Genomic DNA, 559,458 nt, shown 5'->3' on the forward strand with positions numbered 1-559,458 from the left:
ACTGCAGGCTGGTGGGGGAGCCAAAGGACAGCAGGCCGCACCTTTGCAACACCCCTCCTAGGATGCCAACTTTGCCTCTGCTCTCCCACCTTGAGCCGCAATTTCGTGTACAGACACTGATCCCATGATAATGCTTATCACATCTGCCACTGATTACTGCACATTGACCTGCTGTTCAAGCAGGAGGAGATAGCAATGCTGATCTCTGGGTTTTCACTACACACACACACACACACACACACACACACACACGCTTCCTTGGCAGTCCAAAATGTAGGCTGCACCAAGCAAACTCTTGCAATATTTTGAAAAAAATGCAAGAGAGGCTGTATAGTGGTATAGTGGTTAGAGCTGGGCTCGGCAATTTTTTTTGGCCACGGGCCGGTCCACTGTCCCTTAGACCTTGTGGCAGGCCAGAGAAGTGGCATTGGAGGGGTGGGGAGCTGGAAGAAGAGGCGAGGGGGGCAAGAAGTCCCCACCCCCATTCACTGTGCTTAACTGCCAGGGGCTGCAGCCACCACCGCCACCTGACCCACAGGAGCACCAGGGTAGCGGCGGAGGGATAATGAGCAGCGCGAAAGGGCTGGCTCCGGGGAGGGGCTGCTTAAAATTGCGGTCCGCCAGCTCAGCCTTGCCCCCTTCCTCCTCTAGGCAGGGCGGGGAAAAGCCAGGAGGAGGGAGGGAGGAGGCGCCGCCACGGGGGGGTGTATGTGGGCAAATAGAAAGGGGTGGGGGGGTAATTGTTAAGTTGTGGGTGAACATATCAGACGACACAGCGATTCACAGGCCAGAACAGAACTGTACTGAAGGGTTCAGCCAGCCTGCTTATATAGAGCTCCACTACAACACAACAGTAACAACTTTCTGTAACTATCCAATCACTGAACGTCACTTTCAATTCCTTATTTGCATATGTGGACCTGAGTGAAGACTATCTACAGTATCCCCCTGCTGGCCCACGGTGAGAACTTCAGTACATAACAGAAATGGCGCAGCCCAAATGAACAGAATCCCCATGCCGATCCATGGACAGTCCGTGGGCCGGATCCTGAAGGCAATTGTGCCTGATCCGGCCTACAGACCTTAGTTTGCCAGCCCCTGGGTTAGAGTGTCAGACTAGGATCTGGATGGCCAGAGTTCAAATCCCCACTCAGCCATGTGAAACTCACTGGATGGTAACCTTTGGAAGACTTCTGCAACCTACGCCCACCTCACAGTGTTGTTTTGAGGATGGAATGAGGAGGGAGAGAACCATGTACAGCACCTGGAGCTCCTGGGAGGGGAAAAAGGCAGAATATGAGTGCAATCAAAATAAATATAATAAGCTATCGAGATGTATTTCAAGCAGGAATTAGATTTCTTATCTGGAGTCCCAGGGTGGGTTACAACAATATAAAAATACAACATTAAAATCAGTTAAAACACATTTATTTACCTCTATACCTCCAACTGCACATTTGGGGCTTTTCAATTTGGAACAAAAGGCAAGGAAGGGGTGACAGACAGAAGTTCACAAAATATGGCATGGAGAGCATGGATAAAGGAATGTTTATCTCCCTCTATCATAACCCTAGAACTCGTGGGCATCACATGAAGCTGAAAGTTGGCAGATTCCACGCAGATCCCAGAAAGGACTTATTCATGCAGCACTGTTAACCTACGGAACTCACTGCCTCAGGACGCAGCGAAGGCTGCCAAATTGCATAACTTCAAAAGAGCAACGGACAAATTCACGGACGATCAATGGTTACTAGCCACAATGACTATGCTCTGTCCCCACAGTTGGAGGCAGCATCGCTTCTGAATACCAGTTGATGGAAACCCTCCTTAAGGGCTTTCGCATTGGGCCATCTGGTTGTCCGCTGTGATGCTGGACCGGATGAGCTGTTGTTGGCCTGATCCAACAGCCTCTCCTGATGCTCTTGTCAACCTCCCAAGAACAAGGCTAGGCTCCTTCTCTGTCCAGTCAGTTGGCAACCCTGACAGCTCTTCTCCCTTCCTGTGTGTGCCTGCCCTTAGAGCACCCCATAACTTCACAGAGCGCGAAAGGTCAGGCCTCAGTTGCAGCCCCCTACTCAGGACCGGATTTAGGTTTGATGAGGCCATAAGCTACTGAAGGTAGCTGTCCTTTGTCAACAACAAATTGTCGCTGTTTTTTGTGTTGAATATATGCTATATGGTAATTCATGGACTTAATAGGTATCTAAAGCCATTTGCACCTACAGAATGTTGGCACCCTATATATACAGTGGTACCTTGGGTTAAGTACTTAATTCGTTCCGGAGGTCCGTTCTTAACCTGAAACTGTTTTTAGCCTGAAGCACCACTTTAGCTAATGGGGCCTCCTGCTGCTGCCGCACCGCCAGAGCACAATTTCTGTTCTCATCCTGAAGCAAAGTTCTTAACCTGAGGTACTATTTCTGAGTTAACGGAGTCTGTAACCTGAAGCATATGCAACCCAAGGTACCACTGTATAGAAATCAGCAAGCCAGTGATATTTTAGGGAGCAGGCTAGCAGGCGGGGCCCATTACTTACATCATAGGAGCCTACACAAAACAAAACAAAACAAAACAAAACAAAACAAAACAAAACAAAACAAAACAAAACAAAACAAAACACTGTTGCTGTATGTAGGGTTTTTTTTTAATCTTATATTTTGGAAATGCACATCCAGTTTTTTCCCCCTTTTAAATTTTTGGGGGCCCCCAAGAGAGTGGGGCTGTAAGCTATAGCTTGTTTAGCTTATGTTGTTGTTGTTATTGTTGCTGTTGTTGTTGTTTAGTCGTTTAGTCGTGTCCGACTCTTCGTGACCCCATGGACCAGAGCACGCCAGGCACTTCTGTCTTCCACTGCCTCCCACAGTTTAGTCAAACTCATGCTGGTAGCTTTGAGAACACTATCCAACCATCTCGTCCTCTGTCGTCCCCTTCTCCTTGTGCCCTCCATCTTTCCCAACATCAGGGTCTTTTCTAGGGAGTCTTCTCTTCTCATGAGGCGGCCAAAGTACTGGAGCCTCAGCTTCAGGATCTGTCCTTCCAGTGAGCACTCAGGGCTGATTTCCTTAAGAACGGATAGGTTTGATCTTCTTGCAGTCCATGGGACTCTCAAGAGTCTCCTCCAGCACCAGAATTCAAAAGCATCAATTCTTTGGCGATCCGCCTTCTTTATGGTCCAGCTCTCACTTCCATACATCACTACTGGGAAAACCATAGCTTTAACTATACGGACCTTTGTTGGCAAGGTGATGTTTAGCTTATACAATACGTAAATCCGGCACTGGCCGAGTGCGCAGAAAGAGACCCGCGCCCGCGCAGCTCGCCAAGAGGCACGTCCCCTTTAAGGGCCGGGCCGGGCGGGGCTTGAGAGCCTGGCAGAGCCCGGCTGGCCATGAAAGCCTTCGGACCGGAGCACCGGCTCGGCATTCGCCGGTTGGATCAGCTGCAAGAGCGCGGGCCACCATGAGCGGGTACGTTGGCGACCTCAGCGCCAAGCAGGAGGAGGCGCTGGCCAAGGTAAGGAGAAGAGATGATCAAGAGGGCTAGGAGCATGAACCTCATCCAGCCATCCATTCTTTCTCTGCGTTGCGTTTACTTCGCTCAGTTCTTAGGGGGCTGGCTCAGATCCCCCAATTCTGAGCCCAGCGTAGCCCCACTTCTTAAGCACACGTAAGCAGTAGCTAGGGGGACCGATTCTTCCCCCCCCCCCGCGCGCCGTGATTGACTTATCCGGTTTCAAGCATCCCGCCCCCGTCCTTGGTGCTGCAAAAGACGCCCTGCGATCTCCAGGGATAAAACTGCCCACTTCCCTTAAGCCGCAGCCTGACTCTGTGGATATGTTTACTCAGAAGTCGCCGCCGCCCTCCTTTGATTTCTAAGGGAGGGGTTTCATGGGCGTAGCCAGGGGGGTAGGGAGGGTAGCTGCCTCCCCCTAAATCAAGTAATAAATAAATAAATTACTTAACTAAAAGTAGAAACTGTAGGAAGATTTTGACAGGTTTTTCTGAGCACTTGGGGTCAAAAGAAAGTTATTTTCAACAACTGTTGTTGAAACGTTTCCGTCCGAATTTGCTAGACAGAGGGTGACAGGTGCCCCACATTAGTCCTGGCCACCTGCTCCCCTAACATAAATCCTGGCAATGCCCATTTGGGGGGGGGGGCTATGCACGTGCAGGGTTGGAGTGCTTTTTGGGGGGGAGGAGGAACCCTCTGCAATCATCCTGACCGGTCTACCTTGCAAGGTTGTCGTGCGGTTCTTCTTTATCTCCTTCCCTTTTCTCTCTCGCCTCCTCTGACCCATATTTACCTAAGAGGTAAACAGTGGGTCATGATAGCAAGCGAGATCTCTCTCTGGCACATACCTCAAAGCTCTTCAGTAAGGCTTGTGCAGGTGAGAGAGAGAGACTTTCCCCGGGGGTTAAGTAAAGGGCAGGACGTTTCTTAACCAGTGTCCAAGTGGGTAACTTACATAAGGTTGGCCAGGCTAGGCCAAAGGTCCCTCTAACTAATCCCATGTTTTGCGTCCCAGTAGGTGCCAGGCAGCAAATTTCTGGGGAAGTTTGTCAGCAGGGGAAGAAATCACAGCATCTCCTGTCCCCCTCGCTTCCCACTAGTGGTTCAAACCCCCAGCATCTGAGACTTAGAGGTGCAAGCAAGCCTAGCCACAAATGGTGCTCCTCTTCAGGCCTCCATCAACCGTTAAAAGGAGACTTGTGGAACAGTTTTGGGTCCCCTTGCCTGCTATGTTCAACTGCAGGCTAGCTCATTTTGCCCAGCATCTAGTTCCTCTACACCAGTAGTTTTCAAAGTGGGTGAAATGGCCCCCATTGCATTTCTACTATTAAAGCTTCAGGTCCCTGGAGGGGCCCCAGAAGTGACTTTCAGCCACATAGTTTTTTTAAAAAAAATTGCTTTGAAAAGTGCATCCTCCATGTAAATAACATTTCCCTAGTTTTCACACCTCCCCCCGTCACCATAACTCAAAAACTATAAGGCATAGGGCTTTTTTTATTCACACCAGTGTCTCCGACATGTGAGATAATCCAGTATAGCGATTTTAATCAAAATCTGACATGTAGTAGTTAATTAAAAAAAATAATTAAATTGTGTTGATCTGTCATGAAACAACCCTGCCGGAGAAGATGATGGTAGTCACTCAGAGCTCACTGCTGGTGGCAAAGGGGCCTCCGTAACAGTTCAGGGCGCCCAAAATGTAGGTCCACCACTGCTGCCACCTGGGGTGGTGGGGTCAACTTGTGCAAGAAGCTGGCAGGGAGCACAGGAGGTGTGAATTTTTATCAGACTTGCTGGATTCCCTGGCCCAAGTTCATCAAGTTTCTTGAATTAATTAAACTAAATAATTTTCATTGGATTTTGATTATTGTAATACTGTTTTTCTTAGTGGGTGAGCTAGGGGACACTGGGGATGAGTTTATAGAATCTGGGGGGGGGGGGCAGCCTGAAAAAAGTAGCCTGCTCTAGAACCCCCTTACCTCACTCCGCATTTTTCTGCTTGTTTAAGCTTAGAGGACCTTTGCTGGACCATTTAGGGATTCTAAAAACATGTTAATTTGCAGACTTGTATACATTTGTGTCCTGGTTTGGATGAGAGAAGAGTCCCCTTCGTATGTACTGTAGAAGTTTCCACCTTATTTTGGAACGGTCCTGTTTTTTTTGCTTCCGATGTGATCGGCACTCAGCCGCCTGAGTTTGCTCTTAGAGCGACAAAATGGACAGTGCAACGAAATGTTGCAATCTATTCTTACCTTTTCTTAGAACTGCTCCTACTCAGGGTGCAAACCAGCCAGTTCTCCTCCAGCAGGCTTAAAGCTTTGCGCAACAGCTCGCCAGGTCCTCCTCACTTGAGTGTCTCTTAATTGCTTCTCCACTTTTGCAAAATCTCGGAACTGCCAGTGCATTCAGGTTGTTCCCTCTTTTGTTTCTCAATGACCTCGTTTTTCTCAACATCTCCAGCTGGCACTCACCACCTGAATTTGCTATTGGAGTGAATTAAGGGGATTTTGCCTGTGTGAACACAGAGTTTTGGCTCTGCTGTTGTGCTCCTGGCTCATTGACCTCTTGGCCCTGCAAATCTGCATCCTTCAGTTGTTTAAAAGTTGTTTTAAACCTAGTGCCTGCTGCCATATCTTCTGGCTGCAAATTCTGTAAACTGTATCTACTGTTTTGTTTTTAGTTATTGTTTCCTCCCCCCCCCCCCTTAGCAAATCCCCTTCCTAGGAACATAAGAAGATGCCTTGTGCCAAGCCAGACCATTCATCCACCCAGCTCAGTATTGTCTGCACTGACTGACAGCAGCTCTCCAAGGTTTCGGGCAAGGGATACTCCCTGTTCTTCCTGGTAATGCCAGGGATTGAACGCTGGGACCTTCTGCGTGGAAAGCAGATGTTCTGCCTCTTGTTGTGATCCTTCCCTTAATTCACAGGAACCCAGGAAGCTGTGTTCTATTGAGTCAGATTGTTGGTTCATCCAGCTCAGTATTGCTACACTGACTGGCAGTGACTAGGGTGTCAGGCAGAGGACTTAACTGGAGATGCTGAGCATTGAACCTGGGACCTTCTGCATGCAAAGCAGATGTTCTCCCACTGAGCTATGGCCGTTGCCCAAATAATTCTGGTCTTGAAGTTGGGTCTTTTCCACTGATGCTGCACCTTTGATCAGTTGTAAAAAGTTGTAAAAATAGAAATGCGAGTGCATAAGGAGAGCAGGCTGAATGATGACCTCTAGTCTGGCACCTGTTTCCCACAAAAAGCATGGTGTATCCTCACAGATGCCCTCTTGAGAAACTCACTTGGAAGAACATGAAGGCAATAGCTTTCGTTGGCACCTGGTGCCCATCAGACCTGCAGAAACATTTCCTACAGCAAAGATCTATGGTTTACTGGTAGAGCAAGTGCTTTGCATTCAGAAAGTCGGACGTTCAGTCCTTGGCAGAGCCACTGCCAGACAGAGTAGACAGCGCTGATTCAGATGGACCAATGGTGTGACTCAGTCCAAGGATGCTAAACCAAATGGGCCATTGGGCTGATCCAGCAGGCTCTTCTTATTTTCTGAAGAGGATGGCTTTTAAACACTGCTCAAGTAGGCTGTGTTTAAAGTCGCATTCACACTGCACACTGGTTCCCCCATAGAATGCTGGGAGCTGTAGTTGACTGCTTGCAGAGCTAGCATTCCTAGCGCCCTTAAACTACAGTTCCCAGGATTCTATGGGGACATCATTTGGTTTAACTATATGCTGTATATATGTGACCATGGTTTGGGTGTGGGTCTTTTTATTTATTGTATTTAGTTATAAAAAAATATTTATCTACCGCCGCATCATAAAAAGTATATCACAGCGGTTTACAACAATATAAAAACATGAAACCAAGCAATAACATCATAAAAATTTACAAAGAAGTTAAAAGCAAGTAATAAATTAAAAGAAAATATCAACAGGCCAACATAGGGAGAAGTCCTGCATAGGCCTGATGGCAGAGGATTGCATTTTTTAGTATATGTGCTGCCGAAGCGAGGATTGCACAGGACTGAGCCAATGGTACTCGATTGACCCATCCTGTGGCATTTTTTTTTTTTAAATAAATAGGGGTTTGGGGCTTAGAATTTCTTTTTACACTAGGTGGTCTTTCATACCTAGCTTGCTCAGCTACTAAGTAGGAAAGCATCTCAAAGATACTGTATAAAAGAATAATCATGTATGTTCAGTGAACACGGGCAAATAGATACAGCCAGCTCATGGGAAGCTTGAAGGCAACAGAATTTTAAGGCTGAAAACTTTCCCTTGTCTAGGGCAACTTTCACCACCCAGGTGACCTCTAGATCTTTTGGATTACTACACTCCCCAGCCCGTGGTGGTCCAAAACATTTGGAGGGCGCCAGGTTGGGGGAAGCCGCCCTAAGGAAAAAGCCCTACTGAAAACAATGAATTTTACTTCCAAGTAAAGGGATGCGGGTGGCGCTGTGGGTTAAACTAGCAGTTTGAAAGCACATCAAGTGCAAGTAGATAAATAGGTACCGCTCCAGCGGGAAGGGAAACGGCGTTTCCGTGCGCTGCTCTGGTTCGCCAGAAGCGGCTTAGTCATGCTGCCCACATGACCCAGAAGCTGTATGCCGGCTCCCTCGGCCAATAAAGCAAGATGAGTGCTGCAAGCCCAGAGTCGGCCACGACTGGACCTAATGGTCAGGGGTCCCTTTACCTTTACCTTAAAGAATAGGCTTGCACCATTGTTCTCTCTAGTTCTCTCCATTTTTCTTGTTGTAAGAGCTTCTGTAAAGGGAAACAACAGAGGACCTGGAAAAGGCCACTTTTCTCCCTTAAAGACCTGAAGAGGAAGAAAGTCACTGGGGAAAGGCCAAGACTCTGGGGTATCTACTGCCATCATCTGCAGAGAGGCATAAAGCCTTGCAGCCTTTGCCCTGGTAAACACAGGCAGCTGCCCTGGACCAAATCAGGTCATTGGTCCATCTAGCAAGCCCTAGGCTCAGGGGTTTAGACCACAGTGCCACCCATGTCCTCAACAAAAGATGAAAATGGTTGATGATTTATTGTGTTTTTAAACAAAAGATTAAAAACACAATAAATCTTCAACCATTAAAACCTTCCCTGAACAGGGCTGCCTCCAGATGTCTTCTAAACTTCCAGGCACAAAGCTTATTGGATGGCTTCAAAGAGCAGAGGAAGAACAATTGCAGTAGTAATTAAAACCGGATTACCGTAATTGCTTTTTTTTTTAGGCCTCGTACAAGTTCTGGAAGCCTTGCGTAGCATTCTCTTGCTTTCTTTTGCATAACTGGCAATGCTCAGCCTGCATTCTGAAATAACAGAGTCTTGCGGAAGCAGGTTTGATTTATTAATGTAACTCCCCACTTTTTTTAAAAAAAATGATACCATGCAACGCTTAAACAGACGAGGGCAGGTTCCCTTCGTCACCAGGCTGCAAGCAATGCGTCGCTCTGTGGGGTGTCCCACAGGGTAGAGGAGCTGGCACTTTTGCCAGGGGAATGTGGTTGCTTGGAGACTGGTGGAAGGGGAGGCATACAGAGTGCTGCATTCACGGGTTTGGGGCGCTGGGGAACTGCACAGGCTCTTTCCACGGTGCTTGGTATTTTGTGACCGAAGTGAATTCAGAACTTAGAACAGGCACTCCTTGCTTCGCTTACACTCACCTTTGCCAAGCCCCTTTTCTACCTGGGAGGTTCAGACTGGTAGTGGCAAGAATGTAAGCCAGGAACTGCCCGATTCAAACCTTGTTCCGGCTAGCCATTATCCTCCCAACCTTAGTTTTCCTATCTGCAGTATGGGGATAACGATATGGCATTTTATTTTGTTTGCCAAAACTGTTTGCACATTCCAGCTCCGAGGGTCTTCTGGTGCTTCCCTCTGTGCGGGAAGTGAGGTTGCAGGGAACCAGGCAGAGGGCCTTCTTGGTGGTGGCCTGTGGAACGCCCATCAGATGTCAAAGAGATAAACAACTACCTGACATTCAGAAGACATCTGAAGGCAGCCCTGTTCAGGGAAGTTTTTAATGTGTGACATCTTAGTGTATTTTTGGTCTTTGTGGAAGCCGCCCAGAGTGGCTGGGAAATCCCAGCCAGATGGGCAGGGTACAAATAAATAATTATTATTATTATTATTATTATTATTATTATTATTATTATTATTATTCCATGTATCTGGAATCCGAAATGTGACAATGTGGTGGGGGCTGCTTTTTTTTTTGACTGTTTCTTTATGGGGATAGGTGATTTGCCTGTTTAGAGGGCGTTCTAACATTATCAGTTTTTCTTCTGTGAAATGGGTATTTTCTGGTATCCACAATAATTTCCTTGGGTTTCCAAATGTGCCACAAGCTCCAGCCCCCAAACTGGGGGCCTTCAGCCCAATATAAATCCTCCCCCCGTAATAGTTGAGGCTACTGTTATATGAAATATATCCCAGTAGTTATAGTTCTCCCTCTGCATACCTCTGCGTTTTGAATACTGTAATCTGTCTTTTTATGAGAAATTGTATCGTTGCATTTGTGTTGCCATTGGGGTTTCCAGCAGCTTCTGGAATCAGCTGCTGTAAATTGTCCATAGGTAGCTCTAAGCTGCCATATCACTAAATCAGTTCCACATGTTGTGCAATAATGTCACACTTGTCACAAGGGCTACTGAACTGGCTGTATAGGGGCGCATCAAATGATTTGAACTACAACTCCCATTAGCCCCAGCCATTGTGGCTGTATGATGCTGAGGGTGATAGGGGTTGTAGTCCAAAATATTCAGAGGGCCTTCCTTTTGGGTATTGTCGGCCAAGGGGTGTTAAAGAAAGACCGAACTTTTTTCATGTATGCAACAACAGCAGCAAGGATACTTATTGCTAAACACTGGAAAACCCAAGATCTATCCACACTGGAAGAATGGCAGATGCAACTGATGAACTACATGGAACTGGCTGAGATGACCGGCAGAATCCGAGACCTGGGAGAAGAAATCGTTGAAGAGGACTGGAAAAAATTTAAGCTTTATCTGCAAAAATATTGTAAACTGTATGAATGTTAAGCAGGATGCTTGATTTTAGACAAATTGGCACCATCAAAATAGATGAAGTAAATCATGAAGATAATTTAAATATAAGATGAAAAACCTATTCTTTTTTTAGATAATTATTAGGCTAAATTAAATTTTCTTTTGTAAGGATTGGAATAAACGTATCTAAAATTTGAAATATATTCGAAATTTGACAGTAAGGAGGGAGATAAGGGAATAAATTGTTGTTTTAAGTGTATTAAACTAGAACGTAGAAGCGGGAGATGTGAGGAAATCCAGAAGTGATAAGAAAATATGTGATATGCAATGTTATGTCCATTTTTTTTACTGTAAATGAAAAACTCTTAATAAATATTTATTTAAAAATATATATATATTCAGAGGGCCTTAGGTCAGTGGCCCCCACTGTAGGGGCACTGAGCAACTCTGCACCTAAGTGTAACCTCTCCCAAATATTCACGGCAGGATCCAATTCTCAGAGCCAGCCAGCTGTGCTGCAGTTGCCTAGCAACCAGAATACATCTTCGTTATTCAAGAAATATTTCTTTTTCAAAAAAAATATGTGGAGAACCGGTTACATGCCTAGAGCTTTCACTGAGTGGCAGGTCACCATCTTTTAGCTTGACCTCCTGCACAAGGTCGTTGTGAAGATCCTTCAGTGTGGCAGCAACTACAGTGGTACCTTGGTTCTCAAACTTAATCCATTCCGGAAGTCCGTTCCAAAACCAAAGCGTTCCAAAACCAAGGCGCACTTTCCCATAGAAAGTAATGCAAAACGGATTAATCCATTCCAGACTTTTAAAAACAATCCTTAAAACAGCAATTTAACATGAATTTTACTAACCAGCGATACCACTGATCCATAAAATGAAAGCAATAACCAATGTCCTGTACTAAAAAATAAGTAAGCATCATTTTTGGTATTTGTCAACATCCTTTTTTTTTGTCCAGGCAAGCCTCCCCAGGTATGTAGAGCTGACATGCATTTTCATATGTCTTTTTAAAAATAATGCATGTTCCAAACTGTCAGATTTATTTATATTTTGGTGGTGTTGTTTTTTTAAGTCTGCCTATTTTTAACTTCAGACTCTTTATTTATTGCTTTAGTGTATATTTTATGTAAACAGCTTAGAGGGCCCCTCCCACACCTTGCCCACCCAATTAAGTGGTATACAAATTCTGTTATATAAAAATACATAAAATAATATTTCCAAGCTGCTTTTCAACAACTTTCCCAAGCTGGAAACAAATACGTAAATCCCATTTGAAAGTAAACATTAAAATATAGCAATTCAAATCACAAGCCAATTAAAAAATGCCCTGTACCAGAAAAATTAATTAAGAGCACTCCCAGCTGCATGTACAATAAAATCTTTGATTGAACGCCATAGAAAAAAAATATTCATCCCTAGCAACCAATGTGCCCAGGCACTTTTATTTTTTCCTCTGCAAAGATGGGAACTAGAAACGTAAAAGGCAGGGAGAAAAGTATATCTAGGAGTTACGTTAATCTGCATTGGATACCATTTGTAATTTCTTTGCGATCCTGTTAGGTGGATTAGAAATTTTGGCAAACTAAACTTCTGCAGGGAAACATGCTGTGCCCAATATGAACCATGCGCTTCTACTCTCTCCTTCCACCCCATGGCATAGAACATTTTAAGAACTATATAGGCGTTGCCCGTGAGAACATGCTGAGAAGCTGCAGACCAAAGTGATTGCCAAGCTTCTTTAATTTCTGACACCTGTAACCCAGTTTCTTTTTTTTTCTTTTTTTTACTACCACTAAATATAATTAAGAAATAAAAATTACATACATTGATATTTAGTTTATTTGTTATTTAGCGTCTTATTTCCTCCCAAACATTGCATACAACAGGACACATATGTGCAGACACCCCCACCCCCACACAAAATGATAATAATGAAAGTAAATATTTTTTTCCCTTTTATCTTCCAAAATCTTTTCTTCAACTTTGACTTCTTGTCAAGTCCCTTTGCATATATTTTATCTTACATTTGAATTTACACAAAACAATAAACCTTTCTCTATAATTTTTCTAATACATTCTGAAAACATAATAAATCCTTAATTGTTACCCACCTCCTTTTAGTTCCTTTATCAGTCTAATGCTAGCACAGAGTCAAAACTATTAGTGTATTTTTGAACATATCTTCTATAACCATTCCATTTTTCCGCAAATTTTTGCTTTGAGTTTCCTCTGAGTTTACTAGTCAATTGAGCCGTCTCCACCAATTCCTGTAATTTGATTTGCCAATCTGTTATTTTTGGAGCCTCGTGATCTTTCCATCCCTTGGCCACAAGTATACGGGCCGCTGCGGTTGCATTCAAGAATAACTCTCTTAGATTTTTTGGGATCTCTTTATCTATAATACTTAATAGAAATGCCTCCGGTTTTTTAGTAAAAATTATCCCCATCATCTTTTTTAATTCATCGTATATTTTCCCCCAAAAAGTATTAAACTTTTCACACGTCCACCACATGTGGATCATGTCTTTTCTAACTTTTTTCTTATGAGCACTTCCAAGTTTTATTTCCAGGTTTGGGGGTTCCAAATCATTGCTTTCGGAAGCGGCGCTGATGCATTAGCAAATGCTGATGCATTTCTCAAAGTGCGGTACATGTCCCCCTGCCCCCAGGGTTCTTAAATTGCATCAGCCTCTTTCATACGTTTTTAAACTTCCTCTGGGTTATTCTATACTTCCAGTAGTTCATCACCTTGAATTCTGCCTCCAGGTTTTGTTGACTGCAAAGAATATATGTCAGGTCGCTGACCTTTCCACACTGCTGGGTGGATTAGCTTCTAAGTCGTGTAAGTCCTGTAGATCTTGAGCCTCGTCTCAACTTCGATAAGGCCTGTAGCTGGAGGGATGACTTTTGTAGCTGGAGGGATGTGCTGGTAGCGTAAAGGGAAAGGGAAAGGGAAAGGGAAAGGGACCACTGACCATTAGGTCCAGTTGTGGACAACTCTGGGGTTGCGGCACTCATCTCGCTTTACTGGTTGAGGGAGCCGGCGTACAGCTTCCGGGTCATGTGGCCAGCATGACTAAGCCGCTTCTGGCAAACCAGAGCAGCACACTGTTTACCTTCCCACTGGAGCGATACCTATTTATCTACTTGCACTTTGACATGCTTGCGAACTGCTAGGTAGGCAGGAGCTGGGACCGAGCAACGGGAGCTCACCCCGTCGTGGGGATTTGAACCGCCGACCTTCTGATCGGCAAGTCCTGCTGGTGGCATGAATCTCTGCAAAATTCTCCCAACTTCATATCATAGCTGTCAACTTTCAGATTTGAAAATAAGGGATCAGCAGCCTCGGAAATAAGGGATCAGCAGCCTCACCTGTCCCAGGGACAGACTACGGGATATCTAACAATCCGGGATAGCAGCGGGAAACAGCGCTGGAATAAGAGAATTTTCTGCAAAAAAGGGGAAGGTTGACATCTATGCTTCATATCCCTTTTCCCTCTTTGCACAACCCTTCCATGCTGGCTTTTCCCAATGATACAGCTGGCAGTCGCTGGGCTACTTATGACCCAGTTCTAGCTGCAATAATCTAATTAGCTTCATTAAGAAGAGAAGATCTTCCAGCATAATTTTGTGTTTCTCGAGGTCTCTTTTTGTACCTCGGAGTTGTGCAGACCTCTGGAAGCTGGCTGGCATCTCTCCAAGTGCTGGATCGATTGTGTATGTTGCAACAGGTTCCTTTCCTGCTGGAGTGTGCAGGTTAATTATTTTCTTTGTTTACAATCTCTTTATTCTGCCCAATATAAATGAACGGCATTCATGCTAGAGCTAGAAGGGGACCAGGTGTGTGTGTGTCATGGTAGTATCAAGCATAATGCTGTGCTCAAAACGATGAACCCCAGAGGTTGCGATCATGTGCGATTCTTGCAAATGTTGAATTGTGTGGCAATAAGGCTGAATCAGAGAGATCTACCTGGCAGAAGAGGCATCTGATGCAGAAAAGCATTGTTTGCCTTGGAGAGGTGGGACTTTGCACAATGGGCATGACCAGGTATTGTAATTAAGAGCATTTGGCAAGTCAGTTTTGCTGGCTCCATCACGGCTTTCTCGGTGGCAGCTCCCAGACTTTGAAACTTGCTCCCTGGAGAAGCTAGAGTGGCTCCCTCCTTGCTGTGAAGACCTCCTTGTTCTACAGACTGCTCTTAATTAATGGGCTGATGTCGTTGTTAGTGTTGCACGCCATTTTTATCTCCGAGCGGTGAGAGATTCCAGGGGTTCCAGGTGCAATTTCCTAGGGTCCATGGTTTATTTACACATACTGTACTTTTCCGTCTATAGGACGCCCCCCGTGTATAAGACTCAAATTTAAGAAAATGGGGGGGGGGTGACACAGGGTTGTTGAGCTTTTTTGGTGAGGGATCACCCAGGGTTCTTGAGCTTTTTTTAGAGGGGATTGCCGAAAATCGCTCACCCGCACGTGTCACAAGATCCGCCTCCCCTATGTCCCGCCGCCGGCAGAAGCTGCCAATCACCCGCCCAACTGCCAGTCAACACCACCCACTGATGCAGCAACCAATAACACGCACAATAGCCACTGACAGCCACGGCAACAACCAATCAAATGTCCACCCTATGCACTGTCCATGTGTAAGATGACCCCCACTTTTATGAATGGAGGAAAAAAATATTAAACTAAAAGGTCTTCTCAGTTCCATAGGCACAGTCCTGGATCCAAACAGACATCAGACATCAGCTGATTCATGGTGTTGTCTTAATAAAGGGATAGTCAACCTTTTTATACCTACCGCCCACTAATGCATCTTTCTTGATGGTAAAATTTCCTGACCGCCCACCAGTGCTTGATGGAAGGAGGATTCAGCTTGTGTCGTAGAACCCCCTACCGCCCACCTAGAATCCTGAAATGCCCACTAGTGGGCTGTAGGGACCAGGTTGACTACCCCTGCCCTAATAGCACATCTCTAGGCTAGGCTATCGCCTAACACAGAAGGTCAGCCTGCCTTAATTCACACTTGACACTTAATTAATTAATTAATTAAGCATCTTCTTAATTAATTAAAGCATCTTCAGTGTCTAGCACACACTGGGTCTGTTTACCCAGTTCGAACAGTCCAAACATTGATTAAATTTTAACACCACTGGTTTCAAGAACTTAGGGTGTCTGGCACCCACAAACTTACAACATTATTGTAATTATTTGTGTGTCTTAAACTGATTTTATATATGTATATAGTTTTAATTCTAATAATGTTTAATAGTTGTTGTTTTCTATGTTTTTAGTGATTATTGGTTTTTTAGTGATTATTGTTTCTATCTGTTAGCCGCCTTGAGTCATGTTAGGGGGAAAGGCGGGGTATAAACAAACAAAGAAATAAAAATGCCTCCCTCATGGAACTACAATTCCCAGAATTTGCTGGGAAGAGGGATTGATTGTTAAGCCACTCTGGGAACTGCAGCTCTCAGCACCCTTAATTTTTAGGATTCGGGGAAAGCCAATGGTTGTTTAAAGTATAAAATGTATAGTGGAGATAGCTCTTTTATTTGGAAATAAGTCCCACAGTATTCAACAGGACTTAACTTCTGGGGATGTCTTGGTCGCATTATAGAAAGGTGTGAGAGCAAAACTCTGTAACGGAATCCTAAATCTTTACACACACACTCTCTGTGTTTTCCATTTTTCTCCTCAGTTCCGTGAGAACATCCAGGATATCCTTCCTCTGCTGCCTATCACAGAGGACTACTATCTTTTGAAATGGCTCCGAGGTAAGAAGGCCTGGGGGTTGTTTGCTTTGTGCCACGAAAAACTTGATGCAGTGGTTAGCCTAACAACATCTGCACCAACTGGCAGGGACTCTCTAGGATTCCAGGTGGCCCTTTGGCCTAAACCACTGAGCCTCTTGGACTTGCCAATCAGAAGGTCAGTGGTTCTAATCCCTGCGACGGGGTGAGCTCTTGTTCCTCTGTTCCAGCTCCTGCCAACCTAGCAGTTCGAAAGCACACCAGTGCAAGTAGATAAATAGGTACCACTGTGGCAGGAAGGTAAACGGCGTTTCCGTGTGCTTTGGTTTCCGTCACAGTGTTTTGTTGCGCCAGAAGCCGTTTAGTCATGCTGGCTGCATGACCCGGAAAGCTGCCTGTGGACAAACACTGGCTCTCTTGGCCTGAAAGCGAGATGAGCGCCGCAACCCCAGAGTCACCTTTTACTGGACTTAACCAACCAGGAGTCCTTTCTCTCCCAGCCCTACCTAGAGATGCTGGGGATTGAACCTGGGATCTTCAGGACCTTTTCTCTGGTTCTTTGGTGGTTTTCGTAGGCTTGCCTGCAAGTGCTCCCAAGTGTAAATATATCGGCTGCGGCCTGGAAGCTGGTATAGAGAACCAGACAGGCCACTGCAGGAACAAGAGGAGTGTGTGTGTGTGTGTGTGTGTGTGTGTGCGTGCTTATCTTCCCTAACTGGGATGAACAGAGAGAGTCGTGTGTTTTTTATCACCCAAGATTCCTTTGCTTGCACTTTCTCTGTTTGGTAAAGTCCAAAAACCAGAACGTACCAGGCACGTGCTTTGCATTAAACACAGCGGGTCCACAAAGAGGCAGCTCTTGTTCAGAATTCCAAGGCTGGGCCCAGGTGACTGAGTGCTCAATCCAGATAACATTTTTATTAATGCGATGCAGCTAGCCATGGTCACGCAAACTCAGTACAGATTTCCCTGTTCTTTTTTAAACGGAGACACCAACCTAATATGTTCTAGGTCTGACATGAGTGTTTCTCAACCTCTTCCAGCCCATACCCCCTTTTAGCTAACGTAAAAATCACACACTCCTCCTTTAAGCCTGGCTCCTCTAATTATTTTATTTAACTTTTCCAATGGATTGAAGTTTTGTGACTACTTTTATTTCTTTTTTACTTATATCTGCCTATATACATAAAAACGTAAGGCTGTTGCCACAATGCAGTTTGTGCGGCTGCCAAGTCCCACAGGAGGAATGGCAGGCCGGCAAGCGAGTGAATGGGGTGGAGCAGGGGCGCTTCACACAGCGGTTTAGCGAGGCACTTTGTGAAGTGGCTCCCCGGTCATTTAAAAGGGGAAAGGGCCTTGGATTGAGCTGGGGAGGGGAATAGGTGAGGGGGTGGGTGAGGTGTAAATTGAGTGGAGGGAGTCTAGCAAAGCAACAGGTGGGTTAGTGAACGGAGTGAACAGGGGCAGCAGTCCCTAGTGGTACAATCTTTTTTAAAAATACTCACCCCACCCTGAGATCTTCCTACACCCTCCTAGAGAAGAAGCACAATGCCAGATGCTTTAGACTACAACTCCCATCATCCCTGGCCATTTGTTCTTCTCACTGGGGCTGATGGGAGCAGATACTTTTGTGGGGTTTTTTGTTAACCTGCTTTGGGAAAGTTTCCACTTGCTTCAGGAAATTTCCTGTCGCTTTAGATCAAGGCTAGTCAATGCGGTGAACGCCAGACGTTGTTGGACTACAACTCCCAGCAGCCCCAGCCAGCCTGGCAAAGTGGGCAGAGGCAATGGGAGTCGTAGTCCAAAACATCTGGAGGGCACCAGGTTGGGGAATGCGGGACTTGGAACATATTTTTATTAGACGACTCATAATCAAAATAAACTGGATAATTTTTTAAATCTCTCTTTCCTTCCCCATGATGGCTCACCACATTGCTGTCTCTGTTTTATTACATTTCTATGCCAGCTTTGCTCCAAGTAGCTCGAAGTGGCACACACGGTTCCCCTCCTCCCCACTTTATCCTCACAACAAATCTGTGAGGTAGGTTAGGGCTGAGCTGCGTGGCAGTGAAGAGCTTTGCAGCAAGCGCAATTACACCCACAATTAGAGTTTCTCCTTCAAATCTGCCAGACTCTTATTTCAACCAGTTCTGCCACTTGAGACTCTGCCCTGGAGTTTCTGCCTGTTTGGAAGATAAGTCTCTCCAGTGAGAGATTAAAAATTATCAGACTGTTATCGCAGCCTTATCTTCCCTTCCCTGACCCCTGATATTCTCTGAAGTCCTGTTAGCCCTGTGCTGCAATGGAGAGATGTTGCAACACAAGGGGCCGGTCCTACCATTAGGCGTCGGTAGCCCTTCCCCATCTTTCTCAGCTGATGCCCTAGTGAACATACCACTGAGCTGCGTCCCTTCCTCAAATGGTGATGCTCATAACATATATATTAGAGTATTATTAGGAGTGTATGGAGCTGCCTTATGCCGAGTCAAACCAAAGGTCCACCTAGCTCAGTATTGTCTACACAGACTGGCACCAGCTCTCTGGGGTTTCAAGGCAGGGGTCTGTCTCAGCCCTAAGTGAAGATGCCAGGGATTGAACCTGGGACCAAGGCAGATGCACTACTGCCGAGCTATGATCCTTCCCACTAAATCACTTACAGGGGACCCAATTCACTCCCCGAGAGTGAAAATGTGTGTTTAAGGCCCTCAGGTGAGCCCTGCTGGATCAGGCCAAAAACCCACCTGGTCCAGCATCCTGTTCCTACAATGGCCAACCCACACTCATTGCTGAGCAACAGCCTGCAGGAGAAGAAGAAGAGTTTGGATTTGATATCCCGCCTTTCACTCCCTTTAAGGAGTCTCAAAGCGGCTAACATTCTCCTTTTCCTTCCTCCCCCACAACAAACACTCTGTGAGGTGAGTGGGGCTGAGAGACTTCAAAGAAGTGTGACTGGCCCAAGGTCACCCAGCAGCTGCATGTGGAGGAGCGGGGAATCAAACCCAGTTCCCCAGATTACAAGACTACCACTCTTAACCACTACACCACACTGGCTCTCGAGAGCTTAGTGGAGTGGGAGACCAGCCAACTGTAGAAGGTGTCTCTGAGGTGTCCTCATCCAAAGTCAGGTCCAGTCCTAGGGTCAGCCAAACAGCAATCCATGTGGTCAGGGAATCCGATGATCAGGTGGGGTCAAGGGTCAAGATGAGCAGAAAACAGCAAGGTAGGGTGGGATGCGGGTGGCGCTGTGGGTTAAACCACAGAGCCTAGGACTGGCCGATCAGAAGGTCGGCAGTTCGAATCCCCGTGACGGGGTGAGCTCCCGTTGCTCGGTCCCTGCTCCTGCCAACCTAGCAGTTCGAAAGCACGTCAAAGTGCAAGTAGATAAACAGGTACCGCTCTGGCAGGAAGGCAAACGGCGTTTCTGTGTGCTGCTCTGGTTTGCCAGAAGCGGCTTAGTCCTGCTGGCCACATGACCCGGAAGCTGTACGCCGTCTCCCTCGGCCAATAAAGCGAGATGAGCGCCGCAACCCCAGACTTGTCCACAACTGGACCTAATGGTCAGGGGTCCCTTTACCTTTACCTAGGGCCAGGAACTACAAGCATTGTTTACAGCCGCTGACTTCTGCTGGAAACTCTGCTTAAGGCGGCTGAAGCCAGCTGGTTCTCATCAGCACCTTCTCCTCTGTGTCCTTCAAAGCTGATCAGCTGTGGGTGGGGTCACTCTGCCTTCTCCCCCTTCAGGCTGCTGTTCAGCAGGCGAAGCAGACTCCTGGCCCATGTCATTCAGAGGCATTTCCTTCCTTCCGACAGTGGAGGCAGAACGTGGCCTCTGAGGTTGGTCCTCATCCATGAATTGGCCTAAATCCCCTTTAAAGCCATCCAAGTTGGCTGCCACTACCTCCTGGGGGAACAAATTCCAGAGCTCCTGGGTCAGTCTCGGCCCAGTATACCTGAAGGAGCGTCTCCACCCTCATCGTTCTGCCCGGACACTGAGGTCCAGCGCTGAGGGCCTTCTGGCGGTTCCCTCACTGCGAAAAGCCAAGTTACAGGGAACCAGGCAGAGGGCCTTCTCGGTGGTGGCACCCACCCTGTGGAACGCCCTCCCACCAGATGTCAAAGAGAAAAACAACCACCAAACTTTTAGAAGACATCTGAAGGCAGCCCTGTTTAGGGAAGCTTTTAATGTTTAATAGGTTATTGTATTTTAGTGTTTTGTTGGAAGCCGCCCAGAGTGGCTGGGCAAACCCAGCCAGATCGGCGGGGTAATAATAATAATAATAATAATAATAATAATAATAATAATAAAAATAAGAAGAAGAAGAAGAAGAAGAAGAAGAAGAAGAAGCTGCCTTTTTCTGAACCTGTTCCAGGCCTTGCCACCTGGCCTACTTGCCTGTTTGGTCTGGTTTTAATCAGGGAAAACCTTCCAAAGGATAAGAGTCCATAAATCAGATTCAGGTGCTCTGCCTGTCACCTGAAATCTGCCAGAAAGGGTTGCCTCTGGCAGGGAAGCCTCTGACCTGACTTGACCTGACCAGGACGTCTCCCTCCCCTACCCCCTTCTCTCTCTCCCTAAGATGGGTCCTGACCTTCGAAATAAACTTGGTTCTTGCAAGCTGCTTCCCTCTGGTTCATTAGCATTCCTTGGGTGTGATCCTACTTGCTGAAAGGGAGATGTTGTTGAGGTGTGATTAATCCTTGAAGGCGCTGGCTGTGAAGAGCCGCCCTCTTAATCCCTGATTATGTTCCACTGAGAATGAAAACTGGATCAGGCACGCCCCATCTGACGCCAATACCCTGGGGCTAACAGGTTGCACCAGCTCCTGCGGCAACATATAGTGACCAGATGCCTGCTTGTCCCACAAGCAATTGTATGACTGATATTTATAAGGAGGTCAGAGGTGAAACGGTGACCTCTGCTGCAGGATTTTGTAATGGTTTTGCAAACATCGATGATTATAGAACAGTAGAGCTGGTATTCAGCCCTGAGTGCTCACTGGAAGGACAGATCCTGAAGCTGAGGCTCCAATACTTTGGCCACCTCATGAGAAGAGAAGACTCCCTGGAAAAGACCCTGATGTTGGGAAAGATTGAGGGCCCAAGGAGAAGGAACGACAGAGGACGAGATGGTTGGACAGTGTTCTTGAAGCTACCAGCATGAGTTTGACCAAACTGCGGGAGGCAGTGGAAGACAGGAGTGCCTGGGGCGCTCTGGTCCATGGGGTCACAAAGAGTTGGACACGACTAAATGACTAAACAACAACAAGAGCTGGAATGAACCTCAAGGTTCATCTAGTTCAGGGGTTAGCAAACTTTTTCAGAAGAGGGCCGGTCCAATGTCCCTCAGACCTTGTGGGGGGCCGGACTATAAGCCACCACCCCCCTCACGACTCTCCCCTCCCTTCTTCACAGCACTGGATGAGCCCCAGTGGCTGCTTACCTGTGTCTTGCGAGTGGCAGGGGCTGGCGGCTGCGGCGGTGGGACGATGAACGGCGCACAATAGCATTCTGGAGAGGGGCTGCTTAAAATGGAGGCCGCTCGAGCGCTGCCGCTGTTGGCACCAACAAAGCCCAGCCCCCTTCCTCCTCTAGGCAGGACGGGGAGAAGCCAGGAGGGAGGGAGGGAGGGAGGGAGGGAGGGAGGGAGGAGGCGCCGCCATCGCCGTGGGAGGGAGAAGGAAAGAACGTGTGTGCTGCTGATTGATGCGGCGATTCCCGGACAGTCCACAGGCCAGATCCGGAAGGCAGTTGGGCCTGATCCAGCCCGCGGGCCTTAGTTTGCCGCCTTTCAACCCTCTGCAACGCAGGAATTGCAGCTGAAGAATTCCACTGCTAAACAGCTCTTAGCATCATTCCTAACGTTTAGCCAGAATCTCCTTTCTTGTCATTTGAATCTGTTAGTTCGGGTTCAACCCTCTTGAGCAGCAGAAAACAAACTTGCTCCATCTTCCACGTGGCAGCCCTTCAGATATCTGAAGATGAAAGGGTCACGTTTGCTGTGAGGAGGAGTGATAGGAAAGCAGAAATAAATAAAAGTGGAGACTCTGGGGCCAAATGACGCTCGCTCAGCATGTCGCTTTGAAGTTGGGCGAATCTTTGTTTACCGCAAATGGCAGCTGTGGGGAATCCGTTTTTGAAATGTAGCAACCTTGCTTGTTTATTGGAAGGATTTGCCCTTCAGATAGAAGCACATCTGGAAATGGGTGCAAATAGGGCGCAAGCCAAAACAGCTGCGTTCATATAGGTGCTGTTACCTTTTAGCACAGGTATTTTGCAGGTTGGTCTCTAACCATTCATGATCTTCTTTGCAGCTCGGTGTTTTGACTTGCAGAAGTCTGAAGCTATGCTCCGGAAGGTAAGAGGCTTCTTATTATAAATATCAAAACAGATGCATGCAAATCGTAAACTTCACACTGATAATTTGTATAATGCAGTAGTTCAAAAACAGTGGTCTAAGTGCCTCTTCATTCAAGTAGTCTGCAGTTTGACTGTGGATTTGAAGGCAGGAGAGAGCACGGCTGTTGTGTTACATATTCATAATGATTTTTAATTGCATTTTTAATGCTTGTGTTTCTTTACCTTGTATTTTATGACATTGTATAAAATACCGTAATATTATTTTATTTCTTTGCATTCTCTGGAATTGTAATACAGCAAAATGCACTATATATGAGAAAGCAATAAAAATACAATTAAAAATCATGCAGCCCCCTAGTATAACATTGCACCACATCCACAACAGGCAGAAAAATCATTAGGTGGTCCATCAAGCCCCTCAGGAATTTTTAATTTTTTATTTTGGATGGGGGGGGAGAAGGTCGAGGATCGTTGGTATAATGCATCCCAGCAGGCCCAACGTATCATAGAATACACTGGGTCCCAAAAGGCGTTGTAAAAGTGGCCTCGTTTGCATATAACAACTCAGGGGCTGCCACAGAGAAGGCCCTCTCCTGGGCTCCCACCCCCCCGAACTTTTGAGCGCTGTAGGGTGTGTCTGTAGGGAAGGAGATGGCCTTTCTGAAAATTGGGCCATAAGAATTTAGGACTTTATAAACACCTTGAATTGGGCCGGAAAACAAACCAGCAGCCAGTGCTGCTGTGTGAGGACAGCGGTTGTATGAGCTCTAAGGTTAACGCCAGCCCATAATCTGCCCGCTGCATTTCGGGCCAGTTGCCATTTCTGCATTGTCTTCAAGGGCAGCACCACGCAGTGTGTACATTGCATCCCAGTCGTCTGGAGGAGGCCTAAGATGACCTATGTCTGACCACCATTTGTCTTCTTCACTAATAGCTTTCTCTTTTTGGTCCGTCCCCCCGAAACAGCATATTGAAACCCGGAAGCACATGGATGCAGATCATATCATAGAGTGGAAGGCCCCAGAGGTGCGTTCCTAATTTATTGGCTTCGTCCATACATCTGGTCCTGCCCCAGATTCCCCAGATTTTCCTCTTACGCATAACCAGCTGCCTCTTTACCCTCGGCCTGCTCACCTGCTTGTATCTTGGCCCCCATAGGTCATTACAAAGTACATGGCCGGGGGAAGATGTGGTTTCGACCGGGAAGGCTGTCCCATCTGGTATGAGATCATTGGACCTCTCGACGCCAAAGGGATCCTCTTCTCAGCTTCGAAACAAGATTTGCTTAAAAAAAAGTTCCAGGACTGTGAGATTTTACGGCAGCTATGTGTGGAGCAGAGTGAGAAGGTAAGGCCTGGGTACCCAGCCTAGAATGCCTGATTTCATGTCTGCCACATTCATGTCATACAGGCAACAACCAATTTTACATGTGTCCGATTGATGCGCATCCAATATTTCTCCAATGAAAATAGGGACATCCAATTTAATTATTTTTAGTTTATTTTATTTTATAAATTTAATTTAATTTAATATAATTATTATTCATACATACATACCACCCTGCCCATCTGACTGGGTTGGCCCAGCCACTCTGGCCTGCTTCCAACATATATAAAAACATAATAAAATATTAAACATGTTTGCTATTACAGGGCTGCCTTCAGATGCCTTCTAAAGGTCGTATCCTTGTCTCCTTGGCTCAGGGGTTGCATGACTTTAAAACGGTCATGTTTTTTTCTTCCCCTCACAAAGCTACAATTCTCAGAAGCGTTTGGCAAGCTTTCCCTCTCCGCGGGGAACTCCAGGAATGGTAGCTCTGTGAGGAGGAAAATTGGGGTCTCTCCTAACAACTTTCAGCACCCGTAACAAACCACAGCTCTTTAAGCGCAATTAACAAGCCACAGTTCTGGCAGGCTTGTCTTAACATTCTTAAGAGCTCTCCTTTAAAATGTAGTCTTCTGCATGTAGTCGCCTGTTACATTTGCTATGAATTTTCTGTGCGGAATTCTTCAGCGCAGTCACCTACCAACATTCTGGCCATGGGATGGCGGGGTATCCGATCTCAACTGCTAAATTTAAAGAATAGTCACCGTCCTGCCACCCCACTCAGATGTTATTGGACTGTAATTTCACCCTGGCCAGGACAGTTTTAAGACATTGTCCAAAATGGATTCCCGATTACAAGGGGTTCGTTCCTTTCCGACTCTACAATTCTATGATTCTGAAATATACTTGGAGTCGAGAGTGGATTTCATGCTCTTTATTCAGCTCATAGTGGTGAGGAGGAATGGAAGTTCCCCCAGAATGTCATTTTTAAATATATTATTTACACAATGGGCCCCACGTGATTGGCTAATTCCGGGATTCACTTGTAGGCCAATCAGGTTGCGGATTCACTTACACGTGGAGCTGGATTGGGTGGCTCCTGGGGACCAATCAGACTGCTGCATTCTGAATCCTATTGTTCTAGGACCAATCAGACTGCTGCCTTTTGGATCCTATTCAACTCAGTACATAACAGATTCTATGATTACCGTATTTTTTGCCCTATAGGATGCACTTTTCCCCCTCCAAAAATGAAGGGGAAATCTGGGTGCGTCCTATGGGGCAAATGCAGGCTTTCGCTGAAGCTTGGAGAGCGAGAGGAGTCGGTGCGCACCGACCCCTCTCACTCTCCAGGCTTCAGGAAGACATCCGCAGCCTAGGCAGCCCTGCGGGAGTTCCCCTCAGGGCTCCCCACAGTGCAGATAGCAGCCTGCCGCCCGGCGCGAAGAGCGCCCTGAAGCAGAGCGCCCCTCGTGCCAGGCAGACATTTGCGGCGTGGGGAGCCCTGCTGGAGTTCACCGCACGGCTCCCAACGCTGCGGATAGCAACCTGTCGCCCGGTGCAAAGGGCGCCCTGAAGCAGAGCACCCCTTGCGCCGGGCAGACATCCGCAGCGTGGGGAGCCCTGCAGGAGTTCCCCGCAGGGCTCCCCACACTGTGGATAGCAGCCTGCCGCCCGGCGGGCAGGGCGCACTGTAGCAGAGTGCCCCGCGTGCCGGGCAGGCATCAGCCAGCCCCACAAGCTCGGGGGACAGCAGGGAGGCGCAGCGCCGCCACCCCATCCTCGACCTGGTTCGGTTTCCCCGACCTGGTTTTTGGGGGGAAATAAAGGAAATTTCCCCCCCTTTATTTTCCCCCCAAAAAACTAGGTGTGTCCTATGGGACGGAGCGTCCTATGGGACGAAAAATACGGTGCATCTGGGGGACACCAATGTGGCAAAAGATAGGGGGAGGAATGGTTTTAGATGTTTTTGTCTAAACCATTTTTGTCTTCTCTCTCTCTCTTTCTCTTTAAAGCTGGGGAGGAGAGTTGAAACAGTCATGATGATTTACGATTTTGAAGGGCTAGGCCTGAAGCATCTCTGGAAGCCAGCTGTGGATGCTTATTCTGAGGTGAGAATGGCAGGGAACCCACCCCATTGCGTCTCTGAATGATTGTATCTGCTGTCTGGGGTGCAGTTTTATTCCTGTACCTTGTCCCAATAATTCCCTCCCCACAGAATTGTTTGTGGCACCTTCAGTATGTCATATGCTAGAGACACATCTCCCCCCCCCCCTGAATACCGTATTTTTTGCTATATAAGACTCACTTTTTCCCTCTTAAAACGTAAGGGAAAATGTGTGTGCGTCTTATGGAGCGAATGCAGGCTGCGCAGCTATCCCAGAAGCCAGAACAGCAAGAGGGATTGCTGCTTTCACTGCGCAGCGATCCCTCTTGCTGTTCTGGCTTCTGAGATTCAGAATATATTTTTTTTCTTGTTTTCCTCCTCCAAAAACTAGGTGCGTCTTATGGTCTGGTGCGTCTTATAAAGCGAAAAATGCGGTATATTTATTTGATTTTCCATTTTAAAATTTACATTCATCACACATCGTATTGCAGTCATACCTCAGGATAAATACGCTTCAGGTTGAGCGCGTTTGGGTTGCGGTCCGCAGCGACCCGGAAGTAACGCAGATTACTCGGAAGTAAAGCAAGATGAGAGCCACAACCCCAGAGTCGTCTGCGACTGGACTTAACTGTCAGGGGTCCTTTACCTTTACCTTTAAGGTAAAGTTACAGATGGGTAGCCGTGTTGAATTTTTTTGCTTTAAGGTAAAGGTACCCCTGCCCGTACGGGCCAGTCTTGCCAGACTCTAGGGTTGTGCGCTCATCTCACTCTAGAGGCCGGGAGCCAGCGCTGTCTGCAGACACTTCCGGGTCATGTGGCCAGCGTGACAAAGCTGCATCTGGCGAGCCAGCGCAGCACACGGAAACGCCGTTTACCTTCCCGCTGGTAAGCGGTCCCTATTTATCTACTTGCACCCGGGGGTGCTTTCGAACTGCTAGGTTGGCAGGCGCTGGGACCGAACGATGGGAGCGCACCCGCCGCGGGGATTTGAACCGCCGACCATGCGATCGGCAAGTCCTAGGCGCTGAGGTTTTACCCACAGCACCACCTGCGCCCCTTTACCTTTAAATGTTACTGAATCTAGATACATTAATTGCTTGCATAATTTGGCATATAAAGCACCTCTGAAATGTTTTCCTGACTCATTCCCCCCCCCCTACCCTTTCAGCTTCTTGCCATGTTTGAAGAAAACTATCCTGAGTCCCTTAAACAAGTCTACGTTATAAAAGGTGAGCTTTGGAAGCAAAACTTGGGGTGGAAAAACCCTTTAAAGCCTGAGGACGTTGTGGGAAATATCTGGGGACCACATGCCACTCAGTCAATTTCTTTGTCCCTGTTACAGCTCCCAGGCTCTTCCCTGTGGCTTACAACCTGGTGAAGCACTTTCTGAGCGAAGATACTCGCAAGAAGATTGTGGTCCTAGGAGGTGAGTAGGATCTGCCTTTGCTGGCTCCAACATTTCTAGGAAACGGGAAACATAACAGAGGGAGAGCCAAGTACTTTCCCTCCCCCCAAAAGACCAAACTGCCCCCCTCCCACTATAAAATGTGGCAAGCAAAGCAAATACAAGTGTGTTAAGCTCCTGCTGTTTGGACTCTGCATTTAATACCTTGCTAGCTTTCTCCTTGGGCACATATCACCCATTTTTTCCTGGTAGTGTACACAGCACATGGAAATCATAGGAACATAGGAAACTGCCTTCTACAGGCTTGGATCATTCAGCTTAGTATTGTCTGCACTGACTGGCAGCAGCTCTCCAGGGTTTCAGACAGGAAGTCTCTCCCAGCCCGAGCTGGAGATGCTGCCTTTGGGGATTGAAGCTGGGACCTTCTGCATGCAAGACAGATGGTCTGCCACTGAGTCATGAGACCTTCTCCTACAACAGCTATAAAGGTGAAGGGACCCCTGACCGTTAGGTCCAGTCGCGGACGACTCTGGGGTTGCGGTGCTCATCTCGCTTTATTGGCCGAGGGAGCCGGCATACAGCTTCCGGGTCATGTGGCCAGCAGGACTAAGCCGCTTCTGGAGAACCAGAGCAGCGCACGGAAACGCCGTTTACCTTCCCGCCAGAGTGGTACCTAATTATCTACTTACACTTTGACGTGCTTTTGAACTGCTAGGTGGGCAGGAGCAGGGACCGAACAATGGGAGCTCACCCCGTGGCAGGATTTGAACCGCCGATCTTACGATCGACAAGCCCTAGGTTCAGTGGTTTAGACCACAGCACCACCTGCGTCCCACAACAGCTATATGAAGATGCTAAATTGGGATCTGCCAGTTGATCTTTAGATGGCTTGAAGGCCATTGACAAAGATTCTCAGACTGAAGGTGTTCCCAATTAAGGATTCCACCCACTTCCTCCCTAGTCACTTGCAACCTGGTCTCGCAACCACCTTGCTTTTTGTGTTGCCACCTTATCTGCTCTACGTGACCTTGGACTGATAGGCTGGACACCTTCCAGCGAGAGACAGTCTGTTAGCTCTCTCTCTTCTGGTTCTTCTTCACTTTGCCGTTCACCCCCCAGTTCTTCCCAACTTTTGTCTTCAAAACTATGCCCCTCTGCAAACCGCTGCTCCAAATCTATACTGCTCCACTGCTCCTGGGCAGGAGCTCACCCCGTGGCAGGATTTGAACCGCCGATCTTACGATCTGTTTCTTGATCTGTTTCAACAATATAATTCTCAGAGACCAAGCTAAGGTGTACTGCTCTGATGAGGAATGGTGGGAGCCTCCCCCTCCCACTGCTCCTGGGCAGGAGCAGTGGGAGGGGGAGGCTCCCACCATTCCTCATCAGAGCAGTACACCTTAGCTTGGTCTCTGAGAATTATATTGTTGAAACAGATCAAGTGGGAGACTAGAAATGGATTTGTGCGCACCCAGCTCTATTGCTCAAAAGTAAAACTCCTGTGCTTGGAGTCTTCTAAATCGGAGTGTTGTTTGCTCCTGGCTCCTATTCGCAGATCTGGGGAATTCTACTCTAGTAAAGCAAAGCAAAGTTGATCCCGAAAGCCTGATGTTTGCCCAGTGCTTACCCATGTGAGCCAAGCTTATTCTGTATTTGTTTGGGAATTTGGTTCCTCTGAATTTCAGCCAAGGCTCTGTGTCTATCTGGAGGCATACATGACGTCTCTTCTTAGAAACAGTTGCTTGCTCTGTAAATCACCACCCTGAAGTCCCAAGCTGGGAGGAAAAGGTTCCTCCTCCTTTCTCTGGGACCTATCCTTCCTCTGCATAGCTGAAGGGAAATTTAAAGCAGATTGCCTAGGGCTCCTCCTGCCGCTGCCTGGCTAGGTATGTCTTTTTCCAAGTCCCTTGTTTTTACCCTGCAGCAGACATCATGAGGCTTCCCTGTATTCTGGGTAGCAGAAATGAATGAATGAATGAATCCATTCAGAAAATCTGCCCTTAGCTGTTTAAAACTCCACTCCACAGTCATATATGGGAGCAGAGCTGTTAGCCACAGGAAGACAGAGCAATTATTCCACTCGCCCACCACCTGCCTCATATTTTTTTTGCTGAACATCCAGCTTTCTCTTTAAAAGTAAATTTGCCATATCCCTATCTTCTTTTAACTTCTGGCAATGTAAAACAGCAAATGCACACAAGCTGCGTCCCTGCCCCGGTTGCACAGCGATCTTCCACAGTTCTGGATGACACCAGCTTGGGGAAAGGCTTGGTGCACGCCCGCCTCTTTATTTATTTAGAGGCATTTGCGGCCTGCTCTTCAGCCAAAGGGGGGGGGGGGAGCTCTTGGAGTGGCTCACATCCAATCACTTAGAACAAGACAGTCTCCGCCCACGACACACAAGGGAAAAGGGATGGGGAGGGAAGAGGAAAAAAGCAAACTCAGGCCACCAATTCTTAAACAGTTGTTCGTATAGTGGCCAGCTGGTATTTTATGTTGTGAACCACTCTGTGATCTTTGGATGAAGGGCAAAATATAAATTTAATAAATAAAAATAAAAATAATAGAAACAGTTTCTGGGTAGGAGGTACCTGATGGAGCTGGTGTTTTGGCAGAGCTAGTTAAGAGAGAGGAGGGCTGATATACAGTGGTACCTCGGGTTAAGTACTTAATACGTTCCAGAGGTCCGTACTTAACCTGAAACTGTTCTTAACCTGAAGCACCACTTTAGCTAATGGGGCCCTCCTGCTGCTGCTGCGCCACCAGAGCACGATTTCTGTTCTCATCCTGAAGCAAAGTTCTTAACCTGAAGCACTATTTCTGGGTTAGCCGAGTCTGTAACCTGAAGCAAATGTAACCTGAAGCGTATGTAACCCGAGGTACCACTGTATTGTCAATACCGAATATAAAAACATGCACAGAGCATTATTGTTGTTTTGGAGGTGGGGATGGTTAGAAAGTATTTGGGGGAGGGAAATCTAGTATGTTACTATCCCCCTCAACCAACCAAGGCTGAAATCACACAGCAGTTCTCATCTTATATTTGGGCTTTCTCACCACATAAAAGCCATTTGCGAAAAAATCAATGGAGTACAGAGCATCTTTAGTGCTCGTTTCTGCATTATCTGATTCCAGGGGGAAATCTTATTAGCAGACCCCTTAAGCCGGAAAATCCTGGGAGGAAACTGATGACATTTGGGGCAGTTCTTTCCTGCCATTTTGGAGGCGCTCACAGGGGAACTGAAGCCCATTTGTGTGTGAAAAGGGTCGGGGTAGTGGTGGTGACATTCACCACTGTGTCACATGACTCCCGCAAATGTGATTGAACAACGTGCCGGTATATTATTTTAAAAGCCACAGTTACCAACAGCTACTACAGTGCAAAAGGAACATTAGAAAGCCATACCAAAGCAGCCATGTTATAATTAGGAAAGCTAAAAGTATCTAATGAGCAGAGTTCGAATGGCTGTTTTTTAAATATATGACTTGATTTTTTTTCCTTATAAAACTGTTGAATATTTTTGTTTTTATAAAGCTCTATAAAGGGAATCTTTGTATGCATTACTACTTAATATTTTGTGTACATTTGTTCTTTCAGACTATGATGCTTTGTAGTTTAATTTTTTTGCTTTTTTGTTATATTTGCTTTTTTTTGTTTTTTGGTCAATTATTAAAATAAAAAAACTAACTAACGCAGTATTCCCCAAATGCACCCCAAATCTTGCCAAGGCTTTGTGTTAAGATGCTGGCTAGGATACGACACAGACAGCTAGCGGCTTATACAAAATCTGGCAGATTGGAGGAGGGGGAAATATTGGGGGGGGGGTTGGACTGTGGACTCCAGGGACCTTTGCTTACCTGGTTAGTGAGACTAATGTTTGCCCTCGGAGGCCTACCTGGGCCAGCGACCGAGGAATGTTCCCTGAAAAGTGGCCGCAAGGTTACTGACCTGTTCAGCCACTGCGTTCTCAACAGCAGGGTGCAGGAAGGATGAGAGAGAAATGGGCTGGCTCAAGGAATCATAAAATTGGAGAGTTGAATGGGACACCAAGGTTCATCTAGTCCAACCCCCTGCAATGCAGGAATGACAGCTGACGAATCCCTGACAGACGGCCTTCCAGCCTCTATTTAAAAACCTCCAGTGAGGGAAAGCCCACCACTTTCTGAGGTAGTCCATTCCACTGTTGAAAGGCTCTTACCACCAGAAAGTTCCTACTGATGCTGTTGGAATCTCCTTTCTTGTACAGTGGTACCTCTGGATACGTACTTAATTCGTTCCGGAGGTCCATTCTTAACCTGAAACTGTTCTTAACCTGAAGCACCACTTTAGCTAATGGGCCTCCCGCTGCCACATGATTTCTGTTCTCATCCTGAAGCAAAGTTCTTAACCTGAGGTACTATTTCTGGGTTAGCGGAGTCTGTAACCTGAAGCGTATGTAACCTGAAGCGTATGTAACCCAAGGTACCACTGTAATTTAAATCCATCGCTTCTGGCCCTAACCTCTGGAGCAGCAGAAAACAAGCTTGCTCCATTTCCCACATGACAGCCCTTCAGATATTTGAAGAGTAAATGTCAGCTCTGGAGAATATTGACCTTTGCTGGTTAATCTCCAGCTTTTTCATAATCCCCTTAGACCAGGGGTCAGCAATCTAAGGCCCATGATGCTGGCCTGCTTCCTATTGGCCGCAGGAAGCTCCTGTGGCCAATGGGAAGCTGTGCACGCCTCCTCCGCGCTGGAAGGAGCACCAGAAATAGCGTTTGTGCATGTTTCTGCGGAACCGTGAACCGCCCCAAGCCACAAAAACTTTGCCAACCCCTGCCTTAGACAAATTGCTTGCATGTTGTATTGAGTCGGTTGGAAATCAATTTCTATCCAATAAATGAACCCTCTTGCTTTTCTCCCAGCTAACTGGAAGGAGGTTTTGCAAAAGCACATCGACCCCTCACAGATCCCCAAGGAATATGGGGGAACCCTCACAGACCCAGATGGAGACCCCAAATGCAAGACTATGGTATGGACACTCATCAGGTAGCACTCGGGGGTCCTTAGCCCTTGGGCGGGGTGGGGCAGGGGTCTATCCCCAGCAGCTAGGGAGGTTTGGTGGCCTAAATTTGGAGGAGGTAGAAAATTTGGGGGAGTCTGGGTAGGGAAATGAGACACAAGACTGCAAGGCAGGAAGCAGGTGGAAAGAGCTGGACCCAGGCAGCCATGCAGAGGGGATACTGACTCTGCCTCCTTCTGGTTTCCAGGACTTGTGGCCCACCTTTAAATTCTCAAAAGCACGTTACTGCTTTGCACACACTTGCTAGAGAACTTGGTGTGAGCTGATTACAACCCAGTCAACATCTAAATAATAAGCAAATGTTTTTTTGTTTATGGGAGTGCTTCTTTGACTGCTAGGTTAATTATCAGTTCCTCAAGATTTTCTAGGCCGTACCTCTTGTACTAAGACAGACCACTAGAAAGCTAACAATTCAGAGCCAATTACTTTGGCTCCGAGTAGAAATGGCTTTTACAGAATTAAGACTTGGGCCACATTCACACCCTATGTTGAAAGCATCATGGCACCACTTCCATGGCTTCCCCCAAGAATTCTGGGAGCTGTAGTTTGTTCAGGATACCGAGAGTATCCTGAGCATAGCTGTCAACTTTTCCCCTTTCTTGCGAGGAATCCTATTCGGAATAAGGGAATTTCCCTTAAAAAAGGGAAAACGTTGACAGCTATGATCCTGAGGAGACCCCTATTCCCCACCCAGAGCTACAATTCCCAGAGTGGCTTAACAATCAATCCCTCTTCCTGGGGGGGGGGGCAGCAATGGTGGTGGGTGCCCATTTGGGCCGATAGGGCGGAAGCCCAGGAGGTGAACAGTAGGTGGCGCCAGAGCCACTGGCAGGTGGAGCAAACTGACAGTAGATTTGTCCCCATCTTTCTCTTCCTTGTTGAGTTCTACCAGCGCAGCACTAAAGAAGAAGAAGCAGCCAATATTCAGGGCACCCGCTTAAGGCATGCAGGTGGAGACTGGCTGAGGTCAGGCTGAGGGGCAGTGCCCCATTTGCCCTAATGGAGCTGCCATCAAGGGATGTTGGGAGTTGTAGGGCACCTGCATGGGCTACTCCTGGAGCATAGGCCAGGTCTAGGGCTATGGCTGTCTAGACCCAAAAAGGCCTCAGACTTTCTTTCAGGCCGCTGAGGGGGAGGCTTCTAGATGCAAGATCAATGCCTGGCAGACATCATGACCTGCCCAGCAACCAGGCTCATACTGATATAGGGGGAAGCAGCTCTTTCAGTCTCTGAGCTCGATGCATCGGAATAGGGAGTGTAGAGGACAACAGCAGGGAAGGAGCGTTGAGCAGGTGTTGTCTCAGCAGCCTCAGTCTCCTCAACGATGTGGTCTTGTGCGCAGCTTAACTATGGTGGAGAAGTCCCCAAGAAATACTACGTACGGGACCAGCTGAAGCAGCAGTATGAGCATTCGATAATGGTGAATCGGGGCTCCTCGCAGCAGCTGGAATATGAGATCCTCTTCCCGGGCTGTGTCCTGAGGTAAGCCGAGGCAGGAGCAAACCGTGGGCCGAGGAAAGTGGAATTCTGGCAGCGCACCTATTTTAATATTTTCCTGGCCCACCTTCCAAGGAGCTCAGGGTGATGTGCGGTTCTCTCATCCCATTTCACCCACAGGACAATGTTGCCAGGTAGGTTAGGTCCAGAGTGAGTGACTGTGGCCTAAGGTCACCTGGTGGGTTTCTTGGCTCGGTGGGGATGTGATCTCTGGCCTTCCAGGGCCTAACTGAATGCTCTGGCCACTCCACCACCTGAACTATAACTCCCATCATCCCTGGCCGTTGGCCACGCCGGCTGGGGCGGATGGGAGTTGGAGTTCAGCAGTTTAGGGCAAGGGGGTGGGTGGGCACACACTCCAGTCCAGCAGTCTAACCCAGCCATCACCTCCCCAAACGAGAACTGGAATTAAACAGGCTATTTCATCGTTAAAACCATTATTGTTCAGCGGTAAGCTTTTAATAAAAGATGCAAGGGACCATTGCTGGACAATACAGTGGTACCTCGGGTTAAGTACTTAATTCGTTCCGGAGGTCCGTTCTTAACCTGAAACTGTTCTTAACCTGAAGCACCACTTTAGCTAATGGGGCCTCCCGCTGCCACTGCGCGATTTCTGTTCTCATCCTGAAGCAAAGTTCTTAACCTGAGGTACTATTTCTGGGTTAGCGGAGTCTGTAACCTGAAGCGTATGTAACCTGAAGCGTATGTAACCTGAGGTACCACTGTACACACTCTGCACAAACATCATAGGAGGACTTTAGACATGGGGATGGGGGCATCGCCAGGCAAAGTGGGGCACAGACTGTACCACTTCAGAATGCGGAGGAATGAATGCTTCTCACAATTCCTAACCGTCCTTCACTTCTCCCCACTCCACTCTGATATCCCTGCTTATAGGTGGCAGTTCATGTCAGACGGGGCCGATATAGGATTTGGTGTCTACCTGAAGACCAAAGTTGGGGCGCGCCAGCACGCCAGCGAAATGGAGGAAGTGCATCCCAACCAGCGCTACAACGCCCACATGGTGCCTGAAGACGGCTCGATCACCTGTGCGGATCCAGGGATCTGTAAGTGGTACCCAGATCTCTCACTTTCCAGTCCCCCCCCCTCCAGTCTTCCCTGAATGGACTTGAGTTCATCTGGAGGGATGAACATTATTTTGCATAGAATTTCATGGGGAATTCCGACCTGCCCCCCTGCATGTATCATTCGCTGTAATAACGCTCTTGTGCAATATAGCCCCCCAGTGTATCATTTCTGAACAGCATGTACTTACATAGAATTGTAGAGTTGGAAGGGACCTCGTGGGTCATCTAGTCCAACGCCCTGCAATGCAGGAATCAGATAATATTATACATAATATATTAAAGTGGTACCTTGGTTCTCAAGCTTAATCTGTTCCAGGAGTCCGTTCGACTCCTGAAACTGTTCAAAAACCAAGGGGGGGCTTCCGATTGGCTGCAGGAGCTTCCAGCAGCCAATCGGAAGCTGCAGAAGCCATATCGGACGTTTGGCTTCCAAAAAATGTTCGCAAACTGGAACACTCACTTCCAGGTTTGTGGCGTTTGAGAGCCGATTTGTTCGGGAGCCAAGCCATTTATAGATAGATAGATAGATAGATAGATAGATAGATAGATAGATAGATAGTACAGTCATACCTCGGGTTACAAACGCTTCAGATTACAGACTCCGCTAACCCAGAAATAATACCTCGGGTTAAGAACTTTGCTTCAGGATGAGAACAGAAATCATGCTCCAGCGGCTTGGCAGCAGTGGGAAGCCCCATTAGCTAAAGTGGTGTCTCAGGTTAAGAACAGTTTCAGATTAAGAATGGACCTCCGGAACGAATTAAGTACGTAACCAGAGGTACCATTCTGGAAGTCCGTTCGACTTCCAAAACATTCAGAAACCAAAGTGTGGCTTCCTGCAGCCATCAGACATTGCAGAGAACGTTTGCAAACTGGAACACTCACTTCCGAGTTTGCGGCGTTTGGAGCCAAAACATCCAGGTACCAAGGCACAACTGTACTTGCTTGGTGGCACTCTGGGCTCCCGAGAGTTTCGGAAAGGGGCAGTGGCAGCCCTGACATGACGCTTGCTGTCCTTTTCCTCTGCCCACGCAGACGTCCTGCGGTTTGATAACACGTACAGCTACATCCATGCCAAGAAAATCAGTTACTCGGTCGAAGTGCTACTTCCGGACAAGAAAGTGGAAGAAGACTTCCAGAAGGTGGAGGAGCAGATAAAAGAGCTGAAGATTAACCACGCCTGATGGAGCTTTCTCACCCCTCCACCCTGCAACCCCCCCCACACAAAGGCGGAAATTCTAAAAACGCTTCTTCCCCTTGGGAGGGGTGGGTTTATGGGGCAGAGGAGTGGAAGGAACATTCCCAAGGATGGTGGGGGAATTTAATTTGGGGCGGTTGGGGTGGATTATTTTTGCAGTTGGATATGGAGACCTACTGGTCTCTTCCAGTCCCTACTGTGGGATGTTACCCACCAGCAGTTTTTCTAGGGTAGTGGGGATTGATTAGGCAACGCTAATGGGCAGAGGAGAGCTGCCATCTGTCTCTCAAGCTCTGTAGTCCTGCCTCTGTGTTTACATGGCGCCTGAGACCCGGCGGGCCTTCCTTCCGGCGTGGGGCTGCATTTCCTCAAGGCTAATTGGTCACAGGCCACGGACCAGTGGTGGGCAGGGCTACGCCTGTTCTCTCCCCCCCCCACTGCTTCTTTCTCTTCCTCTCCCCCCCCCCCAACCCACCAGGCTGCTGGGACCACAATGGATTGCTCATGCCAGAGGTCTGAACTGGTTGTGTGCAGGTGGCTTCTGAAATTACGCTGAGGGCCGCCTGTGGCCCTCGGAGCAGAATTTCCCCAGCCCTGCGGTAGGCATAGGGTTGAAAAATCAGGGGGACTTTTCGGGACTCCTTGCCGGATTGGACTGAGTGCTCTCCAGATGCTTTGGACTACAACTCCCATCAGCCCTGACCCAACACGTCCACATTTCTCTACTACAGGATTTCCCAAACTTGGGTCTCCAGCTGGTTTTTTTGGACTACAACTCCCATCATCCCATGCCAGCTGGACCAGCAGTCAGGGATGATGGGAATTGTAGTCCACAAAAAGACCCTGCTCTGGTTTGTCCTTTACCAAAATAACAAATCCCTTTCTGGCTGTTATAGAGTGAACCTGGGGCCCTCCAGATGTTGCTGGACTACAAATCCTATCATTCCTGACCTTTGGCCGTGCTCCCAGATGGCACTGGTGGGCATTGGGAATCCAACGGCATCTGCAGGGCCGCAGGTTAGCCACACCTCCTCTGTGGATGCGTTTAAGCCTCCCTCCGCTTCCTCAAAAGCCACCTCCCCTTACTGCCCATCACTGCCCTCTGCAGTGAATTCCACAAGCGCAGAGAGCATGGTGCAAAGTCCATCCTTTCAAGACCAGGCCTGCGTAGCCCGGGACCCATCCGTCGGAAGCAGCTGCCATCAGCCGTGTACTGGAAGGCGCTGCTTTTCTTCTCTCCTCGTTCTGGCTATTCCCAAGAACAGCAGGCACCTCTCAAACTCTGGCAAGGTTTCAGCAAAAAATGTATTGGAGGGGGGCAAGATGGGTTGGCTCTCTCCACGCAGTGCTTGCTTCTATTAATGGATTGCCTTAAATCCACCTGCCTCGTTTACGCTCCATGCACCTGCAACAGGTGTGCAAGACCTGCCTGCATGGCACTGGTCCTGAATGTCTGAAAAGTCTGCACATTTTTTTAAAAAGCAGTTTACAGGGTAGGTTCTCACCTCAGTTAGTTTTTTGGGGTGGTTGTGGGATCTTTGCTCAGCAAGGGGGTTTCAAGTTGTACCTGCGACACGTTTTCAGAGAGGGAGGGAAAAGCTTAGGAAGAGGCCACTTCTTCCCCGCCTATCTCTTTGCTTCGGAACTTCTCTGTCGAAATTCTTGAGTGCGTGGAAAACCGGAGGCCCAAGGAAATAAAATTTTCCCGATGGACACGTTCTGGCCAGAGTGTCCAGAAACATAGCACTTTTATTTTTCTCCCTCTCGCACCTCAATTTTAGTTTTTCAGTTACCTTGAAGATGAGAAATGTTAATAAATATCTGAGTTGGTATGCATGGCTACGTCTGTTCACGGTAGGGTTTCTCGGGGCAGGGGGAGGGAATAAAAACAGGACCTTGCAGAAAAGATTAAGAACGAGACAATCCCTGTTCCGCAAGCTTACCATGCACAAGTTGCATCACAAAAGGAAAGGGGGATGAGGAGGGATGAGGAAAACAAGCAAACTCAAGCACAAGTTCAGCACTTGAGTCATTTGTTACAGTTGGGGTTGTGGGGTATAATAATAATAATAATAATAATAATAATAATAATAATAATAATATACTGTCCTATACTTGGAGGTCTCAGGGCAGTTCACAGAACAAAATCAAAATATAAAACCACAAAATATATCATCAATAGTATAGAACTTCCTGAGGAATCATTCCCTATGTAGCCTTATTTCTCTGGCCTAAGGAAGTTAATAGTTGCAAACCCTAAAAACAATGCAATCAGAATGATAAAATGAAACATGAAGCTAAAATATAAACTGCTGGAGAGGTATTGTGAATTTTCTGCTCTAGGCCTTCCCTCAACTGGTGCTCTTTCGTTGTTCCTGGACCACAACTCCCATGATCCCTAACTCTTAGCCCGGTGGCTGCTAGGGCTGATGGGAGATGGAGTCCAACATATGAAGGGCTACAAGGAAGGACTACAAAACTTCAGGCAATGGGGAAAGGTGTCTTTGTGGTTTTTAAGTGCTCTTACATTGGGGGGAGGGTGAGCATGACAGGGCTCCTCTGAATCAATTGCAATGTGCTCAATTACTATTTGTGGCATGTATTTTCTTGAAAAAGAAAACAGAGGGTAGAATATTCAAAAGTGTACTCCTCTAAATGTAGAATAAAGTGGTACAGTCCAGAAAACTGCTACCCGGTTTATTTAAATAATTTTTATCCCACTCGTCAGCTGGAAGGAGGAAAGTCTCCCATCATAGCTTACAAATCACTGAAAAAAGGCATTTCTTACTTTCTGTCTTGCAATCTTAAACAAAAACATACATATATGGCACAAAAGAAAAAAATAAGTGGGGAGGGAAGAAAAAAATATGCAAGCTCAGGTATGAGTTATTGGTTACAAGTTCTGATCACCAGCTGCATTCTGCGATCTCATTTCCATGTTCTTGTTTAGGAAGAGAGAGAGGTGTATACAATAAATCCAGTTGAGTTGGGTGGCCGAAGTTGGGGTTAAGGTAAAAGAAGAGTTTGGATTTGATATCCCACCTTTCACTCCCTTTAAGGAGTCTCAAAGCGGCTAACATTCTCCTTTCCCTTCCTCCCCTACAACAAACACTCTGTGAGGTGAGTGGGGCTGAGAGACTTCAGAGAAGTGTGACTGGCCCAAGGTCACCCAGCAGTTGCATGTGGAGGAGCGGAGACTCGAACCCACTTCCCCAGATTACGAGACTACCACTCTTAACCACTACACCACACTGGGACCCCTGACCATTAGGTCCAGTCGTGACCGACTCTGAGGTTGAGGTGCTCATCTCACTTTATTGGCCAAGGGAGCCGATGTACAGCTTCCAGGTCATGTGACCAGCATGACTAAGCCGCTTCTGGTGAACCAGAGCAGCACATGGAAACACCGTTTACCTTCCCGCCGGAGCGGTACCTATTTATCTACTTGCACTTTGACGTGCTTTTGAACTGCTAGGTTGGCAGGAGCAGAGACTGAGCAATGGGAGCTCACCCCGTCGCTGACCTTCTGATCGGCAAGTTCTAGGCTCTGTGGTTTAACCCTCAGCGCCACCTGCGTCCCAAGTATGGGGTTAAGGAGAGACTAAAGACCTCTGTTCTAAGCGAATGGGATGGCCTCAATGCAACTGCTTGGTCTCCCAGATGGGAAGCTGAGCAGACGCTACTAAAAATCTGTTGTTTAAATTGGCTGACACTAACACTGGACTCAGAAATACCAGCCAGATAGAAACATAGCAGACCCACAGGGTGCAGAAACCGGTTGAGCAGCTTCACAGTTTGCCAACCAGACAATGCATTTTCCACCTGCGTTTTCGCTAGCCAGCTACTTACCTGTCACTACCAATATATTTATAACTGGGAGTCAGATTTAGGGATCCCTGTATCCTTAGCACTTATATCTGCCCTCCCCCCCCGAAAATTCACTAAAACCATAACACATAAAACCAGGAAGCTCCTAACTCGTACAGTATGGGGAACAGTAGCCACATGTGTAGGGGAGGAGGGAGAAATGCAATTCAGTTCATGTTTTAAAGGTGTATCTACCAAATCTGCATTTTCCAGAATGGAAACACCGCCATTCTTTGAAATTTGCACTTCTCTGAATTTTGTAGTGTAAGTCTTCAGTGCAAAATAGATATATACGGGTACAGTGTGTGCAAAATGCATCTCTTAGTGAAAATGCCATACAAATATGAAGGGGAGAGGATTTACAAAATTGTATATATTAGGCAAAATTGCATACGAACAGGTGTGTGTGTGTGTGTGTGTGTGTGTGTGTGTGTATATATATATATATATATATATATATAGTGGTAAAAGGCTCTAAAAGGCTGAGGAATTCTCATGAGGGCTGAAAATAAAAATGCAAATGGATGTGGAAATACGGAGAACTCAGCTTAAGAAAATGAGGAAATAAGAGGAAGCAAAATAGATAATCGTCCCTAGTAATGAGCTTTCAGGAACTAGTGAGAGGCGTATTTGCAAATTACACAACAGGCAATTCAAAAACAAAACAAAAGCCCGTTGGGACTTATCATCCTCAGTATCTGCAGACACACACGCACACACACATGTGTGGGTGGGTGTATTGCACAAAGATCTGGTAACATTTCTCTTAACAGCTGCTAAAGATTCCTAGAGGTTAGAAACAACTTCTAGGTTCTCATTACAAGGCTAGTACATGAGATGTGGGAACAGTCTTGGCCAGCTTAAGGAAACATCAGCCACTCTCCCACCCAATGTTTTGTACTGGTTGTAGCTGATGGAAGCTGTAGTTCAAAACACCTGATTGGCTGTCAAAGGCTGGTTTGGAGAATTACTTGAGCTGAGAAGTCAACGCTCGGATGATGACACAGCATGGCAAATTTTATAGAAAATGTGTTTTTCCCCGAATATGTGCTCCTCTTTCTGAAAAGGCATAAGTACTACTCTGTATTGAAGATGGATTGTTTTTCCACTTTCTCCCTTATATACATAAAAATGTAAGTGGTCATCACGCTCAATGGCAGGCTGCCCCTGTGTGGTTTAACAGAGGGAGGGAGGCTCTCCATGCAGCAAGTGCCTCCCCCTCCTTTCAAAGGCTTGGGGAAAAAGTGTTTGGTGGCAGTCACAGCAAACTGGAGAAGCAGACCTTAGTTCTGTATTTGCTCTTTGACTTGGTCTACCCACCATTGAGAAAATGTGTGAAGTTTCTGACGTCCAAATATCTGTTTTGCTTTGTGCTTATTGTTCCTGAACAAAATATTTAAAAATAAAACCCATTTCTTAAAAATATAAATGCATGCATGTGCTCTTTACTATTAATTTTGTGCATCTAATTGGTTTCAGGGCTTGGAGGTAGTGATTCCTGTATCAAATTAAGCCGGAGAGAGCAATCATGCACCTTCACTTCTACAGCCAAGAAGACAATGAACTGGATTTCAAGCAAACCAAGCTCTGACAAACCACATGACGAAAACAAATTACTGTACCTTTCAATGGGAGAGATCATATTATCTCTACAGTTCAGTGACAGGCTGCATGCAATCCTGTTCCTTGCAATTCCAGTTTTAAAGGGATCTTGCATAGGAAGTGGTAGAAATACCTCTTAAAAAATACTGTAAATAAAAATCCATTTCTGTTTTCCTTCTTGAACCGTGCATGCGAACAGATTTTTGTATCTTCGTATCTGGTTGTCACTCAACATCATGTGCCCACCAGCCTGTGCTTTCATAGGCGGACCTAAATGGGACGGGAGGCATTTCCGGCTGGTGTGTTAGCCATCTTTGTTAAGGGCGGAAGAGTTGATTTAGGGATCATGCGCCAATTCCTGCCTTTGGGTACAATTAGCCTAAACCTGGAGTTCCGCTTTTTCATTAAGAAAAACGAGAGAGACACCTGTGATACCTTGAAGGCCATGCCTCTGTTGTGGCACATGCTTTTGGAGGAATCAGGGGCAACTGGTCAAGAAGGTTTTGCTCCTGGCATAACAAACAAGTCATGATCTCCTTAAGTACATTTAATACCTAAATATTACAAACATGTCCGATATCTTTTTATGAGCTAGGATCGCTTGAGGATAGCATTTTACTGACTGGACAGAGACATCCTTTTTCTAGAATGCTGTCCCAGCTATGGAAATCTGCTAAGTGGCAGCTGAGTTGTAATCTGTTTTAGTGCTAGAAGAAAACATTTTTATTTTCTGTTAGATTTTGATTCCTGATTTGGGGGTTTATGTGCTCAGCCTGTTGCATGGGTTGTTTTTTATTTTAAAAGAACAACTCATTAAAAATTAGTTTGCTCATTGTTTTAGAAACCATCCTGAGAGTTTTTAACTGAAATGAAAGGGAGGAGGGTGTCAAACGTGAACATGAATAAGCAGTTAGGAATCGGCCCTACTGTTAGGCAGCGACTTCTGGGGAGCAGAGAGAGCAGATAGAGACGCGTGCCTGCCTGCCCGGGAGCCCCTCAACTCGTTTCCTGCCCTAAAGTGAACTGGAGAACTTGGCAGCTCGGATTTCAAACACAGCTGCCTCAGCCTAAATCTAATCCCCATTTAATCCCCTGCTAGATAGTGTTAACGAGCGCGCCATCTCGTGGTCTGAACGGACTCGGCTCCATCACCCAGATTCAGATTTGAGCCATCAGCACCCTTTTCCGGGTTTCATTTCTGTTCAAGCTGCGAACACACTGTGTCCCGTAACCACATTACTGTATTTCTCCCCCAAAAGAATCTTGAGAACTGTAGTTGTTTTAAGGGTGTTGGGAATTATAGCTCTGCGGATAGTCAAAGCTGCAGCTGCCTGGTTTCTTTTTTTTTTTTTTTAATAAATTTTTATTGAAATTTTTCCATAAAAAACAATAAACCAATCCATTTATATATCACATATTTCGCCTTGTTTGGACCTCCCTCAACTTCTCTGACAATCTTTCGTAGTTCAAATCCTCTCCTCACATTCCTTCATTAAATATTGCCATTAAATGTTATATTTCTATCCTTGCTTGCCTTTTGGCAATACTCCTTCTATTTTCACAAAGCTTCTTTGAAACACGCTAGCGTTGTGCTATCCTCACATATGTTTTTCAAATACTCTGTAAATTTCCCCCAGTCCTCAATGAATTTCTGGTCTTTTTGGTATCTAATTTTCCCTGTTAATTTGTCTAACTCTGCGTAGTCTGTTAGTTTTAACCTCCATTCCTCCAAAGTCGGAACCTCTTCTTGTTTCCACCTCTGGGCCAACAATATCCTTGCTGCCACGATAGCATATTGAAACAGTTTACAGTCTCTCCTACTTATATCCGTTCTTGTTATTCCCAGCAGAAAGAGTTCTGGTTTCTTAACAAAGCTATATTTTAGCATTTTCTTTAGTTCATTGTGTATCATCTCCCAGAACCCCCTTACTTTTTTACAGTCCCACCACATGTGCATAAATGTACCTTCCTTCTCCTTACACCTCCAACATTTATTACAGGTTTTGTACATCTTTGCTAATTTTGCTGGTGTCATATACCACCTGTAAACCATCTTCATTACGTTTTCTTTTAATGTGACACATGCCGTAAATTTCAAGTTTTCATTCCATATTTTCTGCCAATCACCGAGGTCTATGTTGTATCCTAAATCTTTGGCCCATTGAATCATAACTACTTTCACCTCCTCATCTATTGTGTGCCATTCTAACAAAATTTTATACATTTTAGAAATTGTTTTGGAGTCGTTATTCACTATCTCTGTTTGGTATCTCGAATCTTTTTCTTTATACCCCTTTTCTTTCACATCCTTTTTAAACATTTCATTTATTTGATGGTAATGCAGCCAATCAAAGACATATTCTTTGACTTGTTCGTATGGTTTTAATCTCCACTTTCCTCCTTCTTTCTCCACCAAATCTCCATAGGTAATCCAATCGCTTCTCATATTTTCTTTTTTGACCCCCATGACCTCTAACGGGGATAGCCAATGTGGCACCCCCCCTTCCAATATATTTTTGTATCTGTCCCAAACTTCCCATAACGATTTCCGGAAGATGTGGTTTTCAAAAGTTTTATATCCCTTCTTCTTTTCTTTCCAAAGATACGCGTGCCACCCAAATCTGTTGTCGAATCCTTCCAGGTCTAGGAGTTTTGTATTTTTGAGTTTAATCCATTCTTTTAACCAGCAAAGACACGATGCTTCGTAGTATAACTTCAGATCTGGCAGGGCAAAGCCTCCCCTTTCCTTTGCATCTGTTAGTAATTTATACTTAATTCTCGGCTTTTTGCCCTGCCATATGTATCTGGAAATCGTCCTTTGCCATTCCTTAAAAATCACCACTCCTTTTAATATTGGTAACATCTGGAATAAAAACAACATCTTTGGTAGCACTAACATCTTAATCATTGAGATTCTACCCCAGAAGGATAGTTTTAATCTATTCCATACTTCCAGATCCTTCTTAATTCCATTCCACACCGGGATATAATTGTTTTGGAACAGATCAATATTTTTTGGAGTTAGCCATATTCCCAGATATTTGACCTTTTTGACAATTTCAATACCAATTTGTTGCTGCAGTGCCTCCATTGTTGCTTTTTCCATGTTTTTAACTATAATTTTAGTTTTTTTCCTGTTTATTATGAAACCTGCCACCTCTCCAAATGTTTCAATTTCCTTCAGTATCTCAGCTACCGTCTCCAGCGGATCTTCTATCATCAAGACTAGGTCGTCAGCAAAGGCTTTAACTTTATATTGATTTTGGCCTACTGACACCCCCTTTATACTTTCCTTTTTCCTTATTGAGTCCAATAGCACCTCCAGGACCAGAATGAATAGTAGTGGTGACAATGGGCATCCCTGTCTGGTACCCTTAGAAATCTTTATTTCTTCTGTTATCGCATTATTCACTATCAGCTTCGCTTTTTGCTCCGTATATATTGCTTTAATTCCATTGAAGAAGTGACTTCCCATTTCTCTCTGTTCAATATTTTTCAACATGAAATCCCATGCGACATTGTCAAATGCTTTTTCAGCGTCCACGAACATCAGCATTGCTTGTTTCTCATTTCTTGCAGACAGATATTCTAAAATATTTATTACATTTCTCAAAGCTGCAGCTGCCTGGTTTCATTTTTATTTATTGCATTTATATGTCCCAAAGAAGCCTGCTTCTTGGGAGAAAAGCAATGACAAACCTAGACAGCATCTTAAAAAGCAGAGACATCACCTTGCCAACAAAGGTCCATATAGTTAAAGCTATGGTTTTCCCAGTAGTGATGTATGGAAGTGAGAGCTGGACCATAAAGAAGGCTGATCGCCGAAGAATTGATGCTTTTGAATTATGGTGCTGGAGGAGACTCTTGAGAGTCCCATGGACTGCAAGAAGATCAAACCTATCCATTCTGAAGGAAATCAGCCCTGAGTGCTCACTGGAAGGACAGATCGTGAAGCTGAGGCTCCAATACTTTGGCCACCTCAAGAGAAGAGAAGACTCCCTGGAAAAGACCCTGATGTTGGGAAAGATGGAGGGCACAAGGAGAAGGGGACAACAGAGGAGGAGATGGTTGGATAGTGTTCTTGAAGCTACCAGCATGAGTTTGACCAAACTGCGGGAGGCAGTGGAAGACAGCCTGGCATGCTCTGGTCCAGGGGGTCACGAAGAGTCGGACACAACTAAACAACAACAACAACAATCTCATTCCTCAAGTCTTTATAGCGTGCAAGCCAGAAGGACATGCGCCACCGATTCCAAGGAGCTGACAAGTGCCCACAATGGTTGTCCCCTCCCCACTCAATCCTCACAACAGCCCTGCGGGGTAGGTTGAGGCGGAGAGGCAGTGCCTGGAAGAGCCACCTAGCCACCCTCGAGGTCCCCACGCGCAATCGCGCGCTCTCGTGGGCAGGGAAGGAGCTTCCCGCGGTGGCGGTGGCGGCGGCGGCAGCAGGCAGGCAGGCAGGCAGGCAGGCAGCCTTCCTCCTCCTCCTCCTCCTTTGGGGCCGCCCCTCTCCGCGGCCAGGCGGCCAGTGGGGAGGCGGCTCGGCCGGCGGGGCTCGGCTCGGCCCGGTTCCATTGGCCGCTGGCTCCGCGGCGCCGTGCGCTCTGCTGCGCGCTTTGGAGAGGAGGCGCGGCCTGCGCTGGCCCGCCAGCCCGGGACTCTTCCTCGATCCCCGTCCTTCCTGCTCTTGCCCTTGGCGCCCCGGGGCAGCCGGCCATGGGATCGCCGGCCGAGGAGCCTCCGCTGCCGGCGCCGGACCTTTACCGCGACACGTGGGTGCGCTACCTGGGTGAGTGGCTGCAGGGCGATCGCCGCGCCGCGCGCCTCCTCGCCAGTCCCAGCCTCCGTTAAGGGCGGGAAATTTACTCTCGAGGAAGCCCGCAGGCGGTTGAAGAGCGCTTTCCCCGCTGGGACTGCGTTCAATAAGAAGTTGGCGGACGGGACGGGGGGAGGGGGAAATCGGGCGGCGGAGACTGATCGGAGTAAAAGGCAAGGAACGCTGTTCTCAGGATTGGGCAGCGGAGGTTGCCAACTGCTTTTCTGCCTGGGCTCCTGTGCCTTCAAGCTCTTGCGCCTTCTTAGGCACAGGAGTTCCATCAAGGAAAAAGTTGGCAACTCTCGTCCCAATTTACCGCCACTAAGCGCCGTTAGTGCTATACCTTTCGGTGAAATAATGTTAATAATAGATGTTTAGCTTTCAGGGCACAATCATCTGAAAGGTAGAGTATATATGGGCAATGATGGTGTGTTTTTAGGTAAAGAACTGAGCACCTGGGAGATCTGGGTTCAAATTCCCCACTGAGCCATGAAGCCCACTGTCAAATACCTCTTAATCCAACCTACCTCACAGAGCTTTTGTGCAGAATAAATGAGGAGGGAGAGAAGTCTGTCACTTTGAGCTTCTTGGAGGAGAAAAAGTGGGATAGAAATGCAATAAAATGGCATACTGTCACCTCCCTGAAGGTACTTCCAGCAGGGCAGTTGTGTACTGCTCAGAAGTACAGTGGTACCTCAGGTTACATATGCTTCAGGTTACATACGCTTCAGGTTACAGACTCCACTAACCCAGAAATAGTGCTTCAGGTTAAGAACTTTGCTTCAGGATGAGAACAGAAATCGTGCTCCGGCGGCGCAGCAGTAGCAGGAGGCCCCATTAGCTAAAGTGGTGCTTCAGGTTAAGAACAGTTTCAGGTTAAGAATGGACCTCCGGAACGAATTAAGTACTTAACCTGAGGTACCACTGTAAGTCCTTTTTAATTCAGTGGGTCTTACTCCCAAGGAAGTGGCGTTAGGACTGTGGCTTTAGTTTGGAGCAACAACAACAAAACCAAAACCCAACAAGCAGTCTTGTGGCATCTTTTTTGAAGACGTTTATTATGGCGTTAGCTTAGGGTCCACACTCAAGTCTACAAGAGCTTCTGCAAGCCTTAAGCCTCACTGCTGATGAGAATACTGCTGATGAGAATACTGTACACCCTTCTCTTTCAACACATAAGATACACAGGGGACGATTGTTCTCATAGATACCAGGCACGAGATAGTGGGCATCTCCAAGTCTATGATTGGCAGGTGAGGAGGCCCTACGCATGGTAGGGTCTTTTGAGTGGCTGTTTTCTGTCTGATGAATGCCCTCCCTGGTTAGGCACATCTGCCCCTCTCATTATTGACTTCCGAGAGGAATTTGGAAACATCCTAGTTTAGATCCAGGCATTTGAGGGCAACCCTGAAATCACTGCTTGAGAAAATATTTTAAACTCTTTTTATATGTTGGTTTTTACTGATGCATTTTCACCAGGAGGATGTGATATGAATTGAATAAATAAATAAATGTGTTGTGAAGTCCAAGGATGCTCCATATATATATATATGGAACAGGGAAATAAATTCCCTACATAAGCGTTTGAATACAAATGTCATGATCTGAAGTCCAAATGATGCATTGCATGCAGCTGAGTATAACTTTCCAGATATACTCCTTATAGCTATATATATCTATTGTACATCTGCTATATATTTTGATGTTGTTTCTCATGGAAATGCAAACAAAATTCAGTTTCTCCTTCCTTCCTACTTGCTGTCTCCAGTGGGCAACTGGGCACTGCAAAGGGGAAGAGGCTTCTTAACTTTTTTGACAGCTTCCCTATTAAAATCTGTCACTCTCCTTTCAAGTTGTTTTTCCTCTTGTTGAGGACAGCCATTTTAAATAGAAAACAACAACAACAAACGACAACAACATAGGGAAAGAATTAAGGATCCCCTTGATTTTCTGTGTTGTTCTGTATCATTGCTACATAAATGACGTTATCTTCAAAGGAAAAGTATTTTTATTTATTTCGTGCATTTATATCCCCCCCCTTTTCCCCCCTCCAAGTAGTTTAAGGTGAGATATATGGTTCACTCTCTCCCCATTTTTATCCTCACAGCAGTCTTGCGAGGTAGGTTAGCTTGAGAGATTGTGACTGGTCCAAAATCACCTTCAAGGCCAAGTGGAGATTTGAACCCTGGTCTTCCAGGTCCTGGTCTGGCACTCTAACCACTACACATACTGACTCTTTAAGAAAGAAAGAAAGAAAGAAAGAAAGAAAGAAAGAAAGAAAGAAGATTTGCAGCAGCTCCTGCTGGTTTGCTGTTGGGGGAACAAGGCTTCTGTGATTATATTTTGGTGTCCTTGTCTTTAAAGATGACTGCGGGACAAAACTTTGCACAACCAAATGTCATGTGTGTAACTCTTGACCTTGTGGCCAGAGCAACTAGTTTTCATGCCAAAAGTCCTTGCTTAAATCTCCCCAAGTTCGGCTGGGGAAACTGCTACCAGTCAGTGTAGACATTACAGTGGTACCTTGATTCTCAAACTTGATCCGTTCTGGAAGTCTGTTCCAAAACCAAAGCGTTCCAAAACCAAGGCATGCTTTCCCACAGAAAGTAATGCAAAATGGATTAATCCGTTCCAGACTTTAAAAAAAAAAAACCCCTAAAACTGCAATTTAACATGAATTTTACTATCTAACGAGACCATTGATCCATAAAATGAAAGCAATAAACAATGTACTGCAGTCGCACAACCAATCAATCAATCAATCAATCAGTAGCTGAACTGGGTTCCACAGAACCACAAAAACAAAACAAAAAAAGAGCCGCAAAAACATAAACGCTAAATAAATAGCAAAGACAGACAGACCTCAGCGTAACACTCAAAACGGAAGTGTGGCACTCAAATCGGAAGCATAACACTCAAAACGGAGCACGTTCGTCTTCCGAAAAAGTTTGCAAACCATAACACTTACTTCTGGGTTTGCAGTGTTTGGGTTCCAAGTTGTTTGAGTATCAAGGTGTTTGAGAACCAAGGTACCACTGTGCTGAACTAAATGGACCTGTGTTCTGACTCTATGCAAGGCAGTTTCCTGTGTTGACAGTCTTGGACAGCTATTGAAGACACAGCTCAAAAATGGCAGGAACATGGGGTGAAAAACCGGGCAGGGTGGTGGTGATGTGGCAGCTTCAAGGATGAAATGTCAGCTTCTATTCAGTGATATTTGAGAAGCAGGATCCCTCGTGCAAAGTGTCGTTTGCCGGGAAGTTTCTGCTGCGTTGGGTGGCAGGCAGCTCCTAAGGTGACTTTCTCTGGACCTTGGAAAAGGACTTTTCTAGGGCATCAGGAGGAGGAGACGGTGGAGACTGCATCCTCTGAAGAGTGTCAAACAGCACAAAATGGCTGCATTGCTGCCCCTCTTTGCAGCGCAGCGAAATTTAATCCTGTAGGAACAGCTGCGGCAGTCAGGCACGCAGGAGCGAAACGGACGGTGGAGGTTATCGCCAGCAAAGAAAATTAAAGCAGTTGTTATGCTGTTGTCTTTCTGGTGGTGCTTGCAAGGTCAAACACCCCCCTTTATTTTACTTTCACAACAACCATGCGTGGTGGGTTAGACTGAAGGAAATATTGGATAAATAATAATGTTATTGTTGTTTAGTCGTGTCCGACTCTTCCTGACCCCCTGGACCAGAGCACGCCAGGCACTCCTGTCTTCCACGGCCTCCCGCAGTTTGGCCAAACTCATGCTGGTAGCTTCGAGAACACTATCCAACCATCTCGTCCTCTGCAGTCCCCTTCTCCTTGTGCCCTCCATCTTTCCCAACATCAGGGTCTTTTCCAGGGAGTCTTCTCTTCTCATGAGGTGGCCAAAGTATTGGAGCCTCAGCTTCAGGATCTGTCCTTCTAGTGAGCACTCAGGGCTGATTTCCTTAAGAATGGATGGGTTTGATCGTCTTGCAGTTAAATAACAACAATATAATAATAATTTATTATTTATACCCCGCCCATCTGGCTGAGTTTCCCCAGCCAATCAAGTTTTAAAAATAATACAGCATTAAATATTAAAAACTTCCCTAAACAGTGCTGCCTTCAGATGTCTTTTAAAGATAAGATAGCTGCTTATTTCCTTCACATCTGAAGCGAGGGTGTTCCACAGGGCGGGTGCCTCTGCCTGGATAAATTTGGAGGATAAAATTTTTGTGTGACCTTGTTGAGTTCCTTGGAACGAAGAAGTGTGGTGTAGTGGTTAGAGTGTTGGACTAGGACTTGCAATACAAGGGTTCAGATCCCCACGATGAAGCTCACAGGGTGACCTTCGGTCAGTCACCAACTCTCAGCCAAGCCTACCTCACAGGAGTGTTCTGTGGGTAAAATAGGGAGAAGGAGAAGTGTGTTGAGTTCCTTTGGAGAAAAGATGGGATATAAATCAATACTTAATGTAATATATGAACTGGATGGGTTGGCTTCATCCCATCCAACAGTTTTTAGGATACGTTCATCATATACTAGGCTTGGTGTTGGTTGGTCCCCCAAACCGTAACCCAGTTCACTGCAATCCACTGAAGCTTAAACTAAAAAGAAGTGCTTAAATTCTCCTCCTATACACTCTCCGTTAACAGTACGCAGTTAAGATGTTTGTGCGCATTCTGTAACCTCACATACCTCAGGCAATGATGGGGATGTTTTCCACATTGAGGCACAAGCCACTCCCCTCCCTTTCCATATTAATAAAAGATGTTGTGGCTTAGACTTAGTGGCGCTAAATGGATCTCATTCTTCATATTTCAGTTCTATTGACAGGTGAATTAAAAATAGGGCTTTGGCAGGATGTTAGGCGACTCCCTGCTTGAAATTGAAAGTATGGACTTTTACAGCTGCAATCAGATGAGTTGAGAACAAAAGAGAGAGATCTCTCCAGAGTAACACCGAGTCAACAGAGCCATAAGGCACAAAGGAGATCAGGAATAATCAATATGGACATAATATTCGATAAAGAAATAAAGGAACAATTGATGAAAATTAAAAATGAAAATGAAAATGAAAACCTAACACAGGAAGAAAAAAGGAGAACTTCACTTGCTAATTTACAAATTACTAAATGTGTTTTAATAATTATAATAGCGGGACGTGGGTGGCACTGTGGGTTAAACCACAGAGCCTAGGGCTTGCCGATCAGAAGGTCGGCGGTTCGGATCCCCACGAGGGGTGAGCTCCCGTTGCTCAGTCCCAGGTCCTGCCCACCTAGCAGTTCGAAAGCACGTCAAAGTGCAAGTAGATAAATAGGTACCGCTCTGGCGGGAAGGTAAACGGCGTTTCCGTGAGCTGCTCTGGTTTGCCAGAAGCGGCTTAGTCATGCTGGCCACATGACCCGGAAGCTGTACGCCGGCTCCCTCGGCCTATAGAGCGAGATGAGCGCCGCAACCCCAGAATCAGTCACGACTGGACCTAATGGTCAGGGGTCCCTTTACCTTTACCTTTAAATGTAAAAATCATTGTAGTCATGGTATAAGGGATTTCATAAAGAGTGAATTGTATTTGTTTTGAGCAATAGTCTGGAGGCAGAATTAGAGGAAATCAGACCTTGAAGTACAGCACGTGGGAGCAGGGCCGTAGCTAGGGGGTGGTGTGGTGTCCCCCCCCCATGGGTGCAGGTGGGGGGAGGGGTCTTGCAAAATTGGCTTAAAAAAATCTCCATAATTATGTCTATAAATAAGAATATTTATAAGAATAAATTTTTAAATAGAGGGTGAATTGAATGGGGCGAGGGGTTTTGGAGGGGAGGCAGAAAGAAGAGCTAATTTGTCAGTGGTTAGGGGGTGCAATCAGGACAGTTTTGCCTGGGGCGTGAGATCACCTAGCTACGGCTCTGCGTGGGAGGCCACATAAATTTTATAACTGGCTATGTAATTGATTTGTATCTGAATTGGTATTGCTATTTGGTATTGATATAATATGGTGTATATTGGACTTTTGTAATTAAAAATTAATAAAAATTATTCAACAACAAAAAATAGGGTTTTGGGGGGCTGCCATACGTCTGGGTTTTCCCAGACCTTTTAGCCACTTTTCCAAAATTCTGCCCGGAAGGCAATTTTCAGCGGTTGAATCCCAGCTATGTCCAGAAAATTCCTGATGTATGGCATCCCTAATTAAAATGACAAAGCGAGAGAAGCAGGGAGTTTCTCCCCCCGCCCCCCCCCCGTGGCTGTGGACACATTAACTCTTGAAAGTAATGACAGCTGTTGGACTCTTCCTGTCTGTCGGGCGGAGCTTGAGGCTGTGGGAGGGGCTTTGGCGCCCCTGCTGACCTTTGACCTTTGTTACAGGTTACGCCAATGAGGTCGGGGAGTCTTTCCGGGCCATTGTGCCCGTCTCGTTGGTCTGGGCCAGCTATGGAGTAGCAACTGCCTACGTGGCGGCTGACGCAATTGACAAGGGCAAGAAGGCGGCTGCTGTGAGTACAGAGTAGGGGACGAAACCATTTCTCAAGTCAAGGGCCACGTTCCCTTCTGGGAGCCGCATGCTGGTAGTGGAGCAAAGATTTTACCTTTGTATATGAAGCTATTTCATGCACACACATTCCTCTCTGTCCTCCATCAGGGAAGCAAGAGGTGTTGTCAGAATTCAAGGATTCATTCTAGCCAGGAAAAAAATGTTTAGATTGCAAAGCTAGGCTAATGTTGTCCAGGGAGGGTTTTGAGGGCCAGATAGGGTTGAATGCTGGAATATGTCCAGTTTGCAGACCTAACATATAAAATAAGAGAACATTCATTTAAAGAAGATTGGAAAATGTTTATTGAATATATGGAGCAGATTTGTGTTTATTTGAAAATGTGGGCAGCATTCAGATATATTCAACAGTGTAAATAAGTTTAGATGGCTGTAATATTAGAATACTGAATGGTTTAGTTTATATAAAATATGCAGGGATCTGTGTTATGCAAAATGAACCATGGAAGGAGAAGAAGGGAAGTCATTGACATTTTAAGGTTGTTTAAATGAATATTCCAAAATGTAAAACAGAAAATGTAATTAAAGTTACAGATTTCAGATAGGGTCGAATGTTTCCCCTGGGCCCGAGGTAAACACAGTTATGCTTTTAGTGTTTCAAATGTTTCGCTGATAATTTAGTTCTTTTACTCTTTTTGCAAACTGCTTTGAGGTTTTCTTTTTAAACAGTCGAGAGGTGTATGGACTTTATGAAACAATAAATAAACAAAAACAATGATTCATATAATTTATATACCTCCTTTCATTTCAAGAAGAAGCAGTTAACAAGCACATGGATAAATTAGGTTTCAGGTGTTTTGTTTTTAAATTACTTGTTTGGAAAAAGGGCAGGACGGGAAACCCGAAAGGAATGAAGGTCAGTTTCTTTTTCGGTTTTAAACGTTTTAAGTCTGCACCCCTTTCGTCCTTCCTCCGATTGACAGGCGAAGGCCGTGGGTGAAGGAAGGAGCAAGCATGCTGCACTGGCGGTCGTGGACACATTTATATGGCAGGCTCTGGCTTCTGTGGCCATTCCTGGCTTCACCATTAACCGCATCTGCGCAGGGTCACTCTACCTCATGGCCAGCATGACGCACTGGCCTCTCTCAGTCAGGAAGTGGGCCACCACCGCCGTGGGACTCTCGGCCATTCCTTTCATCATCAAACCCATCGACAGGTACGGGCAACTTCCACTCCTTGAGCACAGCCAAGGATGAGCTGTATCAACCTTGAAGAAGCCCTGCTAGGTGCTGTGTACTTCAACCCTCATCAACCCCAGCCACCAAGGCCATTTTGGACTACAAATCCCATCAGCCCCAGCCACCGGGGCCATTTTGGACTACAAATCCCATCAGTCCTAGCCACTGGGAACCATTTTGGTCCACAAATCCCATCAGCCCCAGCCACCGGGGCCATTTTGGACTACAAATCCCATCAGCCCCAGCCACTGGGGGCCATTTTGGACTACAAATCCCATCAGCTCCAGCCACCGGGGCCATTTTGGACTACAAATCCCATCAGCCCCAGCCACCGGGGGCCTTTTTGGACTACAAATCCCATCAGCCCCAGCCACTGGGGGCCATTTTGGACTACAAATCCCATCAGCTCCAGCCACCGGGGCCATTTTGGACTACAAATCCCATCAGCCCCAACCAGCAGATGCTAGGGTTGATGGGAGTACAGGCCTGCCAGCTGGGGTTGAATGGAGTTGTAGCCCTAAACACCTGACTGGGAAAGGTTACTATTTGAAGTGGTGACCTAGAAAGGGCAACTTGCCTCGCAACAGTAGTGATTAAGACGGCCTCACATTTTAAACCTCACATTCATACCATATATTTAAAGCACTACGATGCCTCGTTAAACAGTCATGGTTTACCCCATAGAATCCTGGGAAATGTAGTTTATGCTGAGAATTGTGAGGAGGCCCCAGTTTCCCTCACGTTCAATTTGTAAGTTTACTGTTCTAGCCAAAGGCCATGACAAACTTGTATTAACAAAATAATACAGAACACATGTCCATAATATAAAAAAGACTCACAGAGCTACAATTCCCAGTGTTTCCTGAGACGATGGATTGCCTGTTGAACCTCTCTGGGAATTGTAGCTCTGCGAGGGGAATATAGGGGTCGCCTGACAACTCTTGGCACTCCTAACATACTACAAGTCCCAGAATTCTTTTGAGGAAGCCGTGACTGTTTAAGTGGCTTCCTAGTGCCATAAATGTGTGGCGTGAACATGGCCAAAGTACTCTGACATAAGCATGGCTGAACTGCCGCCTTTTCAAACTAACATTCCTTAGGGGAACAGAGCAATTGTGTCAGAAATGGGTCTTTATTTAATCTCACACTGGGATACTTATTTTCAGAATAGGGTATCTCACCCCTGACCCCACTTTTCTCATTTAAATTGTGTCTCGGCGTTCTCTTGGGTAAAACGATGTGAATAAATTCAATCCCTGGGCAAGAATTCAGTCTGTCTAAAAATAAACATTACGCCCAGAGAGAGTCAGCGACATTGTGTTCTCTTTGATTGATCGATGCAGAATGTCATGCCCTAAGGTCCTATTCTCACTGGTTTTTTAAAGTAAGTGGCACCCCCTACTGTCAGACACAAGGAAACACATCTTCACTGAGAGACGGATTCTGTTGTTACTTCCCAAAGTAGCCACCCGACGCCTCTTTGCCGAATCTGTTTGCCTCCCTTAGATTTCTGTTTCATTCCTGCTCAGCTTCTAATCCTTATTCAGATGTGCATTCTCCTCACATGATAACAGTCACATTGGGAGAGTTAGGGAGGATGCTTTCAATTTGGGGTTTGGTGCAGATTTTTCTACAAGAGCATCAAAAAACAACACATATGCCCCCAAACCCCTGGAGGAATTTCTTGCCTCCATGGAAATGCCAGGCAAATACAAATAGAGTGGTACCTTGGTTTTCTAACGTACCCATATTTTTCTGTGTATAAGACTAGGTTTTTTCCCTTTAAAAATAATGTCAAAAATTAGGGGACGTCTTATACTCTGGGCCATCTCTCCCCCCCCCCATTTTCTTAATTCTGAGCCCCAAAGAGGCTCCCGGCCTCTTGAGTGAGATGAGCGCGCAACCCTAGAGTCGGACACGACTGGCCTGTACGGGCAGGGGTACCTTTACCTTTTATAGATGGAAAATATGGTAATCCGTTCCGGAAGACAAAACATTCAAAAACCGAAAACTCAAAACGGAAGCCTCAGTACGGAAAACTTAAAACAGAAAACTCAATACAGAAGCTGTGTTTCATGTTTGACTTCTGAGGCACGTTTGAAAACCAAGGCACTTACTTCCCAGTTTGCGGCGTTCAAAAACCGAAATGCTTGACAACGGAGATGTTAGAAAACTGAGGTACAGCTGTAGGTTTTTTGTGGATCGCACTATTGCTTTACCCTTCTCTCTCTCTCTCTCTCTCTTCTCCTCTGGTGCAGGTCAGTGGATTTCTTGATGGACTCCAGTCTCCGCAAACTCTACAAGACAGAAGAGTAAGAGGAAGTCCTCCTTCCCCTGGGTCTACCAGAGCCTCCGATAGCAAAACCAGGCTATCATCCACCCTCAAAGCCACTACCTCTTTCTCTCTGGTCTCCATGTTATGTAGACTTCTAAAATATTGAAATCCAGCTTAGTGGGGCCTGTGCTGAACCAGTGCAGCTTGGTACTGTGGATCCAACGAGGATGGATCTTCTGGGCAGCTCAGGACGTGTCCTAAAAGCCTGTGTAGAGACTGGTCCATTTCCCATGCCAACAGAACTTGCATGTGGCCTTCTAGAAATCCTTTCACATCCTTGTTCAGGTCAATGCCACCCCAGATAAGGGGGGGGGGCACCGCCGGGATGTACTTAAGGCACAACCTCTTACTTTTTTAGGGTTCTTGGCAGCTGTTTCCCAGCAGCAATGTGGACTAGCCTGCTGACAGTTTACTTTGCACTCCCAGCTATGGGAGTGGTTAACTGCACTAACTGTTAACAACTTAAGTAGAGCCAGTTCTAAATGGCTCCCGTTACTGCTGCTCAGCTGAAAAGAGTTATTTGTAGTTCCTTCGATCTGGCTTAATGATAGTGACACTGTACACACTATGCGTTTAAAGAATGACACCCCTCAAAAAATTCTGGGTTTATAGTTCTGGGGTAAACTGCAGGAGATGGAATGGATTCCAAGGTTCATCCTAGTCCAGCCATCTGCAATGCAGGAATCTCAAAGTATGCTTCCAATGCATGGTGTGTACCCAAGCCAGTGAGAATTTTGGCATATAAATAAATGAAACAACTTTCCGTATCCTTTCTGGGTGGCTGACGCAGTTGCACCACTTGTGAGCCCCTTCAGCATTTACATGGCAGTGCTAGAGCTCCAGTGCACTTCAGACTATCAGATGCCCTGCACTCCATTAACCTGCCTCACTAGTTGCATAAGAGAGAACTCAGCTGCACTCCATTAACCTGCCTTACACAAAAATTAAAGTTTGGGCTGATTCCTCTACCCACATGCTTCTGGCCCCCATCGCCACTAGCATGTGGCCCCTGCAATGTTGCCAAGAAGCGAATGTGGCCCTCCGGCTGGGGTGGGGTGGAAAAGTTCCTTCAACCAAGGGGAGAAAGTTTGACTATGGCAGTAAAGCTACACAGCGATAAAAGGAAAGCTTTCAACACACATTTTATTTTTGCTTTAAGGATTAGAGAGTTAGGCCTTCTCTGGCGTGTCACTCTTGATCTTGCAGTAGTCAATGTTAGATTCCTTCTCCACCTCTTCGTCGACGGTCAGGTCCCCAAGGACCAGCTGGAGCTCCGTCTGGAATTGCTGCTCCTTGCGGTTCTTCAGGGGTTTGTGGCCTTTGCTGGTGCGGGAGTAGCGGAGGACGGCCAGGCCTAGCGCTATCGTAGCCCCGCTGAAGAGGGCCGCCAGCACACAGCTGCCCCCAAAGGAAATGCTCACCAGCAGGAACGTCTTCATGGTGTGGCATCGTCCTGGAAGGGAAGAGACATTTAGGGAGCCATTTTGCCTAAGTAAGATGCCCTCACTCAGGTGTAGGGGAACCTTCAGGCCCTCTGGCTGTTGCTGAACTACAACTCTCATCAGCCCTAGCAAGTGTGGCCAATGGTCAGGGTGATGGGAGTTGTAGATCAGTAAATATCTGGAGGACCACAGGTTCCTCACACCTGACATAGATAGAGTATCCTCTCATTACGTTTATATCCCACCTTCCCTGCAGAGACCTCCAACTGGCATATGTGGCCCTCCCTGCTCATTTCCACACACCCCTCCCCAAATCCTGAGAGATAGATTAGGCCGAGGCTCGATATTTGGGCGAACAATCACCCAGTGAGTTTTCCTGACCAAGATGGGATTTGAGCTCCAGTCCCCCAGATCCTCAATCTGCTCCACTAAGGTATAGCGCTCCTGGATGGTTAAGTCCTGTTCAAAGGCAACTATGGGGTTGCGGCACTCATCTCGCTTCAGGCCAAGGGAGCCGACGTTTGTCCACAGACAGCTTTCCGGGTCATGCGGCCAGCATGACTAAACCGCTTCTGGCCCAATGGAAACGCCATTTACCTTCCCGCTGGAGTGGTACCTATTTATTTACTTGTACTGCTAGGTTGGCAGAAGCTGGGACGGAACAACGGGAGCTCACCCCGTTGCAGGGATTCGAATTGCCGACCTTCTGATTGGCAAACCCAAGAGGCTCAGTGGTTTACACCACAGCGCCACCCGCATTCACTACGCCACTCTGATGGGCCTCGGATGTTGTGGGCAACAAATCCTAATAATAGTAACTATGTTGGATTAGGCCAGGATTTCCAGCCCCAGAAGAGACTAAGGTATTCAGAAACGAGAAACACAAAAACCAACCTTCAAACCAAGGTACATCTTCCTTGTGCACTCTCAAGGGGCCAACCACTTTCCTGTGGAGCTTTCCTTCACCCCAAAATGCTGTTTGGAAGACGGGATAAATAGTTTTAGAACTAGGGAAGTTACGATTCCTACAGGAACCCAACAATTGCTTATATACCAGCCTCCAGTGTCCTTCAAATGTTGGGGCTCCCCCCCCCCCCAGTTCCAGCAGCCAGCATTACCCATGGTCAGTCCTAACACATCAGGGTGGCATGCAGTTGTGGAAGGATCATGTACACAGCAATGGTGCTACAGCAATGTAGCACAGGATTAAGTTCTATATTGCTACCTTATCCTAGATAGCTCAGTTGGCTAGAGCGTGGTGCCGATAACGCCAAGGTTGCAAGTTCTATCCCTGTATGGGGCAGCTGCATATTCCTGCATTGCAGGGGGTTGGACTAGATGATCCTCGGGGTCCCAACTCTACAATTCTATGCTCTATATGATCTATCCAAAAAGTGGGAAATGGTAGTAGTGGAAATGAGAACCCCATAAGACCCAGTCCAGCATCCTGCTCTCACAGCAGTCAACCATATATAACTTTGGGAAACACAAGGCAGAATTATGCTTCCCTTAATATATGCAATTATTATCATAATTTATTATTGGTCGAAGAACTTCACTGCCAAATTTGGAGAAGGGCAAATTTCAAAGGGCAGCTGCGTTTCAGTTCAATAATTTTTTTCTGGAAGGTGCTCACATTAAAATGCGATTTGAACTAGATTCCTAGTTGCCACAGATCAGTGTGAATGGTAAAAATTCACCACCCACCTCTTAGCTGGCTCCTTGCGTTTCAATTATTGTTTTGGTTTACTAGACACAAAGGCCAGCTTACAGGTACCTTTCTCGCTTCCAGGAGTGGGAGGCTCCAAAGGGCAGTAGCTGTTGCAGCACTTGCAGACATAATTCTTGGACGGTTCATCTATGTTCTTCCAGCTAGAAGGGAACAAAATCACTACAAGTAATACGCAGCAACTGTTAAGGGAAGCTGTTCGGTTGCATAAAACTTACCAAGGCAGTGTACAGCGGTACCTCTGGTTAAGAACTTAATTCGTTCCAGAGGTTCGTTCTTAACCTGAAACTGTTCTTAACCTGAAGCACCACTTTAGCTAATGAGGCCTCCTGCTGCTGCCGTGCCGCTGCTGCACAATTTCTGTTCTCATCATGAAGCAAAGTTCTTAACCCGAGGTACTATTTCTGGGTTGGCAGAGTCTGTAACCCGAAGCATCTGTAACCTGAAGCATCTGTAACCCAAGGTACCACTGTACAACCGTTTAAAACAATGCAACTTCATCGGAATTGTGCATCATGCAGTAAGTTAAGAAGATATAAGAAGTTCACCTTTGTATCCAGTTGTTAATCCTGCTCAGAGTAAATACATTGAAATTAATGGCCATGACTAATTTAGGTCCATTAATTTCAGTGGGTCTTAAAAACCTAATTGGATTTACAACCGATTATCTCTTGTGTCAAATTCACCACGGCAAAGAAACCAAACAGCGTGTCTTCAAAACATCTGGCCACACAAGTGCTTAAGGATGTGATCAACAGATTTTAACTAATATCGAATGTATTATTGCTTTTGTTTGCAAGGTATTTAAATAAATTTAGTCTGGGGGTGGGGGGAGGTCAAGCAAGGACTTGCAATAAGAGGGGCTTAGAGCTGACCTGGAGGAGATGCTGTCAAAGGAACAAGCTTTCTTGCCAAAGCTTGAGGAGGTCTCCCTGCTCCATGCTGACAGGAGGCAATGAATATAGATCTAGAAAAGGAGGGACGTTATTTTTTTGCAGCAGATTCAAAACTGTCACAAATATCTATTTGCTAATTACATCTACATCCCAGGAGCTCAAGGCGGTATTCATGGTTCTTCCCCCACCCCTTGTTGTGTTCACAACAACCTTGTGAGGTAGGTTAGGCTGAGATTTAGCAAATGGCCCAAGGTCACCCAGTGGGCCCTAGTCTGACACAAACCACTACAACCACGCTGGCCAATGAAAGTGCAGTGGTACCTCAGGTTAAGTGCTTAATTCGTTCTGGAGGTCCATACTTAACCTGAAACTGTACTTAACCTGAAGCACCACTTTAGCTAATGGGGCCTCCTGCTGCTGCCGCGCCACCAGAGCACAATTTCTGTTCTCATCCTGAAGCAAAGTTCTTAACCTGAAGCAATATTTCTGGGTTAGCGGAGTCTGTAACCTGAAGAGTATGTAACCCGAGGCACCGCTATGTTTGGGTGCTTTATTCAGCCTGCATTGGGGCATCTCTGCAGAGGCACCCACTCACACTTGCTCTATGAACAATTTTTAAGAATTAAGGGCTTCCCCCAAGAATCCTGGAAATGGAAGTCGGAGGAAAATTACGCGAGAAAACCAGGAATTCTCTTAACAGAACGTCAGCGGCATCCCAGAACACAGAGAATTACTCCAGAGAGATCCCTACCTCCTCCGAGTCGCCGGTTAGCAAGAAGGCAGGTATTGTGAACATCATTGCAGAGTCTTCCCTACGGAGCCACCTGACCTTAGGGCCGTCACCGTACAGGCACCTGGCAAGTTAACCGTGAAAGTAGGAAGAGTGTGATTTTGAGTGCCGGAATCATTTTTTAGGTATTGCGGGGCGGTGGGCATCTTTTTCCAGTTTTGACCCAATTTTCCACACTGAGCACAATCCAGTTTTGACGTTGCTGGATCCGATATCTGCCAAATGTGCTGTCAAAATATTGTTTTTTTGTTTGATGCTGAACTCATTTTAACACACTGCCCCATTTCTGCTTTAGTGGGGGTGGGTGGAAGGACAACCACACTGAAACACCTTTGTTGTTGGTATTATTATTATTATTATTATTATTATTATTATTATTAATGCATTACTGTATTTTAATATTTTGTTGGAAGCCACCCAGAGTTGTTGTTGTTGCTGTTGTTGTTGTTGTTGTTGTTGTTGTTGTTGTTATTCCCTGCCCATCTGACTGGGTTGCTCCAGCCACTCTGAGTGGCTTCTGACATATAAAACCATAATAAAACATTAAAAGACTTTCCTATACAGGGCTGCCTTCAGATGTCTTCTAAAGGTTGTATAGCCACTTATCTCCTTGACATCTGACGGGAGGGCGTTCCACAGGGTAGGTGCCACTACCGAGAAGGCCCTCTCCATCTCTTAACAGAACGGCACACCACTTACCCATGTTTATCTGCGAATATGTAGACCCTCCTGAAATGGCCGTGGTGTCGGGCATCTGTGCCGTAGCACTCATCAATGAAGAGCTTGGGGGACAGGCCTGGACTCGCCTGGACTCTGGCCTCAAAGTGGATCAAAGCACCTTCGATGTACTCCCCAGGTTCAGCCGCAACACTGAGGTTTTCTGGGAGAGAAGTCAGAAATTGTGTGCGGTGCGGACTAGCCCATGCAGATGTTACATCCTGCCACACAGATAGCATCTTACACCTGCCTTCCTCAACCTGCTGCTCTCTAGACCAGTGTTTCCCAAACTTGGGTCTCTAGCTGGTTTTGGACTACAACTCCCACCATCCCTAGCTAGCAAGACCAGTGGTCAGGGATTATGGGAATTGTAGTCTAGAAGCCCAACTTTGCGTAGGTAGGCAGGCAGCTGAGCCCATTCCCACTTTACTCTGGTGGAGATAGGGTCGCTTCAGCAACGTCAGTGGCAAGGGTGGGCTGGCGCTCCCCTGCCCGGCACATGTGCCTCCTCCTCCCAGCATACATGTGCACGCAACCCCCGGGCACCAGCAACCAACGCTATGCCACTGGCAGAGCCTATCAATGGCTACTAGCCGCAATGGTGTCAGCCACATGTGGATCCAGAATTGGCCTCCACAGTTACTTACGGACTCATTGTTAAAACCGTGTTTATGGAAGACAATCTTACTCAGCTACGAGTGATCGCCAGAATGAAGAAGAAGCCCTCCAGAGGCTGGCACTAGTCCTGATCGCTAGGCATTCCAGCCGAGACTGATGGGAACTGTAGTCCAGCAACCTCTGGAAGGCACCAGTTTGGGGAAAGACTGGCTTAGACCAATGTTTCCCGCCTTCCAAATGCCCTGCTTGCAGTTGAGCATTAAGTTGCTGGTACCAAGAAGGATGTTCGAATCCCCGCGATGGGGTGAGCTCCCGTTGCTCGGTCCCTGCTCCTGCCAACCTAGCAGTTTGAAAGCACGTCAAAGTGCTAGTAGATAAATAGGTACCGCTCCGGCGGGAAGGTAAACGGCGTTTCCGTGCACTGCTCTGGTTTGCCAGAAGCAGCTTAGTCATGCTGGCCACATGACCCAGAAGCTGTCTGCGGACAAACGCCAGCTCCCCTGGCCTATAGAGCGAGACGAGCGCGCAACCTCAGAGTCGGTCACGGCTGGACCTAATGGTCAGGGGTCCCTTTACCTTTTACCAAGAAGGATAATATTTTACTATGGCACAACTGAACCCCAAAATCAGGGTGCTAAGGGAAGCAACCATTGACTCTTGTGGGTGGGAGAGTCATCTTACCCATATCTGTCAACTGTCAGATTTGAAAATAAGGGATCAGCAGCCTCACCTGTCCCAGAGACAGTCTGCGGGATATCTAACAATCCGGGATAGCAGCAGGAAGCAGCAGGAAACAGCGCTGGAATAAGGGAATTTCCCGCAACAAAAGGGAAGGTTGACAGCTATGATCTTACCATTCAACACTCTCAGAGAGATATTAATCTTTGCGTCACTGGCCTGAGCAGCTTGCAGAAGCTGGACGCGAGGCTCTGCGCTGGCTGCCGTGGAGTAAGGAAGCGTTGGCAAAGTGGTTGCCATAGGCTCTGTGGTATCGGCATTGCTGCTCCACACTAGACCCTTTGCAGCTGGAGATAGGGAGGGAGAGAAAGAGACATTAGCTGAGCTAACTCCCCATGGGCGTCTCCCATCACAAATTTTAGCCTGAAACTAAAGCCAATATGCCTTTGTTACCAGGATTCCTGCACTGATCCTGATGCTCCCTCAAATATTTGCAACTAGGAATGGATGGAACTGTCCATTTAGGTTTCTCTCGAGTTCTTAGTTTTTCCAATTGCAAGTTCCATTCTCAACATTTCTACAGTTTGCATTAAAAAAACCCAAAGGGTTATCATGAGAATCTACCAGTATTTTAGTGAGAGTTTCTCCTAACCTGCCCATTTTTGTATGCTATTTTGTTTAATAATTTTAAGCAAGGTCCCCTAATGCGATGCATTTTTAAAACAATAGTCTCACTAATATATGCACATTTCCTAGCCTATGCAGTTTTACTCGCGTTACTTGGCTAGCAAACTGCATCGAAAAATTCAGTAAAGTCTGAATTTCAAAAGATGGCTGTGCTTTAGAAAGTTCAAATCAGATAAATTTGCCTTTAAATGTGAGCTGAATTTAATTTCTTCTCCATCTCTAGTAGAGATATTCAGTTTCCATATTCGGAAAACCCTCTTCTTCCCAGAGTGGTTTGGCAAGCAATCCCTCTTCACAGGGAACTCTGGGAATTGTAGTTCTGGGACGGGAATAGGACTCTCTTCTAATAACTTCCAGCATGCTTGACAAACTACAGTTCCCATGATTCTCTGGGGGAAGCCAGGACTGTTTAAAGTGGCAGGATCGTGCAAATGTTGGAGCCTATGTTTGGTCCCTTAATTTCAGTGGGTCTACCCAACATCCCCTTTCTGTACATTAAACAAGTCACCTCACCATGAAACACCCTATTGAAGAATCCCAGCTCTGCAGTTGTCACTTGAGGAGTGTTAGAACCCACTGTGGCTGGAGAAGCTAAGCCTTCTCCTTGGGCCAAAACTGGGATGGCTGAGGAATAAAGGAACAGAATAACTGATCAGGAACTTGACCCTCAACCCATTGCACACTCGTGGACTGCAAACACATTCGGGTCAAATCTATTTTGCACAGAAGTTTGTCAAAATACAGTATAGTGGGTTAAGAACTTAATTCGTTCTAGAGGTCTGTTCTTAACCTGAAACTGTTCTTAACCTGAAGCACCACTTTAGCTAATGAGGCCTCCCGCTGCCGCCGCTGCACGATTTCTGTTCTCATCCTGAAGCAAAGTTCTTAACCCAAGGTAATATTTCTGGGTTAGTGGAGTCTGTAACCTGAAGCGTATGTAACCTGAAGCGTATGTAACCCAAAGTATCACTGTATTTCATAAGAAATGGCAGGATGAGAACCTCAGGATTGGTACAGGATAACTCGATCTGGAAATGCATAGCCAAAGAACTGGACTGTAGCAGGCTATGTGCACCAAACAGCTGAATGCCATCTCTATTAATCTAACCTTGCTCAGATGGTATTTGGGCAGTAACGAAGTCTTGCTTTCATTCACAGCTGAGAACATAAAGAGTCCACCTGCTGGATGAGGCCAATGGCCCATTAAAGCACAGCACTCTGCTCTCGGAGTGGTCAAACCAGAGACACAAAGGGAAGCCCTCTAAAGAAGGATCCAAGGGCAATAGCACTCTCCCCATCTGTGGCTTCTAGCAGCTGATGTTCAGAAGCATTGCTGAGCATAAGGAAGATCCCCAACACGCCCTCTGGAACATACTCTCCAACTTTCTCCGATGAAAATGGGGACATCCCATTTCATAATGATAATTTTACTATTTAAACCCCACGCATCTGACTGGATTGCCCCAGCCATTCTGGGCAGCTTCCAACATATATAAAAACACGATAAAATAGAAAACATTTTAAAAAGTGGGACATTCCAGGATCAAATCAGAAACCAGGATGGCTTCTCTAAATCAGGGACATACCTGGAAAATAGGGATACTTGGAGGGTCTGCCAGAAACTTACCCAACACTTCAATAAGCACAGCCACCCACCAGAAGCCAGTCATCATTGTCCTGAAGGAAGACAAGGAAGGTAAGAAAGAAAAGGGGAACCACAATTTTTTTCTTAAATAGGCTGAGAGAGAAAATTTAACACACCTGGGCCTTCCTTAATTGTTCCAAGTCTCCTGTTGGCCAGCAACCCTAATTTGGTCCCTGAAGTCATGACCTACAATCCATAACAGGTGCCCTGTGGAGCTGCAGACCTCAGAGGGATTTACTTCTGAGTAAACTGGTTTGGGTATACTCACATAGCATGCCTAAATTTTCAGAGGGTTCCCGATTCCAAAGCACGGGCGGTATATATCCAATACAATACTTACAGCCTGCGCTGGTGTAGTAGTTAAAGTGTCAGACTAGGACCTGGGAGACCAGGGTTCAAATCCCCACTCAGCCATGAGGCTCCCTGAGTGGCCTAGCTCCAGTCGCTGCCTCTCAGCCTAGCCCAGGCACAGGCAAACTCCGGCCCTCCAGATGTTTGGGACTACAATTCCCATCATCCCTGACCACTGGTCCTGTTAGCTAGGGGTGATGGGAATTGTAGCCCCAAACATCTGGAGGGTCAGAGTTTGCCTATGCCTGGCCTAGCCTACCTCAGAGGGTTGTTGTGGGGGGATTAAATGGGGAGGGGCAGAACCATGTACACCACCTGGAAATTCTTGGAGAAAAGGGTTGAATATAAATGCAATCAACCAACCAATCAATCAATCAATCAATCAATCAGTAAACTAAGTTCTACCTAGTGGGATGAATGGATCCAAGCTTGCCATGTTCACTAATGTCAATGAGTCTGAGAGTATGACTAATGTTTAGGGAAGCTTTTAATGTTTAATAGGTTATTGTATTTTAATATTCTGTTGGAAGCCACAGAATAAATTACGTAGTAGTAGTAGTAGTAGTAGTAGTAGTACAGTGGTACCTTGGTTTACATACGCTTCAGGTTACATATGCTTCAGGTTACAGATTCCGCTAACCCAGAAATAGTACCTCAGGTTAAAAACATTGCTTCAGGATGAGAACAGAAATCATGCTCCGGCGGTGCGGCAGCAGCAGGAGGCTCCATTAGTTAAAGTGGTGCTTCAGGTTAAGAACAGTTTCAGGTTGAGAACAAACCTCCGGAACGAATTAAATACTTAACCTGAGGTACGACTGTAGTAGTAGTACAGCCCAACATTCTTCATTGGAGACAGTGCTGTGCATCATTTCTCGTCGTCCCATTGAGAACTCACTTGGGACTGACAGAAGGCATCCCTAAGTAACTTAGCTTGCTTCCACTGCCGCCCCAGCTGACCCAGTCACAGGGCACTTCCAGGTAACCCATTCATTAATCCTGACTCGTTTGCAGGGAGGCAAGATGACATTGGGTCAAAAGGAAGTGTTTCCTCCACACTTTTTCTTGGCACTTCCTTCATCACTAGGGATGGAGGAGAGATTTAATAATGAGAGCCAGTGTGGTGTAGTGGTTCAGAGCGGTAGTCTCGTAATCTAGGGAACCGGGTTCGCGTCTCCGCTTCTCCACATGCAGCTGCTGGGTGACCTTGGGCCAGTCACACTTCTTTGAAGTCTCTCAGCCCCACTCACCTCACAGAGTGTTTGTTGTGGGGGAGGAAGGGAAAGGAGATTGTTAGCCGCTTTGAGACTCCTGAAGGGGAGTGAAAGGTGGGATATCAAATCCAAACTCTTCTTCTCTTCTTCTTCTAATAGGCATTTCCAAGGCAAATCTACCCCATTTGAACTCTCTGAAACCATGCAACAATCCCTTGTCAACCACAGCAGCAGAACCAGAATCTGTTATGTGATTGAATCCCACCCGGAAATAAAGTCTGGAAGTGGCCACAGGCTGCACTTTCCTGGAATGTGTCCCTTCCTAGTAAATGGCTGTCCCCATTTTGTTCTGGGTGTTGGTGTCAGGACTTGCTGGCCTCATTTTCCAGGGTCTCCTAGGAAAACCACCCCTAAGTTGTGGAACCCCCACAGAAGCAGGTGTTGCACCATGCCTGTATAGCTTCCTTATACGCTGAAGGTAAAAGGGACACGGGTGGCGCTGTGGGTTAAACCACAGAGCCTAGGACTTGCCGATCAGAAGGTCGGCAGTTTGAATCCTACAACGGGGTGAGCTCCAGTTGCTCGGTCCCTCCTCCTGCCAACCTAGCAGTTCGAAAGCACGTCAAAGTGCAAGTAGATAAATAGGTACCGCTCCGGCGGGAAGGTAAACGGTGTTTCTGTGCACTGCTCTGGTTCGCCAGAAGCAGCTTAGTCATGCTGGCCACATGACCCGGAAGCTATATGCCGGCTCCCTCGGCCAATAAAGCGAGATGAGCACCCCAACCCCAGAGTTGTCTGTGACTGGACCTAATGGTCAGGGGTCCCTTTACCTTAATAACCCACTCTGGGACCTTATGGCGGAGCAAGGGTAAAAAAATCTAACATATTACCATGGTTTTGGGAAGGGGATCAGTCTGTTTTTTTTTTTTTTTTAAGTAATTTTTATTAATTTTACAACATAAACAAAAAACAGACAAACATAACACGACTTCCCCAAACCTCCCCTTCACTGCATCCTTATTTTAAAATTTTTTAGCAGTCCTTCATCCCTTTTTATATTTAATTCTCTTTAAAGTTTTTTAAATTTCAATTTTTACAGCTGTAATTCTTTATATCCAATCCCTTGACATCTTAACATTCCGAAATTTTACAACAATTTTTAAGATAGATTTTGAATTTTTTCCGGTCTTCTTCCACTGTCTCTCTCCTCTGGTCACGGATTCTGCCGGTCATCTCTGCCAGTCCCATAAATTCAGTCACCTTGGTCTGCCATTCTTCCAGAGTAGGTAATTCTTTAGTCTTCCAATACTTCGCCAAAAGAATTCTTGCTGCTGTTGTTGCGTACATAAAAAATGTTCTATCTTTCTTTAGAACCATTTGGCCTACCATGCCCAAGAGAAAAGCCTCCGGTTTCTTTACAAATGTCCACTTAAGGATTTTCTTAATTTCATTATAGATCATTTCCCAGTAGGCCTTAATCTTCGGGCAGGTCCACCAAAGATGATAAAAAGTTCCTTCGGGAAGGGGATCAGTCTGGATGAAGCTCCAAACCCCAATTTTTGGTGTCCAGTACCCAGTGAAGGCTAGAATCTAGCAGAGGAAATTCCTGAACTAGTCAGAGACATTTTTTTAAAAAAATTGTTTTTATTTGATTTTACAAATGTAAATTTATAACAATACCGAATATTTATCTGTATACATTTCTCTGAATCTCAAGACTCCCCCCCCCATCCCCTCCATGGGTCCTATTGTCAACATTTTCAACTGCAAATTACAGTCATACCTCGTGTTGAATGCGCTTCGGGTTGAGCGCGTTCGAGTTGCACTCCGCGGCAACCCGGAAGTAACAGAGCGTTACTTCTGGGTTTCGCCGCTTGCGCATGCGCAGACGCTCAAAATGACATCATGCACATGCACAGAAGCGGCGAAAAGCGACGTGTGCATGTGCAGACATGCCGCCGCTAGTTACGTTTGCTTCTAGATGCGAACGGGGCACCGGAACGGATCCCATTCGTATCTAGAGGTACCACTGTATTTCGTAATCTCTATTTTATATCTGTCCATGGTGTTTGTTACATTACAAGTGAAATTAAAATCCTGCCAATGTTTTCGTCTGCTTGCAGTGGTCTCCTAAATTATAATCCCCCCCCCATTCTTTCTTGAAGTTTTTGTCTTCTTGGTTCCTGAGCTTTCGGGTCAGTTTTGCCATTTCGGCGTAGTTTAACAGCTTAGTTTGCCATTCCTCTCTGGTAGGGACTCTTCCTTCCATCTCTGGGCTAGTAGCATCCGTGCTGCTGTTGTCACTTACAAAAAAAGTCTTTTCTGCTCCTTTGGGATGTCGGTACCTTAGTCAGACACATTTCTTTGTAAGGCAGTGACTTTATTGGTTGGCATCTGTCTGTTTCTGGAGACAAGGGTGTGCCAGTTAAGTACCCCCATCAACATCCCAAAATAATGAGCCAGGTTACAGAAGCTAAAACCAAGTGATGGGGCCCTCCAGGCAAATGGATGGGCCTTCACACCCCTAAGAGGACAAACGCCAGAGGATTGTATAGGAGATGAGCTGGAAGCAGGCTGGGAGTTGGAGGCCAAGACACACTTGCTCTGTGCTGGATACAAAGCTGAGACTAATGGAGAAGGAAGTTATTTCGGGGTGTTAATGCTGCAAGCCCCTCCGTCTTATGCTCAAGTTGCATATATGTGTAAACAAAACCGTACAGTCATACCTCGGGTTGAAGTTGCTTCAGGTTGAGCGTTTTCAGGTTGTGCTCCGTGGCGACCCGGAAGTTAACGGAATGTGTTACTTCCAGGTTTCGCCGCTCACACATATGGTCAAAATGACATCACTCGCATTCACAGAAGCGGCGAATCATGGCCCACGCATGTGCAGACGCGGGTTGCGTTCGCTTCAGGATGTGAATGAGGCTCCGGAACAGATCCTGTTCGTTTCCAGAGACAATTAGTCTCCGCTGACCTTCATTCAAAGGAAACCAAACCCTGGGAAAGTTCTAGTTCACTCCAGCGGAGATCCCTCCATGGGCCAGATTGTGCCCACACCAGTGATTTCCAGTGTCTGCGTCTGCACAGACGCGATTTCCAGCGCCGCAGAAGCATGCTGGGACTTGCCGAGTGGGCGGCTCGGTTTGTGGGCAGCTCGTGGGCCAGTTAAACGAGCCCGTGGGCCGCTTGTGGCCCATGGGCCTTAGGTTGCTGACCCCTGCCCTAGATTCTCCGACTGCTCAGAGATTGGGATGATAATAAAGAAATAAATACCTTGTCTCTAATGTACATGTGCAAATGTTTAGTGCCACATGCATGAGTCTCAGGCTTAGGGAGTCTTCAGGGGGCCCCGATAAAATATTTGAGAGGGCTGCACCCCTCCCCAAATCAATGAGCATTGCCATTCCAATGGTGTGTAAGATGTATTAGCAACATTAAGTAACACCTACCTGCGTTGTATATTTAATCAAATGCAAGTATTTGTTATTTAAACTTTAAAAGTCTCTTTTGTAGTTTTTATAGGAGGGGAAAGGAAATGAAAGGGTCCAACGACCAGTAAAATCTAATTCTCACATTTCTGCCCGCTAGTTTCACAGTCCCCACCCAACCCAATATTAACCTTTCACTCGCCATTGCTTCTGATTTTCCAGTCATACTGAACTCTGTTTAGCTGCTCAGGTGCTGATGAGAGCCTTGGAAAACTCAAGAACTGAAATCGAGGAAGAACATCTGAAGAGTCAGCTGGATCAGGCCCAAGATATGGCAACCCTAGTGTTGACCCAAAAGAGAAAGAACAAATGCTTCCCACTCTTAAATCATCTCTAGATCTTCTGGACTGGAGAAGGGCTCTAAAACCAGCATAGGCTCATTGCCTCCATACTGACAAGTTTTTCTTTTTTTTTAAAGCGCTGGGCACATTAAGACACCACCGTCCTGTGTAACTAAGCAAGGTTCATTTTTTTTAATCAAGCATATTCTACACTGGCATTAATGCTGCCACAGTTGTGCTCAGCATTCAACAGCGCCCGAGTCATCAGGTCCCCGACCTCCCTGCGGTGTAGGCAGAGTCTCTTCTGATAACCGTTGTAGAAGCAGAAGCCCAGAGACAGGACAGCCAGCACAGCCAGCTCCAGGAGAAGGGCACCCACAGCAGGCGGCATTATATTTTGTTTTCCACCTGCCGAGAGAGAGAGAGAGAAAGAACTTGGGAGTCTGCCTTATAGGGAGTCAGAGCATTGGTCCATCTAGCTCAGCACTTCCAGCGACCGGCAGCAATGCTCCAGGCTTTCAGAGAGGGCATTTTTTATTTCCGTAATACTACCTAGAGATGCTAGGATTGAACCATTTGCAAGAAAGGCAGATGCTCTGTTGCCAAGTTACAGCCCTTACCATCACCACCCCTCCTAGCATTTCTGGCATGCTTTCAGCTGTTCAAAAACACCCAATTTATTTAGTGGTAAATGGCCGCCAGATCACTTCTGGGCCCAATTCAATTAACCTTCATGTAAACTGGTCCCAAGCCACAGAGGGCTCTACACACTGTTGTAAGAATTTTAAGGTCTCAAATATAGAATAAATATTCAGAAATGCACACACATCTAAATATATGAACCATGTGTCTGAAATAGTACGGGAGAGCAATCCTGAAGCCATTTTGACTCTCCCAGTGACCTCAAATATTCCTCTGCAGTAAGGGAGGTAAATGGGGAAAGCCTTCCCATTGTCTTTTCCCTTACCAATCCTGTCTTAAGGGCATATTTGTGTATGAATAGGGTGAGCCTGTGGCCTGGATTCAGGAACTAAATTATTAACCATCACGAAAGAATGGCCAGGCTGCCCAGGTAATGCAATCAGTGACCATTATGAGGTATTCTGGCAGGCAGGATTTCTGCTGGAGACCGCCTCCTTCTGTGATGTATGTATGATGTTTTAGGCGGGTGGGTCTTGGGCTACAGAGTGGGCAATTTCAAAAGTATATACAGTGGTGTCCTCCTTTGAGCTGTACAGTGGTACCTCAGGTTACATACGCTTCAGGTTACATACGCTTCAGGTTACAGACTCTGCTACCCCAGAAATAGTACCTCGGGTTAAGAACTTTGCTTCAGGATGAGAACAGAAATTGTGCTCCGGCGGCAGCAGGAGGCCCCATTAGCTAAAGTGGTGCTTCAGGTTAAGAACGGACCTCCGGAACGAATTAAGTACTTAACCTGAGGTACCACTGTATAAGGGCTTGCACACCATTGTTCAGGGTTCCTCCTCCCTCCTGCGTGTGGTGAGTAGGGACCCTGTTGCAACAGTTAATAAAGATCAGGCTTACTAGCTGTTTTGCTTCTCAATATTCTCTGGTTGGCTTCTTACTTTCTCCTACCAATAGGGAACCCACTTAAGGACTCTATGTGGGCTCTGGAATACCCCATAAAGGAAAGGGAACAGTTTTTCTTATAACACAAACAGAGAAAGAGAGAGAGAGAGATAAGACCACCTTGGTTTTGGCCCAGTGCCTATCGTTGGATGACTTACCTTACCTTTGCGACTCCTCCTGACAGCAAGAGAGCCATTTGCATCCAGCTCTCCGTGGTCTCCGTTTTGAGCCAGTTTCTGAATTGTGAAATGTGTCACCACCACGTTCGATTGCCGTGGACGGGCTTCCACAGACAGACCTGAAGAGAAACGACGGATGCAGATTTTGGTACAGCCAGCTCAATCGCTGCTGAAATATACTCAGAGTCGAACAGCTGCCCTGTCCATTTCCAGGGATGTGTTAAACAAACAAAATTAAAAAGGTGTAGAGATACCTTCCAGATCTCTCTGGTGGCGAGACCCAGTCACTCCACACGTCGAGTCACAGCAGCTGCACACAGAACTGGATGGATCATCTAGGAGCTCCCATCTGTGGAGAGACGAAAAGCCGTCAACTTTTGAATTCAAGGGCTCATTGACACTTGCTTTTGCGCCGCCTTTATAGGCACAGCTGCGGGCTTTCCAGGTCTGTGACTAAGCAGGTTCTTTTTATTCCACCACTTTCATCCAGGAAAACCTGCATTTTACTGGTGAATTGACACAGGCAGTGGTTGGGTTTTCTGCTGCTTGCTGTTTGCTCCAATTCAGCAGGGAAAAAATGTGGGTTTTCCCAGAGAAAGCAATGGGACGAAAAATGAAGAAGAAAAAGAAAAGGACTTGGAAAGTCCAGAAAACACGGAGCAAAGGAAAGTGTGGATGAGGCTTGCAAAAGTCACAGACCTCTCAGTATCCACACGCATGCGGGATTTATTCTTTCGCCAGGCATTAGGATGAAAGGAAACTGATTTAGTCTTGCTTACAGGCTCTGACTGCAAGCCTCATGTCTCTGGGAAGTTCCTTCTGATGCAGCGTCTGCTTACATCAGAGGCTGGGGAACCCCAGGCCTCTGCCTGCCCCAGAGGGCATTCCTTTCACTGGCCCTGATCTACACCCTCTTAAAGGGGCTGTGGCAATGTGTCCCCGGAATGGCAATGTGTCCCTGGAACTGTGATCCTGCCTCTTGCTTGCCTGGGATACAGAGGGGTATCTGTGTGAAGAAACCTCTTTTGAATGGCTTGGAATGACAGCATCCATTCCAAAAAGGAGTTGCTCCACCCACTTTTGCCTCTGGCCCCACCTACCACTTGCCTCTCTCCCCACCCCTCACCCCTCAGAAGGCTGCATATGAAGGAATGAGGTCACTGGTCTGAATAAGGTCCCCCGGCCACTGGCTCATAGGGGATGACCTACCAGCGATGTACAAAATTGGGTTTCCACAGCAACTGCTGATTTTGCATTGAACCCTCCCTCCCTAGTACAGCAGGGCCTGACGAAGAGACCACTCTGCTCTAGAAAAAGGCTCTTTGCCGACTTGTTATTTTGGAGCAAGCTGTAGATGCCCATGGAATGTTTTTTAAATTTGAAGTTGAAATTGAGGGCCTGCCCATTGTGTGTGTGTGCGCACACGCATAGTCCAACATCCCTGGAACAACATACCCTCCAACATTTCTCCGATGAAAATAGGGACATCCCATTCCATAATGATAATTTTACTATTTATACCCCACACATCTTCCTGGGTTGCCCCAGCCAGTCTGGTAAACTTCCAACATATATAAAAGCATCATAAACATTAAGGAAACTTCCCTATACAGGATTGCCTTCAGACAGCTCAGGGGGCGGATAACTCCATAACCTCCAGCATTTCTCCAGTGAATATAGGGATATACTAAGGAAGAGCGGGACATCCCGAAATCAAATCAGAAACCGGAACAGCTCCTCTAAATCAGGGATGTCCCTGGAAAAAAGGGACACTTGGCGGGTCTGGAACGAGCCTCTCAGTATTGGTCTTACTCAACACCCACTAGCCAAAAGACTCACCATTCACAGATCCCTTCGGCAAAAACCTCTAACGAACTACCATTCCCCACATTCCTTACTTGTTCGTATCTCTGTGAAACGAGCAGGCCTTCCTCATGTGGTCGGCGGGTACAGCTGGGTCCCAGACTAAAACTTGGCAGTGAAGGTAAACCTGCAAGAGGAATAGATTGTGCTCCTGGGACAGTCATACATGACCATGCTTAACTATTATTTGTTGCTGCAGGAGGTGGGCAACCAAGATGCTCAAGAGAGGCTTCCTCAACCCCAGCCCTCCAATTGTTTTTGGCCAAGCTATCCACATCTCCAAATAAGAGCTGGGAATGCCGGATGCTCAAAACCCTGCAGAGCCACTGCCAGTCAGCTTAATGAGCCAACGGCGTGACTCAGAATAAGGTGGCTTCTTGGGCGCGATGCAAAAGTACAGAATGTAGTACTGGGAGAGGAGTTCCGCCTCCATTCAAACATATTCCTAGCCCTGAGGCTACACAAAGCATGTAATAATGAGTCAACAACTGCCTGCTGAACAGCAGATGAGAGGTATCACTGCAAAATTGGAGGTTACTTCAGGAAATACTGGCGCAAGGCCTATTAAGAGTTCAGTTACTTACATCACTATCTATCTCAACGAATTCAAAGGCTTGCAGAGAAAGATGAAGCACTTCTGGAGTCTGTCTAGGGAGGAACCGGGAATTTGCAATCCTGCTGTCAACAAGGCACCTGCCCAAACCCCAACAAGAAATATATGTTTTTAAAAGCACATCTCATTCAGAGGACAAAATGCATCCAAAGTTGTTTTTTTAGCAGATGCTACACAATTGTCTCTCGGTGCAAAAATCCAGGCGACACTGGCAGCTTTAAACAAAAAAAAATAACCTGGCACTTAAGTTTATTGTGGATTGATGGCATTAATATTCCATCTTTTCTCCAGAGGTGGCAGGCAGAGGCCCCCCTTGCATTTCATCCTCAAAACAACCCTGTGAGGTAGCTTATTTTATTTTTTTTTAAAATTTTTTTATTAGTTTTCCAAATTTATAACAAACAAATCCACAAACATAAAAAGAAAACGTCAAAAAACAAACAAACAAACAAATGAATGAATATTTATCCTGACTGTAATAATTCCCCTTTTGTTAACATTGTTGGGTGACTTCGATTCCCCCTGGCTGAGTTTCCATATAAATCATTGTAGCAGTTTTCCAAAACTATTTGGTAAGCTTGGTAAGGCTGTTCCCCTTCCATCCACAGAACTCAACCCCCCCCCCCAGTGCAGACTCACCCATGGTTTGCAATGACGACGTAACTCTGGGGCGATGTGCTCAGGTCTGGGGTTGTGGCAGCCACACACTCGTCCACAAAAACCTGCAACGGTTGGTGGAAGGAACGCTGTACAGCAAACTGAATGTGGATCTGAGAGCCCAGGGGGAAGACGCTGGAGGATGAGGGAGCGCTGAAGTCCGCTGCAAAGACAGAAGAGACAGCACTTTTAGGAGCAACGAGTGGAAACAGTTTCCTACATTCTCTTGGGGGAACCCTCTGAGGGTGGGCACATGCCAGGGGTGGGCAGAGCAAGGTGGAACAAAGGGCAAGATTCTTTCTACAGCTGCCTATATTTCCCCAGATGCAACTCAGAGGGTGGCATTCAACTGCTCATGAGCAGACCCACTGGAAATAATGGACATCATGAAGGCCCAATCGGCACGATACATTTATAGCACTCTTATTACACATCTTACGGGACTGCCTCTTCTGGTATGTCCCACGGAGGACCTTACGGTCTTCAAACAAAAACATCTTGGAGGTCCCGGGCCTCAAGGAGGTTAGGCTGGCCTCAACTAGAGCCAGGGCTTTTTCGGTTGTGGCTCCGATCTGGTGGAACACTCTGTCACAAGAGACTAGGGCCCTGCGGGACTTGACATCTTTCCGCAGGGCCTGCAAGACAGAGCTGTTCCACCAGGCCTTTGGCCAAGGCACAGCCTGACCCCCTCCTCTGGTAATCCTCACATAACTCTAGCCCAATGGTTGCCATTCATTTGATTTGAACTGATTTTATAATGAATTGATTTTACAATGCTGTATTATTTTACTGTTGTTAGCCGCACTGAGCCTGGCTTCGGCTGGGGAGGGCGGGATATAAATTTATTATTATTATTATTATTATTATTATTATTATTATTATTATTATTATTATTATTTTCTTACTCTGTAACCACAAGGCAGAAACTTGAAGGATCCCTCCACTATTATTATTATTATTTATTATTATTACATTGCATTTAGGCAGAGACTGGCCCAGGGTCACCCAGTGAGTCTCACGGCCAAGTAAGGATTCAAAGCCTGATCTCTCAGTTCCTGGTCAGCACTCTAACCAGATTCCAACATTGCACCACACCGACTCTTCACTCTAAAAGGCAATGGTTTCCTCCAGAGAATCTTGGGAGCTGTAGTTTGTTAAAGGTGTCAAGCATAATTTGAAGACTCCCGTTTCCCTCCCAAAGCTACAATTCTCAGGCTTGTTGAACAATCATCTTCTCTTCCCAAGGAACTCTTGGAAACTGTAGTTCGGGGAGGGAAATGAAGGTCCTTCTTAACTCTCAGCATGCTGAACTGCAGTTCCCTGAACGCTCTGGGAGAAGCCACAGCTGTTTAAAGTGGCACGATACTGCTCTAAATGTATACAAAGGGGATCTAAGATAGATCTGTCAATTTCAGTGTGCCTGCTCCAAGTAAAATTTAACCAGATGCCTCCCAGAGAATCTTATACTTCTCCATCCAGCAACCAGGCAGCACTATCACAGTTCGATCACACATGCCACTGGAATTAGGAGGCTGCGCCTATCATTGGCTCCACCTATCAGTGCATCTATCTCCGCCTACTGCGAGCCTCCCCACCCCCACCCCCACCCGGCTGGATCCTGTTGCCTACCATTCATTAAAGTGCCGGTGAACATTAGCCCACTGGAAGCAGAAAGATGGCCGATGACTGTTGTCACTTGTGGAGGAGGAGTCGTCAAGCGCCCTGCGCTGGAAGAGAAGAGAGTCAGTCTCTCCTTGCGAGTGTTACAGCGAGCCACCTCACTGTGGACTAGGGGAGTGAAGTGACGAGATGTGCGCTGTGCATTCACCACTTCGAAGTTCCAACTCACAGCGCAACTGGGCTAATTTTCATTACATTGGAGAGAGCGTGGGAACCTTACAATTCACTTGCATATTTTAATTAAACATTAGGAAGAACTTTCTGAGGTTAAGAACTGTTCAAACAGTGGACTGGAACTACAGTGGTACCTCGGGTTACAGACACTTCAGGTTATATACACTTCAGGTTACAAACTCCGCTAACCCAGAAATATTACCTCGGGTTAAGAACTTTGCTTCAAGATGAGAACAGAAATCGTGCAGCGGTGGCGCAGTGGCAGAGACCCCATTAGCTAAAGTGGTGCTTCAGGTTAAGAACACACCTGCAGAACGAATTAAGTTCTTAACCTGAGGTACCACTGTACCTCAGAAGCTGGTGGACTCTCTTGGAAGTTTTAAAACAGGCAGGATGGCCTTCTGTCAGGGATTCTTTAGCTGCGATTCCTGCATTGCAGGGGACCCTGACAACTCTACCATTCTGAGAAATCTTCCAAACATGCTGCAACTCACCCTTCCCCGTCCTGGCACCCTCCAATCCCAGCTAACTGTGTATAAGATGGCAGCCTCAAGTCACTGAGGTCCAGCTCTGAGGGCCTTCTGGCGGTTCCCTCCCTGCAAGAAGCGAGGTTACAGGGAACCAGGCAGAGGGCCTTCTTGGTGGTGGTGCCCGCCCTATGGAACGCCCTCCTGTCAGATGTCAAGGAAATAAACAACTATATGACATTTAGAAGACATCTGAAGGCAGCCCTGTATCGGGAAATTTTTAATGACTGATTTTTTAAATGTATTTTTAATCCTTGGTTGGAAGCCGCCCAGAGTGGCTTGGGAAACACAGCCAGATGGGCAGGGTAGAAATAAAGGTAAAGGTAAAGGGACCCCTGACCATTAGGTCCAGTCGTGACCGACTCTGGGGTTGCGGCGCTCATCTCGCTTTATTGGCTGGGTCATGTGGCCAGCATGACTAAGCCGCTTCTGGCGAACCAGAGCAGCGCCATTTACCTTCCTATTTATCTACTTGCACTTTGACGTGCTTTCGAACTGCTAGGTTGGCAGGAGCAGGGACCGAGCAACGGGAGCTCACTCCGTTGCGGGGATTCAAACCGCCGACCTTCTGACTGGCAAGTCCTAGGCTCTGTGGTTTAACCCACTGCGCCACCCATTATTATTAATTATTATTATTATTAATTTGCGCCCCTCCTGCTCCAAGGAAGTAACCTGCATGCTTTTATGAACTACTATATGAGAATTTTTTTTAAAATCAATTTGCTGCCTTAAGAATGCTGTGTTATACCAACAGGAAGCTTTCCTGGTGGCTTTTGCAGATATCAGACTGTACGTATATTCTTAGCAGATTTCTGCTGCAAAAGGAAAAAAAAACTTTACAGGAACATTCCTCCCGCAGCTGAACTCTTAACAGAGACGTGTTTGGATTCACAACTTCAGCTCCACTTCTGACATCCATCCTCTTCACCCCAAATTGCCTTTCCCATGTCCACACATGCAGTGCTTACTCATATTCGGTGCAGTTAATCCTCTCCATGAAAGGGCTCCTGCTGTAGAGATCGGACCGGGTGGATGGCGGCCTGTAGACCAGGCTACTAGAATACTCTACCATTGCGCCACAGATCTGCAAGAATAAAAAACGGAGACATTAGCATCTGAATTCTGGATGCTCAGCCAAAGCCCACATTCACACCATACGTTAAGCAGTCGTGGCTTCCCCTAAAAATTCTGGGAGCTGTAGTTCGTAAGGGTGCCAGGAGTTGCTAAGAGACCCCACTTCCCCCCAAATTCCCCTCTCAGAGCTACAATAGCTAGAATGGCTTAACCCTCAACCTCTCTTCCTAGGGAACTCTGGGAATTGTAGTTCTGCAAGGGGGAATAGGGGGTGTCTTCACAACTCCCAGCACCCTTAATAAACTACAGCTCCCAAAATTCTTTAGGGAAAGCCATGACTATTTAAAGTGGAAATGTGATGCTTAAATGTATCGCGTGAAGAAGTCAAAAATTCTGACTTGGCATCTAGATATATAAATTTATTTTAATGCAGCCCATTTTGTATTTTTAATTTTTATGTATGCAATTGTTTTAAATTGTTTAATATAGGTTATTGTAGTACAAATCAATGCCTCATGGAAAGTAATTCAAAGATGAAATAAATGATAATTCCCTGTTTAGGGACGTTTGTAATGTTTGATGTCTTATGGTGTTTTTAATATTCTACTGGGAACCGCCCAGAGTGGCTGGGGAAACCCAGCCAGATGGGTGGGGTACAAATAATAAGTTATTTATTGTTGTTGTTGTTCTTATACAACAATATGCATATGCAAAGATTATTACTCACATGTTCACCCTTCGAGGGCCCCCCCCCCCATTTCCTCTTTTTGGCAATGCATAGACGACAGACTTTTACTATGGAAGTAATATACAGTGGTACCTTGGGTTACATATGCTTCAGGTTACAGACTCTGCTAACCCAGAAATAGTACCTCAGGTTAAGAACTTTGCTTCAGGATGAGAACAGAAATTGTGCGGTGGCGGCGCGGCAGCAGCGGGAGGCCCCATTAGCTAAAATGGTGCTTCAGGTTAAGAACAGTTTCAGGTTAAGAACGGACCTCCGGAACGAATTAAGTACTTAACCCGAGGTACCACTGTACCTACCTTGAAATGGGAGCCTGCTTCAGTTCCTGAGACACAGAGAAGCTTCAGGGCATTTCTCTCCAAACCTCAATGAGGAACTCAATGGAGGCTGGTCCATTAGGACAAAGGGGGCATTGCCCCACCAACCTCAGTCTGTCCTCAGCCAGCTCCCACCAGCTTGCCTTCTTACTCACACAGCTAGTCCCTGAGGCTGACTTGGAGTTCCCCTTCCACCTCCTTATTCTCAGTGTTGCCTTTTTAGAAACAAGAAGTTGTTAACTCATTCTGACATTGGCTTTGGTGCCACCTACTATTGGGCTCCCTACCTTCCGCCCTACAAGCAACATTCTTCAGCCGCCTCCTGAGTGACCGGCAAGTCACCACAGCAGCCTGCAAAATCCTGGCCCCTCAGAAACTCACCAGCCGTGCAAAGCCACATTCCTTAAAGTGGTACTGGAAGTGGAAGAAGCCCTGCCGGTTGTCCTCAAAGGAAGGGGAGCAGCGGCCGAGGTGCAGATATTGGGGTTCCAGCCTGAGACCTGTGTCCCAAGGGTCCATCTTGACCACTAGATGGATGCTGGTCCTGTTGCATTTATAGGGCATGGAAGGTGCAGGTACTGCAGTGGGAGGGAGAAGAGTCAGAGCAGACAGATACATAAAAGGCTTGTAATCACAGGCTTGCTGTGTGAAGGAGCTGGCCTCTACCCCGCTACTCTTTTTTCCAATTTTTTTTATTGATTTCCCAAACAAACAAACAAACAAACAAAAATCTCAACTGTTTTTTTTAAAATGATATTTATTCAAAATTTCAAAAATACAAAAAAAATTACAAAAACCAAGAAAATATAACAACAAAATAGAAAAAAGAACAAAAAACATAGATAACAAAGAAAAATACAAATCCAAATTACATCCTTTCATTAACTTGTTTCTTGGACCTCCTCACACCTCCCTTTTTGTATTCTGACTTCATTCATTATTTCAGCAAATTCTTCCCATACTCAATGGGAGTATTAAACTGTATTAACATTGTTAAGTGACTTCCTCAAATCCCCCTAGTTGAATTTCAGTGTATATCATTTTAACAGTTTTCCAAAAACAATTTTCTCATAAAATTAACTTAATCACTTACCATCTTTCTTTCTTTCTCTTCTAACTTTAAACAGATTAATCTCTAACATTACATATTTAAATCCTAAGCCTATCTGGTATTTGCAAGCTTTTCCAAATAAATGATCTTAACATATATAGTCTTTGAATTTCACTCTACGCCACTACTCTTAACCACAGTTCCCTGTTGCATCAGTGCTAACCACAGTGAAGGCTGATGAGATTCCTCCTCCTAATTGCTGGAAACAGCCTCAGACCCTGGTTTCAAGCCTTGGTGAAGAGAAGAGGCAAGGAACCTTTTTCAGAACGAGGGCCACATTCCCTTGTAGATACCCTTCTGGGGGCCACATGCCAGTGGTGGGCAAAAGTGAGCAGGCCAATGGATGCGGATGTTACCTTTGTGCAATAATTTAATTTCTACACACACTTGCATACCCGCCTCTGGGCAAGCAAGGGGCATTATTGATGTTCAAGGACACATTCCAGCCGCGCAATAACCACTCAAGGAGGGTACAAAGCAGAGCCAGTGAAGGGGTGTGGCCTGGCGAGAGTTCCAAGGGCCAGAGAGAGAGGCTTGGAGAGCCAGATCTGGCCCCCGAGTCTAAGGTTCCTCTCATCTGGTTAAGGCTAGCAGGAGAAATTTGAGCCAGAGAATAAAGCACACAATCCCATAGGGCTCCTTATTTTGTAATGTGCACCCCGCCCGCAAAAATGTGGATGTTGCTTTTTAAATACAGTGGTACCTCAGGTTACATACGCTTCAGGTTACAGACTCTGCTAACCCAGAAATAGTGCTTCAGGTTAAGAACTTTGCTTCAGGATGAGAACAGAAATCGTGCAGCAGCGGCGGTGGGAGGCCCCATTAGCTAAAGTGGTGCTAAGAACGGGTTCAGGTTAAGTATGGACCTCTGGAATGAATTAAGTACTTAACCTGAGGTACCACTGTATTGGTTTATAGATTTTAGGTAAGCTGCCCTGTGTACTTTTGTAGATAGGGTATAAATGCAATAATAATGCCATAACGATATTTTGAAATGCAGGAACAAAACAGGTCTAGATGCAAGGGTAGGAGAGGGGCAGTTCTGGGTTCAAGTGCCTTCTCAGCCCACATTGGCCACTGGAGGGCCTCAGCCCTATTGTTTTCAACATAAACCTCCCTCAGAGGCTTGTAGAGTGCAGAGAGTAAGAAGAAATACCCCCTCAAGCCTCAAAACCCACAGCAAAGGAGATGCAAGCCCAGCAGCCCTTCCCAATGCAAGGAGAGAAATGCAATTTGCGGGAGAAAAGATGATGCAACTTACCACTCTGAGCAGCAGCAGAAGCAACCACCAAACTCCAGGCAAATACCACCAAGCTCCTCTTCTGCAACCGCATATTGACGCTCTCGGCTTCCAGTTCAGAAAGAAGGTAGACACCAGCCCTTCAGCTTACTCTGAAGCTCCTGTTTATACCTGCTCCCACCTTCTGGGGGCGGCTTGAGCTACTTTCCCAGGGCCCAGGTGCTGAGGATTCCTTTTGATCAGCCTCCTTCTCCATCAGGAAGGGAGCAACCTTCCCCAGAGGTAGACGCTGAAGACGCTGGTGATAAAAGGGCATCTGAGCTCTTCTGTCGACTGAGCATTTGTGTATGCAAAAGCTGGATGCCGCCCCCATCAAACGGTTAGTCTTAGTCTATGTGCACATTACAGGCTTAAAACGCAGCTAACTTTTTCCAATTCAGATTTAAGTGGGTTTGGGGAGGAATGCATCAAAATGTAGCACATTTCATTAAAAAAACCCAACAAAACACATCTAGGATTGATGTGGATTGTGGTTAATCGTGTGGACATACCATTTCCCAAACCGGTGGAGGGAGCACACCAGATGTAAAATGTTGTTTCCCCCTCCACAATCACTTTTCTTATTGCAAACAGCCCGTTTGGGGTCTGTTCTGCTAGAAAAGCACTGTTGAGTTTTATCACCATGTACCTGCTTTAATGGGGGTGGGCTGGGAACATGCATCTACCCAAAGGGGTGAGAGAGATGCAACCTGTTAAAGGGAAGGATGACCCAATGGTTACAGCAATGGCATTATCTGTTTTATTTATTATAAACTTCCTTGTCCACTCTTCAGCATAAGGTCCCAATGCAATATATACAGTTATTACAAAAACAGATAAAACTATTGCAATGATAAAAGCAAGTAAAACTGGGCAATATACTTTCAGCCTATACAGAGCTGTGCAGAATCACCAGCTTTTTCAACCAGCCACTGTAACTGTGTCTTTAACAATAGTCTGATAAGCAGATGTTAGCAGCTGATGACACTTATCTCTGTGTGGGTCACCTAACAATATTCACAGCACAACAGCAGCATTAAAGGCAAAGAGCATACTTCGTGCTCTCCCCCCCGCCTGGTCAGTTGGCAACTCTAGCAATGGTGAAAGGCTGGTTTGAATTTCTGGGTGGTGTACAAAACACCCCCGTAAGCTATCAGCTTGGAGAAGCTTCACTCCCAGATAGATTATTGTGTTCTCAAGGAAAATTGAGGGGTTGTGTAGGTGCCAGAGGCCCAGACCTGTGTAAAAGCCTTGCTCTTTAATTCTGCATGTGTGGTAAGTAGCAAGGAGCCTGCAGTTACTCTGTGAGGAGAGAAAGGCTCTCTACATGTGCTCAGAGGTGCTTTTAATTCTCATTTCATACTTAACCGCAAATGTATGCAAATACAGGCCTTTATACAGATGAGGAGTCGTGGCGAAGCCTTCCTTATCACAACACATTCGTTTTGATGGGTGGGGCGAAGAGACAGGTTGGTTGTGGAAGAGCACCAATTCAGCATCAGTTGTGCACCCTGAAATCACCAGAATGTGATTGAATCCCACCCCCAAATGGCAACTGCCAATGGAAGTGCTCTGATTCTCATGGGATACAGTTGTCCATTGGGAGGTTCTCCTGTGATGATATCACTAGATAGGCTCTGCTGAGCTCCAGAAACACTGCTCTGCAATTCCTTCACTAGCTGGTATCACGTAGGCTGCCTCATACCGAGTCGGTTCATTGGTCCATCCTGCTCAGTATTGTCTGCACTGACTGGCAGCAGCTCTCCAGGGTTTTGGACAGGGAGTTTCTCCCAGCCCAACCTGGAGATGCTGCCTTTGGGGATTGAACCTGGGACCTTCTGCATGCAAGACAGATGTTCTACCGCTGAGCCATGTTCCTTCGCCACACCCCACCCCACCCCACCCCAACACTACAAGTGGGGAAAAAAGAATCAAGAGTGAACAGCTCAAAGACCTTTGTATTATAAACAGCCTTACATTATAATTATTTTACAAAATTATAGCGATTTTTAAAATTTCTCATCTTTACAAGTGGAGAACATTAGGCATGTATACTGAGTTAATGGTGTGTGTTTGTAGGTATATATACACAGAGAAAGCGAGAGAGCACTGTGATGGAACAGACAGGAAGTGATGCTGTTCTGAACTATTGTTATCAGTCACAGTAGGACCAGCAGTAGCCAACAGGGTGCCCTTGAGTTATTGGTCTACAACTCCCATCATCCCTAACCATTGCTGGCTGCAGGGGCTGGTGGCAGCTGAAGTTCAACGGCTTCCGGAGGGCCCCACCTTGGCTGTCCCTGAAGTCATACATGGGGCAAAGGGGGGGGGAGCCCCAAAAGGATCTCCCTCGCCGTACCCTTCTGAGTACACTCCCCATATTTTGGTTGCCTTTTAGCACCACCCAGTTCCTAAGCAACTCCTTTGTGGTGGAAATACTCACTTGTGCACATTTAAAGCATGCGACTTCTCCCAAAGAATTCTGGGAACTGGACGTTGTTAAGGGTGCTGGGAACTGTGAAGGGTAATCTACAGCTCCCAGGATTCTTTGGGGGAAGCCATATGCTTTAAATGTATGGTGTGTAGGCAGACGCCTCTCCTGGGTTTTGTTTTATTCGTTTTTTGCAGTGAGAAGCAGCAACTGGGAAGCCTCCTCCCTCCCACCATTCCTCTCTCACATTCTGAGTGGAGCCCTCCCTGTAAGCACACTAGTCCTCATCAGATCCCGTTATTTGTCAAGGCTGATACCTCCTCTTCGAGGAGAGAAACTCCAGGACCCTCCAACCAGCGAGGACATTAGCTCTGGCAGGGACGGTGGAAGTTTGGAGGAAGACAACAAGCGACATTCTGCATCCTGTGGACCAACCCCACAGAGGTGTATGGAAAATGGCTCTGCTGGGTGATGAAGATGATGACAAAGGTCACATCCACACATCATACATTGAAATCACAGCGCTTTCTCAAAAGAATCCTGGAAACAGTAGTTTGTTCAGGGGGCTGGGAATACTGGCTCCGTTATAGGTAAACTATGGTCCCCAGGATTCTTTAGGGGAAGCTGTGTGCTTGCAATGTGTGGTGTGTACACAGCCGGAGTCCCAGGCCTCCATAATCACAGAAAGAGGTACATCGGCACAGATTGGGTTTGTCTAGGTAGTGTTCCAGGGTGGAGAATTCAACCTGAGTTGATGAGGAGCACTCAGTCTGAAATGACTCAGCTCTAAAGGACCTTTAACTGACACTGTAAACACACCATACATTTAAAGCACATGGCTCCCCCCCCCCTCAAGAATCATGGCAACTGTAGTTTGTTAAGGGCGCTGGGAATTGTAGCTCTATGGGGGAGAAACTATTTCTTTGCAGGAAGAAGCCATGTGCTTTAAATGTTGAACGTGCTTTGTATTTATGGTGTGCAGTCCTGAGGTCTTCCAGCTATACGTCAAGAGGGTCAATAGTTCCATGTTCCCAAAGAGCCTTTGCTCACGTGAGGCTGAGGGTTTATGGTGACATGGCACTTTTTGGTTGGCCACCTTCGCACCATACATTTAAAGCATTGTGATACTATTTTTGGGCATGGCTTTGCCCAAAGAATTCTAAGAGCTCTACTTCGTGCTGGGAGACCCCCTATTCCCAATTCCAGAGCCACAGTTCTCAGCATGGTTTAACAATAAATCGCTCTTCAAAGAGAGCTCTGGGAATGGCTAGGGGTCTCCTAACAGGACCGGCAACAAACTACAGCTGCCAGAATTATCCAGGGAAAGCCACGACTGTTTAAAGTAGTATCATAGCGCTATAAATGTGTGGTGGGAATGTGGTCTCTTTCTTTGTTGCTTATTGTGGTTTGAATGTCCTGGGTTGGCAATGGCAGCGGATGGAGAGCATTTCAACCCTCATGCCGTTTGCTGGCCCAACCACTGCTGAAGCTGCTTTAAAAGAAACAATACAACCCACACCCACACTTCTTGCTAACTGCTAAGCATTTTTTTTAAGTGTCACACACACAGAGAGAGAAAGAAAGAGAGAGAGAGAGAGAGAGAGAGAGAGAGAGAGCGAGCGAGCAGCCTTTGCTGGCAAACCCAAGTCCCAGTTTTACTAGGCATTTTATTGTATACCTCCAAAGCAGCTATTTGTAAGCACCAGAATGTGATTAAAAGAGGGATCTGCTAAGGACGTGGCGGATCTTTCCCCACCTATAGAGGATTGAGGAAGTCAACAGTGCCCTTGATGGTTCTCCTAGAACTAAAAGGAAAGGAAGTGTGTCAATCCTGGCATTCACGTACTCTGTACAGCAGCCTTTGCCTACCCTGGGCCCTCCTGATGTTCTTTCTGCACTGCAATTCCCATCAGCCCCGGATAGTGGTTGCTGTCTGGGGCTGATGGGAGCTGTGGTGCCAAACATCTGGATGCGTCCAGGTGGGCAAAGGCTGCTGTCCAGTCTATCGCTGCCAGGTGAGTCAGTGCAATCCACAGTTTCTTGTTGCCTCTCACGCATTGTGGCTTGCGCAATCCTGAAACAGAGGCAGATTTCAGTGCACAAAGGAACACACTCGATCATCCCCCCACGTAGCAAAAGACACTGGGCTGTTTCAGTCTTAGGAGTGCACTGCCAACAACACGCAGGGGCAAAAGGCCACCTTTGTGTTGGAGCTTAACTTGCGTGTGCAATTAACATACACAAACACACACACTCATTCACAGTTAATCTGTTCGCAGTAATGTTTCAGTCCCCCGCACGGACAATATCTACACTACACATGCATAGCAGTTGGCTATTGATTTAACTGCTAAGGGTGACCACCCTGGGAGCTCTCCTACAGCGAGGATGCTAACCAGGGTCTCTGCCTCCCTCTCACAGAATTACAGTGCCCCGGATTCTCAGGGGAATTACTATTTAATGTGGGGTTAGCCAACGTGGTGCCCTCCAGATGTTGTTGGGTTCCATCGTACCCCATCAGAATTTCCCTATCAGCCCAACTACATCTGGAGGCAAGGTGTTTGCTACCCCTGATTTAACTAGTTTTAAGTCTGTGGTATAGATATGCCCATAGACAGACGTCCACTATTTGCGTCTTCGCGCACATGTTCAGAAACGTGCTGCCCATCCAGCACATCCTTTGTCCATCCCTGCAGATGTGAGCAAATTACACGTGCGTTGACTTCCCTTCTTTAGAAAGGAGCATCTGTCAATACATGCAAACACATACATGTGCGAATAGCCACACAAGCACAAACAAGCAGCCACTTCCCCCAAGTTTCTCCCAACCAGGAGGACACAGGAAGCAGGGTGGTGGCAGCTCATCCATCACTGTTCACAGCAGTTTGAAACGAGAGTCAAGAGGAAGAAAATCAGAGCTCTAAAGAGTTAGCAAAATGCTGCAAATTGGCAGAGGTGTCCTGATGCCGTTGCCTGCGGCTGCTTGCTCTGCTCTCAGCTGAAACAGTGGGGCCGGCTCAAGTGTTTGGACTCTGCATGGCACCCAGGGGTGGTGGGGGCCCATCTACTTCAGCCCTTGCCTGTGCCGCAACATCCCCCTCCTGGCACAGCCTGGGCCCAAATGGATGATTTGATAGTGCCTTCCCTTGGCCTTGGCCATTCCTCTCCTTTTAACCGCTCAAGCTTGCTGTCCCTTTTCATTCTGAGGCTAGTTCAAGCATTGGCTGGTGGCAAGCAGGAGCCGTATCTGACCAGCTAAGGTAAAGTAGAAGTGTGGGTAGGGGGGCGGATGGTTGGGAGGACCAAAATGAAAGCACCTGGTTGTTCTCTTGGACGGGGCATGTTTGTCAGGAACAGGGATTGTGCGGCCCTCCTACCACTTGAGGAACTCGCGCACCCAGCTCCACAGCTTGGTGACCCAGATGTTGGCCCCCAGGTCCGTCAGGTACTGGATCTCAGGGGTTAGCATCTTGCGGCAGAGCTTCCGGTGCTTCTTGTTGATCCTCTTTTTCAGATTGTAGCCCAGGATGGTCTTTTTGCCAAACGGCTGCCACGGTTGCATGCCGGATTCCTGGATGGCACTGGCATCCACCGGGCGGCCCCCGTCAATGCAGATGTTCTTCATCTTCTCATTCTCTTCCTGAAGCCTGGCCACGTCCCTGGCCATCCTCTCACGCCCATAGGCTTCAACCTTGCGCCAGAAGGTGGCGTTGAAGTAGTGGTAGAGTTTGGCGTCTATGAGATTCCAGGCCGTGGCCTTCTGGTAGAGCTCATCCGTCAGCCTGGAGACGCTGGAATCATTCCGGGCGTTGAGCTTGAAGTAGATGATGTCTTCCAGCTCCCAGCAGAGTAAGTCCTTCAGAAGTACCAATGACTCGTCAAAGTACTCTACCAGCATGACCAGGTGGAAACGCTCGTCCACTTCACGGATGTACTGTTCAACTAGAGGGCTGTTGGCATTCATGCTACTGTCATAGCCCAAGTCGAAGAAGAGGAGATTCTGGAGGTAATGTGCACCAAATCCATTGGGATCATAGTAACACCAAGGGTCCTGCAGGAATTCGGCCAGCTTATCGTCGTCTGACAACTTCCAGGTCATGGGAATGAGGCGCCCAAAATAGTGGAAGGAGGACTCAAAGAGGTAGGCGGGGTCCCGCAGCACGGTGACAAAGATGGTGTCGGCTGGTAGCAGCTTGCGCACTTCCTCATAATGGAAGCGCATGTGGTTGCAGATGATGTTGAAGCACATGCCAGGCTGGTAGTCCTGCACTTGACTCCGCTCAAAGAAGGAGGGGTAGTAGAAGTCGTTGCGTCCGCTGGGAAAGGCGAACTTCAGGCGGTGCTTCTCCCCAAAGCGGAAGAGGATGTTGATTATGGTGCTGCTGGCTGTCTTGTGGGTCTTCAGGAACATGATGTCCAGCTTGGGATGACACTTCTGTGGATTGTGGCTACCATTGGCCAAAGCCGGCAGCCGAGCCTGGGAAGGGTAGGAAGAGCACGAGTAGGGGATTGGGACCCTAAGGGGAAAGCAAGGTAGACAATGAGGATCTCTCCAGGAATGCATAAGGAGCTCTCTCACTATTTTCCTTGACTGCGCTATGCTTGGCAAAGGTCCTAGACCTTCCTCTAGCTTCCAGTTTCCACTGGACATTCATTTTCAGGAGTTGAATATGGTTTGCTAGAGGAGGTAACTGATTGCCAATGTGTTCTGGGCCCAATTCAAGATGCTCTTAATAGTATTTAAATCCCTAAATGACCTAGGCCACAAATATCTGAAAGACCATCTCCATCACTACAAGATCTTTGTGTGTTAAGATCTGCAGAGATAGTTCTGCCACCCTCCAAAGTCCAGAGAATGGTGGTCCAGGAGAGGACTTTCTCTGTGGTAGTCCCTGAATTGTGAAACTCCCTCCCCACAGAGGTGCATCTGGTATCTTCATCAAACAGTTTTCACCATATGCTCAAGATACACCTCTTTACCATGACCTCTGACACCTGAAATATATTGTTTTAAGTTTGTGGGGGGCAAGACTCCCCTAAAATCTCTGGATTAAGCAAAGGGGTTAGAATTTAAGCAAACCCCTAATTCCTGGCTTTAGTAAATGTTGGAATTTAATCAGTGGATTTAACATTGAACCTTACTGAGACCTGAAGGTGTAGGGCAGTATATTTTTTTTAATAAATAACAACAACAACAATTCAACAGTGTAAAAATACAGGCTGGACTTGTTTTCCTGACCAGGGAAAGGCCTGGGGATGGGCGATTATGGAGCAAAGGCAGAGCCATTAACCCATAAAGAAAGCCATCAACAAGGCAGGAGACCTTGAGCTCTAGGTATTTAGCAAAAGTCAATCATAGAGTTGGAAGGGAGAAGTTTCCAGGGTTACAGTGAGTGAAGATATACCATATAATGAAGGAGGGGTTCCTCCTTCAGTTGTGTGTTGGTGGGCAGAGATGAAAGGGGTTTAGGATTTCCAAGTGGATGACTTAACCAAACACAGGAAAAAGTGCCATTTTGGCAAGCAGTTTGGCAAAGAGAGGAAGCGGGGTCTGAGCTCTATGTGAGCTGGCTGTGACAAAGAGACACAGAGAACATGGCTGATTTCTCTGCTTGCAAACCCAACTCTGCTATGCCTATGAGACACGTATAGGGGCCCTTTTGGGGTGCTATTGCTCTGAACCCCTCCATAGTAGGCTCAGGTTGTATATATGTGTAAATAAACCATATATCATAAAAACACTACAGACTCCACTGTGCCTCCTTATTCTAAAAGGAAACACAGATCCTAGTAAGTGTCCTAGATACATGCTCACCACATTTTCTTAACTGTAGTTTGCTAAGAAATGGGAGGTGCAGAGGACCTTGGTGGGCACCGAGGGGTGGCCGAGGGTGCTTTGAGGCTACAGGCGCCACATTGGAGATTCCAGAGGGACATATTCACCAGTGGCAGAGTTGACTGTACCAGTACAGTGCTTTCCAACACCCTCCCACACACAAAAACCCAATTCCTTGAAAACAGAAAGCTAGCATATCAAGGATAACATTTCTTGCCCAGCCCCCACATGCGTCAAGTTTTCTACTTGCAGGGAATTTTCCTGCATGCCTCCAAAAGAAAGAAAACAGACCCCCCCCCTCCTGCTGCCTGAAGTGGTACAGTCCATTCTACCACATCAGGGCTCAATCCCTTTACTCTCCTTCATGCATATATTCTGTTCTGAGAGCCTTTCTGTGGAAGCAGAACAGACTGTGGTTCCACTCATGGTCTCTTGGTCCACACGTCTTCTCCTATGTGCACCAGACTCACTCACTCTGTCATGCTGACTTGTAAGGGTGGGACGGCGTAGGAGTACAGCAGCAGCATGAAGCTGGTTAGGAGAGTCCCCAGGATGAGGCCCTTACACATGGACTTCCAGTTCTTCCCCTGATGCACCATCGCGATCACCTGAAAAGGAAAACAGAGAAAAAGGGCAGTGAATTCATGGGCAGATTCCTAGAAGCAAGAACACAAGAAGCTCTTTGCATACGGCCCTCAGAACTCACCCCAGACCACACCTGTCACTGGTACTGCTTTCAACCTTGAGTGTTTTATTTACCTGCCTGGAAGGTGTCTCTGAACTAAAGATCCCCTCACGCCTTATATACCCAACTGATTGCTGAGGGTTTCCTGTAGATACCATCTTAGCAGGAGGTCCATTCCACACAATGTAGGTGTGGCAGCAGCGGCTGCCCCCCTTTGGTATTCTCCCCCCCCCCCCCCGTCTCTGTTGCCTCTTCGGCACCTGCTGAACACCTTCCTCTTGAACTTGCAGGTACTGAAGTGGGAGGGAGAAGAGTCAGAGCCAACAGATACGAAAGAGGCTTGTAATCACGGGCAGATTGCTTAACTATAGTTCCCTAATCCCTGGTTTCAAGCCTTGGTTAATTAAGAGAAGAGGCAAGGAACCTTTTTCAGAACGAGGGCCACATTCCCTATTAGATATAATAATAATATAATAATCATTTATCATTTATACCCCGCCCATCTGGCTGAGTTTCCTCAGCCACTCTGGGCAGCTCCCAATCAAGTGTTAAAAACAAGACAGCATTAAATATTATAAACTTCCCTGCCTTCAGGGCTGCCTTCAGATGTCTTTTAAAGATAGGATAGCTGCTTATTTCCTTGACATCTGATGGGAGGGCATTCCACAGGGCAGGCGCCACTACCGAGAAGGCCCTCTGCCTGGTTCCCTGTAACCTCACTTCTTGCAATTAGGGAACTGCTAGAAGGCCCTCGGTGCTGGACCTCAGTGTCCGGGCTGAATGATGGGGGTGGAGACGCTCCTTCAGGTATACTGGGCCGAGGCTGTTTAGGGCTTTAAAGGTCAGCACCCTTCTGGGGGCCACATGTCAGTGGTGGGCAAGTGTGGAGGCAAAAGTGAGCGGGGCAATTGATGCGGATGTTACCTTTGTGCAGTAATTTAACTTCTACACACACTTGCATACCCGCCTCTGGGCAAGCAAGGGACATTACTGGTGTTCAAGGACAAATTCCAGCCGCGCAATAACCACTCAAGGAGGGTACAAAGCAGGGCCAGTGAAGGGGGTGTGGCCTGGTAAGAGTTCCAAGGGCCGGACAGAGAGGTTTGGAGAGCCAGATCTGGCCCCCGAGTCTAAGGTTCCTCTCATCTGGTTAAGGCTGGCAGGAAAAATTTGAGCCAGAGAATAAACAAAGCACACAATCCCATAGGGCTCCTTATTTTGTAATGCACTCCCCCCAAAAAAAATCCTACACACACACACAAACACAGACATACACCCCTCCTCCCTCTAGTCTATCCTAACAATTTGCTAAGCAACCTCCTTGCTAGCAGTGAGCAAAGATGAAACATGAAAAGGCTACAGCACCTGCCTGCTGTCCGCAGGAGGAGTCTGCTGAAATCAGACCTCAGAGTTGCTCCAGGAGCTTCAGTGGCTGGATGGAGCAAATGCCTGGTCCTTTCTGAGGCTGAGAGAATGCCTGAGCACCCAGTGTCTGAGTGTCTGCAATGCAGCAGCATTGTCCTCTGTGTCAGGCCAAGGAGACATACTTCCTGGGGCCTTGCAGTGGCAGAGCTGGCAATGGGCACGGCAGGCAGGCAGGCAGGCAAGAGTTTTGGGAGAGAGTGCAAATGGGTTGCTCCCTGGCTGGCAGCCAGGAAGGTCTGATTGAAGGAGCTCTGGGTATCCAACCAGCCTTCCTCAACCTGCTGCCCTCCCTGTGTTTATTTTTTTACCCCTGCCAGTTTAAAGGGCCTTAAGTTGTTAATTAGCCAAAGGCCTGGGGGAAGAGAATTATTATTATTTGCCTGGCAACTAAAGATACAGTTGGGTGCCTTCCCCTCTCTGCCAAGCAAGAGTGCATAGGATTCCTTTTTTTTTTTTTTTAATAATTTTTATTGGGTTTTTACATTTTATAACAACAGACACACACACAAAGACAAAAACAAACAAATACAATTTCATACCCTAATTTTCTTTACCCTCTTTCATTGACTTCCCCCACCCCCTCTTCTTACATCCCAATTCCAATAATTAATTCAGCAAGTTCTTACCTAGTCTCTTAAACATATTAATATTACTTTTAAAATTTAATTCTTTTTGTTTATCTATATTCAACTTATCCGATTCTGTTATAATCATTAATTTCTTTTTTTTTAAGGTCGATCTAACTTCCCTTCCACAAATTTTTCCCTTTATTATATTGATTATAGGTCACATTAACCAAATAAGCAAATCATAACATTTTATAATTCTATTCTCTCTCCCCTCCCTGCCCCGGTTTCTGTCCCTTCCCAAACAAATGTCCAAAAAACAAACAAAAAATAGTTCTTAGCCCGGATTCCTCACATCTGAGGCCTTTAATTCTCTGTTAGTCCCTCTCCGCCAATTATATTGGTAGTCCTTTTTGTTGATCCTAAGAGCCCGAAGGAGTTCAATCAGAGTCACATCAAATTTTCTTTCATCCAGAATGTTTAAAAGTGGTTGCTGCGAAAGATCATCTACTTTTCCATACTCAAGAGGAAAGTCCCAATCATGTTGCTTTATTCTTTTTAGTTTTAATGTTCCAAGTACTCCAGGGACTTCCCTCTTCTTCTTTCTCATCTTTCGCAGATTTGTAATCCAAAGGTCTTCTTGCTCGTACTCTAACAGTGTAGATTCCTGATTGATGTTTTCCACTTGTAGTGTCTGCACTCCTTCTTTCCTCTCTGTCAATTCCAAGAGCATCTCTTCCTGCTCAGCTGCAGGTTTTTTATCAGACATATCCTTTGTGCATTCAGCAGAGTTGTTTGTTTTAGAATTCAAGGTCGTAAATGCTTTGCTCATAGCCATACTCTGCTCTTGCAGGATTCCCACGAGAAAGAACATTTTTTCTATCTCCGCCAGTAATTTTCCCTCTGCAGCCATTGTAATGTCACTAATTCCCCCTAGGGGGCTTTCAGTTACTTGGTAGTCCTTTTCCAACAGTCTGTTACTTTGTTGTTATCACTACTTTGTTTCCAACCACCTCAGTTCAAATGTATCACCTTTAATTCAGAGAGTTATTAAATAACAAGATTCTTAACTTTGTCCACCCGTTTGACAGCTCCTTTGACAGCTGTCAAACTCCTTTCACTTTTTCCTCCGGCACACAAACAGGACACTCCCGGGTTTTGGGGGGGGGGATTACACACAAAGTTCCAAAGATCCTCCCTTTCTCTCCAGCACAAAAAACTTCTTCTATCAAATTTGTGAAAAGCTTTTAAATCATCAAAACAGTAATCATTCCGCCTTAATTCTCCGTTCCTTGCTTTGAATCGTCTGTAAATAGAGGGGGTGCGGACTTCCCTTTAGCACATCCCCCGATCGTGCCGAATTCAAAAGGTAAATTTTTTTAAAGTCCAATTTCCACTACTCACGGGTCCTTTGTTATCCAGTCCGAATTTTGGGAAGAAAGTCAGCGCTCTCCGGCCATGGCTCGCGGCTTCGCTCCACTGAAGTAGCGGTCTACTCTCAGCACCACGCCACTCTCCGTACCCTCTCCGTAGCCTTTAAAAAGGCTCTTCGTGGGTCGGGGAGGGCGCTTAAGGTGCCCACCGAGTCACCAAGTCCGCAGGCTTCCGCGCCTGCGGTTTCTGAGGGTCCCTGTGTCGCCGGCACGGCAAGACCCGTCTTCAGCGGAGCCGATTCCCTCCGGAGCTCGGAGGGAATCCGCCATTAGCCGTTCGCGCTAACCCGGAAGTCTGAGGAGTGCATAGGATTCCAGGCCCTCACCCAGGGTTTGTGCTTCTTTGGCAGAGACTGTTGTAGCTTTAAGAAATGTGATTTATTCACATATTTACACCTTCAGTTTGCATGGGGGTGTAATAAAAAAAATTAAGGTCTTATGTATATAATAAATGTTCAACAATGTACCAACCAAGCACATACATAGATATGTGGACCGCATGTCTGGAACAGCACAGGAAGACTGTCCTGAAACCATTTTGACTCCCAAACTAACCAAATGTTTTCTCTGCAAGGAGGGAGGGGGTGAGGGAACCTTCCCATTGTCTCAGGAATGGGGTAATCACAATATCAAAGGAATGGCCAGACTACCAGGAAAGGCAATCAGATAAGGCATTATCAGATAACCTGGCAGACAGGAAAAACAACATTCAAATTTCTGTTGTAGACCGCCTTTTCTGTGATGTAGGTATGATGTATCTGGGGGGTAGTCTTGGGCTACACCCCTTCTGTGATCTATGTATGAGGTTTCTGGGGGTGGTCTTGGACTCCAGGGCGGGCAATTTAAAATGTCTAAATAAGGGCAGGTGTGATAGGAATTTTGAGGTCTTAGATATGTGTTAAATGTTCATAAGTGTACCAACCAAGCACATACATAGATCAGCACAGGAAGACCGACCTGAAACCATTTTTGATTCCCAAATTGACCAAATGTTTTCTGCAAGGTCAAAGGAAAATGGAAGCGCCTCCCCATTGTATTTTCCTTCACAAATCCTGTCTAAAGGGCACATTTAAGATGTTAATAGGGTGTGAGCCTGTGACCTGGCTCAGGAACTAAGTATTTATCATTGCAAAAGACTGGCCAGGCTCCCCAGGCAATCCAATCAAATGATCATTAAACAAGTAACCTGTAAGACGAGATAAACAACATTCAAATTTCTGTTTTAGACTGCCTTTTCTGTGATGTATGTATGATGTTTGTGGGGTGGTGGTCTTGGGTTATACCCCTTCTGTGATCTATGTATGATGTATGGAGGGGTGGTCTTGAGCTCCAGGGCAGGGAATTTAAAATGTTTATATAAGGGCAGGCACACCTTGGTTCTGGGTTACTCCTCCCTCCCTGTTGCAACAGATTAATAAAGATCAGGCTTACTAGCTGCTTTGCTTCTCAATATTCTCTGGTTGGCCTCTGTTATTTTCTCCTGTCGATGGGGAACCTACAAAGGACTCCATAAGGGCTGGCTCTTGTGTCCCCCATAAGGGAATAAGGGCAGATTTTGTTTACAAGAGGGGAATCCACATCCATCAGCATGGTCATCTCAAGAGAGGCTTGTTCCTACAGCAGTGCAACACTCGGTCCAAGGCATATCTCCTAAATCTGCCGTTCCTAAAAAAGTAAGCCTCTGCAATTCAGTTGCATTCTAACTATCAGTTCTTTGGATGCTCTTAAGTACTGTGATAGGAATTTTGAGGTCTTAGATATATGGTAATGTTCATAAGTGTACCAACCAAGCATGTACATAGATCAGCGCAGGAAGACCGACCTGAAACCATTTTGATTCCCAAACTGACCAAATGTTTTCCCTGCAAGGAGGGAGGCATGGTCAGGGAGCCTTCCCATTGTCTCAGGAATTGAGTAATCAGCATTTTAATGGGTGACAGACTATCAGAAAAGGCAATCAGATAACCTGGCAAACAGGGAAAACAACATTCAAATTTCTGTTTTAGACCGCCTTTTCTGTGATGTAGGTATGATGTATCTGTGGGGTGGTCTTAGGTTACATCCCTTCTGTGATGCATGTATGATGTTTCTGGGGGTGGTCTTGATCTACAGGGTGGCAATTTCAAAAGTCTATATAAGGCCTTGTGCGCCATTGTTCTGGGTTCCCCCTCCCTCCTTTGTGTGGTGAGTGAGGACCCTGTTGCAACAGAGCAATAAAGATCAGGCTTACTAGCTGCTTTGCTTCTTAATATTCTCTGGTTGGCCTCTGTTATTTTCTCCTATCAACAGGGAACCTATGTAAGGACTTTATATGGGCTCTTGGATACCCCATAAGGGAAAAAGGGCAGATTTTTGTTTACAACAGTACTACTGGTTAATCCCCTCAGGTGTCACCTAACAAAGGAATTTCCCTGATTTTATGAACACGTTGATTGACTAAGATTAAAGACTGGTACACACTTAGAACATTTACCTAGGTTTACTCTTCACATGCTAATTGCTGATGCTCAGAAGTGGGTACGCACATTCCAGTACACATGGATCTTAATTACATTCTCAGACTTTGAGAATGTAATAATAATAATAATAATTGTTATAAGAATTTTAAGGTCATATATATAATGTTCATAAATTTACCAAGCAAGCACATACAAATATGTAAACCACGTCTGAAACCAACAGAAAAGTCCTGAAACCATTTTCTCCCTCCCAAAATGACCTCAAATATTTCTCTGAAAAGTCGAAGGAAATCAGAAATCTCCCCATTGTCTCTTTCACAAATCCTGTACAGTGGTGCCCCGCAAGACGAACGCCTCGCAAGACGGAAAACCTGCTAGACGAAAGGGTTTTCCATTTTGGAGGTGCTTCGCAAAACGAATTTCCCTATGGGCTTGCTTCGCAAGACGAAAACGTCTTGCGAGTTCCTGCGGGGTTTTTTCCCTCCCCCCCCCTTTTCCTAAGCCCTAAGCCGCTTATCAGCTGATCTGCTAAAAGCGGCTAAACCGCTAATAGCGCTAATCCACTAAGCTGTCAATGGGCTTGCTTCGCAAGACGAAAAAACCGCTATACGAAGAGCCTCAAGGAACGGATTAATTTCGTCTTGCGGGGCACCACTGTATTAAGGGCACATTTAAGATATGAATAGGGTGTGAGCCTGTGACCCGTGATCTGCATTTAGGAATTGAGTAGGTATCCTAACAAGAGTGACCAGGATGCCCAGGTAATCCAATCAGGTAACCTGGCTGACAGAAAGAAACAACACACCCAGATTTCCGCCCCCTCTCTGATGTATTAAGGGGGTGGGTCTTGGGCCACAGCCCTTCTGTGATGTATGTATGATGTTTCTAGGGGTGGTCTTGGACTCCAGGACGGGCAATTTAAAATGTCTATATAAGGGCTTGTGCACATGGCTCAGGGTCCCTCCCCCCCTTCCTGTGTGTGTGTGGGAGTACTCAATTGCAACAGCTTTAATAAAGATCAGACATACTAGCTGCTTTGCTTCTCAATATTCTCTGGTTGGTCTCTGTTATTTTCTTCGACCGATAGAGAACCTACAAAAGGACTCTATATGGGCTCTTGGTTACCCCATAAGGGGAAGGGAGCAGTTTTTTACTCATAACATCATCATCATCATCATCATCATCATCATCATCATTTATTTATACACCGCCCATCTGGGTGGGTTTCCCCAGCCAGATTAATATCTATGTGTAATTAAAATCCATGTCTAAGATCCACAGTCTTTACACATAATCACTATGTAAACAGCATTGCATAATACACAGTGAGACTATCTTAAAGTACATCTCAGTTACAACATACAGTGGTGCCTCGCAAGACGAAATTAATCCGTTCCGCGAGTCTCTTCGTCTTGCGGTTTTTTCGTCTTGCGAAGCACGGGGCTTAGCGGCTATTAACGGCTTAGCGGCTTTAAGAAAAAGGAAACAAACTCGCAAGAACTCACAAGACGTTTCGTCTTGCGAAGCAAGCCCATAGGGAAATTCGTCTTGCGAAGCACCTCAAAAAACGGAAAACTCTTTCGTCTAGCGAGTTTTTCGTCTTGCGAGGCATTTGTCTTGCGGGACACCACTGTACAAGTTTTAACTAAATCCTAATATTTACTTAACCTGAACATTCAGCACCACAGATATATTACAACACATAATGAAGGTGCCAGGCAAGGCTTCCTGGGAATGGCATTCCACAATTGGGGGGCCACTGCAGAAAAGGCTTGTTCTCATGTTGCAACCCTCCAGAACTCTTGCGGAAGAGGCACACAAAGAAGGGCCTCAGATGATGATCGCAGGGTCTGGGTTGGTTCATATGGAGAGAGGCAGTCCTTGAGGTATTGGGTCCTGAGCCCTTTAAGGCTTTATAGCTCAAAACCAACACTTTTAATTGGGCCAGGAAACTAATTGGCAGCCAGTGTAGTCAGGCTGAGATTGGCGTTATATGCTTCAACTGTCTTGCCCCAGTCAGCAGCCTGGCCACTGAATTCTGCACCACTGAAGTTTCCAAGGCAACCCCAAGTATAAGGTGTTGATGTAGTCCACCGAGGTTAAAGCAGCTAAAGCAGTTAACCAGTTATACTCTAGTCTAGAATATGCCTTCTAGCCGAGTCTAACTTTGGGGACTACAACTTCTGTCAGCCTCAGACTTTGCTCCCATCAGCCTTAGCTTCATACAGCCATGTTGGAGGGGGGGGGACTGATGGGAGCTGTAGTTCAACATATCTGGAGAGACCAGGTTGGCAAAGGCTGGTTTCCTTAATGTTGACTGAGTCATAGCAAGGCAAATGTTAGTTCTTGCATGTGGTGGGTGGGTGTCCGGCAGCCCATTTGCCATGAGCAGGTAGCCATCATAGGTCGAGGCTGTCATACACACACAATCTTCCCTCTCTGTTCTGGGGTTCTGGGCTGAGTGAAGTTCACTGTTCCTGTTTGATTCCCCACTGTTTCAGTGACTGCCTCTGCCCTTGCCCTCATTGACAAAGAGACTGCCAACTGGGTCTCCCTTGCCAAAGCAGTCTGAGTCCTTTCACCCTCCCCACATTTCTGTGCCCTTTAGCACCACCCAAAACATCTGGAGGGCATCAGGGTGGCAAAGGCTGGGGTAATGGAAGGAACTTCTGGATGGAACACTTTTTATATGCAGTTTCTATATGGAGTTTGTGGTCTATTTCACCAGCTCGGCTCTCAAAAATATCTCTTAGATGGAGGTCTAGTCTTGCTACCCCAAAACTCTTGAGGGTGATGACATGGGCACTTGGTTCAAATGCTAGAGACTCAGCCCCTTGCACAACCACCAAATGGCCAAAAGGAGGGTTGCAGCTCAGTGGTAGAACATCTGCTTTGCATGCAGAAGGTCCAAAAATCCAATCCCCAACAGTATCTCTAGGTAGGGCAGAAAGAGAATGAAACCCTGGGAAAAAAAGAAGAAGAATTAATCCATCAATTGAAAGAATGCGAAAAAAATATGATAAAAAACCCAAACGACGATGGCCATAAGCAACAATATAAAATGCTCCAAACAGAATATTCGATATTAATAAGCCAAGAAGTGGAATGGGGAATAAAGTTAATGAAACAAAGGTCCTTCGAATTGGCAAATAAAATTGGAAAGTTTCTGGCGTGGCAACTGAGAAAAAGAAGAAAACTTAGTACCATCAATAAAATAAAAGTTGAAGAACAAATCCTGGAAGACCCCAATGAAATAAAAAAGAACTTCCTTAAATTCTATGAGAACCTATACAAAAGAGAAGAAGAAGATTTAACGGGCATCGCAAAATACCTAGAAGAAAATAGTCCTAAAAATATATCAGAAGAGGAAAGAACCGCCTTAAATAAACCCATAAAAATAGAGGAGATCCGAGAGGCAATCAAAAGGATGAAACTGGGGAAAGCCCCAGGCCCAGATGGGTTATCTGCCAAGTATTACAAGGTCCTAGAGGAATACATAACACCAGTACTATGTGATGTAATCAACGAGATACTAAGCGGAGGAAAAATGCCAGCATCCTGGAAAGAAGCCTATATCACGTTGATTCCGAAACCAGATTCAGACAAACTTAACATCAAGAATTACAGACCGATTTCATTATTGAATAACGACTACAAGATCTTCGCAGATATAATGGCACACAGACTTAAAAAGTGTTTAACTAATCTCATTCATATTGACCAGGCCGGTTTCCTTCCCAACAGACAAATAAAAGATAACATTAGACATACAATAGACATTATTGAATATTTAGAATGTCATAATGAAATTCCCGCTGCTTTAATGTTCGTCGATGCCGAGAAGGCTTTCGACAATGTCTCTTGGGGTTTTCTGATAAAGTGCCTGGAAAGATCAGGGATAGATGGCACATTCCTGGAAGGAGTTAGAGCAATCTACACACAACAAAGAGCTAGATTAATTATTAACAATACCCTGACAGAACAGTTTGAAATAGCAAAAGGCACTCGACAGGGGTGCCCTTTGTCACCGCTGTTGTTTATCACAGTTTTAGAGATAATCACAAACAAGATAAGAAAAACCCCAGAGATCCGTGGCATAAAAATAGGAGCGAAAGAATATAAACTGAAAACATATGCAGACGATCTTATGCTGTCATTGGAAGAACCAAAAGAGAGCGTCGGCAAAGTGTTAAAGCTATTAGAGGAATTTGGAAAATTATCCGGATTTAAATTAAACAGAGCAAAAACCAAAATAATGACCAAAAATATGGAAGAAGAAACCAAAAACGATCTTGAAAGTCAAACTGGAATTAAAATAACTAAAAAAGTTAAATACCTTGGAATCTGGTTAACTATGAAAAATATAAATCTGATTGAAAATAACTACAAGAAAACATGGAAAGAAATAATGAAGGACTTGGATACATGGAATAGAATAAATCTCTCGTGGGTGGGGAGAATGGCGGCGATTAAAATGAGCTTACTACCTAAATTACTCTTCCTATTCCAGAATATACCGATAATTAGAGGAACCTCAATATTCAAAGAATGGCAGAGATTACTTTCTAAATTCATTTGGCAGGGAAAGAGACCAAGAATTAGATTTAAATTGCTGACAGGCCAAAGAGATAGGGGTGGTCTTGCGGTTCCAAATTTGAGGTTATATTACGAAGCAGCATGTCTTTGTTGGGTAAAAGACTGGATTGTCATCAAAAACAAAAATTTGTTAGATCTAGAGGGGTTTAATCTAAGATTCGGTTGGCATGCCTATTTATGGCGAGATAAAGGAAGGGTTCATAAAGGTTTTTCTAATCACATTCTCAGAGGGTCACTGCTGGAAGTGTGGGAAAGGAATAAAAAATTGTTGGAGCAGAAAACGCCCTGGTGGTTATCACCAATAGACATTTTAACAATTAAAAAATTAAACATCGAGGGGGAAAGATGGACATATGAAGATTTACTAACCAAAACAGAATCCGGGTGGAGGATTAGACCTTATGAAGAAATAAAAAGCAAGCTGACTGGCTGGATTCAATACCATCAAATTAATTCAATGTGGAGGGAAGATAATAAGATCGGAATAAATGACAAGAAATCTAGATTTCAGATTGAAATAATAGAAAGTAAAACAAAATTATTATCAAAAATGTACAACCAGTTGCTTGAGTGGGACACCAAGGACGAGGAAGTAAAGGAAGTGATGGTGAAGTGGGCGGTAGACCTAGGGTACAACATAGAGTTTGACAAATGGAAGGCATTGTGGTGTAAAGATATGAATTTCTCAGCATGCACGACACTAAAGGAAAACATGTATAAGATGATGTACAGGTGGTACATAACGCCAGTAAAACTACATAAAATGTATAGAACGGGCGATAAACTGTGTTGGAAATGTAAGAGCAAGGAGGGCGATTTCATCCATACGTGGTGGACGTGCGAGATTCTCAAAAAATTTTGGGAATCCATCTATAATGAATTAAAAAAAATTCTTAAATATACGTTTGTTAAAAAACCCGAAGCCTTCTTGCTGGGGATAATTGGTAAGGATATCAAAGAAGATAGAACCTTTTTTCAATATGCAACGGTGGCCGCCAGAACCCTCATAGCACAGTACTGGAAAACACCAAAAATCCCAACACTAAAGGAGTGGCAACTTAAACTATCCGATTATTTGGAGTTGGCTAAATTGACACAGAAAATAAGAAATCAAAGAAGTGCAAAATTTAACAATGAATGGAATAAATTTAGGATATATATGGAAATAGAGACAAGGGGAAAATCAAAATGTTGATCAGAAACACATATGTACTTACAGAAATCACAGAAGGCATGAGATAACGCTTACAACGTAAAAAGTTTTATTAAGGAATAGACACAGCAGATAGATAAACAAGGCAATATTTTCCGAAATCGAGATAAAGGGAAGTCGATCAATGTTATTTAAAGTTGTATGTATTTTGTGTTTTTCTCTTTTTTTCTCTTTTTTTCTTTTTTTTTTCTTCTCTTTTTCTGTTTTTTCTTTTTCATTTTGTCTTTTGTACATTTGTGAAATATATTTATGTCAAAATTTAATAAATAAAAAAAAAGAGAGAGAATGAAACCCTGGAGAACTGCTGCCTGTCAGGGTAGGCAATAGTGAGCTACCTGGTCTGATTCAGTAGAAGGCAACTTCCTATGTCCCTATTAAATCAGCTCTTTATTCAGAAGCATGAGGACTAGGATCTTACTTTATTTTTAGAGAAGGGCTGTAGATCAATCCCCAGCAGCTCCAGGTTGAGCTGGAAATGCCCCCTGCCTGAAACCATGGAAAGCCACTGCCAGTCAGCATAGAGAGGCACTGAGGCTGTGTGTATGCCATACATTTAAAGCATATATCCCCCCCCACAATAATATTGGTAATTGTAGTTTGTTAAAGGTGCCGGGAATTATAGATCTGTGAGGGATACATGCCAGTTCCCAGGACTCCTTGGGGGGTTTCAACATGCCAACATGGTATAAGGCACCTTCCTACATTCCATTTTTCATCCCTCACCTTTTCTTCAAAAATACATTTTAATTGCCCCACATCATTAAAGAACAGATAAGTATATAAGACAAATAAATGGTTACAACAAAATGATCAAAATCTATACATCAAAACAAAACCCGAGAAGGAAGACAATCTAAACCAGCATCATGCGTGTAAATAAAATCAATCCATCAGCTAATTATTACCGGCTTTTTGAGAGAGACAATCTAAGGAGGACAGAGCTTTTTGTTTGCCTTGGCGTCCTCGGAAAGTCCAGTGAGAGTGAGGGAGAAAAGATCTCTTTGTTACTTATTTCACCTTTTCCAGCTAGAGAGTAGGAGCCTGCGAGAGATGGCGACACAAAAGCGCCCACCAGCAAAGTTATCCAGCTGAGACAGAAAAGGTCAGATGAGAGATTTCTGACATTTCTGAAACTAGAGGGGGAAAGAGAGCACATTCATCCAGAGAGATAAGACTACGCACTTATCCACACTTACCTTCTGCCTTACACTGTCTAGGCACAAGTCTGTGCTTTAAAGCTCTGTGCTGGAGCGCTCTTTGTTCTGCCCCGGAGCTTTCCCCAGAAAAACACTCTCTTAAAAGCTGAAGTGCAATAATTAGCCATTTGGTTTCTCTTGGATTGCTGTTTGCTCTGATTCAGCAGTAAAGGAATGGTTTCCCGGGGTGAAGAAAAGAACACTTGGTTATGGAGCTGTACATGCTTGGAAATCGTGGAGGAAAGGCAAGTGTGGGTAAGACCTACGTTGGCTATTTCGTGGGCTTCCATTCTAATCTGTTTGAGGGGAGGTTAAGTGTCACCCCCCCCCCCGTTTCCCAGTCCATTTTCATGACACTTTCCTGGTTGCAAAAAGTCTGATCTTCCGCTACAAGTCCAGTTCAAGGGTAAAAGCATTTAGTGGCACTTTGCTAGAGGCTAGCAAATATATTGCGACCTCTGTTAGACGGTCGGGTGCTGCCAGCTGGAAAAAGGCTTTTATCATATGAGGTCCAGTTAACAACCAAATTGGAGTGGGGGCGGCAGCGTGTGCTTGTGGGATAGCAGCTGGCAACTGATTAGCTTTCAGTTTAGGCATTAACATGCACCTGGAGCTGCCCTGAAAGTGAAGGTATCCAGCTGAAGCCAACGTTTTTTTTCTCCATTATGCTGGCAAGAGCCCCAATTATTGGCCCAGTCATGTAAAAAGGAGTCAAAGGATTCTAGGGCATATGCAGAATGGCAGCTAAGAACAGAGAGAACTGTTCATTTCGGTAAACTGGGTTCTCATTTTTCCAGCCTGACATTCAGTTCTCCACCTTTCTACAGCAATCTCCATTAATTTATTTTTTTTTTAAATAAATCCTCATGACAATTTGTCAGCATTTTAGTGCAGATGCCTAAGAATTTAAGAACGCTGCTGGGTGGGGCCAAAGGAGGCCCATGTACAGTAGGAGACTCAGGCTTGTGGGTTTGAGCCCCATGCTAGGCAAAAAGATTCCTGCACTGCAGGGAGTTGGACTAGATTACCCTCGTGGTCCCATCCAACTCTACAATTCTATTATTCTAGTCCAGGGGTCTGCAACCTTTAAGACAAAAAGAGCCACTTGGACCCGTTTCCGAAGAGAAAAAAAAAACTGGGAGCCGCAAAACAAGCCAAATGTAAATAACCACACATTCTTCCCCTTCCCCCATTCTCTCTCTTTTCCCTGAGTCTATTTCAGATAGCAAAGAGGGGTATTGTACCTCTCATATCCAATTTTTGCAAAGCACCATGTGCATAGAGGGCATTATACAAATTAATACATAGAAAAGTGTCTGTCCCTCCCTGCAGTTCAACTCCCTCTCTTTTTACTAACAGCACATATCCATTCCTTCTGCTGGTGCAACTTTCTCATCATTTCTACATAGCAGCATTTATAAACCAGTGCCAGAGAAACTGGGTGAAAGGAAGGTGAGAGGGAAGAGATAGGAATATTTATGTGTGTTTATGTATACATACATACACCTACACAAATACAGGTTTGAAGCCAACTTAAAATAAAAAGAGCTGGTAAGCAAAGGAATCTGTGGTGCTTTCCATGGGATCCGGGGACATGTCAGCTAATACTCTTCCATTTCTTCTTCTTTTGCTTGTCTTTGCAGCAAATCTCGAGGGGGAAAGGAGAAGGGCAGGAATTGCATAGGCACGAGAGAACGGGGGATATCCCGCATGCAGGATTTTGGTGCCTAACAGCCCCCCCCCTCTGCAATTGCTCTCGTGCTCCCCCGCCTCTATCTGAGGCCGAGATGCTGCATCACGGCACCTGCTGGCTACCTCTGGACCCCCTCCTTGTCACTGACGTAATTCACCCCTTCCTCCCTGACAGGGAGGGCGGGCCCATTTTGTGGTTCACCTCAGGTGCTCTCCCTCAACTCAACAGCAACTCAGAAGCAAGGCACGGAAAAGGATCCCGAAGCACCACCGCCACCCCTCTCTCACACACAAACACACACACACAAAAAAACCCCTGCTCCGCCATTTCCCTCGAGCGCGCACGCTCTCTCTTCCTCGCCTCAGGTGCCTCGCGCGCGGGGCTGAGGAGAGCGTGGCCTGGGTGGGCGGCTCTCGACGTCACGCGGCACGGCGGGCGGGGCCTGAGGGCGGGCGGGCTGCGGACGGCGAAAGGGAGCACGCCTGCGTGTGGACGCACCTGTGTGTGGCCGGCGGTGGCAGTGGCAGCCGCGTCCACCTGAGGGGAGAACCGCCGCTGCGCCCTGGCGCGCCTTCCTGCCGCCGCCCTCCTCCTCTTCTTCCTCGCTCCCTGCACCATGAGAGAAGAGGCGCCCCAGAGCCGCGGCAAAGGTGTAAAAGAGCCACATGCGGCTCCGGAGCCGCGGGTTGCCGACCCCTGTTCTAGTCCAACATCTATTCTAGTTTTTGCAGTAGCCAATCAGCGGCAAGCCCACAAGCAGGACCCAAGCATTTAAAGCCCCTCCCCCAATTTTGGAAACTGTAGTTTACACCTCACGGAGTTACAATTCCCAATGCCTTTAAACTACAACTCCCAGGGTTTGGGGGGCGGAGGCAATGTACATAGCTGATGCCAATGACCAAATTAAGAACATAAAAAGAGCCTGCTATAGTCCCAATAGCTCAACAGCTTTCCTTTCGCACACACTTTGGCTAAGTGTAAACAGTGGGATTACACAAACTCAGAGACATTTACAGTAATCCAAAGACCCTTACAGCTCCAGAAATGATAATCTCTTGATTATCCTTATGCAGAAGGTCCCAAGTTCACTGAGGTCCAGCACCGAGGGCCTTCTGGTGGTTCCCTCCCTGCAAGAAGTGCAAATTCAGTAGGTTTTCCTTTTAATATGAACTGAATAAAATTTCTCCCACAATCAAACTAAACTTCTTGCCAAGGTTGCTACCCATTAATTGCCCTTCTTGGTGGTGGTGCCCTCCCATCAGATGTTAAGGAAATAAACAACTACCTGACTTTTAGAAGACATCTGAAGGCAAGGTTTAGGGATTTCTAGGGAGGGTTTTAATGTTTGATGTTTCATCATGTTTTTAATATTCTGTTGGGAGCCGCCCAGAGCGGCTGGGGAAACCCAGCCAGATGGGCAGGGTATAATTAATAATAATTACCGTATTTTTTGCTCTATAAGATGCACCAGACCACAAGATGCACCTAGATGCATGGTGCTAGCTGGCTGCATTATGTAGCTGAGATTCTCATCTCAATGAATAATGAATGGAAATTGTAAATAGATCCTGAACTGGGTAACAAGACTCCCTTATTCTTTCCTGACATTCAACACTGCATCCCAGTGTCTTTATGTTGACCTTTCCCTTGGAGGCTGATCCACAGAAAGAACTGGGAACCTGATACAAACTGGAGAGGAAAGAAAGGGAGAGAGGTCGCGGGGCAGAGGAGGGAGGTCCAGCCTGTGCCTGGTTTGGCACACAGGAGACCACCTAGAGCATGGGTAGGCAAACTAAGGCCCGGGGGCCAGATCAGGTCCAATTGCCTTCTAAATCTGGCCCACAGACGGTGCGGGAATCACTGTGTTTTTACATGAATAGAATGTGTCGTTTTATTTAAAATGTACCTCAGTGTTATTTGTGGGCCATAGGAATTCGTTCATTACCCCCCGCCCCCCAAAAAATATAGTCCGGCCCACCACAAGGTCTGAGGGACAGTGGACCGGCCCCCTGATGAAAAAGTTTGCTGACCCCTGACCTAGAGCTTTGTGGCACCTCCAGTTTGGCTGCCTTTCTTCATATATTATTTCATGCCACCCAGTGGCAGATCATAAGGTACCACTGCCTGGGGTGGGCGCATGGGGTGTGCCCCTGAGGGGGGCAGAGGGAGCCCACCGAGGCTCTCATCACAAAGCGGGACGTGGGTGCACTTGTACACCACAGCCCAGTGGAGGAGAGGGGTGGCAACGCTGCCACCATCTCTCCTCCACTCCACCCCTGGGTCAGACCTGACCCGGGAGTGGAGCTGCAGCTGGGTGTGAGGAAGCTTTCTCGGCAATGAAGGATCCTGTCATGGGGGCAACTGATCGCACCCCCTCCAAAAAATGCACCCAGGGCTGCGGCCCGCCCCCCACGCTACGCCACTGACACCCCCCCAGTCTTTGGGTGGTGCAAGATTCCAGGCACTTACCCAGGGTTCATGTTTCCTTTTGAAATGAGGCACAGTGGAGACTGTGGGGTCTCCCCCCTCCCCACATTTAATCAATCAAAGGCCCGTGTGGGTTGATTTCCTTTCTCTGTATTCCATGTCATACTTTGATCGCTTGTAATGAAATCCACATTGTTAAAAAATGCTCTTATCTCACTTTAAATTGTTCTTTAGTCACTGAATTCCTTCCCATTTAGTTTCTGTGCTCTGGTTTCCTTCTGCGGTGTATAATTGAGGGAAAAAGTTACATTTTGGTACGGATGGGGGACAAATGAGATTCAGTTAGCATTTAAAGATGAACCTATATAGCTTTCACTTTCCAAAACACCACACAAACCAAAAGGCAGCCACCCTTGAAAATTCACACAATTTTGCAATGCAGTTCTCTAGCCAGGAGATGTGTACAACAATGCAGGGTAAACTATGCATAGAAATGAATGTGTTAGTGAAAAAGCACACAAAAAATGCAAGATACATGGGGAAATTGCTTTGCCAAAATGTGTATATTATGCAAAAATGCATATAAAAATGTGTATAAGAAGAGAAATTTGCGCCAGAATTCTGATGAATGTTCAGGAGGACCTATTTCACAAAATTTTTAAACTGATGTGGAACCGTAGAGAACTGGAAAAACAAGAAACAGAGAATCCAAAACTGTCAGATTCAGCCACCCCTACATTCTGGTAACCCTAAAAGGTAGGAGTTTATCACACACTATCATAGATAATGACCAGAGGGTTGCCTCCATGCTAATGCCATTTTAGTGTTACTTTATTTTTTAAATAGATTTTATTTTGACAAAGCAATAATCATAAATAAATAAGAATAAAAATGTGTACCCCACCACCATCTTTATGATATATGGTTATATATACACACACACACACACACACACACACACACAACCTGAGCTAAGAAGGAGGGGTCCATAGCATTCGCACCCCAAGAGGGTCCTGTTTCTCCCATTGCTGTTGCCTCTAATTGAAACAATCAGCCCACATCATACTCTGACCACCCCCAGCTTGCTACCACTTGCAGACTGACACACTTCCCCCCTCAGTTACACCACATCTAACTGAAATGCTAAAACTTCCTCCTAACAAAAACTCAGGCACTGTCTTCACACTATTTCAAAACTCAGGGTGGAACTTCACTCATCTCAACCTAGCAGTTCGAAAGCATGTCAAAGTGCAAGATAAATTGTTACTGCTCCGGCGGGAAGGTAAACGGCATTTCTGTGCGCTGCTCTGGTTTCGCCAGAAGCGGCTTAGTCACGCTGGCCACATGACCCGGAAAAACTGTCTGCGGACAAACATCGGCTCCCTCGGCCAGTAAAGAGAGATGAGCGCCGCAGCCCCAGAGTCGTTCGCGATTGGACTTAACTGTCAGGGGTCCTTAACCTTTTTTAATCAATTAAACTAGACCCAGGAATTTACGAGAGTCAAGGCTCCCACAAATTCATAACAATATGAACATAAGACTTCTGGCGGGGCAAGATGGTGAGCGTCACGGCCAGGTAGAGCTCCAGAGGACCGCCAGCACCAACTGCACTGCCTGGCTATTCCTTGCACCTGCAACACCGCCGCCGCCACCACCACTGTTGTGATGGGGGAGAGGAACCAGGGGTGCCCAACGTGGCAATCAGGGAGGCCACACGGAGCCCCTAGCCCCCCCCCAGCAGCCTTGACCCCACCGGGACTGGGAGCACCCTACCAACAGCCCAGCTGAACAGAAAACAAAAAGCAAAAAGGAGCACCAGCTTGCCACTGCAGCTACTACCAAGGGAGAGAGGTAGGAGGGCACCAGGGGGGCCAGGAAGGCCACGAGGAATCGCACAGCTTAGTTCTGGCCCAATCCTGAGCCTACGTCCCTGGCTGCTACTGCAAAAAGAGCAGGCTGGGGCCTGAGGGTAACCGTGCACTGTAGACCACCCCGGGGAAAAACAAATGCAGCGTGGGACCTCCCTTGCTGGGGAAAAAAATAATATTATTATTTTCTTTTTCTTTGAATAACTGTAATGGTGTCCATGCAGGAGGCCTGAACCACCGAAGGCAGCTCCCTGGGACTGCCACCTTAGTCCTAATCCAGGGACCCAGCATCCAGCCCCGTAGTGAAATAAAAACTGCCCGTGAGTCAAAATTACCACCAATACATTATTTTAATTACATACACAACCCCCTTTTTCGTTAATACCATTAGTTTTCATTTTTTATTAATTTTCACACACTTTCTATTATTAACCACTTTATTATTATTATTATTATTATTATTATTATTATTATTATTATTAAAAAATTAACCCCCCTTTCAAAATTCTTTTTGATTTTCTCCTTTAAAAACCCCAGTATGAACATAAGAAGAGCCTGCTGGATCAGGCCAGTGGCCCGTCTAGTCCAGCATCCTGTTCTTGCAGTGTTCTTGCCAACTAGATGCTTGCAAGCAGGGCTTGAGCATGAGTTCTCTCCCCTCCCGTGGCTTCCAACTATTAGCATTCAGAAGCATTGTTGACTCCAAGTGTGGAAGGCATCATAGATGGCAGCCACTGATAGCTCTCTCCTCCAAATACAATGGTGCCTCGCAGGACGAAATTAATCCGTTCCGCGAGTCTCTTCGTCTTGCGGTTTTTTCATCTTGCGAAGCACGGCTATTAGCGGCTCAGTGGCTTTAAGAAAAGGGGAAAAAACTCGCAAGATGTTTTCGTCTTGCGAAGCAAGCCCATAGGGAAATTCGTCTTGCGAAGCACCTCAAAAAACGGAAAACTCTTTCGTCTAGCGAGTTTTGTCTTTTGTCTTGCGAGGCATTCGTCTTGCGGGGCACCACTGTATACCTGTTTGCACGAAGCGAAGCGTCTCTTCTCTTGACATACTCCAATATGGACTTTCAGGCCTGCCTCGAGGGTTAGATTTTACAGCTCTCGTGCATACTCTTACTGCCCATCCTCTGTATTGATTTTCCGTTCAGTGTTAGGGTTAATAATTAATATGCTTCAGAAGGAACTGAACCTGCAGTGACCCAGCCACTCAGGCAGTTCTGGGGGTCCCTTTTTATGCAAGGAACTTGCAGTTCTCTACTAGAAGTGAGAATCGGTCCCTGCCTCTTCCCCCAATGACAGTATGGTAGCTGTCCGCGAGGGTCAGAAAGAACTACTGCATGTACAATGGGGTCTGTTACAAAAGCCGGGTCCCTGCCCCTCTCTCTGCAAAGCGGTGGCAAGAGCCCATGTGCCCCTTTGGAGAACAGAAAACACGGCAGAGACTGTCGTGCTTTAAGAAATATGGTTTATCCACCTTATCCCTCCCTTCAGTCTGCATGGAGGGAGTGCTGATCTTATAGCATGGTCATTTCTAGAGGCAGCACCGCAAACAGCTTTCCCCAAAGATGGCTCTCCCCTCCTCTTCTCTCCCAGAAACCCCTTTCCCTCCCCCAAAGCAGTTACCCTGGCAACCTCCCAAATCCCCAGTCTCTCCTTACACCTGGGGGCAAGAGGGAAGTTCCCTTGTATTGTTAATGGCCTTTATTGTTGTCTTGATAGCTGTAGCTCGGCCAGGTTGGTTTGAATTAGGTGGCACAGCTCTCCAGTTTATGTTTTAATCCATATCCCAATTAAGAAAAAATCCTAGCATTTATTCATTCCTAGGGTTTAGGGGGAGGGACGCGGGTGGCGCTGTGGGTAAAACCTCAGTGCCTAGGACTTGACGATCGCATGGTCGGCGGTTCGAATCCTCGCAGCGGGGTGGGGTACCTTTACCTTTACCTAGGGTTTAGGGGGACCCCCCCCAACTATAACCTTCTGGCAGTTCCCTCACTGCTTGAAGCGAAGTTACAGGGAACCAGGCAGAGGGCTTTCTTGGTAGTGGCACCCGCCCTGTGGAACACCCTCCCACCAGATGTCAAAGGGGAAAAAACCTACTAGACTTTTAGGAGACATCTGAAGGCAGCCCTGGTTAAGGAAGCTTTTAATATCTTAAGGACTATTATATTTTAATATTTTTTGGGAAGCCGCCCAGAGTGGCTAGGGAAACCCAGCCAGATGGGCGGGGTATAAATAATAAATTTTATGATTATGATTATTATGTGCCACCCTTAAACATGCAAAACACAGCCACTCATGCAGCAATGTTCACTGCCCCAGAAACAACCACTCTTTTACATCACTTTCTCCTGGAAAGACAAGAATAAAGACGATCCCTTTTAGTTGCAGTGCACTGGAACTAAACAGAGTAAATGAAAGCTTGCACGATATAAATTTTATTGCACATTCACCACTGGGCTGATGAGAGATGGCAATATGCTTCAAAGGTAACCTGTCGTGTTTCATGGCTGATAAAGGATATAAACACATCCCACACCACCCAAACCCCAAACCAGTCTGACTCCATTTTCCCGATTCCTGTTTGGGCTTCTGGGTATTCGGTCTAAAACTTTTTCTTTTTAACCTAAGCGCACTATTGGGTTGATAATTGGCAGGAAAATACAAGTAGAGGAAGAAATAAAAAAATGCAAAACCTGTGCACAAAAGGTTCAATTTCAGCCAGGATTTTCTAGGGCTAAGTCCCACACTGTTAAGCATGGAACATGCCGAATAATAAGAGAGGAAAGAGTTTCTCAGAGCAGGTACACACATTGCAATTTCTTCACATCATGCAAATACATGGAAATACTCACAAATGCACATCAGTTTGCGGCACACAATCTCTAGCTATCACTAGACATCACCTTCAGCCCAATTCCCAACCAATCTCCCATCTCCTCAGCCCCTCCTCTTCTCGTTGCCTTACTCGCCCCTCTGTTGCCGGCAACACAGCATAACAAACAGCCTGGCTTTGTACTTCACCTTTCCCTCAGTTTAAGCACCTTCCAGCAAACCTTCCTTTGCCCTGCCACCACCAAAGCAGAGTTTGCCAGGGAAACTTTGGGATGCTTCTCCGACATGGGATGGCCTCTCCGCTAGCAGATCTGCTTACAGCATCCTAGAAACCGTCTGCCGGTGTTGGCAAGCCTTGGCCAAAGAGCGGGGTCTTTGCTGGAGCTGAGAGGACCCTCAGGAAGGCCCACCACCACTGCCGCCAGGGGCTCTCCACCTCATTGCAAGGATCAGCTTCCTCTTTTGGGAAGCTTGTAGGAGCCTTCCACTGTCTCCCAGGAGGACAAGAGTTCTGGAAATGAACTCTCGCTGCTGCTGCTCCTGCTGCAACCCAGGCTGACTCTCCTAGCTTTGCCTCTCTCTTCCCACGTCAGGGAACACAGAGAATTCTTTCACAACGGGCTCCCAAGCCAGCTCCAAGGACAACAGCATCATTTGTACGTCTCTGCAGTGCTGGTATCAACAAAGACATTGTCCCTGCCATCACTGCCTTCTTTTCCCTGGCTCTCCTGCTAAGAGCAGCAAAATCCAGCAAGTCTTCTCCACAGCTCAGCCTACCATAGCCAAATCAGCTGAAAGCATGGAAAATAAAATAAATATGTGGCTCAGAGGCCAGCACAAGACTCACATTAGGTGGCAAAGAAGGCAAGACTGCACCAGTTTTGTATGTTGGTTTATGGGCGAGGACTGGCAGTGGTTTCTATGTCAGCTGAGATTTCAGTAAATATGCCCCCGCTCTGCTCCCATTCAATAAGAAGGTGAGGCTTGCACAAACAGGAGCATACCATCACTCTGGAGGACCATTTTTTATGGAGGCCAGAGGTACCACCCTACATATGAAGTGGGATCTACAGGTTCGGGAAAACCTTAAGATTTGCAGAAGCGTAGAAAATATTGGGGGGGGGAGTTATGATGGTCTAGGGACCCCCAAAACAGCACAATGCAAGCTGGGACATGTTCAGTGGCCATAGATTTTTGACTGACTGTTGGGGGCTGTAGGGGCAGGTATGGTATACTAGTTGAGGCAGGAAATAGAGTGAAGCATCCCACTTGTGGACTTATTGATGGCCTCACCTGCTGACTGCTGGAACTTGTTCTTATATTATAGAGTAACAGCCTTCACCTTAGATGACTTTAAAGAAAGATCCAGCAATTTTTTATGAGGCCTTTGTTTGTTTTGGTAATAATAAACAGCACATATAAAAACAGTTACAGATAGGTAGCCGTGTTGGTCTGCCATGGTCAAAACAAAATAAAAAAATTCCTTCCAGTAGCACCTTAAAGACCAACTGAGTTAGTTCTAGGTATGAGCTTTCGTGTGCATGCACACTTCTTCAGATACACAGAATACACATATAAAAACAGTACTACTTAAACAAGGTATTAAAGAAGGAGAGGAGAACCGCCAGCCTGTGGGGCAAATCTGGTCCACAAGGCTGTTTCCCCTAAACCACAAAACATAAAAAGCCATGTAAAAGGATCAAATTGAGAACATATAGGTAAAGGTAAAGGGATCCCTGACCATTTGGTCCAGTCGTGACCGACTCTGGGGTTGTGGCGCTCATCTCGCTTTATTGGCCGAGGGAGCCAGCGTACAGCTTCCAGGTCATGTGGCCAGCATGACTAAGCAACTTCTGGCGAACCAGAGCAGCGCACAGAAACGCCGTTTACCTTCCCAATGGAGCGGTACCTATTTATCTACTTGCACTTTGACATGTTTTCGAACTGCTAGGTGGGCAGGAGCAGGGACCGAGCAACAGGAGCTCACCCCGTCGCGGGGATTCGAACCGCAGACCTTCTGATCGGCAAGTCCCAGGCTCTGTGGTTTAACCCACAGCGCCACCTGTGTGTGTGTGTGTGTGTGTGTGTGTGTGTGTGTATATATATATATATATATATATATATATATATATATATATATATTCTCTGCCCAGCTGCTGCTGCTGTTCTCAAAGTCATGATCTGGGAAAGGCTGCTAGGGTTGGAGGCTGAGGCAAGGCAGGTGGAAAGAGCCATTGCCTGATTAGCAGTTGAAAGTGTCTCTCCCTTCCCTGCATAATTAGGAAACTAGCCTTAGGGCTGGGCTTAATCACTTTGATTCTGCCGCAACATTTCTTTTTTCAAACTGCAGCCTGCCTTGCCTCTAACTTCAACATTTTATGAACGGGTCTGGATGTAGCCCTTTAGCAGGGCCAAGGAAGCTCTTTCCCAAGGGCTTCAGTCTATGAAGAGGCTGTGGTTTTGTTCATCGGAAACAAATGGTTCCTTTTGCTGTTAGACAAGCGGCGGGGATCACCGGAGAGGCAGCCCGCTGGCTCCTTTGTTCTCAATGAGCAAGATGATGGGGGCTGAAAAAGGAGGGTGCTCTTTCCGGCCACATGGCGGCAGTGGAGCCTTGCCCCCATCCACTGGGACTGCCAAAGACATCACCCCATCTTCTACTGTGCAGAATGAGATGCATTGTGCAGTTGGCACCAGCCTGGGCTTTAGCCTGTCAGACTGAAATCAAGAGCAACTATTTTAAAGGGATGGCACCAGTGGTGTAGCGATCCACAATTGCAGGGGTGGGGTCATGGGTCAAAGACACATTATTATTCCTCTTGCGGCAGAATGCCTGTCTCCTACAGCTGCCCAATCAGCATGACACAGGACCTTTTTTAGCCACTGTATGCTCCAAAGAGAAGCATTTAGGGAAACGGAAAACAACAGATGCTTCCGTTTCAAGAGAATGATGTGCAAGTTATTTTATGCGCAATGGAACTTCAAGGAAAACACAAGTTGCTCTGAAATAAGATATTGGAGCTCTCCACGTGCACAGGAAATAGTAGATTTGTCCGAAATGCAACACCTGGATTGTTCTGATGCAACTCTAATGATGACTATTGTGTAATTATGAGGTTATTGTATAATCTTAGGTAAAGGTAAAGGTACCGCTGCCCATACGGGCCAGTCATGTCTGACTCTAGGGTTGTGCGCCCATCTCACTTAAGAGGCCGGGGGCCGGCGCTGTCCGGAGACACTTCTGGGTCACGTGGCCAGCGTGACAAAGCTGCTCTGGTGAGCCAGCACCAGCGCAGCACACGGAAATGCCGTTCACCTTCCCGCTATAAAGCGGTACCTATTTATCTACTTGCACTTAGGGGTGCTTTCGAACTGCTAGGTGGGCAGGAGCTGGGACCGAAAGACGGGAGCTAACCCCGCCGCGGGGATTCGAACCGCCGACCATGCGATCGGCAAGCCCTAGGCGCTGAGGTTTTACCCACAGCGCCACCCGCGTCACTTTGTATAATCTTTGTATAATCTTTGAAGTTTGTATAATCTTAGATAGGGTCTGGGTTTGCCTACCATGAAGGGACCTCTGCCCTTCTGAATTTTGGGGAAGCCATGATTTTTCAGAGTGGCATCATAGTGCTTTAAATGCTGTTGGGGCCAAATCTTGCGGGTCTCTAGCTTTAAGCCCTTGCGATCCTCTTACTGTTGCCTTTCTAAGACTCTCATGTTATATTTATTTCATAATTAATTGATGGTAAAATGAAACAAAATGCAAAGGGCTTGAGAGAAAGAGGAAGTGCCAGAGAGACAGCCACTGTTTAAATGGCTCAAATCTGCACGCCTAGGAACAGCCCACCCACCACTGCTGACTAGCTAAGGAATGGGGGAAATTCTATGGACAGGCCGGGTGCCCACGTGTCATTTTGTTAAGAAGACACAGTGAGGAGGGCCCCATCTCAGTGCTCTGTACTTTTGATCAGATTGGATGGCCGCCAGCTCCTATCTGCTGCCAGTCAGGAGTTCTGCTGGACTGAAAGGAACAGTTTTGTGGACTGCAAAGAATCCAACTCAGGCTTGAAAAACGTGGGTGCCAACAAAACAAAGCACTGCAAACAGAGTCAATTGCTTTTGTGATTCTTCACAGAGCATATTTCTCTGCAGAACTCAGTACTGACTTTGTAGGTTTGTATTCATAAAGTTATCACTCTTCATTTTCTAGCCTTCGTGGTTAATGGGATTAGGGGAAGGGCTGTAGTTCAGTGGTAGAGCACCTGCTTTGCATACAGAAGGTTTCAATCCCTGGCATCTCCAGATAGGGTTGGGAATGTCTCCTGTCTGAAAACCCTGGGGAGCAGCTTCCAGACAAATGGTCAGTAGATGGACCAATGGTCTCACCCAATACAAGGCAACTTCCTATGTTCCATTATGTTTGGAAGTTGTGTCAGTGAAAGTGCTCAAAAGGAAAAGCTTCAGAAGGCTAATCCCATTCACACCCAATCGCAATTGTCAACCATGTTCCTATCACTCAGGTTGCAAAGCAGACCAAATTAACCCAAAGCATAACCCAAATTAACAGACCTAATAAGAAATCACTCAAAAGAAAGATTAAGGAGAGAATGGGATTTCTTTATAAATTACACGGAAAAAGAAGGCTTCCAGAGCATCACTTGGCTTAGCATAGGTTGAATTCCACTGACAATCAGACGGTTTCTCCAAGACTTACCATCTAAATACAGTTATCTGAGGGGCAAATTGATGTACTAAGTACGTTCATGGATAGTAGGAAGTCATGATTCGAATTAACGAGTCAAGCCAAAGCTGTGTAAAGAAGGCTTGTACTCCCTATGTAGAAGTTAATTTGAAAATATTTGTTTTTTGAAGTTAGTTATCCATTTTTTGTTTTTATTCTTTTTCTGTTTTCTTCCCCCCTCCCTTTTTTATTTTCTTTTTCTTTTCATTTTATTAATGTATAATGGATGTATCTACATGTTTGTAATAAAGGATTTTTTTAAAAAAAAGGTTAAAAAGAGGGGTGTGAACTGAGGAGATGGAGTGTGGCCTAAGGATAGCTCTGAGGGCCAGATTCGAAGGACTGGGGGGCCACATTTGTCTCCTGGGTCTGAGGTTCTCCATCCCTGCATTGGAGCATCTGGCTGTCCACTATCAGATCAGGATCCTGAACTAGATGAGCATTTGGTCAGATCCAACTACAGGGGCATTCCTTTGTAGGTATAACGTGTGTCAGGTTTTTTTGTTTAGAGGAGAGGTGGTCACTCCAGCACCCAGCCCTGTGATGGATTTGCCCTCGTGCTCAGTGACTTTCAGCGATCCTTGTTTCCCCTCTGCCAGCTTCCTTTTCAGGCTTCCCCACCCGCCACTTTCCCAATGGCTACATGCTTCCTGAGCAGTGGAGGTGGAGGACCTGTGGGCAGGAACAGCCTGGCGACTTGCATCTATGGTGCTGAGCCATAGGCAGTGCAAGTTCCACAGGTGTTGCTGTTGCTGCTTGCCTCTACCTCCTTTCTCTGTGTGCCCACCTTCTTTACTTGCTTTCTCCTCCCTTCTAACTGAAATAGTTTCTTGAGTATGTGTGAATGGTTTCTGCCTGTGCCTTCCTTCTCCTTATTTGTTCCCACACCTCCTCCCCTTTCCCCTCTTTCTCTCTCCCCACACAGCTGCTCCTGTCCCAATACTGTGTGTGGTGCCTTGCATGTCTGGGTCGATAGGGACTTCTGACAAGAGTTTCACAAGATCGTTTTTTGATAGCACGGCCTACTCCATGTATTCCAAGTTCTTATTCAGGTAGACCTTTCCAGAAGAATGTGTAGCCTCCTTTTTCTTCCTTCAGTTGACCCTTCTAGGGGGCAGTGGACATGTCTTTCACCACTGGATAGCTTCAAGAAAAATGCAGAGAGCAAAACCAACCACTGTATATGGTGTTTATTGGCCTTTGATACTGTAAATCATAATGCCCTGTGGACTGTCCTTCTGAAAGCTGCCCAAATAAATTAGTGAACATCCTTTGGCTCCTCCATGATAATATGACAGCAACAATCGCAGGTAACAATGGCTCTCAAAGTGAACCATTCATGGTGGGATCAAGTGTTAAACAGGGTTGTGTTATTGCCCCAACTCTATTTATTATTTTCATTGCCATGATCCTACACTTTGTTGAAGGGAAACTCCCCACTGGAGTAGAAATCATATATCAAACAGATGGAAAGCTCTTTAATCTGAGTAGGCTGAAAACAAAGATTAAGGTTACCATAACTTCCGTCATAGAGTTTAAGTATGCTGATAACAATGTAGTGTGTGCACACTCAGAGGATGACTTCCAAAACAACCTAAATATCTTTGCAGATGCTTATGAAAAGCTTGGCCTATTGCTCAACATCCAGAAAACCCAAGTGCTGCACCAACAAGCACAAAACAACCTCTCTGCAGTGCCACAAATCCAACTCAGTAGTGTAACGTTGGAAAGTGTTGATCACTTCTCCTACCTGGGCATTTATCTTTCCACAAGGGCTGACATTGAGGCCGAAATCCAGCATCACCTGAGCTCTGAGAGTGCAGTTTTCTCCTGATTGAAGTGCAGAGTGTTTGAAGACCAGAACATTCATAGGGAAACCAAAATGCTTGTTTACAAAGCTATTGTACTACCAACTTTACTGTATGCTTGTGAAACATGGACCACTAACAAAAGCCATCTCCAACTGCTTGAAAGATTCCAACAACGGTGTCTCCAAAAAATTGTACACATCACTTGGGAAGACAGGCAAACAATGCCAGTGTACTGGAAGGAAGGAAGATCACCAGTGTCGAAGCAATGATTCTTCAACATAAACTTCATTGAACTGGTGATGTTGTTCGGATGCATATTATTGTCTTCCAAAGCAACTACTCTATTCCAAACTTAAAAATGGAAAGCGTAATGCTGGTGGTCAACAAAAGAGGTTTAAAGACTCAAGGCAAATTAAAAAAAAAAGTAGTCTAAACACTGACAAGTGGGAAACACTGGTTGTGAGCACTCCATTTGGAGAACAGCCTTTACCAAAGGTGTCATGGACTTTGAAGTCGCTCAAACGCAGGATGAAAGAAAAAACAAGCTAAGAGAAAGGCACATTTGGCAAACCCTCACCGTGATCAACTCCTGCCCAGAAACCTATGTCCCCAGTGTGGAAGGACGTGTGGATCCAGAATTGGCCCCCACAGTCACTTACGGACTCACCGTTAAGACCATGTTTATGGAAGACAATCTTAGTCGGCTACAAGTTATCGCCAAAGAGGATGAGGAAGAAGAAGAAGATTTCTGGGCATGTTGCAAGACACTATCTCGTTCCCAAGCCCTGTTTCACCCCTGGGGATGAGGTGCTGGGCAGCATGGATGCAGCTTGAAACCTTCTGCATTTCATCAAACACTTGATTGGGCCTTATCTCTTCACCTCTCCCCAAGGTTTTATTCCAGTGACAAATCAGTGGATCTTTCCTCCAATTCTTTCCCCCAAGTTTTCTGTAAGTTCTGGCAACATGAAAGCTCTAGTAATAGGTAATGATGAAAGATGATGAAAATAGTTCACAATGAAAATGTATGCCATATTTATTTACTCAGAATAATAAATAATAATAATTTTTTAAATTTATATCCCGCCCTCCCCAGCCGAAGCCAGGCTCAGGGCGGCTAACAACAATAAAATAATACAACATTCTAAAAGTCTTGGGACAAAAACTCCTTTCTTAAAACCCCAAAGAGCTACTGCCAGCCAGTGCAGGCAGTACTGGGATCCAGGTGGACCAATGTTCATGCCCTTAGCATTTTCTTGGGACGAAACTTACATTTTTGGTGCCGGGAGTACAAAATGGTCTGAATAAGGGAGTCCACCTGAACAGGATGATGATAATATGTTTCATAATTCAACTCCTGATATTTCAATATTTCTGCTGTCTGGGACAACATATTCCAGGACCAACCAAGCTGTCATCTCTATTTCAGGGAGATAAATTATTGCCTTCACTACAATGGACCAAATGAAGCAATTACCTTGAAAGCAATCACTGAATCACCTGAATCACTCCTGTCCTCCTGAGAGCTACAAAAAAATGGAAAGGGATCAATCAGATATGATGTATTTTGGCTTTCATGACATCACAGGTGTTGTATCTCAGTTGCATAATTCATTTTATATTCGAAACTGCTTATAATCACAGTTTTTCCCCAGGTAGAAAGAACAAAAACAGCCCTGTCTATGAAATTTCACACAATCACTAGGTCTTAAAAATTATTCTCTTATAATATTACAGATTGAGGAAATTCACCAGGGTGACCAAGGCTATCCTCTAGCCCGAAACCACAACAGAACTGAGATGGAATGGATCCAAATAATTTAAACCGATGAGGCGTCAGCATGGATTAAGTTAGGGCTAGTTGGAAAGTAAAAACAGCCTGCCATGGGTCAATTTCTGGCGTAGCAACCATGACTCTCCCATTTTAGCACTGGTCACACCAAACTGAGCTTGCCTTTTTCAGCTCCACCCACCCACCCAACACCCCACTACCACTACTAGGCCTCACTCGCTCCTGCAGCTCAAGAAACAAACAAAACAGAAGATAATAAACAGCAGGAGCGCAACCCCAGTCCTCAATATAATTAATGATGGTGATGGTGATGAAGAAGAATACCCTAAACTGTGTCAAATCGTAGCTTTGAGACCAGAAAGGGAGGGGGAAAGCTAAATTTCCTCCCCCCTAAAATAATAATAATTACCCCAAACTGTGCCAGATTGTTGCTTTGAGGCTAGAAGGGGGGGCAGGGGAGCTAAACAAATAAATCCTCCCCTCAGTAGTAGTAATAACAATAATAAAAATAATAATAACCCCAAACTGTGTCATATTATAACTTTGAGAACAGAAAGCTGACGGTGGCAGGAAGCTAAATAAATAAATAAATAAATAAATAAATAATTACTCTGAACAGGGTCTAACTGTAGCTTTGAGACTAGAAAGTCGTGAAAAAGCAAGATGGATGGAGAGAGAGAGAGAGAAAGCAAGCCTCCCCAAAGTTGGTTTGCAAACAGGCCTTGCTCTTTTTCCTCCTCAGAAAGCCAGTCTGAGATGCAGAGGGGAAAATCATTATGTTAAGAGCCACAATGTGGGGGGAGGGAAATCAAAGGGGATTATATGTTTATGTTTTTATTTTGCTTGTATATGTAAAATAGAAAATGGAAAAAGAAAAAAGAGAGAGAAAAAAAAGAAAGCCACTCTGAGGCTCTAAGGAGACCATGGCTGCAAAATTCCATTTGGCCTCTGCTGTGCCTCAGACTCAGAGTCAGAGCTTTCACTTCTCTCGGCCTACTCCAATCTGCAGCCTGGTCACAACCACTTCTGCCCCATTTGCGCATTTGTATTTACATACCCTCCAACATTTATCAGATGAAAATAGGGACGTTCTATTCTACATAAGGAAGCTTCTTCTGCATTTGATCTCCCATACACATTGACGTCATATACACACCTACATGGGTCACTTTGAGCCAATACTGTGGGATTTACTTCTGAATAGGCAGTGTAGGGGTCAATTTACAATAAAGGAATCGGCATTCCAAGCGCTTAAAAATGGCTGGCTGCTGAAGCCTGGCAATTCAAGAATTTAAAGCCGATTGGTTACATTTTTCCTTCAGAATTATAGCAAGGGCCTCATATGCCAGCTTCATCATTTCCTTAGTTTGGTACAGGTATTTTATTGGTCAGTACAGTATAAGCAGGACTCTGTTTTTGCACCTACACACACAGACCGCTTTTAATTGTTCTCCGAGATGTGGAGAGAAAAGGAAAATCATGACATTCCAGGATAAAGTCGTAAACCATGATGGCTTCTGTAATTCCAGGACTGTCCCTGGAAAATCGGGACACTTTGGAGGGTATGCATTTGCGCTCCCATGTTTTACTCTGGATTGATGAATGCTGAAGCATTGATTAGCATTGCTGTGGAGTAGGATCTCTCATGACTCCACATACATGCACATGCTGTTTATTACATATTCTCCAAGATGCCACTATTGAAAACAGGGACATGATTATGACACAGAAATACTCCCAAAAGCTGCAAAAGCCACAGAGGTGCCACACCCTTCCAACAGCTTGTGGTCAGATTGGACCCTTGCCTATCTTGTGTGTAACTTTTCTCCACTTTAGTAAGGGAATGGGAAGCATGGAAGTATCGGGGGCCCCCTTTAACTGCAGGGGGAGTAGATTGGTGTAGGCTTTCACCTTGCTGCCATCTGGCCACACGCCACCTTGCAAGACATGCCTCACGTATCTGACTGCGTCTGCTAAAAACTAGATTCTTGTCATTGTTAAACTGGACTTGCCTCACTTGTGTTCTATTAATTATCTGTCGAAGCACCTTGTTTTGCTCCTCCTCTTTCCCCTCTTATCAAAGGTGCCAGGATCCTGATTCTGCAAAAAAAAGAATCAACGTGGCAGCAACACAAAGCAAGTAACAGGACTGTTTCTACCTTGAGGGCCATAGTTCAAGGACACAGGACCTGCTTTGCCTGAAGGTTCATGGTTTAATTATTGGCACCTCCAGGTAGGGTCTGTCTGAATTCCTGCCAGTCAAGTATTGACAATACAGAGCTAGATGGACCAATGGGATAAACGTGGTCATAGAATCTCAATGTTTGAAGGGACCCTGTGAGTCATCTAGTCCAACTCCCTGCAATGCAGGAATACGTAGCTGTCCCGTATGGGGATCGAACCTGCAACCTTGGTGTTATCAGTACCGTGCTCTAACCAGCTGAGCTATTCAGGGCAGCTTCCTCTGTTCCTATGGTACAAACACAGTAAAGCATCCGGTTTGCATGACTGAAGGTCTCACCTTTAATCCTTGGTCTCCCGCTGTACCTGAAACCCTGGAGACACACTGCTGGTTAGTGTAGACGACACTGAGCTAGACAGTCCAACCATCCGACTCAGTATAAGGCAGCTTCCCATGTCCCTTTTCTGCAATGCCCTATCATCTCTAATCCTAACCTACCTCGCAGGGTTGTTGCACGGATAAAATGGGAAGGAGTAGAACCATGTTTGTTTGCCACCTTAAGCTTCTTAGAGGAAAAAGGACGGGATATAAGCATAGTAGATTATTTACTCTGGTAATAAGCCATTTGCAGGGAGGCGGCACAAAAGTTGACCTTTGTGGGTGGTGGGCAGGCATGGGGAAGAGGCAGGCAAAAGGCAAGCTGTAAGACACATCTGCTCTGTGGTGCACTGTCTTTACCCTGGCCTCTTTACACAACCCGAGATGTGTGTTGTCAGAGCCCACCCTATTCACCAAACCATAGAATTGGAAGTGACCTTAAGGGTCATCTAGTACAACCCCCTGCAATACAGGAATCTTGTCTGAACCGGATTTGAACCCACAACCCTGGGATTAAGAGCCTCATGCTCTGCCAACTGGACTGTGATTGCAATTGGTTCTAACTGCTTTTAAGTTGGATTATTGCAACCCACCCTGGGACTTGCTGGTGAATGACAAGTAATAAATTCAATGATGTTTGTGAGAAGGAGGAGGAGGAAGAAGACTGCTGAAATTCGTTTCAAAGCTCAGTTTAATAAAAGAGAACGTAAATTATTCTGCGATTTGAAATTGTAATACAAAATGCGGAAGAGGCTCAGGGTCCAGATGCGTTATTTAGCTGTCCAGGCTATGAATGGGTGCTATGGGGAAGCATCAGAATCAAAGAAGACAAAAGCAAGGCGGCGGGGGGAGGATGATGGGTACACACCCCATCGCCCCTAAAATCCCCAAGCTGTTCCGTTTACCAAGACAGGACTGTTCAACATGAGCCCTTGCATCGACAGTGTAAATAGGTTTCTTTACAAAGCACAGCAACAGTTCAGAGGCAATTCTGCCCTCTGGAAAGACCACAAGCTCCTTCCCATATGCTCACCAACTGGAAGAAAGTGACGTTTAAAATTAAGGGGTGGACTCTGTGGTGGTCTTGCAGACCTCAGGCCTACTTATTCCCTGTGCCAAAATAGCCAGAGAGACTTTTTCTCACGAAAAGTCACTTACAGGAAGTGTGCGTGGGGAGCCTTATTCACACTCTCTCAGTTACCCCACACATTTACGAGTGGGGAGAGGTGGCCTCATGCGTTTTTTGTTTCTATCAAAGCCTAGAAAGCCTGTCCTGACTGGTGAATCTGATGCATGACAGCAACCATCATACAACAAGAAAACCCTGATGGGAACTGAGGAGAATTCAGATGTGTTTTTAAATAAAGCGGACCTTCTCCCCCTTGAAGCCCAAGGTACTACTAGGCCCAATCATCCCACAAGAGTCCACCTTGGTGAAAATGGATTCAGGGGAAGAAGCCAGAATTCTGAGGCATCCCACCAACAGCTGAAAGGCCCAAAGTGCCCATCTTGTAGGCCTGTGTGAGAAGGGACAGGCTGGGATGATAGGCCTCTGTTACTCTCATTGTGCTTTCTTCATTTTCTTTTTCTCCGATTTCACTACCGCGTCGTGAGCTTTTCGTTTCTCTGCTAGTTTGTTAGCCTGAGAGGGGAGGAAAAAACAAAATGCATTAGTTCATGTCTCAAAAATCCAACTTTTTTTTGACACATGTGGTATATACAGCAGGGGCTGCCAACTTTTTGGGGTCAGTGGGCCCATTTGCAATTTTGGGAAAGGGCTGTGGGTGCCAGTCACAAAAAGGCTGATGTGTGTGGGGGGGGTGTAGTGTAAGATAAAATGGCTGCCACATCTAGAAAGGCAAGAAAAGAGACAGGAAAACCAAATGCCATGAGCACGGCCACCCATTCCTCTATGTGAGGGGAAGTCACCTACATCGGCCACCCCTGCACTGGCTCAGAGAGAAGCTATTTGCAGCTCTCCACTGTTCAAAATGGAAAGGAGGGAGCGTGTCCAATTCTGACACCCAGTGAAATGTGGGCATGTTTAAAGAGGTGCATTCAGCACAGCAGATGCCAAGTCAGTACAAACAGAAACTGAGCAGGAACCGCAAATGGTCTTTTGTGAATTGTGGAATTCTGATATCTTTCCCAGCTAATATAGGAGGCACTGATGGGCAGCCTCTGTATATATCACGAGCAATTTCACTGAGCAAACATCCCTTTGCAGGCCATCGTCCTCTGTTAGTATGGGTGTTGTGCACTCAAATGCTTGGATTGAATCAATGAATCTGCTCTCGAAAAGCAGCCCTATATACTCTTGCTCAAGTCCCCCCTTTCTCCCCCCCCCCCAAGTGACATGTTAGGTCAATGCTTGAATTTTCAGCATCAGACAAAATAAAGCAACCTTGGCCAACCTAGTGCTTTCCAGATGTCTTGGACTACAGATCCCATCAGCCCCGGCCAGCAGTCGTGGTGGGAGTTGTAGTCCAAAACATCTGGAAGGCAACAGATTGGTCAAGTCTGGATTAAAGCGTGTTTCTTCTGAAGTTGTCCCACAATCAAACAAAACTCACTGCTACTTAATCAAATGCAAACAACCAAGCTCTGGGCTCCCCAACCTGCTGCACCGCCAAAAAAAACCAAATATATGAGTAGATAACGAAACTATCCATGTGATGCTGAAACAAAACTCCTTACACACACTATGCAACAGAAGGAAACAACACTACCCCCTTCTCTCCCCCGCCTGTCTCCCCACCCCCCAAAACTCACAATGCCTACGATAGCAATGACTCACACCAAATATAACTGACTGTGAAAAAGACTCTATGAACTAGAAACAAGATATGGAGCACTGTTAGCCATGAAAATCTTTCAATAAAGCCAATCTAAAGAAAGAAAAGTATGTGGCACACTCCACAAACTTAAGATCAGGAAAGTTTTGTGTAGTGAGCACCAACTTTCCATCACTTCACTGCCTGTGTGGGGAATATTTGGTCCTCCGGTTGCTGTTGGACTACAATTCCCATCATTCCTGATCATTGGTTGCGCTTGCTGAGGCTAACAGGAGTTGTAGTTCAATAACCTCTGGCAGGCCAAAGGTTTTCTATGCCTGCTCTATTGAATGCCAGACGTTGCAGAGGGAGAGCTAAGAATGCCTCAGCTAATACAGTGGTACCTCGGGTTAAGTACTTAATTTGAACCTGAAACTGTTCTTAACCTGAAGCACCACTTTAGCTAATGGGGCCTCCCGCTGCTGCCACGCCGCCGGAACACGATTTCTGTTCTCATCCTGAAGCAAAGTTCTTAACCTGAAGCACTATTTCTGGGTTAGCAGAGGCTGTAACCTGAAGCGTATGTAACCTGAAGTGTATGTAACCCGAGGTACCACTGTACCCACAAACGCACATTGGCAGAAGCAGAGGACAATGTGGCCCTGCACACATACAAGCCGCTTCTCTTCCTGCAATGGTGGTGCTGGATGTGTGACTCATAGGATATTGCTGCAGCAGAGTTCAATGTTTATTTTGTAATGTTTAAGGAAGGCGGGGTGTGTGTGAGTTGTGATAAGAAGATCCCAACAAAGAGGCTACTCTGGAATGGTAATCTTGGATTTGCCGATACTATTTATAACTTGAAATTAACAATAAACGCTAGTGACTACCTCTTTTGTAAGTTTAAAAATGATCTAGAAAAATAAAATAAACCCAGCCTGTCTTCCTCCTGTGCCTTGCAAGAGCTTTATGTGTGGAAACGAGGGTTAGCTTCTTACAGCCTAGAGTTGAGCATCGTTAATGCGGCTGTAGCCAATACAGTGCCTTTCTGGATGTTGCTTGACTACAACTCCCATCATCCCTGTCTATTGGCCATGGTGGGGCTGATAGGAGTTGCAGTCCAACAACATATGGAGGTCACGATCTTGGCTACTATTGTGCTAATGTAACAGGGTATCTGCTTTGCACACAAAAAGGTCCCAGGTTCAACCCCAGAAATCTCCAGGTAGGACTGTGGAAGATTCTGTCTGAACCCTTGAAGACATGCTGCCCACAAGTGCCAACAATGCTGAGCAACATGGGCCCATGTTCTGACTCAGTATACGGCAGCTTCCTATTTCCCTATTTAAATCAGTCTTTAATTTGTAACTTGAGGACCGGAACCTTACTTCATTTTAGGGAAGGGCTGTTGTGCGGTGGTAGAGTATGTTCTTTGCATTCAAAGATCTCAGGTTCATTCCACCAGCATCTCCAGGTAGGGCTTAGGAGACCCATTTGCTGCTGGTGTAGACAATACTGCCATGCGCTCTACGTGGGGCTACCTTTGAAAGTGACTTGGAAACTACAACTAATCCAGAATGCGACAGCTAGACTGGTGACCGGGAGTGGCCACCGAGACCCTATTATACCGGTCCTGAAAGACCTACATTGGCTCCCAGTACATTTCCGAGCACAATTCAAAGTGTTGGTGCTGACCTTTACAGCCCTAAATGGCCTTGGCCCTGTATAACTGAAGGAGCGTCTCCACCCCCATCGTTCGACCCGGACTCTGAGGTCCAGCGCTGAGGGCCTTCTGGCAATTCCCTTACTGTGAGAAATGTTACAGGGAACCAGGGAGAGGGCCTACTCGGTAGTGGTGCCCGCCCTGTGGAGCGCCCTTCCATCAAATGTCAAGGAAATAAGCAACTATCTGAAGGAAATAAGCAACTATCTGAAGGCTTCCCTGTTCATGGAAGTTTTTAACGCTTGATGTTTTATCTTCTTCTTCTTCTTCTTCTTCTTCTTCTTCTTCTTCTTATTATTATTCTGTTGTGAGCCACCCAGTGTGGCTTGGGGAACCCAGTCAGATGGGCAGGGTATAAATAAGGAGGAGGAGGAAGGACCAATGGCTACCTGAAAGAGCATCTCCACCCCCATCATTCTGCCCGGACGCTGAGGTCCAGCGCCGAGGGCCTTCTGGCGGTTCCCTCATTGCGAGAAGCAAAGCTACAGGGAACCAGGCAGAGGGCCTTCTCGGTAGTGGCGCCCGCCCTGTGGAACGCCCTTCCAGCAGATGTCAAAGTGATAAACAACTACCTGATATTCAGAAGACATCTTAAGGCAGCCCTGTTCAGGGAAGTTTTTAACGTGTGATATTCTACTGTATTTTTGCTTTCTATGGAAGCCGCCCAGAGTGGCTGGGGAGGCCCAGCCAGATGGGCGGGGTATCAATAAATTTATTATTATTATTATTATTATTATTATTATTATTATTATTATTATTATTATTATTATTATTATTATTCAGCAGCATCCTATGGTCCGAAGGATTGCACAACATGGACTTCCTCTGCCTTCCCTTGCCCTGTGTTACTCCCCTCGCAAAGCTGCTCCAGAGAGGTCGGGGGAACCCCCAGATTCGAGGGGCACGTGGTGGGGAGAGGAAGTCCCATGGTGCAGGTGGGAAACCTAAGAGGACAACTTCGTAGGACACACCCGCAACCTTTTCCTAGGCCCAGCACAGGAAGGAGCGGCCCATTGTGACAATACCTCTCGGATCTTGCGCCTCTTCCCAAACATGATCTTTTGGTACAGGTACTTCTCCCGCTTCTTCATCATCATGATGGCCAAGCGCTTCTCCTCGCTCTGCTCCTCTTGCGCCAGCCGCTGTTTGTCCTCTCTCAGGACTTTACCTGCCGTCACCTTCACCGGGAGGGCCTGTGGGAGGAGGAGGAGGAGGAAATCACAAACTCAAAAGGGCAACCCGGAGGCAGGCAAAACTTTCAGGAAACAATTGTGCCTCTCTCCCCACGTACCTGGCTCTGGGTCCTCTGCGCTTCCATCTTCTTCAGCTTCCCCTCGTCTTCTTTCTCAGAATCCTCGTCCTCGTCCTCGTCTTCTGAGTCTTCTGTGGCATCGTCACTCTCTTCCTGTTCTTCCGATCCGCTCTCTTCTCCTACAGGAAGGAACCACCTCGTGTTAACTTTCGTGAGCACCACACAGGTAAGGCAGGCTTGCGAGAGGAAAGCCCCTCAACATTCACTGAACGGAACACATCAGAACAGGAGTCCACAGACAATTCCAAGGATCTTGAACCTCGGCCTAGAGAGCAGCCTCCCAAAACCTGCACCCTCCAGATATTGGTGGACCTCAGCTCCCATCAGCCCAAGCCAGCATGGTCAATGGTTAGGGACCAGTTTCTTGAGGGGTTGCCTGACCCCATAGGTGCCCAATCAACCGGTTCAATCTGCAGAACCAACACTCGTTCTACAGTTGTAAGAAATCAGTATTTTAGTGTGGTAGCACCTGAGCTTTGGAACTCCCTGCCTAATTGACATCAGGCAGGAGTCTTCCCTGTACTCTTTGGTGCCTGCTTTAAAAAATATTTTTGTTTAGGAGAAGCCAGACATGTGAAATATTGACTAGTAACAACAACTTCTTTTATTATTTATATGCCACCCATCTGACTAGATTACCCCAGCCACTCTGGGTGGCTCTCAACAAAATACTAAACATCAACCATTAAACACTTCTCTTCTGTTCTATTTCTTTTTAGCTGCTGTTGATTCTAAATCTTTTGAGTATGCATAGATACCCAGTTATTAAAAAAATGATATTTTAAACATTCTTTTAAATGTTGTTTTGTAAAACTCCTATCAGAGGTTTCTTACACTGCAAAAAATTTTATTACTTAAAATAAAATGATGGGAGCTGTAGTCAGGAAGCATGTGGACGGCACTGTTTTTGTCCACACTATTTTTATTTATTTACTGAATTTATATCCCAACCTTCCTCTCAAAAGTGTCCAGGGAAGTCAACAGACCCACGATTCAAAAGCAAAGCAAAAACGTTCCAAAATGGATTTTAAAATTCTAAAAACTGATTGCAATTAAAAACACCTGAAAGCAGTTATACGCAAAAACATCCTCCTAGACAGTGATTTTGGGGTTGGCAGGAACAGTAAAAAAAGAAAAGAAAAGAAAAGAAAAGGAGAAAAGAAGAAGAAGAAAAGGACCCCTGGATGGTTAAGTCCGGTCAAAGGTGATTATGGGGTTGCAGCACTCATCTCGCTTTCAGGCTGAGGGAGACGGCATTTGTCCACAGCTTTCCAGGTCATATGGCCAGCATCACTAAACCACTTCTGGCACAACGGGACACTGTGATGAAAACCAGAGCGTATAGCTACGCCATTTACCTTCCCGCCGCAGTCAGTACCTACCACTGACTAAGCAACTGGAGATAATGGGAGTTGCAGCCTAACAATCGTTAGCCGCTGGTTCTTAGAATGTTGATTGGGAATCTGCCATTATGTAATAAGACCGAGCTGCAGCGTTATAAATAGTCATAGGGGGAAGTGAGCTCTTAATATGTCATTATAACTGTATTTCAAGTCCAATTTGGTAAATCTCCCCTAGAAAGTCTAATGTTTGATGCAACCGGTTTGGGAAAATTAATGAGCAAACGCCTAGATTTGATTTCATCGGAACTGAGAGAAGATGGCGTCTGCCAGCAGCGAAATGACTTTTGGATTGATTCGGCATAAACACCAGTGTGTGAGGAGATACTGCAACAACAGCGGAGAGTCATACACATAAAATTCACACAGAAACACATCATTGCTTATTTCAACTTGCTTGTGGAAACAACTCAGAGGCCATGAAAGAAGGAAGGTTAACAACAGGAAGATTTAAAGGAACTATTGGAAAGACTATTAAAGGCAGATCAGAGCCCCCCCCCCCCCGAAATTGAAGCATGGGAAGTCCCAACAAAAAAATTATAATTTAGGCAGAATATTTGGACTATCTGATATGTATTTGTATAATTTGGAACATTCAATGTGATTTGATTGGATTGTTAAAATGGGAAACGTAATAAAAATAATTTTAAAAAAAACAAAAACAAAACAATGGCAGGGGACCCAAGTCTGAAGAACCATGGACCACGGTTCACGGAGCATCGCGTTACCTGGCTCGTCGCCTCTCTGCAAGGCTAGCAGCTTCAGCTTCTCTGGTGGGATGTAGTCCCCTTCCTTCTCAGTCACGAACGGTGAGAGGTGAGGAGGCAGCAGTACGCCGAGGAAGTAATCTGCCACCGGAAGGCACAGCTTGGCGTTGACTGAATCAAAGACCCACTGTGGCTGGATGTAATACCTGGGGAGAAACACAAGCCAAGTCTCTCGAGAACCAGAATGGACAAGTGATCTAGAACCGGGTAGATGGGGGGAATCTGAGACCCGTGATCTCGCTTTGAACCTCCAAGCCTTTATCCCAGACCAACCTGAGGCTCTCCAGATGTTGTCAGACTACAGTTCCCATCATCCCTGGAAGGAGGACATGCTGCCTGGGGCTAATGGGAGTTGTAGTCCCGACCAAGAGACTGCTGCACTCACCTGCCTATCACTTGCTTTTCCAGACTAGGCCGGTCGACGATTTGATGGGTGATGGTTGGGTCTGTCACGTCATAGGTAGCGCCAATGCAAACAGACTTGTCCCAGGACACTTGGCCCCCAAAGCACCTGCCAGAAAGGGGACAATGACACACACCCTCTTGAACCAATCAAACAGAAAGACCAAACCCTACAGCACAAACCCAACCATGACTGCTCAGAAGTAAGTCCTACTGAATTAGTTGCCAGTCTGTTTCTGTACACAATTCAACTGAGGTGCAGTTCCGAGGGCCTTCTGGCGGGTCCCTCAGTGTGAGACGTGAAGCTACGGGGAACCAGGTGGAGGGCCTTCTCAGTAGTGGTGCCCTCCCATCAGATGTCAAGGAGATAAACAACTATTTGACTTTTAGAAGACATCTGAAGGCAGCCCTGTTCAGGGAAGATTTTAATGGCTGATGTTATATTGTGTTTATAATACTTTGTTGGGAGCAGCCCAGAGTGGCTCTGGCAACCCAGTCAGATGGGTGGCACATAAAATAATAAAATTCTTCTTCTTCTTCTTCTTCTTCTCCTTATTATTATTATTATTATTATTATTATTATTATTACTAAAAAAAGGTAAAGGACCCCTGACAGTTAAGTCCAGTCGCAGATGACTCTTGGGTTGCGGTTCTCATCTCGCTTTACAGGCCAAGGGAGCCAGTGTTTGCCACAGTTTTTCTGGGTCATGTGGCCAGCATGACTAAGCTGTTTCTGGCGCAACGGAACACTGAAACCAGAGAAGCGCACGGAAACGCCGTTTACCTTTCCGCCGGAGTGGTACCTATTTATCTACTTGCACTTTGACGTGCTTTCGAACTGCTAGGTTGGCAGGAGCAGGGACCGAGCAACGGGAGCTCACCCTGTCGTAGGGATTCGAACTGCCCACCTTCTGACCAGCAAGCCCAAGAGGCTCAGTGGTTTAGACCACAGCACCACCCATGTCCCGCGTCTTATTATTATTACTTCTTTAAAGCCCTAAATGCCTAAGGCCCCAAATATCAGAAAGGCTGCCTCCTTCCCTATAGGCTTCCTTGGGTGTTAAGATCAGCAGCGCAGGCCCTCTTGGCATTTCACCCACTCTCAGAAGCTGGGGTGAAGTTGGCATGGGAAAGGGCATTTTCTGTGGCAGTCCCCCAGTTACGGAACTCCCTCCTAACAAAGGTACAGCTGGCATCTTGAATGTACAGGCGTAGCCGCATGCGTAAGATCTATCTCTTTATCCTGGCCTTTGGCACTGGAGGTGTGTGCTTTCAGGAACCATGTTATTCCTGTGATCACGATTTGTTTTAAACTACTTTTAAAGATTGCATTTTAAATCGCTGCGACCTTCCCTGGGACTTTTGGTTGAAGGGCAAGCAATAAAACAAATAAATTATTGGAATAACTCAGTGGGGCTTACCTCCAGGTAAGTGGGGCTAGGGCTGCAGTCTTAGCCCTTAAGCCTGGAATGAGGCCAGGGTTTGGGGTCCTTTCATGTAGACTCCCCTCCTCTTCCCACCACAATAGGGCCACCAAAATCCAGCCAAACTACCAAGGCCTGGGATGAACCTGGCAAAATGCCCAGAGCCAAAAGCCCAAGGCAGAGGGACTGCGCTACATACCGGATGATGAAAGCCAGAGGCTCCCTGGGCACCTCCCTGTTGAGGAAGAAGCGAAGGCCTTCAAAGAGCCTCTTCTGCTTCTCCAGGGCCTCCTGCTCCTTTTTCCGGGCCTCCTCTTGTTCTGCACTCTCCTGGTGTGGGGGGGGGGGGGGGAGAGAAAGGCACAGTGAGATCCCTTCTAGGCCAAGCTTCCCAAACTCGGTGTCCTCCATACGTTTTTGGACTATGACTCCCATCAGCCTTGGGAGTTAGAGCATAAAGCATCCAGGGGCATCAGGTTAGGAAGATCTTGGGTGACTTCTTCGTTAACCTGAGGCGAGCTCAGGCGAGCTCTCCCATCTCAGATACCCACCACCACGGCTAAGGAAAGCTACAGTCCAAGAGAAGCCCCTCCGACTTCTGGCCTTGCCCTCCCAGCCCCTCTGCAATGGGCTGGAGCGGCGACTTATGCTGCGTGGCTTCATTGTTCCCACAAAGGGCCAGTGCCCCATTCCCAGCAGGCCACAGTTACAGGTGGTCAGTTTTTTGGGGGTGGAGGGGTGGATCTGTGGAGGCCCCCCCACTCTAGAGCTCCGGGCAAGAACTTACTTCCTCCACGGGGAACTCATCCACAACTGCCTCGTCCTCCGGGTCAGGTGCCACCACTCGGGCCAGGCTGGCGCTGAGAGCCGACAGTTTCTGAGGGGAAAAAGATGTCCAGCAATTAACAGATACTTAATTGTGTCACTGGGTGCAGATGAAACAGAAGCAGAGGTGGTCCGCCGTTTCCTTGGAACGATCATTTGGGGCAGGAAATAAAGCAGAACTGGAGAGTGGCCAACAGGGGCAGGAAATCACAGGTTTTGAGGAAGTAGTAGTAGTAGTAGTAGTAATCATCATCATCATTATTATTATTATCACCATCATCTGTTTATATGCTGTCCACCTGACTGGGTTGCCCCAGGTACTCTGCACAGCCTCCAACAAATAATAAAAACACAATAAGACATCAAACACTAAAAACTTCACTCAACACCTATCTGGAACTCTCTCCAGGCCTGACCCTGTTCCATATGCCCTGAACTGTGATAATGCCTCTTATGCATTTGCCTTGATGGGCCTCTGACTTTTGGAAGGCTGGGATGTAGCCCACCGTGCAAGGGTCAAAAAAGGCACCCACTGCCCCACCCACTTCTGCCTCTGCCCCCCCCCCCACTGACGTTTGGCCCCTGGAAGGTTACCCACAAGGGAGTGTCGCCCTCAGGATGGAAAAAAGGTTCCTACCCTTTGTGTGCACTTGTGACACTGCACAACACCAAGTGTTGGGAAACGTTTCCAGCCAGGGGAACTAAAGGCCTGCGGTGGGTGGGGCCAGAGGTAACCAGGGGCGGAGGGTGGGCAATGAATGAAAACACTGATCTTCAATTGGTGGGTCAGGACCCACTAATGGGTCGTGGCCTGATCCAAGGTGGGTTGCAACAGGAGCCCTGCCGTCATGCAAATATATTGCAAAGGGTTCCCTGTATTGGAAAGTTTTTCATTTTTTAAAATGTTTTAATATGCACTGGAAGCCGCCCAGAGTGGCTGAGGCAACCCAGCCAGATGGGCAGGTTGTAAATAATAAAAAGTTATTGTTGTTATTATTAAATGGTTAAGAAACAAGTCCCCAGATGAATGTCTGGGTTAAAAGGGGGTCCTGGGTCTGAAAAGGCTGAAGATAACCTGGCTCAGAGGGGACACGGGTGGCGCTGTGGGTAAAACCTCAGTGCCTAGGACTTGCAGGGTGAGCTCCCGTCTTTCGGTCCCAGCTCCTGCCCACCTAGCAGTTCGAAAGCACTCTTAAGTGCAAGTAGAGAAATAGGGACCGCTTTATAGCGGGAAGGTAAACGGAATTTCCGTGTGCTGCTCTGGTGCTGGCTCACCAGCTGCAGCTTCGTCACGCTGGCCACGTGACCCGGAAGTGTCTTCGGACAGTGCCGGCTCACGGCCTCTAGAGCGAGATGAGCACGCAACCCTAGAGTCGGACACGACTGGCCCATATGGGCAGGGGTACCTTTACCTTTACCTTAACCTGGCTCAGAAGGTTGGTTTCTACACACAAACACTCTGTATCCTCTTTGCAGGCAAGTGAGAGGCATGGGCGGAGTTCAAGGACGCATCCCAGGCAAACCAAACACACTCTAGGGGGGAATGAAGTGGGGCTGTTGTGTGTGGCCTGGAGAGCGTCTCAAGGGCCAAGGTGGAGCGTATCCCGGAGGCCCGCATTTGCCCTCCATCCAGACTACTGTTCTCCATCCAAGATCCAGACAGCTGATTCTTCAGTACTCCTGCCCACTCACCTCCAGGTAGCTCTCAGAGTCCAAGGCGTACACCTCCCCATCCTCTGGCGTCAGCTCTGACAGGGACTGGCCTTCGATCTGAAACACACAGATGCAGGAATGGCCTCCTTCCTCAGAATCAGTTTAACAAGAGAACATTCCTGCTGGCTGGCAGCCGCAAGTCCATCTTCAGGGCTTTTCTGCCTGTAACCCTCCTTGAGCCTGCCCAGCCATGGTGGTGATTGGAGGACAGCCATCTCTCTCTCTCTCTCTCTCTCTCACACACACACACACACACACACAACAAATTTTGGTCTGCTGGGATGTGGGACAGGGCCTTTCCCTGAGTGGCACCCAGCATGACCCTCAAAATTACCTGATCTTTCTCTCTCCCCATCCCTTCTGTGCTTTTGGGACCAGTTCCTTTTTCAAGTTTGTTGTCATTCCTTTTAAGTGACAGGTCTGCTGCTTTAAAATCAAGGTGGTCCAACGTGATGACGGCCGAATCAAAATTTGATGCCCCTGCACCGCCTTCCCAAAGCCAAGTAAGCAAGACTTGGGGACTTGGGGAAGGAGGCACGAGGGCTCTGACAGGGCCCTAGAGCCCTCACCTCCTTCCCAAACCCTAGGTAGCACTTTCCAAGCTTTGGGAGGAGGTGCGAGGGCTCTAGGACCCTGCCTGAGCCTTGTGCCTCCTTCCCAAAGCCCAGAGCCTCACTTAACCAGCTCTGGGAAGGCTGCTTCAAATTTTGGCCTAACTCCCCCACCCCCACCCCCTCCACTTGACAAAGCAGTGCGTGGCCCACAGGTTCCATGTCAAAGTACTCTTGCGGCCTACTTGATATAAATACTTTGGTTAATGAAAGAATAAAAACCTTACCACACTAAGCTGGCAATTGGGCACGAAGCTCAATGGGTCACCTTGGCCAAGTCACTGCCTCTCTCGGCCTAATCTACCTCACAGCGTTCTTGCAAGGATAAATTGGGAGAGGGAGAGCCACGTACACCAGCTTGAGTCTCAAGTCCCAGGGATTTCCCCTGCCCTCCAATTTTTTCTCTCAATTCTACACAGTGAATTCCTCACCTTTGGAGGGTAGTGTAAGTTGATGGACTGGTAGAGGCGGAAATTAATGAAGCCCACGAGAGTGGTGTAGAACTCCGTGAAGGTGGCCATGACTCTGTAGTCCACGTCTGTCGGGTGCTGGGAGGAAAGAGGGGTGCCAATTAAGCCGCTGTAACACACACACACATACCCCTTTCAAAAACCCAGTTCTACTTCCATGTAGAAGTTTTCTCTACAGACATATCTCATGTTCCGTTTAATTCATGTTCCGTTCTTTCAGGTTACGTCCCGTGGCGACCCGGAAGTACCGGAAAGGGTTACTTCCGGGTTTCGCCGCTTGCGCATGCACCAAAGCGCGAAATGATGTCACACGCATGCGCCAAAGCGCTGCGGGTTGCGCTCTGTTCATGTTGTGAACGGACCTCCGGAATGGATCCCGTTCACAACCAGTGGTACCACTGTAGTAACATCTTCACTTTCATAGCTCTATGCAGAGATACAGAACGTACTCCTGCAGGAGGCAGTGACGGGAAATAATCACACCATGGACAAAATTTCCTGATTGTGGCCAGATTATTCTATCGCTTGATATCATATAGGCACTGTCTAATTAAATTATTTGCTTTATCCCCCTTCTGCCTGCTTGCCAACAGCAGCACCTGTTATCCAAACGACCCCCTTTAACAAGGCGTGGTTCTATATGTTGCTATTATATCTGCAAGGTGCATTAAGGCCTGGCCTGATGGGAAAAGCAACAGATTTAAGTTATGCAAGCCAACGGACAGGGCCAAATGTGTCCAAATAACTGGCTGCCCACCAGCTGAGTGGTGTTCCGGGCGAGTTAATCGTTAATTAAGGTCACTTCTGCAGTGCCCATTTTATAAAGTTAATGATTCTTTGACCCAAGGGAAGCTCAGCTGGATAACCAATGACAAGAGGTCAACGTGCACCGTGGGCAAAAGGAGTCAGGGACCAGGTCAGTCTCCTAGTTCCCTTTGGGCGGCCAATGGAGACGAGGAGGTGGGCCAAGGCACAGCCAGGGCGCCATTGATTGGAGGGTTCTGGTGGCCTCACCTCAAAAAGGAGATTGCAGAAAAGGGCAAGCAAAATAATCAGCCACAGGGAGGAAGGTGGCAGCAGTGTTTGGGGATTTTTGGTTTAGAGAAAAGGAAAGCAAGAGGCAAACATGACAGGAGTTTATAAAATTATGCACAGCATGGAGAAATTGGGAGGGAGAACCAAAGAAGAATGGCAACTTAAGCTGACAGAATATGCTCAGCTTGCATGCTGGCTGGGGTTGATGGGATCTGTAGTACCTGGAGGGCACCAAAATGGGGAATGCTGTCTGAAACCTTGAACCATTGTTTAGGAACCCTGGCACTCCTTGCGCAAATCACAAGCTTGCTGCCTATCATTTGCGATCAGATCAGAAGAATCTTTATTTGCACCATCCGCTTAGTCAGAGCAATAAAATAAAATGTACCGAAGACAAAATAATGTACTGATCTGATCATTTGCGATGGGCGATGAGCTTTTCCTGGACTTGATTAATATTAAAGACTTTAAAGGTCACCTTGAAGTCAAAGTGTCCAAGGCAGCCTAACAAAGGGAAATGATGCCAGTGTTGTTGCTGATAAATTTTCGTGAGATTATTTTGTTATAAAATATTATCAATAATATTTTGTTAAAATAATTTCAATTATAGAAAATAAAGTGATGAAACAGAAAAAAATAAAGGGAGAGAGAAATAAGTGCAAAAAATATCTTAAGAAAGATACAGTATGGAACTTAAAAATGGGGGGAAAGCCACCAAAATTGAAAGATTTATCATAGGAAGCTGCCCTATTCTGAGTATGGTCCTTGGTCCATCTAGCTTAATACTGCCCATACTGACTGACAGCAGCTCTCTTGGCTTTCAAGAAGGCGGCATTTCCAGCCCTACTTGGAGATGCTTTTGGGGAATGAACCAGGGATCTTCTGGATGCAAAGCAGGTGCTCTGCCAGTGAGCTATGGCCCTCTCACCCCATGATACCGAAGGAGTTAGTGCCTTTGTTTTGCAGGGAATGAAAATGAGATTAACAAAATTATCCCAGGAAATCTTTCCCCAGTACTCACATTGTGGGAAAAGGCGTAGGGTGTTATCCAGGTGACAAGCTGCCCCATCACCTCCGCCTGGTAGTAGATGCCTTTGATGGACAGGAACACCTGGCAAGGGGAGGACAGAGGGTGGTTTCAGCTGGAGAATCAACACAGAACACAACGGAGAAGTCCAGTGCAGGTGAAAAAAGGCCGGCCACTTCTCTGATATTGCCTTCCTCAAATTAGTAGCCTCCAGATGTTCTGGACTACAACCCCCATCAGTCCGTCAGGGTTCAGCCCTGCCCGGACCTCAAACCTGCAGTCTCTGCAGGAGGAGGGGCAGAACCCTACAAGGCATTGCCTGCGACCCTGGGAAGCAACAAAAGCCAGATATCTTTGTTCCAGGAGCTGGAGGTCCCTACACCGGGTGCCTGGTTTCCTGGCTGTCTCTCAAACTGCTCCCTAACACTCCATCTCCAGCTAGCTGCACCTGGGTTTACTTGGGAGGAGGAAGCACACAGAAACTCCTGCCAGGATCAGCACTTGAGCAAGAAAAAAGTGGAGCCTACAGTTCCTATACAAAGTGCCCCCCAGGCTGAGTTACTGCATTGCTGAAGCACTGGTTACTTTTCCAAACTCTAGATTTCCTGGCCCAGAGAAATCAATGCTTCCTCTCTCCCCCTTGCCCCACCAGGGGAAGAATTGACATTAAAAGGGAATTATCAAGCTCTGCCAGCATGGCTGTGCTCCCAAGAAGCCTCAGCATCACACAGTCACGCTTGCTGATGCTGATGGGAGCTGTAGTCTAAAACTTCTGGTGGGCACCAGGTTGGTCAAGGCAGCGATGGAGCGCTTAAGCCAGCCAGATGTTGCAGGCAGTAATTCTCATCAGCACCAGCAAGCACAGCCCAAGGGGGCAAAAACTGTTAGTTTCTGTTTGCCACTGTGCAGTGCTTGGAGTCACAGGACTCTGTTTACATTCCTGGGATTCCAGACTGTTGGAAGTCTCATGGAAGACAGGAGACGGATGTGATGTTACTGGTTTCCCGTTCGTTTGTTTGTTCAGCTGCTCTCTGCTTTCACAGAGAGAGGATGTGTTTTCTCTCTGAGTAGTTAGTAATAAAGCATAGCAATGTAGCCATAAATCTCATCACTTCCGCATGCTGTTTTGATTCTCTGCGTAATGGGGAATGTGCCTGGAGCCTTATCAAAGGCTCAGGTCGTTAATCACGTCGGAGGCGATTCCGGAGGAGCACGGCCAATCACAGGTTCCGACAAAAACATCTGGAGGGCACCAGGATGCTGAAGACCCTTCTCTCTAAGGTTACCCAGCTTGATGTGCGTTGATCTATCTGAAATAAAGCCAACCCCTTCCTGGATCCATAACTTCCCATACCCTCTCACCCAGCTCACCTTGCGCAGAGAGCGCGAGCAGATGACGTAGTTGAGGAACTCCACGGTGAGGCGGCGGCACAGCTGGATCGTTTGAACGTGGCACTTGCCAGTACGCGGGAAGGTGGCGAAGAGGAAGCACATGGAAAGAGCGTCGTCAAGGTCCCGCAAGGCATCGATGAAGGTCGGGTACCTACAAGGGGGAGGTGAAGAACAAGACCATGTAACGCACACAGCCTTAATCATCCCAGAGTGCTTTATAAACAAATGGACTATAGTCAGCTTGCCCTGTCCCCATGGGATCGGATCCCCCTTCTGCTGGGGATGAAATTGAGGATGCTGGATCAGAAGGGAAATTGCATGTGGGGCCAGCCCCAGTGGCACATCCACAGGATGAGCTCCTGGTACCGGTGCCTCTTTGGCCAGAGGGAACTGCACTCCCATCCCCTGACCCTCCTGTGCCCAGTTACTTGGATCCCCATTGTGGTTTCTCTGCAAGGTTCTCCCTTGGACCTCCCATCTCTTACCTTTCCTTGACAATGTGGTCCAACCTATATCCAGGTTTGTTGTCCTTCAGCCGCTCCACAGTGTTCCATTGGCTCTTCCCGTATGCTTTGCGCAATTTGCGGACAAACACCTTGCAGAGAAGAAAGGTTTCAGACACAGGTGCCCTTGCCAGCTGCTGGCTGCCCAGTCTAGAACTCCCTGACTTAGTCTGCTGTCCACCAACATTACACTATCATCCTCATCGCTACAGATTTAATAATCACCTCCTTAACCAACATCTCAAGGCAATTTACAAGTAAGATAATTAAAAACACAGAAGCAACAAAAACATTTAAAACAAGACTAAAACCTTAACAAGTGGACACTTTATGCAGCTGGGAAAATCTGGTCAGAACAAAATGTCTTCAATTGTTTCCAGAAAGTGCAGACAGTGAGCGCCAGTTGTATCTTAAGTCCCCCCTCTCGCTTCTGCAGCTAGGAGACAGCAGCACCCAATCTCTTTGTGGGTGACACATGCTGACATTAGTTTTTCTGCCAGAAACACTAATGGCTGATAAACTTTACACCGGACAAATACAAGTTTCATTTCATTTGCGGGAGTTGATATTCTATCACGTAATGCATCTCATTAGCAACCAGGCTCAGGATCAAGTCATTAAAGAAAAGGCAGCGATGTGGGATGTTTCAGTGCTTTCTTTTTTCCATGGAAAATATTTAGTTGCAGAAGTTCATTTGAAACAAGAAATGATTGAATCCCAACTTCAAATAAAGTATCAGGCACATTTGGCAGTTTCAAAATTTTCAAACTTTGTTTACTTGCTACAAGCAAAATAAATAGGCAGAATTAAATCACTCAGGATATTTCCTGATACTTAAGTCCCCTAAGGAAGCTACTCTTTCAGAAACAGTAGTTTTAGTTTGCCTCGATGCCTTTTTCTTCTGCTGTTTAGTGATGTGGGTTAGCCAGGAAATTCTGAAACAGAATTTTTTCCTTTGCAGTTCAAAATTTTCTATAAAATCCAAATCGCTGAGCAGGGGGTACAAAATGGACTGCAGCTCTTAAAAGGAAATGGTAACTCCCTTCCTCTAATCCATCTCCAAAGTCAGCTCTCTAAAACTGTTGCAGGTGGTGATATTAAATCTAATGCTTGTGATTGGCTGCAGGATCCCCTGGGATCACAATACCTTATATTCCCGGAACTTGTTGACAATGGGCTCATGTAGGAGAAATTTTATGTCTTTCAGGAGGTAGAAAGTTCTGGCAGCAGTAGATCCTTTGTTCACCTTCTTCTTATGTTTGGGCTCATGAGGGTAAATCCCTTTTAGGATGCAGAGTCGCCTGGAAAGGGTAGGGGGGTGGGGAAGAGAACAGATGTCTTGTCAGTTTCCCGTTGGCCAAATTAAGGCAACATAACGCACAATGCTATTCACTGTGAAGCTATCACAGGTCGGAACTGTTAGCAGTCACCTAAATAATGCAGACGGAGACCAGAGAGAAGTGAAAGTGATAATACTTGATTGGGTAAACTGAACAAAAACTGTGTATAACTTGAGGAGACATAAACAGAGAGATTTTGTCTCATTTACAAGCCTTGTTCATAGCAGGTATTCAGCAACTAAAGATAAAGAGTAAAACTTCGACTGAAACTACACAGCCAGTCAGAACGTGAGCTCTCCTGGCAAGGATCATGCAAATCTGATTGGCTGCAGGGCAACACCACCACTCTCTAACTAACTGTAAACAGAATTAACCCTTAGGTTATTAACTGAATGGTTCTGCCCTTGTGCTTCCAACAGGATACTGCTGCCAACACCACCAAAACCCAAAGCCAAGCAGTCAGTGCGACAGGGTCTGCTATGACTCCACCACCAACCCACTGGCCCTAACTGATGTAAGACTCTAAGAAAGGCCTGCTGGATCAGGCCAATGGCCCATCCAGTCCAGCCTCCTGTTCTCTCTGTGGCCACCCAGATGCCCCCAAAGGAAGCTCACTAGCAGAACTCGAGCACCAGAGCACTCTCTCCTCAGACTGCGGAAGAAGAGCAGAGTTATTGTGGTGAGTAGCCATGAGAGAGACGCAAACAGAGATTGTGACATGTCTGTAGGCAGAGACCAACTACACCCTTGCCAGGCAGCACTTCAATACTCAAGACACACATGTATCAAGAGGCCACAGTAAGCTGGTAAGTGATGACTCCTTTCCTTACCTGAAGTCTGCGAGGCTCAGCTGCAACTTCTTCCGGGCTTTGTTCCTGGTAATATAGTTGGTGGCAGAACCCCTCTCGTACTTTGGGATGAAAAGAGAGACAACACTTAATATATGTCCTTCCATGAGTTAGGCTCACAGTGAGAAATTAAGAGTATTAATTCAAAAGCAGGTGATCCTACAGTGCTGCCTTCATGCCTAGATAGTAAACAGCTAAGACAGGAACATAGGAATCTACCTTAAGCAGAGTCAGACTGCTGGTTCATCTAGCTCAGTATTTTTGACACTGAAGGGCAGCAGCTCTCCAGGGTTTCAGGCAATGAGTCCATCCCAGCCCTGAAATGCCAAGGATTGACATATGCCTTCTGCATGCGAAGCAGAGGCTCTACCAATGAGTTATGGAAGCTGCCTTATACCATCTAATTCACTATTTGTCTGCACCAGCCTTTCTCAACCTTGGGCCCCAGATGTTGTTGTTGTTTAGTTGTGTCCAACTCTTCGTGACCCCATGGACCAGAGCACGCCAGGCACTCCTGTCTTCCACTGCCTCCCGCAGTTTGGTCAAACTCATGCTGGTAGCTTCGAGAACACTGTCCAACCATCTCATCCTCTGTCGTCCCCTTCTCCTTGTGATCTTTCCCAACATCAGGGTCTTTTCCAGGGAGTCTTCTCTTCTCATGAGGTGGTCAAAGTATTGGAGTCTCAGCTTCACGATCTGTCCTTCCAGTGAGCACTCAGGGCTGATTTTCTTCAGAATGGATAGGTTTGATCTTCTTGCAGTCCATGGGACTCTCAAGAGTCTCCTCCAGCACCATAATTCAAAAGCATCAATTCTTCGGCGATTAGCCTTCTTTATGGTCCAGCTAGCACTTCCATACATCACTACTGGGAAAACCATGGCTTTAACTATACGGACCTTTGTCAGCAAGGTGATGTCTCTGCTTTTTAAGATGCTCTCTAGGTTTGTCATTGCTTTTCTCCCAAGAAGCAGGCGTCTTTTAATTTCGTGGCTGCTGTCACCATCTGCAGTGATCATGGAGCCCAAGAAAGTAAAATCTCTCACTGCCTCCATTTCTTCCCCTTCTATTTGCCAGGAGGTGATGGGACCAGTGGCCATGATCTTCGTTTTTGAACTACAATTCCCATCATCCCCAGTGAGAAGGGCCAGCAGCCAGGGATGATGGGAGTTATAGTGTCCAATAACATATGGGGATCCAAGGATGAGAAAGGCTGGTCTACACTGACTGGCAGCTGCTCTTTAGGGTTTCAGGCAAGGGACATTCGCTGCCACACCTGGAGATGCTGGGGAATAAGCTGGCCCATAGAAATCAATGCTTCCTCTCTCCCCCTTGCCCCACCAGAGGAAGAATTGACATTAAAAGGGAATTATCAAGCTCTGCCAGCATGGCTGTGCTCCCAAGAAGCCTCAGCATCACACAGTCACGCTTGCTGATGCTGATGGGAGCTGTAGTCTAAAACTTCTGGTGAGCACCAGGTTGGTCAAGGCAGCGATGGAGCGCTTAAGCCAGCCAGATGTTGCAGGCAGTAATTCTCATCAGCACCAGCAGATACCCCATGGCACTTCCAACTAGAGTGGCCAACAGAGGAGGGTGACACGAGTTGTAAGTCCAGCATCTCGAGAGCATCCCTTCGGCTACTCCTGCCCCAGGACACGGGAACATAAGAAGCTAACACATCCCGAGTCTGGCCACTGGCCCACCTAGCCCAGAAGCGTCTATACGAACTGGCAGCAGCTCCTCAGAGTTTCTCCCAATCCTATCTGGAGACCATCAGGCTCTGAACCAGAACCTGGGACCTTCTGCATGCTACGGCCTTGTCTCACCACAAGGATAGTAAGAAACCCCCCGCAAGCCGAGGAAAGCAAGCGGCATCCCCTCACGAGAGCAACGCGGTGAGCAGGCTGGGCCTGCCTTAAGCCACGCGGTACCTTCTTTTTCTCCACGCCGCCCATCGCTGTCGCCGCTCCTGCTGCACCGCCGACACTCACGTGGCGACTCTCGCAGGCTCGCCGAAGGGGCTCCGCCCACTAAATGCGTCATCGCTCCTCCTTCTCAGGGTGTCCACGCGGCTGCCTGACCGGGAGCCAACGTCCTGGAGTTACTTACGCCCACCCGGCGGCGTGTCACCGGCCAAGCGAAGCTTCGTTTGAGTTGCCACGCCGGAAGCTCTCCGAGCAGCAAAGGTTTCGAGCAGGCATAGATTTGGGCACCTTTAGGGGGGCCTTAAGCAAGTCCCTAGGTCTAGGAAGCCGGCCTGGGGGACGCGGCGCATGCTGGGGGATTGGATGACTATGATAGAGGCCTAGAAATAGAAAGGCTTCCTGTGACATAAAGTCGGGTGCCTAGAGATAGGAAAAATGTAGACTGACACCCAGGGCTTAACTTTCGGTTCTTGTGTGCATGCAGGTTCAATCCCCAGCGGCGTCTCCAGAGAGGGCTGGGCATTTTCCCCGAGGAGCTGCTGCCAGCCAGTGCAGACAATACTGAGCTACAGAAACCAGTGGTCTGGTTCAGTAGAAGGCAGCTTCCTAGGTTCCTAAACTGTAGCAGCAAAGATCCCTGCTTTTTCCCCTAACTGGTTTTTAAACATGTCCAAATGGCAGTCGCCTTCATGCAAGTCCATTGAAGGTTTTTGTATCCAGCTGCTTGCATTTAAGGGAGTGGGCCTTTTCCTGCAACATGAGGTGGATGTTTGTCTGAAAACCCAAATCTACCTCAGCTCCACCACCAACTTGCACTTTTAACACTGGACTACATTGAAGGGCTGTTGTAAGCCTCTCTTTCTCAGCCACGGGCCCATCCAATCATAAATATGGGGACAATAGATAACAGAGAAAACATGCTGCCTTGGGTTTATGACGCAGCAAGCAGCCTTGCACAGTTTTGGATTAAAAAAATACTTGGAAGGTTCTTAAGCTGCTTACCCACTATACCTTTAAAGCACACCTGAAGCACAAACTCCCCTCAAAGTATTCTGGGTGCAGTAGTTTGTTAAAGGTTGCTGGGAATTGTAACTCTGTGAGGGCTCAACTACAGTGCCCACAATTCTTTGAGGGAAAGAATATTATGCTTTGAATGTGTTTTAAATGTACAGTGTGCCCAATTTTACAATCAGAGTACCGTACTTCAAATGAATATGCAGCCCATCAGTGATTAATCCAGGCTTTCCCTGATCCATAAATTCAGACTCTGATTTATGTGCCTGAATCACCCGGAATTCCTGTTTTATTTGTTATGTTATCATATTACTGTTTTATTGGTTTTGTGTTACATTTTTGTTTTAACAATAATGTTTGCTTTTATGTTGCACACAGGGCTTAATATTTTTCTCCCCCAAATATATTAAGCAGCTTATAAACACTTTTAAACAAGAAAGGGAGATTTCCAGCATTTTTATTTTTTTTTGAGAGAGAAATGAAATAGTTACATCTGATTAATGGTCAAATTAACTCAGATCCTGCAAAAAGAAGTTCATATACAGAGCTTGATCCCTCCTTTTTCACACTCCGGTATTCTATAGCCTAAACATATATCTTGATGCAAAATCACTATGGGCAAACTTCACTTTGAAAACTTGTGTGAGGTTTCTTTCAGTGAGGAGTTAGGACTTTTGTTTCTTTTTTTAAAAAAAGAAGAGGAGTTGTGTTCAGACAGGTGCCAGCTTAGGCTGTTACGATCTTTGTACCCGTTATCTGAAGACACGTTCCAACCAAGAGCATTGCATTATTTCAGATTATTATCTGAGGTAAATCATGGGAAGGTACTAATATATCATCAGCTAGGTCACAAGGTTATTTGGGGCTCCTTTGTTCCTGGCCGTCTCTGTTAATTATTCCAACGTGCTCTTGACCTGTCCTGATTCCACATATTCAGGACTCTGGAACTTGCGTATTTTTCCCTTTCAGAGCTGCAGCCCAGCCACTTAAATTGAAAGGAAACACTCTGCAAACAGCTGACTTCAGCAGCTGGAGGAGATGTCATGTGACCTGAAATAAACAAGAGTGAAAGAAGATTCCTCACTGCCTGCCTGTGGTGAGAAAGTGGAGGAAAAGTCTCGTTCTAAAAACTGATTTCAGTCCTCGTGCACCCCAATTCATAATTCACAGGAAGAGGTGAAGACTCCTAGGACATCAAGTGACCATATCAGGTAGGCTCTCCTCCTTAAGACAGCTCGTTTTCCCCTCACACCCCACATCTCCCCACATAATCCTTGATCCCTCGGGTATAATGTTATATTATTGATATAGCTCAATCCCATGCACGTTTATTTATGCAGAACTAAGTCCTGCTGTATTTAGTGGGGCTTCCTGCCAGGAATAGGTTCATGGGGTTGCAGCCTGAAGCACTCTTATCCAACAAGGGATGTAAGAGGCAGACACAATGGCTTGCCTGAGCAGGTTGAAGGGGGAAGAATGTACATAGTTCAGTAGTTCCCAAAGTGGACGGTATATCACACTATCCCCTCTTGTAATTCCCAGCCACTGACATTTAGAGGCATACTTCCTCCAATAGGAGAAGTGGAACGTAAACATCTAGCAGCCACTGACGGCAGATCCTATTTTCCGGGGGCAGCCCTCGATTTACAGAAGCCGTCCCGGTTTCTGATTTGATCCCAGAATGTCCCGTTTCCCTTAAGACGTCCCTGGTTTCATTTTAGAAATGTTGGAGGGTATGGTAGGACATCCCTGCTTTCATAAGAGAAATGTTGGAGGCAGTGCCGGATTTATGTATAAGCTAAACAATCTATAGCTTAGGGCCCCAGTCTCTTGCCCCCCCCCCAATTTCACTATTAATATGCTTCTTCTTAATTGTATTTCAGTTCAACAATTACAGTGGTACCTCGGGTTACATACGCTTCAGGTTACATACGCTTTAGGTTACAGACTCCACTAACCCAAAAATAGTGCTTCAGGTTAAGAACTTTGCTTCAGGATGAGAACAGAAATCGTGTTCCGGTGGCGCGGCAGCAGCAGGAGGACCCATTAGCTAAAGTGGTGCTTCAGGTTAAGAGCAGTTTCAGGTTAAGAACGGACCTCCGGAACGAATTAAGTACTTAACCCGAGGTACCACTGTACTTTGATAAAATACAAATTTTGTTATGTGCAAATGACTTTAGATACCTATTAGGTCCATAAATTACCATATATCATATATTCAGCGCACAAAAAAGCGACAAATTGTTGTTGACGAAGGACAGCTGGACATATAAAGGGCCCCATTACCTTCAGTAGCTTAGTGCCTCATCAAACCTAAACCTGGTCCTGGTTGGAGGGCAGGGGGAAGCATTATCCACGACAAGTTTATTCCTGCATTGAGGGCATGGGAGTCCCCTCTGTGAATGTGTGGTGGACCACTTCCTATGCTTGATCTCAAAGGCTGTGGTGTGGAGTCTCATCCTGCCTCTCCCTATAAAATATCTAGGTGAGATAAAGTGGTTTCTGTGGAACCAGATATGTGTGTAACATGCTATCTGTGAAGCATCAAGAGGAAGGATAGCCAGTGGACATTTCTGATCTGCCTCACCAGCCCTTGTTGTTTCTCATCCATCCAAAGTCCTTCCTGTTGCACAGACTCAGCACTTCTTCCTTGGGAAGATTGTGTCATCACTGATATTCCTCCCATTGAATCTTTCACAGGCTGTCTTTGCCTCCAAGCTCCTGGACTCCTTCCTGAAATTCTGGCCAGCATCTCTATCTGTTGACTTCCTTCTTGTGACAAGCATGGACCCCAGAGGTCTACGGTTCTTCGTCCTCTTCCCCATCGTGTTTGCCTCTGTCCAGCTGTGTGGTAATCTCTGCTTATGAGAAGTATCAGATAGATAGATAGATAGATAGATAGATAGATAGATAGATAGAAGGAGTGTGGTGGAGTCTCCTTCTTTGGAGGTCTTTAAGCAGAGGCTTGACAACCATATGTCAGGAGTGCTCTGATGGTGTTTCCTGCTTGGCAGGGGGTTGGACTCGATGGCCCTTGTGGTCTCTTCCAACTCTATGATTCTATAGATAGATAGATAGATAGATAGATAGATAGATAGATGATTGATAGATAGATGATCGATAGATGATAGATAGATAGATGATATATATAGATAGATATAGTTTGCAAATTGCTTTTCCCTCTCACTGAAATTTTTAAAAAACATGAACAAGATTCACATTATGATGTATAACTACTGAGGATGTATAAGACAAGGTTCTTACAGCCATAGCTGTCAACGTTTTTTAAAGGGAAATTCCCTTATTCTGAATAGGATCATAGCTGTCAACCTTCCCTTTTTTTGTGGGAAATTCCCTTATTCCAGCGCCGCTTCCTGCTGCTATCCTGGATTGTTAGATATCCCGTGGACTGTCCCTGGGACAGGTGAGGCTGCTGATCCCTTATTTTCAAATCTGAAAGTTGACAGCTATGAATAGGATTCCTCGCAAGAAAAGGGAAAAGTTGACAGCTATGCTTTACAGCAGAATGTAGAAGAGAATCAGAATGAAGGTGGAGAATCTGTCACGCTGATATGGGAAAAGTTTTTACCTTAATGAGGAAGGGTCAGGGCAAGATTCACCCCATGCATTTAAAGCACATTCAACACATCTTCAAAGTTCATGACCCCCACCCACCCGGGCAAGAATGCTGGGAACTGTAGTTTCCCCCTCTCAGAGACACAAGTTGGCTTCATTGCAGGGGGTTGGACTAGAACTCTATGATTCTATGAATTGCCAGAACCCTTAATATAAACTACAGTTCCCACAGTTCTTTGGGGGAAGTCATGTGTTTTAAAGCAGCCACATTTGCGATCCTGTTTTGTTCTTCTCTCGGGTCAGAAATTTCTGCAGGAAATTCTGATCGCATCAGGTCTTTGAACGCGGAGCTCCTGAAAGTGGCAGAGGATGCGTCTGAGGAGCCGAACCCCAGTGTTTACCTGGCCCTGCGGCTGTCTAACGACCACAACTTGCAGAAGGAGAGCCAGTACCTCCAGCGCCTGAAAGATGCTTTTCAGCCCAATGCCAGCGCGTATGTTTAGCACAGGGTTTTGGTGATGGGGAATTTTGCAGCATGAGGGCCAGAGGCAGAAGGGGGTGGGGCAATGAATGTACATTGCTGGAAACCACAGAAGAGGAAAGTCCTCTTGGGATCAGGTCCCGCTTGCAGGTTTCACATATGGGTACAGTCATACCTCATGTTACATCCGCTTCATGTTACATTCTTTCAGGTTATGTCCCGCGGCAACCCGGAAGTACCGGAAAGGGTTACTTTCGGGTTTCGCCGCTTGCGCATGCTCAGAAGCTCAAAATGACATCATGCACAGAAGCGGCGAATCACAACCCACGCATGCGCAGACGCACTTCTGTGGGTTGCATTCTTTTCATGTTGTGAACGGGCCTCCGGAACGGATCCCGTTTGCAACCAGAAGTACCACTGTATCTATGTATCCTGCTATGAGAACAGGATGCTGGGCTGGACGGGCCACTGGCCTGATGCAACCAGCAAGAAAATCTTAATCTCAGGGTTATGGGTTCGGGTCCCATGCTGGGCAAAAAGATTCCTGCATTGTAGGGGGTTGGACTGGATGAACCTCGTGGTCCCTTCCAACTCTACCATTCTATGATATATTAGTTCAGTATACTCTTGCATTCCAACAAAGCAACATCAAGCAAGCAAGCAGACAGACAGGCCCACCCCATTCCAAGCATCTTACAATCTGAGTTTTGACAGTGTGGGAGACAACAGAGGGGAAGAAGGGGAGAGGGTGAGGGTTACAATCAGGTCTTCATTTAAAATACAGTGGTACCTCTGGTTACATACTTAATTCGTTCCGGAGGTCCGTTCTTAACCTGAAATTGTTCTTAACCTGAAGCACCACTTTAGCTAATGGGGCCTCCCGCCACTGCCGCACCGCGGAAGCGCAATTTCTGTTCTCATCCTGAAGCAAAGTTCTTAACCCAAGGTACTATTTCTGGGTTAGCGGAGTCTGTAACTTGAAGCGTATGTAACCTGAAGTGTATGTAACCTGAGGTACCACTGTATAGCAATAACACCACCATTATTATGCCAGTGAATGTAAATTTTATTATGAATGAGCATCCTAATTCTAGACAAAACAGAGAGAGCTGGTGGTGGTGCCATGGTTCGTCTGCTCTACAGTGGTACCTCAGGTTAAGTACTTAATTCGTTCCGGAGGTCTGTACTTAACCTGAAACTGTTCTTAACCTGAAGACCACTTTAGTTAATGGGGCCTCCTGCCACGCCGCCGGAGCACTATTTCTGTTCTCATCCTGAAGCAAAGTGCTTAACCTGAAGCACTATTTCTGGGTTAGCGGAGTCTGTAACCTGGAGCGTGTGTAACCTGAAGCGTATGTAACCTGAAGCATATGTAACCTGAAGCGTATGTAACTCGAGGTACCACTGTACTAGGAAATGGGAGGCTGGGGTTCAAATCCCCGCTCAGCCACAAAGCTCACTGGGTGATGTTGGCCCAGTCAGGCACTCTCAGCCTAACCTACCTCGCAAGGTTGTTGTGTGGGGAGAGCCGTGTACACAACCTTCAGCCCCTTAGAGAAAAAGGTGGGCTCTGAACGCAATAAAACACGGTTTCCCAAACTTAGGTATCCAGCCGCTGTTGGACTACAACTCCCATCCTCGCTAGCTAGCAGGACCAGCAGTCAGGGTGTGATGGGATTTGTAGTCCAGAAACAGCTGGAGACACAAGCTTGGGAAGCCCCGTAATAAAATTGAACTGGATAAATGAAGTTAAACCTGGAGAAGGCCTAGCCTGGCTGCATGGGAGGGGCTAACGGCATGGCTATTCTGACTTCTTCCAATCCAGCTCTCTGACTCCAGTCCGCTACCATGAGCATCCTAGCACAGGTCAGCTGGCCCTGTACCTCCTTGCGCTGCGGGCCGCCTGCCACGACATGGAGGCACTTGAAGGGAGGCAGCTGGTGACACAGCTTAAGCTTCACTTGAACAAGGAAAAGGCGCAGATAGGTAAGGTTCAAGGCGATGGCAACAAAGTTTCTTTGCTGCGTTCACTGTTTTTCGGCAAGAGATGCTGACTAGGAACCGCTTTCTCCCCGACTGGGAAGATCACACTATCAGACTGAGCTGTACACACCTTTCAGAGGTGTCCCTGGGGCTCCTCTGGGTGGCATGTTTATTGTTTTCTTAGAGCGGGTGGTGCCGTGGGTTAAACCACAGAGCCTAGGACTTGCCGATCAGAAGGTTGGCGGTTCGAATCCCCGCGACGGGGTGAGTGCCCATTGCTTGATCCCAGCTCCTGCCAACCTAGTAGTTCAAAAGCATGTCAAAGTGCAAGTAGATAAATAGGTACTGCTCCGGCGGGAAGGTAAATAGCATTTCCGTGCGCTGCTCTGGTTCGCCAGAAGTGGCTTAGTCATGCTAGCCACATGACCTGGAAGCTGTATGCCAGCTCCCTCAGCCAATAAAGCGAGATGAGCGCAGCAACCCCAGAGTCTGCCACGACTGGACCTAATGGTCAGGGGTCCCTTTACTTTTTACCTTCAGCCAAATGCATAAATGAAGTACATTAAAAAACACGACACACAAGGGAAAAGGGATGGCGAGGGAAGGGGGGGGGGAGGAATAATCAAACTAAGGCACTAGTTCTTTTCTTTTTTTAAAACCAATTAATTTTTATTCACTTTCCAAATTTATAATGCATCAATGCCAAATTAAAACTAATATAATACCATTTTTTCAAAAACTGGCTCCCTTTCTCAGATATTTCTTCCCCTATTACACACTTATTTATCTCTAATTAACTTCCATTTTTAAAAACAAATACAGTCGTACCTTGGCTCCCGAGCATCTTGTGAGTCGAACCTTTTGGCTTTTTCCGGTTTGTGAACATTCTTTGGAAGCCGAACATACGACGCAGCTTCCGATTGGCTGCAGGAGCTTCCTGCAGCTTCCTGCAGCCAATCGGAAGTTGTGCCTTGGTTTTTGAACGTTTTGGAAGTTGAGCGGAGTTCCGGAACGGATTCCGTTCGACTTCCGAGGTACCACCAGATCCTTAACCCTCAGATATCCCTTTACCAACTCCTGCATATAGATTAGGGTGGGGGAAATTAACTCAAGCTCCTGTTCATAAGCAGTTGTTCTTATTATGCCCCCTGGGACAGGTCAGGGGTAGAAGGTGCCTGATGGAGCTGGTCTTTTAGGGCATCTAAGTTGAAAATAGCAAATAAACAAGAAATGGTGGGATTTAGTTCATATACTTATTTTGTAAAATTTATATGCTGGATTTTTGAAAGCAACAACAACCTAAAAGCAGTTTACAAAGAGAAAAAAACAGTAAAATTATCAGTTAAAACAAAAAGCTTAAAAACTTTCAAAATAAAAAATCTGCAATAATGTAAAACATACAACAACATTCTACGTGTCTGGGTAGGCTGATCCAAAAATGCTTTTAGCAGGTGCCAAAAAGAGCACAATGAAGGCGCCTGCGTGGTGTCAAGTGGCAAGGAGTTCCAGTGTGTAGGTGCTGCCACATTAAAAAACTGGTTGAATGAAAGCAAGTGTTGGAAGTCTGAATTAGGGGCAAGCACTTAAGGAGAGGTTTTGCCAGCATCTGGAAGCCCCAGAGCAGGGCTTCATAGGCTAAAGGTCAGCAGGGAGCTGGGTAATTAATTACGGCAGAAAAGGCAGACTTACCCATTGGTCTTTCTCCTCCTGCACCCAGGCCATAAGGACACAGGACACCCCATCACCAACTACTACCAGTACAGCTTGGGGGTCTTAGCCTTGTGTATTCACCGCAAGAAGATCGACGAGCATGTGATCCGCAAGCTCTTGCACGCAGAGGAGCAGGGACGATTTGTGCTCCACAACAAGCACTCTGTGGGTACGTGCTGCCCACTTTGCACACAAGTCCACTCAGGTTTCTAGATCTCAACTGTTTTCTGCCCTGTTTGGGGGGGGTTGATGCCTTGCAGCTTTAATCATCTGTGCGGCTTCTGGTTGGGGGCAGCAAGTAGGAGGGAATGACCCATTTTAATCCGGTTTACAAGAGTTGGTTTTTTTACTGCTGGTGAATGACTAATAATGATGATGATGAATATTTATTTAAATCCCATCCATCTGGCTAGGTTTCCCCAGCCACTCTGGGTGGTTCACAACAGAATATTAAAAACACGACAAAACATCAAACATAAAAAAACTTCCCTAAACAGGGGTGCCTTCAGATGTCTTCTAAAAGTCAGGTAGTTGTTTATTTCCTTGACATCTGATGGTAGGGCGTTCCACAGGGTGGGCGCCACCACCGAGAAGGCCCTCTGCCTGGTTCCCTGTAACCTCACTTCTCACAGTGAGGGAACCACCAGAAGGCACTTGGAGCTGGACCTCAGTGTCCAGGCTGAACAATGGGGGTGGAGACACTCCTTCAGATATATATTATTGTTAGTAATAGTAGTATACTATCCCATACCCGCAGGTCTCAGGGTGGCCTTCAAGTATATATTATTATTGGTAGCAGCAGCAGCAGCAGCAGCAGCAGCAGTAGTAGTAGTTTACTATCCTATACCTGCAAGTCTCAGGTAAGTTACAGCATAAGCCACAAAATAAAAACACAAACTACATTATAAAAACAAAAACATCCCAAGAACTTCCCCAACACATTTTAAAAGGCCATTGGATGTTAATCAGCCAAAGTCCTGGTTAAGGAGGAACATTTTTGCCTGGTGCCCAAAGTTGTATAATTAAGGCGCCAGTTGAACCTCCCTGGGGAGAGCATTCCACAAACAGAGCCACTGCAGAAAAGGCCCTTTCTCGTGTTGCCACCTTCCAGACCTTTTGTGGAGGAGGCACGCCAAGAAGGGCTGCTCCGGGGCTCTGTGCCCATTTCCCCTGTAGCAACCTGGCTGTCTTCCCTGGGACCAGCCCTACCGTTAGACAGAGTGGGGCATTGCCTGAGGTGGCAAGGGGCATGGAGTGGTGATTAGCTGTTGTGAGGACAGAGGTATGGAGAAGCAGGGGGCACCGTGGGTATGGAAAATGGGTGGCGGTGTTCAGTGGTAGAGCACCTGCTGTGCTTGCAGATGGTCCTGGGTTCAATTGCCCACATCTCCAGGTAGGGCTGGGAGAGACTCCCAGAGCTGCTGCTGGTCAGTGTAGACAGTATTGAGCTAGGTGGATCGATGGAGCAAGCCATGCGAAGGATGTAGGCATGTGTTTGGGACTGGCGGGTCAGCTCTCCTCTTCATGGCTGTTTTAACCTTGCTCACCCAGACACAGAGGCGATGGGAGGTCTGGCCTTTGCCTGCTTGGAACGAGCCACCTTCTACAGGCCAGAGCTGGTGGCAAACCTCAGCCAGGCTGTGCAGAGAGTCAAGCGGAAGATACTGCAGGCCAAGACTGCAGAAGGGGCTTTTGGCAATGTCGACAGCAGCCCCCTGGCCACACAGGTGAGGAGGACTCTGCAGGCAAAGTGGAGGGATGGCAATTCTCACATTTACTATTTTGTAGCTCTTGCTAAGCCATTTTCTTCTCTGTAACCACGAGGTGGAAACTTGAAGGATCTCTCTACTAGTGGGCATGGCCCATTAGAGCACTGCCCCACCAACCTCCCTCTGCCCTCGCCCAGCCCCCACCTGCCTGGCCTCTTATATACAGTGGTACCTCGGGTTAATTACTTAATTCGTTCTGGAGGTCTGTTCTTAACCTGAAACTGTTCTTAACCTGAAGCACCACTTTAGCTAATGGGGCCTTCTGCTGCTGCCACGCCACCAGAGCACGATTTCTGTTCTCATCCTGAAGCAAAGTTCTTAACCTGAAGCACTATTTCTGGGCTAGCGGAGTCTGTAACCTGAAGCGTATGTAACCTGAAGTGTATGTAACCCGAGGTGCCACTGTACAAGCAACCAGGAGGTAGCTGAGCCTCTCTGCTTCCTCCTCCTCTGTAGTCGCAGAACTCAACAAGTAGGAGGGAACAAAGCTAGGGTGAACTGGCTCCTCCTGTCATTGGCTCTGGTGCCACCTACTGCTGGTCTCCTTACCTTCTGCCCCATCAGCCCCAGTCACCTCTGGAGTTCCTTTCCTGTTGCGTCCCATTCCAGAATCTGATTCTCTCCACTTGGTTCTATGGTTTTTTCCAAACGCAACGCGCAGTGCTGAAGAGGCAAGTCTTTTTTCCCCAATCTGAGGTTGAAGACCTTGGCTAGGGAATGGCTTGCCTCTTCAGAACAGAATGGAAACCACTGCGGAACGTCCGGCTGATGGGCATTTCCCTTCTAGCTTGGCCAGGATTTCAATGCCAGCAGGCCACTGGTAGCCTCTTCTACCGTAGGTGGGAATGCAAGAACTAACATAAAGGCACTTTTCTTCAGTCTCTGATGCCTTTTCCATCTCTTTGCGATTCAGTTCCTCATTGCTACGGGGATGAACCCAGAGTGTCCCGAGGCTGTTGCAACCCTGATTCGAAGCCTGGAGCGAGGAGATTTCCAAAACGCCCTCATCAAGTCTCAGTTGCTGCCTGCCCTGCATGGCAAGAGTTACCTGGATGTCGCCAGGATGGTGTGCCAAGCTGAGAGAGGTAGCGGGGGGGGGGGAGAAAAGAGGATGTTGCAAAGGAGTAGTGGGGACGCAGTCAAGCCAGGGTAGACTGGCTCCAGTCAAGCCAGGGTAGAGCTGCGACCATAGAGGGGGACCAGATCCAGAACTGGCCTCTGCGGGCCATTTTGACAGGTGCGAAGGGCTGCCTACATGTAAGTTGCCTGACATCAAGTCACACAATCAGGCACAGGTTTGTCCCAGCAAAAGAAGGAAGGATGCAAAAACTTACAAAATATGCAGAAATGGCAAAACTTACTGGAAAAATAAGAAATCAAAGCAACCAATTTTTTTAATAAAAGAATAGAAATGGTTTATTGAATATTTACTAATAATCTGTAAACAGATAAGAACACTGGCAGGATTATTGTAATACGCTGCAGTTTTCTAAGAGGATATATTTAAAGTAGATGAATTAATGAGTAAATTAATTTGGAATATGCAGAAAAGATAAAAAAATTAATTTAAGGAACCGCAGAAAGAGGGGGGAGGAAGTCGAGTTTCAAAATGTTAAAATGATGGTTAAAATCATTGACATGTGTAAAACTGAAAATCATAAATAAAATAACTATTATTATTTTAAAAAAAGATCAGACACAGGCTTAGCTCCATTCTTAGCAATGTAGCTTCCACAGCGCTGAGACCGGCGAGAAGCTTCTGCCTGCTGCCATTAAAAGACCTATAAGCAAAGACTTCTCTGTGATCTTAGTGCTGTGGTGCTAAGCACGAAGGTCGGAAATAACAGCTCCCTGATGTCTCATCTTAGCTCTTAGTGCTTAGATTGGAGGCAGCAGATCTCTGTGCCTGGAGCTGCGGAATTCGCTCCTCCAAGAAGCAATGATGGCCACCAGCTCAGATGGCTTTAAAAGACAAATTTATAAAGGAAAAGGCTGTCGGCAGCTACTAGCCAGGAGGGCTGTGTACTACCTCTGCTGTCCGAAATATGGGAATCACATTCTGTGCTGTGCTCAGGTCCTGCTTGTCACCTTCCCAGCTTTCCCGGCCCAGCAGTTCACTTCTTATGTCTTTATGACAACCTGCATAATCACTTTGCTGCCAGCCAAAAAACAAGCCGAGGTTTCACCTGAGCATACACAGAGGGCCTCTTGCTCCCCCTCTGAGATTAAAGAGGCAGGGTTCTCAGGGTACCACTTGAAGGCCAGAGGGGGGAAGAGGGACACCTGTGGGGAGGTGGAACACACCTGGAAAGGGTCCAAAACAGCATCACCAATGATGCAGAAATGATAGGGTCCACCAGGAGCTTAGCCTATACAGTGGTACCTCGGGTTAAGTACTTAATTCGTTCCGGAGGTCCGTACTTAACCTGAAACTGTTCTTAACCTGAAGCACCACTTTAGCTAATGGGGCCTCCTGCTGCGCTGCCAGAGCACAATTTCTGTTCTCATCCTGAAGCAAAGTTCTTAACCTGAAGCACTATTTCTGGGTTAGCGGAGTCTGTAACCTGAAGCGTATGTAACCTGAAGCGTATGTAACCTGAGGTACCACTGTACTCGAGTAGGACCCTGGCAGAGACACATGCCCGACTGGCATGTTCCCTCCCTCCTGGTCGATCGTTCGGGAGCTTCAAAAGCTTTCTTCTGCCCGAACATCACAGCGACCGATGCCAACAGACATCGGTAGACTTAGGGATCCGCAGAGTCTTCGCAGCTTGCGTAACAGACCTCATCATCTCAGCATTTTGCTAATCTACTTTATTTACATATCAACACACAGTGAGCACTGCAACATGGCTCCCTCTCTCTCTAGCATCAGACAGCAAAGAGAAAAAGAACAGAGGACAATAGCCCCCCCTTCACGGAACACAGTAACACAAACATTGTGTCTCTGTTACTTCCCACTCTGTGGAGTCAAAACATACACTGTCATGTGATAGACAACAATCCCATGACTGCAATCATGGAGCAGGAATTCTAACAGAACACACCTGGGAAGGGTCCAAAATGGCATCACCAATGACGCAGAAATGGTAAGGTCCACCAGGAACCAGCCTGACTCCTGATGCACCCTCAAACTTTGTTTCCTTCCGTGCAGGTGGTTTGAATTTTGTCACCTCCTCTCCCAGGCTGGAGCCGCCCACCGGGAGTAGGCCAAGCATCCGTGTCGAGCTGCTTGTGAAGCAGCCACCTCTTCGCGTGCCGTTGTACAGACACGTCGTCAGAGTTCCTCTCGGCTCCTCTCTGCTGGACGTGCTGAAAGTTGCAGAGATGCTGAACACCCCTAAGCGCTTTACGTGAGGCTACTTCCATCTTCATTTGCTTTGGCAGGTGTTATAGAGGGGGTGGGGGCAGTGGAGGTACAGGAACTGAGGTAGCTGCCCTCCACTGAGGCAGACCACAGGTCCATCCAGCCCAATACTGCCAGCACTGTCTGGCAGTGACTCTCCAAGGTTTCAGACAGGGGTGATTCATAGTCCTACCTGGAGATGCTATGGTGTGGGGCGGGGTTTGAACCCGGGACCTTCCTCATGCATTGTTTTTAGTTTTTATTTACAGTCGTGCCTTGGTTCTTGAACAGAATGCGTTCTGGGATTCCGTTCGATTCCCGGGAATGCGTTCCGGGAACCATTCAAAAATCGATGCACGGCTTCCGATTGGTTGCAGGAGCATCCTGCAGCCAATCAGAAGCTGTACCGGATGTTCAGCTTCCAAAAATCATTCAAAAACCAGAACACACACTTCCGGGTTTCGATTGTTTGGGAGCCGATTTCTATGGAGCTAAGGTGTTTGAGATCCAACGTATGACTGTAGGTGTGTATGCTGTTTTTTGTGGGAGTTTCTTAATTGTTTATTTACTTAAGAAAGAACCTACACTTCAATAACATACAAGATGAAAGAAAGGCAGTATAACAAAATAGAAATTAAACATACAGTACACACAAATTTCTGTCGTTTCATTCAAAAGAATTATTGTTGGCATTGTTGTTGGGAATGGGGATAGCAAACCCCCCTCCCCAATTTTAATTATTTGATTTTGTTATCTATAATGATACGAAAATTAAATTTAATTTTATTGCTGTTTTCACTGTATATCACCTTGAGCCAATTGTGTAGAAGGTTACTGATTTTACTTATGGGTTTGTTTCAGAAAAATTATACACCCCTTGCTTGCAAGAAAACACACCCTCAAAACGATTTCTAATTAATACGTTGATAATGATATTAATAATATAATAAAGCAATCACAGCGCTGTGATTAATAATATAATAAAGCAATGCCTACTAGCTGGCTGTTCTGCCTTCCCTTATCTCTGCCTCTGAAGACAATTTGATAGCAATCACAAATGCAGAGAGGGATCTTTTATTACGATTATTTATTATTTATTAATTATTATTATACTGCCTTATACCCGGAGATCTCAGGGCGGTTCACAGAAAAGATCACAACAAATGTAATCAGAATAAAAAACACACCCAATAACACCCCTCCAGAAAAGAGCTACATTTTAAAAGGGCATAGGGTGTGAAGGAGGTAAACCAAAGGCCTGGTTAAAAAGGAACATTTTTGCCTGGCATCTAAAGGTATGTAATGGGGGCATAGCTGTCAAGTGTCCCTTATTTGAAGGGACAGTCCCTTATTCCAGCGCCATGTCCCGCTGCTGTCCCTTATTGATGGATGTCCCTTAAATGATGTCCCTTAAATTTCAAAGGAAGCAGCTCCTCTCCCTCCCTCCCTGTTGGCCAGGGAGGAGGGAGGCTCCAACTGTGTTGCTTGGCTGTGTTGCTCACCCAATAAGAAGTCTAAGAACGACTGGGGGGTGGAGCTTGTATGCCTTTTGTGTGGCTAGTTAATGCAAGCTGAGGGGTGTTTTGAATGCTGGACGCCATTTTGTTGCACGTTCTGCTGCAAACTTTGCAGTGCAAAGCCAGGTCAGGGAGCCATCTTAAGTTGAGGCTGCATAGGCCTTGTGGTGCATGTGATTCAGATTCTATTCAGTTGAACCTCTGGTTACAAAGTTGGTTGGACAGTGTTCTTGAAGCTACCCAGCATGAGTTTGACCAGACTGCAGGAGGACAGGAAGACTGGAGTGCCTGGAAAAGGTGAGGCTGCAGGTCCCTTATTTTGGCTGCTGGTCCCTTATTTTCAAGGCTGCTGGTCCCTTATTTTCAAATCTGTAAGTTGACAGCTATGAATGGAGGCGCCAGGTGAACTTCCTTGGGGAGAGCATGCCACAGACAGGGAGCCACTGCAGAGAAGGCCCCATTCTCGTGTTGCCGCCCTCCGCACCTCTCGAGGAGGAGGCACACGAAGAAGGGCCTCAGAAGATGATTTCAGGATCTGGGTAGGTTCAAATGCTTGGATTGCAAGTTTCCCACATGCAAACTGTTCAGCCACTGTGAGAACAGGGTGCTGAGAAGGGAGGTCTCTGGCCTGGTCCAGAACGGTTCTTCCATTGTTCCTACACCTGCTCATTCCTCAGCAATTCATGACACTTCTTCCTTCTTTTGCTAAACAGGTTTGAGACCCAGAAGACGCTGTCTGGCCCTCTGCTGACCTCAGTGATGGGGGTGAAGCCTCGGGAAGGGGAACGCAAGTACTGGAAGGTTCTCCGAGCTCCAAACACTGCCCTGGAGCAAGGTGAGTGATAGAAGCCCAGCAGCAAAGGAGACCTTTGTCCTATCTCTGGGGCGGGGAGGGAGGGATTGGCTTGGACCAGGCTTTGCCAACCCGGTGCTCTCTGGGTTGTAGCTTTGGGCTACAAATCCCATCAGCCTCAGCTAGCATCACCAATTCCGGCTCTAAACCATTCCCTAGGCTTTGTCCCCACAATTCCAAGCCTGGTTTACACCCTTAGGGACTAAATAATATGCCTGTGCTGAGGGTATTAATTTGAGGGCATAGATTCTCTTGGCAGAGCCTTAAAGGTAAAGGGACCCCTGACTATTAGGTCCAGTTGTGGCCGACTCTGGGGTTACGGCGCTCATCTCGCTTTATTGGCCGAGGGAGCGGGCATATAGCTTCCAGGTCATGTAGCCAGCATGACTAAGCCGCTTCTGGCGAACCAGAGCAGCGCATGGAAACGCCGTTTACCTTCCCGCCAGAGTGGTACCTATTTATCTACTTGCACTTTGACGTGCTTTCGAACTGCTAGGTTAGCAGAGCAGGGACCGAGCAAAGGGAGCTCACCCCAGCGCGGGGATTCGAACCGCCAACCTTCTGATCGGCAAGTCCTAGGCTCTGTGGTTTAACCCACAGCGCCACCCGTGTCCAGAGCCTTACCCTACATCAATTTCTCTGCTTGGGTGTTGCAATTATCGAAGGGCAGTTGAATATATATAGTTTTAATTCTATCCAGGTTTAATTGTTTTTTAATTATTGTATCTCCCCCCCCCCCCGGTGTTTTAGCTGTTATTATTTTAGCTGTAAGCCACCTTGAGTTAGGGGGAAAGGAAGGGTGTTATTATTAGTAGTACAGTGGTACCTCGGGTTAAGAACTGAATTCGTTCTGGAGGTCCATTCTTAACCTGAAACTGTTCTTAACCTGAGGTACTTTAGCTAATGGGGCCTCCCACTGCCGCCGCGCAATTTCTTTTCTCATCCTGAAGCAAAGTTCTTAACCCGAGGTTCTATTTCTAGGTTAGCGGAGTCTGTAACCTGAAGTGTCTGTAACCCGAGGTACCACTGTAGTAGTAGTAGTAGTAGTAGTAGTAGTATTACAGTAGTACCTTGGAAGGCGAACAGAATCCGTTCCAGAAGTCCATTCGACTTCCAAACATTCGTAAACCAAGGCATGGCTTCCGATTGGCTGCAGGAAGCTCCTGCAGTCAATCGGAAGCCGTGGAAGCCCCGTCAGATGTTCAACTTCCACAGAACGTTCATAAACAGGAACACTCACTTCCGGGTTTGCAGTGTTTGGGAGCCAAAACGGATGAGTACCAAGGCGTTCGGGTATGGTATGGTATGGTATGGTATGGTATGGTATGGTATGGTATGGTATTGTATTGTATTGTATTGTATTGTATTGTATTGTATTGTATTGTATTGTTAATGCACACAGCATTGGCCTTGCATAGCCAGCAGATTTAATTCAGTCTTGAGCTTTGTTGCATTTCCAGAAGGCGATGAAGGTGGCTTGGATGTTACAGGCACTGAGAGGTGGATGCATGAATGCATTCACTTCTGCTTGGAATGATTTATCTTCAAGCATATGTCTGCAAACCTAAGGTCTAGGAACTTAACGTTTTTATTTGAAAAACTGAGATTGTCAGGAGATGGAATTCTGCACTTTATTTCCCCACTCCCATATCATTGCAGCAAACCCAAAGTCCTGGGGAGGAGCATTTGGTCTTCGGAGTTCCTCTCTGTCCTTACAGCTTCATCTTTTGCCCTCCCGTTTTGCAGGTATTGCAGACTACATCCCACAAAACGAAGAAACCATCCTCTTCAAATTTAGCCCTTGGTAGAAACAGCCCACACTCTGATTGATTGGCTCTCTGCTATCTCTGCCTCAACTGGCTCGCAGGACACATAAAGACACCAGCACAGAGGGAGCAATGAAGAAATCATGAAACAACAATGGGACACAAGCTCTGCCCGAGGCATAATGGAGAACAGCAACAACTGATAGACATAATATATTACAAGGACAGGAAGAAACATTACAATCAGAATAATTGCCACACCCAGGAAGAACAAGAAGAGCGTTTGAATGCTTCACCTGTAGCTGTATAAATCATTTAATGTGCCAATACAAATGGAAGTCTTTAAAACTGCAGCTGGCGATATAAAGGATTGTTATTTTGACCAGAACGTAATTGGAATGCATAAGATTTTGGAACGCAGAAATGAAGTAAACCTTCAAATCATCAATTCTAGCACGCGGGAGATCACCTTAATTGTATAATTTGGCATCTCAGTGATTGGTATTATCAATTGTATTATAACTTGGCAATGTTAGAATGAGGCTAGTATTGGATTATTGTAATTGAAAACTAATAAAAATTATTTTCCATTCTTTTACAGTAATTCTTTTGGACTTCCACCCAACATTCCATGACAGTTCTTTGTACATTTCAATTAGCTGCACATGTAGTAATATCTTCGGCTTATTTTCAACCTTCTCATATCCTTTATATTATCAACTGCTAGTCAGAAGATATCCCCTACTTGTATTTAAGATTGAATTTTTGTAAATATTCCCCTAAATACTCCCACTCACTCCTTGTCTGATTCATCATCTACATTTCTTATTTTGGGTGTCATATTTGCAAACTTAGCATATTCAATGAGTTTGTTTAACCATTGTTCTTTCCCTGGGGTCTCTGTTTCCAGTATCTTGCGTATAATATCCTTGCAGCTGTTGTAGCATATAAGAATAAGTTACAGGCTTTTTTTGCTAACTCATTCCCATTTATACCAAGAAGGAATGCTTCTGGTTTTTTTAGGAAATGTAAATAATAATAAAAAATTTAGCTCGTTGTACACCAGAGCCTAGGGCTTGCCGATCAGAAGGTTGGCGGTTTGAATCCCCGTGACGGATGAGCTCCTGTTGCTCGGTCCCAGCTCCTGCCAACCTAGCAGTTCGAAAGCACGTCAAAGTGCAAGTAGATAAATAGGTACCGCTAAAGTGCAAGTAGATAAATAGATACCTGGGAAGGTAAACGGCGTTTCCATGCACTGTTCTGGTTTGCCAGAAGCGGCTTAGTCATGGTGGCCACATGACCTGGAAGCTGTACGCCGGCTCCCTCGGCCAATAAAGCGAGATGAGCGCCGCAACCCCAGAGTCGGCCACAACTGGACCTAATGGTCAGGGTCCCTTTACCTTTACACCATTTGCCCACTTGCATTTCTACCATAAGTGAAAAAAATATACCCTCAGCTTTGAGCTGCCGTGGGAAAAACACAAACAAACAAACACGCACGCACATTTATTTATTTAAATAAATAAATAAATAAATAAATAAATAAATAAATAAAGACAGACACACACATTTTAAAAACATGGATCCAGTCCGAAACTGCAATATCTTCCCAAGCCATCACGCTGCTGGCCTCTGCGCACAGGCGGCGGTGCGGGCGCAATTTTGCGCGCGGAGCCGCGGGAGGCAAGACAACGTTACCTCTCCTCCTCCTCCTCCTCCGGTGCGCTTAAACCAGGCTGTCGCCTCCCACCCGCGGCCAGGAGGCGGCGCCGGCGAGACGCCTTTGGCCGGCAGGCTCCCGTTTTAGCTTTGCTAGGCGGAGGGGGCGGGAAAGAAACCCTTGCAAAGCGATTTCGCTCCCTCCTTCTCCTTCTCCTTCTCCTTCTCTCCTCCATCGCTTTCCTTTCTCCCCTCGACCTGCCGCCTCCGGGGGGTTACTGCAAGGATACCGGAGCAGGAGCAGCAGCGCATCCTCGCCTGGGAAGGGAGCGTGGGAAAGGACGCCCAAGGGCAAGGAAGGACCCGATCTCGGATGCTGAGCCCGGGGGTCTGTGCGTGGTCCCAGCCACCGGCTCGCCCCGGCTCTGCCTCGCCTTCTCGGGAGAGCGATCCTTTGGCGCCCCAGCAGCCGGCGCCCCCCCTGACTGGCTGCGATGGACCTGCGCCTCACCCCGCCTTACCTGAAGGTAAGAGTCACCTTGAGGGCGCCGCACTCTTCCCCTCCACCCGCATCGCCCTCCTCTGGCCGGTAGGGTTGCTTCCCGGGCCTGCGGAGAGTTCAGACGTGACGCCGTTCCTAACCCAGGGAGACGCTTGGAGGCGTGTGCCGGTCTCCCTGGACGGGGCCGGTGGATGCCAGGACTCCAGGAGCCATCGAAAACGGGGAGAAGAGCGCAGGGATTAAATAATAATAATAATAATAATAATAATAATAATAATAATAATAATAATAATAATAAATTATTTATACCCTGCCCATCTGGCTGGGTTTCCCCAGCCACTCTGGGCAGCTTCTAATTATCATCATCATCATCATCATCATCATCATCATAATTTATTTATACCCTGCCCATCTGGGTTTCCCCAGCCACTCTGGGCGGCTTCCAACAAAACACTAAAATACAATAACCTATTAAACATTAAAAGCTTCCCTAAACAGGGCTGCCTTCAGATGTCTTCTAAAAATCTGGTAGTTGTTTTTCTCTTTGACATCTGGTGGGAGGGCGTTCCATAGGGCAGGTGCCACTACCAAGAAGGCCCTCTGCCTGGTTCCCTGTAACTTGGCTTCTCGCAGCGAGGAAACCGCCAGAAGGCCCTCGGCGCTGGACCTCAGTGTTCGGGCAGAACGATGGGGGTGGAGATGCTCCTTCAGGTATACTGGACCGAGGCCGTTTCGGGCTTTAAAGGTCAGCACTAACACTTCTGAGTAAACACAGGATGCTGCCTTGTTCTGAGTCAGGTCTATGGGTCCAGCCAGCTCAGTGCTGTCTGCACTGATTGGCAGCAGCAGCCGCTGTCCAGGGATCCAGGCAGGCAGCTTTTCCACCCCCAGCCTTAGCTGGAGATGCTGCCAAGGAATTTGAACCCGGGATCTCCTGCATGCAAGGCAGATGCTCTTCCATCCAGCTGTGTGGCCTTTCCCCCTTTTGCTACCAGAACTAGAGAATCTGTGATTCCTGACTCCTAATTAGTTTGGGTCTGTGCAAATTGGGCTCCAGGTATTAATCTGTGTGCAGTTCACCCAGGGGTTTTTGCCTTGTGATGTTGATATCGGTTGAGAAGCCAGGCAAAAGGTCAGCCTATGGAGGAAGGACAATATACAAAATTTAATTAATAATAATAATAATAATAATAATAAGTGTCAGTTGTTGCTTTTCTCACCCAGGTCCCCATCTGTTTAGGGTTTAAACCAGGGGAGGCAACCTAAGGCTCAGGGGGCCGGATGCGGCCCAATCGCCTTCTAAATCCAGCCCACGGACGGTCCGGGAATCAGTGTGTTTTTACATGAATAGAATGTGTCCTTTTATTTAAAATGCATCTCTGGGTTATTTGTGGGGCATAGGAATTTGTTCACCCCCCCCCCAACATATAGTTCGGCCCCCCGCCCATGGTCTGAGGGACGGTGGACCGGCCCCCTGCTGAAAAAGGTTGCTGGTTTAAGCCAACCTTCCTAAACCTATTTTATTTCCAGCTGTTTTATTTCCAGGTTTCTTGGGGTTTATGGGTGGTTTAAATGTGCCTTAAATGCATGGTGAGTACAGAGCCTTAGACTACAATTCCCATGAGGCCCCAGCAAACACCGCTGCTTTGAAGCAGCATGTATCACTTGCTTATGGCATTTCCACCCCATATATTAAAGTACTGAACATTCAACACACGCTTAAAGCCCGTGACTTCCCACCAAAGAATCCTGGGGAGCTGTAGTTTGTTCTGGGTGCTGGGAATTAAAGTTCGGGGGGGGGACTACCATTCCCAGGATGCCTTGGGTGAAAGCCATGTGCTTTAAATGTATATTGAATATAATTTTGGTAGTTTCACAGCCCTCAGAAGTTTGGTGGGGGTGGCAGGCCAGGACGGGGCCTTCTCAGTGGGAGCCCCTAAATTGTGGAACTCCCCACAGAGGTGCATCTGACAGCTTCATTACATGGCTCTCAGAGAATGCTGAAGACACACCTCTTTGACACCTGAAATATGTGTGTTTTCAAGGCCTACCCTATTCCCGTGACAGCAATCTGCATTTTTTTATTCTTAATTTTATTTTATTTTATTAACATTTAAAACACATACATTTACATTTACACAATACATATACACAACACACTACCTTATTTTCATAGTGTAAAACTCTATATAATACCTACGTATACTATACATATCAACATACCTACCCCACACGGACACCCACCAAGTGGCTTGACTTCCAGCCGTTCTTGTTACGCTACTTTATTTTAGCAATTAGCTTAAATGCATTTCGTTATTTCTTTAATCTCTTCTTCTATCTTAACTTTACTCTCCTTTTGCTCGAATCATTTTCTGGATTCACTCAATATCTGTCAAAAGTTCTACTTTTTCCACATAGATTTTGATGTATTCCTTAAAGACAGCCCACTCCTTAGTCACTTTTTGTACCATATCTCCTCTTTTTATATTCTTAATTTAAAATTGTCGTAACTCACCCTGGAGTTTCCTGCCAAACAGCAAGTAATAAATTTATGAATAGTACCAATCAAGAAATCAATGAATGCGTGCTTTAAACGGCTGCAGTTTCCATCATTTTGGAAGCACTTTTGGACACATATTGAAAGCACATAGTTTCCCCCTTCCAAGAATCATGGGAACTGTAGTTTGTTCTGGGTGCTGGGAATTGTAGTTTGGCGGGAACAAGCGTTGCCAGGATCCTTGAGTGGGATGGAAGCCATGTGTTTTAAAGGCACAGCATGGCACAGTCTCTCTCTCTGTCTCTCTTTTGGATTGCTGTGTCTCCATGGTGACTGGGTTTTTTGTTTAGGATGCTCTCCTGACTGCTCTTTCTTTCCGCTGCTGCAGCCGGTCTGTATGATCTTTTTCCTCCCACAGGGACAAACCGCAGATGAGTCGGCCTGGGCGGGCCCACAAACCGCTTGGGCTGCCTGGCTTTAAGGAGGCAGACACATGACCCATTGTTGTTGTTGCTGCCGCAGTCCCAGGATACGAGTGGGAGGAGCTTCGCTGCCAACCTCTCAGCCAGCCCATCGCACTTTCCACTGCCTTCCTCCTCTCCGCCCGGCATCCTTACACAAGGCTAGCTGGCAGCAGAAGTGGCTCAGCCTCTCCTGAAGTGGGACAGCATCTCTCTCCGTAGGCGGCAGGCCAGCCCAAAGACCTCTGGTTTAAGTGAGACTCCAGGGATCTCATCTGTTGTGTGTCGTCCTACAGAATGAGGCTTGCCGAGTGTCTAGAAGCCGCTGGATTCCTATCCCACCGGAGCTGACAAGGTGCCGGACGTCGCAGGGGCTGGAGGTCGCAACCGAAGGTGATTCTACAACGTCGAGGCACATCCAGGGCGTTTCTTCTCTGTCTGTTCCAGATTCCTCCTGAGAAAGCCAGAGGGATCCTCGCTCGCTCCCGGCCGGGACTGGAAATTGGATACTGGTGAGTCACTGGGAGTGACTTTTGGAGAGGAGACAGGAAGGGGGAAATAGCTGAGCGGGACATGGCAAACTTTGTGTGGGCACCAAAACCAGCCAGGAGACAGTGAGCTCAGGCAATACAGTGGCACCTCAGGTTACATACGCTTCAGGTTACAGACACTTCAGGTTACAGACTCCGCTAACCCAGAAATAGTGCTTCAGGTTATAAGAACTTTGATTCAGGATGAGAACAGGAATTGTGCGGTGGTGGCTCGGTGGCAGCGGGAGGCCCCGTTAGCTAAAGCGGTGCTTCAGGTTAAGAACAGTTTCAGGTTAAGAACGGACCTACGGAATGAATTAAGTATGTAACCAGAGGTACCACTGTATTATGGTATTTATTTATTTATTTATTTATTTATTTATCAGCCAGCTTTCCCCCAGACTGGGACTTCATGAAGGCAGCTTTCACAAATTAGAACAACACTGATAAAATGCAAAAAGGTCCTTGGGTTTGCAGATACCTAGATACCCCATAGTGGTGGAAAGTAGTGTTTTTTTCTCATTGATTTATAGCAAGTTATTTCTAAAGTTTCAGCCATAAATTACCATCTCTTTTTTGTAAAGCACTTTGAGGCTTTTTAGAACCAAGCGGTGTATACATTTTATGAAATAAATGAATAAACATGCTATTTTTTATGTTAAATAAATAAATAAAAATGCAAAAAGCTAAAAATGTGTAACAGGTAATTGTTAAAAAGGACTTGAACTCCATAACAGAATTAAAACAAATCTATTAAAATGCTGATAGTAAAAACAGCACATTAAAAGACGTCATTTCCCGAAGGCCTGTTGAAATAAAAGTCTTCACCTGCCATTGGAAGGATAGGAAGGAGGGAGCCAGTCTGGCCCCCCTGGGGAAGGAGCTCCAATGGGAGCAGCCACTAAGAAGGCTCTGTCCCATGTCCCCCACCAAGTGTTCCTTTGTGGGTGGCAGGACCGAGAGAAGGGCTTTGCTTGAAGATCTCAGAGCCTGGGCAAGTTCATATGGGAGAATACGGTCCTTGAGATAGCCTGGGCTTAAGCCGTATAAGACTGACACCTGGGTTAGTTGGATGATTGTTTCAGGATAACCTTTTGTCTCTAGGCTCACAGCTGTTTGCACAGGGACTCTGTCCCTTGTGCTGATGCCAGGCTGCCGCCCCCGATGTGCCCACCCTCTCCAGGGAGAAGAAATGAAGCAGAGATGAACGCTGGCAATGGGGCACGACCCCTCTCTCCCTGGAAGCTGGATCCGCTGCCGCGTGGGGGGCAAAGGCCCCCCGAACCGTCCCGGCACGCTCTGCCCCTGGTCTTCACGGTGTTCGTCTGGCTGGCCACGGGGACCACCATGTCCAGCCTCAACAAGTGGATCTTTGCCGTCCACAACTTCCGCTACCCGGTCTTGCTCTCCTCCCTGCACATGTTGACGGCCGTGGTGGTGGGCAACCCTTTGGCGAAGCTGCGGGCCGGCAGGGCCGGGCACCCCGCCCCGTGCCCTGGAGCCAAGGGCAGGGTTTTCCTGCTGAGCCTGACCTTCTGCGCCAGTGTGGCCTTTGGGAACCTGGGACTGAACTACGTCCAGCTGGACTTTGCCCAGATGGTTTACACCACGACACCGTTCTTCACCCTGACTCTCTCCAAGGTGCTGTTGGGGAAACGCCACCACCCCCTGCAGTACGTGGCGATGGGGCCCATCTGCCTGGGGGCTTCCTTGAGCATCGTCGGGGAGGTGCATTTTGACCAAGCCGGCTGCTGCTTCCTGTTTGCCGCCACTTTCCTCCGAGGGCTGAAGTCTATACAGCAAAGTAAGTGTCTTGCATGGCTGCGCGTGGGCCGCAGGGTGGCCTGTGTGGAACATTGGCCCTTCTTAAAGGTAAAGGGTAAAGGGGACCCCTGACCATTAGGTCCAGTCGTGGCCGACTTTGGGGTTGCGACGCTCATCTCGCTCTATAGGCCAAGGGAGCTGGCATACAGCTTCCAGGTCATGTGGCCAGCATGACTAAGCCGCTTCTGGCGAACCAGAGCAGCGCACGGAAACGCCATTTACCTTCCCGCTAGAGTGGTACCTATTTATCTACTTGCACTTTGACGTGCTTTCGAACTGCTAGGTTGGCAGGAGCAGGGACCGAGCAACGGGAGCTCACCCTGTCGCGGGGATTCGAACCACCGACCTTCTGATCGGCAAATCCTAGGCTCAGTGGTTTAACCTACAGACCACCCATGTCCCATGACCCTTCTTAAGGGTCCTTTTAAAAGTGAGCTTCTAGTCTGGGAGTCATTTTAGACTCACAGCTGTCCAGAGAGGCGCAGGTCAATTGTGTGTCCAGGGCAGCTGTTTACCAGCTCCATCTGGTACGCAGGCTGAGACCCTACCTCCCCTCAGACTGTCTCCCCAGAGTAGTGCATGCTCTGGTTATCTCCTGCTTGGACCACTCCAATGCACTCTATGTGGGGCTACCTTTGATGGTGACCCGGAAACTACAACTAATCCAGAATGCGGCAGCTAGATTGTTGCCCGGGATTGGCCATTGAGATCATATCACACCGGTCCTGAAAGACCTACATTGGCTCCCAGTGCGTTTCCGAGCACAATTCAAAGTGTTGGTGCTGACCTTTAAAGCCCTAAGCGGCCTTGGCCCAGTATATCTGAAGGAGCATCTCCATCCCCATCGTTCAGCCCGGACACTGAGGTCCAGCTCTGAGGGCCTTCTGGCAGTTCCCTTCCTGTGAGAAGTGAGGTTACAGGGAACCAGGCAGAGGGCCTTCTCGGTAGTGGTGCCCTCCCTGTGGAACTCCCTCCCATCAGATGTCAAGGAAATAAACAACTATCTTACTTTTAGAAGACATCTGAAGGCAGCCCTGTTTAGGGAAGTTTTTTAATGTTTGATGTTTTATCGTGTTTTTAATATTCTGTTCGGAGCCACCCAGAGTGGCTGGGGAAACCCAGCCAGATGGGTGGGGTATAAATAAATTATTATTATTATTATTATTATTATTATTATTATTATTATTATTATAGTCCTTATGGCTGCAGAGATGTGCTTGAAAGCATGTGGGTGAAGAATATGAGCGCTCTGTTTTAGTTCTCCCTGGGAATAAATAATGAAGGAATTATACCAATCGAGCACATCTGCAAAACGTCTCTTGTTTTGCATTAAGCAAAGTTCAGCCCTTCCCAGAATTCTAATTGCGTTGAAACCAGAGCCAGATTCGAACCTGGAATCGTTCGTTTCATTTGTGTGCTGAAACTTAAAACGCTGAGCAGGGCAGATGGCATGTTTTGTTTTTGGGATGCTAAATCTTTGCTGGGAGGTTTTCAGAAGGGAATACTTTATCCTTCGCTGTGCTGTTGTCTTGGAAATGGGATAGCTCATTCCAATTTGTGTGTAACTTAAACATGCAGCCTTCTGAACCTTCTAATGCCATCTATTCAAAGTACCACAAATCCCACTTTAAACCGTCAAGGCTTTCCCCCAGGAATTCTGGGAGTTGTAGTTTGTTAAGGACTCTGGGAGCTTGTTAGGAGATACCTATTCCCCTCCAGAGCTGGAGCTCCCACGGTTTCCTGGGAAGAGGGATTGATTGTTAAAGTGCTTCGGGGAAGAGGGGAGGGTTTCTCTTAACAACTCTCAACACCCTTAACAAACTACAGTTCCATGACTAAAGTGGGATCATAGTGCTTTAAATGGATGGTGTGAATGTGACCATACACCAATGAATCTCTGTGCCAGTGATGGCCAAACTTGGCCCTCCAGCTGTTTTGGGACTACAATTCCCATCATCCCTGACCACTGGTCCTGTTAGCTAGGGATGGTGGGAGTTGTAGTTCCCAAACAGCTGGAGGGGCAAGTTTGGCCATCACTGCTCTATGCATTTTTGCAGCTGCTGCCTGGCAGGCGTTTGGGACTACAATTCCCATTAGTCCCGGCCAGGGCTGATGGGAGCTGTCGGTCACAACAGGCATGCTGGCTAAGACTGATGGGCACTATAGTCCAAAACACTTGGAGGGCATCAACTTGGGAAAGGCTACTCCCTAAAACATCATATCTGGGCTGGACTCTTGTCTCCAATGCAGGGTTGTGCAAATTTAACATGTACTTCCTCATTCTTGCTTGGTCATCTAGATGCTCAGAGAAATGTAAGTGGCTGTTTACTTTTGGAGGAGAGGCCACTGGGGGCTTATGATGGATTTATTTTTATTTCAAAAACACATCTTTTTTTAAAAAAACAATAACATATACAGTTTGGAAAAGTTCAGGACTCAAGGGCCTAGTTCTCAGTGAGGTGGTAAACCAGTGTTAGGGCTGTACTGCTTCAAATTGTACAAAATGATTCAATGCACATAAGCAGTGAACCTTCTCCTTGACCTGCTGGTTTTCTATGTGTGGGGAGTTTCCTACCTGTGAGAGAGCATTTCAAGGCATGAAGCTTCCTCCCCCAAAATCTGAAATAATAATAATAATAATAATAATAATAATAATAATAATAATAATAATAATATTACTACTTATACCCCTCCCATCTGGTTGGGTTCCCCTAGCCACTCTGGGCAGCTTACAACATATCGAAAAACAGTTGTATGAAGCTGGGACTGATGGGTTGCTTGGGCGTCCTGGCTGGGGCTGATGGGAGTTGTAGTCCAAAACAACGGCAGGGTGCCACATTGGAGAAGCCCATGCCATGTCGAGGAGGGGCCATCCCTCGGGGAAGTTTCCTCCTGCCTCCTGTGTGCTTTTCTTTCCCTCCTCAGCCCCTCTCTGAATTTGCTGTTTGTGAATTTGGTGTTCAGCTCCAAGGGCCTTCTGGCGGTTCCCTCACTGCGAGAAGTGACGTTGCAGGGAATCAAGGAGAGGGCCTTCTCGGTGGTGGCACCCGCCCTGTGGAACGCCCTCCCATCAGATGTCAAAGAAATAAACAACTATATGACATTTAGAAGACATCTGTATCGGGAAGTTTTAAATGTTTGATATTTTTTATTATTTTTATTTTTATTTTTATTTTTATTTTTATTATTATTATTATTAGAGGTAAATGGACCCCTGACCATTAGGTCCAGTCACGGACAACTCTGGGGTTGCGGCGCTCATCTCACTTTATTGGCCAAGGGAGCTGGCATACAGCTTCCGGGGCATGCAGCCAGTATGACTAAGCCGCTTCTGGCAAACCAGAGCAGCGCACGGAAACGCCGTTTACCTTCCCGCCAGAGCGGTACCTATTTATCTACTTGCACTTTGACGTGCTTTCAAACTGCTAGGTTGGCAGGAGCAGGAACCGAGCAACGGGAGCTCACCCCGCTGTGGGGATTCGAACCGCCAACCTTTTGATCGACAAGCTCTAGGCTCTGTGGTTTAACCCACAGCGCCACCCACGTCCCTTATTATTATTATTATTATTTTATATATCTCACCCCAGGTACCTTCCTGCAGGAGGAGCGCCTGGACTCGCTGACCTTGCTCTGCCTCACCTCCCTGCCCAGCTTCTACATCCTCTTTGCGGCCGCCCTGGTCCTGGAGGTGGGGCCCGCCTGGGACGGCACCCTGGCCTACGGAGGGGGCCTCTGGGCCTGTGTCCTGCTCAGCTGCCTGGGCTCGGTGCTGTACAACTTGGCCAGCTTCTACGTCATCTCGCTGACGTCGGCCCTCACCATCCACGTCCTGGGGAACTTCAACGTGGTGGGCAACCTCCTGCTATCCCACTTCCTCTTTGGCAGCCGCCTGACGCTGCTCAGCTACGCGGGCATCGCCCTCACCCTCTCGGGGGTCTTCATGTACCATCACTGTGACTGCATCGCCTCCTGCTGGCGCTCCAGGGGTGGGCGGGGCAAAGAGGAGTAAGCGGAGAGAGGGAGGACGTGATTGGAGCTGTGACTGTCAAGCGCGGGAGCCAATGGGGTAGGGGCCTGCCCCGCCAACCTCAGCCTGCTCTTGTCCAGCCCCCATCTGGTCCAGGAGGGTTGGCACTGGCTGCCCGCTTCCTGCTCCCTGGTCTCAATGTCGCTCAGCTGGGAGGAGGATGGGGACAAAACTAGAATGAGTTGACTCAGCCTGCTCTCTGGCGCCACCTACTGTTGGGCTCCCTGCTTTCTGCCCTACCCGTGGGCACCGGCCACCACGGGGAGTTAGGGTGACTCTGAATACCCGTTGTTGGGAGTTGCAGGTGGGCAGAGTGTTGGTTTGCTCAGGTCCCGCTTGCGGGCTTCTTGTTAGGGCATCTGGTTGGCCGCTGTGAGAACATGATGCTGGACTAGATGGGCTTGATTCAGCAGAGTTGCTTTTATGTTCTTACACCACCACTGCAGGGGGTGGCACTGCCGGCCAGCTTCCTCCCCTCGGTGTTGCCCTTGCGGAACTGCAGAATGGAGGACGGGGACAAAAGCTGCAGTTAGTTGGCTCTGCCTGTCGTTGGCTGTGGCGCCACCTACTGTTGGGCCTCCCTGCTTTCTGTCCTGCCAATCCCAATGGATGCCAGCCACTACTGCCATTGTGGGAAGGTGTGCCTCTCCTCTCTGATGGATCATAGCACTCCTCTGGTATGTTGCAGGGGGACAGTGGGCACTCATGAGCAGCAGATGCAAGAATTATGGGAAGGCTTATCTTCCCCCAAATAACTCAGCCCCACCTGACCCCGAGCCATTTTATGCACTGGGCAAGAGCTACAGCAGATGGTTTTTAGAGGAAGCCAGGAGACGCCACCTCTGCCCACCGAAGGATTTGACGGCACGGGGTGCAGGGATTAGATGCCGCGTATCTGAATTCTCACCTACATTGAATCTTTTTTTTAAAAAAAAATATTTTAAAAATCCCTGTCCCTAGAAAGCCAGCACCTTCGGAGAGAGAGGGTTCTCTTCTCATTTTCTCCTTGATGTGCTAGATTTCTACATGCAGGTAGGCTCCCCAGCTCCTCCGAGGCAGATAATTCAAACATGCAGACTCTGGGGAAGAGAGAAAGGAAGAGCGGATCTGCCTCAGCAGAGCTCCCTGGCACCAGCCGCTACTTCTCATAGGGCTAAAAATTGGGGGGAAACCAAGTGTTTCCTTCTTTTTAAAAAATGTTGAGACTTGAATGTGTGCTGGAGTACACCTCTGATCTCCGCAAGTCGCTTTGCAGCCATGCCAATTCTCGTGCCAGTTCCTTCCCAACCCCTCCGAGGGCACTGTGGGATTGATGCCCGCAGAGGGAGGTGGCACAGAGTTCCTCCTTTCCTTGGGCAGGGCTCCCCACTTGGTACTAAAGTACTGAATGTGCTGGGAGGAGGAGCTCCCATATAGGAGGAACATGGAGATGAAAAGTGGTGTGTTCAGGGCATGCATGTCTGTGCATGTGTGTGTGTGTGTGTCTATTTCCGTTCTCTACTGCCACCTGGTGGGGTGGCGTATAGTGCAATTTTTATGGATGGATGTTTTCTTTCTGTGCTGCCTGCTAGTGGATTAAGGGTGTGTGTGTGTGTGAGAGAGAGAGAGAGAGAGAGAGAGAGCTCATGCACATTTGCTTATGAGTAGACACCCATTAGTATTTCCTTATCCTCAATGGGCTACATCAAGGATGAGGAGATCTGCAGCCCTCCAGGTTCCTTTGGACTACAGCTCCCATCAGCCCCAGCCATCCTTATCAATGGTTAGGGATGATGGGAATTGTAGTCCCAGCATCTAGAGGACTATAGAGGTCCCCCGTTCCTGGACTAGGTAACTCTTCTACCTTAGGGTGCTCATTTGCTTTCGGTGGATGAAGAAAATCTTTACTATTTGGCTTGTGTGGATATATTCGAAGGGCATTTTGCACCTGCCCACCAGATTCACTGGAAATCCTCTGATGAATGGGCACCCATTAAGCCCACTGGTAGTGGGTGAAAATGGTCAGTATTACTCTCCATGGGGTAAAATGCTTTTGGACGTGTTTGTATTTGTTTACTTGTTGTTGCAGGGTGGGGGTGCACCCCGTTTTTTGAAGGAGTCAAGGTCAATCTGTGCATGCAGATCTAATCACATGGCGCAGAATTCTCTTGGACCAATTTCTGCTTGAACATGGAAGTCTAGCAGGCGAGGGGGTGAGAGTTCTAACCCACCCAAACTCCCTGGGAGGCTAGCTTTCTACACACAGGGAAGTGTTCGCTCTGAATACTTTGGTGTTCGCTCCTGCGGTTCGATGTGGATCTCATGTGTCATATGGTTCACCAGCAAGTGTTGATTGGCTTTCAGCCACTCCTATAGAAGTGGATTGTCATTTCCCCCTTACGACACTGGTTGTCCTGCTTTGCATTTTTCGTTCTCTGCAAGTGGAGGTTAATGTACATATCCGTAATGTCTGCAAGATGCGCCAATGTCGGCTTGCTGTCATTTATAGCAAAGGGGGTTCGATAATCAGTGTGTGTGTGTGTGTGTTGGTCAGGCTTCTCTGACCTGGCACTTTCCAGATGTTTTGTTCTTCCATTTCTACCAGACCCTACCAGCACACTTGTTTTGAACTACAACTACAGCCATTCTGGCTGGGGGCTGCTGGGAGCTGTAGTCAAAATATCTAAGAGGATGTTTTGGAGGAAGGCTGGGTTCCGGATATCAAGGGCAGAGCCAACACATTTGTCCCTGGTGAAAAGGCTGTGGATACAGACGTTTCCCTACTCAAGTGTAAAGGGAAACATAAAGGCTGAACTGACCCCCATATAGCCTGCCAGAATCAATTTGGTGCGGCAGAAAGAACTGTTAGCAGATTAATAAGATTGCCACTAGAAATCTAGCCGTGAGCACTCAGCAGTGCTGGGTGTGTGTGTGTGTGGCCAAATGTTTTCCCCAGTGTGTAAATTATTCAACTTTTTAAAATTTACAATACGTGTGTGTCTTTTTTGGCAGGGGGGAAGGGTCGAATTAGGTTCAGCCCTAGCCACTTTTGTGCCTGAGATAAAAATTCGCAAGGCACCACTTTTGTCCACTGACATGAGGAAAAGTCAATATGACGATTCTTCTGGATACGTTCATATAGGGCTGAGTAAAAGTGTTTGAAAGTGCTGGTGAATCAGGTCTGTCTGTCCTACTAGTACCCAAAATATATCGGCTGGAACAGGCACTCCTAGTGTCTGTCCTCTGTCCACTGTCGGAGGCAGTATGAAGGGGAAGGTAGGAAAAACACCACCACTGTTGAGGAATTCAGTATTGAGAGTTCTTGGGCTTCTGGTCTCTTCTAGCCCCCTGTTTATGTATTGATAGAAGGGCAGAGGTCTCCTCACAATACCATTTGTTTCATAAAACCAGATTTCTATGGTGTGAGGTGGGCCCTGTGTCATTGTTATCTGCCGCCTGAGTTGTCCATAAAGCACAAGGTATTTTGTGACAACCGGAGTGGTGTAGTTGTGAAAAGTGTCTAATCAGGACCCAGGGAAATTTGAGTTCCTGTCCTCACTCAGCCATGAAGCCCACTGGGTGACTTCACGCCAGTCACACTCTGGACATAACTATCATGGCTTCATACCCCACGGTTTTTGGATTCTGGCTAGTAACAGAAAGCCACAGTTTTGTGTGTAGTGGTAAACTGTGGTTTGGTTCACCAGTATTAACACAGGAAGCTGCCTCACACAGTATCGGAGACCGCCGGTCCACCTAGCTCAGAATTGCCTACGCGGGCTATTGGCGACTCTCCAGAGTTTCTGATCTGAGACATCACCACCAGCCCTACCTGGAAATGCCAGGAATTGAACCCACAGCCTTCTGCTTGCAAGGCAGATGTTCTGCCACTGAGCTACGGCCCTTTCCTTGAAGCCACCAGGGGAGGGGAACGAGTATGGAGGCTCGGTTTCACAAACCATGGTTTTCAACGCCAGGATCGTCAGCTTAGCCTACCTCACAGGGTTTTGTGGTAAGCATCTAAAGGGTAGGCAGAGGACCTCATATGCCAAGCTGAGATCCTCAGTGGGAGAGTGTTAACAAAATCACCACCGTAGTGGAGGCATCGCCATTTTTGCACGCACAGCTCTGGGGAATTGTATCTGTCCGGTTTCCTGTCTGGTGATGCCGTCGCCGCTCTTGCCCCCGACCCTTCCTTCCAGCAGTGAGCGATCCTTGCCGTACCACACCCAGCCTGAACCGTCCCAGCTAGGGACACGTGTCAAGTTCTCCTTTCGTGAACCGCCCGGGTCATGCCATCCGATCAATGAGATAACGGGCGACTGAGGGAACCTCTGGCGTAACCAGAGCACAAAGAAGGCCAAGCCGGCCTCTCCGGTTTCATTTGCCCTTCAAATAAAGCTCTATTTTTGTCTTACTTGAGCGGTTGTGCTTGTGTCCTTGAACGACCCGAGGAAGGGAGGGAAACAGAGATGTGGGCGAGAGGGAGAGCCAGAGCCCACTCCTCCACCTCCAGCAGCTGTTTTGAGAAAAGAAATAGCTCTACATCAGGAAAGAAGATAATTCCCCAAGGTCTTTGCCCTTCCGTTGCCAGAGAAGGCGGGCGATGCAGGAAAATGCCTGTTCCTGCCCATCACGGACGGTTGCCATGGCAGCCGGTCTCATGAAAGGCCTGCTTTTGCCAGCAGCAAACTCAAGGGGAGGTTTTTCATCCTACACCAGGGGTCAAGCACCTTTTTCAGCCCGACGGCCATCTTCTCTTCCGGGCAACGGTGCCAGGGGTAGGCAGGACTGGAGGCAAAGATGGGTGGAGAAACAAATATGAGTTCTGATTTATATATACTAGGCAGGTTCCTACTCACATTCAAATACGCTCTATCTGCCGTTCAGGCAAGCAGGAGGCGTTATCGGAGTTCAAGGGCACATTCCAGCCTGGCAAAAACACTCAAGGCCGGGTAGGAAGCAAAGCTTGTGAAGGACAGGGCCTGGGGACAGGGAGTGTAGCTTGGAGAGCATTCCAAAAGACAGATAGGCCTGGAGGGCCACATTGACTCCCCGCCAGGCCTGAGGTTCCTCGCCCCCCAATGTATGGAATAAATGGAGGCGGCAGATCAAGCCACATCTTAGGCCAGGAGTCAGCAAACTTTTTCAGCAGGGGGCCAGTCCGCTGTCCCTCAGACCTTGTGGGGGGCCGGACTATGTTTTTTTTTTGGGGGGGGGAAATGAACGAATTCCTATGCCCCACAAATAACCCAGAGATGCATTTTAAATAAAAGCACACTTTCTACTGATGTAAAAAAACGCTGATTCCTGGACCGTCTGCGGGCCGGATTTAGAAGGCGATTGGGTCAAATCCGGCCCCCAGGCCTACCAATGTCTTAGGGCTTAGGCCATCTGTTCCTCCTCCTCAGATTTCCCTCAGCGGATCTGGCCAGTTTTCTTACTGAGCTCCTGAGGCAATAAGGAGCTGTCCACTGGCTATATATTTGAGCTTAGTTTCATCCCAGTTTAAAACAGATCTTTAATTGTCCCTGGTTTCCACCCTTCAGTAAGGGGCCCAGGAAGGCAACGAAAGGGGAAATAATATTGCTTGGTGCTTATTCTCCCTTGCCTATCGCCCTTCCCCCCTCTCCCAATTTGGATTAACAAGATTAACGTCTTGGCATGATCTCGCCCTCCCGGGAGCCGCACGGCATGGGGAACATTCTGTTCCTGGTTTGTCACCTTCTTTCTCCAGCAGGGCTCCTGTGCCTTTCAACGTATGCAGGATCCTTATGGCAGGTAATGTCACACATCCGACCTGCATGCGGCACTCGAGTGCATCAGAGCTCTAAAAGGAAATGGAAAGTGGGCAAGAGATTTAGGGCAAGGGATCCCCAAAGCTGCCGCACACAGAGCAATGGGAGGCTTTGTAAACACTGTACATTTAAAGCACCATGTTATAAAGTTTTGTTCAAACAAGTCAGGATGGAGGCTGAATAGAGGGGTCATTTAAAAGAGCTCCCAGTTTAGCACTCGGATCTCTGAATGAACGGAGGCTGCTTTCAGACTGTTGCTGTTTTCAGGTGAGATTCAGTCGCTTCCTGACAAAAAGATTAGACTTTTTGCAATAATGAAGGTCGTGGGGAAATGCACTGGAAACGGTGAGAAAACCCTTGTTTTGATGCAATGTCATCTAAGCTCCCCAACATACAAATTAAAATGAATCTCATTAAACAGCCAACGTCGTGCGATCTCACTGCAAATAAATAGCCAACATCGTCTAACCTCCCTAAAAACGAATCAGGTTCGATGCTCAAGAAACTGGTCACCTGGAGGCACCAACCATCCTGCAGGTTTTGTAGTTCTTATTTATTTTCCTATACCCTGTACAAATCGCCTTTAAGGACAAGGACTCTCAAAGTAGCACACAATTTTTAATAAATTAAATGATGTAATAAAAGCACGTTAAAAACTACTGGAAACAGCTGCAAAATAAAAGAGTTAAAAACCAGCAACAGATAAACGCATTCTTGGCTTTAGCTTTTCGGAACACGGTGGACATGGTGATATGAGGCTTTTCCTATTTTGGAAATATTTTTTTGCTGCTTATCTGTGTGTCTGAATTCTTACAGCTAGTCGGAAAAGACATCTGGCTTTCTGTAAACACAGTGGAGCTCTTTGGATTATATTCTTGTGCCCAAGTTGCCACCTTTCCATCCTGGCTGTGCTCCTCCTCCTCTAACAGCAGACAGAGCAACACAAATAATTTAGGCAGGGGAGTTTTTTCCTGGCAGGGAGAGAATGTGTTACCTGCTTAATTACATCATGGTTGCCATTGCTTAAGACAGAATGCTTTGCTGGCAACTCTATATTTATATAAACCTAATATAATAAACATATTGAAGCAGTTTATATAAAAAGCAGTAACATAAGCATGCCTAGATTATAGTTCTTCAAAGAGAAACATTAACAGCGCAATCCTAACCTAATGTCTACTCAAAAGTAAGTCCTAAGAGCTTACTTCCAGTCAAGCAGGGTTAAGAATGCAGCCTTAAACACTACATTGTTTTTTAAAGTGTTCCAGTTATTCAACAGATATTTAAAGCACATGATTTTCCCTGACAGAATCCTGTGAACTTTAGTTTCCTCACAGAGCTAGAGTTTCCAACACTTTGAACAAACAACAGTTCCCAGAATTGTTTGAGAGAAGTCTTATGCTTTAAATTTATGGTGTGGATCTGTCCTTAATTTCCTGAGAGGAATGAATTTATTGAGTTGTGGCAAACTCTCACTCTGCACTGCGCCTGAGAGCCGCAGGAGATTACATTGAGCTCAGGTGGGAAAACTTGCCCGCTCAGAATCCAGAGTTTGTCAGCTGACTCTGGAGTAGCACAAAGCAAACTTCCTGTAGACGTTAAAGAATCAGCCAGGTTCCTGTTCAGTACTTTTCCTTTGGAAAAAGGAATAAAGTCGTTTGCTTGCCCACATATCTCATCCAGAAAACACCTTTGAATTCCAGCTGCAGAGGACTTACCTTTCTCTCCAGGTAGGTGAAGGGCTTCCCTCCTACTTTACAGGAGTTTAAAGAAGCTGTGGATTTTGTTTTGAGGTGGACTGACAGGTGTGTGTGTGTGTTGCTGGAGAGAGAAATTCAGAGCAATAAGGATGTGTGGTGTGCTCAAAACCCATGAAGCCGTGCTTAATAGTTTGTTTGTTTTGTTTTTAAAAAAGCAGTAAGTGCTGCATTCTGGCATCCAAGAAATCTATCCCCTTTGGGTGTGGAGGAATTACATCAGCCTTCCCCAACCTGGTGCTCTCCAGATGTTTTGTACTGCAGTGCCCACCAGCCCTCGGGCAGGGATGATGGGAACAACAGGCTAAAACATCTGGAAACTGCCAGGTTGAGCACAGACTGCATTAAACACTCAGATGTGAAGTTAGCAGCCAGGCTGTTTAGAAGCGAGAGGAAAGCACACCTTTCAGCTGGCTGTCTGCTGCAAACAGCGGGAATTAGTGGCTGTTTTTATCTTCACGCTCCTGTGTTTCCTTGAACACTTAACAAACCTTCTGGGTAAGAAAAAAACGTTCATGGACCACTGCCTGTTTTGTCAAGATGAAGTCTTAAAGGTACCAGTGGACTCTTTCGGGTTTTCTTTTCACTGCAGGAAAACCAGATCATCTTATCATTCTGTTCTTCTGGGTACATGGCCTTTCATTAAAGTACTGGTCCATTTAGCTTAGTATTGCCTACACTGACTGGCAGCAGCAACAACTCTCCAGGGTTTCAGACAGGGGACATTCCCAGTCCTACTGGGAGATGCCCTTGGGGTTTGAACCTAGGACCTTCTGCGTCCAAAGCAGATGCTCTACCATTCAGCTACCGTCCTTCCCCTAAAAATGAATTAAGATTCTAGCCCTTATGGTTTTAAAAGTGGCAGAGCATACAGGGCAGATGCTCTATCACTGAGCTACAACTCATACTCCTCCAGTGTCTTCAACAGATGCACTGGCAAAGCTTTCCCTGACATGGAGATAAAGTAAAGGGGAAAGATTCAGCTGCTACACTTACCGTATTTTTTGCTCTATAAGACGCACCAGACCACAAGACGCACCTAGTTTTTGGAGGAGGAAAACAAGAAAAAAAATATTCTGAATCTCAGAAGCCAGAACAGCAAGAGGGATGCTGCGCAGTGAAAGCAGCAATCCCTCTTGCTGTTCTGGCTTCTGGGATAGCTGCACAGCCTGCATTCGCTCCATAAGACGCACACACATTTCCCCTTACTTTTTAGGAGGGAAAAAGTGAGTCTTATAGAGCAAAAAATACGGTACTTTATGTTAATCTGCCCATGGCCAGAGGCAGGAGGAAGAGGGGCAATGGTCGGTGAAACCCCGCCACCACTTACAGTTTACATTACTCTTAACTTCTTCCTCATTCCTGTCAAGGCTGATGAACTCTGAGGCTGCCCATCTGATGAGATGCTTGCAGCAGATCCATGAGGTAAGGCTATTGGTGGCTATTAGCCACAATGTTCTCATATCTATAATTAAGGGACCCTACACTTCTGAATTTGCTAGTAGGCTACCGGCCCAGCTATGGTGATTGATCTGCCACTACAAGCAGAGGCATATCTTCTTCCCCACCCTGTGGAAATAAGTTGGTGCCCTCCAACTGCTTCGGGCAACTATTTATTCAACTGATTAACTGCTTGCTGTGTAAAGAGCCACTTTTAGAACACAAAGCATAAAGTCAGATGAAAATACCAATACATTACAATAAAATCCATAGAATAACCCTCAGAAGAGACCCAGTTAAACAACAGCAAAAGCCTATAATCAATAAACATCTGTGCAGACTGGGGCTGATGGAAGCTGTAGTCCAAAACAGCTGGGGGGACACAGCTGGAGGTATGGGACGCTGGCAGCGCTGTGGTCTAAACCACTCAGCCACTTGAGCTTGCCGATCGGAAGGTCGGTGGTTCAAATCCCTGTGACAGGGCGAGCTCCTGTTGCTCGGTCCCAGCTCCTGCCAACCTAGCAGTTCAAAAGCACACCAGTGCAAGTAGATAAATAGGTACCGCCGTGGCGGGAAGGTAAACGGCGTTTCCGTGCGCTGCTCTGGTTTCCGTCACGGTATCCTATTGCGCCAGAAGCAGTTTAGTCCTGCTGCCCACATGACCCAGAAAGCTGTCTGTGGACAAACGCCGGCTCCCTCAGCCTGAAGGCGAGATGAGTGCCACAACCCCATAGTCACCTTTGACTGGACTTAACCATCCAGGGGTCCTTTACCTTTTTACCTTCTAGCCCGATGTGGCTTATATGGGCAGTTTTGAGCCTTTCTTCTCTCAAATTCTTACAAGTTAAACCTATGCCTTGTTTTGTGTTCCTCGTTCCTGTCCTTTGTCCCTTTCTCCACTCCATCAGTCTTCTGGGACCAAAAAACCTTTCAAATACTGATTGCAGGATTATTAATATTTACTGCCTGGCTGCGTGTTTGGCATCTTCCCCCCTCTGCTGGTTGAACTTAGTCATTGCACCGGCATATGTGGGTCAGCCCTTTGATTCTTTTCAATTCTCTTGGGGACTCAGCGCCCTTCAAAGAAGTGTTCTTTATGCGTTGCATAACTTTGGTTTTTGCTCACAGGTTCTGGTTTGAAAAGTGTATTGTTTTTCCTTCTCTGCGGCAAGTGTCAAGTCTGGAGGGAGAGAAGGCACTCATCATCTTATATGGGAACCAATGGATTGGAGAAATAGGAATTTTTGGTGTGCTTGAAGCCCTAAGAGAGGATTTTTTAAAAGCCTTCCTCAAATCTCTGTTTAATTCCTGCACATTCAACAGATGCAGCCAGGATAAAACTGCTTTTCCAACTCTTCTTTGGCAAAATATTTGCTCTTCCCAAAACCAGTTTCTGAATGATGGGCTGGACCAGGGGCTGAATGTGGCCCTTAAGTCCTGTTGTGTTTTTAAAATTTTTTAAAATCTTTTTGTTGTTGTTGTTAACTTTGTTTGTGTTAAATATGTATTCTGTAGTTGACCACCTTTGTAATGTTTTATTTTGAAATCTTTAGGATAATATTTTAAAAAGGTAAAGGGAGCCCTGACCATTAGGTCCAGTCGTGGCCGACTCTGGGGTTGTGGCGCTCATCTCGCTTTATTGGCTGAGGGAGCCGGTGTACAGCTTCCGGGTCATGTGGCCAGCATGACTAAGCCGCTTCTGGCAAACCAGAGCAGCGCACGGAAACGCCGTTTACCTTCCCGCCAGAGCGGTACCTATTTATCTACTTGCACTTTGATGTGCTTTTGAACTGCTAGGTTGGCAGGAGCAGGAACCGAGCAATGGGAGCTCACCCTGTCGTGGGGATTCGAACCACCAACCTTCTCATCAGCAAGTCCTAGGCTCTGTGGTTTAACCCACAGCTGTTGTTTTGACTGTATACTCTTTATTTGACTTTCTTCAGAAATGTTTGATTCTGGATTGTTTTACAGTATTTATGTTTTAATATGCTGTAAACCACTTTGATATATATATATATATATATATATATATATATATATATATATGACATTAATAATAATAATAATATGGCCCTTGAGACTCTCCCCAGGACACACCCTGCCCCATGAACCATCTGTCTAATGTTGAACCTGACCATTGGTCCACCTAGCTGGCTGGGATGGGCATTTGAATTCTGATAATGCTTCTTGCTTGACTGAATAGAGGATGGAGGACGGTGCCCGAGAGTGCCGAAACTAGCTTGCTTTACAAAGTGGGGGGAAACCTTCATTGCTTTCCCCACTTTTGGCAAAGCTTCTAGCCCTCAAGGCAGTTGCCTTAAAGGAAGGAGGCAAATTTAACTTTTCTTAGAGAAAAGTGCCCCAAAATTGCTTCCAGGCAATCCTCTCTACTGAGCGTTCATTCTGACTTTTTGGTGGGGTGGTTATAAGATGTTGCACCAAGCAATTCTTGCCCCATGCTTTTTCCATGCATTTCCCTGTCACTTTCCTTACTGCAAAAAGTGTGATTTTTATTTTGAGGGAGAAAAGAGTTTGGTGCACCAGAGCCCACTTCAGTAGCACAAGCTGAATCTGCTGATATGCATGTTTGATCCACTGCTAAAGCAGCAGCTGTCTGGAAGCACCCGAAATCAAGGAAGAGGAGGCAGGGTATTAGCATGTGTGGCTAAGGGCTAAAACTGCCACTTTCATTTTGGGGAGAAAAAAAGAAAAAAGAAAGAAACCTTTATTTTTAAAGATTCCAAAACGTCATGCAGTAGCTAGCAAGCTTCTGAGTCCAGCAGAACTCTTCATCGGTTTGGATATTAAGCAATGCAGGAATGAGGGAGAAAGCTGACTTTCTATTGAAACTACAATGTCTGCAGCAGCAAGAATATTATTGGCCCAAAAATGGAAGCAAGAAGAGTTACCGATGATTGAAGAATGGAGGATGAAGTTAATGGACTCTTCTAATTAGATAATGCAGAATTAGATAAACTAACAGGAAGGATTGAAACTGGCGAGACCAGAAATTCACGGAAGACTGGAGTAAATTTACGGACTATCTGAAAAGTAATTGTGAAGAACAGACAACGTTTGTAGGGTTGCAATAAGTTTTGTGAGGAGTATTATTAGAAGTATTGTAAAAATGGACAAGGGGGAGGATGATTTGTTAAGAGATGTAAAGGCAATATTAAGTTATGAAATGCATATGAAGTGGTTAAAACGGTGGCTCATCAGAGGTGCTGATGGAAGTCTAAAAAGATTGTATAAGTGATAAGTTTTGTGGTACATTTTATAATTTATATGTTAAAATTAATAAAAAATATTATAAAAATAGAAACTACAATGTCTGCATGGTTCAAAAGCTCACTTTTGTCGCATTGTCTTAGGAGTGTTGCTGTTTGGATTGCTGTGACGACTGCCTGCACTTCAGAGTTTGCTGTTGCTAGTGAACCAGCTCTGGTGTGCAGAGATGAACATACCAAGGACTTTGGTTGCAGTATCTCTCTCCCTCTTTCCCCTGCAGGTATTCAGCAATGCTAATGAAATCCTCGCAGGCATCAGTCAGCCATCTGTGTGCAGCGAGGTGCTTCTGTCTGCACCAGGGACTGCATATATCCTGGGTATGGTATGGATTTGTGCCTATAAAAAAAGGCCCAGTGTCACAACCTCTACTGCCTATTGGTCTCCCTTTTCCGGAACTTGGGGGGCCGTTCAGTGAAGCTGACTATTGGAAGATTTGAGACAGACAAAAGGCAGTAGTTCTTCACACAATTATGGAACTCGCTGCCACGGGAGGCAGTGGGGGCTGAGAAACTTGGATAGCTTTAAAAAACATACAAATTCATGGAAAAGGCTAACAAATGGTTATGCTCTGCCTTCATGGTTGGAGACAATAAATAACAGCTGCTGGAAAGCTCAGGAGCAGTGACGTAGCATGGGTTGCCAAGGCCTGGGGCCATGTGGAAGGAAGGAAGGAAGGAAGGAAGGAAGGAAGGAAGGAAGGAAGGGAAATGGATGGGAAAAGATGGAATATGCATGCAAATTCAGCTGAATTCACTGGAGATTGCAGCTGTAGAGATAAGAAGAGTCATTTCCATTGACTAGAGAGGTCACTTCCTGGTTCGCATGGAGAAGCCATTTTCATTAGACCCCAGCTAGGGAAGAAGAAAAAAGGGATGTGGGTAGCGTTGTGGTCTAAGCCACTGAGACTCTTGAGCTTGCTGATCAGAAGACTGGCGATTTGAATCCCTGCGACGGAGTGAGCTCCCATTGCTCTGTCCCAGCTCCTGTCAACCTAGCAGGTTGAAAGCACACCAGTGCAAGTAGATAAATAGGTACCACTGCGGCAGGAAGGTAAACAGCATTTCCATGCGCTCTGGTTTATGTCACGGTATTCATTGTGCCAGAAGAGGTTTAGTCAGGCTGGCCACATGACCTGGAAAGCTGTCTGCATCAAACACTGTCTCTCTAGGCCTGAAAGCAAGCTGAGTGCCGCAACCCCATAGTTGCCTTTGACTGGACTTAACCGTCCAGGGGTCCTTTACCTTTCTGCACAGCTGTATTGAGACAGCACCAGGTGGTGAAATTTTGCTCCCCTAACAAATTTGCAACTGCCCCTGTAGCCCCTCCCCAATGCTACACCGCTGCATAGGAGGGGAGAGGGTTCTTGTGCTTGGGTCCTGCTTGTGGACATCCCATAATGGGCATCTGGTTGCCCACTGTGAGAGCAGGATGCTAACCTAGATGAACCAATGGCAGGTTAAATTTGCCGATATGCAAGCTGGATCTCACCCACAAAACAGTGGCCTTTGGGAAGTGGCTGTTGCAGCAAGGCTTGCAATATGTGACTTGAACCCTCAGAGGTGATTTCCTCCCTCTCTAATTCTTTTCTAAGTAACCCCACTCCACTGGTTTATGCTTGTGCACGTGCAAATCTATATCCCAACAGTTGCAGAGGATGACTTTCCTTGCTGTTTCTTGTTTTGCATCCAGGGTTGTCGGAAGTGTACCGGGTCTCCAAGCGCTTGGAAGAAGGGATGAAGGCTCAGAGAGCGGAGAGCGAAGCCCTGCTGCACTGCCTGCGCAAGGTGGATCTGGCCTGGAACAACCTCCTGTCCTTTCTCGCCTTTGGCCATTCTGTATTCCAGATGCTGGTAAGGACCTCTTGGGACGTGGGTGGCGCTGTGGGTTAAACCACAGAGCTTAGGACTTGTCGATCAGAAGGTCGGCGGTTCAAATCCCTGCGACGGGGTGAGCTCCCGTTGCTCGATCCCAGCTCCTGCCAACCTAGCAGTTCAAAAGCATGTCAAAGTGCAAGTAGATAAATAGGTACCACTCCGGTGGGAAGGTAAACGGTGTTTCCGAGCGCTGCTCTGGTTCGCCAGAAGCGGCTTAGTCATGCTGGCCACATGACCCAGAAGCTGTATGCCGGCTCCCTCGGCCAATAAAGCGAGATGAGCGCTGCAACCCCAGAGTCGGCCACGACTGGACCTAATGGTCAGGGGTCCCTTTACCTTTAAGGACGTCTTAGTGGATAGATGAAGAACACCGGAGACAAGGGCTAGTGCTGACCCCACCTCTCCCTCTGCTTAGCTTATTTGGTGGGTTTCTCTCTGATGACAGCTTGTTTACATACCCTCCAACAATTCTCCAATGAAAACAGGGACATCCTAAGGAACAGCAGGACACTCTGGGATCCAATCAGAAACTGGGATGGCTTCTGTAAACCTGGGTCAAAACTGGGACACTTGGAGGGCTTGCTGAGGCTTGGTCAATAGCACTCTGGGAAATGGTGTCATCATTCCGGCAGTGAAATAAGCAGCAGCTTATTTATTTGTCCCTTAGGAAGATAGAAAGCTGTCAAACAGAACTGGGTCATCTAGCTCAGGAATGTCCACACCATCGGATCATTCTGTTCTTCTGGGTACATGGCCTTTCATTAAAGTACTGGTCCATCTAGCTCAGTATTGCCCACACTGACTGGCAGCAGCTCTCCAGGGTTTCAGGCAAGGGGACATTCCCAACCCAACCTGGAAATTCTGAGATTGAACCCAGGACCTTCTGCATGCAAAGCAGGTCTTCTGCCAATGAGCTACAGCCATTCACTGTGCTGAATCAGACTCTTGGTCCATTGAGCTCAGTGCTGTCTACACTGACTGGCAGCAGCTCTCTGGGGTTTCAGGCAGGGTGTCTTTCCCAGCCCTACCTGGAGATGGTGGGGTTTGAACCTGGGACCTTCTGCATGCAAAGCAAGTGCTCAATCAATGAGCTACAACCTTCTTCACCATCTTCTCTCAGCATTGCTTACTCTGACTGGCAGCATGCCTCTTCAGAGTTCTGATCCTTGACCAAGTGCCTGGGGTTGCAGATTTGGGCTGTGGGGCAGAGAAAGCCAGGTTCTGACACTTTGGGTCCGCCCCCCCCCCCCCCGTGTTGACTTTGCTTACAGAATGTTAACCTGCTGGAGCCGTCTGGTGAAAGTGACTCTCGCTTGTCAGCTTCTGACCTAGCACCCGAACCAGTCTGTGGGGTTTGCCTAACTGAGGTGAAGCGGGAGCCCCAGGTGAGCTTATTTATTTTTTAATTTGTTTCACACATGGAATGGGGCATCTGTGGTTCTCTAGATGCTGGTGTTAAAAGTGCCAGACTAGGGACCCAGGAGAGCAGGGTTTGAATCCCCACTCAGCCATGAAGCTTGGGCTCGTTGCTGCCTTTCAGCCAAATTACCTCACAGGGTTGTTGTGGGGATTAAGTGAGGAGAACCATGTACTGTACACTGCCTTCAGCTCCTTGGGAAAAAAGGTTGGAATATGATTATAATAATCATGTCTATTCTTATCACCATCACGACTACTACTATTTGGTAGTAGTATTTTAGTTGCCTGTTATCCAAATGTAAGGGACACGGGTGGCGCTGTGGTTTAAACCACTCTTGGGCTCACCGATCAGAAGGTTGGCGGTTTGAATCCCCGCAACGGGATGAGCTCCCGTTGCTCTGTCCCAGCTCCTGCCAACCTAGCAGCTCGAAAGCACACTAGTGCAAGTAGATAAATAGGTACCACTGTGGCGGGAAGGTAAACAGTGTTTCCATGCACTCTGGTTTCCGTCACGGTGTCCCGTTGCACCAGAAGTGGTTTAGTCATGCTGGCCACAAGACCAGCATGTGGACAAACACTAGCTCCCTCGGCCTGAAAGCGAGATGAGTACCACAATCCCATAGTCGCCTTTGACTGGACTTACCGGTAACCGTCCAGGGGTCCTTTACCTTTACCTTTAGCCACATTAAAAAATGACCATAATAGTTGTCGTTGTTAAATTTATTGCCTTCCCTTCACTGGCAGGTCCCAGGGTGGGTTACATCAGCTTAAAATGCAGAATTAAAAACTGTTGAAACATTACAGTCAGAGGAATACGGTGAGTCCTGGAAACTCACACCTCAGGTGTTCAAGGCTTGTTTAAAGAGGAGAATTTTAGCGTTTACTGAAAGCTGAAGAACAGAAGAACACCCTTAACAGCCACAATAAGCTTTAGCAGCACTACTAACAAAACGTCATTTTAGTCTATGAGATGCCATGGGGAAAACACAATTCTCTAACTGGTGTTGAAAAGATCTTAATGAAGGTTTCAGGCAGATTACTCTGGGAAGGGTATCCTGTAGACAGGGAGCCATGACCAAAAAGGCCTTATTTGTTTTTCTTTGCCTTCTCAGGTGAGTTCTGGAAACTCAGATCCTATTATGTATGAAGGTAGCTGTTATCATGCCAGCTGTGCCAATTTCTGGCTGAACTGTGTGGAGGCCACTTTGCCAGGAGGGACGTGATTCTCCCCCCCCCCCCCGCCCACAACTTTCTGAATGTACTCCAGTCATCAGTTTCTTTGAAGGTTAAGAAGATCTGGAGACACAAACAGAGACTTTTGGAAGGCTACAGAATCATCTCCCAAGGCTTCATTGCTGGTGGGAAGTATCTTTGGAGAGACAAAACAAGATTGCGTGAAACCAGACTTGTACGTTTCTGTTCATCAAAACAATCTTGTTTTTGTAGGATGCCTTAAAATGTGCCCAGGAACAACCTGTTTTTCTAATTTATTTCAAGCACTTCTCTATCTGTATTCTGTGGGTTTGCATCCAGACTAAATCAGTGGTGGTTCATTTCTGTGAGCATCAATGGGACCATGCAGAATCTTTTTGCACAATTGATGTTGTTGGTGAAGCTTCTACCTCAAGTGACAGCTTTTTGGATCTGCTATGACCTTTTCTGCCCACCCAACCAAATGTCTGCTAGATGTTTTGGACTACAATATATAATTCGGTATTTGAAAGATTGGTATTAGCAATTGTATTATAATTTGGTATTGTTACAATGAGGCTGTTATTGGATGGTAATTGAAAATTAATAAAAATTATTATCAGCCTAGTGACCACCAGAAGTTTTATACTACAACTCCCATCAGCTCCAGAACCATACGGCCATGCTGGCTGAGAGTGATGGGAGTTGTACTGTAGTTTAAAACTTCTGGTGGTCACCAGGCTGGGCTAGGGCTTAGCAGTGTGAGACCTGACCCGGGCAGCCACGATTTACATCCCTGGTATCTTTGCTCCATTGCCAATTTTATGCCATCTTACTTTGGTCCGACTAATTGAATTAGCCTTGCCCTTGGGTAAGTACGGGGACGCGGGTGGCACTGTGGGTTAAACCACAGAGCCTAGGACTTGTCGATCAGAAGGTTGGCGGTTTGAATCCCCGTGACGGGTTGAGCGCCCGTTGTTCGGTCCCAGCTACTGCCAACCTAGCAGTTCGAAAGCACGTCAAAGTGCAAGTAAATAAATAGGTACCGCTCCGGCGGGAAGGTAAATGGCGTTTCCGTGCGCTGCTCTGGTTTGCCAGAAGCGGCTTAGTCATGCTGGCCATATGACCTGGAAGCTGTACGCCAGCTCCCTCGGCCAACAAAGTTAGATGAGCGCCGCAACCCCTAACGGTCAGGGGTCCCTTTACCTTTACCTTGGGTAAGTACAAAGCATGACATTTGCAACCAGTATCGCGAAATAAAGACTTAATGCAGGTCCATAGCCTGAAATAAGGTGAGGGTAAAGAGGCCTAAGGAAATACTGTAAAATGCAAGCAGTCTTTCATTTTACTAATTAAACGTATTGTTCAATTTTATTACTATAGGTGCTCTGTGTGCAAGTCAATTGATGAACCTAATACTAGTTCTGCTGGCTGGCCGGCCTGCCTGCCTGTGTGCTCCTTCTGGGCAGCTCCCTGCCAAGCCACACAGATCAAGCAAGGAAGGAAGGAAGTGGGTAAAGGAGGGATGGACAGCCAGGCAGGGGACAGACATGTTGCACATTCACATGTGCCCCCTTGCTCCTCTGGGAGGCAAGTCACAAACAGAGGATGGCGCCCGGCTGGGGGGAGGCAGCAGACTGAGGGAGGGAGTGAAGCAGGAAGGGGGGCAGGAGAATATTGAGGGTGCTGTGCCCCCAGAAGAAAATGAAAGGTAAAAAAGATCTTTTCAATGCCAGTTAGAGAATTGTGTTTTCCCCTAGGCATCTCATAGACTAAGATGTGCTCCCCAAGCTTATTGTGGCTGTTAAGGGTATTCTTCTGTTTTCATGCTGCAGTGCATTTGTGCCCCACAGAAGTGTGCCTGGCACATTCATTCTTCAGCTTTCAGTAAACACTGAAAAAGGGACACAGGTGGCGCTGTGGGTTAAACCACAGAGACTAGGACTTGCCAATCAGAAAGTCAGCAGTTTGAATCCCCGCGATGGGGTGAGCTCCTGTTGCTCAGTCCCTGCTCCTGCCAACCTAGCAGTTCAAAAGCACGTCAAAGTGCAAGTAGATAAATAGGTACCGCTCAGGCGGGAAGGTAAATGGCGTTTCCATGCACTGCTCTGGTTCGCCAGAAGCGGCTTAGTCATGCTGGCCACATGACCCGGAAGCTGTCTGTGGACAAACGCCGGCTCCCTCGGCCAGTAAAGCGAGATGAGTGCTGCAACCCCAGAGTTGTCCGCAACTGGACTTAATGGTCAGAGGTCCCTTTACCTTTACCTTTAACCCACCCTGGGACCTGCCAGTGAAGGGAAGGCAATAAATTTAACAACAACAACTATTATGGTCATTTTTTAATGTGGATAAAGATAAAGGTGAAGGACCCCTGGACGGTTAAGTGCAGTCAAAGGCAGCTATGGGGTTGCAGCGCTCATCTCACTTTCAGGCCGAGGGAGTCGGCGTTTGTCCACAGACAGCTTTCTGGGTCATGTGGGCTGCAGGACTAAACCGCCTCTGGCACAACAGGACACCGTGACGGAAACCAGAGCACACGGAAACACTGTTTACCTTCCCGCCACAGCGGTACCTATTTATCTACTTGCACTGGTGTGCTTTCGAACTGCTAGGTTGGGAGGAGCTGGGACAGAGCAACAGGAGCTCACTCGTTGCGGGGATTCAAACCACCGACCTTCTGATCGGGAAGCCCAAGAGGCTCAGTGGTTTAGACCACAGAGCCACCTGCATCCTTCAGAAAAAAAATTACTGGGTGGGGGGCAAGGGACCCCGGCTCCCTAGAGTTGGCACCTATGTGGTCTGGTAACCGTAGGCACTACAGTCCTGCTTTGCTGCAACATTGGGTGTTTCCCAAAGGAAAAGCTCTCCCTCTTCACTGAAGGCTTTGTTATTTTGGAATGAGACACAAAGGAATCACAAACTGAGCTTGCCTACGGTTTGCTTGTTTTTTCAATTTTTTGTCGCTTTTATGTATAGAAAAGAAAAAGGCACATGCATACACACAGAGCATCCCCTTATCGACAATCCCACCCCCTTCTTCTTCATCAGGCAATAGGGCTCTGCACTGGTCAGAGTTGGGCAAAATTTCACACTTAGTAAAGATAGCGTCGGGGTTCGTTAAGCTCCACTGAGCCCCCTTCTCCCGGTGGGCGCGAGTTCTGTAATTGTCACAAGGCTATCATGACCCTGACTTCGTTTTCGTAGAGGTCAGGAATCACCCCCAGCGGGGACTGGACCATCTTGACGCTGGTTTTCCCAAAGAGTTTCTGCTCGTACTGGATGAGCTGCTGCCAAAAGCCGTTGTTGGGCCGGACGATGGGCCGGCAGCACTTGACCCAGGCGTGGGCGTTTGCCAGAGACATTGAGTGGTACTTCATCAGGTAGGCGATGCACAGAGCGGCAGAGCGGCTGACGCCCGCAGCGCAGTGCACTAGCGTCCGGCCTTGGTTTGATTCCACAGCGCGGATCTTATCGGCTACGGGGTCAAAGAAATCCAAAAGGCGGGATGAGGGGCAGTCTGTTATGGGGACGTGGATGTAGTAAATGTCTGGGAAGTAAGTGTTGACCACCTCCACCGAAACGTTGATAACTGTGGTGATCTGGTTGGCGTAGAGGAAGAGTTTGTTGTTGGCGGCCTCGCCATTACTGAGGAACAGGCTGTTTGTGATCCGGGAAAGGCCGTAGACAGACGGGTGCCTGAGTATGATAGGGATGGTTCCAAACACTGCATTCATCAAGGCGAACTTTAGACATCAGCTATGACAGGAAGCATCATTCTTGCTCGCTATGCTTTAGGGAGGCAAATGAGGCTTCTGGTTAGACAACGAGGAAAAAGGAACCAGAAGCTTTGCTCTTGGGAATTATAGGGACAGAACTATCTAAATTGTATAGAAACTTATTCATGTATGCGACTACAGCGGCAAGAATGTTACTTGCCCAAAAATGGAAAGAAGAAGAAGTCCCAGCAAAGGAAGAATGGATGCAAAAACTTATGGAATAAGCAGCAATGGCAAAACTGACCTAGAGTAAGAAATCAAGATAACAAGCTTTTTATAAAAGAATGGAAATGGTTTATTGAATATTTACAGATACATTGTAAACAGATAAAAACACTGGCAGGATTATCATACTAACCTGCAGTTTCATAAGAGTATACAGTGGTACCTTGGTACTCAAATGATTTGGCTCCCGAACAAATCAGCTCTCAAATGCCGCAAACCCGGAAGTGAGTGTTCCGGTTTGTGAACATTTTTTGGAAGCCGAATGTCCGAACACGGCTTCCGTGACTTCCGAATGAGTGCAGGATGGGAGGAAGCCAATTGGAAGCCAATTGGAAGCTGCACCTTGGTTTTTAAACAGTTTTGGGAGTTGAGCGGACTCCCGGAATGGATTAAGTTTGAGAATCAAGGTACCACTGTATATTTAAAGAAGATGAATAAATGAGCAAATTAAGTTAAGTTAAAAATAAATTTAAGGAACTGCAGAAAGAGGGGGAAGGAAGTCAAGTTTTGAAATGTCAAAAGGATTGTAAAATCAGTGAAATGTATAAATCTGAAAAGTATAAACATATTTTAGAAAAAATAGACAATGAGGGAAAAAGCAAACTGAATGTGCAATATCCAGCAGTGGCTATCACCAGGGTTTTTGGGGTTTTTTACCTCCCAGGTAGGCGCCATCACCATTCTAAGAGAACAAGGGAGAAATTATTAGTAAGTTCCTAGCACCTCATTTTCTAGAAAAATAGTACTGGCTATTGCTCAATGTTGGGAATTATTCATAAAGCGTTAGGATTAAAGATGTGAAGGCACTGAAGAATAAAAAAAATACCTGCCAATTTTTCTGGTTTCCCTTGCAGAGAACAGGGCTGGAGGAACCTGCAGCTCTTCAAATGTTGTTGGACTACAACTCCCATCAACCCTGGCAATTAGCCCTGCTGGCTGATGGAGGTCGGAGTCCAACAATGTCTAGAGGGATATATGCCGTTATATAAAAATCTTGCAAATCTTGCCAAAGTTACCAGGGAAAACAGCAGCACTTTGTGAGTCCTCTTTGCCTGTACCTGTATATATTCCTGGTCAAACACCACCGGCATCTATCGTGGCCCCCAGACACACTGATTCAGGAAGTCGTTTGCTTCTTGAACATCATAGTCTTTCAATAGTGACTAAAAGGAGAAAAAGACATTGAAAACTTGGAGCTATTTCAAATGAAGTTCTTGGTAGCCAAGGCCTAGCTCTCTGCACCCTTAACAAACCACAGTTCCCAGGATTCTTGGGTGGTTGGAGCCATGATGACTATTTAAAGTGGAACAATACTGCTTTAAATGTATAGTGCATAAGATGAATAAGAATTTATTATTTATACCCCGCCCATCTAGCTGAGATTCCCCAGCCACTCTGGGTGGCTCCCAATCAAATGTTAAAAACATTACAGCATTAAATATTAAAAACTTCCCTGAAAAGGGCTGCCTTCAGATGTCTTTTAAAGATAGGATAGCTGCTTATTTATTGCATAATACAAGTAAAAGTGGGAGGGAAGGATAATGACTTTGAACATTTGTCGTATGAAAAGTTACCAGCAGGAACTTACAGGATGTGCACCCTTTGGAAAATGAAACAGTAAGACCACCCCAAAGCTTCTGAAGATGCAAAAGCAGGATTGTTTAGGACCACCTCGCTAGCACCGCAAGTGCAAATCCTCGTAAATTGCATCCTAGTTGGATGCAACCCTTTAAAAGCATGGTGGTTATTTTGATTACCCTCGCCATCTTTGAATTTGCTCAGACCTGTACATTTGTGCACCTATGTGTTTAAATCAGCACATGCAAATTTGCATCAGGAGCCTTGCACCTTCTTAACTACCTAGAAATCAGCATGCTGCGATTCTCTGTTTCTGTGAATTAAGTGTCAGAATTTAAGGACTCATTTTGAGTTCAAGGTTCCAGGCTAAATGGCCCTTCTGCTCCCCTTCTCCAGGGTTTCTGGCAAGGATCTTTGCAATCCCACCGGGAGATGCGAGGGGCTGAACTGGTGGTGTGCTACTGAGCTACAACCCTTCTCCAAATCCCAAATCCTGTCAAGGCTCAGAAACTGATATGCCAGAGAAATGAGATGGCCAAATTTGCTGAACTGCGCAGCAGGGTTGTTAAAGAGACAGAGAGAGACAGAGAGAGGGGGGGGGGAGGGAGGGAGAGAGAGATTGCAGAGGGACCCTCTCCAAACTGAGTGAATGGGCACATATATTATCATTGGGTCTGAACAATGGTGGACTTGGTTTTTTTCCAGATTTTAGCAGTGCCCTGTGCAATGCCAAAATTTGGTGCCCTCCTGCCTCTCGTCTTCCATTCCAAGTCACTGTTGCAGGGGCTCCTACAGCACCCTCTTGGCTAGGCACCCAGTGCGGGTGAACTGGTCCCTCTCCTCTAAATCCTCCTCTGGTTTGAATCAGCCTAGGAGCAACACTTTGGAGTTACAGCAGATAGCTGGATGAAGATGTCAACCCAATACAGTATATGGCAGCTTTGAAAAAGGCAGATCCCATGCTAGGGATCATTGGTCAGTGGCGTAGCGTGGGGGGTGCAGGGGGGGCCGGCCGCACCGGGCGCAACATCTGGGGGTTAGGGTTGGGGGCGCAAATCCATGGGTTAGGGGGCGCAAATTACTTGCCTTGCCCCGGGTGCTGACAACCCACGCTACGCCACTGTCATTGGGAAAGGAATTGAAAACAAAACTGCCCATGTCATAATGCCAATATACAAATCTAGGATGCGACCATATTTAGGATAGGTAAAGGTAAAGGGACCCCTGACCATTAGGTCCAGTCGTGGCCGACTCTGGGGGTGCGGCACTCATCTCGCTTTATTGGCCGAGGGAGCCGGCGTACAGCTTCCGGGTCATGTGGCCAGCAGGACTAAGCCGCTTCTGGCGAACCAGAGCAGCGCACGGAAACGCCGTTTACCTTCCCGCCGTAGCAGTACCTGTTTATCTACTTGCACTTTGACATGCTTTCGAACTGCTAGGTTGGCAGGAGCAGGGACCGAGCAACAGGAGCAAACCCCGTCGCAGGGATTCGAACCGCCAACCTTCTGATCAACAAGCCCTAGGCTCTGTGGTTTAATCCACAGCGCCACCCGCATCCCATCTTTAGGATACCATGTACAATTCTGGTCGTCTCCCATCAAAAAGGGCATTGTAGAGTTGGAAAAGGTTCAGAAAGGACATTATATATATATATATATCTTTATATATGTGTGTGTGTGTGTGTGTGTGTGTGTGTGTGTTTTGACATATCATTTTCAACAGTAATTAAACATACTTTTACACCTTATACAATTTTTTGACTTCCATCAATCCTGCCTGAAAATTTTCCAATCTAATCTCTTCGTATACATTTCTTACTTTCCCTATTACATTCAAATCTCATAACTGATATCTCTATTCTTTTTCTACACAGAAAGGACTTCTTCACACAGCACAAACTATGGAACTCCCTGCTGCAGGAGGCAGGGACGGGCACCGACTTGGATGGCTTTTGAAGAGGATCAAACAAATTCATGGGGGAGAGGGCTGTTGATGGCTACTAGCCACAATAGCTCTGCTGTGCCTCCACAGCCAGAGTCAGAAATGCTTCTGGAAAACCCGTGGGAGAGTACAGTGGTACCTCGGGTTAAGAACTTAATTCGTTCTGGAGGTCTGTTCTTAACCTGAAACTGTTCTTAACCTGAAGCACCACTTTAGCTAATGCGGCCTCCTGCTGCCGCCGCGCCACTGCCACACGATTTCTGTTTTCATCCTGAAGCAAAGTTTTTAACCCGAGGTACTATTTCTGGGTTAGTGGAGTCTGTAACCTGAAGCGTATGTAACCCGAGGTACCACTGTACTCTTGGGCTCAGATCCTGCTTCCCACTCAGGCCTCAGGTTGGCCACTGTGAGAAGAGGATGCTGTCTAGATGGCAGGATCCAGCAGGCTCTCCTTACGTTGTTATGGCCATTCAGAGATACAGTGGTACCTCGGGTTACAGATGCTTCAGGTTACATATGCTTCAGGTTACAGGCTCTTTTAACCCAGAAATAGTACCTCGGGTTAAGAACTTTGCTTCAGGATGAGAACAGAAATCCTGCTCCGGTGGCGCAGCAGCAGCAGGAGGCCCCATTAGCTAAAGTGGTGCTTCATGTTAAGAACAGTTTCAGGTTAAGAACGGAAATCCGGAACGAAGTACTTAACCCGAGGTACCACTATAGACTGCCTTTGGACATGGAGGTTCTTCCCCCCCCATCCTTCCCTGACTTTGGGGCTGGATTCTTGCGCAGCGCTTCCTCCGCGCCCCACTCGCCCCACCAAAACCCCTTCTCGACCTGGCGATGGGGAGCTCTCCTTACCCACCGCCCGCCCCAGACGCTTCCTGCGGTGCCCCCTCGTCCTCCTCCTCCTCCTGCTTCAGAAGCAGCGGCGGCAACGAGAAGGCATTGAGCCCTTCCAAGCCCCGGGGCCGGTTTCCAGGGCAACTCTGAACGCCCGATCCCATTGTGACCTCCGCTCCCTCCAGCGGGGAGGCATTGCCCAGCCATGGCTCAGCGCAGTCCGGTCCAGTCCCCGGGCAGGGGAGGCGCCATGGAGGCGGGGAAGCCCGAGGACGCCCCGCCGGCCGTGGTCACTTTCTTCCAGCCCCACGTCGGCGGCCAAGTGCTGGTGCTTTTCAGGTAAAGGGGGTAGATGGATGGATGGGGGGAGCGGGGCAAGCCCCCCCCCCTCCTCAGGGCACAGGGAGGTACGGGAGGGGCTTCACTCGTGACTCCCTCCCCTTTCAATCAGGAGTTTGCCCCGTTTTGCCTCTGAACATGTGCAGAGTTCTTTTCCTCCCCGAAAGGGGAAAATACTTTTTTGGGGCACAGGGAGGTAGGGGAGGGGCTTCACTCGTGACACCCTCCCCTCTCAATCAGGAGTTTGCCCCGTTTTGCCTCTGAACATGTGCAGAGTTCTTTTCCTCCCCCAAAGGGGAAAATACTTTTATTGGGCACAGGGAGGTACGGGAGGGGCTTCACTCGTGACACCCTCCCCTCTCAATCAGGAGTTTGCCCCGTTTTGCCTCTGAACATGTGCAGAGTTCTTTTCCTCCCCCAAAGGGAGGGGGGATCCCTCTTTCGCAAATGTAAATATTGCACAGTCCCGATGAAGGTCCCTTGAACATGTGCAGAGTTCTTTCGTTCCCTGACAGAAGAGGGAAGAGGCTTTGTTGCGTTTTCCCCCTTTGTGTCTGCATGAATTGCATGCCATGTTCAGGGGTAGCAAGAACATGTGACATGCCTCTGAGCATTTGCAGAGTTATTTTGCTTCAGGAGGAAAGAAGGGTTTGTCTGTTGTTCCTCACATAAAAAGCTTGTTTATGTGTCTCCTTTAGGGGTTGCAAGGCATACCCGTGGCTCAGCTTCTCTGAGAGTTTTTTCGTTGAAAGAAGAGGAAAGAGGGTTGGGGGGTTTTTTTGTCTTTCCACAAACATAAAGTTTTATATTATGTGTGTGTAAAAAATAATATTCTCTGTCGTGCGTATAACAGATGCTATTGGTTAAAACAAAAAACTAGTGACCCAGAAACAGATCTCCCAACACCCTTATATAATGGGCATTTTCAAAGCACTTTGCATATGCTCTTGAAATTCTTACAATAACCATGCAATGTATATCAGTATAAATATCGTTCAGATATTGCAGAGGGCCTGAGACTGAAAGAAAGAAGGCCTGACTTTTCTTTAGGACACGAGGTTAGAAAGGCAAGGTTCGAACCAGGGACTGCCTTGTTTATTTAAATCTTAAAATGTTTATTTGCTCCCCCCCCCCAAAGAGGCTTACAAAAATAAGAAGGCAGCTGTATCAGTGTTGCAGGAAAAAGATAAAAACACATTCAAATCTTCCATAACATAATATTTCAGCCTTCATCCAGCGAGCAGGAGGAACTGGCTCATGGAAAATTAACTTGCATGTGGTTCAGCCTCCTCCTAGCTCCTAGAATACACCAGTGTGAAGAGCCAGTGTGGTGTAATGGTTATTGTGCCAGACTATGACCTGGGAGACCAGGGTTTGAATCCTTACTCAGCCACAATGAAGCTCACTGGGTGACCGCAGGCCAGTTGTTGTCTCTCAGCCTAACCTACCTCACAGGGTTGTTGTGATGGTAAAATCGGGATTAAGAAGAACCATGTGTACTACCTTGAGCTCCCTGAGGTATATAAATGTATGAAATAAAAAAGTGCTAGGCGGATATTCCTAAATTGGTGGTATTTACACAACAGGCTTTCTTAATTTTAGAGGGAGGCAGTAGCAAATGCAGTTCTAACCAGGCACCTTTCTCCCATGCAGTTTACTCAGTGGCAGTGAAGCAGTTTTAAAGAGGTTTTTACCCAAGAGTCATCTTTCTAAGGTGATCATTCGTGACAACATCAGTGTCCAGAGAGTGCACGATATCAAGGTACCGTAAATCTCGCTATTGAACCTCCTTACCTGAGCCCTCCTGCTTGTGTTACATTTCAAATGCAAGAGAATGTTTCTTTAGGCTGGTGAGCCAAATAGCTATTGTGTATCTGGGAACTTGTTTGTACACCTCTATCTCTTTTATGTTCAAGAAGCTCCCTTTGTGTCAATGGAGGAAGAAGACATTCTTTGTGTCAATGGAGGAAGAAGGCGTTCTGTGCACACAATGTCCTTGCAAATCAACTCCATCCACAGGAATGAGCAGAGTTGTGGAGGGGGAAAGAGCTCCACGTGGCTCCCGAACCAGGAATACTTTGGCTGCATTCGCACAGCAGTTTATCCCATTTCCCCAGCACTTCCCTGTTAATTTCAGCATTATATTTGAGCTTTCATACAACGCAAAAGCCACTTCTGGAAAACTAATGGAATACAGTGCATATTGGGCATTTTGTTTCCATGTTTTTGAGCCCCCCAAAATGTGTTTGCAGCCCCCAGTTTACCTGGAAAATTGTGGGATTAAAGCAATGAAATTTGGGGTAATATACTGCATATGTTTTTTTCCTGCTCTTTTCATGGGGGAAAAGAAGCACACACATGTGGAAAGGGTGGCGGCAGCGGGGTGTGTGTGTTAATGACATTATCCAGTGACATGCATGGTTGTGCCATGCCATGCCCATTGGTGTGGATGAAATTTAGCATGATTTGCCGGTGTATCGGTCAAAAAGCCACAGTTCCATAACACAGCAGCTACTGTAACATCAAAGGAGCATTAGAAAACGGAAAAGGAGTGTTAGCATTATAAGCAGGAAAACTAATGTAATATTTCTCATGACTGAATGCACCCCTAGGTTACACAACTGGATTTTGTGTTCAAGCACAACAAACCCGCTTCTGACCAGGTAGAGTGGCATGAATTACACACACAAGCTCTGATTGGCTGAGTAGTTTGTAGGGCTTTTCCTTCTGTATGTTTGGTTATATGTCTCTCTTCCATGAATGGAGAAAGACAGAACCTCTCTGTTCCTTAATCCTCAGATTATGCACCGGTTTGGTTCAGCTTGCTTAGAGTGTTATTAAGGCTTTTCTCTCTGGAGTTTTGTCTGTGTTTATTTAAGTGACTTTGCTAACAGTTGCTTCCGATTTCTTAAAGCTCAAGCACATTGAAGAAAGCAAAAGGAAGATGGGCAATCTCTTTGACCAGATGATGAAGAAGTTTGTGCATGACCAGCAGAAGAAAATGAACCGCTGGAAGAAGGAATATGGCCACTACCAGAGAATGCTGGAGAAGATTGACCAGAGGGCCTGGCTCAAAGCCCACGCCTCAACCTTTGCACTGCCGGAGCTAACAAAGGCCAAGGATGCCACAGGATGGAAAAATGTGAACCTGCCACAGCAAAACAGGCTTAGGTAACGTGAGTGACCATGAGCGAGAGGAATGGCTTCATGGTTCCACTTGGCACAGAAAATCATCAGGAAAAAGACCCATGCGCCCCGCCCCCCACTGCCCCATAGGCTTTCCTGCTGGCTTGTCTCATTGAGTTAATAGAATTAAAGTTAATACAAGGCCTTCACAGCATTCATGTGGCACAAATGTTTCTGTTGTAGGTCTTTAATTGGATTTTTTTTTTTTAATGTTCAGAGGGCTTTACAGTCTTTTTGCAGGTCCAGCCTTACCATTAGGCAAAAAGCAGCAGCAGATTTTGAGTGTTATGGAAAAGTAGCAAATTGTTAGCTATTGACCCATTTATTATTATTGTATTCTTACTGACAGTAAGGGGGAAAGGTGCTTGTGGGTTGGTTTGGATTTTTTTGCCTCAGGTGTTAAAATACCTCAGCTTGGCCTTGGATGCTTTGCAACTTGACTTGGGGTGGGAGGGGGCACCAGGCTGCTCTGCCACAAGCGGCATGATGTCTTGGACTGTCCTGGTCTTTTGGTTCTCTGCAACCTGTTATTCCCTGTTTACAGATAGTTGATTGACTAAGGCTGAGAGAGAAATCGTGACTTGCCTAAGGTGAGCCTGTGACCATGGGGGGGGGGCGTATTTGCAAAAGAAGATGCATTTGGAAAGTGCATTGAAATGGAACATGCTGGGTATGTGGGGTCCTTTTCTGCAGGTTGGTGTTCTGGTGTGCAGCTGGTCGGCAAAATTTGCATGGCACTACACAACACCCCCATTCCCAAACACCAGTTCTATCTGCATTGCAGCCAAGGTTGTGCATAGCACACGTTGAAGGAGACAGAAGTACCTGGGTTTATTTAGTGTCTGTACCCTGCTCTTTAGTCACAAAGACTCCCATGGCAGTTTACAAACAATCAGATATAACTGTCACTGTCTGCAGGCCTACAACGTAAAATACATGGCACACAAGGAAAGAAGTATAGGGATGGAAGAGGAAGAGAGCAAACCCAAGAGCACTTCTTAAAGTAAAAAAGTAGTTCTTATAATGACTAACTGACTAACAGTTCAGGGGCCAGAGATGCCTGATGAAGCTGGTCTTAGGAACACAGGAAGCTGCCTTATACAGAGTCAGGCCATTGGTCCATCTTGCTCAGTAATGTCTACAATGACTGGCACACACCATGAATAAATGTATACATCTGTATCATCTCTGCTTACCATCCTTTCTTCCTTAAAATAAAACCCCTTGATGATGTAGTCTTTTCTCAATCTGCCAGACACACAAACAATTTAGCACCCTCCTCTTCATGTCATGCAAGCAGCAATAGCTCTCTAGTGGTGAGCCACTAGGAATCCCTGAACTTGAATCCTCTTATACCACTCACATAGAGAAATTACTAATAAGTACTTCTTTTATTTATTTCTCTATGTGGCCAAAAGATGCTGCCAGCTATCAGCAGAGATGTCTGATGAGCTGAATAGGCAATGAATGGTGTCCTTTATGTTTACTCCAGAGACAAACTGGCTTCCATCTGAAAAGCATCCAAAAGATGTAGACACCTGACTTGCAAAAGCAATAAAGATCTAATTCATTTCTGTGACATACATTTGCAAGGGATTAAGACAGGAAGATATTGCCTACATTGATCATCTGTGCTAAAGGCGCAGTCTCATATGGTAAAATTGGTCTGTACACAACTGAGTTGAGATTGGCAAGTTGAATTTTCTCATCTGACATCACAACAGGCTGCTAGCAGAGTACACATTTTTGTCTGTGCATGTCACACACCTGCACAGAAAACTGGATAGCTGACTGCCTTCCAATAATGGTTCTGTTCTCTCAGGGGCCTCCCACCAGCTTATGGATATCCTGGCTCAAGTTCACACTAAAAGATAGCACCAGGACTGACTGCAAATTGCCTCTTAGTGCCTGACAATTCATTCTGCTCATGCCTGTACTAGACACAAACCCTGCCTGCAGTGTTCTTGCTAAAGACTTGTCTGTTTTCGGCATTCTGGGTGAAGTCTCTTCCTGTCCCTTGATCATCCAGAAAGAAAGGAAAGTGCAGGACCTAGGTGACTGGAGATATGGTGGCCACCACTCCTATGAGGCACCAACTCACTTGCAGGTTTGAAGCCCTATCCCTAGAACTATAATGGTTGTTGCTCCTGACTTGTCCTAGCTCCCAGGTCAGACCTAAATGAGCCTTGCAGGTGGGCCAAAGCAGTGTGCAGGTCAGCATGTGCCAAATAAAATAATAAGCAAAGTTCACTGAATAAGCCCAATGAGCCATCTAGTATAGCGCCTGTTCTCACAGTCAAGCAGGACCCAATCACAGGAGCCCTGTCCTCTCCTGTGGCTTCCAGCAGCGGATACTCAGAAGCATTACTGTGTCTGACCATGGAGGCAGACTATAGTCATTGTGGCTAGTAGCTGTTAATAGGCTTATCCTCTATGAATCTGTCTAATCCTCTATTAAAGACACCCGGGCTGGATGGGCTTTGCTGGCACATTTGCACTGTGCCAATCTCCTTTCCACCTTGTCCCCTTACTGTAAGCAACAGTGACCCCTCCTGCAGTTGTTTCTTCCGACTGGCCTTCAGTTCCTGCATCAATCCTGTAGCTGGGACTTGGGGCTCCCAAGGGGTGAGGCAGGCTGAGTTGGACAGATTCAGGTGGAAGGAAGCCCAGACATAACAAGTCAGGGCAGGGCAAGCCTGCTGACTCGGCCGCGGCATTCTCTGGGGATCAGCAGTCAGGACCATGGATAGCTCCAGGTACATTGTGCTACCTTGACCCTTAGGATGCAGCCTTAGCAAAGGATTCTCTGATGAGATCCCCCAACAACATCTGTAGTGGCAGATGTCCACATACACGTTTTACCACACCTCTGTTTTGCAGAATTGTAAAACGGTGTGAGAAAATGCAGTCAGGTGTCGTCTGGATGGAGTGACAGTTCAGCACAGTTTAGATGTGTGTTTCATGTACAGTGGAACCTTGGTTGTTGAATGCTGCTTTGGAAGCCGAACATTTTAGCTTTCAAATGCCGAAAACCAAGAAGTGAATGCTTCCATTTTTGAACGTGCCTCGGAAGTTGAACGGCTTCTGAGACGCATCTCTCCACTTTTTTTCTACGGATTTTGCCAACTGGCAATTGTGCCTCAGTTGTCGAACATTTCAAGTCGAACGGTCTTCCAGAACAGATTACAGTACAGTGGTACCTTAGTTCTCAAACTTAATCTGTTCCGGAAGTCTGTTCCAAAACCAAAGCGTTCCAAAACCAAGGTGCGCTTTCCCATAGAAAGTAGTGCAAAATGGATTAATCCGTTCCAGACTGCATTCCTTTTCCCTTTTCTAGATTGTAACCTTGAGGGCAGCGACTGTCTTGTTTAAAACTGACTGGATTTAGGGCTCTTTATAGATAAATGAGTAATAAATAACATATAACGATTTTTTTTTTTTTTTTGTATAAGCTTTCCCTTGCGTCGTCCTGGCCACGTCGCCAGACGAAGCTTTTGCCGCCCTGTCATCTGAGGTAACAGCGTGCCAAAATGGCCGCCGGCGCCTCCACCTGGACAGCGAACCGTTGAGCCTCGAGCAGCTTCCCGCCTTTTTTTTATTCTAATCAAGCGGCGTCCCCATCCCTATTCCTTGATTGGCGCCTTGCCGGCCCCGCCCCCTTCCCATTCCCCGCCCCCCGCCTTCCACACAACTCCCGCGAGATCTCCGACCCTCCGGCAGCCCGACGAGCCTCGCAGACAAGGCGCACGTGATCCGGGAGCCGTTCGGCGCCCTCGCCGTAGGAGAGGGGAAAGAACAGAACGCGGGGCGCCGCTGTCGTAGCGGCCGCGTCACGCCGCTCCCTCGGGTGGGGTGGCGCGTCACATGGCCAGGAGCGGAGGGGCGCGGCTTGCCGCCGTCACGTGTCCCGCGGCCCCGCCCCCTCGCTAGCCCTGGCGGCGGCGCTGAGGCGAAGCAGCCAGGAGGCGGGGCGGCCGGGCGCAGCCTCAGCGGCGGCGGCGGCGTCGCCTATGGGGAAGGCAGCCGCGCCGCTGTGCAGCGCCGGCACCCGCGGGCTGGTCTCCCTGCTCAGCGCCGTTCCTTGCCTGGCCTGCAAGCAGCCCCCTCGCCGCCCTCCTCCGCCCCCCGCCCTCCTGGTCGCCATGAGCCTGGCCGGCGCCACCACCCTCGAGGGGCCCTTGCCCTCCACCCCCGCGACCACCCCGACCTCGGCCGGCCCCGGGCCCGACACGTACAAAGGCTGGCTCTTCAAGTGGACCAACTACCTGAAGGGCTACCAGCGCCGCTGGTTCGTGCTTAGCAACGGGCTGCTCAGCTACTACAGGTACCGTGGTACACTTTTTTTTTGCCCGGGCATTCCTTTGCTAACGTTTGTGAGTGCGCGAACTTTAGGGGCAGTGTGGTAGTTGATGAAGGGAGGGGGGCAGGCGCTTGTGGGGGGCGCGAGTACTGCGCTGCCGCAGACTAGGGGGTAGGAGAAGTCGACGCGGCCCGTTACTAGTAGTATTACGGTAACGCTGACTGTCTAATGTATAGCACTCGAGAGAGGGGGTCTTGGTCGTGTGACATGGGTGCTGTGCAGCTGCTACAGTAACTCAGTTGATTTCCGAATACTGCTGATGCTCCCACACCCAAAAACTCACGAGCAACAACCTGCCACCCAGAGTGTATCTGTGATCCTTAGTTCGATGGCAGAGCATCTGAATTGCATGCAAAAAGTCCCAGGTTCAATCCCTGGCCTGTGTAGGTAGGACTAGGAGAGACTCCTGTCTAAAATCCCAGAGAATCACTGCCGGTCAGTGCAAACAGTACTGACCTAGATGGACCAATGTGTCTGACTCATAGAATCCTAGAATTGTAGAGTTGGAAGGGACCCCGAGGGTCATCTATTTCAACCCCCTACAATGTAGGATTCAGTATAGTGAAAGGCCATAGCTCAATGGTAGAGCACCTGCTTTACATGCAGAATGTCCCAGCTTCAATCCCTGCCATCACCAGGTAGGGCTAGGAGAAGCTCCCTTTCTGAAATCTTGGGAGAGCTGCTACCACTCAGTGTAGGCAGTGCAAAGCTGTGTGGGCCAATGACCTGACTCCATATAAAGCTGCCTTCTTTGATAGGGGAAGAGATGTAGGCAGCTCACTGTTAGAGCGTGTGCTTTGCAGGCAAAAGGTCCAAGGCTCAGTCCCCAGCAGCAACTCCAGGTAGGTCTGAGAACGACCCCTGACTGAAACGAGAGTTGCTGTCAGTCAGTGTTGACAGGACTGAGCTAGGTGATCTGATGTGTAGTATAAGGCAGGCTCCTATACCTTTTTGGGAAATTGTGTTAACGCTGTGTGTGTTTGCCTGCATGCTCAGCTACTGTCTGAATTGTGACAAATGAAAGATGGAGTAGTGCAGTTTCTACAAGCAGCATGTGGTAGTGTGTCCCACCACACTGTAAAACATGCCTTCAATGTAGGTCTCTTGTCTGTTGAATTAGTAGCTGCAGTCAGAGTACCAGTTGTGTTAGTGGAGGGATCATCCTGAAAATTCCTGGTGTTTTTAGCGCTTCAGGTGAAGGCACTTTGCAATAACAGTAACAAGAAGAAACTAGTTCCTGCCTGCAGGAGTTTATGGTCTAAGCTTCAGCAGCTGGGAAAACGGAAGGGAGGGGAGTGGCAGGGTAACAAAACAAATACAAGAAAAAAGGGGGGAGGATACAATGAGAACGGGGAAGACGGGAGCAAATAGTTAGCAATATCTTTGTGCTTAATTTCTAGAGAAAGGGTATTTTTTGTTTTTGCAAAAACAGGCTTACAAGAGATCTGTGGCATAAAGCTTTTTGGGTGAAAGCTCACTTGGTCAGATGCACACAGAGGAAAAATGGGTTATAAACAATGGAGACAAAGACCATGAAATTCAGATGGTAGTGATAGTTCTCTCTCTGATAAGAATAGAAGATTCTGCAGGTAATGCTTTTGCCATGCTAATTTCTTGCCTAAGAAGAGAACTGCTTTCAATTATTGATTAGGCTTAGTTTAACCTAATTTGCTAATGAGTACCTTGGTTTTCAAACAGCTTCGTTCTTGAATGTTTTGGCTCCTGAACTCTGCAAACCTGGAAATGAGTGTTCCAGTTTGCGAACTATTTTTGGAGGCCGAATGTCCGCCACGACTTCTGGAGCTTCCTGCAGCCAATCAGAAGCCACACTTTGGTTTCCGAATGTTTTGGAAGTGGAATGGATTCCGTTCGACTTCCAGTGTAAAACTGTACTACTTAATCAATTTAATGCTTTATGAATTTCTGAATTCTTGTAATATGAAAGGTTAGGTTGGAAGCTGTGGGTCCAGCTTTTGGAAACTTGGTGCCTTCTTTATGTTTTGGAGTTGTGGTCATTTCCACACTATGGTCTTCTAGGCCTTTAGTAGAAAGTTGCAATGGCTGGAAAGAGCTCTGGTATTGTTCTGTCTTCTTGCTTAGTGTGAGAAGAATAGGCACTCTTTTGTCAGATATAAGTATTTAAATACAAGTTTGTTTCCTGTTGCACCAGTGACGGCTGCTGGGAACGCAAGGCTTCTTATACAACAGGAAAATTGTCTTCCCAGATGCATGTTGGCAGTGGTTCTCCAAAAACTTCTTGAATGAAGAATGCTTCTAGTTTACTTTTGTGAAATAGCCAAATGAGTATTGTATAGGCAAAGTCTGAAAGGAAATAAATAACAAATTATTGCTTAAATATTTATATCCTGCCTTTCAGTTCATGTAGTGCTCTTGTGGCATCCGCAACAAATGTTAAAACTGAACAGAATCAATAAAATTGTCTGCGGTCTTTGGGTTGTCTGGATAACAGGCACAGGTAAGGTTGGCTAACGTTGTCAGGTGACTTTACTCCATCTTCAAGTTGCTGCTCAAGTCAACTTACTCATTTACTCATTGCTTTGCTTCATGTGTTAGCACTTTTGGATCAGTGGGTGGAAAAATATGTTGCACTTTACTTGGAAACAATCACAGACTCTTAGATTCTGGATTCGCACCAAACCATCCACTTTATATTGTGAAATGACAGGTTTATAACATAGACCAGACATTTCAAGCTGCTTTTATTCAGGCTTTGCTTGGTGTGGAGCAGTGGCTTATTCTGTTGATACTTATATTTTTAGTACTGTGTTGTAAGCTTCCCTAAGCCTGTTGAATGGAATAAGCAGCATTTGTAAGATGACTGCATTGAACAGTTTTATAACTTCCTGCCTTCAGGTGGCTGATTGCTTTTTCCATATACCACTAATGGCTTTTGTTTGTGATAGAGAGAAGTCAAGGGGAATTTGCATCCCTGCACCTCTATTTTGGGGTAGAAATGGTTCTTAACAGCTACACTCTTGTGTGGCTATGGGTTGTATCTGATATTAGTCCTACTTAGAGCAGTGTTTCCCAACCTTTTTTGGGCAAAGGCACACTTGTTTCATGAAAAAAATCTCGAGGCACACCACCATTAGAAAATGTTTAAAAAATTAACTCTGTGCCTATATTGACTATATATAAAGTAACTCTCTTTAATAGGAATCAAATAAACACAAAGAAAGTATTTTATAATTACTTTATTATGAAATAGTAAGTAAACAGAAATATGAAAAATTATAAAATACTTTATTCAGCGCGCCTTTTGTCCCTCTCCTCGAAATGCTCCAACTCAATGTTCCTCCGCGGGCTGGCCATTGGAGAGCCGTGTCGCCCACACCGCAGCCCAATACAATATGAACCCTCCCCTCGCAAGCGGCAACCCCTCCACACTCCCCACCTTAAGCCTCCACACGCGCCCTGCCCAAAGAGATGCCCGCCCGCGCGCGAGGGGATCCTTTACCTCAGCATCCCGCCAAAAAAAAAAAAAAAAAAAAAAAGAGGGCGGGAGACTGCGGTCCCTCAGAGGCTGGGCGTTAGGAAGAAGCAGCCACCTTCATCCAAGCAGGAGCAGCAGCAGCTGTAGCTGTAGTAGCGCCAAGCTGTGCCGGGGACTCCGTGCCCATGAGGGGAAGGAGGGGAGAGAGAGGAGAGGCAGCAGGTCGCCCTCTTAAGTCACGCGCGCGCAGGCACCACCACACATCCCTCGCGCCCTCTCGCAGAGCCCCTGCTCAGCACCTCCCGCCTCGGGGACGCCCATCATGAGCCGCTGAGAGGCCGCCAAGCCTCCAGGCTGCTCCCATTCAGCCTTAGGCGCGCGCCCGCCTCGGGAAAAGCGGTGCTGGGAGGCGGAGAGAGAGAGAGAGGAAGCCGCTGGCTGCGTCCCACCCTCAGTCAGTCGGCTCGGAGCTACTGAGGAGAGGGAGGTGGGGACGACGGCGCGTCTGTTCCGCTCGGGGCCAGCGCGCCCCCGCCCCCCTCTCCAGAATCCCCAACTAAATACGATGCGCTAAGGGAGGGGGGAGAACCCACCCACAAAGAAGACGCCTTTCTGCAGGGCGCCTAAGGCCTCTCGCCGCCCGACTCGCCCGCCTCCCTCCCACGGCACACCAGGCAACGTCTCGCGGCACACTAGTGTGCCGCGGAACACCGGTTGGGAAACACTGACTTAGAGTATAGAACCATTAGAATCGATGAACTTTAGGACCAAAACAAATGTGACAGGTGAAGAAGCATATCTTTTGTCAGGATTTTAGAGGTGGAGAGATGTGATGCATAAAGTCAGTTTTTAAGCCTGATTCTGCTACTATATTATTTAGGTATCTCACATGAATGTGGTTTTACTGATTGTATTCCTTTTATTGCTTTTGCACCTAGTGTAATTTGTGAGAGCATAAAATTTTGTGGAATGTTTTCTGTCTGACAGCTTTAGGGGCATCCCTGCGTCAATAACACAAGAAGAGCCCTGCTGGATCAGGCCAAAGGTCTATCTAGCCCTGTATCTTGCTTTTACAGTGGCCAACCAGTTTCTCCTCTGGAAGCCCTGCTAGCAGGACCAAATTGCAATAGCTTTCTTCCAGTTTGGGTTTCCCATGAATTAATTTCCCCATGAATTATTTGTTTCAGTGAGTTCATGATCTTGTTTCTTTCATAGCTGAAGTACCGTATTTTTCGCCCTATAGGACGAGCTTCGGGAAGATATCCGCAGCTTAGGGAGCCCTGTGGGAGTTCCTAGGCTGCGGATAGCAGCCTGCTGCCCGGAGCGCGGGGTGCGCTGAAGCAGAGCGCCCCGCGCTTCGGGCAGATATCCTTTTCTCCTCTAAAAACTATGGTAGGTGCGTTTTTAAAAGCTCGAGCTTCCCCCATGGCTGGGGGGGGCGGGGAATAATTTTTTTTTTCTTTATTCCCCCCCCCCCCAAAATAGGTGCGTCCTATGGGCCGGTGTATCCTATAGGGCGAAAAATACGGTATTTAGGTCCAGGAACATGATAGATAAAAGCAATAAAAAGTTTTTATCAGAAAGAAATATATCAACTTACTTATCAACTAGCCTTTAATAACTTCTATTGATACTTCAGGTGAAAATCCTTGCTCTCCAGGCAGGATTCCTAGAACACAGCGCAAGCTTTCATACATATTGTGTCCTGCAGGGCTTTAATATGTTTTATAGAGAAAGTGTTCCTGGTCAACACTTCAGATGCATTGGAAATCAAAAACCACCTGTACAGAACGGAGCCCCAAGCTATTTTCCCATTTAACACACACACTAGGTGAGAGAACACTGCTTTGCTGCTAATCAAATTGCCAGCATTAACTATTGAGACTGCATACTGGTTTGAGAATGACCTTTCCCTGAGCTGAGTAGCAAATGTAAACAGGTTTGTTTTCATAGAATGTCATAATAACATAAGAAGAGCTGTGTTGAATCAAGCCAGTGGCCCATCTAGTCCAACATCCTGTTCTCGCAGTGGCTAGCCTGAAACCCACAAGCAGGACCTGGGAGCAGCAGCCACACTCTCCCCACACCCTTAGTTTTTCCAGCAGCTGGCATTCAGAAACAAACTGCCTCTGACTGTGGAGGCAGAGTATGCCGATTGTGGCTAGTAGCCATAGTTGGCCGTATCCTCCAAGTATTCTGTATTCCTCTTTTTTAAAAATAAAAATAAAAATATTTATTACTTTTAAAACTTACAAAAAAGAAAGAGAAGAAAAAAGACAAAAAGAAAAAAAAATAAGAAAGGGGAAAAACAATACAATACAATATATAAACAATATAAAACACAACATTGACACATTGACCTAAACAAAACAAAACAAAAACAATTTAAAAACATACATCATACCATTTCAGTACTCTGTCTTTCATACCCTTGTTTCATCGACCTCCTCTCACCTCCCTTTTTGTATTCCTGTGTTCCTCTTTTAAAGCTGCCCAAACTGGTGGCTGTCACTATTTATTGTGGGAGCTGATTCCATGGTTAAACTAAGTGCTGCAGGAAGAAGGACTTTCTTTTGCCTGTCCTGAATCTTCCAATGTTCAACGTCTTTGGATATCCACCAGTTCTAGTGCTATGAGGCAAAGAGCAATACCTTTCTCTACCCACTTTCTCCGTGGATAATTGTATACACTTCTGTTTTGCAGCTTCTTGTTCGTTCTTTCTATAAATAAAAATGCCGCAATCTTTCCTCATATAGGAGTTTTTCCAGCTCCTTGATCATGTTGGTTTCCCTTTTCTGAATAGGCAGAACTTTGTAGCTAGGAAAGTAAGAAAAATGCAGGAAGCCCAGAGCAATTTGTTCTTATACTCATCTTTACATTTACACCTTGCCTCCAAACAGCTCAAAATGGATATGTGCTTCTCACTCTCCATTCTATTTTCACAACAACCTTGTGAGGTAGATTAGGCTGAGATACAATGAGTGGCCCAGGATCACCCAGGTGGCTTTATGCCTCTGTGAGGAGTTCAATCCTGGTCTCCCAGTTGCTAGTGCGACATTCTAATCACTACGCCACACTTGGTAATATCGAGAGCTGCCATTTCTAAGCATCAGTCAACACTGCTGAATTGCAGCTGTATGTTCCTCTTTCCTGTGTGGCTTTCTATAGTGCTTGCTGAAAACCTTAATTCAATAATGCATTGGGACAAGCACCCTTCTTTGGGCAGTAGGGATGGCAAACCTGTGGCTCCCAGGTGGCGTTGGACTTCAGCTCCCATCAGGCCCAGCAAACATGGCCAAGGGCCAGGGGTGTTGTAGTTCAGCAAGAGATTAGCCACCATGATTTACAGCAAATTTGGTGTGTGGGAGGTAAAACGCCTTGTTAACAAGGAAATGCAAAAGAGTGCAGACACAGTTTATTTAACCCAATAGACCAGCTGAAATATTTCCCAGTGAAGTCAATATCTCTGCAACTGATGGAGATTTTCAGAAGTCTTTCCCACTGGCCAAATGCAGGTGGGACTCTTGTATTCTTGACTCCTGTCGCGTCGTCAGTGTATCAGGTGAACAGAAAAAAGAGAGTCTAACTAGCCTTTTTATTCTCACTCAAGGAGAGTGCCGCTACTCCTCTAGCTCACCCATAACTTATTAACCAATCATATTCCACGGAAAGTTTCATAATGCTTTCTGTTTGGGTGGGTCTTCGATTAGTAGTGTTGCTTACAGAACAGCATCTCACACAAGCACAATGTCAGTGAACTTAGCAGCATGATTTAGAGCTCAGATAGCCATCTGAAATGAGAACCCCAATAAGCAGCACGTTGACTTTGTCTGGAACTATTTTGTATAATTCATCTTAAGAAACGTCCTTCGTGCGAACTGCAGTCCTTGAAGGAATCCTCCAGCTGTGCCTGGCCCCGCGTAGCTAATGTCCTCAAGTGCAGCTATATTTGCCTTTGCAAAAATTCAAGAATGTGCTGCGATAGTATTTATAGCGGACAACTTGCCAAATGTTGACAAGCAAGTACATGCACCCTGGCAGCATTGCAATATGTGCTTGATACGCTACAGAAAATTGAAACAAGACCTTGGTAGAAGTGTGCATTATTAATCAGGCAAAATCTGTGACATGGCAGCAAGAGAGCAGGCAAATCCAAGTTGGTACAACCACAAATGAGAAACATAAGCCTGGGGTAGGCTGTGAGCATGAGTGTTTCATTATTATTATTATTATTATTTAAATTTATTGGTCATTTTTTAACCAAGGTAACTCAAAATGACCTACAATATATAAACAAAGCAACACACACATTAGAACTGGCATAAAAGAAAAAGAAAAGAAAAATCTAAAAGACAACCTTCTTTTTAAAGGCAGGAGTAAAACTTGCCACCTGCTCAAGGAGGCCACAGCTAATTAAGAACTGAAGGCTTGCCAAAAAAGAAATGCTTTTTGCCTGGCACCTAAAGCTATGTAATTGTAGTGCCATCAGGCAAACATCCCTTGGGGAGAGCATTCCACCAACCGAGAGCCACCACTGAAAAGCCCCATACTCCTGTTGCCAAACCTAGGAGTGGAGCGGGCACATAGAGAAGGGCCTCATATGATGAAGGCCCTCAACCCAGGACATTTTCCTTAGGGATGTCCACTTAGTAAGGCCCTAAGAAGAACCTTCTCCCATGAGCTACATTAGGAGTAGCCACTGTTGTGCCCTCCATATGTTCTGGGACTGTAACTCCCATCAACCCCAACAAGCATGGCCCATTATCAGGGATGAAGGGAATTGTAGTCCAACGTTTGACAGGCACCATGTTGGCTATACTTGACCTAAATGGAGAGGCTGATGCACTCTGTCATGTACATTGGGACCCCAAGGTATTAGAATTTTATAAGCCAATGACAGAAACTTGGATGGGGCTCAGAGCAGAACTTAGAGCCTGGGTTCAGATAACATGATAAGCTGTGGTTTTATGGTTTGTTGCTCCTGGTGCATGACGACCTCACCTGGCCTAGGGGAGGTGCAAAGTGGGGGACTTTCGAGCATGCTGCTCATTTGTGTTTATACCATAGGTAAACTTTATCAATTGTTTAACATGACACGTGAACCAGGTCAGCGTTTAGCAGTAGCCGCTGACTACAAAGACAGCCACTCTGCCTGAAATGTAGTCCTGGAAACCTCCCCATTTTGGTTTCATGTGACCAGCACTTGCCTGCCAGCTGGATTGAGAAACTACAAAGGGGCTTTGTTTGTAGACTAACAATCACAGAGATATTTTAACTTCAGTGCCTTGTAGTGTAATTTCTAATGCTGTGCCCTTGCAAAGCAATCTTTCATTTGAAACTTACAGTTTTGCTAAGCTCCTGTCTAGCCTTTATTTCTTTAAATTAGGAATAGTCACTGTGGTGCATTCTAGATGTTAGGCTACAACTCCTATAATCTGTGACCATTGGTCATGCTGGCAGGGACTGATGAGAGTGGGAGTCCCACCCTAGATCAGATGTGGTTGCAGCAGCCACGTATGGGGATGTTGTGACAGGGTGTGTCCTCCTTCTTTACGTTGCAAGGCCTGTCACTGATGTTCTAAAAGGCAGTGTGAGCAATTGTTTACTGGGGAGCCTCGCATCAGGAAGTGGCCTTCTTCCAAGAGCTGCAGTTCACGATCTCCTACTGTACACCAGAATATTTATTACACGCATGAGTTCTGTCCCCTTTTGACCAGAATGAATGGTGGTTATGGTTCAGTTAGCATGGTGTTTTTAGAGACTGAGCTTCAAAGGGAAACTGGAAACTCGTGCATTACAAAACACCAAGGGTTACATTGCATTGTGAATTGAATGGAGACAGTTATGTGTATTAATTGGCTAACCAATGCTAGGGTGTCTGTATCAGAAAACTGTTCTTTGAGTTACCAGTGTTATGTAATTAAACAATAACCATCTGTACTTTTCTGCATTTCATTTTCCCCTGACCTTGCTTTTTACCATGTCATCACCCAGGTATACATTTATTTACCTGCATCTCAAGGGAGCTCTTCATGCAACTTATGAAAAAAGTGGACTGTTGTTGATGAAAGCTTATGCTTGGTGTAGCAAATGTGATGCCCTCTAGGCATTTTTGGACTGCTAACTGGTATAACCCCCAGCCAACATGGCCAACTGCTGAATACCTTCCATCAGTGATTATGGAAGACACCCAATAGCATTTGAGAGGGCTTCAGGTTGACTACTGCTGGGTTCCACCATTATAAATTGGTTAGTCTTCAAGGTGCCCACAAGACTGTGGACAATTTTAGGTGCCTCTTATTCCCTTTCTGTCTCTTAAGGCAAGGATTGTATTGCTGTGGTTCTTACCAGTTCCGTACTAAAATTCATATAAAAACATGTTGCCATAGCAACCGTAATTATACACTGGGAAACTTTGCAAGATGTTTCTATGTTACATAACTTCAATGGGGGTAAATGGTGAACTCATTCATGGGAGTACCTATCTTAGAAACACATTTGACCTTCTTCCGTCCCATTCTTCCATATGTTCAGAGTTTTTTGGTCCCTCAGTGTTCATTATTATTAATCTTCCCAACATAATACACCTCAGCTCAGGGGCGTAACATGTGAATCAGGGTGTAGAATGTTGAGCATGTTTTAAAGAAGGTTTTGCCTGTAAATGTGAGTAAAGTAAATGCATTAAAAATGAGTAGTTCTTGCAGTCCAGCAACATCTCTGGACGGATCATAGGTTCTCACGCCTGACTTAGGAATGCAGGAAGCTGTTTTTTGTTGAGTCAGATCATTGGTCCATCTTACTCAATATTTTCTGCACTGACGGGCAGCAGATCTTTGTTTCAGATACAAGTTTCTTCCAGCCCTACCTGGAAATTGAACCTGAGACCTTATGCATGCAAAACAGATGATCCACCACTGAACTGTGTTTCTTTTTAAACAAGACTTCATGTTGCTTTGCTTTTGTAATCATAGAATCATAGAGTTGGAAGGGACTCTCAGGATCATCTAGTCCAACCCCCAGCAATGCAGGAATATGCAGCTGTTCCTTACGGGGATTGAACCTGTGACCTTGGCATTATCAGCACCACGCTCTAACCAACTGAGCTATCCAACTATTTCCTTTTTTAAAAAATTGTAACTGTAGGCTGACTGATCCTGGTATTCTAGGATAGAAGCCAAAGAACAACAGCTGAGTGAATCATTCATATTTATAGAAATCCTGACCAAGAACACTACAACAATTCATTGTAATTTAAAGAAAAATAAATTTCATTTTAACAGTAATAGCTAACTTAACAATTGCTTATAAGAGTATGTATGTTAGGGCTTTGGCAATATTTGACCAAATATCTTTTTCGACCTAGTTTAGTGCTTGAGGGAAAATCGAGGTAGTGCTGCATTGGTACCCAGTACCAACAATTTCATTTCTTTCTTTTTCTCAGTCTAAGAGGAAATTTTGTTTTGTTTTGTTACTTTTGCTTTTGTATTCTTTTTGAAGAAGTGAAACAAAAGTAAACAGAGGTTGGATGGCCATCTGTTGGGGATTCTTTAGCTGTGATTCCTGCATTGTTGCATCCCTTGGTGTCCCTTCCAACCTGACAATTTTATGATCCATGATTTGGACAAAGAATTACTCAAGGAACTAGACTCGGAAGTTTCATGAAGCTGCCATGCATATATATTCATGTCAGAGCTACCACCCTAGTCCATTAACTTCATAGTCATTGAAATTAGTCCTTTTGAGCAGTGTATTGAGTAGGTGGAATTAAGTTGTCAGTTCTGGAAAACAACCTGGTTAAGTGTTACCAAAACAGTAGACTCTCTTGTTAGCTTAAGCATAGAAATTAAACACAAGCGGACTGAATTTCAAGAATGTGTGTCTGTGTTCTGTTTTGGGTGAAGAGCAGCTTTTTCAGCCGGAGGTCCACATTCCCTCATGGGGAACATTCCAGGGGCCACATGCAAATAATGGACAGAGTCGGGAGTTGAAGTGGGTTTGTACCTTTGTACAGTAGACTTTTTTCCAGCCACACACTCCTTAAGCATACACACTCGTATGCATATATCCCTCCTTTCACCATCCAGGCAAGAAGGAGGTGTTATCAAAGGCTATCCTCAAGGTGTGACCTAGTCACATATGGGATTTTAGTTGTAGTTCTGTAGAATGTACAATGGCTGGAAGCAGTAATGGTTCTGAATATCAGTTGCTGAAAACCGAAACAGGGTGGGATGGGGTGGGGAAATGCTCTTGTGCTCTGAGGGTTTCTCATAGACATTTGGTTATGTCGCTGTGAGAACAGGATGCTGGCCTGGATGGGCCACAGACCTGATCCAGTGGGCTCTTCTTACGTTCTTAGAAACAATGTTAAATATTTTTATACTTTCTAAATGGCTTTACTATTTCAGAGTTTATAGAAGTTTTTTTTTTTAAAAAAAAGCTTCTACATTTTGCATTTTGTTTTTACTTTGTACAGTGGTACCTTAGTCAAAACAAAACAAATTCCTTCCAGTAGCACCTTAAAGACCAACTAAGTCAGTTCTTGGTATGAGCTTTCGTGTGCATGCACACGAAAGCTCATACCAAGAACTGACTTAGTTGGTCTTTAAGGTGCTACTGGAAGGAATTTGTTTTGTTTTGACTATGGCAGACCAACACGGCTACCTATCTGTAAGTGGTACCTTAGGTTACATACGCTTCAGGTTACATACGCTTCAGGTTACAGACTCCGCTAACCCAGAAATAGTGCTTCAGGTTAAGAACTTTGCTTCAGGATGAGAACAGAAATTGTGCTCTGGCGGCGTGGCAGCAGCAGGAGGCCCCATTAGCTAAAGTGGTACTTCAGGTTAAGAACAGTTTCAGGTTAAGTACGGACCTCCGGAACGAATTAAGTACTTAACCCGAGGTACCACTGTACTGCTAAAAATGTTTTATAAATTTGTGAAGTGTCCTGTGAAGTGGGGGCACAGACAAAGAATGGCTAGGGCCAGATGTAGAGAGCTTGAGGTTTCCCACCTTTGTATTCCATACAGCATTACGGTTGGCTGCTCAGTGGTGTTTGCTTACTTGAGTCCTTATTTCTGCATTGCCAGAAACCAAGAGCAATAATCTGATTGATTTTGGCAGCTCTGCTGTTGTTTGGCAGCAAACTGCGCCTACACCGTGTCATGTTCTATGTTCAGATGAGAGTTGTGGTCCAAAACATCTGGAGAGAGAGTGTGTGTGTGTGTGTGTGTGTGTGTGTGTGTTGATGGAGGAGACTGTTCTGTACTCTCGTTCTGTGGAAGCTTCATTCTGAAATGAGTAGAGATGAGTGTGCAAGGGGATGCTGTGCAATGAAAACAGTGTGTCAGTGAATTAAGTTCACTTTGTTCCCTCCATATAGGTTCTGTGCTGTGTGAGGATGGCAACAAGAGAACGGGCTCTTTCTCCCTGATTGTGGAATGCTCTCCCCAAAGAGGATCGCCTGGCACCATCATTTTATGCCTTTAGGAACTAGGGAAAAACATTCCTCTTTACCCAATCCTATAGCTATTAAATAATCTATGGCCTGTAAAAGTGTGAAAGAGAGGACTATTATTATGATGACTATTTTATTTTTAGGCTGTCTGTCAGTATTCTTTTTATTATGTTTTGTTGTCACTGATGTTCTGTAATGTGTTGGATAAAGGGTGGTGTATAAATTGAATAAATGCAGGCAATCCCAGCTTCAGTCCCTGGCTTCTCCAGGTAAGGCGGGGAGAGAATCTTCTCTGAATCCCTGGAGAGCCATTGCCAGCCTGTTAGACAGGTGGACCCTGTGGTCTGATTTCTTAAGCCTCTCACCCTGCATCACTGCTTTGTGGCTTTGTGGCTGCTTCTGAGGAGGGATTTGAAGGAAAAGAGAGGCGATATCTGGAAGCGGAGGCTAAGGAAGCAACCAGGGCTGCAGCAACTGAACTTGTGCATGGTCAAATTTAGGATGAGGCTGCTGAGGCATTGCTGTGGGAAAGATGATTTGGGCAATGGAATGCTTACATCTGTGGGCATGGAGTCACTCATGAGAAATGCGGCAACTGGTTCCTCTTACCAGAACCCTCTTCTGATGCTGCTGTCAGGGAAGCATTATAAGGCATAGGTGGAGCTGGATGTTTCTGTACTATCTCCAGGATCACAGAGTACATTTTTATGGGCTGCTGGCAGCACACCAACCCTTAAAATCATCCATGCATGCTAAGCGATGAGTGTTCATTGCCACATTTTGCTTAAAAAGAAAAAAAAAGTCATAGAGCAACATGCCCTTTTCTTAGTTGTTCCTTATTTATGCAAGTTTTGAAGTTGCCCTGGTGCTCAGGGTTTCTGCTTGGAAATGCTTTCTCAACATTTATTCTTGTTGAAGTCCCAGAGTATAGTTTGAATGACACATAGGAGACCACCTTGCTGAATCTAAGTAGTCCAGGTCTAGGCAGTGCTTGGATAGATGATTGCCTGAAAACCACATGTAGGCCTCCGTGGATTCCATGATGGGAGAAAGACGGATTATAAATGTAAGCGAGTAAATAAATACTTTTTAGGTGAATGGTGTAATATAAATACTTTTTTATGAACAAACTGGAAAGTAAATGGATGAAATTCATTCTACTTACATTCTTCAAATTGGCCGGCAGCCAGATGTAATTGTAGTGAGGGCTCTTTGTAGCCTCAAACAGCAGCAGGGCACCTGGTTGGTCAAGGCTAACGTTGTCCCTAATTTCCACTGCTTTTTGGAGACATTGGAAGGGGCAACATTTATGGCAGCTTCCCACAATTGGGTTCTCCTTCTGAGCTCTGTTGTACAGTACAGCAGTCCTTTGTATAGGAAACTTAATTTCATATTTGACAGTCATGATCTGTCAGTTTCCATTTAATAAACCAAGTACTTGAGATGAGACAAGAAGCTTAAGCCCAGAGCTTATGCGCTATTGGATGACTTATTTCAAATACATTAACCTGAATGTCAGGGAACTGCCATCAGCTCAGAGGGGAGAGACGGAAGGGCAGTTGTGTTATAGGGAGCCTCTGAAAATCTTGCGAAGCAGTTCCTCTTCCAGCGAGGAGGAAAGCCCTACTTCCAGTGGAGAAGAGGTGCAGGGACCAGGGGATGCTAGGGAGAGCTCAAGACCGAGCCTGAGCAAACCGGAGAGGCGGGAAGTACGCCCTTGCCAGCACCCATTCTGCGCAGTAGGCTTTGGCGCAGGGAGGGGCGGAAAAGGCTGGGGGTGACTTTTATGCTGGGGGAGGTACAAAGACCGACCACTCCCAGATTCTGCTAGTGATTGAGCCAGACATGAACTTAAGACACTCTTCACTGTAAATAGTTTGCTCCAAGAATAAAGCCTGGAAAAGACAGGTCGGAGTCTTGCCTGTTTACTCTTGAGCAACCACACCAGCACCTGTCACTGAAGATGGGTTAAGAGAATTCTTTAGGATGAATATGCTACTGCCTGCATTTTGTCTACAAGCAACATTTACAGTGGTGCCCCGCAAGACGAACGCCTCGCAAGACGGAAAACCCGCTAGACGAAAGGGTTTTCCGTTTTGGAGGCGCTTCGCAAAACGAATTTCCCTATGGGCTTGCTTCGCAAGACAAAAATGTCTTGCGAGTTCCTGCGGGTTTTTTCCCCTCCCCCCCCTTTTCCTAAGCCGCTAAGCCGCTTATCAGCTGATCCGCTGATAAGCCGCTTAACAGCTGATCGCTAAAAGCCGCTAAACCGCTAATAGCGCTAATCCGCTAAGCTGTCAATGGGCTTGCTTCGCAAGACGAAAAAACCGCTATACGAAGAGTCTCACGGAATGGATTAATTTCGTCTTGCGAGGCACCACTGTATTTGTCATTTATAGCTCTGTCCCAGAATGGGACTTTTGCCCCTGCTGCAAAAGTGGTGACAAGTTTTATAATGGAAGGTTTCTGCAGGTGGGTTCACAATGGAAAAGGTGCAGGAAAAGGGTGCATTTCTCAGAAGCATCCTAAAAATAGCCAGTGCATTGATTGTTTTTTGTGGACTGCATGTAGAAGAGGCTAGTTGCCTCCCCCCTCCCCATTTCCCCCAAGAATGTTTTGCTCTCAAGTCTCCTGCTCTGCCCATTTTTATGACTTTGTTTTGTGACTGGGTAGGTGGAATTTCCCTTCTATACCGTTCTACACGCACATAGAGCTCAGGCATACAGTGGCCATGAAAAAAAGCCCACACTTGAGGGCAACTCTGCACTCATTTGAATGAACAGGAAATTCTTGTCTTCACTGAGATTATGAGGACAAAGGAGCTATGAGGGAGAAATTGATTATGTCTTGTTGGAGCACTCCTGGGTGCTAGGGACCCTGTTCGTGTCCTGGATTAAACATTCTCACTAGGTGGGTTTCCCTTGAAATGTTTTGGAAACTACAGTTGGTCCAGAATGGGGCATCCCAGTGCTTGGTGTGAACAAACTGTAGTGTGCTTATTGGTCTGTTGTTAAGGCAGCTTTCACTGCATTTGCTTAAAAGTGAAGCAGTCTACATACATATTCCTATATATTTATATGTCTAGGTCCAACAAGGACTGATAAAATAGAACAATGCAATATGAAGAGAAGGTTCAAATGATAGCAGATATTGGGCACAGAACAGGTTAAGAATGCATCAAGAAAATGTGAAGATTCGATAGTTTCTCTTCATTATGTTCCTCTACCAAAATATAGACTGGATAATAATGGATAATAAATGGAAGAGCTCATGTGGGTGGGAAATGCAGACCCACTTCAAACCATGATTTCTCACCCTCGTTTGCAAGGGAACAGTAGGGCTATATTCAGTTCTCTGCCCATTAGTGCAAGGGACAGGTGAGTTTTAATGTTGTGGAGCAAAGTACCGTATTTTTCGCTCCATAGGACGCACCTTGTTTTAGAGGGGGAGAACAAGAAAAAAAAAATCTCCCCCTCGCTGTCCAGCACCCCTTCAGTGAAGCGGCAGGAGAAACGGAGCCCCTTCCATTTCTCCTCCCGCTTAGCTAAAGGGGCGCTGCGCCTTAGCTGAAGGGGCACCTACCCCTCAGCGAAAGGAACCCGAAGCCTCTGGAGCGCAGCAGGAGCTCCCGCCGCACTCTGGAGGCTTTAGGCGGTTGTCCTTGAAGCCTGGAGAGCGAGAGGGGTCGGTGCGCACAAGATTGTGCAATCTATAGTGATGGTGGAAATTCTCTGAAAAAGGGAGAGGAGGGAAGTGAATTTATAGAGCTGTTTCAGATTAGCCCTGTATTGGCCTATGGTATTCTTGAAACATTTTCTGCAGTAGATGCTGAAGTGGCCCTTGGACAGTGTGAACTCTATAATGGTAAAGTCACGTCCAGTGGTGTTAAAACTTTTAATCAATCTGCTGCTTTTCAGATGTTTTGGATTACATCACTCACCATCCCTAAGTAGGACTCATAGCATTTGTAGGCTAAAACATCTGGAGGACACCAGGTTGGAAAAGGCTGCAATAGACTCTAGATCTGCCTTTGGCAAAACTACAGGAATGAGCTGTATTTTTCTCAGAAATTAATAAATCCAGTAAACTCTGCAAATTTGTTTTATGGATGTTCTGCTTTATATGGAAAAAGTGTCTTAAACACGATGTGTTTTGGAAAGAGTGTCTTAAGCAGCGATGAGATTAATATGATGCTGTAAGTATGTCTACAAGTTAGCAGCCTGCAAGATGTTTGGTGTGCATTTTATTTTCATAAGCATGTATAAGAAAAGCAGCCTTGTTTGACAGCTGCAGCAATGAAGAGTCTTGTGGCACCTTATAAAGATCAACCAACTTACTGTGGCTTGAGCTTTTGTAAGAATACTTGAAGAGGATAGTGAATAAGTTGTTGTTTAAGGTTATGCGTTTTTTGCATCTCTGCTATAAAGTGCCCACTGCAACTTTGCAATTTAAGCAAATTGAGTATGATTTTATTTTATTTTTCTTTTGCATTGTTCTCATTTTGCAAGTTGTGGGAGAGGCAGAGGCACCAGAGTTTACACAGAACCATTGAAAAACTTAATTTGGCATTCTGGGATATTTAGTTAAGGCTTTTAAGTTACTTCAACATTCTTTGTTTCTTTTTTATCAATCTTGCTGTAACATAATTTTGGAGAACTTAGACGAGGTCTTGGTGTGGCTACTATAATATTTGTTCTTTAAGACAAAGCCCCATACAAATTAATAATTCTGCCAGAGGAATGGAAACGCAAATGTAAAATGAAAAACTCACTGTGTTACTTTTACAGCACTGTCAACCAGAAGCCGATTGTGCAAATATAAATACATGCCTATTTCTCTCTCAGCTGAGTTGCTGGATCAGCAAGTTATAAAAATATAATTGCTACATGTGGTGGTGAAGACCAGCAGGATTGTCAGAGACAATTTGGAGCCCCATCAGCCACACAGGGGAAAAGGGCAGAATGGCATAATCAGGTTTTTTTATATATACTGCATTTGTGGTCAAAGCAGTTCGCAGGTGGGGAAAAGAAGTCTTCAGCAATTGAGACTGGTAGTTCCCCAATTATGGAATGACTCCCTAGCGAAGTGCCCCGTTTTCATCACTAGGAAAACATTTCTAGACCTTTGGTGACTGACGGATACTGTCCCTGGCAAACCCCCAGATCCCTTGATAGAAAGATGTGGGTTTTTTACCTGAAACTTATTTCGAAATGTTTCTGACCGCAGTTGCCTTTAGATGAGTGTAATTGGTTTTAGAATGTGTTAACGGTTTCAGAATGTTTTTGTTTTGTTTAAAAATGGTGGATCTTGCTTGCTGCCCTGGGCTGTTTTGGCAGGAAATAAATCCAATAACTAGGAATAAAAGTGCAGAATGTTCCTCTGTCTGCTTTATGCTGCAAGAATATTCTGTGAATGTAAAATCTACAAAGTGTAGGATACAGTGGTGCCCCGCAAGACGAATGCCTCGCAAGACGGAAAACCCACTAGACGGAAGGGTTTTCCGTTTTGGAGGTGCTTCGCAAAATGAATTTCCTATGGGCTTGCTTCGCAAGACGAAAATGTCTTGCGAGTTCCTGCGGGGTTTTTTCCCTCCCCCCCCTTTTGCTAAGCCGCTAAGCTGCTAAAAGCCGCTAATAGCGCTAATCCGCTAAGCCGTCAATGGGCTTGCTTCGCAAGACGAAAAAACCGCTAGACGAAGAGACTCGCGGAACGGATTAATTTCGTCTTGTGAGGCACCACTGTATGGGTAGTCATCGTGGCGCCCTCCAGTTGTCGTTAGACTTCCAGCTCCCGTCAGCCCCAGTCAGCATGGCCAATAGTCAGGGATGATGGGAGTCAGAGTCCAGCAACATTGGGAGGGCACCATGTTGCCTGACCCTGAGCTATGATGTGCACTTGATTTTTTTATGTGTTCTTCCACTAACGCAGCAGTTCTCCACCTGCAGGTCTCCAGATGTTGTTGGACTACAACTCCCATAATCCCCAGCTAGCAAGGCCAGAGCACAGGGATGATGGGAGTTGTAGTCCAACAACATCTGGAGACCCACAGGTGGAGAGCCGCTGCACTAACAGCATTCAAACAATGAATTTAGGAATTACATCTGTTGTAACAGTCATAGTAGAACATTTGGCTTCGACTGGCCAGTTAAACCTGGTGAGGGTAGCTGATGGGTCTCAAACCCTCAGTGAACTGGGGGCTTTCCCCTGCATGCAAAGACAAGTTCTGGCAGATTGAGCTGGCAAGACCAAGAGTGGCTCCAATGGTAAAGAAGACGGTTTTTGCACAGGGAAGTGAGGGGCCGATGTGGGTCGTCCACCAGGGAAAGGTAGCCCCTCTCAGAGAAGGAAAACTCTGACCTTAAATTTCCGCTGCCTTGTGGGATATCTTCAGGAGAAGAAAAGACCAAGGAGTAAAACCTACACAAATCCAGAATGGCATCCTTAAGACGGTTGGGTGACGCCCTATATGCCTCCTTCTGGCAACTCCTGTAGCCAAGCTGGTACCAAACGTATTGCTTTCCTTTCCTTTGGACCACATCAGAGAGGTCAAAAGGAGGGACCTCCATACACACTGCCCAGGCTTGCGCCCCAAGGAAATCATGTCTGTGCTGCTAAGGCAGCGGTTTGACATCACCCCCAGAGGAACACTCCATTAATGGTCTCTCAAGAAAAATGGATGCCAACAACTTTAAAATGCATGTGAAGTAATGTATACTTAGTTTTAAAAGCACTGGCCTTACAAAATTGCATTCCGGGAATAATTGTTGCAGGGTTAGGAATAGTTCAACCCCACCTCGAAGATACTTGGGCATGTAGGTGGGCCAACTCAGGCTGCCCTTTTTTATAATAAGCACAGCAGGCCTTTGTTTTTGTAACCCCCAGCCTGAACCAGTTGCCACCAGCTCATGCATTCTTTTTATTTGGTTTGATTCTACATAATACTTGTCTTGTCTTGTCTTGTCTTGTCTTGTCTTGTCTTGCCCCCTTCTGAACTCTACCACTTATTGTAATAACAATAACAACATAATAACAATAACAATATTTTTATTAAGCAAAGAACCAAGTTGAATAGCTATGTTCACCTATAATGATAAACCATATCCTAGGAAAACTATGGCTGACTATGAATAAGCAGCATGCTACCTACCTGCATGCTGGTCAAATCCTGACAAACTCTATTTTCTGAATTGGAAGGAAACAACAGCTGTGGATGTTGCATTATGTGCAAACCAGCGCTTGTGGTTTGTTTACCCCCAGGCAGACCTTGACTTCTTGCTTGCGGTTTGTTTGCAGAGAAGCTCAAAGCAACTGTCCACACATAACTCCAAGGCAGCACTGTGCAGCAAAGGGAGGAGCAGTGAAAGTGCAATTTGAGCAGCATGAAATTCAAAGTATTCTGCAAAACCCACATTGCTGTCTTGTATATAAATCTCCTTTTGTGCTCCTCGGTGCTTGTGGTAGGAGTTTAGTGGGCAGTGTTCGAAATTAGCCAGGCGCATTTTGCACCTAGCTTTCGACCACTTGTGGCCAAGTGAAGATGCCTGGGTGCCAGGATGGTGCCTGACATCTCCACCATATGGGGATCATTGGATCTGGATTGTTTCCACACATTAATATCCTATCCTATAGTATTCTATCAGTTGTATTTTATCTGTACAATCACAATGAATTTGTTGAACCGAATGGCTTTTTCTGTGTGGCCTGAGCAGGTGCATTAAGAAAAAGAGGTTGGAATAGGCCAATATATATGGACTGTCCCTGGATCAAGTGACTTTTCTTCTTCAAGTTCTCAAAGCTCCTAACCTAGCTCAAGGTTGTCATCTGAACTAGCCAGGTGTTTAACTGAGAATTGATCACAGTTGGCCCATCCTTAAAAAAATAAGACTTAGAGTCGTCTTGCCCCCAAATGGCAAGTAGGCATTCCGTTTTGGTAACCGTAACCTTGGTTTAAGGAGCCATGTCGTGTCTATCTTATAAAATTGAGTTTCTAGCGCTGGTAGTGAGGATGTTGTGATATCAGCTAAGCTTTCTGTTATATCTCCACTGTTGGAGGCAGTATACCTCTGAATACCAGTTGTTGGGAATCACAAGCGGGGAGAGTGCTGTTGTGCTCAGACCCTGTTTGTGGGTTTCCCACACGTATCTGGGCGGCCACTGTAAAAACAGGATGTTGGACTAGATGAACCATTGGCCTGATCCAGGAGGGCTGTTCTTACAGTGTTATGTTCTGATTCATAGGCAGTCTGGTGCTCGAAACTTGTTTGAGTAGCCACATGGCACAATTTGTTTTCAGAGGTTGTGCCTGCATTTTTCATTTCAGTTGGAGAGAGGGAAACTAGGACATGCATCGCCTGTCGATGTAAGTGTATCTGAGCACCTGGCTTCTCCTCCAAGGCTATTAATCATCCTACTCTGTGGCTCTGGAGACGAAAAGATGCGTTCCATGATGCAGCATTGCTTGGAGTCCTTGAGTCATCATGTGATGCGGCTTGATCAGAAACACAGCAAAGCACTCTGCCTTGGGTGTGTGGGAGTCTCAGAGAGGCAGCGCTTGGGCTCAAGGCCACTTCGGGTTGCATGTAAGAGAGGGACTGAGAGAATGAGGCCACACCGGAAGTTTCTGATTTGCCTAGGACCAATGGAAGAGGAAGGACTTATGTGTAGTGCAGCTTCCAAGGATGGTATATGGTGGGTCAGATGCTTGCCGAGTGTCTTCAGAAACTGTATTATTAGGACAGTAACAGAATCACAAAATCTACTCTCTTCTGTAAGACTTGAGATTTCTAGAAGTCCTGAGATGTTTTGCTGGCTGTGGGCTGATGGGAGTTGTAGTCCAAAACATCTGGAGGGCAGTGTTCACAAATTCCCATTGTTCTAGGTGCATTTTACGATAGGGAATTTCATTAGCGTGAGCAGTTTCTGAGTTCTGGGTGCAGTACTATGCCTAAGATTTCAGATGAAAACTGCAGAGTGGTAGGAAAGGAGGACCTTTTTCTGCCTCCCCACTTACATCTACTCTCTGAAGACTGGTGAAGAGACCTTCTTAAGAATATTAAGGGGGTGGGCAGGGGAAGGACTAGACCAGGGGTGACCAACTCCCAAGAGACTGTGATCTACTTTCTGAATTAAAATCTGGCAGTGATCTACCCCCGTTTTTTGGGGGTTCAGCTCAAAGTTGTTGAGTTTTTTTAGGGGGAGGAAAGCCCCGTGTTTTAGGGGTTCAGCTTTCAGCTCAAAGTTGTTGAGCTTTTTTGGGGGGAGTCAAAGTTTTTGCGCTTCTGTGTGGAGAGCCAGTGATCTACCACAGACGTCCATTGATCTACCAGTAGATCACGATTTACCTGTTGGACGTGCCTGGACTAGACTATGGGAAAAATGAACATAATATTTAAGCTGCAGTTCCTTCGTTTTCAGCTTTGTATTCTTGTTATTAAAAAAGCATGCCTAGACATTCCATTGCTGTGGTTATAACCTAGATGTATGGTGCCATTTAGCACCTAGCTTTCATATCTCAGTTTCTAACACTGCTGGAGGGTTCTAAATTGGTGAAGGCTTCTTTAGGGGGAATAGCAGTGTGGGGTGACGTCCACCTGGATCAACTCTAGGCTGGGTTTCAAGCAGCCTTCAAGGGATCAGTGTTAGAAATTAGCCAGGTGCCAGGCGCATTTTGCACCTGTCTGTCGACCACTTGCAGCCAAGTGAAGATGCCTGGGCGCCAGGATGGCTGCCGACATCTCCACCATCTGGAGCTGCGTGCCTGCAGATCATTGGATCTTGACTGTTTGCACACACTAATACCACATCTTGTAGAATTCTGTCAGTTGTATTTTATCCGCACAATTGGAATGAATTTCAAGAAACAAAATGCTTTTTCTGTGCAGCCTGAGCGGGGGCAGTCACCATTAAAAAAATAGAGGTGTGAGTAGGTCAGTACAGTATATATGTGGACTGTCCCTGGACCAAGTGTCTTTAATTCTTTAAGTTCTCAAAGTTCTTAAGTAATCTATACTAGGCACATGTTTAACTGAGATTCAGTCACAGTCAGTCCATCATTTGAAAAATAAGACTTTGGAGCCATCCTACCACAAAATGGCAACAAGGCATTCTGCTTTAGCAACTGTAACCTTGGTTTAAGTAGCCATTTAGTGCCTAGCTAGCTTATATATTAGAGTTTCTAACACGGTTAGCGATATACATGTTCTGCTCTTGAACTGTTTTGTACCAGGGAAATGTTGTTGCACAATAGATTCTGCAATCTGTTGCTCAGTAAGTTTCCGCTACTGCAGCAGTTGTGCTGGATTTTTCGGCAGAATGTTAAAACTCGCTCATCTGCTAGTACATGACAATGGTCTCTAGGAAAATTAAAAACCCAAATAAAATTTGACCCTTAAAACACACACACGGCATATAGCCAGCTTCCTTGTAGGGTGGAGTTGCAAATCCTTTTCACATCCTTTAATGAATCAACTATATTGGCTTCAGAACAGCTTCGTAGACATCGGAAACAGATGAGATCACTTCCCTAAACTTGAGAATCAGCAAAATACAGCATGTATCATACATTGGTGTAAACATCAAAAAGGTATTCTCGTTTAAAAATGAGGTGAATATTGGGGGGAAAGCCCCAGTGCCCTGGCCCAAATGCAACAAGCAAGCATTGGTGACTAGACAGACAAGTCATTAAGGGTATCTGGTAATTATACCTCACTGTTGTGACCAGAAGATATGTGTACGTGGTTGCAGTCACCCATTTCATACAACACTTACTCTTTGGGATGCCTTCTTGACAAGGTTTGAAATTAGCAGGGCGCCAGGTGCATTTTGTGCCTAAAGATTCTCCATTTGTGAGCACCTCAAAAAGTCTGGGTGCCATTTTTGCACCTGGCTGACACTCAAGGATTACTGAAATGTATGTGCTTTGAAGCCTCGAGGTATATGCTAAAGATAGACAATATGTTAAGGAGTTTAACAATAAAGAGCGAGAGTGTTTTGAAAATTGAAGTATGGTACCAATATTTTTTATTGTAAACACCAAATTAAACATGTATTAACAATTTCTGTTAAAAGTGTGATATTCACAATGTGTCACTTATGTGAATTGCATATTTGTTTATGCTTATCAAAATAATAAAAAGAAAGTTTTGCTGACACCCCCTCACCAAATGATGACTAGACATTCTGTTCTGGCACCCACAATCCAAGTCCCAGAAGCTATTTGGCTCCTAGCTTTTCTATCCCAGTTTCTAACAATGCTTACTGATTTCATTATGGTGTCAAGATCACCCTGAACCTTTTGGAGACAGTAAGTCCTCAGGACTAAATGAGTCTTGGAATCATGTGCTACCACTCACAGTGATTCAGTGGACAATTCTGTCCCTTTTAATTTTTCTACTTCTTTTGACTTTGTGTCCTCTTTGATGTACTGTAGCATGTGCTTCTATGCTCAAGAGATAAGTGTCCCACTGGTTTTCTCCATCCTAATAGGCTTCCATTATCCTAGCAGTGCACACTTCCAGACCAATTCCATTTTGCAGGTGGGATTAAACTGTAGTCCAGCAAATTCAGGTTACAGAACATGGATTTGGTGCTCTTGTGCAACAAACATGTTTCCAAAAATAAGAAGCCAAAACAAAAAATCAGTAAGGTATAACTTCTCTGCAAAATAAAATTGAAATGCCTGCTCAGACACGGTTGGGAAGTGACCTTAATTAATCTTTTCAACCAAACATGCTCCTATAAGGTTTCAGCTTATATCTGAGGTGGCAATTAACAATGTATGAAGTTCTTCACACAATTTTTACTTAACCAAGTGATAAACATTAGGTGTTTAAAACAGTGTTCCATGTGTATTTTGGAGAAGCATTCTTTTCTCAATTCCTTATTTAGATGCCCTCTTGCTAATATCCTTCTGTTTGTTAATACCAGCAAAAATGACCGAAGGTTGATGTTCAGTTCTAGCATTATCTTTGTGTGTGTGTGTGTGTGCGCGCGCGCCTACATAGTAATCCAGGACTGTCTCTCCCCTACTCCCTCCGTGCATGCTTCTTAAGGATTATCTCATATTTGAGACTGGAAACTTGCCCATGTATTTTTGTTATTCAGTTGTTGAGATGCTAACACTGAGTAGGAAAATCTGTCGAGATACTGGGCTATTCACTGCTGAAGGGCACCTTTACGGCTCTGTGCATAGCAGTAGATAGGGAAGTGTCTGCTGAGAGCACTCTGGGAGTGTCTGCGTGCAAGTAGGGAAAATAGATTTCCATGTTATCTTTAAAAGTGATCATTAAAAAAACAAATCTCCCTTTAAAAAATAATCCCTTTTTGAGAGTAAAGGAGCTGGTCAACATACTCTGGAATGCAGTCTAGCTGTTTTGATTTGTTGAAGTTATCCTCTGGGAATGTGCATGTGTCTGGAAGTAATTCACGAATGACTGATTTCCAAGCAAAGTCTTGAGCAAGACACGTGCAGCTTGCTGAGCACTGCGATCCACGTTGGCAGCATTGTGAGCTGTGCTCATTCTGTTTGTTCCAAGTTACCTCCCTTTGAAACGCAAGTTATCTGGGTAACTTAAAATAAAACGTTAGAAACTTCTTAAAACAGCTAATCCATTAAAATAAGCTAAAAAAACCTGCAAGTTGCTGTTTAATTGAGATTAAACCGGCCAGCGTGCTAAAACATTTAAAAGTCTGGTAAAATAAAGCAGGTTTTGCTTGATGCTGGAAAATGCATTGGAGCAGGTGAGCTTCTTGGGGAGAGCATTTTGGAACTGGGGTGCCACTAGTTGGGAAGGCCTTATTTCCAGTAGCACCTGCACCACACCTGGGAGGACAGGGAAACCCAGAGAAAGACCTTTGAGGATCTCAAAGGATAGCAGAGGCACATAAGGAGATGGGTACTTTGGCCCCAACACACTAAGAGTTTGTAAGTCAGGACCAGAACTTTGAACTGCTCAAAGCAGCTGATCCCAGTACAGTCGTACCTTGGTTCTAGAACAGAATGTGTTACGGGAGTCCGTTTGACTCCCAGAACAGTTCGAAAACCAAGGCATGGCTTCTGATTGGCTACAGGACACTCCTGTAGTCAATCAGAAGCTGCGCCGGACATTTGGCTTCCAAAAACTGTTTGAAAACAATCACTGGGTTTTGATCGTTTGGGAGCCGATTTGTTCGGGAGCCAAAGCGTTTGAGATCCAAGGTATGACTGTAGCAGCCGTATTATGAAATAATTGCAGTTTTCTGCATATCTTCCTTGCAGGTTTACATTTGCATATGGTTTCCATGAATATGGCTTCAGATGCCAAACGGAAGCTGGTGGGTGGGTTGGATTCGCTTAACCATCTGGATGGGCACCTGGGACTGTGCAACCTGCACTTAAATTTAGCAGCTTCTTAGCTGTTGGGATTTTACATCTTCATTTCTGATAATTTTGCATTTGCTTCGGTTGCAGCAAAACTGTGATGCCTTTAGTGAAAATAACCAGGAAGGTCTTAAGCAGCCCTACAGAGGCAGGAAATTGCGCACGGCTTAGGCTCTGCTTAGCTGAGTTGGTAGAGCAACTTCCATTCAGAAAGTCCCAAATTCAGTTCCCAATGGCATCTCCATGCAGGGCTGGGAATGTGCTGTCTTGAAACCCTGGAGAGTCGCTGCCAGTCAGGGTCGACAGTACAGAGTGAGATAGAAGCGGGTTGCATAAATGTTCCAAGTGCGCCAGAATACAGTTGAATCATCCCTGTAAAATAGTGACAATCTGGAAGCTACCCAGACATAGGAAATAGGCTTGTTTTTGTCTTCCTTCTTAATATCTTTTTCAGAGTGTACTCAGAAAAGGGCAACCAAAATGTTCAAGGGGGTGGCACAGCTCCCCTATGAGGAAAGGTTAGGGAACTATGGAATTTGCTTCCACAGGAAGTGTCAGGGGACTGCCATCAGAACGGGTGGGAGGCAGAGGAATACAGAGAGCCTCCCATGCTTCTGAGGAGCAGCTCCTTGTCCAACAGTGGGGAAAGCCATACCTCCAGTAGAGCAGAGGGGGAAAGCCGAGCGAGGAGAGGGCTCAAAGATTCTACTGAGAGCCCAAGCACCTCTCCTAGCCCAGCCAGGCAGGAAACAGGCACGCCGTTTCCGTCGCCCAGTTTGCGCACAGGGGTGAAACGTAAGGAAGGGAGGCGGAGATTTGGGGTGTCTAAGTTCTTATGCTGGGGGGGGACCGGAAGAGGCCACTCCCGGAATCTGCAAGTGACTGAGACGGACATGAACTTTCTAGTTCTGCACTGTAAATAGTTTGCACAAATAAAAACCTGTTAAAGACAGGTCGGAGTCCTGCCTGGTTACTCGTGAGCAACCACCTCACCACCTGACAGGAAGTAATGACAGCCACCAACTTTGATGGGTTTAAAAAGGGTTCATGGAGTTTAAAGCTCTCAGTAGTTACTTGCTAGAATGACTGTCTTCTGTCTCTGCTGTTGGAGGTCCAAATCCCAGCTGCTGGGAATTGGGGTGGGGGTGGGAGAGTGTTGTTACACTTCCCACGGGCATCTGGATAACCACTGTGAGAACAGGACGCTGGACTAGGTGGGCCTTTGTCCTGACCCAGCAAGGCTGCACTTACGTTCTTAGGTATAAATCTAATAATTAGATTTTGAAACTGAGGCAGGGGCTGACTTGTTTTTAATATCTGTGCAGTACCCAGAACACTTTGGACTCTTCATACAGCAGGATTAGAATAATATGCAGCAATACTAGTTTATGCGGAGAAAAAGACCACTTTCCTCACAGTCTCACCGTTTTCACACGCCCAGGGATTTCCAAAACTCAACCCTGTGGTTTTTTGTTTTTGTTTCTGCTGCCTTAAGTATGACTAGTGCTGGGAAATTATAGTCTTCCTGCTGTCAAACCTTCCAGCTATTTTTGAGGCTTAGGGACTCCCCAGCAAAGTAAACAGGCTGCTACTCTTTGAATGGGCTTGTAGCAGACAGAGCTGAGTTTCCGGATAATTCTGTTTGTTCTTTGACAACTTATTGGCAAATACATGCTTTGCAACAGGACAACAGGTACGCAGGACAATTGAAACATTTTCACAAGGAGCTTAGACTTCTTGCTTGCTTGAGGGGGAATGTGTCTCTTTTGATATATAACATTGTCAGTTGGCATTACTTAAGGCACACCCACTACTGTAGTTTCGTCTGTCAAGGCTAAAACACTCGGTTTCATCCAATTTGTCATACACAGGTGACTCCTTAGCAGATGCACAGCAGCCTTCACCAGTGTGGTGTGCTCCAGATGTTTGGACTACAACTCTGTAGTGCATAGCTGCCTGGGGCTGATGGGGGTTGTCGTCCGGAACATCTGGAAGGCACTAGGTTGGTGAAGGCTCATTTTAAGGTGCCGCTTGGAGTTAAGTTTATACGGTGGTACCTTGGTTTATGTACTTAATCCGTTCCTAATCCATTCTTAAACCGAGGCGCACTTTCCCTAATGAGGCCTCCCGCTGCCTGTGCCCTTCCACCATTCGGCTTCCGGTAGTAGACTGCGGTAAAGTTTGCAAACTGGAACACTACTTCTGGTTTCGTGGTGTTCGTAAACCGAATAGTTTGTAAACAGGACTGTTCGTAAACCGAGGTACCACTGTACTGAAATCTAGGGTTTTATTTCTGTGTTACCAGTTTTGGTTTCAGTATATATTCAAAACAAACGAGGCATCAGGAAGCCTTGCTGATCTATGGCAAATCACCCAGAGATATACAGTACTAATAGATCCAGGATTCCACAGTGAAGGCACTGCGCACAGCAGAGCTTTCCAAACTTTTCATATTAGTGACACACTTTGTAGACATGCATCATTTTGTGACACAGTAATTCAGTTTTACTAGCAAACCAGAGGTTAAACTAACCCCTTTGCAGCCCCGAGAGGAGCATTCATGCAACACACTTACAGACTGCAGCTGACTTACTAATGTGTCGCGACACACAGTTTGGAAAGCTCTGGTGTTCAGTGTTTCTTGACACAGTTCAAACCAGGACCTGCTGCCTGAAGGAAGTTTTTCTTGATTCAGTCATGTGGGAATCCTGCTTTCAGTGCCTAGGGAAGTCCTGGCTGGGGAGGTCCCCCACCCCCCCTTGCTAGCCTTGATCAGTAGGTGAAACCCAAGGCGCTTGCTTATGCTTCTTCCCTTGTTCCTTTTTGCAGGACTCAAGCTGAAATGGCTCACACCTGTCGGGGAACCATCAACTTGTCAACGGCTCACATCGACACGGAGGACTCTTGTAACATTGTGCTTTCCAATGGGGGAAGGACATACCACCTGAAGGCTCACTCAGAAGTGGAGCGGCAGCGATGGGTCACTGCTTTGGAGCTGGCCAAGTCCAAAGCCATCCGCATGAGGAACAACCAGTCAGGTAGAGTCCGTGCTTGGTGGGGAGGATCTTTCTGTAGGCCCCTCCTCTCCTGCAGAACACCCCAGTGGCAGAAGTTGCAGGGGAAACTGGGGTCCGAGGAAGCATTGCACTGTTGCTTGAGAATTGCACCGTCCTTAGTGGAGGTGCAATGTCATAAAAGGAGCACTGAGCTAAATCTTGGCTCCTACACCAGAAAACTAAACAAATCACTAGATTCTAATCCTTAATGTGGGTGCTGCAGGGGCTGGTTATGCAAGGCTCCTTAAGGTTCTGCAGCCGGAGGGAGGTGCCTTGCATGCCTGACCGTCTCCTCTAAGAATTTGGATAGGTCAGCATGAATCAGCAGAGCAAGCAGCTTTTCCACACAGCTGTGAGCTTGGGCCCAAAGGAGTTCAGAAGCAATACTTCAGCATTTTAAAACCAGAAATCCACAGGGCCCGTTATATCTTGACCAGACCTTCCATCCAGAATCTCTTTATTTTAACTGTTAATACCTTCGACACAAACGCACAGTCTTAGGGTGGCATAAAGTTCTTGCCGCTGTGTTGAGTGACAGCGATACTAATGTTACATTTGACCGAGATGGAATGAAGAGGGCTTTCCAGGCTAGCAAATGAACTTGGGAGGTGTTGGTTTTCTGTGACACAGTCTTCAAGACGGTGCCCACCGGTGGTGACCTTATCAGGCTTCAGGTTTGCGGGGTGGGAAGCTGCCTTGCACAACTCACGCTTCCTTTTCGGTAGTGTGCAAGCTGTTGGTGAAGGCCCAGGGATGCTGTGTCGCGTCTCACCCTCCGCCACAGGTCAAGCAATGACTACCAGCCGTGTGTGCCTCACGACCAGCCAGGGACTTGGTAAGGCACGTTGTCAGCCTGTTTAATTGAAAGAGCAGGGCAGCACCTGACAAGCCCCTGTGTGTGGCTGGAGACTTGAGCGAGGGCTGTGGCTCGGTGGTAGAACATATCCCATCAGGAGGGGCTGGGAGAGACCCCTGCCTGAATCCCCAGAGAGCCTTATAGGGGTTGTGAATGGCAGACAAGTGTGCAGGGGGAAATGGGGAAAAGTAATGTGGATGTAAAAGTGGACAGGTTGTCCCTGTATTCTCTTCTCTTTCCTCGTCTCTGCAGTTACTAGTTGGGAAGGGCCATAGCTCACTGGTTAGGGTACCCATTTTGCATGCAGAAGGTCCCAGGTCCAATCAGTCAATGTTTATTATGGCAAAGCAGCCAGCATACACCCAAGGTTCAATCCTTGGTGTCTTCTGATAGGGCTGGGAATGTCCCCCTGGTCTGAAACCCTGGACAGCTGCTCCCATTCGGCCTAGACAGTGTTGGGTTAAATGGACCAGTGGTCCAACTTTGGTATAAGACAGCTTCCTGTGTTTTGGTTTGAAGGGGTCAGAGGTTGTACAACTATGCAACCCCTCCCTCAGTCTTACTTCTCCCTCACAATTTCCAGCCACTTGAGGGTTTCTACAGGAGAACGTTTGTCGTGATATAGTTTCAGGAGGTAAATTTGCAGCAGGTTTATTTATAGAGGAACTGTAAAATCTTAAAAAACAGATATTCAAGGCTGCAGTAAGGGGGTGGGGTAGGAGGGCAGGGGAAAACAGCTTTACCCAGGACAGTCTTCCCCAGCCTGATACCCTAGAGATTTTTTTTTTTGGGGGGGGGACTACAGCTCCCATCAGCCCCAGCCAACATGGCAAATGGCCAGGGTTCATGGCAGTTGTAGTCCAAAAGGTGCCAGGTTTGGGAAGGCTGCCCTAGGAGTAATACTGGAAGAACCTTCCTTTGGAATGAATAGAACAGTTCTCCTAAGCAACATGCTTGAGTAATGAAAGGAAGGTGGTGGTATTATATTTTGGGACTGCTGTATGGAGATAATAAACATTTAAGATACATCAGGGCCATTTCCAGGGCTTCTAGGAATGCTTCTGCAGGTATGAAAATAGTAACATAAACAATGGGTCAACGTCTTAGGCACAGCTTCCAAGACTGTAAAGCAGGTGTGACCAGTGTGGTGCCCTCCATATACTTTGGACTACAGTTTCCATAACTCCTGCCCATTGGTCCTGCTGATGGGAATTGTAGTCCAACAGCATCTAGAGGGCACCATATTGATAACCTCTTGCTATAGAAGTGGTTCTCAATTAATTATATGTAAACAAAGTTATTAAACTCTTTCTTCCCACCCTTCCTGAACCTTTTTGCTGTCAGCCTGTCATTGTGCTATTACCTTGCCCTGAATCACTTTCTACCAAAGATGATTCTGCTTCTCTCTCTCTCTCTTTCCCCTCCACCAACACATGCACACAGATTCCTTTAGAATGTCACATTATTTTTCCTCTCTTTTCCCTAGCCCAGGCCCCCTCAGCCATGTGTTCATTAAATCCACACCCATTAGATCCAAATTCAGTACTTTGTCAACTTGGCCAGACTTGTTTCCCCTCTGTCTGTTCGCAGGGATGGATGCATTTGCTATCTCCTTTCTGACACTCTTGACTTCAGGAAGCCCCAGTTTCATTCCACTTTGAAGGAGAGCAATGTCATAACACAGATTAAAGGGATTTTTAATCCTCTTTAGAGACCATAAAACCACGTTTTGCCTACATCTGGCACTAAAAATAAACAAGCAGTCCACCCCAGGATTTTTTCAGTGCTCTCTCTCTCTCTCTCTGCCTGCCTGCAAGTCTGATTAATTCCTGCTGACTTTAATGGAATAAGTATAGCGGTTTGGTATAAAAACCTGCCGAGTCTCCCCTGCAGAAGCTGGTGGGGTGGGGGTTGCCCAAGGGACGTAGGAGCATGTTGCCCTTTTATGGAGGCTGCTGGGCATCTTTTTAATTAATCATGCCCTACAAGCCCTCCTGTTATTTCTGCTTCTTTTCATCACACAGGCTGGTTGTGTTTGCTTGGGCTTAATGGGTGTGAACATTATGCAACATGAGCTGGCTGCTTGGTTGCCGGGTCACTTGGGGTTGCCACTTGCTCGCTTCTAGCCTCCTTGAATGAAGGGTCTTTTCTCTTGCTCTCATCTCTGAGAGCTGGCACGTGCTCCCTGCCCCCCAGTGAGCATCAGGATCTGCCCCCTCACTTCCATCAATCTAGTTCCAAAGCTTTGCACCTAGTATAAAGGCAGGGTTGCATCATCAAGATGCCCTTCAGCTGCAGATCCCTTTGCAAAATCACAGCTGCCTCATCTGGGATAGAACAATGTTTCATTTGATCAGGAATTTTGTGTGTGGCTCCAGAACCTGAATTTCCTACCTGTTGCCTGAGGCTTCCTTCCTGTGTTGGCTGAAGAAGAGAGTCCCGATGAGCAAAAAATAATAATTTCCCCTCATCAGTAAATGACTAGAGCGTAAATGCCATCTTTCTAAGGCTGGAGGAGAAAGGGCATGATGCCCTTTGCACAGTAGCATGACTTTAAATCAGAATCTTTAGTGTGAATTTAAATGAGAGCCTTTGGCTTTTGGGCTTCCTGTTAGGGCATCTGGTTGGCCGCTGTGAGAACAGGATGGTGGACTAGATGGGCCATTGGTGGTTCTTACATTCTTAAAGCGATGTGGAGCCTTGCGCAGATGGAGATGCTGGCTTACACATTTCATACACCTTGCTGGGCTGTAATACTGACATTCACATCTGAGGGTTGTTGTAGCTGTAGGCTGACTCTCTGCGCTTCAAGGGAGACTGCATGCAGTCTGTTTTGATCCATTTGCGCACGCCCTGTCTTGCCAGCTGGCAAACCTTTCTGAACCTGGCACTCCTGTTTGGTGCTTGTGCCCTGGGAGAGGAAGGGAAGGCAGAAGAGTGTGCAAGGAAACAGTACAAGTGCAATTTGTGTGTGTTAGAATTCCTTAACTGCACTATAGCCTCTGCACACACCTGGGTTGCTTCGTAATATGGTGGTGCTACCCCTCTTTTTTTCTTTCCAACTTCAGGTGGGTTTTATTTTAAAAGCCACACAATTCAGCACACTCAACAGCACAGTCTAATGAGATACATAAACCTATTAAATAAACAATACAGTCATACCTCTGGCTGAAGTTGCTTCAGGTTGAGCATTTTCAGGTTGTGCTCCGCGGCGACCCGGAAGTAACAGAACACGTTACTTTCGGGTTTCACCGCTTGCGCACGTGCAGACGGTCAAAATGTTGTCATTGTGCATGCGATGGTGAATCGCGACGTGCAGACGCGGGTTGCGTTCGCTTCAGGATACGAACAGGGCTCCGGAACGGATCCTGTTCGTATCCAGAGGTACCACTGTAAAGTGACAAAATAAGTAAATGAAACCCCATCACAGTCGAAAGTCCATTGGCTTCACGTTTTATTTACAGATTTTTAATACTGCCTATTAGCAATAAGTTCCCTGCCAGCAGGAGAGCAGGTGGGAAATTGGGCCCTTGTGTGGCTGGGACAACCCAGTCAGATAGGTGGAGCATCATCATCAATCAACCACCAGTTTCTTGACCAATCTCTAGCCGCTGTGTTCCAGGATCTCATTACATCCTCTGTCTCTTGACTCAGTTCAGAGCCTTGTGACACTCCCCCCCCCCCAAGTCTTGGATAAGGGTGCAGGAACACTGTGGGTGAACATGAGATCTAGTACCCTTCAATATAATTTGGCCAAAGGGCAGATCTCTGCTTTTAGCAGCACAAGATGCCACCCAGACAAGCCCTTGTGAGTTAGGATCTTCTTGACCCCTGGCAGCAACAGAGTTTCCAGCATGACACCAAACTCTGGGGTGTGTGTGTGTGTATTGTGCCTGCCTGGGGGCTGGGGGCTGGGGGCTGGTGTGCTAAGCTTTTCACCCCAGGCTTTTCGGAGTGATTTTGCTCAGCTGTGCATTTCCTCCTCCCTGCTGTGTCCTTGGTGCCCCCTAGTGGCAGCTGTTTTACTTGTGGGATTTTCCAGGAATAAAGTTCTGACCTTCCAGAATCTGTGCCCTCCTTCCATGTTTTCCAGTGCTTTTTTCTAACCGCGCACTCACCCTTGCTTTCCCTCTCTTTCCCCTACTGCCCTGTGATGGACATCCCGGTTGTGAAAATCTCCAGCTATATCTGTTTCAAATGGAAGCATTTAGATCAAATAGTCCTCCAGTGATTTATTTGCTTGGTGAATATAAAACACAGCAGCATCAGAGCTGTAATACTGAGCCATTACTTCAGCCATGGGGAACCTTTGGCTATTCAGACATTGCTGAACTACGACTCCCACCATCCCTGGTCATTGGCCACACTTGCAGGGGCTGATGGGAGTTGTGGTTCAGCAACATCTGAAGGGCCAAAGGCTCCCCATTTCTGCATTACTTGAAAGAGGTGCCATGGAATTGAAATGCAGTGTCACATATTGTTCTTCCACTGCCCTGTTTGCCTGAAAAGCTTCTGTTTTGTCTAGAACATTGTACGTATTTGTGCCTGTTTGAAAACATTTTTCTGTATTTTGTCTTTTTCCTTGATGTCCTTTTGCCTTCATGTTTCCTGCCACTGTAAAACTTTTTGGTGGAGGGATGTATATATGTATGTATGTGTGTGTTCATTTCAGGTGCTGGGTTCATATATATCCACTCTCTTCCACTGTTACTGATGCCATTCATAATTGTGTCACACATTTACCATTTCCATCTTTTCTGCTGTTCATCAATAAATGTTGCATGCATGTAACCTTTTGTGGCTTATTTTGTTCGTTTGCTTTTCCCCGCTTCAAATAGCAAAACCTAAGAATTTCATTCTGTGGGCCACACACGGTCAAGGTTTCCTTCCTATTTTCCATTTTCTTTAAGCTTTCATTTCTGTATTTGTTTAGAGCAGCTTTTCTCAATCTGTGGGTCCCCAGATGTTCTTGGACTACAACTCCCATCACCCCTAGCTAGCAAGATCAGAGCTCAGGGATGATGGGAGTTGTAGTCCAACAACATTTGGGGACCCACAGGTTGAGAACCGCTGGTTTAGAGCATTTGTACTCCAACTCTTCACCCAAAAATGCTTCCAGGGTGGCATATGTGTGATTAGTTAAAACAGTCCTTGCCTGCAGGCTTACAATTTAAAAGACATGTCACATAAGGAAAAAGGGCAAGGAGGGAAGAGGGGTGAAAGCAGACTCAAGCACCACATTATTAAAGTTAAGCAGTAGTTCTTATAACTCCCAGAATGTGCTTAGCAACATTTCTCAGAAGTGCACATGCATGCTATAAGTGGACACATTCTCCAGTTTGCTTTAAACATGCATCAACCTTCCCAGTCTTCTGTTCTCCACCAGATGTTTACCACCAATTTTGCCCTGCTTTAACACCACACAATAATCTGCTTTTTGCCCAGCTATACTACAGAAGCATGGAGTGTGGGATGGCAATGGGACCAGCAGTGGAAAGGGAAGCCCCCTGCTCTCTCTGTGAGAACCGGGGGTTAATGGTTATGGGCTGGGAGGGTCAAGGCTAAGTTGGGTGTAGAAGGGGAATATTCCTGTAAATCATTGGTCTTCTGGTAGATCCCTGACTCTCTTATGTCTGCCCTAAAGTAGCATTGTCAGGAAGCTTTTATGGTAACATAAAAGCTTGAGTTTTGCTTTCCACAGCAAAGGATGGTGTTGGCTCTTGATGTGTTTGAGGGTTAATTGCTGGCAAGCCAGCAGTGTTCTGTCTCCTCCAAAGCAGATCCGTAGCCCCTTCTTACAGGTATGATTCATAGAGCCCAGGCCGGATCTACACAGATCTGGAAAAGGCTATTAAAAACACTATTAAAAAATACAGCTCCCAATGCAATTTGCCATTGGTGACAGATTGCTGCTCTACAGCGCCCTCTGGTGTCACATTTTTTATAATGCATTTTAAACGTCATAACTCACCAGTGTAGATTAGTCCCCAGTGTGGTATAATGGGTAGAGTGTCAGATTAAGACTTTGAAGACCAGGGTTCAAATCCCCACTTAGCCATGGAATTCACAGGGCGACTTTGGGGGCCAGTCACTGCCTTTCTCAGCCTAACCTACGTAACAGGGTTCTTTCTGGGGATTAAATGAGGAGGGGGGAACCATGTATGCCACCTTGAGCTCCTTGGAGAAAAAGGTGGGATATAAATACAATTAAATCAATCAATAAACAAGCAAGCAAGCAGAGAAGAGAGGGGTTGGCCTACTGATGTTTTGTGGGGAAAGTTGTGAGGCTCTGTGCTAGGGTAAACCCCATCCCTGTTTGGGTCCTCTCAACTTGTAGGGCTGCCTGAACATTCATATGACATTCATTCATTCATTTCATTTATGTACCACCTTTATCTGCCAAGGAACTCAAGGTGGTGAACCTGGTTCTCCCTCCCATTTCATCCTCACAACAACCCTGTGAGGTAGCTTAGGCTAAGAGATGGTGACTGGCTCAAGGTCACCCAGTGAGCTTAATGGCTGAGTGGGGATTTGAATCCTGGTTTCCCAGGTCTTAATCCAACACTTAACCATTTTACCACACTGTCGCTAAAACAGTATGTGATCAAACTGATTAAGACTGTTCAAAGGTCTTGGAACATTATTTACTTTTCTCTGAAAATTTGCTTTCACAATTCTGGGCATAGTGCCTGATTACCCTGCTTGCTTTGATACCAAAATATGTTGTTGGGCAAAACCACACAGAATGTGGCTTTCTCAAAAGTTGACCAACACAGATGCTAATGCAGCAATTCAGTGCCACGTTTAAAGCGTAACTAATTTATTACAGTGTAAGCTTTTTCTGGACTGTAGTTTAACTCTGTAATAAATTTGTTAGGATTGGCCCTGCTTAGAGTAAAACCACTGAAATTAATGGACCTCAGTCATATCCATTAATTTCATTGGGTCTGCTCTGAGCAATACTAGCACTGCATACAAAAAGACTGGTGTTCTTACTGTGACAGACTAACACAGAGTGACCCCTCTGGAAGATGCAGAAGTCTCTCCCAATGAGGGCAACCTCTGGTGCTATACCTTGCCTGCTTGGAATGCTTCCTAATAGTTATATAGCCCAAATATTTCCCTGCCTCAGTTCAGCTGTTCCTTGCAAATTAAGCTGGAATTTAGCAGCAGCAGCTGTGATAATTTATTTGTACTGGAGAGAAGAAATATATAACATGCAGGCAATATTCCAGGATATGAAAAGGTTGCTGGACCCACCAGCTTTTTCTGGGGGTCTCGTAAGAATTACAAAGCTTACAAAACATGGCTTACTGTTTCTATGCAAGAGAGAATGTCTGGGACAGCTACTCCCTATAGAAATTTGAACATTATGCTGGTGGCCACAAGGTGGCTGTGTTGCATTTGTCTTTATCGTAGGGAATGCAGGATGGGGAGAGAGTATATTTGGTTTAATACTGTACATTGAAAGCAGTTGCATACCGCTTTAAGGAATTGTGCTTCTCCCAATGAATCCTGGGAGCTGTAGTTCATTGTTTGCTGCTGAGAGATGTTGAGAAGACCCCCTATTCCTTTCACAGAACTACAACTCCCAGAATGGTTTAGCAACCAATCTCTCTTCCCAGGGAACTGTGGGAACGGTAACTCTGTGAGGGGAACAGCGGTCCCCTAACAACTTTCAGCAGCCTTAAGAAACTACTGCTCCCAGGATTCTTTGGGGGAAGGCACAACGGTTTAAAGTGGGATCCTGCTGCTTTTAAATATTTCGTGCGGGTGGGTCCTAAATCACATGATATCTCCCAGATGTTTCGGACAGTAGCAGTTGCTCTCAACCCACACCCTGTAGGACCACTATGCTGGTTTCCAGGAAGGGAGGAGGGAGGCTGTATAAGAAGGAAGTTGCATGGCATAAGCTGCCTGGTGACCTCGCTGACCAACAAGCCCAGGGAAGCATTCTTAGGGGTATTAGCTAATACATACCCTCAGTTTATTGGCTAAACCTGTTGGAATAGGATTACTCCGGAAGTTCCAAGAAGCTGAGACGCACTGTTTGGTGCCTGCAGAATTCTCTCTGTGTGAGAGAACCATCTTGCAAGCACTGGGATGTTCTCCCTGCGGTTCTTCAAATATGAACTTTCAGTTTCTAGAAGCTGTTTCTAACCAGACCTGCTGAGTGATCCACAATCTCCTTTGAAAGGGACCCTGCTGTTTTGGGGACGGCAGGGGGTGGGGAGGGAGAGATCCCCATCACATTTCTTTCCTGAGTGCAAGGAGCGAATGCCAAGGGTGCCCTCACTGATTCAACTGGCAAAGTTGTGCCAGCACGGCTACAGCTGCTGGAGCAGGTAAGGACTATTTATAAAAGTCTATGTGGAGGGGTGGGTTGCAGCTGGGGCCTCTGGGTAATGAAAGGAATGGGGCTTTTGTGTGTGTGTGTATACCTGTAGGGAATAAAAGGGATGCGGGTGGCGCTGTGGGTTAAACCACAGAGCCTAGGGCTTGCCGATCAGAAGGTCGGAGGATCGAATCCCTGCAACAGGGTGAGCTCCCGTTGTTCGGTCCCTGCTCCTGCCAACCTAGCAGTTCGAAAGCACATCAAAGTGCAAGTAGATAAATAGGTACTGCTCCGGTGGGAAGGTAAACGGCGTTTCCGTGCACCACTATGGCTTCACTAGAAGCGGCTTAGTCATGCCGGCCACATGACCCGGAAGCTGTACGCCGGCTCCCTCGGCCAATAAAGCGAGATGAGCGCCGCAACCCAGAGTCATCCGCAACTGGACCTAATGGTCAGGGGTCCCTTTACCTTTACCTATACCTGTAGATGTCCCAAATATGCCCACCCTCCTTGTCAGTAAAGGCAAAGTCCAATCCTTCCCAAACATTATAGAACATGAGACTTTTAATTTCAGCGTTGAGGGCTCAAGCCCTATGTTGTGGTCACTTCCAACTCTGCAATTCTATGATTAAAAGAGGCAGCAAGGACAAAGAACCATGGAGCCACTTCCCAGGCAGCAGGAAAAAATGTAGCGACTACCGTAGGCTGATTGTGGCCTTGCTGATTCTTTGAGAGAAGGAGACTAAATTCCTAGACAGAGTTTTATTTTGAATGTGTGTTTAAACAAAAGAACATTTCCCCAGTATTTCCATATTAGTGTAAAATACCAGACTAATCAATTTGCAGCTAAGGGAAAGCTAGAAGCAGCTTGGTGAGATGTGTAATTGTTCTTGCAGGGAAGGAGTAGAGATTCCACCCCCCCCCCCAAAAAAAGTAAATGGAACTATTTTGCACCTTATTAAAGAAGAATGTTTGCAAAAGGTGGGGAGAGAGAGCAGGGACACTTGGCTTCCTTGGAGTGCTTTGCAATAGCTCACCACATCCTATACATGAAACGAAACGGATTGGGGACCTGTGATTGAATTGACTTGAACTCCCATAATTTCTAATCATTGAGCATGATGGCTGGGACTGATTGGGGTTTGGGGTGCAGCAACATCTGGAGAGCAACATCTGGAGGGCAACAGGTTGGCTAGTTCTTGAGTTTCTGTATGGATCACAAATTGGGAGCGGATGCTAAGCCTAGATGCAACAGCAGGGGGCAACAGCGCTGCAGTAGTGGATGGGTGTTTAGAGAAGCTGAGCAACCGTTTGTGTGTTTGCAGTTAAGAGCCCAGTTTTATGATGCACAAAGGCTATTGTGTTCCTTGCTGGGTTTTAAAGTTGCAGTATTGTTGCCGTTTTTTGGAAGTGCCACATAAACACAAATAGGGCCCTGCTGAGCTTCGTCGCTTTGTGTGACGCACGCTCACCAAGTCTGCTGTGAATCAGCAGCAAATGGATTGCAATTCTCTTTTGTTTTGTTTTGTTTTTATTTAAAGGCAATTCTCTTCATTTTGAGGAGCAAATTAAAATGGAGGGAATGGCTTACAGAACTGTATGACTTGTGCTAAATTCCCAAAATGAAAACAAACAAAAACATTTAAGGAAATGGAGGAAAATAATCAACTGCATGAAAGCAAATTGAAGCTACCACTGTTAACGAAATATCAGGCAACTTAAAAATATGTGCTCTGCGGGTTGCCTTCCACTGAGTTGGCAGCAGCGGGAGCTTTCCCCCCTAAGCTGAAGGAAGGGAGGTCCCAGGACATAGCCAAAGTCACAGTGGGCTTCATTGGCACTTTTAAAAAGTTAAAATGAGCAGCTTGATTTGGGCTCTGCAACCACCTGGTTGCCAGTTCAGCATGTCTTGCCACAGGGGCGTGGGTGGCGCTGTGGGTTAAACCACAGAGCCTAGAATTTGCCAATCAGAAGGTCGGTGGTTCGAATCCCCGTGACGGGGTGAGCTCCCATTGCTCGGTCCCTGCTCCTTCCAACCTAGCAGTTTGAAAGCACGTCAAAGTGCAAATAGATAAATAAGTACTGCTCCAGCAGGAAGGTAAACGGCGTTTCCGTGCGCTGCTCTGGTTTGCCAGAAGCGGCTTAGTCCTGCTGGCCACATGACCCGGAAGCTCCCTTGGCCAATAAAGCGAGATGAGCGCCACAACCCCAGAGTCAGCCACAACTGGACCTAATGGTCAGGGGTCCCTTTACCTTTACTTTATGTCGTGCCACTTCTGAACCTCTCTTTCCACAAAGCAAAGTACGGTCATCTGTTTGGGTACACCAAACTAAGTAGTGATTTATCACATCGTATAAATCTTCACACAGAATTCTGCATGGAATTCAGTTCCACTTCAGTGTAATAACATACCTACATACATAATTTTATTTAGGAAATGTTCTTGTGTTTTATCTTGTATTTTATTCTGTGAACCGCCCCGGGATTGTTTGATGAAGGACGGTATTTAAATTAAATAAATAACAATAATTTCCACAGTTCAAATCATGCTCAAGGTGACTGACAACATGAAAAACAACAACATAACTGCAACATAACAAAAGTGATCATGATAAATAAAATATTAAACGATATACAGCCAAACGGAACAATTTCCACATAAATCACAGCAAGAGTGAAAATAAAGATACAAAAAACCAACAGCAACCCCCCCCCAGAACAACACCCCAGCCCAAGAGCATGTAACAACAACTGTACTAGTAGGGGCAATGCACATTTAAAATATAGGGGCTTTTGATCCCATTTAGAGCAGGTGTAGAGTATTGAGTGCTTCCCTGTCCTCTTGGCAAATGTAACACTAGTTTATTTTTAAGGAAGGCAGTGATGGCACCCACCCCACAAGCTTCCTTGCTGTAAACTAAAATTAATATTCACAGCCAATGAGAGGAGGCAGGGCGGGGGCAGGGGAGAGAACGAGGCTGCAATAAAAATCCATTTTATTATTTCCCCCGCTGGGCAGTAATGGGAGTACAAACTGCTGACTGAGGCAGCTCCATACTTGAGCGATGTGGCAAGATTTAACTTTTGCCACCCAGGAACAAAGCAGGGCGTGGATGTCGCAAGCTCAGAAAGCAAAATAAAGCAAGACACTGTTTCTGGGAGTGGGGAGAAAAGTGCTCAGTTTGGGGTCCATAGCTCTCTTCCCACACAGGCCTCCCTGCCGTGCTTTTGCAGAGCTTACAGTCTCTTGCAATGCATTGCTGCCCTTCTCTTTTTTTCTAAAGCAGAGGAAGATGCCTGATGCTGGATCCAGACCGCTTATTCAAGAAACCCAGGGTGGAGAACCGTGGGCTCAGGGGCCAAATGTGGGGCTGCCCTAGGGGGCATAGTCCAGAGACCCCAGCTGGTACAAAACACTGCAGTTACACTGTTGGTGGGTACAGACCAGGCTTCCTCAACCTCAGCCCTCCAGATGCTTTTGGCCTACAACTCCCATGATCCCTAGCTAGCAGGACCAGTGGTCAGGGATGATGGGAATTGTAGTCTCAACACACCTGGAGGGCCGAGGTTGAGGAAGCCTGGTACAGACTATTGCCAGCATAGAATTCAGGTGCTCAAAACTCTCCACTGGCTTGCCCTCGTGCTACTGGGCCAGGTTAAAAGGTGATGCATTAATATACAGGGCCCTTAACAATTTGGGCCCAGGATACCTCAAGGACCTCCTAATCCCTCATATCCCTGCTTGATGGATGAAGTCTTCGAGAGATCCATTATCAGTGGTCCCCCATGGCAGCTTGTATCTGCCAAGAGTTGTGCGTTTAGTATTGAGGGCCAATTTTCTGGAACTCCCTTGCAGTTGAACTTCCAGTACCTACAGAATATTTTTTTAAAAAAATTCCAGCAGGCATTTTAATTAAAGTTTGATTTTATCGTTTTAATTGATTTTTTTTGTTTTGTTATTGTGTCTCTGTAAACTGCTTAGAGACCATTGTAATTAAGCAGTATATTGCTGTCAACGACTGGTTGGATGCAGAGGGATGGGGGGAGGAACCGGCTGGGGAGCCCCCAAGGGAAGAAGGCTCAGGGCCAGAGGATTCGTGGTGAGATGACGATGTGTGATCTGAGGGAGAAGACTGGGATGAGGAGATGTCAGAAGCTGAGGTGGTAATAGGATTTAGTGAGCGCAGAGAGTCTGTGGCAAAGAGCAGAATCAGAAGCAGGAGAGAAGGAACTCCCAAGAGGTAGAGATGAGTCTGCCTGGTGAAGCATCATGGGTGTCTACAACTCCTCTTCACCCACCTGGTCTCCTCTTCGCCCACCTGGTCTCTCAGAACCAGGACAGGTGTGAAGAGGGCGGAGAAAAAGTTAGCTTCACGAAGATGCAGTCTCTGATTGCTTGTGGAAAACCCTAGAGAGGGAGGAGACTAGGGCAACTGCTGGGAGACCTTCAGTCTCAGCAAGTGCTTCATGGGGGCAAGACCTGCTTTGAGATCAGTTGCTGTGCTCATGAGGCCTAACACTCCTGTTCAGAGATGAGACTCTCCTATTTTTACTAATAAAGAGTTAACTCCCATTTGCTCGGTGTGATTTACTGCTGGCTCGCTTCTGTCAATTGCTTAAATAGATTTCCAGCCTTTCTTGGTGATGCCATTGGGGATCGAACCTGCGACCTTCTGCATGCAAAGTGGGTGCTCCACCACCTGAGCGATGGATGTTTCCTGTTGCCTCCCCCCATTATTCCTCATTGCCAGCCCTTCTGTGCACTCTCCTAGGCTCAGCTCCACTGCCTCCTTTCCATCCGTGACTTGCCCCGCCGAGGCCATGGCTTCAGTGTAATTACTTTGAAATATATCACTTGCAGATTGCAGCTTTAGGCATCTGGAGTGCCCGTTTGCATACTTACTTTGCCTCATCAGTGTAGCAGCCCGTCAAAGGGCTTACTGCAATTTGTCCTGGTGGCACTCCTGAGTGTATTTAAAATGTGGCGGCGAACATAGAGAGAATGTTCCATGCATCATTGTCCCTTAATCAAGAGCCCATTGCTAATGGAGATGGAGAAAACTCAGGATTGCTTGCTGAGAGATGGCAGCAGAAAAGATGTTAACCAAACAGTCTCTCAGCTGTGGGGAGACTCCCTGCTGTGGATCCTCTTTTTATACCTTCAGGAGAGCAGGGATGATCCCTGCTGGATCAGGCCAGTGGCGCAGCTAGTCCAACATCTTGTTCTCACAGTGGCCAACCAGATGCATGTGGGAAACTCGCAAAAAGGACCTGAGCTCAAGAGTTCTCTCTCCTCCAGTGGCTTCCAGCAACTGGTATTCAGAAGCATTAATGCCTCCAGTTGTGGAGCCACAGCAGAGCCATCACAGCTGGTAGCCATTGATAGCTTTCTCATTCATGTATTTGGCCAGTCCTTTTTTTAAAACCATCTGAGTTGGTGGCTGTCACTGCCCTCCTGGGGGAGCAATTTGCACAGTTTATCTCTGCTTCCTTGGATGTCCATGGCCTCTAGTCTTATGAGAGAGGGAAGGAAGCTTTTCTCTATCCATTTCCTCCGTGATAGGCATTATTTTAGGGACGCGGGTGGCGCTGTGGGTTAAACCACAGAGCCTAGGATTTGCCGATCAGAAGGTCGGCAGTTCGAATCCCCGCGATGGGGTGAGCTCCCGTTGTTTGGTCCCTGCTCCTGCTAACCTAGCAGTTCGAAAGCATGTCAAAGTGCAAGTAGATACATAGGTACCGCTCCGGCGGGAAGGGAAACAGCGTTTCCATGCGCTGCTCTGGTGTGCCAGAAGCGACTTAGTCATGCTGGCCACATGACCCGGAAGCTGTATGCCGGCTCCCTCGGCCAATAAAGCGAGATGAGCTCTGCAACCCCAGAGTCAGCCACGACTGGACCTAATGGTCAGGGGTCCCTTTACCTTTACCTTTAGGCATTATTTTATAAGCTTCTATCATCATGTCTGCTCTTCCTCAGTTTACTTGTTGGAGTTGCTCAGGCTTCCAACCAGAGGATATATTTTCAAAGGCAGGTTAGGATAAAGAGTGAGGAAGTTGCCCTTTAGTTAGATTGGTGAGATGAAAGAATGTTTAGTGAAGGAAGTAGAAAGGAACCGCGGAAGAGTGTGGTTAAATTGTGTTCAGCTGTGTTAAGTTCACCTGATGGAGTTATTTGTGGAGCTTTCATGATTCTACCCTCTCAATCATCTTTATTTCTTTAAAATGAAAAGCTAGGTCATTCATGGCTCCGCAACACAACTTTTTTTGTGCTGAAGTGGACTTGGGTTTTTTGTTTGTTTTTTAGTAACCAACCTTCCCCAAATAAGGAGGATGCCCCAATTTTATTAGTATAGAAAGCCTTAATTGGATTTTATAATTGATGATAAATTCCTATAATTTAAATGTAATTCCTCCCAATAAGGTTGAAGTCTGTGCCACAGCAAAAAAACCCAAATGATTAATCTATTGAGAGAACCCCCAAATGTAGAAAATAATTTGGGGGAGGGCTCGTGAAATCAATTACGAAAAGAGAGAATAGTTCATTAACTTTTACTTCTGCTGCTGAATGAGCAACTGGACATGCTCTGAGCTTTCCTGGTGGTTACCCTGGTTGTACAAAACCAATTAATTTCATCACGTTGGCGAAATTCCAGGTTGAACTTGAACCAGCAGGTTCAGCAGGTATGGGCGTGGCACTCTTTCCCCCTTTTCCACATGAGAAGTCATTTTTATTTTATTTTATTTAGAGCATTTGTAACCTGCTCTTAAGCAAAAAAGACTCCCAGAGTGGCTTACAACAAATGATCAAACAAAGCAATACAATCCCTTCTTGCCCGCAGGCTTGCCATCTAAATAAAACCCCACACCATACAAGGAGAAGGGATGGGGAGGGGAAGAGAAACACAAGACCAGTTCTTAAACAATTGTTCTTCTAATGATCAGCTTGCATAGTTCAGAGGTAAAGGTAAAGGAACCCCTGACTGTTAGGTCCAGTCGCGGACGGCTCTGTGGTTGCCCCGCTCATCTCACTTTACTGGCCAAGGGAGCTGGTGTTTGTCCACAAACAGTTTTTCCGGGTCATGTGGCCAGCATGACTAAGCTGCTTCTGGTGAACCAGAGCAGCACACGGAAACGCCGTTTACCTTCCCGCCGGAGCGGTACCTATTTATCTACTAGCACTTTGATGTGCTTTCAAACTGCTAGGTTGGCAGGAGGTGGGACAGAGCAACAGGAGCTCACCCCGTCGCGGGGATTCGAACCACTGTTTGGCAAGCCCTAGGCTCAGTGGTTTAGACCACAGCACCACCCACGTCCCTAGTTCAGAGGTAGGAGTTGCCTAATGGTGCTGGGCTTTGGGCAAAGCGGATGGATTGATCCTTCTACTTTCTCTCTCTCTCCTTTTGAGGCAGTCTGATGGAATGGCTATCCCAGGTGTCAGTTGAGGGAAGAGGAGGCCCAGTGGGGTTAGCCTGGCACAGCAGAGCAGATGGAGGGAGCCCTGCTTCTCACCTCTCCCAGTATTTAAAAGATTTATTTAAAAGATTTATACACCGCTTAGGCATGTAAAACATGTCTGGGGTCTTTGCAACAATAATATAATGATATAGTAAAAGCCAAATATTATATAAAACAGTGGATGGGAACATATATTTTTTATGGTTATTTGCTTCCCATAAGGCTGCAATTATTATTATTAATTTAAGTAATTACCTGCTCTTCACCAGCAAGTCCCAGGGCGTGTTGCAACAATTAAAAATTCAGAATTAAAAACAATTTAAGCATATGCAATATAATAAGAGATACAAAACAGTTACATATATTTTAAAAAATCTAAGAAATCACAAATTTTAAAAACAAAAAATATAAAAACTGTTAAAAACGACAGTGGCATGGACATAAAATCAATTCACATCAAAGGCAGATATCAACAGGGATAAAGATTTTAGCAGGTTTGTTGAAAGAGGAATGCATTTAGCAGGTACCAAAAACCTAATAGAGAAGACACCTGTCTGTTATGCAGTGGGAGGGAGTTCCAAAGGATTTAATTGCTACCACATTAAAGTTCTGATTCTGACATCATACACAACAGACTTTGGACAGCACCTGTGGGATGCCCTCTCCTGCAGAACACTGTGATTGGTTGAGTATGTCTATCATGCTTTGGCGAAAAAGTCTTTCAGCCCGTACCTGAGCTGCAACAGAGTCAGTGCCTGGTTTTATTTCTTAGCAAAATGGAAGTAAATTCAGTGTCCAATTTATATGCAACCTGAGTCAAGTAGGCCAAACCAAGATATCCTTTGGTGCAAATGTTTCGCTGCTTTCCTCCGGCAACTCTCCGTTTTAGAACCACAAAGGCTACCTTCGGAAGCTCATCTCCAGGTATTTCTTCGATAGGAGTGGATGTTTTCAGCAGACTTGCCCATCAGTTGAAATGGTCTCACAAAACGCCTTGATATGATGTGTCCAGATGGTAGCTTGTTCTGTTCTGGAAAAAACCACAACAAAACCGTCCCACAGAGGAGGTGGCCAGCCAGCCTCAGCCTGAAAGCTTACATATGAAATGTTGAAGAAGTCCCACTTGCTCTGGTTTCAAGACCTTAGAAAGATCACCAAGTTGAGTTGGTGCTTTTTAAAAACCTCCTTACTTTGTGGACTGTGGGGAAGGGAAGGAAGAAGGGAGCAGCCAGCAGCAGCACGGTGGCTTGATCAGTTTGTCACACCCCAGATTTGCGAAGGGGAGGGCGGCGATGTTCCAAGAGCCAGGAAGGGAGAATTGGGAGTGGGTGGGGCCGCCCAGCACCCGGCAGAACACATGACTGCCCAATAAGTCTCCTCTCCTCCTCCTTGAGTGTGTGCGGGTGGTTTTTTGGGAGACCCATCCATCTGGCGGCTGTCCATGGTGCTGATCAGATCGCTGCCCTAGGCAGCCTCGGCGGCGGCGGCGGCGGCGGCGGCAACGGCAGCAGCAGCAGCAGCTGCGACTCCTCTCCTGGGTGGAGATTGATGAGAGCTCCTTGCGGATCCTCATCCGGAGATTTCACTTGCCAGTATTTATTTGCTTTCGCCTGCCTTTCTCGGCAACCGAGGCGAGGGAGGGGCTGAAGACGGATGGACTGAGGTGGGAAAGGAAACATACCAGAGTGGAAGACCACTATAAGCCCCACACGCGCACCCCACCCCACCCCACGGCAGGTTTAAGGAAGACTTGTCCTTTGTCTCTCTAGCTGCTGCGAGGGGAAGACTTGGCTGGGTGAGTAAGGGAGGGGTTGGGGAGATCGGGGAGTGTAGCCTCTCCCACCCCCACCCCCTATTGCTGGACTGGCAAAGCAGAGCAAAAGGGGAGTGGGTTCTTTCCTCCCCTCCTGTTTCTCTCTTGCACGCAGCTCCACTCCTTACCCCGTTCTCCCGCTGTATGGAAATGGCACCTCAGGGTGGAGCAGCTGTCCAGGCTGAGAACTGGGGAAGAGATGGAGGTATAAAATGGAGGGGGGGGAGAGTTTGAACTGCTTGGCTTTCATGAGCACTGTGGGTGAACCCACTTTCTGGAGAGGAACAGCAGCCCCCTACCCTAATATTTTTAGGTGAACCCTCCCATCTATTGCTTCTGACATGAAAATATACAAAGTGGAAAGTGGGGGTGGGTGGGTGGAGAAAGGAAATCCAGTGGTTTGGGGGATTATTATTATTATTATTATTATTATTATTATTATTATTACTATTATTTTGCAACTCTTAAGGATTCTTGTAAAAAGCTGTATCTGAGCAGGGCATCTCTCTCCGACCTCTCAGGTTGGGGGTGGCGGAAGAGTAAGGAGCCCAAGTCCTGGGAGGAGGGGGTTGATTCATGAGAGATGCTCCGTTTCCTGGCCAGGACCCCTGCTCTCTTTCTCACCCCCCCCTTCCGTAGAGGCGATCTCTGCTTCTTCTCTCTCCCCCCCCCTTTGCCTGGGCAGTGCCTCTCTGAGTAAGCACTTGGTTCCCAGTCTCTCCGCGAAGCTGGACTGCACAAGAAGCCTTGGTTCCCCCTCCCCCCCTAAGCCTCCCCTCTCCTGCCAGCTCTCCATGGGGGAAATGTGCCTTAACCTTATGGGTCACCTCTGCTTGCGGCCCCATCAGAGTGAGGTCTCCGTCACGTGGCAAGGTCAGAGAAGCATAGGAGCAAAGCTGGGGAGGGGAGGGGCGATGGGCTGCCGCGTGGGGGGCTGGGGTGGGGGCAAAGGAGGCTCCTGCTGCCCAAACCGAGACTTGCTTATCATGCCAGGTTATGTGGCAGCTTGGAAGCGGGTGGCGGCAACGAACGCTGGCTCTTTTACAGACAAGGCACTGGGAATTTTGATACTCCCTGCAGTGTGTGGGGGAGAATCACCTGTGTATTGTAACTTCTTGCTTCCAGAAAGCTGTCCTCTTGTTTAGATCAGGTTGCTTTAAACAAAAACAGAAACCCTCCGTGAATTTGTACGGCTCTGGATAAAACCCTGCCGGTTCCTCTGGGAGGGTTGGTGGAGCCCAGTATTGATTCTCTGTTAGTCAAAGAGAGAAGCACTGCAATACTGGCAGGGTACAGTTTTGCTGGTTGGAAGTGCTGTGTCAAAGCATCCTTCGGAGGGGAGGGGACGGGGCAGTTTCCCTAACACAGGCTTGTCCTCCTATAGCAGCGTTTCCCAACCTGTGGGCCATGACCCGCAAGCGGGTGGCAGGCACACGGGGAAGCCAAGGGAGGGGCCTGGCTTCTGACAGTGACACCCACCCTCCCCTGGTGATGCAGCACTTGGACCTGGGTAGCTTCAGGTGAGCCTCCTCTGGTCTGTCCGGAACAGTCAGGCATCACTCGGTCAGCATTGAGCTAAGATTTCAGCCACCCTAGGAATTTGCTTCACTTCCCTGTAGACGTGCATAGGCTGTAAATCTCTCTCGGTTAATTCAATGGGGCATTTTACCATAATGTTTTAACAGAAATGCTTAACTGTGTCTAACTGTTACTAAATTAGTAGTAATCAGAGTGAATGATTTAATAAGTTAATAATCATTAAAGGGGACGCTTTAATCACAATAATGTATTTTCTTTAGCCATGCTTAAAGTTAGCATTTAATTGATAGAGGGTATGATCCAGCCAGAATATATACACTTTCAGTTCCTATGGGTTCCAGTGGGAGGGTCGCATTACATCTGTTAGAGCTTTCCCATTGAAACCAATAGAATGTGCAGCCAGTTTAATTCAGAAGTAGCAGCGAGTTCCATAGGACTCACTCCCAGGTAAGCATGCTTGGGATAGCAGCCATAACATGTTTCACTTTGAGTGGATTGTGCCCATATCAGAACATGATTTACTAATTGCAAAAGCTCATCATTAGGAAATAACTGTGCACCTTGGTTTGACAATGTATCCCACTACAAGCTAGCTACTATGAAGTATATACAGATTTCTCTGTAGTAGCTCACTGTTTTCACTTCTGGGTGAGAAATATACAATACCTCCTCCCTACAATTGCCTCTGTTTGGTGCATCTTTTTCCACCAACAGATGGGGTTCATACATCGCCTTAAACAAAACTGTGAATAACTTTGTAGGTATAATTCTTTCAACAAATTCTGCATCGATAGGGACGTTGAGTAAAGAATTTTATGGGATGCCTCAAGGAATTGTTAACAAAAGAGGCAGAGTTGCAGTTAAAATGCACAAAACTGCTGCAGAAGATCCAACGTCCCAAATTCATATGACAGTAAATTGTCATAGCAAGGAAATTTGGGCTTCTGGGATCACCATACCAAAAAGTTTGGGAACCACCACTATGTAGGACCAAAAATAAAATGGTGGTGAGTCAGGCTGGTTGCCACAAATGAGCTTTTCAAGGTAAGATACTAGGCATCTTATTGTCTTTTATTTTTATTTCTTGGATTTATGATTTGATATTGAGGTGGCTGATTTGGAGGCTGAGAATTTAGTAAGAGCAGCAACGCACTTTATTATGTGTGACGTGGTTTTGAAGTAGAGAAATGATGCATCATGGCTTCGCTGGATTAGTATAGTCACAGTCTATTCAACTTCCTTAGCAGCCTTTAAAAAGAAAAAAAAAATAAGCTAATCAGATTGTTGTTATTAACTAAACAAACATTATATGGGGAAAATAAGAATGTTGTCATTTAAATATGTGCTGCTTTGGGAAACTGGACTTTAGATGAGCTACCGCACTAGACCAGTCGTTAGAGCATGAGCCTATTAATCTCAGGGTTGTGGGTTCAAGGTCCGCATTGGACGAAAAATTGCATTGTGGGGGTTGGACTAGATGATCCTTGTGCTCCCTTCCAACTCTTATGATTCTATGATTTCCATGCAATCCAGACTATTCCAGAGTGTGGGGGTTTGCTTTGTGAGAGCCCCAGTTAACTTATTCAGTAGCATTCAATTCCCTCTATCCCCCTCCACCCTCCAAATCTTCTTTGGCACTTTGTAGAACTTTAGAGGAAACAACTAGCACATTAAGTTTGACCTGGGAGATAAATCCAGTTCTAGTGCTTTGGAATTTGGTGCAAATAGAACCACTTTCAATTTTCCATCTTCTAGAGGAATATCAGGGGAGTGATAAACTCTTGTTGTCAAGAGCTAAGTGCAGATGGAAACAAAAATGAGTGGCTTGTGAGCTTAATATGCTGCTTCTGAAAACAGAAACGGACCGTCGGAGCAGGTTCTGAACAGCGTGTTTTGCCTGAATGAGATGACTAGTTGATGTGAAATATAGAATTCTTGTGTTGCTTTTGGAGGGCATTGATAGCCAAGGCCCGATTTCACTCACTTTTCAAGCCCTCTGAAGTCTCTAATTTTCCACGTTGTCGTTATGCATCGATCCACCTGAAGCACGGGTAGCTTTGGGGGATAATGACTGGAGTCTGAGGGCCCGAGTGTGGCAGCATTAAGATGCTTTCAGTGAACTGCATGTATGAAAATAAAGATTTCTTTGCTAATAGGTGCTTCCTGGCCTTCAGTGAAAACCTTTCATGAATGCGATCCAGTTTTCACATTCTGAATATTTGCAAGTCTGTAAATATCAGATGAAAATGAGATCGGGAGAGTTCAGGTTTTGAATGTTGTTGGGTTTTTTTTACAATCTTGAATAAGCAGCCTTTCAGAATTAGCACGGTTTCTGAAGTACAAACTTTGCTAATTCTGAAAGGGTGCTTGTTCAAGGTTGTAAAAACGTTTTAAATCTGAATTCTGTAAGATCTTATGTTTTCACTGAGAAGGTGAATGAGTCAAAATTACAGTATCGAGTTGAATGCATAAATGCACATTGGAGCAAGGTTATCAGTGGTTACTAGTCACAATGACTGTACTCTGCCTCTGAATACCAATTACTGGAAGCCACAGGAAGGAAGAGTGTTGCTGTTAGGTCAGAACCTGCTTGGGGTTTTCCCATGGACATGTGGTTGGCCACTTTGAGAATGGATACTGAACTTCGATTGGCCATAGGGCTGTTCTTAAGTTCAAAACATTTTATGAATGGGAATATATATGTAGAAAAAAAGGAAATAATCTCGTTAAGATTAAGATAGAGAAACACATCTAAGCAACACCATAACAGTTGGGGGGGGGGGCTCTTTTTATCATACGTGGGGGATGTGTTCAGTTGCAAACAGATACGGGAGTAAAATTGGAACTGCTGTAGAAAAGATGAGCTATATAATGCCGGATCCTTTGCTGCTTCTCCTGAATTATATAAAGAAATTACTTTTAAACTGATGCAGCATTAGCCATGTATGTGATTATAGTCACAAGGATTTGATACGTGAAGTTAAAGGAAAATACTCCCGAGAATGACAGAATGGGAAAGTGGAGCACGATGGCGTTGTTATGTTTAAATGAGCCAGCTATACAAGAGTGGAGGGAGGAAAATAGCGTTGTTATAGCTTCTTGGAAAATCAGGAATCGTTCCTAAGTCATTGGCAAATTGAAACATTCGCTTGTGCCCGATGGCGTGAACGCTTAAATCTTTGACTTGAAATAACTTGTTCCTTCGGTATGCTATGATCTATGGCTGCTTTCATTATTTCCATTATTCTTTGTAGTAATTCGCTCTGTCTTTTAAAAAAGAAAGATTGCTCTCGGGGCACAGTGAACGCTCCCGCACACACTCACACAAGTCATCTACCCCTCAAAAGAGTGTGTGATGATGACTCCTTCCCCTTCTCTCTCTCTCTCTCTCTCTCTCTCTCTCTCTCTCTCTCCCTCCCTCCCTCCCTCCCTCCCTCCCTCCCTCCCTCCCTCCCTCCCTCTCCTGCTTCTCCCCTTCTCTTCCCTCCCAGCCCTTCCATCCACTGCCCTGCCCTGAGCCGGCATACAGCTTCCGGGTCATGTGGCCAGCATGACTAAGCCGCTTCTAGCGAACCAGAGCAGCGCACGGAAGCACCGTTTACCTTGCCGCCGGAGCAGTACCTATTTATCTACTTGCACTTTGACATGCTTTCGAGCTAGGGGATTCGAACCGCCGACCTTCTGATCGGCAAATCCTAGGCTCAGTGGTTTAACCCACAGCGCCACCTGCGTCCCTTTTTTAAAAGCTTCCCTAAACAGGGCTGCCTTCAGATGTCTTCTGAAAGTCTGGTAGTTATTTTTCTCTTTGACATCTGGTGGGAGGGCGTTCCACAGGGCAGATGCCACTACCGAGAAGGCCCTTTGCCTGGTTCCCTGTAACTTGGCTTCTCACAGTGAGGGAACCGCCAGAAGGCACTGGACCTCAGTGTTCGGGCAGAACAATGGAGGCGGAGGCGGTTGCAAATCCCCCCTTCAACAATTAGATTAAGAAAAAAAGCTTCCATTGGTACCAATGGGATCTTCCTCCACCCCCTAAAGCTATAATAGGCATGTGGTGGACAGGGCCAAGGATGAGAGGCTGCTTGCTGGATTCAAGAGACACTGTGGGCTGCATCTGGCTCATAGACTCGTGATTCCTTACCCGAGTGTTTCCTCACCCCCTAATTTATAGATTGGGGTGAAGTTGGGGTAGACCCAACATAGAAAAGGTGAATCTGAAAGTTGGCGGTTCGAGCCCGTCCAGGGACAGTTGTGGCAGGATACTACCTTTTCCACCAGTCTCAAACTTTTTAATTGTTTGCTTTTGAATGTTGATGTCAGCTTTCTAGCCCTGTTCATTATTAGATGTGCAAGGAAGATCTAGTGCTCTGTGCATCTTTGTTGTCTGCAGTTAGATTAGCAGTTTCAAAGAGCAAGGCATGGGTGGTGGCGGCATCACTTCTGATCAACACCCCCGCCCCACACAAGGCCCACTTCACCAAATCTGGTGCCCTCCAAATGCTTGGGACTACATCAGAGGCAGAGGGCCTTATCGGTAGTGGCGCCCACCTTGTGAAATGCCCTCCCATCAGATGTTAAGGAGATGAGTAATTATATAACATTTAGGAAACATCTGAAGGCAGCCCTGTATAAGGAAGGTATTTTAGGCTTAATGTTTTATTATGTCTTTATATATGCTGGAAGCCACCCAGAGTGGCTGGGGCAACCAGTCAGATGGACAGGGTACAAGTAAATATCATCATCATCATCATCTCCCATCAGCCTCAGCTAGCTCAGCTGTGCCTGTTGGGGCTGATGGGGCTGTTAGTTGAGAACATCTGGAGTTCAGGCTTCCAGGCAGCATTAGAAGACTGGCTTCCATTCTTTAAATGCATTAGTAGCAGGAGGCTGGGACACAGCTGGGTTCTGGACTAGGTGGGCCATTGACCTTATCTGGCTCTTCTTATGTTCTATATAACAGTTCTCATTTCAGCGTACTGGTGCAAACTTGGAAATGTACGCTGTTTTCTTTCTATTGTATAATTAGAAGGGGTAGAATCATAGCGTTGGAAGGGACCTTGAGGATTATCTCGTGTCAGAACCCCCTGCAATGCAGGAATATGCAGCTGTACCTAATGGGGATCGAACCTGCAACCTTGGCGTTATCAGCACCACACTCTAAGCCAGGGGTCAGCAAACTTTTTCAGCAGGGGGCTGGACGATATTTTGAAAAAAATAATGAATGAATTCCTATGCCCCACAAATAACCCAGAGATGCATTTTAAATAAAAGCACACATTCTACTAATGCAAAAACACCAGGCAGGTCCCACAAATAACCCAGAAATGCATTTTAAATAAAAGGACACATTCTACTCATGTGAAAACATGCTGATTCCCAGCCCATCCGCGGGCCGGATTTAGAAGGCGATTGAGCTGGATCTGGCCCCCAGGCCTTAGTTTGCCTACCCATGGACTACCCAGGACTGTGGGCTTCTTTTATTGTTGTGGGTCCTTCCTGGCACTCTCCAATTCCTTTATTGGGGGTGGGGGAGAAGCGGGACATAAATAAAGTAAGGCTAAAAACACAGACCTTTCAGAACTCAGCATGAGCTCTTTTGCTGGTGCAACAGAATACAGAGGTTTGTGTCCCTGGGTTGTTGGCCAAGGGTGGGGTTGAAGAATGGAACAAAGAGGGTGGGTGGGAGGCAGCAAGCTGGGAGACAAGGCTGGCAGTCGAACGAGTATTGCACGAGGAAATCAATCTCCCTGCAAGGATCCAGGGTGTATTCAGGAGCTAATTATAAAGCTGTCAATATGCACATTTATTATTAATAACAACTAATAAAAGCCCAGCCAGATGGAGCTACAGACTTATTTCAGGCTTTTTCTGGTAATATTAATGGTAGGATCTTCCTATTTCTCATCCCTCAACCCCCAGATTTCTGCATGCAGATCTAAATAGAAACAAAAGATAAACTCTATGTAAAAGATGGTTTCAGCAGCTGGTGCAAGAGATTGCAGTAGTTTATATATCCCTGTGATGTTTCAGAATATGTCTGTCTATGGTTGCCCCTGCTCCTGGCTGCATCTGTGTTTCAATCTCTTTAGCCTTTGGTGCAACCTGAGATGTTTCTGCATCAAGTACCGCCTAATCTAATTTAGCTGGCATCCCACCTCCCACAGTCCATTTAAAGATTATTAGGCGGAATAAGTTGATTTCGTTTTCGTATTGCCTAGCAATACTTCTGGTGAATTCACAAGCTTGTCCTCTTCTTTGTGGATTTTCGGTCGGTCTTAATGGCTATATTGCCCTACCATGACTTTTGGATGCTTTTCTTAATAAACCAAGATAAGAGAGTTGGTCTGTGCATAACTTTAAGCCAAACTATGGTTGATTGGGAACGCAGTAGCAAGAGGGTTCCTGGAGAGGCGGTGCTGGCTGTTTCCTGCTTTCTCTGGTCCTTGTATTGGTTCAGCTTAATATGTTGTCTGAATCTGAGCTTATGGTTTGTCTGGAGCAGAATCTCCTCTCCGGGAGCCCACAAATGCTTGAGCATTGGTGCTAAGCCATAGTTTATGGATGAGACAGCTGAACAACTGGCCATTTTGTTTCTGACCACAGGGACACTGCCTCCTCCTGTTGGCTGTTAAGGGAAGTGTATTTTAACTACTGTTTGGAAAGACGGGGCACTCAACAAGCCTTGTAGTCTGTTTGAAGCCACTTATCCCAAGAGATCATGGCCACTGGTCCCATCACCTCCTGGCAAATAGAAGGGGAGGCAGTGAGAGATTTTACTTTCTTGGGCTCCATGATCACCGCAGATGGTGACAGCAGCCACGAAATTAAAAAACGCCTGCTTCTTGGGAGAAAAGCAATGACAAACCTAGACAGCATCTTAAAAAGCAGAGACATCACCTTGCCAAAAAAGGTCTGTATAGTTAAAGCTATGGTTTTCCCAGTAGTGATGTATGGAAGTGAGATCTGGACCATAAAGAAGGCTGATCGCTGAAGAATTGATGCTTTTGAATTATGGTCTGGAGGAGACTCTTGAGAGTCCCATGGACTGCAAGAAGATCAAACCTATCCATTCTGAAGGAAATCAGCCCTGAGTGCTCACTGGAACGACAGATCCTGAAGCTGAGACTGCAATACTTTGGCCACCTCATGAGATGAGAAGACTCCCTGGAAAAGACCCTGATGCTGGGAAAGATGGAGGGCACAAGGAGAAGGGGGCGACAGAGGATGAGATGGTTAGACAGTGTTCTCAAAGCTACAAACATGAGTCTGACCAAACTGCGGGAGGCAGTGGAAGACAGGAGTGCCTGGCGTGCTCTGGTCCAGGGGGTCACAAAGAGTCGGGCACGACTAAACGACTAATCAACAACATCCCAAGAGATGCTACAGACTGAGCTATGTATGTAAACCTAGTTTCAGTGTGACTGCTCTGAGTAGGACTAGCATTGGCTACAACCTATACCACCCACTAGTTCAGTATTGTTTACACTGACTGGCAGCAGTCCTCCAGTGTTTCAGACAAGGAATCTCTTCCTAGGGGATCAACTCTGGGGTCTTCTGCATGCAAAGCAGTTGCTCTGTCACTAAGCTGCAACCGCTCCCCGGAACGCGAATGTGTGCTGTTAGTCTATACATTTTCTTCTTACTCTGAGCTCCGAATCTTTACTTTGTGGTCCGACAGACTTTAGGATGTCCCCCTAAAGGTTACAAGGACTGGGAATAATAAAATAAAATGCTTGTAGGCATTTATAGGTGGTTTCCCCATTCCCCCCCTCATCTCTCCCAACTCCTATTCAGCAGCAAATACCCTTTCCATAGTGAGGTTACTGTAGCTCACACCTAACAGGAATTTATCCAGCATTTTCTCTCTCGCTCTTGTCAAATTCCTTCTGTGGGGTAGAGTGTGGGGTGGGGAAGCTGCATATTCAGTTTGGGGGAAAGCCCAGATTTCTCCTCCAGTAGAGGGGTGAGAAACCTTTCCCTTTGGGTATGGAATTTATTTTGGGGGCGAATACAGAATTGCTCATTTTCTGAATGTAGTTTTTGGGTCATTTTTCATTTAACAGAATGATGTAGAAATCACTCTTCCAGGCTCTGTGTGTGTGTGTGTGTGTGTGTGTGTGTGTGTGTGTGTGTGTGTGTTTTTAAGCTCTGATGCATATTCCAGCAAACGTCCTAAAAACAACCTCTAGCGAGGATTTAAAGGGACAGGGCTCTTTCCCAATTACCTTCCCAGATCGCCTTTGTCAGCTTCCTGTGGTCCATGTGACTTTGCAAAGCGCATGTTCCATAAAGGGGAAGCAGCAAGCCGGCAATGCAGCCTATGCGTTTCATATGCGGCTCTCTCCTTTCCCTGTTCCATTCCCCTTTTACTTTCCAAGAGAACTCCTGTCTCCCCAGCAGGGATGGAGTTAAGCCTTGCCTTATTGCTCCCAAAGAGAGGCTGTGGTGCATTGTGGTATAATGAGGCAGCTTTCATGGTTGCCGGGAGATCCATGGGGCTAAACTATATGGAGAGAGAGGGATAGCATGTGGCCAGAATCTGTAATGTGGGATGTGCTTTCTCTGAGAGCGGTGATGCATCAGGCCACCATCTCCCTGCTGAATCAGGATGTTTCTTAAATATTAGTGTCTTCCATTTTTATTTTTTATTTTATAAACAACCTCAGGCAATGCCCTGAGCTGGAGCTTCCGCCAGACCCCTCTGACGGCGGGAATGAAGGGGAGGGGCTGCTGGGAGTCAGGATCCGTCCGCTCCTTCTGCAACTCGGGCTGCCTGAATAAAATTAAGAAGGGTTAGTTGGCCTTCTCTGGACTTCTCCCCCCATCACCACCCCCTTTCCAGAGGCCTTCGGTTATCTATGGGCCCTTCCGGCTTCCACTAACTGGTATATTTCACTGCATGATCAATTCATGGGGATGTTTGTGTACTTTAAAAAGAAAAGGGAAAAAAGTGTTGTGCCTTATTGTGGGGGTCGGGGGGGGGGGAGGTTGCCTTGCAGCTGGGAAAAGCATGTTAATTTCATGCGGAATGAAAGGGAGCAAGAGCAATAGACCATCAACTATGTCTGCACAGAGAATTCTTCTCTTGGCAGCCGTGAAGAGTGTGAAATTGTCATGGATCAGAGTGGGGGAAATCCACACTTTTCATAAACGTGGAGAATGTGGCTTACTTTGTTTCTCTTTTGACTAACATCCTATTTATAAGTACAGTGGTACCTCAGGTTACATACGCTTCAGGTTACATACGCTTCAGGTTACAGACTCCACTAACCCAGAAATAGTGCTTCAGGTTAAGAACTTTGCTTCAGGATAAGAACAGAAATCATGCTCCGGCAGCGTGGCAGCAGCAGGAGGCCCCATTAGCTAAAGTGGTGCTTCAGGTTAAGAACAGTTTCATGTTAAGAACGGACCTCCGGAAAGAATTAAGTACTTAACCTGAGGTACCACTGTACAACACTGTAGTCCCCACCCCCACCCCCGTCCCCAACTTATCTCTGTGTACCAAACTTAACTCCTAACACTTCCGATCACCTGCCCCTTTGCCTGTTTTAACTGGCACGAGGTGGTGAGTTCTTGAAGAACTGGCTCTTGCATAACTCTAGCATGCTCTGAATTCACCTGGAAGGTGAAAAAACATTTCCCAAAGCGCAAAATATGTGGGCGGTGGCATTTAAATGTGAAAAGTGGTATTTTGAGGTTTTTGTAGCAAAGTATATACCTTGAAGCAAACATATGGGAAAGGTTCTGTCTCTGAAGAAGTGGTCTCTGCTCCCTTCCTTATCTTTGCCTTCAGGAACCTGGTACCTTTCAGATGTTTTGGACTACAACTCCCATCAGTACGAATTGGCAGGGGGTGATGGGAGTTGTAGTTGCCAATATCTGGAGGGGGCCTCAGCTTGGCAAAGTCTTCCTTATATGATAGAATAATGCTTAGTGTTGATGGGGTGCTTGACACAGCGCTCTATGGCATTGCATGTGGAATACTTTTGGTGGGTTACAGCTGCCTCATGGCAGTACAGTGGTACCTTGGGTTAAGAACTTAATTCGTTCTGGAGGTCCGTTCTTAACCTGAAACTGTTCTTAACCTGAAGCACCACTTTAGCTAATGGGGCCTCCCGCTGCTGCTGCGCCGCCGTGCGATTTCTGTTCTCATCCTGAAGCAAAGTTCTTAACCCGAGGTACTATTTCTGGGTTAGCGGAGTCTGTAACCTGAAGCGTATGTAACCCGAGGTACCACTGTACTTGAACATTGCAGAGGAATCCAAGTTTGTTCTACTGCTTTCCCAAGAGGAAGGATGTGAATGACCTATCCTGGATTTTACACCTGCACAAACTTTTGTGCAAGTGTTTGTGGAATGTCTCCTTCCTTCTACTTCCCGGCTATTTGGATCTAATCCACCCTCTTCGCAATAATTGTATTAGCATTATAAATCAGGTCAGTACTATTATTGACCTATTTCTGAAGTGGGCCAAGTACCAAGATATAGTGCCTTGCCTGAGGGCAAATAATGGCCTGGTTTGGACATCATGATAAGCTGTAGTTTAGTATGGACTGCCATTCTCCATATGAACCAGCCCAGACCCTGCTGTTTTTATTACCACTGGCTCTTCTCTGTGTGGCCCACCTATGGGAAGTGTGGAGGATGGCTGCATGAGAATGCTCCTTTTCAGTGGTGGCCCTCACCTGAAATGCTCTTCCCACCTGGCCCCATCCTTGTCAGTCTTTAATCACTAAAGGTAAAGGTAAAGGGACCCCTGACCATTAGGTCCAGTCGTGACCGACTCTGGGGTGGCGGCGCTCATCTCGCTTTATTGGCCGAGGGAGCCGGCGTACAGCTTCCAGGTCATGTGGCCAGCATGACTAAGCCGCTTCTGGTGAACCAGAGCAGCGCACGGAAACGCCGTTTACCTCCCCGCTGCAGCGGTCCCTATTTATCTACTTGCACTTTGATGTGCTTTTGAACTGCTAGGTTGGCAGGAGCAGAGACCGAGCAACGGGAGCTCACCCCATCGCAGGGATTCGAACCGCCGACCTTCTGATCGGCAAGCCCTAGGCTCTGTGGTTTAACCCACAGCACCACCCACGTCCCCTCTTTAATCACTAGACTAAAGCTATTTTGTTTCCCCAGGCCTTTGCTTAATTAGATTGCATCCTGTGGTGGTCTCATCCTTTAGTGGCATGGGTAGGACTTGTCCTTATGAATATGTTGCTGGATGAGTATTTAATGCATCTGCAGTGTTCATTTTTTCATGGTTTTAATTGCTATTATCTGTTGTATTTGCTCTTGCTAAGTTGCTTTGAGGTTTCTTTTCCTTGTGTAAAGCGATTGATAAATGTAATTGATATTAATAGCAATCATTCAACTGTGGCTTAACGTGACCAAACAGAATGTGTGAACTAGGTTTAACCCTTGTTTTCTAATCGTGGTTTGCTTGGAGAGAAGCAAAAGCCACGAATGCCAGTTCCCACATAATGCAAAGCAGGCTTCCTGTTTGATTTCTTCTCCAACATGTCAAAGAAAAGAAAAAGTGGGGTGCAGCAGGGACAGATGAGCAGTGAGCACCAAAACACGCTGCTTGTTCATGTTAACTGTGACATCTGAACCCAGCCAGTGAGTTTGTTGTGACATTTAATTTTGCACTGGGACTTCTGATTGACAGTTGCAGTCTTTTAGCCACTATTACCAGTTAGGCCCCTAAATTATAGGCAATTGCACTTAGGCTGTTTCCAATAATTGGAGGGCTGAGAGATTCCCTTTACCTTATTGCTATTAAAAATGGGACAACCCCACTCTTTCTTTAATCATTAAAGGTTTTAAAGGTTTTAAAATTTGAATAAATGTTTATGTATCTGTAAGCTTTGCATGCTGATGATGGACGTTTGGAGAGTGTGATACCCTTTCCATTTTATTCAGTACATTGCTGTTGTGTGCAGTTCAAATTGAAATAGGAAGTGTGTAGGGTCCACTGGCACATACATGTACAGTGGTGGCTGCTGCCAATTGGGACTGGTTGGGTGGTAGGCAGGGAGCCCAGCAGTAGGTGGCGCCAGAGACAATGACAGGCAGTGGCAACTGATTCCAGTTTTGCCCCCATCCTCTTCCCTACAAGGGCAGCATTGAGACTAAGGAAGAAGAAGCTGGTGGCCAGTGCCATCCCCTGGACTGATTGTGAGAACATAAGGAGCTGACTTATACAGACTAGCTCAGGATTATCTACAATGACTAGCAGTGGCTCTCTAGGATTTTTTCCCAGACCTACCTGCAGTTGCCAAGGATTGAACCTGGCACCTTCTGCATGCAAAGCAGATACATGAGGGCTGGCTACAGGCAGACTGAGGTTGGTGGAACAGTGCCCTAATGGACCAGCCTCCCCTGTAAATGTGTTTTTCTCCGACCTGCAGAATTCCCGGCCCTCTTAAGCAGCTCAGCAACATGCTCAAATATGCTGTTTTCTCTGAATGGCAATGTTGAAAGGCTGCAGATGGCAGTCTCTGTCTGGAGAGGCCTCCACCCTATTCCATCCCCATACATTTCTCATGTAAGGAGGAGGTAATGCATCTTCTATCTTGGTGCCTGCTCCAACTACTGAAAAGCAAAGTTCACATTTTGCTTTGAGAATTCCCCCCCCCCCCCGGCTTAATGGACTAAAACTCATATGATTTTAATGAATGGGCTGAGAGCAGCAGTAGTTCATCCGGCCAAAGTTTAAACAATTGATTTTGTATTTTTCCTCTACGAGCAACGCAGCTTGGATTTCTTTTGCATCTGCAGAAGGTTCTGGCCCACAAATGCCTGGGCTGAAATAACAGTGTCAGCTGCTCAGATGCTGCAATGGACCAACATGGACACCTTTTGGGGGATCTATTATTTATTTGTTTCATAAAATTTATACACTGCTTGAATGTTTAAACAGCAACAACAACACCACAAAGCAGTGCACAGCAAAATTATCAGTAGGAAAACTTAGCAAGAATAATTTAAGACTTTTGAAAAGTTAAAATAACAATAGGCTAAAAATGGATTAAGGCTTTCATCAAGTTCCGAAACATCTGGGTAGGCTTATCTAAACAAAAAATCTTTTTAGCAGGTGCTTAAAAACGTACAGTGATGGAAACTGCCTTCCATCCTAGGGTTCAGCTGGCTTGATCATTTTCCACTCTTGGTGATGTGGTGGCCAGGTGCTATTTTTATCCCACCATTACATAATTGTGCATATACACACATACATGCAATCTGTGCATTATATAATTAGAACTTACTCTTGCTTTTTTTTTTTGGTCATGCATAAAAGAGGATATTGCTCTCAGATAGTCTAATGGGTTTAATTTTCAGCCATGTTTAAAATGTTGAATGTGTAGTTAGACCATAATAATAATAATAATAATTTTATTTATATCCCGCTCTCCCCAGCCAAAGCCGGGCTCAGAGCGGCTAACAACAGTAAAAATAGCACAATTTACGTAAAATCACAGTCAATTAATTAAAATACATTCTAAAATCAATTCAGAATCAAATTAATGGCAACCATTGGGCTAGAGTTCCATGAGGATTACAGGAGGAGGGGGTCAGACTGTGCCTTGGCCAAAGGCCTGGGGGAACAGCTCTGTCTTGCAGGCCCTGCGGAAAGATGTCAAGTCCCGCAGGGCCCTAGTCTCTTGTGACAGAGCGTTCCACCAGATCGGGGCCACGGCCGAAAAAGCCCTGGCTCTGGTTGAGGCCAGCCTGACATCCCTGTGGCCCAGGATCTCCAAGATGTTTTTATTTGAAGACCATAGAGGCGTGGAAGCTCAGACCTCAAGGTGTTTGAGGTTTTCCCGGAGGCATTTGGTTGGCCCATGTGGGAAAGAGAATACAGAATAGGTTGTAGGCGCTTTAAAGATTGCAGGCTGCTCTCCCAAGGTGGTGGAGCCAATAGAGGGCAAGACCCTAGCAGTGTTCTTAAGATTTCGGGCAATGCTGGTTCTGTCCTACCTTGTGTGATACATCTTGTGCCCAGGCCTGCCCTGGCCAGACTGGAAATGTCTTCTTCTCCCCCTGAAGACCCCACACAATAAGTGGAAGCTCTGTGGCGCCAGAGGTCAGCAGATGGCTATACTCTTGCGGCCTCCAACAGCAAAGACCTAGGGGTTTGGGATTGCAATCTCACCCAGCATTAGAGGGAGCAACTCATTTCTATCATCATCACTGCTGGTCTGTCTCCGGAGATGATGGAGGAGTGAGACTTTGGGGGTGAGATCAAGCTGTTGGAAGGTTGCAGCGCCAGCTATGGCTGCAGAGATAGATGCGGAAGAGACATGTTTTGTTGCAGCTGGGGCAGACGAAGGTGTCCGGTCGTGTTGCTGCAGATGCACCACAGCGTTTCTTCTCTCTGCTGTCCTCCCAGCGGTCATTTCTCCTCTGGTCACTGCCATGGATGTACAACTTGTCTGCAGCCTCCAGGCACAGTGGTCGCCTGCAAGGGATGTCCACATGGCAGGGGGTGTGTGATGTTGCCATTATTATTATTATTATTATTATTATTATTATTATTAGGCTGCAACCAACCTACTCAAAGTAGATCCATGGACCTAAATGAGTCATGTCCATTAATTTCAAATGGTCTGCTCTTGAGTCTGTCTAATGTTAGATACAACCCATTTTATCTCAGTGTGATTATGTCAAGAAGGTCAAATGCGTTGCAACTGAAAACCAGCCTGCCTGCTTAAAGGTAAATGGACCCCTGACCATTAGGTCCAGTCGTGGCCAACTCTGGGGTTGCGGCGCTCATCTCACTTTATTGGCTGAGGGAGCCGGCGTACATGTGGTCATGTGGCCAGCATGACTAAGCCGCTTCTGGCGAACCACAGCGGCGCACGGAAACGCCGTTTACCTCCCCGCTGGAGCGGTACCTATTCATCTACTTGCACTTTGACGTGCTTTCAAACTGCTAGTTTGGCAGGAGCAGGGACCAAGCAATGGGAGCTCACCCCGTCGTGGGGATTCGAACCACCAACCTTCTGATTGGCAAGTCCTAGGCTCTGTGGTTTAACCCACAGCGCCACCCGCGTCCCGCCTGCCTGCTTGCCTTCCCACAAATTCCAGACTCCTTTCCTCCCTGCTGTACTTGCATGATCATTTAGGAAAGTTTTGGCAGGGAGTTTTAGAACAACTCCCAAGAGCAGTGAACTGAAGGAAGCCTGTATGATCTTTTTCTGTGTTGTTTTTAAACGGCTGAAATAGCTTGATGCTCAACAAAAGAGTTCAAGCTTGTTACCAGGGCCCCGTCCTCCCCGCGTCTCCTCTTTCTCCTGGCCCCCTGGGAAAAGTGTGAAAGGGGGGTCAGTCTGTTCTTGCATCCTTCTCTTCCTGTGAGATGGTGAAACCCTAGAACGTCCTGAGGGTGGAAAATGTATTTAAATAATGATTAAAAATTTATTTTCGGTGACACGTTTAGAAAAGCTTGAGAAAGAGAGAGAGAGAGAGAGAGAGAGAGAGAGAGAGAGAGAGAGAGAGATAGATCGCCTTTATCTGCCTACTGGGAAATTATATCCGTGGGGGAGCTTGCAAGTGAGCTGAGCTGTGCCCCAGTTAGTGAGAAGGACCTGACTCCAAATGACGTCCTGGCACTGGTGTTGCTTACAGGCCTCGGGGCTCCTGTTCTGCCTCGCCAGCATTATTTATCCCCCAGACACAGAAGTTGCACAGGGCTTGTGCAAAGCAACTGTGTTTTGCCCTGTGGTGGTTTAATTGGGAAAGAGGCTGCTACATTGAGAAGTAGCTAAATGGGCTTACCTCCCAGCAGTCAGTACAGGTTGCAGTGTGTGTTTAAACTGATGTTCAGGTTGCCTGTGCTGTGTCTTATCTGCTCCAGCATTCTGCTTCCAGCAGAGGGCAGCCCAATGCCCTGGGAAGCTCAGAAGCATTGGTCCATTCTGTCCACTGTCAGAGAGGCAGTATATGTGTGTGTGTGTGTGTGTGTGTGAGAGAGAGAGAGAGAGAGAGAGAGAGAGAGAGAACACACTTTTTTCTGGGAGTATGCAAGGGTACGCATAGCCCTAAACTTTTTGTGAATCTAAGTTTGGCCTCATTGAGGGGCAGCATTTCAATATGAGTAGTGTGTGTGTGTGTGTGTGTGTGTGTGTGTGTGTGTGTGTGTGTGTGTATTTCTGATGATACACAGAGTAGCTTACAGCTAGGAAGCTAAATAACGACAGTGGTTCCTCGGGTTACAGATGCTTCGGGTTACAGACTCCGCTAATCCAGAAATAGTACCTCGGGTTAAGAACTTTGCTTCAGGATGAGAACAGAAATTGTGTGGCAGCGGCACAGCAGCAGAGGGAGGCCCCATTAGCTAAAGTACCTTAGGTTAAGAATGGACCTACAGAACAAATTAAGTTCTTAACCCAAGGTACCACTGTATTCTGGGTGATTGATAACTTCTTTGTAAAGACTATACAATGTCCAGACTCTTTATATTCAAAAAGAACTTTGCTTTCATAAACATATAACTGAGAAGAATATATTTACAATCTAGCTGCTGCACAGATTTCTCAATTATTTAACTAACTAACTAACTAACTAACTAACTAACTAACCACCCTATACCTGCAGGTCTTAGGGCAGTTCACAGGATATTAATGTTTAGGGATCTTCCTCTGTTTTACTTCAGATGGATCACACTGACACCACACCGTACTCAGCAGTATCTTGAGAAGCCTCTCTCAGCAGCCATTCCCCCTCATACAGAGTAAGCGAGCGAGCAGAAAACAGTTAAAAACAACAGTTACTGGAATAACAGTCACAACAGAATGGAATGTGACTCTCTCATGTGACTCACAGTCAGCCAATCACATGACAGCTAGTGCCAAAGGATAAACCCCATGCTAAAAATACACAAAACAAAATAAAAAAATTCCTTCCAGTAGCACCTTAAAGACCAACTGAGTTAGTTCTAGGTATGAGCTTTCGTGTGCATGCACACTTCTTCAGAATAAAAATACACAGTAATCCAACATAAGTAAACATTCCCATTTCTGGAAATTAAACCATTATCCTTAACATTCAGGTAACGTATCAGTTGCTGAGAATTGCAGGTGGACAGAGTGCTGTTGCGATCAGCCTGAGGAGAGTTCTGAGGGCCAGATGAAGATGTCTAGAGGGCCATATTTCTCCCCTAGTCCTGAGGCTCTCCACCCCTGAAATGCAACCTCATAATCAGAAACAGGCTGTTCTGTCCAGTTTCACTTCATGGTTGCTAAGCCCAAGACCACACTGTTGGCTATTTGCAGTATGGTAGCGCTGCAAAGAGCTTGCTGGGGAGACCATGCATTAAAAAGGGACTCAAAAATAACTTAAACAAGGTTTTAATAACAAAAACAAAAACTCCTTATACACTAAATACATCAACAACAAACCAGACCCAACCACCAACCCTTCCCCCAGGATAATGGGAAAGCTAGGTGCTGCTCCTTATATACTCTACCCAATTGCTGACACAGCTTAATCAATACAACTCAGCAGCACCTGCTATGTTTCACAGCTGTAAAGCTGGGTCTCGTTATTTTGCTCTGGCCCTTTAAAGACATACACATCGAGTGGAACAATGATGAACCTTTACATTTAAAGAAACCATTCAACACACACATGCATCTCTGGGAGGGTGCCCCACCTGTTTTTGAAAACCGCTCTCATCCAGATATATAAATAATTTTCTGTACAGGAGAGAATGAGTCTCTTCCTTTGTTTTTCTAACAATGCGCTTGGCTTGGTTTATATTTGGGCCTCATTATGTTTCCTGCTGATTTCTCTGGCTGTTCTCTGGGTCAGCTTTGTAGCTATTGAGTTCCTGATGTTGGCTTTTCTCTTTGACGTGTTACCTGAGCTGCCTGTGACCTTTCCTTTATTGTGGAGAGAATTGCAGCTTGTTCATGGAGTTGGGACAATGAAGCCAGAATTTGCAGTTGGAAGCTATTCTTCCCACCTATTCTTGCTGAAGGGCTAATAATTTTGTGACAGAAAGGCTATATTTGTGACTGCACTGCCAGATATATGAGCAGTAGTCTAGTGGCCAATCCAGAAGTGCAGGGTCCCTACATGATAGTCACAGCTGTGACCCTTCTAAGATTATACAGCTTTCAAAGATTATACAATAATAATAATATTAATTCAGGATACATTGCATTGATGAATGCCGATCTCCATGTGTTGTCTTTTGGCCAGATCTATTATTTTTTGTGCATGTAGATAGGCAAATGATTGCAAGTGCTTCAATATAATCTTTTGGAGTGACTTAAGTTGTGTTTTCTTTGAAGTTCCATTGTACATAGCCAAACATGCGTGCCCTTCTCGTGAAACTGAAGCACCTGGTATTTTCACTGTTCCTAAATGCTTAGCTTTGGAGCATACAGAACAGCTCCGTCTTGGTGTTCTTCCCATGTTCCTTCTCCAGAAGGACCCTATGAGCCCATCCTCAGTGGCTGGCTCACTTTCTTTCTCTCTGATTGGGCAGCTTTAGGACACTAGAGACAGGGATCCTGATGGAACCTTGCTGCAGAAATAGCAGCAGGTCTTAGGACACCCCACCCTGCAACCCACAGCTGTATATGAGCCCCCACCCTTCGGTTGATCTTTGCCAGGCATAGGCAAACTCGGCGCTCCAGATGTTTTGGGACTACAACTTCCATCATCCCTGACCACTGGTCCTGTTAGCTAGCGGTGATGGGAGTTGTGGTCCCAAAACATCTGGAGGGCCGAGCTTGCCTATGCCTGATCTTTGCAATCTAATGTGTATGGTCCACACAGTCTCTGTAAAAGGTAAAGGGACCCCTGACCATTAGGTCCAGTCGTGGCCGACTCTGGGGTTGCGGCGCTCATCTCGCTTTATTGGCTGAGGGAGCCAATAAGCTGATGACTAAGCTGCTTCTGGTGAACCAGAGCATCGCACGGAAACGCCGTTTACCTCCCCGCCGCAGCGGTACCTATTTATCTACTCACACTTTGATGTGCTTTCAAACCGCTAGGTTGGCAGGAGCTGGGACCAAGCAACGGGAGCTCACCCTGTCGTGGGGATTTGAACCGCCAACCTTCTGATCGGCAAGCCCTAGGCTCTGTGGTTTAACCCACAGTGCCACCCGCGTCCCACACACAGTCTCTGTATTAGGGGCTTAGATCAGCCTTCTCCAATCCAGGCAGGGAACACTTATTTGGGCAACTGGATAGCTCAGTTGGCTAGAGCATGCTGCTGATAACACCAAGGTTGCAGATTCGATCCCCAAAAGGGGACAGCTACATATTCCTCTGGGTCTCTTCCAGCTCAGTGATTCTATTCTATTAACCCGGTGACCTCCATATCTTTGGGGCTGAAACTCCCATCAGCACCAGCCAGCCAGGAGCCCATTGCTTCTGTGAGGGTTCTGCTGAAAGCAGCAGCCAGTGGGAAATTTTGAAGCTGGACAGGTGAAAAACATGGACTCGTTTCCCCAAGAATCCTGCTTTCAGCAAAGCCATGACATTGAGGGACCAGCTGGCTGGGCCATCCATCCCTCTGCAGGAGTCCCATCCATTCTGTGCTCAAGCTGCCCCTGGCCATTCTGCTGAGCTATCCAGGTTGATGAAAACTGGCTTGGATTGGAAGGAAGGAATAACATGGGCTGAAGGAATGGAGCTTGATGTGGGCAAGAGATATGGGCAGCCCCTCGTTAGCCCCTGCATAGAAATTAAGATTTAGGGCAGGGGTTGGTGGCCGGATGACACACCTGGTGCCTGTGTGGATGAGGCTGGTTGCCAGAGGCTGCTTGTTACTCAAAGTAGGTCTTGCTAGGCTACTTAAGAGAAGAGTCCTGCATTTCTTTTTTTTATATATAAGTTTTTTATTAGGAATTTAAACAAAACGTATTATCTTAAATCATATAATCTTTAATTCTCCCCCATTTCCCCCTCCCCCTCCCTCCCATAAAACAACCCCCCTCCCCACCCCCCATCCTGACTTCCCTCAGTTCCAATCTCTGGTTTCTCTATGAATGCTATTCTCTGCATGTTACAAATTTGTATAGATCCTTAATATATCTAACTGGTTATTATCAATGAAAAGTTTGTGAGTGTTTATTCAAAACCTGCCAAGGAGTCCAATTCACTTTGCTGCATCTTTAAGTATTTTGTAAAAGGTTCCCATTCATCTTTAAAGTCACAGTTGTCCTTGTCCCGTAATTTGTGTGTCAATTTTGCCAATTCTGCATAGTCCGTCAGTTTCTCTTGCCATACTTCTTTAGTCGGAGTCTCCTCAGTCTTCCATCCTTGTGCTATTAAGACTCTCGCCGCTGTTGTGACGTACATAAAGATGTTTTTTCCACTTCTTTGCCAGTAGAGTCCTGCATTTCAGCCTTCTCAGAAAGGAATGTATTGAAATTTTTGGCTTTACTTGGGGTGGGGGAGAGAGACGGATTGCGGACTGCCTTCTGGGACCTTGCTTGGATCTGCTGGACTTGACACTCTGGTTGGGCTTGGAGCGAAGCCACCCACTGTGGCAGGAAAGGCTCAGGACAACTCAGATGATGACAGCAGCACCACCACGTCTGAGCAGATCCTCCTCCTGCCCTGCCTTGCAGAGGAGTTGGTTCTGAAAGGAGAAGGACCAAGCTAGTGGAGGTAGGGAAAGATTTTGCCTTCTGCATCGCCTTTTCCTCACGGGGCCATTGGTTCTGATGGCCTCTGTGAAGGTGCTGGTGAAAACAGCAGCGAGTGGGGACAGTGAAGCAGTCCACCCCCCCAAAAAAAAAAAAACAAAATGGGAGTCATTTTGGACACACAGCTGTGCAGGTTAATTCTGTGTCCAGGGTGGCTGTCTACCAGCTCCATCTGGTACGCAGGCTAAGACTCTACCTGCCTGCAGACTGTCTCGCCAGAGTGGTGCATGCTCTAGTTATCTCCCGCTTGGACTACTGCAATGTGCTCTATGTGGGGCTACCTTTGAAGGTGACCCGGAAACTGCAATTAATCCAGAATGCGGCAGCTAGACTGGTGACTGGGACTGACCATATAACACCGGTCTTAAAAGACCTACATTGGCTCCCAGTACGTTTCCGAGCACAATTCAAAGTGTTGTGCTGACCTTTAAAGCCCTAAACGACCTCCGTCCTGTATACCTGAAGGAGCGTCTGCACCCCCATCGTTCAGCCCGGACACTGAGATCCAGCACCGAGAGCCTTCTGGCGGTTCCCTCATTGCGAGAAGTGAGGTTACAGGGAACCAGACAGAGGGCCTTCTCGGTGGTGGTGCCCGCCCTGTGGAACACCCTCCCTTTAGATGTGAAGGAAATAAGCAGCTAATCTATCTTTAAAAGACATCTGAAGGCAGCCCTGTTTAGGGAATATTTTAATATTTAATGCTGTACTGTTTTTAACATTTGATTGGGAGCCGCCCAGAGTGGCTGGGGAAACTCAGCCAGATGGGCGGGGTATAAATAAATTATTATTATTATTATTATTATTATTATTATTATTAATATTATTATTATTTTAAAAAAACCCACAGACTCGTTTCCCTACGGACCATGCTTTTCAGTGCACAAGCAAGGACAGCGATGAGCCATCTGGCTGGGCTGTGCATCTCCCGCTAGGGCTAGGGTCCCATCTGTGCCGTGGTCAGGCTAGCCTTGCCCTCCCCTTTCGGCTGAGCTGACCGCATCCTTTCCCCATTTCTGCTGTGCTCAGAAGTGCTGACTTTTTAGAGCCGTCTCTCACCAGCCATGAGAAATCGCTCTTTATTTTCGCGTGCAATCTATTTGTGCCAAATGTTATAGGTATGCATTAACTCTGAAAGCGGGTGCTTGTGGTAGGGGGAGAAGAGTGGGGTGTCTTCTGCTTGCAATGTTGTAACGGCGAAGAAATTGTTTAATTTTGCCGTCGCCAATTTGCGTTCCACGTTGTCGGTTTCATTAAATTGCAAATTTTGAGAAGCTGAAAGAATTTCCTACCTCTGCCTTTTATTTGTGGTTTCTATTAAAAACAAGGCAGCTGTCTCAAATATATAAACTAGAAGGCCATTAAATATGAATGAGGCTTTCTGTTTAATATTCATAGCTATTAAAACGAAGTGAAAAACAATTGAGAGTCCCCCCCCCCATTAGAAAAATGACTAATGTTCCTCCTTTACAGACAAGCGGGAGACGAAAGGGATGTGGGTGAGGACAGAATGAAAGAGATTAAGTTTCTTTGTGGGACAGGAGCCGGGTTAGCATTCCACACTGGAGGCGTGCAGATACGGCAACATATATTAATAGCTGTCATTTTGCATTCTGTTGCAATTCCTGTGGGCTACGTGGCGGAGGCAGAATATTGACTGAAACGCATTGATCTATTGGGTATGTAGGAGATCGTCTTACCACACGTACGAACGCTTGACGGTTTTGATCGGCAGAGCTGGCACTGTTTTAGGTGCCGCACAATAACCTGCTCTGCATTTGTGAGAACTCAAATCTTTTAGCGTGGCAGCAACGGCACTCTGGTACTCGCTGCCTTTTGACATCAGGCAGGTGCCTACGCTGTGCTTATTTTGCCAATGAACATAAAGTGTTGGTATCTTGATGAATGTGCGGGGTGGGTGGGGGTTCAAAGTGAAGATATTAATTAAACACTGGGGATGAATTTATATTGTTTGTTTTTAGTGTAGCTGTAGCTTTAGAGTGGATTCATTTCAAAATCTGTATGAATTTGGGCTCAAATTGCGTTTTAGATAGGACTGTCAGCATGTCATCCCATTCTAGGCAGTCAAAGGCCTTGTGAATTTCCAAGGCCCTGAATAGAAGGGGGAAATTTGTTTGTTTACTATGTTTGAAAGTATTCTGATTGGTTCTGTGATGTTTTGACAGGGAACAAAACCAGCTTGATCTGGGGCTATTATTTTTTGTAGAAATACCTTAATCCTGATGTAAATATGTTACGATCCTGATTACTCAGAGAGATTGTCTGAAAAGATTCTACGTTCTGGTGGTCTTTATATGGTTTTGAGATGACTACAATCTTGGAGTGGTGCCATGTTTTGGGGGGGTGCTCCTCTCATTTTTAGGTCATGAAATAGGTGACATATATATGGTGAAATATGGCCATAGTTAGTTGTCTGTATGGCATTCACACCTTGTCAACCCATTGAGGAAGTTCCTCAGTGATGGAGGTGGTGTTAGAAACTCGGATACATAAGCTAGGAACCAAATGGCACCTTAAACCAAAGTTGTAGTTGCCAAAAGGGAACATCTAGCAGCTATGTTGGCTCTAAAGTCTTATTTTTTTCAAATTATGGACTGACTGTGATTGATTATCAGTTAAACATCCGGCTAGTTCAGATGACAACCTTGAGCCTAAAGATTAAGTGCTTTTAAAGCTTAAAGAAGAAAAGTCCACACATATATCACCCTATTCCAACCTCTTTTTCTTAATGGTTTCACGGACCATTCATAATGTGAGCAGGGCAGTGGTAGGGTAAGTAAAAACAAGCTACAAGTGACTATAATGTTGTTCACTGCTCCTGTTCAGGCGACACAGAAAAAGCATTTTGGTTCCTGAAATTCATTCCGATTGTGCAGAGAAAATATACAGGATGTGGTATTGTGTGAAAACAGTCCCGATCCAAGGATCCCCAGGCATGCATCTCAAGATGGTGGGGATGTCAGGCGTCATCCAGGCTCCCAGGCATCCTCCCTTGGTCGCAAGTGATAGATAATTGTACAAAAGGCGCCTGGCGCCTGGCTAATTTTGACACTGGATGGAGGATTTTATAGTTGGAGTCGGCTGCTGTTCTTTGAGTGCCAAGCACACCTTGCAATAGAGAGTGGCGGGAAGGACCATGTGGTGTGGTTTCAGGGAGACCTCTGAAGAGCAGGATATGATCCCTTTTAGTAACAGTTTTCAGGGGTAGGAAATATCGGTCTGCCTTTTTGCCTTCTGTGTCCAATACATTGCCCCCTTGAGAATGCAAGAACAGGATCCTAGCTCAGGGCTAAGCAATCTGTGGCCTTCCGATGCCTGCTGCACAACAGCTCCCATCATCCCTGGCTGTTGGCCGCACTGACTGTGGCTGATGGAAGCTGAAGTCCAGCAACATCCGGAAAGCAACCGGTCCGTCATCTCTACTTTACCTTAATCTTTGTTTGTGTTTGCGGTAAATCAGCCTTTCTGATTCCTTACATCTCTCTCTCTCTCTCTCTCTCTCTCTCTCTCTCTCTATCTCTCTCTATCTCTCTCTATCTCTCTGTGTGTGTGTGTGTGTGTGTGTGTGTGTGACTGCTGTGGGCTCATCATCACCTGAAGGTGAAATGATTTAAAATCAGCAACAGCATCTGGTCTCATTGCTTGCAACTTGCACAGCAGCTAATTAAAATTCAGACGATGCCATTTTTGATTCAGGGTTGCTGCTTTGACAGGCCAAAGCCATGCCAGGAATGTCAAATTGCAATGGCTTGGGCTGAGAAGGCTGCTTGAAACATCATTTTTAGGCCAGGAACAGGCTGTGCTCTTAGAACCGCAGGAGCTCCCTAAATGCCTTGGTTTCTTCTCAATTACCTGCCCTCTTCGCATATGAACTGCGGCACTTATTTCACTAGTTTCTTCCTTTTATTTCACCTATTTATTTCATTTCAGCTGGGCTTAATCTCTGCGTCTTCTAAGCAGCGTACATAAAAAGAGCTAAAAAGCACAAAGTGGATAAAATCTGTTAAAATGAACGATGAATAGTTACAAGTTACAAGAAAGGAGATTGCGACTAAACATCAGGAAGAGCTTTCTGCTGGTAAAAGCTGTTTGACAGTGGAACGAGGACTCCCTTTGGAGATTTTGGACTGTCTTTTGTTGGAGGTTTTTAAAGTAGAGATTGGATGGCCATCTGCCAGAGATGCTTTAGCTGAGATTCCTGCATTGCAGGGGGTTGGACTAGATGACCCTCAGGGTCCCTCCCAACTCTACAATTATATGGGGGGAAACCAGGAAGCTTTCTTAAAATGCCTGGAATAGAAAGGCATTTGTTAAGGAACAGAGTGTGCAAAACGGAGACAACATTGAACGTATTCCTTCCATTTACGAAACTGGGTTATTTGGTATTTAACAAAGACACACACAGACCCAGAGGTTGCTCCTTTTGTGTCCATGGGATAAGCTGGTACATGAATTTGTCTAGGATTATCCATCAAGGCAGGGGATTGGGCATTGTCTTTTTGCAGAGACCTAAGAATCTGTAGTTTGCAGCAAGTAGGGCTGGAGAGGGTGGTTTAAAAATAGAATTTGCAGTCCTTTCCGCCAACAGCCTGGCTTGTGCCCACGCCACGGTTTCCTGAGCCGAGATGTGCTCAGCGGTGCCCCTGAGACAGCAGGCTGGAGATACACCTCACAGGAGGTTAGGGCCAGTAGCTTCTGAGCCACGGTACGCCAGAGACTATCATAGCGTCAGGTGTCTAAGAATAGCAGCCTTGGCTTTCCGTGAGGCAAGCAGTTCCTATGGCAACCGATTCATTTGTAGGTGTCCTGCAGATCAGAACCAAAAACACCCATCGCCCATACCCTTGTCTGTCAAAGATATCATAATAGCAAGGGGAATAACAGGCAAGTGTGTTTTGGGTTTGCATGTGGAGTTTGGCTCAAGTACATGTTGAGCATGCCAAAACAAACAAACAACAACAGCTTTGTCTTCCATTTAAATGTACAGGGAGTAAATCACAAAATATGCAGTAAATCACAAAATATGCGCTTGTACACATCTGCTAATAACTCAGGGTTCTGACATTGTGTTTGATCTGGTGTAGAATCACCTGTGGTTTTCATCCTCCCCCTTCTAAACATTGCATAGCTTCCTGACACGCACAGAATCTGCGCCAATTTATTCTTAGCGTTTTTTATCCGCCGGCATTCAGTTCATGGTGAGAATGGCTTCCTGCGAAAGCATTTGCTGGCCTCGGTTGATGGGGAGGCTGATGCCTTCCGGGGAGGCAAGTGGTGGGTCGGGTTCTCCTGCAGATGTGCGTGACGCAGTGATGCAGTTGGACTGTGCAGAGTCCAGAGCTATTTTGCAGGTTGGATCCCCTTGTAGGGGACACCTGCATATTCCTATTAGAATGGTCGCAACTAGGGCCAGGGCCTTTTCAGTACTGGCCCCGACTTGGTGGAACGCTCTGTCACACGAGACTAGGGCCCTGCGGGACCTGACATCTTTCCGCAGGGCCTGCAAGACAGAGCTGTTCTGCCTGGCCTTTGGTTTGGACTCAGTCTGACCCTTATGTTTCCCCCCCCCCTTATGGTTTTGATCTATGGGCTACTTTTAAAATGAGGCTGCATTTTAAATTGCATTTTAACCTTTATTTTAAATTGGTTTTTCCCCCCTATTATGATTTTATTGTAATTTTACTGGTGTTAGCCACCCTGAGCCCGGCTCTGGCCGGGGAGGGCGGGGTATAAATAAAATTTATTATTATTATCATTTATTAATGTGAGCCAGTGTGGTGTAGTGGTTAGAGCGGTGGACTCGTAATCTGGTGAACCAGGTTCGCTTCCCCGCTCCTCCACATGCAGCTGCTGGGTGACCTTGGGCTAGTCACACTTCTCTGAAGTCTCTCAGCCCCACTCACCTCACAGAGTGTTTGTTGTGGGGGAAGAAGGGAAAGGAGAATGTTAGCCACTTTGAGACTCCTTAGGGTAGTGATAAAGCAGGATATCAAATCCAAACTCTTCTTCTTCTCTTAATATATTGCAAGGGGTTGGACTAGATGATCCTCAGCGTCCTTTCCAACTCTACAATTCTACCGTTCTATAAGGGGAGCTATTCCTGGCCCACTGGTTCACCTCTGGAACATCAGGAAGTTGGGTCTGAGGTTATGGGTTAGAACCCAGGCGGCACTCAGTGGCTTTTCAGAATAAAAATTCGGGGACACACTTTCAATATGTTCTATAAAAAAAGAAAGCACTTCTTCATGCTGTGCATAAAACTATGAAGCCTGCTTTCACAGGAGGCAGTGATGGCCAACAACTCAGATATTTTAAAAGAGGATTGTACAAATTCATGAAGGATTAGGCTGTCAGTGGCTACTAGCCGTGATGGTTGAGCTCTGCCTCCATGGTTGAATCCCAGTTGCTCTTGTGCTCAGATCCTGCTTGTGGCTTTCCTGCAGGCATCTAGTTGCCCCTTGTAAAAGGTAAAGGACCCCTGGGCGGTTGAGTCCAGTCAAGGCGACTATGGGGTTGCGGTGCTCATCTCACTTTTGGGCCGAGGGAGCCGGCGTTTGTCCACAGACAGCTTTCCAGGTCATATGGCCAACAGGACTAAACCGCTTCTGGCGCAACGGGACACAGAGATGGAAGCCAGAGCGCACAAAACGCTGTTTACCTTCCTGCCGGAGCGGTACCTATTTATTTAGTTGCACTCGTCACTGGTGTGCTTTCAAACTGCTAGGTTGGCAGGAGCTGGGACAGAGCAACTGGAGCTCACTCTGTCGTGGGGATTTGAACCGCCAACCTTCTGATTGGGAAGCCCAAGAGGCTCAGTGGTTTAGACCACAGCGCCACCCGTGTCCCTGTAAGAACAGGATGCTGGATTAGATAGGCCTCATCCAGCAGGCTCTTCTCATGTTCCTATATTGATGTTTGGCACTGACTGCATAGATTTAAAGCATATCCTTACATCTCTCCCCCTCCACGAATCCTGGGAGTTTTAGTTTAAGGGGACTAGGAATTATAACTGTGAGGGGTAAACTACAGTTCCCAGAATTCAGGTGGGTAATGCTTTCAGTGTGTGGAGTGTACACAGCCATGGAGCTGGATGTCATGGAAGGCAGCCTTCTCCATCCTTGCACCCTCTAGATTCTTAGGACTGCAGTTCCCATCAACACGGCTAGGCTGGTTGCAGGTCCCATCAGCCCCAACCAGCACAGTCATGCTGATGGGAACTGTAGCCCAAAGAATTTGGAGGGCACCAGGTTGGAGAAGCCTAATGCAAGGTTATCTCTGATTTCTCCATTTGAAATTCTGAAAGCAAATCCATATGTGTGTGTTTATTTCCCAAACATCACTCATGTGAGTCACCTCTGCTAAATTTTGTAGCTTTTCCTTCATGGTTTTCCTTGCCATCCCTGTTGTCAGATACCCCTGCTGGTTAGTGGCACTCCGTTGGCAGCTCTGATTTGCAAGGACAAGAAGTGTGCGGGTGTTGTGCGCTCTCTCAGTTCTTGTAAGTGTCACTTATTTTTGAGCATGATAAAACAGTGGTTAATATAGTAATTGATGGAAAAACCCGAGCTAAACCCCAAACTGTGTTACTATTTAGCTCTGTTTATCCTTCTCCATCTGTCTGTCCTGTCTGTTTAGATCAACTTGTTCGGCATTGAGAAGCCCTTCGGAAATGCATCAGTTGTTTGAGGGCTGCTTCTTTTTACTGTTGGGTGATTAATGGAAATCCATGTGGCCCATTGCATTAACCACCCAGAGTGCCTTGTTACTTAGGCCTTCATTTTTCTTGCAGATAGAGAACCACAAGAGACTTTGGTCTTTCGCTTTCTGCATGATCTCAGAGTAAAAGGAACTATTCCAGACAGAATTCAAGACCAGCTTCGATCTAATGATATCTGAAAAGTCCTGATAGTTAACATTGCTAAAAATTAGGAGCTGGATCTGTCGTCTTTTTTTTTTTTTTTTTTGCAACTACTGAATATCTTACTCTTCTCACAAGCCTTTTAAGTCGAGCTCTTTCCCGATCTGCATCTGAATTGTTTTAAAGGTGCTATTCATATGTTTTTACTGTTTTAATCACTTGTTTGCTTCCCTGGGCTCCTTCCGGAGGAAGGATGGGAATATTAATTTAATTAAATTAAAAGAAAAAACTGTAAGCCAGTTTGGGATGCAGAAAAATGGGGCAGAAATAAGTTAGCAGGCTGTTGTTGGCGTTCCTCCTTTGAGCCCAGAAACCTTGCAGGATCAGGCCAGTGGCCCATTGGGTCCATCACCCTGTTCTCCCAGGGGCCAGCCAGATGCAGCTGGATAGCACATTTGGTTAGAGTGTGGTGTTGATAACGCCAGGGTTGCAGGTTCAATTCCCCTAAGGGACAGCTGCATATTCCTGCATTGCAGGGGTTTGGACTAAATGATCTGCAGGGTCTCTTCCAACTCTGTGGTTCTACAATCCTTTGCAACCTGCAAGCAAGACCTGAGTGCGAGAGCCCTCCCCGCCTCTTGCAGTTTCCAGCAACTGGGATTCAGAATCATTACTGTCTCTTGACTGTGAAGGCATTAATGGCAGGGCCTTACCCTCCATAATACAGAAGTGCCACAGCTCAAAGGGAGGGGAAATGTCACGGTGATTAGAGTACCTGCTCTGCATGCCAAAGGTCCCAGCTGCATCTCTGGGTTAGGAGCCCTTTCCTGAGACCCTGAGGAGCTGCTGCCAGTCACTGTAGACCAGGCACCCCCAAACTCGGCCCTCCAGATGTTTTGGAACTACAACTCCCATCATCCCTAGCTAACAGGACCAGTGGTCAGGGATGATGGGAATTGTAGTCCCAAAGCATCTGCCAAAACATCTGGAGGGCCGAATTTGGGGGTGCCTGGTGCCTAGATAGTACTGAGCTAGATAGACCCAACCATGTCACAGTACAGTGGTACCTTGGTTCTCAAACTTAATCCGTTCTGGAAGTCCAAAACCAAGGTGCACTTTTCCCATAGAAAGCAATGCAAAACAGATTAATCCGTTCCAGACATTTAAAAACAACCCCTAAAACAGCAATTTAACATGAATTTTACTATCTAACAAGACCATTGATCCATAAAATGAAAGCAGTAATTAATGTACTGTACTATAAAATAAATAAGACAGTATTGTAGATGATAAAAATTAGAATTAATTTTTTTCTCACGTGCACTGATGATAGTCATTGTTTGGATGGGGGGCTTTTATCCATTTTCACAGTCACACAATCAATCAATCAATCAATCAGTAGCTGAACTCGGTTCCACACAGTCACAAAAACAAATTAACCAAAAAAGCCTCAAAAACAAAAATGCAAAATAAATAGCAAAAACAAAAGTGCCAAATACAGTGGCACCTTTGTTTTTGAACTTAATCCATTCCAGAAGTCCCTTTGACTTCCGAAATGTTCGAAAACCATGGTACGGCTTCTGATTGGTGCAGGCACCCCGGAAACAATAGCCGACAACCGCATTGGACATTTGGCTTCTGAAAAACGCTTGAAAACCGGAACACTTACTTCCAGGTTGTCTGTGTTTGGGAACCAAGGCGTTTGAGAACCAAGGTACCACTGTGTAAGGCAGCTTCCTACGTTCCCCAGAAATGCAGAAGCCATGTGGGAGAGGGGCAGGATCATGTGGGAATAATTTTGCCCACTGCTACACCAGACTTCAGGGGACGTGGGTGGTGCTGTGGGTTAAACCACAGAGCCTAGGACTTGCCGATCAGAAGGTCGGCGGTTCAAATCCCCAGATGGGGTGAGCTCCCGTTGCTCGGTCCCTGCTCCTGCCAACCTAGCAGTTCAAAAGCACATCAAAGTGCAAGTAGATAAATAGGTACTGCTCTGGCGTGAAGGTAAACAACGTTTCCGTGTGCTGCTCTGGTTCGCCAGAAGCGGCTTAGTCATGCTGGCCACATGACCCGGAAGCTGTACGCCGGCTCCCTTGGCCAGTAAAGCGAGATGAGCGCCGCAACCCCAGAGTCTGCTACGACTGGACCTAATGGTCAGGGGTCCCTTTACCTTTACTTACACCAGACTTCCTGTCCAGACTTCCTAATACAGGCGTCTTTCAGTGTGACCCTGTTCCCTGCCATAGGCCTTTGCACCTTTACCAGGGCAGCTTGCTATGACAGCAGAGGAGCAATGCCACTGCTTCTGTGAAACCAACCCGAATGGAGCATCCCTTCCAAACCCAGAAGGTTCATATTACGACATCAGTTGAAATTGCTCCAGCAAATTTGGTGGCTGGTGTTTCTTGACACACTTGGCCACCATTTCAGAACTGGAGGGTGTGTGTGTTTGTATGTGTGCGCAGAGGTGTGTTTTTCATTCATTTTCAGTTCCTTCAGATTTAGTCACGTTCTGGAGATTTTTTCTTGTCTTAATAATAGCAGCAGCAGCTGCCAATGCCGGTGGCATGTTTTCACCATAGAAAGAAATAAAGGCTTCCTCTCTGAAATCATACTGTAAACTCCCCCCCCCCCCTTTTGTTGCAATGCTTTAAAAGGAATTCATAGGTTGAATGCCTGTAATGACAGCCCTTGGAATATAAAAGAGGGGGAGCTTGGGGAGAAATTGTAGTGATGAGCATCGAGAAAGCAGATTAGGGGTTTGTGGGTGGGGTGGGGAGAAGCAAATCCTGATGTTCTGAACTGCCTGTTGGTTAAATCTATCTCTAAGGAAATAGAATGTCCACAAGCTCTTCAAAGCAGACAGAAGTATTTTGACCGACAGCCTTTCCACTGAGCAGGGCTCACAAAGTTGTTGTTGTTTTTAATCGCCGCAAAGCATTGCTGATGCACCTGCAAATTCCATATTCTTTCATAAGCCACCTTCTGTTGAGCCTCTGAACTTGGGGAGCAGTGTTTGGTAGCTCAGAGTTCTTGCAAGCTGCAGCTGTTATGTAAGCCTCCCTGTTAAAAGGACTCTGTCCTCATTTGAACTAGCCGAGACTGAGCAAGCTGGCACTGTTGGGGTCCCAGTGCCAAGGCTGTCCTCTTCTTTGGGCTGCTCATTATGCCCATGGAGTCGGCAGCAACAAAAATGGAAATGCTTAGTGTGCTGGGGGGTTTTTTTTTGGGGGGGGGAGAAGGTCAGGAGCTAACTTCCAATCCTCCTCCAAAAGGCAGCTATAGAAAACCTGGAAATTGGGCATCCAATTTAAAATTTCTGAATGAAACATTAGTTTCATCATGATTTGATCTGCCCCATGTTGGGCAAAAGCTTCCTGCGTTTTGCAGGGAGCTGGACTCAATGACCCTCGCAGTCCCATCTCACTCTACAATTCTATGATTACTGAAGTTGTGTTCCTGAATTCTTCAGCGACACTTTTTGTCTGTGTGGTAAGCATGAGATCTGAGGGTTAAACCACAGAGCCTAGGACTTGTCGATCAGAAGGTCGGCGGTTCAAATCCCCACAACGGGGTGAGCTCCCGTTAATCGGTCCCTGCTCCTGCCAACCTAGCAGTTCGAAAGCACGCCAAAGTGAAAGTAGATAAATAGGTACCACTCTGGTGGGAAGGTAAACGGCGTTTCTGTGTGCTGCTCTGGTTCACCAGAAGCGGCTTAGTCATGCTGGCCACGTGACCTAGAAGCTGTCTGCGGACAAACGCCGGCTCCCTCGGCCTATAAAGTGAGATGAGCGCCGCAACCCCAGAGTCGGTCACGACTGGACCTAATGGTCAGGGGTCCCTTTAACTTTTTAAGCATGAGATCTACATACTATCAGTATTAGAGTCATAGAGTCATAGAATTGTAGAGTTGGAAGGGACCCCGAGGATCATCTAGTCCAACCCCCTGCAATGCAGGAATATCCAGCTGTCCCACACGGGGATCGAACCTGCAACCTTGATTAGTCCAAAACAATAACAAGTAACACCCAGAGTGTCTCTTGCAACAGCAAGACAACCTATTTAGCAAGATGTTATACATCGGGATAATTGGAAGCATTTCAGAAGAACACCAGCGGCTTTTGTCTTCTGCATTTTGTTTTGTTTGTCGTTTCTGTTTTCATATTGATGCCCTCTTTTCCCCTGGGCATGGTTTGGCATTGCAGGAATAAAATTTTTTCCCCAAGAACAGAGCACATTTAATTTCTCCTCAAACCCATCCCATTGCCTGGAAACACTTTTTACTGATGGTTTAACTTCAGATCTGTAAACGTAACACACTGAGCATAATCTTAGTTATTTCTGTCTTATATTGCTTTCCTTCTTTGTCTCAAGGACTGTGCTTGCATGTATCATCTTGATAGCATCCTTGTGAGGTAGGCTGTGTAAATCTCTGTCCAAATCTTCCTGTTAAACCTCATGGTAGAATTGGCAAGTAGAACAGGCCTTTTCATTGTTGGCTTGTGGAATACGTTCTCCAGGGAGGTAGGGCTGGCGTCATTTTTATATTTAGACACCAGGCAATAACTCCTTTTTACCTGGGCTTTTGGTCCTTAATTTGAAGGGTTTCAGTGGCCTTTTTTATTAGGTCAGGATCCTATAAGTGCTGTATTTTATTTGTACAGGTGTGTTTTTAAAAGTTTTTATTAGTTGCTGTATTTGGTTTTAGTGTTTACATCATGTTTGTAAGACGCTTTGGGTCACACTTGTGGGGAAAACAACTAATAAATATTAATAAATGAATTGGGCTGTGATCTCCAGTTTCGGAGGCTATCTGAAAGTGTGTTAGACTGTGGTAAAAACAAAACACTAATTATGCTGAGGAGAAGAAGAAGGAGGAGGAGGAGAAGAAGAAGAAGAAGAAGAAATGTCTGAGGGTGTTTCTACACAGCAGTTTATTATGGACTCTGCTGCTTATGCATGCATAAAGCATTTGCACTGATGTGCAGAGAAATGTTTGATCCTCGGAGGAGTCATTAAAACCCTTCCCAGTAGGAAACTGCATTCTCATTTAGCTTTTTGCTATGCTATACCTTGTTTGCTTGACTTTGCCAACTGAGCTGGCACCAGACAAGAGAACGAGAGGCTGTTTGCAAGGCGAACGTATCCCCTTAATTGGAACTTTTTCAGAACGGCTGCACCTTACCTTTCTACCACCCAGGGCCGTCTAATGAATCTCATACCTCCTGAAGCTTGTTTCATTTCCCTTCTCATCTGGGTCTACTCCTCCAATCAGTGGGCACTCATCTGCCTCCGTGACTTTTCCCCAGTGAAGCTGTGGTTCTGTTTTTAGCTTTGCCTTTTCTTTAAAAGTGTGTGTTTTGAGCGTGTTTACATATACATCAAAACATTTTGCAAAGGTACAATTGCTGCAGAACTACGTCTTGATATTCAGATGGAACTCTGGGGCCTTTTTTCATCTGAAATCCTACTATCTTGTTCGATGGAGAATAGTGCTCCAGCACAGCCTTCCCATCGCTGTGTTGCGATGAGGGCTAGCGTAGTGTGGAAGTGACAGGATGAACCAAGAAGTCTCTGATTCCAACTTTGCTTCTGTAATGTAGCCCGCAGGTAACATTAGGCAAGCTGGTCTCTTGGAGCCACCCCCTCAGCTGGCAGTCATCCCAAAGAATATAATACTGTTCTTTACAGAGCATTGTTGTTTAGTTGTGTCCGACTCTTCGTGACCCCCTGGACCAGAGCACGCCAGGCACTCCTGTCTTCCACTGCCTCCTGCAGTTTGGTCAAACTCATGCTGGTAGCTTCGAGAACACTGTCCAACCATCTCGTCCTCTGTCGTCCCCTTCTCCTTGGGCCCTCCATCTTTCCCAACATCAGGGTCTTTTCCAGGGAGTCTTCTCTTCTCATGAGGTGGCCAAAGTATTGGAGCCTCTGCTTCACGATCTGTCCTTCCAGTGAGCACTCAGGGCTGATTTCCTTCAGAATGGATACGTTTGATTTTCTTGCAGTCCATGGGACTTTCAAGAGTCTCCTCCAGCACCATAATTCAAAAGCATCAATTCTTTGGTGATCGGCCTTCTTTATGGTCCAGCTCTCACTTCCATACAACACTACTGGGAAAACCATAGCTTTAACTATACAGACCTTTGTTGGCAAGGTGATGTCTCTGCTTTTTAAGATGCTGTCTCATTGCTTTTCTCCCAATAAGCAGGGATCTTTTAATTTTGTGACTGCTGTCACCATCTGCAGTGATCATGGAGCCCAAGAAAGTAAAATCTCTCACTGCCTCCATTTCTTCCCCTTCTATTTGCCAGGAGGTGATGGGCCCAGCGGCCATGATCTTCGTTTTTTTGACATTGAGCTTCAGACCATATTTTGCGCTCTCCTCTTTCACCCTCATTAAAAGGTTCTTTAATTCCTCCTCACTTTCTGCCATCAAGGTTGTGTCATCTGCATATCTGAGGTTGTTGATATTTCTTCTGGCAATCTTAATTCCGGCTAGGGATTCATCCAGCCCAGACTTTCACATGATGAATTCTGCATATAGGTTAAATGAGCAGGGAGACAATATACAGCCTTGTCGTACTCCTTTCCCAATTTTGAACCAATCAGTTCTTCCATATCCAGTTCTATGAAGAGCTTTTCTGCTGGATCAGGCCAATGGGGGCCCATCGAGTTCAACATCCTCTTCCATTTAGGTTTGCACAATTAAAATGAATTCAAGCGCTCCGTCGCCCTAGCACAACAAATCACTTTACAAAAAGAAACAGGTGGGGGCTTCTGTCATTAAGTGTGGAATGAATGAACGATTGAAGGAAAGATGTGCAAACACAGCAAATCAGGATGAATGCTCATTGTCTTTTTGTGTGTGTGTATGCCGCCTTTCCACACTTCAAATCATGCTCAAGGCAACTGACAACATGAAAAAATACGTAACTGCAGCCTAACAAAAGTAGTCATAAACAATAAATAAAACATCCAAAAAGTACACAGTCAAATGGAAATATTTCCACAGAAATCATAATAAAGATACAAAATATAATACAGTAACAGCAACAAAAACCCCTAAGCAATACCCCACTATATTCACCCCACAAACCAATCAGAAAAAATGCTCACTGCAGACCAGATACGATCTAACCTCCACGTAAGCTTCGTGAAACAAATCAGTACGAATGCTCAATAAATAGGTTGCCTGGAAGAGCCCTCATTTCTCTCATGGAGGCTGCACATGATTCAGTGGGAGAAAACCAGTGTGGTTCGGATCTGGGAGACCAGGGTTCAAATCCCCCTCAGCCATGAAGTTCACTGGGTGACCTTGACCCAGTAACTCAGCCTGAGAGGATAAAATGGGTTTTGGGGGAGAATTCACATACTCCACCTTGAGCTCCTTGGCGGAAAGGAATGCAAGAAGCAAGCAAACAAATCTTTAGTGTCCTGGTGGCTAGATTCACGATAAAGGTTTGTAGGGCTTTGATCACACAGTGAGGCTGTTGTTTAAAACAAAAACGCAACTTCATAACAACCACAGCTTGGATTCCTTTGTTGTGCATTCGGTGGCGTCACTGCCACAGAAGCTGGGAGCGCTGGAGCCTCTTCCCTCCTTCCCTCTTTGTCCTTCTCTGTCTTCTTGTAAACATAAAGTGTCTTCAGCTGCTGCTGCTTCTGTCTGCCGCCCTTCCCTTCTAGAGGGGCAGAGGTTTGGCCTCGGCGCTGCAAACTGTAACGTGAGCGTCATGGCAGCCCAGCCGTTTGCCTGTGTCCTTGTGCCAGCCGCCGTCCCTGGCCACCTCAAGCCTGACTAATTGGCCTTCTTGACAACCTTTTCAAGGTTGGCTTTTTCATGCCGTCTTCCTTCCTTTATGGGAGCAGAGGCCAGGTTTGGGTGCCTGCCTTTTCCCCCTCTCCACCTCTGAAGTCATCTCACCTTCTGTCTTTAATTACTTCTGAACACAGAGCATCTGCCTCTGTGTCCTCTGGGCACAGGGATGGATTTGACTTTGAGATTGGTTTGTACTGTTTGCAGCACATAGACACATATGCACATGCTCTTCCCAGCGTGCATATGCACACACTCAGTACCTTGTGGTGATGCTCTGTTTCCTGCAGTTACGAAAAGTAGGCACCTCCCAAACTGCTCTCAAGGGGAAGGCCTAATAATAATAATAATAATAATAATAATAATAATAATTTATTTATACCCCACCCATCTGGCTGGGCTTCCCCAGCCACTCTGGGCGGCTTCCAACAAAATATTAAAGTACAGTAATGCATCAAACATTAAAAGCTTCCCTAAACAGGGCTGCCTTCAGATGTCTTTTAAAAGTCTGGTAGTTGTTGTTCTCTTTGACATCCGGTGGGAGGGCATTCCACAGGGCGGGTGCCACTACCGAGAAGGCCCTCTGCCTGGTTCCCTGTAACTTGGCTTCTCGCAGTGAGGGAACCGCCAGAAGGCCCTCGGCGCTGGACCTCAGTGTCCGGGCAGAATGATGGGGGTGAATACGCTCCTTCAGATATACTGGACTGAGGCCGTTGAGGGCTTTAAAGGTCAGCACCAACACTTTGAATTGTGCTCTGAAACGTACTGTTAGTTTAAACTGTGGGCCTCGCTTCCACAGGAAGCAGCAATGGCCACCACCATAGATGACATTAAAAGAGAATTGGACAAATTCATGGAGGAGAGGGTCATTGATGGCTCTGCTCTGCCCCTATGGCTTCTGGATCCCAGTTGCTGGAAACCACAGGAGAGGAGAATGGCTCTTGTTCTCAGATCCTGCTTGAATGTTTCCCACAGGCATTTGTTTGGCCACCATGAAAACGTTTTGCTACTGGCGCAGGTCCAATTGCGTTGAGGTTTCTGGGCGCCAAGTTGGCAACCACAGACTTTAGTTCACAGTTCACAGACCTTTTCCATTTTCACTGTATGTGTTTCTCCTCCTTGCATTCTGAGACAAGCGAATTCTTGTAAGAGCACACTACAGCCAAGCAATTTAGTTGAGATCATAGAATCGTAGCATTGGAAGGGGTCTGTAACCTAGATTTAAGGTGCACCTAGCTTATGTATCTTGAGTTTCCAACCCTGAGTGTTAGTTCACGTGTTTTGGGGGGAAAGCTTACTGTAATTGGCAAAATGTGTGACTGAACATGATTCATTTTTTATATATATTTTCCAACCTTGGAAGAAGAAAAAAATGAGCCTAGACGTTCCGTTGTGGCGACCACAACCTCAGTTTAAGGTGGTTGTTTAGTCGTTTCGTCGTGTCCGACTCTTCGTGACCCCCTGGACCAGAGCACGCCAGGCACTCCTGTCTTCCACTGCCTCCCGCAGTTTGGTCAAATTCATGCTGGTAGCTTCGAGAACACTATCCAACCATCTCATCCTCTGTCGTCCCCTTCTCCTTGGGCCCTCCATCTTTCCCAACATCAGGGTCTTTTCCAGGGAGTCTTCTCTTCTCATGAGGTGGCCAAAGTATTGGAGCCTCAGCTTCAGGATCTGTCCTTCCAGTGAGCACTCAGGGCTGATTTCCTTCAGAATGGATAGGTTTGATCTTCTTGCAGTCCATGGGACTCTCAAGAGTCTCCTCCAGCACAGCACACTTGGCAAATAGCTTACACACCTGAGTTTCCTACACCGAAAGTTGATTCTCGACCACTGAGCCATAGCTCTAACCCAATTGCTTCTGCATGAGCAGATTTCTGCAGATGATGTTGGTGGGTGTTTGCACTCTGTCTGCAGCTGGCGAGGCAGTTTCTTCAGTTGTTGGCAAACTGTTTAATTGCTGGGACCTTAATTAGTTTACCCTGAGATGTCCATCTTCTCCTCAGCTCAAAAAAAAAGCAAAAAAAAAAAAGCATAAAAGCATAGTTTGAGCTCCTTCTACTTCTCAATTCAGTCCATAAATGGATTTTTGAAATAGAAGCATCAGAGATGCACACACACACACACACACACACGCCTTACTCATTTGGATAATGTGCTAATTCTATCAGTGTGTGTATTCCGGAAAGCAAAAAGGCATAAGTGACTGCCTTGCAGCTGATGATATTTCCAGATGGGTCCTTGATCCTGGGAAAAAACAACAACTACCTGCCTCTGGTCTGAATGCTGTGACATTTCGGACACATGTTCCATGCACCCTCTAGCCCAGCCTGCCCTGTGCTAATAAAGGCTAAAGCCACACAAGCTTGGAGCAGCTGGTGCTGTTAGCTGAGCTTCCATAAGTAAAGCATGGAGAACCTTTCTCAGTCTGAGGGCCGCATTCCTTTCTGGGCAGGTTTCCGAGGGCCGCATGCCAGTAATTGGCAGGGTGAGAAGCAAAGGTTGGTGGAGCAATGGATGGAAATTCCACTTTTCCACAGTGGTCTTATTTCTACACACACCTCTCTCTATCCTCCATCCCAGTGTTCGAAATTAGCCAGGCGCATTTTGCACCTGACTTTCGATCACTTGTGACTGAGTAAAGATGCCTTTGCCTACTACTACTACTACTACTACTACTACTACTACTACTAATATATTATTTATACCCCGCCCATCTGGCTGAGTCTCCCCAGCCACTCTGGGTGGCTTCCAATCAAGTGTTAAAAACAATACAGCATTAAATATTAAAAACTTCCCTAAACAGGGCTGCCTTCAGATATCTTTTAAAGATAGAATAGCTGCTTATTTCCTTCACATCTGAAGGGAGGGCGTTCCACAGGGCGGGCGCTACTACCGAGAAAGCCCTCTGCCTGGTTCCCTGTAACTTGGCTTCTCGCAGTGACGGAACCGTCAGGAGGCCCTCGGCTGGATCTCAGTGTCCGGGCTGAATGATGGGGGTGGAGACGCTCCTTCAGATATACAGGACCGAGGCCGTTTAGGGCTTTAAAGGTCAGCACCAACACTTTGAATTGTGCTCGGAAACGTACTGGGAGCCAATGCAGATCTCTCAGGACCGGTGTTATGTGGTCCCGGCGGCCACATCTCCACCATCTGGGGATCATTGGATCTGGACTGTTTTCACACACTTATACCCCATCCTGTAGAATTCTATCAGTCATATTTTATCCGCACAATCAGAATGAATTTGTGGATCCAGATTGCTTTTTCTGAGCAACCTGAGCAGGAGCAGTCACTATTAAGAAAAAGAGGTCGGAATAGGCCAATAGATATGTGGACTGTCCCTGGATCAAATGACTTTTCTTCTTTAAGTTCTCTTAAGTTCTTGACCTAGCTCAGAGTTGTCATCCGAACTAGCCAGATGTTTAACCGATAATCAATCACAGTCTGGCCATCTTTTGAACAATAAGACTTTGGATCCACCTTGCCCCCAGATGGAAACTAGACATTCCATTTTGGTGACTGCAGCCTTGGTTTAAGGACCCATTTGGCGCCTAACTTATTTATATGAGTTTCTAACACTGCGGCAAGCAAGAAACATTTCCAGGTTCAAGGATATATTCCAGCCAGGCAAAAGCACCCAGGGAGGGTGCAAAGCAGGGTCAGCAGGGATGTGGCCCTTGGGAGTCCCGAGGGCCAAATAACAGGAATTGGAGGCCACATTCTGGAGGCCCTGGGTTGATGTTTTCCACCCCTGTGTTAGCACTTAAAGATGTTATTGTCCACATTTCCTTATTCCCTTTCGGGGTTCTGCTGTGTTACTTTGCTGTTGTTAAATCCAGGACTTTTCAGCTTGTTTCTGCAGCCCTTGAGTGGAACGAGAACCAGTAGTCCCTTCTGGAACAATAAGCTGAACATCAGTCTAACTAAGCCAGTGCTGCCTTGAAAACACTTGAATGTATATTTCCAGACTAGGGGAGGAATTCAATTTCATCAGTGGAAGCATTTCCGCTGGCCAGATGCAACAATCCTCCTCTCTTCCCTGCCTCCCAACGTGCTGTTCTGGGTGTTCCCCTGGCTCTCCAGAGAGGATTTGGGGATCCCCTGTTGCACCAGCAGGAGCTTTTGCATTGACATCTGCTTGCCTACTGGGCTGGTTGGATCCAGGCCTTGCAGTTTTAAAAGTTAGGCTGGGCATTGGAGACAGGTGGAATCACAGAAACATAGCGCTGGGAGGGATCATGAGGGTCGTGCAGTCCAACCCCCCCCCCTGCAAAGCAGGAATATTTTTGCCCAACGTGGGGCTTGAACCCACATCCCCGAGAGTAACAGCCTCATGCTCTTACCAACTGAGCTATCCTTTCTTCTGGCGGATACAGGGGGGCTGCCATTACTAAGGGGCTGCAGTACTCCTTAGTGCAGTTGACCCCAGCTTGAAGTCAGCTCCTCTTGGATCAGAGCTTGAAAGCAAGCCATGCCCCAAAGGAAGAAAACAGGCCACATGACAACATGTCAGGTGATGGACAGGTGGGGGAACCCAGGATCTGGCCTGCTGAGTGGAAGAGATTCCCTGCCCTGTCTTAGAGAATAAAGCTGTCGACAGCTACCAGCCCCTGTGGCTGTGCTTTCATGGTCAGAGGCAATGCTTCTGAGTACCAGTTGCTGGAAACTGCAGGAGGGGAGAGGGTTCTTGTGTTCGGATCCTGCTAACGGGCTTTCCATTGGGGCATTTGGTTGGCCACTGTGAGAGCAGGATGCTGGACTAGGTGGGCCACTGAAGGAGGTGCTGGTTCCTCTGGCCTGATTCAGTCTACAATGTAGATGTTGACAGTAGTCCCTTGTCCTAAACACAATTATTTAGAAGTAAGTTCCCTTGAAAACCAATGGGGCTTCCTTTTCCAAGCCATGTGTTTCTGGATTTACAGTTGCTGGAGAGAAGGAATAAAATAAGATAAAATCTCTGCAGAGAGGGGAATCGTTCAGGAGAAAATCAGTGTGTTCTCTGGGCTGTGACTTTTCCGAACCTAAGGACAGTCAGAGATTTGGCGCCTTGTGCAAACAGAGGTCTTGCTTCACTTCTCGCTGCACAAACCATCGCTCTGTTTTCGTTGCAGTCCGGCCGGTAACCATGGAAACCATTTTGTCTTCCCCTCCCTCCTTTTCCCTCTTTTGCCGTTCCCCTCTACAGATGACTCTGGCGATGAGGAGCCAGCCTCGCAGTCTGACAAGAGCGAACTGCACGGCACTCTGAAAAGCCTCTCGAGTAAGCTGGAGGATCTCAGCACTTGCAACGACCTCATCGCCAAGCATGGGGCAGCTCTCCAGAGGTCCCTGAGTGAGCTGGAGAACCTCAAGCTGCCCGCCGAGAGCGGGGAGAAGATCAAGGCGGTCAACGAGAGAGCCACCCTCTTCAGGATCACCTCCAATGCTATGATAAATGTAAGTGGAGCACAGGTCCTGGCTGTAGAGGCTGGTGGCAGGTGCGCAACGCCTCTCCTACCCAACACAGGATTTCAGCAGGCAGGCAGTGGTAGCAGTAGGCAGGTAAGTGTCATAGGAACCTGCCAGGATGGACATTCTCACAAGACGCCTTCTGCAGCCTGGACGTGTAAATTTTAATTCTCTTCCACTTCGAGCTCTCGGAACATCTCAGCCTTGAATATGAAACGCCAGGATTCCAATCCCCGATTTGCCGTGTTTCTCATTTGAGTAGTCTAGGTTTACCTGTGAAAAGTGAAGCCTTGAGCACGTCTTGAGTTGTCTCATCTATCGAAGTCCCTGGTAGTGCTTGATACAGTTCAAGGTCAGGTGTATTGCTGTGGTTTGCCGTTTGCAAGACTAGGTTGTGAGGGTCTGGTTTAATATTAGTATGGCTTTATTTTTATTTTTTTAATCTGTTTAGTTTCTGTCTGCTGCCCTGGGATCCTGTGGACAAAGGGTAGCCAATAAATGGAATGAGTAAATCAAAAAAGGTGTCCACACAATCTATAGTAATAGCTGAAAGAGCATATGAGATACGCCGGCAAATTGCATTGTTTGTTGAAAGTACCAGAAGACTGGTGAATTTTTGACTTTGTGGTGCTAAATTTTCTAAGGGCTCTTAAGCTAAATGTTTATTTGAGAGTGTCCGTTCCTTCCTTGGTCCTCCTTGCCTGTTGCTACCAGTTAGACATGCCTAAGAGGACTGGGCCCTGGCTGACTTAGGGGTTGTTGCTGGGGGACAACATTTATTACAGAATAAGATTTAGTGTCTTTGCCGTTACTTGGATTGTGTTTCTGTACTTCTGCTACTAGGCCTTCGTATCAGTTATTAGCGGATTGTTTAACCTTACTGTATTTTTTATTCATATGAAAAATCTGCTTGGGCTATTGATATTCGTATGGCTTTCTTTGCCAACTTGCTAGCCGTCACAAAAAAAAATAAAAAATTCTTGAAATGCTGCTGTAGTTCGTTACGTAAACTTTCCTGGCAATGTTGTCAGCAGCTTTGAACATGGTTTAACCATGAGACAGAGGAGGGGAAATGAACCGATGAGGACACCAAGTTGCTGGAGACTTCAAATTGCAGGTGGTTGAAGCTGCGGTGCCAACATCCCATGCCACGATCTTCCTGGTTCTGATTCTGGAAGGGGCCATCATGTACCACTGCCAGCTGTGAAAAAACCAAAACCCACCAAGATCTGTTGTGGGGCAACTAATTGCCGTGGGAATTGCTAGGGCAGCGGTAACCAACATGGTGCCCTCCACCCCCAGCCAGCATGGCCAGTTGTCAGGAATGATGGGACTTGTAGTCCAACGCATCTGGAGGGGAGGCATCCCCAAACTCGGCCCTCCAGATGTTTTGGCACTACAACTCCCATGATCCCTAGCTAACAGGGCCAGTGGTCAGGGATGATGGGAATTGTAGTCCCAAAACATCTGGAGGGCCAAGTTTGGGGGTGCCTGCACTAGGGCGTCTCTGCACCAGTCTCCCCACCACTACTTTCTTCCCTTCGGTGGTGGAGAGTCGAATCTTGCTGATGCTTGGACCTGATCATTTCTTATGTGGGTTTGCTGACTCACAGCAACATTGGGAATTGCTTTATGCAGAGTCATTGGTCCATCTAGCTCATTGTCGCCCGAGTTGACTCTCTAGGGCAGTGGTTCTCAACCTGTGGGTCCCCAGGTGTTGTTGGACCACAACTCCCATCATCCCTGAGCTCTGGCCTTGCTAGCTAGGGGAGATGGGAGTTGTAGTTCAACAACATCTGGGGACCCACAGGTTGAGAAAGGCTGCTCTAGGATTTCAGATAGGGGTTTCTCCCAGCCCTTACCTGGAGATGCTTGGGGATTGCACCTGTGACCTTCTGCATGCAAGGCAGATGCTTTGCCACTGAGCTTTGACCCCCACCTCTTCATTGGAGGCTGTGGAAAAAGTCAGACTGATGGTGCATCTAGCTCAGTATTGTCTATATTGATTGGAAGTGGCTCTCCAGGGTTTCAGACAAGGGACTTGCCATACCTGGAGATGCCCACCTGTGACCTGCATGCAAAGCAGAGGCCCCGGCACTGAGATACAGCCCTCCTTTTGCCTTGTGCTTCTCTCTAACCTCCTTCGCCCTACTGTTCTCCTTGCCTTCTTATTCCTTTCCATGCCTCAATGCTTTCCTCACAAATCAAAACTGATTCAGCCGGCCTTTTTTTTGCTTCCAATTAGCAGAATTGGTATTGGGGCTCTGAAGGCCTGGAGTTCAGCTGAAATGTCAATACTTTCTTATTCTGCTCACACCCCAGTTTTAAAAAAAGAAAGAGGAACAAAGAGTTTTCTTCCTCCGAAAGGCATGTCAGAGATGTGAGTGGGCTGGTTTGGTCTATTTGGGATGGGCTAGTTTTGCTTCGATCAACTTGGGAGACCATGCCCACGTTTCAGAGGCTGGCGCTGCAAGGGAGAAGAGGCTTCTTAACTCTAAAACAGACTTGCTGTGAGTGGGGTTGTGTGTGTGAGAAGGGGGAGGGAGATGTGTGTCTCTGTGTGTTTCATTAATGCAAAGTCCTCTGTGCTTTATTCCCTGCGTTTGTGATCCAATTATGCAAATACCACAAAGAAGAGATTTGAAAAATCGGAAGTAAAACGGGTCATGCATCCTGAGATAAATCAGCTGTAATTTCTGGATCAAGCTTGTAACCGAGAGCAGAATTTGGATCGCTTTATTCCACCCCCACCAAAAACGATGGCCAGGGCAGCTCAGCTTTGTACATGGACTTCATTTGTGAGGCATGTAGCAAACTTCTAATGCCAGGCTGGGCAGATTTCATGTTTACAGGATCAACTCTGTTGGTTGTTTTTTATTTTAAAAAACCCCCACTAGAATCCCAATAATCTACTAACCAAAGGCTAGTGCAAAATATATATACTTAGAATTAAATTCTTTCTAAACCCAGGAATATTCCCAAAACGGAGAGCTATAAAAAAACCGATCCACTTCTGTGTATTCCAAACTTTCTTCATTTCAGCAGAATAAAAATCAGGGTGGGGGAGTCATTTTTGTCACTGCTATTGTTAAACATTTCGGAGTCAGCGGTCCTTGCCGAAGCTACTGCAAATCATTCAGAGATCAGCCTGCAGGTACAGACCTGTCTTCTTTCCCTCCTGATGACTTAATTAGGATAATCTTGATTAGAAAACGCAAATGTAGTTAGGCCGTTGGCAGATGCATCCCAGGTCTTTGTGTATGCTGCAGCAATCTTGTAAAAAACAGTGTGTTGCAATGTCTGTCCACTAATCCATCACAGCGGTAGCGAAGTAGCTCATGTTAATTGGTTAGCTGTGTAAAAGTCTTGATGCTTCTCTGAGCCTCAAAGGCCCAAAGCGCTGTGGTAGATTTAAAACAAAAACAAAACCCTACCTGGTTTTCAGAAAATGGAATATATAAAGCCTCTCTTCTCACCTGCATTTCCACAACTCTCTACCTATTAGCCATGCCCAGTTATTCCAGTTTCCCGAAGCTACTGATTTTGTAATGGAATTCTTTCCAGAAGAATCAGTGTTGTTCCCTTTCAGAGTGACGTATTCAGAGTTTTTTGCCACCTGCTTCGTCCTGAGAAAGGGCCTATTCTCTCACAGATGTCAACGCATAAAATCCTGGCATATTTATTTTAATCCTTTATTTCTAATATCTTTATGCTCCCTACCAGGGTGACACTCCCCCCCCCCCCACCGGAAGGTGGCTCAACATAACATGATTAAAAATGCAATATTATTCTTTTTATTTATTCATTTATGTACTGCCAACTCATATAAATCTATCTATCTCAATGTGGCGTACAGAATCTCAATTAAAACCAAAACGGCATAAAAACAAAGCATAATAAATTGAAGTCGTAGAAAAATGGGTCATCTTACAAGAAGGTTATAAAAACAAATAAATCATTTTCAGCAGGCTCTCTTGAGAGGCTTGCATACAACCAAACTTATGACAAAAAGATGGTGCAGTTTAAAACTGTAATCTAACACACATTACAGAACAGCATAACAGATTGATAAAACAGTGACAGCACCCATTTTAACAATGAAGACACATTTTTAAATGTCAAGGGTCAAAGAGCAGCTGTGAAGCACTATACTGTCTGGAGTTTTATACCTTTTCACTGTAAAGTTTGCTCTAGAGTGGATCTACACACAGGAATAAGCCGCTATAAATAAGTCAGGAATTAAATCGTTTAAAAAAATGCCATGGAAGATCAGTTAGAATTTTTTTTTTTTTTTGCTCTCTGTTGCCATCCGGTGCTGGATGTTTATAATACATGCATAATGATTTTTCTTGTGATGTTTTTCTTCCCCATACTCCTTTCCAGTTTTCAGTTGCAGCTTCTCAAAACTTTGGTTGCACAGAGATTGCCAGGATGTTTATATAAAAGAAATAGACTCATTCATTTAACGTTGGAGCAACATTAATGGGGGGGGGGGGAGGCAGCGCAACTCTTGGCCACTGCAGAGGTTCCCTACTTCTAGAGCACAAAATAGTGAATCATTGTAATCTTCATAAACATACTTGGGATTACGATATAAATCAGGGTTTCTCAGACTTCTGAGTTGATTGACCCCTTGATGAGCTCATAAAGTTGTCACTGACCCCATTCTAAATTCTTGAGAATGTAAATGACATAAAAGTCAAGAAATAAGAACACGTGATCAACTTTTATGAATCATCAGTTACCTTTACTAGGAATCACGACGTGTCAAAAATTTATATATACACGAAGCAAAAGTGCACCTGTATACCCTCCTTTTTTAAAAGCGAAAAAGCAGCATGGTCTGGGAATGCTGCGATCTTGCGGAATTGCCTTATTAAATACAGGGGTTCCTCATTGGCAAAGTGCGCTCTGTACATGCCCGTGTTCTTTATTTTTGAGGCTTTTTTGCACTATACCTTGTAAACTACCTTTCCACCCTTAAGAGAAAAAGAAGAAGAAGAAGAAGAGTTTGGATTTGATATCCCTGAAGGAGTCTCAAAGCGGCTAACATTCTCCTTTCCCTTCCTCCCCCACAACAAACACCCTGTGAGGTGAGTGGGGCTGAGAGACTTCAGAGAAGTGTGACTGGCCCAAGGTCACCCAGCAGCTGCATGTGGAGGAGCAGGGAATCGAACCCGGTTCACCAGATTACAAGTCCACTGTTCTGAACCACTACACCACACTGGCTCAGAGCCTTTCCTCAACCCCTTTTAGCCCCATAGTCTTTATTCACAGTCCCATCAACCTCCCCGGGTGTCATCACCAGCCGCTTTGGGAAACCCTGGTCTAAATTAAGCAGAAGAAGTTAAGCGCTACTGGACCGAGCCCAAGAGCTGCAGAGGAGAAGCAGGAGCCGCCGAGATGGAAATAAGTGGCAATCTGGTGCAGAGGTGGCGTGGGAAGTGTTTTCCAGTACGGAGGAACCGATGTAAAGGGTAAATTACACAGAGGATTCCAAGGAGCCCAGAAAAATCCCCTTGGGTGGCTTTGTAGACAGAAGGCATGAGGAGATGTCGCTGGATCGTGGCAGATGAGGCCAGCTTGGAAGTTTGTTGCAAAGGCTTATCAAAAGTGCTGTGGGTGGTGCTGGAAATAGATTTTGGGATGGAGTGAATTACTCTGCTGCTGCAGACAGCAGCAGCATGGGCAGGAGGGTTGTGGATTGTACATGCCGGGGGGGGGGGCAGTTGAATATTGAATGGGAAATTCCCCCCCCCCAATTCTGTTTGTTTGTTGCAGTGAGGGAACCTTCTGGCAGTTCCCTGCCTGTGAGAAGTAAGTGAACCAGGCAGAGGGCCTTCTCGGTGGTGGCGCCTGCTCTGTGGAACGCCCTCCCATCAGATGTCAAGGAAATAAACAACTATCTGGCTTTTATAAGACATCTGAAGGCAGCCCTGTTTAGGGAAGTTTTTGATGTTTGATGTTTTATCATGTTTTTAATATTCTGTTGGGAACCGCCCAGAGTGGCTGGGGAGGCCCAGCCAGATGGGCAGGGTATAAATAATAAATTGTTGTTGTTGTTGTTAGTTTTTTGCCCTCCCTGGAACCCCCACATCACTGGTAACCTGTCTTTGGGAGTAATCTGCATAGGGTACTTTTTGTTGGAAAAACGTTCTGGAGTGTGCGGTATTTGGAGACATTTGCTGCTTTGGATATTGCTGCTGATACTGACATGTAGCCATTAATAGCCTCACCCTGCATGAATTTGCCCGATCCCCTTTTTTTAAAGCAGCCCAAGCTGGTAGCCGTCGCTACATCTTACAGTGGCAAATACTACAGTCTTAACAATGTGCTTTGTGAAGATATACTTAATTTTGCCTCTCCTGAAACTACCCCATTCCATTTCATCAATAACTCTGAATATTGAATTGAATAATATGAGAGGATAGCCTCTCATATTACTGTTACTCATCATGAAGTTGTTACACTAAGTGTCACACTTTTTAGCAATAACAAAAGAAGAACTGCTGGTACTGCGTACCCTTGAGTACCCCCTCAGAAAAAAGCACCTCCCGATAAAGAGGAAGGTCTTTGGTAGACTCTGAAAAGACAACTGAGATGGTGCCGGTCTAATATTTAAGGGGAAGGAATTCCAAGGGGCAGGTGCCACAACACTAAAAGTGGGATATCAAATCCAAACTCTTCTTCTTCTTCACCAATAATAAAGCCTGGAAAAGACAGGGCGGAGTCTTGCCTGTTTACTCTTGCGCAACCACACTAGCATCTGACATTGAAGAAGAAGAGTTTGGATTTGATATTCCGCTTTATCACTACCCGAAGGAGTCTCAAAGCAGCTGACCATCTCCTTTCCCTTCCTCCCCCACAACAAACACTCTGTGAGGTGAGTGGGGCTGAGAGACTTCAGAGAAGTGTGACTATAGCCCAAGGTCAACCAGCAGCTGCATGTGGAGGAGCGGGGAATCGAACCCGGTTCCCCAGATTACGAGTCTACCGCTCTTAACCACTACACCACACTGGCTCATTGGAATTGTTTTAAAGACATTTTTACTGTTTTGTCCCTTGTCGCTTGCTCCCTGGGCTCCTTTTAGGACAGGATAAAAATAAAGTAAGGGTGGACGTTACAGCCGTCCCTCGTCGTTTCATCCCTTTGATCATTTTGGTTGCCCTTTTCTGCCTCTTTCCCAGCTCTACAATATCCTTGAGGTGACCAGAACTGTACGCTGTGTTCCATCCCTCATTTTGTGATATTTCTGTTAACGTGCACTAAAAATAGTGCACGTTCCTCTCCTCTCCTGTAGCATCAGTTTATTGGTTTTTTAAGGCACAGGGAAGGTTTTAGCTGTGCAACCATCTCGCCAACCATCTCCTATTTCTACTTGCCTGTGCAATGGCCGAAAAATGAGGCTGGTAGTAAGTAAAAAAGGTTCTGTGTGTGCAGTGATCCCAACTGAGAACTGCAATGCAAGACAAGACAACTCTGCCCATTTCCAGGTTTGCTTCTGTTCCATAAATGTTTTAAGAACCAGCTTTCGTCAGATTTCCCGAAGCTGATGCTGGCAGGGAATCTGATACAGAGGTTAGGAAGGTTGTGAGTGGGTACAAGATTGCCTACCAGACAAATCATTTTGTACAAGGAAGAACATTGGCAGATGTGGAGGAGCAGGAGAACCATAATTTTACACGTGTTGGTCAACTCCCCTGCTTTTTCACACCTGAGGGCTTTAAAGCTGTTGCAGCCTGTTGCAACTGCTTTCTCAGCTCTACATCTTCAGTCATTTGCTACCATTTTTCTGGAATATTACCAGAGTTGCAGTTTGGGTGTGGGGATCTCTGTGCAGCATCTTCTGCAGCAGAGACCGGTGTCTTTTAGAGAATACGGAATCTCCAGTCTTACGGCCTTGGTCCTGTATACCTGAAGGAGCGTCTCCACCCCCATCGGCCCCAGGCACTGAGGTCTCACTCCAAGGGCCTTCTGGCAGTTCCCTCACTGCAAGACGTGAAGCTACAGGGAACAAGGCAGAGCAGAGGGCCTTCTCGGTAGTGGCGCCCACCCTTTGGAACACCCTCCCGTCAGATGTCAAGGAGATAAACAACTTTGTGACTTTCAGAAGACATCTGAAGGCAGTCCTGTTCAGGGAAGTTTTTAATGTTTGAGGTTTTATTCTGTTTCTAATATTTTGTTGGGAACCGCCCAGAGTGGCTGGGGCAACTGATTCAGATGGGCGGCATAGAAATAATAATAATAATAATAATAATAATAATAATAATAATAATAATAATAATAATAATAGCAGAAAAAGATGTGCTAGAACTCACCATGGGCACCTCCTTCATTCTTTTAGAATGGCAATGGTGCTTACCTGAGAGGTGTCAGAACTGAGTTCCAGCTGAAAATAGCCCTGATGATGATGATGATTCCTTTTTGTGCTACTGTTACCAGCTCTTCAGCCTTTAACTAGTTTGATCGCTTACAGCAGGTGTAGGGTACTTTTGGCCCTCTACATCTTGCTGAGTTACGACTCCATCATCCCTGGCCATTGGCCATGCTTGCTGGGACTGATGCAAGTTGTAGTTCAGCAACATCGGGAGGGCCACAACTTCCCCATCGCTGGCTTACAACATCCTTACAAAATGCCATTGTCAAAATTTATACATTCCATTTGTTTTTCTCTTTGGTTCTTGGCTTGCCTCCTTCCTTGGAACTTTGTGCTTGGTTTGCCAGAGTTTAGCAAACCACACCGTGCGGATGTCTTCCAAGGCAATTACTCTACTCCAAACTTTAAAATGTAAAGCGTAATTGTCAGGGAACTGCCATCGGAGCCAGAGGCGGAGGGAAGGCTCCAGAGGGATGCCGGAGAGGGTCCCAGCAGGGAGAGAGGCAGCCCATCTGCTGGGGAAGGAAATCAGCGTAACACCAGGGGTGAAGGGGGGCAGATGGGGGAATTGGAGAGAAGGCTCCAGGACTCTTCACCGGAGACCAGTGGGGAGAGCACGGGTACTCTGCTGCCCACACCCTCCCTGCGCAGAATTCCGCACGGGGAGAGTAGGAGGAGACTTGGCGTCAAAGAACTTCTTTGCTGGAAGAAGTTTAAGAAACACCCACTGACGGATTCTGCCAGCAACTGAGACAGCCATGAGTGCAAGGCTGTCCAGAGAGAAAGGGTTCAACCAGGCAACCTAGCCAGGAGTGGCGGCAACTTACACACGAGCAACCCCCTTAGAACCATTACAATAATGCTGGTAGTGGTCAAAGAGGTTCAAAGACTCTCTCAAGGCAAATGTAAAAAAATGTAGTATAAACACCGGCAACTGGGAAACACTGGCCTGTGAGCCCTCCAATTGGAGAACAGCCTTTCCCAAAGGTATCATGGACTTTGAAGATGCTGAAACTTAGGACGAAAGGGAGAAACATGCTAAGAGGAAGGCATGTTTGGCAAACCATTACTGTGGTCAACTCCCGCCCGGAAACCTATTTCCCCACTGTGGAAGGATGTGTGGATCTAGAATTGGCCTCCACAGGCCCTTATGGACTCACTGTTAAGACCGTGTTCACGGAAGACAATCTTACTCGGCTATGAGTGATCACCAAAGAAGATAATAGGTGGTGCAGTCAGGGAGCAGCCTTCCCATACCTTTGCAATTCAGGATCCACTTGAGCCCCAGGGAGGCAAGTGGTCCAGTGGAATTGTAAACACCCGAAAGCAGACCAAACACTGGCATGAGGGAAATTGCTGAGGTTAGCTCGGTCCCATTTGTGCAAATGCAATCAGCCATGTATTCCTTTCATTATTGGGAGAGGACGGGGAGTCAGCAGTTCCTAATGAGAGATTAAGGACCGCTTACGATTGGTGCAGACAATTAAAACTGCCGCCTTTCTAAACAACACTCCAGTGTGTACAGCTGATTGCATTTGGCTAATGGACAATGAGCCCCCAGCCTGTGCATAGCAGCACATAAGGCTTCTGTTTGAGGTTGCACACTGACGGCAGATCCCAATTAATGCAGGGATGGGTGTTGCCTGTTTTGTCACAGCCCTGCAGAGTGGCACCAGGCTTGGGTGTCAATGAGATATGATGGCTGGATGGTTTTGTGGGAGCCGATTGAAACTAAATCCTTCAAAGACAGAGGTCCTCTGGCTGGGTCGGGATGGTATGGGGATGAGGGACCAACTCCCTTCTCTTGCAGGGGCCCAATTAGTGCCATTGCCTTCCGTTAAGAGTTTGGGTGTAATCCTTGATGCCTCCCTTTCCATGGAGGTGCAGGTTACAGCAACAGCCAAGGCGACATTTTTCCACTTTTGCCGCATCAAGCAGTTGGTCCCTTACCTTTCCCGCCCTGACCTGGCCACAGTGATCCATGCGACGGTCACCTCCAGGCTTGACTACTGTAATTCACTCTATGTGGGGCTGCCCTTGAAGCTGTCCCAGAAACTCCAGCGGGTGCAGAATGCTGCAGCGAGGCTCCTCACAGGGTGTCTGCCATGGGAACATATTCACCCAGTGCTTTTCCAGCTGCACTGGCTCCCGGTGGGGTACAGGGTCAGATTTAAGGTGCTGGTTTTGACCTTTAAAGCTCTTCACAGCCTAGGACCCTTGTACCTACAGGACCGTCTCTCCTGGTATGCCCCACGGAGAACCTTAAGGTCCATATATAGCAACACACAAGAGGTCCCAGGACCTAAGGAAGTTAGATTAGCCTCAACCAGAGGCAGGGCCTTCTCAACACTGGCTCCGGCCTGGTGGAATGCTCTGTCTCATGAGACCAGGGCCTTGCGGGATCTGATTTCTTCCTGCAGGGCCTGTAAGACAGAGTTGTTCCACCTGACCTTTGGCTTAGAATCAGTTTGATTCCCTCCCCCTCTTTCTTTTTTCTTTCTCTTCCTGTGAAGAGGTTGCATCCTAATGTTTTAATGTTGTATTTTAATCTTTTTAAATTGTATTTTAATCAACTTGTTTTTATTATTGGTTGTTAGCCGCCCTGAGCGGCTATTATTATTATTATTATTATTATTATGTGTGCAAAGAAGAGAAAAGATGGGGGCAAAGTCCTCTCTTAGGTCTTCTGTTCCTGCATCCAAACACCTTTCTTTCCTCATTGAACTGGAATGAGTCTTGGCTACCTTCTAACGTGTTTTTTTAGTTTAACAGTAATTCTTTAGGCTTTCCCCACTGAGCAAATTGCTTAGTCTGTTTTGGTGGGAAGAGTTGCCACAATATGGTAAGAGTGAATAGGTTGTGAGTGATTCCTGCAAGCTGCCGAGGGGCCAGGAGGTTGTAAGTGGTCGCTGCAGATTGATAAAGGTTTAATAGGTTCAGGCTGTAAATTTCATCTCCTGACAGAAGATGTGCATTGATAAAATGGCCTGGGAAAAGCTGGACTTCTGTTTCAGGTTCTGCTCCTGTTTTCAATTGTCATTTTATGAAAAATCATTCATGCTCCTAACTATTTGTGTGCGCGCGATTCTTCAAAAGCACTGCTGGGATTCCAGCAGCCCCTGGGTTTCTTTCGCACTGTCTATGGTGAATGTCTCACCACAGATTCCTAGCCCACCCCCGCTGTGAAAATCCCAAACCCTGAAAAGCACAACTTCTCTACTCGGCACAAATAACTTCAGCGTAATAGGGTGCTATCCAACCAAGTCATATTCAGAGCAGAACTGTTGATTTCATTGGGCCTACTCTGAGGAAAGAGTCCCTATTTTCCAGGGACAATCAGGGATTTATGGAAGCCATCCCCATTTCTGATTTGATCCCAGAGTGTCCCTCTTTTCCTTAAAGATAAAGGTAAAGGTTAGGGTTAGGGTTAGGGTTAGGGTTAGGGTTGCGGTGCTCATCTCGCTTTACTAGCCAAGGGAGCTGGCGCACAGCTTCCGGGTCATGTGGCCAGCATGACTAAGCTGCTTCTGGTGAACCAGAGCAGCACACGGAATCGCTGTTTACCTTCCCGCCGGAGCGGTACCTATTTATCTACTTGCACTTTGAGGTGCTTTCGAACTACTAGGTTGGCAGGAGCAGGGACCGAGCAACGGGAGCTCACCCCGTCACGGGGATTTGAACCACCGACCTTCTATCCGGCAAGTCCTAGGCTCTGTGGTTTAGCCCACAGTGCCACCCGCGTCCCCGCTTTTCCTTAGGACATCCCTATTTTCGTTGGAGAAATGTCGGAGGGTAAGGAGTTATGCGACCCTCCCATCCCAAGCCAAGGTGATAAGTAACTATACAACATTTAGAAGACATGTGTAGGCAGCCCTGTATAGGGAAGTTTTGTAATGTTTAATGTTTTATTGTGTTTTTAAATATGTTTGAAGCCACCTAGAGTGTCTGGGGCAACCTAGTCAGATGGGTGGATAATAAAATCAGCAGCAGCATTATAGAGTAGGACATCCCCATTTTCATTGGAGAAATATTGGAGAGTATGCTCTTACGTTCTTTTGTTCTTAAATATGCTAAACATTGACTATTCCCAAAGAATTGGACTCTTTCAAACGTATCATACCGTTAAAGGTTGGCTTGTTGAAATAACCTTATTTTGCAGTTTTGTTGACTCCTCTAAATGCCACATTGGCATATGTACTGAAATGCCTCTTGTTTAAGGAGAGTGAACCATTTAAATCGCCCCATTTCATTCTCTGCCTTCCCTTTTTCCGGCAGTCAGTGAGATCTGAAGCATCGGTGCCTTGCTATCTCCTAATGAGTACCATCCTTCAGGCCTTTTAAAACGCTCGCTGCTGCCAGCCGGTTGCTGCTGCCCTATTTGTACCCTGGTAGCATATTCTAAAAGGAGTTGTTTATCTGTTTATCCCAGAAGGTGGGCTGCTAAAAAGAGCTCTGCCACAACTGATTTCTGAGGGCCACTTTATCTTCTGCTCAGCCTTCTAAGGGCCACATGCCACTAGTGGGTGGAGCCAGCAGCAAAAGTGGGTGGAGCAACCAATGTAAAATTTACCTGTGCGCACTAAGCTAGTTCCTTCACTCATCCCTCTTTATCTTCCATTCAGGTAAACAAGAGGTGTTAGCAGAATTCAAGGGCAAAGTCCAGCCAGGCAAAGCAGGGCCAAGGAGGAGGGGTGGCCTGGGAGGCCCAGTTTGACCCTGGAGCAAGAGGTTCTCCCCATTTGTGTCCAGGCCATTTTGAGCGAAATACACTTAGGGTGGGGCAGGGTGAAGGGAAAACACTTGGTCTAGGCATGTTGTGGAGGCAAAATCTGCATTTTTAGCAGTCTGAAGACACAGTGCAGGAGGTGGAGTACAAAGACCTCATTCTGAAGGTCTTAAAGGCTCCCTATATGAGCTTGCCTGGGCTTTGAGATCTTCTGCGGAAGAGGCCTTTCTGTCCTGCCACCCTCATAGGCATGTTTGGTGAGGACAAAAGAGAGGGCCTTCTTGGTGATTGCTCCCAGATTGTGGAACTCCCATGGGAAGGCTACTTTGGCCATTGACTGGCTATTGTGGCAGAATCTTCAGAGGGTAGGTTTTGTAATTTCTGGTCTCAGGTTGGGTTACAGAAAGAATCACCATTTTCAAGCAAGCATGAATTCTGTTAAAATCATAGCAACGAAACCACTCTTGGCCAAGAAACAACAGTGTTGTTGTTTTTAACCTAAAAATATAAAAGGCGGCTGTTAACTTGGATTTCTCTCAAAGGCAAGTGGAAGGCACAGGATTGAAGGAGGGGCAGGTGAAAAAGTCATTATATTATCAACGCCGGAGAATAATTTTAGCTGACTGTCGCAAGGAGCCAAACTGAGGAGTGTTACCTTGTGGTCGAAGGGTCCTAATTTAGCCAACCGATTCTAGCAGCATCTGTAATCTTAGCTTTCGTTTTTGTTTTTTAATGGCCCAATGTGGCTACCTGTGATTTCGAAGTTAGCTCAGCTGCAGAAATCATGACTATTTGCTCTTTTGCTGTAGAGCAGCGCCATTTCTTAGCAGAGGGCTGGAGTATCTGTGCATCAAGAGCGGCAATTTGACATTCTCTGAGTTGAAGTGGGGTTGGGGGGGGGGGAGGCCAGGAACCCTGTGGGATTATTCTGTCCCTTCATTGATAATCTAGTTTAATCAACCACCCACCAACACAGTAATTGTAGCAGAGCAGAGACGGGCGTGCTGGAAGAGACTTGTTTTGCAAATAAGATCACGGTGCAGCCCCATCGCCCCTCCCTCCCTGGGATAAGATGTTCCACAGCAACACCCACCTCCTCAGCCGTTCCATATGTTCTGGGGGGTGGAGTGTGTGTGTGTGTGTGTGTGTGTGTGCATGTGTCCTTTTGGCAGCTAAATTTGTAGCTCACTAATGAATGTACTTCTCTCCCCCCCCCCTTTAATCACACCACAGTTTATTTTTATGAGGGATCCCAGCCAACCCCACCCTCATCGCAGCCAACACCATGTATTGAAAGACGAGATTAAAGCAGCGCCGGCTAACATAAGCCAAGGGAAAGGGATTTTCTATTGTTTCTTGGATAATCCTCCATTTCTGCATTCAGCAATTGTGGGATAACATCCCCCCCCCCAACAAAAAATTACTCCTCGCCCAAAACATTTGCCGGCGGCAGAATTCTCACCAGGGAGCTGAGATCACCCTGGCCATAAGGCTGTTAGTTTTAGTGGGTGTGCCCAGAGCTTTTCCCAACAAAATATGCCTCCCCTACTCGCCCCATTCTGTTCTTAATTTATATGTATTAAAAATAAATCTCCTGGTTGTGTGTATTGGCTGTAGAGAAGCTGCTTTTATTAGAAGATGGAGCTGGATGGGACTCCCTAATCCTGAACAATAATTTAACGCAGGATGGGAGCATTTTTCCAGGCTGAGGTGCTCATTCCCTCTTGGGGAGCCTTGCAGAGGCTACATGCCAGCAATGGGCAGGGGTGGAGGCAAAAGAGGTGTTGGTTTTCCTTTCCTAGTGCAGACTCCATTCCAGCCATGCAAAAGTCAGAGGTGTCTATATATACAAACATTTGCACACACCTCTTTCCGTGCAGGCAGCCAAGAGACATGATCACAGTTCAGCAAGTAAATTCCAGCAGGGCAAAAGCATTCAAGGAGAGCCCGGAGCAGTGAGGCATGTGACCTTATACCCAATTGGCCAACATGGCTCCCGCCAGATGTTGCTGGTCTACAACTCCCATCATCCCTTGCTGGTGAGGCAGATGGGAGTTGGAGACAAATACCCAGAAGACACCATGTTGGCTAACCCTGGCCTAGCGAATGTCCTGAGGGCCAGATAAGAGAGTCCTGGAAGGGGCCACGTTCTAGGTGTCCATTGCCCGAGGCTTCTAATCTTTGATTTAATGTATCGTACATTGCGGCAGGGAGGAAGGGAGAGACTCTGAGATGTCTCGCCAGCAGACATCTTGTGGAGTGGACAGAAGACACACGGACACACGGCTAGCATGCTTTATTCTGTTTCGTTTCACAACCTGTTCTTTGCTCCAGCCTCTATAGAAGTTTGCATTGAATAATTCATATATATATTTTTATGAGAGGCATCGGGTGGGGAACAGTGATAGAGCAAAATTTGTCATCTCACTTCCCTTGTGAGGTTGCTGGGAAGAGGAGGGGAAATTATTCTGTTGCGCAGCCCAAATTAGCTGTAATTGGGATCACGGCTTCTCCGAAAGCACCATGTACCTCCCATGGAACCATGTTCTGAACTTGCAGTTTAATTTGTGCCGGTGGATGCTTGCGTATTTATGTGGGGCCAACTCTGTCAAGGGGGCTGAGAGATGTAGTTCCTGGATGGGGGAAGATGGGGCTTCCCTAAGGATGCTCTGACAGTTGCTGTGTGTGTGTGTGAGAGAGAGAGAGAGAGAGAGAGCGCTCAAGCACCTCTTGGCCATACAGTTAGACTACTAAGTTCATTCTCAAAAGGACAGGGCCTGTGCTGCATCTCTTTGAGGTCATTTTCAGCAAACAAGGGAGCAATAGAGGCCTGGCAATAACACATCAGAGGCCTGGCAATAACACATCAGTCAGAGCCTCAGTGTTTCTGAGACGGAGATCGTAACCATCAATAAAGGGCTTTTATTGTTTCGTTTGCTAGATGTTGAATATCAGGGAAATTGCACCCAAACTAAAAAACAGAGACACAGTAGAGACCCGTGGGGGCTCCAGATAGAAATTTACATCCATCGAGACTCCGTACAGCCTAGTTTCATTTAATGTAAAACTAAACAAAAAAAGATGGAGGCGATACCTTTCTCTGTGCATGTAATGGTGGTCCCATGTTGGGAACGTGAGCTCAACTTGTGGTCAGTCACCAGTTGATATGCATAGAAATCCCTTTACACAGGTAAGAAAGGTGTTTTCTCTGTGCATATCACAGGGGCCACAGGTTGAGCTGATGTTCCCACATTGTGTTCACCTGCTGATACACATAGAAATCTCTTTCGCAGGTAAGAATGGTCTTACCTTCCGTGGAAGAGGCCCCAGGGACAGCTAGGGAAGACTCCTGCTTGACTTCCTTGGGAACTGGGTATATGCCTCTCCGCTAATAATTTGCCCATCCCAGACTTTTCAATGCTGCTTTCCCAACTACAGGGAGCCTGTTTCTTTTGGGGAGGGAAAGACATATACTGCTGTTCTCCTGTTTGTTTGCATCAACGGATGTGGAATAACCTGGGATGGTCGCTGTACATTGCTTGAGAATTGTAATGCTGTTTCTATTAAACTCTTGACAACCCATGAAATCGGCTCTTATTTGCTGTGACTAGTCCGTGAAATTTGCCAGTACGTTTTGCGTCTGTAGTTGTTGCGGTATTCTTCCCCTCCCCCCCCGCCCCTTTCCTTATTCAAAGCAGAGCTGGTGTGGTGAAAAGAATGTTGGACTTGCATCAGGGGGTTCTGGGTTCAAATCTCATTTCCTTCATAAAAAAACAAAAGTAGGCTTGTGATAGAGGGACGCGGGTGGCGCTGTGGGTTAAACCACAGTGCCTAGGACTTGCCGATCAGAAGGTCGGCGGTTCGAATCCCTGCGACGGGGTGAGCTCCCGTTGCTCGGTCCCTGCTCCTGCCAACCTAGCAGTTCGAAAGCATGTCAAAGTGCAAGTAGATAAATAGGTACCACTCCGGCGGGGAAGGTAAACGGTGTTTCCGTGCGCTGCTCTGGTTCGCCAGAAGCGGCTTAGTCATGCTGGCCACATGACCCAGAAGCTGTACACCGGCTCTCTCGGCCAATAAAGCGAGATGAGCGCCGCAACCCCAGAGTCGGTCACGACTGGAATGGTCAGAGGTCCCTTTACCTTTAGGCTTGTGATATGAAGCCAACCTGGTGGTGAGCACTAAGAAGGGATTTTGTGTGTGGTTGCCTTGTTGTGGTTTGATGTCAGATCTCATGGAGAAGGCAGCAAGTCAGGTTGGGAGTTGCAGGACCAAGAACAGCTCCAGGTTGAGCCTTTTACAACCTCTGCCCCCTTGTGACCGGCTTGAAGGATGAACCTTCTGTTCTCCCTCCTCCTCTTCCTCCTTCATTCCCTAGCCTCCTGCCTGCTACACTCCCTGTACTGCTGGACCAGTGAGCTTCTGTGCAAGGCATTTTGTTCCTACGGGAACCTAATTATGGTGCCAGGAGGATAAAATGGAACAGCCTTGTGTACGGCAAACTGAGTTTCTTGAATGATGATTATTTTTCCTTCCCATATGCAAGAGCGGGAGGGTTCTGTGTGTTCATGTCTCTCATTCCTCCAGTACCAACTCGTATGAAAAGGTAAAGTCTTGGTCCTTCTCTTTCATGGAGCTGTTTAGGGAAGTTTTTAATGTTTGATGTTTTATTGTATTTTTAATATTCTGTTCGGAGCCGGCCAGAGTGGCTGGAGAATCTAGTATTATAAATAAACTATTATTATTATTATTATTATTATTATTATTATTATTATTATTATTATTTCTGTGGGAAGCCACAGGCTGCTGCTCTTTCAACTGCCTGTCTCTCCAGAGAAAATATAAATGGGAAATCACATGGCTTTTCCAAGGCCTGCAGCACCTTTTGAGGATGTGGGCATGATAGTGGCCTCCTGCCCCATAGTGCTTCTGTTGGTGTACAACTCTGCTCCTTTTTAATCCTACAAACCATGAGCAAGTGACCAGATCCTAGGAATGTAGGTAACTGCCTAATATTGAGTCAGACTGTTGGTCCATCTAGATCAGTATTGCCTACACCAGGCATAGGCAAACTTGGCCCTCCAGATGTTTTGGGACTACAGTTCCCATCATCCCTGACCACTGGTCCTGTTAGCTTGGGGTGATGGGAGGTGTAGTCCCAAAACATCTGGAGGGCCAAGTTTGACTATGCCTGGTCTACACTGACTGGCAGCAGCTCTCCCATGCGTTCTCCCCACCTGGAGATGCCAGGGATTGAACCTGCGACCTTTTGCTTGCAAAGCCGATGTCCTACCGCTGAGCTACGACGCTTTCTTAAATGCCCGCTGCTGAGATTGGAACTGTGAGTCTGTGTATCGTGCTGCTTCCCTACCCAGATCACTGCCGTTGATTGTGTCTGGCTGCTGCTTTCTGTCTGTTCAATCTGCAGCTTCTTCTATTAATCCGGCAGCACAACATTAGTTTAGAGAAGGGATTTATTGCCTCTGTTGCTGCAAAGCATCTGCATGTGTTGAACGGTCCTCTCGCCAGCTGAGAATCCCAGAGTAGGAGTTCCTGCCTGGTCTGTTTCAGAAGGTTTCCTGGTCCTTTTCCACCTCTTTCCCCAAAGAGGAGTGGAACAGCTATCTTGGGTTCTTACGCGCACCAGAACCCACGAACGGTTCAGTGCTTGGATTATTACCTCGTCCCAATCAAGATTGGCGGTCTTCACCTCGCACTGCAAATAACCTGGCTAAATCTGTGTAATTCGCAGCGGGGGTAAGGCAAATGATTATTCGTGTTCAGCTGCAAGTGGAAATCTGTGCAGCAATACTTGTTGCTCCTCTCCTGTGCTGTTATTTGTCCCTTATCCCCACCCCCTCACAAAAAAAAAATCATTCTGTGGCTGCAGACATACCTCACTCGTCTATCCTCTCAGCTTAATGCTGATTGCAGTCCCAGCAGTGCTGCTGCTGCCTCCTGTTTCCTGCTGACCCTGTGGCTTGCATGAGCTCTGACCCCATTTGAATGTCCCTGTTTGTTTCCCCCCACAGAATTATCTGAGAAGAGTAATTTTTTTCTGCAATGCTAGGGTCTCCCAAGAATGCTTCTCACCAGGTTATCTGTTTCTAGGAGCCATCTCATATTTTCTGCATTTTGTTTCCTTCTGACCATAGTTTTTTCCAACCCTATTCACCCCCCCCAAAATACCCTCTTTGCATGTGTAGCTTGTATATCCTCACGCTGCAACTTATGATAACACGTCATACATCGGATGAAGTGGATGTCCACAAATGCTTATGCCGGCCTTCCCAACCTGGTACCCTCTATGTTGTTGTGAACTACAGTTCCTCTCATCTCATGTGGATGATGGAAGTTGTAGTCCAAAACTGGCTGTGCTGGCCAGGACTGATGGGAACTGTGGTCCAAAACATTTAGAAGGCACCGATGTTGGGGAAGGTTGGCTTCATCCTTTAATAAATTAAAGGTAAAGGAATAAAGGGACCCCTGACCTTTAGGTCCAGTCGCGGACGACTCTGGGGTTGCGGCGTACAGCTTCCGGGTCATGTTGCCAGCATGACTAAGCCGCTTCTGGCGAACCAGAGCAGCGTACGGAAACGCCGTTTACCTTCCTGCCGGAGCGGTACCCATTTATCTACTTGCACTTTGATGTGCTTTTGAACTGCTAGGTTGGCAGGAGCAGGCACCGAACAACAGGAGCTCACCCCGTTGCGGGGATTCGAACCATCAACCTTCTGATTGGCAGGCCCTGGGCTCTGTGGTTCAGACCACAGAGCCACCCGTGACCCTTTAATAAATTAGCTAGCCCTTTAAAGTTGGCCCAAGGCTCTTTGTTATTCTGCAGTGCCACTAACATGGCTACCCCTCTGGAAATTGTTCCGGTCATACAGAACACCCTAGAATTCTAGTCATAAAGTTGCCCGGGGGTCACCGTTGGGCAGGCTTTGTGAATGAGTGCGGGAGGCAATATGGAAAGAGAACTTGCAGCCATTGAACTATAACAATAGAGGGCACGTGTGCTTGTTCTCAGATTGCTTTGAGAGAAAGAGAGTATTAGTTATCTGCTAAAGAATGAATGACTTGTATCAGTGGCTGATGAGGGGTAGATTGTATTGCCTTGAAAAGGGAGCAAAGGCCATCTCTTCCAGCATCCTGTTTCCCACAGCAGCCAATCAGATGCCTCCAAGAAGCCCGCTAGCAGGGCACGTTCCTGACACCCCTTTTCAGCTGTTCTTCCCCAGCGACCAGCAGCCAGAGGCAGGCTGGAACTGATCCTGGAGGTATCACACAGCCAGCTTGACTGGTAGCCATTGATAGTCTTATGAAAGGTGAGTCAGGAGTAGCCTTATCCTCTGTGAAAGCTGAGAGTCAGTGTGGGGGTATTGCTTAGAGTGTCAGACTAGGACCTGAGTGACCAGGGTTCAAATCCCCACTTGGCCATGAAGCTCACTGGGTGACCTTGGGCCAGTCACTGCCTCTCAGCCTAACCTTCCTCGCAAGGTTGCCACGGGGATTAAATGAGGATGGGGAGAACCTTGTACGCCACCTTGAGCACCTTGGAGGAAACGGTGGGGTGTAAATACAAAATTCGAGATGAGTTAGGAGTGGCCGTTGATAGTCTTATGAAAATTGAGGTGGGAGTAGTCCTTATCCTCCATTAAAGGCGAGGAGAAGGGGTGGAGGGGGAATTTGAGTCAGTATATGTTGAAAGCCAAATCGGATCAAAGCCAAGCTTTCCCAAACAATATGCAAACCGAAACACAGCTATATGTTGAAATTTGCACTTATCTGAATTTTGCAATGCAATTCTCTAGTCTTGTTTGTAAAAATGCATGCATCAAGGAAGATATGTGTATAAAAATTGAGGTATCGGTCAAAATAACATACACAAACACGTTGCATTTGAGAAAATTGCTGCCGGAAATATGTACATTAGTAAAAACTGCATGAATAATGTATTCGGAGAAATTTGCACTAAAATGCTTCCAAGTTTTCATGAACGTTATTATTATTATTATCATTGCAAATTGCCACAACATTTAGAGAACAGCGTTTAAGATTGGGGAGAAAATGTGAAACTCAAAGAACCGAACTGGATAGATATTTCCGATCCTAATTTAGGAGTGTCCAACCTTAGCCAGAGGAGTGCTAACGTACTTCAGCAGAAAGCATCTCTTTGCAGGAATGTTGTTGCTCTTTCAGTTAGAAGATGAGGTCAATAACCAAGCTATAAAACAAACAAAAAATGCTACTACAGTATCTGAATGCAATGAGACCACCTGGGAGAGGGAACTGGGTGGGAAGGAAGGCTGGGATATTATACTCTGCTAAACTTTGCATATCAAATTAGACCCCTGTGAGTATGAGCAGGCCTCTCCTGGTACGCTGAAATATACAATTGTACCTTGGTTCTTGAATGCCTTGGTCCTTGTACATTTTGGCTCCCGAACTCCGCAAACTCAGAAGTGAGTGTTCCGGTTTGCAAACGTTCTTTGGAACTTGAACGTCCGACTCAGCTTCCGTGGCTTCCGATTGAGTGCAGAAAGCTCTGAGTTGCTTTGGGCAAGATAAAACAAATAATTAAATAAAAACAAACAAACAAACAAACAAACAAACAAACAAACCAGAAGGGCCTTGCCTGCCATCGTATTTTCAAAAGGGTGGGGAGAGAGGCAAGGAGGTGGGATGCTGCAGGTGTAGTAAAAGTTTTTGTCTGTTAAATCACTACACCAGCCTCAGTCTGCCACCTGCCTGTCTTATTATGACCCCCCATCTCAGTGTTGTCCTTTTGCATCTCAGCAGGGTGGGGGATAAAACTAGAGTTTGTTCGCTCCACCTCTTGTTGACTGGCTCCACCTACTGTTGGTCTCCCAGCCTTCCGCCCTCCCAGTCCCATGGAGCATGTCCTCTCACTGTGTGTGTGTGTGTGTGTGTTTCAGGCCACCCAGCCAAAGGGGCTGTCTTCACACCACAGGGGCCCTTGCGCTCTGCCGCTGTGTGAGATTTGCAAAGGCAAGCTGGCTGCTTTCGCCTGCCCTCCCCCAAAACCGATCCATATGACGAAGCTGAAGACCGAACGTCAAAGGCGGTTAGTCTCAAAATGGTTGTGTGCTAGATGAAAAGTCTCGTTGAAGCAAGGCCAGCGACTCTTGGGCGCTGTTCCACTGACATGGTTCCTTCTGCGAAGAGCTGGCGATTAATGCAAGAGTTGCCAGCCCAGATCAGCCAAGCTGCTCTGCCTCAGCCTGATAGCGGTCAGCTACCTGGAAAAATATGCAGGAGCTACCTGTGAGACAGATTAAACCTCTCCAGGGGGCTGTGTCCCGCCAGTCTTGCTTCTTGCCGCTGCTTAGGATTCCACCTCCCGGCTTAATGGTTCTTCTGCAGGCACGATTGCACCTGTCTGCTTTTGACTGCTCTGCACCAGTCAACTGTCTTCCTTTTCTCGCGCAATTTCGCCTCCCGTTACTGGCTTTCAAAATGTTTATTCTCTAGCTCAGACTTGCCCTCCAGAAGATATTACGGACTGCATCTTTCATCAGCTCCAAGAACAATGCTGTATTGACCAAGTTGTGATATCATAATGATTAAGGCCTTAAATGATAATTTTAGGTTATATTTTAGTGACTAAGTTTTAATTTATATATTTTTAACTGTTGCTAGATCTGTATTGTCCCTGTTATTCCCAAATGCAAATTCAAATGTATCCCTATCGTGTTTTATGACTTCCTTGATATTTTATGTAGGCTGGAACTGGTCTGTGACCAAAATAATAAATTCATTCATTCATTCAGTGCTGTACTGGCAGGGGCTGATGGGTATTGAGAGCTAGGGTGCTGTAGCAGTTAGGGTGTTGGACTAGGACCTGGGAGACCAGGGTTCAAATCCCCATGCAGCCATGAAGGTGACTGGGTGACTTTGGACCGATCACTCACTCTCAGCCTAATCTACCTAACAGGGTTGTTGTGAGGAAAATACACAGAGAGGGAGGGCTCCTTGGAGGAAAAGGTTGGCTATAAAAACAAATAAAATGTTTGTAGTCCAAAACATACGGCAAAGGCCACTCTAGCTTCTGTTTATTCTCTTTATTGTCTATTACATTTATATCCCGTTTTCCCTCCTAAGGAGCTCAAGGTAACACATACACAGTTCTCCCTCCTGTATTTTATCCTCACTACAACCTTTTGAGGTAGGTTAGGCTGAGAAATCCCCTTCATGGATCACTGCCTTGCCGTGGCGAAGGGGCTTGAATAACTCAGAGAAGCTATGAGCTATGCCGAGCAGGGCACCCAAGATGGACAGGTCATAGTGGAGAGTTGTGACCAAACGTGATCCACCTGGAGCAGGAACCGGCAAGCCACTCCAGTATGATCATGGCCACTGGTCCCATCACCTCCTGGCAAATAGAAGGGGAAGAAATGGAGGCAGTGAGAGATTTTACTTTCTTGGGCTCCATGATCACTGCAGATGATGACAGCAGCCACGAAATTAGAAGACGTCTGCTTCTTGGGAGAAAAGCAATGACAAACCTAGACAGCATCTTAAAATGCAGAGACATCACCTTGCCAACAAAGGTCCGTATAGTTAAAGCTATGGTTTTCCCAGTAGTGATGTATGGAAGAGAGATCTGGACCATAAAGAAGGCTGATCGCTGAAGAATTGATGCTTTTGAATTCTGGTGCTAGAGGAGACTCTTGAGAGTCCCATGGACTGCAAGAATATCAGACCTATGCATTCTAAGGAAATCAGCCCTGAGTGCTCCCTGGAAGGACAGATCCTGAAGCTGAGACTCCAATACTTTGGCCACCTCATGAGAAGAGAAGACTCCCTGGAAAAGACCCTGGTGTTGGGAAAGATGGAGGGCACAAGGAGAAGGGGATGATAGAGGATGAGATGGTTGGACAGTGTTCTCGAAGCTACCAGCATGAGTTTGACCAAACTGCAGGAGGCAGTGGAAGACAGGAGTGCCTGGCGTGCTCTGGTCCATGGGGTCATGAAGAGTCCGACATGACTAAACGACTAAACAACAAAGGCTGAGAAATAGTAACCGGTCAGAGGCCATCACCCAGGAAGCAACCATTCTTATCCTTTGTTTAGAGAAATGCCTTTAAGCAGTGGTGTAGCATGGGTTGCCAGTGCCCAGGGCAGGGTAAACGTTGCTCCCCCTGCTGGACTGGGGTGGAGGTGCATGGAGCCCCATGAGGCACATGGCTGCGGGTTCTGCTGCTGCTGGCAGTGGTCGTGCAACTTCTCGGCTTGGTGGCTCTGCTGCCTCCTGGCTCTGCCAGCTCAGAGAAGGGGCATGTGGGCATCCTTTTACCAGCCATGAGGAGGAGGAGGCGCTGCCCAGCCCCTAAGGCCTGCCTCCCCATGGCTCCAGAAGGCAGCAGGAGCTGAGCCGCACAGCCTTGTAGGGGCCCCTTGTTGCTGCCCTCTCAGAATTTTGCACCCAGGGCCACCACCCCTTCGCCCCCTCATACTGCGCCAGTGCCTTTAAGACTCATTTATTTCAGCTAGCCTGTCTTTTTGTGTTGGGCCTTGTTTGGTTGGCCTTTGTTTACTTATTCCCCCCTCTCCTTAATAATATGACTATATTGCAGTTGCCTACAAAGTGCCAATTTAAAACCAGTGCAAAATATAGCAGACAAATCAAAGCATGAAACACAGCAAAGCTTGGGCTTTCTTTTCTTTTCTTTTTTTAGTTTAAATTACAGTGGTACTTGGTTGTCGAACGGCTTGGCTCCCGAACAAATAGGCTTCCGAACACCGCAAACCTGGACATGAGTATTCCGGTTTGCGGACGTTTTTTGGAAACCAAACTTCCGACGGGGCTTCCACGGCTTCTGGTTGAGTGCAGGAAGCTCCTGCAGCCAATCGGAAGCTGCGCCTTGGTTTTTGGACGGTTCCAGGAGTCGAACGGACTCACGGAACGGATTAAGTTCGGCAACCAAGGTACCACTGTAGTGGCCCATCTAGTCCAGCACCCTGTTCTCACAGTGGCCAACTAGAAACCTTTCTCAGATAAAAGCATCCAGGACAGGGGGCCGTCCGACCTCTGCTTAAAAACCTCCCGGCATCCATCTTGCTGAGACAACAATGATTTTAAGCTGGCATCTGTAAACAAAAATGCAAAGCTTTTATTTTAAGTTTAAATTAGATTGCATATCCAAGGGGCAAGGTTGCATTGGACAGTTTTAGAGGCAATACTGCTTCTGAGTACCAGTTGCTGGAAAGAGCAAGAGGGGAGAGCGCTGTTGTGCTTGGGTCCTGCACATCCCCAATAAATAACGAGACAGTAATCTTGTTAACAATAAATTGATGCTGTAAATAGGATTCACCCCCCCCCCTTGCAGAACCAGTCTGCCTGCCAAAAACCACTTGCCAGAGCCGTAATATGGAAATTGCTTGCTGTCCCCCAGTAGCGAGGAAAGGATTATTTTTCATGTAATGCATTTTGAGAACATCACCTGTAATTACACAGCTCCCTTTTAAGAGCTTCGAAAGACTCTTGCAGTAAAATGGCCATTACGGTGCTATCGGGTGTTAAGAGAGCAAAGGAGATGATTGCAAACTGGCTTTAGAGATGCTTGTCACAAGGCACACATTTTAAACCATGTTTGGAGGTTCAGGATGCAAGCGTAAGGAGCTGGTGGAAAGGAATATTGGCATGATTTATAAAGGAGCTCAGGTGGTGTGTATGTAGTCACTAACATGTTGCTGTCCTTCCCTAAGACCCAGAGGGCTCTCTTGGAAGGCTCCTGAAGCTCTCCAGCTATCAAGGTAGCGACAGTTGAGAGGAACAATGTAGAAATGATACACCGCGTGGTAGTTTGGCTTAAAGAGCTGGTTTTTTAAATTTGCAATGAGCATTATGAAAACCTATTTAATCCCCCTTCCTTTCCCTCTTTTGCTCTCTTCTTTGACCTCGTTCGTGGCCTCCTGCTCCGGGTTTCTTTCCCCCACAAAACAACCACCTACTCCAGCCTTGAAAACAAAAGATGGCTTGTGTAATCTCCAGAAGGACATCAAGAACGAAGCCCAACTGAGCAGTTGTCAACTGGCGTGGTGTGTGTGTGTGTGTGTGTGTGTGTGTGTGTGTGTGTGTGTGTGGTTTGTTCCAGCCTGTTTGGGTCATGTTGCTGATCCAGAGAGGTGTGCTTGACAATAGGAAAGCCAAATATTTGACATTCTAGATTAAGGTTTAGGAACTGGCAGCCGGTGGGCCAAACCAGGTCCATGATAGCTGTCATGAAATTCTATTCAGTATTGATCCAGAGCAGAACTTCAACGTATAGTTAGCAGAGTAAAAACTTAAACACGTTGCAGGATTCCCAAAAAATAGACCAGAGGCAATTGTATTTCATCCAGCAGAGCTTTACTGCTATTGAAGGCAAATGAGCATAACGGTCACAAATCCAATACATTCAGGATTGGCACTGTCCATAAGAAATCCAGTTGCAGCAGACTTAACTTAAACTTACAATAACTTACAATGAGACTAAAACCTTAACACTAAGCATACTATGTACAGAACACCACACCAGAAGGAGAGAGAGAGAAAAAAAAAAGAGTGAATCTCAGCCTCCTTCTGGCCTTATTATTATAGTCAGCATGACCTTCGCAACAAGAGATAACAATCAGTTTAAGCCAGATGTACTCAGCTTCTCTGAAGGAATAAACCAAACATCATGAACCTTCTGCTTGTTTCTTTCACACAGAGAAGCTTCCAGACGCCTCTTGAATTAATTAGAATAGGAAAGATCTCTACACATCAGATCAACACTTTCTGCACTAAAAATGCAAACTGATAATAGCATCTATACCAGGGATTGTTAACTTGCTATGTCCACCACCCAAAAGTGGTTTTTGTGGGCCTCCAAAAGCTGTCATTAATTAGGGTTTTTGTTTTAATTCTTGACAGTTCCATGGGTCCACACCCCCTGTGATGCCAAAACTTTGTTTTCCATGGCCTCTCAAGGACCCCCCAAAACTGCCAATTTCTTTAATTCATTGATTGAGTGATTGATTGATTGATTGATTGATTCTTTAAGTTTTATCTTTACTAACTGCTCCTATAGCTTCCCCAGCATTGTTTCAAAAGGGATTTTGTGCTCCCCAATTCCCCACCTTTCAAAATCAGCCCTTATTTCTTCTGAATTTAACCATGAATCATTAAAAAAAAACTGATTTTAAATAGTAGAAGATTCTATAAAGACTTGCTGAATAGGAGGCAGATACGAAATAGCCTGCCTTTATCACCTTTTGGTGCCACACACAATCGCTCTCAAGGGAGGGAGACCTTTTTTAACAGAAATGTCTTTCAAAGATATTAAGGCCACATTGTTATCTGTGCTGCTTTTCAGTTTGCTGCGGTTAAATTTGAAACTATGGGTTGCATTTTATGTTGTGTTTCTTTGCTTCTCTCTCTCTCTCTCTCTCTCTCTCTCTGTCTCTCTCTCTCTCTGTGTGTGTGTGTGTGTTAGAAATTTAGAAATAAGCTAACAGTTGTTTAGGAGCCCATCTTACAAAATTCAGCCTGGATTGTGAATTCCAACACTGAGCATTCGGAACTAGAAACGCTTGTTAGAGAGCTCTGCTTTGCACATCTGTGTTTCCCCAGGAGTCTGACCTGTCCTTGTTCCACCTGCAAAAAAGCAGGGCTTTTAAGCTGTCAGGAGCATCTTGCCGTATTGTGCCTTTAATTGCTACACAGGGGATTGCCTGTCTTGTCTGGACTCCGCTTGACTAAGAATAGGAAAAGAGGGCTAGCCATTCTGCCTGGCTTCGGAGGGGAGGGAAGATGGGAAGGAATTTACAATGTGTGTGTCTGTCTGTGTGTGTAGCGGAGCTTATGTCCAGGGAGGGGCTCAGTACCGGATTTACGTGTAAGCTAAACAAGCTGTAGCCTAGGGCTCCACCGCCAAAAAATTTAAAGGAAAAAAACAACTGGATGTACATTTCCAAAATACAAGATAAAAAACAAATAAAATAAAATCTACATACAGCAACAGTGTTTTGTGTTGTGTAGGCTCCTATGATGTAAGTAATGGGCCCCGCCTGCTAGCCTGCTCCCTAAAATATCACTGGTTTGCTCATTTCTGTATATAGGGGGCCTACATTCTGCATGTGCAAATGGCTTTAGATACCTACAGTATTAGGTCCATAAACTACCATATAGCATATATTCAATGCAAAAAGCAGTGACAATTTGTTGTTGACAAAGGGCAGCTGGACATATAAAGAGCCCCATTACCTTCAGTAGCTTAGGGCCTCATCAAACCTAAATCCGGCCCTGGAGGGGCTCATGGTCTGCCTCAAATACCCCAGTCTGAACACACACACACACACACACCAGTTGTGCAGCTGTATATATTAAATAAAGGATGTGAACTAAACAGGGATATGAGCTCAGTTTTCATGACTGTTTCCATTTAGGGGTTCGTGGCTGCAGATTTAGGATTGCAGGGTGGGGCGGCGGGAGTCAGAGCACTAAATAGCATGTGCTGTGGTAGAATGCGAATATCAGAGAGCTATTTTTTGCAACAACAGCCTTGGACTCTCTCTCCCTCTGTGTGTGTGTGTGTGTGTGTGTGTGTGTGTGTACATATGCGTGTGTATGTCCCCATCTGGACTGGTCCCTTCATTTTCTCCTGGAGCATAATTCAACATGCTGTCCCCACTCCCCGCCCCAGGTTCCACATACTCTCCGCAAGAAACCTTGACAATTCTCTGCCCTGGCAATCCAAACCTTATGGCACCCCCCCACCACAACGCGCCCCCCCCAATAAAAAAACCCTGACTTCTTCTACCTATATAGATTATGAAAACACAGCAAATGTGCATAGGTTGTTTTATTTTGCATGGTTTTTCAGTGCACAAGTCTAGTTTGCTAGAACCTCCACAACTCCTGAAAATCTTATTCATCCAGCGTATCTCTGGCTTTACAGGTTTCATTGGGTGTTGCCTGTATTCACAGATAAGACTTAAAGGTATATTCACAGCCTAAAGTGCTAGTAACCAACTTTTAAATGGAAAGGAAAAGGAAAAGGAAAAGACTTGAGATCCTCTGGAAGTTGAATTTTAGACCCAATTCCGTTTTCTAGGTTCTTGTGTAATCTGAACATACCCATATAAAACGTCCTGTGGATTAATGTCCCATTCAGTGGATTAATGCGACGCAGTTGGCGCTGTGGGTAAAAGCCTCAGTGCCTAGGGCTTGCCGATCGAAAGGTCGGCGGTTCAAATCCCCACGGCGGGGTGCGCTCCCGCTGCTCGGTCCCAGCGCCTGCCAACCTAGCAGTTCGAAAGCACCCCCGGGTGCAAGTAGATAAATAGGGACCGCTTACTGGCGGGAAGGTAAACGGCGTTTCCGTGTGCTGCGCTGGCTCGCCAGATGCAGCTTTGTCACGCTGGCCACGTGACCCAGAAGTGTCTCCGGACAGTGCTGGCCCCCGGCCTCTTAAGTGAGATGGGCGCACCAACCCCAGAGTCTGTCAAGACTGGCCCGTACGGGCAGGGGTACCTTTACCTTTACCTTAAGTGGATTAATATCCCATGAGGATTCCCATTAGGGTCTTCTAACCTCATGTGAGGGACCACTTAATTGTTCTAGCTGTGTATTTTGGCTCCTGATGATGCCCAAACATTTTTAGTGCCTGCCCGGCAGGTGTGACGGCCCCTTCCTCTTCAGACTTGCCAAAAGCAAGAGGCGCTTGGAAGCAACTCTGTATCTTTCTGTGTAGGTTCACTTTTGGGGAACAGATTTTAAGTTTTTGGAGAGGCTTCCCACATGTGCTGGGGCATTTCCTGGGGGTCGCAGAGCCTCTGGCAGTGATTGGCTGAGCAGCCCCAGTGTCAGAGAGAGGTAGGGCATGCAGCAAAAGGACCTCTGGCTGCCATTGGCTGAACTGTTCAGGTCCTAGGGAGGAAGGAAAGATGGGGGGGGGGAGAAGCAGGGGGGGGGCTAGTCCCTACTCCTCCTCCACCAGTTTATGTAGCTGCCCCCGACAGGCTGTGCGCACACAGCCGGAGACTACGCTTGCATGGAAACTGCCTGTGCTCTTCCCTTTTCATTCCCCTCCTGGTTCTGGGAGACGGGTACAGGAGAGGGTTGGGAAGCATCCAGCCCTTCATTTGCCTGGCTTCCCGCTTCCTCCAGTGCTCCACCCTCCAGCTCTGAAGTTTCCCCTGCCTCTATCTCTTGCCTCCTGGCTGGTACAGGTCCCCACAAATCACTGCCCCCCTCTCCCAAGTCAGGCTCCAGCTGCCCTCCAGCAACTATTAAAAGCCATTTCCTTTTTAAAAAAACAGTCAATTCCCAAAGCATTCTCGGAAGAAAACAGCCTTCATTTTTCTCTGGGAGGCCGACAAGGAGGGAGCCAGTCTCTCTCTTTTTTAAAAAAAATAATATTTATTCCAGTTTTAAAATTTCAGAAAGAAAACACTAAATTAAGCAAGAATAAACAAGACAATACATCACCATGAATACAGACAAGCAAAAAATAAAAAACCCAGAAAAATACAAACAATTAAGAAAAAAAGAAAAAGGAAAAAAACAAGTCAAACCTTCCCGTAACTTATTTTCCATTTGCTTATTTCCTTGACCTCCTCACACCTCCCTTTTTTGTATTCTAGTTCAATTAGATATTTCAGCAAATCCTCTCCATCTTTGTTTTTATCCTAATAATTTATCTTAACATACTGTAATTTTACACTCTCTTCTTTCACTAATTAACTATCCATTTTTACTTAATCCTTTATATCATTTCTGCTAAAACCACATAACTTCATTCCAACACCCTTCTAACATTCCTTAATTTTACAATGTTTCTGTAAATAAACTTTAAATTTCTTCCAATCTTCTTCCACCAACTCTTCTCCTTGGTCTTGGCTTCTCTAGGGAGTTCCAAAGCCTGGGAGCAGCCACCGAGAAGGCCCTGTCCTGCATCCCCACCGAGCGTGCCTGTGAGGTGGCAGGAGCAAGAGAAGGCCTTTCCCCGAAGATTTTAGAGCCTGGGCAGGTTCATATGGGAGAATACGGTCCTTCAGATGGCCATAGAGTGCTGACCCTCCTAGAATCATAGAGTTGGAAGAGACCATCTAGTTCAACCCCCTGCAATGCAGGGATCTTTCACCCAATGTGGGGCTCAAACCCATAACCCTGAGATGTAAGAGTCTCGTGCTGTACCGACAGCTCCTGCAGCTCTCCCCTGCTGACCCCTTGCCTTCTCTCTGCTTGCAGGCCTGCCGCGACTTCCTGGATTTAGCCGAGACCCACAGCCGCAAATGGCAGCGGGCGCTCCAGTATGAGCGGGAGCAGCGGACCCGCCTGGAGGAAACCATTGAGCAGCTAGCCAAGCAGCACAACAACTTGGAGAGAGCCTGCCGAGGGGCCCCCTCCCTCTCTACGAACACCAGCATCCGTGCGTCCAAAGGTGAGGAAGAGGCTCGCTGCCACGACTGCTTCCATATTTGACAAGCAGCTCTTGCCCTGCACCTTAGCTGGCTAGGGCCTTTCGCAGGGAAGGGCCATAGCTCAATGTTAGAGCACCTGTGTTGCATGCAGAAAGTCCCAGGTTTGATTCCCTGCAGCACCTCCAGGTAGGGCTGCAAGTCAATATACAGTGGTACCTTGGGTTACAGACACTTCAGGTTACAGATGCTTCAGGTTATAGACTCTGCTAACCCAGAAATAGTACAGTGGTGCCTCGCAAGACGAAATTAATCCGTTCCGTGAGGCTCTTCGTATAGCGGTTTTTTCGTCTTGCGAAGCAAGCCCATTGACAGCTTAGCGGATTAGCGCTATTAGCGGTTTAGCGGCTTTTAGCGGATCAGCTGATAAGCGGCTTATCAGCGGATCAGCTGATAAGCGGCTTAGGGCTTAGGAAAAGGGGGAAAAAGGGAAAAAACCCCGCAGGAACTCGCAAGACATTTTCGTCTTGCGAAGCAAGCCCATAGGGAAATTCGTTTTGCGAAGCGTCTCCAAAACGGAAAACCCTTTCGTCTAGCGGGTTTTCCGTCTTGCGAGGCGTTCGTCTTGCGGGGCACCACTGTACCTCGGGTTAAGAACTTTGCTTCAGGATGAGAACAGAAATCATGCAGCAGCGGCGCGGCAGCAGCAGGAGGCCCCATTAGCTAAAGTGGTGCTTCAGGTTAAGAACAGTTTCAGGTTAAGAATGGACCTCCAGAACGAATTAAGTTCTTAACCCGAGGTACCACTGTAGGCAGTAATGAGCTGCGTGGACCAATAGTCTGACTTGGCATAAGGCAGCCCTCCTATGTTCTTGCTTCATCCGGCTCTTTCCTTAGAACCATGGGGACTAGGAACTTAACTCTTTTTAAGGGGAAGGGCCAGAGCACCTGCTTTGCATGCAGAAGGTCCCAGATTCAATTCCCAGCAGCATCTCCAGGGAGAGACCCTGAAACCCTGGAGAGCTGCTGCAGCTAAGCAAATCAGTCTCTTAAGCTTAAGCCAAGAAAGAGTATTTTCTATAAGACTGGATATCAATATACGTATCAAGACTTTGAGATTAGACCACTGGAGAAGCCCGGAAAACTATCTTGGGAGTGTGCTACCTGCAAGCCCCAGTAAAAGGGCCCCATCAGGGGCAAACAGAAGCCTCTTGATGACTTGGACTGCCAGGGCGAAACAGGTGCAAATCGCTAGCACCCTGTCTACAACTTCATTAACATCTATCTACAACTCCACTAGCATCTCTCAGTATTTTGAATAACACCAAACTTACCTTTTGTTGGTATCTTTGTGAACTTACCTAAAAGACTGAGTTAAGCATTGGAAAAATCTACAGTGGTGCCCCGCAAGACGAATGCCTCGCAAGACGGAAAACTCGCTAGACGAAAGGGTTTTCCGTTTTGGAGGTGCTTCGCAAAACGAATTTCCTATGGGCTTGCTTCGCAAGAAGAAAATATCTTGCGAGTTCCTGCGGGGTTTTTTTTTCTCCCCCCCCTTTTTCTAAGCCGCTTATCCGCTAAGCCGCTAAAAGCCGCTAAGCCGCTAATAGCGCTAAGCCGCTAAGCCGTCAATGGGCTTGCTTCGCAAGACGAAAAAACCGCTAGACGAAGAGAATCGCGGAACGGATTCTTTTCGTCTTGCGAGGCACCACTGTATTGAAACCAGGCATTATAAGTTCATCTTAGGATGGGTAGTTCGCAAGTCTCTGTAGCTTTGTTTAATGTTTTGTATTTTCCCTGGCAAGGTGGCATGACGGATGAGGGCTGGCGGTAGAGACTCTGGGGCCTGCATTGCAGGGGGTTGGCCTAGATGATCCTCGGGGGGCCCCTTGCAACTCTACAATTCCATGATTCTAACTCCCATCAGCCCCAGCCAAGCCAGCGGATTTGCTCACCTGGGTATTATTGCCTCTCTGCCAGCAGGGAGCGTACAGAGCGTGAAAGCGGAAGCCAGTGATGAAGATGAGGAGACGGAGTACTTCGATGCCATGGAGGACGCACAAGCTTTCATCACAGTAGCTGCGGATCCATCGAAGCACCACCGGTAGGTATGGCACCTGCTCCCTGGGAGCCGCCAGGCAGTCGGAAACCCTAGCATAGCAAAATCCACTTTAAAAAGAAGAAGAAAGAAACTGACCTTCTGCTGTTAGGGAAGTGACAGGGAAGTGCATTCAAAAGAGTTGGAATGGACGCGTGATGAGCAGGAAGTTGCATAAACAGCCCCCAAGCAAATAAGAATGGAAGACTGTTGTTGTATAATCTGCCCACAAACAAATCAGAGTAAACGTTTGAGAGTAGATATACAGGTGAAACTCAGAAAATTAGAATATCGTGGAAAAGTTCATTTATTTCAGTAATTTATCTTAAAAGGTGAAACTAATATATGAGATAGACCCGTGACATGCAAAGCGAGATATGTCAAGCCTTTATTTGTTATAATTGTGATGATCATGGCGTACAGCTGATGAAAACCCCAAATTAACAATCTCAGAAAATTAGAATATTAAATGAAATCGGCAAAACAAGGACTGCAAGTAGAGCAATACTGCACAATGTTGCACTTTGCATGTCATGAGTCTATCTCATATATTAGTTTCACCTTTTAAGTTGAATTACTGAAATGAACTTTTCCACAATATTCTAATTTTCCAAATTTCACCTGTAATCTACCAAGATGATCAAGGGTCTGGAAACCAAGCCTGCTGATGAATGGTTGAAGGAGCCAGGTATGTTTAGCCTGGAAAAGAGACCGAGAGGAGATACGGCAGCCATCTTCAAATCTCTGAAGGGCTGTCATGTGGAAGAGGGAGCAAGCTTGTCTTCTCCTGTTCCGGAGGGCAGGACTCGAACCAACGGCTTCAAGTTACAAGAAAGGAGATTCTGACTAAACATCAGGAAGAACTTTCTGATAGTAAGAGCTGTTTGACAGTGGAACAGGGTCTCCCTCAGGAGGTTGTGGACTCTCCTTCCTTGGAGATTTTTAAGCAGAAGTTGAATGGCCATCTGTCACAGATGCTTTAGCTGAGATTCCTGCATTGCAGGGGGTTGGACTAGATGACCCTTGGGGTCTCTTCCACCTCTACAATTCTATGATTCTATTATTCTAACATCTGCACAAGCTTTGTGCAGGCAGATCAGGATGAATGCAAAACAAATAGGGTGTGTGAAAGAGGCCATTTCCTCTCTTTGGAGCACTTGGCGATGGATAGCAGGCCTCTTTTAGATCTTGCCCATTTTCAACAGACAAGTTTGGCTTTTCGTTAGATGCTTAGAAGGCCACCCCTAATGAGTGGGCCAGTTGCATTCAACTTGAAGTGGGGGAAAGAAACCCCCTTTCCTTCAGTGCCTCCAACCTATTCAGTGAAAGAGCAGATAAAAGAAAGTTCTTGTTTAAAAAACAACAACCGTGGAACTCACTGCCACATGAGGAAGTGAGAACCAACTTGAACGCTTTAAAAGAGGACTGGACAGATTCGTGGAGGAGAGGGATACCAGAATGGCTATGCTCTGCCTCCTCAGTCAGAGAGGCATCAATGTTTCTGAATACCAATTGCTGGGAACCTCGGGAGAGAAGAGGGCTCTTGTGTTTGAATCCTGCTTGTGGTTTTCCCATTGGGGCATCTGGTTGGCCACTGCGAGAAGAGGATGCTGGACTAGATGGACCACTGGCCTGATCCAGCAGCCTCTTCTTCTGTTCCTGTGCCCAGTTCACTCTTCTCACCTGCCTGGTCCAGAAAATCTTGCCTTTGGGGCTTTGGACAACCTGGCTAGCAAGCTGGCTTTGTAGGAATGTGAAGCCGTGCATTTGCATATCAGAACCCCCCATTTGTGACACTCTTTCTCAATGGCATGTTCGGCAGCAGAGGCTTCCATTGTGGATGGGTAACTCTCGCTCGCGGCTCCGGGCTTCTGTGCGCCGCCTCACTCACCGCTGCCCCCTGTGTTTTCTCTGCAGGCGTGCCGGCAGCAACGTTAGCGGGACCAGCGAAGGCCGAGGGGAGAGCTGGAACCTGGACGACAACGTAAGCGCATTTTGCAAAGTTTGAAATGGGAATTTCCCCCACACACCCCTTGGTGGCACCATGCATGTTCTAAGGCTGGGGTGGCCGGAAGGGTTATGGCTCACTAATGGGGCAGCGCTTCTGCTTTTCTGGAAGATGAGCCTTATTTGAAATCCCACAGAACCACTTCCAGTCACAATGAGCTTCCTATGCTTGTCATTGGCCTGCCAATCCCCACCCACCCACCCACAATACCTTCCTCCCCATAATAATTTTATTATTTGTACCCCACTCATCTGATTGGGTTGCCCCAGCCACCCTGGGTGGCTACCTACAAAATATTAAAAACATAATAACATTAAAAACTTCCTCATACAGGGCCGCCTTCAGGTGTCTTCTCAAAGTGGTGTAGTTCTTTATCTTCTTGACTTTTGATGGGAGGGCTTTCCACAGGGGAGGTGCCACTACCAAGAAGGCCCTCTGCCTGGTTCCCTGTAAACTTCACTTCTCACAGTAAGGGGACTGCCTGAAGGCCCTCAGTGCTGGATCTCAGTGTAGGGGCTGAACAATGGGGGCAGAGGCGCTCCTTTATCAATATGATACACATTTATTTGTATCAGCTGCTAGCCTTTGCCATTCAGGGGCAAGCATATAAAAGCACAGCCAAGCAGCTAAAATTTGCAAGCTGAATTAAAGACAGCAGCTGTTGCAATTTTGGGCTACTGGGGAGATCACTTTCCCGTATGCAGAGGTGGGTGGGGAGCTGAAAGTCTCAAGGTGTGTTGCTGGCTGACCGGCCCCTTGAACTCTCCCTCCTGCTCTGCTTCCTCCCCAGGTGTTCGACAGCTCTCACCAAGCCAGCTACGACGGTTCAAGCAAAGATGGCATTCATAAGAAGAAGAGGCGGACTCGGGTCCCGGACAAGCCCAACTACAGCCTTAACCTCTGGAGCATAATGAAGAACTGCATTGGCAAAGAACTGTCCAAGATTCCCATGCCTGTATGTGATTCCTCACTGCCCCATGCTCTGGTTCTGGGGGTGGGGCATTTCCAGGCCACAGTCTCTTTCTGGGTGGCCTTCCCGGGGGCTGCTTGCCAGTGTTGGGTGGGGCCAGAGATAAAAGTGGGAAGAGAAATTCATGCAAACTTTACCTTCGTACAGTATGCTAGTTCCTACACACACACAAGGCAATAAGGGTTTTTTTCTTGTATTAAGTCCAACTGGTGGGGCATCTGTTGGAGGTGCATCTCTTTACCCTGAAATATGACACTTGAGTTGCATACTTTTTGGACCCCCCTTATTCCTGCAACAGTAAGTCGTTTCAAACTGCTTTTAACATTGCGATTTTTGCGACTTGCCCTGGGACCTTAGGGAGAAGCGGGGATAAGCAATCACCATCTCGCTGGCTAAGTCAGGGAGATTTCCCAAACGCTTAGGCTCTTTGACAGCAATTTGTTTTGAATGGCACCGATGGAGGAATCCTCTCTCTTCCCCACTTCCCCTGAAACAAAATATAGTCGTACCTCCGCTTAGGTATCCCTCCGGTTACATAAACTTCAGGATACATAAGCGGCAAACACGGAAATGTATTTCTGGGTTTTTGCTGCATGCGCAGAAGTGCTCTACTGCTGTGCACACATGCGCAGAAGCAGTCTCTCTGGTTGCAAAACCTCCAGAACGGTTCCCGTCCGCAACCGGAGGTACCTCTGTACTAGTTTCAGGGTTGCAGCAGGGGAGAAAAGGGTAAAATTCCACCTTCATATTTGCTCCCATCCTGTTAATTTATCAGTCCCCTCCCCTGCAACACCCACTTCTCCCTTCCTGGCATTTCAAGAAACCCAATTGTTAGATGCAAAGGCTCGTTTAATTCTGCTTACAAGTGGTCCTATAAGGTAGCAAGCAGAGAGAGAGAGAGAGAGAATGGGACCTTTGGCAATAGAAAAAGGACTAAAGCAGTTTCGCATCCCAGCCTTTTGTTTTCCCATTAGTGACAAGGCTGCTTGTCGCCACAGGAACCCGGTTGGCTGGTAGTGGCGAAGATTTGTGGCTTGTGTGGCTGAGCAAGTCCGTCCCTGTTGTGGGGAGTTGGTGGTGGGGAGAGGGAAGGTTTAAGCTCTGCCTTCAAAGGCAAGAAAGCCACCTACATTCTCTGCTCAGGAGTGCCTGGACAGCTAGCCGGGGTTGGCAGCGGCCCAGCAGCACACAAGCCACTGGCAGCGCCTGCTTTTGAAACAATCAGATATGTTTAATCAGGAAGTAACTGAATGCTTGCTTGTTACATTTCCAGAGCTGCTTCCTGATTGAGCCCACGCAGGGCAGATGGCTGCCGCCGATGCTCTCCGTAGGAGAGATGCTCTGGCAGTTCTTCCCTTTGCAGATTGTCATAGTCAGTATATTTATAGCCTGCATTTCTCACAAGTAAACCTATGCCTAAAGCAGTTCACATTAAAATCAATAAATGCCTACACAATAACAATACATAATAGGACATATGATGTTCCTGCAAGGTAACACAAAAAAAATAATAATCAGTTGAAACAGTGTTTCTCAAACTAGGATCTCCAGCTGTTGTTGGACTGCAGTTCCCATCATCCCTGAGCTAGGGATGATGGGAATTGTAGTCCAACAGCAGCCAGAGACCCGAGTTTGAGAAACACAAAGTTTAAACAGTTCATTTGACATATACATACAGCTTACCAATAGGTCAAGTCCAAGTATCCCATTAAGAAATTCATTTAGAAAGGTCCAGGGGTTGGACGGTGGGGCAAGGCAGGTGGGAAAATCTATCCCCCGATTGTCAGCATGGAATCCCCAATGCCCAACTCAGGTGCAGATACCCTTGTGCATTTTTCTAATGCTACACAAATGAAGTGCTACACAAATGAAGCACATTTAAATTTAATAAAGTGGGCTTTCACACCTCCTGGTTATCTCAGTCCCTGTAGGAACATTGGAAGCTGCCTTTCACTGAAGTCAGACAATTGGTCCGTCTAACTTAGGGCAGTCAGCACTGACTGGCAGTGGCTCTTTAGGCAGAGGAGATTCCCAGCCCTCCCTGGGGATTGAACCTGGGATCTTCTGCATGGGAAGCAGATGCTTTTCTACTGAGCTACAGCCTTTCCCCAACACAGACAGGTATAATAATAATAATAATAATAATAATAATAATAATAATAATAATTTATTTATACCCCGCCCATCTGGCTGGGTTTCCCCAGCCACTCTGGGCAGCTTCCAACAAAATGTTAAAATACAGTCGTCTGTTAAACATTAAAAGCTTCCCTAAACAGGGCTGCCTTCAGATGTCTTCTAAAGGTCTGGTAGTTGTTGTTCTCTTTGGCATCTGGTGGGAAGGAGTTCCACGGGGCTGGTGCCACTACCAAGAAGGCCCTCTGCCTGGTTCCCTGTAACTTGGCTTCTCACAGCGAGGGTACCGCCAGAAGGCCCTCAGTGTCCGGGCAGAATGATGAAGGTGTTCGCCTCTTTCCCCCAGCTTCCCACTCTCGGTGAATGGGATCTGCTTTAGCCTCGAGTATCTAACGCCAGCATTTCCCCCTTTTGCTGCAGAGGGTCTTGCTGTTCCAAAATCTTAGGCCAGGCATAGGCAAACTCGGCCCTCCAGATGTTTTGGGACTACAGCTCCCACCATCCCTGACCACTGGTCCTGTTAGGTAGGAGTGATTGGAGTTGTAGTCCCAAAACATCTGGAGGGCCGAGTTTACCTATGCTTGTCTTAGGCCCTTTCCTTCCCTCCCACCCCCAGTGGGTAGCAGAGAAATGGGGTGGGGGGTTTGCTCACAGCAGAGCCTGGTCTTTGTACAGTGTCTCCACTCCCCCTTTGAGTCAACAGGGAGTCTTTCCCCTTCAATTACGCAGGAACGTGACCCTGGCGAAGGACACAGAGGCCCCTTAATAGCCCTGGCACTGTGATGTATAAATAATCCCTGCATTCAATACACACAATCTGTAAAATTGCAGCAGTGGGCCAAATGGAACGATTCGGTGGGGCCTTTAAATCTGCCATTGCCGCTCCTGTGGCAGCAAAGAGATTAAAGTTCACATAGAAAAGCCACACTGGGAGAGGCTTGGAAATGTAATATCGTTTTGGCATGACGGTAAATCTTCCGCCTTCGCGGGGAGCTTTTTGTGTGGATGACAAAGGACTTCAGATACAGACACATACCACTTGCAATTATATATACATATAAATTACACGCTCCTTTATGGGTTTCCCAGCCAAGCTGCTAATCATACTCACTCAGCTGCAGCATAACATTCACTCCCCTCCCGTTTTTTTTAAAATAGAGAGATGCTTGCTGTTTCCCCATCCATATATCCCAGGCATAGGCAGACTCGGCCCTCCAGATATTTTGAGACTACAGTTCCCATCATCCCTGCCCACTGGTCCTGTTAGCTAGGGATGATGGGAGTTGTAGTCCCAAAACATCTGGAGGGCTGAGTTTGCCTATGCCTGATATATCCCTTCTCGCCTAATAAATAACAACAGAAGAGTCCAGTAGCAGGATCAGACCAAGGGCCCATCTGGTCCAGTATCATCTTCCCACAGTGGCCAGCCAGGTACCTCTTGGTAAGAAAGCCTGCAAGCAGGACTTGAGTGCAACAGCTCTCTCTCTCTCCCCATTTGCAGCCTCCAACAGCAGAGGCAGTTTCCTCTTTGTACAGCAAAGGAGATCATCTGGAAGCCTATGGGAGCGGTTGCTCGAGGACATTTAAACAGCTGAATAGCTCAGTCGGTAGAACATGAGCCTCATAGTCTCAGGGTTGTGGGTTTGAGCCCCAGGTTGGGCAAAAAGATCCCTGCATTGCAGGATGTTGGACCAGATGATCATCATGGTCCCTTCCAACTCTACAATTCTATGGTTGTGTGTGATGGCAGATAGATTTCCAACCCTCTTGTCCCAACTTGCAAAAGTAGCCCAGACCACTCACGGGAGGTCTCTTTTTCTCACTGGCTTTCTGCAAACATCACAGGGGTTGCATTCTGCAGGGGGCAATCCAATAGGACTGGATTATAAGGTGTCTGCTCCCTTACTGCTGCGCGGAGATTTTTGAAATACAAAGTGGTATATAAGTGCCTTCAAATAATAATGAAAAATGAGATAGAAAGAGAGCGATTCCCTTCTCCGCCCCGTGGGTTAGCAACCAACCTCTCTGGCTTTCTGCAGGTGAACTTCAATGAGCCGCTATCCATGCTGCAGAGACTGACAGAGGACCTCGAGTACCATGAACTGCTTGACAAAGCCGTCAAGTGCGAGAGCTCCATTGAGCAGATGTGCTTTGTGGCTGCTTTCTCCGTGTCTTCCTACTCGACGACAGTCCACCGGACAGCGAAGCCATTCAATCCGCTCCTGGGTGAGACCTACGAGCTGGACCGGCTAGATGAGCTGGGTTTTCGCTCTCTTTGTGAGCAGGTGAGGAAAAGGGGAGGGAAGCTGGTGTGCCATTGTGGGGTGGGGCTTGGGCATCCTCTGCTTGACTGTAGGTGGGCCTCCCATTCTCTTCCAGCTCAAACCCAGATTACTCGCATCCATTGTTTCATTTATTTGTTCCTTTTTAAATGTTCAGAACTTTATTGTATACTATGTACTCTACTATAGGGACACGGGTGGCGCTGTGGGTTAAACCACAGAGCCTAGGACTTGCCGATCAGAAGGTCGGCAGTTTGAATCCCCGCGACGGGGTGAGCTCCCGTTGCTCAGTCCCTGCTCCTGCCAACCTAGCAGTTCGAAAGCATGTCAAAGTGCAAGTAGATAAATAGGTACCGCTCCGGCGGGAAGGTAAACAGCATTTCCATGCGCTGCTCTGGTTCGCCAGAAGCGGCTTAGTCATGCTGGCCACATGACCCGGAAGCTGTACGCCGGCTCCCTCGGCCAATAAAGCGAGATGAGCGCCGCAACCCCGGAGTCGGTCACGACTGGACCTAATGGTCAGGGGTCCCTTGTGTACTATACTATACATAGTATATGATGAGCTAAAAAAAATGTTTAAGTATAACTTTATAAAAAATACAGAAGCTTTTCTACTAGGGATAATGGACGCAGGTATAGCAAGAGAAGATCAGAATATATTCCTCTATGCCACGGGAGCGGCAAGGATCCTAATTGCTAAAAAAAGAAAAAAGAAATTGTGCCAACAAAAATGGAATGGCAAGACAAACTGTTAGAGTATATTGAACTGGCTAGATTGAACTGGCTAGATTAGAGTATATTGAACTGTGGCAATTAGAGACCACACTAGACAAGAATTTCAAAAAGCATGGGGAAAATGCAGAGAATACTTCACAAAACAGTGTCCTAAAATTCATACCTGGACTTGTTTCAATTAATGTCTGCAGGAGACTTTGTGGATATTTAAGTTATAATTAAAAAAATCTTAATAATTATTCATAAAGGAAACAGCTTATAAGAAGTAAATAAGGATGCCAGAAACAGGAAAAAGGAAGTATTTTATTTGATTGTTTGTATTGTTGTTTATTATGCTTGTTGTTTGTTATGTTCATGTCTGATGGGGGTGGATTTCTGTGTTGGGGGGTGAGGGATTTGTGTTATGTTGTAAATAAAATTTCCAATAAAAATTAAAAAAAGACCCCTGACCCCTGGAACATAACCCTTGCATAAGTTGTGGGCCTGCTGAACTGTTTTGCCAACCACTTAGACCTAACACCATTGGGGTTTGTTTCTCCTTGGATCTCCCCTCACTCCAGGTGAGTCATCACCCTCCCGCCGCGGCCCATCATGTCTATTCCAAGCGAGGCTGGACACTGTGGCAGGAAATCACCATTGCCAGCAAGTTCCGAGGCAAATACCTCTCCATCATGCCGCTGGGTAAGCACCTGTTCCCCAGGTAGAACGTTCTGTGTCCTCGGCAGTTAATCATTCCTTGGCATAGATCATAGAATCATAGGGTTGGAAGGGACCCTGAGGATCATCTAGTCCAAGCTTCCTCAAACTCAGCCCTCCAGATGTTTTTGAGACTACAATTCCCATCATCCCTGACCACTGATCCTGCTAGCTAGGGATCATGGGAGTTGTAGGCCAAAAACACCTGGAAGGCCGAGTTTGAAGACGCCTAGTCCAACCCCCTGCAATACAGGACTATGCAGCTGTCCCTTACAGGGATTGTACCTTCAACCTTGGCGTTATCTGCACCACGCTTAGGCCCATTGTTGTTGGGGAATTCCTTGTATCTCTAAGGCAGGGTTTCCCGAACTGTTTTTGGACTACAACTTCCATCTTCCCTAGCTAGCAGGACCAGTGGTCAGGGATGGTGGGAATTGTAGTCCAAAAACAACTAGAGACCCAAGTTTGGGAAACCCTGATCTAAGAGATCTCCTCTTCTATTTAAGAGCACCAAATCAACATATATATTTTTGCCGGCAACCGACTGAATGAAGATAGCGACAGTCTGGGAGGGCCCTTAGACTGCCTTGAGGTTCTCCAAAGGCCTTTCCATGTTCATGGCGGGCAGCAATTCAGCAGGTCATGGAACTGATTCTAAACCTGACAGAGGAGTTGACAACCTCAGCAGTGGGAGTTGGCTGGTAGAGGAAGGGATGCTCTGAGCCACCTCCAAGTGCCGCATCCTCTCCCTCTAATCACTGGTCCTAGCGGTGGCTGCTAGAATCTTTTAGAAAGTGCAGAAAGGCCCCTTTCTAGACTGGCTTATGCTGTCATGTCAAAGTTGGAACATGTGGGAATCTGTGGGGAAGGCCCTGTGGCACAGGGATGGAGCCTTTGCAATGCATGCAGAAGGTCCCAGCTTCAGGCCCTGGCATCTCCAGGTAGGGCTGGGAATGCCCTGCCCCAAACCCTGGGAAACTGCTGCCATTCAGTGGGTCCACAGATCTTGTTGGGACTTTTTTAAATTACCAAAGTCCGACACCTCCTCCGCCCCCAGAAGTGTAAATCTGGATCAAATTAGGGATAGGTGGGTGGGCTGGCATTTTGATGTCAACCATGTTGTGTGGACCCTGCCCAAAAAATGTGCCTGCATGAGGATCCTATAATAAACACCCTCCCAGAAGCCCCCTTTGTCCCCTTTCCCCTGTTATGTGAATCCTGCTGCTGCCCAGGCATGATGGAATATTTAGTCCATCTCCATGGTGGGCAGTGAGCAAGCATATGATGTTCATCAGAAATCCCACCCCTTAATGAGAGGCCTTTGAAGAGCCTGTTGCCTGGATTAGATCAGAAGTCCATCTAGCCCAGCATCCTGTTCCCACTGTGGCCTGTGAGGAGCCCGCAAGCAGGACCTAGAAGCAAGAGTCTCTCTTTTCTTCCCTGCAGGTTACATCCACTTGGAATTCCACTCCAGCGGCAACCACTATGTCTGGCAGAAGGTGACCTCCACCGTTCACAACATCATCGTGGGCAAGCTCTGGATCGACCAGGTCAGCTGAGCAAGAACTCCCCTAGCGGTCACTATGGCGATCACACAGGGTCCTCGGACGTTTCACCGTCTATTGATCCCTGTGCCAACACTTTATTTCTCGTTGCCACCACCCAGGCCCTACCTGGTACAATACTGAGTCCAGTCAGTTTATTGGAACATAAACTTCTGTTTATTTACTGCAGTTTAACAAGCGTGTGGTTTCATAAACGGTATTTGTCCATTACAATCATGGGGTGCCTATCCAGACCTATAACTTCCGCTACCTGCTTTCACTCACTAAACCACCTCTCAGATACAGTGGTACCTCGGGTTACATACGTTTCAGGTTACATACGCTTCAGGTTACAGACTCTGTTAACCCAGAAATAGTGCTTCAGGTTAAGAACTTTGCTTCGGGATGAGAACAGAAATTGTGCTCCGGCGGTGCAGTGGCAGCAAGAGGCCCCATTAGCTAAAGTGGTGCTTCAGGTTAAGAACAGTTTCAGGTTAAGTACGGACCTCCGGAACGAATTAAGTACTTAACCTGAGGTACCACTGTATTTACTTGTCTTCCTAGCCCCTAACTGTTCCTGACTCAGCTTATTTCACTACACTAACTCAACCTACCCACAGACTCTATCCCAATTCACTCCCACTCCAACCAACCACCCAACTCCCAACAAACTCTCCCTTCGCCCCTCCCAGAGATGGTTTTATAGTCCCTCTGACTCCACCCCCTGGGTTCTGATTGGGTGGCCTGTTTAACTATTTCACCTCCAGCACTCTCCTATGTTAACGTCACAGTCACGGGTAGTGGGAATTAATGGAAGAACACAAGAAGAGCTCGCTGGATCAAGCCAATGGCCCCTTTGGTTCAGCATCCTGTTCTCACAGTGACTAACTGGATGCCCCAATGGGCAGGATTTGAGCACAAGAGCTCTCTCCCCTCCTGTGGTTTCCAGCAACTGTCAGCCAGGAGCACTGCTGACTCCAGCATAGCCATTGTGGCTGGTACCCACTTCTCTTCCATGAATTGGTCCAGTCCTCTTTGAAAGCCATCCAACCTGGTGGCGGTCCCTGGTGCCTCCCTGCAGGAGTGAGTTCCATAGTTTTAACTATGTACTGCACCGAGAATGGAGCCCATACTAGGGACAGTGGGTAGGCCTCCTTATACATTACTGAAGGCTTCCTGTGAGTCTTCTCACACATTGTGCATTCATGTGCTCCCCTGAAGGTGCAAAGAGTGAAAGCAGCAGCACACATTTGCAGGTGAGCGACAGAACAGGTACACTCTTTGGCAAGCTGAGATAGGGCACGGTGACTCCCTTCCGACTTTACCCTCGATGGCAAGCCCAGACTCGCTGCCACCAAATGTGTGAAATGGCCCAATAGACTTCCCATCCTGCAAGACAAATGTCTGTTGCATCTGAGTAATTGGCCTCTCTTACTTCTATGTAGGAATGATTAAATATTTGCGGAAGCAACCCTGTTGCAAGTTGATATATTATTGCTTTTAACTTAATAGATTTTACATGCACATCTTGTGTTTTAAACAGCTGCATTCAATCTTATTTTGGCACGTGTTTGGCGTTGCTTAAAAAAAGGCATGATTTAAAGCCCTATTGTGGTTTAAAGTAACGTACATGGAGCTTTCAACATACTCAGAGGTTAAGGTAAAGGGACCCCTGACCATTAGGTCCAGTCGTGACCGACTCTGGGGTTGTGGCGCTCATCTCGCTTTATTGGCCGCTGGAGCCGGCGTACAGCTTCCGGATCATGTGGCCAGCATGACTAAGCCGCTTTTGGCAAACCAGAGCAGCGCACGGAAATGCCATTTACCTTCCCGCCAGAGCAATACCCATTTATCTACTTGCACTTTGAGGTGCTTTTGAACTGCTAGGTTGGCAGGAGCAGGGACTGGGCAACTGGAGCTCACCCGTCGCGGGGGTTCAAACTTCCGACCTTTTGATTGGCAAGTCCTAGGCTCTGTAGTTTAACCCACAGCGCCACCTGCGTTATTTTTATTTTGAAAGTCGAGAAATCTCTCCTGAATTGCTGGTGGGGTAGATATGGAAGAAATGTAGAACTAATCTCTTTGCATTTTCTTTCCTCTCTTTTTCCCTAGTCTGGTGACATAGAAATCATCAACTACAAATCAAAAGACAAATGCCAACTGAAATTCACTCCCTACAGCTATTTCTCCAGAGATGTCCCCCGAAAGGTAGGCCTCCCCCCCCCCCGAGAGATGCAGGGCTACTTTGCCTTTATACTGGGGGTGACTAACCTGTAGCCTTCTAGAATTTGTTGGACTCCAACTCCCATCATTCCCTGACCCCCGGCTGTCCTGGTTGAAGATTATGGGAGTTGGACCCTCAACAGCATCTCACAAGCCACAGGAAAGGACTTGGAATATCCACACAAGGCATGATGATGGCAGAATGTAATCTTTGTCTGAAAAACAGACAAAAAGGGGTGCATGCTCTGAACTGCACATGTGACTTCATTGAAATACAGTGGCCTTTTATAAGATTGTCAAATAACATTTCAATGACCAGCACCCACCGAATTGACAAACAAGTTTATGGCAAGACTTGATGAACGGATCATCTGTTCTGGGAGAGAGAGAGGGGAACTTTTATGTTCAGTTAGTTGAAAATTAAATAAAAAGTTCTATTTTAAAAGGGAAAAAGAAAACCAGAGAGCATAAGTTAGTTGAAACAGGGGTAGCCAACATGGTGCCTTCTGGGTGTTGTGTTGGACTATAACTCCCATCATCTCTGACCACTGGCCCCATGCTGTTGGGATTTGATGGGAGTTGTAGTTCAGCAACATTTCGTGGGCACCACATAACATTTGAACAAAAGCATACACATGTATTACAATAATAAAATTGAATCATCCGGTTTATAATTGCAATGGTCATTTCATGGCCAAAGACCCATCTAGTCCAAGATGCCCACAGGCTTCACCCCTATAAAGTCCTTTATGGTCATCATCAATCTTTTCTCCATATGTAACCAGAGTCCGTTGGACAGTGCTAAGTGCTAGCAGAATAGCTAAATTGCAGCTAGGAAGCTAAATCCTGTGCAATACCTACTCTCTTCTTGAAGTTAAAACAATGTCCAAACACCTGTTGATCTATTCAAAAGCTTTTACAGTGGTAGCTTGGTTGTCAAACTTAATCCGCTCCGGGAGTCCGTTCAACTCCCGGAACCATTCGGAAACCAAGGCTTGGCTGCAGGAGCTTCTTGTACCCAATCGGAAGCCGTGGAAGCCGCGTCGGATGTTCGTCTTCCGAAAAACATTTGCAAACTGAAACACTCACTTCCAGGTTTGCAGCGTTCGGGGGCCGATTTGTTCAGGAGCCAAGCCATTCAACAACCAAGGTACCACTGTACTTGCTGAACATAGAGCTAAAGAAGAATATATGCAAATTATTTACATTCACATGCTTATTCAAGCATCAGCTTAGTTTTTCTTAGTTGAAGATTACAGCTTCTTTACAGATTAAAACAAGCTGTGTCTTTCTCTCTTTCCAATACTTGCACTCAGCCTTAGGTCCATTACCCAACTAGGCCACGCAGTTCCAACTGAGAGGTTTCCACTTTCTCCTTCTGGCAGACTTGTCCTTATTGCTTCTTGGGAGAACATCAACTTCTGTACTTCTTTCTGTCACATTCACACAAAAACAGCATCATTCCTCTCCTGTATTGCGTTTAGAGAGAGAGTTATCTGATACAGTCTCTACTTCAATATTCAGGGAAATGCAGCAGTCACAATCAAGTCATTCACAAAACAAAATGGAGAATGTAATAGGATGCTGCCCATGTGGCCAAAATTAGCCAATCACACGAGAGTTACTGGGGAACGTTCCAGAATTACACACACAGCAATGACATTCAAGCATTCCCAGTTTCGGTAAATTAAATCACTATACTTGACAATAAAAACGTAAGAGCCCAATTGCCCGTCTAGTCCTGCTTCTTCACAGTGGGCAACCAGATGCCCTCATGGGAAGCCCTGACATGAAATTCTACTCAATATTGATCCAGAGCAGATTCCAACGTATAGTTAGCAGAGTAAACACGTTGCAGGATTCCCAAAAAATAAGACCAAAGGCAATTAATATTTCATCCAGCAGAGCTTTACTGCTACTGAAGGCAATTGAGCATAATGGTCACAAATCCAATACATTCAGGATTGGCACTGTCCATAAGAAATCCAGTTGCAGCAGACTTAACTTAAACTTACAATAACTTACAATAAGATTAAAACCTTAACACTAAGCATACTATGTACAGAACACCACACAGCTGGAAAGAAAGATAGAAAAAAGTAAAATTCAGGCTCCTTCTGGCCATATTATTATTATAGTCAGCATGACCTTGACAGAAAGAGATAACAGACCCAGTTTAAGCCAGCTGTACTCAGCTTCTCTGAAGGAATAACCCAAACATCATGAACCTTCTGCTTGTTTCTTTCACACAGAGAAGCTTCCAGAAGCCTCTTGAATTAATTAGAATAAGAACAATCTCTACACGTCAGATCAATACTTTCTGTACCAAGAAATGCACACTGACAAGCCCCACCAGCAGGATGTGGGCCTAAGAGCACTCTCACTCTTAAAAAAGCCTTCTCCAACCCAGTGCCCTCCAGATGTTGCTGGATTCTAACATTAATCAGCCCTAGCCAGCTAGTCTAATGGTCAGGGATGAAGGAAGTTGTGCTTTTAAACATCTGGAGGGAACCAGGTTGAGGAAGGTTGCTCTAGACCATGAGCTGGGTGGGACGCGGCTGCTGGCGAACGTTGCGTCTCTACGGAGGGTCTTTGAATCCTCAATGTTCCTTCCTAGGTGACAGGCCTAGTCATGGATGCGGAGGGCACAAGTCACTATGTCATGTCTGGCACATGGGACGAGAAGATGGAGTGCTCCAAAATCGTGCAGAGCAGCCAAGGAAACGGCAGCTCAGAGGGCAAGGTGCCCAAAACCGTCTACCAGACGCTGTCCCCCAAGGTCCTGTGGAAGAAATACCCTCTTCCGTGAGTCTGCCCAACAGGGCTCGGGTGCCGCGGGTGTCGCCAAATCCACATGCCTGCGTATTTTAGGGGCTGGTGTAAGAATCACGTTTCCGTGGCTAATGGGTCTGACAAACAGCAAACAATCTTGTCTCCAGATGTTTGCCTCTCCAGATGTTGCCAAACAGCATCTCCCATCAGCCCCTGCAACCAATGGCCAGGGATGATGGGAGTTGTAGTTTGGCAACACCTGGAGGACCCCAGGCTACCTATTATGCTGAGTCAGACCATTAGTCTTGTCTCTGTCGCTGCTCCCTAATCTGGCTGATGGCGGTTCTGGGAGGTCACTGGTAGAGGTCATCCTTTTCAAACACAGAGACCCAGAATTGAACCCTGGACCTGCTTACGTTCTGCCGCTGCAGGGCGGGGGGGGGAGAGGGTGTAACAGGCGCCGAAATCCAAATGGCAGCCTGCCTGCCCTCGTTTTAACTTTCCGAAGTAGCAGTTATATCCCACCTCTCCTCCAAAGAGTGTGTGCCTGGGTTTTCCTCTCCATGTTTTTTCCCTCACAACAACCTTGCGAGGTGGGCACCCTTTTGGTAATTCCCCAAGAATTCTGTGGCAGCCCCTGTGGAATTCCTTCCTGGCGAGAGGTGCTTCTTGCACATTACAGAGCTTTTGCCATAAGCTGAAGGCCTCTTTATCCTGACCTTTGACACATACACACAAAGAAAAAATACACACACACACACACACCATCCTATTTGTCTGATTGCAAATTGTTTTAGCCAATTTTAAATATTGTATTTTTATAATGTCACTTTCCCACTTGGACCTCATGGCGAAGGGCCAGTAAGAAAACCAGGAAATATTAGTAAGCAGCTGTATAGGCCAAGAGGCAGTAACTGGCCCAAGGTCACCTACCAGAGAGCTTTGTGGTTTAGTGTGTGTTTGAACCCTTGTCTCTCGTGGCCTAAGTCCCACGCCCTAGGGTACTCTAGTCACTATTATTTTTTTTTTTTGAATAATATTTATTAAAGTTTTCCAATTAATTACAAATTAATAAAACATCCAATTTCAAATCTTTTTCCAATTACATCCTTTCAGGACTTCCCCTTCCCTCCCCCCCCTTGTATTCCAAATCTCTCAAATGATCTCAACAAGTTCTTCTCCTCAATTCAGACTTGTTATCCTTAACCCATTTTTTTTTTTTTTATAAAAAAACATTATTTTCCATTCCCCTAAAATCGGCTTATTCCCACCACGAGTTCCCCACTTTAGAATACCCTGTAGATGTATATAGCCTAAATAAAACATAGTTTACGCCCTTTGGATTCCACATTTCCCACCCCCCCTTTTCCCGGTTGCGTTCCCAGTGTTCCTCAATGTCCGATATTTCCACGTCTCTCTAAGTCATAGTCCTTTGCCAGTCCTCTTTAATTTCGAATGTCCAATCATGGAAGGATTCTGTCTCAAAGAAAGGCCCATTTTTTCCATCCAGATTTTTATATCCAGGAGTGAAAAACTCCAAATTATAATCCTTAAGCTTGTCAAATCTGGATGTCCCAAACGTCCCCACTTTTGACTTGGTCCAATTCTTGTTATTTTGTTGTTCTTATTGATCACACTCCTCTTTCTATTTCTTTCTGTCCCTGTTTTCCTGCACAAATGTCCTAATTCCAAAAGTTAGTTCCTTTACAGAGGCTTGTTATTCAGAAACAAAACATTACGTCAAGTTCCTTTCATTCCACAACAGATGATTCCATTGTCTTCTTCGGTGTAGTGGCCTCTGTAGTCATAATAATGTTCCATTTCTGCAGTTTCCCAGGAGATAAACAGTTCTGTTCCAATTTCCAGCTAAAACCACTTGTAATATCCCTCGGCTCCTCTAGGTGGATTGCAAAAACTGAGTTCTCTTCCAGATCGCGTCCATTAGCCCTAGTAACTTTGTAATCCTTATTTAAAACAATTTGTATCCAATTTATAACAAATATAACCAGCAAAGTCCTTGTAACATAGTCTCTATCTTATTTTCCGCTTTGACAGCTCTTTGACAGCTGTCAAAACTTGCCTTTCTCCTCTCCAAACTCCGTCATCGATCGCTCCTGGGGTTCCAGGGGGGGTTGTTTTTAAGTCCGAATTCTACTTTCCTCCTCCAGCTCAATCTCATATTCTTCACTCGTGAGGTTAAAAACTTGCCAAAATGATGTTACTCCGATCTTAGTTATCAGATCCTTTGCTTTGACCCTTCTACAATGGAGGGGGTGGCTGACTTCCTTTTTTGCGCCTCCCCCGCTCGCGCCGAAATTTTTAAAGTTTTTGTCCCTCTTTTTAGTCCAAGTTCCAATTACTTACGGGTTGTTCTTTTAGGTCCGAATTTTCAAAGGAAAAAGCCAGCGCTCTCCGCCGAATGGCATGCGGCTTCGCACGGCAGGGATAGCAGAGGACTCAAAACACCACGCTTCTCCCCGGCACCCGATCCGTAGCCTTTAAAAAGGCTCCTTCACGAGTCGGGAGGGCGCTAACGGTGTCAGCCGAGTCTCCATGTCCACGGCCCCCGTGGCCGTGGTTTTTAAGGGTCCCCGCATCGCCGGTGCGGTAGGACCCAGCCCCTGCCGTGCAGGCTCCCTCCGGAGCTCGGAGGGAGTCCGCCATTCGGCGATGGCGCCGACCCGGAAGTCTCCTCTAGTCACTATTATTATTTACTAAGTATATTAAGTGGGGTTTTTGCCATGGCCACTCAAAGTGACTTAGAGTATTTTAAGCAATATAAAAATAAAAAAAACAAACATTCAAACCAGCATTAAAAAAAATCTAAAATATAATCTTGTTTGTTTGCTTTTAACTACATTAAAGCATCTCGCCTGTGCAAAAATGCCATAGATAATTAAAAGCCAAGGCCTGGTGAAAAGAGAATGCTTTTGTCGGGTGCCTAAGGACATGGAGCAGTGGTGCCCGGCAAGCCTCCCTGGGGAGAGCATTCCCACAAGCAGGAAGCCACATTGAAACGGCCCGTTTTTTATCGCTTCTCGGCCTTTTGGCTAAGATCAAGTGTAGTGAAACGGCCCGTTTTTGGGTTTCCACACTATGCTCATAACTACATTGGCATGATTGCGCACCACTGGGGCCTGATACCTTGGGAAGTTCTTTCTGTGTCAGTTGAAGTGCAGCTGCATGTGGTGGGTGCAAAAATGTGTGGGCGCAAAAATGCCACCGCATGTTTTTATTTAATTAATTTATTTATTGAATTTATATACCGCCCTGTACCCGGAAGCCTCAGGGCAGTTCACAGAAAAGATCCCAATATATAAAATAAAAATAAAAACAATATCCCCCCCAAAGAGTCACATTTTTAAAAGGTCATAGGATGTCCATCAGGTCAACCATCAGGTTAAAAAGGAACATTTTTGCCTGGCGCCTAAAGGTGTCTAATGAAGGCGCCAGGCGAACTTCTCTGGGGAGAGCATTCCACAGACAGGGAGCCACTGCAGAGAAGGCCGCGTTCTCGTGTTGCCGCCCTCTGGACGTCATGAGGAGGAGGCACACAAAGAAGGGCCTCAGAATATCATCTCAGGGTAGGTTCATATGGAAAGAGGCGGTCCTTGAGGTATTGCGGTCCTGAGCCGTTTAAGGCTTTATAGATCAAAACCAGCACTTTGAATTGGGTCCAGAAACTAATCGGTAGCCAGTGCAGTCGGACCAGGATCGGTGTAATATGCTCAATCCGTCTTGAGCAACCATCTTGCTGAGTTCTGCACTAGCTGAAGTTTCCGAACCGTCTTCAGAGGTAGCCCTACATATAACGCATTGCAGTAATCTAACTCTGAAGTTACCAGAACATAGACAACAGTAGCTCGGCTTCCCTGTTATGATCTTAGCCATGGGAAGGGGACTTCAGATGGCCAAACACCTAAGCCCATTCATGCAATGGACACACGCTCTTTCTTAAACCGGCCATGGGTCTTCCTCCTGCAGGGAGAACGCTGAAAACATGTACTTCTTCTCCAACCTGGCTTTGACGCTGAACGAGCCCGAGGAGAGGATAGCCCCCACGGACAGCCGCCAGAGGCCTGACCAGCGGCTCATGGAGAACGGCAAGTGGGACGAAGCCAACGCGGAGAAGCAGCGGCTGGAAGAGAAACAGCGGGCCGTGCGGCGCAAGCGGGAGGCAGAGGCAGCGGAGGCCCTGGAGGAAGGTACGGGTCAAAGGCCACATTCACGCCATACATTTAAAGCAGTACGATACCCCTTTAAACAGTCATGGCTTCCCCCAGAGAATCCTGGGAGCTGTAGTTTGTTACGGGTGTGGAGAGTTCGTGAGGAGAGACTCCTAGTCCCCTCCCAGGGCTACAGTTCCCAGAGTGGCTTGATAGTTATTATTACAGTGGTACCTTGGGTTACAGACGCTTCAGGTTACAGACTCCGCTAACCCAGAAATAGTACCTCGGGTTAAGAACTTTGCTTCAGGATGAGAACAGAAATCACGCAGCGGCAGTGGGAGGCCCCATTAGCTAAAGTGGTACCTCAGGTTAAGAACAGTTTCAGGTTAAGAACGGACCTCCGGAACGAATTAAGTTCTTAACCAGAGGTACCACTGTAATGGATTATTATTAATGGTGCTTTTCCTCCAAGGAGCTCAAGGTGGCTCAAGTTCTCTTCCACATGTTGTTCTCACAAAAACCCCGTGAGGTAGGTTAGGCTGAGCGAGTGACTGGCCCAAAGTTACACCCGGTGAGCTTCATGGCCGAGTGGGGATTCGAACCCTGGTCTCCCAGGTCTCCCAGGTCCTAGTCCAACACTCTAACCACTACATCACCACCGTCTCTCTCAACCCATCCCTCTTCCCAGGGAACTCTGGGAATTTTAGCTCCAGGGGAGGAATAACTCTCAGCACCCTGAATTCTTCAAGGGAGAGAGACCTGACTGCTTGCAGGGGCATCGTGTCACTTTAAATGTATGCTGTGGTTGTGGCCAAAGTACAACAGGAAGAGTTCTGAGGCCAACGAGCTGCCTGGAGGGCCCTCCTGCTAGAGCAGAGCTTTCCATGTTGGTGACACACTTTTTAGACATGCATCATTTCACAACACAGTAATTCAGTTTTACTAGCAAACCGGGAGTTAAAACTAACCCCTTTCTAGCCCCAGGAGCATCTTGGAGAGCATTTGCATGACACGCCTACACACTAAGGCAGGCTTCCTCAACCTCGGCCCTCCAGATGTTTTGAGACTACAATTCCCATCATCCCTGACCACTGGTCCTGCTAGCTAAGGTTCATGGGAGTTGTAGGCCAAAAACATCTGGAGGGCTGAGATTGAGGAAGCCTGCACTAAGGTGTTTTGACACACAGTTTGGAAAGTCCTGTGCTAGAGCAAGCAGTCTGTCTACTCAAGATGCTGATGCTGATAATGATAATAATTTATTTTATTTTATTATTTGTACCCCGCCCATCTGAATGGGTTTCTCCAGCCCCTCTGGGCTGCTTCCAGCACATATAAAAACATAATAAAACATGAAATATTTTTTTGAAAATACCTATACAGGGCTGCATTCAGATGTTTCCGAAATGTTACAAAATTACTTAACTCCTTAATATCTGATGGGAGGACATTCCACAGAGTGGGCTCCACTACTGAGAGGGCCCTCTGCCTGTAGCTTCACTTCTCGCAATGAGCGAACTGCCAGAAGGCCCTTGGAGCTGGACCTCAGTGTCCGGGCAGAACGATGGGGGTGGAGACACCCCTTCAGGTATACTGGGCTGAGGCTGTTTAGGGTTTTAAAGGTCAGCCCCAGCACTTTGAATTGTTCTCGGAAACATACTGGGAGCCAATGTAGGTCTTTCAGGACCAGTGTTATGTGGTCTTGGTGGCCACTCCCAGTCACCAGTCTAGCTGCCGCATTCTGGATTAGCTGTAGTTCAAAGGTAGCCCCACGTAGAGAACATTGCAGTAAGCCAAGCGGGAGATAACCAGAGCATGCACCACTCTGGCAAAACAGTGCGCAGGCAAATTCTTTGGACTACAAGTCCCATCGGCCTCAGCCATGCATCAACCGGCCATGCTGGCCAGGGCTGATGGCAGCTGGTAATCCAAAACATTTGGAGGGCACCAGGTTGGTACTAATAGAAGACCCACATAGCAACCAGCCATGGAAAAAATGGGCCACACATATAGAAAGGAATTGAGGAACCCAAGGATTAGATTGCATCACAGGTCAATCGCCCCGAGCATGGAACGTGTGGTTTGAGTCTTCATCAGGGGTTGGCCTGTCTGCTGCATCAGGTACACCACCTTCTCTTTCTCCTCTCTCAAATCACAGAGCACATGTCATCATCCTGTGAAACCCTTTAGAATCCTAGTGCATTTGTGTGATGAACAGGGAACAGCTCGGTCCCAGTGAAGCTGAATGTTGGAGGATGCAGGACAGATTAAAAAAGAAAGTTGTATTTTAAGCAGCGCATAGTTGAAACTATGGAACTCCCTCCCACAGGAGGCAGGGCTGGCCCCCAACGTGGGTGCCTTGAAAAGAGGATTGGACAAATTCATGGAGGAGGAGGCTGTTGGTGGCTCCTAGCCTGTGCATTTTTTCTTAAAAAATGTTTAAGGGTACTCTCATTTTGACTCAAGAAAATCACCATTTTATAGTTAAAATCAGGAAAAATCAATACAGTAAATGGACAAAAGTACAGAGAACATGCATTACCTCATATTACACAGCCAACAGCTCACTGTAACTTCCACATTGGCATGAGGTTGTGTGCACTAACATCTTCCCTATTCCTCTGCTTGCTGTTGGTGTCCGTCGCCAGATATCCTTTCAAAAACCATGAATTTTCATACACTGAAGGCTTAAACAAACTCAAAGGGGAGGGCCTACCAATTTTATAAACGTTAAGTTGGCTACAGTGTCTAAATGCATTCCACACTGCTTCACACATTAAACGCCCGCTTCCGTCTGAGACTCAGGAAACACTGTGACAGAAAATGAGGCCCGCCATCGGGGGTAGCAACGGAACTGGCGATTCACTGTGCTAGAGAAGAAACTAAAACTGTTTTTTTTTTTAGTATCTTCTCTCGTTAGATTCACAAAATGTTTAGGGGTATGCGTACCCCTGCGTCCCGTCCCCCTTAAAAAAACCCACTGTTCCTAGCCATGATGGGCGTCCTCTGCCCCCACAGATGGAGGCAGCGATGCTTCTGAATGCCAGTTGCTGGAGACCACAAGAATGGGAAATGTGCTCAGGTCCTGGCTTCCTACAGTCACCTGGTTGGCCACTGCTAGAACAGGACCATTCCTACGTAAATTCCAAGACCGCTGTCTTAACCTCTTCCCTCTTCCTTTTCTTTACAGGCAAGGACTACAGAGGCTACAGCCCGCTGTGGTTTGAGCGGAAGGTCGACCCGGTCACCGGGGAGCTGATGTGCGTTTACAAAGGTGGATACTGGGAAGCGAAGGAGCACCAGGAGTGGAGTGCATGCCCCAATATATTCTGAGCGGCTTCTGAGCTGGACTGGCGTCTCCCGGGGCGGAAGGGGAGCCTCCCTCCTCATCCTGTCCACGGGAAAGAGGAGCTGGTAGCAGAAGCACTCCAGGCAGCATCCTGCTGGTCAACACACACAAGAGTTTAAATAAATGCAGATTTTTTAAAAAAAGAAAAGAGAAAAACTGCAAGACAACAACCAAACAGGGAATTCCAAACCTATTTTTATGCACTAATGAAATGGCATTTGGGGGTGTTATTTTTTTTTTCTTTTAAGTGACTTTTTAAAGCTACCAATTAGGATTGAGAGATGATGGATTTTTTTCCTTTTCTTTTTAAGCCTGGCCTATTTATTCCTGCATCAGGAGATGCAGCCTCCTTACATATTTTGAGCTTCCGGTTCTCTTAACCGAAGCTCTGACATTTCCAAAGATGCACGTATTTGTGGGGGAATGATGTATGTTTGATTCTTTTTTCTTTCTTTCTCATTTGTGCGCTGGGGACTTGAAATATCTTTTATATATAAAATAGTATACGTATAATTCAGGTTCTTTTTCTAAAGATGCAGCAACTCCCTAACCCATGTCCCAGATGGGTCCTAAATTCTAGGGAGAAAGTGCGGTGTCCGGGGGTGGGGGTGGGGGAGGGAGTTAACAAGCCAATAACTTTCCCCCACCCCATTTTGAGTTTTGCATCTTTGGAGAAGGGTTGGAGGAGCGTTCAGACAACTGTGGTTTAAGTTCCCTCCCATGCTTTTTGGAGTACTTGGATCCAGTATTGGTCAACAGGCAATATTTTTGTTACTTCGTCTTTTAAAAATCAAGTCTCTGGACGGTTTTGTGTTTTGGGGCGTGTATGGCGATTTAATTTTGGTTCTCTCCCTTGGTAGAGAAGTCCCCCTTTTGCCAGCTGGTTGTTCTTTTCCGAAAGGACTTTCCCGGTGCGGCTAGGCTTGGGGAGAGCTGGAGATGAACCCTGGCACACCTCGATGCCATCTTGCTAGTTCCTACCCCCCTCACTTTGAGATTACGGCACAGGAGCTGGGTGCAAGCCCAGGCAGGGTGGAACTGAAGGCTCCCCCACAATCTATTTGGTTAGAAACAGCACCCTCCTTCTCCATCACACACCCACAAGGCTGCTCATTCACACAGCCAGCAGTCACAACAAACTGCCGAGCCCCTGGCGCCGTGGATTAATGTGACGCCGGTGGCGAGGCGCATCTGGGCAGCACGCTCTCCATGCGCAAACGTGAGACACCTCTGTGGGCCTCGCTGGCGCCATCTTTGTAGGAAGCACACATGGACACTCCCTCTCCTTGCTTGCTGTCCTCTTCATCAGAGGCCTGGTGACTGGAAGATGCAGAGAGCAGTGCTGGCAGAGATGCCAGGGGGCACTGCCCTCTGCTGTAGTCAAGGGGAAAGTGGGTTTTCCAAGGACAAATGCCTTCATCCCAGATGCCTCACAAGTAGCAAGTCAAAATGTGCTCTCTCTGTCTTAGAGCATCCCATTCTCTCTCCTGCCCCTGTTTGTTATTCAAGGCTAGCCACTGAGCTGCCGACAAACCCACGTTCTCTGAAATCGCAGAGGCATTGATACCATTTTGCCAGCTGTTCTTAAATTGCCCGACTGACCACCTTTCTCCCCTGACCAGAATTTGCACAAGCAGGCTCTAGTTTCAGCCCTAGTTCTGGATTTTTTGGGGGGTGTTCCAGGGAAGTTCTGCCTGGCACCTGGATTTGCATGTCCCTCTTTCATACCGGCTGGTTTGCCAATGCCGAAGGCCTGGCTGCCTGGTGTTTCCCTGTGAAAGAATGGTGCTTGGGACAAATGTCCCTTACGTCCAATGGGCCGGGCGGCTCTTTTTGAGAACTGAACAGGGTCCATAATGCCTTTTGCCTTTGGAAAATAACAGAGCCGCCCGGTCCTCTGGCTCACAAAATCACATCTTGACAGATGCAGGAACCAGCGGATTTCTTGTGGCCAGGCACATTTTTGCGGGGCGGCGGGGAGAAAACGAGCAATAACGAACTTCAGGGCTTCACTCTCTGCCCCCAGATTGCAAAGGGGAGGTCTTGAGTCAGGTTATCCCCCAGAGGGATTTCCAAAAACCCTTTCCCTTACAGCACCTGTAGGAACTGATATTTACTCTTCTCTGCGTTCGCAAGTATATATGTATATACATGCACACACACCTTTGCACAGTATATTTATATATTTATACAAATCTACATAACCTGTGCAAATACACACACACACACACAAACACGCATATACACACCATACAATGTAATTGTAGTGACTGAACATCAGTATGCCAACAGCTGATTTCAGTGTGCTCTTTAATCTTAATTATTTATTTGCTTCTAATTTATATATATTATATATATAAAAATATATATAAAATTATTTTTGTTTAAATTTATATGGTACATAAAGTAGGGGTGGGGATAATAATGAAGACGGGTGTGTGCCTCTGTCTGAATTTTCTTTTTATAGTGCAAATTACATGTACGGTAAATCTTGATTCCTCTTTTCAGGGTAGGTGTCCTCTGTCTCTTTCTTTCTTAATGAGAAAAATAAAAGTGTCGAGGTTAGAGGCACCGTCCATGCTGAGCTCCTGTTCATTTCGACGGCTTGCGCAGGAGAGCGGTCTCCAGGATTGTGCCCCCAGACCATTGATTTATACACAGAGAGAGGAGATAAGGGTCTTGCCTTGCTAACATTTGCTCCAAAGCCGCAGACTGAATAGATGCAGCAGGCCAGGTGTGCGCCGGCTTCCTCTTGAGCAAGCCCGTTTCTCTCAGCGGCTGTTTAAAAGGAGATGCTCCGGGTAGATAATGCTTCTAAGGGTCCCGATTGCTTGGCCTCCCCCAAACCTGTGCGCTTCCAGATGATTTGGACTACTGCTGGGGAAGGCTGGTCCATATCCAGTGTGGGGAAGCTTTGGCCCTCCAGATCTTGCTGAAATGCGGTTCCCATCGTCCCCAGCCATGGGCCATGCTTGCTGGATCCGATGGGAGTTTGTCTGGGAAGCCAAAGGTTCCCCCGCACCCAAATCTAGAAGAAGAAACCATCCCTTTCTAAAGAAAGCAACACATTTCCTGTTCCTGAAAATTCCCATCGAGCCAAAACAGTAGCTTCTGATGCAGTGTTCCTCCTATGTTTTACTTGAAAAAAATTGCTCAAGATACTACCACTTTTGGGGTGCTTCTTTTGGATTTGTTTCCCCTCATTCCTGTATCCTGGCGGGGGGTGGGGGTGGGAATGTAAATGTGTGCGTCTGAATTTTTATTTATTTTTTTAAAAGTCAAAACCTGCTGCAGCAGTGTTGCCAAAGCCCACCATGAACTGCTGTTTTAAATATATAAATACATATATATAGATAACGTTTCGATCGAGTCAGCAATTATGTCTTCGACAAGGGTAGTTTTTCTTAGGTAACAACAACAACATGCTGCAAAACTCGTGGGCAGAAGCGAAAGAAGTTTGATGCCGTTCTTGAAAATCTGGTGTGTATGTATTTGTATGTATGTTTTGTGTGTGTGTGTGTGTGTGTGTGTGTGTGTGTGTAGGACAGCTGTACTCCAAATGAATTGAGAGAGGGTTTTAATTTGGATAAATGATTTCTTTCAAACACACTTTTTGAAAAATTGACTTTCCCCTGTTCATATATACAGCCTAGCGTGGAGGCAGTTCTGTGAGCTCTGAGGCTGCAAACGGGTGTCGTTTTTCCAGAATCAAAAGGGGAAGCGACAGAGCCATTGTTGCACCAACGTGGGCACAGAAACCTTTTTTTGTTGTTGTTGCATCCATTACCTGTACAAGTATGGCATGGTTTGTTTTTAATGCTTGAAAAACCCACCAACCTATTTGGCCTGAAGTCATAGTGGGACAGGAAAGGATATCTCCCTCCAGGGATTACGTTTCTTCACCTCCTTTTACTTTCTGCAGCTGGAGACAGTTCTGCAATGTGGGGGTCTCGTTTTTTTTCTTTCTTTCCAGACAGCTGATGCACCATCTTCAGAAATGGGAATGGCTTGCTGGAGAATTAAAACAGGTCCGTTGCATTGTGAGCAGCTGCTCTCCAAAAGTTGAGGACGATGGGTGTCTGGCTTTTTGCCAGGCTGACTCTTTCCCCTGCCACAAACTGTAGCATTTTCCCAGAACTTCCGAGCCAATGTGATCCAGTCTGCTGGACCGCCTCAGATGTGATTATTCCGCACGAGCTTTTCCTAACCTGGTTTCCTCCCAGTGTTTTAGACTACCATCAGCCCCCAAGATCACTTTGCCGTGCTGGCTGGGGCTGATGGGAGTTGTAGTCTAAAACATCTGGAAAGCACCAGGTAAGAGAGGGGAGATTCCTGGAGACACCTGGATGCCCCGCTTCCTAAGATGCTCTTTTACCTAGAGCCAGAACAACCGAGCAAGCAGTGGTTTTCAACTCTTTGTACACTCTTTCTCAGTTCAGTTTTTAATGCTGTAAAAAAATAAAAGGTACAGGGGTTTCTTGCTTTGCTTTTGTTTTCATTTTAAAGGCCTAATTCAGTTTCATTTTTTTTAAAAAAATAAAACGGACTGGAATCACAGCTCTTTCTAATGCCTTATTGTCTGTGCTTACTTGACTGTGAGTCTAAGCAAAGCAGTTTGTCACTTTCCCTCTTATCTTCAACTCTGCGGCAACAAGGTCTCGTTGACACTTAAATAAATGAAACCTGACAAGTGCAGGCTAGGCTCATTAGGCACCGGCACCTGAATGTGCAGGGATTGAAGCAGGAACGGGACACCCCGTTCCCAAAGCAGAATATACTGCCCAACGGACCAAGCCAAAGAGCTGAGCATTTGGCCCGAACCCTGAGCAAATGGCGGTGGCTTGACTAGAGATGGCACAACTCCACAGTCTGCCTTTAAGAAATAAAACGGGGAGAACATGGGAAGAAATGTTACAATGCCATGCTCTGTGAAGGTAAATGGACCCCTGACCATTAGGTCCAGTCATGGCCGACTCTAGGGTTGCAGCGCTCATCTCGCTTTATTGGCCAAGGGAGCCGGCATACAGCTTCCGGGTCACGTGGCCGGCATGACTAAGCCACTTCTGGCGAACCAGAGCAGCGCACAGAAACACCATTTAACTTCCTGCTGGAGTGGTACCTATTTATCTACTTGCACTTTGACGTGCTTTCGAACTGCTAGGTTCGAAGCAACGGGACCGAGCAACGGGAGCTCACCCCGTTGTGGGGATTCGAACCGCCAACCTTCTGATCTGCAAGCCCTAGCCTCTGTGGTTTAACCCACAGCGCCACCCGCATCCCTGCCATGCTCTCTAAGAGTGTTATATTGCAGGGGAAATATCAGACCACTTGTCTGGGAGGTTTGTGGGCATCCATTCCTTTCCTTTGAACTCACTTCCTGGCATTACTGGAAAAGGTGCAGAAATGTCCTTTCTCCTCAGCAACCTGCCACCCACTCCTGCTGTCCTCAGAAGCTCTGCGGCCAGGCATGTCACCCAAATTTGGGGAGTTTAATCGCAGCAGGGGAGTCACTCGGCAAAGCAGCCCCTTTAACCAAGAGCCTCTTCCTGTCCTCTCCTGCGTGACAGCGACACTTAACAAGAGCACCGTCTTCCTGGTCTTTTCTACTTTTGTCTCACCAGAGGATTATAATGTCATTCTACCGTAAATGCTGTTTGAATGTAATACTTTTGAACAAATATTATTGTGGAGCGATCCCTCTTTGCTGACATGGTAATAATAAAAAAAGTGGATTCAGGAGTTTTAAACCTTAAACTGTGCTCAAACCCATCGCTTCTGCCCAAAGGTGGTGGATCATAGGGAAGTTGGGCTGTTTCTTGGTTTGGAAGCAGCACTGGGAACCTCTGGCCTTCCAGATGTTGCTGGATTGCAACTCCCCCATCACCCCTTAACCATTGGCTGTGCTGGTTGAGGCCAGTGGGGAGTCAAAAAGCATCTGGAGGACACCAGTTCCTCATCCCTGGCTTGGAGGACCATTGCCTGATAGCTGAGAATTCACTGAAGTTGGAAGCGATGGGCAGTTTAAAGGTGAATGTGTAAACAGAAAAGTTGAGGGGCTCACAGTTCTCTGTTCTTCCACCTGCGAGGTCAGTTGGCTTTGGAAGGAAATACACACTGTGTGTGCTCAGAGTCATGCTGCTTTGTATTATAACTTCCCATTTTCCCATCTGGATTTGGCAAAAGCTTCTGGTAATGGGGGGGGGGGGGCGGCGGCTACCTAGTGCCTGAGGACCTTGATTAGCTGGAAATATGGGTAGGAAACGCCGCTGAAGACACCCCCCCCCCAATTTTCTTTGAAGCCACAAGAAGCACCATGAAGCCCAGCCTAATCACAATGATAGGCAATGAACTGTTTCTTAAGGAAATTTCACGGCATCCCTGCAATTGCCTGAGTGGCCACTCATTGGATTCCAAGGGGACCTTGTTTCCTCCTCCATTAGCAGCTGAAGCTAGCTGGCACCACTCCATGTACCAGCTCCTCCAGCATGTGATGGGCATCACAGCTGCTAGAGCCGTCTCTACAACCTAGTGCGCTCCAGTTGGTTTTTAACTCTGACATGCTAGTTGGATGTACAGTGGTACCTCGGGTTAATTCGTTCCAGAGGTCCGTACTTAACCTGCAACTGTTCTTAACCTGAAGCACCACTTTAGCTAATGGGGCCTCCTGCTTCCACCTCGCTGCCAGAGCATGATTTCTGCTCTCATCCTGAAGCAAAGTTCTTAACCCGAGGTACTATTTCTGGGTTAGCGGAGTCTATAACCTGAAGTGAATGTAACCTGAAGCGTATGTAACCCGAGGTACCACTGTAGTCTAAAACAGCTGGAAGGCACCAGGTTGGAGAAACTGCTGTGTCAGGGGAAGGCAGTTTCTCTTGGGCTCCGTTCATCGCTACCAGTTTTGAAAAAGGATGTAGAGGGGCTCTTGACCTCAGGAACAGATGAACCATTTTAGTGGGATGCTTTTAAAACTCTGTTGTTCTCTTTTTATCCTGCCCTTCATCATGGAACTGAAGGTGGTGCATATTTATTTATAAAATACATTTATTCTGCAACTGCGTTAAAAATACCAAAGAAGTACAACAAATACACACACAAAATCACATAAAAAGTGTGATTGCAGATCATCAACCAGCTGTTATGTTTTTCTTAATTTTTAGAATAAGCCTGGCAGCATTAAAAAAAAAAAAAAAACATGTTTGAAGGCAATTCAGAAGGTGCACCTCCTGAATCTCTTGGAAGAGCATTCCAGAGGCCTGGGGCCAATGACACTAAAGGCTTGGTTTTGTGTGAATGTCAAATGAATCTCACCAATTTGGGGGATGACCTGGGACCTTTTCCTTTTGCAGGGGCCTTGATTTTCTATGAAGGCCTGTGCAGGACTCAAATGAAAGAAACACTGTGCAGCAACTATCATTCATTTCAGGGCTTATGGAGGAAGACCTCGCTCAAGCCCTCTCTTTTCAGGTCCCTGAAGTTGGTGGCGGTGCTGCAATAGGAAGGAGCAAAGTACTTGTGGGCAGGTGTGCATGTGCAGAACTTCAGGTCTCCCACCTACACAGAAATCCCTTTCTACATTGCATTACAGTGGTACCTCGGGTTACATACGCTTCAGGTTACAGACTCTGCTAACCCAGAAATAGTACCCCGGGGTAAGAACTTTGCTTCAGGATGAGAACAGAAATTCTGCTCTGACGGCGCGGCGGCAGCAGGACGCCCCATTAGCTAAAGTGGTGCTTCAGGTTAAGAACAGTTTCAGGTTAAGAACGGACCTCCGGAACGAATTAAGTACTTAACCCGAGGTACCACTTTATAGGTGTAAAAAGGGTCAGATGGGAGGTGCGCTTGCAAAATGGTTGTGGTCCCAGGAGAAAGCTGGGTGGAGGTATAAGACCAACAGTACCCCCTTGTGGCGCATTTCCCCCTTTATTTACAGATCATAGTTGACGCTTGGATCTGTAGACTACAGCCTTATAGCCACGGGCGTAGCCAGGATTTTTGTTGGGAAGCCAAATATTTCTTTTAGGAGCTTTTTTAAGGAGATCCCGCCCCCTCAAGTAGTCCTTGCGCTTTTGGGGGGGGGGCAGTCACAGGTTAAAATACCCCCAAAAGACGAGATTACGGGAAGCAAGCTTTCTAGGGCGCGGGGGAGGGCAGGCATCTAGGGGAAAGTAATTGAGTACTTTCAATACTTTTTGCGGATCTGCCCCCCTCCCTTGGCTACGCCCATGCTTATAGCCTTGCTTTCCCTTAATACTAAAGCTTCGGGGGTTGCCGAGGAGAAGCGCTTTGCACGTGCACAAAGGCACCCTTTACCATTAACGCCTGCCCTCCCTTCCCCCGGCCCAATGGTGGGTCTCTGCAGCGCGACAGAGACGCACCCCTTCCCGCCGCCTCTTGCAACTTTCCGCCGAGCCGCCTTGTTTGGCAACGGGCACGACTCTCCACCAATAGGAGCGCTCCGGCCGCCCAGCGTTCCATGGTTGCCTGGCAACCCTGGCCCGGGGACGTTCCACGGTTGCAGAGGCGGCCCCACGCTGGGGCGCGGCGGAGGGATGCGCGGCGCGGCTTCGGGGCCACGGGTGAGTCCCGATCGCCCGGCTGGGGAGTGATGCGAAGCCCCGAGCTGCCGTGAGTGGCCCTCGCACGGACCCCGGAGCTGCCACCCGGCCCACACTTCCTCCTAAGGAGGAGCCCCGCAGGCAGAAAATTTACTCCACTCCATCGCGCAGGAGGAAAGAGCGAGACTCCCGCCCCATCGCCCCCATAAAGTTGAAAACACTAGTTCGTTTGGGAGCCCGGTTTATACTTTTGCACAGAAGCCATTTGACGGGGCTTTGCAATAAGAACTTCAGAAGAGCTCTGCCAGCAACTTCATTTCCTAGGATTCATTGACAGGCTGCTTAAAGCGGCACGATATGGGGCCATGTTTTAAACACCCGACTTTACCGATAATTTTAATGTCTTATTTCATGTAGAGGTGTCAGTGGTTAAGCAGTACATAAATCCTGGTCAATAAAATAAAAATAAACAAATCTGTCCCCCAGCGCCTGGACGTTGGGTTTCTTTGTAGGGCCAAGGGAGCCTCGTTGCTCCTGTGGGCCCAGATTCTTTGCCTTTTGTCCCCTTCCCAGGAATGATAAAAAATGGCTTCCGTTCCCGAGAGACCAGGACCTTGGGCGAAGGATCATTGTGATTACCTGCTAGATTCCATTGATGCTCAACTCAGCCAGCTCCAGGTAAGTAGGTAGGGAAGGGATGGGCTTGTCTGGAGTTGTTCGTTGAGCAACGCTGGGTTTATACAGCCCTGACTGAAAGATACCCTGGATTACGAAGGGAGGCTTTTCCAGGGTGAGACCTACTATCCATGGCAGTCCCAGTGCTGTCCTTCTGACCCATGCGCTTAGCTCAGTTGGTAGAGCATCCACTTTGCTTGCAGAAGGTCCCAGCTTCAATCCCTGGCTTCTCCAAGTAGGACTGGGAATGTCCCTTTGCCTGAAATCCTGGAGAGCTGCTGCCAGTCAGTGTAGACAGCATTGAGCTAGATGGACCAGCTGCTCTGACTCCATATAAGACCACCTTCTATGATGGGCGAGGGGCCATTGCTCAGTGGTAGAGCATCTGCTTTGCATTCAGAAGGTCTCAGGTTCAATCCCTGGCTGGGAATAACCCTGGTCTGAAACTCTGGAGAGCTGCTGCCAGTCAGTGCAGACAATACCCAACAAGATGGGCCAGTTTTCTCACACAGTATAGGGAATCTTCTTGCATCGCTCCCTATCCAAGACCAACAATGTGTTTTTCACCTCCACCCCTATGTTCAGGAACCCAGCGGAATAATCAAGGGCAGCAGTGACAGTGGGAAGGCTTCTCTCAAGAAAACTGCGGGCACTAATTCCACATCAGGTAAGACCTACCCTCTCTGCAAGCTGACCTTTAACCATGTCCCAAGCCTCTTTTCCTCAGTCTTCTCTTCTGCAAACTGGGCAAAATTTACTTATTGGTCTGTATGTCTTTGATGTAAGACTTAAGCCAGGGAGAGACCTGGTCACAAATCCCCATTCAGTGATGAAAGCCAGCTTCCTTTCAGTTTAGTCTACCTCGCAGGGTTGGTTTGAGGATAAACTAGGAAAACCTTATGATTCACCAACTTCAGCTCTTGGAAGGAAGGGTGTGGGGTGGGAGGACAGTGTATACGTAAGTAGTCTGGCCTGTGTCGGACATTCAAATTTGGAAAATAATCCATTGGAACGCTAAAATAATCTACATTGGAGGGAGCAGAAAAACCCCATCACGTTGAATTTTTCTGCTGCCAGGATCGGTGTTAATACTTAGTTAATACTTGGATCAGTGCCTTCTTCTGCCTCCCTGCTGCAAAGAGTTTCTGCATCAGACAGAATTGCCTTTCCCGATGAAGATAATCATACGCTTTGAATGAAGCATTGTGCATCAATAAATGGACGTTTCATTTGTGGTCCTGAATCTATGGGGGTTTTGGTCACTGGCTGTGCTCTTCTCCTTCACCTGCTGGGCAAATCTGAACCCTGGTTAGATCGCCAAATAAATGAGCTCCATCCATCCTGTGACCCTGGCAAGATCTTCTGCCGGAGTAGAAACTTGCCTCTTTGCTAGCGCAGGCGCGCCATCTTTGGGAGAAATTTCGCAGGTATGAATTCTGATCCAGGAGGAAGCTCACTGCTCTCTCTGTTTGCTTTCTCCTCCGTGCAGATCTGGACGGATGCTCTGGGGTCAGGGACAGAGAGGCCTCTCCAGGGGAAGACCCGTCCTCTTGGGAAGAGGATTATGCCTGGTGGCCGGTGCGTTTCCTCGACTTGGGGGCCGCCCTAGGAGACAGGAGCAGATCGGACTCGGTTTGCACGGAAGACTTTGCGGCCAAGTTTAAGGAGGTCCTTGTGGATCCCCTGCCTGGCTCTGAAGAGGAGAGCAGTGCCTTGGCTCTTGACTCGGGGCCTCTAAAACACGCTACTCGAGATCCGGTTAATACTTCTTCACCTTTCGCGCACTACGAAGCGGCCTCGGATTGTCTCTCGGTAGATTCAGCAAGGAAGCAAGGAATCGCCCAGTTGCCTAAGGGAGGGTCTGAGGAGGAATGGGACCAGGAGAAGGAGTTGGCTGGCAGTTCGAGAGATGCTCCACCGTTGTGTATTCCACGCAGAATTAAGAGCGCAGAGTCTCTAGGAGAGCAGATATCATGGCTTAGTCGGAAGTGGTCCACGGACGAGACATGGAAGAGGGTTCTTCAGCTCAGGGGCCTGAGCTCTGGGGAGGGGTCTCTGGGCTCGGAGATCTCCCCACGAAGCATCTTCCTGGGGCCACAGCAGGAGCAAAGAGGTTCAGAGGACTCTTTTGAGTGGGTTCAGGATGCTCACAAAAATACAGAGAGCCCGTTGCACCTTGAAGATTTGAGGCCTTCCCAGCTGCTCCCAGCATCTAACGTAAAAACTGTTTTGGATGGTGGGTCCCCATCTGTGGGGACAGCAGGATGCGGCCACCCCGTGGAGCGGTCCAGCTGCCCAAGGAGTTCGTTGGATGTGGCCTGCCCGTGCACTATCAGAGCATCTTTGGTACCCTCTAATGAAGAGGATGGAGGTGGACCAAAAACCCCTTTGTGTCTTTATCCACAGGGAGCCTGGGACTCTGGTAAAACACAGAGGCTGGCTCTGTCAAGGATCGGCATGGACAGTGGTGCCGCTCGGGCTACTGTGTATTCCCATAAGGCTCCAGTCTCAGCCAATGATGGCTGTATGGGATGCAGGAAGGAATGGATCATGGATGCCCATTGCACAGATGGGCACAATGAGGCTCTGGAATCAAAGGAGTGTGAGTTGGAGCAGGATCGTTCCCTTGCCTCATTTAGGTTAGGGTTGGGGAGCCTGTGTCCCTCCAGATATTGTAGGACTCCAAATCCCATCAGACCCAGCAGCTAGAATGGTCAGGAATGATGGGAGTTGTAGTCCAACAACACCTGGCTGGCCAGGTGTTCCTCAGCCCTGATTTGTGTGTGTTTTAAGGGTTCTGCCGTCTTTACAACAACTCTTTGGATCAGGTCACTCTGCCTTTTAACTAAGGGGGGGAACTGAGGCTGAAAGTGTTAGGTGACATGACCAGCACCACAGAGTGTCTGTGGCAGATGAGGGACTTGAACTCGGGTCGGCTGCGATATTGTGCTCATTGTGTGCCCATGATTTTTGGTTCCAAGGATGTTTGGATAAGCCAGCTGCTGTTTTCCAGTCAATCCACGTTAGGGATTTATATCTGTACTCTACTGGTGCAATAATCCAGAACGGGTTTGGGTTTTTTTGCAGGAGAGAGAAGGTGTGAGGATGCATGCCTAAACTTTAGTTTGAGAGTGGATTGGCAAAGTGACATTGGCTCCACTAGTAGTGGTTTGAGCAAAAGAATCTGCTGTATTGATCTTGAAGAGGCAACGTTGGAATAAATACAGTACACCTTCTGTTGTGATGTTTATATTCCACCATTCCTGCAAGCAGCTCTCAAGCTGGTGTAGATGGCTCAATCCCCTCCATTTTATCCTCACAACAACCCTGTAGAGTAGGCTGAGGCACAGTGACTGGCCCAAAGTCACCCAGTGGGCTTCGTGGGTGTTTGAAGATTATTCAGCATGGGTCTCCCAGGGCCTCATCCGACACCCTAGCCCAGGAGTGCAGGCTCCACAGCCCTCCACTTCTGGCTGGACTGCAGTTGCCATCCCTCTGACCATTATCCATACCGGCTAGAGCTGATGGGAGCTGGGAGTTCAGCAACACCTAGAAACCCCCAGGGCGCTCACTCTGGGTGAATTAATCCTCTGAAAAGAGAGAGAGAGAGAGAGAGAGAGAGAGAGAGAGAGAGAGAGAGAGAGACCGACCCTGTTAGGACTCTCATGGCCAGGCCACTTTGAAACTTCTCTGACGTTTTTCCTTTTGGTCCTCTCTTTAGGTGGCAGTTTGGAGGCTCAGCAGCACCATGATCCCCAGTCTGAGCTGAACCAGGGCTGGATGGAATCCTTTCAGGGCAAACCTGTGGCAGGTGTGGTTACCTGGAGCCAGGAAGGGCTGTGTCAGTATTTGCATTAGCGGAAAATGCTGGATTTGGGGCTGGGGAATACAGGGTGGCGCTTTTCCTCTCCCCGTTGTGTCTGAAAACCTGGGATCAAGTGCTTTTCTTGTCTTCCAAATAGCCACCAGCCTCAGTGTCAAGAAGATCCATTTGCCGCCACAGCGGGATTTGCTGAGGTAAATATTGATTGAGCCTTGGACTGTTGAGATAAAGATGGCCAAAGATGTCCATTTTGTTTTTTGTTTTTTTGTTTTTTAAATAATATTTATTAAAGATTTTCAAATATAACAGAAAAAGAAAAACATCCAAATTTAAAGCCTTATTTTCAATGTCATCTTTCCAGGACTTCCCCTCCCCTCCCCCTCTTGTATTCCAATTCTTTCAAATAGATTCAGCAAATTCTTACCCCAAATTTTAAAGTTATTATCATTGACCCAATTTAAAAAATATTTTCCCATCCCCTAAAATCGACCTGTTCCCTTCCACGAATTCCCCTCTTTAATATGCAATACAGATTAACATAAAAAAAAATAGAAAAAAGAATAAAATGTAATTTAACACCCTTTGGATTCCAAATTTCCCTCCCCCCTTTCCCGGTTGCGTTCCCAATGTCCGTCAATGTCTACTGTCATCCTGGAGCTCCCACATCTAAGCCATAGTCCTTCACCAGTCCGCTTTGCCGTCTTTTTAATAGTCTTTGCCGTCTTTTGGTCATCTTTGGTTTCGAATGTCCAATCTTGGAAGGGGTCTAACTTCCAACTTTGTCCAGTTCTTGTTATTCTTGTTGTTCTTGTTGTTCTCTCTCCTCCTCTTTTTTTTTTTTTCCTGCTCTACTGCACAAATGTTCTAATTCCATTTTTTTTTCCAAATACATTTTTATTAAGGTTATGCACATAACAAACATACAACCAAATACAAAAGAAAAAATTGTAACAAAAAAAAGAGTCAATATATACAAGCCAACTTTTTCCTCTCTCTAACTATACAAAGATAGATTAATCTGGCTATTTCACAAAACAGTAAAAGATTAAAAAAAAAAAAATACCCACAGAAACCGCCTCCTGGACTTCCTTCCATCCTTTTGGTAAGTATCGAATATCTGCTTCCATTACGTATTTGATTTTTAATCTATAGACCTAAATTCACACGCTGGTAGTATTTGTTCTGACCCCGCCAATCACATTAAGCATTTATTCCAATATAGTTCCAGTATTTACTCCAATTTTTCAGAGATTTCTGTTCATCGTGGTCTCTTAGTTTACCTGTTAATTTATCAAGCTCAGCATATTTTATCATTTTAATTTGCCAATCATTTATATTGGGGATAGTTTCCACTTTCCAATATTGTGCCAATAAAATTCTCGCTGCTGTGGTGGCATAGAGAAATATCGTTCTATCTTCTTTCTTAATATCTTTACCCGTCATTCCCAGCAAAAAGGCTTCGGGTCTTTTGGGAAAAGTGTATTTAAATATTCTTTTAAGCTCATTGTAAACCGATTCCCAAAAGCCTTTCACCTTTTTGCATGTCCACCATAGATGATATAGGTCACCCTCCACCTCCCCACATTTCCAGCATTTCTTATCTTTTAGTCTATACATTTTGGCCAACTTCACAGGGGTGTGGTACCACCTATATAGCATCTTCCAAACATTTTGTCTCAGAGACATACATGCTGTAAACTTTATGTTACAATTCCACACTTCCAGCCACCTTTCAAAATCGATCTTATAACCAAAGTCAATTGCCCATTTAATCATTGCCTCCTTCACCTCCTCGTCCTTTGTATACCACTCTAAAAGTATGTCATAGATTCTAGATAGGGTTTTGTTTTTACCTTCTATTACTTCTACATTAAATTTTGATTTTTTGTCATCAAAACCCAACTTCTTCTTGTCCTCTTTTAGCAAATCATTCACCTGGTGGTATTGCAACCACCCAGTGAATAGATTTTTTATCTCTTCATAAGGTCTAAGTCTTGGCCCTTGGTCTATTTTTCTTAACATTTCTTCATAGGTGGCGTTTTTTCCCTCCATGTTTGTTTTCTTCACCGTTAAAGCCTCAATTGGTGAGATCCACCATGGGGTCTTTCTTTCAAGGAGATTTTTATTCCTTTCCCATGATTGGTATAAAGGTCCTCTAAAAATATGATTTAGAAAGCTCTTGTGGACCTTCACTTTCCCATACCAAAGGTACGAATGCCATCCGTACCAATTATTAAAGCCTTCTAAATCCAGTAGATCTCTATTCTCCAGTTTTATCCAATCTTTTAACCAAAGTATGCAGGCCGCTTCATAGTATAGACTTAGATCCGGGAGAGAAAAGCCCCCTCTTTCTTTTTTATCTATCAAAATTTTCATTTTTATCCGTGGCCTTTTCCCCTGCCAGATATACTTTGCCAAGACTCTCTGCCACTCTTTGCATTGTTTTAGGTCTTTAAGTATGGGGATGGTCTATTGTTCTTGTTGTTCTCTCTCCTCCTCTTTTTTTTTTTTTTTCCTGCTCTACTGCACAAATGTTCTAATTCCAAAAAGCTTCTAATTCCTCTGCAGAGGCTTTGTTATTCAGGAACAAAACATTACGTCAAGTCCCTTCCATTCTCCAATAGATAAATCTATTGTCTCCTTTAGTGTGTAGACCTCTGTAGACAAAATAGTGTTCCATTTCTGCAGTTTCCCAGGAGATAAAAAGTCCAATTCAAATTCCATGCCAGCAATACTTGTAATGACCCACAGCTCCTCTAGAGGGATTATAATAACTCAGTTTCCTTCCCGATCACACCCAACAGTCAAAGTAAGTTATTATTCCTTGTTTTAAACAGTTTATATCCAATTTGTAACAAATGTAACCAGCAAAGTCCTCGTAACAAAGTTCTCTTTTTGTTCTTCCGCTTTGACAGCTCCTTTGACAGCTGTCAAAGCCTCTATTTCTCCTCTCCCGGCGCTCTCACGGATCGCTCCCGGGGTTTTTCGGGGGGGGGGGTTGTATTTTAATTCACATTCCACTTTTCTCCTCCAGCCCAGCTTATAATTTTCCATCGCGAAATTAATAACTTTATTTTAAAAAAAGGTTGCACTCGATCTTAGTTGTCAGATCCTTTGCTTTAGCTCCTCTACAACAGGGGGGAGGCTGACTTCCTTTTTGCACCTCCCCCGCTCCCTCCGAATTTAAGAAAAAAAATTTTTTCCTCTTTTTAATCCAAGTTCCAATTACTCACGGGTTATTCTTTTAAGTCCAAATTTTCAATGGAAGAAGTCAGCGCTCTCCGCCAAATGGCATGCGGCTTCACTCGGCAGGGGAAGCGGAGGACTCACAGCACCACCACCCCCCCTGTCACCCACTCCGTAGCCTTTAAAAAGGCTCCTTCGCGGGTCGGGGGGGCGCAAATGGTGCCCGCCGAGTCACCATGCCCATGGGTTTCAGCGCCCATGGTTTTTGAGGGTCCCCGCGTCGCCGGCGCGGTAGAACCCAGCCCCTGCCGAGCAGGCTCCCTCCAGAGCTCGGAGGGAGTCCGCCATTCAGCGATGGCACCAACCCGGAAGTCCAAAAGATGTCCATTTTGGGGTCTTTCTCCGTTTCTCGTTTTTCCTGCCTCAAGTTCAGTTCTTCCCATTTCCACATCTTGTGAAACTGAACTTTCACTTTGTTAAATTGTTTCTTCTGGAGAACAAGGCACTAGCCCTCATGGTGGCAAAAGCTTACGGGCGATGCCTGTTGGAATCACAAAAGGTGGGGAGGTGACTGGATAAGTTGCTGGCAGCCGAGGACAGGAGGACCTCAGTATCCCTGCTCCTCCCGTGAGCTAGCGAAACCTTAATAAAGTATGGAAATGTGTGCACAATTTGCATGATTCACGCAGGTCACAGAATCTGCCTTTTCTCAATGCAGGAATTTAAACGGTGTGCGTAAATAAAGCACAGAGCAAACAAGTCCTGCCTATATAACCTTTCAGGCAATAGGAAATAAGGTGGCATTTATTGAGCATCCTTGCAGTGCATGCTGACCAGGAATGTATGTCCATCTTAGCTGCTGGGCCCAAATCCTCCCACCTGGGGTTCTGAGCTCTGGGTAAATCACACAACAAATGCTGTGGCCCTTAATTCTGCTGCCCCTCTCTGGTGTGCTTTCTGGGGCAAGGCAGCAAGGTGATCACAGTGCTCTTTGCTCTTGTGGTGCAGTGGTTAAGAGCGGTGGACTCGTAATCTGGGGAACCGGGTTCGCTTCCCCGCTCCTCCACATGCAGCCGCTGGGTGACCTTGGGCTAGTCACACTTCTCTGATGTCTCTCAGCCCCACTCACCTCACAGAGTGTTTGTTGTGGGGGAGGAAGGGAAAGGAGAATGTTAGCCGCTTTGAGACTCCTTCGGGTAGTGATAAAGCGGGATATCAAATCCAAACTCCTCCTCCACCACCACCACCACCACCACCACCACCACCTCTTCTTCTTCTTCTTCTTCTTCTTCTTCTTCTTCTTCTTCTTCTTCTGTGGCCTTTCAGGTCCCCCAGTTGCAGTGATGGAGGCAGCAAAGAGGAAGACGAGGAGTTTGCCAGGTTATGCAGGGCCAGCGAGTCATGGAAGTGGGATGTGAGCAGAGCATCAGAACCCGGTGGGAAGAGAGCTGAGCTGGGAAGCTACAGAAACCTCGAGGTAACTCCTGGTGGATGCAGACCATCACAAAAGTCAGAGGTGGAAGGGGCTCTCTACTGAGGTATGTGCAGCTGGGAAGGGAGAGGTGTGACGAAAAATTTGGTTTTGCTGGACAGAATGGAACAATAATTTTTTCTTTTTTCTTTCTTTCCCTGTCAGCAAACGGTTAATGAACGGCAGCCTCTGATTGGCTGGGAGGGAAAGTTTAAAAGGAGAGGATTTGAGGAGAGACAGTTAAGGGGTTAGGAGTTAAGGGAGTAAGAGGGTTGGAATTGAGGTAGACAGGTTAGGAGACAGGTTGAGGTACAAAGAGTGAATGGGAGAAAGAGTTGGTTCTGGAAAAACGACTTCCACTCTGAGCATATTGTGAAGGACAGAGTGTGTTGTCCTGTAGAAGGAATAGACTGGAATTTTACTGGGAGGCAGAGGTTGAGCCAGGAAAAGTAGGAGCTGGAAAGGAACAGCCTACTTGGGATTCAAATCTAGTCTGGAGGGGAGAGATTCTTCTAAGGAAAAGAAGAAACTCCCAAACCCAGTGAAGGGAGATGGTGTGGAGAGCCCTTTGGTCTATTACTTAAAGTACATCAGGAGCAGGATTGTTAAACAGGGTGGATAACTGAAAGAACGTCTCACCGTATAAAGGAACCAAACCTGTAACGCAAAAACAACTGAGGACGAATTAATGTGAAATCACACTGTATTCCTGAAATAACCTAAGTTTAATCCATTTGTGTTATATACTATCTTGCCTTAAATAAATCTTTATTGTTTATTTAAAGAAAACTTGTCTGAGACTCTAACTTACTAGTTATCCCTTCACAAAGGTCCTCTACAGGATACTCTGGGCTAGAATTATAAGAGGGAAGGAAAAGAAACCTTCAGGTCGATGAGCAGAAAAAATTGAAAGAAATCCTGATGAAATTGTTAAAGAAAAGAGTAAATTATAAATATTTGATGGGTGCACTGAGATATAACAAAATCCCTTATTGCTGAGAATATCCTGAAGGAGTATCTTTTACAAATAAAGGAAGAAAACAAAGGTGTCGGGATCCCAATGAAGCAGGCAAATTCTGGTGAAAATATGGAAAAGAATTAGCAGGAGACAGGGCGTTTGGTTTGGAAGAAGAATCAACAGAGGTTGAGACGAGAGACAAATAAATGAAGAACAAGACGGCGTTGAAAATCTTAACTTGGAATGTAAATGGACTTAATAATAAAACCCAAAGGAACAAGATTGAACATGTGGTTAAAAAAGTTAAATTTGGAGACAATTGGAAATTGCAGAGTTTAGAGAAAATGAAGGATAAGGTGCGAGACTGGTTACATTATGCTCAGATCAAAGAAGTTTTTAAAAATGATAAAAAGTTAGGGTTCCAGGTGGAGAAATCGAAGTTAGAAACTGAATTGTTAGAACCAAAGACTAAGGTACTATCTAGAATGTATAACTTGCTGTTAAAATGGAATACACAAGACGAAATGGTTAAATCGGCTATGATAAAATGGGCACAGGACATTGGGCATAACATTATGTTTGAGGACTGGGAAAGGTTGTGGACCACTGGGCTGAACTTCACCGCATGTAATGCTCTGAAGGAAAATGTAATGAAAATGATATATAGATGGTACATGACCCCAGTTAAACTTGCCAAAATATACCATTCGTCTGATAATAAATGTTGGAAATGTAAAGAAAATGAAGGAACATTCTTTCACCTCTGGTGGACATGCCCTAAGGTGAAGGTCTTCTGGGAAATGATATATAATGAGCTGAAAAAGGTATTTAAGTATACCTTCACTAAGAAACCAGAGGCCTTCCTTCTGGGTATTGTCGGCCAGAAGGTGTTAAAGAAGGACCGAACATTCTTTATGTATGCAACAACGGCAGCAAGGATACTCATCGCAAAAAACTGGAAAACTCAAGATCTACCCACACTGGAAGAGTGGCAGATGCAACTGATGGACTATATGCAACTGGCCGAGATGACTGGCAGAATCCGTGACCTGGGAGAAGAGAAGATGGAGGAAGACTGGGAGAAATTCAAGAAGTATCTACAAAAACATTGTAATTTGGTTGAATGTTAAAAAGGATGCTAGATTATAAAAAATTGGCCACCACTAAATTAGATTTGAAATTTGATGATAAGTGAGACTAAAGAAAATATAAAATTTTTTGGAAGAAGTGCTAGATCATATTTGAATGTGTGGACATGAGATTGTAAACAAGTTGATAATTTGTTTGGAAAAAACTTTTAACGATGTAAATGGGAGCGGGAGACTCGAGGGAGTCCAAAGAAGTGATGAAATTATGTCTGTGATAGAAGTAAGATTGTTTATTATTTGTGCATTTATATTTAAAAACTTTAATAAATATTTATAAAAAAAAAAAAAAGTTAAATTTGGAAGTGATTCGCTTCCAGGAAACACACGTTGCAAAGAAACACAGAAGGGTTTTGATTAATAAAAGATTGGGAAAGGACTTTGTAGCCTGTGATGTAACAAAGAAGAGAGGAGTGGTAATGTACATAAAACCTAAACTGGATCCACAGCAGCTATTTAAAGATGAGCAAGGAAGAATATTGATAACTCAGATAACATCACAAGGGGAAAAAAATATTGCTTATAGGTGTGATAAAAAAAATCAATTTAAGGAACCGCAGAAAGAGGAGGAAGGAAGTCAAGTTTTGAAATGTTAAAATGACTGGAGGGCGCTGAGTTGGGTAAGACTGCAAAGTACGGATGAAAGTGTGATCAAAAGAAACCCAACATTTAGGGCGGGACTTATGGGTTTGTTTGCTTTTTGTAGGACAGGCAAACGGGCTTAAAAATAATGATAAAAGCCTTTGTTCGACAGGAGTTGGAATTGGAAGAAGAAAAATTGTCGCAGAAAAGGGCCCAGATCCGCGAAGCTGACGTGTCCCTGCAGAGTGTCCTCCAGCAGAAAAAGGTACAGAGCCAAAACTCTAGTGGGAGGGAGTCCCACAGGCAAAGGACGTGGTCTAGTCACTGCACAGCCTGCTCTAAACTACCCATGAACTGGAGGGGGACGGCAGAGGAGCAGAACCCACGACTTTCCTCCTCTTTCTAGCATGTTGCTCTGGAGCTGGAGACTTTGCGGGAGGCCCTGGAGAAGAGCCAGAGGGAGGCGAGGAGGCTGCAGCTGATCATGGAAGAGAAACGGAGCCAAGCGGATGAGGCCAGGTATGTGGGGCAGGGGTGGCTAGGGCAGGGCCGTAGCTAGTGGGGGTTGGGTCTAGCTGGGGTCTCAGACCTGGTTGAAGCCTCTAGAGGGGCGCCACTGAGGCTCCCAGCTGGCCAGGTGGGTGGGGGCTTCCTCCAACCATGGGCCCTTCTTGTGACTCCAGAGTCCAGCTGCTGAGCACTGGAGGGATGCTAATTTGAAGCGGAAGCAGGAAAACCTAGAAAACGATCTTCCTTCCCCCCCCCCCCCCCCGCGTCTGTTTTTGGAACTATGTGCGAAAGAGAAATCCTGGAGAAGGTTGCTCTCCAAGCAAAGTTGAGGATGTGAAGTTTTATCTCTCTCTTGTTTTGCTTCCCTCAAAGAAGATAGGGGGCAGCAAAGGGGGAGAAATAAACAATACCGTGGAAAACGGGGTGGGAAGTCGATAAAAATCAAAATACAGTCATACCTCGGGTTACAGACGCTTCAGGTTGTGTTTTTTCAGGTTACGGATGTGCCGAAACCCGGAAGCACCGGAATGGGTTACTTCTGAGTTTCGGGGGTCACGCATGCGCAGAAGCGCTAAATTGCGCTTTGCACATGCACAGAAGCACCGAATCGCAACCCGCGCATGCACAGACACGCCGCTGCAGGTTGCGAACACTGCGGGTTGCGAACGTGCATCCCGCACAGATCACATTCGCAACCCGAGCGTCCACTGTAAAATCTTATTATGTATTGGAGTATATAGATGAAACTTTTGAAATTTAATAAAAGATAACTTGCATGGCAGGGTGGGGGAGTGGGGAACCATTGACTCTGCAAAACACCTCAGTGATCACACAGAAGTGTAAGGAGTCAGCATCAGTAAGGGACCACGAGGGTCATCCAGCCTCTGCAATGCAGGAATCTTGTTGTTTCAGTTGTTATGATTATCCTTGCCATTACAGTGGTACCTTGGTTCTCAAACATAATCCATTCCGGAAGTCTGTTCCAAAACCAAGGCACTCTTTCCCATAGAAAGTAGTGCAAGACAGATTAATCCGTTCCAGACTTTTAAAAACAAACTCTAAAACAGCAATTTAACATGAATTTTACTATGTAATGAGACCCTTGATCCATAAAATGAAAGCAATAATCAATGTACTGTACTATAAAACAAATACACTGATACTTCAGGTTACATACGCTTCAGGTTACAGACTCTGCTAACCCAGAAATAGTACCTCGGGTTAAGAACTTTGCTTCAGGATGAGAACAGAACAGCAGGAGGCCCCATTAGCTAAAGTGGTGCTTCAGGTTAAGAACAGTGTCAGGTTAAGAACGGACCTCCAGAACAAATTAAGTATGTAACCAGAGGTACCACTGTAAGACTGTATTGTAGATGATAAAAATTAAAATTAAAAAAAAATATTACCTGCACTGATGATAGTCATTGCTTCGATGGGGGGCTTTTATCCATTTCCGCAGTCACACAATCAGTCAGTAGCTGAACAGGGATCCACACAGTCACAAAAACAAATTAACTGAAAAAGCCTCCTGTCAGGGGTTCAGGAGCAGAGGCAAAGCAGAGTGAGCAAATCGAAAGTGAGGAGGAGGAGTACGAAGGGGGAGCAGGCAGTGACAGTGGGCAGAGTCAATCCACAAGCCTCTCTAGCGAATCGGAGGACTCACAGAAGGGAGCACCGATGGCCAGAGCGAGGGGGGTTCCAGGGGGGAAGCCCCAGGAGGGAGGGGCCAGCGGGGAGTCCCTGAGCAGCAGTTGGAAATCAGGACCAGCTTCTCCACCAGAGCGCAGTGGGGAGGGGGAGTCCCAGGAGTCGGGACCAGTGTTCTCATCTCCAGCGGGAGGAGAGGAGTCAGGCTTGGCAACGCCCACATCAGGGAGCGGGGAAACGGTCAGAAGGAAAGTTACCGGCTGGGCGCGTGCGCCAAGTTCAAATGTACAGGAGAGCGGCACAGCAGGGAGTCCTGACAGGGAGCCAGGTCCTAAAGCCCGCCGAAAGGAAGGGCGAGACTCAGGGGGGTCAGCGTCAGAGGAATCCAGGAAGGAGGTAAGATCAGAGGGCAGAAGGACCCAGAGGAGGAAAGAACAGCGTAGGAGGTGGAGCAAGGCTAGAATCTTAAACTGGTGTGGGTTCAGCAGCGAGTCAGAGGGAACTTAGCCGGTCTAGCGTCAAGACGTGGGTCTGCGCGCCCAGAGCTTGGAAATGGAAACTAAACTTCAATAAAGACTTTTGTATATGACATCCACTGGGCGCTGGTCCTCTGTGAGCTGGGACCTAGCGGCAGGCCTGACACCTCCAAACAAAAAACTCAAAACAAATAGCAAAAACAAAAGCGCCAAATATAAGCTCCAAGTATCACCTTAGAACACTGCAATTGGAAACGGAAGACTTGAATTACTGGCGGGGGGGGGGGGGCACAAATTAGAAGTGCAACAGGAAATGGCGAACCATAACGGAGCATGTTCGGCTTCTGAAAAAAAGTTCGAAAACCGGAACACCTCCTTCCGGTTTTGCAGCGTTTGGGTTCCAAGTTGTTCGTGAACTAAGCTGTTCAAAAACCGAGGTACCACTGTATCGATTTCCTATGTAGGGTCTTGAAGCGATTTCACAATAAAAGCCCTATACGAGACAGTTGCATCTGTTAAAATACACTGGCACAGATATCAAAATAAGAAATCATTATGGAGGTACTTCAGAATGCTGAGCCCAGCGCCCTTTCCTCCTCTGCTGCTGACCTGAGGCCACAAGGTCCTTCTCCCTCCCCATCTCTCCTTCCCATTTCCGCCACCTGACCTACTGCTCTCTGTGACTCAGGGGTGACCTGTTGCTCCTGGAGTACAAGCGGGAAGCCTGCCTGAGGGACCTGCTGGCGCTGGAGCAGGAGCTGAGGGTGCTGAGGAGCCAGAGGAGCCAGCATGGGGCTGCCCAGGCAGACGTGAGTAGCAAGGGTTGCAAAGCCGTCAATGGGATCTCTTCTATCGGCATCAAGCAAAGATACAACTCAAGTATTTGGACTGCCCTTCACAGGAATCTCAATAATAATAATAATAATAATAATAATAATAATAAATTTTATTTATACCCTGCCCTCCCCAGCCAAGACCGGGCTCAGGGCAGCTAACACCAGGTATAAAAACAATTGATTAAAATACAACTTAAAATCAAGATTAAAGTGCAACATTAAAATGCAGCCTCATTTCAGTAGAAACTCAAATCAAAAACTTTTGGGGGATGAAAACGTCAAATCTTCACCAAGGCCAACTATCCAGACTGGTCCTCCGTGGGCCAGAACAAAGCCAGGGAAGTCCCCAAATAGGAGTTTCATCACAGAAGAAAAGTGAGGGTTGGGAAGCTTTCTTCCAGCCTGAGGGCCGTGCTTCTTCAAGGGCAACTTTCAGGAGGGGGCCTGATGCCAATGGGGCGGGGCCAAAGGCAAAACTGGGAGGAGCCATGGCTGTGCCCAGACCTGTTCTGCAGTGTGCAGCCATGCAGACGTTTCTGTGCACGCCATTCTCAATGCAAGAAAGCAAGAGCATCGTTGGTACTCTTGCCCGTTTGGTACACTTGCCAGTGTGGTGTAGTGGTTAAGAGTGGTGGACTCGTAATCTGGTGAACCGGGTTCGCTTCCCCGCTCCTCCACATCCATCTGCTGGGTGACCTTGGGCTAGTTACACTTTTCTGAAGTCTCTCAGCCCCACTCACCTCACAGTGTTTGTTGTGGGGGAGGAAAGGAAAGGAGAATGTTAGCCGCTTTGAGACTCCTTCGGGTAGTGATAAAGTGGGATGTCAAATCCAAACTCTTCCTCTTCTGCTGCTGCTGCAATGCTCTTTCAGCAGGGAGTGTTTTCCATCTTCTTCTTCTTTGGCGATCCCTCATAGCAGAGTAAGATTGTCTTCCATAAACACGGTTTTAACAGTGAGTCCGTAAGTGACTGTGGAGGCCAGTTCTGGATCCACACATCCTTCCACAGTGGAGACATAGGTTTCCGGGCAGGAGCTGATCACAGTGAGGGTTTGCCAAGTGTACCTTCCTCTTAGCGGGTTTCTCCCTTGCATCCTGAGTTCGAGTGTCTTCAAAGCCCATGACACCTTTGGTAAAGGCTGTTCTCCAGTTGGAGCGCTCGCAGCTCAGTGTTTCCCAGTCATTGGTGTTTATACTACATTTTTTTAGATTTGCCTTGAGAGAGTCTTTGAACCTCTTTTGTTGACCACCAGCATTACGCTTACCATTTTCTGAGTAGCGTAGTTGGTTCAGAAGACGATAATCAGGCATCCGCACAACATGAACAGTCCAACGAAGTTGATGTTGGAGAATCATTGCTTCGACACCGTGTGTGTGTTCCATAAGCCCAGTTTCACCAGTGAGAAAGCCATCTCCTGCATTGCCACAAGCTGACAACCGCCAGGCTGTGGGAAGGCTGGCCAGTTTGTGGACCTGAATGCCCTTAGCAGGCAACGGGCCTCTTGAACTCCTGCTGTCTCCTCCAACAGGTGTCTCGGTTAGCCGCTGAGAGGGAAGAGCTGAAGTTCCAGGTGAGCCAACTGGAAGGCAAGTTGTCTTCCTTGAAGCATCAGCTGAAGTCCTCCAGAGTAGAACTGGCCTCTGTGAAGGAAACCTCAGGGGACGGAGCAGGACCACTGCAGGAGGTAGGAACGCTTGGCAGGCTCTGGGCTCATGCCATTGGACCTTGGCAGCCATCTTTGAGGCCCAGTCACCAGGGTTGCTAAGCTACGGTTGCCATACATCTGGAATTTCCCAGGCATATTCAGAATACTCAGTCGGAAGCAGTATTTCCAGGTGGAAATCGCAAAATGTCCGGGGAAATCTGGAGGTATGGCAACCTATGTCAGACATGTCGTTTTGGGCAATTTCCCTTAAAAATAGCCCAAAACGAAATGGTCGCAACAGGAGTGGGAAACCTGATTTTTTTAAAAAAAAAACTTGTATTAAATTTAAGTAATTTGGTTTGATTTGTAATAATTTGGAAAACTAATAAAAATAAATTGAAGAAAAAATAGCTCAAAGACTTTTGGCAAAGCTGTTGACCTTTTCTTTTTGGGGGGAGGGGGACTATTCTGAGCTATTTTTAAGGAAATTTGCCTAAAAAATCAACACTTCTGACATGGGTTGCCATACAACCGGGTTTTCCCAGGCATTTTTTGCGATTTTCAGAAATTCCTCCTGGACGCTATTTCCAACGGACAAATCCTGGATATATCTGGGAAATCCCGGCGTACGGCAGCCCTATGGTTGGCTGTGCATCTGGGGAAGGGCGGCAGCTGCGTAAATTCCCCCCAGGGTCTTACCTGCCATGTGTCAATCTGCACCAGCTTTGCGGCCTGCTCACACCAAGAGAGGCCACTGTTGTGTGACTTCCTCCAAGCACAGGTTGCTCCAGGGGCCAGTGAGGCCGGCGTGCGGCGGGTGCAGGGGCTGGAGCGGAGGATCTCGGCTCTGCAGGCAAGCCTCGGGGAGAAGGAGCTGGAGCTCTTGAGGCTGCGCCAGACCGTCTCTGCCTTGGAGGCTGAAAAGGCGTCTTGGAGCGTCACTGCAGAGAGCCTGGCAGAAGAGCGCAAGAAGCAGCTGGACTTGTTGCGGCAACAGAAGGTGGCTTTTTGTTGGGGGGCGGGATTGGCAACTGTGTGTGTGGCGACTTTGTCGCTCGGTCTAACTAGGGAACTCCCTGCTGCAGGAGGCGGGGGTGGCCCCCAACTGGGCTAGCTTTAAAAAAAAGGATCGGACTACAGTGGCACCTCGGGTTAAGAACTTAATTTGTTCTGGAGATCCATTCTTAACTTGAAACTGTTGTAAACCTGAGGTACCACTTTAGCTAATGGGGCCTCCTGCTGCTGCTGCCGCCGCGCGATTTCTGTTCTCATCCTGAAGCAAAGTTCTTAACCCGAAGTACTATTTCTGGGTTAGCGGAGTCTGTAACCTGAAGCGTTTGTAACCCGAGGTACCACTGTAATTCAAGGAGAAGAGGGCAATCAATGGCTACTAGCCACAATGGCTGCACTCTGACCCCATGGCCAGAGGCAGCAATGCTTCTGAATGCCAGTTGCGGAAGCTGCAGGAGGGAAGAGGGCTCTTGCACTCAGGTCCTGCTATGGGTTTCCCAGAAGAGGAATCTGATTGGCCGCTGTGAGAAGAGGATGCTGGATTAGATGGACCATTGGTCAGATGCAGCAGCCAGGCTCCTTTTTGGTTCTTATGTACAGTAGTACCTTGGTTCTCAAACTCAATCCGTTCCGGAAGCCCATTCCAAAACCAAAGCGTTCCAAAACCAAGGCGCGTTTTGCCATAGAAAGTAATGCAAAACAGATTAATCCATTCCAGACTTTTAAAAACAATCCCTAAAACAGCAATTTAACATGAATTTTACTATCTAACGAGACCATTGATCTATAAAATGAAAGCAAAAATCAATGTACTGTACTATAAAATAAATAAGACAGTATTGTAGATGATAAAAATTAAAATTATTTTTTTCTTACCTGCACTGATGATAGTTATTGTTTGGATAGGAGGCTTTTATCCATTTCTGCAGTCACACAATCAATCAATCAATCAATCAATCAGTAGCTGAACTGGGTTCCACACAGTCACAAAAAGAAATGAAACGAAAAAGCCTCAAAAACACAAAATAAATAGCAAAACCAAAGCGCCAAACAATCCGTTCCAGAAATTGGTTTGACTTCTGAAATGCTTGAAAACCAAGGCACAGCTTCTGATTGGTGCAGGCACCCCGGAAACAAAAGCCGACAGCCTCATCGGACGTTCGGCTTCCAAAAAAACGTTCGAAAACTGGAACACTTACTTCCCGGTTTTTGCCGTTTGAGACCCAAGGCGTTTGAGAACCAAGGTACCACTAGACAGCTGTGAAGGCATCTTTTCTGTCCACCTGCAGGAGGAAGAACTTACTCGGCTTCAGGAAGAGCTGGAGGGCAAAAAGCAGCAGGCCCTGCGAGAGGTAGGCATGGCAGCTCCCCTTGGCAATTCCCCTTTCTTGAGCCCCACTGCAAGGAGGAAACGGACTGAGCTTTACTGCCTTAGCTGCAATTGGGGTTTGGTGTGGTTTGTGGCTGCAACCACAAAACCCAAATCCTGCCTTTGGATTAAGCCGTTTTAATTGCAATTTTATTTAAGACAGGTTCTAAATAGAACTTGGGTTATTAAAAATACCCAACACCCATTAACATTCTCCATAAAATACCCAACACCCATTAACATTCTCCATAATCTTTTGTTTTTCTTTTGTTTTTGTTTTCTTTTTTTTCTTTCTTTTGTTTTTTCTCTTTTTAGATGGATCTTATTTATTTAATGTTTTTTTTGTATGTGTATGTCTGTTGTAAATGAAACTTAATAAAAAGAATATTTAAAAAAACAAAACAAAAAAAACATTCTCCATAAATTACAAAGTTAAAAACAGACATTTAAGCATTTCGAAATATAATTAAAACCAGCAGCTGCCTGTTTGTATCTTACAACATCTTTGGTATCGCCAGGAGGTGTTTGGGGGCGGTTCATTGTAGGCTGAGAGTCATGCCCAGAGTTTTTCTCTACAGTCCTTAGAGCTAAGAAGTTGTTTTTGCTTCTTATTTTCTGTAAAAAAATAAAGTTGGCTCCCCCCCCCCCGGTGCCAAATACAGCATGAATTTGCTGGCCCCACTACTGCCTTTGCTAACCATCTTTTTGTGGGTGCTTCTGGTGGGAAGAGCAGGGCATCTGCTTGGCTTGCAGAAGGTTCCAGGATCCATCCCTGGCAGTTTCCCCTGTCCAAAACCCTGGAGAGCTGCTGCTGACCCCCTCCCCCTTTTTCTTTTTTCCTTTCTCCTTCTGTGATAGAACTCCTATTTGGGGACTTCCGTGGCTTTTTTCTGGCCCACGTAGGACCAGTCTGGATAGTTAGCCTTGGTGAAGACTTGATGTTTTCATCCTCCAAAAAGTTTTTGATTTGAGTTTCTACTGAAATGAGGCTGCATTTTAATGTTGTATTTTAATCTTGTTTTTAAAGTTGTATTTCAATCCCTTGTTTTTATATCTGGTGTTAGCCGCCCTGAGATTTATTATTGTTATTGCTGTTGTTGTTGTTGTTGTTGTTGTTGTTGTTGTTGTTGTTGTTGTTATTTGCAGTGGGTCTTTGAGTGACCAAAAGCAGGGTGAAATGTGGCATGTTCTGTCTGATTTTCCCCTTTCTCTCTCTCTCTCAGCTTGCAGAGAGCCTGAAGCAGGCAAAAGCCAGAGCCCTCCAGGAGCAAGCGGACAAATTTCAAAAAGAAGCAGAAGACCTTCGCAAGACCATAAAGGTGGCTATTACCCACAATGTCCTGAGGCATGGACTGCTACTGGGCTGCTCTTGCACTAGCAATAACATTTGTATCCCAACCTTTTTCCTTCAAGGGGTTAATTTGGAAGCTCGGTGGGGTGTCTTCCCTTTTAACCTCACAACAAGCTTACAGCTGTGCCAGCAGTACTGAGCTAGATGGACCATAAGCCTGACTCGGTCCAAACTGGATTCTTAGATTCTTAAGGCAGGGGTGGAGAACTGCAGACCCAGAGACCCAATGTGGCCCCTCACGCCTATCCATCTGGCCCTCGGGTCAAGCTATCTTGCCCCACCCACTTTTGCTCTGGCCCCGCCCACCACTCACATGCAGCACCCAGAAGATTGTTCACATAGCAATGCGTCTCTCAGGCTGGCAATGGCTTCTCGACCCTGTCCTAAATTTAACCGCCAGTCTGGTTTAATTCTGTGGGCTTTTCCCGCTCTGAGGCCCCACAGCTAATTCTCCCCTGGCCTCCTCACTGGCCCAAGTAGGACTAATTCAGCCAGCTAGCCCTGGTGATTATCTAATGCTTATTAGATGGATTTCCCCTAAATTGATTTCTGAACTTTGAATTTTATTGTTATTCATGTTTTTATACTGTATTTTATGCTGCTTTTACAATTAAGTGTTTTAAATTTGTTGTTAGCTGCCCTGAGCCCCGTTTTTGAACCGGGAAGGGCGGGGTATAAATAAATTATTATTATTATTATTATTATTATTATTATTATTATTATTTTCCGCTTTCTTCTCTTCCCAGGAGCGAAATGCTGAAATTGCCCAGCAGCGGAAAGCTATGGAACAGCAAGCCAAGGAGCTGAAGCAGGAAGCTCAGGAAATGGTAGGGGTACATCATCATTATTATTATTATTATTATTATTATTATTATTATTATCATCATTTTGCATTTATAGCCCATTATTCCTCCTTATGGCAAACATATTTTAAAATAGAAAAGAAGGAAGAACATTTCAAAACAGTTTGAAACATTTGAAAAACAACTACAATTCAAATATTCCAAAACATCTGACACGTTTCTTAACTGTCTTTTGGGCAAAAATCCACATTGTTGATGGTAAATAAAGTCCTGTAGCTTTAATTAACGTATTTAACGTTTTAGCTTTAATTTTTTTAAAAAGCGTGCTGAGAGTTGTTAGGCAAGGCCCTCTTGTTCCCCTCGCAGAACTGCAATTTCCCAGAGTTCCCTGGGAAGAGGGAGCGATGGTGAAAACTGCTTTGGGGATCATTACTCTGCCTTGTTCTTCTCAGGCTCAGAACTCGCTGCTCCAGGAACGGAAGAGCCGGGAGGCTGAGATGAGGGCCGTCCTCCAAATGCAGTGCAAGGCCCTGGAGGAGCAGGAGCGGAAGATGCAGGGGGAACTCCAGGAAGCCCTGGAGAAGGAGAGGAAACTCAGCCTGGCCTTGCGGGACGAAGCAGCCGACCTCCGCAAGGTAGCTGTTGAGAGAGGAGAGCGATTCTGTGGTCTCTGTGATAGCCGCTGGCAGAAGGAGCGGGATGGTGGGAAAAGGATGCACATGGACCAGGAGGGAATAAACTTTTGCAGTCTTGAGGGGCACATTCCTTTCTATGGAGCTGCATGCCAGTGGGGGACAGAAGAACAGTACCTTCGTTCTGTAGGCAACATTTCAGCCATGCAAATATTTTCCCTATGCACACACATCTTCATCCAGACCACCAAGAGGCGTTATCAATTAAAAGGGTAAAAGAGCATTGCGAAATAATTGGGTTAAACCACAGAGCCTAGGACATGCCGATCAGAAGGTTGGCGGTTCGAATCCCCACGACGGGGTGAGCTCCCGTTGCTCGGTCCCTGCTCCTGCCAACCTAGCAGTTCGAAAGCACGTCAAAGTGCAGATAGATAAATAGGTACCGCTCCGGTGGGAAGGTAAACGGCGTTTCCGTACACTGCTCTGGTTCGCCAGAAGCGGCTTAGTCGTGCTGGCCACATGACCCAGAAGCTGTACGCCGGCTCCCTCAGCCAATAAAGCGAGAAGAGTGCCGCCACCCCAGAGTTGGTCACAACTGGACCTAATGGTCCCTTTACCTTTACCTTTACATGCTTGCTTGCCTGGATGGTGATGTATGCATGATCACTGGAATTTGTAAGCAGTGATTTCATTTCAAATTATATGTATTTGTGTGTGTGTGTGTGTGTGTGTGTGTGTGTTTGCGGGGAGTGAAGAGCTGAGGAACCCCTGGTTTGTGCATGGCCTAATGTCCAAAGTTAAGAGTCGTTGCTCCGCCCACTTTTTTTAAAAGATATTTATTAAAATTTTGTATACTAAAACAAGCATCACAATCAAACGAAAAAAAGAAAGACAATAAAAAACATCACAATCAAACAAAACAGAAAAATACAATAAAAAACATAGAAAAAGTAAGGAAAAAACAAAAACAAAAAAAAGAAAATCTAGTTTTTTACTTATTTATCTTCATAACCCTCTTTCCTGACTTCCTCACTCTTGGAACTTTGAAGTGTCAGGCATAGCTCTAATGGCTTTAGCCCAAACGTAGCAGAGTTTTCCTGCACAGCGAAGAAGCTAGTTGAGGTGGAAATGACTAGTCAGCTAGACTCAGAATAACTATTTACAGGATTTATTAAAAGGAAAAAGAAACCAGCAGAGTTTCCGCATACAAAACAAAGTAAAATAAATCCTTTCACTCTCTCTCTCTCAACCTTACACAGCACTCCTACTCCTAACACACCACACCCCAAACGTACTAGCATTCCTAGATAACTGAGTTGAGGGCTGGTCGTTAACCAATCAGAGTAAGTACTTTCTAGGTCAAGCAGACCTTGGCTTTCTGCCAAGAGCAAATTGACACTGCCTTGAGTTAATTGTGTGAAGCCAGAATCTGCAAGTTTTCATGAGAATCAATTAACAGAAACTGAACACTCACATCTCCGTTTTCTGTGTTCCCCTTTACACAATCAAATTCAGCAATTCCTTACCCTCTTTCAAGTCTTATTCAATATTGTACATTTCACCCTATTATGTCTCCGGTTTTTCCTTTCTTTTTAAATCCATTTTTACATGTTCTTTATAACTTAATCCCTTGTATCATTTTGTTTAAATTTGACATAATATTACTCTGGTCTTTTCACCCTTTCCATTTTAAAACATTTTTGCATATTCCTTTTAACTATGTCACTGATGCCATATTATCTTTATATCCAACATCATTTTAGCATTCAAACATTTTACAATGTTTTTGGAGATAGTCTTTGAACTTCTTCCAGTCCTCTTCCACCGATTCTTCTCCCAGGTCTCGGATTCTGTCGGGCTCTGCCCACTTTTTTGCCTTCTGCCCCGCCCTCTAGTGACACCTGACCCCGGAAGCCTTTTCCACACAGGGATACAGCCCTGGGGCTGATCTCCTTGGGCTGAAGCAGGGTCCCCACCCCTGAGAGGGGAGAAGGAACAAATAGGACAGGGAGGTTTGAATTAAAACAGCTTCTCCTGATGTGTTTTTTTTCCTGCCCTAGAGGATCCAGGTGTTGGAGGGCGAGGCTCGGGAGAAGAAGGGGGCCATGGAAGACCTCCGGGCTCTGCTGCAAGCGGAGAAAGCAGAAGCCTTGAGGAGGCTGCGAGAGGAGCTGGAGTTGGTGAGCGGGGAAGAAGCACCCCTTTCGTGTACTCTGGGATCCCCTTCCCCCAGAAACAAGAGCTGTAGCTTCAGGATGTTATAGGGGAAAACCTGCTCCTTTTCCCTTATGGGGTATCCAAGAGCCTGTACAGAGTCCTTAGGAGAAAATAACAGAGGCCAACCAGAGTATATTGAGAAGCAAAGCAGCTAGTAAGCCTGATCTTTATTAAACTGTAGCAACAGGGTCCCCACTCACCACACGCAGGAGGGAGGAGAGAACCCAAGCTCTTATATAGACTTTTGAAATCGCCCACACTGTTGCCCAAGACCACCCGCCTAAAACATCCTACATACATCACAGAAGGAGGCGGTTTACAGCAGAAATCCTGCCTGTCAGGATACCTGATATTGGCTGCTGATTACATTACCTGGGCAGCCTGGCTATTCTTTTGTGATGGTTAATACTTTAGTTCTGGGGTCCCAGGTCCCAGGCTCACCCTGTTGTTGTTGTTGTTTAGTCGTTTAGTTGTGTCTGACTCTTCGTGACCCCATGGACCAGAGAACGCCAGGCACTCCTGTCCTCCACTGCCTCCCGCAGTTTGCTCAGACTCATGTTTGTAACTTCGAGAACACTGTCCAACCATCTCGTCCTCTGTCGTCCCCTTCAACTTGTGCCCTCCATCTATCCCAACATCAGGGTCTTTTCCAGGGAGTCTTCTCTTCTCATGAGGTGGCCAAAGTATTGGAGCCTCAGCTTCAGGATCTGTCCTTCCAGTGAGCACTCACGGCTGATTTCCACTCAGGCTCACCGTAGTCATACACAAATACGCCCTTAAGACAGGATTTTGTAAGCAAAAGTACAATGGGGAGGTTTTCCCATTTCCTTCCTCCTTCCAGAGAAATATTGGAGGTCAATTTGGGAGAGTCAAAATGGCTTCAGGATTTCTCTCCTGTAGTATTTCAGGCACGTGGTGTATATACTTACGTGTGTGTTTGCCTTGGTGCATTTATGAACATTTAATTTATATTTGGGACCTTAGAATTCTTATAACAGCAACAACAGTTTGGCTTTGCAATTCCGCCTCTCTCCTCCTCAAAACCTCACCTTAGCACAGCCCTGAAGTCCCACAACCTGCTATGGAAGTGGGGAGCCTGAGGGGTAGTCAGGCAGAAAGGAGAGCACAGACCTGGGCTGATGCCAGATATGGCCTGGGAAGCTGCCTTCTACTGTGTCAGCCCACTGGTCCATCTAGTTCAGTATTGCCTACACTGACTGGCAGCAGCTCTCCAGAAGTTTTGGGCATGGAGTTTTTCCCCAGCCCTACCTGGAGATGCCATTGGGAATGGAACCTGGGACCTTTTTAGCATGCAAAGCAAGTGCTCTTCTACTGAACTATACTGCCCTTAGCCTAAAAATAAATCAAGATTCTAGTCCTTATGGTTCTTTTAAAAAAAGCAGTTGCATTAAATAGGAAGTTGGTCCATCTAGTTCAGTGTTGTTGGCACTGACTGTCAGCAGCTCTCCCATGTTTCAGGCAGGGGACATTCCTAGCCATTGGGTACTGAATCTGGGACCTTGCATAAGACTGAATCAGTTAAGTGCTGGAGAAGCAAAGAGGTGGAGGGAACGTTCTTCCATATGTGGTGGACTTGTAAAAGGGTAAACGAGTACTGGGAAATGATCCATAATGAATTGGGGGAAAAAATGTTTAAAAGTACTTTCCCCCCAAAAAACCAGAGTCCTTTTCATTGGGGATAATTCAGACTGAAATTCCCAGGTGTCAAAAAAGGTTGTTTATGTATGCTACTACTGCGGCCTGTGTTTTGTTAGCCCCATAATGGAAAACGAGCCAAGTCCCAACTAAAGAAGAATGGCAACTTAAGTAGACAGAATATGCGCAGCTTAACATATAGAATAAGAGAAAAAGAAGTATATGTATTTAGAGAAGATTGGAAAACGTTTGTTGAATATATGGGAAATAACTGTACAGCTGAAAACGCTGTCAGCAATTAAGATCAATTCAACAGTGTAAATAAGTTATGATGGATGCAATAATAGAATACTGAATGGTATAGTTTCTGTAAAACATGCAGGGATTCATGATATGTAAAATGAACCATGGAAAGAGAAGAAGGGAAGTCACTGATATCTTAAGGATGTAAAAATGAGTAAAACAAAAAATTTAATAAAAATTATATATATTAAAATAAAGAATCTGGGACCTTTTAGCCTTTCCACACTGATACCGTGTACAGTGGTACCTCAGGTTAAGTACTTAATTCGTTCTGGGGGTCCGTTCTTAACCTGAAACTGTTCTTAACCTGAAGCACCACTTTAGCTAATGGGGCCTTCTGCTGCTGCCGCGCTGCGGCAGCACGATTTCTGTTCTCATCCTGAAGCAAAGTTCTTAACCTGAAGCACTATTTCTGGGTTAGCGGAGTCTGTAACCTGAAGCATATGTAACCTGAGGTACCACTGTAAATGTTAGCTGTGACAAGCCTGGGGTGCATCCGCTTATTTCTGATCCGCTTTCTGTCTCTCTCTCTCTGCCTAGGAAAAGGAAAAGTGGCGAATGCAGTTGCAGCGGACGGAGGAAGAGCAGCGCCTCCTGCTAGCCGAGCAGCGTGAGACGTCCCAGGCACAGACTGCAAGGGCTGACGGCTCTCTGGCCAGGGAGGTTGCCTTAGCATGCCAGAGACTCCGGGACCTGCTACCCCAAAAGGCTGGCCTGCCCCAGATGCTGCAAGGGTACAAGTTGGATCCAGTGGGGAGGGAGCTGAATGGCATTGCTTTTGCAGAAACACGGAACTCTTCCTGGTTTGAAATTAGTTCTTTACATTTTACCTTGCCTTCACCAGCCCTAGCCACTTTCTAGCTTCCTGCCTTTCATGGACTCATAGAATGGCGGAGTTGGAAGGGGTCCCTGAGGGGCATCTAGTCCAACCCCCTGCAATGCGGGAATCTCAGCACACGGTTCCCCCATCGCCTCTGTCTTTGTGGGTTTTTTTTTTTTTTTTTTTTTAGCTCTGCAACCTGATTTCAGGGGGTGGCGAGGCTTTGCTTTTATTTCTCCAAAATAGCTTCACACCTTCCTGTTGTCTGCATATACAGTTTACAGTTTTTTTTGTCTTTTTAAAAATAATTTTTATTGTTTCTTACAAATACAACACATACTACAACAAAGAAAAAAGAAACAAAATCACAAATCTAAACAAAAAAGAAAATAAAAACATAACAACAAACACCTAAACAACACAAATTAATTGGTTAATTAATCCCCTAACCTCATAAACATATTTTTGACTTCCTGTGGGCCCACCCATCTGAATTTCCTTGTATTTGAATGTAGCAGTTTTCTAATATCATTATTAACACACAATATTCCAATTAAAATCCGATTTCTTAACTTTTCTTAAAGTTCTAGATCTCATTTATTTAACTAATTCCTAATTTAATCCTAGGCCTATTTAGTACTTTCAAGTAATTTCTAATTTTTAATATTACAGTATTTATTCAAATAGTCTTTAAATTTCTTCCACTCTTCTTGGTATTCCTCTTCTTTCTGGTTGTGGATTCTTCCAGTAAGGTCAGCCAACTCCATATATTCCATCATTTTCATCTGCCATTCTTCCACAGTTGGTAATTCCTGTGTTTTCCATTTCTTGGCTACTAAAATTCGAGCAGCAGTTGTGGCATACAAAAGTAACTTTACATCTTTCTTGGGTAATTCAAAACCTATTATATCCCAGTTTTACTTCTGGTCTTTTGGGTGTTTAAAAAAAGTTGTTGTTTTTTAACTACAATCCCCATTAACTGGAGTGAGGGCAAACCTCAGGTCCAGGGGGCCAAATCCGGTTTCGAAGTCCTTAAAATACCGTATTTTTCGCCCTATAGGACGCACTTTTTCCCTTCCAAAAATGAAGGGGAAATGTGTGTGCGTCCTATGGGGCGAATGCAGGCTTTCGCTGAAGCCTGGAGAGTGAGAGGGGCACCGACCCCTCTCGCTCTCCAGGCTTCAGGAGAGCCTCACCGCCAGCCCCACAAACTTGGTTAGAAGGCTGGCGGGGGGGAGAAGCCTGCTCCTCCCCGTCGCCAGCCCCGCAAACTCGGGGGACAGCGGGAGAGGCGCAGTGCGCCTTTCCCGCTGTCCTCCGACTTGGTTAGAAGGCTGGCGGAGGGCTTCCCCCTCCTCCAGCCCCGCAAGCTCCCAGAGCTCTGGGTCCCGTTCTGGGGGCTGGGGGAGGGGGAAGCTCAGGCTTCCCCCACCCCAGCCCCGCGCCTGGGGGGGGAATAATTTTTTTTCCCTTTATTCCCCCCCCCCAAAAAAAATCTAGGTGCGTCCTATGGGCCGGTGCGTCCTATAGGGCGAAAAATACGGTACTATTTGTTGCTATCAGAGAGTTGGCATCTTATCTATGGCCCATGTTTAGCCTGCCCATCCCACCCCCACCCCCAAGGAGTTCAGGCACACAGTTCCCCCCCCCAACATGTTATCCTCACAACAACCCTGTGAGGCAGGCCGGGACAGTTGTGTTCTCTCTTTCAGCCAATGGGCCACCCAGTGATTTTCACAGCCAGCTGGGGATAAGTCCAACAGCCCAGTCGCTAAACCATGGGAGCACCTTGTTTTTCTCCACAGGCTCGCATTGGCCTGTGCCTTTGCGGCCTGTTTGTGCGTTGCGTTTACACGGAGGAAGGGATTGTGTGAATTTTTAAAAAAATAATTTTTATTAGTTTTAACATATAAATTATAAAACATACCACAAAACTTCACCACTTATACAATCTTTTTTTTTGGACTTCCATCAGCGCCTCTGATGATCCACCATTTTAACCGCATTTTATGCATTTCTTAAATTCATATTGCCTTTAATTGTCTTAACTAACCCTCCTCCCCATAATCCATTTTTGCAGTAGTTCCAATAATTCTCCTCACAAAACTTCTTGCAAACCTACAAACGTAGTCTGATCATCACAAATACTTTTCATATAATCTGTAAATTTACTCCAGTCTTCTGTGAATTTCTGGTCCAGCCGATTACGAATCCTTCCTGTTAGTTTATCTAGTTCTGCATAGTCCATTAATTTCATCCTCCATTCTTCTTTCGTTGGTAATTCTTCTTGCTTCCATTTTTGTGCCAATAATATTCTTGCTGCCGTAGTTGCATATAAAAACAATTTACATTCCTTTCTATTTATATCACTTCCTACAATGCCCAGTAAAAATGCTTCTGGAGTGTGAAATTTTTTTTTTTGGGGGGGGGTTTGACCTGCTAAGTGACTTCACTTTCCCCCAAAGACCCCGGAAGTCCCGGCCGCTATCTGAGGCTGCCTCTCTTCACCCCCCAAGGAAGCCAGCGCTCCTCTCCTCCAGCCACGCCATCCGGGCCTTGCAAGAGGTGACGGAAGAAACTCAGCACTACCTCCGAGAACTAAAGCACGAGGCAGAGATGCAGAGGCACCAGGCCCTTCAGACCCAGAGGGAGAAGGTAAATAGGGTTGAGCTGCCATCTCTTGCCTGGGGGTGGGATATAACTAAGGCAGCCTCGGGGCCACTGAGCAAGGAGGGTGTGGGATCAAACAGGTTTGCTCCATTAATGATGGGAGAGATATTGGCTGCCGGCCAGAGCCCAGAACACCAGAGTGGAGTATATAGCCCCAGCTCAGTAGGAGGCAGCTTTTGATACATCCGTTCCAAGTACAGTCCTCTAATTGGCCAACTGCTGTGACTTTTCTGCCATGTCAGGAACGGGAGCTGAGGCAGCAGCAGGAGAAGCTTCACCTGGAGAACCAGTCGCCTCTAGATGCTCTGAAGGAGCAACTAGTCCAGGTGAGCAAAAACCGCCCCCCGCTCCCAATAGCTCTGTGCAGCTGTGGCTGCCTTCCTCTGGATTTAAACCGCTGTGTTTCATGCAATGTCAGAGGTAAAGGTAAAGGGACCCCTGACCATTAGGTCCAGTCGTGGCCGACTCTGGGGTTGCGGCGCTCATCTTGCTTTACAGCTTCCGGGTCATGTGGCCAGCATGACTAAGCTGCTTCTGGCGAACCAGAGCAGTGCACGGAAACGCCGTTTCCCTTCCCTTCCCTATTTATCTACTTGCACTTTGATGTGCTTTCGAACTGCTAGGTTGGCAGGAGCAGGGACCAAGCAACGGGAGCTCACCCCGTTGCGGGGATTCGAACCACCGACCTTCTGATCAGAGGACCTGGTTTTAAAAGAGCACCTATCCACAGCTGCACATGTAAAGAAAAAGAAATGTTCAGCACACACAAATTATAAAATAGTCAGTGAAGTAAAGTTCCTCTTCTATAATGCTAGAACTGGTGGGAGCAGGTTCCGTAGTTCTAACTATTCACTGCTTGAAGAGATATTTTCTCTTTTCTACCTGGAACCTTCCAACTTCATTGGTGGCCCTGAGGGAGGGATGGCCACCAATTTGGATGGCTTTAAAAGAGGATTAGGCAGATTCATGGAGGAGAGGGTGGCTCCACGGTCAGAAGGAAAGGAGCAGGAGGGGAGAGGTGCCGTTGTTTGGTGGGGCTGAACACATCCCTGTAAGCTGGTGGGAATCTCATTCCAAAGGCTAGGAAGCCATTCCCAGCTATCAGGAGCCCAATTCCTGTCCCATTTGATGGAACATCAGCCAACCATTCCGGACAAAGGTCAGCCACCGTCTGTGGCAACATGGAACAGGGTTGATGCTTGGCGGTGAAAATGTTTGCCAAGCCTGCAAGTCCTGCTGGGGAGTCAGACCATTGGCATCTCTCCAGGGTTTCAGGCGGGAGGTCATTCCAGATCTAGCACCCTTCTTCATGAAAAGCTCTGCCACTGAGCCAGGGCAATCCGGTTCCCCTTCAGGAGCACCTGGAAGACATCGCCACCTTGCAGAGCAGCTGGGTGAAGGAGACGGCGGGGAAGGAAGATGCATCGCTGCGCCAGCAGCTGCAGAAGGACGGCGAGCAGCAAAGCCAGAGAAGTGTGGCCTCTGGGAAGGGCCGGACATCATGCCAACTGGCCAGTGAGTTTAAGGAGGAGCTGGAGGCAGAGGTGGAGAGGTGAGGACCCCAGGAGCTATCTGAAAGTACACGTCAATTGGAAGAACGGGTTACACCATGGTGAGAGGTTTTGCGGTTTCTCTCTCCCCTTGCAGGCGCCTGTCCAGGGACAAGCCCATGGATTTTCACAGGAACCTGGAGGCAGCCGGTTTGGAATTCAGACAGTTCTGCATGGTAAAGGGGAAGCGTCGTTTGGGAGGCATTTGGCAAAGTCTTGCCCCCTTTGGGCAATGTGAGAGTTGGGACCCCTGCTCTGTGCACACTGAGCCACTGCCTCCATGCACCTCTCTTGTCCAGCAAGGCTGCAGTCCAGTACTAGAGCATCAGGGAAGGGGTGTGGTTCAGCGGCAGAGCATCTGACTTGCATGCAAAAGGTCCCCGGTTCAATCCCAGGTAGGGCTGGGAGAGACTCCATCTGAAATCCTGCAGAGCTGCTGCCAGTCAGTGCATAGGATTCCAATCCAGATGGGCCTCTGGTCTGACCTGGGTATGAAGTCTGGGCAACCATCTTGGGGCATAGCTGTCAACCGTCCCTTATTTGGCGGGAAACTCCCTTATCCCAGCGCCGTGTCCCACTGCTGTCCCTTATTTATGATGTCCCTTAAATTTCCCGGGTTTCAAAGGAAGCAGCTCCTCTCCCTCCCTCCCTGCCGGCCAGGGAGGAGGGAGGCTCCAACTGTGTTGCTTGGCTGCCTGGCCCGCCCCCCTCCGGCCTCCTCTCACCAGCCTCAGCGCCCGGGAGCCCCTTCCCGCTGGGACTGACGGGAGCCTCTGGCCCTTCCGCCGCCATCCTCCTTGCGGCCGCCAAACTGAGCGTCTGTGCCTGGGGCCTCCGCTCTGCCCGCCGCTCCCGCTAGGCCGTACTGCGGTTGCGCCGCTGAAGGATCCGGATGAGATGGGCAGTCTGGCGTGGCCTATGAATTGCTGAGGAGCCTTGAGAGGAGAGCAAGGGCAACCATAGAGAAAGCAGTTCAAGAGAGAGGAGGAGAAGAAGGTGCTGGCAGGTGTTCCAAGGGCTAACCATAGAGGGGGAAAGTGGAGAAAGGACCGCAAGGGCTTCTCCCATAGATTTGTAGTGGTAGACTAGCATAGATGGTCTGATCTGCGGGTTTACTTCGGGCGCTATTTCCCCCCCCCCCTTTTCCTCCCGCCCCTCCTGATGGAACTGAGAGCTGCACATGGAGCATGAGAGAAAAGATACAGAACTGCAGCAGCATCTTCATAGCTTGGACTTCGTTTTGCGCGAAAAGTGGTTGCTGCTTGTAGTTATTTAATTGCAGTGTTTCATCAGCTGGTGCCTTGAGCAGCAACCTCTGGAAATGAATGGCTAAAAACCGGCGCTGCTCTCCAAAATTATCTGGTCCCTTTTAACTTCGTATTTCAGCTGGTTGGCTAAAATCCCTTATTTTGGCTTCTGATCCCTTATTTTCGAGGCTGCTGGTCCCTTATTTTCAAATCTGTAAGTTGACAGCTATGGCTTGGGGCCACATGCCAGTGGTGAGCAGAGCCCAAGGCAAAAGTGGGCCGGGCAACACGAGTTTTTTACCTTTGTACGGTAGGTTAGTTTCCACTCTCTGCCCTCCACCTAAGGGACACAGTTGCAGGACAGACTCTAGCTAGACAAAAGCACTTGAGTGGGCTGTATCCTTGGGGAGAGTCTGGCAGGCTAGACTGAGCCCTGGAGGGCCTCACCCCTCCTGACATTTGTCTCTCCTAGTTGATGACCTCAGTCCTTTCTGCTGCATTTTACAGCTTTTCCTTCCTCTCTCCTACCTGCTTTTTGCAGGGCCGAAATGAATACCTGCACCCCGGCCCACTCTGTTCTCCGGCACTGAATGCAGACCCTTTCTCCAGCCAGCGCCTCTTCAGCACCCCAAGACTGCTGCAGCACCTGCAGAGACGAATCCGAGAACTGAGGGCAGAGAATGCCCTGTATTGCAGAGGCAGCACAAGTAGCTATGGCCATTTGCGGGGAGATCTCACCTGCAGAAGCAAGGTAAGAGCTTGTTTCAGCTCTTGGGGGACAGGGGAGTAGAAAGAGCAAGGTCTTAATTCCGCAGGAGCACTTGGGGCGGGGGACCTACTGAGAATTATTTGGCTTACTGAGAAGCTGCTTCAATTTTTAAGGCAAGTTTCTAGTCCATATGGGGCAGAAGACATGCTTGAAAGTGGCCTGTGGAGAGCTGAGAAACTGAAGATTTTGAATGGCTATCCACAGCATTTCACTGCTCTCAATGACAAGCAAAACAAAAATTATGCATTTATTTATATTTTGCAGAGTGTGTTATTTTACATGTGTGTGCGTAGTATATTGCATTTTCCTGTATTTTCCACCATTCCACCTCATTGACTGGCCCTGAATTCTAGCAATCATAGTTTTCTGCCTGATCCACCTTCTCCACATACGCATCATCTTACACATCCTGTATCCCACACCCCTTCCTGTATTTCAGAGACACCTGACATCAGAGCTCTCCTTGTCTGAGCTGCACAGGAAGAGCAGCTGGAAGTAGAAGAGTCCGAGTGGGATGGAGGAGGAGTCCCAACAGCAAGGAAGTCAGAAAAGCTTCACCCAGTAATGGTGCTTTGTGTGGAGTACAGCAGAGGAAGGAATAACCATGACCGGAAGAGCAGATTTCGAAGCCGCTGGTTTGAGGACATCACAAGAGCTCTGAAGCTGGAGGTCCAACTAACCCACCTTCCTGTTCTCACATTGGGCAACTAGATGTCTCTGGTGGTCAATTAGATGTCTCTGGGAAGCCTGAAAGTTGGACCTGAGATACTAGTCTCTTGCAGCAAAGAAGCATGTAGCACCTTAAAGACTAACACATGTATTCTGGCATAAGCTTTCATCGGCTATAGACTGCTCCGCAAACACATGTGCCATCTACAAGTAGGAAATTCATTTTTATAATACTAAACAGAGAGCCAGCGTGGTATAGTGGTTAGTGTTAGACCTGGGAGAACCAGGGTTCTAAATCCCTGCTCAGCCATTAATCTCCCTGCCCATCACTGACTCTCAGCCTAACCTACCTCACAGGGTTGTTGTGAGGAAAAAATGGAGAGGGGTCAAAGCATTCATGCCACATTGAGCTCCTTCGAAGAAAGGTGGGATATAAATGTAACACATAAAATGATGCGATGGGGAACTTTTTTTAAAAAATAAAAGTGCTGAGTTTGGGCAGCTGTTTGCAGCTAATCTGGTCAGTCGTGTGATTGTGGCTATAATTGTGCTATGACTTTTTCATAGCAGGGCAGAGGTTTAAAGCAAAGAGTAACTATTGTAGCTTTTTTGGGGGGGGGGGGGGGAATGGCAACCAAGGATGGCAAAGGGTCCCTAAGCGATTCCTAGCAAGTAGTGATAAATTTGTCAGAATAAGCCTTTACAGTGTCTTTAAAAATAATAGGATTTCTAATCAAATTTTTGAAATGGAAGTAAAAGGAGTTCAAATTGATGATGCTGAACAAGAACTAGACAGTAAGAACTGTTGGATAGTGGAACGATATCCCTCAGAAGGTGGTGGAATCTCCTTCATTGGAGGTTTTTAGCAGAGATTGGGGGGGGGGGGCACCTGTCAGGGATTTTCTTTAGCTGCAATTCCTGCATAGCAGGGGGTTGGACTAGATGACCCTTGGGGTCCCTTCCAACGCTACAGTTCTGATAAAGGTCTGGAGATGTCAAAACAAGAATCGTCCCAAGTCATGTGCTCACCCTCTTCCCTATAACGCAGGGATAGGGAACCCTTTTCTTACCCAGTCTGAGTTTTAGTCACAGTGAGATAAGCAGAGTGTGTTGTTGCGTTTTATTTCTGGCTTTGCCAACCTGGTGTGCTTTGGATGTTTTGGACTACAACTCCTATAAGCCCCAGCCAGCGCACACACCAGGTGCATGCTTACTTTATGAAGTCAGAAATGTAGTGCAAGACTGCTTTAAAGGTTACTATTATTTTAATGCGTCGTGGGTTGTTTTTTTTAAAAAAGTTCACAATTCTTCAATAAAATGTCGTCTTTATTATACATATCAAACCATAACACACAAAATTACCCTCAACTTGTAAGAAAAGTAGCCGTGCCGTCCTATAAATAGTTTTGTACAGCCAGATATTTCTGAAGTCCTTTTATACACACTTCTTTCTTCAGTGTACAACTGAGTTCAGAGGTTCTGCTCGGATATTCCCCAAGTCAAGGGCTGAATCCGTCTCTTCATCAATTTCTCCAATTACAGCCCTATAAGGAAAGAAAAGTACTGTATTGTAATTGCTGCAAGTGAAATGCCTCAGCTCTGAAACAAAGTTGATACGCTGAAACAATAATTCTTCCACTCAGTAAGTACAGTGGTAGCTCGGGTTACAGATGCTTCAGGTTACAGACTCCGCTAACCTAGAAATAGTACCTCAGGTTAAAAACTTTGCTTCAGGATGAAAACAGAAATCGTGCTCCGGCAGCGCGGTGGCAGCGGGAGGCCCCATTAGCTAAAGTGGTGCTTTAGGTTAAGAACAGTTTCAGGTTAAGAACGGACTTCCGGAACGAATTAAGTACGTAACCAGAGGTACCACTGTACTGTATTTTTCCATCTATAAGACGCCCCCATGTATAAGACACTCCCATTTAAGAAAATGGGGGGAGATACTATCCGTGTATAAAACGAGCCCAGATTTTGAACATTATTTTAGAGTAAAAAAACATAAGTCTTATACACAGAAAAGTACGGTATCTTTTTATCCTAACATACAAACATACAGCACAGAAAAACTTAACAGGTTATTTCAATTGGTCTACTCTGGACATGATTTTGTTGGATATATAATCTATTGTTATAGTTACTTATTCACTATAAAACACAGACATCAAAAGGGAAACTTTCGGGAATAACGTCAAGCTACAGTAGCTGGGATAGCTCAGTAGGTAAGAGCATGGGGCTCTTAATCTTGGGGTTGTAGGTTGAAACCCCACGTTGGGCAAAAGATTCCTGCATTTTCAGGGGGTTGGACTAGATGACCCTCAGGGTCCCTTCCAACTCTGATTCTCTGATATCCACCTGAAAAAGAATGGACTGCACTTTCATCAGACATGTAAGGTCCTTGACTTCTTTTTGCCAGGTGGAACAATCACCCCATGTGCTGTTCTGGGGGTTCTCCTGACCCCATCAGAGCCAACCTGGGGGACAGAAGGAGGACAAGTGTGTGAATGTATGTTGTGCTGGTGGGACTTGTGCTGGACCTTAACTAAACAACTGTTTAGTTGAATCTGGCCCCTTGAGAGCTAAGCAAATGCTTTGCTACTTTAGCTCAGACTGCACTACCTTATTTTATTTTATTTTTTAAAAAGGAGGGTGAGGCAAACTTACACGTTATCACCTCTTACAATGTACAATCCCAATACTACTTGTTCCACTCCTTGTGAAGAACTGAACACTCTTTCATGGCTTTCATCCAAAATCAGGTTGATGGTCTGATCAAAACCCTTGAGAGTTCCCTTTAAGAAATTAAAATGTAAATTGAAAAACAATGAAGTACTCCAAATTCTCAACATTTATCTCAATTCCTAAACATGTCCTAAACACAACATTACACCACTTAATATGATAAAACTTTAATGATTAAAAGATTTTTTACGTAACCCTTCAGATGAACTCCCTACACTGACTTTAAATTATCAATACAATTCATTTTTCCATGGGTTCTTTTGTCTTTGCCAAACAGCAGCCTTAAAAAGTAGGAAGATAAGGCTTTTGAGAACAGTGGTCATTGATTTGCAACTTGCTGCTATTGAGATATATATATATATATATAATCTCCTGCAAAATTTTCATCTGTTCAACTCTCAAACAGGTTTCAGCTCTTCTAAGATAGACATGTTTTGCAGAAGTAATATTAAGTTATTTACAGCAAGGTTCTGGGCAAAATACTCACTTTTAGTAAATTGCCTATAACCACATAGCACCAAGGTCAGTGGCACCTAATTCAGAACATATTTACTTGATATGTATGATGAATTGTATTACAATTAAACTTGCAGTCCAGCAAAAGCCAAGATATGTGTGCAGCCTAAGCATCTACTTCAAAGTCTGAGGGAAAGGCCATAGTTCAGTGTTTGGAGCATCTGTTTGAATAAAGAAAAGCCCACATTCAATCCCTGTCATTTTCAGAGACCCTTGCCAGAAACCTTGGAGAACCACTGCTGGTCAGTGGTATTGATCTAGATGAACCAATGGTTTTACTTAGTAGAAGGCAGCTTCCTGTGTTCCTAAGTGCCACTCTGCTTACAGAACTACTTGTGTATTCCTGTAAATACAACTCAACAGCCTTTAAAAGATGAGGGCTTTATTTTCCCACGTAAGTATAATCCAGTACGAAACATTTCCAATCATTTAAATATTTAAAAACAGGGAAAGACTTATATTTACAGGCAATTCTTACCACGATCATTCGGCCGTCTGAAGTAATTACAGCAACAGTACCTGAGACTCAAGTTAAAGAAATATTTGAAACAACATACATATAAACAACAGGTCTAGGAGTTTCCTCTGGATTTAGTGCCTTTTAAGAAGCTGAGTGGGAGGTTGAAGAGGTGTGTAGACCAGGAGGGCACAGAACACAAAGAACTGAGGAAAGAGTGAGAAATTCAACCTCTTGCAATCACCAAAGCTGATAGAAAAGGTTTCCCATGCCCCACCTGTTTTAAGGAATTTTTTTTTTGTGTGTGTGTGGGGGTGCCCTTGAGGTTGAGATGCAAATCTTAGACTACAATACCATAACTGTCAACCTTCCCTTTTTTTTGCGGGAAATTCCCTTATTCCAGCGCCGTTTCCCGCCGCTATCCCGGATTGTTAGATATCCCGTAGACTGTCCCCGGGACAGGTGAGGCTGCTGATCCCTTATTTTCAAGGCTGCTGATCCCTTATTTTCAAGGCTGCTGATCCCTTATTTTCAAGGCTGCTGATCCCTTATTTTCAAGGCTGCTGATCCCTTATTTTCAAATCTGAAAGTTGACAGCTATGCAATACCCATCGACCCCTAGCAAGTGCAGCCCACCTTGGACCACAATTCCCATTGACCCCGAGCTAGACCAGCCATCTTGGATGATTAAGTAGCAAGGGCTGATGGGAGTTGTAGTCCAAAACAGCTCCTTCTTTGCGTCGCTCGGGGAGTACCTGTATCCCAAACCTTATGGAGAGATGGATGGAGGCTGGTTTCAAATGGTTAAAAACCATTTTAAAAAAGAATAAAAGAGCAGCGGAAGTGGCTGCGCGCATCCCACCCAAGGCAACCCAGCCCACAAAGGGATGGAAATTCTCGCGTGTAACTGAGGAAAAGCAGGAGCGTTAACGCGCAGGTGCAGAATTCCACTTCAAACCAGTGTCCCCCCCCCCGCCCGCCCCGCCAGACAGGCCGCCCGCGGAAGGATACGGTTAATATAGTTCTCCAACGCGGAGGTCATGGCAGCAATCCTTCCCGGCTCCCGCTGAATCCAGCTCCCGCGAGGCTTCCCGGTATCTCGCGTGAAAGTGAGCGGAGGCGGCCCCTGAAGCAAAGCGACATCCGGGGCTTCAAGCGGCGCATGCGTAGAGATGCTTTTGTGTGTGTAGATACTATAGATAGAAAAAAAAGGGATTAGCAACGCCTTCTGCCGGAGACGGAACTTCCTGGTTCCTTCTAGAGTTTCTCCACGACCGCCCCAATAGAAAACTATGATGGGTGGCAGAGAATCTCGTGTGTGTGTGTGTGTGTGTGTGTTGGGGGACTGTCTTTGCACTAGCTGTGATAGGATAATAGCACCTTATCTTGCCCCCTCCCCGAACCCACAAAATATTAGAAGCAAAGGCGAGGCATAGAGATAGGAAAAGGAAAGAGCACGGCTGTTTTGCAAGGTAAGTGCAGCCACCCATTTATTTATTATATTAGGGTTTCTATACTGTACCGCCCTTCGTCAGCGGGCTAACACACAACACATTCGTACTGCATAATATAACACAGGGCACGGAAGAATCAAAACAATAATAATAATAATAATAATAATAATAATAATAATAATAATAATAATAATAATGCACTGTTCTGCCCGAATTCTCGTAGCAGCAACAGCATAAAAAGAGAAAATCAGCAAAAGGTTACCTGAAATACAAAGCCAGCACACTAATGCAGGATTAACTTAAAAGTGTGACCCCCTCCCTTGAATTCAGTAAGACTTACCTCTGAGTAGGCATGGCCAGGAGTCTGCTGAAAGTATATATAAGACCCATGGAACTGAATGGACCTAAATAAGTCACGTGTGCATCGATTTCAATGGGTCTGCTCTGATTTGGGTGGGACTAAGCTCGGATGCAATCCTTGGGAGGTTTGCGTGTGTCTCTCCCAGTTTAGCAGCAGAACATGACCTGTCTTTGACTGGTTTCCTATATGGAGAGCCTGGCTGCTGGATCAGACCCTCTAGCCCAACATCCTGTTCCCACGGTGTCCAAAGCAGATGTCCAGAAGGGAAACCACGCAAGCAGAAAATGAACTGTCCCCACTTGAGGGGGATTTTCCAGCAAAAATGACATTTCGTTTGCGTTATTGTCTCTGGCCCCTTATGCAATTTTTTGCCTCTGGACTTGAATGATCTCCTCCTAACCCCGACTTAGACACGTAACGGGTACAACTTCGCACCCTTCCCAACACCGCAAGCCGGCTCTGCTGCTGCTGCGCTTGGGGCGCCTCTCCTGCTCGGGAGAAGGGGCTGCCGGCCAGGGGGTGGCGGTGTGCGGATCTCCTGCCTGCCTGCCGGGGTGCTGCTGCTGCTGCTGCTGCCGCCGCCGGGGAGGAAGGGGTTAAAGCTCTGTACGCTTTGCGGAAAACCCCCGCCGCCTTTTCACTCTGAACCTGCACTGCTGGGGAGACCGAGGAGCGATCGGGAGCGGTTTTTACGCCGCTTGCTTCCTCTGGTCTGCTATTATTTTAGAAGGGCTGGTCGGGATTCCGATCCGGATTGAGCCAAGCGGTGTGATGTGAACGCAATCACTCCCCCTTTTTAATATATGCTGTAGTTACCACTTTTTGCAAAAGCGGTTAAGACAACCGCTGGCATAGCAGCAGCAGCAGCAGCAGCAGCGGGTTGCAAGCCACAGCGGCCCCGATCCGCAAAGCGGATGCTTTTCCTCGCGCAATGGGACTACTCGTGGGTAAGTGCTGATCATCTCAGCTGGCAGACCTGGAAGGCCCCAGTTTACAGCAAAGGTGGGCTTTCTTTAAAATCAAAGGAAACGAAATGAAAAGTCTCGCTGAGTCCAGATGGGCTTGCTCCTGAGTAAGCCTGCATCTGACTGAAGCTGTAAGTGTCGGCGACTTTGGGTGGACTTTGGGTTTACTTTCAGAGATGTCTAGTCCACTCCCAAAAACTCTCTGAGTTAGGCATCCCACCAAAATGGGAGAAATCTCTAACATTCCTGGACATGAAAAGCAAACCTGGTTTAATTTACCTTTTAAAAAAACCAAAAGCCTTAATTTTTGGTAGGTGTCTAAAGACTCACTCACTTGCCCACCTACAAATTCATTTACAAATTGCAGCTATAGCTCCAATATGAGGAAAGGTGTGTGGTTTACTTGAGTCGCTTTAATTTTACAGCGTCTTGACTTTTCCCCCCTTTAAAAATTACATCCCACTTATGGGGATGTGGTAGTTGTACATTGTTGACAGCTGGTCTTTGGGAACAAATTCTGTAGCTCTATCAGCTGCAGTCAAGCACTTACCTGGGAGTAAGACTCACTGAGCCACTGTAGTGCAGCAGTTAGAGTGGGTTAGAGTGTCGGACCTGGATCTGAGAGACCACAGTTCAACTCCCCACTTAGCCATGAAAATCACTGGAGGACCCCAGGCCAGTCACTGTCTCTCAGCTGAACCTACCTCACAGGGTTGTTGTGGGAACTGAAGAGGGGGAGAACCATGGGTGCTACCTTGAGCTCCTTGGAAGAGAAGGTGGGGTCTAAATGCAATAAAAATAATAAAAACTCAACTAGGTGTTACTCCTGAGTAAACACATCATAGAGCAACCTGATATAGCCACTTTCCGGCTGGGCCTGATGAGAGTTGTCTTTCAAAACATCTGGAGGGCACCAGGTTGATGAAGCCTGTCTCTTAGCATCTGTCTGTATGTTGACAGGCTACCATATTTTTTGCTCTATAAGACTCACTTTTCCCCTCCTAAGAAGTAAGGGGAAATGTGTGTGCGTCTTATGGAGCGAATGCAGGCTGCGCAGCTATCCCAGAAGCCAGAACAGCAAGAGGGATCGCTGGTTTCGCTGCGCAGCAATCCCTCTTGTTTTTCTGGCTTCTGAGATTCAGAATATTTTTTTTCTTGTTTTCCTCCTCCAAAAACTAGGTGTGTCTTATGGTCTTGCGTCTTATAGAGCGAAAAATATGGTACTTTGGGGAATAGGGTCTGATACCAATATCTGGCAATATTCGGGGTTATCTACTGCCTCTGACTATTAGGGCAATTCATTATTTATTTTGAGATACGTATCTTGCTTTTCTGCTCCAGAATGACTAACACCGTATTTTTAAAAAGAAATTCTGAATTTAAAAGAAAGAACCACTGAAAACTTGCAAGGGGAAAAGATGGATTGCATTGCATGAAGTTATTTGTCACTTTGCCATAAGTGAGCGATGCTTTGCGTGAAAAGCATCCTTTTGTCTGCCTGCCTGGAGCAGTGCTGTTCCCAAACTTGGGGCTCTAGCTGTTTTTGGACTACAGCTCCCATCATCCCTAGCTAGCAAGACCAGTGGTCAGGGATGATTGGAATTGTAGTCCAAAAACAGCTGGAGACCCAAGTTTGGGAGGCACTGGCCTAGAACAACGTTCCCCAACCTGGTGTCCTGCAGACATTTTGGACTACAGCTCCCACAAACTCCAGCCAGTTTATATTCCCTTAGGTGAGCTATATGTTGTAGCATCATGAAAACTATGACATATAGCTAACCCAAGATTATATATCAGTAATCTTATTGATATACTCTCTCATAAAATGGTAAACTTCTCACATGTGGTCCCTTACTTCTCTAGCTTTGGACATCCAACAAAGATGGATGCTGGAAAATTCAGGCCGGACAAATGAAATCATTTCTCCACTCAGCACATAGTTAAAATGTGGAACTCACTACCACAGGAGGCAGTGATGGCCACCAGGTTGGATGGCTTTAAAAGAGGATCGGACAAATTCATGGAGGGGACAGCTATCCATGACTGCTAGCCACATGGGCTTTGCTGTGCCTCCAGGTCCTGAGATCAGTTGCTGGAAACTACAAGAAGGGAGAAGGTTGTTGTGTTTGAGTCCTACTTGATGGCTTCCCATCAAGGCATCTAGGTGGCACCTGTGAGAACAGGATGCTGGACTCAATTGGCCACTGGCCAGCAGATTCTCCTTATGGGATGGACCACAGATTTAAATTGTTTTGAGACTCATGGGTATTGCAGCTTGATGAGGGTTTTTCAAACTCAGTTGACGATTACACCCCCTCTCCCAATACAGTGCTACAATTCCCAGGCCCTGCGGCAGTTATTAAACTTCAGAATCTTAAGATGTGCATATGTTCCGAAATATTCCAATTTCCAGCCTTTTCATAATATTAATTTTGGGACTCAGCTTTTCTCAAACCTGGCATAGGTTCTGGCTGAAGCTGATGGCAGTTATCGTCCAAAACATCTGGAAGGCACCAGATGAGCGAAGCCTGGATTAAGGAAATGTCACACTTCTAGCAATCCTAAACAGGTTTACTCAGAAACAACTCCCGCTGAGCTCAGCGGGGATTAATCCCCAGTACCTGCGATTTTGCAGCCCTTTTGATGATGTAAATGTGTGGGTTTTGCCAGCCTTACCCAAAATAGCAAGGCGGGAAGGAGAACTCAGTAGCTGTTTATTTGCATATGTTAATTCATTTAAATGTATGCACATTTTTAAAACAGCCTATTGTCTAAGACTGGGGCTTGCCACTTTGTCCAGAGAAAGAGAGAGGGAGGCAGACGCTGCTGTTTGCATAGAACATGTAAATGGGTGCATATTTTGTTGGCATAGAACATTTAAATGGGTGCATATTTACATTTCCCTGAACAAGGATGCTGAGATGGGCGAGGAGAGGAGAGGAAAGGAGGGGAGGGGAGGGAAGGGACCCTGTCAGGCAGGTTTGAAACACAGCTGGTCCTGATTCTGTCTAGGTGCTGGGCGTACCTGGAATGGATGTGCTTTTTAGCTGGCTTCGGAAGTGTTAGGGTGATGGTGGGCAGGATGTCAGATAAGGCACCAGAGAGTCAGGGGGGCTTCTTTAGTAAATGGAAGAAGGCAGCTCTTGACTTCTGATTGCATCCTAAGGAACATCATTGCTTCTACTTTCCGTTCAGGGATTATCAGCACAGTTCTCTCCAGATGTTGTGGACTACAGCTCCCAGTGATGGCTGGCTGACCGGCTACACATGGAGGAAGGCCGCCATGGAAATGCTTTGGCAGCCAGAGAGCTGTGACTTATTTGCATGCTTAATCTTGTACATTGCTCATGCTGTTTTGTGTGCAATTTGCATGAATGAGCTGGACATAGGGCCCGGCTTTTGAAACGCCTACTGGTTGCGTGAGGCTGGTTTCTGCAGCTTTTTTTCAAGGATGGAAGCTTTGTTTTTTTAATATAAAAAGGGCAATCTTCTTAAGATGCTTTAGAAACAGATCTATTAAAATGAAGACATATTCACCTCGCTGATGCTATAAAGGGGCAGTGGCAAGTAGACTCACAATTTAGGATTGCCTCTTCTCCATCTGTAACGCTGTAAGGACATGGGCTATATTCGCTGAAAGTGCTGTCCAGTGGTGCCTCGGGTTGCATACGCTTCAGCTTACATACACTTCAGGTTACAGAAATCGTGCTCCGGAAGGCCCCATTAGCTAAGGTTAAGAACAGTTTCAGGTTAAGAACGCACCTCCGGAACGAATTAAGTACTTAACCCGAGGTACAGTGGTACAGTGGTACCTCAGGTTAAGTACTTAATTCGTTCCGGAGGTCCGTACTTAACCTGAAACTGTTCTTAACCTGAAGCACCACTTTAACTAATGGGGCCTCCCGCTGCCGCTGCACCGCTGCTGCACGATTTCTATTCTCATCCTGAAGCAAAGTTCTTAACCTAAAGCACTATTTCTGGGTTAGTGGAGTCTGTAACCTGAAGTGTATGTAACCTGAAGCGTATGCAACCCGAGGTACCACTGTACATTTATTTCTCCTACAGCCTGATAGAAGGACTGCTGTAGACATCTCATATGTTGGTGCCCCGACAGTTCAAAGCTGGCTGACGTGGACCAGTCATGGATTCCCCCAAAGAATTCTGGGAGCTGTCGTTTGCTAAGGATGCTGGGAATTGCTGGGAGACCTCTGTTTCCCTTGCAGATTTACAATTCCCAGAGTGGCTTAACAATCAATCTCTCTTCAAAGGAACTCTTATATAATTGTAGCTCTGGGAGGGAAATGGGCACCTCCTGACAGGTCTCAGCAAACTTTACAACTCCCAGAATTCTTTGGGGGAAGCCATGACACATAGCGCTTTAAATGTGAATGTGTGAACATCGCCTGCTTCTTTCTCCTGTAGTGATGGGAAGAATGACAAGGAGACAAGGCGAGTGTTGAAGGGGATATCAGTGCACCCGACAGCATGTCATGCATGCACAGATGGGCTGCAACACTGCTAAGGGTGGCCTCCTTGACAGGGAGCAGCCCTCACTTTGAAAGCATCTCCTCTCTGAAGGCTTGTCTGGTTTCAGGATAAAGAGCCCTGGAGAAAGGAGAGCAGGAGGGGCTTTGAACTGCTTGAGCCTGAGACCTCTAGGTTTCGGCCTTCCCTGTTATGGTGAGGGTTTTATTTACTTCTGCCTGAACTACAGTGGTACCTCGGGTTACATATGCTTCAGGTTATAGACGCTTCAGGTTACAGACTCCGCTAACCCAGAAATAGTGCTTCAGGTTAAGAACTTTGCTTCAGGATGAGAACAGAAATCGTGCTCTGGTGGTGCGGCAGCAGCAGGAGGCTCCATTAGCTAAAGTGGTGCTTCAGGTTAAGAACAGTTTCAGGTTAAGTACGGACCTCCAGAACGAATTAAGTACTTAACCCGAAGTACCACTGTACAGTCATTATTTCTAAACTGGCATCCCTACGTATGCATTAGCACATGCAGTTTTTGCACAGATCTGCTTCTTCCTTTGTCCTCCCTTTCTCCAATGCTGTAAGTTGCAACCACAGTTGCTCTCCAACCACCGATCGACTTTCCTGCCTGTTCTATTTTTGAAGACTTCTCGCTGCCTTGCTCTACAACCACAATGTTTACACCCTCCAGTGGACATATGGGTCAGAAATCCAAGAGGGCGAGGATTCGGAGGGGGATTCTGTGACTGCAATTTCAATAGAAATGCAATTCTTCCCAGGGAAGACTGTGGACAGGTGCCGCTGTGGGCCTGTATGGGTCTGTTGACCAGGGTCCGCGGTTTGAATTCCCATGACAGGGTGAGCTCCCGTTGCTCTGTCCCAGCTCCTGCCAACCTAGCAGTTTGAAAGCACACCAGTGCAAGTAGATAAATAGATACCACTGCAGTGGGAAGGTAAACAGCAATTCTGTGTGCTCGGGCTTCCATCATCATGTCCCGTTGTGCCAGAAACTGTTTAGTCATGCTGGTCCATGACCTGGAAAGCTGTCTGTGGACAAACGCCGGCTCCCTTGGCCTGAAAGCGAGATGAGCGCCACAACCCCGTAGTCACCTTTGACTGGACTTAACCGTCCAGGGGTCCTTGACCTTTTAATTGTAGATGGTCAATTTTGAACCCCTGCCACGCTCTCCCACCTTCGAGTATTTTTAAAACTGATTTGGAGTGGTTGGCTCTTCACATCCTCTGTGACATATTACTGTGGTTATTATGGTTATTATTTAATTACCTGCCCTTTGCTGTAAGATCCCAGGGCATGTTGCAACCATTATAATACTGAAAACAATTTAAAACAACTTACAGTCACAGAAATAAGATAGGTCCTGACATACGCATCTCAAGTGTCAAAGGCCAGGGTAAAAAAGGGTGCCTCCACCCCCATCATTCAGCCTGGACACTGAGGTCCAGCTCCAAGGGCCTTCTGGTAGTTCCCTCACTGCAAGAAGTGAAGTTACAGGGAACCAGGCAGAGGGCCTTCTCAGTAGTGGAACGCCCTCCCACTGGGAAATAAACAACAGTTTCACTTTTAGAAGACACCTGAAGGCAGCCCTGTACAGGGAAGTTTTTCATGTTTGAGGTTTTACTGTATTTTTAACCTTTTGTCAGGAGCCATTCACAATGTCAGCGACAACCCGGTCAGATGGGCGGCATATAAATATTGACATTATTATTAATAATATTCACCAGAAGCTGAAGGTGCCAGGTGCGCCTCTGTGGGCAGGGAGTTCCACAGGTTGGGGGCTGCCACAAAGAAGGCCCTCCCCCAGGCCGCTACCCCCTAAGTCTCTGAGGGTGGAGGAAGAAACAAGAGGACCTGCTCTACCAATCTTAGCACCCGAGGGGATCGATCATTTGGGGCTTTAACAATGGGGGATCCCTTCGCCTAAAGAACCACCCATGTGGCAGCCTTCTCAGAGGACACACCTTATTCTACAGTCTTCTCTATGTGCCCAGAGGCACTTTCATGTCTGACAGCAGCCAGTTTTTTAATGATTGTTCTGCACTGATTTTAGCATTTTTGAGAAAATGTTTCTTTTATGCTGCCATATACCACTGTGATGCTTTATGAGAGGGCAGTAAACAAATACGTTTATGAATAAATAGCATTTATGCCAGGCCTTGATGACGGGCAGCTGAATATGTGAACTGGCCCCTAGTGGGGGCACCAGTGGTACTGCCGCCATTTTAATTTCCCAGAATGCCCCTGATATAGCGTCTCAACAAATAAAAATGGTGGCGATCAGATGCAGCTGACCAGGTCAGAGGGTCCAGGATCTGTGGGTCTCATGGGGGTAAACTGGACCCTGGCAGATGCCTGAGGGAGCTGGCTACTGATGCCAGGCCAGCCAGGGGGCCCTGTGAATAGTGCTATGTGGAAGCTGGGCTTTGGTGGGTAAGCAAAGATCATGGAGTGTGTTAAGTCACCTGGGGTTAGGAGCCGGTTCTTCCTGGGGCTCCTTCTTGACTCAAGTCGGCAACCTCCCACTGCAGAGAGAAACATCCCTGCTGTGGGGCTGCGTGCCAGGAAACGGTCTCCATCTGCTTCCTTCCGCCCCATTGCAGAATCATTTCGATGCAGCGACAGAGAGAACACGTGATGCAACGAAGCATTTGCAAATTCCCTTTATGCAAACGAGTTCTTCTTCCTCCCGGAGCAAGGGAGCGATTTGCATAAGCTTCATGCAAATTTATTCAAAGCCACCAACGCCTTTGAGTTTCTGAAACTTGCAATTTGCAGTCATCCCTGCCTCTTTCCCCCGCCCTCCCTCCCCTCTGTTTTCTCTCCCCCACCCCACCCCCAGGCAACAAAACTAAAATTGGAGCCCTCCTCTTGACGCTCCCCTCTGCTACTGAAGGACGTCCCGCAGAAATGGACCCACCTAGCCCTCGTTGGTGACTCCACCCAAGACCTCCCCACGGTTTTTTTGAGGCAGGTAAACCATTGACCGCCCTGTTCAGAGGAGCAGCGACTTCAGAGATGGCTGGGGCTGCTGGGCCCACACTCTGGGTAAGAGGCTCTTGCCCTTTTGTGTAAAAGCTTCTGTCAGTTCAGCATGTTATCAGTTAGGATGTCTGTAGTGCCATCATTGTAATTACCTGTAATGGAAGCAAAAAACAAACAGGTCCCTACCTCAATGAGTACAGTCAAGGTTCTCATCGACTGAGCTTCATACAAGTGGGGCGTCACTTTCACATCTGTTTTTGGTGTCAAAAGACCCCAACGTGTGTGTGTGTGTGTGTGTGTGTGTGTGTGTGTGTGTAAAATCCACACCCCACACCACGAGAGTCCTCATCCAACCCCTTGCAATGCAATAATCTTTAGCCTAATCTGAGGCTCAAACCCACAACCCTGAGACCAGGGGTCAGCAAACTTTTTCAGCAGGTTGCCGGTTCACTGTCCCTCAGACCTTGTGGGGGGCCGGACTATATTTTTTGGGGGGGAAATGAACAAATTCCTATGCTCCACAAATAACCCAGAGATGCATTTTAAATAAAGGGACACATTCTACTCATGTAAAAACACCAGGCAGGCCCCACAAATCACCCAGAGATGCATTTTAAATAAAGGGACACATTCTACTCATGTAAAAACATGCTGATTCCCAACCGTCCGCGGGCCAGATTTAGAAGGCAATTGGGCCGGATCCAGCCCCCGGGTCTTAGTTTGCCTACCCATGCCTGAGACTCTTGAGCCACAGAGACGTGGAGCATGGCTTGACACTTCTTTGAGAGCCAGTGTGGCATAGAGGTTAGAATGTCAGATCGGGACCTGGGAGAGTCCAGGGTTCAAATCCCCCACTGAGCCATGAAGCTGGCTCTCCCCTTAACTTACCTCTCAGGGTTGTTGTGGGGAATTAAGTGAGGAGATGGAAGACCAGCTATCGCCACCTTGAGCTCCTTGAAGAAAGAGGTAGGATATCAATGCAGCAAATAAATCAATAAACGAACAATTTCCTCTTTCAGGACCCGGTGACTTTTGACGAAGTGGCCATTTACTTTTCCCCAGAGGAGTGGGCGGAGCTGGCAGATTGGCAGAAAAATCTCTATAAGGATGTGACGAGAGCCAGCTACGAGATGCTGGTTTCATTAGGTAAGCTATTTGCTGTTTATTGGATGGCTCATGGGTTGTGCTCACCCGATGAATTTGGAAGGCTCAAAAAGCAAGAGGTTGTTTCACTTCAGTTATAAGCACCATATTTTTCGCTCCATAGGGCGCACCGGACCACAGGGCGCACCTAGTTTTTAGGGGGGGAAATAAAGAAAAAAAAATTTATTCCCCCCCCCAGCCCCAAAGAGCAAAGAAGCCAAGACAGCCAGCGGGATCCATCCTCTTTAGGCTTCCTCTTTAGCCATGCACAACCTCTCCAGCCGGGAGAGGCTGCACGTGGCTTCATTTTTAGCCGTGGGGCTGGGGTGGGGGAAGCACGGGACTGAGTGAGGGAGAAGTTTTTGGAATAACATCGGGATATTAGCTCTGCGCAAGGCCTGACAGACAGCAGCAACAACCGGGAAAAGATAGACATAATATTTTACAAGAACAGGAAGAAACAATATGGACAGAATAAATGTCACACACAGGAAAAACAAGGACACAGTATGAGATCTTCACTTATAAATCATTTAATGTGTTAACATGAATAGGAGTTATAAAGATTGCAGCTGTTGTATAAGGGATTACTGTTATGACTGGAATGTGATTGAAATTAATAAGATTTTGGGACGCAGAAATAAAGTAAATCATAAAACCATCAGTTCTAGCATGCCTAAATTCTAGCCACCTAAATTACATAATTTGGTATTTGAATGATTGGTAATAGGAATTGTATTATAATTTGGCATTGATATAATGAGGCTATTATTGGATTATTGTAATTGAAAACTAATTAAAATTATTATATTAAAAAAAAGAAACAATAGTTATACAGTGGTACCTCGGTTTACGAACTTAATCTGTTCCGAACCGAAACTGTTCTTAAACCGAGGCATGCTTTCCCTTCCACCGGCCCTTCGGTCAGTTTAATCCAGCCCTGGCAGTTTATTTCCTGGGGCAGTTTATTTATTTCCTGGAGTAAAATCTCAAAAAAAAGCTCAACAACCTCAATTCTAAAAAAAGCTCAACAGCTTTAGTTGGCCTTCACGCATGTTTACTTCATCAAATCTGGCCCTCTTTGAAAAAAAATTGGGCATCCCCATCGTAAACCGAATCGTTTGTAAACAGGACTGTTCTGAAACCAAGGTACTACTGTACTTAAAAAATAAAGAGAGACACTGAGGCAGGGGCAAAAAATGAGGGGGTATGCCATCTTGTTCTTTGCCTCAGGTTACATAATGTCTTGGGCTGGTCCTCAAGTGCCCTATCCATCTCCACTTTACTAGGCCTCGCCTTACAGAAGCCCGATATCATTTTGAGAATCGAGCGAGGGGAGGAGCCTTGCGTTGGGAGACTCCAGACCTCAAAGGCAAGAGAGGTTACACACCACAGCATCTTTGGTGAGTCCCAAGCTCATAGATCAGAATACTGGCAGCTTCTGATTGATCTGAAGATGGCTGCCAAATCCGGTGTGCCAGTGCGGCGGGAGAGCTGCTCTACATTGCATGCTCGCATGGTGTTACTGGGAAGAAAAGTGTACTGAAGATTTCCTTGTCTCTAGAAGCAAATGGTGTTGCAGGCTAAATGTTTTATTTTGCTTAAGAGGAGGACGGAGACCCCTTTCTGCCTCAAGGGCAACAGGCTTTCCAGAGCAGCTTCCCAGGGGCCACATGCTGGAATGGGTGAAGGAGAAATTTGGGTTGCCTTGAAAGGGGAACCCTTCCGAATTTGTGTTCTTTGCAACAATACACAAACCGAATCACAGTTCCTGCCCCTCGAAATTCGCACCTCTCTGAATTTTGCAATGTGACATGTACAAAATTGCATACAGTACAGGTGCATGCCTTAGTGAAAACAACATATAGCAATACATCATATTCAGGGAACATCACTGTAACTATTTCTGCAGCAGGGGCCCTATCTCCAGGGCCCTAGAGCTGCCCAATCAGCATGAAGTCTTCACGTCCTTTGTGCTGATTAGAACCAATCAGAGTGTAAGGAGGTGGGTCAGCCACTGAGGATTGGCTCCTAGGGCCACTCTGGAGAAGGCGTGCAGGAATGAATGAATGAATTAATTAATCCATCTACCCTGCCCCTCTGACAGGTTTACCTCAGCTACTCTGGGCAGCTTCCAACAAAATACGGGGGGACCAGAAGAAAAAAACACATCAAATATTAAACGTTTCCTGAAACAGGGCTCAAAGGGTTCAAATGTCCATGAAAAGTCATTTAGAGAAGAAGAAATAGTCCTGTGTGCTCCAAAAGCTAAGTATTTAGGAACTCTGAAAAGACAAGGGGCTTCACTTTCAAGAGAATGGTGTGCAAAGGGTCACCATATGAACTTGAAAATTCTAGTAATGTCCAGGGGATAGGGGCTAATTTGGTGTCCTCTGTCTGCCTCTGCCAATCGCCCCGCAAAAAGCTGAACAACTAAGCAACTGTGTCTGTACTTTTACTTCTTGAAATAGGGCAACCCTAAATTAGAAGGTTATTGTATAACCTTAGAAAAGGACTCGGGTGTGAGGAGGAGTTGCTGTGGCTATTATGAAGGGCCCTTACACTTCTGAATTTGCTGCTATGCTACTGTAACATGGTCCCTAAGGCTGGACCTCTCCACACTGGGTGGTGGTAAAAAGGCAGGTTTTTAACCCTTCTTGATCAAAACATAGTCAGTTCTTCTGTTGTGATCTCACCAATTTTCTGTTGGCTCACATACAACCTTTCGCTCTTGTCTCCTGTCATTGCAGATGGCCAAATCCTGATTAAGAAAGAATCCTGCCTCGAGGAGCGGCCACCATGCTGTGTGGGGCACCCAGAGGTACTGAAGGCAGGCCCGAACAACGGGACCTTCGGTGAATTTTCCACGTGGCCAGGGAGCCACCTTGGGGCCAACTCGGCTGCGAATGGAATGGCCGGACTGCCAACTTGGTCCACCAAGCTCCAGTGGCAGAACGTGCAGGCACCCCTCATGGAATTTCAGGTGGGGCACCCAGGGGTCTCTGGCAGCGCTTTCTGGCCTGGCAGTGTCACAGTGCCCCCACCTAGCACCTACGAGGAGACGCTGCTCATCTGCACCCAGTGTCAGAAATGTTTCCCTGCCCGCTCGGCTCACGGCACCCCCTCCGTGGGAGAAGTGACGCAAGTCTGCCCCGAGTGCGAGAGCAGCAGTGGGCACAAGGGCACTCCTGCCACAGCAGACCCGCGAAGCCACAACGCAACGATGCAGCCCTGCTCTTGCAGCCACTGTTCAGGGCTTGGCGTCCGCCAGAGAGTCCCTAAGGAGGAGCGGCCCTACAAGTGCGGAAAGTGCGAGAAGAGCTTCCGCTTCGTGCACGAATACACGTGGCACCAGAAGGTCCACGCCGGGGAGAAGATCTACAAGTGCGGCGTGTGCGAGAAGGTCTTCCGCCACAAGCAGGAGCTGATGTGGCACCAGCGGGCGCACACGGCCGAGTGGCCCCACAAGTGCGGGGTGTGCGGGAAGAACTTCCGCTTCAAGCAGGAGCTGACCTGGCACCAGAAGACGCACTCGGTGGAGCGCCCTTACAAGTGCGCCGAGTGCGAGAAGAGCTTCCGCTTCAAGCAGGAGTTCATGTGGCACCAGCGGGCGCACGTCGGGGACCGCCCCTACAAGTGCACCGAGTGCGAGAAGAGCTTCCGCTTCAAGCAGGAGTTTAGCTGGCACCAGAGGAGCCACGCCGGGGAGAAGACCTACAAGTGCCCCGGGTGCGACAAGAGCTTCCGCTACAAGCAAGAGTTTTACTGGCACCAGAGGATCCACACGGGTGAGCAGCCCTACCCCTGCGCTTCCTGCGACTCCACCTTCACCTGCCGGCAGGAATACATGCGCCACCAGAGGCTGCACGACGGCGAGAAGCCCTACCAGTGCCCACACTGCGATAAGACCTTCCGGCGAGGGTCCACCCTGATTCGGCACCGGCGGATCCACATGGGAGAGGGGCCCTTCAAGTGCTCCCACTGCGACAGGACCTTTGGCCAGAGTGCCAACCTCATCAAGCACCAGAGGATCCACACGCTGAAGGACGAGCCTGTGGAGAACGCCCACGGAGAATGGGGCCCTTGTTTGCAGAGCGTGGGGGTCCCCTCTGTCCAGCCCGAGGCCGTCAGTGTGCTGAGCCTGAAGACGGTTTCCGTGGGGGCGCTTCTCTTGCTGAACCTCCAGGAGCCGAAGCAGGAGAAAGATCCAGCAGGGAATTCTTGGGAACCCCAAATGTGACCTCGGGTTTTTTTAAAAAAAGAAGGGGAATTGGGCTTTGTAGAGGGGAGAAGAGAGAGAGATTGATTCCACACTGGTAGGTTTGGGCCGATCGGTCGATCTCCAGAGTTTTGGGGGCAGATCGCCCAATGGCAGACATTACAAACTGTAAAGTAAGGCAGTGCCCTCGGAAGTGTGGAGGGAGGGGGAAAGGGACCCCCATCAAATCCCAAGGAAGAGGCAAATTCTGCTGGTGAGGCCTCTTTGGAATATGTGAAGGCAGAGCTGCCCCCAGCTGAGCCGTAAATGGGAGCGATGCATTGAAGGATGTGGCTGAGGCTCTTGCTTCCACGTAGACCAGCAGCATGGTGTTTGGGACTACATGTCTAGGTGTTTGGGACTACATGTCCCATCAGCCTCAGCCCACACGATGGTGTCAGCTGGGGCTGATGGGAGCCGTAGTCCAAAGCAGCCACATTGGCTGGGGCTGGTGGGAGTTGTAGTCCAAAACAGCTGCATTGACTGATGAGAGTTGTAGTCCCCCAAACCGCCTGAAGGGCACCAGGTTGGATGAAGCCTCTGCGTTCACAGCCTCTGGTGGTTATCTTAGCACCACCATAGTGCAAGATGTGCTTTATTTATTTATTTTTGCTTGATCGTGCCAGGCTCTTCTTGGGAGACTAGGCTGCTGATAATTGTTTCTTTATAGATCTGGCACCCTGCTTATTCATCCCTTCTGTCTCAGCCTGCTTTGCACCCAGAAAAAAAGCACCCTCCCGGTTCCCAGGTAGTCGCTTCAAACTGTTGGCCGAAATCTTATTGCTGGGCCGGGGGTAGGGGGTTGTATTCCAAGTGCAGACTGAGAATAAATGAGAAATGAGAAAATAAATGAGAAAGCAAAACACCTTGAGGGTGTGCTCTTGCACCTGCCCAAAAGAAGACTTGCATCTCAGAATCTTTGCATCGTTACAGTTGCTCTGAGCCTCAGTTTCCCCGACGCTTGGATTTAAGCTGGTTGGACATTTTCTCTCCACCTCTCCCTTTTGCCACCCAAGAAGCTTCCGCCTAAAACTTCCTTGCTTTGACTTCAGTGCTGTTCCTTTTGAGCGTTGGCACAGAGAGGTCCTTGCTTGGAGGGATCTGCACGTTGTAAGGTTCTTGCTTTGGGAAACCTAAATAAGCACCTGAAAATTAAAAGCTCTGTCACCTGGGATGTTTTCCTGTACATGAACAGAAGACTTTTGCACAGTCTTGTTTAATATGTCTTGCGGAGGAAGGCATCCCGGCTGACCATGCCGAATTTGGTTGCTTGTCTCTTCCTCCTTTCATAGCTGCGTCCCATGATGGCTTGGAGTGGTGGACTCTGTAGTTGGGACAATACCCGAGTGCTGATGGTTTCTGCACATTGAAGCAAAAAGGCAGCAATGTAGCTACCCTGGGACTTTGCTTGCACAGCCCAATTCTGTGAAAGAGCCTCTTACTCCAAACTGGCAACCTCCAGCACTGTTTTTAATCTCCTGGTTGACGCTGTCTTGCCGTCCTTGTGAGTTTCCGTGAAATCCGCCCGAGGCTGCTATTTTCTTACTTAAACGAATATTTTAATGTTGAATTGTGTTTGGATAATGTGTCATGAAATATGCAATTTTTTTAAGGGTGGGGAGGGAAGGGGGTGCGATACTATTTGGGGTGCAGAGGTGCCAGCATTTTCTTCCTCAAAGGGCTCTTATGTCTTTACAAGCGGCCTGATAATCAGAAGCGAGACTGTGGCAAGGCAGAGGTAGGCCGGTTGCCATGGATACCCTGTTTATCACGGAAGCTGCTCTGCCTGGGCTCACTTCCTTGTTGCAGGGAGTGGCAGGGAAGGTTGGGTTGTTGTTTTTTTTGTCTGAGGGCCACATTCCCTCACAGGGAACCTTCTGGGGTCCACTTGTCAGTGATGGGCGGGGCCAGAGACAAAAGTGGGTGGGGAAATGGGCGGGGCCTTTACCTATCTGCAATGGGCTACAGAGGTTTCGACACACACACCTCCTCCATCCTCCATCCAGCCAGGTGAGCAAGAGAGATGATCCCAGGTCAAGGAATCATCCCAGCCAGGAAAAAGCACTTGAGGAAAACTTGAGGAGGAGGTACAATCTGGGGAGCATCCCAAGGACCAGAGAGAACTGGAGAGCCTATGGTTCCCCACCCCCGTCTTATTTGAGACCCCATACATGAGGGATAGCTCAGTGGGTAAAGCACAAAGGTCTTAATCTGAAAATCTTGGGTTTGAGCCCCATATTGGGCAAAGGTTTCCTGCCTTGCAGGGGGTTGGACTAGATGAGCCCATGGGGTCCCTTCCAATTCTACGAGTCTATGATTCTAAGGAACGCAGGGCTTTCCTCTACCACAGCGCACTATAATTGGGCTACTCTGGTGCGCAGATCCCACCCCACCCACCTCTCAATGCAACACAGCTGCCCCAAGCAATGGAGGAAAAGGATTGGCTGGAAAGATTCAGTAGCCTTGATATGGATACTGAAAATAATAATGATAATAATAATAATTTATATATTTATAACCCACCCATCCGGCTGGGTTTCCCCTGCCACCCTGGGTGGCTCCCAACAAAATATTAAAAACACGATCAAACATTAAAAACTTCCCTAAACAGGGCCGCCTTCAGATGTCTGTTAAAAGTCAGATAGTTGTTTATTTCCTTGACATCTGATGGGAGGGAGTTCCACAGGGAGGGCACCACTACCAAGAAGGCCTTCTGCCAGCCCCTCAGAGCTGGACCTCAGTGTCTGGGCTGAATGATGGGGGTGGAGACGCTCCTTCAGATATACTGGGCCGAGGCCATTTAGGGCTTTAAAGGTCAGCACCAACACTTTGAATTGTGCTCGGAAATGTACCGGGAGCCAATGTAGGCCTTTCAAAACCAGTGTTATGTGGTCTCGGTGGCCACTCCCAGTCACCAGTCTAGTTGCCACATTCTGGATTAGTTGTAGTTTCCAGGTCACCTTCAAAGGTAGCCCCACGTAGAGCACATTGCAGTAGTCCAAGTGGGAGATAACCAGAGCATGTACCACTCTGGTGAGACAGTCCGTGGGCAGATAAGGTCTCAGCCTGCGTACCAGATGGAGCTGGTAGGCAGCTGCCCTGGACACAGAATTGACCTGCACCTCCATGGACAGCTGTGAGTCCAAAATGACTCCTAGGCTCCTCCTTCCCCTGCCCCCCCACCCCTTTTGTTTCTACTCTAGCACCCCGTGGTTGTGACACCTGACCATTTGTGTTGCGATTGTACGCCAGCTCACACGGGGACCTTTCGTCTTCGGGGGGGGGGGGGTTGCCTGCGGAAGTGCCTCATGCGATCCTGAACCAACATTGATATTCAAAATGAATGAATAAATCAAAATTCTGGGGTGGGGATTAAAAAAAAAAAAAAAGCAGTGTCCTGTGCGTGAATTGCATCATGACCCACAACTGCGGAGGTCGCAGAATTTTCCACAACAGTGAGTTGCTGTTAAGTAAGCGATACACCCTTCTAGGTTTGCAGAGACCCATTGCACTCCAGCAATGGTTTGCTGCTGTTAACTGGATGGGGAGCGGAAGGCCCTCTGTGCATGCTCAGACGGCCACCTTTCTAGCTAGCTAGTGCATAAGGACAATTTGCTGACAACTGCCAGTACTTTGGGAGGCATGGTCTGGGCAAAGTCCCCGAGGGCCTGATAGTGGGATTTGGAGGGCCACATCCAGTCCTGGCACTTGAGGACCTCCACCCTGGGCATAAAGGCAAGTCTCTGTTGGAGACAAGTATCTTAGGTGCTTAAAGGTGAGGGGTGACAGGTGGAATCTCAGGTGGGGCTAGGTTTTTAAACTAGTCCCAACGTCTAGGGACGCGGGTGGCGCTGTGGGTTAAACCACAGAGCCTAGGACTTGCCGATCAGAAGGTCGGCAGTTCGAATCCCCGCGACGGGGTGAGCTCCCATTGCTCAGTCTCTGCTCCTGCCAACCTAGCAGTTCGAAAGCACATCAAAGTGCAAGTAGATAAATAGGTACCACTACGGCGGGAAGGGAAATGGCGTTTCCGTGCGCTGCTGGCCACATGACCCGGAAGCTGTATGCCAGCTCCCTCGGCCAATAAAGCGAGATGAGCGCCGCAAACCCAGACGGCCACGACTGGACCTAATGGTCAGGGGTCCCTTTACCTTTACATCTATCCAAGCAATGCCACTTTCCACCAGATGATGGCACTCTATCCTTTTCAGCTGAAGAGTCGTCTTTTCCCTTTGTCCATGAAGGGGCAGCAATTGGAAGGGACTGCTACGGAACAGTTTATGGCAGCATCTAAAATTATACACCTTTGCCCACATGTTAGATAAACCAGGTGTGGGGAAGTGCCCAGACAACAATCACAGGAGAGTACGTATGGCTTTATTATGGTGCAAATAAGAGACCCACCTCTTGCAATTTTCCTGAAGGAGTAATTTCCTGGCAGTTTTGCCTCCTTTATATAACACAGAAGTTTCTTGCCTTGCAAAGGTGTGTTTCGGCCCACATTTTTAATACGAACCTGCCAAATTCATACTACCCAAAGCAGTTTGTGCACCAAAACACAGCTATCTTTGGGAACCTGCACTTCTCCAAATTTTATGATGCAGCTTTTCCAACCAAATCATAGAATCATAGAATCATAGAGTTGGAAGAGACCACAAGGGCCATCGAGTCCAACCCCCTGCCAAGCAGGAAACACCATCAGAGCACTCCTGACATATGGTTGTCAAGCCTCTGCTTAAAGACCTCCAAAGAAGGAGACTCCACCACACTCCTTGGCAGCAAATTCCACTGTTGAACAGCTCTTACTGTCATGAAGTTCTTCCTAATGTTTAGGTGGAATCTTTTTTCTTGTAGTTTGGAACCATTGCTCCGTGTCCGCTTCTCTGGAGCAGCAGAAAACAACCTTTCTCCCTCCTCTATGTGACATCCTTTTATATATTTGAACATGGCTATCATATCACCCCTTAACCTCCTCTTCTCCAGGCTAAACATGCCCAGCTCCCTTAGCCGTTCCTCATAAGGCATCGTTTCCAGGCCTTTAACCATTTTGGTTGCCCTCCTCTGGACACGTTCCAGTTTGTCAGTGTCCTTCTTGAACTAATGAATGAATGTGTGCAAATATACATACGTTAGGAGACAGTGTGCATTTAAAAACTCACACATCAGTGAAAACAACATCCCAAATGGCATTCTGCTCCGCGGAAGTTACGTGCAAAACGTGTCTATTAAGCAAAACTGGAAATTACAAGATTGATAAAATGTGTGCTGAAATGCCAATGAATTTCAGACGCGCACACCAAAATTGATGCAGAAATGTGGAGAAGCATGGAAAATGAGAGACTCTGGGATAGCTCAGTCGGCAGAGCACAAGACTCTTCATCTCAGGGTTGCCGGTTTGAGCCCCACTTTGGATGAAAGATCCCTGCATTGCAGGACTAGATGACCCTCGGTACCCCTTCCAACTGCAGTTCTGAAATTGGCAGATTTCATTCAACCTTGCTCAGAAGTAAGTTCCATTATGTTCAATAGGATTACTCCCCAGGGAAGCGCAGGCAGAATCACTGCCTTCATCCATTAAGAATCTGGGTTCACTTGAGGCTAGACCCCTGGGCACTTCACATGAGAGGTATTGATATATATTTTAACATGAGACTGTAAGAGCAGCCCTGCTGGATCAGGCCAAAGGCCCATCTAATCCAGAATCCTGTTCTCACAGTGGCCACCCAGAAACCTTAATTGGAAGCCCTCAAGGAGGACACTGGCCCTAGGGCTTCCAGGAACTGATAATTTTTCTTTCATTAGATCCTGGTGGGCCGTATTATGACCACGGAGGGGGCAGGGGGAGGAAGAGTGGAGTGGGATGCAGGTTTCGCTCGTTGATGGAGCACATGTGCTAATCAGAAAGAAAATACAGCCTTCCCAGGACTGTGTCTCGAGTCCATCCAATTAGCCTTTATCAATGCTATTTTAAACCCTGGGTGGACCCCCAATCTGCTTCCTATTTGGTACTGCTGCTTAGCCCTGAGTTGATTCCCAGCGCGCCTGGGCACACCACCCCTCCCTCCTCTTGTTGACTGGAGCTGCTCTGGGCCAAGAAGCATTTAGGGGAAAGGAGCAAAACTCAGCACAATTTTCCCAGCCGCTTAAGCTATAAATAATCAGGGGAAAGGGCCTGTTGACAAGAAGAAAGTAAGGGAGAGCCAGGCTTTTTCCTCATTTGCAGCATTCCATAATAAGGGAACTTGTTCAACTCTCGGGGACAAATCGAGGAAAGGGGAGATTACCTCTGAGTGTGTGCAGAGTGCATTTCTCATTTGGTTTGCCCTATCCAGCTCATGTGCCCTATGGGTTTTGCAAAGGAACTTTTACTTTAAATCCCTCCACTGAAGTGATGGGACGATACCAGCAAGAGAATTGTCAGTCCCACTCCTCTTCTGGCCCCCAAAGCCCTTTGGGAGCAGCCTGAGGGCCAGCCAAGGCTGGCCCAAGACATTTTGCCACCTGAGGCAAAGGGAAAGATGGCACCTCCCGTTATACCATGAGCAAAAGCTGAACCATACCAGAAGTTGGATCTTACACTAGCATCCTGTATTGGACCTCAGCAACACATTCACACACACACACAGGCCTGCCTCCTGGGCCTCCTGAGGCACCTGCTTCTCTCTGTCTCACGGTAGGGCTGGCCCCTGGTGCCAGAGGTCAGCAGAGGAGAGGGTTGCTGGCTAGCTGTGTGTGCAATGGGGCTGGAGAGGAGAGGGGGGCTCTGAAGAAGTCAGGTGGGATCTTTTAGTAGCTTAGGAGGTTGTGGCCTCTCCTTTGGAGGTTTTGCTTTAGTTGAGATTCCTGCATTGCAAGGGGTTGGACTAGATGACCCTGAGGGTCCCTTCCAAGTCTACAATTCTATGATTCTGCCACTGAGCCTTGGAATCTGGAGTTGACACACTTTTAAGACCACCTGCCAAAACACCGTTTTATTGATTTCCTCAGTAAATACTAGTCAGGGTAGGGTTCTTTTTGGGGTGCCTCTTATGATGTGCCCTTGAAGTTTCCAGTGCTGAGTTGAGGGTTTTCAGGGGAGGAAAGCAGCTGATGTTTCAGAAGCAACCATAGGCATTTCCTGAGAATCTTCTGCAAGGTTATGGACCTATCCCTGGAGACTCTTCTATCAATGATGGGGGAAAGGGGGGCGGGGCTGGGTGCTCCTTTGGGAAGGGGAATTAAGGAGTTGGAGATGGAGTGAGCCTTGCTTTTCACTCCAGGATGAAAGGAATAATTGTTCTAGAGTTACCAATTTGCAAGCATCTATTGTCGACAATGGTGGAATAAAACCGGGGGGAACTCAAGAAAAGTAACAAGTTTATGAGAGACTTGCTTTTTAATAGCCGTATAGTTTTTTAATAGCCTAATAATAATAATAATAATAATAATAATAATAATAATAATTTCATTTATATCCCACCCTCCCCAGCTGAAGCCGGGCTCAGGGCGGCTAACAACAATAAAATAGATGCAGCCCCAGTGATTTTGTTAGATCTTCTCTATGATTTAGCTGGATCTCACCCAAAGGCTACATTTTATTCTGCCACAGGATCTATTTTGATTTACAAACCATGCAAAGCCAAATAATAACATTTTTTTAAATTTAAAAAGAAATCAGAAAGAAATCAGAAATCAGCCCGTTCCCAGCTGGACATAAAGGTCACTGTATCCCCAGCTTTCAAAAAAGCAGGGGAAAGATACCCAGGGTGGCCTCCTTTGGGAGTGAAGGGGTTGACCAGTCCCAAGAAGTCCCTCTTTGATCCTGATGTTTGACATTCACTGTGAAAATTAAATCATCTGCTTTTTGCATACTAGTTGAAGTCAGCAGCGCCTGGCTTAAGAAAATAAAGTTCTGGAGCTAAGCTGATGCTCCTGCTTGTCATAACCACTTATTTTTTGGGTTTTTTTAAAGGACGTTGGCTGGAAGTCCAAAGGAAGCATCTTAAGTGTTTGTGCAGCTCCATCCTCTCCTTAACTCCCCCTTCATTACACAATGGGAGGAAGCAACAGGGGTGGGTGTGCTTGATCCTGTTATTCTCTCTGAGTATCTAACCTGTGTCTCTTTCCCTCTACTCCTTCCTGGGCTAGGAGCATTAATTCAGTTCCTTTTATCTGCTCCCCAAAACATTTGCAATTAAAAGTAGAGCAGTCCAATTTACCTCCTGCTCCCCATTCATCTTAGGCAGCAAAACACTTCGGGGCAGCTCAAGCACAATTTTGCCTTAAAAACACCCTCTTGGGGCAAGCAGTTCCCCCTAATGCAATACCTTTCGCATGTTGTTTTCGCTGATCTATACATATCTATGCACACTTTTCTCTAACGCATGCATTTATTGCAAACGCCGTTTTGGGTAGCCTAGCAAAATTCCGAGAAGCGCAGATTTCAGCACACATATCATTTTTGGGTAGCAGGAATTATGCAGGTTTGCGTCGACGTGCAAACTGAACTGACTTTTTTTGCTCCCTCGTGGCCCTCTTTGTCAACATGCCTTTTTGAAACGGAGCCATCCGATGCCTCCCGGCTCCATCTGCCTCACAAAAATAATTCCCACATTTTGACTTCCCACCGACAGATTGGGAATGGGCTTTGTCAGCCTCTGAAAAGTCACGTTTGTGTGTCTGATGTCTAGAGTGCCGGGCTCCCCCTGCCCTACCCTGCTCCTGCCATCCTGAACACCAGTAGCTTTTATTGGCTTGGACCAGGGAGTTAAAAATGCCAAGATGATGCTAAACACGGGGGACTCTCTCACCTGGCAGGCTTGGGGAGCAGATCCGCTCATGGGAACCTCTCCCAGCTCTATTCCCAGCTCCATTTTGCTTTGGCAGCAGGGGGAGGGAGGAGTGTTTCAAGACATCAGGCAAACAGCTGGCTATTTGGGTCTGCTGATAAACACGGCCATCTAGGGACCAGCCCATGTTCGTTGTCACTCACTCACTCACTCACTCACTCACTCACTCACTCACTCACTCACATCCTCCTCTGGAATTCCTGGGGGAGGCCAGAGAAAAGCAGAGTACTCCTTGGAATAAGAGCTGAGTGCTGGAGGGAGCAGAGCAGCCTCCCACAGTCTGAGACCCACCAGAAAGTTTCTGGCTACAGCTCATGTCAGCCCTGGCTGGCAACACCACCCCTGCCCATTGTGGAGGCTTCATCAGGCATTACCTCTACCTCATGAGGACTAGAAACCTGCTTTTAATAGGTGCATGCAGCTTCTTGGGGTGCCAAATCCTGCACCTAATAATCTGTGCTGCACTCGGGATGGAGGGTTCAGTAGTGTTGGAAATGCAGTCTGCACACACTCAGGGGGGTTTTTCAACTCATCTCACTTCAAGCGTCTCAGGGTTGATATTAATGAATGAAGGTGCCTCAAGGTGTGTGTGTGTTTTTGTGTGTTTTAAATGTCACATTCATAGAAGCATAGAATCATAGAATTGCGAGAGTTGGAAGGGACCCCAAGAGTTGTCTAGTCCAGCCCCCAACAATGCAGGAATCTTAGCTAAAGCACCCATGACAGTTGACCATCCGACCTCTGTGTTAAAAACCTCCAGTGAATGAGAATTCACAGCCTCTGCTGTTGAACAGCTCTTATGGTGGTCAGAAAGTTTCTCCTGGTTTTTAGTTTCCTTTCTTGTAACTTGAAGCCATTGGTTTGAGTCTTAGCTTCCAGAGCAGGGTCCCAAGTCTTATAGGGTTGGAGACAAAAGCAGTAGTTATGAGCACAAAATACATTCTGGACGAAATACTTTCCCTGTCACAGATTGGATAGATAGATAGATAGATAGATAGATAGATAGATAGATAGATAGATAGATGATAGATAGATGATAGAGGTTCAGAGAGTTGGAAGTACAATGGTGCCTCAGTTTTCGAACATAATCCATTCCGGAAGACCATTTGAATTCTGAAACGTTCAAAAACTGAGAATTCAATAGCCGACAGCTATGCTTCAAAATCTTGCAATCAGCAGAAGCCGTGTGGCCTGTTCGACTTCCAAGGCATGTTCAAAAACCAAAGCATTTACTTGTGGGCAGTGCTTTTTTTCCCTTAAAAAAATGTTTGGGGTACTCTCATTTTCCTACTCATATTGAAATACTGCCCCTCAGTGAAACCAAACTTAGATTCACAAAATGTTTAGGGGTATGCATACCCCTGCGTACCCTCAGGGGGAAAAAGCACTGCTTCCAGGTTTATGGTGTTCAAAAACCGAAATGTTCGTTAACGGAAAAGTTTAAAAACTGAGGTACCACTGTATATAATACTTCCCATCATGTAAACATGGTCACATACAGACATATTTCTCTCCCCCTGTTCTTGCCTGAGGTCTGGCCATGTCGTCTAGGCAACGCTGGCTGAGCAGACACCGAGTGAGGTGTGCCTGCTTCCAGCATTATTACAATTCCAGGAGGAGTCCTAGAACAGGCATAGGCAAACTCCAGCCCTCCAGATGTTTTGAGACTACAATTCACATCATCCCTGACCACTGGTCCTGTTAGCTAGGGATGATGGGAGTCCCTTCTGATGGGAGTCCCAAAACATCTGGAGGGCCGAGTTTGCCTATGCCTGTCCTCGAATCATAGGATTGGAAGGGACCTCAAGGGTCATGGACAGAAGGCCACCCAGCCTCTGCTTAAAAACCTCCAAGGAAGGAGAGTCCACCACTTTCTGAGGGAGTCCGTCCCACTATCAAATGGCTCTTGCCATCAGAAAGTTCTCCCTAAAGTTCAGTCAGGTTCTCCTTTCTTTGAACCCATCGGTTCTGCTCCTCCCCTCTGGAACAGCAGAAAACAAGCTTGCCCCACCTTCCTTGTGACAGCCCTTCAGATATTTGATGATGGAGTTTGAATGCATTCCTGTTTGTTGTTTAGTCATTTAGTCGTGTCCGACTCTTCATGACCCCATGGACCAGAGCACGTCAGGCACTCCTGTCTTCCACTGCCTCCTGCACTTTGGTCAAACTCATGCTAGTAGCTTCGAGAACACTGTCCAACCATCTCGTCCTCTGTTGTCCCCTTCTCCTTAGGTCCTCCATCTTTCCCAACATCAGGGTCTTTTCCAGGGAGTCTTCTCTTCTCATGAGGTGGCCAAAGTATTGAAGCCTCAGCTTCAGGATCTGTCCTTCCTGTGAGCACTCAGGGCTGATTTCCTTCAGAATGGATAGGTTTGATCTTCTTGCAGTCCATGGGACTCTCAAGAGTCTCCTCCAGCATCACAATTCAAAAGCATCAATTCTTCGGCGATCAGCCTTCTTTATGGTCCAGCTTTAACTGGATCCCCTTCATGGATCACTGCCTTGCCATGGCAAAGGGGCTTCAATAACTCAGAGAAGCAATGAACTACGCCGTGCAGGGCACCCAAGATGAACAGGTCATAGTGGAGAGTTTTGACCAAACGTGATCCACCTGGAGGCAAGCCACTCCAGTATCCCTGCCAAGAAAACTGCATGGAAAAAGACAACAGGCATTCCTGTTTACCCATGCGCATTTGGTGGCCAAAAAATGCTGCTCTGGCAACCTCGAGATGTCTGGACAGATGGATGTTTTTTTAAATTGTAATTTCCTTTAATAGTTTTGAGCTGTTTTTGTTTTTAAAATCTGTTTGCCATCCTGGGGTCCTTGGGGAGGAAGGCTGGGGTGGGATAAAAAATTGATAAATAAAACAATAGCAAATAAAAGTCCCCAGGCCTCAGTATCCCTACTGTAGCATCAGAAGGAGATGAGCAAACTTCTGCTGGGAAAGAGCATTGTTTTAAAGGCATCTTCCTTTCAGGTGGGGGTGGGAGGGATGTTTTGAACCAAGACAGGGACTGTTTTGGCTGCTGCGCTGGAGTCACCTTGATGCAGAGGCCAAGTGGGTCAGCACCCCCGTCGGCTGCAGCCCAGCAAACAGGAAAGAGCCTGGCTATTGCCACTTTCCGCTCCTCCGTCCTTAGGAAGATGCCCTTGGAAAAAGGAGCAATCAGGGATAAAAATGGGACAGCGCAGTCAGAGGAAGACCTTGCGATCAGCGAACTCTCTGTGGAAGGCAAAGGAGGAAGCCTAGGATATGAACCAGCAAGGGGCATTTGTAGGAAAACACAAGGGCAAATCTCTGACTCACGTAGAGGGACAAATTTACATTAGAGCCTGCTGGATCAGGCCAGTGGCCCGTCTAGTCCACCACAAACAGATGCCTGTGGGGAACCCTCAAGCAAGACCCCAACACAAGAGCCCTCGCCCCTCCTGCGGTTTCCAGCAAGCATTATTGACTCCAACTATGGAGGCAGAGCAGAACCATCATTGCTAGTAGCCTGATGAATTTGCCCAGTCCTCTTTTTTTTTTTTTTTTTAAAAAAGTTTTTATTGTGAAAATAATTCAGCATTAATACACACATATTGCAAACATACAAACATACATTTCATACAATCCTTAAAAATGTCCAAACATTTTTACACTCAATCCCTCATATAATTCCTTTTCCCATCACCATCCACCACCCCTCACCCTTTGTGTTAGACTTCCAATCTACTCAATTGCAATTCCTTTCCACTTCTATTACTTTCTTTCACACACCTTTAACCTAATTTCATGCTTCCTTTTCTATTACACATTGTTATCCATCTTATTTAGTATTCCAGTATTTAAAATGGAACTTGTTTATTCTAATTAGAGTTCTACTTTTTCAATATGGTTTTGCAAGTATCCTTTAAACACCTTCCAGTCCCTGTCTATCTTCTCTTTTGAGATCCTTCCAGTTTCTCCCATTGTTTTGGCTATATTGTAGTACTCCAATAATTTGGCAAGCCACCCTATTTTTGTCCGTATAATACCACTTTTCCAATTTTTCGCAATCAATAGCCTTGCGGCTACTGTTGCATATAAATATAATGTCTTGTCTTCTTCCTTTAGACTTCCTGGTACTATTCCCAATAGAAAACCTTCTGGTGTTTTCCTAAATGAATATCTAAACATTTTTTTCATTTCGTTATATATTGTTTCCCAAAATTGTTTGATGTTTAAACAATTCCACCACATATGTATCATAGTACCTTTTCCAGTGTTGCATTGATGCAGCCCAGTCCTCTTTTAAAGCCATTCAAGTTGGTGGCAATCACCTACCTCCTGTGGCAGTGAGTTCCACAGTTTAAAAGAAGTCCTTTCTTTGACCTGTCCTGAATCTTCCAACATTCAGCTTCCTTGGATGCCCCCGATTTCTAATGTTATGAGAGAGGGTAAACAAAAATTCTCTGTCCGCTTTCTCCAGGCTGTGCATCATTTTATAAACCTCTCTCACATCACCTCTTACTCACTTTTTTGCTAAACTGAAAATCCCCAAATGCTGCAACCTTTGACCTCATAAGAGAGATAAACCATTTCACCCACCAGCAAGCTATAACTGATTTTTTGAAGGGACTCTCCGGTTCTGGTCTCATAATTTTACGTTGCATCCTTTTATTGGCCCTGCATCCAATTATAAAATGTTGAGCTGGGATTGGCCCTAACGCGGCCTTTTTAGTGGTGGTTCCCCAGTTGTGAAATGCCCTCCCTGCTGAAGTATGTCCATCATTATTAACTTCCTGGAGGAATTTGAAAATGTTCTTGTTTACCCAGGTACATCTGTTGGCTGAAGAATACTATTTCTGGAAACCTTGAGATCATTGAATGGAAGGATGTCTTTATTTCTAATTGCTTTTAGAATGTTTTAGAATATTTTGGCTTTGCTTGTGGTTTTTAAATGGTTTTAAATGGTATATGCCGTCCAGGTTCCTTGGGAAGGAAAGGCAGGATATAAATTCAATAGGTAAAATAAGAAGAGGAGGAGGAGGAGGAGGAGGAGGAGGAGGAGGAGAAGAAGAAGAAGAAGAAAAAGAAGAAGAAGAAGAAGAAGAAGAAGAAGAAGAAGAAGAAGAAGAAGAAGAAGAAGAAGATCTTTATTGTCATTGCCCCCTCTCAGGGACAACGAAGAAGAAGTCTTCAAGGAGGCAAGGATGGTGTGGGGGAGGAGGGGTAGAGAATAAAAGAGAATAAATTTGTCACTTCCTGAAACAATACCCAAACTGAAATGCAGCTCTCTTACAAACCTACTCCAGCTTTTGCAATGCCGATATATCACATCATTCCCAACAACAAGAAAAATTAGACTGACCCAGGCACAAGCATTCAGCAACTGATGTCAACTTGTTTGGATGCCTGATGATCGTCTTCCAAAGCAACTACTCTATTCCGAACTTAAAAATGGAAAGCGTAATGCTGGGGGTCAACAAAATAAGTTTAAAGACTCTCTCAAGGCAAACCTTTAAAAATGTTGTATAAACACCGACAACTGGGAAACACTGGCCTGTGAGTGCTCCAATTGGAGAACAGCCTTTACCAAAGGTGTCATGAACTTTGAAGACGCTTGAACTCAGGACAAAGGGGAGAAACGCGCTAAGCGGAAGACTCACTTGGCAAACCCTCACTGTGATCAACTCCCGTCCAGCAACCTATGTCCCCACTGTGGAAGGATGTGTGGATCCAGAACTGTTCTCCACAGTCACTTATGGACTAAGTATATAGTCACTTATGGCTATATACTTGGCCTATTTCCATGTGACCTGGAAGGGCAGGACCTGACTGACTCCAGCTCCAAAGGCTTGATATGCTTAGGGACCAGCAAGGGGTGGGGTACCATTTAGGACTTCAGCAATGAGGTCAAGATTTAAGTAGCTCAGTAGCAGAGCATCTGCTTTGCATGCAGGTCCCAGGTCCAGTCCTCAGGATCTCCCAGTTGGGCCTGGAATGTCTCTCTCAGAGATCCTGGAACAGCTGCAGCCAACCAGTGAAGACAGTTCAGAGCTAGACGGATGAATGGTCTGACTCAGAGCAGAGCGGCTTGCTCATGTTCCTAAATGAAACAAAATTGCTTCAGAATGTGTTTATTTTTGCAGGAAGGTTTCCAAAACCATCTGACCTGCAATTAAGAGATCAGGCGAGATAAATTTGCAAGAACTGAGCTTTGAGATTAAAAACAAAACACACCTACTTGACAATAGTGAAATTGACCAGAGCTCCTTTTCGCAGTTAATTCCAGCCTTCAGATAATCTCCCAAAGGGTTGGGCTGTTGGATCAAACCACACAAATGATGACGTTTGCCAGAACTCCTTGCACAAGCTTCTCTGAGAGATCGTTACATTCGCAAATTGAAGGGACACTTCAAGCACAAGGAATCCTGGGAACTGTACTTTACCCCTCACAGAGCTACAATTGCCAGTACCCTTGATAAATTATAGCTCCCTGTGTTGTTTGGGGGAATGGTGTGGATCTGACCCTTGTGTGAGGAAAGTAGAGGTAGAAAGGGGAGAAGAGGGGGGACATCAAGAGATAGTCTTCAACTTTCCTCTCGTCAACCATGAAGACCATATATTGAAACAATTCAGTAAATGTGCCTGATTGTAAAATTAATGAAAGTAAAATCCGCATGGGTGGCATTTAATATGCAAAATAGAATTAAGGAACAAGTTTAACATCAGGGATTAACATTAATGGAAAGTGCTGCTAGAATCATAGAATCGTAGAGTTGGAGGTGATCCCAAAGGTACCGTAATCTAGTCCCTGCCTTGCAATGCAGCTAAAGAATCCCTGAAAGGTGGCCATTCAACCTCATTTTAAACTCCAATGAAGGGGGATCCACCACCTTCTGAGGGAGTCTGTTCCACCGTCAAACAGCTCAGAGAGTTATTACGAATATTTAGTCAGAATCTCCTTTCTCGTCAATTGATTCCATTGGTTCAGGACTTCCTCTCCGGAGCAGCAGGAAACAAGCTTGCTCCATCTTCCATGTGAAAGCCCTTTAAATTTCTAAAGATGGCTATCATCTCTGCCTTCTCTTCTCCATGCTAAACATGCCCAAAGCCTTCAACTGTTGCTCATAAGGCTTGGTTTCCAGACCCTTCCTCATCTTGGTCACCCTTCCCTGAAACGTAAAGGTAAAGGACCCCTGGACGGTTAAGTCCAGTCAAAGGCAACAATGTGATTGCGGCGCTCATCTTGCTTTCAGGCCCAGGGAGCCGGCATTTGTCCACAACCAGCTTTCCAGGTCATGTGGCCAGCAGGACTAAACTTCTTGAGCAGCGGGACACCATGACGGAAAGCAGTGTGCATGGAAATGCCATTTACCTTCCCACCACAACAGTACCTATTTATCTATTTGTACTGGCATGCTCTCAAACTGCTAGGTTGGCAGAAGCTGGGACAGAGCAACGGGAGCTCACTCTGTCGGCTTCCCTGAACACATTCATACATAATTTCATTTGTATGCCGCCTTTTCACAGTTCAAACCATGCTCAAGGCAGCTTACAAAATGGGGGGGGGGTGTCAAATGGTTACAAACATAACCCAAAGTAGTCATGAATAATAAATAAAACATCAAAAAGTGCACAGCCACATTAAACTATTTGCACATAAATCATAAGTTTTTAAAATAAAGATAAAAAAATAATATAAATTACACCAACAATCCCGCTCCAACAAGACCCTCTAAGCAATGCCCCAACTCAATTGACTACCTTGTTGATATCCTTCTTGCACTGTGGTGTCCAGAATTGGACACAGGACTCCAGGTGGGGGTCTGACCAAGGCAGAATAGAGTGATACTATTATTCTCCTTGATCTGGACACTCTACAGTGGTACCTCGGATTACATAGGCTTCAGGTTACATACGCTTCAGGTTACACACTCTGCTAACCCAGAAATAGTGCTTCAGGTTAAGAACTTTGTTTCAGGATGAGAACTGAAATCGGGCTCCAGCGATGCGGCGGCAGCGGGAGGCCCCATTAGCTAAAGTGGTGCTTCAGGTTAAGAACAGTTTCAGGTTAAAAAAGGGACCTCCGGAATGAATTAAGTACTTAACCTGAGGTACCACTGTACTTCTGTCAACGTTGCCTAGATATGCATTAACTTTTTCGCTGCTTCACCAGACTGCTGTTGAGCTTGCGGTCTAGTTCCTTTTTACTTGTATACTGCTGTCAAGCCAGAAGTCTTCCATCCTATATCAGTGCATTGGATGTTTTAATTATTTTATGTTTATCTCTTGTTTGTTACCTGTTTTGATAGATAAAGATTTGGGGGAGAGGATTTTTCTTTTTTAATCCATGGAAAGTTAGTCCAGTTGAATATCTAGGAGTCTGCATACAACCTAGAATTGGAAACGTTTGTGCAATCATAAAAAAAAAAAAATCCATTGAAAAAAACATAAGGAACTGGATCTCCTTAGCAATGTACAGTGGTACCTCTGGTTAAGAACTAAATTCGTTCTTAACCTGAAACTGTTCTTAACCTGAGGTATCACTTTAGCTAATGGGGCCTCCTGCTGCCGCCGCCACACGATTTCTGTTCTCATCCTGAAGCAAAGTTCTTAACCTGAGGTACTACTTCTGGGTTAGTGGAGTTTGTAACCTGAAGCGTCTGTAACCCGAGGTACCACTGTACTGGCTAAGGAGAATGGCGACTATCACAATGAAGCTCTTTGGAAAAGAAAAAGGGAGAAATCACTTCTGTTTTATCAGCACCTCACTCTCAGAAAGCCGGCTGGTTTTTACTGTCTGCTAGAAAGTGAACAGGGAGATTTTTCTCCCTCTCTTGGAATACCAGAACCCAAGAGGGACATCATTTGATGTTTGAAGAGCCAAGACAAACAAAAGGAAAGACTTCTTCACTTAGCACATGGTTAAACTCTGGCATTTTCTCCAGAGAGAGGTAGTTGATGTCCACCAATTTGGATGGCTTTGAAAAAGGATTAGCTCCACCACTAACTCTCAAACAGCTGTAATGTCTCTTATAATGAACTGACAAGCACTGATAGATGTGGGGAAGGGGCATAGCTCAGTGGAAAAAACATCTGCTTTGCATACAGAACTTCATGGGCTCAATCCCTAAGAGGGTCCAGGTAGGGCGTGAAAAGACCCCTTGTCCCAAATCCTGTAGAGCTGCTGCCAGTTAGTGCAGACAATGTTGTTGTTTGGTCGTTTAGTCGTGTCTGACTCTTTGTGACCCCATGGACCAGAGCATGCCAGGCACTCCTGTCTTCCACTGCCTCCCGCAGTTTGGTCAAACTCATGCTGGTAGCTTCGAGAACACTGTCCAACCATCTCCTCCTCTATTGTCCCCTTCTCCTTGTGCCCTCCATCTTTCCCAACATCAGGGTCTTTTCCAGGGAGTCTTCTCTTCTCATGAGGTGGCCAAAGTATTGGAGCCTCAGCTTCACGATCTGTCCTTCCAGTGAGCACTCAGGGCTGATTTCCTTCAGAATGGATCGGTTTGATCTTCTTGCAGTCCATGGGACTCTCAGGAGTCTCCTCCAACACCACAATTCAAAAGCATAAATTCTTCGGCGATCAGCCTTCTTTATGGTCCAGCTCTCACTTCCATACATTACTACTGGGAATGCTGAGCTAAAATATACATTTCACTAACAAGGTTGGAGCTGATGGGCCTTATAGTCCGAAACCTCAGGAAGCCAGAAGATTGGTTGGCAGAGGCTGACTTAAATGTACGAAGTGGGGATACGTAAGCAAAGAGGAAGAAAAACTTTGTCCAAACTCAGCACTTTATTGGTCTGGAGGTCCAAGCTATGGTTCTGACCATTACCATGAGAGGTAGTGTGGTGTAGTGGTTAGTGTGTCAGAATAGGACATGGGAGGCCAGGGTTCAAATCCTCCCACTCAGCCATGAAGCTCACTGAGTGACCTGCCTTTCAGCCTAACCTGCCTCACAGGGTTGTTGTTGCTGTGGGGATTGAAATGAGGAGGTGGAGAACCATTTACACCACCTTGAGCTCCTTGGAGAAAAAGGTTGAGCTATAAATGTGGTAAACCAATTAAAATACAGTAGTACCTCAGGTTACATACGCTTCAGGTTACAGACGGTTCAGGTTACAGACTCCACTAACCCAGAAATAGTACCTCGGGTTAAGAACTTTGCTTCAGGATGAGTACAGAAATCGTGCTCTGGCGGCGCGGCAGCAGCGGAAAGCCCCATTAGCTAAAGTGGTACCTCAGGTTAAGAACAGTTTCAGGTTAAGAACAGACCTCCAGAACGAATTAAGTACTTAACCCGAGGTACCACTGTACTCTGGTTAAGCCTTGAAATGTTACTTCAGTGCCGATAACCCTGCTTAAAACCATCCCAAGTAACCAGAGTCTATTTTGCTAATTTCACTGCTCCATTTCTGCATCATAAAGCAGCTGGGGGGGGGGGATGGAAAAGCAGCTGATGGTCCTGGGCAAACTCTCTTTGAAATCAGATCCCTATAAAGGAGGGGAGGGGATCTACCAGCAGCAAGCCTGGGGCTCTGTCCTGCCAAACAGTCTCCCCAAATGCCTTGCAGAGGTGCTTATTTCAAAGGCAGCACAAATGGGGACCACCTTTTAGTGGAGTGTTTGAATCCAAGACCCCTTTCTATTCATTTCCCCACCCTCAGAAACACAGATCAGCTGCTTCCCAAGTTCCACACTCCTTTTTAGGATCAGAGTAGTGTGCAGTTTCAAACTTGCCCATTCAGAAGATGGGAGGAAGACTCTTCATGGGGCAGAGTTTGGGTGCCATCAGAGGTGGATGTTAGGCACCTCAGACCCTCCTAGTACAACACTCACAACTCTCCAGAAAGTAATGGGAGCCCCCTGTGTTGAGTATAGTGATTTAATTCACCGAACTTGGGAATGCTTAAATGCATCACTGTGTGTCCGGAATGTTCCACAGTAACTCTTGTGTGATTGGTTAACTCTGGTCACATGGGAGGTATTTTAGGGTCGCCATGTTTTGAAGAGCCAAAAAGAAGACACATTTCCCGACTTCTATTTTTAATTGTGGATCTCTATGATGACCCTACACATGAAAAAGAGGACGTGTCCTGGAAAAAGAGGACATATGGCAACCCTGGCATCTTATTACATTGTCCATTTTGTTCTCTGTGTTACTGACTGGTCTTTGATCGCAATAAAGATTGATTGGTTGGTAGTTTTGTGTGTGAGTGACTTGACTGTAACTGCTGCATCTCCCTGAACACTGAAGAAGAGACTGTATCAGATAACACTCTCTCTAAATGCAATAGAGGAGAGGAATGATATTTCTGTGTGAATGTGACAGAAAAAAGTACAGAAGTTGATGTTCTCCCAAAGAAGCAGTAAGGACAAGTCTGCTGGAAGGAGAAAGTGGAAACCTCTCAGATGGAACTGCATGGCCTAGCTGGGTAATAGACCTAAGGCTGAGTGCAAGTATTGGAAAGAGAGAAAAACACAGCTTTTCTGAATGCTTAAGGAAGAAGCTGTAATGTTCAACTAAAAAAAACTAAGCCCATACTTGGAGAAGCATGTGAATGAAAATAATTTGCATATATTCTTATTTGGTCGTATGTTCTGGCGCTTTTGAATATATCAACAGGTTGTTTGGACATTGCTTTGATTTCAAGAGTCAGTATTGCACATGATTTGGCATCCTAGTTGCAGTTTAGCTACTCTGCCAACACTCCGCTGGTCTTCTAAGAAAATATCAAAATCCACCAAAGGACAAAAACCTACGTGAGGAGCAATCAAAACGGCGCCAACTCAAATGGCTTTAAAAGAGGATTTTAAAGATGAATGAAGGCTATCGATGGCTACTAGCCATGATGTCTATGTTCTCCTCTGCTGTTGAAGGTAATATGCTTCTGAATACCAGTTTCTGGGAATCACAAGTAGGGAGAGTGGCTGTGGTGCTTGTGTCCTGCTTGTGGGCTGCTCAGAAGAGAAGCAGATGCTGGTCTAGATGGACCATTATCTTCATCCATCAGGGTTCTTAATGAGGGTTGTGGTCCTTACAAGCTGGACTAGATGAGCCTTGGGCCTGATACAGCAGGAAGGCTCTTCTGATCTTCTCAAAACAGTGAGCAAAGTTCTCCAGAACTTCAGGACATGCAGCATGATGAAGAAGGCTTCTGAAGCACCCAAAAGCTTAGCAACGACTGTGGGACCTTCGGATGTTCCTAATAATGCTGCTGCCTGGTGCTGAATTTCTAAAATAAAAGCACACTAAAAGATATTGGAATTAAGTTTCCAAATGGTACAAAGAATCAATAACAGATGTGTCCAGGTCTAGATTCAAAACAACTGGCTCTTGGAATAGATTCTGCTGCATTTTTGGAGGCACCTGCCATTCATCCTATCACCCCCTTCGGCAGGTAACTCTCCCGGATGGCTCCTCTGCTCTGCCCTTAAGGGACGGTACTTTCTGCCTAGGAAATGAATGTTGGTGAAATTACTGCCTTCCCTTCAGCTAGGCATCAATTAAGACCAGGAGGCCCTTCTTGAAAAGGAGGATGGGGAAGTCAATGGCATGCAGGTATTTGCCAGAGATTATATGCTTCGAAAACAAAACAAAAATGCCCAGGGGGAAGAGGGCAGGAAAGGTTTCACACCTGGATAGTGATGGAGATTGCTATCATTCTGATTGCTATCTGCTGGAGGGCAGGTGACTCCTTAGAAAAGGAGGGTCCTTCAAACAAAATGAAGGAGATGGCAGTCAATGGGGAAAGATGTTTAAGCAGGCCATCCTTAAGGTGGTCGAAAGGTAAGGCGTTCAGGGGAACCAGATTGAGGCCCTTCCCCTCTCTTAGACTTAAATGGAGACCCTTTGTGGAATTATGTCAAATAGAACATCACAATGATCTCATCTACCAAGTATAATAATAATGTAATAATAATAATTTATTATTTATACCCCACCCATCTGGCTGAGTTTCCCCAGCCACTCTGGGCGGCTCCCAGTCAAATGTTAAAAACAGCACAGCATTAAATATTAAAAACTTCCCTGACCAGGGCTGCCTTCAGATGTCTTTTAAAGATAGGATAGCTGCTTATTTCCTTCACATCTGAAGGGAGGGTGTTCCACAGGGTGGGCGCCACTACCGAGAAGGCCCTGTCTGGTTCCTTGTAACCTCACTTCTTGCAATGAGGGAACCGCCAGAAGGCCCTCGGCACTGGATCTCAGTGTCTGGACTGAACGATGGGGGTGAAGAATGTCTGCTTTATATACATTATTTACACAATGGGCCCCATGTGATTGGTTAATTCCGGGATTCTCCTGTAGGCCAATCAGGTTGCGGATTCAGTTCCACTCCACCTGGAGCTGGATTGGGTGGCTCCTGTAGACCAATCAGACTGCTGCATTCTGGATCCTATTGTTCTAGGACCAATCAGACTGCTGCATTCTGAATCCTATTGTTCTAGGGCCAATCAGACTGCTGCATTCTGAATCCTCTTCAACTCAGTACATAACAGTGACGGAAACCAGAGTTCACGGAAATGCCATTTACCTTTCCGCAGCAGCGGTATCTATTCATCTACTTTCACTGGCATGCTTTCGAACTGCTAGGTTGGCAGGAGCTGGGACTGAGCAACGGGAGCTCATTTCATCATCGCAGGGATTCAAACCGCCAACCTTCCAATTGGCAAGCCCAAGAGGCTCAGTGGTTTATACCACAGTGCCACCCGCACTGCCTACATTGTGTAAAAACCAGCCTGTCACACACAGGTGAAATTTACACTCGCTGCTCTGCCCCCTTTGGCCTCAACCCTGCCCACCACTGGAAGGTTGCTCAAAAAATATTCCCCATTCCTGGCTCAGCTCCAAAGGAAGGATTTTGGATGAGAAGCAGGATGAACCCCCTGGGGTTCTTGTTTTGCTTGAACTCTCAGATGGTGTGAGGCCAGTCCTGGGCAGTGAAAGCGGCATCTTTCCTTGTCTCTAATGGCTCTCCCCAACATCCGAGGAACTCACGACCTCAGTGGGATGGCCTCAGTGGCAGAAAGCCCGTCTGTTTATCTTCTTTAAACAAGCCAGCCCTTCCAGGAATTGTCTTGGAGGAGACCCCAGGGCTGCCCACCTTCCCTGGTCTCAGATCCAACGGGCGACCCACTGTTTATCAACAAGAACAATACAGCCTCCTCTGTTTTGTGCCAGGTTATGCTGCCCTGGACAAATGCAAGGCTGAAGCATCTCTGGCCTGCCAAGAGTGTGTGTTTGCATTTTCTTGGGACATGAATTGCAGTTTGATCTGCAGAAGGGAGAAAACCTAAGCCTTTTTTCCTCCTTAGAGAGAAGCTGGATCACATGCAAGTTCGGCTGCAGTGCAAGGAGCAGGAATAAATGGGAGGGTTACAAATCTGGCTGTGAAAAGTCCCCAGAGTTTGGGAAGGGCAGTAGCTCATTGGCAGAGCATCTGCTCTGCATGCAGGAGGCCCCGGGTTCAAGCCCCAGCAGCATCTCCAGCTAGAGAAAGAAAAGGTACAGCCACACTGGAGAGACCTGTCAGGAGTAAGCATGGACCAATGGTACTTTGCCAACAAAGGTCCGTATAGTTAAAGCTATGGTTTTCCCAGTAGTGATGTATGGAAGTGAGAGCTGGACCATAAAGAAGGCTGATCACTGAAGAATTGATGCTTTTGAATGATGGTGCTGGAGGAGACTCATGAGAGCCCATGGACTGCAAGAAGATCAAACCTATCCATTCTTAAGGATATCAGCCCTGAGTGCTCACTGGAAGGACAGATCCTGAAGCTGAGGCTCCAGTACTTTGGCCACCTCATGAGAAGAGAAGACTCCCTGGAAAAGACCCTGATGTTGGGATAGATTGAGGGCACAAGGAGAAGGGGAAGACAGAGGACGAGATGGTTGGACAGTGTTCTCGAAGCTACCAGCATGAGTTTGACCAAACTGCGGGAGGCAGTGGAAGACAGGAGTGCCTGGCGTGCTCTGGTCCCTGGGGTCATGAAGAGTCAGACACAACTAAATGACTAAACAACAACAATGGTACCAAAGAGTATGGGAAACAGCCATACTAGAAAAATTAACCAATAAGCTGAAACTGACACGGGGACAAATAGAAGAAGACACCTTCACCCTGGTATGGCTGCTCTTTATCACATACACAGCCCAACAAGACAATGACAATAATCCACCAACAGCATACAAATCAATCTGGCTAACCTGATCCAAAACACCCACCCACCCCACTCACACATGAAAACAAAGACCACCACAGCCACCCACAAATGAACAACCACACCCAACCTCTCACACCACCAAAGGAACACAAGTGAACAACAAAGAACATGCACAAGCAACGCTGACACCAAACCCCACATATAGTAAGTAAAATAGAAACATCGCCACCCGACCCCAACCTCTTTCCCCCTTTTCTTCCTAATGTCTCAACAAATGAAACTGATTTGTAAAAAAGTTACATGGGAGGAAAAAATAGGAGAGAGAGACATTGCAAATCAAGAAAATCTTTAATAAAAATAAACAGCACAAAAAGAAAGAAAGAAAGAAAAGGTACAGCCAGTAGAAGGCAGCTTCTGAAACTACTAAGATTGTTTCGGAATATTTAGCCGAGATTTTTAAAGTCAAATTTAAAATTTCTTAATTTTATTTAATGGTGGTTACTACCAGTTTGATACTACCAGTGTTTTATAGATTTTTATTTCTTTCTCCTTTATGATCTTATTGTCTAAATTATGCCAATAAAGCCTGAATGAATGAATGAATGAAAAGGCAGCTCCCTATGGTGTCTCTGTGTGCGCAGTTGAGTGGCAGGGCCCCTGCTTTGCATGCAGAAGGTCTCAGGTTCAATTCACGGCAGCGTCTCCAGGTAGGAGAATGAGTCTTGCCTGCAATCCTGGAGAACATTGTTGGCATCCATCTCAAGAGACAATGGAGTGCACTTCTGGGGGTGAAATCAAACCGCTGTGTTAGGAGCACCAAGGTAACCTCCCCGGGGCGCAAGCCTGGGCAGCATGTAGGGAGGTCCTGGGCCGCCCAGATGACAAGACCCCCCTCTCGGCCTGGCTGATGTGGTCCAAAGGAAAGCAGAGCAATATGTTTGGTACCAGCTTGGCTGCAGGAGGTAGGTGTACAAGGTGTGACTCAACTTTGGGACTCCACTCTGGATTTGTGTAGGGTTTAGTCCTTAGCCTTTTCTTCTCCTGAAGATATCCCACAAGGCAGTGGAGGTTTAGGATCAGAGTTTTCCTTCTCCTAGATGGGCTACCTTATCACGCTGACGAATCCTATCTGCCCTTCACTTACCTCTTCAGCACATGCAGAAATGATCTTCTTGATCATTGGGCCCACTATTGGTTTCATCCGCCAGAGCATGTCTTTGCACACAGGGGAAGTTGCCAACTGTGGCATTCGAAAACAGCCCCCGGTCGTTTCCCAGACTATTGACTTGTACACCACTACAGTGTACCTCGGGTTAAGTACTTAATTCGTTCCAGAGGTCCGTACTTAACCTGAAACTGTTCTTAATCTGAAGCACCACTGTAGCTAATGGGGCCTCCTGCTGCCGTCGCGCCGCCAGAGCCCGATTTCTGTTCTTATCCTGAAGCACAGTTCTCAACCTGAAGCACTATTTTTGGCTTAGTGTGAAACCTGAAGCGTATGTAACCCGAGGTACCACTGTACTTTATTCTTCCGCTGCTACCAATTTTGTGGGGGGAAACGCAGGGCTTCCCAGTAAAGTACTGAGTCTTAGGTAAAGTTCACAATGAAGATTAAAGTTTATTTCAAACACAAACAAGTTTTAAAATATACAGTGGTACCTCTGGTTGCGAACGGGATCCATTCCAGAGCCCTGTTCGCAACCTGAGCAGAATGCAACCCACGTCTGCGTATGTGAGGGTCACAATTCGCTGCTTCTGCGCATGTGTGTGACATCATTTTGAGCATCTGCGCATGTGCGAGCGGTGAATCCCGGAAGTAACCCTTTCCGGTACTTCTGGGTCGCCGTGGGATGCAACCTGAAAACGCTCAACTTGAAGCAAACGCAACACGAGGTATGAGTGTATTCCAAACACTGTCACTCTATTCCCTCTCAGTCTTGTCCTGTCTCTAACTCACTCTGACTCCTCTATCTCCCCCCCTCCCTCAAAGAGAACCAACTGAATTAACTGTCAAAACCTCTGGGCTGAGCTTCAAAATCAGGTAGGCTCCACCTCCGGGCTTTCTTTTTGGTCAACCTATTAACCCTTTCTCTCCCCCAATACAAATGTATCCCCAAAGAATGGTCAAACGCCACACCAACTCACCAAGGTTTTGAGACCCATCAGTTACCCTCACCTGGTTTAGCCAGCCTATCAAAGCCATTCCCAGGGTGTGGCCACCATCGCATGCTGACAGCTTCTGGGAGCCACAGGTGAGAGCTGAGTGTAAGGCGAGGACCAAAAAATGGACAAATTGCCCCAGAAGGAGCACAATATGCCCCCTACTAGAGGTTCTACCCCCTCCCCTAACACCCTATACACCCCTGCAGCAAGACAATACAGACAGTATTGAACTGGGTGGACCACGGCAGCCTAGTTTGTTCCTATGGCAACCTCAAGGCAACAGCAAGAATGGACCAGACTTCACTGGAACGCCCATATGGAATCCTGGCAGGATAGCATCTATTTGTTCAGTTCACATCCTACAATTCAAGCCTGGATCAGGCCTCAAAACAGCTTCCTGACTCATAAAATAGATTCATTCAATTTTTCATCAGGGTGGGAAGAACCAGCCTGTATCCCTAATCAGGCCCAAGAAGCCCTCAAGCTGCACAGGTGATAAGGGGCCACAATTACCTGAGATGTCAGGTGATCAAATTTGGGCTACAGCAGGCAGGTGAGAAAATGACCTGGCTCCCAGGCCTGATCTGGACCCCTAGCCCTGTTATAAAGCAGGGGGTGCAAGGAGCATTAAGTTGATAGGACACAAGGACATAAGTGCCCCACTCCCCACCATATTGACTGATGACATCTGGAAGTATAAATGTGTCTCGTGGCTGTAACATGTCGGAAGACAATGGATGAGTGTGCTTTTGGGGTGAAGTCAAGCTATTGGAAGGTTACAATGCCTGTTGTGGCTGTAGAGACCAATACAGGAAAGACATGTTTTGTTGCAGCTGGGGCAGATGCACCATGGCATTTTCTTCTCTCTGCAGTCCTCCCAGCGGTTAAGGTATTCTTCCTCTGGATCACTGCTGTGGTTACACAACCTGACTGTCTGTCTCCAAGTTAGGTAGGTGTGGTGTCTCCCCCCCCCCCATGATTGCTTGCTCCTTCATACAAAAATAAAATGCAAAGTCTTTGCCTTCAACCGTTGAACTCACCAAAACCCGCTCTGGAAACTCGTGGTTATTCCCATTTTACAGACAGGAAAAACAAGGCCAGGATAATAAATGGGCCTCCAGCATTCAGCACTGTCAGAATAACCGGCACATCAGGGAGAAAGTTAGGGTTGAGCAGCTGTTTAATTGAAATACTTTATTTTGAAATACTTTATTGTCACTTGTACAACTTGTATGCAGTGAGATTACAAGAGCACCCCCCACTCAGCTCTCTTAGTCTTAACTCCCCTCGCACACTCACCAAACCCGAAAGTCAGTTGCCCTGTTGTTATCTTTTCATTCAGCAGCCCAACAGCCCACGTATAGAAGCTGTTCTTTATCCTGTTGGTTCACAGACAGCCCATAATATCTTGTGCTGTATTCACCACCCTCTGTAGGCACTTCCTATCAGTGATGTCAAACCAGCATACCACACCGTGATGCAGTATGAAAGGACACTTTCTATTCTTGACTGGTAGAAGGAGATCATCAAATGTTAATTGACATCATTCTTTGCAATACTCTGAGGAGATGGGGTCTCTGTTGAACTTTCTTAACCACCTGGGTTGTATTGATTTTCCAAGTAAGGTCTTCACTGAGAAAAACTCCTAGGAATTTAAAGGAAGAGACTCTTAATGATAGCAGCTGCAAAATATTTTTTGTACCATTTGTACAATTTGTACCAAAATTTTGTACCATTTCATTTTCTTTAGTAATTTTTTTTTTGGGGGGGGTGGTATTTGTTGATGTTTTCATATGCTATTCACTGCTTTGTGGGCTTTTTGGCCTGAAAGCAGTACATAAATAAACTGTAACAACAACAATTTTAATTGCTGTTGTAACTGGTTTAATTGCTATCCTTTTATCATGCGGTTGTTTCATTGAGCATTTTAATTTTTAACTTGTAAACTGTAAACTGATCAGACGCCCTCCCTAGTGAGATGTGCCTGCCTCCATTCTCAGGAGGAATTTGAAAACATTCCTGTTTATCCAAGTGCATTTGGTAGCTGAAGAATACCTCGAGATCATTGGCTAGAAGGATGCTTTTAACGGCAATTGCTTTTAATTTTAATATATTTTTAGAATGTTTACATCCGTTTTAGATTCTTTTCCCCAACTTTGTTTTTAAATTGTGTATCTGTTTGCTGCTTGGGAACCCATGAGAGTGGGGGGGGGGGAGTATAAATTGGGATTGTCCCCTGCTTGAAACCCTGGAGAGCTGCTGCCAGTCAGTGTAGACAGTACATAACTAGATGGACCAGTTGTCCCTCTCAGTATAAACAGCTTCCTGTATTCCCATGTAGCTCAAAATACAAACTGGAATGGTGCAAACAGAGCCTTATTGTGCATGTACCGCTATCCATAATCTGAGTTTGGGAAGCTCCTGACTTCCCAAAAGAGAGAGCAACATCTCAAAAGAGAGAGCAACGTCTCCCTGTCACCCTATCCATCTGGGGTGATGAGCATAGCAATGGGCATTGGGGAGGAGAACCCCCAGTACTCCTCTCTGGTGTGCCCATGTGCCTGCACACCATTCTGAAGCCCGCAGCTGTGCATCACTGTGAGCACATCCTTATGATGCTGATGAAAAGCATTCGGACTGCTGCTTTTTTGCAAGTGAGAGAGAAAGAGAAGGGTTTGCAATCTCTGGTGGTTTTTTCTCATGGGAAGCTGGAGCCTCTGAGCACCCATTGCGCTCCCCTGGCAAAGCATCCGGTCTGGAATATTCCCACATGAAGGCCAGGGAAAACAAAACAGCAGCTTCTCTTATTCCGACGCTGAATCGTCTTCTTTCTTTGGGGAAGGGGGAGGGGGCAGCAATGGCAACGAGGCAGTTCAGCGCCCAGATGCACACTTTGTTGCCCAATGTAGAAACCTCCCCAAGCAGACCCCCCGCCTCACCAATGGACAAGGGTCAGGATCCAGGAAGGCTTCCTTGCTAAAATGAATGTGAACTGTGTCCAAGAGTGCGCACCTATCTCAAAGCAGCTGGAAAGGGAGGTTTGTCCCATAAATTGCCATAGGAACATTGGAGGGGCTGCCTTATCCCCCAGATCTCTAAGTAGCGCTGGGAGAGAGACTCCCTGTTGGATAGCTGCTGCCAGTCAGTGCCAACAGTACTAAGCTAGATGGACCAGCAGTTTGACTTGTTTGAAGGCAGTTTCCTAGCCTTTAATCCTATGGTGACTGTGGGATCTTGCTTCATTTTAAGGGGAAGCTGTAGCTCAGGGTCAGAACACCTGCCTTGCATAGAAACGGTCCTGGGGCTCAGTCCTGGGCATCCCCAGGTAGGGCCGGGAAGACTCCTCACCTGAAACCCAGTGCCAGTCAAGGCTTACAAAATACTAGATAGACCAACCTGCCTGACTCGCTGTAAGGCAGCTTCCTTCAACGGTAAGAGAGGCAAGATGGATAGGGGCATTTCCCCCCATAAAGGACCTGTCACCTGGGAGAAGAGGCTCTGATGGACGGCTGCCGTCCCTCCCAGCAAATCCTTTCGCTGGGGCTGATGTGCTGGCTGTCCCTGGCGAAGCAGGCAAGCAAAAACTTATCGCAAAATCCCAGACTGGCTCCGTCTACCCACTACTCGCTCAAACCCCGACGGGAGGGGCTGGCTCTGTCCCGGCGGGCGCGCAGCGAGAGGGCGGTGTCTCCTCAAGCCACCCCCCTCCTCCTCCTCCTATGCCCGCCCACCCCGCCGCTCTTTAATAGCTTTCCCTAGCCAGAGGACAGCTGTCGGAGGAGAAAGCCGCTGGTGCCAGCCGTCGGAAGACGAGACCCTTCGCGCCTGCTGTCCGGTCGATGGGCTGCCTGCGCCATGGAGAGCCACCAGCAGCCTCTCGACTACCCGCTGTTGGGGGACCAGTACGAGTATGAGGAGGGGCCGTCGGGGGCCTGGAACGACAGCTTCCTGCAGCTGCAGTGTGCCTGGGAAGAGGCCGAGACGGACTGGGAGGTCTCCTTCTCGCTGCTGCCCGTCCTCTACATGCTGGTCTTCGTCCTGGGCCTGTCGGGGAACGGCCTGGTGATCTTCACCGTGTGGCGCGGTCCGCCGGCGAAGCGGCGCTCGGCGGACACGTACATCGGCAACCTGGCGCTCGCCGACCTCGCTTTCGTGGTGACGCTGCCCCTCTGGGCCGCCTACACGGCGCTGCGCTTCCACTGGCCCTTCGGCTCGGCGCTGTGCAAGCTGAGCAGCTACCTGGTGCTGCTCAACATGTTCGCGTCCGCCTTCTGCCTGGGCTGCCTCAGCTTCGAGCGCTACCTGGCCATCGTGCACGCCCTGCCCCGCTCCGTCGGGCGGCCCGCCTCGGCGCGCCCGCGCACCTCCACGCTGCTCTCGCTGGTCGCCGTCTGGCTGCTGGCCGGGCTCTTAGCGCTGCCCGCGCTCTTGCTGCGCAACACGCGTACGCGCCTTCCACCCCACCAGACCGACGGCAACGCCTCTGCTGCTGATGCCGATGCCGCTGCTGCAGCTATGGCTGCTGAGGCCGCCGTCGAGTGCGACATGGATTTCAGCAGCGTGGCGTCCAGCCCGCGGGAAAAAGAATACTGGATGGCGGCGCTGAGCCTTTCCACGACGGCGCTGGGCTTCGTGCTGCCGCTGCTGCTCATGACGCTCTGCTACTGCTGCATCGGCGCCACCGTCAGCCGCCACTTCCAGCAGCACGTGCGCAAGGAGGAGGGCCGCCAGCGCCGCCGCCTGCTGCGCATCATCGTCACCCTGGTGGCCGTCTTCGCCGCCTGCTGGTTCCCTTTCCACCTGCTCAAGAACCTCTACGTGCTCTACTGGGTGGGGGTGCTGCACCTGCCCTGCTCCTGGCTCGAACTCATCCCTCGCCTGCACCCCTACGCCACCTGCCTGGCTTACATCAACAGCTGCCTCAACCCTTTCCTCTACGCCTTCTTCGACAGCCGCTTCCGCGCCCAGTGTCTCCTCCTGCTCGGCCTGCGCCGGGCCCTGCGCGCCCAGGCCGGCTCGGTCTCCTCCACCCTCAGTGGGCAGACCCAGAAGTCTGAGCTGCCCTCCTTGGGCACCAAGGTGTGAAGAAAGAGGCGAGGAGGAGGAGAGCGAGGCAGCCGCTCAGACGGCTACTCCGAGCTCTCCAGTCCCGTCTGATGGCGGCGGCAAGGGCGGCTTTCAGCTCCACGAGCCGGCAGGCAGCAAAGCGAGAAGCGCGCTTTTGGAAGAGGCGCCTGCGCGCAACCTGGGACTTCCGACGGCGAGGTGCCCCTCTCCAGCGATAGCACTTGGGCATCGCGTCTTTCTCGTCCGATGGGCTGGGGCGATTCAGGACACTGCCATGTCACCCCTTCCCCGTCTCTTTCTCTTTCTATCTCTCTCTCCCCCCCCCCCCGCTTCTTCTATGCCGGACACTGGCGCTTTGGTGCTATCCGAGTAGGTCGGACAGTTCTGCATCACCGCCAAGACCCAAGAATCTCCCCGGATTGGGCAGGTCCCTCTGGCGGGTGACTCCGCTTCTGACCTTTGTAATCAATAAATACTTTTTGTTGTTGTTTCCTCAGGAAAAAAACCAAACTGGTTCTTTTTTCCCCCCTTCTTGCCTAAAAACTTGCGCTTAGTGACCGAGAGTGACTGAGCTGCGCTTGACAAGGAATGAGTGAGCGAGAGTTTGTCGGACCGAAAGAGAAAGGTGCTGGTGGAAGGTCATTAAAACATACACACAGCAGCAACCCGAACCCATTTCAGACTAAGTGAAAAGGAAATATTTCAATCCAAATAGCTTTGCGCCTTAGGGGATTTTTCAAACGAAAACCCGAATTTTCAAGCGTACGTAGTTTAATCCATCGCCTGCTATGTGTCCCTTTGATTACAGAGAGACTTCAAAATACTATTAATATTATTTGTTAAATTTGTATATCGCCCTTGCGTACCAAAGATCACAGGGCAGTTCACAACATCAAAATGCAAAATACAAAATGAAACAAAAACAAAACCATTTAAAAACAAAGAAATGAGCTAATCTCTTGGTCCTTGCTGGGCGGTGTGTGTGTGTTTGTGTGTCTGTCTGTCTGCCCCCCTCCAATAAAACCCCTCCCTCCCTAGCGATCCTGCTTTGGTCAAATTCAGAGCCCTCCGCGTCTGATTAAAGCATTTTTTAAAACAAGGAAACTGGGAAGGTACGGGCTGGGGGCAGTGAAAAACCCTCGACGAATGTGATCTCAGCTGATGCTGCGGACTGGGCTGAGGGACCGGGTTGCTTCTGGAACATCTATACCCCATCTTTCCTCCTAGGAGCTCATGATAATTTACATGGTTCCCCCCTCCCCTTTTCCTTCTCACAACAATCCTGTAAGGTAGGGTAGTCTCAGAGAGATAGTGATTTTTATGGCTTTGTCAGATGCAATCACTATTATGTTGCACATGCTCTCTTTGTGGTAGTAATCACTGTAACGCCTTTGAACATGTGCAGAGTGCATTCTGGAAAGGCTGTAGCTCAGTGATAGAGCATTTGCTTTGCATGCACAAGGTTGCAGCAGATCCCCAGTGGCACCTCCCTGGGTAGGCCTAGGATAAACTTCCTGCCTGAATCGTGAAGAGCTGCTGCTAGTCAATGAGACAATACTAATCTGACACAGCACAAGGCAGCTGCCGGTGTTGCTATTTATTTCAGTCTTTTATTCTGAACAATGAGGACTAGAATCTTACATTATTTTTACAGGAAGGAGACCATAGTACAATGTGTAGAGCACTTGCTTTGCATATAGAATGTCCCCAGTTCAATCAACAGCATCTCCAGGTATGTCCCCAGTCTTAAATCCTGGAGAGTTGCTGCCATTCTGTGTAGACAATAGTGGACTAGGTGGACCCGATGGTCTGACTTGGTATAAGGCAGGTTTATATGTTTACAGTCAGCCAGCTGAACCAGCTTTCTTCGACATTGCAGGGTGTTTACATGAGATCAAGTCCTCCCCACTTCACAGACAATAAGCGCTGGTTGCGACAGCCTCTTCCCTTGGTGAAATCTCTCCCACATCCTCAAAAGGTATACCAGAAGCCAAGAAAGGGTAGGAGGGGAAGGGAACAAAGCAACTGGGACAATAGGTGGTGATTAATGGACAAACACCAGTCCATCTGTTGGGAGGTTGCCATCTGCATCTGCTCTATAAGACATCGGCCAGGTCTCAACATGAGAGCAGTGGTGGGCTGAAGACTGAACGATCAGGAGGGATCTACTTATCAATCTGATTGGCAGTGGTTTGGAAAAGGTTTCCAACTGTTCATTGCTGTTTAGAAATTTGGGAAATGGCAGCAATGGAGAGGTTAAAAATCCCACCAGAATCATGAGCTCTCTAGCTGTTAACTCACCCACCACATGACTTGTTTAAATCAATTAATCAGTCAATCAATCCCCTGCCATGTTGCCCTTCAGTTCTTACTTTCACCTCTTAAAAAAACAACAAGCAAGTTTCTAGACCTCATGGTGACTGGGCAGTATTTGACACCATCGTAGCTCTTGCAGGCTCTGCTTATCTATCTCACCAGTGTGTCAGTGTGGTGTAGCGATAGACTCATAATCTGGTGAACCAGATTCGTGTGTCTGCTCCTCCACATGCAGCTGCTGGGTGACCTTGGGCCAGTCACACTTCTCTGAAGTCTCTCAGCCCCACTCACCTCACAGAGTGTTTGTTGTGGTGGAGGAAGGGAAAGGAGATGGTTAGCCGCTTTGAGACTCCTTCGGGTAGTGATAAAGCGGGATAACAAATCCAAACTCTTCTTCTCTTCTTCACCTGGTGATGAGGTTTGTTAAATCCAGGGCTCCTGATCAAACCACTCCCAAACCTCACCATATTAAAAGCTGCAAACAAGCCCCTAGGACAGGTTTGGGCTACTGCCTCCTTGGTTCTGTAAATTCGTCCCCAGTGCCCCCTCCATACCCTATCAAAAGCATTGTTCAAAATACCAGAATAACCCCCCTCCCCCCCAAAAATTCAAAGCAGCAACAATTTCATTCAAAATCCAATTAAAACCTGGATAGCTCAGTTGGTTGTGATGTTGATAATGCCAATTTTGAAGGTTATTAGTTCAACATAATTGATGAACTGGATCCAGTGGTACCAGCTCCCAAAGCCTGATAGTCATTTACACTTCCAGCGGTCCCCTGCTACCTTGGGCGCGCACACACAGTAATCCCTCTGCCCAAAAGGGGATGGCACTGCCTACTGTGGAACGGCTTCTCTATGCTGGCTGCTTGTCCCTTATTTCTCCTGCCTCAGTCCTAGTTCCAAGGTCCTGGTGGGCTGCTGTCACTCTTTATGCCAGTCTTCCTGCAAGCTAGTGCCCTCCATATGTTTTGGACTACAACTCCCATCCATCCCAGCCGGCATGTTTATTGATCAGAGATTATGGGAATGGCAGTCGTCCAAAAAGTGACACAACCTTGATGGCAGAAAGTGAGGAGGAATTAAAGAACCTCTTAATGAGGGTGAAAGAGAGAGAGCAAAATATGGTCTGAAGCTCAACATCAAAAAAACGAAGATCGTGGCCACTGGTCCCATCACCTCCTGGCAAATAGAAGGGGAAGAAATGGAGGCAGTGAGAGATTTTACTTTCTTGGGCTCCATGATCACTGCAGATGGTGACAGCAGCCACTAAATTAAAAGACGCCTGCTTCTTGGGAGAAAAACAATGACAAACCTAGACAGCATCTTAAAAAGTAGAGACATCACCTTGCCAACAAAGGTCTGTATAGTTAAAGCTATGGTTTTCCCAGTAGTGATGTATGGAAGAGAGAACTGGAACATAAAGAAGGCTGATCGCCGAAGAATTGATGCTTTTGAATTATGGTGCTGGAGGAGACTCTTGAGAGTCCCATGGACTGCAAAAAGATCAAACCTCTCCATTCTGAAGGAAATCAGCCCTGAGTGCTCACTGGAAGGACAGATCGTGAAGCTGAGGCTCCAATACTTTGGCCACCTCATGAGTCGGACAAGACTAAACGACTAAACAACAACAACTGGCATTCAGTGCCTGGGAAAGGCTGCCATGCAATGGCAGAGAACATGTATTGTGCCCAGAAGGGCCCAAAGTACTTGATTCAGTCAACCACAATTGAAAGGAGTTTGCAGACTCTGCCACTGGTCAAAGCACACCAGCGATAGGTTAGCATTCCCAGTGGTCAGCGATGATGTGAGCTGAAGCCCAGGAGCATCTGAAGAGCCACAGGTTAGTCACCCGATTTAAAGAAAAGCAAGCACACAATGTGGTGTAGTGGTTAGTGTGTCAGACTAGGACCTGGGAGACCAGGGGTCCAAGCCCCACTCAGCCATGAAGTTCCCTAGGTGACCTTGGGTAGGTCATCATCTCTCAGCCTAACCTACCTCACAGGGTTGTTGTGAGGATGAAAGGTGGAGGAGAGCCATGCATGCCACCTTCAGCTCCTGGGAGGAAAAAAATGGCATATAAATGTGTTACATTTAAATAAAAATATTTGGTGGGGAATAATTTTCAGACCAAGAGGCACATTCCTTTCCAGGAAACATGTGCCATTGGGGAGATGGGTGGAGACAGAGGGAAAAGTGGGTGGAGCATTGAATGTAAATTTTACCTTTGTTTGTAAAATGCTCTTTTTCCCACCCTGGTAAGGAAGAGGCTTAGGGACGCGGGTGGCACTGTGGATTAAACCACAGAGCCTAGGACTTGCCGATCAGAAGGTTGGCGGTTTGAATGCCTGTGAAGAGGTGAGCTCCCGTTGCTTGGTCCCTGCTCCTGCCAACCTAGCAGTTCGATAGCACGTCAAAGTGCAAGTAGATAAATAGGTACTGCTCCGGCGGGAAGGTAAACGGCGTTTCTGTGCGCTGCTCTGGTTTGTCAGAAGCGGCTTAGTCATGCTGGCCACATGACCCAGAAGCTGTATGCCGGCTCCCTTGGCCAATAAAGTGAGATGAACGCCACAACCCGAGAGTCAGCCATGACTGGACCTAATGGTCAGGGGTCCCTACCTACCTAAGGAAGAGGCATGATCAGACTTCAAGGACCCATTCCAGTCAGGCAAAAACACTAAAGTAGGGTGTGAGGCAGGGTCAATGAAGGGTGTGGTCTGGGCAGAGTCTCAAGGGGCAAATAGAGAGGCCTGCCACCCCCCACAGATTTAGCCCCTGGGCAAAAGGCTCCCCACCTTTGATTCTAGTGTGGATGGGGGGGGGGAACCTGGTGCTCTCTGGCTATTGTTGGACAACAACTCCCATCAGCTCCTAAGCAGTGGCCATGCTGGCTGCTGGGAGTCCAATAGCATCTCTAGGACCACAAATGCCTCATCTCCAAGCTAGTAGATCTTTAATGAAAAGAATGTCACAGTTTTGGGTGTTCAGGTTTTTTGCCTTTCAAGGTTTGCAGCTCAGATCATAAACAAATTTGGTTGTGCGAGAGGTGGAGAAAGGCTAAGGGAAGGCAAGACTGCCTCCACCCTTTTCAAAGCCTGTAAATTGAATGCAATCTGTTTTGTTAACAGCTCACCAATTGCTCTCTGCAAATCAGTCCAAAGCCTGCTGTCTCTGAGGAGGTGTGAAGGCAGCCTCTTCCCCAGGGATTTTGGGGGCCATGTCATTTTCTTGTGTGAAAAGATTGATTTCCCATGTCTTAGCCAATCTAGGGCTAAGAAAACTCTGGGAAGTGGAGGTAGGAGCGTCCCCCACCCAGACTAAGGAATGCACCATCCAAGATAGAACCAGGTAGGGATGGGGGAGGGAGAAGTTTGATTCAATTCGCATTTAAAGCTGAATCTACCTAATCCACACTTTCCAGAACAATATGAGAACCAAAACACAACCGTCCTTCAAAACCTGCCCTGCTCCAAATTTTCCAATGAAGTTATAGAGTCTGGTAATGTGTGCAAAAATGCATTTGATAGGATAAAGTGTGCACATAGCGGTGAAAATAGCTCACAAAGGTGAATTATATTTGGAGAAGTTGCTTTGCATAAACACATGTATTAAGAGAAATTCACACTAAAATGCAGACAAATTTTCATTGAATCTCAAACTGATGCAGGAATGTGGAGAACTGAATTTAATATAAGGAAACTGGGCAGATGAGAGAAAGTGTCATTGATAAGATTTGCCCAGCTCTTAGACCTGGAGTACTCTGCTGGGGTTTTCAGCTGCAGGATTTAATTTGACTCAGGATCTATGATTAGTGCAAGGGCTCAGCTCCATAAAGGGCAGGTTGGATAAAAATAATGATATTTTTTTAAGGGATTTTTTGAATTTAAATCGGATTTTTAAAAAAAATTAAATTGGATTTTTAAAATAAAATGCTTTTGTAGAAGAAATCTTTCTAAAGATAGTTTTCTATTTAAGTTACATTATAGTCCAAAGGCTATTCATCAGGAAATAAGGATTTAAGTATTTCACGTGTGGTAAAACCCAGTCTGTTGGTTTTTGTTTTTTTTAAAAAATTGTTTAACCACATGCATTAACAAACATGGATACATATGCTATAATGTTACTGTTTTAGTAAAATAAATGGTTTAAATTGTTATTAAGGAAGTGGTTATTTTTCTCCTTCAAATAAAGTACAGCAGAAAAGTTGTCCAAATATAAAGTTAACTTATTAAACCTCACAATAATTTCATAATCATCTATGTATTTCTAATAGTATAATCAAATCAGTAATTTTTGATATAACTGTAAAAACTACTCTAAAAATTTATTATTCCAAAATGAAACCTTCATCTGGTTATAGCAGATGCTGATTATACCAGCAAAAATGTCTTTCTATAAAAAAATTCAGCTCCAAATCCTTCCTCCCTGCTCTCCTGTGGGGAGATGGGCAGGGAATGAAGACAAGCTTTTCCTTCCTCCTGTGCCTTATCTGTTTGCCCTCCCTGCCCTCTGTTTTCTTTACTCATTGAGGAGGCATAGGGGAGGATAATTCAAGTCATTGATCTTAGATTCTCACTCCCAAGCACTCCTCCAGTGCCTATTAACACCTTTGCTACCTAAGATCAGAGCATCCCTCCCACACCCACCATGGCCCATTTGTCAGGTCCCCTCCCACTTCCCCCCCAAACAGCCCTGTGTCTCAGCTCTAACTGGTCACAATTTGTCTTTATTTGTATTGTTTTTGCATAGGCAGTACTATATGTATATTAACAGGTACACAGGTGGCGCTGTGGTCTAAACCACTGAGCCTCTTGAGCTTGCTGATCAGAAGGTCAGTGGTTCAAATCCCTGCAATGGGGGTAAGCTCCTGCCAACATAGCAGTTTGAAAGCACGTCAGTGCAAGTAAATAGGTCCCACTGTGGCAGGAAGGTAAACGGTGTTTCCATGCACTCTGGTGTGCGTCACAGTGTTCCATTGCACCAGAAGCAGTTTAGTCCTGCTGGCCACATGACTTAGAAAGCTGTCTGTGGACAAATGCTGGCTCCCTTGGCCTGAAAGCGAGATGAGCTCCGCAACCCCATGGCCACCTTTGATTGGACTTAACTGTCCAGGGGTCCTTTACCTTTTACCTTTATGTATTTTAAGAGTAAACATGTCAGACAGCAACCTGGTGCCCTCCAGATGTTTTAGAGACTGTAACTTCCATCAGCCCCAGCATCGTATGGCTGCCATGGCTGGGGCTGATGGGAGTTGTATGAGGGCACCAGGCAGGGAAAATCTGGCATTGTTTCAAAGCAACTACATGTGTGCAGTGCTTTTTTTCTAAAGAAAAAAGGTTTAGGGGCACAGTGGTACCTCGTGTTACATACGTTTCAGGTTACATACGCTTCAGGTTACAGACTCCACTAACCCAGAAATAGTACTTCGGTTCAGAACTTTGCTTCAGGATGAGAACAGAAATCGTGCTCCAGCAGTGCAGTGGCAGCGGGAGGCCCCATTAGCTAAAGTGGTGTCTCAGGTTAAGAACAGTTTCAGGTTAAGAACAGACCTCCAGAATGAATTAAGTACTTAACCCAAGGTACCACTGTACTCTCATTTTGACTCAAGAAAATCACCATTTTAGTTCAAATCGGGGAAAATAAATACAGTAAATGGACAAAAGTAGAAAGATTCACAAAATGTTTAGGAGTATGCGTACCCCTTCATCCCCCCAGAAAAAGCACTGCATGCATGTGAAGCTACAGCCTATTGGGACCTCTGCTTAGAGGTGCCAGAAGATGCTTTTATGATTTTGCTACAGCAGGCTAGCCCCTTGAAGTTGTTACAAAGGAAGCCTTCTGTAACAAATCAAGTGATTGGTCCATCTGCCTCAATATTGCGAACACTGACTGGCAGCAGATCTCTAGGTTTCAAACAGGAGTCTTCCTGTTCCGCCTCAGCCTTACCTGGAGATGTCCTCAGGGGTTTCACCTAAGGCCATCTGCCTGATGCTCCACTACTGAGCTTTGCCCTTTCTTTTGGAGATCAGGAAAATATACCCCTGCCCAATACTTTGTACAGCAGCTGCCAGTCAGAGAAGACAGCACTGGGTTAGATGGACCAGTCAGCTCCAGATGCTCTTGATCAAGGAACAAAGTGCGCATTTGCAAGCTTGCAGGAAGAAGGGGAAGTTTGGTGTCAACACTTTCACTCCTGCCAAAGGGAGCAAATGGGTTCTAAATGAGAGGGGAATTGCAGCCGGGTAACAAGGGGGGGGGGGGGCGGGAGACGGGATGCTAAGGCCTAGTTAGAAGCAGGCTGAGATGGGGAGTGTTGAAACTGGTGGGACAGCCAGCTCCCTCCAAACCCACAAAGGAGCTTTGGAGACTCGTTGGGGTGTAAGGGATTGTGGTAGACACAAGGCTGGGGGCGGGGGGCGGCAACTTGTCCTCTGCCCACAGGAAAACCTGTTTGGGTTGCGCTCTTTCAGACTGTGGGTGGGTCACGTTTTGCTCACTGAAAGCTAACATGTCAGGGAAGACACCTTTCTCTCCGGCATGCAACTTTTCTAAGTTAAGTGAATGGAGTTTGTGTGTTGGAGGGGTCAATTCAGCAGTGGAGGCCAGTCCATTGTGGTGAATGGGATGGTGCCCCACCAGTCGTTCCCACCTGCCTGTCTGCTTGCGTGCAACCAAATCGTGGGCGGTGCTGGCATCGTATCCCATTCTGCCCTGTACCTGTCGCACGCAGCACCTTTTCCTTTCTGCTGCATTCAGCTTCCTCCAAAAACGCCGCTGTTCGTCTCACCGTCCCGACATCACGCTGAGAATTAACACATTATGGAACTAACTATACTGCACAACTAATGATGTTGCAAAGCCACGTTAAGATCGCTTGGTTATCGCCGTATATTCCACTGGCCTTTTTTTTTGGTAAACATTTTAAAATTCATTCATACCTACGTGATAGAAAACAAGTGTTGTTTATTGAGACATTCAGGCATTCCCTTGTATGTCAAGAAGAGAGCACTGAACAGGCCTCTGATGCTGCCTCCCTGGGAACCTTGCCCTATGAAACACTTGCATGCCTCTCTTGTCTCCTTTGAGCTGCATCTTCCCAAGGGAGCTGAGGTGGAACGCCAGAATTTAAAGGGGGTGCAACAAGGCGCCAGTGTCCAAAATGAAGTAGGAAATCTGGTTTGGGTAAGGGGGGGCTGCACAGCTCCCTCCCCTCCTGGCATGGGTGAAAATATCAGCAGCTGAGGCTTTCTTGTCGGTGGAGGAAAAGCCCAGGGTCCCAGACAGCTGCAGAGATGGGAGGAGGGGTCGGTAGGAAAAAGGAAGAAATCTTTGCTTATCTCCGCAAGGAACCTCAATGACACGGCCGGCCCAGGTGTCTGGCAGGAGGCAGAGATACCTCCAGCTTCACCCGAGGTTGCTGTGGTGATGGGGGCAGCTTGGAGCAGAAAGCGGGGTAGTTGGTGGGGAGAATTACCTTCCGAAGAGGCTGCTGCTGAGCTCAGGTTCGGGGGGACTTTGCCATTTGCGGACAATAAATGGCTTTATTTGCCCGTCTTATCAATAGGAGGTTGGGGGGGGGCTATTTCATCAGTTCAAGGGCTGTTCGTAGCAGCTGCACCTCCTTGCCAGGACAGAGCAGCCACTGTAAAATAGGGTACAGTGATGATGGTAGGAGAGAGTGAGTGTGTGCATGTGTGTCTTAGCAGCAAGGCCCAGCTGGGGAAGCCTACAAAAGGGAATCAATCAACTAGTGATTGTGCATTTGTTTTTCAGCTTGCAGCGACGGCAGTTAAGATGGTCTTTATGGGCAGATGCAGCTACCTACAATCTCAGCTAATTGCATGGCTCCTCAGTTGCTCACACTCCCATCTGTGCAAATAATAAAACCAGAGCACGCGGCTGTAATTGGGTCCCATGTTTTCCTCCCCGCCCTTGGGCATTAAGTTCTGCTTGCAGGTTTCCTGCGGATGTCTGGCTGGCCACTGCGAGAACAGGATGCTGGACTAGAAGAGCCACTGGCCTGATCCAGCAGGGTCTTCTTTCAGTGAAAGCAGTTTGCCATGCTTTATTGCACCTCTGATCTAAGTTCCCACTGGTTAAATCTTCCCAAGACGTAGCCAATATCAACCCTTTCTCATGACCAACTAAAGCAGGTGTGGGCAATGCTTGGCTGTCCAGAGGCTGCTGATTGGCCGTGCTTTCTGGGGCGGATGGAAGGCCAAAGGTTCCCCACACCTGCACTAAAGCCTTGTTTTGCAAATCCTTATTCTCATCCTTATCTTCTGGTTTGCTCTGATCCATGATCTTTAACATGCTGCGAATGTAACTGCTGTACTTTTGTCGTTCCTGGGAAAATAAAATAATAAATAATAAAAGCACCGTGCAAGTGATAGGAAAACACTTTTCCTTACAGAAGGAAGGACTTACAGAGCAGGCATGAAGTAACATTTCTGCTGAATCTGCATGAGGGCATTTTAAGAGCTGAAGGATGGGATGTGAATTTTGCAAAATAAGTACTTCTATTTCCTTCCATTGACTCCATCAATATGGCTTTCCCCACCTGGTTGCTGCAATAGGGGTGCGAAGGGACATAAGGTCTCTGCGCCCCAGTCTGGGCGGGACCAAATGGGAGACTCCCACTGCAGGCATTGCAGCAGGTCATATTGTAAAGGACACCTGTCTGAAGCCTGCCTTTCTTCTCCAGAGTGTGTCATTCCTTTTGTCTGGTATGTATTAGATAGGAAACAAGTCTCCAGTCTGTTCCTTTACCAGCTCTTTGCAGTATTTGAGGGCCCAGGTGGAAAACAGTGCAAGACATTCCTCACTTGCTGAAGCCTCTGATGAGCGCCCAGGGTGGAATGGCCAGCAAACCTCTCTGCATCGCTTTTGAGGTCCATGAAAGGAGGCGAGGCAGAAACACATATAAACAAAATGACAGATCATAATCATGCCCGTGACCCAGTGAATTAAAATATAAATATATACCCAAATTCTGGCTAAGCATCACCACCTCACGGTGCTGAAGTCATAGCTAGGCCCTGACATACCATTAGAACTTGTTTGCACTAAAAAATAATTGATCTGTGGAACTAGTCCACAAGGGCACTATGACCACCAGACAGAACCCAGTTAGTTCTACCACAGCCTGATATTATCAGTCTGCGGTAACAAAGAACTGGGTCTTCATTGGTGGCTGTAGTGTGGTTGGAATGCCCTCCCTGCTGAAATACACCACCTCCATCCATATTTGCATGTCACTGGCTCCTGAAGACGCATCTGTTTAGGGAAACCTGCCCTTGCACTTCTGATGTTATTTAATTGTACTGCTTTTAAAATTAAGGGTGTTTTAATGCTTTGACGAAATGGTTATTGGGTATTTCAAATGTGCATGGATCTCAGAATTGATTTTATAGATAGCTCAGTTGGCTAGAGCGTGACTCTGATAACACCAAGGTTGCAGGTTCAATCCCTGTATGGGACAGCTGTGCATTCCTGTACAGTGGTACCTTGGTTCTAGAATTTAATCCATGCTGAGAGTCTGTTTGACTCCCGAAACAGTTCAAAAACCAAGGCACAGCTTCCAATTGGCTGCAGGAGCTTTCTGCACTCAATCGGAAGCCCCGTCGGACATTCGGCTTCCAAAAACATTCGCAAACTCACTTCTGGGTTTGCGGCATTCGGGAGCCGATTTGTTCGGGAGCCAAGCCGTTCCAACTACCAAGGTACCACCGTATTGCAGGAGGTTGGAGTAAATGAACTTCAGGGTCCCTTCCAATGCTGATTCTTTGACAAAAACTGCTCAGAAGCCATCTGGCATTTAAGCAGTATATAAACTAATGAATAACGAGTAATTCTCTGCTGATGTGAACCTATGGGAGGTCCCCGTTCCTCCTTGGAAAATAACAAAGCAGGAGTTGTTGTTTATCTATTTTTCTGGAAAGACAGATGTAGTACTGCATGATTTCATGTCTCCCTATCACTTTGAACACACAAGCTGTTTATTTCCTCTCCACTCCCCCGAGCCCACCTGCTTCAAGGCAAGCCAACTCTCAATCACTTCAAACATTTTCCTTATTTAGTATGGGGCACAGGTGAGGGTCTTGTTTTCGTCCACCTTAACAGCATGATTGAATCGGCCGCTCTGCAGGAAGCATCCGTCTGGAGGCTGAAGTCTCTCTGCACAATTCTATAGAAAAAGGGGTGTGGGGGGGGGAGGGCCCACTTCCCTTCTCAGGGATGGTCCCTCTGGGAACGGCTGCAAAGTGTTGTCACTGTCTTAATCAAAACTGAGGAAGAGATTATTTTTTCCTAACGTTTCTTAGATGCTTGCAGCAGCTGCAAGGGTCAGCTCAGTTTGCCACGCTAGTACACTGGCTGGGGAGTCCTCAGAGACAGAGCCTCTTTTCCTGTTTTTTTGGCTTGATATTGAAGTTTATTATTTATTTTTCAAGAAAGAGAAATGGCAGCAAAAAGGGGAGAGTATATTTTGAGTCCCAAATTTTCCCTAAATTCTATTGAGCTCTGCTGTTATTGAGAGACTGCACAGTCAGCTGTGTTTAGACTGCAAAAGGCCTCCTTGTCCAGAGTTGTTTTTTTTTTTTAATGGGTTGGAACAGTAGCTTCTTAAAATACACCACCACCCCAAACTATTGGAAATTGCCAAGTGCTGGAAGACATCATTCCTGCAACCCTTTCTGAGAGACCCATTTCACTGGGAGAATAACACACTGACCTGTGTGATCGTTCAGCAACCCCATAAAACCTGTCTTGAAGTGATGCTGTAAACGCCAGCTTTATTAATGCAACTGTGCTCTAGCTCAGTGTTTCCCAACCTTGGGCCTCCAGCTGTTTTTGGACTATAATTCCCATCATCCCTTGCCACTGGTCTTGCTAGTCAGGGATGATGGGAGTTGTAGTTCAAAAACAGCTGGAGGCCCAAGGTTGGGAAACACTGCTCTAGCTAATGCTTTTGGTCTTATCTCTTCTTATAAAGGACAGAACTGGTTACATTCTTTAAAAGGACAGAGCAGTACCTCAGAGAACTGGTAATCTAGCAAACGCTTGGGTCTCAGACTCAACAATGTGGAAGCAGCCGATTTGCAAGCAAGGGTTAGCCAAGCTTGGCCAGAAAGATGCCACCTGATGCAGGAGCAGCAGTTTCCCCAAGGACTTAAACCCTGGGTTACTCCCAGACATCTCACCTTTAACTGAAGATACCAGGACCATATGCACGAACTCTACTGCTGAGCTGTGGCCCCTCTTTATGATCACAGAACTAAAGTGGCAGGAGCTCTTTCTCCCTGTAATACACAGAAGAGTGTTAAAGGCTCCCTGACCCCCCTTCCCAAGGCATCCTAAAAGAGAGAATCTGCTCATTCAAGCTTATTGCTGCCATGCTGAAGATGGTATGACACAATACCTAAGGTTTAACGCTGATCAACGTCTCCATGGTATCAGCACAAGTTTAAAGACCTACTGACGCTCAGCCCCAAGCCCTTTTTTGGGTTGAGCTACACACCATTGTCAGCAGAGGGTTGCTCTCCCACTGCTGCACAAGGAACGCTTTCTGGCTGTGAGGCTTGTAGTTTGTGGCTTCTTCCTGTAAAGAGACACCCACAGGTGACAAAGTGGCAGGGTTGCCCTTGTGCCAGCAGCACGTTTTATAAGCTCCACTGTACTTCTTCGTAACAAGCACAACCCACCACATATCTTAAGCTTGACAGAGGCCACAGATCAATCCTTTGCACCAAGCAATGCATTGGGTTTTGTGCTATTATTATTATTATTATTACTACTATTACAGGTTGTTGTTTTTTCCAAAATATTTATAAACAAAAGGCTAATAACCTTCAACAGCACTTCTGTTACATATGTAAAAAAAAGGGCTTAAGAACAAGCTGTACTCCAATGCACACTAATACAATACAGTGTCTAATGTCCTCAGCCACACTTCTCTACACATCAGTCTGGGATTTCCCAGGGAACCGACTTCACACGGGTGTTGGAATCCAATTGGCTGGTCAGTCTCCCCTCGTGATCAGGTCCTCGATGTATGCATCCAGTTCATCATCTGTACTGAAATCAATGTCCTGAAACCAGCAAAGGGAAATATAGTTCAATGCCTATGAGAAAGCATTTGATACAGTAGGGTGACTACTTGCTAGCTGGGGCTGATGTGAGTTGTAGCTGAAAACATCTGGGGGACACCAGGTTAAAAACATGCTCAGATTTTTGAGATTCTGCAGAATCTGCAAGATTCTGTCTGTTGTATTTTTGTGATTAAGAAATTTGTTTCTATACTCATACATTTCCTCGTAGCCAGAAGGAAGGGGGAAATAACAAGAAAATATGTAGAATAGCAATATAAGTATGTGTTCTGTACAGCAGAGTAGATGCAACAAAACTTCTTGGATAATTTACATTTAAATAAAAAAGTCATGATGAAAAAACATTTCCAGTTTTCTGCAATTCTGGCTGGGGCCTCACTCACCTCTTGGACTTTTTTGAGCAGTGATACTATGTTAGTCCTTAGCTTCTGGAGTTTCTCTTTTGTCTCTATGAGCTTCTGTTCTTGGATGTGAAGCTTCTCCTCAGAGGCTTTGGCCTGGGCATTAGCTTGAGTCTGGTAGGAGTTGCATAAATTTTTCAGCCCCTTCTCGTACTGCTTGAAATATTCTTTCTGCAGGGAGGCAAGACACAAGAGAGTTGGTTCTAGGAGCTTCAAGAAAAGCCACATGTATTGTTGCAATATGTCCTTAAGCAGTGGGAGGCCACACTCACACCATACAGTTAAAGCAGTATCATACCACTTTAAAGTCATGGCTTCCCCCCAAAGCATCCTGGGAACTGTAGTTTGTTAAAGGGTGCTGAGAGTTGTGAGATCCCTGTTCCCCTCAGAGAGGTACAATTTCTAGAGAGATTTAACAATCACTATCTCTTCCCAGAGAACTCTGGGAAATGTAGGTCTGTGAAGAGGAGTAACAGTGTGGATGTAGCCAAAGTGTCTATTTCCTTCCCTCACCCTCACTTGTGGCAGAGTGCCACAAGGCTCTTGTCTGAGGATGTAGATACACTGCAATCTTTTGCTGCGAAATTGTGTCTGTCTGTCTTTCTTTCTTTCTCTTAAATAATATCCATGTTTGCCAGAAGGCAAAAAAAATTAATTGGAGTTAAACTGTCAATTTGACAGTGGAAGCCTCTGCATTTGCTATTAAGTAAGATCTGCCTTCCACCCCTGCAGTCTGCTGCCCTCTGCTGGCTAAAAGGTGTCTGGAAAAAGACAAGAGCTGTTCACATCCCAAAAGGGTCTCATTTATCTTAAACGCTTGCACAAAAGGTGTCAGGCAATCCTTTTCTCTCCCCTTTGTGGCACAATCAAATTATAATCTGAGGGTTTGGCTCCTAATTTAGGCACTTTATATACATTATAAAAGGTTACAATTATGGATGGTGGTATCATAACCACTGGCTCCAGAAAATGTCTCACTAAAGCCAGCGCACTGAGTTAAAAGGGTAGCAATCTGCCCCTCTAAAAACTGGCAGCTGGCAAAGTATAGAGGAGTGGTTCTCAAAGTTTGTGGTACCACCCCCTGGAGACGTTTACCTAGGTGGGCACTAATGAGACAACGGAGAGGCATGGGGGTGTTGGAGGTGCTCCCCCTAAGTGCATTGAATGCTTATTTGCAATTGAGCAGGCTAGAGCCTAGAGCAAACACCTTCCTTGCTTCATATTTAAAGTTTTATTGCTCATCACTTTCAAAGCTATTTCCTTTGGTTACATTTATATTTACAATTCTGTATTGTCAGAAGACAGCTATTGGTTTTCATATAAATTAGTTACTGTGCATCTGTGGTAGGTGAGGGTTTGTGCATGTCTGGTAAACTGAGTTATGTATGGATATTTTATGTTATAAATTTCCTTCAACGTTATGTTTTCAACAGCAAGAATGTGTAACTATTCTATGCTGGATTCTATTTTGTGATTGTCTTCCTCAGTGGGTCGTGCAAACTGCTATTCTGAATAATGCTTTTTTATAGGGTTGGGTAGTGGGCACTGGAGATAAGTTCATGGAACCAAGTGGGCTGTGCCCCCCCCAAAAAAAAACAGGGAACTGGTGCAGAAGCTAAGAATGTAGCAAGAGCAGCCACCAGCTCAGGTCTTGCCTCCACTTGTAAGCACAGGACTTACCAGAGGGAAAGCTGCCAACTCTTCCAAATTCATGGCACTCAGGTCATTCTTGGAGATGGGGAAATTTGGGGGCAAGAAGTACCGCAAGCAATTCCTGCCCAAACAAAAGCAAGCATGCTAAGAAGAGCAAGGCTATGTGTGCATTACAATTTGGAGAACACAGAATATTTTACAGAGTACAGAGTTCATCTTCTTGAACAGCTTATTCTCCCCGCCTCCCTTTTCATTAATACAGTGAGTTTCTACTCCTTGTGATTCTGAAGATATGCTTCCAAAAATGGTGGGGGCAATGCCTGGTGGAACCACAACGAAGGCAGAATAAATTATGCAAAGTTGCTCAATTTGCATTGGCACAGGCTGCGGCGTTTAGATTGCTCAGGCACAGAATATTAACACTTTGGGCATTTTCTCTGTTCCAACAAAAGAAACTCCACAGCAGGTAACAGGTCAGATACAGTAAGAACATCACACTGACAACAGGGTGTTAAAAGCAAAAGAAGGAGTCCAAAATTAAGCTGGCATCTATAAAGCTGCTTAGCAAAGAGGCTCACCGGAGAGATTGAGCTAGTAAGTCTACAGTCTCATGGCTGTTGCTGGAAGCGGTGGTGTCCGGCTCAGTCCGGACGCACTCCGAGGTAGAGGGCTCAGGAGTAAGGTCTTCCTTCTCTTGCTCTTGAGTGTCTGGAGTTCGCAGTTCGGGTGAGGGAGGCTTCATGAGTCGAACATCCTTGCTGTTTTTCTCGACCCTGAAGGGAGCAACAGACACGTCACAAGGAATCCTTGCCATTCTAAAGACCTGAGTAACAGTCTTTGCTGCCTCCCCACGGCAAACTGATGTGCTGACAGCCATTCCCTGGGTACCGAAGATTTGCTTTACATAGTGATGACCAATACTGGCTGGCATTCATTTCCCTTTCCCTGTCTATACACTGTGCTAGAGGCAGCAGCTACCACAGCCCCTGCATCCCAATACAGCTGTGATTCCTACATTGCAGGGGGCTGGTCAAGATGGCCCTTGTCCCTTCCACCACTACAATTCTATGATTCTACACACGCACACACACACAAATTACCAGCGATCTCTTGGGGTGGTATCTGTCGGGACATAGTCAAACTTCACTTTCCAGCGGATACCTTTCTTGCCCGCCTCCACACATGTAACTCGGCCAGTGAACCACTCCTTGTTCACTCGGACTTCCACGTGGAGTCCTTTATCTGAGGGGCACAGAAGGGCAGAAAGTCTTGCATTAAGCATCTGTTTTCAAAGCAAGCAACTGCTTTCAAACAGGATTGAGGTTCGAATATTTTGTTTAATCCAGAAACTGCATCCCATGGAAATTACATCGCTTAATGTGCCAGAAAGAGATACCGCTTGGTCCCATTCATTATTATGCAGGTTTAAGGGTTAGTCACAGCGGCTGTATTTGAAGCCAGGTGGTTTTGCTTTAACCTGGACTATAATCTTAATGGATGTAGAACAGATCTGCCCCAAACCTGCAATCATCATGGTGTTCAATACATGCACCATTTTGCTCACCTGGAAGAATCAAGTAGGTGCAGAGACCAAGCGACTTATTTCTTACCTTTCTGTGCCCTCTTCAGTTCTGCCAAATCTTCTTCCCCTCCGCTGTCTGTGAGCTGAAAGCAGAGTTAATAGAGACTCAGCATAGAGTACTTTACTAACTAAAAGAAGACCCAACAAAAAGCTAGCTTTAGAATTCTGCAAAAAACTATCTGTGGGCATTTCATTTGCACTCAACTTTCTGGGCTGGGGATAAGAAGTACTTATGGAATAAAATGTTAATATATTGCTTAAACACAATAGCCTTGCAGCCATTTGCCACCTAGAACAAAAGACTAGAGCAGTCATCCTCTAACTGTGGACAGAAGCTAGTAGCCACTGATGGCCTTATCAAGAAATAATAATAAATAAAATACTAAATTTAAAACTATTATTCTTTGTGAATTTCTCCTCTTTTAAAGCAATCCAAGTTGGTGGCCATCACTGCTTCTTGTGAGAGCGAATTCTATAGTTAACTCTGCGCTGTGTGAAAAAGTACTGATGATTTTACAAGTTAAATTATGGTGTTATGCAGGGCAGATTGCTCACCAGCCCTGAAGCAGTCAGTTAAGCTATAGCAGCACAGCAAAGCAGGAATTTCCAGGCAGGAACACAAAGAGTCATCACTGCTGAAAGTCATTGCCTAGTGGTTAGATTGGGTAGTGCACCGGAACTAAGGAGACCATGTAATTAGCCATGTAATTGTTTCATAACAAGAGCAATCAAATTTGCTTTTGTCATTAACACAAGCATCAAACCTTTTAAAGATTACTTTCCTTCTTGTTCTCATAACCTGAACTCCACTTAAAATCCCTGCCCATTATATGACAAGTTTTAACCACTTAATGAAACGGATTCCTTTTGATAAATCAAATGCCCAACTTCAGGTGAAACTGTAAGTCAAAACTTGACAAACAATGGACAGGTATTTTAATGGAGTTAAAGTCATGAGAAAAACAAAGGTGATCTTAAAACAGGTTTGGCACTTCTGCTAATTGCAAAAGACACACATCTGATAGCTTTTGCCGTGAAACTGAGTGAAGGCTGCCATTTGATGGAACACATTATCATGTCCTACATGTGCTTAAGATGAAATACAGAACATTGAGGCAATTGGGGATTTTATCTCCATGTCCTATATCTGAGCTCAAGCAGAGGAAAGACACGATAATACACTCCATCAATTGGCAGCCTTCACTTGAGGAGTTTAAGGGGAGGACAAATTCAGCTTGTTTAGCTGCTCGTCTTGGATCTGATGGTCAGAACTGTCTGTCCAGACAGTTTTCACTCACTGACTTCATCAAAATATAGATGTCCATATTTTGGCAAAAGTTCCAGAGGGGATGGAATAGGGACGAAGAACAGCAACTTTATGGGATTCTGAATGGCAAAATCAGACTTGCAAATGTCTCACTCACTTCCACCTCCACCTCGTTGGCGTCTTTCTTCTCTTCTTTCACTGTCACGTGTCGCCCATGTTTCCTCTTCTCTTTCCTTGGCCCAATTTCCTCTTCCAATTCATCCTCTATTGAGCTAATGCTTCTCTTCTGGGAACCTGAAGCCTGCAGAGATTAAGACATGCACTCAACCACCACAAGGAAGACGCATTGCTCCATGGACCATGTGGCTGCATTTCCAAAAGGCAGAGGCACAACACAGCTACGTGAAGGCAGGAAGGGGCCTTATGTTGATTCTCAACCCATCAAGCTCAGACTTGCTGACACTGACTGGAAGCAGCTCTCCAGGGTTTCAGGCAGAGGCAATTACCCAGAGATGCTGGAGATTAAATGTGAGACCTTCCACAAAGCAAAGTTGGTGAACATAAGAACAACCCTGCTGGATCAGGCTAGAGGGGGCCCATCTAGTCCAGCATCCTTTTCTCAAAGTAGCCAGATGCCCTGAAGGGACATCCTATGTGTTTCTTATCCCGGTTTCTTAATGCTGGCCATTGACTGTAATAATAAACTAATCTGATTGGTTTTTACAGAGGAGGGGTGTGTCTCACCTGGGGGTGCTTCACGACAGGGGATTTCTTCAGCGACAGCTGTCCCTTTGCAGGTCTTGGGCTGGGGGATCTGTGGTGGTTCTTGGAGTTCTGAAGAGGAGCAGGGGGCACCCTGCCACTTGCTGCAGGCTTGGAGGCAGACCTGACAGAGGTGGATGTGGACCTCCCAGGTGTCACCACCACGTGATTGGAAAGCCTGGCTTCTTCCCTGGAGACTGAACTCTGTGGCTTAGAGCTGCTGGTGGCTGGCCGAGGTGGGGGCCCCTTATTCTGCTGGCCAGTGGACCTGGAAGTGGTCAGTGGGGCAGGAGGCTTGCTTGGGGCATTTCGAATCACATCTGGCAGAGGGGGAGAGCGTGGCCGCTGTGGCCTACTCAGTGGGTCTGAATTCTGTGAGGAGGAGGAGGGGAGAAAAGGCAAAGTCAGCTCAGGCTAAGTGCAGAGAGCAGGTGTGCAGGCAGCAACGGCAGGGGTGGTACTCACCTCTAGTGCTGGACGAGTGGTGACTTCCAAGGGCAGCTTCCGCAGGTCAGCTTGGGAACGTATTGGAGTCGTTTTCTGGAGCAGAGCAGATGCAACAAAGACATTGTGTTAAGAACAGCCACTGCTGGCTTTAAACCTACTTCCTTAGCAAACCTCACAGACCCTCTTCATCCCTGAGAAATTGTATTAAGTACCTGATGACTCAGTGAAGCCCCACTATGTGAGGTGGTGCAATGCTTTTCAGACTGAGATTGCTACAAACTAAGGGGCTTGTTTGCACACACATGCAACACCAGTAGCCGAAAGTGAGAATTAATATGGGAAATCGTGCTACCTTCAAGACAACACAAGTTCTATCTGTTCCTGGCTCAAGTTTACATATGCAAATCACAACACTTGCTGCTGTGTAGGGCTGAAACAAAAATTATCCATGAATGGAGAATTTCCAGTTCAAATTTGGGGGTGGGGGTCACAAAAGCAGATCAAGATCCTGGGGGGAGGGGAACACTGGCTGTCCATATAATACCCTAGTGGTTAGTGGCTGTAATTCTTTGACCCTGCCACCACCTGAATGCATTCCAACAAGAAGCTCACTTGAAAGAGACAACTAAATATGCAGCGTCACTGGCGAAGAATGAGACAGACTGCAGATTGGGGGGGCCCAGTGTCCAGACTTGCCTGCAGAGCCTCCAGCTTCTCCTGCTCCCGGCGAATTTTCTCTGACAGCTCTTTCTGCTTCTCCTCCTGAGACTTCTCTTTCCGCAGCACACACAGGGGAACCTTCTGCTTCTGTTCAGGAGTTTCACACCTGCCAGGGAGAAGAAAAAGACAGCAGGAAGACTTTAGCAAGGTGAAGGAAGAATGTAAACATGAGCGCAAGTTAAAAAACAAACAAACCCCAGAGCAAGTTTGGGAAACGCCTGCTCTGCCCAGAGGCTAAACTTCCACACCATACAGGCTCCTCTCTGTAATGAACGAAAGGACAAGGGAAAAAAAGTGTAGGCTTAAGCTGTCAAGCCTATAAAACATCTCGTAACCCTGATGGGCTATGCTCTGCCTCCACAGAGGCAGTAAATGCTTCTGAAATCCAGCTGCGGGAAACCACAGGAGGGAAGTTGCTGTTGAGCCCAGGTCCTGCTTATGGGCTCCATTGAATCTCTCACCTGATTGATTTCTATGGGTTCCCATGGAATTTCTCCCTTGACTTTATTTACATGGCAGCATAAAAACATAGGTTCTCCGGATGGCTTACAGAAAATACAAAACGGTCACTTTATAATAAAAAATACAAATTTCAAAACAATGGTAAGCAGCGTAAAAATGGTAAGCAGCAGAAGAAATGTAACAACTAATAAATGCAGATAAACGAGAAAGCCCAGATAACAGATCGAGAAGATCAGTTATTTTAAATGGCCTCGGTTTATTAAAAAAAACCTCCTATGGCAAAGATGGGAAAACATATGGCTCTGTCAAATATGGGACCCCAACTACTGCACAGTTACAAGCTAGCGCTTACAGACTGCTGTGCAGATTACTAAATTAAGAGGGCTCAGAGAGCTTCATAACACATCCTCACCTGTCCTGATCAGGGCTGGGGTTCATGGCACAAACCCAGGTGTCTGGGTTTTCCTGCTCCACGGAGCTGAGCTGGAAGGGGAGGGTCCGCCATTTCAGACACAAGTCTACTGACACAAAGACAAATCATGCCATTAGCAAATTGCAAAGCCAGATGAAAGAAACCCACTCTGCACCCAGGGCCTGCAAGCAAGGACTTGGTAATGTGAACGAACACTAAATATGTAATTGTTTTAACTGTTTTTTAGGCAACTGTTTTATTCCATGTGATTTATATTGTAAACCACCTTGGGATGATTCATAAATTTTGGATCATTTATTAAATTTATTAGTTGCTTTTTTGCCATAGCAACTCAGAGACTTACAATATTTTAAATAGGAAACAAACACATACATACATTTAAGCCAGCGTTTTAAAAATCTAAGAGACAATTATTATTTTTTAAAAGAACTAGTCGTACCTCCTTTTGCGGCTGGGATCCGTTCCTGAGCCCTGGCTGCTAGCCGAAAAGGACACAGGGCAAAGTGCCGTGTCTGCGCACGTGCGCGGAGCGGTTTGCGCTTCTGCGCATAGAGTGATTTAGTGCTTCTGCGCACACACGAGTGGCAAACCGGGAAATAACCTGTTCCGTTACTTCTTTGCTGCGCACGTTCGCCAGAATGGACGCTAGACAAGGCGGACGTTCGTGGAGGTATTATTGTACATTAAAATATCCCATCCACTGTAGGAAGCCACAGATAATTAAAAGCCAAAGGCCTAGTGGAAAACAAATGCTTTTGTCTGGTGCCTAAAGATAGGCAATGATGGCTCCAGTCTAGTCTCTCTGGGGAGCGTGTTCCACAATATTCTTTGGAGGAAGCCACATGCTTTGAATATGCATGGTGTCAATCTAGCTTTTTATCACTATATTTTGGTTGTTTTGCCGCCTAAGGCACTGCTGGGGCTTCAACTTCCTGCAAACACCTTTCCAATCCTGGAATGCTGGAAACTCAGCACTACCAGACGTACCGCACTGAATGGTGGTGGGGATCTCCATGGCTCTCCGCCGCTTGTAACGCAATTCATTCGAAGGAGGCTGGTTCCAGTTAGCAGATAAATAGCCAAAGTCATCCCAGAACTTGCTTATACCTTTCTGTGCTGGAGGGTTGTTGTTGTTGGGTTTTTTTGAAAAACGAAACAAAACATCAAGATGAGCAAGCAAGCAAACACACAAACACACATCCGTGGTCTAATAACTATCCGTTGTCTTGGTTTACAACCATAATCCGTTCTGGAAGTCCAGTTGTAAACCAAAACAGGTTGCAACCCAAGGCATGCTTTCGCCAATGGGACCTCCCCCCCCAAAAAGAAGGGTTGTAATCCCCCCCAAAGGGGGGGGGTTGTAATAACAATAAAAAAGGGACACACACTTCCGGGTTTGATGTGGTTGTAATCTAAAACGGTTGCAAAACAAGGTAGGAGCAATATTAAAATACTCTGCTATCCATGTCCTAATAAACAACATTTTTTTCCTGATAACCAAAGATGTAAACACACAAACACACACCCATGGTATAATAACTATCCATTGTCCCTTCCCTGTGCCTAGCATTCTCCTTCCATGCCCAACTTCCCACCAGATTGCAAGAGCAGCTTACCAATCTCAACATCCTTCCAGTACTGAGCCAAATGTTCTCCCATTGCCCTTAGTAAGTGCCGATACTCCTTGGCATCGGCAAAGTCCTGCTTGTTATGTGTCGGCTCCAAAACCAGGTAGGGGACGTCAACCACTCCAACAACACCACCGCATGCCCTGAGTGGGAGGAAACACAACAGTGATAAGCTTGCAGGCAGCAACCGGCCTGAGAAGGACAGAGTCAGAAGACAGGCTCCTTCCTTCCCACTACAGCAAACATGAACCTGGTTCAGTGTAGGGCAGATGGAGCAGGGTTAATTAAATATCAAGGATGGAATAACTCATGGAGGTGAAGGCTACTGTTGGCTACCAGCCACAATGGCTATGCTGTGCCTCCAGAGTCAGAGGCAAACATGCTTCTGAACACCAGTTGTTGGAAACCGCAGGAGGGGAGAGTGCTCTTGTGGTTGGGTCCTGCTTGCCTGTTTCCCACAGACATCTGGGTGGGAACTGGATGCTGAACTAGATGGGACCTTGGCCTTCTCCAGCAGCCCCATCTTATGTTTGAAATGAAAAGGCTTGATGTAATTAAAGGCTCCAGCAAACAGGGTCCCAATGAATGAACAAAACTGGCTGCTACAGCAGCTGTGAAATTCGTCCACAGATGAAGCTTTCAGTTAATGCTTGGCCACGAACAACATGCATTTGTTTCTAGTAATCATGAGTTGCACATGCATCTCTGCGCAACATGGACAGATGGTTCCCTATGATAATGTTCTGCTGGGAAACAGGTTATCTAATCTAAGAGAGTATCACCCTGACAAGATCATCTTGTGTACTGTGCAGAGCAAAGGCTCTCTGTCAAATTGTAATTAGGATCAGTTTGGCACCATGATCAACTCAGTTTGCCTCCTGTTCTTATGAACAATGCAGTTTGATACCTGAAGTCTCCGTTTCCTTGAAGTTTCAATTCGTGGTTGAGGGGACCTTTAACAATTTAGAAGATGCAACTCAGGGTATACATGCAAAACCAACAATGGATTACTCCTCACAATATATTTAACCATTCATATGAAATCAGAGGGAATTAGAGAAAGTGTTTTCTCCATATCCCTGGAACATATATTTCTGCTTTTGGGCTCTCCAGAAGAGGCACCTGGTTGGCCACAGTGAGAACAGGATGCTGGACTAGGTGGCCTGATCCAACAGGCTATTCTTATGTTCTTAAGATAGTAAGAACTGAATAAAGCATGCAAAATAACTGTGCAGTGAACTTGATTTGCTGCAGCTCCGTTTTCTTTTAAAGTACAGAATACACCAAGTGGAAGAGGAGGGTGGGGGTGGGGCTGATCAAGACTCACATAACACAGGAGGAAACAGGCCAATTCACTTTACCTGTCATTAAGGCAAGAACTAACTAGAGGTCTCTGCAAGAAACTCACATGCCACCCTCCAGCTGCGGGCCCACCTTCTCATACATCTTAATCAGTCGGCTGCAGTTATAGATAAACATCCCATCCAAATGCCGCTGCTCAATGTTCACACCAAAGATGAAGTTCAGCTCCTTTGGTTCCTTGAGGGCTCTGCGACAAAGATGTAGAGAAAAGACAGCAAATAAGGCTGGAAATCCATTGGCAAAGCACAGAACAGCCAGTGTATTTCCCAGTGCCCAGGAGGGCGCGCATGCCAAATGCTTCCAACAAATAACAAGTGTATTGTGGGTACTTATTGGAAAGTGGGGGGGAAACAGGGGAATGAAAATGTATGGACCAGAAATGGGTGAGTGTACAACAAATGAGGGTCCGCACATGACAAAAATTCTGACCTTTTTGCTGAATTCTTGATATTAGTATTTATTGAATTTTTACCCTGCCCTTCCTCTTGAAAACAAAACAAAAACATTCTAGATCAGTTAAAAATTCCAAAATCAATTAAAAGCTCTAAAAGCAGTTACACCCAGCGTGATCTCCGGATTGCCAAAAACAGTATTCTTCAACTTTGGTCAAATCCAGAACTATCCACACCTAATTAAAACATTTTTTAAAACAAGGAATTTGGAAAGCAGGGGTGCCAGTATGAATAAAATATGGGGGGGGGGGAGCCCTCTCCCTGCATAACTGATCATGTGACACAGGGCACGCACACCATTTGGATGGCAATGCCCATCAACTTTGGGGGCCCCCAGCCCCCACAAATATTTTATGGGGGGGGGGCAGAAGAACCCTTGGCCCCAAGAGTTGGCTCCCATGGTAAGGTATAAATGAAATGGATACACCTTCAGAACTGCAAGATCCTTGAGGGTTGCTTATCAGCAGGGGAACAAAGCAAGAGGCATGGAAGAACTGGAGCTCTGCCACTCACCGCTGCTTTGCCTCTCTGATCCTCTTCTTAACATCTGCCTCTCTACGCATGGTTATCGCCACGTCTTGAGCTTGGCGCAACATGACCTGAGGATGTGAAGCACACTTAAAATGGTTACGCAATCTTGAAGCACTACCTAAAGTTTGTGTTTTTATACACACAGCTTCTCCTTAGTGGCCCTAAAAAAGCATTCTACAATGGTAGCGGTGAGACAGAATGAATATCTTATTTATTTATTTATTAATACTAACTATATTCTCACAATATACGCAATATCAGATTCTCATGAAGTCCATGTATATATTAAAAACACACAAACTGCTGGACTTTAGACAAATTACTAACTTTCTTGTTCCAGAAGACATTTTAAGGTAGTGTTCAGTTTAATGAAAAAGGTTTATTATTTTATTGTCCCATTTTCTGTGGACTGTTTTTATGTATACCACTTAGGAATGCAAATAATTAAGCAATATATAATATCTTAATAAATAAATACTCCATCTTCCTATTTCATCAGGGGTTTTATCTTCTTCAAATTATCATGTATTATTCAATTCATCACATTATTTATATTTATTTACAACAGCACCCTTCTATTAAACTTAAGCCTTACATTTAGTCTATTTCACAGTGAATTATCATAAATATTGTGCCACAGATTTCCACCTTTCACAATAATTTTAAAAACTTCTATTCTTCCTTCTGATAAGCAATCAATGCGGATGATACTCAGCTCTACTTCTCTTTTAAATCAGAACCAGTGAAGGCGGTGAAGGACCTATGTGAGTGTCTGGAGGCGGTTGGAGGATGGATGGCAGTGAACAGATTGAAGTTGAACCCTGACAAGACAGAAGTACTGTTTTGGAGGGACAGGGGGTGGGCAGGTGTGGAGGACTCCTTGGTCCTGAATCGGGTAACTGTGCCTCTGAAGGACCAGGTGCGCAGCATGGGAGTCATTTTGGGCTCACAGTTGTCCATGAAGGTACAGGTTATTTCTGTGTCCAGGGCAGCTGTCTACCAGCTCCATCTGGTACGCAGGCTGAGACCCTACCTGCCCGCGGACTGTCTTGCCAGAGTGGTGCATGCTCTGGTCATCTCCCGCATGGACTACTGAAATGCGCTCTATGTGGGGCTACTTTTGAAGGTGACCCAGAAACTACAACTAATCCAAAATGTGGCAGCTAGACTGGTGACTGGAAGTGACCGCCAAGACCATATAACACCAGTCCTGAAAGATCTACATTGGCTCCCAGTACATTTTCGAGCACAATTCAAAGTGTTGGTGCTGACCTTTAAAGCCCTAAACGGCCTCAGCCCAGTATACCTGAAGGAGCGTCTCCACCCCCCATCGTTCAGCCCGGACACTGAGGTCCAGCTCCAAGGGCCTTTTGACAGTTCCCTCCCTGCAAGAAGCGAGGTTAAAGGGAACCAGGCAGAGGGCCTTCTTGGTAGTGGTGCCCTCCTTGTGGAACTCCCTCCCATCAGATGTCAAGGAAATAAACAACTATCTGACTTTTAGAAGACATCTGAAGGCAGTCCTGTTTAGTGTTTGATGTTTTATTGTGCTTTTAATATTCTGTTGGGAGCTGCCCAGAGTGTCCGGGGAAACCCAGCCAGATGGGCGGGGTATAAATAATAAATTATTATTATTATTGCTAGATTGTTTGTTTGTTAATTGTGCCTGTACTATTTTCACAGATTTGCAAGCTGTAAAACTATGCTCCTCATTCTGTGATTATATGCAATTCTGACCTGTGAATATTCTGAAATGAATCTTCTCCAAAAGAAGAAACTCTATCAAAGTAAAAGGGAATTATGCAATTATTACCTACATGAGCCATAAATGTAGAGATGAATTGGCCAAATCCTATTCACAGGATGTTCAGCCTCCCTTCACCACACATCACTTTAGTACATAGGCACAACTCGTAGGGGCTTCTTAACTCCTGCAGAGGAGGAGTAAAACCAGCAGAAATACTGACTGTCACCTGCTAGAACAGACACTTGAACTGTTTTGAGAGCCTAACCAGACACCATTCTTTCAGCCTCTTGCATTCACTGGCAGCAGTCCTGCTTAGCTCAAGGAAATGTGCCCCTGTCCTTCTTGAACACTAGGAATTCAAATCAACCACCAGACACTACAGATCTTACCCTGGATTCCCTAGTGAGGTCCCCTCCCAAGCGCAGCTCCAAAGCACGGGCCTTGCTCTCAGCTTCCCGAGCCTTTTCTTCAGCTGAAAACACAAAGAGACAGTAGAATCAATGCAAACAGAACTGCAAAACCAAAACAAAACAAAAAATCAAAACCCAGGCTCTCAGGGAAGCTGTATTAGATGTAGCGTATCAGAAAATAGCAAGAATCTACACAGTAGAAGCAAGAAGCTACCTCTACTTGCAGTGTCAATTACAGTTATATGAAGACCTGATCATTTTGGGACCAGGCTATCACTTTGCAAATGGTCCTTTGCACAGCTCCAGTGATATCCATGAACTGACCTAGGGAACCTGGTTCAGAAAATAGACGGGATACGTGTGCATTCAGTTTAATGGAATGACCTGACAAAGGTAGAGACCAGTGTGTGTGTGTGTGTGTGTGTAGATGCCCATCTGATTGCTGATCAACTGAAAAACTCCTTAAGGAACACAAAAAGCAGAACTGGACTGGAATTACTTAGGATATCAGAACTTTGAGGCAGCAGGTGGGTGGCCGGACTCAACCAGCCCTGGAACTCACCAATCCGAGCCAGATGCTCTGTTTTCTTCACTTCCTGCTCCGCTCTGGTCTTGAACCGCTTGGAAGTATATTTGTACATCCTGCCAGAGGAGGCAGAGGCAGGAGAGAGAAAACATTGTGTTAAACAGCAATCTTTAGATACAACTTTAGATACAATCTTTAGATACAACCCAAAGTCCCTGAAGTCAGATAAAATATCACTTTTATTGTATAGTTTATTTAGGCAGCAAGTCCTTTATCGGGATTCCGTAATTTAGTGATTCCCAAAGTAGATGGTAGGCAAGGGGGTAAGGGGGGGTGCTGGAGGTGTAAATAACTATGAGACTTTGAAAAACTGGGAGCCGTGGATCAAGTTTATTTGTTGAATAAACTAAGTAGTTTATGATTTTAGTTGTAAGCCAGGTGGTGTGGGCTCTAGATTTTGTAATGTCCTTTGAATGGACATTTTATGCAGACTTACAAATAAGAACAGTCTCTCCAGGCCACAGGCAGAGCCTTCTAGAAGGTTCTGTAAAACAAAGCACATCACCTCTCCCAGCCTGTGCATTCCACACACAGGGCAAAGAGGCAAAGCCAGCATCTTCTCACAGGTGGAAGAGGGCAAGACCAATGATCCTACATTTCGAAAAGATGAGGTGCTGTGCAGGGGCCAAATGGCACTGTTCATTCTGAGCTCATTCAGTCTTCCTTTTGTGGCACAGGCCCATGAGCACTATTTTTTGTCCCTGCACTTCCCCCATGAAAACTCGCTCCTTACCGCTTAATCAGAGAGAACAGCAATCCTCTGAAAACCCAAACTTTCGTTTGTTCCAATTCAGTGTTAAAGAGAAGGCTTCACAGAGAAAGAGCGGAGGGGGACAGGGAGTGCTGACAGAGATATTTAAAGCACCGGCCTGTGCCTGGAAAGTGTGGAGCAAAAGTTAAGTGTGGACAAGCCCTATGCAAGTTTTTCACCCTGCTGCAAAACTGTGGCACGAAGGCACAAACAGCCCCCTTGTAAAGTAAATCCTTGGCTATGACTCATACCTAGGCTTGAATAAGCAGCAGGAAAGACGCTTAGTCTGCACTTTGTGTCCATGGATAAATATTCTCATTCTGGGATCAATGTAGAGCACAGCAGCATAAGCACGGAAGGAACGACGCTCTGGCTTCCTGAAGGGGGGGGGGGGAAATCATAGAATCGTAGAGTTGGAAGGGATCCCAAGGATCATGTAGTCCAACCCCCTGCAATGCAGTAATCACAGCTAAAGAATCCCTGGCAGGAAGTCAAAGGAGGGAGAAAACAAACCCCAGCCCTTAAGATCAGCCTTCTATCCATTCACTAGCTGATCATCATCGTGTGCAGAAAAGGAGACCAAGATTATTCACATATGCCCAGCGTGTAAAAAGAGTCAGGGCAACTCAGTTAAACCCAGGTAAGGACATACATCTTCACCCAATCAACTTGGTTTGGGTTGAACATGACAACCCTTATGCTCTTCCCCCCATCTAACTCAAAGCTAAGTGAGTCTGTCTTCATTTCCCCAGAGGTATTTGGAGAGTGACATGGTCCTACCTCTGTGTTTGTAGCACCTTTGGGGGAAGTCAGAAGCCATGAGAATCTCTCTCATGGCTTCTGCCCTTATTCAGAAGGTTGCTGTGAAATTAACAGTCTTACTTCAGGGCAGGCTTTGGAGAAACCATGATGTTCCACCCCCCCCTCCATTTCTGACTTTTGCCACAGTTAGTGCAAACTGAGAGATGAGTCCCTAACTCTCCTAAGTTTTCTGTGTGTGAGAGAGAACTCGAGGGAAGAGACGGGGCGACTACAAACAACAGAAAGCTAATACAGTAAGCCCGTTAAGAGAACTCTGAAGTTAGCTTTCCTTGAAAGAGGATTAAATGTGGATATGGCTTTAAGACTACATTCCATGCATTAACATCCACACATTCCCAACTTTCTGTTTCTCAAGTGAATACCTATGACTGACCAGTGTCTCATTTCTAGATCCTGTCAGCTAGAAACAGGCCTTGAATTTAAACATTCCTCAAGGGCCAGTTGCAAATCCCCTGGGTCTCGAGTGCTCACAAGCCCATAAAATTCTACTTCCTATATCTGAGTCATTTAACCCACAATCTCCTCCGTGAAGGGTTAAATGAAGACAGAGAACCTCTACTTCCACCAAAGCACAAAAATAATTCAGCTGCTACAAGCAAGGGATGCCCTTCCCTACAAAGTAATTTGCTTCATAGAAACAGACATAGATATGAAGCTTAGGTTGCATCAAGCTTACGTTCCCTCAGGTGGTGTTTCAGCCATCTGGATGTCTCGGGGATCTGAGGTCACATCCAGCTCAGGTTCACCATTATCCATCAGTTTGAGGTTGAAGATTATCACCAGAGTCCCTGAGGCATCAGATACAACAATATTAACTCTGTCATATACCCGTTCCTTCTTTGGGTAAACCCCCCCCCCATAAGCATTGGACTCTTATCATACACACAAGCATCAAATTTGGCATATATAGTGCCTTTTGGGGCACAAATCTCTGATCTTATGAAGATTATATTCTCACCTTTGTCCCCAGAGATCTTGTTAAACTGTTCCATTATTTCCTGCTCTGATTTAAAGGGAGAATACTTGTAAATTAGTTCAGTCTCAATGGAGAATTTCTCCATGTTGTCTGTCCAGGGTTCCCCAGTACGAGCATTCCAGGTGGGCAGTGGAACAATTACCTACCATTTAAAAAGATAAAATAGACTTGAAATGGACACTTTCAAACAGTTATTCAGTAAGGTTGCAGCTTCTAAAAGGTCCCCATTTATAAAACTTATCCTCCACTATAAAGGCACTCCACCCTGCTAAGGACTAATCAACCCTGCTTTGGATCCTTGAATGTTTTGGCTAGCTGGAATGTGTCCTTGAACTTGGGTGATGCTTTTGGCTTGCCTGGACTGAGGGCGGAAAGGGATATGTTGAGACCAGGCAAAAACTACCCTACTGCACAAAGGTAAAATTCTTATTGAATGTGCTGCCTTCTTTTGACATGTGGGCCTCAGGTTTCCCAGAAAGTATGTGGCCTTTGGGCTGAAAATGCTTCCTCATCCCTGTATTAAACAATCCAAAACTAAGGAGCGACTAATGAAGGTTATCTCCAACAAGCTTTCAAGAAACTCCAAGATTTTCCATTATTGATTCAGCTGGCTCATAATCTTAGTAGTAGTAGTAATTTGTGTATTGCAAAAAGTTGAAACAAATTTAAGATAGTGTAAAATAGTAAAAATAATAATAATCGGAGGAAGGACCTCATAGTTAATATGTAATAAGAACATGGCTTAAGTTAATACAGCTGTCTGTATATACTGTTTGATTCTAAAAGTCACAAAATGTTTGCAAACCTCATCAATTCCTTCTTCCTCATGAAATGTGCGAGACAAGAAGAGGCAAGTGAGACTGTTGTCCTTCTTCGTGAAGAGGATAAAATCCTTGCCAATACGCATGGAACCCCTATGGGAAGATTTCAGTGTTAAGGTACATACCAACAAGTCTTACACAAGATCAATACATTTATTATAGCTAATCACAGATTTGAAGCAGAAGCGGAGTACAGTGGTACCTTGGTTTACAACCATAATCCGTTCTGGAAGTCCAGTTGTAAACCAAAACAGGCTGTAACCCAAGGCATGCTTTCGCCAATGGGACCTAAAAAAAAAGGGGGGTTTGTAATCCCCCCCCCAAAAGAAGGGGGGTTGTAATAATAAAAAAGGGACACACACTTCCGGGTTTGATGTGGTTGTAATCCAAAACGGTTGCAAACCAAGGTACTACTGTACAGCTTAGGAGCAATATTAAAATACTCTGCTATCCACGTCCTAATAAACAGCATTTTTTTTCTGATAACCAAAGATGTAAACTTGTTTACTGTTCCAACTTGAAGCAAGTACCCGACACTTAAGTCACATTCCAGTGTGACCAAGATACTGACTTGTTCATAACGGCACAACAAAAACCAGCAACCCGCTAACTAAATTGAGTGATACTTCACATCCAATCAGCACCTCTGTTGTATAAATCGTAATGCAACACATTCATTTATCTGGACACTTGCGTGAATCATATCACCAAACTTTCTGCCACATTTCCTGTTTATAGGACTTCTGATATGTACAGTGGTGCCCCGCAAGACGAATGCCTCGCAAGACAGAAAACTCGCTAGACGAAAGAGTTTTCCGTTTTGGAGGTGCTTCGCAAAACGAATTTCCTATGGGCTTGCTTCGCAAGACAAAAATGTCTTGCGAGTTCCTGCGGGTTCCCCCCCCCTTTTTCTAAGCCGATAAGCCGCTAAAAGCCGCTAATAGCGCTAATCCGCTAAGCCGTCAATGGGGTTGCTTCGCAAGACGAAAAAACCGCTAGACGAAGAGACTCGCGGAATGGATTCTTTTCGTCTTGCGAGGCACCACTGTAGTTACATCATTAATAAAGCTTGCAACCCTAGTTAGTAGATTAATAAGATAAAACCCTTGTTGATTAAGTGGAGTGGAACAGTTTTAATCAACAAGGACAATATTTAAGTAGGTTAAGGGAGACAGATTTGCTTACTTCTGAGACTATTTTGCTTTTGGTGTTACTTCCAATATGAAAAATATTAAAAAATAATATTTCTAATGAATGACAGCATTAAAAATATGTCATACTTCCAACTGATGTTTCAAAATATAGCACCTATGTTGAGATTGGGAAATACGTAAATCAAATGTGTATGATTACTCAACTAAAATTCTTCATTAGGGTTGTCAACCAGTTATCCAAAATAGTAGTTGATTTTTATATTATGTATTTTTCAATGGATAAGACTTTTCCTACAAATAATCCAATTGTCCCGTCCTACTCTGGCGTTAAAATTCATCAGCAATAATTATATGTAGATGTAAAATAACAGAATAGACATCATAATCCAGATTCTTCCCATATTCCAGAGTTCAAGTAGCTTCTGTGCCTTGGAGCGTCCATGGCAGTTTGATTAGATGTACATATGGAGCAAAATATATAAATGTACAGCAGATCAATGCTGTCCTACTTAGTTTCAGAAGAGAAACTTCTTGTTGACAAGAAATTTAGATTTCAGCACACACTATTTGTTGCCCTAGTCCTTTTGAAGAGGGGACTGTGGCTCAATGGTAAACATGGTTTGCTTATCGACAGTCTCAAGGTATCTCCAGGTAGGGCTGGGAAAGGCCCTCATCTGGAACTCTGGAGAGGTGCTACTGTCAGCATAGACAATGATGTGTTTGCTAGATGGTCAATGGTTTGATTCAGTATGAGGGAGCTTCTTACATACTGTATCTGCAACATGCACTTGAGGAAACAGAGGTACAGTACAGCACATCTTAGTGACAGTTAAGTTTCTATTTCTCACAGCTCTTTCCTTTTGTTACATTTTGTACGAGTTCATAGATAGGCTATCCTGTGAAGACTTGGGGTGGTCTTTCATCACAAGATCATTCTGAAGGAGAGAAGAGCTAATGACAATCCGAGTTTATGCCAGTTAAAAGTACAAATCGAGCACATATTCTGTAAATCATGCATGTGAAAGGGTTGCCCACAGGCACACTTAGCCTGTGTTAGAAACTGGGCTTTTAGTGTTGCAAATCTAGCTCTCTGGAACAAATTACCAGACAAAATCAGAAAGATGCCTTGAGTGAAGATGTTTAGGTACCTACTGAAGACATTTTTTTGTTTATGAAGGCTTTCTTTAAGGTTCAACCCAGGCAATTTTCTGTCTGATAAATTGGTTCGTTGTTTTATGGATAGTTTTATTGTTTCAGTTTGTTGAATTGTCCAGTTTGTCCATATTTGCAATAAGGGTTTTCTGCGAGGTCATGAATTCTTCCTTTGGAAGAATTGAGAAGATCTCCATTTAGATCTCCATTTAGAGCTGTAACTTTATAAATATTCTGCAACTATTATTATGCATTTTGTGAAAATCCAAGAAGATAGACCACAGGAAACACCTAATATTGTTGGAGGAAAGCAAATATATTGCCTTCTTTTAAGCTTCTAGTTGATGCATGTAGCTTTAAACCACTAGAGGGCACTGTTTGTGTAACAACCTAGCCAGCACTTACTTGTAACCTATCTAAGTTAACTCTACCCTTAAAGCTTAGCAATTTTGTTTGTTGTTTTCTCCAGACAAGATGTCTGCTATTTTTCTCTCTATTTCACTCATCCTATGAATAGTTCCTGCATGAATAAAGCATCTGAACTCCAGAAGCCGTAAGTCATTATTGTTTAGTCATTTAGTTGTGTCCGACTCTTCGTGACCCCATGGACCAGAGCACACCAGGCATTCCTGTTTTCCACTGCCTCCTGAAGTTTGGTCAAACTCATGTTAGTAGCTTCGAGAACACTGTCCAACCATCTCGTCCTCTGTTGTCCCCTTCTCCTTGTGTCCTCAATCTTTTCCAACATACAAGGGTCTTTTCCAGGGAGTCTTCTCTTCTCATGAGGCGGCCAAAGTATCGGAGCCTCAGCTTCAGGATCTGTCCTTCCAGTGAGCACTCAGGGCTAATTTCCTTAAGAATGGATAGGTTTGATCTTGCAGTCCATGGGACTCTCAATAGTCTCCTTCAGCACCATAACTCAAAAGCATCAATTCTTTGGCAATCAGCCTTCTTTATGGTCTAGTTCTCACTTCCATACATCACTACTGGGAAAACCATAGCTTTAACTATACAGACCTTTGTCGGCAAGGTAACATCTCTGCTTTTTAAGATGCTGTCTAGGTTTGTCATTGTTTTTCTCCCAAGAAGCAGGTGTCTTTTTAATTTTGTGACTGCTGTCACCATCTGCAGTGATCATGGAGCCCAAGAAAGTAAAATCTCTCACTGCCTCCATTTCTTCCCTTCTATTTACCAGAAGGTGATAGGACCAGTGGCCATGGTCTTAGTTTTTTTGATGTTGAGCTTCAGACCATATTTTGCACTCTCCTCTTTCACCCTCATTAAGAGGTTCTTTAATTCCTCCTCACTTTCTGCCATCAAAGTTGTGTCATCTGCATATCTGAGGTTGTTGATATTTCTTCCAGCAATCTTACCTCCGGCTTGGGATTCATCCAGTCCAGCCTTTCACATGAAGAATTCTGCATACGTTAAATAAGCAGGGAGACAATATACAGCCTTGTCGTACTCTTTTCCCAATTTTGAACCAATCAGTTGTTCCATATCCAGTTCTAACTGTAGCTTCTTGTCCCACATAGAGATTTCTCAGGACACACGATGAGATGATCAGGCACTCCCATTTCTTTAAGAACTTGCCATTACTTCAAGTGATTACTTCAAGTGATTACTTCAATCTAATTTGCCAAAGCTGCAAGGTCTGCAAACAGGTATTAGTGGTGCTCTCCACCCACTATAGATTTCGGGTATCAACTGTCATGGGATCACATGACAGCAAGTGAGCTTTTAGATGTAACTCCAACAAACCAGCTTGTAATTTTTTCTTAGACAAACCACCATGTTCACCACGAGTTTAGCTTCTCACCGTCTCCAGACTATGAAATCCCACTGACGACATGCAGGAAGCAATACTGCTGCCTGCCAAGTGGTTTTATTTGGATAAATGTGCAATTCCAGTGCCCTCTCCTGCTTTGTGGAGCCCACTTGGCTCCCTGGTATATTCCAGAACTTAGGGAGAGGGAACAGGTTGGGAACCTTTTCAATTCGGGTTTAGTCCCGGTTTTGGCACAGAAACTCCTTTGGTCACCCTGTATGATGACCTCTATTGGGAGAGAGATAGAGGAAATGTGTCCCTGTTAATGCTCCTCAACCTCTCAGTGGCTTGATGCCACTAACCATGCTATCCTTCTCGAGTAGCTGTCCGAATCAGGGATGGCTGGCACTGCTTTGCAGTGGCTCTGGTCTTACTTGGATGGCCATTTCCAGAGGGTGATGCTTGGGGAGTGCTCTTCACCTCCGTGGAAGCTTCAACATATGAGTTCCTTAGGGTTCAATTTTATTCCCTCTACATGAAACTGCTGAGTGAAGTTAATCTAGCATTTTGGAATACGTTGTCAGAATATGCTGATGACACACAGCTCTACATCTCCTTTACATCTGCAAGTGTGGCAGTGGATATGCTGGACTGTTGTCTTCCCTTGGTAATGAACTAGATGAGAGCCGGCAAACTGAAGCTCAATCCAGGTAAGACTGTTAGTGGGTGGTTCCCTAGATCAGATGGATGAGAGGTTGCCTGCTCTTGATGGTGTCACACTCCCTCTGAAGGAGCAGGTACGTACGTTGTGGGTATTTCTGGATCCTTTGCTGTTGCTTGAGGCTCAGGTGGCTTCAGTGGCACAGAGTGCCTTCCATAAACTTTAGCTGATGGCCCAGCTGCACTCCTACCTGGACAGGGATAGCCTAACTTCTGTTGTCTATGCTCTGGTAACCACTAGGTTAGATTATGCAACTTATGCATTGGGCTGCCTCTGCACATGCTACATAAATTTCAGTTGGTGCAGAATTCAGCAGCCAGGTTGCTCACCAGGGCAAGATAATATAAGCGTATTACACCAATCCTGGCCTAGCTGCCGATTAGTTTCTGGGCCCAATTCAAAGAGCTGGCTTTGAACTATAAAGCCTTAAACTGCTCAGAGCTGCAATACCTTAAGGACTGCTCCTCCCCATATGACCTGAATCAGACCCTGCAATTATCAGCTCAGGCCTTTCTTTGTGTGTGTCCTTCATGAGAAATCTGCAACACGAGAATACGCCTTTTCTTCAGCAACTCCGCTTTGTGGAATGCTCTCCCCATGGAGGCTGAGATCTTTGGATGAAGAACAGTATACAAATTTAATAGATAAAATAAAATTTGAAGATGGCTTGCCAGAAGGTTGAATGGCTGTCATGGATGCTTTAGCTGAGATCGCAGAGGGTTGGACTAGATGACCCTTGGGTCCCTTCCAACTCTTAAGATTCTATTGATTCTAAGTTTGGGAAAGGGCAGAGTTCATTTGGATTTAGGGTTCAGTCCACAAAGGCATTAAATCCTCCTTGGATGAAGTTGTTGTTTCAAGAACTCATACTGTGCACTTTCTTTTGCTTTCGGACAGCATGGCATAGAAGACTCTGCAGAAACCTCACCAACAGTTGCTGCTTAACTCTTATCTGCAATACAAATTATCAGTAAACAATAATGATGACGGTGATGAAATGGTTTCATAAGACACTCCAAAGGATTTAGCAGTAGATCTCATCTCATTAATCACTCATATCACACAAAGACATGAGCAAGATAATTGGAATAATTCTGTCTGCAACATGTTTGTTCACCAGAGACTGGTTGTTGTGATTTCTGTCTTTATTAATGTCTCTACTGCCAGGCGTCAGTTGCCTCAAGGGAGCCATTACTCAGCTGATTTTTGCTCAATCTCTATTGCTTGATTCATGAGCAACATACCTGAGTGTAACTGCCAACTAACTCCTGGCATACTTGGCTGAAATATATTGTTATGAGTTTGTGGGTGCCAGCCAGCTGTAACCCCCCCAAATGTTAGAATATAAGCCAGCTCCCTGTGTTGAGGCAATCACCTGGGTGATGGGCCATTAAGAGAGCAAAAGAGAGGGGGCTCTGTGCCAAATGGGAGGGGACCCTCCTCCAGCTCTTAGATAGCTAGAAGGACAACGTTTGAGGTCTGAGTTTGCTGTGGTGTAACCCAGAGGGGGAAAGCTGCAGATAGGAAATAGTGTGTGCCATGGCCGATTTCTGCTTGAATCCAAGGCTGCAGCTATGGGAGAAAGAAGACACTTTTTGGGGTGTCAATACAGTGAGCCCCTCCATTAAGCTGAGGTTGTATATGTGTGTGAACAAACCATATATCATAAAGACATCTCAGTTTCCACTGTGCTTCATTACCAAACGAAAACATATACCCTGGGTTAAGCGCCTGGAACCCCTGGAATCTTGCACCGCTCTGAGATTGGGGTAGCATGCAACAATAGTTTTCATATGAAATCAGGATTTCGGGCTATATTCAAGTAATTTCTGTTCCAATGTTTGTAGCTACAGACAGCCAACTGGGAGTAGACACATGCTTGTTCATGAAAATCTGCAAGGACTATCTGATACAGAAGACAACCAAATTCTTCTTAGCCAGACCAGAAGATTGCTTTTTGTATGAGTTGCTCTTTAAGGTAGTGCTGTGCAATGGCTACTCTGCCCACACACTCTGGGGGAATCGGGAAATATGCCCACACATTCCTATATTGTCTCCACTTAACATGCAGCAACTGCTGGGTGGGATCACCCAGTGTTTCATAGGATGTTAGTTTAATTATTACCTATAAAGTGCTAAGGGTATTCGGGGGGGGGGGGTGCCCTGTCTTATACAAAATTGCCTTGAGAGAATAAAAACATGGAATGCTGTTGGCCTGCAACTTAAACTTGATTCCTGAAATAAGGTTAAAGGACATACACAAAGGACATAAGTAGTGCTAGGGAAGCAAGCCAAGTCAATGCAAAAATTCTGAATGATTTGAAAAGCAAAACTCTATCTTTCTTGCTTCTTATACCTCCTTAGCCAAACCAAAAGGTTTCAGGAGGTTTCAAATACCTACGATTTCAAGCCATTCCCATACTGTCCGATCTGAGTAGATTCTGGTGACCGTTTAGCAGATTTACCAAACTGAATCACACTTGCAGCATCATCTAAAAACAACAGAAACAGGGGGGTTGTTACTTAAAATATGTGTCTCCCTAATTTTCTTTACTTCCATGTCATAATAACATACAGGTTGCAGCCAATGCTAATCCTACATGGAACAGACCCACTGAAATTAATGGACATGACCAATTTAGGTCCAATAATTTCAATGGGTCTACTTTGTATGGGATTATTTATTCATTCATTTAAGCAGCACTTATGTACAGCTTGGTTGTTAGCATTTTAAAGTGGCATATATAAAGCATAGCCTTACAGAAAAATAAAAATAATCATAAAACCAAACATAAATCTAAACACTACCTTAAAAAGCCTTCTGGAAAAAGAAAGTCAACAACTTTTAGTTCAACAAGGAGGGTGCCTGTCACCCTCCACGAGGTGCCTTCAGGGGTGAGATATAAGCTTTCACCAATGAGAGCAGCCATCTGGTCCTGGAGCTTTATGTAGTTTCAGTTTTCTAAAAACATTGTTAATTTCTTCCAGTGAGATAGAGCTATCTTAAAAAGTTTCCTCATCAGGAGTTAGTGATGGTATAGGTAAATTTACTAAGATATTGTAGATATCTTTCTTTGCTTGTGAATTTTGAGGTATATAATTTAGAATGAAAGGAGGCAAATTCTGAGACGTCTTTAGGAAGGAATTTCAGATGCTTTGCGAAAATTCCGCTCGGACTGCCACAAGACGAATCCCGGATAAAATTCTGGATGTATTGCAGCCTTACTACATCAGTTAAGTCATGCTTACAACAGAAATACACCACTATCAGACCAAGAAATAATGACTAAACTAGGAAATGTACAAATCCCTTGGCTGCTAATTCACCAAATCCAGTTTTATGGCTAACCCTATTAACAGAAAGACTGTCACAAGACCACTAACCTCATTTGAAATATACACAGGACAAGGCCCAGGTATAACATTCACAATCTGTAAAATTCTAGTCGGGGCATCAGTGGGTTTACTTGACCCTATTAAACATCCAAGGGAATGTGATTTCGGTTATGAACCTGACCCAGGTCAATGGAATAGACTTTGGGCAAAAAAATAAAAATAAGTATTTCAGCAAGCAATAGAGAATTAACCCTAAAACTCATATATAGGTGGTATCTAACCCCTAGGAATCTGGCAATGCTCTATCCCAGTGCCATACCATATTGCTAGAGAGGCTGCCCCATACCTGGTAAGTATCTCCACATGTGATGGAAATGTGCAAAAACATCCAGCCTTTCTGAAATTCAGTATAGGCAACTTCCAATTTACGTGGGAGTTTACGTTCCAAGGAACCACCCATTTATGTGAAATCACATTTATTTGAAACACCACTGAAAAAGCCTGAAAAGACTGTGCCCAACCTCTTTTTGTGACATTTTGTGTCACGGATGCAGTACAATGCACGTGTGCAGTGGCACACATATCAGACACGCCTAAAACAGTTGCTGCCTGTATTACAAGAAATTATTAAGTCCAGTTGCTGGATCAGCTGCTGAACCTTGTACAGATGTACGAGTTCAACTCCAGCAGCATGGACCAAGGATAAAGTGGGGATTGTTGGAAGGTCCCTGGGGTGGTATCCATAACTGGTATAAAACGATATCTGGTATATACATGAGTGGTGTAGTTACAGGTGAATTCTGTGCATGACAAAAGAAGACCCATTCATCCTGATGACAGCTGAGGGAGCAGCAAAGATATTGGTTTACCAGTTTGCTGATTGATTTATGGGTGATATGCCATGGACAGACATACCCACATTATTCCCAGCAGCTCCATTAATGCCTTCCAGAAACAAAGAGATGAACGGAAACCAGTGGCCTGAGAGTACATTTATCCGTAAGCTCACAGAAGTGGAATGCCTGGTTTACAGTGTGTCGGTGGGGACAAGACAGTAGGCCCCAGTTTGGAATGAAATGCCCCATTTCGAGGTGCATTATCAATCACAATTAAGATCACTAGCATTTCCTCATGCAGATAGGAGTTTAACAATGAAGGCCAAAGAGTTGTTGACTCATAGTCTCCAAAGGGTAAACCCTGGGGTCTCTGGTGTGGGGTCTTGTTCCAGGTAACAACATCACAGAACTAGACAGCGTTTTACATCCTTTCATATGGATAGGCACCAGAAGTCAGGAGCTTCTCAGGAATGCAGTACCCCAGCAGGAGCAAGATGGTAGCCATGGAGGGTCTCAAGCTTAAGTGGACACTCATGAAAGTAGTATCTCTGGTGGTGGAACAGGTAGTAGCCCTTATATGGACATGAGGTCAGTCAACATCGGCTGCTACACCAATCAGATGCTAAATGGCATATGCATCAGTTGGCAGGGCTCTCTGAGCCTGGGAGGGAAGTCCACATTGATAGTTCCATGGAGGGGTAAGAATTAAGGATAGTAGAATCTATTCACAGGAACAGAGCCCATCTTTTCAAGATAAAAAAAAAAAAAATCAACCTTGCCATTCTTCCCGTAATATTGGTTTGCAACTACCAAGTGTAACAAATAACAACTGATGAGGTTTTGTACGTTTTATGATCCAAATGTATGATACGTTTCTGTTATCAGATCCCGCCTTGATGGCAGATCCCGCCTTGATGGCCAGTAGCTCCCAATCCTAGAAGTCATCATTTTCTTCAGTAGGGGCCTGTTGCTGCAAATAAAATGCTGCATGTAAATATGAGGTTCTGGCACTGGGACAAAATGGCCCCCTCAACCTTACTGGATGCACCTGCTGTTATTATAATGGCTGACTTGGGTGAGGGTGAAGCAGAATGGGGTCAGAGATGCAGATAGCCTTCAGCCTTTTGAATGCATATTTCACACCTGCAACAGGGTCTTTCTCAGAAGCCCAGTGAAAGGTGAAACCAGATGGGAGGTGGTATAAACAAGTCTGCAGAAGAAGTTGGCAAAGCCCCAAGCACTGCTGGGATCTTTGTGTATCCATGGAGGAACATCATTTTCCATTAAACCATTTGAAGGTCCCTGGGAAAGCTTGTGTTCACATAGTCGCTCTAAGACTAAGCAGACATGTTGTCTATATTGCTCAGGTTACTCACAGAAACTCAATATGTCATCTACATTTGTCATCACGAGCTAGTCAAGGAAGTCTAATCACATTGCTGGAAAAGTGCTAGAAAGTTTCAGAAACAATGCATAGGTAAACTACTTGAAATGGTTGCAGAGGGTGTGAGACATGGTCTTCCATTTATCCACCTCCAGGGTTCATGCCAGGTCAATTTAGTAAACTATTGGGACTCATCTGCAAAAAGTTAGGGAATAAGTTAGGGAATATAGATGGACTGGCTGGGGAGATATGTGGCTCATAAACCTCCTTTCCAGGTTGTCCTGGAGATATTCCTACAAGACCTTGAACTCTGGGGCAGAAATGTGCCCATACTGAAGGTCTGCTCCAGTCTGACGGTTGACGGGTATTAGGGTAAATGTTTTCTCCATGTGGTTGAAGGTGTAATTACATGGAGTTTGTAAGGTTTTAGAACTACTTCCTTCACAGATGTGTAGGTCTATGTTTGGAACAGAGATAGGAATAGTAGTCTAATTAATCATATCAAACTGGAGAAAAAGGATAATGCTTCTTTCTCATCTTTTAAAAGCTTTCGATACAGTGGATTACACCACTGTAGCTCCTCAACCATTTCAAACATTTGGTCAGAAAGTTTCATTCTTTCAGTTTATTATACTCAGGAGCAGGGGTCAGCAACCTTTTTCAGCCGTGGGCCGGTCCAGTCCACCGTCCCTCAGACCATGTGGTGGGCCGGACTATATTTTGAAGAAAAAAATGAATTCCTATGCCCCACAAATAACCCAGAGATGCATTTTAAACAAAAGCACACATTCTACTCATGTAAAAACACACTGATTCCCGGACCATCCGCGGGCCAGATTGAGAAGATGATTGGGCCGCATCTGGCCCCTGGGCCTTAGGTTGCCTACCCCTGCTCTAGAGTTTGACCACTGGAGAGCCATGGTCAGCCATAGGGAAGCTGACATGTGATGCTGCAAAGCTCAAAGCTCTCTCCACTGCACTTTAGTATCTGCACAAAGCCACCGGGAAAGATCCAGTTTGAAACTCCCATAGTTCTGGGCGTAATTTACAACATTAGCATAAGCAATTTCTGAGCTCTGGGTGCAGTACTGTGCCCACGTTTTCAGATTAAAACTGCAGAGTGTAACGAAAGGAGGACCTTTTGCTGCCTCCCCACTTCCAGCTACTCTCTGAAGACTGGAGAAGAGACAATATTAGGGGGTGGGCAGGGGAAGGACTAGACCATGTGAAAAATGAACATAATATTTTATACAAATACAAAATTGCAAGTCATTCAACTCATTTTTTTCTAGCTAAGGTACAAAATACAGAAGTACATAAACAAACTATGGAAATCACTCCTACAGATGGCAGTGATAACCATCAACCTGGATGGCTTTAAAAGAGGATTAGAAAAATTCACAGAGGAGGCTATCAACAACTACTAGCCATGTTCTAACTCCACTGCCAAACACACTGCACCTCTGAATATCAGTTGCTAGGAATTGCAGGTGGGAAGAGTGCTGCTGCATTCATAATAATAGTAATAATTATTTATTACTTGTACCCTGCCCATCTGACTGGGAAGCCCCAGCCACTCTGGGCAGCTTCCAGAAGAATATAAGAAACACAGTACATTAAATATTAAATGCTTCCCAATACAGAACTGCCTTCAGATGTTTACAGGAGGCTTATAATTGGTTAATTCTTTGACATCTGACAGGAGGGCATTCCGAAGGGTGGGTACCATTACCAAGAAGGCCCTCTGCCTGGTTCCTTGTAAGTTCACTTCTTGCAATGAGGGAACTGCCAGAAGGTCCTCAGAACTGGACCTCAGTGTCTGGGCTGAATGACGGGGGTGGAGATGCTCCTTCAGGTATACAGGGCCAAAGCAATTTAGGGGTTTAAAGGTCACCACTTTTCTTGTCCATTCCAGGTTGCCCAACCACTGCCGCAGTGTCCTTTCTCTTGGCAGATCAAGATGAGCAGGTGACAGCAAAGGCAAGCAAGGTTTTTAGCTGGGGCAATCAGAATAAGATCTACTACTTGACTATTGATTCAAAACCCTAAAATGCATTTTATATAATTGACTTTTTATTTCTCTTCTTTGTAAATCGTATTGTTGTTTTATTGCTATGGCTGATGCAAATAAATATTCATTCATTTATTCATTCACGTCATCACAAATGCATCAAATTGTGCTCAGAACCAAACTGTGAGCCAATGTAGGTCTTTTAAACCGGTGTCAAATGGTCCCAGTAGCCACTCCTAGTTACCAGTCTGGCAGCCGCATTCTGGATTAATTGTAGTTTCAGAGTCACTTTCAAAGGTAGCCACACATATCCTGCTTGAGGGTTTCCTACCGGCACCTGGCTGGCCACTGTGAGAACAGGATGCAGGACTAATGAGCTATTAGCATCATACAGCAGGCTCATATTATGCTCTTTCAGCAGTGACACAGAAGAAAGAGACACCATCAGGTCACTTAATGTAGCAGACGGATTCCACCATTTTCACTGTTTGAAGACTGCTATCAGAATATAAAACTTATTGCTGTTAAGTGGAGTTTGTGTTGGGATAGAGCAACTTTTTCGACTGATTTATTGTTTAGTAATCTATTATATTTTAAACATTTTCAAAAGATAATTTTTAATACTGTTGTAGTTTTGCTATTTTCTCCATGATCACTTTGAAAACATGCTAGGAAGATGGGAAGTTTAAATAGTCTCATGACCTAGGTCACACTCTTCAGATGTTATAGTCCTTCTACTGCACAAACACTTTGCTGTTCTTAAAGATGTATTTTGCTCTCAATTGGCAATGCTAGATTCGAAGAGTTTGCAGGAGCCAACTTGGCACGGTAGTATTCTGATAGCATGAGTGCATTGACTGCAGGAGTATATATAATGGTATAGACCTGGCAATAGTGAAGACATCATTATCACGGATGAAATGGCTGGACCAGAGAATAGCAGGTTTTAATATGTCAACTGAACAGAAAAGGAGCATGCCAACCAGAAAAGGAGTCTGAAGTGCTGCAAATGTAATTTTCAATGTTAACCTCAGTTTTAACGATCTGTCAGAGTGTATAGTTTGAGGCTCACAGTACCCATTCTCGAAGATGACAGCTGGGAGGCCTCTCTGCTCCTGCTGATACAGATTCCAGGCCAAGTTCTACACTGGTGTAGTTAGCAAAATTAGTTGTCAAGTAACCTTGTCTTCTCCACCAACCTGAAGCCACTGAGGACCTTTCTTGGGTATTAATTTTTCTCCAATTTGATGCGCAGGATCCAGACAAATGCCTGGAAGTTACATAACTAGGTCATAAGAAGCTAGGCCATCCTGCAATCAGCAGTGAAATAATTCTCATACATCTGGACATAATGCTGTACTCTACTTATTTCATGATCAAAAATAAAAATGGAAGCAGTGTACATAAACCCAGCTGATGTGTGGGTGAGCAAATGTATACTTTGCTAGCTAACAGCGTATAGCTGTTACTTTTTTATTACAGTGGCACCTCGCAAGACGAATGCCTCATAACATGAAAAACTCGCAAGACGAAAGAGTTTTTCGTTTTTTGAGTTGCTTCGCAAGACGAATTTCCCTATGGGCTTGCTTCGCAAGACGAAAACGTCTTGCAAGTTTGTTTCCTTTGCCTTGCAAGTTTGTTTCCTTTTTCTTAAAACCGTGCATTCAGGGGGTGCAGTTGCGACTTGACTTCGAGGAGCAACTCATAGCACGTGGTGTGGTAGCCTTTTTTGAGGTTTTTGAAGACTGGTGATTTTTGAAGCTTTTCCAAAGTCCGTGCTTCGCAAGACAAAAAAACTCGCAGAACGAATTAATTTCGTCTTGCGAGGTACCACTGTATTTTCTGTGGCTGCAGCAAATTTTGCAACTCTGATTGCAACATACTTTGCTTGGTTTGACAGGTGATATATTTAAGTAGACCAGAATTCGCCAGGTAATCCAACAGCAATTGGATTTTCTTCTGGATTTGATAAAAATACCATGATGAAGGACACAACAGCTAGTGTTCTCAGTCCTCTGAACTCTGGAAGTTCAAGTACTCAGTAATCAGAATTCTACAAGATCTGTGGGGATCTTCTAATATTTGAATGTCTCTCAAGAGATCAAGTAAGCATAGTTTTGAATCCAACTGCAAAAACAACAACAGAGGAGAAAGGCACTGTACTAGCTGCTCAGTTCCTGTGTCTCTGTCTCAAGAGTAATTTCTTCTGAAGAATCTCCGTCATCTTCAAGATCATCTGGAAGCAGTATCTGATTGCCTAATTAAACAGCGGAATTCAGAACTTTTGTTCTCGTGCTTCTGGGAAATGATGTTTTATTGTACTGCTTTTACTGTTTTGTCGATAGTTGTTCAGAACAAAAAGCAAAACATTCTCACTTGAAGGCTACTTTGCATGAACTTAAACCCACATCCCTCTAACTATACTAATGGCCAAAATTGTGGAAACCTTTTGGGGAAAGTGTATTTCCGAGGTCTGGTGGCTCATAACACCACTTTTTTGGAGTAATACCATAAAATTATATATCAATGGAAAAATAATTTAATGAAGACCATAATGCAATAACTTTTATGAAGGATCATATATTACAACAGCAGTTCTAAACATGAAACACATAGAAAAAATGAGATACACAAAAATTCTCACCATGTCAATTAATACTTAGTTGGGTAACCGTTAGCTTTAACTATGACCTTACAATGCCTTCTCATGAACTAAGTTTTTTTAGTTCTGCAGCTGTAATAATGTGAAACCAAGATTGAATTATTGCCTCTATTAATTGGGTTTTATTGCTGGGTTGTTTCTGACTAACAAGTTTCTTTAGTCAGCTCCATAGATTTTCAGTTGGGTTAAGGTATGGGCTATGTATTTTAGAGCATTTACATTCTCATTAATGATGCAAATTTTGCCCACACCTTTTGCTGTCATACAACCCCAGATCATAACACTAACTGGGTGTTTCATGGCAGGTGTAATGCAAATAGGATGTAAATCTTCTCCAATGCTTCTCCTCATGTATTTCATGCCATCACTACCAAGGAGATTTTGGTCTCATCATTCCTAATAACACAGCCCCGTTGTTCTACTATCCAGTTAACATGGGTTTGGTTTTCCCCAAAAATTTTTTTATTGATTTTCTAAAATTTTAAACAAACAAACATAAATCATAACTAAACTTGATCCAATCTGAGTAACATTGTTAAGTGACTTCCAGTTAACATGGGTTTTAGCCCAGTTTAATCTTTTCAACCTTTGTTTAAGAGATAACAATGGCTTTTTTCCTTGGAATTCTAGCATTTAGAACATATTCCTACAGTCTGCGCCGAACAGTCCTTGCACTCAACTTCACATTACATTTAGCCATGTCATCTTGTACACATCCAGATGATTTTCTTCTGTCATGTAGGCACAGTCTCTCAATTCTTCTATCATCACTTGCTGTTGTGCACCTTTTCCTGCCTTTACCAGTCTGATTTTGCAGTGATTGAGTCTCCTTATACCTCTTCAAAAATTCAGAAATGCCACCTTGGGTTAAGTTTCCATCAATTTTTCTTCTAATTTCTTCATAACGGTAGCCTTGTTCACTTAATAGTACTATTTTATATCGCTTTCTGGGTCACCAGTCATCTCTTTACGCCATTTCTTTAATTTTATTAGGTTTTACAAGCTCTAAATGAAAGAACACAAAAAACCCAACCAACTTGATAGCAATCACATAACATCAATAGCCAAATACTACTGCAACCTGATTGGATCATTGCAAAACCAGATGACACCTGATTGGCTCTCTAAACACTCATGCTCATTGGCTACATTCAAATGAAGGAAAGCTACTACATATCAACCTAAGCAAGTTGTGCTTCCTTTTTCTGGTTATTTGGCTATAACTTTTGATAGGACAGATAACTGAACAAACCTTGTTTTATTACATTCTTCATTAAATTATCTTTCCGCGATATATAATTTTATGGTATTACTTCAAAAAAGGTGGTGTTATGAGCCATCAAATATTGGAAATACACTTCTTCCAAAAGGTTTCCACAATTTTGACCACTAGCGTATGTTAATGTAGAATGAATTTTTCCTAATCATCATAGTTCCAGTTGTAAAATAGTATCTTCAAGGTTCACATTTCCAGTTTTTCTCCAATCTCTTTTCACTTACTTGAATCCATTCCTGCTCCATCATCCAAAAAACACAGCATGAAGCCACCTCTCAAGCTCTCTTGATGTACTACAAAAAGAGAAAAAAATTCAATGTCAAAGGTACATCATTTTTGGCTAGCCTTGGTAGCCGAGCCAAAAACTATGGTTCCTGGGGCTCTGCCCGTCTGCTTATCCTTGACCTCAAGCTGCATCTTCAAGCAAGGGCAAAATCACCTTCCAACTCCAAGAGTACAACTGGAGAACCATTCCTACTCCTTCCCCAGGTCCAAGATGGAGAAAAAAGCTCCTCTCCAAATTTTCCCTAACTGGTGATGGAATACTTATCAAGGCAAGTGGAAGTGTGGAGTTCAGTAAGTGCCAAACTTGAAGAACCAAGAAAATATAAAATTGGATTGGATTGGTGATGAAACACAGGAAGTTGTGTGTTCCACCCAATGTTAAGCATACTTATAGTAGGCTCACTGAAATTAATGGATATGACTATCTTAGGCCCATTACTTTCAGTGAGTTTACGCTGAGTAAGTTAGTTGGATATAACCTACCGTATTTTTTGCACCATAACACTCACTTTTTTCCTCCTAAAAAGTAAGGGGAAATGTCTGTGCGTGTTATGGAGGGAATGCCTACGGGTGGCATGCCTACGGATTTTCCTCCTCTAAAAACTACATGCGTGTTATGGTCGGGTGTGTGTTATAGAGCGAAAAATACGGTATCTAAGATGCTAATATATAAAAAAAGAAGTCCATATATTCAATAAAATTAAATAGGATGGTCACAAGCCATAAGGACTCTTAAGCCCAACTAATATGTACTGTATTGCAATGCTGGTGTGGACATCTCAGTTGCCAGATCCATGTGATACTTATGTCCCAAAGCTAGCAATTGAATACAGAGAAGTGTACATGTGGGTCCCAGGTGGTCACCCATGCAGGCACTGACCACACCTAGACCTGCATAACTTCGGCTAGGTGTATTCAGACCATATCCTGAGATAACATGGATGCTGTTCCCATGCTGGAAGAGTAACATGAGAACAGGGCACAGATCTTTTTTATGGCAAAACAAGTACTAGTTGAACAGGATAAAAAAATTATCTCAATTCTGCATCCAAAAATTGTAGAGCAGGAAAAGCCTTTTAACAACGCTCTAAAATAAAACTGCAAATCATAAAATTCTTTGATCCCAAACATGGAACCCTGCCATTTCATAGTGACAATTTTAATAGTACAAAAGAGTGAGTATTATCTTGTGCTTTGCCTTTTCAAAACATGGTCCATTTTAAAAATATTATCTGCTTATCTTTTCTCTTACTTTACTCATGCATACTGCACCCTGGACAACAGTCAGATCTGAACTGTTACATTACCAGAAAGTGTATTTCAAACTTGCAGCTATTCCCCTTTGAACCAGTATCAACACCCTAAAATAAATGCACGGTAATTCAGCTTAAAAGAAAGAACTGAGCTACTTAATTTTGTTGTCAAACTGCTAGCAAATTATTTCCTATTATCATGACAAATAACAGCATATTTACATCAGGAACATATTTACATCAGGAACTATTAAAGAATAAAACAATTCTTCCATTATGCCTTTCTTTTTTGGCCAAGATATATCAGCACATAAACACTTCATGTAGCTACCAACATAACAAATCTATTATTTCTCCTTCCCACAGTCATACTCTAGGCTTATAAGCAAAGATGGCAATTGTAGAAAAGAGAAAACTTACCAGAAAATATATCTATTCTTGTGGCATCAGCATCTCTATAAAACAGCAGACATTAAAATCAACGTTCAACATGTGGAGTGAAAATGATGCAATTGTAGCAGAAAAGCGTGCTAATTCCAGAAACAACTGAGAGCATGGATAAAAATCTTTAGATGGTTGAAATGTCAATACTCTTCAAGGAGGCTCTCATGTATTTCTACCCTATGAGCACCACTAATACTATGCAGTATTGTTTTAAAAGTAGGTGTATAGTTCATCAAACACATTACCATTAGATCACTATACAGCACAAAAAGGAAAAATAAAATTGGTGTCCCATCTTTTTTCACAAGGACTGGATCATATGAACAGCCCTGCCATGAAAATGGCAGATCTCATACACAGGCACAGACAACTGCAAGATCATTTAAGAGTTCTGTGCATAGAGCACAGTATTAATCATATACTAGAATCAAACTGAGAAATATCAAGCTATTTCTGTCAGTAATTCTGCTAGCATGCTTTTTATATGAAGTTTCACAATGTAACAGCACAATCCTACCCATATCTATTATTATTATTATTACAATTTATTATGCAAAAGCAAGCCCTGGTGAGGTCAATGGGACATATTCCCAGGTCAATGGATATAGCTAAAGGTAAAGGGACCCCTGACCGTTAGGTCCAGACTATTCAAATCGCCAACCTTCTGTTTGGCAAGCCCTAGGCTCTGTGGTTTAACCCACAGAGCCACCTGCGCCCCTAATGGATATAGGACTGCACCTTAAATGGTTAATATCTTACTAAAAATTGTTTAAAGTGCCCTCTATGGATGTAGTATCCTTTCCAGATTTTTTTAAAAGTAGCTTTCTATTATTATGTCTTTTCAGCTCCATGAGAGTACATTCTGTTTAGCAGCTGTTCCTATAAAACAGAGAAACTGAACTAGATTTTATCAAACCTTTCTCCAGTCTATTGTATATTTATAGGACAGATTCCTTGCCCAGACATGGTTGTGGCAGCAAGCTTTCCATAGTCCTCTGGTGGAACACTGTGAGTACACGACGCTGGGCTAGATGCCCTTTGGTCTGATCTAGTAGGGCTCTACTTTGAATGGTTAAGGGAGTTGGGCATATTTAGCATGACAAAAAGAAGACTGATACCCATCTTCAAATATCTGAAGGGCTGTCACATGGAAGATGGAGTAAGCTTGTTTTCTGTTGCTCCAGAGGGTAGGACCTCAACCAACGAATTCAAAGAAAGATTCGGACTAAACATTAGGAAGAACTTTCTGTCGATGAGAGCTGATCAACAGTGGAATGGACTACCTTGGAAGATGGTGGACTCTCCTTCATTGGCGATTTTTAAACATAGGTTGGATGGCCATCTGTCAGAGCTTCTTTAGCTGTGATTGTGGGGGTTGGACTTGATGACTCTGGGGATCATTTCCAATTCTACAACTGTGATTCTTATGTTCTTATCTTCCTAGTTTCAGACACATTTTTTCCAGTTTAAAAGAACTAATGTAAAGTAAAAATAGTACTGACAAAGTAGAAAACCTATTGCACAAAGCTGAATAAAATCACAATTGAATAGCATCCATCTTCCTAGCAAGCCCAATACATTCACATCATTTGCCTCAATTAGGTTAAATGGTTAAACAATGTAACAAGAACCTCTTGCAGTTATGATTATGACTACATACCTGGCATTATCTACGAGCTCAGCAAGAGCCCCAAATAAGAATTCATGTGTGGTTCTGCAAGGTCAAAGAGAGCAAGTGGTTACTTTGGAAACTATTATACATATTGTCCATTTCTGCAAGATTATTTTTTCAAACTGAACAGTTAAAAGTCTTCTTACTAGTAATGAGAGATTCTTAACCAAAGCAAAGATCAGAAAATAATCAGCCCATAAGAACCAAACAAATTTTATATACTGTGTTCAAGGCCACAGTCTGCTTGGAGCATTGCAACCCTATTACCAATATAGCAAATTAAAACTTGAGTATCAGTTAGGCAACAATAGTTTCAACACCCCAAAAAGAGGGAATTGTTAACTGGAGTTTCACAGCTTGTAATGGATAATTTGTCGTCAGGCATTACTGATACAAGTTCTTAACATATGCAACATTACAGGCTTTTTTCATGAAAGCAGCTCTTCCAATTTCATAGATCAGCTTTCAATAAATGGGAATTCCACAACTTTTTGGTGCTCCATATATCTAGTGATGCTCTCCACAGTGATGCATGCTGGCAGCTGCTGCTAATCCAGAACGTTTTAAAAAAGAATGTTGAATCTGTATTGGAACTATCGACATTGGCACATTTGCTCCATGCTGGGTGCACTAGGTTGATTCCCAGGATTGTACCATCTTTAAGTGTCCATCTGAGCATCTTTTGTTGCACGAAAGTTTTGAAGTTATTGGCTTTGAGATATTTGTCAGAATAATTGAAACAATGGTTCCATTGACCTGTTTGGGACTAAACCATATTAACTTCAGTATACTGCATCATTATTCACAAATATGCTTCATAAGTAGAGAATAAAGAGCAATATCAAAGTCAAATTCACAGTAAACCCTCTGAAATAATTTTTTCAGTGGGTTTACTCTATGACTTTTCGGCCTCACCTTACAGGATTTAAATACAAAGGCAATTGTGAAGTTTTCGACAGCTGAAATATTAGTTTCATATCACATGATAAACAAGCAAAAACATTATTTTCTTGACATTTCTTCTCATCTAGGCCATCCAAACACGTGCAGTAATTCCAATACATTGTCTTCAAAGTTGCCACAATATTTTTATTTCTGAAGTATTATAGAGCAAGAATTCTTGAGTCCTGAAAGCAATTTAGTTCTTAGGAAAAATTCAGTATCTTGGCAGGTCTGAACATGTTTGCCTATGCACAAAATTATGGTGTTGGCATGGGAATTCTCCAATTCTTTTCTCCCCATCAGCAAATGTAAGGTAAAATTATCCAGATGTGCCTTGGTCGAGTAACACTATTTCAAGTGAAAGACAAACTACAACATGAAGGTTCAACAGTACACATACTACAGGCATTAATATCCACATCAGTTGGACCTGCAACCAATGATGCCAGTGCTTTATACTCATATTCAAGGTGTTAACTCAGCCATGCCATCTTCCAATACACTTGGCTCTATTCCTTCTTCTTCCATATTTTGTAATTTTCCTCTTCAAGACAGCAATCATTCTGTTGAGACGAAACATGAAGTCCTCATTTGGCTGTTCTCTGCCCCTTAAAGTCCCCCACCCTCTCCTTTAGCTTCTACTAATACAGTGGTACCTAGGTACTCAAATGGCTTGGCTCCCGAACAAATTGGCTCCCAAATGCCACAAACCCAGGAGTCTTCCGGTTTGCAAACATTTTTCAGAAGCCGAAAGTCCGACGCCACTTCCAATTGAGTGCAGGAAGCTCCTGCAGCCAATTGGAAGCTATGCCTTGGTTTTCGAACAGTTTTGGGAGTCGAACAAACTGCCAGAACTGATTAAGTTCGACAAGCAACTGTGGCACTGTACTGTTATTGTGCACAGACTGCAACATTTTGGCAACAGAAGGACCAGTACTTTTACTATTTTGTTTTAAAAATAACAAAATCATATGTGAAAACAAGCCTTAAATATTACATCAATGAAGTGAGGTTTGTTTTTACGGTCTCCAGGTTAAAATCCAGAACTTAGTGTCTAACTAATAAGATCTCTTTTCTCTGAGAAACTATGTCCTTGTAGGACTCAAATAGGCACACTTGCTTACATCAAAGTAATTAAAAGCAGATATAAACAAAGATCATGAGCAAGCAACAGGCACATTAAACCTCTTTGAGAAACAGTACAGATGAATTCAATTATGAATGACATCCACCCACACCACTGAAGAGACAGGGTTAGCTTTCCACAAGAACATACGGTTCCATCTGCCTGTTGGGAAGTTGTGCTTTCTCATCCCTACTTGCATCAAGGTGTCATCTATCCCAGTAACTCAGCAACGCGCAAATGCAGATGCCCCTACCCAGAGTTTTGCACAATGCAAACCTGAATATACAATAAAGAAACAAGCACATGGACCTAAATTATCATTATCTCAGAAAGCCTCTCAGATAGGTCATTATCTCAGATAGATCGTTACTACTTGTTCTCAGCTAGGTTTCCTCCCTGCTGGATCACACTCTGGGCAATTTCTCCCTATCAGTGTTACTGAGGATTATTTCTCAGTTCCCATCTTCAAAGGGGGGGAGGGGAGAAGACCAATGGGTAAGCTTGAGTTTGGTACCAGGAAAGATCCTAGAAGAGGTAGTTCAACAGCTACTGTGAGCACTTATAAAAGGATGTTGTAATTACTAAAGTCAGCATAGGTTTCTCAAAAACAAAGTCTTGCCAGACAAATCTCATTTCTTTTTGATAATGTTACATGCTTTTGATGTTACATCAGGGGATGCTGTGGATGAAGTGAATCTTGATTTAAGTAGGGCTTTTGACGAAGTCACCCATGATATTCTTGCAGAGAAGCTGGTAAAATGTGGACTGGACAAGGTAACTGTTGGGTGGATTTGCAGCTGGTTGACTGACTGAATTCAGAGTACTCACCAACGCTTCCTCATCATCCTGGAAAAAAGTGTTAAGTAGGCTGCCGCATGGTTCTGTCCTGGACCTGTTCATGTTCAACATCTTTTTAACATCTTAGATGAAGCTATTAAGGAGATGCTAAGCAAACTTGCAGATGACAGCAGACTAGGAGGGATAGCCAATATAAGATGGGAGATACCTGTCTTGGGACGCGGGTGGCACTGTGGTCTAAACCACTGAGCCTAGGGCTTGCCGATCAGAAGTTCGAATCCCAACAACGGGGAGTTGCTCAGTCCCTGCTCCTGCCAACCTAGCAGTTCGAAAGCACGTCAAAGTTTCACCAGAAGCGGCTTAGTCATGCTTACCACATGACCTGGAAAAACTGTCTGCGGACAAACGTCGGCTCCCTCGGCCAGTAAAGTGAGATGAGCGCCACAACCCCAGAGTCGTTCACGACTGTTCTTAGCTGTCAGGGGTCCTTTACCTTTTTACCTGTCTTGCCAGTACACATGAAAAGGATTCAGGGATCTTAGTAGACCACAAGCTTAACATGAGTCAACAGTGTGATGCATCAACAGAAGTATAGTGTCCCAATCAAGGGATGCAATAGTATTGCTCTGTTCTGTCTTGGTCGGACTAAACCTGGAGTACTGTATCCAGCTCTGTGCACCATCATTTAACGATATTGCAAAGGATGGCAACTAAGATGATCAAGGGACTGGAAACCAAGCCTTATGAGGAATGGATGAGGGAATTGTGTATGTTTAACCTAGTAAAGAAAGAGGTGGCTAAGAGGAGATACAGTAGTCATCTTCAAATATGTAAAGCACTGTCACATGGAAGATGGAGCAAGCCTGTTTTCTCCTACTCTGGAGGGTAGGACCCAAACCGGTGGATTCAAGTTACAAGAAAGAAGATTCAAACTAAACATCAGGAAGAACTTTTTAACAGTAAGAACTGCTTGACAGTGGAACAGAATCCCTTGGGAGGTTGTGAACTCTCCTTCACTGGAGGTTTTTAATCAGAGGTTGGATAACCATCTGTCCTGTATGATCTACTTGAGATTCCAACTCTACAATTGTATAATTCTAAGCAGTGTTCAAAATTCCCCGTTCAGCAGGTACATTTTGACTGGGAATGGTCTACTTGCGACCATTTGAGAAGTCTTGTCACAGGTATGGTGACTGACATCTTTACCATCTGGCTGCATGCTGCACGAGCCAGCTGGCTGGTGTTGCAGTGTGAAATTAAAATAAATATTGTGATTTTGCCTACCAGATTCATTCCTTTGTTGAATACAAAGCAAAATTTCTATCCTTTGTAATGTCTTCCAATTGGTAGAATGTGTGATTAAATTGTTAAGAAAGCATGTAAAAAAATGTGACTAGACATTCTGTTGTGGCAACCGTAACCTAGGCTTAAGGTGCCATTTGATATGTCACTTTATCACAATACAACAATAGATATTGCTATTATCTGATTTCTTATAAATTGAAAATCTTGTAATTTCATTCCAAAACAGTGTTGCTTTCATAGATGGAGCATCTGTGCTTTGGATTATTTTGTTGGTTCAAGTCACCTATTTTACCAAACTACTCATTGTCTGCCAGCACATCAAAGTACATGTTGAATCCTAGTCTGTACACAATACAATATAATCTGGATTATTAAAAATCTGTAGTGTTGATATGCAGAGGTTCCCAGTCCCATTATAATATACATCATATAAACTAAGCCAATACCAATAACTTTGCTAAATTTTATCATAAAAAATGGAAATTCAAGACAAATTCAGTCTCCAAACTAGCTAGGGAAACACTTAACTGTGCTTAAAATAGCTGAACCTGTTGTACATATTTAAGTTTGTTTATTATCTCACATCTGGCTATGAAGTATCCAGAGCAGCTTAAAATCATTTTCAATAATAACAACAATAATTTAGTGTCTTACAAGAATCAATAAAGTTAGAGAAATTCCATCAACATGGTGCTACTAAATGCTGGGGATGGGGAAAGTTAGCCATATGCTCCTGGGCTCTCTCTTGGTAGCAGTGATCCCAACAAAGGGCTGGGGTGATTAAGATGTCATGTCAGCCTTTATACAAGCACACGTGTCCAAGCTGTACTGCTGATCTCTCTTTTGGGCCAAGTGGCAAACCCAGTGAACCGCCAGAGATCTGTTGCTACAGCTGCCAAGGGGGCAGCGCTTTCTCTCACTCTGGTGCTGATATCACAGAAGTCCAGCTAGTGACTCTCTGGTAGCTGCAAAGTCTGGAAGAATGATGACGTCAGCCATTCTTCAGCCCATGTGCCCTGGATGGACTGTTGATCTCTCTCAAGGGCTAGTTGTATCTTCTTCCATTCATATATTATGGAATAGGTAGCAAGAATTTTAAAAGCTGAAGATTCAAGACTGTAGGTAAAATAAAGGAACCCTGGACATTTAAGTCCTGTCAAAGGCGACTATGGGGTTGCAGCACTCATCTCGCTTTCAGGCCAAGAGAGCCAGCATTTGTCCACAGACAGCTTTCCGGGTCATGTGACCTGCATGAATAATCTGCTTCTGGTGCAACAGAACACTGGGACAGAAGACAGAGTGCACAGAAACGCCGTTTGCCTTTCCGCCACAGTGGTACCTATTTATCTACTTGCACTGGTGTGCTTTCGAACTGCTAGATTGGCAGGAGCTGGGACAGAGCAACGGGAGCTCACTCCATCATGGGGATTCGAACCGCCAATCTTCCAAACGGCAAGCCCAAGAGGCTCCGTGGTTTAGACCACAGTGCCACTGCAAAGTCTGGGAGAATGATTATGTCAGCCATTCTTCAGCCCATGTGCTGCTGATTTCTCTCAAGGGCTAGCTGTATCTTCTTCCATTCCTATATTATGGAATAGATATCAAGAATTTTAAAAGCTGCAGACTCAACACTATGATGAACCTAGCTTGTACTTGGGGAGAGGTAGTGTTGTACCTTCCAGTTCCAACAAAAAACAACCCTGTGGTGAAGAAAAAACCAAATAATTTCCTATTGCATGCCTTCCTTCAATGAAGTCCAATCCTGGTGGGATTTCTAAGAACCAGCAGGGTTACAGGCACTGGACAAAATCATACTGCAGGCTGAATTATGCCCATTTTCTGAGAGACATATATACAGATCAAGACTATTGGCTGGTACTATAGTACCATTCCCTCCCTGAATATCTGTCACTATAACTGTCTTCTCTAACTAAAAGGTATTCATCATCACTGAGAAGGCTATCTGTAACATGAAAATCAAAAGCCAAGCTTTCTGCACAATTGTCAAAATGAAGAAAAAATGCCCCAAAACTAGACAAATGTTTCTACAAGCATATTATATAGTTAAATGTATGGACTCCACTTTGAATCAAGGTGGCAGATCAAACCTTTCAACATTGCATTAATCTTCCCGGTTTCTTCGAATTCATGAATAATGCCAGGGACAAGTCTCCAACAAATTAAAATGCAGAGAATATGCAAATATACAATCTTTCCTAACAGCTACTAACATTCTTCCTTTTCATAATTTTGCTACGTTCATTTTCAAGCGTGGTTTGAACCGTCTGTTGCTCTTCTGAGCAGCAAAAATTCCACAGGCAAGTTGTGGGTAAACATATTTTCCATCTGTGCTTCAGTTTCACCGAATGCCCCGTTTTTACTGTCATATCACGCACTGTTCCTTCCTTGCTCAATTTTCCCCAGTATTTTTCTTTCTTCCCAACGGCGACGATGCTCAGCTTTCGTTCCTTTCCAGGGAATCCAATTACCGTTTCGTGGTTTTTTTTCCTGGATTAGCAGCTGCTGCCAACGTGCAAGAAGCAGTGAAAAAGAGAACGCCTACAGCTACACCGAGCCCCACAACCTCCATTCCTACTCACGAGTTGGTGTGCAGATACTCGAAGGTCAGTTGAGCACGCTGAAGGCTGCTGTAATTGCTGAACGCCATGACGCTGATAAAGACGACGCCCCGCCCACACCCCTCCCGCCAATTTTCAGGCGTGAGGGAAAAACAAGCTTGAGGCGACCCAACCGCCCTGACCACCACTTTTCTTCACTAACGAAGCTATAAAAGCTTGCCTACTGACAGGCGCGCGCACGAGCGCCCTCAGTGGCACCCCCCGGCCCACCCGTATTTATCTTCTTCTGCCCCCCCCTTCTGCTCGCTCCTGAGCTTCTTCTGTCGTGCTCGTTCCCCTTTCGCTCCCGACGCGCCAACGGCCGTCAACCTCCGCCCGCGTGCGTTCGTTCGTTCTCCTCTTTATCGCAATATGCCTATGAAGAGAACCCGCCGACGGGCGCCGTCCTTTGTTCCTTCACCACGTCTCCCGCCCTCCGCCTCTTCCCTCGCTACACGGCTTCGCCTTCCCTCACACACTGCGCTGAGGGAAAGGCGGAGAAGCGAGCCGCCGCCGCTGCTTCCCCGCCATTGGGCGGAGGCGCCCCACGTGACAATTAAGACTTGGCACCACGACACAAAGAGGGGAGGGGAGTCGAGAGAGAACGACAGCAGATGAGCGTTGCGTGTCCCGACGGCGCTGTTGGCACCGCGTGAGAGAGTGAAATAAAGCGGCTTCCCTTCCCTTCCCCCACCGTTTCCGGACGCATTCTTCTCTCCTTCCCTCCCCCCCCGCCCGCGTGACCGTTTTAAACCGTTGGGGGAGAGGCGGGGCGGTAGATTGCTGCGTCTGCGCATTGGGAAATTCTGTGGGTTTTTTTCCTCAGACGGTTCGCAGTGTACATAGAAGCCTCGATGCGGCGTTCACGGGATCGTCAGTCGAGCGAGGTGCGAGAGCGCGCGCTGTTTTCCCCTTTCCCCCTTCTCCCGATTGACGACTGGGACCCTCCTTCTCCCCCTTTCCTCCCGCTCTCCCTCGGACCAGGGCGCGCGTCCTCGTCATTCCAAAGCCGCGCTGCTTGCTGCCTCGCCCAGAAGCCATTTTCCTAATCGGCTGCATGAAGAAGACGGCGATTTAAAATGGCGTCGGCGGCGTCTTTCTCTCAATTATCGCCTCCTTTCTCTAAGGGGGTTCACCCCCCCTCTCGGGCCTTATTTTTAGATGGGTGAATGTACTTAAGTCTTTTCCTGTTGTTTTGTGTAAAAAACCCGAGTTTATATATTTTCCTTGCCTAATTAAATGTCATTAAAGATGACTTGGTTTTTTCAAGGTGAATTTCAACACCTTTTATAGGACTCTGTGTGCTCTTAAGGTTCAGAAGAATAGTATTTGGTTAACGTTCCCGTGGCGCACTTGGTATTAAAATATCCATCTGTTTCTGTGTCGTCCTTGGAATTAAAGTAGTGTGCTTTTTCTCGAGTTGCTTTCGTCTGCTTGCCAGGTATTTCAGAACACTTAAGGAACAAAATATTGACTAGATAATGGCATCAACCTTTTTCGGAGAACAGTCGTAGTTCAGAACAATCGGCCAGTTTCTTACTGCAAAATGGCTACAAAGAGACATATAGGAAAAGTAGTAGGGAGAGATGAATCAGCTGCTAATTGAAATAGTAAGTATTGGGTTGGAGTCTCTATGCTAAGAACTGTCAGAAGTGTTACCATGTTTAATAGTAGAAATGCTAAATAGACAAAAATAAAAAAGTTTAGTAGATTGGTGTGGAATTTTAGCTCAAAATACATTTTATACCTTTGCCTGTTTTTTCATATTTGAATTGTGTTAGAGAAACTGGTCTGTTTTTTGCTCTTTTTTTTAATAAATTGAGAAATGAATGTTTTACAAATGAATTTGGCAGCAAATTGTTTTCACCACTTTGAGAGCACCTGAAATATATTGGAAAGATACATGCTGAAAGAGAGTTCAGAGAAGGAGGGGGAAATCACTTGGTGCGTGAATGACTCCAGGGGAAAAAAATACATTCGGAAAAGCTGGAAAATATGCTTGAAGCAAGACTAGGTAAGTAAATTTTTTCAGTGGTGTAGACATCACAGGAAGAATTAGGATGAAATTTTTAAAAGATTTAGCATAAGATGTACCACTGTCAAACATGTTTAGAATGTTGGTATAAGCCACATTAGATCATTGACCTATATCCAGTTTTATTCTTGAGGCTCTGTATCTTGTGAAAGAACAAAAGGCTAACCGTGTATTCAAGGATGTACAATATAATAAAATAATTTGAACTGAAAACTGGCTCTCACTTGATGGACTGCATGACTGCGGAACTTCTGGACCACCCATAAAAGACAGCAGAAGAATTTGACAAATCTGTTCATCCAAGAAGCCTTTCATTTTATATCCAAGAATATGCAAAGACTCCTGGTGGCTTCATGAAGAAATTAAAAGTTTGTGGGCTGAGAACCTATATGTGAAGAACTAGATTTCAAGTTAAGAGTTTGTTTAATCTGCTAACAAATAGCATAGTAAGTTTCTGGTCTATTCGTTGAACTCGGCATTGCAGCTTGTAGTGTTGGTCTTGGAATACTCTCTCCAGGGAGACGTGCCTGGCATTGATAGCTTTCAAAGGACCTTTTCATTTTCTCAGGCTTCTTGAAATTCTTGATTATAATCACTTTTAATGCTTTGGTTATTTTTCATTATTGAGGTCATTGCTGTCCACATTTATTGACAGTACCCATGTTCAGTTGCTTTGAGAACAGCTCTGGGACTGAAAATCAAAATATTCAATACAGGCAGTCCCCAATTTGTGCGGGGGTTGCATTCTGGGTCATTGCGTGAGACGGCAGAACATGCATAAACCTACGCTCCTGCCCTGGATTATATCTCCTTTTCCAGCCACTTCCAGGTCATTGTGATGTGCAAAGTTGTGCAGCTACTGAACAAGTGTAAATCTGTTGTTGCCTCTAAAAAATAATGCTAAGCTTAAGAACATATACAAAGCATAGGACCTATTTCTATCTTTAGGGCATATAAAGCATTCCTGTAACTGGATTATAAAGACTGATTTGTTATGAATGTGGAATGAGTATTGTACTGCTTGTAACCGTGCACGTTCTGCATTTTGAATTAGTTGATGGGGCATATATGGGGCAAGTCAATCTCACAGTAAACTGGTTCCAAGGTGTTACTGGCTGTATATACTAATAGTAACACTTGAACTTGGCAACTGGTAACAATTTGAACTTGTCAAATAGGCAGCTGGTACAGGTCTCTGAAGGGATGCAGGTGGCATTGTGGTCTAAACCACTGAGCCTCTTGGGCTTGCCGATTGGAAGGTTGGCGGTTCGAATCGCCGCGACGGGGTGAGCTCCCGTTGCTCTGTCCCAGCTCCTGCCAACCTAGCAGTTTGAAAGCACACCCAAAAGTGCAAGTTGATAAATAGGTAGCGCTTCGGTGGGAAGGTAAATGGCATTTCCGTGCGCTGCTCTGGTTTCAGTTTTCCATTGTGCCAGAAGCTGCTTAGTCATGCTAACCACATGATCCAGAAAAACTGTCTGCGGACAAGTGCTGATTCCCTCAGCCTGTAAAGCGAGATGAGCACTGCAACCCCAGAGTCATCTGTGACTGGACTTAACTGTCAGGGGTTCTTTACATTTACGGGTCTCTGAACAGAGCTGTTATATGCTGGCATAGTCTCAATCCTGTCAGAATGCTGCAGCATTCTGGACTAACTACAGCTTCTGGATTAAGTGCTAGGGAAGCTGATACGAGTCCATTGCAGCACAGTGGTACCTCGGGTTACATACACTTCAGGTTACATATGCTTCAGGTTACAGACTTTGCTAACCCAGAAATAGTACCACGGGTTAAGAACTTTGCTTCAGGATGAGAACAGAAATCGTGCAGTGGCAGCAGGAGGCCCCATTAGCTAAAGTGGTGCTTTAGGTTAAGAACGGACCTCTGGAACGAATTAGGTACTTAACCTGAGGTACCACTGTAATCCAATCTTGAAGTAACCTACATGAACTACTGTGACCAAGCTTTCCTGACCCAGAAAAGGCCATAGCTGCTGTACCTTTTACCAGCTATAACTGGTACAACTAGCCACTGAAGCTACCCGGGCCTCCAGTGTCAAAGTGGATCCAGAAGTACGCCCAGCTTGCAAACCTCTAGGGGGAGTGCAACCCCATCCAGGGTAGACAAGTTACCATTTTCTCAGACATGGAAACCACACATCCTCAGTACCTCTGTTTTGCCCAGAATTGAAACTCACCTTTGTTTTCCTCATTCATCTCGCCACTGTTTCCAGACACCCAGTGTTGGAAACAGAGATATGAAAGCTGGGAGCTAAATGGCACCATAAGCTTAGGTTATGGGCACAACAACTGAATGTCTTAAGCACACTTTTTAATAAGAATACAAAGATGAAAATGAACTGCAGCTAAAATCTATTTTTCACGTGGTCTAGTCCTCCTCTGAAGACCAAAAAACAAGGCAGTACTGTACCTAGAGCTCAGAAACTGCTTGCGCTAATGAAATTTCTTGGAAGTTTCGAACACTGCAGAGAACAGTCCAGGGACTGCATGATGTGATGACTCCTGGATGATAGTCAAAATTTGCAGCTGCTGAAGGTGAAACAGATTCTACAGTTTAAAAGTTGATGTGTGTACATGTTATTTAAAACTATTAGATATTGTGTGTCTCTTCTACAGCTTATGCCCAAATTCCTGAAGGGGATATGTGTTGGCTGCTGGTGTTAAGACTTACGGAAAAAATACAACCACACAAGTTTTGTGTGTAAGAACTGCTGTTTATAGAGCCCCAAAATACAACCAGAAGGAATGCAGTACGTCAGGACCTTGAGGAGCTACACTATCATCCAGTCTGTATTTTGGGGTGATCTGCAGAGAAATATACCAACTTGTACAGAGCTATGCCAAATGAGTTCGATGGGTATGGTTGGAACCAGACCAAGCTCATTTCTGGCTACAGAAAGGTGTTAGGGTATTTGTGTCTCAACGCCTAGATTTCAGCATCCATCTCATAATTGACATACAGTTATACATTCAATAGGTAGAGGAAGAAGAATTGTTAACATAGCTGTTAAAAGTTTCCAAGAAAATGTACTTTAAAGTTAGCCTGGCAACAGCAGAGGTTGAAATCTGCTTCCATTGGCTGACAGGATTATGACAGCATAATTCAAGATACAGCATCATCTGAGAAATTCAGTTTATACAGATGGCTTTTCACCCTCCTGCCATTTTTTGATAACTCTACGGACAGTTGACAGACACCCACATCCTGGTGAACTATCAAGCTGAGTGAATTGAAATTTTTTCGAAGAAAGATGCAGGTTCTATTTCACCAACTGCCGTTACCATGATGGACTACCTTCTCTTCTGCCTTTCCTAGTCAAATATGCTGTCACTTTTTGTAGGCCCAAAAAATCTTGCCTTGGCATAACGACACTGACCAAGCAGCATTTTAAGATTTTCTGAGGAGACTTGTCATTGCACAGCCACCCTCTAGAATGCCCTCCCTTGGTTGATTCAAGAGGCTGAGATGTTAATGACCTTTAAATGCCTCTTAAAAGCAGAAATGTTTACCCAAGCTTGCTTGGATTCTGACTGTAAAGCTTTTAGTTTTGGTTTCTACACAATCAATTTTTATTATCAATTATGTTCTTACATAGCTCTTAAAAATAAAAAATACCTTTAACAAGCGTCATCTAAGGTATATTAATGAAATCCTAAGGGCTGGTTTTTACAACAAATAATGGGGAAAGAAACTGCACTTGCAATAGAACAATGCATTTACAGTTAACTCTGTCGGAAGCAAGATATCACCTGTTGTTGCAGTTTGAAAGAACAGCACCACAGCTTCTACGAAAGCTTTATTTTTGTGACATTCTACCCCAGCAAGATTAGGGTTCTGTATACAACACCCATTTAAGGCACATGGCTTCCCCCAAAGAATCATGGGAACTATAGTTTACCCCTCACAGAGCTACAATCTCCGCTACCTTCAGCAAGCTACAGTTCCCAGGATTCTTTGGGTCATGTGCATTAAGTTTATGGTGTGTACACAGCCCAGGGATAATGTAGAGCCCTCCAGGCTGCACAGGAAAATAAAACAATTGGAAAGGGCCACACCTGTGTTGGAAATCACTCTCCTAACGGTGAGCAAGAACTTCAGAGATGGAGAAGAGAGTTCCTGTCTGCTTTCATCTGTGACACTTCAGCCCTGCATTTTTTAATGTGGCAGTAAGGAAGTGGAAAAGGGATGCGGATGGCGCTGTGGGTTAAACCACAGAGCCTAGGACTTGCCGATCAGAAGGTCGGCGGTTCAAACCCCCGCGACGGGGTGAGCTCCAGTTGGTCCCTGCTCCTGCCAACCTAGCAGTTCGAAAGCACCTCAAAGTGCAAGTAGATAAATAGGTACCACTCTGGTGGGAAGGTAAACGGTATTTCCGTGTGCTGCTCTGGTTCACCAGAAGCGGCTTAGTCATACTGGCCACATGACCTGGAAGCTGTACGGCGGCTCCCTCGGCCAATAAAGTGAGATGAGCGCCGCAACCCCAGAGTCGGCCACGACTGGACCTAATGATCAGGAGTCCCTTTACCTTTAAGGAAGTGGAAAGCGACTGGTAATTTCCAGAATTACCAAGAGAAAAACCTCAAGCTCTCTCTCTGTGTGGGTGTGTAGGAGGGAGCACATTTCCCCTCCTGCCCTTTACACAAGGACCCCGTCCCTGACAGGCCTCCTCTCTTACGCCAGTTATTAGGATAGGAATTAGAGAAGGAGGGGGAGTTGAGAGTGAAAGATTTATGAAGAGCCTATGGGGAGGCTCCATTTCTTAATCTTTTCCTCTGTTGCAAGAGCTAGTGTGTGCTAGAGTTCCTAAGATTAATAAAATCCAGTAAGCGTGGGGGGGGGGGGAGAGAGACTTTCGCCTTTCCAAAAGCTTGGCATGCTTGCAAATTGTTCCTGATATCCCAAACTAAAAAAAAATATTGCTATTCCTTTTGGTCAAAGTCTTCTCATCTCTTTGGCATCTAATCTCCAGCACTCGACACCTAAAACTGAGCATTGAACGTAACGCCCTAAAACCCTTGGCTACTTCTGCGTGACCCACACACCGGCTGTAAAGTTGAGTGCACCCTTTGGGAGGCTGCAATTACTCACCACTAAACAGGACGTTATTCATAGCAAACGGCACTTCTCTGCCCAAACAATTTCCCCATTTAGGGTCTGGGAGAAATCTTAACTGCCCTCCATGATTCAGAGCTTTGGTATCCGAACCTCAAATATTTAGTTTTTATATGCTTGTAAATGTTTTGTTTGAAGGCAAACAGAGTTGGCCAGGATTTTCAAGAGCCCAAGTGGTTTTTAAGCCCAGCTGTGGAAAACTGGCAGTGTCTGTAGTTTGAGATGCTGCCCTAAACTTCCATAGCGCAGCTGGGCCTAATGAGATCTTGTTGCTTATTGGGGTCTTAAGAACAGAGGAAGCCACCAGCAACTAAAGAGGTTTTACCCAAGTAATCTTACAAAATGTCTTCAGCCACAACCCTGAGAATGCCCGTGTCAATCTGGCTATAGCATGTTAGAAACATTGTACATTCTGATTAAGAATTAAGGCGCTTGTCCAGGTGTGGAAAACATTTGGCCCTGATGTTGCATGGCCAATGGGCACGGATTTCTCCAGTAGCTCACCAGCCCCCTAAACTCACTACTTTTGAGAGCTCTTTACAAAATCTTGTTGGACACTCACTTTACTGTCTTTTAGAGGCCTGGTTGAAGTTTTCATCTTAGACATTTTAATATTTCATATCTTAAATGATTGGCTGTTAGAACATTTTCCCATTTTTGTTATTTTTTCCTTTGTACTTGATATTATTGTGTTTTACGTTATTCTAAGCCATCTTGGAATAAGATTTTATTAGCTTTTATTAATTTTTGATGTGCAGCGAGTTTTGTTTGTTTTTCCTCTTTTTTATTGGTTTTGTATTTCTCTGTATTTCAAGTTTATTTTAACTTATTGATTGTATGTTGTTGAAAGAACTTTATTATGGACCAGCATACACATGTCATAATCAAATAGATAAGTGAATTTTTAAAATAAACAGTAGTTCAAATAATAAAAAAATATCATTGTAATTTTTTAAAGAACATTTTTACCCTACTGTTCCAGAACTAACTTCCAGATCAATTGGGGTAAATTCTGAATTGTATGGCTTACAGTAGGCACAATGGGGGGGGGGAGAGAGAGACAGGAGGAGGAAGAGGAGGGAGAAGGTGATGTAAAAATTGGGGTTTGGCTTTTGCTACCCAACTCCCCATGGGACTCTGAGTCCCCTAAGTCCATGATCGGTCAGAGAAAAATGGATGGAGACTGGATCCAGTGGAAAGCAAGGCAGATATTTATTTTTCTGTTGCAACAGAGTTCCCTCCTCTCCTTCCAAGGAGGGAGAGACCCTGAACAAAAGTGTGCAGGAACCTTTAAAGACTTTTGACATTGCCCAACCCCCTTAGCCAAAGACCACCCCCCAATCATCATATATACGGTACATCATAGGAGGTGGTCTATAGCAGAAATCCTTTCTGCCAGCATACCCGGTAATGGTCACTGATTGCATTACCTGGGCAGCTTGGCCATTCTTATGTGATGGTTAATACTATAGTTCCTGAATCCAGGTCACAGGCTCACCCTTCTTGTTGTTTAGTCGTTTAATTGTGTCCAACTCTTCATGACCCCATGGACCAGAACACGCCAGGCACTCCTGTCTTCCACTGCCTCCAAAGTTTGGTCAAACTCGGGAGCTTTGAGAACACTGTCCAACCATCTCATCCTCTGTTGTCCCCTTCTCCTTGTGCCCTCCTCCCTATTCATACACAAATACGCCCTTAAGACAGGATTTGTAAGCGAAAAGACAGTGGGAAGGCTTTCCCCATTTGCCTCCCTTACTGCAGAGGAATATTTGAGATCATTAGGAGAGTCAAAATGGCTTCAAGGTTGGCCTGTACTATTTTAGACACATGGTTTATATATTTAGATATGTGTGCATTTAATAATATTCTGTATTTGAGACCTTAAAATTCCTATAACAAAGGAAAAGCACCAACTCTTTAAAGTTCTTACATAGATGATGGAAACAGAAGTGTACCTTCTGGTACCTTCAAAGTTCTTACATAGATGAATGAAACAGAAGTGTACCAGGTACCTTCTACCCTTTTAAAGGAGCAATATCAGCATTGCCCCCCGCCCCCCAAAAGAGCCACTTTACTGCATGCCTTTGTGTTGTGGCATGAGAAGGGCAGGAAGCTTCTCCCATGTTTGATCTTGCTACTGCAGTGTTGCTATGTCACTATACACATATATGTCATACGCTCCATAGTCTGATAGGTAATCTTTGTGCCCCTCCAGGGTTGTGCCTGTGGTGGAAGCCGGTTTTGCCAGCTCCTTATGTATGCCTCTGGATGGAAACACATCAGTGAGAGCCAAACTGAACTGGTCCTTAAACAGTCAATAGAACAGCCCTGCCTCCTTTACCATAATGCTGTTCAGAAGGCTTTGGGCTGCTTTCAAGCATTCTCTGTCTGCAAGGGCTGTTGCGCTAGCGGACAGGTGAGTTCTAATGTTGCACACTTAGAAATCCAATGCAACAGTTGCACTAGCAGAAATTCATTGTGCAACATATAGCACAATCTATTGTACAACAAAAGTACTAGTAACCTGCTTGTGCATTTTCTCATGCAACAATTTTCTGCTGGTGCAGTCATTTTGCCAGTGGAACGAATCTACTATTAAGAAACTTTATCTTAACGCTACATTGGATACAACCCCTGGTTTGTTACCATGGCTTGGTGTGAACATGCAGATTCCCAAGAGAGGTGATGGTGGCAATTTTGCTTCTCCAATCCTGCTGCCGCCATGTTTCTTTGAGCTAAGACATGGTTTGATTTAGGATGTTGTCTGAACCCAGACTTATGATTTGTCTTGCTTCAGACAAATCATGAATTGTAGCCATAATCTATGACCATATCTTGTAACTTACGTAGTCCCCCTCTAAAAATGTGTGAAAAGAAGCTTCCAGTGCCATTTTAAGACTTCCATTTTAAGGAACTTGCTTGTGATCCATTTTCCATTTCTTAGGAAGAAAAATGACATACCGTAGTTAAATCGTTTATTGAAAAACTGAGAAAAAATATTTATGTCCTCTGTTATAAAAAGAAAAGTGTGCAGCCTGCAGAAGAAAATAGTTCAAGATTTATATCTGTACTTCAAATGTTTGATTTACCCCTTTTTATATTTATAATAAGATGAAACATGTGAAAAAGCTAGTTAGGGCCAGCCAGGAATTCAGGTTATGTGGCAATGTAGGCCACATTAAGAAAAATTAAAACTTTCTTTTTCATCTATACACAGAGAGAAAATACAAAGAGATACTCTAACAATGGTATCAAAGCATATCCCAAGTGCCATTCCTAATTCATCTTATATATTACATTTCTTCTTCAAAATTATATTTGCATGTAGGCTGTAAGCCTGAGCAGATACCTGACAGTCAGTTCAATAGAAAGGTATAGAATTGTGCTTTATAGATTGGGGAAGCCAGATTTCTACAGCTCCGTTTGCCCTTGGCTTGGAAGTTCCCCTGGTCCATTTACTTACCAATCTCTACTAAACCATCCTTGATATAATGATGAATGCAGCAGCATATAAAAAAAAGAATAGGACTGGGGGAGGGGAAAAGCCAGGATAAATTCCAGTGGGGCATCTTTCTCATATATTTAAACTTTCCTAAACAAAAGCAGTGGCATATTTCACATATTTCACATTAATGCTCTGTTCCTAAATACATACAGTATTAAGGTGTTTCTACCTTGTCCATCATCCCTTAAAAGGGCATCTGATAATGACCTAATGGAGATCAAAAATAAAAAGTGTCTTATCTTCAGTCTTACTATATTTAAGTGACAACACAGAAGGAAAAGGGAGGAGGGGAAAACTAAATCAAAGTGAGGCAGATATTCTTAGTCACACTTTCTTATAATGACCAACTAGAATGGGAAAAGTTTAAAGGAGAAGAGTTAAAAGTTGCTGGTTGCTCATCAGTGGTGTAAGCCTGCTTCCATTCTTTCCAATTTACGCAAGAGGAAGTCTCATTCAGTGAGTAGTGTAATTGCAGCTTTCCTTCAAGTTCTAATTTGGGATTTAACAGTGGTGGTCTCTTGCTGTGGTTTACATTACAAGGTTTTTTCTTTGCTCTAGAACACCATAATTTTGATGTATTTTTAATCTTTGTTGGAAGCCTCCCAGAGTGGCTGGGGAAACCCAGCCAGATGGGCGGGGTACAAATAATATATTATTATTATTATTATTATTATTATTATTATTATTATTATTATCACTATTATTATTATTAGGGTTTTTCTGGCACAGTCTTTCAAAGTTTGTATAAAAAAATGCCTTCAAAAATTGAACAAATCCAAAAGACTCAAGTAAATGAGCCATTTAACTCATCTCAGGGCCAGGTTCACTCCCTGGCACCTCCAGGAAGGGCTGGGAGAAACACCACATCTGCCTGAATACCTGGAGACTTGCTGCCAGTCAATGTAGACAATACACTAGCTGGATGAACACTCAGCATAAGACAGCTCTCTATGTTCCCAGTTCAGTGGCCAGCCACTTGCTACTATGAAACAAAACACGGAGGGTCTAATGGAGAAAGGCACCTCTTCTCCCTCACCCGTAAGTGTCTGCTGATAGGATTGCCGAATCAAGAAAACCCAGATTGCTCTGCTTTGCCTTGAGCTGAGTTCTGAGCTGCAGAAATCAGCAGGTGAAGCTGCTAATGGAAAAGTGAGTAGCAGAATCTCATGTTAATTGCTGCAGACCCAGAACGGCTGTTAAAGGGGAAATTACAGGGGATTCTTAAAAAGCTGCAGACTTGAATTGGCTCACTAAGCTATTATGTTGCACACTGGACTGGTTCACATGAAAGATGGCACTCTGTCACAAGAACAGAACGAAGCATGCTGACATCTCTTTTTTTGACAAACACTGGAACTTCAAAATTATCTCTCCTTAGAAGGAAACCTCGGGAGCAGAGCACATCTCACCCCCCACCAAAAAAAAGATGACATCAAACCACACTGGAGAAACATAGATTGGAACTTCATGGTGTTTTTTGGATTAGATCCTGGAGGATTTGGCAGATGATGTCATGACTTCAAAACGAGTTACTCCAGCCTCTGAAACATAAGCATACATTTGCTTCAGTGGAATATATATAATCATTGGATTATTGGAGAATGTCCATTTCTTTTTAGACGGTTCCAAATTTTTAAATATTTCCACCACCACCCAAAAAGAAAGGAGGGTTGTGCACAGCTGCACTTTTTGAAGAAGGTTCTTAATCCCAGGAAACCAGGGCTTCATTCCTAAGTGGGGGGGGGGGAGAGACATGGACTCAAATTGGTTTAGAAACAGAATCTGAAAAGCATTTTAACTTAACTAACTTGTGACATTTGGGGCACCTCTGTGGTGAGGACAGTGCACTCTGCACATGGTCAGGGGCATGTTCATTGATTCCAGGGGCTTTCATGTTCATTCATTCCAGGGGCTTTCAAATAGTGCTTGGAGGAGTCCCAGTTTTACTAGGTGCTGATGAGGTTCTCATGGAGGACAGCCCTGAAAGTTGGCTTGCATTCACAAGAGTAGAGGAGCACTGGGTGTGCTCTAGTTTATGGCCTATGGGCCATGCCAACTGAGTGTGTGCCCTCACAATACCCAGAACCCTTTGCAATATGCAGATATGTCAACATGTCATGTGTGTTCTCTAAGGAGAAGAAGTCCATACTTGAGGGACAGAACTCCCTCCAACAGCAGGCAGTGGTGGCCATCAACATGGATGTCTTTTAAAGAGAATTGGATGAATTTATGGAGAAGAAAGCTATCGATGACTATGTTCTACATCCACAGTCAAGGGCACTAATGCTTCTGAATACTAGCTGCTGGAATCTGCAGGAGGGAAGAATATGGGAATAAGTTCCATTAACTATGTGCTGTGTGAACAAGTCATTTCTTTTATTTGTCCTGAATTTTCCGACATTCAGCGTCAGTGGATGCCCATGAATTCTGGTGTCGTGAGAGAGGGGCTGGATCTAGACACGCCAAAGAAGCGATTCAATTAAACACGTTGTAATCTCATACAGGGACATCCAGTAGGGAAAGGTGGGACTCCACAACACCATCTGGTGTCACAGTACTATATCGCATATACAATGCATATAAAATGCCTTTCCTTTTCCTTTTTGAAATCGTTTTTATTTGATTTTACAAATGTAAACTTGTAACAATACCAAATATCCATATATAGAGATTTCTCTGAATTTCAGGACTTTCCACCATCCCCTCCATGGGTCCTATTGTCAACATTTTCAACTGCATATTATTTCATAATCTATATTTTGTATCTGTCCACATTGTCCATAGTGTTTGTTACATTACAAGTGTTAATAGAATCGTGCTAATGTTTTCGTCTGCTTACAGTGGCCTCCTAAATAAATTACTGTATAAATTTTCCCCATTCTTTCTTAAAGTTTTTGTCTTCTCAGTTCCTGAGCTTTCCGGTCAGTTTTGCCATTTCTGCATAGGCCAACAGCTTAGTTTGCATTCCTCTCTGGTAGGCACTCATTCTTCTTTCCATCTCTGGACTAGTAACATCTGTGTGGCTGTTGTCGAGTACATAAAAAAGTCTTTTCTGATCCTTTGGGATGTCATAAAACGCTTTTTCTTTACCAATCTAGCTGAGTTCAAGGATAAAAACTTTCCTCTATCCATTTTATCCATGCCACGCATTATCTTATAAACTTCTCTCATGTCACCTCTCCACCAAAAGTCCTAAATGTTGCAACTTTTCCTTGTAGGGGAGTCTCTCTTTCCCCTCGATCATTTGTGTTGCCCTGTTCTGAACATTTTCCAACTCTACAATAACCTTTTCGTGTTGCGGTGACCAGATAATTGGTTGTCCTCATAAACTGCACACGACTCCTGTATGTTTACCCTCCCGCTGCCTCTCAGAAAAGCAATTTCCTCCTCTCCCCGATGCAGACAGATAGACGTTTATTGCATATTTCACGTTCTGCTGAAAGGAGCTTATCTACTGTCTCCTTGTCAGGTTCTCCTAGCCAGCCCTGGCAGCGTAACACAGTTGTCCACGGGGTGATGTCTGCCCTGGGCAGGGGGTGCTGGCTTGGGGTTGTCAAACTTTCATAGCAGAGCCAGGAAGATGTCTGGACAGCTGGGCCTGTGTTGTCTCAGGATGCAGGAAGGGGGGGCCGAACTTGGACCACTTTCATCCTCTGGCCCTCTTGATCCACCAAGCTGCCCTTCCTTTCTTGGGCACAGCTGCGTCTCCGGCCTGCAAATTTACGAGCATGGAGGGAAGAGGCAACGGAGGGAACCGGGAACCTGAAAAGGAGGACAATGCTCAGTTGCAAGACAGGCAGAAAAGGTTAAGCACATGTGCACTGCGCTGTGCTCATCATGCTTCTGAGGTCAATAACAACAACAACAGCTGGAGAGAGAACTGTGTTCTTGCATTATAGACTGGAGGGAGAAGTGGAGTTAGTGATGGTTAGAAGTGGTGTGACATGGCAGGAAGGAGACCAAAGAAACATGGTTATATAGAATTCATAGAATTGTAGTGTTTAGTCAGAATTTCATTTCTTGTAACTTGAAGCCATGGGTTTGAGTTCCATCTTCCATGTGACACCCCTGCAGATATTTGAAGGTGGCTATCATATTGTTATAAGAATTTTAAGGTCTCAGATATAGAATAAATGTTCACGAATGCACACGTATCTAAATATATGAACCATGTGTCCGAAATAGTACGGGAGAGCAATCCTGAAGCCATTTTGACTCTCCCAATGGCCTCAGATATTCCTCTGCAGTAAGGGAGGCCAATGGGGAAAGCCTTCCCATTGTCTTTTTTGTTTGTAAATCCTGTCTTAAGGGTGTATTTGTATATGAATAGCCAGGCTGCCCAGGTGATGCAATCAGTGACCATTATCAGGTATCGTGGCAGGCCGGATTTCTGCTTTAGACCGCCTCCTTCTGTGATTTCTGCTGTAGATTGCCACCTTCTGTGATGTATGTATGATGTTTTGGAAGTGGTCTTGGGCTACAGGGTGGGCAATTTCAAAAGTCTATATAAGGGCTTGCACACCATTGTTCAGGGTTCTCCCTCCTGCGTGTGGTGAGTGGGGACCCTGTTCCAACAGTTCCTTGAATAAAGATCAGGCTTACTAGCCACTTTGCTTCTCAATATACTCTGGTTGGCCTCCTACCAATAGGGAACCCAGTAAGGACTCTTTGCAGGCTCTGGAAATGGAGCAGTTTTTCTTATAACAATATCTCCTCTCAATCTCCCTTTCTCCTGGCTAAACATACCCAGCTCCTTCAACTGTTCCTCATAAGGCTTGTCTTCTAAAGCATTGATCATCTTATTTACCCTCCTCTGTACACATTCCAGCTTGTCAACATACAAATTGTGGGATGCGCAGGAAGTCAGGCCATCAGTCCCCTTGGCTCAGTGTTCTCAGTGACCGGCAACAGCTCTCCATGGTTTTCAGGAAGGGGGCACTTCCAGCCCTACCTGGTTATGTCTTGGGGATCGAACCTGGGCTCTTCTCCATGCAAGGCAGATGTTCTCCTACTTAGATATGGCCTGTCCCCAATCATAGGAGGCTGTCTCATACCAAGTCAGAAGCAGTTAAGCCTTTAGACTAGGGTTGGGGAATGTCTGTGGCTCCCCAGATCTTGCTCATTTTCCAGCTCCCATCATCCCTGACCACTGGGCATGCTGCCTGGGAACGATGGGAGTTGGAGTCCAACAACATATGCAATACCCAATCTCTGCCTTATTGCTACTAGCCACAGTGGAGGCAATGCTCTGCCTCCATGGTCAGAGGCGGTAACAGTAGTTGCTGGAAACTGCAAGTAGGGAGAGAACTGCTGATGCGCACGGGTTCTGCTTTCAGGCTTCCCAGAAGAGGCATCTCATTGGCCACGATGAGAACAGGATGCTGGACTAGATGAGCCTTCTTTGGCCTAATCCAGCAGGGCTCTTCTTAGGTTCTTAGAGTGCTTCCAGTCGCCCTTGTTACGGAAATTACAGGGTGGGGAACATCTTTAAAGTTTTTAAGTGTTACAGATATTATGCCTGAACGTATCCTTTTGGCTTGACAGCTCAGGGAAGATAGCTAGCTTTATAAATCACATAAAATCAACCCCTCTGCCAATTTCCTCCATTCCAACGCCATTTTGCCCTTGGAAAAAGGACTCTTTCCCCTGCCACCTCCCCAAGCTTGAAGACATGTATACACACCTCCTACCCCAGGAAATGCCCAGGGGTGACAATTACTGAGCAGTTAGTTTCCAAAAGCCAGACTTACCCCAGGTTATGGGTGTGCAAAGGGAGCTCTATTGTCCTTTGATGGTGGGTATTTGAGAGCAACGGGGGGGGGGGGGGTGTTGAGCTACTGTTGTTCTGTCCCAGCTCCTGTCAACCTAGCGGTTCGAAAGCATGTCAAAGTGCATGTAGATAAATAGGTACCGCTCCAGCAGGAAGGTAAACGGCGTTTCCGTGTGCTGCTCACGTTCGCCAAAAGCGGCTTAGTCATGCTGGCCACTTGACCCGGAAGCTGTCTGCGGACAAACGCCGACTCCCTCAGCCTATAGAGCGAGATGAGCGCGCAACCCCAGAGTCGTCCGCGACTGGACCTAACGGTCAGGGGTACCTTTACCTTTTACTTGAGAGGTGACTGGACATGTTTTGCCTATGCTCATCTTATATGAAGGACTTGTCTGGACATGTTTGCCAAGGTTGAAGTAGTGTAACCCCTGTGTACCCCTCCCCTTTTGTGACATGTTAGTGATGTAAAGATGATGCAACAATGATGCTTTATGAACTGTATTCTGGGATATTGTGGGAAGTTTTAAAAGCCAGTGTCACCCCATGCTCGGGGTTCCTTACTCCTGTGGGGACCTGTTGCGCAACAATAAGCAGCATAGTCTACTAATCACTGTTTTGCTCCAAATTACTTAGCTGGAATTTCCTTCTTTTACTGACCACATGGATCCCCGGGGGACTTGAACCCTGACGAGCTGGGCTGTTGAGTAGTCTCTCACCCCAGAATTTTCCTTATCACCCTGTTTATTGAACATTCACTCTGAATTGCATGCAGGGAGGATATATGATGCTGGCTATTGTTTATTTACAGACAAATCCCTGTTAGTATGGGGGTTGTGCTCCTGGGCTCTGTCCCCCAACATATTGGTGGGGTGCGCATGAGCCACCCCCGCTCTGTTATGCCCCATTTTTGGGCCACTTAAGGTTCCTCATCATTACCTACTTATAAAATTATCTATATACTATCCACTCTCATAAAATATCAAGGGCCTGCACAACATCTGATCCCGTAGAAAAAATACAAAATATCACAAAATCTATAAAGGAAATTAAATAGCTGGTGTAAAAAGTCAACAAAAGATGTAATGTTAAAATTCTCTCTCTCTCTCTCTCTCTCTCTCTCTCTCTCTCTCTCTCACACACACACACACACACACACACACATCAAGAGATGTGTTTGACGATTAGCAGCTAGGAGGTCTCTGCTAACTCTCTGCTGGGAGAGTATTCCACAGTGTTGGGGCCATTGACACTAAATGCTTGTTTATCCATTTATTTTCATTTTATCTGTATACTGCTCCAAGCAGCTTACAACAAACAAACTGGGATACGTTTCAAACGCTACAAAAATGATTTCGTAATAACTATAAAACAATAGCATAGCAACCATTTCATAATAGCATAGCAGAACTAAAAATATAGCAAACATACCAAAAAACACACCCCACATTTCAATGCTATAGATGTAACAATATTACTTAAACAGCAAGCAGCATCCAATAGCAAAAATAGCAAGGGAGCTTCACAGTTTTGCCTTAGTCCTAGGAACACCCCTCCAAGGATGCTGCTCACAGGCCCTTTCCAGCAGCAGCTCCTTGGAAGGCTTCAAAGAGCAAAGGGTGAGAGAGCTGGAAATGCCCCTCCCATGATGTTTCTTTACTTCTAGTTGAAGCCACTGGGGTCTCTGAGATGTGGGGGGACAGCAAACAGCACTTCTCTGGATATTAAACTATTTCATGAATGTTGGAAGATTCATGACAGATAAAAGGAAGTACTTTATGCAGTGCGTAGTTAACCTGTGGAACTCGCTGCCACAGAGGCAGTGATGGCCACCAAATTGGATGGCTTTAACAGAGTTTTGGACAAATACATGGAGAAGGAGAACACACTCAATGGCATCTGGTTGGCCACTGTGAGAACAGGATGCTAGACTAGATGGGCAACTGCCTGATCTACCTGGACTCTTCTCTTCTTGTGTTATCCAGTGCAATTTCCTGTCACCTTCTGTGATAGTCTGATCCTTTAGGGTAGTGGGTTTGTTGTGCAATACCTCCTAACTCACTATAATTGCACAAACTGAAATTGCCAGTGATAAAGAAAAAATAGGGGTGGTTGGCTTTGGCTGCCCAACTCCCCAAGGGACTGACTCCCCTAAGTCCATGATCCGTCAGAGATGGATGGATGGAGGCAGGAGGCAGTGAAAGCAAGGCAGATCTTTATTTTTCTGTTGCAACAGAGCTCCCTCCCCTCCAAGCAAGGAGGCAAGAAAGACCCAGAGCCCAGAAGAAACATCTCTTTTAAGTGTTTCCGTTTTGGCGTGGAGAAGAAGGACATCCTCTCTACAAACAGTTAGAAATTACTACGCTCATCAGGTGGGGTTGCTGTGGCTCAGGCAGGCCAAGGTGTGCTATTCCTGAAGATTTAGCAAGTTTTACAGAGTTCCAGACACAGTTTACAGAAACTCTTAGCATTTGATAAGACAATCAGGATGCCAGCAGACATCCCTCAATGCAGAGCATCTGGGCAAACAATGACAGTACAAAGGAGGTTCATAGATATAGGAGAGGAATCCCTTCAGGAACTTCCCCTGATTGCTAGCTGCCCACCTGTTCTCAGGCAAGGAGGACTAAGGAGACAGAGGAAATATTTAGTCTTTAGGAGAGCCAAGATGGCTTTTGGATTGCTCTCCTGTACAATTTGAGACATGTGGCTTATATACTTAGGTATGTGTGTTTACCTCGTGCAATCATCAACATTTATTCTATATTTGAGACCTTAGAATTCCTATAACAATATCATGTGATACGGAGACAAATAGTAGAAGACGCCTTCACCACACAGCCCAACAAGTCAATGACAATAATCCACCAATGGCATACAAATCAATATGGCTAACCTGATCCAAAACACCCACCCACCCCACTCACACACGAAAACAAAAATCACCACAGCCAATCACAAACAAACAAGCACACCCTAGGCCAACCCCAACCTCTCTCACCACCAAAGGAACACAAGTGAACAGCAGAGAACCTGCACAAGCAACACTGACACAAAACCCCACATATATTAAAATAGAAACATCACCACCCAACCCCACTCACCTTCCCCCCCCCACCTCTCTCCCCCATTCTTCCTAATGTCTCAACAAATGAAACCGATTTGTAAAAAAAAAAAAAGTTACATGGGGGGAAAATACGATAGAGAGACATTGCACATACCTTTGTAAATCAATAAATTCTTTAATAAAAATACATTTAAAAAAAACACAATATCATGTGATGGAATCCCACCCAGCAGGAGTCTGGAAACGTCCTGAAAATCAGTGGCAATGTGCGGCTGGGAACTGCATCATGGCTGCTAAGCCAGTAGGTGGAGCTCTTCACTCTGGATCAGCAAAAGGAATGGCAGCACCCCAGGTGCAAGGCTGCTAGAGACCCAGCGCTTTAAAACAAGTTCCTAAGTATTGCCCAACTAGCAAAAAAAGTCAGGGTGGGATGCATGTGACAGGAGAAGGGGTCGTATTTTGCAGGGGCTTCTGGAGGAGGCAAACTTTCTCTGTGCACCCTGCATTTGAGATACACAGGATTGCATGTACAGGCAGGCCTCCCTTCGAGAATTAGAAGTCAAAATCTTCCAGCTCAAAGCACATGATATTTCAGACAAGTGCAGGCCCCAGTGCTATTCAGCTATTAAGTTGTTACCCTGGAGGTTGGATGATCCTTGCTCCTTGTTAGGTCCAGAAACTTGCAAATGAATTAGGCAGATTATACTGTCTAGGCTAGGTTATCGACAGTATGATGCAGCAGGGGGGAAAGGAGCTAATGCTATTCCAGGCTGCATCAACAGAAGTCTAGTGTCCAGACCAAGGGAAGTCATAGGAGCACTCTTTTTTGCCTTGGTCAGGCCTCACCTAGAATACTGGGTCCGGTTCTTGGCATCACAATTTAAGAAGGATGTTGACGAGTTGAACGTGTGCAGAGGAGGGCAACCAAGATGATCAAGGGTGTGGAAACCAAGCCTTATGAGGAAATGTTGAAGCAGCTGGGCATGTTTAGCCTGGAAAAGAGGAGACTGAGAGGAGATATGATCGTCACCTTCAAATATCTCAAGGGTTGTCACATGGAAGATAAGAGCAAGCGTGTTTTCTCCTGCTCTGGGGGACAGGACTCAAACCAATAGCTTTAAATTACAAGAAAGGAGATTCCAACTGAACATTGGGAAGACCGTTCTGACAGTAAGAGCTGTTCAACAGTGGAAGGGTCTCCCTCGGGAGGTGGTGGACTCTCCTTCCTTGGAGCTTTTTAAGCAGAGGTGGGATGGCCATCTGTCACGGATGCTTTAGCTGAGATTCCTGCATTGCAGGAGGTTGGACTAGATGACCCCTGGGATCCCTTCCAACTCTACAGTTCTGTGATTCTATCCATGACCACCAGCAGCGATAAATGAAAATAGAGTTTCCATGTTCCTCCTTACCAGATGCTGAGGACAAGCAAAGGAACGTGGCTAACTCTGCTTGCATCATTCTGAGAGGCTGAACGCTGTTTGAGTGCTATTACATGAGCACTGTTCCACAGCATTTGATATTTTCATTCACATACATTCATTCAAAATAAGATGGGTTTATGAACCAATTCTATATCCTCCCACCATGCTGACAAAGAATTCTACAAAACAGTAGTCAATGTCCGGAATCACTGTTCAGTGCTGGACATCATCTTTGCTGTATACACAAAGCTTCACAGCTTGTCTTTCACCATACAAAGTCTGGTACCTCACTTCATTTAAAGATTTTCAGAGACTTTGAGACTAATGATTTCATTTTGTATTTATTATGGTTTGAAGGAATTCTATAAAGATTGTCTATTGCTTATGTACATGGTCATCGTGTTGCCTAGATATTGCTGATGAACACTGTTGGAGACAGAGGACTGGGCTGGGTCATACTTCTGACCTTGATCCAGCAAGGCAGTTCTTAGATAATTTCATATCACTTAGGACAGGGGTGAGGATTTACATTTTCTCCCTTAGCTGAGAGCCGTATTATCCAGTTGAAAAACTCTCAGGGGCCCGAATTCCAATAGTGCACAGAGCTAGATCCACACACAGTTGCACACTCTCGACTCACAAAGACAGAACTATTTCCCACCAAAAGAGAAGCAAACATTGAGTTCTTAGTCACACCGCTCAAGTTTCACGTTTTACACAGTTTAGTTTTTTAAAAAATCTCTGCAACACCCATTATCTGTCTGGAAAAAGAACTCCGTAATTGCAGAAGAAGAATGCCAATAACGTCAGTGCACAGGTGAACGGCAAGCCCAGCCTTATAGCTTTTCAAATCCTCAGACTTCAAAATGTAATTGCGGTCCCAAAATTGCTTGCTTGCAATTGCAAAGTGGGCGCTTCTAACAGGTTTGAAAGGGACCAAGTTTCCCTCTCTGCTTCAACAGCCTTGCAACAGATCTTTTTGCAGAAGAACGAGCTGCAATTGCAAGCTTTTGTACAATATCAAAGCCTTTTCATTTTTTCAGCCGCTCCCTACTGAACAGCCCACGGGTGACTAGATGGGGACTTCCTGCCCTGACATAGCATTCATGCAGCTGTATAATAATAATGATGATGATGATGATGATGATGATGTAATAATTTATTACTTATACCCTATCTGGCTGGGTTCCCCCAGCCACTCCCAACAGAATATAAAAAACACGATAAAAAATCAAACATTAAAAACTTCCCTAAAGAGGGCTGCTTTCAGATGTCTTCTAAAAGTCAGATAGTTGTTTATTTCCTTGACACCTGATGGGAGGGCATTCCACAGAGCGGGTGCCACTACTGAGAAGGCCTTCTGCCTGGGTCCCTGTAACCTAACTTCTCGCAGGGAGGGAACTGCCAGAAGGCCTTCAGAGCTGGACCTCAGTGTCTGGGCTGAATGATGGGGGTGGAGAAGCTCCTTCAGGTATACTGGGTCAAGGCCATTTAGGGCTTTAAAGGTCAGCACCTTTAAATTGAATTGTGAATTGTGCTCAGAAAGGTACTGGGAAATGTGCTAGCTAGTTTCCTATCCTCACAACTGTCCTCCAACTTAAAGGTAAAGGGACCCCCTGACCATTAGGTCCAGTCGTGACCGACTCTGGGGTTGTGGCGCTCATCTCGCTTTATTGGCCGAGGGAGCCAGCGTACAGCTTCTGGGTCATGTGGCCAGCATGGCTAAGCCGCTTCTGTCGAACCAGAGCAGCACATGGAAACACCGTTTACCTTCCCGCCGGAGCGGTCCCTATTTATCTACTTGCACTTTGACGTGCTTTCAAAATGCTAGGTTGGCAGGAGCAGGGACCGAGCAACGGGAGGTTACCCCGTCACGGGGATTCGAACCGCCGACCTTCTGATCGGCAAGTCCTAGGCTCTGTGGTTTAACCCACAGCACCACTCGTGTCCTCCAACTTATGTCAGTATTATTCTTATTCCCCATATTGCAGATAGAGGCTGAGAGACAACAGCCTATCTAAAGCTACCTAATAAGCAGAGTCAGCCCTACCATTAGGCAGAGTGAGTAACCTGCTTCAGGTGGCAGATGTTGGGGGGCGGCAGCATTCCTCCAAAAGCTCCACCTCAAGCATTGTCCTCGGTTGGCTCACAGCTTGCCCTGGGCCCTGTAGTCTGGCTGCAGAGGACACTTTTCATTCACCAGCACCGATTTAATCACCAGTCCAGACATATTCTATCCTTGGCATGGGAAGGGGACACATGAGGGTCCTTTTCCTCAGGCAGCAAAATGCTTTGGGCCGGCCCTGCTAGTGAGTTAATGGCAGAGGCGATCATTTGTCCAAGACATTTTCCTGATTCGTTGTTCCCACACCGATCCACTAAATCACTCCCATGTTTCAGAAATACAGTGGTACCTTGGGTTACATACGCCTCAGGTTACATACGCTTCAGGTTGCAGACTCCGCTAACCCAGAAATAGTACCACGGGTTAAGAACTTTGCTTCAGGATGAGAACAGAAATTGTGCTCCGGCAGCACAGGGGCAGCAGGAGGCCCCATTAGCTAAAGTGGTGCTTCAGCTTAAGAACAGTTTCAGGTTAAGAACAGACCTCCAGAACGAATTAAATACTTAACCCGAGGTACCACTGTACAGTTCAGTGTGGTACAATTCTTCCCTCCACTTCCCAGTTGTGCAAGTCTTGGATTTGGACGCAGTTCCACGCCCACATTTCATTTCTGGGATTCCTTCTCTGTATTGGCCATTTCCTGTTATAGCCGCATAACAGCCCCGAAGGCAGTATCCCAAGACTCTCCTCTTAAACCATCAGTCTCCCCTTAGGCATGCTGGGACACTCACTGAATGTCCCGTGCTGTGAGGGAGGGCAAGGAATGATAATGGTGAGTGTGGCAAGGATCCAGGAAAAATAAAAAGACTAGGCATCTCTGATGTCTCAGCACCCTGAAGGATGTGTGTCCTTCCTGCACAACTCAGCATATCCTGTGTATTTTGACAGCTAAGACGTTGCTATCTTTTGTACAGATTGCCTGCTAATGATCAGCTGATGTTTCAATGGGCATTAAGGGATGGAACATATTTTATCAATGGCTCATGATGGCTGCTGGCTTCACAAGTGACCAGCCTGCTGTTTGCTTTCTGGGGATCATCGTGCTGCATATCCTCCAACATTTCTCCCATGAAAATAGGGACGTCCTATAGAAGAAGAAGAATAGTAATAGTAATAATATCAGTGCTTTTTTTTCTAAAAAAAATGTTTAGGGGTATTCTCATTTTGACTCAAGAAAATCACCATTTTATAGTTCAAATTGGGAAAAATAAATACAGTAAATGGACAAAAGTGCAAAGATTCACAAAATGTTTAAGGGTATGTGTAATCCTGTGTCCCCCCCCCCAAGAAAAAAACACTGATGAAAATGACTAATAATAATAATACTATGGTGCCCATCTGACAGGATTGCCCCAGCCACTCTGGGCAGCATCCAACATATATGCAAACATAATAAAACATCAAACTTTTTTTTAAAAAAACTCTTCCCTATACAGTACAGGGCTGCCTTCGGATGTCTTCTAAAGGTTGTATAGTGACTTATCTCCTTGCTTAACTCCATACCCTCCCACCAATTCTCCAATGAAAATAGGACATCCTAAGGAAATGTCGGACATTCTGGGATCAAATCAGAAGCCAAGAGAGCTTCTGTAAATCCTGGACTGTCCATGGAAAATAGGGACATTTGGAGGGTCTGCATTTCAGCTGGCCATATCTCTCTAAACGCCCTTCTGCAAGGCACAAAGGAAAAATTACAAATGGACACAACATTGCCGTCCAAAAGGGCAATATTCAGAAGCCAAAGGAAGGATGTTCCTGCATTGCAGGGAGTTGGAGTAGATTACACTTGGGGGTCCCTTCCTACTCTACAATTCTATGATTCTGTGATTTTTGGATTGGGGAGCACTGCCTTAACTCTAAGCACACACAGACATGTAATTTTATTATTTACATTTGTTTTCAAAATCTATTGACCTTCATATTTTTATCATTTTTATTATGTCTACTGTTTTCAAAGTCTGTTTTATCTGCTATTTTTTAGCAATTATTTTAATACTATTTTATGTGAACTGATTAGCGATACCTTTTTGATTAAGCGGCATATATATCTCACTAAATAAGAACACTACAATAAAAAAACCAGGAAAACAATAGTAAAAAGAATCACAACATGTCCATATTTTACTTTATTTTTGCAACGAGTGAGATAGAAGAGGTTATTTGGGGTCAAGTGACTCATATAATCTTAACTCAGCCTTGCCCAACTTGGGAACCTACAGATCCTGTGCATTAGAGCTCTGCCAGCTGGGGTTAATGGGACCTGCAGTTCAAAACATCTGGAGGGAGCCAGGTTGGCGGAGAATGCATTTTAAAATGATTTTTTAATTGCAAGTTTATTAAGGAAATTAAAAAAACAAAGTGTGTGTGGTTGGGAGAGAAATAATTTAAAAAATAGTGATGCGAGAGGAGTGGGGGTAGGAAGAAAAAGAAGGAAACTCCACCGAAAAGCTCATATTCTGTAATAGATTGTGAGTATTTAGGTTGCTTCGACACCATACATTTAAAGAACTATGATACCACTCATAACAGTAATGGCATCCCCCCCCCAAAAGAATCCTGTGAACTATAGTTCGTTATGGGTGTGAATGTTGCTAGGAAAGCCCCAAATCCCCTCGCAGATCTACAGTTCCAGAGTGGTTTAACAACCAATGCTTCTTCCCAGAGAACTCTGGGAATGCTTGCTCTGTGAGAGGAATAGGGGGTCTCCTAACAACTCTCTGCACCCTTAACAAACTCCCAATATTCTTTGGGGCAGCCATTATTGTTAGAATTATATAACAGTGCTTTAAACGACTGGTACGGATGCAGTCCTGACCTTCCAGATTTGGAAGTACAGTCGTATCTTGGTTCTCGAACACCTTGTGACTCATTTTGGCTCCTGAACGCCGCAAACCCGAAAGTAAGTGTTCCGGTTTCTGAACTGTTTTGCGAAGCCAAACGTCCAATGGGGCTTCCGATTGGCTGCAGGAAGCTCCTGCAGCCAATCGGAAGGTGCACCTTGGTTTTTGAACATTTTCGGAAATCGAGCAGACTTACAGAATGGATTCTGTTCGAGAACCAAGGTATGACCGTATATGTCTCTTAATGACCACAAGGGCTCCTCAAATCCGTCCTGTCCTTCAGACCAAGAAGAGAAGCTGGATAATTTGCCTTATTAAAATGCTCCCATTCGCTTCATCCCCTGCCAATGGCATTTTGTAAGGTGAGAAAAGGTCAGAGACCTCATAGGCCCCATGGCTGGACCCCTTTTTCCACTGCAGAGGAGATGAACTACGCTTAAGGACGGCAGCCTTGACGGCATGTGAGAACAGGCAGCAAGTGAGGCACATGTGACTCAGCCTGTGTGACTCAGCATGTGAGGTTGGGCAGGATGTGAGGCAGTCCCGGCAGCGTGGCTCCCATCGCGCATGGTGTTGTTATCGAGTGACATCATAACCCAGCCAAAACAGGACTCTTTGCAGCAGTGTGCTCTCGCACACAGACAGGAAGTGTAGTCCTCAAGAGGCACAGGAAACGGGGAAGGCCTGGAGTCCTGGAAAGGCTGATAACTCCCACATTTTTCCTTTGACGGAAGTGGGGAGATGGGGTGGCCGCTTGTAAGACGTGCTCGAAATAGCTTGGTGGTGTTCTCTCCTTCTATTACTTCTGACAGCCTCCTATGATTGGGGACAGGCCATATCTACCGTATTTTTCACTCCATAAGACACACTTTTTTTCCTTTTCAAATCTAAGGGGAAATGTCTGTGCGTTTTATGGAGCAAATGTGTGGTCCCCGGGGCTGGCCTCGGGGGAACCTCGGCTTTCCCCACCGCCAGCCCCACAAGCTCGGGGAGCAGCAGGAAGGCTGCACGCAGCCTTTGCGCTGCTCCCCGACCTGCTCTTTGGGTCGAGCAGCTCTGGGGTAGCCCGCGAAGCCTCCACAGGGGAGCGGGGAGCCTTCATCCCGCTGCCCTGGGAAGGCTTCGCATGGCTATCCCTGGCTTTTGTAGGAGGTGGGAGAAGGGGCAGAGCGAGGCTCTCTCACTTTCCCCACCTCCCGCAAAAGCCCCCAAGAGCAGCATATTTTTTTTCTTGAATTCCCCCCCCTAAAAAAAAGGTAGGTGCGCCTTATGGTCAGGTGCGCCTTATGGAGCAAAAAATACGGTAAGTGGGAGAGCATCTGCCTTGAACAGCTGTCTTTCCCATTGGGCTTAATGGCACATTGCGCCAGGGCGCCGGCCTCTCAGAGGCACCCCAGCGAGTGGGGGAGCTGCGCGGCTTTGCCGGCGGCCTCCCCTTTCCCTGCACGCCCGCCAGCTGTGCCCCATCAACCATATGGTTGGTGGGCATGCAGCTTCCTTCCTAAGCCTCCACGGGAGGAGAGCGATCCGCACAGAGGCTTAGGATGGAAGCTGCGCCCTGCCAACTATATGGCTGCGGGCACGCAGCTTCCCTCCCAAGCCTCTGGAGGGATTCCTCTCCCACAGCGGCATGGGGGAGAGTTGCACACCCCCCCCCCATGGCTGGCAGTGCGCATCTTCGCCGCTGCCCCCCCCCACTATCCATGGTAATTTGGGGGTGCTGAGCATGGCCAGTGGTCTGGGATGGTGGGAGCTGGAAGCTAAGCAAGATCTGGAGAGCCACAAACATTCCCCAAACTGCTTCTGCCTTGGTATGAGACAGCCTCCTATGATTGGGGACTGGCCATATCTAAGTGGGAGAGAATCCGCCTTGCATGGAGAAAGGCCCAGGTTCAATCCCCAAGACATAGCCAGGTAGGGCTGGAAATGCCCCCTTCCTGAGAACCCTGGAGAGCTATTGCCAGTCACTGAGAACACTGAGCCAAGGGGACCAATGGCCTGACTTCCTGCGCATCCCACAATTTGTATGTTGACAAGCTGGAATGTGTACAGAGGAGGGTAAATAAGATGATCAAGGGTCTAGAACAGGGGTTGTCAACCTGGTCCCTACCAGCCACTAGTGGGAGTTTCAGGATTCTAGGTGGGCGGCAGGGGGTTCTACGACACAGGCTGAATCCTTCTTCCATCGAGCACTGGTGGGCGGTAAGGAAATTTTGCCATCAAGAAAGACGCATTAGTGGGCAGTAGGAAAAAACTGTTGACTACCCCTGGTCTAGAAGACAAGCCTTATGAGGAACGGTTGAAGGAGCTGGGTATTTTTAGCATAGAGAATAGGAGATTGAGAGGAGATATTGTTATAAGAAAAACTGTTCCCTTTCCCTTATGGGGTATTCTGGAGCCCGCATAGAGTCCTTAAGTGGGTTCCCTATCAGTAGGAGAAAATAACGGAGGCCAACCAGAGTATATTGAGAAGCAAGGCGGCTAGTAAGCCTGATCTTTATTCAAGGAACTGTTGCAACAGGGTCCCCACTCACTACACGCAGGAGGGAGGAGAACCCTGAACAATGGTGCACAATCCCTTATATAGACATTTGAAATTGCCCACCCTGTAGCCCAAGACCACCCCCAAAACATCATACATACATCACAGAAGAAGGCGGTCTAAAGCAGAAATCCTGTCTGCCACGATACCTGATAATGGTCACTGATTGCATTACCTGGGCAGCCTGGCCATTCTTTCATGATGGTTACTACTTGAGTTCCTGAACCCAGGTCACAGGCTTACCCTATTCATACACAAATAATGCCCTTAAGACAGGATTGGTAAGGGAAAAGACAATGGGAAGGCTTTCCCCATTTGCCTCCCTTACTGCAGAGGAACATTTGAGGTCACTGGGAGAGTCCAAATGGCTTCAGGGTTGCTCTCCCGTACTATTTCAGGTTCATATATTTAGATATGTGTGCATTTATGAATATTTATTCTATATTTGAGACCTTAAAATTCCTATAACATCTCGTAACCCTGGAACGTTCAGCTTTGTCCAAATTCATGGATTATGAAGCTATCTGTGGCTGCTAGCCATGATGGTTCAGAAAAGGGCAACCAAAAATTATGCAGGGGGTTGGGCAAATGCACTAAGTGGAAAGGTTGCAGCGTTTGGGACTTTTTAAAGTTTGGAGGACAGGTGAGTAAGAGGCAACATGGTATGAGTTTACAAAATCATGGGGAAAGTGGAGAGAGAGAGAGAGAGAGAGAGAGAGAGAGAGAAGTTTTTCTGCCTCTCTCATAGCACTAGAACTGGTGGACGTCCAAAGAAGTTGGATTTTGGACTATCCAAGACACATAAACACAAGTCCTTCTTCACACAGCACATAGCTGAACCACGGAACTCATTCCCAGAGGAGGCAGTGATGGCCCCTCCCCAACTTGGATGGCTTCAAAAGAGGATTGGACAAATTGATGGAGGACGACTGTTGATGGCTGCTAGCCAGTCTGGCTATGCTCTGCCTCTGCAGATGGAGGCAGCCATGCTTCAGAACACTACTTGTTGGAAGTCACAGGAGAGCCTTGTGCTCAGGTCCTGCTCGAGGGTTTCCCACAAGGCATCTGCTTAGCCCAGGCATAGGCAAACTCGGCCTTCCAGATGTTTGGGGACTACAGCTCCCATGATCCCTAGCTAGCAGGTCCAGTGGTCAGGGATGATGGGAGTTGTAGTCGCAAAACATCTGGAGGGCCGAGTTTGCCTATGCCTGGCTTAGCCACTGTGAGAACAAGATGCTGGCCTAGGTCAGGCCCCTTTGGCTTAATCCTGCAGGCTCTTCTTCTGTCCTTATGCAAAGGCACGGCATGTGCTCAGAACTAGCTCAGCACAGGTCCCATAAACGGGGAGGTGCGCGTAGGACTATTTGGGAAACAGGAGCAGGCAACAGATGGTACCAACACTTCAGATAACTAATCTAATAGATAAACAGGGCATGTTTTAATAATGGACATGTACAGTAGTTTGTTAAGGGTGCTGAGAGTTGTTAAAGGTAAAGGGACCCCTAACCATTAGGTCCAGTCATGACCGACTCTGGGGTTGCAGCGCTCATCTCGCTTTACTGGCCGAGGGAGCCGGCGTACAGCTTCCGGGTTATGTGGCCAGCAGGATTAAGCCGCTTCTGGCGAACCAGAGCAGCGCACGGAAACGCCGTTTACCTTCTCGCCGGAGTGGTACCTATTTATCTACTTGCACTTTGACATGCTTTTGAACTGCTAGGTTGGCAGGAGCAGGGACCGAGCAACGGGAGCTCACCCCATCGCGGGGATTCGAACTGCCGACCTTCTTAGGAGACCCATATACTCCCCCCCCCCGAGATACAATCAGAGGTGTATCTAGGGACTGGCAAAACTGACCCTTCGCTGGGGGCGCAGGTCTGAGGCATGTGCAAAAATCACCTATGTGTGTGATGATGTGCCACTGCTGTTGCAGCAAGATCAAATGTGGGAGAATCTTCCCATCCTGACACCGCAACACAAAGGTGAGCAGTGAAGTGATTTCTTTTTCGGGGGGTGGGGGTGGGAGTGGGGAGAACAGATACAGCTCCTTACCAAGGGCGCAAGGGACCCTGGGAATGCCTCTGGCTACTGTTCCCAGAGTTTCCTGAGAAGAAGGAGTGATGGTTAAAGCACTTTGGGAAGTGTAGCTCTGGAAGGAGAATAGGGGTCTCCTAGCATCACTCAGCACCCTTAACAGACTACAACTCCCAGGGTTTTTTGTGGGACACTGTGGCTGTTTAAAGTGGTATCATAGCTTTTGAAATGTGTGGTGTGAATGTAGCCACGCACAAAGAGGCCTTTCTAGGGAGCAAGTGAGTGTGCTGGCTTGCCCCCAAATTGTGGGGGCCGTGTGACGTGCGCATGTCTTGCAACATGCCAACATCACTTGCACATGCCAGGCAATGTGCTGGCATGCTGTTCGCACACTGCACGGATGTGATGTGAGCACACTGGATGGCGTGTGCAGGTGAGTTGAGCATGTTCCACAGAATTTTGAGGAGCCCAGCCCCCTTCTTGACAATTTTTGGGGGTCCTCGCCCTCCCACCCCACAGATGGAGCCCCTGTGAGCAAGAAAGACGTAGCTGAGAGTCTTGGTACAGAGTGGTCCATGCCCCAGACAGAAAAGAAGTGGGGCAGCTGTCTGTTTGGAGGGAGAAGAGAGGGAAACAGAACCGCCCCGATGGAGTTGACTCTCTTCTCCATCTTCGCCTTTGTCTTCTGTCTCGGGTGTGGCGCCTCTGACTCCCTAGGGGGATCCCAGCCAGAATCTTCTCTCGCTGGTGTCGTCTCTGTGTCTCGCAAGGGAGGCCCGAGCAAGATTTTTGATGGCGGTGGCAGTCTGGCGTTCTTGCGCAGGTTTTGGTGGCATGCCAACTCTGGTAAAGAAATGAGTCTCTCTCCCATAGAGCTAGAGGCCTGAGCAGGATGGTAAGTCAGGTCCATGAAACTGGGAGAGAGAAAAGTCAGCCTGACGAGTTTGCAAACTGTTAATCCTGTGCCTGTATCCAAGTGCATCTAATCAAGAAAAAGGAAAGAATGCTAGCAGACAAACAGGAGCATCCCACTCCAATTTCAGTGCTCCAAGGTCTTGGCCCAAGAAGGGGCCTGAAGTCGCAGTGTTGCATTATTGTGATCAGTGGCATGAATGGAAACTTGCAAGGTGTCTCGGGTAACTGCAAGATCTTAACGTAGCAATGTTTGCCCCTTTCGAAAGATGAGTTATCAGACTGTGCATTGGGGAGGGGGCCTTAGCTCAGTGCTAGAGCATTTGCTTTGCATATAGAAGGTCCCAGGTTGATTACCTAACATCTCCAGGTAGACCCCTGCTTTAGAATCTAGAGAGACACTGCCTGCCAGTGTAGAAATACAGTGGTACCTTGGTTCTCAAACTTAATCCATTCCAGAAGTGCATTCCAAAACCGAAGCGTTCCAAAACCAAGGTGCGCTTTCCCATAGAAAGTGATGCAAAACGGATCAACCCGTTCCAGACTTTTAAAGACAACCCCTAAAACACTGCATTGATGATAGTCATTGTTTGGATGGGAGGCGCTTATCCACTTCCACAGTCACACAATCAATCAGTAGCTGAACTGGGATCCACATAGTCACAAAAACAAATTAACTGAAAAAGCCTCAAAACAAAAAATGCAAAATAAATAGCAAAAGCACCAAATGGAAGGCTTGAATTACAGTGGGGGGACGCAAATGAGCAGTGCAACAGGAAACACGGGGGGACTCAAAACGGAGCATGTTTGGCTTCCGAAAAAAAGTTCGAAAAAAGTTTGAAAACCGGAACATCTATTTCCGGTGTTGAAGTGCTCGGGTTCCAAGTTGTTCATGAACTAAACTGTTCGAAAACCGAGGTACCAGTGTACTGAGGTTGATGGGCCTAGAGTTTATCTCTGTATAAGGCACCTTCCTATGCGTCTGAACACGAGGTAAAGTAGTGCATGAATAGCCACGGTGTCAGTGAAATGCACTCTGTGTATGCTCTGAGGAGCTCTCTCCCTTTACGTGTTCCATTCTGTCGTAAGGCCGAGCCCCGGACAGAGGAAAAGAGACAAGGCTCAGGAACACAGCACTTCAATCCAGCCTTCCGTCTCCATTTCAGCACTGCCCTCAGGGCACAGTCAGCAAAGAATCTCTCCACAAACTCTTGCAGCTGCCAAGCAGCAAAGGGGAGCCAACCTCCTGTTCTCAGGAGGAGGAAACAGATCTTCTGAATGCCAGGGGGAAAAAGAGAGACAGCTGGATCCTTTCAAGAAACACAAACAAGGCCATTGAAATGTCTGGGCAAATTGTGGTGGGGCCTGACAGTCCGTTTCCTAAACCGAAACCCTCGAGTCGAACGGAACCACCATTTTACTGAAGCAAGAAGCCCTGCAATCCAGCTTTGATGATCTAACCGTATGTGTTTTTCTAGATCCTTCTAGGAGGCAGCGATACCCATTAACTTGGATGGCTTTAAAGGAAGATTAGACAAATTCATGGAGGAAAAGGCTGTCAATGGCTGCTAGGAGGGGAGAGGGCTCTTGGGCTTCAATCCAGCTTGCAAGTTTCCCATTGGGGCATCTGGCTGGCCGCTGTTGTGATGGCCTGGGATTCGGACTCGGAGGCTGAACCTGAGGAATCCCAGCCTGCACAGGATTCCCCACCTCCAGAACCAGCTGAGCCGGGGCTGGGGCCTGAGCCTGAAGGGTCCTGACCTGTGCTGGATCCTCAGGTGCAGGCACCAGCTGAGTCTGCTCTGGCTCCTGGGGTGATGGAGGACCCATTGCCTGTAGGTGCTCCACTCTCAGCCCCATCAGGGGAAGCTGAGGTTGCCTCTGGGTCCGGTAACCCTCCAGCCTCTCCTGAGCTGCAGAGGCTCAAGGCAGAGAGGCAGAGGGAACTAAGTTCCTGCAGAAGGAGTGCTCACCTCCAGGCCAGGAGAGGCGAGTCACCTGTGGACCAGGGCTGCCCTATACCTCAGGGCAGATAAAAGCCAGCCAGCCCCAGTCCCAGGTTGTGGGAGCAACGTTGTTGGTAGCCTGTTCCTGCCTGCACCCTGTCCTGCTTCTCTGCCGGAGCTCCTGACCCCACCCGACTCCCTGCCTTGGACCCAGCTTCAGCTTTGATGGACTGCCTCCATACCCCACCCTCGACCTCGGACTCGACTCAGACCTCGCCGCACGGATAACCCTTGGGACCAGCACAGCTGTGAGAACAGGATGCTGGACTAGATGGGCCATTGGCCTGATCCAGCAGGCTCCTCTTCTGTTCTAAACATAGCAGAAAAGGGTCTCAAGATTGCAGTGGGCTGTGGCTTGATGCTTTGAACAGCTGCCTGCACAGGCCTTAATCCAACAGGTGAAGCTTCTTCTTTTTTTAATCGTCACTGCATCTCCATTCCAGGAAAGGACAGCAGATAAAATGATAGATTACAACAGACTGAGAATGATATTCACAAGCAAATCTAAAATTGGCTATTATAATGTACGTTTCATAGCATTGCAACAACAACTACAACAACAAAAACCTACGAAAAAATATAAAAAAAACCTGACTGTCAAAGGAAAACAACACTGTGGAAATAGAGCATGTCTGGAAAATCAAGACAATTCATATAATCCTGATTTTGGTAACAGCTCAGGGCTTAGTTCCAAAGGAAAACTGTTTCTGCTTAATGCAACGCAAAAAAGCTGTCATTCTCCAGACTTCCTATATAATCAGGAAATTCCTAAAGATCTCCTAACTCCACTCTTGATGAAACGCCGTGCTGGATACCACAGCTCTGTCTGAACAAGAAATAGAACTCTGAACAATATAAAAGAGGGATGATGATTAAATTATACTTTTCGTTTACACTGCACTTTTGAGGGTTCAAAACACTTCACATTTCTCTCAATCAACTTTACAAGCAACCATATAGAGTAGACCAGGATGAAGAAGAAGGCAAACGTAGAGATACCACATCTTTCAGCCTTGGGCTGAGGTAGAACAGTTTATGCTGCTAAAATGACAGATGGACAAATTGTCAACTTCAGTTCTCCATGTTTCTTTTTCTTTTTCAATCTTAAATTCAGATTTCTACATCTCTGCAACCATTTGTGATATGTGTGTGTTTTTTAAAATTAAAAAATGATGAAAATCCACCAGCCTTTTAGTGGAAATTTCTCCTAATAAATATGTTTTTGTACATAGTTTTGACTAAAATGCATACTTGCAAGCAATTTCCACTAACATAATGATTTTTTTTGCATTTCCTATTCACTAATATATGCATTTTTATGCTCATTTTTACCCTGGCATAGGCTTTTTGTACACTTGGCCGGAGTGCTGCATTGCAAAATTTGGAGAAGCGCGAATTCCAGAGGGTGGCTGCTTTTAAATGCAAACTGACTCAAATTTGACCCCTGTGCCTGTCTACTACCAAATTAAGCGTTAAGCCATCAGTCTTGCTTCTTCCGGACCCTGTGTGAGAGGCAGATAGATGAGATATTCCAGGATGAGAGGGTGGGGGGAGAAATAGATGCCCTCAGGTGAGAAAATGAGAGGGCAAAGCCTTTTCTGTATAGGACAAAAGTTAAGGTACACCTGAGAGAGGACTTTGTATTTTTAAAAAATCCTTTTTTCTTTTCATTCTTTCCTTCTTTTTATTATTTTTGGTTTAGTTTCTTTTTATTGAATTATGAAAAGTATTAATAAAACTTTTTAAAAAGGTCTTGCCTCTCCCCCTATGCCTTGGGGTGAGGCGGGGTCACTGCCTTTTAATTTTAGTTTTAAAGCACGGTGAGTGTACATCATTACGGGCTTCCTTAAATTCCTACCCACAAACGGTCTGACTCAGCAGAAGGCAGCTCCCGATGTTCCTGCTGCCTCCAGTTATCAGGCTCTCAATATCAATTCCTGGGGCAAAATACACTCATGCTCTGCTTTTGTGCTTCCCAAAGGCATCACTCCATGAACATGGAATGGACAGGCCTTTAGCCTGACATCAAGCAGGGCTCAGCTGATGACTGGGAGTGGCTGCCAAGACCATATAAAACCAGTCCTGAAAGACCTACATTGGCTCCCAGTACGTTTCCGAGCACAATTCAAAGTGTTGGGGCTGATTTTAAAGCCCTAAACCAGGGTCAGCAAACTTTTTCAGCAGGGGGCCGGTCCACTGTCCCTCAGACCTTGTGGGCGGCCAGACTATATTTTGAAAAAAATAATAATGAATGAATTCCTATGCCACACAAATGCATTTTAAATAAAAGGACACATTCTATTCATGTAAAAACATGCTGATTCCCGGACCGCCCATGGGCCGGATTTAGAAGGCAGTTGGGCAAGATCCGGTCCCCAAGATCCGGCCTTAGTTTGCCTACCCATGCCCTAAACAGCCTCGGCCCAGTATACCTGAAGGAGCATCTCCACGCCCATCGTTCAGCCCCAACACTGAGGTCCAGCTCCAAGGGCCTTCTGGCGGTTCCCTCCCTGTGAGAAGTAAGGTTGCAGGGAACCAGGCAGAGGGCCTTCTTGGTAGTGGCACCTGCCCTGTGGAACGCCCTCCCATCAGATGTCAAGGAAATAAACAACTATCTGACTTTTTTGACTTTTTTGACCAAAGAATGGGATGTAAATGGAAATAACAATACAGTGGTATCTCTGGTAGCGAACGGGATCTGTTCCGGAGGCCCATTTGCAACCTGAAAACCCCACAACCTGAAATGCTGTATCTGCGCAGGTGCGTGGCACGATTTAGCACTTCTACACATGCGTTAGCGGTGAAACCCAGAAGTAACCCTTTCCAGTAATTCCAGGTTGCCACGGGACACAACCTGAAAAAAATGTAACATGAGGTATGACTGTACAGTGGTACCTCGGGTTACATACACTTCAGGTTACATACGCTTCAGCTTACAGACTCCGCTAACCCAGAAATAGTACCTCGGGTTAAGAACTTTGCTTCAGGATGCGAACAGAAATCGTGCTCCAGCAGCGCGGCGGCTGCAGGAGGCCCCATTAGCTAAAGTGGTGCTTCAGGTTAAGAACAGTTTTAGGTTCAGAACGGACCTCCGGAACGAATTAAGTACTTAACCTGAGGTACCACTGTACTACTACTACTGCTGCTGCTGCTACTACTACTAATTGTTACACAGTGCAATGAGGACAGCTCCATCTTTCCTTCCTTGACTCTGGAGGCAAACGGGTTGTGTCTGGACAGGCAAACTTTGACAGTTTGATTTTATTTGCTGATGACAGATCTGCCGCTGCTGTTTTATGGAGTGATGTCATCTTATGTTGTCCCAAGCTGAGGAGGAGAGCAGATCCCATGTACCTGCAGCCTCATCTAGCCAAAGTATGCAAGGTTTCAACTTGCACCAAAAACCTCATAAATTTCCTGCTGCTGCTTCCCCCTCCTCTCTGCCTCCTTAACAGAAATAGCAAGCTTTGACGACCTTCTCATCCTGTGACAACACTTCTTTCTTATTTTTAAAACTTCTTCCTAATTTTACCCTCGGTCACAAGAACAGCATGCACTCCTTTTTGGTGCAAAGATTTGCAAGAGGGTGTCACTGACCCCCTGAAGAAATATGAACAGGCCTGGAGAGCCTGAAGGATACCAGAGCCGTGAGCCATTGGCCTACTCCTCCATGTGCAGAGGAAAAGATCACATCTGCTTGCCAAAAGAGTGCAGGGATTTCTTTTTTTGGTAGAATTTGCAAGCCAAGAGGGGAGAAGGTGGTGGAGTTGTGGATGGCAGCCCCATTGCCTGGAGGGGGAGGCAGGCCGCCCTCAGAGATAAGGGCTGCAATTATGAAAGAGAAAGATGGATGGATGGAAATGAGTCGCGTGTGGAAAATGTGGGCCTTTGACATCTCACTGTATCCTTCATAGGAGCACAACAAACTGCCTTAGGGTGATTCAAAACCTGGGTCCATCCCAGCTCAGAATTTACCCTCCAACATTTTCCCGATAAAAACAGGGATGTCCTATTTAACAACAACAACAACAACAACAACAACAACTCATCTGACTGGGATGCCCCAGCTACTCTGGGTGGCCTCCAACATATATAAAAACATAATGTCCAGTCCTGACCATTATGTCCAGTCACAGACAACTCTGGGGTTGCGGCGCTCATCTCGCTTTATTGGCCAAGGGAGCCGGCGTACAGCTTCCGGGTCATGTGGCCAGCATGACTAAGCCGCTTCTGGTGAACCAGAGCAGCGCACGGAAACGCCGTTTACCTTCCCGCCGGAGTGGTACCTATTTATCTACTTGCACTTTGACATGCTTTTGAACTGCTAGGTTGGCAGGAGCAGGGACTGAGCAACGGGAGCTCACCCCATCCCGGGGATTCGAACCGCCGACCTTCTGATCAGCAAGTCCTAGGCTCTGTGGTTTAACCCACAGCGCCACCCGCATCCCATATATAAAAACATAATGATATATTAAACATTAAAAAAACTTCCCTATACAGTCATACCTTGGAAGTCGAAGGCAATCCGTTCCAGAGGTCCATTCGACTTCCAAAACGTTCAGAAACCAAGGCACGGCTTCAGATTGGCTGGAGGAAGCTCCTGCAGCCAATTAGAAGCCTTGGGAGCCCCATTGAATATTCGGCTTCCAAAAATAGTTCGCAAACCAGAACAGTCACTTTTGGGTATGCAATGTTCAGGAGCCAAAACGTCCAGGAACTAAGCTCTTTGACTTCTAAGGTACAACTGTACAGGGCTGCCTGTCTTCTAAAGGTTGCATAGTTACGTATCTCCTTGGCTCAGGGGGGTCACATAACTCCATACCCTCCAACATTTCTCTGATGAAAATAGGGACGTCCTAAGGAAAAGCGGGATCCAATCAGAAACTGAGCAGCTTCTGTAAATCCGGGACTGTCCCTGGAAAATAGGGATATTTGGAGGGTCTGGGATTGTCTACCCTGGGGTTAGCTAACAAGGTGCCCTCCAGACTGTCAGGGTTGGAGTCCGATGCAAGTCATCACAAAGAGCCAGTTGCCAGTGAAGTTAACTCTTTATTCAAGGAAATAGTATACAACTTGGCAACACTTCCCAGTAGGTCTTGCCCCTGTGGAGCAGTTGCCAGGACTGAAAGCCCCTATCTTCAACCCTTTCTAAGATTTCTCCTCTCCCAGATGATTCTCAAGCCGTCTTAAGCTGTGTCTGCACACCTCCTGATCTGCCCTCCTCATTATTCTGTGCGTTCTTGGAGACTGGGGAGGAGGGCAGCTTTTGCAACAGGAGGGGGAGACTCTCTGGAGTCTTCAGAAGCTTCGACCCCCCATATTTGCTTCAGCCTTGGAGTCTTAACCCTGCTACCGATTCTCCCTGCTCACTAAACCCTGTTGCCCCTTCAGCATCAGCCCCTTCTCCCAATCGTCTTCCTCTGGCCTCTCCTTAGTGTCACACTTCCAATCCCCTGGCTCTGAGCCTTCCTCCTCTGGGGTTTCTCTTGGAGGTTCCTTGGCTGGTGCCTCCCACCACTCCTCTTCCTCCAGCCAGTCCCTGACACAGACGTTGTTAGACTTCAACTCCCATCATCCCTAGCAGCCAACATGGCCACTGGTGAGGGATGATGGGAGTTGTAGTCCAGCAACATCTGCAGGGCATCAGGTTGACTACTAGTATTGAATGGGCCAGTGGTGCTTCCCAAGGCACATCTGTGGCTCTCCTATTGTTGCTGAACTACAACTCCCATCATCCCTTGCAGCCAGCACAGCCAATGATCAGGGATGATTGGTGTGGAGTCGAACAAAAGTTTTACATTCCTGGTGCAGCCCCTTTCAAGGTTCACCTGGGTGCCTCTGCTGACTCGGAGAATTCCACATTATCCCTCTGCAAGGCTTCTCTCCTGGGTGCTTGTCAGCCAGCGACTGGGGGTGGGGGGAGCAGGGAGGAAATACCACACAAATTTCCAGCACCCAGACCAGTCCTGAAATAGTTAAGGGGCCAAGTTGTGTAGCGAGGACCCTGCCAGATCAAGATTACACCCAAATTTGGGGGTTTTTCTGGTGCTGATCGAAGCCCAAGAGAGCGCAAGAGATTTCCATGATGTGTTTGGTTTTGTTTTTCATTCCATTGGAAACAACTTTCCTCTTTAAAACAAACAAGCCTCCCTTCCATCTTCCCTGCTGCCAAACACATTGTAGAGCAGAGTGTTTTTTTGCAAGGAGAACAGGGAATCAGAAGGAAGTATGGAAATCATCTGGATCGAGGGTCGGAGGAGGTGCCTGCACTGTTTCCCAGCTTGAGGGAACAAAGAGAATAGACCCTCTTGCCACCGGGCACAGGACTGCTTGCTTGCAGTGTGGACCTGGCAGAGTGAGTGCAAAGTGGGGAGCTGGAGGCAGTCCCCCCCCCTATTATTAATCAATAAATCAGTTGGAGGCAACTTTTTCCTATTATTAATCAATCTATCAATCAATTAAATATGTATACTGCCCTTCAACCGAAGATCGCAGGATGGATCACATAAAAATACAAAAAAGAGAAGAGAACAGAAATCGCACGATAAAAACAAAAACAAACCAATACCCCACCCCCTCAAAAAACAAAAAACAAAAAACACACATCTAAAAGGCCATTGAAAGTTATTCAGTCAAAGGACTGCTTAAAGAGAAATGTTTTCGCTTGGCGTCTAAACATTTGCAATGAAGGCACCAGGTGAGCCTCCCTGGGGGGAGCATCCCACACATGGGGAGCCACCACAGAAAAGGCCTGTTCTTGTGTTGCCACTCTCATTTGCTTTAGCCGGCCAGTCGAAGCCGTTCCTGGGGTGCAGCTACTGTTGTATGGTGACGGCTTCTAGGAGACGCAGGTGAGAGCTGAGTGCAGGATGGGGACCAAAAGTGGACAAACTACCCCAGAAGGAGCATGACGTGTCCCGCACCAGAGGTACTCCTCTTATCATTCTAAGTCTGTGGCCATCGCTGCATCACTCCAGTTTTTCACTCTCTCCTGTTACATATTTATTTGGTTCCTTCCCACCCACTGTGATCTGGAACACACAGATTGCAACGCTGGGGCTTGCTGGGTGCATGAACTTCTCTTTCAGGTGGGGCGTGGCATGGCTGGCTCTTCCTTCCCTCTGGTTCGATGCCCTTGGCAGGCTGTGTGGAGTCCCAGCGGAGACCAAAGCTGGGCAGCAGATGGGAGTCACAGCCTGGCAACTCGTCATTCTCCCAGCCCAGACTGTGTTTACTTGTCCTAAAAGTGGAAACTTGGAGGCCTTATTTTGGGTATCAGACATGCCTTTGGCTGAAGGCTTTCAGGCCTGGGACTTACAATTGTGGGATTTTGGACACCTTCCCTGGCTGGTCCCAAAGATCCTGGGATGGGCTGGAGGCAGGGCCAGCCTAAGATGGCATGGTGCAGAAAACCCTAAAGGTAACACTCATCCTTTCTGCTGAATTATCTTCTGCGGCTGGTACCTATTGCGGCCGATGGGGCACAAGGCAGGGAGCCTGACAGTAGGTGGCGCCAGAGCTGAAGAAAGGCGGGGCCAGCTAAATAGTTTTGCCTCCATCCTCCTCCCTGCTGTGTTCTGCAAGGTTTGCACTGACACTAAGGAGGTATCCGGAGCCATGTGTAGGTCAGACATTTAAAAGACACCAGTACAGTGGAACCTTGGTTCTCGAATGGCTTAGTTGACGAACAAAAACCTGGAGGTGTTCCAGTTTTTGAAAGTTTTTCAGAACCTGAACATCCGACGTGACTTCCGCTTGAGTGCAGGAAGCTCCTGCAGCCAATCGGAAGCCGGGCCTTGGTTTTTGAATGGTTTCGGTTATCGAACGGACTTCCAGAACAGATTCAGTTCGAGAACCAAGGTTCTACTGTATCAGTGAAGTTAACTCTTTCTTTAAAGAAACAGCTCAGTCATGGAGGTCACAGCAACCCTTCCTAGTAGGTCTTGCCCCAAGGAAGCAGTGGTGAGGAGGTCGTGCGAAGGTCCTTGTTTTCCCACAGCTGCCTGTCCCCTCCTTTCCAGCCCCCCCCCCCCCCGCCAAGCAATCAGAGGCTGTTTCTGTCTGCAACCAATCTCTCCTCTGCTCTTTTCATTTCTCTGTGTGTTCTGGGAGACTGATGTCCAGCTCCGAGGGCCTTCTGGCGGTTCCCTCCCTGCGAGAAGTGAGGTTACAGGGAACCAGGCAGAAGGGCTTCTCGGTAGTGGCGCCTACCCTGTGGAACACCCTCCCAGCAGATGTCAAGTCAATAAAAAACTATTTTACTTTTAAAAGACAACTGTTTCCCTGTTAAGGAAAGGTTTTAATGTCTGACACTGTGTTGTTTTTAATATTCGGTTGGAAGCCGCCCAGAGTGGCTGGGGAAACCCAGCCAGATGGGCAGGTAATAAATAATAAATTATTATTGTTGTTGTTGTTATTATTATTATATAATGGGGTGGAGAAGAGCTGGTCTCAGCAGGAGGGGAAGACTCCCTGGGTTCTTTAGCAGCCTGCCTCATCTCTGTCTCCTGGTCCCCCTTCCTCTCCAGCCTCTGATTCTGGACTGCTTTTCAGCTTCCGACACCTCCTTCTCCCCCCCAGCCTGCTCCCTCTGACCTCTCATCATTTCCCCACTGCCAGGCTCCTGGCTCTGAGCTTTCTTCCCCTGGGGGCTCTTCAACTGGTGCCTCCCAGGACTCTTCTGCATCCAGCTAGTGGCCATGATGGCTATGCTCTGCATCCATTGTCAGTCATGCTTCTGAATCCTACTTGCAAGAAGCCACAAGAGCAGGGCAGGAGAAGGCTCTTGTGCTCAGGTCCTGCTTGTGCTAATGGCAGAACCACAGCTATGGAGGGAGAGCAAGCTGGGTTTTTTTGCCCCAGATGAAGCCTGCAGAGTAGGGACGCAGGTGGCGCTGTGGATTAAACCACAGAGCCTAGGACTTGCCGATCAGAAGGTCGGCGGTTCGAATCCCCGCGACGGGGTGAGCTCCCATTGCTCGGTCCCTGCTCCTGCCAACCTAGCAATTCGAAAGCACATCAAAGTGCAAGTAGATAGGTACCGCTCCGGCAGGAAGATAAACGGTGTTTCCGTGCGCTGCTCTGGTTTGCCAGAAGCGGCTTAGTCATGCTGGCCACATGACCTGGAAGCTGTACGCCGGCTCCCTTGGCCAATAAAGTGAGATGAGCGCCGCAACCTCAGAGTCGGCCATGACTGGATCTAATGGTCAGAGGTCCCTTTACCTTTAAGCCTGCAGAGGGGCACCATTGAGGCTTCTAGCCTGTGTGCATGTGTACACACACATGTGTGTGTACCAAACTGGGCCTTTGACCTGGAAGAAATAAAGCCTAGTTTTGCCCCTGCCCCTGGGTGGCGACTGTGAGAACAGGTGGGGGCCGGATCCAGCAGCAGGCTCATATGTTCTTCCCTTCAACTAGGCTTGCCATAAGTCAGGAAACTTCCTGACATGTCCTGGTTTTCAGGTGTAAAAATGGCAAGGGGTGTGTGCGGTGGTTTTGCCGAATCGGCAAAATGTCAGGAAAACGCCAAGGCGATGGAAAAAGCAGCGGAGGCAGCTCAGAAACGTAAAATCACTACAGTGGTGCCCCGCAAGACGAACGCCTCGCAAGACGGAAAACCCGCTAGACGAAAGGGTTTTCCGTTTTGGAGGCGCTTCGCAAAACGAATTTCCCTATGGGCTTGCTTCACAAGACGAAAATGTCTTGCAAGTTCCTGCGGGGTTTTTCCCCCTTTCCCCCCCCCTTTACCTAAGCCCTAAGCCGCTTATCAGCTGATCCGCTAAAAGCCGCTAAACCGCTAATAGCGCTAATCTGCTAAGCTGTCAATGGGCTTGCTTCGCAAGACGAAGAAACCGCTATAAGAAGAGCCTCACGGAACGGATTAATTTCGTCTTGCGAGGCACCACTGTATTTCATCGGCCACCGATATCCTTGCTCACAGGGAGAAGCTTTTTGCACCTCTCCTCCATTCAGGATGAAAGGGAGGGTGTGCGTCTAATCTTGGCATCCAGGGCCCAGGTCCAAGCCCCAAGGCTACCAAATAAGAAACATGTACCGCTTTTGCCATTGTCTGGATAAAACGAACAGCCGGCCAGTGAAGCGAGCGAGCAAGCAAGCAAACAAACAAACATACAAAATGTTCCAACTGCGAGATGAGAATTTAGGACGGATGAATCAGGAGGCAGAAGTACGGTAATTCAGGGAACAACAGTCTCTGGATAGGGCTCTTACAACACAATAGCCTGGGCTGGAGGTGCAAGATCTGTATCAATGCAAGTCTTATCAGATCTGAAAAGCATCACCTCTGCAGTTTTCGCTGAAGGAGGGGCTAGCAATCCCCGCCTTCTCACTTGCCCTGCAGCCAGGAACAAACTAGAGGAGCTTGCAGTGAAAGGTCAAGCAGGATGGCCCCTTCAGATTTCGGTGAGACTGAGGAGGTCCCTCCTCTCAGAGGCAAGCCAAAAAAAACAGAAGCCTTAAGGTGAGGGTCAGTGACCTCAATTCAGCCAAAGGCTTCCACAGCCTTAGCTGTTCCTTTGACTCCCAGCAGCACAGAGAAACAAAGAAGGTTTCAACTTGGGGACAGGGCTGGTGCCTAGCAAAAATCCCCCCTACCCTCAAAGACTAATTAACACGGCAAACAAGTCATTATCAAGTGGTGTTCTTTTTTTAAAAAAAGTTTTTATTTGTACTTTTCAAATTTATACATTTCATTAATGTTACAATCATTTTAACATTTCAAAGTCTGACATCCTTCCCCCTCTTTCTGCGGTTCCTTACATTTATTATTTTAATATCTTCTGCATATCCAAATTTGTTTACTTTGCTCATTTATTCACCTACTTTAAATATATACTCTTATGAAACTGGAGGCTATTACAATAATCCTGCCAGTGTTTTTATCTGTTTGCAATTTATCTGTAAATATTCAACAAACCATTTCCATTATTTTATACAGTGGACGCTCGGGTTGCGAACTTGATCCGTGTGGGAAGCACATTCGCAACCTGCAGCACTGCGTCTGTGCACGTGCGGGTTGTGATTTGGTCTTCTATGCATGTGCAAAGCACGATTTAGCGCTTCTGCGCATGTGCTGAAACCCGGAAGTAACCCGTTCCAGTACTTCCGGGTTTGGTGCGGTGCACAACCCGAAATCGCACAACTTGAAGCGTCTGTAACCCGAGGTATGAATATAAAAGGTTTGTAATCTTGATTTCTTATTCTTCTGGTAAGTTTTGCCATTTCTGCATATTCCATAACTTTTTATATCCATTCTTCCTTTGCTGTGAGTTCTGCTTCTTTCCATTTTTGGGCGGGTAACATTGTTGTAAATAAAAATATGCCCATTTACAACAACATACATGTATGTAGTATGCAGTCGCATACATAAATAGATTTCTATACAATTTCGGTAGTTCTGTCCCTATAATTCCCATTGTCATTAGCAAGTGTTACAGTATTTACCGTATTTTTCGCCCTATAGGATGCACTTTTCCCCCTCAAAAAATGAAGGGAAAATGTGTGTGCGTCCTATGGGGCGAATGCAGGCTTTCGCTGAAGCCTGGAGAGCGAGAGGGGTCGGTGCGCACCGACCCCTCTCGCTCTCCAGGCTTCGCGGACCTCTCCGCAAGCAGCGGGAGCGCTACCCCTGCTTGCGGAGAGTTGCCTGCATGCCGAAGCCTGCGCGCGCTGAGCAGAGTGCGTCCAAGTTTCGCGGACCTCTCCACAAGCGGCGGGAGCCAGCCCTGGGCTCCCACGGCATGCAGAGAGCTGCCTGTTTGGGGACTGGGGTCGGGGGAAGCTCGGGCATCCCCCGCCCCAGCCCCACGCCTGGGGGGGAAATAATTTTTTTCCCTTTATTCCCCCCCCAAAAAAAAACTAGGTGCGTCCTATAGGGCGAAAAATACGGTATTTCCATTCTAGCTGGCCATGATAGGAACTTCTGTTTAACTTTAGGAAAATGGACTCTCGAGTTTGCTTTTTCCTTCTCCCTCCCTGTCCTTTTTTTTGGGGTGTGTGTTGCGTTTTTAGGCTGAAAGTCCCATAGGCCCATTATGGGGCTACAGGACAGGCCCTATGGCCCACACAGGGGTAGGGCCAGAAGGCTGGTACCATTGCCCCCCAACACCACCTCAGGGGATCTGCACCCGAGGCAGTTGTCAAAACTCCTCAGGACATAATTTCCTCTTTTTAAAAAATATTTTATTTTCATTTTTTAAACCAATTTTTTATACATTCACATCATTTTCAAATTTTGCACTCCTGGAATTACTTGGATCCTTCGGAAACGCACCCCCCCCCCGCATTTCCAAATTTTCCTGTATTTCTTTGCATCTAATTACATTTTTCTAATCCATTATGTTTCTGCCCCTCCCTTAACTAATATTACATTATACATGTTACAATAACCCTGCTAACGTTTTGAGGGATACACAGTGCTTTTTAAGATATTCTATAAACTTTTCCCACTTTTGAATGAATTTCTTGCCCTTTTGGTGCCTGATCCTGACGGTCATCTTTGCTATTTCGGCATAGTCCATCATCTTGGTTATTCACTCTTCTTTAGTTGGGACTTTCTCTCCCTTCCACTCCTGGGAAGTAGCATTCTTGTGGCTGTTGTCACATACATAAATAGTCTTTTTAATTCTTTTGGTGTTTCATCTCCTGTTAACCCTAGTAAAAAGGCTTCTGGTTTTTTGATAAAAGTTATCTTAAACATTTTTTTAAATTCATTGTATATCATTTCCCAGAAGTCTTTTACTATTTTACATGTCTGCCACATGTGGTAAAAAGTACCTTCTTTATCTTTACACCTCCAACATAGGTTGGAGGTGTTTTTATACATTTTTGGTAGTTTTACTGGAGTCAAATACCAAAGGTACATCATTTCCATGTAGTTTTCTTTCAATGTACAACAAGCCGTAAATTTTAAATCCTCTTTCCACAACTTCTCCCATAAATTAAAAGATATTTTGCCCAGTGTATCATTACAGCTTTAACTTCTTCATCTTTAGTGCCCCATTCTAACAGTATCTTACACATTTTCGATCAGATTTTCTCATTACTCTCCAATAATTCTTTTTCGAACTTTGAAAATTCTTTCAGGGCATAATGTCCTCTTTATCAGGTCATTTTCCTCGGCACTTGGCTGCTTCCGGCCTTGGTAACTGGCCCAGCCTTCCTCTCTGACCCCAGCGCTATCTCAACACAACCTAACCTTTGGGGAGGGGTGTGCGTGTGTGCGCATGCCGATGATTTATTGCCCCATATCTGATTGTTCCACAATGGCTGTTCCTCTCCATTTCATGTTGGTTTAGAGATCCGGTTGTCACAAGCCAACGCACAACCGCTAAAAGGTGACAGAGGTCAACACAAGCACCTCAGAAGAGCCTGATGAGCCAGGCCAAGGGCCCATCTAACAGAATTCGAGCAGGATTCGAGCACAAGAGCACTCTTCCTTCCTGTGGTTGCTAGCAAATGGTATTTAGGACATGGGTGGCACTGTGGCCTAAACCACTGAGCATCTTGGGCTTGCCGATCGGAAGGTCGGCGGTTTGAATCCACTCAACAGTGGTGAGCTCCCGTTGCTCTGTCCCAGCTCCTGCCAACCTAGCAATTTGAAAGCATGCCAGTGCAAGTAGATAAATAGGTACCACTGCGGCGGGAAGGTAAACGGCGTTTCCGTTCGCTCTGGTTTCTGTCCCAGTGTTCCGTTGCGCCAGAAGCGGTTTAATCCTGCTGGCCACAGGACCCGGAAAGCTGTCTGTGGACAAACGCCGGCTCCCTCAGCCTGAAAGCGAGATGAGCGCTGCAGCTCCATAGTTGCCTTTGACTGGACCTAATCATCCAGGGTGTGTCATTTAGTCACCTCCCTCAAGGATGACACCCGGGGCGGACTGCACCCCCCTTCCAATGCCTCCTGGGTGGAGACAGCAGAAGTTTGAAGGAAGAGAACAGGCAACCGTCTGCATCTTGTGGACCAAGCCAGAGAGATGTAAGGAAAATGGCTCTGCTGGGTGATTGTAATGATGAAGACACTCGAACTGAAGACGAAAGGGGGAAATGAGCTAAGAGAAAGGCACGTTTGGCAAACTCTCAAGGTGATCAACTCCTGCCCGGAAACCTATGTCCGCACTGTGGAAGGATGTGCGGATCCAGAATTGGCCTCCACAGTCACGGACTCACTGTTAAAACCCTTCCTTCCAGTAGCACCTTAAAGACCAACTAAGTTAGTTCTAGGTATGAGCTTTCGTGTGCATGCACACGAAAGCTCATACCTAGAACTAACTTAGTTGGTCTTTAAGGTGCTACTGGAAGGAATTTTTTGTTTTGACTATGGCAGACCAACACGGCTACCTATCTGTAACTGTTAAAACCCTGTTTATGGAAGACAATCTTACTTGGCTACGAGTGATCGCCGAAGAAGAAGAAGAAGAAGAAGAAGAAGAAGAAGAAGAGAAGATACATACACACACACACACACACACACACACACATCCACAAACCACACATTGAAAGGACATGGCTTCCCCCAAAAGAATCATGGGAACTTTAACTTGTTATGGGTGCTAGGAACTGTAGCTCTGTAGCTGTGATTATTGCACTGCAGTGGGTCAGACTAGAGGAACTTTGGGGCCCCCTGCAACTCTACAATTCTATTATTCTATGTGGGGAAACTACAGTTCCCAGGATGATTGAGTGAAAGGCATGTGCTTTAAATGTATTGCGCATACGTAGCTTTTGGCAGGGATGGCTCCCTGCTCTTGTCTCACGGGGAGGGAACAGACGTGCAAAACACAGTATTTATGACCAGTGTACTTAAGCTTGGCTACCAGGCAGCACTGAAATGTGCCAGACACATAACAAATAGCTGCTGGGACCCTTAAGCCCAAAGTAACCAAATTCCAGACAATTAAATTTGTTTGTTTGTGGCAGAGCTGCCCTTAATCCTTGTTCATTGTCAGCAGCACAATGGCTAGGAGCAAGCAGGAACTCCCTAGCTGTCTGAGATGCCTGCTGCTGCTCCAGGATCCCCTGTCATCAATTGTTAAGTTGTTGTTGTTTTTAAAAAAGAAAAGAACTGGAGGCACCTTAGAGCTCATATAGCCCAACCCCCCCTGCTGGTTTCTTACTATTTAACAAAATGTGAATATTGCTGGATTGTCACCAAAAAAAGCTCTTGAAGCTGTATACAAGAAATTAAAATGATCGGTAAAAACAGTGAAAACCGAGCAGCTGAAAACATAGAAAAAGCAAATTAAAACCCTAACTATCCCAGGTCTGTCCATTCAGAAGATCTCCTGCGAGTGGTGTGGGTCATGAATTGGGTTGAGAGTTTAAAGAACACACAGCGTGTGTGGAAAAGAGTCCTGAGCACACTGCTTTTTTGGGCGGGCTCATTAACTGTGAACCCCAACATTTGGGAACCCCGTGTTTGATGTATCAATTTCTCGGTTTGTGGGGAGCTACAAAACGTGGGGGTGTTTTGCGGCAAAACAACTTGGCACAGGTTTGGCGGGGATCCCTAATTTGGGGGTTTGTAGTTTGTTTTTGAAATCATTTTTATTTTATTTTACAAGCGTAAAGTTATAACAATACCAAATACATGTTCATGTTTAGAGATTTCTCTGAATCTCAAGACTTCCCTCCCCCTCCCCTCCCTGGGTCCTATTGTCAACATTTTCAACTGCATGATATTCCATCCATATTTCATATCTCTGCATATTGTCCATAGTCTTTGTTACATTACAAGTGTTATTAGAACCCTGCTAATGTTTTCATTAGTTTTACAGTGGTCTCCTAAATAAATTATAAATCTTTCCCATTCTTTCTTGAAGCTTTTGGTCTTCTTGGTTCCTGAGCCTTCTGGTCAGTTTTGCCATTTTGGCCTATTCCAATTGGAGTTTGTAGTCTTGCTTTGGGAGTTTGCCCTGTTACCCCAGTGTGGCTTACATGACAAAAAACTGCACATGGGATTGGGAGATGCGAGTGCTGGCTGGGATGCCTCTGAAAACCCAAGAAGAGGCTTCTGCATCAGGCAAATGGCCCATCTAGTCCAGCATCCTGTTTTCACAGTAACCAGCCAGATGTCTATAGGAAACCCCGCAAGCAGGACCTGAGCACAAGGGCCCACTCCCTTCCTGTCGTTTCCAGTAACTGGTGTTTAGAAGTACTTACTGCTCCGACGGTGGAGGCAGAGCATAGCCAGTAAGGCTGGTAACCATTGATAGACATGTCCTCCATTAATTGGTCCAATCCTCTTCCCCTTCCCCTCACTTTTTGGGGGCAAACATAGAAGAAAATCATCTCAGAACAAAGGCATGAAATATCAAAGCAGAGATAAAAGCCCCCCCCCCCAAGACATCAGCGATACGTTCCATACTTTGTATATAATGTGAAGGATAAGGTAAAGGTAAAGGTACCCCTGCCCGTACGGGCCAGTCGTGTCCGACTCTAGGGTTACGCGCTCATCTTGTTTAAGAGGCCGGGAGCCAGCGCTGTCCGAAGACACTTCCGGGTCACGTGGCCAGCATGACGAAGCTGCTCTGGCGAGCCAGCACCAACGCAGCACACGGAAATGCTGTTTACCTTCCCGCTATAAAGCGGTACCTATTTATCTACTTGCACTTAGGGGTGCTTTTGAACTGCTAGGTGGGCAGGAGCTGGGACCGAACAACGGGAGCTCACCCCGCCCTGGGGATTCGAACTGCCGACCATACGATCGGCAAGTCCTAGGCACTGAGGTTTTACCCACAGTGCCACCCGCGTCCCGTCAATGTGAAGGATAAAAGCCTATAAAAACAAAAACATCCATTCACATGGATAATAGTCCTTATTTTCCAGTGCCTGGACAGCTCAGTTGGTTAGAGCATAGTGCTGATAATGCCAAGGTTGCAGGTTTGATCCCTGTACCGGACAGCTACGTATTCCTGCATTGCAGGGGGTTGGACTACTAAATGATCCTCAGCGCTCTTTCCAGCTATGATTCTATGATATCCATAGCCATTTACAGTGGTACCTCGGGTTACATACGCTTCAGGTTACATATGCTTCAGGTTACAGACTCCGCTAACCCAGAAATAGTACCTAAGGTTAAAAACATTGCTTCAGGATGAGAACAGAAATCGTGCTCCGGCAGCGCGGCAGCAGCAAGAGGGCCCATTAGCTAAAGTGGTGCTTCAGGTTAAGAACAGTTTTAGGTTAAGTACGGACCTCCGGAACGAATTAAGTACTTAACCTGAGGTACCACTGTATAGGCTTTCAAGCTGTCCAAATTGGTGCCCATCACTACCTCCTGTGGGAGTGAGGTCCACAGTTCAACTGTGTGCTGTGTGAAGAAGTCCTTTACCTCTGCCATAAATTCTTGAGGACTGAGATATTTTTGAGGTGGGAACACTCTCTCAGGCTCACACTGCTCCAACCTGCACTACAGCGACAATAATGCTGTCCTACTTTGCAGAGCTGTTGTTGAGGGGGCTGCCTTAAAAGATATTTGAATGCTTTTAAAAAGCTGCTAGTCATGAACGGGAATACTTACTTGATTTGATGCTTGCTTATCGCTCTTCCAACAAAATTAACAACCGATAGCAAAGTGTTAGAAAATAACATATACAGTAGATTCTAGAACCTCTACTTACTGTAAATGACATTCCCATCAGTATAACATTATGATCATTTGGAGGGGAAATATCTGCAAAAAGCAAATAAACAATTAAGGCAGTTCCGCAATAAGATACAATAACTCTAAGCAGCTTGTCAGAAATGGCTGCTAAATACCTTTAATT

The 559,458-nt window shown here is 46.1% G+C and overlaps 16 protein-coding genes and 6 long non-coding RNA genes across 55 annotated transcripts; 13 read left to right on the forward strand and 9 right to left on the reverse strand.

Moving 5' to 3' along the window:
- Window positions 1-3,352: 3,352 nt before the first annotated feature.
- On the forward strand, window positions 3,353-38,166 carry SEC14L2 (SEC14 like lipid binding 2). Its single transcript, XM_081842002.1, has 12 exons — window positions 3,353-3,513; window positions 16,241-16,316; window positions 22,604-22,647; window positions 23,616-23,675; window positions 23,808-23,996; window positions 25,991-26,086; window positions 27,251-27,311; window positions 27,425-27,508; window positions 32,394-32,500; window positions 33,894-34,033; window positions 34,946-35,115; window positions 36,172-38,166. The coding sequence occupies exons 1-12, from the start codon at window positions 3,460-3,462 to the stop codon at window positions 36,318-36,320; spliced, it is 1,230 nt and encodes a 409-aa protein (XP_081698128.1). The 5' UTR covers window positions 3,353-3,459; the 3' UTR covers window positions 36,321-38,166.
- Window positions 13,729-83,538, reverse strand: LOC309330333 (uncharacterized protein). 5 transcript variants are annotated; one of them, XR_014151409.1, is made up of 17 exons: window positions 82,964-83,538; window positions 80,973-81,169; window positions 79,424-79,539; window positions 77,704-77,801; window positions 76,057-76,237; window positions 75,389-75,497; window positions 74,840-74,931; window positions 73,196-73,290; window positions 72,926-73,060; window positions 64,707-64,817; window positions 63,683-63,853; window positions 62,193-62,373; window positions 61,455-61,557; window positions 60,683-60,774; window positions 59,856-59,950; window positions 58,569-59,053; window positions 13,729-14,027 (listed from the first exon to the last, which is right to left on the reverse strand). XR_014151409.1 is itself a non-coding variant. In XM_081841832.1 (17 exons), exons 1-17 carry the CDS (start codon window positions 83,034-83,036, stop codon window positions 57,806-57,808), a joined length of 2,214 nt encoding a protein of 737 aa, XP_081697958.1. In that variant the 5' UTR covers window positions 83,037-83,538; the 3' UTR covers window positions 57,503-57,805. The 5 variants fall into 5 exon arrangements, 4 of the variants coding, with proteins under 4 accessions (XP_081697958.1, XP_081697959.1, XP_081697960.1 ...); XM_081841832.1 differs by lacking the exon at window positions 13,729-14,027 and adding an exon at window positions 57,503-58,089 and having other exon boundaries at window positions 58,973-59,053; XM_081841833.1 differs by lacking the exons at window positions 13,729-14,027; window positions 82,964-83,538 and adding exons at window positions 57,503-58,089; window positions 82,059-82,592 and having other exon boundaries at window positions 58,973-59,053.
- On the forward strand, window positions 39,594-41,630 carry LOC309330488. The gene is made up of 2 exons (XR_014151430.1): window positions 39,594-40,613; window positions 40,664-41,630. It is a non-coding gene; the product is annotated as an uncharacterized lncRNA (long non-coding RNA).
- MTFP1 (mitochondrial fission process 1) lies at window positions 46,339-57,403 on the forward strand. The gene is made up of 4 exons (XM_081842162.1): window positions 46,339-46,592; window positions 52,940-53,067; window positions 54,047-54,279; window positions 56,560-57,403. Exons 1-4 carry the CDS (start codon window positions 46,520-46,522, stop codon window positions 56,615-56,617), a joined length of 492 nt encoding a protein of 163 aa, XP_081698288.1. The 5' UTR covers window positions 46,339-46,519; the 3' UTR covers window positions 56,618-57,403.
- A 3,503-nt stretch (window positions 83,539-87,041) lies between the features above and the next one.
- GAL3ST1 (galactose-3-O-sulfotransferase 1) lies at window positions 87,042-123,101 on the reverse strand. Of its 17 annotated transcripts, XM_081841968.1 has the most exons (6): window positions 122,618-123,101; window positions 121,676-121,724; window positions 104,531-104,666; window positions 92,008-92,226; window positions 91,723-91,856; window positions 87,042-89,929 (listed from the first exon to the last, which is right to left on the reverse strand). In XM_081841968.1, the coding sequence occupies exons 4-6, from the start codon at window positions 92,089-92,091 to the stop codon at window positions 88,786-88,788; spliced, it is 1,362 nt and encodes a 453-aa protein (XP_081698094.1). In that variant the 5' UTR covers window positions 92,092-92,226; window positions 104,531-104,666; window positions 121,676-121,724; window positions 122,618-123,101; the 3' UTR covers window positions 87,042-88,785. The 17 variants fall into 17 exon arrangements, with proteins under 17 accessions (XP_081698094.1, XP_081698092.1, XP_081698088.1 ...); XM_081841966.1 differs by lacking the exons at window positions 121,676-121,724; window positions 122,618-123,101 and adding an exon at window positions 107,549-107,915; XM_081841962.1 differs by lacking the exons at window positions 92,008-92,226; window positions 104,531-104,666 and having other exon boundaries at window positions 122,618-123,098.
- LOC309330507 lies at window positions 121,717-125,264 on the forward strand. Its single transcript, XR_014151456.1, has 2 exons — window positions 121,717-121,786; window positions 124,074-125,264. It is a non-coding gene; the product is annotated as an uncharacterized lncRNA (long non-coding RNA).
- On the reverse strand, window positions 125,224-146,178 carry PES1 (pescadillo ribosomal biogenesis factor 1). Of its 2 annotated transcripts, none has more exons than XM_081841926.1 (15): window positions 146,046-146,178; window positions 144,099-144,178; window positions 143,076-143,229; window positions 141,911-142,020; window positions 141,405-141,576; window positions 140,028-140,117; window positions 137,933-138,049; window positions 136,870-136,947; window positions 135,140-135,229; window positions 134,552-134,682; window positions 132,912-133,037; window positions 132,488-132,672; window positions 130,339-130,475; window positions 130,073-130,240; window positions 125,224-126,192 (listed from the first exon to the last, which is right to left on the reverse strand). In XM_081841926.1, exons 1-15 carry the CDS (start codon window positions 146,067-146,069, stop codon window positions 126,112-126,114), a joined length of 1,743 nt encoding a protein of 580 aa, XP_081698052.1. In that variant the 5' UTR covers window positions 146,070-146,178; the 3' UTR covers window positions 125,224-126,111. The 2 variants fall into 2 exon arrangements, with proteins under 2 accessions (XP_081698052.1, XP_081698051.1); XM_081841925.1 differs by having other exon boundaries at window positions 130,339-130,478; window positions 146,046-146,177.
- A 1,768-nt stretch (window positions 146,179-147,946) lies between these two features.
- Window positions 147,947-164,649, forward strand: TCN2 (transcobalamin 2). The gene is made up of 10 exons (XM_081841978.1): window positions 147,947-148,264; window positions 149,754-149,904; window positions 150,933-151,122; window positions 152,936-153,096; window positions 154,811-154,972; window positions 156,355-156,530; window positions 157,486-157,657; window positions 159,727-159,925; window positions 162,149-162,270; window positions 164,035-164,649. Exons 2-10 carry the CDS (start codon window positions 149,838-149,840, stop codon window positions 164,094-164,096), a joined length of 1,311 nt encoding a protein of 436 aa, XP_081698104.1. The 5' UTR covers window positions 147,947-148,264; window positions 149,754-149,837; the 3' UTR covers window positions 164,097-164,649.
- A 1,293-nt stretch (window positions 164,650-165,942) lies between these two features.
- Window positions 165,943-178,700, forward strand: SLC35E4 (solute carrier family 35 member E4). The gene is made up of 4 exons (XM_081842079.1): window positions 165,943-166,240; window positions 169,470-169,685; window positions 170,808-171,507; window positions 175,115-178,700. The coding sequence occupies exons 3-4, from the start codon at window positions 170,868-170,870 to the stop codon at window positions 175,534-175,536; spliced, it is 1,062 nt and encodes a 353-aa protein (XP_081698205.1). The 5' UTR covers window positions 165,943-166,240; window positions 169,470-169,685; window positions 170,808-170,867; the 3' UTR covers window positions 175,537-178,700.
- Window positions 178,701-181,522: 2,822 nt separating this feature from the next.
- Window positions 181,523-193,677, forward strand: LOC309330454 (synergin gamma-like). 3 transcript variants are annotated; one of them, XM_081842149.1, is made up of 7 exons: window positions 181,523-181,598; window positions 184,459-184,513; window positions 188,037-188,133; window positions 189,506-189,666; window positions 190,962-191,075; window positions 192,222-193,171; window positions 193,523-193,677. In XM_081842149.1, exons 1-6 carry the CDS (start codon window positions 181,561-181,563, stop codon window positions 192,330-192,332), a joined length of 576 nt encoding a protein of 191 aa, XP_081698275.1. In that variant the 5' UTR covers window positions 181,523-181,560; the 3' UTR covers window positions 192,333-193,171; window positions 193,523-193,677. The 3 variants fall into 3 exon arrangements, with proteins under 3 accessions (XP_081698275.1, XP_081698277.1, XP_081698276.1); XM_081842150.1 differs by lacking the exon at window positions 181,523-181,598 and adding an exon at window positions 182,918-183,061; XM_081842151.1 differs by lacking the exon at window positions 190,962-191,075.
- Window positions 193,678-195,231: 1,554 nt separating this feature from the next.
- Window positions 195,232-200,701, reverse strand: DUSP18 (dual specificity phosphatase 18). 2 transcript variants are annotated; one of them, XM_081842153.1, is made up of 3 exons: window positions 200,683-200,701; window positions 197,360-197,464; window positions 195,232-196,089 (listed from the first exon to the last, which is right to left on the reverse strand). In XM_081842153.1, the coding sequence occupies exon 3, from the start codon at window positions 196,032-196,034 to the stop codon at window positions 195,468-195,470; it is 567 nt and encodes a 188-aa protein (XP_081698279.1). In that variant the 5' UTR covers window positions 196,035-196,089; window positions 197,360-197,464; window positions 200,683-200,701; the 3' UTR covers window positions 195,232-195,467. The 2 variants fall into 2 exon arrangements, with proteins under 2 accessions (XP_081698279.1, XP_081698278.1); XM_081842152.1 differs by having other exon boundaries at window positions 200,679-200,697.
- A 149-nt stretch (window positions 200,702-200,850) lies between these two features.
- LOC309330461 (uncharacterized protein C5orf52 homolog) lies at window positions 200,851-204,339 on the forward strand. The gene is made up of 3 exons (XM_081842159.1): window positions 200,851-200,999; window positions 202,653-202,761; window positions 203,914-204,339. The coding sequence occupies exons 1-3, from the start codon at window positions 200,866-200,868 to the stop codon at window positions 204,172-204,174; spliced, it is 504 nt and encodes a 167-aa protein (XP_081698285.1). The 5' UTR covers window positions 200,851-200,865; the 3' UTR covers window positions 204,175-204,339.
- A 3,834-nt stretch (window positions 204,340-208,173) lies between these two features.
- OSBP2 (oxysterol binding protein 2) lies at window positions 208,174-360,647 on the forward strand. 6 transcript variants are annotated; one of them, XM_081841794.1, is made up of 14 exons: window positions 208,174-208,509; window positions 237,643-237,851; window positions 299,414-299,664; window positions 331,019-331,211; window positions 333,169-333,292; window positions 335,204-335,270; window positions 336,085-336,249; window positions 340,437-340,682; window positions 341,975-342,095; window positions 343,557-343,660; window positions 345,767-345,862; window positions 348,495-348,682; window positions 352,634-352,854; window positions 356,006-360,647. In XM_081841794.1, exons 1-14 carry the CDS (start codon window positions 208,196-208,198, stop codon window positions 356,146-356,148), a joined length of 2,442 nt encoding a protein of 813 aa, XP_081697920.1. In that variant the 5' UTR covers window positions 208,174-208,195; the 3' UTR covers window positions 356,149-360,647. The 6 variants fall into 6 exon arrangements, with proteins under 6 accessions (XP_081697920.1, XP_081697921.1, XP_081697922.1 ...); XM_081841795.1 differs by having other exon boundaries at window positions 333,172-333,292; XM_081841796.1 differs by lacking the exon at window positions 208,174-208,509 and adding an exon at window positions 230,080-230,144.
- On the reverse strand, window positions 266,491-274,734 carry LOC309330510. The gene is made up of 2 exons (XR_014151459.1): window positions 274,455-274,734; window positions 266,491-266,641 (listed from the first exon to the last, which is right to left on the reverse strand). It is a non-coding gene; the product is annotated as an uncharacterized lncRNA (long non-coding RNA).
- LOC309330496 lies at window positions 320,681-335,066 on the reverse strand. Of its 2 annotated transcripts, none has more exons than XR_014151445.1 (3): window positions 334,970-335,066; window positions 333,144-333,357; window positions 320,681-321,004 (listed from the first exon to the last, which is right to left on the reverse strand). It is a non-coding gene; the product is annotated as an uncharacterized lncRNA (long non-coding RNA). The 2 variants fall into 2 exon arrangements; XR_014151446.1 differs by having other exon boundaries at window positions 320,682-321,004; window positions 333,144-333,339; window positions 334,970-335,055.
- Window positions 360,648-364,727: 4,080 nt separating the features above from the next.
- Window positions 364,728-399,214, forward strand: LOC309330301 (uncharacterized protein). Its single transcript, XM_081841714.1, has 23 exons — window positions 364,728-365,400; window positions 365,983-366,064; window positions 366,887-368,003; window positions 369,126-369,208; window positions 369,360-369,414; window positions 373,733-373,883; window positions 376,735-376,827; window positions 376,969-377,081; window positions 379,884-380,004; window positions 381,561-381,716; window positions 382,459-382,677; window positions 383,978-384,040; window positions 385,281-385,376; window positions 386,155-386,235; window positions 386,664-386,846; window positions 388,904-389,023; window positions 391,560-391,753; window positions 394,356-394,494; window positions 394,752-394,835; window positions 395,865-396,061; window positions 396,157-396,235; window positions 397,848-398,057; window positions 398,515-399,214. The coding sequence occupies exons 1-23, from the start codon at window positions 365,308-365,310 to the stop codon at window positions 398,572-398,574; spliced, it is 3,789 nt and encodes a 1,262-aa protein (XP_081697840.1). The 5' UTR covers window positions 364,728-365,307; the 3' UTR covers window positions 398,575-399,214.
- Window positions 399,215-400,049: 835 nt separating this feature from the next.
- LSM8 (LSM8 homolog, U6 small nuclear RNA associated) lies at window positions 400,050-403,617 on the reverse strand. Its single transcript, XM_081842185.1, has 4 exons — window positions 403,471-403,617; window positions 402,481-402,521; window positions 401,409-401,536; window positions 400,050-400,288 (listed from the first exon to the last, which is right to left on the reverse strand). Exons 1-4 carry the CDS (start codon window positions 403,499-403,501, stop codon window positions 400,198-400,200), a joined length of 291 nt encoding a protein of 96 aa, XP_081698311.1. The 5' UTR covers window positions 403,502-403,617; the 3' UTR covers window positions 400,050-400,197.
- Window positions 402,528-403,290, forward strand: LOC309330519. Its single transcript, XR_014151467.1, has 2 exons — window positions 402,528-402,949; window positions 403,019-403,290. It is a non-coding gene; the product is annotated as an uncharacterized lncRNA (long non-coding RNA).
- Window positions 403,618-403,669: 52 nt separating the features above from the next.
- LOC309330364 (uncharacterized protein) lies at window positions 403,670-419,684 on the forward strand. 4 transcript variants are annotated; one of them, XM_081841922.1, is made up of 6 exons: window positions 404,260-405,221; window positions 407,103-407,808; window positions 412,571-412,776; window positions 413,733-413,859; window positions 415,146-415,259; window positions 416,607-419,684. In XM_081841922.1, exons 3-6 carry the CDS (start codon window positions 412,747-412,749, stop codon window positions 418,094-418,096), a joined length of 1,761 nt encoding a protein of 586 aa, XP_081698048.1. In that variant the 5' UTR covers window positions 404,260-405,221; window positions 407,103-407,808; window positions 412,571-412,746; the 3' UTR covers window positions 418,097-419,684. The 4 variants fall into 4 exon arrangements, with proteins under 4 accessions (XP_081698047.1, XP_081698048.1, XP_081698046.1 ...); XM_081841921.1 differs by lacking the exons at window positions 404,260-405,221; window positions 407,103-407,808 and adding an exon at window positions 403,670-403,931; XM_081841920.1 differs by lacking the exon at window positions 407,103-407,808.
- A 28,295-nt stretch (window positions 419,685-447,979) lies between these two features.
- Window positions 447,980-449,823, forward strand: LOC309330833 (apelin receptor-like). The gene has a single exon (XM_081842721.1). It carries the CDS (start codon window positions 448,105-448,107, stop codon window positions 449,332-449,334), a length of 1,230 nt encoding a protein of 409 aa, XP_081698847.1. The 5' UTR covers window positions 447,980-448,104; the 3' UTR covers window positions 449,335-449,823.
- Window positions 449,824-463,389: 13,566 nt separating this feature from the next.
- MORC2 (MORC family CW-type zinc finger 2) lies at window positions 463,390-513,806 on the reverse strand. Its single transcript, XM_081842190.1, has 27 exons — window positions 512,757-513,806; window positions 508,274-511,211; window positions 501,491-501,544; window positions 499,807-499,841; window positions 498,073-498,141; window positions 488,745-488,835; window positions 481,533-481,641; window positions 480,710-480,869; window positions 480,428-480,539; window positions 479,181-479,306; window positions 478,155-478,234; window positions 477,572-477,654; window positions 475,421-475,506; window positions 474,502-474,642; window positions 473,082-473,236; window positions 472,453-472,581; window positions 471,445-471,550; window positions 470,547-470,676; window positions 469,869-469,943; window positions 469,386-469,775; window positions 468,799-468,942; window positions 467,403-467,457; window positions 466,893-467,034; window positions 466,371-466,565; window positions 465,820-465,913; window positions 464,122-464,310; window positions 463,390-463,720 (listed from the first exon to the last, which is right to left on the reverse strand). The coding sequence occupies exons 2-27, from the start codon at window positions 508,339-508,341 to the stop codon at window positions 463,652-463,654; spliced, it is 3,087 nt and encodes a 1,028-aa protein (XP_081698316.1). The 5' UTR covers window positions 508,342-511,211; window positions 512,757-513,806; the 3' UTR covers window positions 463,390-463,651.
- A 2,841-nt stretch (window positions 513,807-516,647) lies between these two features.
- On the reverse strand, window positions 516,648-519,659 carry LOC309330523. Its single transcript, XR_014151471.1, has 2 exons — window positions 517,465-519,659; window positions 516,648-517,414 (listed from the first exon to the last, which is right to left on the reverse strand). It is a non-coding gene; the product is annotated as an uncharacterized lncRNA (long non-coding RNA).
- Window positions 519,660-559,458: the final 39,799 nt, after the last annotated feature.

Source organism: Podarcis erhardii, assembly GCF_964252035.2.
Source record: "Podarcis erhardii genome assembly, chromosome: 15".
NCBI lineage: Eukaryota > Metazoa > Chordata > Lepidosauria > Squamata > Lacertidae > Podarcis > Podarcis erhardii.

What these genes read in the sequence shown, in the direction of transcription:
- SEC14L2 (XM_081842002.1), top strand. Translation starts at nt 3,460, where the DNA reads ATGAGCGGGTACGTTGGCGACCTCAGCGCCAAGCAGGAGGAGGCGCTG. An exon ending in GTGTGGAGCAGAGTGAGAAG is followed by an intron (nt 23,997 to 25,990) that starts GTAAGGCCTGGG and finishes TTCTCTTTAAAG; the next exon opens with CTGGGGAGGAGAGTTGAAAC. An exon ending in CTGTGCGGATCCAGGGATCT is followed by an intron (nt 35,116 to 36,171) that starts GTAAGTGGTACC and finishes CTGCCCACGCAG; the next exon opens with ACGTCCTGCGGTTTGATAAC.
- MTFP1 (XM_081842162.1), top strand. Translation starts at nt 46,520, where the DNA reads ATGGGATCGCCGGCCGAGGAGCCTCCGCTGCCGGCGCCGGACCTTTAC. An exon ending in AGGGCAAGAAGGCGGCTGCT is followed by an intron (nt 53,068 to 54,046) that starts GTGAGTACAGAG and finishes TCCGATTGACAG; the next exon opens with GCGAAGGCCGTGGGTGAAGG. An exon ending in ATCATCAAACCCATCGACAG is followed by an intron (nt 54,280 to 56,559) that starts GTACGGGCAACT and finishes CCTCTGGTGCAG; the next exon opens with GTCAGTGGATTTCTTGATGG.
- LOC309330333 (XM_081841832.1), bottom strand. Translation starts at nt 83,036, where the DNA reads ATGCGGTTGCAGAAGAGGAGCTTGGTGGTATTTGCCTGGAGTTTGGTG. An exon ending in CACTCCTGGAAGCGAGAAAG is followed by an intron (nt 59,054 to 59,855) that starts GTACCTGTAAGC and finishes TCTTCCAAACAG; the next exon opens with CATTTTGGGGTGAAGGAAAG. An exon ending in AGATGTACCTTGGTTTGAAG is followed by an intron (nt 58,090 to 58,972) that starts GTTGGTTTTTGT and finishes CTTCCCTTCCAG; the next exon opens with GACGATGCCACACCATGAAG.
- GAL3ST1 (XM_081841957.1), bottom strand. Translation starts at nt 120,257, where the DNA reads ATGAATGTTCTGGTCTTCAAACACTCTGCACTTCAATCAGGAGAAAAC. An exon ending in GTGGAAAGATAAATGCCCAG is followed by an intron (nt 91,857 to 120,137) that starts GTAGGAGAAGTG and finishes TTTCCTTTTCAG; the next exon opens with GTGATCGCGATGGTGCATCA. An exon ending in TTACAAGTCAGCATGACAGA is followed by an intron (nt 89,930 to 91,722) that starts GTGAGTGAGTCT and finishes CTTTCCCCTTAG; the next exon opens with GGTCCCAATCCCCTACTCGT.
- PES1 (XM_081841925.1), bottom strand. Translation starts at nt 146,069, where the DNA reads ATGGGCGGCGTGGAGAAAAAGAAG. An exon ending in CTGAGCCTCGCAGACTTCAG is followed by an intron (nt 143,230 to 144,098) that starts GTAAGGAAAGGA and finishes TACCCTTTCCAG; the next exon opens with GCGACTCTGCATCCTAAAAG. An exon ending in CCTACGCCTTTTCCCACAAT is followed by an intron (nt 138,050 to 140,027) that starts GTGAGTACTGGG and finishes CTTTCCTCCCAG; the next exon opens with CACCCGACAGACGTGGACTA.
- TCN2 (XM_081841978.1), top strand. Translation starts at nt 149,838, where the DNA reads ATGGACCCCAGAGGTCTACGGTTCTTCGTCCTCTTCCCCATCGTGTTT. An exon ending in TTTCAGCCCAATGCCAGCGC is followed by an intron (nt 151,123 to 152,935) that starts GTATGTTTAGCA and finishes CTTCCAATCCAG; the next exon opens with CTCTCTGACTCCAGTCCGCT. An exon ending in CCACAACAAGCACTCTGTGG is followed by an intron (nt 154,973 to 156,354) that starts GTACGTGCTGCC and finishes TTGCTCACCCAG; the next exon opens with ACACAGAGGCGATGGGAGGT.
- SLC35E4 (XM_081842079.1), top strand. Translation starts at nt 170,868, where the DNA reads ATGTGCCCACCCTCTCCAGGGAGAAGAAATGAAGCAGAGATGAACGCT. An exon ending in GCTGAAGTCTATACAGCAAA is followed by an intron (nt 171,508 to 175,114) that starts GTAAGTGTCTTG and finishes ATCTCACCCCAG; the next exon opens with GTACCTTCCTGCAGGAGGAG.
- LOC309330454 (XM_081842149.1), top strand. Translation starts at nt 181,561, where the DNA reads ATGAACGGAGGCTGCTTTCAGACTGTTGCTGTTTTCAG. An exon ending in GCTTGCAGCAGATCCATGAG is followed by an intron (nt 184,514 to 188,036) that starts GTAAGGCTATTG and finishes TTTCCCCTGCAG; the next exon opens with GTATTCAGCAATGCTAATGA. An exon ending in ATTCTGTATTCCAGATGCTG is followed by an intron (nt 189,667 to 190,961) that starts GTAAGGACCTCT and finishes CTTTGCTTACAG; the next exon opens with AATGTTAACCTGCTGGAGCC.
- DUSP18 (XM_081842153.1), bottom strand. Translation starts at nt 196,034, where the DNA reads ATGAATGCAGTGTTTGGAACCATCCCTATCATACTCAGGCACCCGTCT.
- LOC309330461 (XM_081842159.1), top strand. Translation starts at nt 200,866, where the DNA reads ATGGCTCAGCGCAGTCCGGTCCAGTCCCCGGGCAGGGGAGGCGCCATG. An exon ending in CAAGTGCTGGTGCTTTTCAG is followed by an intron (nt 201,000 to 202,652) that starts GTAAAGGGGGTA and finishes TCTCCCATGCAG; the next exon opens with TTTACTCAGTGGCAGTGAAG. An exon ending in AGAGAGTGCACGATATCAAG is followed by an intron (nt 202,762 to 203,913) that starts GTACCGTAAATC and finishes GATTTCTTAAAG; the next exon opens with CTCAAGCACATTGAAGAAAG.
- OSBP2 (XM_081841794.1), top strand. Translation starts at nt 208,196, where the DNA reads ATGGGGAAGGCAGCCGCGCCGCTGTGCAGCGCCGGCACCCGCGGGCTG. An exon ending in GATCCATCGAAGCACCACCG is followed by an intron (nt 333,293 to 335,203) that starts GTAGGTATGGCA and finishes TTTTCTCTGCAG; the next exon opens with GCGTGCCGGCAGCAACGTTA. An exon ending in CCAGAGATGTCCCCCGAAAG is followed by an intron (nt 345,863 to 348,494) that starts GTAGGCCTCCCC and finishes GTTCCTTCCTAG; the next exon opens with GTGACAGGCCTAGTCATGGA.
- LOC309330301 (XM_081841714.1), top strand. Translation starts at nt 365,308, where the DNA reads ATGGCTTCCGTTCCCGAGAGACCAGGACCTTGGGCGAAGGATCATTGT. An exon ending in GGGCACTAATTCCACATCAG is followed by an intron (nt 366,065 to 366,886) that starts GTAAGACCTACC and finishes TCCTCCGTGCAG; the next exon opens with ATCTGGACGGATGCTCTGGG. An exon ending in AGCAGGAAGCTCAGGAAATG is followed by an intron (nt 386,236 to 386,663) that starts GTAGGGGTACAT and finishes TGTTCTTCTCAG; the next exon opens with GCTCAGAACTCGCTGCTCCA.
- LSM8 (XM_081842185.1), bottom strand. Translation starts at nt 403,501, where the DNA reads ATGACCTCCGCGTTGGAGAACTATATTAACC. An exon ending in GTTGGAGAACTATATTAACC is followed by an intron (nt 402,522 to 403,470) that starts GTATCCTTCCGC and finishes CTTGAGTCTCAG; the next exon opens with GTACTGTTGCTGTAATTACT. An exon ending in CAGACGGCCGAATGATCGTG is followed by an intron (nt 401,537 to 402,480) that starts GTAAGAATTGCC and finishes AATTTCTTAAAG; the next exon opens with GGAACTCTCAAGGGTTTTGA.
- LOC309330364 (XM_081841921.1), top strand. Translation starts at nt 412,747, where the DNA reads ATGGCTGGGGCTGCTGGGCCCACACTCTGG. An exon ending in CTGCTGGGCCCACACTCTGG is followed by an intron (nt 412,777 to 413,732) that starts GTAAGAGGCTCT and finishes TTCCTCTTTCAG; the next exon opens with GACCCGGTGACTTTTGACGA. An exon ending in TACACACCACAGCATCTTTG is followed by an intron (nt 415,260 to 416,606) that starts GTGAGTCCCAAG and finishes CTGTCATTGCAG; the next exon opens with ATGGCCAAATCCTGATTAAG.
- LOC309330833 (XM_081842721.1), top strand. Translation starts at nt 448,105, where the DNA reads ATGGAGAGCCACCAGCAGCCTCTCGACTACCCGCTGTTGGGGGACCAG.
- MORC2 (XM_081842190.1), bottom strand. Translation starts at nt 508,341, where the DNA reads ATGGCGTTCAGCAATTACAGCAGCCTTCAGCGTGCTCAACTGACCTTC. An exon ending in GAAACACCACCTGAGGGAAC is followed by an intron (nt 479,307 to 480,427) that starts GTAAGCTTGATG and finishes CCCCCCCTTCAG; the next exon opens with GAAGCCAGAGCGTCGTTCCT. An exon ending in CTGTCGTGAAGCACCCCCAG is followed by an intron (nt 468,943 to 469,385) that starts GTGAGACACACC and finishes TAATCTCTGCAG; the next exon opens with GCTTCAGGTTCCCAGAAGAG.